Genomic DNA, 560,324 nt, shown 5'->3' on the forward strand with positions numbered 1-560,324 from the left:
AAAGGTGCATCTTATACTCCAAAAAAATACAGTAAGCTGGGCACATTGTGAAGACCAAGTCGATATCTCAACCTCATCAACTTTAAGATTTGTGGACAACAACTCTCAGAATTGTCCATACATCTTAAAGTTGACGAGGTTGAGAAATGCTGCTTAGAAGGTTGGCTGATGGTCTTGATGGCATTACCAGCCCAACCCAACTCCCATGGTTGGAAGGATCTCCTGGACCTTCTTCCCTAAGACAATTCCCCCAAGGCTGTTTGAGCTGCGATGACCACAACCTGGTCTTCCGAGCTAGTTATTCTTCTGACATTTCGAAGGCAACTGCCTTCCTCGGCTTCAGCTGAAGGACGTGATTGCTTCTGACACCAAACCTCCTTAAGCTCCTGACAGATCTACAACACTCAACCAGATCATCTTCCGCTAGAGGGGGGGGGTGATTAATGACGAGGGATGAGACATAAGGAGGGTGGGTTGTGTGTGTGTGTTTTTAATATCTCTGTAGTACTCAACTCTGCCAACAAACACGTAATCTGGATACGAGTATGGGAAAGGCTCCTTGGGCAGCCTTGGATTCTTCCAGACCGCCAGCTGAGCGGAAAAGTGAGAGCTAAAACAAGGCAGCCGTGGAGGGGCAACCAGCCACGTTTGCCCCCTTCTTTCCTCCTCGCACGTAATGCCCGGCTCTGGCTGAAGTCTCTCTTGGGCTCTTTTCTCTTTTTCTTTCACTCCTCGTCGTAGTTCTGCAGACCTCCCCCGCGCATCCCTAGCACGTTTTGCCCACATAAAGCTTTCCTATTTAGGGGATAACGTAGAATCACGTAGGTTGATATATAATGAGACTCCTGGCAGGATCTCTTGATAACGTGGCAGCTTCTCTCTCTCTCTCTCTCTGTGTGCAGGCGTTTCTGTCCGGATCTTGTCAACTGACAGCGAAGGCAGTCCCAACACACCCGTTGTGCATCGCCAACAAGCCGGACACTTTGAGTGGGACTACTACGACCCCAGCTACAAGAGGAAAGCTCAGCTCCATCGTTCCGTGCCTCCCATCTGCAGCAAACAGTACTGGCTGTGACCTAGGAGAGTCCACAAGTTCTCTTTGCCACACTTTGTGCGTGTGTGCGGAAGAGAGGTGGCGTGTTGGGATTTATTGTGAGGAAGGATTTTAGTCATGGTCTTCCTCTTTGGCTTGCACTCTGCTTATTGGGAGAGATTTCCTGTTGCGGCTGAATGTCTCCCCCATGGAATATTTTCACATCACAAAAAGCTTCCCTTACCCTTATCTGCACCTGGAATATCAGGAGTGTCCAACCGTGGCGACTTTTAAGACTTGTGGACTTTAACTCCCAGAATTCCCCAGCCCTGGGAGTTGAAGTCCACAAGACTTAGTCGCCAAGGTTGGACACCCCTGCTTTAGACAATACTTCTGTGCCCAAATACGAACCTTTTGGCACCCCCAGCCTGTGGCTGCCCACTTCATTCATCCCAGTCCGTTTTCGCAGTCCTTTCAAGCACAAGACCCACACTGACACTCAGCTCTAGGTAGCACTGAACAAAAAACTTAGTTAGAATGCCACCAATCTAATCTCAAGATCCAAAGTGATTGAACACCTGACCAGGGAGGGACACACAGGTCAACCTCACAGTTGCTCATTCTGCACATCAGCACCAACTTCCTAAGCATGGGATGCAAGGAGAGAGACCTGGTGAGATACAAACCTTGATGGCAGCCTGTGATGCCTGATTTTATAGTGCTTATTAAAGATACTGAACTTTTTCTCTTCTTTTTAAATGTGTATGAAAGCAGAGGCTGAGCTGATGTAACCTCCGTGTCTGGTCTTCCTGGTGTGCATAAGACACCTGGCCACGAAATAGCTGTGTTAAAACGAAGGTAGATGCATTAAGGAGAATGCAATAAGGATGCAAGAATGAAAGTTGCCAGTGATTGTTCAGAAGATGGGGGAGTCTGACCGGAGCCTCCTAACTTCTTGAGCTATCTTGTCAAATTGAATTTATATGTTTTAGTGTGGGGTTCTTCCAATAGGTTGGCTAAATCAATACCACCATTCTCAATCTAGCATAGCTTTTCCTCTCCGAGCAAACTCTGTGTAAAAGGAGAAAACATGCTAGGGCTGTCAATTTTAGGTTCAAAAGGAAGGATCGTGACCTTTAAAAGCAGCCCATCAAATAATAATGTTAAAAGAAATGCCGAACACATACATTGCAGGTGGTTCAAATACTCTTTGAAAGCTGAACTGCAACTGAACACCTGAATGTTTGCAGAGTTACTTTGATGCCCCTCTGCGCTATAAATATTTTCGAAGTGAGCTGAATTAAAAACCCAGGAAACACTGACAGCATTTCAGCAAAATCTTTGCACTTCATTTGAATTTTGGCAAGCTTCGTTATCTCAAAACAGGGCTCCTATTCCTGGAAGCGTACACATAGATCCTGTGAGCAAAAACACCGCATGACAAGAAAACATGCACAGCTTTGGCAAAGTGAGGGAAGATGGTGCACTAAATGGAGCCACTATCCAAAATGTTTACATCAGCATTTGTCTAAATTGCACAATCACGTCATTCATTGCCCTTCCACTCTGTAGGATCCCAGCCCCCCCTATCCCTGTGATGGCGAACCTATGGCACGGTTGCCGGAGGTGGCACGCAGAGCCCTCTCTGTGGGCACGTGTGCCTTTACCAGATGCTTTTCTGGTTTCCGGTGCGGCCGGCCAGCTGATCTTCACAGGTGCAGGAGTGCCCGAAAATGGCCCCAAAAACAGAACCAGCCAAAAAACAGGCCATTTTGGGGCCATTTTTCAGGTTGTTTTCCAGGCTGTTTTTGCCTGAAAAACAGGCATGCGCGCACTGCCCGGTTGGTCTTTGGGTTTCTGGCGCTCCGGTACACACACATGCATGTGCATACATGCGCATTCCGGTTTGGCACTCGGTACCGAAAAGGTTTGCCATCACTGCCCTTTCCCGTCCCGTTTTCTGAGGGTTTTCCAGAGGGAAGATCTAGCTACCTTTTTCCACTCACCACGTCAAGCTATTGTTTATCCATGGCCTGTACAGCAAAAATACCAGTTACAGTGGGCCGAGCCCAGAACAAGCCGTATGATATCCTAGCATGTGTGAACTGAGCTGTAACTTATCTGCCAAAACATCGTGTGTCCATAAGACACCCATATCTAGAGAGCTTGTGGTAAGAGCAATCACTTGAGCTCCTTAACTATCCCTGTATCTTTCAGGCAGGAGATGCATGAAGGTACCCCTTTATTACCGTTATTTCGGCAATCCGGATCTCACATCGCTAGGAAAGACATACGAGTTCAGCCAGTTTAAATCATAACATATCATAACTTAACATAATAACAGAGTTGGAAGGGACCTTGGAGGTCTTCTAGTCCAACCCCCTGCCCAGGCAGGAAACCCTACACCATTTCAGACAAATGGCTATCCAACATTCTCCTAAAAATTTCCAGTGTTGGAGCATTTACAACTTCTGCAGGCAAGTTGTTCCACTTATCGATTGTTCTAACTGTCAGGAAATTTCTCCTTAGTTATGGGTTGCTTCTCTCCTTGATTAGTTTCCACCCATTGCTTCTTGTTCTATCCTCAGGTGCTTTGGAGAATAGCTTGACTCCCTCTTCTTTGGGGCAACCCCTGAGATATTGGAACACTGCTATCATGTCTCCCCTAGTCCTTCTTTTCGTTAAACCAGACATACCGAGTTCCAGCAACCGTTCTTCATATGTTTTAGCCTCCAGTCCCCTCATCATCTTTGTTGCTCTTCTCTGCACTCTTTCTAGAGTCTCAACATCTTTTTTACATTGTGGCGACCAAAACTGGATGCAATATTCCAAGTGTGGCATTATAAAGTGGTATCAACACTTCACGTGATCTTGATTTTATCCCTCTGTTTATGCAGCCCAGAACTGTGTTGGCTTTTTTGGCAGCTGCTGCACACTGCTGGCTCATATCTAAATGGTTATCCACTAGGACTCCAAGATCCCTCTCACAGTTACTACTATTGAGCAAGGTACCACATATACTGTACCTGGGCATTTTGGTTTTTTTGCCTAAATGTAGAACTTTACTTTTTTCACTGTTGAATTTCATTTTGTTAGTTAGCGCCCAATGTTCAAGTCATGCTCAAGTCAAAATATGGCTTCGTTTTAGTGTGAAGCCAGCCTGTGTAGTATAGACAATATAGTCCCACTGGGCCATGCTAGAACTTCCTTGGACCCCAAACACGTTTTCTACAGTTTTCCCAGAAGGGGTTTCCACAGTGTAAATCCGAAGTGAAACGGCAACTGGCTCACGGAGATGACCCGATCCGTTTGGTCAAGGTCTGCAAAAGGTCCTCTTTCCCAGAGACACAGGCAGCCAATCAGCACTGGAAGGAAGGGGGCTGGTTGGGAACTAACTAGGGTCCTTATGCCTGAACTTATTTAAATCTAGAGACAATGTTGATTGCAACAAACGTCAAATCAGATCAGCGTCTGACTTGGATTGACTGAAGATGTTTAGCCAACCGATAGCCAGAGAGGCTGTTGATTCAAAATATCCAGAGTTTTGCTGAAGAGGCCATGGCCAAATAGCGCCTCTTGGCTTAAGCCACGATGTGGATGCCCATCCAAGGCAAAGGAAACTGACAGGAGCCCTGCTTTGGGGGGGGGGGGCAGGTAGAAAGGTTCGGTATAAATCAAAGGCATAAACTAACGAACCCAAATCCCACAAAGGGGCTTGCAAGCCGGTGTTTACTGCTTCTCCTTACCAATGAATTCATGGTTCAAGCCATGGTTCAGGCAGGGAGAAGCCCGATGCATGCAAGCCATCTTTGTGAGGGGATTAGAAGATGACCCTCAAGAGGGGGCTAGAGCTGCACTTCAGTTTTCATGCTTTGACTGGGTTTGTTAGAAAAGGAAAAAAAGCCAGGCCGCCTTCAGTCATTCTTCAGGATTGGAAAGCTGGAGTGCAAACTTCCTGCCCTGCAGCCATCTTCCTCTGTAGGAAGGCTTCCTCTGTAGGAAGGCTCCGAAACCAAAGGAAAAGGGATAAGAGCTCACATCAACTTTAGATTTCTTCAGAAAAATAAATTATAAATACAAATAAAAACACGGAGCGTCATTAACAGAGTTACTGAAATTAGGATAATTGGCCTGTGGGTGGAATGCATCCACTGACTGAACACAAAAAGAAGAATGTACATCAGGAGATAATGAGAGGGGCAGCCCCTCTGTCCCAGTATTAATTGCCCCGGCTCCTGCTCCAGAGCTGCCTTCCGTGAAGCTCCAGCCTTTTCCAAGTACTCCGGCATTAAAAAGGGTTTTGTGTGAAGACTATTAAGCTCACTTAGTCACAAACTACATTGAATGTTTTGTGGTTCTGTGCTTTGGAGGGCACACACCCCTGGAAGCGTCTGCTATTCAAGCTCTCCCAGAACATTTAATTTCTCCACAAGTGGCCTTGTGAATCACGCTTCAAATCAGCAACAAGCCAGCATTGGGATGAAGGTTAACGAAAGTTAATTGAAGGTTCGGTGGCCTCCAGAGGAAGAACCCAGAGCTCCGCTGGCTTCAACGGATGGGGTGGTGTGAGCTGCTAGGTCAGAGCTCTCTCGTCAGAGCTTCGTCCAAAGCGAAAGGAGGAGGAGACCATAAACACTAAGCCGCATGGACCCCCAAGGGTGCTTTGTCCAAAAGGCAGCTGGGTTTTCTTTTGTTCTTTGAAGATGTTTTGCTCCTCATCCAAGAAGTTTCTTCAGTTCTTAACTCTGGTTGGGAAGCGAAATGTCCTCAAGGGGAAAGTCCAGTGCCTTTTGGAAAAGCGCCTTTGGGGCAACCCTGACCTGGAAGGCTGAGACTCTCCACAGAGCACCAGCAGGGACCCAACGCAGGTGGGAAGAAAGAAAGCAGCCGGTGGAGCCCAGCAGGAAGGCAGGAGGAAGAGGTGGCCGGCCCAGCGGAGGAAGGCTTAAAGCAAAGGCCACACGGCCACGTCCTGCCCAGTTCCCTCTGCTGAAGGCATCACGGGAGGCGCCGGATGGCTTCTGAGGAAGAGCTCCGGACTCTATTTTCATCTTCCCCGCTGAAGGAGTTTAATCGGGAACAAAGGCACATTTAGGCCAGCTTGAAGTTATGGGACTTTTTTATTTTTGTGGGTTTTTATTAATTTTTTTTACAGGCTATTGTTGTACCCGTTGCTAAAGCTGCTGATTCTGCCATAAAACTAGAACAGAAAATTTCCCAGGAGTCACTTCCCCTCCTCCACTGCTTGCCTACCTCCCAACCAAACCAGGCAACCAACCGCCTTACATTGACAGCAGGCTCAGCGGAGAGAGCCTGAGACGCAGCTACATGAGTCTGACCGAGGAATGAAGAAGCCAGGAGTCCACTGGCCGTTAGGACTGCCCTGTACAACGTGGCCTGTTCTGGAGTTTGGTCCACTCTGGCCGCAGCTTAACCATAGAGATCGTCATCGTTGTCTTCACTGTAAACGTTGCCTCCGCCGCTGCCTCCGGTGCCCTGGCTTGGTCCAGCACCACCTTGGTTACCTGATGGGAATCTGCCAGGAGAAGCACAGCGGGGAAAAAGCAGGTGAGGAGCCAGAAGAACAACTGGACTACAGGACAGAAATGGGGAGCCACAACTGCTGAGCTGGGGCTTGGAATTAACGGAAGTTGGATGCCAACATCTGGAAAGCCAAAATGGAAACACACACACACCCGCTTTTTCAGGCCAGATCCTCCTGCCTCAGACTAACTTCAGAGAGCCCCAGGCAGGGGAGGCAGCCAATGCAGGAACTGCCTTTCTGATTTATTTATTTATTGAATTTCTTCCAGCTTAGCTGTTCTTGTTTTCATACAATCTGTTCATTCTGCGTAGACAACAAAGAACAAGGGGCATCTCCAGATGCAATTAGAGATATGGACAGAAGATGGGAGCACTGAACCGGGAGATGGTGAGAGGCCGAGAGAACCAGCTGGGTGTGTTGACTAAGCAGTCAGACTGGAAGTGGGATGAGCCAGGCTCAGGGAGCCCCTGAGTTATGGGGGTCACCAAGAGGGTTTGGGCCAGGAAACAAGTTCATTTCACTCAACTCTCTTAGGAAAAACTGGGGGAGGGGGCAGCAGGCACACTACCCGCAGAATATGCATGAGAGAGATATGGAGAAGCAGGTGAGCAGGTCCTCTTGGCTCTGCAGGCCCCTTGCCAGAGGAGAACCTCACCTGACTGTTTGTGGAGATCATGGATGCCCAGATAAGGAAGCAGATGCTCCAGGCATCCACAAAGACGATCCCTCCCTGCCGACTGAGAGTGCTGAAAAGACGGGGCAGGAGGGGTGAGGGCACAAAAGCAGCTTCCCAAAAGACCCCTGGGCGTACCTGAAGCTGCCAAAGCCACGACTCTGCTGCAGAGTCTGTGCAAACATCTCGTATTTGCGGATGTCATTGTCGCTGACTGACCGGCGGGCAAAACGCATGGCTTCCTCGAAATGATCCCGACGGATCTCGGGGACCGGGTCATCCTCTTCGACCTCCTAAAGCAGAGCAATGGGTGTGGCTGTCAGCATCGGGGACCGGTGAAGGTCAACCCTTAGAGACCAGAGCGAGCCTCCCCGGCCGCCCCTCCCCCAAGTTCCAGCTGCTCACCATGGCCGAGGGGTTGGTCTGCCTCTCCCGTTCCCGCCTGATCTCGCTCTCGATCGACTCGCGGATGGCCAGCTTGCAAGCCCGCTGGCAAATCTCCGTGAGGTCAGCACCCGAGAAACCATTGGTCATTTTTGCCAGGAACTCGAGATCCACGTCCTGAAAAGCAAGAAAAATTCCACGTATGGCAGGTGCCCATCAAGTCCCCGCTGGCAGCTGGCTTTCATTCGCCCACCTCATGAATAAGAAACACAACTCCAGGGGAAAATAGAGAAATTTAAGCAATAATAGCTGCAACTGTAGGAGACCCGGAACACATTTTAACAATCTCTTTTCTAAAGCGGGGAGCAACAGGGAGCTGAAAGTCTTCCAGCAGTGCTGGACATGGCTCGACTCTCAGATTCCACCAATGGAGTAAAGGAGGAGAGTGCCACCAGGGCCTCGGAAAAGAAGGAAGGCGCCTCCTTCCCCTGAACTCCCTCTGGCCAGCTGGCTGCAGCTCAGGAATCTCTCCAAAGATGTTGCCTTCAAAAGGGCTCCAGGATTCCTATTTGCAGACTGCTCCTAACATCGAGCTACAACCAAAGTCCATGTTGGGCTCAAGCTCAAAGAAGGAAACAATCAGGAATGCCACCTGAATTCTGAAAGGATTGTCCTATTCCCCTGAATAGGTATCAAAAACAATCAGGGCCCGAAAATAAACAAGACAGACAGGAAGAGAAGGACCAGGGCAGACAGGATAGCAGTGGTCCAATATTTGACGGGTGGCCAGAGAGGAGGGTGGGCGGTCAAGCTATTTTCCAAAGCACCTGAAGGCCAGACAAGGAATAATGGATGGAAACTGACCAAGAAGATTCAACCTGGAAATAAGGAGGAATTTTCTGACAGTGAGAGCAATCCACCAGTGGAACAGAAGTTGCCTTCAGGAGTTGTGGGAGTTTCATCCCTGGAGGCTTTCAAGAAGAGGCTGGACTGCCATTTGTCAGAAATGGTGTAGGGTCTCCTGCTTGGGCGGGGGGTGATCTAGATGACCTACAAGGTCCCTTCCAACTCTGTTAATCTGTAATCTGAATGGCAGTCTTTTCTCTCTCTCTCCCTCCCTCCCTCATATACACGCATGCAGACACTCTTATATCCCAACTTGCCTTGGCCACAGGCGATTTCCGCAGGTTGGCCTTGAGGATGGCCACACGAGACTTCTCATCAGGCAGAGGAATGTAGATGAGCTGGTCCAGGCGTCCAGGGCGCAGGATAGCCGGATCAATGATGTCTGGCCGGTTGGTGGCGCCAATGATGAAGACATTCTTCTTGGTCGACATGCCATCCATCTCTGTGAGGATCTGGTTGATCACTCGGTCGGCGGCACCACCGCCATCACCAATGTTCCCACCGCGGGCCTTCGCAATGGAATCCAGCTCATCGAAGAACAGCACGCAGGGAGCCGCTTGGCGGGCCTGTCAAGGGAAGGGCACCGTGTCAGTCGCCAAGGCACCAGAGGCCATCCCGGCCTGGGTGCTGCTACAGGCTGGATGCGTATTGCCCCGGGCACTGAAGGGCTCCTGGCAACTGTTATCACTGTTAGTGTTCAGGAGCCACAAACCAGTGGTGGGATTCTCCCGGTTCAGGCGAACTGTTAGCTCCGACTTTCAGCTGCGAGCAAACCGCTTCACTCTGATTTTGCCCGTCCCTGCGTTATACTCACCTATATTTCAGTTTCTGAAGCCCAGCTGATCGGTGCGGCAGAGTGGATTGCCACGCCTCAGCTGTTTTCTTTGCCAGCAGCAATGCGGAAGGTGAGTTTTTTCCAAACTGCTCATGCGCGCACTTAGCGAACCAGTTGTTAAACCGGTAGGATCCCATCCCTGCCCCAAGCTCAAGGTCCCTGAACTGCCTCCTGCTCCAAAAGCCCTGCTCTTGTGTTAGTTCTTTCACGCTTATCCCTAAAGCCTCCAGGGCTTGGAAACTGCTGGCCAGTTTCAGTATTTCCAGATTCCCTGCAAATGTCTGATACTTTCCTACATTCATCAGAGCAACTGTGGTGCCTCTATGTCAGAGAGGCCCTAGAGAGACAGTACTGCAGGCACAAAGATGGTATATTGGACTTTTCAGTTTCCAAAAACAAAGGTAGAACTCTTTACAATAATTTAAATGTTGCACAGAACTCCCAAGGATTTGGGAGGGGGAGGGGATTAATTACTTCATTAAAAAATCCACATCCTCTCATTTTTGCCTCAGGTGTGTTTTGTTGAAGAGAAAGCAGAAACTCACCTTGTCAAAGATCTCGCGCACGTTGGCCTCCGACTCTCCGAACCACATGGTGAGCAGCTCTGGGCCCTTGATGGAGATGAAATTGGCCTGGCATTCATTGGCAATGGCTTTGGCCAGCAGGGTCTTTCCACAGCCAGGGGGACCATAAAAGAGGACCCCTTTAGATGGGGTCATGCCAAACTTGAGGAATTTGTCAGGATGCTCCACTGGGTACTGGAGAAGGAAAGGACTCAATGTCAGAGAGGAGACAATGGAGGAAAACAGGGAAAGAGAACCACCTGGGGACACAACCTGCCCACGTCACTCACCGCTTCAGAGGGGATAAATCAGATCAAACCAAGGGCAGGAGGAGCACCGGAACTAGCTCCAAACTATGATTTGTTTCAGCATGAAACTTACACGGCCACTCATCTCATGGAAAGTGACTCTGGAGGGCATGCAACCTCCCTCCTCCCTCCCATCAGTCTGCAGATCTCACTTCTGCTAATGACTGCAGCCGTTATCAGCAAAAATCGCTTGCTATTGTCTCCAGCTCATGTTTACAACAAACATACTGGAGGTAGGTAATTTAAAGAGGAGGAAGCAGAAGGTAAACCATATTATGATGACGGTAACAAGCATCAAAAGCAATTCTACAGCTAAACCCATTAATTTACTCTTCTGGAACTTGGTTACTACAGCCCCCAATCTGACTTTGACAAATGATTTTAAAACAGCTTGATGGCAACTTTTTGGGCAAGGTGGGAGTTTGCCAACTTAAAAGCTCACCTCACAGGGCCTGGCTGTGTTCCAAAGGGCTCTGAAACCCTGGCTTTCGGTCAGTGTGTGTGTGTGTGTGTGTGTGTGTGTGTGTGTGTGTGTGAGTCCCATGTGTGTAACTGAGTTTTTGCATTTCTTTAAGACATTTGGGTTCTTAACTGCTTTTTTATGTGTATACCCAAGTCTTGTTACAGAGTTGGGTGGCCTTATAAGGTCAACATAAATCACCAAACGGGAATCTTAAATTTATATAAAGATTTTATAGGCGCTGGAAACAGAACCATCCAAAGCATAGACTTACCAACCATTTTTAAAGGGAGACTAATTTTTAAGAGCCAAGAGAGGAAATCAGGCCATGCCCCCACGGTATCGGCTGCCACCTGCAGCTGGTAGGCACCTGAGGAACAGGCCCAAGCAGCCTCACCTGAACCAGCTCCTGGAGTTCCCGTTTGACGTCCTCCAAGCCCCCGATGTCTTGCCAGGTCACCTGTGGGACTTCCACTACGGTCTCACGCAGCGCGGAGGGATTACTCTGGCTTAGAGCCCACTGGGATTTGCAAAGGGGCGAGAAGGGAGAGAAGGTGTTGCTACGTTCGATCGAGGCCATTTCTCCAGACTGAGAAAGGGAAGACGCACCCGCTGCTGCCTTACCCGGAAGTCATCCATGGTCACGGCCAGGGAGTTCATCACCTCAGCATCGATGGTCTCATCTTCAAGGTCAATCAGGTCCATCTTCTTCCGGATGGCCTGCAGTGCCGCCTCTGAACAGAGCGCCGCCAGGTCAGCCCCCACATGGCCGTGGGTCTCATTGGCCACCTGAAGCAGAGGAGGGGCACAAGTAAAGATCTGCTCCTGCTTTGAGAAAGGGGAATCCGGCTTCTACCACTAGGAGGAGCAGCCCCAAAGCAATGCCCAGGCCCGCTCGGTCCTCACTGACAGCCAGGTAACCAGGTAGGCGGCTTGAATCCGTCTCTGGCTTTGGACCGTTCTAGATTTAGGCCTGTTTGAGCAGCGAAATCCGCTGTGTAAAATGTCAGGCTTGACCCAGTTTGAGAATGCTCCGATTTCCCTGGTCTTGTGCTCCCTCTTCTGGCTGCTTCCTTCCAATCTTCTCAGTCATGCCTGCCACATCCTTAACACAATCCTTTTCCATCTACAGATCTAGGGAAGAGGCAGCCCTGTGGGCCTTGGGGCAGGAGAGAGAAAGGGAGCCGAATGCAACTTAGAAAAAACAGGGATTCATCAGGCTGGCAAACTGGCCCGTCTGAATTGTGCTATGGAACGCTCTCTGGCCGAGACGACCCCTCCCTTCAAGAGCCACAATGCATAGCCCAAAACCATTCCCAGGCTAAATAACAGGCTCTCTTCGTCCTTTGAACCCCGAGAGGAAGTTCACAACGAACACACAGCAACGGTTCCAGCACAGGATCTGTCAAGGTTCCAGGTAACACCTCCCACAAAGGAAATTTCCAAGGTTTGAGATTCCTCGATTTGTGGCAGGCCTGAAGGCCCAAATGCAAGATGGCTTCCAGGTCTGACAGGACCAGTGCTTAAGCTCCCAAGGGCGGGCGGGGGGGGGGGGGGGGGGAACGGACAGATTTGGATAAGCAATAATCGCTTTTGGCATAATTAGCCATTGACATGTATATGATAGAGTTCTCCTTTCACCTCGTTCTAAGCTGAGCTGAACCTGAGCAGCTGTAGCTGGCTGGGGGACTTGGCCAGTCGCTCTCATCAGCACAACCCACCTCACAGGGTTGTTGTTGTGGGGAAAATACGAGGAGGAAGGAGTATTAGATAAGTGGCAGGCCTGATTGTTGCCTTAGGGAGGGAGGGAGGGAGGAAGGAAGAAAAAAAGAAAGAAAGGAAGGAAGGAAGGAAGGAAGGAAAGAAGGAAGGAAGGAAAAGAAAGAAAGAAAGAAAGAAAGAAAGAAAGAAAGAAAGAAAGAAAGAAAGAAAGAAAGAAAGAAAGAAAGAAAGAAAGAAAGAGAAAGGAAAAGAAGGAGGAAAATAATAATGACTTTAAATGGACCTGTTATTAAGTTTATATTACATTTCATAATCATAATTTTAAAAAAGCCAACCCACCTGCTCCAGATCAACATCATCAGCCAACTTCATGTTCTTGGTGTGGATCTGCAAGATCTCCAGGCGGCCAGTAGCATCAGGGATGCCGATGTCCACCTCCCGGTCAAAACGGCCTGCAGTGGACCCAAAGGAAGCGTCACCTTTCCGTCTCCCTAGAGAGACCCTAACCCTCTGCAGCATCCGAGGGCCCACAAGCCAGCAGGGCTCAGACCAGGCTCAGCTGAGGCTCCGCACTGCCCTCCCAGCAAGCAAGTGGGGGGAGTGGGGGTACCAAAGCTTTACAGCCTTTTTGGGGGTAGCTCCACCCCCATCCCCCCACCCCACCCAGGAGCGCAGTTAGGAAGAAAACTCGGCTCAGCTGGTGCCTCCCACGCTGGACAGTGGCCGGCTATAATCCCTTTTTTGTCTCCAAGCAGCTCTCTCTCTGCCCATTTGCTGCTTGCTGCTGCTGTGACCACCGAATAGCAGCTGATGCTCCTGGGCTTCTTCTCAGGGGGGAGGGAGGGAGGGAGGATAGCCAAGGCTGTGAGTCTTATGCTACTTGCGGCCTCCACGTCCTGCAGGACAGTCACTCTGCAGTTGGCGATTTTGTGGCCCCTGCCAAACTGGTGCCCTGGCATAATGGGTAAGGGATGGTGGTGCATACAGTTGACCCGGTCTTCCCTTTTGAGGGGAGACAAGGCCTGATCTGGACATTAACCCCTGCCTGCCCGCCCTTTGCCTTGACCGGATCGCTTCCTTGTCAAAATGCAGCTCGCGGCAGCCTTGGGCCCCTGCAATCTATTCTTGACATTTCTGGATGACATCACTGTCATTTTTCTATTCTTTTGAATTTAATCTGCCTCTGTGAGGAACGAGGGGAGCTATAAATGCCAGGAGATTCAGAAATCCTGGTCGCAAGAGATATTGTGGATAGGATTGAAGAGATCAGATATGGAACAAACCCTTTTCATCCTTAAAGAGCACAGGCCCTGCATGGCTATATTAAGGAGAAAAAGCCGGAAACCAGCCTCCCTCGCCTTGCATGTGACAAGCGGGCCGGGCACTTCGCTGCATCCGGTTACAATGGGACTTTAGACTGTAAATAATCCCGCACTCACAACAGCTCTTTTAGTGACAAAGTTACAGTGGCACTGGAAAAAGTGATTTATGACTGTTTTTCACACTTACGACCATTGCAGTCACGGTCACGTGATCAAAACGTGGGCGCCTGGCAAATGGCCTCCCTGTCCTGGGGTCACGTGACCACCATCTGTAGCCTTCCCAGCTGGCTTCCGATAAGGGAGGTCAATAGGGAAAACCAGATTTGCTTAACGACTGCATGATTCACTTAATGATCACAGTGACTTGTTTAACAACTGTGGCAAGAAAGGCTGTAAAATGAGGCAAAACTCAATAACAGTATTGCTCAGCAGTGGAAATTGATCCTAAGTATTTTTTTGGGGGAATTCATATTTTAATATTTAGAATAAAATAAATTGAAATCAAAAGTAAATGGTTGGTAACTTAGTGTTTGCCAACAGGTCAACGGCAACACCCCTCCCCCATTTTGGGCCCCCTGAAGCACCCAATACCTGGACCTCAGGCGGAGAGGCCTCTAGATGCAACCTCCCCAACAGGGGCTAGAAACTTGAGGAGGAGGAGGAGGAAGAAAGGACCACCTATGGACAACCGAGCAGAGTCTCTCCCTCTCTCCCACTGACCCCCAATCGCCTATTCAAGAAGGTAATAAAAATTAGTTTAGCTAAACTAAATTAGAATTCTAAATTTATGTGTGCTTGTGGCTTTATCTGTTTTTTCCCTTTATATCCTCCTTTCCCAATAATTTTCTTTTTATACCTAGCGATTTGGCTTCCCTGGTTTTATAAAGGGGATTTCTCCTTAAAATCTTAAGCATTTCTGGGCCTCTGGGAGGACAATCCCAAGCCACTCCCTGCTTTTTTCTCTCTCCAGGGCCGGGCTGAAGGGAGACCTCCTGCTGACTAAAGACAGCCATCTTTTCCCAAGGAACCCACGGAAAGGGGTCCGTCAGGGAGACTTCCAATGACTCTCCTTCCAGCTCAGAAGAGCCGCCTAGTATTAACACTGGTTCGCTCTAGAATGGAAGGCAGGCTGTGTGTGAGGGGGGAGCAAGCCCAGCCGTTCTCTCAAGCACCGCTGACAACCAGTAAGCATTCTGGAGTGTGTGTGTGTGCGTGTGTGCGTAAGTGTTCAAAATCACAATTTTTCTTCTATATAACATGAGGATCCTGATTCAAAGATGCTTAGTCAAGCAGGCAGATTTTACTTCTCAGCTGCTCTTGATCCTGTTGAGAATCCTTGATTCTCTTGCCACTGAGAACCAGGCATGTTTAAGATCAGATGGGAATAGTCACATTTACTGGAAGAAATACCAATTTACTTTGATGTTACTTATAGGCACATAGGAATACTAAGCCCCAGTAAGTACAGTTATTTGTAATTAAAACAAACTATATGAACCAAAGTAGCATTCTTTTTCTCCAGAATGGGACTTCTCCCTGCACATTATCAATTATACCTTGAAGTCTGTAATCCAGGTCAAAGTTTGCTACTTATTCCTTCTGCATGCGTGAACTGGGCTTCAGGTACAAATTAAGGCCCGGCTGCCTGTGGTGCACATTGCCAGCAAGAAAGAACTCTCAATCTCTACCAAATCCCAAATTTGCATCCTCACTGGTGAAAAACTACAAGCAGAACCACAATTTGTATCTGCTGAATGCTATTTCATTTTAAGGGAATGCTCAACCCCGGAGTTCACAAGTTTGTAAGCAACAAAAGTTTGAAAATTCCACAGGGGTTTTGACTGCTGGCACGGCTGGGCTCTGCAGCCCGACTGTTGCAAAAGGAGAGTTTGCCGACTATCAGCTGCACACGTGTTGCTAACCCTTCCCCCTCCTGAATATACAGCCCTCCCCCCTCCTGAATGGAGCAAGCTTAGTTACCGAACCGCCGGAGGGCTGGATCGATGCTGTTCGGTCTGTTGGTGGCAGCCATGACAATGACGTGGGCTCGCTGCTTGAGGCCATCCATGAGGGTCAGCAACTGGGACACAATGCGCCGTTCGACTTCCCCGTGGGTCTAAGAAGAAACCAATCGAGAGGGTCAGGTTGGGAAGGAAAGAACCTGGCCCCAAGGAAGGGACCCCAAAGAGAAGACCTGAAGGAAGGAAAGCTTAAAAGCAGATAAAATACTTTAAAATAAAGTAATATGGAGAAATAATAAATAGAAACCAAGAAACCAGCGCCTAAGATTACAGTGAGAGAGACACGGGGTCAAATGCAATTTTAGCTCGTGCCTCAAATAAGAGACTTCCTCCTTTGGCAGTCTAGACTGGAAATGGTTAATCCAAAGAACAGACATCTAAACAGCCCGAATACCAATACTGGCCAGGAGGAACGCAAGAATTCCAGGAAAATCCCACTTTCCGAGGAAACCCTCCCTTCAGGCAATCTCGGGAGGGAAACCCTGGTTGGCTTCCCCACCTTTCCTTCACAGGGAGGGGGGGGGGGAAGCGGTTCCCCTCTTTCACCAGGTAGGACGAGCTTCCCCTCTTCCTTATGCTGGCAGAGACTCTTCCTTCAGCAGAGGAAGGACTCTCTGGCCACAGGGCCCATTCTGGCCTGGAAAGCCTGACTGCGGCTTCTGCGCACGCGCACACACACACACACCCAGCTTCAGCTTCAGCTTGCCCTGCCTCCGAGGCACCAAGAGCCCCCGCCTGCTCCGAGCCCACCTGTTTCAGGGCACTAAATTCCTAGCCGTTCTTGTCTTTTTCTTATATCTGTTTTGGGTTTGCTTGTTATGAGTCCATGGAGGCAGAAGAGAAGGTGAACACTAAAGCAAGTGAATAAACAAACACCCTGGGCTTGATTCGATTTGCTCCCTGGAGATATGGGGTGCACTGGGGTACATCAAGCCAAAAATGTGGCTCACTGGCAAATACAGATGCAAGTAATTCCTCACTTAATGACAATAATTGAGCCTGGAAAATCCGTTGCTAAGAGATCAAGCTGTAAAGCACAATGGCATGTGACCCTATCACTTAGCAATGGCAGCCCCCATTGCTGTCGTTAAAGGAGGATCATGGGTTAATAAACTAGTCCCAGGCAGCTCTCAAGCAGGCAGGGAAGTGGCTGTTACTAGGCAGAGGAGGGTGGGTTGGAGGCCTGCGAGGTATGACGATGCAAGCAGGGCAGGGGCTGGGGGTGGCTGCCGAGGGGCAGGGGAATGGGCAAGCCACCTACTAGAGAACTTGCAATCTTCTTGGCCAGCCTCTCCAATGCCTTCGCTTGCAGGGGCCAACAGACCAGGTAACTAGCCCCGTGAGCTGTGGGGCCACAGGGCTTAGAATGCAGTATTGCAAGTTAACTCTGCCCACTGCCAGATTGATCTAATGGGGCTTGAGGTTGACTCAGCCTTCTGTCGTTCCAAGATTGCTAAAACGAGGACCCAGATTGTTGGGGGCAACAGGCTGCCCCTGCAAAGCATTCAGAGTGCTATAAAGCAGGATATAAGTCTAAGGGCTATTGCTATTACAAGTGTCGATCACGTGACTGCCGAAACATTGTGTGAGCTGGTGGCAAAAAGGCCCAGATCTTGATCACATGACCCTTGGGGACAGCTGGAAGTCTGAGGGATTCCACTGCGATAGGTAGATGAGCTGGATCGGGTTTTCTGAGAGATTTTCCAGATTGGCCTCAAGCAAACTCAGGAAACAGAAGCCACTTGGATTTCTGGCACGTTCTGCCACTGGGTTACCCGAGAGTGCATGGGAAGCCCGCCAAAGCAATTCTTCAGCTGGCTTATACTTAAGGCCAAGACTCTTTCTTGCCTTCCCCTGGGGGGGCTCAGGGCTGTTCCCCCTAAAGGTACTGTCCCCTCCCACTCTGCACGGAAGGCTGCAAGGCCCCCACCTTACCTTCTCTCTCTTTGGCGCAATGGCATCCAGTTCGTCAATGAAGATGATGGCAGGCGCGTTCTTCTCAGCTTCCTCAAAGGCCTTGCGCAGGTTGCTCTCCGACTCCCCTGCTAGCTTGCTCATGATCTCAGGACCTGTGCAGAAGCAAGGAGAGGCCACTCGCCTCTTTAGGGGGTGGCAGCCCAAAAGAACACTCAGCCCCCACCCCCCTACATCAGAGGGGCACAGCCTGAGGTCCCAGAGCACACGTGGCCCCAGAGACCTCCAACACCCCCCATGGCTGGAATTGGAAACTGTGAAGTGGAACACTGGACGGCCATCCCGTCCCACGCATAGTTCATGAGAATTCAACAGACATGGACACCCAATGAAATCTAGTTTTGTTTTGGTTCAAGTCATCAACGCCACTACACATAGTCCTCAACCTATGACCACAACAGAGCCCAAAATGTCTGTTGCTAGGCCAGACATTTGTTAAGTGAGTTTTCCCCATTTTACAGTTCTTGTCACATTTGAGAGAATCAACGCACTTGTTAGGTTAGTAACACGGTTGTTACAATGGCTCCCCACCCCGACTTTGTCAGTCAGAAGGTCACAAAAGGTGAACACATGACCCTGAGATACTGCGACTGTCACAATTATGAAACCAGTTGCCAACTGAATTTTGATCAAGTGACCAGGGTAATGCTGCAACATTCGTATGTGTGAAAAAACATCCCTAAGTGACTTTTTTCCAGTGGTGTTCTAAACCTTTGAAAGGTCACTAAATGAACTTTTGTAAGCCAAGGGCTACCTATCCTAGCAAACAAGCAGGGCTTCCAGGCACGAAGCCTTTCCAACTTGCTCCAGTTAAGTCTGGATAGAGATGTAACTTAAGACGCCCCCCCTCCTAAAAAAAAAAGAAAAAGAGAACAAGGAAGGCAGAGTCTACTACTTCTTTCTGACTGCGGCTGTGAAGTCTAGGCACTTCCTTCAGTTTCCTTAAGGCACCTTGAGGTTTCCAAGGATACCGGCTTCAAAGGCAACTGCACGAGAGAGCGAGCATCTTTCAAACTCCGGTATGAAACGCCCAGGAGGACAAAGAGGTTCTCAGAACAATTTAGATCTCGTCACTAAAAAGACAATTGTGTTTTACATTGCGACTGTGCAGGGTTTCCTGCTGGGTTTCTATAAACTATTGCTTTTGATCGACCATTCTCCTGCTTGTTTCTTTCGCATTATCAGCTTTAATTCTGTTTTGGTTTATTAATGAATGAGAGAATCTTTGTAATCCCAATCAGAAGAATGAAGGAACTGCATGTTGAAGGCCCCGTACCTGCCGGGGGTGGCAATACAGCCTTTTGCTTCAGCCACCCGAGGCCTGCAGTCGAGAGGGTCAAGGCAAAGCTACTCACCATTGATTAGAAAGAAAAATGCTCCGGTCTCATTAGCCACGGCTCTGGCAATCAAGGTCTTCCCGGTACCAGGCGGACCATACAAGAGGATTCCACGGGGAGGCTGGAGAGACAGAGACACATTACGGCCAAAGACTTAAAGCCTCCCAGGATCCTGGGAGTTGGAGTCCACAGATCTTTAAAATGGCAACCCGAGGTTGGACATCCAACTTCAAGTTTAAGCACCAGCACAGATATTGCACACACGGGGCCTCACGCAGTTCCCCCCCCCCCCCCGTGGAGCCTGAATTCTTCAACCTAAGGAGGGGCTGGCTGTAGTCCTCTCAGTGCAGCTCAAGTTTCAGGGCCAGAGAAGAGCCTCACCTTCACCCCAATTGCCTTGAAGAGAGCCGGGTGTCGAAGTGGGAGCTCCACCATTTCCTTGATCTGAGCCAGCTGCTTTCGGCAGCCTCCGATGTCATCATAGCCCACTTCGTTCAGAGATTCCTCTTCATCCTGGCGGCAATAAATAGAGGCAAAGAAATGTCAGGAAAAACAAGGTGATCTTCACGTTGTCGTGTCTGCTTTAGGTACCGAGAGTCCTCCTCGAACACTATGGCCCCTTTGCGACCTGTGGACTTTAACTCCCAGAATCCCTGAGCCAGGGGCCATGCTGAAGCCCACAGGTCATAAAGGGGCCATCACTGCCCACCCTTGCCCGAGGAGAGGCTAGTTTATTGGGGGAAAGGGTGAGCTTGGAATCTCTCTAGAACAACAGAATGTTGAGGTAGCCCATGGTCAGGTTATCAGACCCTACATTTCTGAAGTTTAAGACTGTAATAATTTTCATTGATTTGAATGAATCCTATCTTGTAAACCTGATAGACTTGAGCATTTTCTGTGTTTCTTTGATAAGGAATCCACTGATCCCTGTACAATAGGTCCTCAACTTATGACCATTTGTTTAATGGGTCAAAGTTAAGATAGCCTTGGAAAAATTGACTTATGACCTGTATTCACACTTATAACTGTTGCACGAGCCCTGCGGTCACATGATCTGCAACCTTTTCTGCCTCCAATGGTCCAACACGAAAAATACTTGCTGAATTATCTATGCTTGACCTAGTAGGGCTGTTCTTACAGTCTTATGTTCAAAAAACGTGGTTTCCAAACTCACAGTGACTGGATTTGCACTAAGCCAAAAATCTAAATCATCTTTATTATTGTTAGTACCATAATAAGTGCAGGCTTATTTGCAACTATACTTCTGATGCTACAGCTGTTTGGACAGCACCCATCAAAGTAGCCTGCTCAATATGTATCCATATTAACAGAATTCCAGAGTTGGAAGGGACCTTGGAGGTCTTCTAGTCCAACTCCCTGCTCGAGAAGGAAACCCTCTACCATTTCAGACAAGTGGCTGTCCAGTCTCTTTTTTAAGTGATGGAGCTCCTGCAACATCTGGAGGCAAGTCGTTCCACTGATTGTTCTCATTCTCAGGAGGTTTCTTAGTTCTAGATTGGTTCCCTCTTTCTTCATAGGAACAACTGACCAAAGCCCCTTCCAGAAATGCTGATATCTACAAAGACTCCTCCTCTCTCTCAATATCAGACGGTGCTTGTTCCCCCCCGCACCCCCCCCCGGGCAGTCTTGCCGGGTCTCCCTGCTGAACTGACCTCTCGCTTGATGGGTTCTCCCTCACAGTGAATCACCGTATCTGGAGCGACTATGCAGTAGGGGCTGGGGTCTGTCTCCACCACCTTGAATTCCACTGCGCGCATTCCTCCACGCACCAGGAAAATGTCCCCTGAAAGCATTACCACATTCGTGAGAGGCCTCACACTACAGCCGCCTCTGAAAGAGGTAAACTTGTCACCGATCCATTAATTAGTATTGATATGTTTAGACTTTTGCAGGATCTGGCAATATAATTTACCTGAAACGTATAATATCATTTATTATGTTCTTTGTTTAGTCCGGTTACCATAGCAGCCTCTGAAATTTTGACAGCTCAGAATGCACTGGGAAAGGTTTTATAGAGGCAAAACAAACCAGCATTCATAGATTTCCTGTTCCATTCATAGTAACAATTAGATTTCATAAAAAGAAGTGTGGAAAATAAGCAAGGTTAGGAATGAAGAGTACCATATATTACAAAAGATTTAGGCAACACCAAATATGTTTCTTTTTCAGGTTTACTGGAAGTTAAAAAAAAGCTTCTCTCGGTTACTTCTTTTTTAGGGTACTATGGGGCATCAGGTTCTCGAAGGATGTTAACATATCATTTCCTCAAAGCTGGAGTCTGTGTAAGGCACTTTAGATACACCATGCCTAGATTGCTGCAGAGAGATTATAATGGTGGAGGAGCCTTGCACGCCAGCCTTTAAGGGTTGGCTCTGTGAACTGGATCTTTATCAACAGGAAGAGCCTATCAGATAACATGACCCCATCAGATCTGGATTAAATTTGGTGCTTACAATTTGAGATGTAGTAATTTGCATAAAGGTATAATGACTGTGTTGTTCCAGAGTGTTCTCAGTGGCTGCCATAGCCATCGTCCTCCCCGAGAAAGCTCAGAGGAGCCCCCAATCCAAGAGGCACATAAAATATTAGACTGGCATCACTGAGGAAGTGAGGAGCACCTGGACGTTTACTGACACTTACATAGTGCTTTGCAAGTAATCAAAGCTTTCAAATACAATCAACGAGCAAGAAAAACCCAGTATGGAACCACAGGCAGGAAGGCAGGAAGAGCTTGCAGGCCTGCGTTTCATCTGGAGCTTTCTTCGGGGATAAAAGCAAGCAGAACTCCATGCACAATCCACTCAACCATTTTCTTTTACAGTGGATTTTTCCAAATTGGGGATAATGTGTCCAAAGTCCCCTCATTTTGCAATGCCTCAAATGGTTGAGCTTTTTAAAATATTATGGAGAGAATGTCCCTCTGGGGCATCATGACCAGCTCCCAGCAGCTCTCAAGCAAGGCAAACAGACACACGTAGCGGGCCAGCCAAGGAGTGTGCTCTGCTAGGCAATGGCTCCTCCATCACTTAAACCTGCGAGACCAAGAAGGCAGCTTTTCTGCCCAGGCCCTGCTCCCTGGAGGCCCTGCTGCCTGGGGCACACCACATAAAGGGCCTGCAGGCTTGTTACAGTGTTAAAGGAAAAAGAGAAAGGTTTCCCCTCATGTTCAACTCTAGGAGATGGTACTCATCTGTTTTTCATCCAAGGGAGCCAGTATTATGGTCACGTGGCCAGCATGGTATAAGCCAAGGCACGCAGAACATTGTTGCCTTCGCACCCGAGTGGCTCCTATTTATTATCTACTTGCATTTATTTACATGCTTTTGAACTGTTAGGTTGGCAGGTTACGGTGCCAGGATACTGAATAAAGGGATCTTCTTCTATCCTTGAGATGCTGTAATTTGGAGGTCTAACAGAAAATATGGATGCATCTTTTAGTTCTCCTTGACTGTTGGAAAAAGACCAGTGACTAATACAAGTAGAAGGAATCCCAGAGGTCTCAGGCACTGTAACCTTACAGAAACTCACTGGCAACAGAAAAAAAAACCCTCTACTAACACTCCAAAAACACAACAGTGAGAGCCAGATCCAGACCCAGTCAGAGGGATTCCTATCCTCTTGAACCCTTGCAAATAAAACCCTTTCATGACCTCGTCTAGCTTTCAACAGCAGAGATCCTTTTGAGTACAAATCCCATAATCCCTGATTTTCAGATGGCTCATGGGATGTGTGGCTAACAGCTCCCACTCTGGACCTTGCAGAGCAGGGCCAGGAAAGGCACGGCCTTCCGGGTGCTGCTGAGAAAAAGGTAACGGGAGGGAGGAGCCAGTGGTGAGAGATGCTGGATTTTGGGGCTCAACAACCACGGGAGGCTCAAGGGCTCACCAGCCCTCCTCTGGCGGCTCCTTTTCAGCCTCACCCTTCAGGGCAGGTGGCAGGAGCCTGCCAGGGCGCCTCCCTTTACGGTAGAAGCCACGTCCCGAACGAAGGGTCCGTCTCCCCGCAGCCGGCTCAGGCGGTTACCTTTTCTAATGGGCCTGTAGGCCTCCAGGAAATATGGCTTGAGGTAGACCTCAAAGAGGTTCCCTGTGATCCCTTCCACGGTGTCATCAATGGGCAGCACATGGATGCGCTTGCCGTACTTCACATCTGGACAAGGCTGGATGCTGAAAAGGGACAAGTCCTCCTGTTAATTCTCAGGTGTGGAACTTTTCTACTGGCCTCAAAAAACTCCCCTTCCCAGCACTTGGTGGCCCAGCTTTGCCACTGCTAAGGATCCCAAGAGAGGAGCCATTTCTCTCCTCCTTCCCTTCAGTAGCCTCCTTTTAATAAATAGACGTGGCTACCCACCTCCTTGAATGGGACTCGAGACAGCATACAACTGGCACTTAAAACAATGTCACAGATATTTTAAAAAATCTTTAACAATTCAGGTAGTCCTCTACCTACAACAGTTCGTTTAGTGACCGTTCAAAGTCACAATGGCACTGAAAAGTCACTTGTGACCGTTTTTCACATTTACAACTGCTGCATCATCCCCACGGTCACATGATCAACTCACATTTATGAAGGTTGCAGTGTCCCTGGTCAGGTGATCCCCTTTTGTGACCTTCTGACAAGCGAAGTCAATGGGGAAGCCAGATTCACTTAACTTTGTTACTAACTTAAGTGTAGCATGAAAAGTCATAAAATGGGGCAAAATTCACTTAACTGTTTCACTTAGCAACAAAAATGTTGGGTTCAATTGTAAGTCGAGGACTGCCTGTAAAAGCAAGAGTGTAGGAGGAGAACCTCCATCTAAGCACAATGTAACCTCTGGGCAGGCTCCTCATGGCAGCTGGAAAAGCCCAAAGGCTAAGAGGGACGGGGCTAACCTCATCCCGGGGAGGGGGGCACAGCGGGAAAGGCATGCCACCGCCTGGCTCCCTCCAGACAGAACTCCTTAGCAGCAGCAGTTCTCTTTTACTCAGCCTGATGGGATGGGTGGCTGTGATTGGGAAGAGGGGGGGTCCCTCAGATGCTTGTGGGTGCTTTAAAGGTTAAAACCAGCATTTTGAGTTGCACCCTGGAACACATCGGCAGCCAGTGCAGCTCTTCGGACAGGCATGAGTGTGTCATCCTAGAGGCACAACATCATCACTCTCTGCGCAGTTCATAATCCACCAAGCCAGTTCTTCTTGGCCACTTTAAGCGGTGAGGATGCAACTCCCAGAATTCCCCAGCCAGCTCTCCTGTGGGAGTTGAAGTCCACACTGTTTAAAGTGGCCATGGTTGAGAAGCACTGCGCGAAGTTCTTCCACAGCAGATTCTGAGGCTATACATGAGATACGGGAGTAGCGGGTGGGGGCTGGGAGGGAAATTCTGCCATTGGAAAGGAGGTCTCTGTGTGTGAGCAGAATATTAGCTTTCAGCTACTCATCAGTTCAATAACTCTGCAGGGTAAAATAATCTATCAATTCCTGGCAACTTCATGGTGGATCTTTATATACTTTTCCTGAAAACAACATGGAAATGGAGTTGCCAACGCCTGAGGGATGGGTGGAAGTTCTCTGAACATCCCGTTAAAGCAGAGCCATGAAGAACAGATTGATTTACAAGCAAGAGGCACATTTTGCAAAGTCCGGCTACATCAGTAGTTTCCACAAAAATTAAAGTTCCACCAGACGCCTTTGTGTCCGTCAGCTTCATAAACCCTTTAAACCAGGGGAGTTAAACTCGATTTCACTGAGGGCTGCATGAGGGTTGTGTTTTATCTCAGGGGGACCCATGGCTGGGGTAGGCGTGGCCAGCTCAACATCACCCGTGTCGGGGGCACCTATGGTGTCCAAGTGCTGAGGCAGGATTTTCCTCAGACCCTTCCCCCCTCCCACTCCTTATAATCTATCTTCCTTTCTTCCCTTCTTTTTTCTTCTCCTTTCTTCTTTCTTCTTCCTTCCCCTCTTTCCTTTTTTCCTGCCTTGCTCTCTTCCATCTTTTTCTTTCTTCTTTCCCTTTCTCCTTTCCTGTCCCTTCTTGTATACTCAAATGCAAAAGGAGAAATATTTCTCTTTTTGTTTTCTTTTTTAGTTTGTTTTGCTAGCCCTCTGCCAGCAAAAATGGAGCCCAGGGGAGCTGCATGCGACCCCCTCCCAGGGCACCGTTTTCAGCCGCAACGGCCTCCTGGACTCCCCCCAGGCTGAGTTTTTTGTGGCAGAGGCACCGCAGGCCAGTCCTTGGCTGTGTCCAGGGCAGTCCTGAGGGTCAGATCTAGGCACGGGCCTTGAGTCTGATACCCCTGCTTTAAACCCTCCCAATATCAGAGTCTGCCTTGCGGCCTCACCTGATGACGTCTCCAAGTCGCACCCGCAGGTTGTTGCGAACCACCCGGTTCATGCGGATTTTCTCATCCGAGCAGGAGTCATCAGAGAGCACGATGCAGACGGCCTCTCGCCTTTTCTTGCCTTTGAGCAGCACCGTGTCTCCCCGGAACAGCTGCAGTTCATCCATCTTGGCCTGCCAGGGAAAGACAAACACTGGAACCGGGGAATCCAGGAATGGACTTTGCTTGCTTGAAACTGGCTTCCTTCCCCTCCACTAGGGCAACCTGACAGGCAGGAGCCGCTCTAGAGGAGTGGGACTCACGCCCTTCTTCTTTGGGTGTTCTGGCTGCCAATCAGGGAATCTGCGCTCCCAAAAAAGTTCAGTTAATGCAACTATTCAACTGTACAGGTAGTCCTTGAGTTACGACCACAATTGAGCCCCATAATTTATGTTACTAACAAATTTGTTAAGTGAATTTTGCTCCATTTTATGACTTTTTTTGCCAGTGCTCTGAAGTGAATCACTGCAGTAACCTGGTTGTTAAGTGTATCTTGCTTCCCCATTGACTTTTGCTTGTCAGAAGGTCGCAAAAGGGGATTACATGACCCCGGGATGCCGTAACCGTCGTAAATATGAACCAGTTGTCAAACATCCAAATGTAAATCGTGTGACCTGTGCTGCAATGCTCATAAGTGTGAAAAAGGGTTGTAAGTCACTTTTTTCAATGCTGTTGTAATTTTGGTTACTAAACAAACTGTTGTAAGTCAAGGACTATCTGTACGGTTGAATAGTTGCATTAATTCGATAGAAGCACCCAAAGGGAGACAAGCACCTTTATAGGACTGGGATTCATTTGTCTCATGCCAGACTTTTCAAAAATGCATCCACGTTGCATTCTGGGTAAGACAGGATTTGGAGCATCCAAAACTCCAGGAGCCAAACCACAGAGGCTTGTGGAAACCTCTTAGCTTTTCATGCTGGGGAGAAAAAACCAGCAGTTGTTCAAGGCTCATTCAATATTTTTAGTCTTTGTAACGATCGCCGAGAGATGCATGTTGCCCTCCTCTGCAACAGGGAAGAAGTGTTACACTCTAAAATAGGGATGAAAAACAAATACTGTTTGTATGGACCAATTGTGAGGAGCCAAAGTTTTGTTGAGAAGGAAAAGGAACAGACAACAGCAGAGCAGCTTATAAACAAACTCCTCCATGAATAGCCTGGAGAAGCCGCCTTAGCTTCCTTCTGGGAAAATTTCCATTCGTCTGCTAAATAGCTCCTTATGTAGCGCACACACACACACCTGCGACAGTGACACCACACTGTTGTCCTCATTGATTGCTTCATCAACAATTAACCGATTGGGCCGGTTCTTCTGCTTCAGAATTGCAGTTGACAGGTCATCAGCTTTGGAACTGTAATCAGAGAAAGGAATTGCTGGTAGCTTTGGAAACAGAACCACGCCCCATCCTGACCTTCTTCCCCCATCCACTGGCCAGCCGTTGCTTTTATTCTTGCACAATCCTTTTGGAAAAACCAGCATGTCATACCACAAAGTATTTTAAAAGGCTCCTCAGCTGGGTTCCTGCTAAGCGGTTATTGATCAGAAGTCTTCACGAATCACTTACTACAGTACTTAAGAGATTTGAGAGATGCACTGCAAAAACGAGTAGCAATTTTGCTCCAAGAAAATAAAATGTTTGTAGCAGCCCTTTGCGGTGAATTTTGATCTGATTCTCAACAGGGGGATTTCTGGCCAATTCCAAACAAGGACAGAACTTTTTCTTTATGCCTCTCAGTTCACGGAAGTCTTAAGAAAGGAGTTCCATCATTAGAAGAAACTGTTTCAGGCTCATTCATGCCACAACTCTGTGGAGCCCTGCCTGCCTTCCTTTCCTATCTTCCCACCCAGAGTTTTAAATGCAGATACTTCTTTTAATATTCTTCCTTCCTTTCCTGCCTTCCTTCCTATCCTAGCTTGCCTTTTGCTCAGGGATCACCAGACCAAGGAAGGACACTTTTATTTATCCACGTGGGCACTTTTCAAACCTCCTAAAGGAGGTGACTAATAAAGAGCCTAACCTTCGCTCTGGAAGTGAAAGTGCAACTAACTCCTCTGGTGTGCAAGGCTCCCTAGCAAGTCAACTCCCGAGTGTGAGTCTGCATACAGCTACAACCTTTGCTCTCACAAAAGGAGATTACCCAGAGACACTTCTTCCAACAGTAGACACAAAAGCTCCCAGAAACCATTTAAGGCTGTCAACTTGAGGATGATGGGCCTTCCTCTGGGGGCCTGTGCTTACCTCTTGTCAGGTACAGTAGACTTTCTTGGGTTTTTTTCCCCTTTGAAAATGTTTCACTTCTTATCCTAGACCTAGAAGCTTCTTGGATGAGAAGCGAAATGTCTTCAAAGAAAACCCAGAAAGTCCAGCTGCCTCTTGGAAAAAAGCACTTTTGGAACAATCATGACCTGAATGCCAGAGAATCTCCATAGACATTTATTCCACCTGCAGACTCTGTGATGCTGAATTCCAAACGGCTTCCGTGAAGTCTCTTTTAGCCATCCCAGTAAGATTAAAGACTGCAGACCCAGACCCAGTGGGAAGGTCCCAAGAGAAGGAAGTACAGCCCCTCAGTCACCAGCTGCTCCAATGAGGTTAGGTGGGTGAGTGGGAGTGTTTCCCAGAAGGGTCTCTGGCAACTCTTTCATTGCTACAAACAGAATATTATGAAACCCATTACATTCTTTATGCAAACTTATTACTTTATCTTTAAGCAGAAGCGGAAACACTACAGTACAGCCCAATACTCTCAACGTATTTCTTCTGAAGTGTTTGATCTGACTTCTAATAGCACCAGTGATAAGGAAAATAAACAGTAATTAAAACTATTTTAGTCCACTAAGATGACAAGCAAAAAGCTCGTGAACTGAGCATATCCAAACTGACTAGGTTTCGTGGTTTTCAACTTCTATGTTATCTGACTTGATGTCTCCAGGGCAATGGGTAAGAAGGTAAAAATGCTGAGGACAGAATTCCCCCAATTTGGCCAGCTGAGCCAAACTAGACTGCTTAGAGTCAGTGGAAGAGATGTTGACTGCATCAAAACATCAGCCAAATTGAGGTAATAATAAAGCAGATGCAGGAAGGACACCCTGAGAATCGATGCAGCCCTTTTCCGACTTACCCAGAGACCACTTTAATTTCCCAATCCTTTCAGGGCTTCTGGCAAGCAACAGAGGAGCTGATTCCGGCCCTGATGACACAGCATTAAATGGCCAGGATAGAGGGATTTGTTGACTTGAAGCTGCTCAGAAAACTGTCTCTGGAGCCCCCAGGGCAGCCAACTACCCCAAGAAGAGAGGAGGCAGAAGCCCAGGGGGCAGAAAGCGCCCAATTCAAGGGGCCGCCTGCCCTCTCTCGGCTGCCTCCTGGAGTTGGGCTTTTCTCTGAGGCAGGTGAAGCTTGACGCAGACTGAGTCTTTGAGTTGCCTGCTCACTATTAAATCATAGACAGAAACCACTTTTGTGCATTTATGCTGAGGCTCTGAGAACATAAACCTCAGTTTACGAGTGAAGAGCTACCTTTTTCCAAGGATGAGCCATCCATCCATCCATCCATCCATCCATCCATCCTTTATAATCATGTTAAGTACTGGCTGATTCCTCCTCTGGGATCCTTGGTGCTCTTTGAGACTACCTGCTATCCTCACCCATCCGTATCCTGCCCTCCCTAATTTCAAGTTACTCCATTTTTAAACAGTAATGGAACCTGTCGAGCAGGCTCTTTTTACATGATGCCAATCTGCCAGATTACAGCTTCTCTGTCGAACAACCATCTGGAGCACCTGGCAGCAGAGAGGCATCTACAGTATGGATTAGGAAAGCAGTTTCAGGGGCAGAGGCCCATTTGGGCCAGCAAGCCAGCCTCTAAACAGATCTGGCTTTAGGCAGCATAGAGAAAGAAAGAAAGAGGCAAGATTTCTATAGAAATCAGAAATGAAAGACAAAAGCAGATTTTCAACCCCACAGAGGTGATAAAGTTGGCTTGTGAAAGGCTCACTACTCCCCCTCACCCCCGCCCATCTCCACCCACAGCTGGGAAAGCTTAAGGCTGACTCCTGGCTGGTAGTCAGGGCAGACAAATAATTCAATTGCCAGACTAAGAGGAGAACACCTGCCTGGGCTCTCCCCCACTGTAGCACCTGCTCCAACTGTAATTTCAGAGTGAGTGTCTTCTGTACACAAGCAGCAAAGGACAGCCCTTGATATAATTAAGTGGCCTGGCCCTCTCCACCAACCCAGGGAGCTCTGGGAGATGAAGCAGGTGAGATGCCTAGAGAGATGATGACACCAGGAGCTGTGTGGGGGGGGGGGAGAGTGAAGTATTGCAGGCAAATTCTGCCCACAACCTAGAATTTGATCCTGACAGGCTCAAGGTTGACTCCGGCTTCCATCAGTAAAATGAGCACTGTTGGAGGCCATATGCTGACTCGGTAAACCACTTAGAGAGGGTTGTAAAGCACTCTGAAGCGGTATAAAATAAAATAGCAGTCTTCAACCTTGGCAGCTTTAAGCCAGCCAATTGAATTCTGGGAGTTGAAGCCCACCAATCTTAAAGTTGCCAGGGTTAGAGACCCTGCCTAAAACAAAGAATGAATGCAAACAATCATAGATAAGATCTTAAAGCTGAATTTGCATCATGGCAGTAAAGTCAATTCTCTCGTGGCTGCTTTGAAGACTCAAGATCGAAAGCTAGGGAGAAATTGTGAAGCGTTTGGGGGATCAAATCCCTTGCATCTGCTCACAGATGAAGAACAGCTGGGCAGCCCCTGCCGAGAGGATGAGGCATCCATCTTGCCTTGTTATCTGTGATCAGTTTGAGCCAAGGGATCCTGAGGAACTGGACAGGGTAGTCCAAGCCATTAATGCAGCCACCTATGAACCTGATACCTATGAAGCTGCAGGGGAGGTGACAGGAAGCTGATTTGCGTAGTTCCTGGGAGGGTGCTCCCTCCTCCAGAAGTCATCACCCAGCCTACTACTTTTAGACAATTATTGCTTGCACCCAGTCTCCTTTTTAAGCTAAGCTTGTTTGCAAGGTGCTTGGCCAACAGCTAGAGAATCCTGAAAGATCTGATCTAAACTAGTTGGGATCCAGACATGGGCATCGAACAGATTACCTGTGGTAGGATGAGACAAGATAGGACAGTCTTGGTCTTGCAATACGTCTTGGTAGCTTGTCCCAAATGTGCTTTTCCAAAAGGCAATTGGCCCTTGGCTTTTTTTCCCCTTGAAAATGTTTGGTTTCTCATCTAAGAAGCTTCTTCAGTTCTGAAGGTGAAACGTTTTCAAGGAAAAAAACCCAAGAAAGCCCAGTTGCCTTTCAGACAAGCACCTTTGGGACAACCAGAATCTTCATAGACATCTTGGGGGCTTTTGATTCCACTAACCAGCCTATCCTTCTCAACTGGCTCTGTTGGCTGAGATTGGAGGGGGAAGGCATCATTTTACAAGGGTTCTCCTTTTGGGTGGGTTTCAAGCCATGAGGGGAAAGAGCCAAGTCTGTGGGAACTTCAATATAGAATTGCACAATCCCCACCTGTTAATATCTTCATGAAGCTACAGAGATATTAGTGGGCATCCAACAAGGTATCACTAATGTACAGAGGACACCTATTATAAACTCTACCTGAACCAAAGATGCAGAAGTCCCGATTCAGTGTCTGGAGGGGGAAAACGGGCATAGCTTGAATCATAGTAAGCTGCAGATTCAAAATCCTACTGCAAATCTGATTTAACTGATGAGGTCACGCTGCACCCCATGGAATTTGCTGGCCGTTTAAGAGAGCTGCACCTGGCATAGTGCAATTGGAGGTCATGGCCAGGATGATTTTTGCACAAATACATCTTGTGTGCCAACTGTGGCTCAAAAAACTTTGTAGTCATTCATTCACCCACTCATCACTTAATGGCTGACTACTGCAATTCACTTTACATGGGGCTGCTCTTGAAGATCCTAAGCCTGATTTTTAAAGCAAGTGATGTTTGAGAAATATGTCTCCATATTTAGACTGATAAGTGAAGGAGGCAACGGCCTTCACATGTCCCAATTCCAAACCATTTAGAGCTCTGAAAGTCACCCTCAGTATTCTGTTCCATAATGGAATGCTCTCCATGCCCAGCTTCTGTTATCAAATGTCCTATTGCAAGTGATTCCATATTATTTTTGAATAATCTTCAACAGCAGCTCAGTGAAGCTGCCATCGAGACGTCCCATTTTAGCCCACTTCTCAAGATGGAGCTGGCCCACCAAAGATGGCCAAAAGCATTTGGTGTCAAGAGTCCAGGTCTATGAAGAGTCCCCTAAATGACAGACCTGGCCTTTCAAAGGGAAAGCCACTCATTCCAGAGCAGTCAGGCCTCAACTTCTGGCTCATCAGCTCTACTGATCAAGCCATGTCAGGATTCCATTTCAATGACTTAGCTGGTGCCCATCTCACTGCTTTCTCTGTGTTTTCCAACTTTGACAACTTTAAGAATCCCCCAGCATGCTTGCTGCCAACTTCTGGGAATGGAAGTGCCCACATTTTCAAACTGCAGGGCTTGAGAAACATTGCTCTGGTCCATGGCTCAGAACCTTACCAGCTTCCATGGGATGCAACTGAGCAATGGGTGACAGCTGCCGACTGATGAAGAGCCTGTTACAGAACAAAATTCTGCAGCTTTTCACAAGCTCCTGGCCACAGGCTAGGTAGACATCCCTATCTACTGAGATTTCTTTTCAGGAAGGTCTGGAACCACCTAACCTTTCCAAAGAATGATGGCCAATTGGTATCCAAAGCTTCTGACCCATCCAACTGAACCACAAAAAATACACTCCAATAACTTTCCAAGCATAGACCCCTTGCTAAATTTGGAAAAATGGTCTTAATCTCATGCAGACACAGAAGACTAGAGCTACTTTTTAAAAAAGTAGTTTTTACAATAATATTCAGAGAGAGAGAGAAAGAGAGAGAAGGAACCATTCTGCTAAGAGATCAAAAAGCAACAATGGTGAGAGATACCTCCCAGCTATTCTCTAACAAATGCCTTATGCCACTTACCTTAAATAGAAGAGAACCTGTCCAAATGAGGCATTTGCAATTTCCATTGTATGCTTGGCTAGTCCTTTTCTAGCAACTTCCACAAGCCAAGATAGACAAGAATCCAAGCACCTTGCAACTGACCACTTTCCTTTCATCACCCACATTTTCAAGTCCCACCCTCTGCTAATTCAAGTCAAGAAAACTCAGTTCAATAGAAGAGGATGCAGGTAGCTCAGGGCTGAACTGTGGAGTCCTGGTGCTCTCCGAGGAAGCCACCCAAAGTGCAGAGAGCACCAGGGGCTCCAGGAAGGCACCCCTGACCTAAGAGGCAGCAGAGATCAACGCCCCCGTTTCTAGCAGAGCTCTTTCTAACCAGCTACACGGGCAGGGCAGGGCAGGGCAGGGCAGGGCAGGGCAGGGCAGGCAAAGCCAGGAGGGCCACCCGTCTCTTACTCACTCACCGGCTGCCCTGAGCCGAGCCTGCCAAAAAAACCCCTCCCGGCCGTGATTGTGGGATTCTGGGAGTTGAAGTCCCTTCTCTGACCGGGGGAGAGGAAGGAAGCTTTTCCAAAAGGCAGCTGGACTTGCTTTCGCTTCCCCCGTTCTAGAAGCGCCTCGGCGGAGAAGCGAAACATCTCCAAGGGAAGACAAGGAAGCTCCAGCTGCCTCTGGAAAGAAAGCCGTAAATGCCCGGCCTCCGTCCCGAGGGATGCCCGGGGAAAGGAGGGAGCGGCGAGAGCTCCCTCCAAGTCAACCCAACGGCCTCCCACCTTCACGCGGCCTACTCAAGGCGGCTCCACGAGAAACCCGGTTGCCTCTCAATGCCCATGCCGGGTTCTCGCCCCAGAGGGACGCCGGCCCGGCAGGCCGAGGAGGAGGGAGGGAGGGAGGCGGCCCGAGGGCCTTTTGCGGGAGGGGGCCGCCCCAGCGCCCCCCGGCTCCCCCCAGCGAGGCGTGTTTCCCGGCCGCCGCCTGCCAGGCCCCGCCGAGCCGTTCCGGAGGAGCCCCGCGGGCGGCAGACAAAGGCGGCGCGGCGCCTCCCCCGGCCGGGCCCCCGCCGCCCCCCCTCGCTCCATAGGCCGCCCAGGGAGATCCGCGGGGCCCACGTCGCCGCCCGCCGGGACGCGGCTCTCCTGCTGCCGGTGCGGGGGGCGAGACGGGGTCGGGGCAAGGTACTCACTCGGGTCCCGAGGCCATGGCGGCGATGTGGGCTGGCGCGGTGGCGGCGAGGGTCGCTTCGGCTCTGCCTGCTCCGCGCTGGGTTTTTCCCCTCAGCGATCAGCGCCGACTCATCGGGGGTGACGCTCCGCCCGGCGCGCTAGGCCGCACTCTGCCTAGCAACAGGTGGCGCGACGACCAATCCGAAAAATAGAGGCGGACGCGCGCGGCCAATCGCAGCCCCGAGCTGGAACGGCTTCCCGCCCTCCCTTAATGAGGAAGCGAGCTCCTCCGGGAAGGCAGAGCCACCCGGTGACCGGGCGGACCAATCAGAAAAATCGGCTGACGTCCGAGGCGGAGCCTGGAAGATTTCAGGCGAAAGGCCAATTCGAAGGCCCTTTCCGGCTAGCGACGCAACAGTGATTGGGGTTACGTCAAAAGAACTCGCGGCGAATCGAAAAACGAAGATATTGATTGGCACGACGGCACTCCTATGGATATAAGCCTCGGCGCCTGAGTGGGATGAGCTGGGCTGTAGACGACCTCGGAAGTAGTCCGCCGGCGTGGCCGCCCTGGGTCGCATGACGTTGGGGATTTGGGAGCCTGTTTCTGAACATGTGGAGCTGGGAGGATGGGCCTTGTAGTCGCCGATCCGGTGGTGGGGCTGAGCTGCACTGGGAAGGGCCGAGGAGAGGAGGCTCCTTCGCCCACCTGCAGCCGGGCGGCCTCCTCCTGCGCCATGTGCCCACGTTGTGGCTTCCTGATCCGAATGAAAGCTCCTCGCGAGGACAATGACATACTGATGGGTCCCAATGGCCCTAAGTCAGTATTTCTCAGCCTGGGCCATTTTAAGATGGGTGGACTTCAACTCCCAGAATTCCCCAGCCAGGCAGCCAGCCTTAGGCTTAGGGGGATTTTGGGAATTGAAGTCTACCCATCTTACAATGGCCCAGGCTGAGAAACGCTGCATTCTGCCCCCCCCCCCCACCTATGATTTTGAACAGCCAAGACTAAATGTATAGGCGTAGGTTCCCCTGCTTAAGCTGGGGGCTGGACTAGAAGACCTCCAAGGTCCCTTCCAGCTTCTTGTATTCTTAAAAAAGTTAAATTATATTCGTCAGTTTCCTAGGTTGTTGAGAATTTGTTCTCTTGTAAGGAAAGGGAAGTTCTTAAAGAGATGGAAGTACCAGACCATCTTATTTGTCTCTTGAGAAACCTGTATGCGGGTCAAGAAGCAACAGTGAGAACTGGACATGGAACCATTGATTGGTTCAAAATTGGGAAAGGAGTCCGGCAAGGCTGTATACTATCACCCTGCCTATTTAACTTACATGCAGAGCATATCATAAGAAAGACGGGGCTGGATGAATCAAAAATTGGAATTAAGATTGCCAGGAGAAATATCAACAACCTCAGATATGCAGATGATACCACTCTAATGGCAGAAAGCGAAGAGGAACTAAAGAGCCTCTTGATGCGGGTGAAGGAGGAGAGTGCAAAAGTTGGCTTGAAACTCAACCTTAAGAAAACTAAGATCATGGCATCCGGCCCTCTCAATTCCTGGTAGATAGATGAAGAAGAAATGGAGGTAGTGACAGATTTTATTTTCCTGGGCTCCAAGATCACCGCAGATGGGGACTGCAGCCAAGAAATTAAAAGATGCTTGCTCCTGGGGAGGAAGGCCATGGCAAATCTAGACAGCATTTTAAAAAGTGGAGAAATCACCCTGCCAACAAAAGTGCCTATAGTCAAGGCTATGATTTTCCCAGTTGCAATGTATGGCTGTGAAGGTTGGACCATAAGAAAGGCTGAACGCCAAAGAATTGAGGCCTTTGAACTCTGGTGCTGGAGAAGACTCCTGTGAGTCCCTTGGACTGCAAGGCGAACAAACCAGTCAGTCCTAGAGGAGATCAACCCTGACTGCTCTTTAGAAGGCCAGATCCTGAAGATGAAACTGAAATACTTTGGCCACCTAATGAGAAGGAAGGACTCCCTGGAGAAGAGCCTAATGCTGGGAAAGATTGAGGGCAAAAGAAGAAGGGGACGACAGAGAACGAGGTGGCTGGATGGAACCACTGAAGCAGTCGGCGTGAGCTTCAGTGGACTCCAGGGGATGGTAGAGGACAGGAAGGCCTGAAGGAACATTGTCCATGGGGTCACGATGGGTTGGACAGGACTTCGCAACTAACAACAACAACAAGGAAAGGGAGTTCTGAAGCCCAAGGGATGTAGGCCTCTTTTTAGACACAATTATGGTTACTGGAAATAAATCAAGGGACTTGTCCACCAGGAACAGAGCTGGATTCCATGTTCCTATATCCTTGCAGGAACTCAGCAAGATGGTGAGCTGTATATAAGGTAGTCCTCGACACACAACAGCAGTCACAACCAGAATTTTAAGTTGCAGGGGATGAGGGTCTTAAATTAAAGCATTCACATGGCCAGATTTTATTTTATTACCGTTTTTATGTAATCTGAAACCATTCTCAGTCACAAATCAGGGTCAGGCAACAGGGACACTAAAGGTGAGCTGATTGCCAAGCAGCCAAAATGCAGTCATGTGACCAGAGGGAGGGGGCAACATTTTACAATAGCTGGAAGTTCTTTACAGGCCATCAAGCACCCTCCAGGCTGAATCTGAATGTTCTACCTGCAAATTATTCAGTTGAAGGAACATGTTGCACGTCTTCAAATAATAAACATTGCTTTTACTATTGTTACTATTTATTAGGGTTGGTCACCCAGTCAGCTAATTTTTTTTTTAAGAATAGAATAGAATATAATTTTATATTGGCCAAGTGTGACTGGACACACAAGGAATTTGTCTTGGTGCATACGCTCTCAATGTACATAAAAGAAAAGATAGGTTCATGAAGAATTCTAAGGTACAACACTTAATGATAGTCTTGGGGTACAAATAAGCAATCAGGAAACAATATCAATATAAATGGTAAGGATACAAGCAACAAAGTTACAGTCATAAGTATCCTTGTATGGAATCCTTCCAAAGGATTTGGATTAGGCAAATATAACTAAATTTATTGGCCACTCGCCCCGGTAGATTTGGACTGTAAATAATAATACAGCAATAATTTATTAAATTTATATGCCACCCAACTCTCATGTCTCTGGGAAATTTACAATGGTTGTAAGCAGTAAAAAAAAAACAATGCAGAAAATAAAGCAGAAGACACAGGGACAATGAGGCAGAGGGGAACAGAAAAGGGGCATCAACCTGCTCTTTAAGGCCCTTCGAAATTGGAATAGGATGCCTGTAAAGGTTTATGTGTTTTCAGAAAATCAGGGCTCTGGTATCTAAACAGGGAAGGACTGAAGGTACGGAAGAGGGGAAGAATCCCTGCCCTAAGAAGTGAAACTAAAGCCGCTTTCCACCTACCAACGTTTTCTGAGTGTCATTTGTGAAACAACTGTAATTCCTGCAGGGTTTCTGCCTGGAAAAAATTATAATTGCTCCCACAGGTAGAGGTGAGATCACCAGACAAGTGACTAGAATTTGGCTGTGTTCACACTACATACTTAGCCTGATTAATAATGAAGGTATTTTTCTGATTTTGTTCAGTATAAAGCCCGATGTGTGGCTTTTGAAAGCTCCCATTGAGTCTATCCCAAGGGAAACAGTTTAGATTTTACTTGCATGGATACAAGATTCCTCTAATGCAGCATCTAATAAAAACAGGGATGAATAAGACAGAGAAATGTGGGAAGGGAGGCAGTTTGATGAAGTCCATTCTTCTTAGAAAAGAGGCTGAACCGAGCTGTAGTTTTGCTCCCAAATTTGCTTCTTGTATTAAAATAATTCAGTGAACTTATTCTGCCCGTTGGCATTCTCCTGAAAGAGCTGTATTCACCCGGCCTTTGTTGCTGTATTGCTCTTTTGAGTCCCTATGCCACGTTTAGCCAGGAGACACCAGATGACCCGAGACCATTCCAAATCCTTTTTATTTTCCTTTAATAAATGTGGGCCTGCAGCATCTTTTGTGTGCCTCGTTTAACAGTTCTTGGTGCTTAAGTACATCCAGAAAATACTTACAAAAAAAGTATTTTTGTGCAAAAAAAAAAAAAAAGCAGCAGCAGCAGCAGCCCAATAACACAAAATCTAGTAAACTTGGATTTGGGGGAATTACTGCAATATATCAAGTCTTCTTTCCTGGGTGCCTAGAATGATACCCCACCCCCCATTTTGCAAGTACTCAACATACAATCACAATAAAGTTCAAAACTTCTGTTGTTAAGCAAGACCGTTGTTAACTGAGTTTTGCCCCAAGTTACCACCTTTCTTGCCAGAGTTCAGTGAATTGCTGCAATGGTTAAGTTAGTAACATGCTTGTTAAGTGAATCTGGCTTCCCCATTGACGTTGCTTGTCAGGAGGTCACAAATTGTGACCACATGGCTCCGCAACACTGCAACGGTCATAAATACACACCAGTTGCCAGGAGTCTGAAATTTGATCACAATGCTTCAATGGTCATCAGTCACTTTTTTCAATGCCGTTGCAACTTCAAGTGGACACTAAACGAAGTCAAGGATTACCTGATTGCCAAAGTATCCCCCCAATTGCTACATGCCCTTCATCCAAGATATTCTTTTCCTTTCCTTGATCAGAGTGCTTGATCTACTGCAGCGTTTCTCAGTCCCAGCGATATGTAGATGTCAATTCCCCAACCAGCACCTTTACTGGGCCCGGTTTAAGCTGCCCGCTTCATGTTGCTCTTCACAGGGCGGTTGCCAAGCAAGGGCCCCGAGTCACCTTTGCATCAGGCTTCGCATTTCCACTATTATTATTTGGCAGTTGAGAAAGCCTGCTCTCTACTCCATGAATACAAAGGACTCCAAATTACGTCCTTGGTCTTTTTATAACTACTGTATTGCTTGGTTTTTGCTATTTCAGTTTGCACCCAGGGGACCTACAGGGGTCTTTTTAACCAGGGTTGTCTAACCGTGGCAACTTTTAAGACCCATGGACTTCAATTCCCAGAATTCCCCAGCCAGCATAGGTGTTGTCAAAGTTCACAGGTCTTAAAGCTGCCACCTTTGGACTCCCGTTCTAAACTGTCTCTGTTGCCTCTAATTTAAATGCCAAGTCACAGGGATTAAAGAGAAAGGCAGAAAGAGAAGCTGTAGGAAAAGAAAAGGGAGGTCTGCTTTTCCTCCCTTGCCTGGAATTCCCCTGCAAATCATTTCACCAGCCAGGATGTCAACTGAAACCTTTCAGTTTCTGTTCTCTCCCTTCTGTGGGGCCTTTGCTTAAGCAAAACTCAGACTGCATGAAATGAAAGTAGTTTTGGCCAACCGTGAAAGAATGGGGGTGGCTGCCCCGTCTCTGTGCCCTCACAGCCTCATCAGCATGGCAGCAAATGGTGAGAGAGGAGGGGAATGGATCCTGGTGTCTCTCTTCTCCCAACTCCGAAAGAGCAGCAGAGACCGATGTGGGACTTGAACAGCCTCCATCTTTTTTCCTTCAAATACGACGAACTGGCTCTTGCCTCCAAGACTGCTTTTCAGAGGGAGCTATCAAGAATGCCAATTGTTGCTTAGTAAAGAAACACAGGTAGTCCTTGACTTACAATCACAATTGAGCTCAATATTTCTGGTGTTGAAACATTTGTTAAGTGAATTTTGTTCCACTTTACAACTTTTTTTCCAATTAAGTGAATCACTGCAATTGTTAAATTAGTGACACAATCGTCAAGTGAATTTGTCTTCCCCATTGATTTTGCTTGTCAGAAGGTCACGAAGTTATCGCATGACCCTGGGACACTGCAACCGTCATAAATATGAGTCAGTTGCCAAACCTCTGGATTTTGATCACGGGACCCAGGGGATGCGGCAACAGTTGTGTGAAAAACGGTAGTCACTTTTTTCAGTATTGTAACTTCAAATGATCACTGAACAAACTGTTGTAAGTTGTAACTGTTGTATCTCTGGAGACTCTTGGTCATCTGGTTCATGGTTGTCTCAAAGGTGCTTTTTCCAAGAGACAACTGGACTTTCTGGGTTTTCTTTGAAGACGTTTTGCTTCTCATCCCAGAAGCTCCTATATCTATAATGACCGTCTTTCTTTTTCAACTGGACAAGAAAAAGATCACTAAGCACTTAGAGCAGGGCTGTGAAACTCGATTTCATTAAGGGCCACATCAGGGTTTTCTTTGACCGGGGTGGGGGGTGGCCAGCTTGATGTCACTCATGTCGTGGGGCCCCGTGGTGGCCCGAGTACTCAGCTGGTAAAAATGGGCTCCCAAGCTCCGTTTTCGGCTGCAATGGTCTCCTGCAACCTTTTGCCACAGAAAACGGAGCTTGGGAGGGACATCCTCCCAAGCCCCATTTTTGCTGGCGGAGGCACTGCGGGCCGGTCCTTTGCTGTTTCCAGGGTGGCTCCACGGGACAGATCCAAGCACCCCACAGACCGGATAAGGCCCCCGGGCCTTGAGTTTGACACCCCTGACTTAGAGGAACGAGTCTTTCCAGAGGAAGATCAGCATGGACTCTGCAGAAGAAAATCCTGCTTCATCAACCTTTGGGAACTGGCGCATGAACAGTCAGCCCTTTGACGATTTCATTCTCTCCATCAGAGGCTCCCCAAAAAAGTTAGTGTCTTGGAATACACTTTACTGTGGCTTATGGCCTGTATAATAAAGAAGGCAAAACTAAGGCAACAGGTAGAACAGCCTCAGAATTGACCATGAAGATACCGAAGTGGCTGGTGGCTTCTGCTTTTTAGGATTGGCTCTCAGCAAACATACAGGAGCCAGCAGTCAAGAGATAGGCTGCATGTGGCAGATGAGTGGGGGGGCCCACAAGCGGCAGGGTGAGAACCACTGCCCCCCCCTCACCCACTACCAAGAATAAGTAGTGCTGCCCCTGCTACTTTCTTGGGCCTGCAGTTCTCACCCTGCTACTTGCAGCCAGGATTCTGGAGGAGAACCGCAGCCACCAGGAACAAGCAGTGCTGCCACAGGAGTGGAGTCTGTGCTGAAGGAACGTCTGTCCTGCGTCAGGGTAGAAGATGAGCCAGCCAGGAAGTAGGCATGCTCCCTTGGCAGAAAGGGTGCCGGGGGGGTGGGTGCACTGGCTTTTTCTTGGTGGCGGGATGGGGGGCACTTCATTGACACTCTTCCGGGTTCTGCTGGCGCCTCCCCCCCAGCCCATTTTTGGTCCCAGGAAGCTTCAGAGGCTTGCTAGGCCCAAAACTGGTGGCAGGGGATGTGGTGGGCACGCGTGGGAGGTCGTGCGCACATGCACAAGGGAGCAGGGTCACGCGCGCATGGTGGGTGGGGGGAGTGTGCAGGGGTCACTTCCGGGGGCAGGGCACGCGGGGGGGCATTGCATTATGGGTGTGGGGGCGCGCGATTCACTTCAGATTTGTTTAACAACCTTTTATGACAAAAAGTGTCATCAATTGGATGAGGCCCATTTAACAACCATCTTGCTTAGCAATGGAAATTCTGCTCCAAATTATGGTTGTATGTGGAGGATTTCCTACATAGGAAGCAAACTTTGCCATTTCTTCCTTCCTTCTTGGCAGGCGGGCTTACTGCTGGCCCTTCCTGGCCACCCAGGTTTTTTACCTGGTAACCCTGGGACTCTGGCAATTCCCCATGCAAGCCTTTACCCAAGGGCAATCCTCAGCTTTCCCAATGTTGGTTAGTTGCTGCCATCTGCTGTTTGCCAGTCACCGCTTAGAAAAAAGGAGACCGAGGAGGCAGGACCCAATTGTGAAAACAGAAAACCATGTATTGCATACAGGAAGTAGACAGGGAGAAGGAACAAGGTGGGATCACCCAATAGAGCTGAAAGAAAGGAATTGAAGATCAAAGAAAGCCCTTCCTTCTTTAGTCATCATTCCCGTATGATTTGGTGGACACTGACTTGGATGCATCCGTTAATCAGGGAGGCCCCTCAAGACCAGGAATTAAGAAACTTCCATGTTACCTGTTTCCTGGGGGGGGGGCACTGGGAGAAAAATACTAGTCAGGTGGGCCTGAACTTGATGCAAAGAGATACTACAATAGTTCCATTGCATTCACTGCTGAAAGAAGAAATCTGCTGCAACTTTACTCTTCATTTTCCAGCAAGTTTTGGGTTAACTGAAGTCTCCCATCACCACCAGAACCTGCCGTCTGGAAACCCGATTTAGAAAAGAATCATTTGCACCCTCCGCCTGGGTGAAGAGGGGCTACAGTCGGATCCCAAAACGGCATAATTTGGTTTTTAACTCCTTTTAAACTTAACCAAATGATCTCAATAGGACTCCCATATTCAGGAATAGTCTTTCTTTGTGGTACAGTCTTGCTTCGTCTACAACTTTAGAACAAGGCTCTCCAAACTTGGCAACTGGCTGGGGAATTCTGGGAGCTGAAGTCCACAAGTCTTAAGGTTGCCAAGCTTTGGAGAGCTCGGCTTTAGAATAAGTCATTTTGGTTGAGCTCCACAATTCAGTGGATGCCTCTTGGCAGTTCCTCCTGCTCTTTATCCAGACTCTGGCAACGGATGCAGAGGCTCTAGAAGCCGAGACTGTTCTCCTCTGAAATGCTGCGTGTTGAGGTTCACCATTACAAAGGGGAGCCGCGTTCTCTGTGCCTGGATCTCTTCCCCACTTCCCATTGAGCACGAAGCCCTCCTGAGTCATACAAGCCAGCTCCATGAGCCAGAGATGAGCCTGGCAGATATTCATGTGGGAGCAAGAACACCCTTTTCTGCCATTAAGAAAGGTCACCCTTCCCACTCCCTCCGCTGCCCCCCACCCCCTCTGGAACTCCGAAAGCGTTGCCTTCTTCCCACAGGTGAAGCCCTTTCGGGAGCGAGAGCAGCAGCTGAGAGGAAAGCATTAAAGCACCTGGCCCTTCTCCCCGAGGTAGCTTTTTAAATCCTTGGCAAAGGATTCCCTGTGAGGAAACTCCATCTGTTTCACGCACGATCGCAGGTAGAGTGGGAAAGGTCTGGAACACAAAAGGAGGGGGGGCGGTATGTGGAGAGAAGGATTATAATTGTGTTAGATTTTAAAAATTTAATGTATGACTGTTTGTTTAATGAACTATACCTTGTGTTTGCTCCGGGAAGTCGGGGCGGGAGGGGGTTTTGGAGGGAGGGGGGAAGGTGGGGGAGGGGGAAAAATTTAATTGTTGTTTTAAAACTTTTTCAATTAAAAAAAAGGAGGGGGCGGGAGGAGCATCAAAAGTTAGCAGGAGGTTGCCATGACCAAGGATGGAAGTTCAGCCTGCCCCCCCCACCCCCGCACACACACACCCCTTCTGCTGCACAAACCACAAGGCCAAAGCCCAAGAGGAGGGAAGGAAGCCGCCCTCCTGTTCACCGGGGAGGGGGGGGGCTCCCTCTTTTCAGGTAGAGGCCGCAGTTCTACAGCTGTTCATGCCCAGAATTATGCAAGCAGCAACTGGCAGTCAGAACACTTGACAAAAACACCTTCCTTTCACAACACACAGACAGGCCCAACCAGAGTTTCAACTGGGAAACTCTTGACTATCTCTGATCAAGCCAAATTCAACAAGGGGATTCCCCACACATCACCCACTGACAGAGACCAAGGGGTAAATCTTGTTTACATACCATTTAAAGTCGAGGAAGAAAATCAAGAGCCCAGCAGACAGGCTCTCCAACAGCTGTCACTCAGATTCACAGGCAATAAACCTAATCAAGGAGCCAACCACTCCCAAACCTGGCAGGGCAAGCTACTCTATATAAACAGCCAGCAAGTCCTCCTCCCCCTTGGTCTGATGATGTTATGAAGCCTGGTCAGGAAATGTCTGCAGCAAAACAACCAAGCTCAAAGAATGTCAAGAACCCAACACTTCATCCCTTTTCTATTTTCTGCTAGCTTGGGGGAGGCAACACCAGGAATTTTCAGAGCGGGTTTGGTGCAGTGGACAAAGTGCTGCCTTAGAAACCAGAAGACAGTGAGTTCTAGTCCCGTTTTAGGTATGAAAGCCAGCTGGGTGACTTTGGGCCAGTAACTCTCTCAGCCCAACCTACCTCACAGGGTTGTTGCTGTGGGGAAAATACGAGGATGATGTATGTTTGCCGCCTTGAGTTGCCCACATATACACAGGCAAGGTAAAAAAACTAGTAATAAATAAACAACATTTTTTCATTGTATCCTTGTCTGGGTCACAGAAATGAAGGGTTTATTTTGCGTGTTGGTGGCCAGGAAGCAGAACCAGACCCAAAGTGGGGGCCATTTAGGTGAGGTTTGTGAGAGAGAGACTGGACGGAACCTCCATAGATTGAGTTTCCCTAGAGAGGCTTCGGGGACAACACTTAGCACAAAGGACACACACCTTCCTGTGTTTCCCTCCATCAAGCCAGGCTCCGACGGGACCTTCGGCCAGTGTGCAACTACCTCCTGCTTCCGGTCAAGCTTCCAGAGGGTGTGCAGTAAGTACAAAGTAGAGGTGCAGCTGCCTGCAAGACAAAAAAGGAGAGACGGTAGGAGAAGGGATGGCAGAACCCGGGGGTGGAGTGAAAAGAGGGATCAGCTGAGAATCCCCACCAATTGTAGCCATAAGCAGCCACAACCCTTTAATTCTGCCGATTTCTGTGCATGGACATAATTTGCAATAAGCTACTTTAGCTGGACCTTCACGTGTGGTCCTGATCTTTCATGCCTGACGGATGTGATCACAACCAACCTCTCGGGTAACAGCCTCATCTCACCCTCATGCTCACCTTGTCCGTGGCTACTGCCACTTTCCCTCTGAGAAAGGGCTTCATCTCATCTTGCTTAGACTAATCCAGATTCCACCCGTCCGTCTCCTCCCACCCCGGCACACCGAGAGAGGCCTTTTTGTGTAACACACCCTCCTTGCCAACCCCGTCCAAAAGACTCTTCCTAACTTTTCAGAGCAGGACTTTCATGCTGAAGGTACCTGGAGAGACCTGCAAGCTGTACTGAAAATCCATCAAGGCTTCTTTGAGCCTCCCCAGCTCCAGGAACTGGATTCCTCTTCCTGTCAAGGCCAGGAGTCTGATTTGGGGGAGCGGCTCTGCTTCAGGTATGGCCGTCTGCTCTCTTTCTGGTTCAGCTCTGCAGCTGCCTGGCGAGAGAAAGAAAACAGTGGCCCTTGACGACCGTGAAGCCCCCAAAACGAGGCAGATTCTTATTTTGCAGGGACAGCCAGTTCTCAGATGAAGCCATGCCAGGGCGGAGGTAGCAAAAAGGAACCCCCTGGCCAACTGAAAAGCATTGGAAGCAGAGGCCTCTCAACTGTCTACCGTGTTTCCCCAAAAATAAGACCCTGGCCTTAAATTTTTTTGAACCCTGAAATAAGCGCTTGGCCTTATTCCCATGTGCTCAAAAGCCCGATTGGGCTTATTATTAGGGGAGGTCTTATTTGGAGGGAAACAGGGTACTAGAACCCCTTTTTTCTTTGAAGGAGTTAAGTACACCGTACTAAATTGCACCCTACACCTTGTGCGAAGGGAACAGCTGATGGCCAGTCTCCGATCCTGAAGAACTGATGCCCCTCATTGAAATAAAGAGAAGCGTCAGGGAGCGAGATGGTATGCCACCCAGGGTCATAATGGGTGATTTATAAAAGGGGAGATGTAAATGCATGGCCTACAGATGTGTCATTCTGATGTGATCCTGGGGAGATCCCAAAGGGAACCATCATAAAAACAAAGTCGTAATTTTCAGAAGTCAGCATGGATCTGCTAATACAGTTTGCTAGATTAACCTCATCTCAGTTTTGGTTGTGCACTTCTCAGGTAGATTGTGCGGGTGTAACGGAGCTTGACTTTTTGTTTAAGAAAAGTACGTCCATCAATAGCGCATCAAACTGGAGAGGTGCAGCTCATCAAGTAAGGGGCCACAGGAACTGCTCCTGGCTCTTCTAGGCTTCAATAGTTTAATAACTTAGATGAGAAGTAGAGATTTGTCAAATTTGCAGTTAACAAAAAATTAGGTAGGATAGCTAATGTCTATTGAATGACAGAAATAAAATTCAAAACCATCTTGCCAGGAGGCTCCAGTGACGTCACCCTCCTGCTGGGTGCTCTAACAGAGCACTCCGTGTTAGAAGATTGTAAAAGTCAGTGAAACAGAAAAAAAATCACTGTTCACTGAGCTTAGCATAACCTCTGGGTGAAAGAGGTTATCAGAGTTGTGGGAAAGTGGCAGGTCTGACAGGGGGTTTGCTCTCAAGAGCGAATTTTCCTGGATTTATGACCCACCAATTCCACTCCTCCAACTTCAGCACGCTCCTGTTTTTATCAGGAAAAGGAGGGAATGTCGCTTCTGCTCTAAAGGACTTATTAAATTGATTGATATTCTAAGCAGGCGGAATTTCTGGCGTTCGATCTTTGATGTAGAATCAGCACGGCAAGTACCGACTCCTTTTGAAACTTGAAACCTTTCTTTGTCTTTGATTAATTGACTTTTAAAATGGCGTCTGAAAGTGAAAGTAAAATTTTTAGTACGATGAAGCAGCGTTATTTGTGGATTGTTACAAACGGAGTTTTTTATACTGAAAGGAGGAAGGAGAGTTATTAAGTTTGAATTCCTGATTCTTTTGAAGACAGAATGGCAGCTAAACCTTTAAAGCCTTCTGGAAGAAGGGGATCTGAACCAAGTCTTGAGGAAATATTGAAAGAACAATTAAAACTTTCTGAAGATAGGCAAAAAGAGATGATGGAGAATTTTAATGCAAAAATAAGAGAAGATATTCTTATGGCAGTTCAAGGACTGAGTAAAAAAATTGAAGGATTGGAAGTGGAAATGCAACAGATCTCTCAGTCAAATAAGCATTTAGAAGACGAGATGAAAGGTGTTCAGAAAAAAGTGGCTCAAAATGAAGATCAGGTTGTGATATTACAATACAATATAATCACAATACTTGACAACACAGTATCAACAGTAGAAACCTTCAAATTTCTGGGTTCTATCATATCGCAAGATCTCAAATGGACAGCTAACATCAAAAACATCATTAAAAAAGGACAACAAAGAATGTTCTTTCTGCGCCAACTCAGTAAGCTCAAACTGCCCAAGGAGCTGCTGATCCAATTCTACAGAGGAATTATTGAGTCTGTCATTTGCACCTCTATAACTGTCTGGTTCGGTTCTGCAACCCAGCAAGAAAAACACAGACTTCAGAGGATAATTAGAACTGCAGAAAAAATAATTGCTACCAACTTGCCTTCCATTGAGGACCTGTATACTGCGAATCAAGAAGAGGCCGTGAAAATATTTGCAGATCCCTCGCATCCTGGACATAAACTGTTTCAACTCCTACCCTCAAAACGACGCTATAGAGCACTGCACACCAGAACAACTAGACACAAGAACAGTTTTTTCCCAAAGGCCATCACTCTGCTAAACAAATAATTCCCTCAACACTGTCAGACTATTTACTGAATCTGCACTACTATTAATCGTTTCATAGTTCCCATCACCAATCTCTTTCCACTTATGACTGTATGACTATAACTTGTTGCTGGCAATCCTTATGATTTATATTGATATATTGATCATCAATTGTGTTGTAAATGTTGTACCTCGATGAACGTATCTTTTCTTTTATGTACACTGAGAGCATATGCACCAAGACAAATTCCTTGTGTGCCCAATCACACTTGGCCAATAAAATTCTATTCTATTCTATTCTATATAAACTTATGGAAGGAGCTCTTAGAATTCATGGTATGCAAGAAGAGCGAGGAGAAGACTTAAGAAAAATTATATCAGAAGCATTGGCTGAATTTATTGAAGTGGACCCCCAAGAGGTATCTTACCAAATTGATAAAATATATAGAGTTAATTCCTGGATTGCAAGACAGAGAAAGCTTCCTCGGGACATTGTGGTTTATTTTGTGAAAAGGACTATAAGAAATCAGATTCTGCAAGTTTCATATCAGACAACTTTAAAAATTGGAGAACAGGAGTTGAAGGTGTTGAAAGAGATTCCTTCAAAGATGTTAAGAGACAGGAAGGAATTTGCTTTTTTTACACAAGAACTTAAAAAACATCAGATTCAATTCAGATGGGAGGTGCCAGTTGGACTGACAGTATTCTATCAAGGAAGGAGATATAGAATTGACACTGTTTTAAAGGCAAAGGATTTTCTTTCTACAGTTTTGAAAGTCGAAATAGAAGTGATAGAAAAACTTCAAGAGACTCAAGAAGGCGTGGTGATCCAAGAGCCTTTATTGCTGCCAGTATTAGAGGAACCACAAGAGCAAAGGGTGACAAGAGGAGCCCTTAAGCGTAAAGAAGAGCAACAGTCTCAAAGTAAAAGTCAGGATCCCAGTATGGAAGCTGTGGGAGGAGCTAGACGGAAGATACGGAGGAGGAGCTTTCGTTGTCTGCTTCAAAGCTTCAGGAGGCCAGTAATGGCAAATAGAATCTTGTCATGGAATGTTAATGGCTTGAATTCAGCTCAGAAAAGAAGGAAAATATTTCACTACTTGAAACAATTTAAAAATGATGTGATTTGTTTGCAAGAGACACATATAAAATTATCAGACCAAAAATATTTAATTAATTCAAAATTGGGTAACCATTTTGTTGCATCAGCTTTGGAAAAGAAGCATGGAATTGTTGTATATATCAGGAAGGATATACCAGCTAAGTTAATTGAGGCAGATATTCAAGGAAGATTTATTGCTATTGAACTGGTGATAGATGCAAAAAAGACTTTGCTGATAGGTATTTATGCACCTAATCAGCAACAAGAAAAGTTTTACAAAATGTTACATGAGAGGTTGACCCTCTGGGATTATAGTTCGTTTATTTTATTAGGAGACTGGAATGGAGTAATTGATACAAGAAGGATAAGAGAACCTCCTCCAAGAAGATACCTATACATGCAAAATTACCAAAATCCTTTTTTGAAATGATGGAAGACTTTGAGTTTAGAGATATATGGAGGTTACGGAATCCAGATGAGAGAGATTTTACTTTTTTTTCTGATAGGCATCAATCTTTTTCACGTATTGATTTTATTTTAATTTCTAATGACTTGCTTTCTAGGGTGAAGAAAACGAAGATATTTCCGAGGTGTTTAACTGACCATAGCCCAGTATGGATGGAATTATTACAAGGGAAAAAAGGTGGTAGAACATGGAGGTTGAATGAAAATCTGTTTAGATATGAGGATAATGTAACTTATTGTAAGAAACAGTTAAAAGAATTTTTTGATTTTAATATGTACAAAGGGACACCTATAGGAACTGTGTGGGAGGCGAGCAAAGCGTTTATTAGAGGGATATTGATTTACTTGGACAATAGGCAAAGGAATAATAAACAAAGGCAGCGTAGGTATTTGGAAGAAGAAATTCAAAGGAAGCAACAGTTATTAATTCAAAACCCACAAGATCACAAACTTAAAGAGGCTATAAAAATATTACAGAGTCAATTTAATATGTTAATGGCAGACCAGGTGTATGAATATACAATATGCTAAACATAATACCTTTTGTAATGCAAATAAACCTGGGAGATGGTTGGCATATAATTTAAGGAAGAAACAGAAAGCACGTGTCATACAAAAAATAGAATATAAAGGTAAAGAGATATACCAACAGGATAAAATTAAAAGGCATTCTCAGAATTTTATACTGCACTATATGCAAAAGACAAAATATTGAATAGGGACATTTATGATTATTTGAAAGATTATAAGGTTAATATTCTAACATTAGAACAGAGGAGGAGCTGAATCGGCCGATAGCTACTGGAGAAATAGTGGAGGCAATTAAACAATTAAAATGGGAAAACCCTGGTACAGATGGTCTTACAGCAACTTATTATAAAAACACAGGATGAAATATTAGGCCCACTTAAAGAATTATTTAATCAGATACAATTAGGGTAGGAATACCCCGTCATGGAAAACATCTTTTATTTCACTGATACCAAAGAGGAGCAAGATTGCTCTAAACCTGGTAACTATAGGCCGATTTCACTTTTAAATAATGATTATAAGATTTTGTAAAAATAATAGCAAATAGATTAATGTTAGTTTTACAACAAAGAATTCATACTGATCAATCTGGTTTTATAAAAGGGAGGCAGATGAGGAATAATGTTAGACAGATTATTAATATATTGGAATATTTGGAAAGAAGAATACTTCAGCAGCACTTATTTTTTTGGATGCAGAGAAAGCCTTTGATCGATTGCATTGGGATTTTTTATTTAAATTAATAGAGAAAATGCAATTTGGAGACTGTTTTATTAGAATAATTAAAGCGATTTATGGAGAGCAAACAGCACAGATTATAGTAAATGGTAGTTTGACAGAAGTTATTAAGATTGCGAAAGGAACGAGACAGGGATGTCCCTTATCACCATTATTGTTTGTTTTGACTCTGGAACCATTATTAGATAAAATACGAGAATTAATGAAAATAGAGGGAATTAAGATTAGACAATATGAGTACAAAGTTAGAGCTTTTGCAGATGATGTAGTGGTTACGTTAACAAATCCTATAAATTCAAGTAGATTTTTGTTGGAAGTAATTGATAAATATGGAAAGGTATCAGGATTTAAAATAAATCAGAATAAAACAAAAGTGATAATTAAAAATATGTCTATACAACAGAAACAAAAACTAGAGGAAATGACAGGATTTGAGGTAGTAAAAAAGGTTAAATATTTAGAGGTCAATATAAGCTCATCGAACAAGAAACTTTATAAGAATAATTATGACTTGCTATGGCAAAAAGTTCAGAATGATATGAGTGGCTGGAAGAAATTGCAGTTATCCCTATTGGGAAGGATTGCGGCTATTAAAATGAATGTGTTACCTAGATTTTTGTTTCTGTTCCAGATGATACCAATAATTAAAAAGGATAAAAATTTGGAAGATTGGCAGATTGGGATTAACAAATTTATATGGCAGGGTAAAAAGGCGAGGGTTAAAATGAAAATAATACAGGACTCACGGGAAAGAGGTGGTTTAAGAATGCCTAACTTTAAACTATATTATGAAGCAGTAGCCCTTTCAGTAATAAGTGACTGGTTTAACTTAACAGAGGAAAGAATTTTGAATATAGAAGGTTATGACTTGTTATATGGATGGCATGCGTATTTATTTTATGAAAAAAAAGTGGATAGGGCTTTTAAGAATCATGTGTTGAGAAGTGCTCTTTTGCGGGTCTGGAAAAAATATTCCTATAAATTAGATTACAAGATTCCTATATGGGCGAGCCCTAGACATGCAATAGAGAATATAAATATAGAACAGAAACAGGAAATGATTACTTATAAAGAACTTTTGTATGCTGAAGGAGGTAGATTGCAATTAAAATCATTACAGGTATTAAATGAAGAAGGGAGGAATTATACTTGGTTTCAATATGGGCAAATAAGTGCTAGATGGAAAGAAGATCAAAAAATTGGTATAATGCAAAGGGAGGAAAATTTAATAAAGCAAATTAGAAATCAGACCCAGGAGCATATAAAGAGATTGTATAATGTGTTGCTTGAAATAGATTCGGAAAAGGATTTGGTAAAGGATTGTATGATAAAATGGGCACAGAATATTCAGGAACCAATAATGTTGGAAACATGGGAGAAAATTTGGGTTAGAAATGTTAAGTTTACACAAGCACAGAATTTAAGGAAAATTTTTATAAGATGTTTTATAGATGGCACTTAGATCCCAAAAAATTATCATGTATGTATCCTAATATCCAAGCGAAATGTTGGAGGTGTGATTGTGATGATGCTACATATTTTCATATTTGGTGGACTTGCAAGAAAATTAAGGTCTTTTGGATAAGAATTTGGTGGATTATTCAAAATGTACTGAAGAAGAAGATAAAGTTCCTGCCACAATTTTTCCTTTTGGGAATTATAACGGATTGTACAGGGATTGAGACTAAATTGATTCTGAATTTAATAACAGCAGCAAGACTGTTGATTGGACAATACTGGAAGAAAGAAGAGATACCTACAATAGAAGAATGGATATTGAAAGTTATTAATTTGGCTGAGATGGCTAAAATCTCAGCGTTTTAAAAGACAATACGCAGGAAAGATATTTAATTGAATGGAAAAATGGATTGATTATCTACAAAACAGATATCAGATTAAGAAATATCAGATTGCCTTTGAATAATTAGAAAGTTATTTTATGTAATGGGAGGGGTTGGGAGATGAAAAGCTTTGGATGTGGTTATTTGGATTGGAAGGAAAATTTTATTCTATGTTTGGTTTATGTATAACAATACCTTGTGATTGACCGGGAAGCGGGGAGGAGGGGAAGGGGTTTTTTGTTTTTTTTTGGGTGGGAGGGGGGAAAAAGGGGGAAAAATGTTTTTGTTTTTTAAAACTCTTTCAATAAAAAAATAAAAAAACCATCTTGCCAGATTAGAGCAAGATTCCCCAAACTTTATAAATCAGGGATTGTTTTTACCATTAACTTTTTTGTGGCCTTTCTCTGCTACTTATGTATAAAGACGACAAATGGATTAAAAAAAAAACATTTTAAGGATTTGGATAACTAATTTGATTGGAGGCTCCAGAGCAGCTTTCTTCTTCCTCTCTGATGAGAAAGGTCATTGGGGAAGCCGGCAGGATGTCAGAAGTCAATCATGTGAAATCCTCACTCAATGATGGCAACTAGAATTGTTATTCCTAAGCAGTGTGATCACATAACATCGCACTGGCAATTCTGGTCGCCATCATAAGCTAAGAATTACTTATACGTGAAAAAGTATCAGGAAGGAAGGCCGAGAAGTTTCCTTGATTTTCCCAGAGTGCACAACACAGAGGGTGGATTTAAGAGGCAAGAAGGCCCCAAAACCTCCTCTAGCAGCAATTCAATAACAGAACCAGAAATGGAAGGTTACCCGTTGTGGGTGGGCCCAAGTTTGGACTTTTGCACTGAGTCGTGTGCCTATGGGTAGGGGTGCGCGCGCACACACACACACATTCATTCATGGCCTGGATCACCCAAATTGATCCTTCCAATCCTGTGATTCAAGTGAAGAGAAGTCATTTCCTCTGGAAAGAGCCCAGGAACCAGGTCAAGAGGGAGACTGAAGCAAGCAACGAAGACCTCTGTCCATACCTGTGCTGACCAAAAGGACTCTCAGGAGATCATTAAGACACCTGTTGGAGAAGGGTTGAAGTGCCGTCATTTCTGTGCTGCTAGGAGGATCCAGTCCCAAAGAAGGACAGAAGCCCTATTTTGCTGATAAAAGCCCTATTCTGCTACCTATGAGCTTCCTTCTGGTGTGGAGACATAACGGGGGTTTCTCACCTCTCCTTTTGAAAACAGAAGTTTTTATTTTTCAGAGATTCCACAGGAGACTAGATGTTGGGATGAAAACTTCACTATTTCTCTGGCTCTTGGCCACAATCAATGCATAGAAGCAAAGAGAGGAAATCATATTCAAAATAGGGAGAATAGGCAATATACTCTACACAGCCCTATTCCTTCAAAGTATGAGCCAGGACACACAGGGAACGTTCCTGACTCCAGAAAATGAGGTTGCTGTGCCAGCTGTCACAGTGGAAAAGGGAGAGGCAAACCTGTCAATGACCAGGATTCCACCGGATGCTAGTTACCTGCTAAAGCTGTTTATGGCTTCCTTGGGTTCTCCCATCCGGGTTCTTGCCCAGCCCTGGATCAAGTGGGCGGCTGCTTGCCAGAGGACACAACACAGGCGCTCTCTCTGCTCTTCCAGGACAGCAGCAGCAGATTTTGTCGCCCCCATAGCCTCCTCTTCAGAACTCGGGTCCAGCACGATGCAGAGTTTGGCCGGGATTAGCCTGCTTGTGTGAGAGACCACCTCTTCGCACACCACAATGGCTTCCTGGTGCCTGGCTGCCTCTTCCAGAGCAGAGGCCGCTTCCAGGAAGACCTCTGAAATTCTGGGCACGGCCAGCTCCCTGCACTGAGACACCTTGAAGGAGGAAAAAGCCCCCACCCCACCCCCACAATGAATCCTTCTGCAGAAAGCAGCATTCACAGGTGGGAGTGAAGATAATCGCCTCCTCCCGAATTCAGTGAGCCCAGCCCAATGCCCTTGACTGGAAGATCTTTGGGGGTGGCACCAAATAAAGTGAAGATCCAGTAGCCGTTTCAACCCAAAGCTCAGCATCAGGATTCATTTCTACACCCACATTCCTCTGTTCACAACCTTAGGTGGCTTTTCTTTGCCTCCACTCTTTTGAACATACAACTTTCACAACAATTTCAGGTCTTTACAGGCCAGGCAAGGGTTCTGTTTAAGGGCACCAGAATCCCTGGGAAAGGGTGCGGGCATTCCTAGCCAGCCCCCACACCTTAAATGGCCAACTTATGGTCCTGGGGAGCAACATGGGTTCATAAAATTGTTTGCAACTATCTTTTTGGAGAGTTCAGAGGTCACAGAGACCACATTTCAAGAATCTCCCTACACGTGCGGAAAAAATTTCAAGAATCTCATAGCCCTTTTCCAACTACAGTACTCAAGTACAACTGGTCACTTAGTGGGGAGGTACCTATGATCCAAAGACAAAGTGTCGTCATAGGACTGCGCCTCAGGTGCAGGGCAGCCAGGGGTCATTGATGGCCATCCCAGCATCACATGGTTGCATAACTGCATTTTGTGATGGGTTTGCTGAAAATAGGCATTTACTCCTGGTTGTCGGCAAAACCGTGCCCAGGGCGAACCATTGATTTGCTTAACTCTTGTGGCGTTTGCTTAATGAATAAAACCACCCGACTTTACAACTATCGTGAGTGGCAAACCATCATGGGTGCACTCATTGCAGTCATAACTTGAGGATTATCTGTAGCATCTTTATTAAAAGGTATCAACTGCAGCTTGTGAGAACCCTTGTGCCTTTTCATGAAAGAAGTTAATTGGAAGAGGCTCCACCAGACTATCTATCATGGCTCCCCTCCTGCAAACCCCTCCATCTGGAAGAGACACTGAGGATCACCGGGGGGGGGGGCGCAGGGGGGTGTCCATTGGAGTGTGGAGTGTTAACCCATTCAAACTCTATCAAGGGTGAGGCATTCAAAACAAATAACCCAGCTGTACAACGGACTGTACAGTGATTGAGACTAAGTTGATTTTGAACTTAATAACAGCAGCAAGACTGTTGATTGGACAATATTGGAAGAAAAAAGAATTACCCACAATAGAAGAATGGATATTGAAAGTTTCCAATTTGGCTGAGATGGCTAAAATTTCAGCCTTCTTGAAAGACAGTACTCAAGAAAAATATTTAAATGAATGGAAGAACTGGATTGATTATATTCAAAATAGATATCAGATTAAGAAATTTCGGATTGCCTTTGAATGAAGGATGTTGTTTTTGATTTTAATGGAAGAAGTCAGGTTATGTGGGAGAGAAGGATTATAATTGTGTTAGATTTTAAAAATTTAATGTATGACTGTTTGTTTAATGAACTATACCTTGTGTTTGCTCCAGGAAGTCGGGGGTGGGGGTGGGAGGGGGTTTTGGAGGGAGGGGGGAAGGTAGGGGAGGGGGAAAAATTTAATTGTTGTTCTAAAACTTTTTCAATAAAAAAAAAAAAATAACCCAGCTGAGTCTGTAGAGGAAACAGCTGCAACCCCTCACCTGTGGAAGAGGCCCTTCTTGAAAGAAAGCCAGAAGGTCCAGGTAATGTTCTGCAGCCTCCGTTGTCCTGCAGGAGAGACACTTCCCATCAGCAGACATTATTTCCGTGGCCTGCAGTCCCATTAGCCCTTCTCAAGCACGGAGGGTGGGCCAGGGTCAGCTTCTCTCTATTGGGCTCTCGCTGGACTGTGGTTTTTCAAGGCATCTGACACTTGGAAAGAAAGGGCTTTCTCTTGAGCGAGATGTTCAGCCCAGCCCCAGGGGCCTGGGAGGGAGGAGGCCCTCACCTCTCCGCCTGCAAACATCTCTTGGCCAGCATGTATTTCACTCCCGATGGGCAGCTTGGGGCAAGGAAAGCAGCCGGATGGCATCCGCTGGTGAGCAGCTCTGTCCGGATGAGGAAATGGGACTCGTGGGACTCCAGGGTTACCTGTGGAGGACTCTCCAGAGCCTGGGAAGAGAAGAAAGAGGGGGAAGGAAAAATGCCGGACTCTGCCATGAACTTGGGCCTTGCTCAGCTATGGCAGTGCTATGCTATTTGAGGCTCAGCATGTTCCTAATACCGTTCTCATTTTATCAGATTTATTAGAAGAGTTATTTCCCAGCCTTGACCCCTTGAAGATCTGTGGACTTCAACTCCCAGAAAGGCTGGCTGGGGAATTCTGGGAGTTGAAGTCCATGCGTCTTTAAGGGACCAAGGTTGGGAAAGACCGTATTAGAAGAAAGCAACGTACATCACGGATTCTGGCAGATTCCAGGCAGCATTAAAATAATAAGATACCATATAAACACTTGCTGTAGCCCTTTTCCCCCTTGGATAGAAAAGGAAGTGGTGCAGGGAGGGAATCGTCCTCTTGAGACCCACCTGACAAAGCAGCAGCAGAGCTTCCAGTTCGGCCTTGGTGAGCCCCAGTTGGTGGTACAAGAGAGCTGCTTGGTACAAGGCCGGCAGGAAGCTGGAGTCCATCTCCAGGGCTTGCTTCAGGTGCTGCAGCGCTGTGTGTGGCTTGTCCTGGAGGTCCAAAAGAGGCACATCAGAGAGGGCAGAATCACGCTGAGGATCCCCGGAGCATCTACACCAGTTGTGTAAACACAACACATTAAACTGGGATAAAACAAAGCTTGGCTGTTGTGTCTCAAGAGTTTTCAGAGTGCTGTTTGGAGCTGAAAAGATTTCTGGGGAGCTGTTCTGAGCTGAGTCAGGCCACCTTCGGTTGGATGATCCACAGGTTCTTCCGCAAGAGGGGAACGTCCCTGTTTCTTTACAGGGAAATTCCGTAAAGACCCCACAGCAACAGGGACCCTCCTATCATAAATGGGATATTCAGCAGATGCTCTCCCTCCTTCCCCTTCATCTGTAATTCAAAGATTGGAGTGAGACCAATAATACACAGAGAAGTAGGTCAGGTTACATAACCAAGGAGTCCGAGGTCTCTGGAGAAACACTCCAAGAACAAGGAACGAGGAGGAAGAACTGGAAGCTATAATTGGGGCCGGGTGGGGTGGGAAGTCCAATACAGTTAAGTCCTCAACTTGCAATGGTTTGTTTAGCGACCATTTGAAGTTACAATGGCAATTTTTCTGCAAGATGGAAATTTTTTCGCAAGAAGGCGCCAACAAAGGCTGCCTCGGTGAAATGCTCTCTAATGATTTCTTTATTTCTAATTGTTCTCTGCAACTCACAACGGATTTCCTACTCACGAGACCATCTGCTAAAAATTAAGCAACATTTCTTTAAGGAGTAGCTTTCTGTGATCTCACCACCACCCCCGTCTTTACAAATGTAGAGGAGACAGGAAGAACAAAGGAAGAGGCAATTCCCCCGGAGCCATGGATTACCAAAAAAACCAAAGGACATAAAGGCGAAGAAGAGGTAAATGTGCTGGGAACTTAAACAGATTGAAGTCAGGGAAAAAAACTCCTCTGCCTTCAATTTTCCTAACAAATGTACGTTCACTTGCAAATAAGATGGATGAAATACTCCTCTTAAACAAATACAATTCTGATTTTCACAATTCAGCAATCCTATGCTTCTCTGAAACCTGGTTAAATGAATCAATTGAAGATAGCAGCCTGAATATTCCAGGGTTTCAGATTATATGATCAGACAGAATTACAGAAGCATCTGGTAAAATGAAGGGTGAAGGTTTATGCCTATATATTAACATCAGCTGGTGCCAGGATTTATCTGTAATTTACAAATTCTGCGACAACAATTTAGAGACTTTAATTATCAACTGCAAACCATACTATTTGCCTCGTGAATTTTCCTCATTTCTTCTAATTGCTGTTTATGTACCACCTCAAGCCTGTGCAAACAAGACATTACGAATTCTAGCTGACCAAATCATGGAGGCTGAAGCCAAACACCCTGATTCACCGGCCATTATTTTGGGAGATCTAAACAAGGCAAACTTAAGGAAAGAGCTATCAAAATACTTTCAGCATGTCAATTGTCCCACCAGAGGCAAGAATACTCTAGACCATTGCTACACAACACTAAAAGATGCTTATCAGTCTTTCGTGCAGCTGTAGGACACTCTGATCATTGCATGATTCACCTTGTACCTGCTTACAGGCAAAGACTTAAAACCACAAAACCAACAATTAAATCAGTAAAGATCTGGACGGAGGAGTCAAAATTAAAGCCGCAGGCCTGCTTTGACTGCACTGATTGGAACATTTTTAAAGATACCTCTGCAGACCTGGATGAACTCACAGATACTGTAACATCATATGTCAGCTTCTGTGAAGACCTATGTGTACCGACAAGGAACTTGCGAATATACAGTAACAACAAACCTTGGTTTACACCTAAACTTAAGCAGCTACGACATTCCAAAGAGGAAGCCTACAGAAAAGGTGATAAAATGCTGTACAATCAGGCCAGAAATGCACTAACAAGGGAGATCAGAGCAGCAGAAGCTACTCTGAAAAGCTAAAGAATCAGTTTTCAGCAAATGAACCAGCAAACGTGGAAAACTCTTAAAAATATCACCGACTATGGCAAACCTCCTTCCCAGGCTGAAGGTAATCAACAACTGGCAGATGACCTGAATGAGTTTTACTGCAGGTTTGAAAGGAAACTACAGCCACCTATCTCCACAACCCCCATCTCAGACACACCAACAACAGCCAAGCCTCCTACAACTGACCCCATTTCATTGGGTTCACAACCCCTAGTGATCACAGAAAAGGAAGTGCAGGACCTATTTCACAGACAAAAGCCAGGAAAAGCTCCAGGCCCAGACAAGATAACTCCTTCTTGCTTAATAGTCTGTGCTGACCAACTGGCCCCCATCTTCACCCATATTTTCAATAAATCATAGAGATGTGCTATGTCTTCTTGCTTCAAACGCCTACCATCATCCCAGTGTCAAGAAGCCCACCATCAAGGAACTGAATGACTACAGACCAGTTGCTTTAACATCTGTAGTCATGAAAGCCTTTGAAAGGCTAGTGCTTTCCTACTTGAAAACCATCACGGATCCGCTGTTAGACCCCTTGCAATTTGCATACCGAACAAACAGATCAACAATGATGCTGTTAATATGGCTCTGCACTACATCTTACAACATCTTGAATCTCCAAAGACCTATGTAAGGGTCCTTTTGTAGACTTTAGTTCAGCATTCAATACCATCATTCCAGACATTCTTCTAACTAAGCTAAACCAGCTAAGGTACCTAAACAGACTTGTAAGTGGATCACAAGCTTCCTAACAAACAGGAAGCAGCAGGTGAAGCTAAGCAGGATCACATCAGATACCTGTACAATTAGCATAGGGGCCCCCCAAGGCTGTGTGCTCTCCCCACTTCTCTTCTCTCTGTATACCAATGACTGCATCTCCAATGATCCATCTGTTAAGCTACTGAAGTTCGCAGATGACACAACAGTGATCGGTCTCATTCGAGACAATGATGAATCCGCATACAGATGGGAGGTTGAACGACTAGCCTTGTGGTGCGACCGGAACAATCTGGAACTGAACACACTCAAAACCGTAGAAATGGTGGTAGACTTTAGGAGAAACCCTTCCATACTTCCACCTCTTACAATACTAGACAACACAGTATCAACAGTAGAAACCTTCCAATTTCTAGGTTCTACCATATTGCAAGATCTAAAATGGACAGCTAACATCAAAAACGTCATCAAAAAAACACAACAAAGAATGTTCTTTCTGCGCCAACTCAGAAAGCTCAAACTGCCCAAGGAGCTGCTGATTCAGTTCTACAGAGGAATTACTGAGTCTCTCATTTGCACCTCTATAACTGTCTGGTTCGGTTCTGCAACCCAACAAGAAAGACACGGACTTCAGAGGATAATTAGAACTGCAGAAAAAATAATTGCTACCAAACTGCCTTCCATTGAGGACCTGTATACTGCACGAATCAAGAAGAGGGTCGTGAAAATATTTACAGACCCCTCACATCCAGGACATAAACTGTTTCAACTCCTACCCTCAAAACGACGCTATAGAGCACTACACACCAGAACAACTAGACACAAGAACAGTTTTTTCCCGAAGGCCATCACTCTGCTACACAAATAATTCCCTCAACACTGTCAAACTATTTACTAAATCTACACTACTATTAATCTTCTCATTGTTTCCATCACCAATCTCTTTCCACTTATGACTGTTTTTGTTGCTATCATTAAGGGTTAAATTGTACCCTATGACCATCATTTGTGTTGTAAATGTTGTACCTTGATGAAGGTATCTTTTCTTTTATGTACACTGAGAGCATATGCACCAAGACAAATTCCTTGTGTGTCCAATCACATTTGGCCAATAAATTCTATTCTATTCTATTCTATTCTATTCTATTCTATTCTATTCTATTCTATTCTATTCTATTCTATTCTATTCTATTCTATGAAAATGTGACTTTAAAAAGTGAATTTTGGTCACGTGATCCCCTTCTGCGGCCTTCAGACAAGCAAGTCAACGGGGGAAGCCAGATTCACTTAACAACCGGTGCAGTGATTCACTTAAGAAGTGTGGCAAGAAATATTATAAAATGAAGCCAAACTCACTTAACAACTGTCTCACATAGCCACAGAAATGTTGGACTCAATTACGGTCGTAAGTCGAGGACTAGCCTGTAGAATTCAGTTATTTCTTATTGTGGGGTCCCGCTTGCTGGTGGGACACGTGGATCGAAGGGCCTCCTTTATTCAGATAGAAGAGAGGAGGAGACAAGAGGATGGCACTGTACCTCAAAAAAGGTCATATATTATGTTGGGGTCAAGGAATTGGAGCAGAGATCCTGTCAAGAACATCTGGATAAGAATAAAAGGGAGGAGGAGGAGATTGTTGTGGGTGCACCAGGCCAAGGACAGGATGGGGAAAACAATCTCCTGAAGAAGCTCACACAGAACTGAGACAGAGCAATAAAGGAAGAGCTTTGCAAAGTCCCAATAACTCCTCTAAGGGTTTTGTTTGCGGTTTCAATTTGCAGAAAGATGTTGAAAAGACCATCCTTGATTGACAGGGAAGATCTGGTAGAAAAGCTAAGAGCAGTGGAAACCCTCCATCTATTATGATTCAGGATTCTACAGAAAGAAGCACACACAGCTACGACGTACATTAGTTTAGGGGTCCCCTACTCCCAGTCCAGGGACCGGCACTAGACCGTGGCATGCCAGCAACCACAAACAAGCAAAGCCCCATTTGCATGATGCAAGCAGACCCACGCCCCTTCTGGCCCATGGAAAAGACTTTCTCCATGGAATCGGTCTCTGGTGCCCAAAAGGTCGGGGGCCACAGCACTAGATCACACAGAGCAATGAAATGCAGATGCACCATGAATTTCTCACGTATAAGACACTGGAAGTACAGACATTCCCTCAATGCTCTGATTAGAATCAAAAGGGGCTGCTCAGGGAACAGCCAGATATGCACAGCAAGCCTCCAAAAGAGCTAAGATGTGACATGTATGAAGATGTAGTCACCAAACAGCTGTGTTGGCAAGAAGCTACTAGTTGCAGAAAGAAAGCCAGCAAGGCTAAAGCATTAAGGGAACTGAAGGTTGGGAGAGAAGCTAAAAGCAACTGAAAAGACTTACGGGTATGACAATGAAAGAAAAAAAAAAGAGAAGTGTAGTGGAAGGTTAGTGGTGGTAAGAAGAGGACAGAGTTCTTCCATCCTCTTTGCTTTGATCTTCTCCCAAAGGGGAACTGTATTCAGGGGAACCTAAGGACTGCCACAATGAAGGGCTGGCAACCCAAGGACAGAAAGAGGCAGTTATAGTAGCAGCCAACATGAACTAGACTAACTATATTCAAGAGTCCTGAAGAAGCCTGCAACTGATGGGATGTGAGAAAGACCTTGGGAGACAGGAGGAAAAACTGATAAGAGGCAGCTGACTTCCTAAGTGGGAGCCAAACCACTAGTGCCTGTAGACACTAAAAAGAGGAAATAAATGCTTTCGCATCTTTCCAGAATGTAGCCCAACAGTAAAGGGAGTGCATCCCCCGAGTGCTGCTCCTCTTTCTTTCCACTTTCCCCAGCAACAGGGCAGGGACCTTACATTACGAGGAAGATGCTTTGACTGGCCATCAGGGAAAATATCCAAACTCCAACAGCTATTTGGCAGTGTCCCAAATTGGGTTTTTTTATTGGATAGACCTCAGTGAAGGACATGGTGCAACAAATTTTTGCATTGGTTGGTTTCCAAAGTCCCTTCCCATCTTTATATTTGAGGATTCTCTGGTCTGGATAGCTTCTTTTTTCATTTTACCCACATTCCTTAGAACACATAAAAGACACGTACTATTTTCCAGTAGCAGCTTCCCATCAAGGTGAAGATCTGGGCGAGGACCCGCTTAGTACATAGCCCAGACAGAGCCGCTTGGAGTAAGGTAAGGGCATTATGGGGGTTGTCAGCTTCCAGCTCCTGAACACCTAGAACAGGCAAACAGGCATCAGGAAGTCTAACTGGATTCAATTTAATGTGTGGCTGCAGACTGAGATCTCTGTGCCACTTATCTAAAGAGGGCTACAGGTAATTCCTGTCACCATTATTTAGTGACCTCTCAAAATTACAACAACACTGAAAAAAGTGATTTATGACCATTTTTGACACATGACCGTTGCAGAATCCCCATGGTCAAAATCCAGACACTTGGCAACTGACTCATATTTATGATGGTTCCAGTGTCCTGGGGTCACATAATTCCTTTTTGTGACCTTCTGACAGGCAGTCAATGGGAAAGCCTGATTTGTTTAACAATCATGTTACCACCATGTAATTAACTTAACTCGAGTAACTCAGTTGACAATTGTGACAAGCAAGGTTGTAAAATGAGGCAAAGGTCATTTAACAAATATTTCGCTTAGCAACAGAAATTTTGGACTCAATTGTGGACGTAAGTGGAGGACTATCTTTACTTTGTCTCTGAAATCTACTGTTACTGGCAAAAGGAACAGACGGGCAAAGGTGAAGGTTCGAAGGGTCATAAAGCATAGAATCTCACATTCACCTTGCAAGAAGGCAGCTGATGTCCACAGAATCTCCTTCAAGTCTCTGATGGTTTGCACCACCAGGGGGTCAGAATCTCCCATTTCATGGGGTTGCCACATCTGCAGCAGGGAAAGAAGCTCACCGTCACAACCAACACAAGGAGGTTCCGGGATCTGGAAAGAAAAAAACAAAGAACTCCAAAAGTGCCAGAATGCAGGAAGACTAACCAACCACTCCAAACTATGAAGACGGTCAGAGAGAGAGAGAGAGAGAGCAATGTATATCGCAAATTATAATCAAGTCAATGAATGTAAGAGTGGACGTAGGGAAGCATGGAACGAGACTGCATCGCACAGCCCAGAGAGAGGTGGGGGGTGTTTCCCATTATTTAGAATAGAATAGAATAGCCAAGTGTAATTGGACTCACAAGGAATTTGTCTTGGTGCATATGCTCTCAGTGTACATAAAAGAAAAAAATACCTTCATCAAGGTACATTTACAACACAAATGATGGTCATAGGGTACAATTTAACCCTTAATGATAGCAACAAAAACAGTCATAAGTGGAAAGAGATTGGTGATGGAAACAATGAGAAGATTAATAGTAGTGTAGATTTAGTAAATAGTTTGACAGTGTTGAGGGAATTATTTGTGTAGCAGAGTGATGGCCTTCGGGGAAAAACTGTTCTTGTGTCTAGTTGTTCTGTTGTGCAGTGCTCTATAGCGTCGTTTTGAGGGTAGGAGTTGAAACAGTTTATGTCCAGGATGTGAGGGATCTGTAAATATTTTCAGAGTCCTCTTCTTGACTCGTGCAGTATACAGGTCCTCAATGGAAGGCAGGTTGGTAGCAATTGTTTTTTCTGCAGTTCTAATTATCCTCTGAAGTCTGTGTCTTTCTTGTTGGGTTGCAGAACCAAACCAGACAGTTATAGAGGTGCAAATGAGAGACTCAATAATTCCTCTGTAGAACTGAATCAGCAGCTCCTTGGGCAGTTTGAGCTTTCCGAGTTGGCGCAGAAAGAACAGTCTTTGTTGTCCTTTTTTGATGATGTTTTTGATGTTAGCTGTCCATTTTAGATCTTGCGATATGATAGAACCTAGAAATTTAAAGGTTTCTACTGTTGATACTGGGTGTCAAGTATTGTGAGAGGTGGAAGTATGGAAGGGTTTCTCCTAAAGTCTATCACCATTTCTACAGTTTTGAGTGTGTTCAGTTCCAAATTGTTTCGGTCGCACCACAAGGCTAGTCGTTCGACCTCCCATCTGTATGCGGATTCATCATTGTCTCGAATGAGACCAATCACTGTTGTGTCATCTGCGAACTTCAGTAGTTTAACAGATGGATCGTTGGAGATGCAGTCATTGGTATACAGAGAGAAGTGGGGAGAGCACACAGCCTTGGGGGGCCCCTGTGCTAATTGTACAGATATCTGACGTGATCCTGCTTAGCTTCACCTGCTGTTTCCTGTTTGTTAGGAAGCTTGTGATCCACTTACAAGTCTGTTCAGGTACCTGTAGCTGGTTTAGCTTAGTTAGAAGAATGTCTGGAATGATGGTATTGAATGCTGAACTAAAGTCTATTTTTGTTGTCCTTCTTGGAACCCTCTTCTGCCTGCCATTCGGTCTCTTCCTACCTAAGGCTGCTAGGGAAAAGACAGTCTTCTTCTACCAGAGGTTTGAGCTGACTATCTGCAAAGATTGGGGGTGGGCGGCACCGTCTATCAGTGGTTCTCCTCCTATCTCTCTGACAGTTCGCAGACGGTGTTGGCAGGGGGGCAGAGATTGCCACAGGGGTCGATTCTCTCGCCTCTCCTGTTCAACATCTACATGAAGCCGCTGGGGGAGGTTATCCGTGGTTTCGGGGTGGAATACCATCTGTACGCTGACGATACTCAGCTGTACATTTCCACCCCGAACCACCCAACGAAGCTGTCGAGGTGATGGGCCGGTGTCTTGAAGCCGTGAGGGTCTGGATTGGGAGGAACAGGCTCCAGCTCAACCCCTCCAAGACAGAGTGGCTGTAGGTTCCGGCGTCCCGGTACAGTCAGCTTACGCCATCGCTGACTGTTGGGGGTGAAGTATTGACCCCCAGGGGAAGGGTGCGCAACTTGGGCGTTCTCCTGGACGATCAGCTGTCTTTAGAGGAACATTTGACGGCCATCACCAGGGGAGCATTTTATCAGGTTCGCCTGATTTGCCAGTTGCGCCCCTTCCTTGACCGGGACTCCTTACGCACGGTCACTCACGCCCTCGTTACTTCCCGCCTGGACTATTGCAATGCTCTCTACATGGGGCTCCCCTTGAAGAGCACCAGGAGGCTCCAGCTAGTCCAGAATGCGGCTGCGTGGGTGATAGAGGGAGCACCGCGTTGCTCCCATATAACACCTATCCTGCGCGGCCTGCACTGGCTGCTGGTAGCCTTCCGGGTGCAATTCAAGGTGTTGGTTACCACCTTTAAAGCACTCCATGGCTTAGGACCGGGTTATTTACGAGACCGCCTTCTGCCACCGATAGCCTCCCAACGACCTGTGCGCTCCCACAGAGTGGGCCTCCTCAGGGTGCCGTTGACCCAACAGTCGGTTGGCGGCCCCCAGGGGGAGAGCCTTCTCTGTGGTAGCACCGGCCCTCTGGAATAAGCTGCCTCCGCCCAGCCGCCCTGTTTCGGGTGACCCGTTCCCTCCTTCACCAGGGGGAGCGGGATGACCCGTTGCAGGGACGCGCTGAGGAGTTTAACGGTTATCTATACGATAAAATCGTTCAGCTTCGAGACGGTCTGGACCAAAATTGCAGCGACTCAGATGAGGCGTCTGAGGGTGGTCTTGGTGATATTGTTTGGGATGAGTTTGACCCTGTGGCTCCCGAGGACATGGACAGGTTGTTGGGTAGGCTGAATGCCACCACGTGTTTACTGGACCCGTGCCCCTCCTGGCTGGTGCTGGCCACTCAGGAGGTGACACGAGGCTGGCTCCAGGCGATCACGAATGCTTCCTTGTTGGAGGGAGTCTTTCCGGCCGCCTTGAAAGAGGCGGTGGTGAGGCCCCTCCTCAAGAAGCCTTCCTGACCCGCTGTTTTAGGTAATTATCGCCTGTCTCCAACCCGCTCGCGAAGGTTGTAGAGAGTATGGTGGCACATCAGTTTCCTGCACCTGGATGAAACTGTCTATCTAGACCTGCTCCAGTCCGGTTTCCGGCCCGGCTACAGCACGGAGACGGCTTTGGTCGCGTTGGTGGATGATCTCTGGAGGGCCAGGATAGGGGTTGTTCCTCTGCCCTGGTCCTATTAGACCTCTCAGCGGCTTTTGATACCATCGACCATGGTATCCTGCTGCGCCGGTTGAGGATTGGGAGTGGAGGCACCGCTTATCGGTGGTTCTCCTCCTATCTCTGACCGTCGCAGACGGTGTTGACGGGGGCAGAGGTCAGCCCGGCGCCTCACTTGTGGTGCCGCAGGGGTCGATTCTCTCGCCCCTTCTGTTCAACATCTATATGAAGCCGCTGGGTGAGATCATCAGTGGCTTCGCTGTGAGGTACCAGCTGTACGCTGATGACACCCAGCTGTACTTTTCCAAACCCGGCCACCCCAATGAAGCTATCAAGTGCTGTCCCGGTGTCGGGAAGCCGTAGGGGTCTGGATGGGGAGAAACAGGCCCAAGCTCAACCCCTCCAAGACAGAGTGGCTGTGGATGCCGGCATCCCGGTACAGTCAGCTGAGTCCTCGGCTGACTGTTGGGGGCGAGTCATTGGCCCCGATGGAGAGGGTGCGCAATCTGGGCGTCCTCCTGGATGAACGGCTGTCTTTTGAAGATCATTTGACGGCCGTCTCCAGGAGAGCTTTTCACCAGGTTCGCCTGGTGCGCCAGTTGCGCCTTTCTAGACCGGGATGCCTTATGCACAGTCACTCACGCCCGTGACGTCTCGTCTGGATTACTGCAATGCTCTACATGGGGCTCCCCTTGAGGGGCACCCGGAGGCTCCAGTTAGTCCAGAATGCGGCTGCGCGGGTGATAGAGGGAGCCCCTCGTGGCTCCCACGTGACACCTATCCTGCGCAGACTGCACTGGCTACCTGTGGCCTTCCGGGTGCGCTTCAAGGTGTTGGTGACAGTCTTTAAAGCGCTCCATGGCATAGGGCCGGGCTATTTACGGGACCGCCTACTGCTACCGAATACCTCTCACCGGCCCGTGCGCTCTCACAGAGAGGGACTCCTCAGGGTGCCGTCAGCTAGGCAGTGTCGTCTGGCGACGCCCAGGGGAAGGGCCTTCTCTGTGGGGGCTCCCACCCTCTGGAACGAACTCCCTCCAGGACTGCGTCAACTTCCGGACCTCCGAACCTTTCGTCGCGAGCTCAAAACATATTTATTCATCTGCGCGGGACTGGATTAGATTTTAAATTTATTGGTTTTAAACGGGTTTTTATTTTTTATATTATTTTTAATAATGGGCTATAGAATAAGTTTTTTAACTGTTATTTTAACTTGTTTTTATATGTATTTTTTAATTGCCTGTGAACCGCCCTGAGTCCCTAGGGAGATAGGGCGGTATACAAATATGAAAAATAAATAAATAAATAAATAAATGCCAACTCCCCGACCTCCGGACCTTCAAACGTGAACTGAAGACTTTATTATTTTATCATGCGGGACTAGCCTAAGTATAATTTTAATTGTAATTTTAAATGGGTTTTATGTCGGTCTTTGACCGTTTTAGTTGATCTGGCCTATTAATTTTTTTTTTAATTTGAATTTATATCCCGCCCTTCTCCGAAGACTCAGGGCGGCTTACATTGTGTAAGGCAATAGTCTCATTCATTTGTATATTATATACAAAGTCAACTTGTATTGCCCCCACCCCAACAATCTGGGTCCTCATTTTACCTACCTTATAAAGGATGGAAGGCTGAGTCAACCTTGGTTTTAATTCGCTTTTAAAATTGTTATTTGTATTTGGTGTTTTAATATGGCTGTAAACCGCCCTGAGTCCTTCGGGAGAAGGGCGGTATAGAAATTAAATTATAAATAAAATAAATAAATAAATAAAGGGATTTAATATCAGGCCAAGACCTTTAAAGGCCACAGACCAATAATAATATTTTATTAAAGGTATCCACGCCAATCCCTAGCACAGAGAAGGCTATTTGGACTCAGCTGGACTCAGGAATTAATTCGCCAGGTCCCGATTAGCTGCTACTCCAGTGTAAAGCTCCCCCCTATGCAGGCTTCCCTGAGGCGGGAAGAGGCAACCCAAGCCAGGGGTCGCAGCCCCTCCTCCTCCTCCTCTTCTTCCTCACCTGGGCGCCGCTGAGGAGGCGCAGGAGCTCCCGGGATCTCTCCAGCTGGTGGTCGGCCAGCCAGGAGGCCGCCTGCAGAGCAGCCAGGTGGTGCAAGGGGGCCCGGAGCTCCTCGGGCGAGGCCAGCTGGAGGACCCTCGGCCAGAGATCCCCGGAGTCGAGACCCTCCTCGGTCGCCGCACAAGCCTCCAGCACTGGCGGGGAGAGGGAGGGTTCAGGTCGGCCGGCTCTCCCTTCCAGGCCAGGACGCCACCCACCCCCTCCGGTCCCTCCCGCTCCCGCTCCTTACCCCGCCGGAGCCCCCGCTCGATCCAGGCCGAGGCGCGCCGGGGGCAGCCGCCGGGCGGGCGCATCTGGGCGGGCAAGGCGTTGCAGAGGACGGCCAGCTCCAAGGAAAGGCTCGGCAGGGCGGCGGGGAGCCCTGCGGGGAAGCCACGGGGGGAGCCATGAGGGGGAGGGGGAGGGTCCCGGAGAAAAAGCCCCTCCCCCCCAGGCGGGCCTCCCGTCAGCCTCCTCGGCTACAAACCGCCCCCCGCCGTTCCCTCCCCCGTACCTTGAATTTTCCTCAGCAGCTCCGCGAACGGAGCGGGGGCCTGGCCGGGAAGGCGCGCCGCCTGCAAGGGAAGCACCACAGCGGGCCTTAGTCCCGCCGGGCCGAGCGCACGTCCCTCCCACCCGCCGTCCATCCTCCCTCCCTCCCTCCTTCCCTCGCTCGGCCGCGCACCCTCCGCCAGCGCCGGGCCAGCCGGTCGTTCTCCCCTCTCCACAAGGCCAAGCAGCCGTCGCCGTCACCCGCCATTTCAACACGCGCTGGGGCGCACGCTCCAGCCGCGTCGCCCGATTGGCCGGGACGCTTCCGTTGCCGAGGCAACGCCGACAGGCGGCAAAGTCGAGTCCCGCGGGGAGTTAATGGGCGGGCCGCACCCGAGGCCTCAGCCAATGAGCAGCGCCCGACGAAGCCTCGGCTTTGCCTGGTGACGGCATCGGTCCCACCTCTTTTCGCTGAGGTTGCCGGGTCTTAAAGCCGTCATCTAGTTATTATCTCATAAGTCAGAGATTGCAGCACTTGGCAGCTTGAAGACTCGAGGACTTCAAATCCCAGAATCCCCCAGCCAGCATTCTATTGGCTATAATACAAGTCTTAAAAGTTCCCAAGTGTGGTGACTCTTGCAGTAGGTTTATGTTTATGTACCGTACATGTGGTACCTTGCTCAATAGTAGTACCTGTGAGAGGGATCCTTAGTGGACAACCATGTAGATATGAGCCAGCCGTGTGCAGCAGCTGCCAAAAAAGCCAACACAGTTCTGGGCTGCATAAACAGAGGGATAGAATCAAGATCACGTGAAGTGTTAGTGCCACTTTATAATGCCTTGGTAAGGCCACACTTGGAATATTGCATCCAGTTTTGGTCGCCACGATGGATGTTGAGCAGATGTTGGCACAAGGAGCAAAATGCTGGTCAGTTACAAAAATGCCTTATTTGAGGGCTGAAAATGGACTTTTGCGTCTATCTGACCTTTTCTATCAACTAAGAGGGAAACCATTTTAAGTGCACAATGTCATGCAGAGGCAGCTTCTGGAATTTGCAGTCCCTTCACTTCCTTGTGCTCATCAATTCAGTATCGAAATTCTAAATCCCTTCTTGTGACTTCTAACATCCTTTTTATAGCAGCCGTCCCAAAAAGATTGTGGGCAAAGCCTCTGGTGAGCTGCCCTGAGCTGGCAGAAGGAAGCAAGACGCTGTAACAGCAACCTCAAAAGGACTGCAGACACCAGCAGAGCACAGAGCTCCTACAGATCCCCTCCATGAAGATTCACATTCATAATGTAATGAAATATTAATCAATATCCTGCATCTTCCAAAGAGCCACCTGTCTTTTCCATTTTAATTGCAAATCATACGAGGAGAAATAAGCCACTAGAGAAAATCTGTAAAGAAGAATTGGAGGGAGGGGCAAGAGGAGTTGCAAAGTCTGCCAACTCAGAGGTGAGAAAGGGGCAGTGAGTCATTCCAGGTGGAAGAGAGTCCGAGTCTCTGGGGTGCTGCAGACTGAGGCCACCCACCGCCAAAAGCTTTTCTCCCTGTGCTAGTTCAAAACGGGTTCAGAGGTCTTCCACCTACCAGGCCCAGCTCAGTGGATCTAGGCAAACCCGCTGGGGATACTCGGCTGCATGGAGCACCCTGTGTGGAAGTCCAGGTGAGAAGCCAGAGCAGACCTTCTGCACAGAAACAGAGCCCCTCCCCCAACATGCAGGGCAGGGCAGGAAAGAGTGACGCTTGTGGGGCAGAGAGGCCCACACTGACTTGGCACAGGGCATCTCCTGATGTTTCTTCACTAAACCTCAAATCAGGCAAGGAGGCCTCAGGGTCTCCTGTGATCCAGCTGGGGCAGAGACCGGTGGCTCCAAAGCTCATATGAGCAGGCACCCAAGCTACAACTCCAGTCAGAAAATCCTTATTTTTATTTCAAAAAGCCAAACTCAGAACCTGGAACCCAGAATCTAGCACCCCAACGTGACGACAGCAATGATCTTCAGATATCTGGCCATTCAGCCTTCTGAGCCAGGCAGAGCAGCAGCCAGGCGCCTTGCCCACCGCTTGGCCGGGCTGAAGCTTCCCTCCCCAGAACACTGTTCTGTACCATCTGGGCAATTCCTCCCAGGGCCGCCAAGCCGCTCTGCTGCAGTGTCTCCTCCAGAGGTAGCTGCTAGATCCTCCGGAATTGCAAGGAGAGAAAGAACAGCCGCCTGGTCGTTCCCCACAAGATGTCCGTGTATCCCAGGCAGCCAGCAAACGAGCAGGCAGGGGCCTGAAGTTCTCTTTGGTTTCATCCGGAACTCCTTCCCACTCCTTGGCAAGCCTGGGCTGTTCCGTTGCAGCTCCCCGCCATCCATGTGCTGCAACCGAGGCTGCCCCTTTCTGCCCTTGGCAGGGGGAGGAAGCGGAGGGCTTCTCCGGAGGGCAGACCGGGACCCCTCCTCATCACAAGGAGGAACCTCGACGGGCTCCTTTGCGCTGATGCGCTACCTGGGCTGTGCAAGGATGACCTGCTTGAACCACTTGCTGACGGCACAATCCACCCGCATCACCAGGCCCAGGCCCAGGAGGAGGAAGACGCAGCTCACCACAAAGCCCACCGCTTCAAAGAGGAACCTGCCGGGGTGAAGAGAAGCAGCACAGGGTGAGCTCAAGGCCAGCAGGCAACTAACGCTCAGCTCTCCCCATCAGCTGAGAAGCTCAGGTGCAGCTCTCTCCCTGGGAAGCTCAGCTGTCTGTCACTGAAGAGGACAGAACCTGCGGAAGGACCTCTGCGGTGGGGGGGGGGGAAGCAAGTTTGTGCTTGACAGGTGGGGCCTCGTCAGCAATGGACAAAAGTGCACACACACATATACACACACCCCGGTGTATCCCCTGCAAAGCTTGTGTCAGGCGCATGGAATCAAGAACCAAGGGTGCCCAAATGAGCACACGTTTAATCCATGCTGCCTCTACACAAGAATCAGAACCGAGGTTGGAGGTTTGTTCTCCGAGCTTGTGGGTTGGTTTCCCAACATTTCGTTATCGGGCTGAGTAACTTCTTGAGCGGGTGACACCTTCAGTGGGGTTTAGGGGATGCTGGTGTCACTATTCCTGTTCATAAGGGCTTCATGTGGTCAGGAAACATCCTTAAACGCTGCTGAAGTTGTTACCTAGCCTGGTAACGAAACCAACCCAGAAGCTCAGAGAATGATCTTCCACCTTCATCCTCCACCCGAGCTACAGATATTCACCACCATCGCGAAGAATCTGGACTAGATAAGCTGGTGGCAGATAAGAATCAAAGGAGCTCAAGGAGAGCTGGACTTAGATCTCTTGTAGGCACGAAGGGATGCTAAACTGATAATGTGTTTGACCCCCCCCTCCCTCCCTCCTTCCCTCCCTCGGGCTCCGCCTTGTCCTCTCCTACATCCTGAGCAATACCCGTCAGTGTCACAGGAAACCAGGGAGCTTAAGTGGGGAATCCCAGGGCTGACAGATGAACCTCCATGTTCATCATCAGCCCCCGCCCCTCGCTCCCCCCCCCCCCAGTTTCTTCTGCTTTTAGCTGTCTAAAGCTAACAAACTTGAGCGTGCACTAAAAGGAGGAAACTGGCAAAGCAGAATCCTGATTTCTGCACAGCCCCATTGCAACTCGCCCGCCTGCAGTCCAGGCTCAGGAGGCTGCCCTGACTCTTCCCGTGTGGGTTTTGGGCCTGGGAAGAGCTTCTTGCCATGTGGCACTGACCTGGGTGGGGTGGGGACACTTACTTTGGGGCAAAGACCTTCCACACCATCAGATGTCTCCTGAGAATCATGGCTGCCAGAACAGAAGCCAGAAGCTGTTGGGAGAGGAGAAGAGAGGGATGAGGAGGAGAGGAGAGAGGCGTACCTGAGCCAGCAGCCTCACAAGCCCCCCCCCTCCCACCAGCAACTCTTATCAGCAGGGCCAGCCACCCTGGAACCTGTTCAGGAGAGAAGGGCCCTCCTGGGAGGCAGAGAGGGGAGATCACTGAGGGCGGTCAAGGAAGGGCAGCCCCTGCCCAGAGAGGGGCCCTTCAGCTGACTTCAGCACACACCGGCTGGGGGCGGCTTCTTGGGGACAATGGGTGTCTCTCCCCCATTACACCTACTCGGCCCCCAGGAGGGGAAGGGTGGGGCCATGAAAAAGGATCTTCCTTTGTGGAATATCATCCCACCCCCAGATACAATTGGCCCCACCCCGCTACTTTTTGAAAGGGCCCTGAAAACGTGGCTCTGTGGGCCAATTTGAGTGTCTTGTTGCTGCCATTTATGAATTTTTATTACAGGTAGTCCTTGACTTACAAAAGTTTGTTTAGTGACCGTTCAAAGTTACAACGGCATTGAAAGAAGTGACTTACGACCATTTTTCACATGGCTGTTACACTGGGCAACTGACTCATATTTATGACAGTCGCAGTGTCCCAAGGTCACATGATCCCCTTTTGTGACCTTCTGACGAGCAAAGTCAAAGAGAAAGCCAGATTCACTTAACAACCGTGTTACTAACTTAACAACTGCAGTGATTCAATTAACAAATGTGGCAAGAAAGGTCGTAAAATGGGCCAAAATGCACTTAACCACTGTCTCGCTTAGCAACAGAAATTTGGGGCTCAATTGTGGTCGTAAGTCGAGGATTCCCTGTTTATGGTGGATTTTTAAAATCTTATAAGTTGCTCAGAGTCACCTATATGTAAGCTGGGCAGCTGTATAAAGCGCTTAATAAATCAAAAATAAATGCTCCCAATCTCCACGGGGTCACAGAAGGCGCACCTGAACCAGGTGTTGGCCCCGAATCCCCGCCAAGGCCGCCTCTCCCGCACACATACCTGAAGCCCCAAAATAAGCAGGTAGCGGAGGCCCAGCTGCAGCAGCGCTGCTGAAAACCGCTCTGGTGCCTCCCGGAGCCTCATCTCCATCATCTGCTCCTCCACCATGTCCTGGAGCTGCGTCTTGGGCCTCCTGGCTGCGGAGGTGGTGGCCTCACAGACAAAGGGCCACAGCAGAAGCAACGGGCAGCCAGCTACCCGGGAGAAAAGGGGTCACAAGAGACAGAGACCAAGGGGAAGATCACAGGGGTGTGTAGAAGAGGGATGTGTGGGGAAGGCAGGCAGGACTCCCCTCCCTCCCCGCTCCTGTTGTGTGGGTCCAAAGAGCTCAGAGAGACCAGGTGCAGAGACCCCCATGCGCTCTCTCCTGAAGGAGGGCCAAAGGGCCACTCTGATTTGCCAGGGATGCCCGGCCCTTTGCAAATCCAGGGAAGACTCTCTGCCAGGAGGCTCTTCTTTGGCTCCCACCCTTGGATCGCTGTCTGTCGCAGCTGCCATTCACTCAGGACACGCCAACCCCCCCCCCACCTGCGGGCACACAACTAACCTGCCAGGAGTATCTGAGAGGCGAAGGTGTTGGCACCAACGAGGAGCGCAGGCAGCAGGTTGCTGGTGTGCCCCTGCTGAAAGCCCACGAAGGCTGCATTCCAGTGGATGGCTGGGAAGACGGGCTGATGGCCGGTGGCGTAGAAAAACTGGGCGGTGGCAAGAGCCCAAGCAACCAGGGCTTCCCACGGCACCTCGAAAGGATCTGAGGAGGGACAGTAGAGTCTAGAGCCAGAGCCCAAAAATCCCCAGCCCAAAGCTCTCCTTGCAAAGTAATCCAGCCCAAAGGCCCCCCCCCGGGGAGATCTCAGCAGGGGAATCAGGAGATCCACACTCCCAGAGGCACATCAGCATCTCCAACTGCCACTCGCAGCACAAAAGCTGTGGCTAAACCTTTGTGCACTGCAGATCTGGCTTCCCCGAGAGCCACAAGACTCACACGCCTTGCTGAGACCCTCCCTGGTGGGCTGGATTTCTAGCCACCTTTAAAAGAGCCCCCTCAGCTTGCTAGCAGCTTGTGGGGGGGGGGGAGGATTACTTGGCCTCTGGCCTCTCTCTCCTGGGTTTTGTTGGTCCACCAGCAGCCTGCAGAGCTGGCAATGGAGTTGGACAGTGAGGAGGCTGGGTAGGACTATGGGCCAGTCCTGGAGTCAGGGGAAGGCCCGGATGAGGGCTCTGCATCAGAGGCAGAGATGGGGCCAGGGCCATCTGGGAGTGATGCACGGAGCCTCCAGAGGCTGACAATACAGAGGCAGAGGAACAGGAGGAGCCTGTTCCTAGTGCACGCATAAGAGCTGCCAGAAGGCAAGAGGACGACTCAGGAGTAGGGCCAAGAGACGATTGGCCCCTCCCATAAGGCTTAAAAGAGCAACAACGGCTTTTGGGCTCTTTGTAGGAAAGCAACATTGCTACATTTGTTTCTAGTCCGAGTCTCCTTTCTGAACTTTGTGGGGCTTTGCCAAGAAAAGCCTTTGGCAGGGTGCCAAAGAAGACAAAGTTTTGTGATAAGGCCAAAGGACTTTTTCTGAAGGACTTTGTTTTGGAATTAATTTGGACTAAGCTGGGAATGAAGTAATTCCCAGCTGTTATACGGTTGTTTAAGACTTATTTGTGTCTTTTATGCCTAAGTGAGCCTAGGTCCCTTAAAAATTCTTCAGACTGCACTAAGCAGAGAGGCTCTGCTGATGACAGGCAGTGTCCACCATCACCCTCCCCTGCCTCCCCTGGCTGGTTGCCAGGTATTGTGCTCAGGCACAATTCAAGATACCGGTTTAGCCTTTGAAATCCAGCTTACGACCCAACTGTGACACCGTTTAGCTCTTTATGGACCTGCCCAGAGGATAAAGCTGCACTTGCTTCCCCAGCCCTGCCAGTCGGATGAGCAAGTCGCCGCCTTTTCTTCTGAGATGCCAACGCCTGTTTTGCAGGCCGGACCCCCAGCCCTATTGCCCTCCTTTCCCAGGGGCTTCCCTTCACAGCCGAGACTCCCGGCTCCAGCTACCCTGCACGGAGTTTGACTAGCTGCGTTCTAAGACGGCTATTTGTGTTTTTTGCCGATTCCTTCCAGAGCCTCCAGCCAGGGCCATGCCAGGATTCCCGGACTCACCCGAGTGCGCAGAGGAGGAGAGGGCCCTGGTGCAGGCGTGCATCCACAGCAGGGCGAAGACCTCCACAAACAGCAGGAGGAAGGCCAGGCTGAGCCGCTCCGTATGCAGAGTCATCAGCAGGAAGGCCAGCAGGGCCAGGGAGATGAGCAAGGCAGCCGAATAGACACTGCCCAGCCCATAGGCTGCCACCGTGGCCCTGCAGCTGCCCGGCTCTTCCTCCAGCCGGCTCTTCAGGGACTCCTGCATCCGGCGGTACAGCTGGGGGATCAAGGCCTCGGAGCTGGAGGACACAAGGGGGGGCTCTTGGCTGCCCTCCAGAAAGACGGTCACGGGTTTCCACAAAACCAGGAGGAGGCCGACTATCACCAAGAGGTAGATCCCGCGGGGGAAGGCCTCTAGAGCCAGCCGAGCCCAGGCGTGGCGCTTGATCAGTGTCTCCTCGGCGCCAGAGGTGATGGCCCAGTAACCGGCCAGGGCCAGGGGCAGAAGCGGGAACCCCCATCGCACAAAAAGCACCAGGGCGCAGGGGCTGTTCAGGTTGCCGTAATGGCGCAGCCAGCAGCGGGTGCCCCACACCAGACTGGCCAGCGCTCCCAAACACAGGCCGTAATAGAGGTTCTTGGTCCTCGGTTCCTGTACGCTGGAGAGGGCGCCCAAGATGGGGGCGGTCTGACAAGCAGGGGTCTCCTCACGGCACTTCCGGAAAAGCCCCGACAGCCGTGCGCACACTACCACGGTGCCCAGGGTGGCCAGCAGCTGCCAACAGAGCAGGGAGCCATCCAGCCTGCCCTTCCACTGCAGCTTCAGCGCCTCCAGCAGCACCAGGGAGGTGAGCAGAAAGGGCACTACCTGGCCCTCTGCCACGACAAAGCTGTCTGAAAGCATGGCAGCACAACGCAGGAACAGGATGCCCAGGGACAGCCCTGGCCCCGCCCAGAGCCTGGGCTTCAGGCTGAACCCGTTGAAAGGGGGGCAAAGGCCAGCCGCCTGTAGGGCTGGGGGGCGCCTGGTCCAGCAGTGCCAGAAGAAGCCCAGCTGGGAAGCCGCTGCCCCCCAAGCGGACAGCAGGAGGAGGTCAGCTCTGGCCCCCCTGAGGAGGTGAGCCAGCCCCAGCAGGGCCACTCCAGCCACCCCCCAGAGCAAGGGGTAGAGGAAGAAGTGGCGGTAGGAGAAGTCCAGGCGGGTGGCCAGTCGGGAAGCCACGTAGCACAGCAGGCAGGAGGAGGTCAAGAGGGCGCAGCCGGCCACCATGCAGCCAGGATGGAAGCGGGCCCAGGACTCGGCACACACGGCCCGGGCCTCTCGCAGGTACTGTTGGAAACGCGTCCGGACCCCCTCCATCTGCGGGAGCAGCGCCAGAGAGGCCTCCTGGGCTGAGAGGCGCTCGTGCTCCTCTACGGCAGAGCGGAAGAGATGCTGAAGGTGCTGCAGCTTCTCTGCTGGGAGGTCCTGAGCAGCCTCTGCGTAGGAGTGCAGGAAGCGATCCACCTGCCCTGACCAAGAGATCAGCTGCTCAGAGCCTCGGAGAGGCTGTTTCACCGGTGGGGAGGGGGGTCTTCACTAAGGGCCTCCCAAGCCTCACCCAAAGCTTCTCAGCCTTGCGGCTGCCAGGCCAACTGCATCTGCAGTGCACATGGGTTCAGCGACAGCTTCTGTGCTGTGTGGGGCAGCTGGAGCATGAATCCCCTGGTTCCCCTGCTAAACTCTCTCCGAGTGGGGGGGCCTTTGGAATGTCTTCTTAACAATAGCGCATAGACTTCTATACTGCCCCATAGACTTTACGGCACTCTCCGGTTGGGACCGAACTCCCGGCCGTGGGCAGAGTACGCCTGCCTTCTAAGTCCTGCACCAAGGCCTGACTTCTGAAGGCCCCGTGGGTGGGAAGCCACTCTTACCTGCCTGGCATTGATGTCGTAGGCTGCCAGCTGGGCACGGAGCGAGGAGGCCGTGTCTCCCTCAGTTGCAAAGAGGTCAGCCATCACTTCCCCAATGTTGCTATACGGGACCGGCACCCCCAACAAGAGAGCCAGGGTGGGCACCAGGTTCACCTGTGGGACCGTCTGGGACTCCTGAGGAGGAATGGGGAACAAATGATGGGAAGAGACCTCCTGGAAGGCACCCACTTCTTCACCCAGCCTCTCGTCAGGGACCGGCCACCTGGCGCTGCCTGTTGGAGGTGTGGCTGCTGACCGTCAGGACCACCAGCGCAAGGAATTCTGGGAGCACCCAGAAGGCTGCAGGTAACCTTGCGCAAGGACACACCCAATGGCAGCTCAGGGCTCATCCTTCATCCCAAAGACGTCACCCACCTGGCAGTGGCAGCCACGTTTTGGCAGGGCCGCTAGTGCCGGCCAGGTACCCTTCTGGCTCACCTCAGGGGGAGGGTCCTGGAAGAGCGGAGCCTTGCTGTACACAAAGAGAGCCGCATCAAGCTCCTCATCGCTGTCTCCCCCGTGGTCCCCGGTCGCAGTCATGCCGTGGTCCCCTGCCACCAGGAGGAGCGTGTCATTTCCCAGGTGATCAACCAGCGAACTGTCCATCAACAATACAGAACTTAAGCTACAGACTCTTGGCCTGCCCCAGTGCAGGACGGGCTGGTGAAAATAGCCAAGGGGCCCTTTTAGAAGCAGCCACACCACAACAGCCCCTGGCTGGACGGTTGTGCCCTGTACTAGATGAGGGCAGCCGGTGGAAAAGCTGCCTGCCATTCTGCCAGGCAAGGCTGGGGGGAGGAGGGGCAGCCACACTGGGGGAGAGCTCCCTCTCCAATTCCAACTCACCTGAGCATCGCATCCATCTGGGAGAGCTTCTTGGCCATTTCAGGGTGATCTGGTCCGTGTTTGTGACCACAGTGATCCACACCCAAGAAATGGGCAATAAGTAGATCCCATTCGCCACTGTCCACTGCGCCACAGGAAAGAGGGGAGAAAGAGGTCAAAGGTGAAAAGAGAGGGCTGGAAGGAAGGACAGAGGCCGCTCTGAGCCGTCTCTCTCTCTCCACTGCAGGGCAAAAGTAGCACTTGGATTCAACCAGGCCAGGCGCCAGGAAGAGGAGGACAAAAGATGAGAGAGGGGCAGGTCAGGGCAAGAAGAGCCAAGGAAGAAGGACCTGTTCTTATTTGTGAAACCAACAGAAAATTGATTGTGGGCTTTGAGGTTTTTTGTTAAAACATATTATTTGGCCACCGTCTCTTGACTATGTTACAAAAGTGATTAAAAAGCATTTTCTTAGCAAAATCCGGATCACTTCCTAGCTGGAGAGATCCTGGTCTCCAGAGTGGTCCAGGGCCCGTGCTCACCTGTCTGGTACAAATGCTGCAAGATCCCATCGTCCACCGTGTGCAGGTCTTTGACGTTGAAGGAAGGGAAGAAGTGGGCCCGGTGGAAGGCCTGGGGGAAGAGGCCCTCCCAGGTGTCGTCTCCCATGAAGACCACTTTTTTCCCTGAAAGAGGAGTGGGGGGGGGGGGAAACATTGGCAGAGGCACGAAGGAGGAGAGATCCCAGCAATGGCAACCAGCAGCTGGCAACACAGCCCAAACCCTGGGCATAAAACCTGCTCCTGCTCCACCAGCCCTGCCTCCTCCAGTTCCAGGAAGCCTCGTTCCTGCTTTTTCTCTCTCTGGAATAGAATGAGCTGGAAGGGACCTTGGAGGTCTTCTAGTCCAGCCCCCTGCTCAAGGCAGGAAACCCTACACCATTCCAGACAAATGGTTCTCCCATCTATTCTTAAAAGCCTCCAGTGTTTAAAGAAGAGGTTGAAATGGTAGAAAGTGCTGGGTCTGAGTCCAAAGCTTGGGGTGGGTTGGGTGAGGGATCAACAGATTTCCCAGCCATGAACACCCTTTATGTCCAACAGGCTTTTTGGATTGATAGGACTGTCTGGACCACTGAGCCACGCCCAACTCCCAAGATTTCTGACTCATGAAACAAAAGCCTAGGAATATATCCTGTTGCCCTGGAGATCGTGGGACAGCAAGCCTGTTCCTGACTTTGCAACCAACATCCATCTGCTCAGAGGCCCTCCCTAGAGCAGTGGCTTTCAACCTGTGGTCTGTGGTCAGCCCACCCCCACCCCCCGGGGGGGGATGATGTCATCACAGGGGGTTCCCGAAGGCTTGAAGAAATGTTACGATTTGAATCTTAAGTCTTGAGGGGTTTGTGGCCACAGAAGGTATTTAAAGGGGTCCACGTGAAGGAAAGGTTGAGAACCAGTGACCTAGAACTATCTTCTTGGGGGGGGGAAGGGGAGGGAGAGACCACCCCCAAGTGAAATCATGCAGCAATATAGAGGAACGGATCCCAGAGCACCAGATCATGGGGCAAGCATGGAAGAGCCTGTTCCAACTACCGACCAAGAGGCGGAAGCAACGGGGCTGCTTCCATGGGCCCTGGAGGAGGCAGAAGGCAGCAGCGCCTCTTATACCTTCCATGCAGGGAGGCAAAAGTGTCTCAGGGGAGGGGAGGGAAGGTCGCTCGAGCCAGCTGATATCAGAAGGCTGGGAATGAACAGGCGCATCCCAGAAAGGAAGGAAAATAAACCAGAACAGAAGCGGGGGGGGGGGGGGAAGGGGGGGGTTGGCTGTCTGTGGAGATTCTCCGCCATCATCCAGGTCGCGGTTGTCCCAAAGGTGCTTTTTCCAAGAGGCAACGGGACTTTCTGGTCTTTCTTTGAAGATGTTTCCCTTTTCATCCAAGAAGCTTCTTCAGTTCTGAGCAAATCGTCTTCAGAGAAAGACCAGAAAGCTTGGAAAAAGCACCTTTGGGAAACAACTTGGTTGCTGCTACTCGACCGGCAGGGAGGGGCTTCCAGGCGAGTGGGGGGGGGGTTTCCATGCTATCCACCAGCAGCAGAGAGAGCGCTTCTCCGGCCCTCAAGAACGGTCTGCTGACCCCCAGAAAGCAGGAGGGCCGTGCAGCCTTCAGCCTCCTCCTTCAAGAGGACTAGCGCCCCGGGCCTCCCTCCCTCCCTCCCGGCCCACCGTTGCTGGCCAGCTGCCAGAGCAGGTTGTCCTCCCGGACGGCGTAGGAGGCGAAGTTGCTGCCGGCGTCCACGAAGGTGGGCAGGGAGCCCGTGGTCAGCGCCTTCAGCCGCTGCATGGTGGTGCTGGGCGGGTCCGCGCGGAAGCGGTAGAGGCGGCCGTGGCGGGGCTGCCGGAGGGCCAGGCGCTGCAGGGTCAGCAGACGCCCCTCGAAGGGCAGGCGCGGGTCGGGCCGGGCCGGCGCGGCGAAGTCGAAGCGCAGCGCGTCGATCAGCACCAGCGCCGCCCGCGGGAACCGCGCCGGCAGCCAGCAGGACCGGGAGCCGCCCGGGGAAGGGCGCGGGCGGCCCGGGGGAAGCGCGCAGGCGCTGCGCTGGCCCAGCTCCAGCCGCATCAGCAGGAAGCCGCCCGCGAAGAGCGCCAGCGCCGCCACCGAGAGCAGCGCCGCCCAGGCCACCGGCAGCACCGCCGCCGCCGCCCGCCGCCCCATCCCGCGCCCTTGGCCCCTGGCCCCGGCAGCCAGGCCGGAAGGGGGCGCGGAGGGCGGAAGGGGCGGGGCCAGCCACAGGAAGGACGGCCGCGGGGGGCGCCCTCTACCGGCCGGAGGATCCAACTGCAGCGGCTCCCAGCTGCTTCCCTAGGAAGTCATTCTGTCCCCCCCCCACAGCTCCCCCCCCCCCGCGATGGAGACGCTTCGCCCACCCCACATCTGCCCCACCGCTGCCGACACGGGCTCTGCCATCTCCTTTTATTACAACATGATTCAATCCAATCCAAAAATAAACCAGGAGGAGTCTGGGGCTCCTTGGGGACCAGTCCTGGGGGGGGGAGGGTGCTTCTCTGGCCCCATGGCCATGGGCTCCCGCTAGCTGGTGCTCGACTGCTCCAGGTCTATGTAGCTGGTGCTGCTGGGGGGCTGCTGTGCCAACTGGGGGGAGGCAGAGGGGTCCTCCAGGCTCTCCGGGGGCGCCTGAGTCTTGTTCAGGGAGGAATAGATGGACATGGCCTGCAGAGGAAGAAAGCAAGGGGTCGTCACCAAGAGGGGGCTCTGTCCCACACAGCTGCTGAGACCCTCAGGAGGCAGGTCCTTCCTTGTGTGTGTGGGGGGGGGGGCTTGCTGCTCATCCACCTCAAAAGAAAGTCAGTCTGTGAACCCTTCAAAAAGCTGCAAAGCATTCAAGCCCACCTCAATCCCTTGGGACTCCAAAGGAGCCTCTCTGCCCAGGCCACACGTAAACCTGGGGTTTTGCTCAACCCATAGGCCCTTTTCCCCATCTATTAGCATCTCCCCATCTCAGTCAAGGTAGGGGGGGTGTCCCATGGCCATACAGAGCACCCTGGGTTTTGCAACTGCCATCCAGCAGTCACAACCTCTGCAGCCAGGCAGCCCCTCCTTCCCTCCCCCCATATCCCTTCTCCAGCAAGGAGAAGCAAGGCTGCCACTGCCATCTCTAAGACCTCCGAGACACCTTCTCCAGGGGCTGGAAAACCCCCACCCCAAAAGAAGGCCCCCCAAGTACGAAAATCAGAAAGACTGGCTCGAGTTACCTCCCTGCTGCAGTTGCCTTGATTTCTAGTGCCCCCCTCCCCCTCCCCAGACACAATGGCAAAAGCAAGTCCCCTGCCCTTGAGGAGCCGCCTCCACCCTCCTCCCCACTCCCTGGCTTGGTTGTTCTGCAGAGGGGAAGTTCAGCTGGGCTTCCCTCCGGCTACCTGCCCAGAGTTTCGGCCTGTGCGGCAGCCTGCAGCTCCCACAGTCCCCTCCTGGGCTCCAGACTGACCTGGGTGACCATGCTGGTCACGTCTCCGGTGCTGGTGGGCAGGAGGATGGTGTTGGACTCCTTCGCCAGCTGGGAGAAGGCCTGCACGTATTGCTCAGCCACCGACAGAGAAGCCGCCATGTTGCCATTCTGGGAGGAGAACAGGAAGCGTGAGCCCAAGGCAGCTGGAGGGGGAGGGAGGGGAGGGGCCTTCTCCCACCCAGAGAGAAAGGCCACCGTGAACCCCCCTTTGCCTCTTCCCTCCCTCGGCCAAAGCAGGATAACCTCCTGAGTTCACTTTTTCATTCCTGCCCAGAGGACAACCAAGGCTGCTATGGCTGGGCACCAGGAAAGGGGCCTCTACACCCAGTGAATGGAAATGAGTGGAGGAGGGGGGCCTCCAACCTGGCCATATCCAGGCCTCCCCTTTCCCCACCTCCAAGAGTGGTGCTCCCTGAGCCTGGACCCCAGGCCAGCTGAGTTGGGCTGAGTACAACCTCCGTCCCACCCAGGAACCTTCCACCCAGCCCTCCCCATCGCTCCTCTTCAGAGGAAACCTTGGGTGGGGGGTGGGGGTAGCAGGAGATTTATTCATTCATTCCCTGCCTTTATTCTTTCTACAAATAACTCAAGGCACCCAACACACATTCCTCTTCCTATTTTCCCTACAACAACCCTGTGAGGTGAGTTGGTCTGAGACAATGGCGGGATTTGAACTCACGGTCTCTGCTTTTCTAGTCTGGTACTTAACCACTAGACCAAGCTGTCTCTTTAGGATCCAGGGCCTCCAGCATAGACAGTCCCTCCCCCACCTCCCTTCGCCCCTCATGTACCTGGACTCGCCCCCAGCAAGCGGCCCTTCCCAAGGGCTCGCTTGGAGCCCCCCCTCCAGATGCAAAGAGGGGCAGCCTCTGACGCAGCCAGCCCCTTCCTCCTCCTTCTTCCCTGTGATCACCTGCTGGGTCAGAGCCATGCTCAGGAGTCCGATAGCCTCGGCCTTGGCTTGGGCCTTCACCAGGATGGCGCTGGCATCCCCTGAAAGAGAGAGAGACAAGCCCGAGGGAGTCTGAGGCTGGCTCTCCTCCCAGGCGCCTTGCCCAGCCCCTCAGAGGGCATTTGGGCTGAGGCCTTTCTGCAGGGGGAGGGGGGAAATAAATCGCAGGTCCTTTCCCCTCCCAAGAGAAGAGTGGGTGGAGAGAAGGGGAGGGAGGAGGCCTGGGCCTTCATCAACCAAGCACAGCACTCTTGGTCCATGCCGCTTGGAAGGAGCCGTTAGCCAGGCCTCCAGCGTCTGGGCTGCCCCAAAGACGTCTCCTTCTGGGCACCCATCTTTTCACTGCTGCCCCTGGCCCACCCGTGCCAGATACGGGCACCACACATGGCAGAGGAAACAGCTGTGCTTTGGGCCAAGCCTCCCTGCACGAGCCGTTTCTGCGCTCTCCATACCGGCAGCCTCGTTGATCCGCTCCGCTTTCTCAGCCTCTGAAGCCAGGATCTGGGCCTGCTTCTTCCCCTCGGCCACGTTGATGGCCGATTCTCGAATCCCTTCAGACTCCAAGACAGTGGCCCTCTTGCGCCTCTCAGCCTCCACCTAAAAGCAACAGGGTCTTTGAGTGGGGATCTTCTCGTCTCCTGACAAAAGGACCCATCCCCAGGTCAGGACTACAGGAGTCCAGCTGTTGCTCCTTCTACAAACCCTGAGCCCCAAATCCTGGACAAAGACAGGGTCAAGCCAGGCCAGGGAGGCCCCTCCTTTTGGCACAGATGACCTGCATCGCCCTCATTCCAGCAACAGCCAGGCAGCCGGTGAAAGGGGGCACATCAGGACAAAGAAAGCCAAGCGCCAGGCGGCAAAATGGCCCATCACCTACAAGGGCGGTGCCACCTGGAAAGGTTTCCTCTGCCCAGGAATGCCAGCCTGACCTGCATCTGCATGGACTCTTTCACTCGGGGGGGCACGTGGATGTCCTTGATCTCGTAGCGCAGGCACCGGATGCCCCAGTAGTCCGAGGCCTGGTTGATGGCGTACACAATGCTGGCATTGAGGGATTCACGCTCCTGGACGGGACAAGGGTGGAGTCAGCAAGGCCAGAGCACAAAGATGGCCCTGGAGCCCATCCTGCCCCCTCCACATTAGCTTCCTTGGCCCGGCCCAGCCCAGCTCAGGCCCCACCCATCCTATGAGGCAGCCCGAGGGCCATTTTGTCAAAGGAAAAGGCTACGTAGCTCTCTTCAACCAAACACCCCTGCACTGACAGCCAGGTGGTTAATCTAGATTACTTACATAAAACCCTGGGGAGACAGGAGACAGCCCCTGGGTCAGGTCTGCCATCTTCAGCATACCTCGCTTAGCAGGCATGCTGCCATAAAATGTGGGGTGTGTGTGTGAAAGGTTGGGGAGCTAGAAGGGGGGAATGACAGGGTGACAGGAACCAGAGGAGTGAATCTGGAACAGACCAGCTGATCAAGGATGGCCGTGAGAACGGAATGCGAAACTCCATCTCAAAGCCGTTTCCAAAACATTTAATTCAAACATCACTGGACACCGATGGACTGGCCGAGAGTCAGGGAGGAGGGGAAAGCACAGGCTTTGAGTGGCAATATTCAGATCCAGCTTTGCTTTTGTTGTAACTGCTCTACTTTAGAAAAGTAAACCTTTCACTTCACAAATGGAGTCGAGAGTCTTTCTTTCCTAAACGTCCAAGTTGGGACAAGCCTGACACCCTGCTCTTCTCTTGCCCAGTGCATAGTGGGGTGCGTGTGTGTCTTCCTTCTTTTTTGTTGCTTACCCGGAAGACTTTATCCAGGGAGAGCTTGCCCAGCTCGGATCGCATGGTGGTCTGGGCAAGCTGTGTGACGGCATACTCGGGATCCTCCACCCCATAACTAGCCTAGAGGCATCAGAAGAAAGGAACCGGGAAATAAGTGAACTTCTTCCAGGCCAAGAGGAAGGGCCAGACCCACCATCGAGGGGAAAGGCCTTGGCTTTCTGAGCCTGATGTAGTCCTGGCCCTAGAAAAGGTCAACTCAAAAGAGATCCTTCTACTTTCATCTGCTAAACCTCCAAAATCCATGCAGATTAAAACTATGGAGGAAAAGCAGTTCCGAGAGGCCCATAGCCCCACTGACTGGAAGAGTCCCAATTATTCTGTTCGGACCTTCTGCCTGGTACCTTGTAGGGATCCATGATGCGCAGGTAGAGAACGCCGTCGATCTGGAGGGTCACGTTATCTGCAAGGACAGAGGAGTTCTTTCAGCGGAAGCCAAGGGAACCTCGATCATCCATAGAGCAAAGCTTTAGGGAAGGCCCAGATGCCGGAAATTCATCCAGCATTTGGACCGCTAAGGCTCTTGCCTTATCAACCAAAACAAAGAGCAAAAGCCCCCACAGGAATTGGGCTAAAGACCCAGGCTAAGTGGAATCGAAGTGGATGGGCCTGATCGCTTTCTACTCTTATGTTCAGTCTGAGTGCATCTCTGGACACAATCAATGACCCTCTGACTACCCCCAGCTTTCTGCTTTCAAGCTACTTGTCCAAAGGTGCTTTTTCAGGAGGCAACTCTGTTTATTCTTTGAAGACGTTTCGCTTCTCATCTGAGAAGTTTCTTCAGCTCTGACTGGATAGTGGGGAATGGAAGGATTTATATTCCTTGCAGAGAGCTGGTCATTTGCATCCTTTTAGAGAGCCGTTGAGGGCACATGGAAGCTGCTGCCTTGAATCATTCCAATGAGGCAGCCCAGCATGATCATCATGGCCCCCACGTTTGGTCAGAGTTGGGGCAGCTCATCCTTGAACACTGCAAAGTTTAGGCTCCAGCAGGGACTATGAAGCCAGACTGCTGGCACCCGACTGGCAAGTACAGGCAGCCAATCCAATCAATGGCCGCCTCAACTGGATGGTCAATGGGCCCACCATGCACCCCCCTCCCCCCCTCCAGCCAGGCCACCTCACCGTGAGTAATAGCCGACTGCTCTGGCACGTTGATGACAATTTCCTTGAGGCTTTGGACGTAGCGGATGCGGTCTAGGAGCGGGATGAGGAAATTCAGTCCCTAGCAAGGATCAGCAAAGGACAAGAATCATCTTTTTCTCTCTCCACAAAATCATCTCCGGCTGTCCAACAATCGCAGCATCGCAAGCTTGGAGGGACCAAGACAAATGGCCGTCCAAGCTCTACTGGGAAACCTCACGGTGAAAGAGCCACCACCAAGGTCATCTAGTCTAACCCCCTGTAATACACCGCAAAACCAAACGGACCATCCTTAAAGAGGGTGCTGTCCGGCGTCTTCTTAAAGCCCTCCAGCACTTGTGGGAAAAGCAGCTGCAGCCGGGCAAGAGATGCTTCCTCCCCAAGGCTGAGCTAGGCTCGTCCTTCCACTCCCCCTCCCTGAAGTGAGAAAGCTGAGCTCAGATGGGCTCATTCACTCCCCATGCAAGTCACACTCACTCGCAAGGCTCTCTGGCTAATTGAGCCACGCCCTGGCGTTCTTTAGGAACACGCTCAAGTCCATAGGCGGCCCATCGCCACCACCCTTAACTGACAATTGTAAAGCCAGTTCCAGGTTTTTCGGGGCATGTGGGAGGAAAGGTAATACAGGTAGTCCTCCAGTTACAACAGTTCATTTAGTGACCGTTCGAAGTTACAACGGCACTGAAAAAATCGACTTATGACCATTTTTCACACTTAGGACTGTTGAAGCATCCCGATGGTCATGTGATTTACATTCGTATGCTGATTCATCTTTATGACGGTCACAGTGTCCTGGGGTCATGTGAGCCCTTTTGCAAGCTTCTGACAAGCAAAATCAATGGCGACGCCGGATTCCCTTAACAACCATGTTACTAACTTAACAGCTGCAGTGATTCACTTAATAACTGTTGCAAGGAAGATCATAAAACGGGGAAAAACAAATTTCTCACTTAACAACATAAAGTTTGGACTCCGTTGTGGTTGTAAGTCAAGGACTACCTGTAAGGAGACCGCAAGCAGAAGAGGAAGTGGACCCTTGGGGTGGGACTCCTGCCTAGAGGACTCAGCCGGGGTGCTCACAACAGAGGGGGGGCGCTTTCCCAGTCCCAGTTCCGGGGAGGTGTGGGGGAGGCCCCAACCAGTCAGGAAGGCTGCTGATGGGGTGTCGTGTCCCACTCCTCCGCTGACGGCCGGATCAGGGAAATCCAAATCAGGCGTGCCTCTGCAGCTCTGCCAAAGTCCTAGCAAAGTCCTCAGGGCAGGCAGGAGACCAGAAAGTGACTTCAGCAAGATATGTTTAGACTTTGCCTGACTCAGAGAATGCCAGAAAGCAGGTCCTTTATATAGGCCATGGGGTGTGGCTCTATGACTCAGCACTTATCCAGGCCTGCCCCTCCCTTCCTTCTGTTGCCTCCGTCTATCAAGTCTTCTGACTCGAGGGTCACTCCAATCGGCAGCTGTTGGTAATAAACCTTCCTCAGGCTCACATGCTGTGGAGGAGGGGGAGGGGTCTAGTTGCTCCGTTTGCCTGGGCATGGAGCCAGAGCTGGGGGCTGGAGGTACTTCCTCCTCTTCAGCCTGTCTGGGCATGGAGCCAGGGCTGGGGCCGGGAGATGCCCCCTCCTCAGCCTGTCTGGGCATGGAGCCAGGGCTGGGGCCGGGAGATGCCCCCTCCTCAGCCTGTCTGGGCATGGAGCCAGGGCTGGGGCCGGGAGATGCCCCCTCCTCAGCCTGTCTGGGCATGGAGCCAGGGCTGGGGTCGGGAGGCATGCTAGGACATTCTTCAGCGTTCGGAAGCAGATAAGCAGACCCCGGCTGTGGTGATGAGATCGGACGAGACACAACATGGGGCAGATGACCAGAGCTTGGAAGCCACCCTGCGGAGACAGAATCTAATCCCAACCAGGGCAAGGAGGCTTGGAGCGAGGCAAAGACTGGCCGTCCCTTGACAGGCCTGCTTTCTTTAAGGCAGGGGTGGGCCGCCTTAAAGGTGGGGGAGAGAGGGAGAGAGAAGGAGGGAGAGACTTCAAAACCAGGTTTTGTGGGGAGCCACAAAACCTGGGTAGGCGTGACGGGGGTGGGGGGTGGGGGGGGAGTGTCATGTGACTGGGTGGGCGCGAGTGAGGTTCTGTGGCTCCCGGCCTTTCCTTTTCTGTGGGAACCGGGTCCAAAGGGCTCTTTGCGTGTGGAAGGTTGCAGACCGCGGCTTGAAAGATTGAGGGTTAAAGTTGTATTTTCGCGGCTGCTTCAACTTGCTTTGCAGGGCGGAGTCAACCCACCGTTGGGGAAGCGCCGCCTAAGACGAAGCTTTTCCCGCGACGGTCTCCTCGGACTTAAAGGGACCCGGGCGGCCTCCCACCGATCGGGGGCTCAGCAAAGGACCGCACCGGGGGGGGGGGCGCACGCTGGACAGGCGAGCGGGGCTCGGAAGGGGCCGAGATCCTCGGGCGGAGCCGGGCGCCGCTTCTCCCCCTCCCCGGGCGGCCGTGGCGACGGAGCCCGACTAGATGCCCTCCTGGGTGCCCGCCCCCCCGCGGCTCTTACCGGCTCGAGGATGCGCTGGAAGCGGCCCATGCGCTCCACCACCCAGGCCTCCTGCTGCGGCACGAAGAGCACCACCGTGTTCATGGGCAGCCCCGAGGCGCTCCTCCGCGCCGGCCCGGGACCCGCCCGCCGGGCGCCCTGCAAGACCAGCAGGGAGAGGCTGGGGGCGCTGAGGGGCGGCCACGGAGCCCCGCTCCCCCCGCAGCGCCCCGCTCCCCCCGCAGCGCCCCGCAGCGCCCCGCACCTCCCGCAGCAGCCGCCACGGCCGCCCCCCGGAGACCCCGCGCGCCGCCCGCAGCGCCAGCATCGCCACTCCCGCTCAGCGCCGGTCCGACGCTCCAAGGCCTCCGGCGCGCTTCCGCGAAGAAAGGCCGGCCGGGCGTCGGACCGCCCCTTCCGGTTTCGCAGCCAATGGGGCGCCGGCCGCTCGGTTCCACTCCTCACGCTCCCGGGGGGGAAACCGTTCCGCACCGCCGCGGGTTCCGCGCCGCTAAACGGCCCGGCCACTCTCCGGGCGCAGGTCACGGGAGGCTCCGTCGGGTCGCCGCTCGAGATACTTCCGGCCCTTCCGCACCTTAGGCTCGCCGCCGCCGCCGCCGCCTTTCTCCTTTTGCTGCGCCCGTCGGAGCGCCGAGAGCGAGCGAAGGGAGCTTCCCTTGAGGGAGGGATGCAACCGGGAGGGCCAAGAGTGGGAGGGGGGGGCGGCCACGTTCCCGGTTTTAATGCAGGCGAAAGTGGAAAGTAGCTCATTCCGGGGAAGGCCTCTCGCCCTGCAGGAAAAGTGAGACTCCCAAGCCCCGGAGCCCTTCAGGCTTTTCTCCCATTACATGGAGCACACGTGTGACGTCGTCCTTCCTTCCCATTAAAGGATAAAAAATCCCCCTTTGCCCTTTCGGCAGATGCTTGCAAGCGTCCCCACAGCCATCCTTTAAACCCACATCGATCGCTCAGAAAAGTCTCCGCCAAGAATGCATGTGGAGCAACAGCACTTAGGCTTATATGCTGCTTCGTAATGCTCTGCAGCCCCCTAAGCGGTTTACAGAGTCAGCGTGTCGCTTCCCACAATCCGGGTCCTCATTTTACAGATTTCGGAAGGAAGGCGGAGCTGTCCTTGAGCCAGTCAAGATCAAACTTCTGACAGTGAGCAGCGAGTTAGCTTGCAATATTGCATTCTAACCACTGTGTCACCAGGGTTCTTGTAAATTGCCCAGAGTGCTGTAAAGTTTTCCTGGGCTTAATTAACTTGGGTTGCCATCACATCAGCAATTTCCTGAGATCTCCAGGGGAATAGCAGTAGCCCCGTCTTAGACTTATACACCACTTCACAGTGCTTTACAGCCCTCTGAGCAGTTTAGAGTCCAGATGTGGCCTCCCACAATCTGGGTCGTCCTCTTACTGACCTTGGAAGGATGGAAGGCTGAGTCAACTTTGAGCTGATCATGCATCTGGGAATGCAGAGTTAGCCTGCAATACTGCATTTTAACACTGCAGGACTCTTGATGAACTTATCTTTTCTTTTATGTACATTGAGAGCGTATGCACCAAGACAAATTCCTTGTGTGTCCAATCACACTTGGCCAATGAAAATTCTATTCTATTCTATTCTGTTCTGTTCTATTCTCTCCTCTCCAGCTGTTTCTCATCTGGGGAGCAGTTTGATGCAGCACAGCCAGAAGCCTCCAGCATGGGGGGGGGGCAAGACTAATCATCCAGCTGCAAATCTTATTGCTTGGCACTTTCGTCCCCACACTAGCCATTCTGGCTCAACTCCTGCTGTTGTAGAGAATGAGCCTTCCTTAAGGCCAGTAAAAGTGTTAATTGTTCAGTGAATCTGTCATGTGTCAGTTGCCACTGTCCTCCAATTGAAATATGTCCGTCCATCCCCAAATCAGGTCACCCAACAGCCCCAACCTGCACAACTGCCTCATTTCAGGCCCCCTCCCCCATTCAGTGGGGTCAGACCCTTTTGAAAATATTAAGGCAGACAGACACTTTTTCCAAACACACATTTATAGGGTTTTTTTTCTGTTCCAAAAAAAGGAAAGAGAAGGGAGAAAGTATTCCATACATTTCTTCCTGTCTCTCTTTCTTTCCTTTTAAATATAAATATTTTCAAGTCTCTGTAATTGTAGCCCCTTTCATCACACCTGCTCCCTCTTGAGAGAACAACGTAGGCGATGCAACCCAAACCAAAATGATACCAGGGGAAAATAATGTTTGGGGGGACAGGGAGCAGAACTGCCCCCAAAGACGCCTGGGCTTCACAGCAAGGCTTTCTCTCTTCTAAACTGGTGCAGCTCAAACTGAGACAGACTCAAAACTATCCAGAGACCCCTCAAACAGCTCCTCCTGCCTTACCATCTCCAGCTTGGTTGGTGCCCTCAGTAGAAGGACCTACAGGGGTGGTGATAGTTCAGGTCACAGACAAAGCAAAAACTTACACTGATTCACAAACCCTGCCTCGTACCTCCAAAGATCAACTGTCTAAATCCTCTTTTGGTCACACACACATGCACACACACATAGTGTGTGGACCAGAGCTGGGGACTGAGAGGCCAGCATGAGCCTCTCTAAGTGACCCTAGGGCCTGGTCTTGTACAGCTGCCCCAGGGGAGGAGGAGGGAGCCTGAAGCAGCAGCCAGGAGGAAAGACACCCCTTCTCCTGGAAGAGTTACAGCTTTCAAGGCTTCCTGGGAAAGGGGAGCAGTTATGCTGCCTTCAACTCCCTTCCCTTAAACTAGTTTGGATGGGCTCCAAACCCTCTCCTGCCTGGTGGGCCAGCTTGATCCCTAAAAAGAGCACCTCCCTGGCGAAGTCCCTGGAGGAAAAGGCCATCCCCCAGTTCTGTACATGCGTCTGAATGGCCCAAAGACCTATGCACTTTACCTGCCTACCAAAGCCAGGAGCAGGAGCCCATCCCTCATGGCAACACCTGCCCCCTTCTGCTTCCCCTTCTCCCCCACCTCTTGCACAGAATTGTACCAGCCACCAAAACTAGAGGTTGAGATGTGCTGCATTTGTGATCCCGGCTGGGCTGGATCCAATGAGTAAAACGCAGCTCTGGGCCAGGCATGGCTCCGAGTGGTGACCGACCGCTGCAGGAAAGCATCTGCAGCCCCCTGCCCCTCCTCGGCTTGGGCAAAGTGCTGCTCTCCCGCCCCCTCCTTCAAGCCCGGGGGGAGTAGCAGGGGTTGCGCGGCAGTTCCGTGAAAGACTTCAGCTCATAAGGGATCCCAGAGTCCATCTCAATCGACTTGCGCGAGAAGAGCAGCCGGATGTTGTCATGCAGGTAGATCTTCCCCGACTTCGAACTGTGGAACCTGGGAAGGGAAGCAAGAGGCTCTTCACGGGGGGCCTGGGGAAATCAAAGTCTGCTGCTTCGGAAGGCCAGGGGGTCCGTCTGGGAACCAGGGCACCTTTGGCTGCAATTGGGGAGGGAGGGGAGCAGCCAGCACAATTCTCCGTAGTCCTCAACTTACAACAGTTCATTTAGTGACCATTCAAAGTTGCAACAGCACTGAGAAAAGTGACTTTTTTCACACTTATGACCATTGCAGCATCCCAGGGTCACGTGATCGAAATTCAGACACTTGGCAGCTGACTTTATGACAGGATCCTGTAATTCCCTTTGGAGACCTTCTGACAAGCAAAGTCAATGAGGAAGCCAGATTCACTTAAGGACTGTGTTAGTACCTTAGCAATGGCAGTGATTTACTTAACAATTGTGGCAAGAAATGGCATAAAATAGGGCAAAGGTTTTGGGCTCAGCTGTGGTCATAAGTCAAGGACTACCTGTATAGAAGGGCCAATGCCTTCCCAAGCAGGGGGACCAGAGCTGCCAAGGGGCAGAGGTCAGCAGGCCAGGCCAAGGGCCAAATTACTGTATCCAGTTGCTGCCTGAAAAACCCCAGTGAGGGAAACTCACAATCACACACAAGGGAAATAACTATTCCCCCGTCGCCTGTTCATGTGCAGAGAGCAATAAAAAGGGACGAGGCCCTAAAAAGACCCTTGTCATTCTGAACCACAATTAATCCTGGTTCATTGGATATAACGCAATTGGCTGGTTTATGCAACTCTGAGGCCAGACTCAGAAAGGAAAAAACAGAGCAGGTTTGTCCAAGGGGTGGACTGTCCCCTCCTCTTTGGGCCCACTCTGCTCTGGACAGCAGAAGAGCCCAATCCTCCCAGACTGGACTTCTCCCCTTTACCAACCAGGCCTCTGAGCTGATCCCTCACAAGGAGACCCAAATGAGCCTGCACAGGGAAGCCCCCACCCCTCCCCCACAGTCCCTGGGCCCAACAAGTGTGGTTCAGGCTAATTTTATTTATTTATTTACTAGTTTATTTATGAAATTTTATTTGTTGCCCATCTCGTATCCAAGGACTCTTGAGCAGCTTGTTCCAAAATGGTGCTAAACCACATCCAAAATAAGTTCAACAACCAGCTCAGGTGTGTGGCACAGATCTCTGTGCAGCTGCAAAGGAGCCCCAAATCAGTCAAACAGCACTGAACCACTGCGCAGGAGGAGGCTGGCTCACTGCTGGTGTTTGAAGCCACCTCTGAAGGCAGCTGCACCAACCCAGAACGGGGGCTGATATAGGTCCCTCTCTCTGCCTCCTGCCTCCCCGCACTCCAGCCCACATCTAGGAGAGGATTTGGGGTGTTTTCCTGGTGGCCCGCAGTGGGGGGATGGGGGGGTGGGGGGTTTGAAACAAATCCAGTGGAATCCACCAATCCATCCCTCCCATTCTCTGAGCAACTTACAAAAGAGGCTGCATTTGCCAGCATTGTGCCCAAGGCGGGGCCAGTGACTGCTGTCGGGCAGCAGGGACGCCATGAGGAAGAGCCCAGAAGGTTCAGGCCCTCAGGGAAGCCCAGACGCCCCCCCACCCCCCCCACCCGCAGCTCCCCTGCCCTCACTCACCTCAGGTGCATCAGGTAGCAGAGGACCCTCTTGGCCTGCCCTGCGAGATCCGAGACGGAGGCCTCCCCCTCCCCCACTGGCACCAGGAAGATGCGATGGCGCAGGAAGGTAACGTGGTTGGCGGGCATGTCATGGAAGTCGTAGGTCACCAGGAACATCTTGACCACCGTCTTATTGGGGTTGAATAAGGTCTGAAACGGGAGGGGGGTCAGTGGGGAGGGAGAGACGGAAAGCCAGAAGCTGCTGGCGGGTATTGCAGACAGAGGCAGGTCAGGAGTGGGCCTATTCGCCCAGACTCCCCCTTCCATACCTTCTGTCTCCACCCCTCTCTCTGCTTTAGGGCAGGAGATGAGGGGGAGGGGAGGAGGGAGAAGAGAGCCAGGCTGTCTCCAGCCCCCAGTCTGCTCCCCACAAGTCAGATTCCCCTCCATTCCTCTCGACACCACTCACCACTTGGATGGTGCCCGTTCTGGGGATGCTGTACCCCTTCTTTCCCAAGGCTTCCAAGTCAATGACTCCCTGCGGCACAAAGGCGGCATCAGAACAATGTTAAAAAGGGGGGGGGAGTGGCTGGTTGCCAGGTGAAATTCATTTGGGGAGCCCCTTGCTGGTGGAATCGGGGGGGGGGGCTGGGAGGAAGCCCATCTTGAGTGGGGTGTTCCTACAGCAGAGTGGCTTCCCTGGGCTAGCCCCCAGCACAGCCTCCTTCCCTGCGGGATCTCAAAGGCTGGCAGGAGAGGCCACTGCCGTTCCCCCCCCCCTGCAGTCTCTTACCAGAAACGGGGAGGGGGCGTTGTGCTCAGCTATGTCGAAGTAGGTGACCTCCACAGGCAGGGTGGCATGCTGCGGGCAGTAGGATCCGCTGGCCCCAATCTCTGCAGTGAAGCCTCCGATCCGGCCAGAGGGCGGGAAACGCCCCTTCAGCATCGACTCCTGCCGGGAGGGAGGGAGGGAGGGGGGCATTCTCAGGAGAGGGGGGCTTGACCGGGACCTCCCCTCCCCCATGTCCCCATGAGGACCAAGCCTTTCTCAGATCAGCCCCCTCAGTAGAAAGGAGGCAGCCGCCCCACAGCTTCGCATTCATGGGGGACATTAGTGGCCCCGCAGGTGGGTGGCAGGTCAGGCCTCCCCAGCCCCACGGTTACCTCAAAGTTCCCCAGAAGGGCGTGGCTGGTGGAGGTGGTGGGGGGCCGCCTGCCCACGAGAGCCCTTCCAGGGCTGCTGCGCAGCTGCCTCCTCCTGCTTGGGGCAGAAGGGAAGTTTCACTCCAGGGGGGCCTCCTCCAGCCCCTCTTGACCCCTGCTGGGCGTGGGGCGCTGGGGGCAGAGATGGCCTGGGACTCGGCCACACGTGTAGCCTTGGGGAACTCCGTGGACAGGCCCCGTGGCCGTCCCACCTGGCTGCATGGTCTGAGGCTGCTGTGGGCTCCCTGTATCAAAAGGGGGAGGGGGGGACTCACGGTTTGAGGTGCAGCCCCGGTTTCAACTGAGAAGTGCCAGTTCTGCTGCTTGCTGAGCCCTGCACCAGGGAGACCGAAAGGGGAGGTCAGATCCCACAGCTCCCCCCAAGCCCCCTGCCTCCAATCCAGGACCCTCTCCGGAGCAAATTGTCTTCCTCCTTGGAGCAGCTGGGCGCTGACAGCTCCATCGCCCCGTTTAGAGGCGAGGAAGAGAGAGAGAGAGAGAGCACCCACACAGCATTTTGCACGGGCCACCCCTTGGAAGCCAGTCAAGCACTAGAAAGGAGGCTGCTTTTCAGCAGAAGGCAGCCCTACCCACCCAGTTTTCCAGCAGCAGCAGCAGCTGCCGATGGAGACGCCTCACAGCTGCTCTGATGGAAGTCCAGTTTCTCAACCTCAGCCGCTTGAAGGCTCTTGAACTTCAACTCCCAGAATTCCCTGGCCCACCTGTTGTCTGGGAAATTTCAAGCGGCCCAGGTCGAGAAACACTGAATTTACCTTCCCCAGGAGCAATTAGCCTCAGCTCCCCCCTTCCCCCCCTCCAAGGTCTTTGGGATATCTGAAACTTCTCCTCTTCCCACAGCAGGGCTGGCTCAGGAGGGCCACTAGGAAGCCGTGGAGAAGAGGAATGGGCTTTGGAATGGGCCTCTCCAGCTGCTTGAGTGGGAACCTCAACTCAGGTGGTCTCTTGAGAACAGAGCACCCACTGCAGCCCTGGCTGCTTGTCAGGCCCAAACATGAAGGCTCAGTTAAGCAGATTTATTGCTAAAGCCCCTGCATAGGAATATTCTCAATGCAGGGTCAGCGGGAGATTCAGGGGGTTGGACTTGAGTCTGCTTGTAACTAGGTAGGGCTTCTAGGCGGATTCCTCTTTTCACTCCGGCCCCAGGTTCTGCCACTCCTTCTCCTACACGGGCTATTCTGGGGCAGCCTCTTTTGGCCCAGATCACCCAAACTGGGCATGCAGTAACCTGAGCACTGCTGACACCCAGGGACGGGAATTCAGCTACCAAGCAGCCTATGAAGCCGTCTCTGGCACCCGTTATACTCCGGGCCACATTCTGCAGCCAGAATTGTTCTGGGAAAAGCAGTCAGGGGTCCCCACCGTGAGGCGGCGGGAGAGGCCAAAGATAAAAGATGCCCATTGGGTGGCAGTGCCAGTCCTCCACTAACCCCACCAGTGCAGTTACGCCTCCCTCTCCCTAACTTAAAACAGAACCCTCCCATTACAATTTTTTTCTACTATACTTTAAAGTTCCTATTTTTTAATTTGCACTTTTTAATTGCACAGGGGTGTGTTAACGGCCAATTAGGTTGCAGTGGGGTAGAAATGCAGTAGATATGGAAACAGAAGGCCAGGCCTCCTCCTGAAGATGCCTGCCCCACTCAGGAGAGAACCCAGAGATTCACCCCACGCAGAAGGGGAGAAAGAGCAGAGAGGCAGGGTGAAATGGAGCTGGGGGCGGAGGGGAGGCTTCCTTTCCTTCCAGGACAGAGAGAGAGACATCTAGCACACGAGTCCTCCCAAGCGTGTGTGCACATGCAGCTGTTTGCGCAAACAACAGATGTTCACCCACCACTTGCACCAATGGAGCTATGCATGCCCATGTGGGGGCTTGCCCCTTGCATGGAACCATCCTTCTGGCCCCCCTCCCCTGGTTCTCCCAAGCCGGAAAGGTTGGGGACCGCTGACCTAGCAGGATTTACCCAAAGTGCTTCTGCCACTTGCAATGAGCATGGGGGGAGTGGGACAGCCCTTCTCAGCTCTAAGTCAGGCTCCTTTGCAGGACGACAGGGTGTGCCAGAGCTCGGGGCTCTGCCACTAACAGAAAGGCAGTTCTTTGCCCGGACCCCAGCTCCTCAGCCCCAGATCTACTGTCAGCCCTTTCTGGGCCCAGTTCCTCACCTTGGCTGCGGGAAGAAGATGGTTCCAGAAAGGGGCACCCTTGGCATCGGTGCTGCGGCAGGAGGCTGGCACGGTGGGAGAATGCAGGGCCCTCTTTTTGCGTGCTGGTAGAAGGCTCTCTTCCTCCAGGCCGGTGGCTGCCCTCCCTTCACCCGAGGGCAGCAGCTTCCTCTTGGCCGGGCAGCTGGCAGGGCCACCTCCCGAGAGCTGGCCGCTGGAGCAGGGCGTCTTCTCGGCCGAGCAGAGCCCGTTGGCGCTGAGGCTGGGGGCCTCGGGTGGAGTGTTGGGTGCCTGGGCCTCCGGGGACGGCTGCCCTGGCGAGGGGGATGGGGGTGCAGGGCTGTGCAAATCGTGATCGTGTGGGAAACGGGGCCCCCCGTTCTCTTCTGGCCTGGAGTCCATGGCGGGCTGCTCCCCCCGCAAGCCGGGGGCCAAGTCTCTCGTGTGCAAATTGGTACAGAGCCTGCCAGGCAGCGGCAGGGCCGCCTCCCGGCCCTCAGCAGCTCTGGGCTCCCAGCCTCCACACTGGCCGGGACTGACCTCCTGCCGGTGCTCTACGACTTGCAGGCCACTATGGGAGAAGTGCTGGGCGGCACCCCCCAGGGCCAGCCCATCCACCAAGAGCCCGTCCTCGATGGCCTCCTCCTCCTCCTCCGTCCCCCAGTGACCCCTCTTGGCATCCCACTCGCCGCCCTCGGCCACCCATCGGGGCTCTGGGCAGGTCCGCTTGATGGGCTGCCGTCGGGGGCCCCTCTGCTGTGGGAGGGCAGAGCCGCTGCCCCGGGGAGAAAAGATGGAGACCTGGTAGACCTTCTGGCTGCCCAGCTCTGGTGGACCGCAGCCCATCTGGAGGCCATGGTGCTTCCAGGGCTGTTGCTGCTGCTGCTGCTCTTCTTCCTCTTCCTCCTCCTCCTCCTCCTCATCTTCCTGCTGCTGCTGCTGCTGCTCCTGGCTCAGGCCTCTTCTCTGCTCGTGGGGGAGTCCAGGCTCAGCACTGAGGTGCCTCATGGGGCTGAGGGGGAGGACAGGTGCTAAAGTGCCGCGTGGTCAGGGCGCCTGGCCGAGTCCCCTGCTAGGAAGTGGGCTGCACAGCCACATCTGAAAGAAGAGGGAGGGCGGGGTTGAGCAATCCCCCTCCCCCCAAAGGTGCCTCTCCAGGCCTCAAGCAGGAGTCCCCACACCGCCCTCCAAGGGACAGCCCCAGGCCCACGGATTCTTCCTCCATCCAGGCAGCCTCTCTCAGCTGCAGGCCAATTCTGGGGCCCTGTGAGCCAAATGAGGTGTGTGTGCGTGTGTCTCTTCCTTCTTCAAGTGCTCAGAAGCCGAGGGCCCAAGGCTTTCCTGACGCTCCAGCCCCATTGCAAGGTCTACAGCACCACTCAGTTTTCTCCCCCGAAGCTGCCCACTCACCCCACTGCATGGGGTCCCGTCCCCTGGCTGGCGTGTTCTCCTGCTGCAGCAGCCGACGGTGACTGATGAAGCTGGCTGGGGACACCTGCCACCCTGGCACTCCCCAGAAGCGGCGCGGCTGCCGGGGGATGGCTCCCACCATCACGGGCTTCGGCTCGGTTCTGTACGCAGACCACCACAACGTCCCCCCAGGCCAACGAAGCAACTGGGCAGCAGCCCTGGGGAGAGAGGAGCGAAAGGCCACCTGTAACCTCCTCAGGAGGAAGGGAGGGGTGGGTCCAGGTGTGGAAGCCAGAGACCCTCCTGGCAGGCAAGGGAGGAAGAGAAGAGGTGGGGCCTCTGGACCTCCTTAATGAGGAGGGGGTGACCAGGGACTTTTCAAAGGAGAAAAGGATTCTCTGGTCAATCCATAAATGTGTCCACCTGTGGCTTCAGCAAGGAAGGATTTCTTCAATGGGGGGGGGGGGGGGAGAAAGACATTCATATGTAAAATGGTGGCTATGCTTCACCTGGGAAACAGCCAAATGGGTCTCATCTGCCTCAGGGATTTCCCAACTTCAACATGGATGGCTGGGAATTCTGGAAGTCCACAAACCTTAAAGCTGCCAAGTTTGGACTCCTGATTTAAATGCCAAGGTCCTCCGCCCACCCCCCACCCCCCCGGCCTCATCATCCCTGCAAGGAGGGAGGGAGGACAGCCAGACTAGCACCTCTTCTCCTCTGGGTGGGCTCTCTTCTAATTGCCCCCCCCACAAGAAAACACCCTCCCTACACACACAAGGGTTTGTCCAGACAACTCCATCAGAATCAAGGACCGGCAGCCTCAAAGCCCCATGGGCATGGGCACAGACTGGCAACCAGCCAGGGCCCGACTTCCCACAAGACAGGTTGGCAGACGCAGGGGGGGGAAGCCCCACCCAATTCGAGGCCCTCTCCTTCCCAGCTTTGACAGCAGGATTGCTGCAAGTCGGGGTGGGGGTTGGGGAATGTGTCAAAGCAGTACCTGCAAAAGAGCCAGAGCAAGAACTGTTGGTGGAAGGAGAGAAGCCCCCTCCCACCATGGGAGGGGGGCACATTCTGCCAAAACTGTACCAGAGCAAGGAAGGCAAGCCACAGCCAGCCTTGGCCCCACAGCACCCCAGGACAGAAGGGGTCCCCTTGGAGCAAAGTCCTCCAACCTCCTCCCCCTGCAGAGGCCCATGCCAGCCACAAAAGGGCATGGGGCAGTAGGTGCTCAGACTGCGCTGGAAGAGAGGGGAGCAGTGGGGGGGGGCATCAGGAAAAGCCAAGGGGAGCTGCAGGGACAGAGGGAGGGAAGGGGCAGCTTGTTGCAGAGCAGGAAAAGGCAGGCTCCCTGCAAAGGGGACCCTGGCAGCAGCCCCGCCCCAGTCTCAAGCCACCCCAGGGGCATGGCAGGCCTCACCTGGACCCGGCAAGCAAGGGACAGGGGCTCCTTTGGCCAGGATTAGACACAACAAACAGCGTTGATGGGTTTTGCTGCAAAGTTTGCTTAAGACCCCCCTCACCTTGGGGATGAGCTGGAACGGTGGGTCCAACCCCCACCACTGTCCCATCCCAACAGGGTAAAGGAGAGGGAGGAGAAGAGTTTTTCGGCAGGGGTCCTGGGACTATTTGGCTTTGGGCCAAAGCAAGGCCCCCAAAGGTGCAACCCACCCACTTTCAAATGGGAGCAAGAGAGGAGGGGGCTCTTACAAAAGCCCTGGGTGCGCCTGAACTCCAGAAGCCCCCCGTCCATAATCCCTGGTTAAAGAGCCCTGGGCTGCAAAGAGACCCCAGACGGAACATGAGGCCCAAAGGCCAGGCCCTGGATCCAATCCACCGGGGGGGGGAGGGAAGGGGGGTGTCCGCTCCTCCAGAACAGGAATCTCCAAACTTGGCCACTTGAAGACTTGTGGACTCCAACTCCCAGAATTCAGGAATTCTGGGACCAGGTTGAGGCATTCTGGCAGTTGAAGTCCACAAATCTCAACAATGACAGCCCTGCTCTAGGCCAACCTGGGGACCACAAGCAAACCACCATCAATGCCAGCCAGTTTTCCAAAATGGGAGCCAAAGGGCAAAAGGAGCTGCCGCTTGAGCATCTTCCAGCACAGGGCTCTCGCCTGGCTCCCCCCACCCACACACCCCCAAAGGTTACCCAGGCCAGCTGCTGGTGCAATTCCAGGGTAAGGACTCAGGGGAGGAGACCACCCGAGAGGCTGCTCCGGGTTTTACCTTCCCCATTCTGCCCAGGTCACCATGACACCCCACCCCCTACACCTCCCCTGGGCAGAGACAGCCAATGGCAGCCCAGTATGTAAATCAGCCAGGCCACAAGAGAATGGGTGGGGGGCAGGCAGGGGAGGCCAAAGCTGGGGGGAGGGGCAAGGACTTCCCAAGTTTCCTTGGAGGGCAAGTCATCTCCAGACTGCCCCACAGCAGGAAGAGGGACACTACCGCCCTCTGAGCCTCCTCCAGCCCTGCTTCTTCCAAGGACCTGCATGCATCTCTGATTGAGCTGGGGGAAGATGGCAGGGAAGGGAGCCCATCATCATCATCATCATCATCATCATCATCACCATCGTCATTCCTCCTCGCCACAACCTGTCCAGAGCAGCTAAGTTGTGAGTTCTCATCATTTTTTAACTGATGGAGAATCAATGCTGCAGCCACAGTGCAAGTCGAGGTGTTTTGTGCAGCTGCCCAGCTCTTTCTCTCTGCTGTGCTGCGTCCACTGGGGGATTTGGGCGGTTGCCAACATTGCCAATGGCCAACTCGCCTCAGGACAACTTCGCTGCGAGACGACTCAATGCAATCAATGTTATCCACCCGTTTGACATTATTTCCATTTTTTGTCGGTGAAAGTAAGATCAAAGAAACAGTGGCGGGTAACATTTATGGCGCTGACTTATCCCGGGTGGGGTGGAATGGTCTCGCAGCGAGTTGTCCCATTCGGGGGCCCCCAGAGCAGGACCTGGGCAGCTGAGGGCAAAGGAAGTGCAGAGAGCACCAGGGGGTGAAAAGGACTGGACGGCTGCTGGGAGACCCTCTCAGGGGTGCTGGAGGCGAGAGTCACCTGAGGGGCTGAAGAAAAGACAGAAAGCTGAGCTGATGTTCAAAAAGGAAACCGGAGCTTCTGCCCACAGCTGTGCTGCCCCAGTGCAAAAGGAGAGAGGACGACAGGAAAAGGGGCTGAGGCAGGAATAAAGACTCTCAGATAAAGTGGGGGGGGGGAGATCCAGGCAGCTCCCTGAGAGCATCAATAATGAAGCTGCCAGAAGGCAGACAAACAAGACCGATGGCTGGGCATGACCCCAAAGGGGCCAACACGCCACCTGGTAAAACCCTGCCCCCCCCTCGGGGGTCCCAGGGACCTGAAAGCAACTGAACTGCAAAAAACAACCAAGATGCCCACATCTCTTCCCCCCCCCTCCGTGCAAAGGGTTGCCCTCCCCAAGCTGCTGCCCTCTGATAACAGCAGGATGAGGCCCTGGAGCCACCAACACCCACACACCCCTTGGCTACACAGAGGAAAGAGACTCAGTGCATCGCCCCCCCCCCCATCCAGGGAGCCCCTGCAGCCTCCTCAAACTTGCAGTTGCCAGGAACACAATTGCAGGAATTGGGGAAGTCTGGTCAAATGAAAAGAAAAACTAGGGCGGGCATGACAACAATCTTCCAATATTTGAGGGGCTGCCACAGACGGGAGGGGCTCAACTTATTCTCCTCAAGGCAGGACAAGAAGCAGCAGATGGAAAACTAATCAAGGACAGGAGCAACCTAGAACTAAGGAGAAATTTCATGATAGTGAGGACAATTAACCAGTGGAACAACTTACCACCAGAAGTTGTAGGGGCACACTGAAGGCTTTTAAGAAGAGACCGGACAGCCATTTGTCTGAAATGTATAGAGTTTCCTGCTTGAGCAGGAGGCTGGACTAGAAGACCTCTGAGGTCCCTTCCAATTCTGTTATTCTCAGAAGCACCAGATCCCTGGTCCCAGAGGATCAGCCCCACAGACCCTCTGTGGGGCTTTGAGCATTTTTTAAACTGGAATTAATTTGGTGCCATTTTTCTGGGTCAGGCCTAACCCAAATAGTAAGGAGCCCACAGCGATCTTAGAAGAGCTCCATGCAATTGAAAGGTATAGCCCCCTCCCCATTCAAGGAGAAGCGACCAGAAAGAGGTCACCAGGGACCAGCAAGACGGGCATTCCCAGAGAGGCTTCAAGGCCTCCTTAAAAGGGCAAAAGACACACTAGACTTCCCTCCGCATCTCACGATTCCTCTGCACCTGCTGGATCCAAGCCCAATCCTCTGGCCCTGGCCCACAGCGCCTCCCCCACCCCAACCAGGCAGCAGGTCAAGGCCAGGTAAGGAAGGATGTGCAGGGGGCCCCTTCGCTCTGCCAAGGCTCAGCAATCAGCAAGGACAGCAGAGAGTCTTGGAGAAGGAACCATTCTTCTCCCAGGTAAACCAAACCAAAGAGACCAATCAAATGCAACTTTTCGAATCGACCAATAGGAAACCCCTGATGCAGCATTCATGCAGTTTCCTTTTGGGTCTGCTTACGGAATGAGACGCATTGGTGCCTTTGCAAACTTCAGGCCTTATTCTACCAGTGTGAAAAAGAAATCCAAGAATTTCATCAGGATTAAAAAAGAATAAGCATGGAGCAGCTTAGATATTTCTTCCGACTGATATCCCCATTCAATGATTAAGCTTCCCTTCCCAGTGCCCTCCAGCGATGGCAGTCCCTGCGAGGGCTGACCGTCTGGGGAAGCTGAGGCGCAACCAGCAAACTCTTTGAATCAACATCCCCCACTTGGGCGATTCAAAGGTTAAGGAATCATTTTTAATTTTTAAACAATTAAATAAATTAACAAACGTGTTATGGATTACTCTGCTTCAAGAAAATATCTGCTCCGGCACAGCACCCCACAGCCCTTGTCCTTCCTCGGGGGGTGGGGGTGCTAAAAAGAGCAGGTAGGCGGCTGGTAGGGCTTCCCCTTCCCTCCCCGCTTGTTGGATCGGCCTCCTCCGCAAGCCCTGAGGAGAGCATCACTCTCGGCCAAAAGGCAGCCAGACTCTGCTGCTAACAGGCTAACCGAGTCAGCAAACTACACCTCCCAGCCTGCTCCTCTCCAAGGATGCAGAGCAGTGCATGCTGGGATTTCTAGTCCTCCTGATTCTCCCAGGGATGAGTGTGTGTCCTCGCTTAACCCCAGCAGTGCTCAGCTGGCCCCGAGCGCATTACCAGCGAGAGGAAGGCGGAACATGCTTCTCCCCCAGCCGCCCCCACATTCGGGCCCTCCAGGCAGGCACAGGGAGAGCGAGGACAGCAATTCCCAGATGGGCAGCCCAGGCGGATGGGAGGTAGTGCCCTCCTCAGCAGAGGCACAAGGCCCTGGGAAACATTTGCTCAGCGGGAGATGGGGGGGGGTGCAGCAGCCCACGGTGGTCAGAAACACGCAGACGATCCAAATCCCCCCCCCCACAGAACAGCAGAGACTTATGTAGCCCACCCCCCAATTCAAAAATACCTCCGCAGCACAAGAGAAGGAAAAACAGAGGCAGAAATCAAAGGGGTTTGTGTACAGATGTGGAAGTCCAGAGCCAGGAATGCTGGAACAGAAAAGCAGCTCCAGCCCTCCCCACCCCCACCCCCTGCAGCCTGGGTGCCCCCCAGACCCCGGGCACCGGGTCTGTGTCTTCTCTGCGGCAGCATCGCCTGGTGATTGTCCCTGCTGGGAGCTTCGTCCTCACGTGACCCTGCAGTAGCTGAGCACATGACAAGCAGAAGGGCAGCGTCAGAGTCTCACAAGATTTGCAGAGGGGGTGGTGGGGGCTGCGAGAGCACCCTCTGAAGTAGCAAAGGCACCAGGGACAAGACGTGGGAGCCACACAGGTAAAAGAGGAGCAACAGAGGCCAACCGGATGCGGAGGAGCAATCCTTCCTTGGGAGCAAGGACCACCCGTTATCTCCGAGTGAGGGGTGGGATCACACTTGCCTTTGATGCAGATTGGTTTTATTCTGTCAGATTTTATACTTGGCAAACTCAAGTTAAGGATAGACCGATAAGGTGATTTCTAAGGGGCTTCCCCAAAGAAGAGGGGGGGATGTCAAGCTATTCTCCAAAGCACCTGAGAGTAGAACAAGAAGCAACGGATGGAAACTAATCAAGGAGAGAAGCAACCCAGAACTAAGGAGAAATTTCCTGGCAGTGAGAACAATGAATCGGTGGAACAACTTGCCTCCAGAAATTGTGGCTGCTCCAACACTGGAGGTCTTTACGGAGAGGCTGGACAGCCATTTCTCTGAATTGGTATAGGATCACCCGCCTGAGCAGTAGGTTGGACCTCCAAGATCCATTCCAACTCTATTATTCTGTTATTCTTTATATTTAATGGTTGCCTCCTCCTAGCACAATGAAAAAAAAATCCAGGTTTTGATTATGTCCATTTGCTTTCCCTGAGAAGAACGGCGTGGTCCATCATGCCCTCCATGGCCTGTGAGATGTCATCACCAAAGATCCAAGCAGAAGCTGCAAGATCTCACAGCAGCAATGGCCGCATAGTGAAATGAAGCCCATCAGGTCATGAAGAGCTAGAAGCTAATGGGAGACTTCTGGGAGCGCTGGGGGCCACACCCAGGTTCTTCAGGGCCTCCACGCTTGCTTGCTTGCTTGCTTTTATCTGCATCCACTCACACCCCACGGGAACCAGAATTGGCCACTGTGGACCAGCTGCTCCAGCCTTCTCCTTCTAAGTTGCTAAAAGTGGGAGATTCTTCCATGTTTTGTTTGTATCAGAAACTAGTAACAAAAACCTGGAATTCTCCCTTGTTTCCCTTTTAACAAGCCAGCCAGAAGCCATGTTTGTTTTCACCTTCCATTTCTTGGCTTCTCTGAAAAATTAAACCGAGATCTTGGCTTCACGACACAATAAAGAGACCACAGAAATTCTACCCTGAGCTACAAATATTCTCCTCGATCGGTGCAGAAATATTCCGAATGCTTCCATCGGCAAGAAGTATTTGGAGTTTATTCATACCGACTGAGGTGCTAACAAGTGGATTCCACTCAGTGACCACACAAATAGATTTTCTCCACAGCGATCGATCCCCAACCTGGTCCTTCAGGCCTTCCAGGGGTGCCTTATCACCTTTAAGTAATGCCAGTGACCACCTTGTTCTCCCTCCTTTCCAGGAGGTAAGAATGACCTCCTCCAGGAGGTCATTCTGTGGCCTCGGCCGCCCAGACAGGTCTGATCCAGAAGGGAAGCCAGGAATCCCACCTGCAGGAACACGAGCCAAGGAAAGCATGGGGATCTGCTCCCAGGCTCAGCTCTCCAGGGGTGTTTGGCGAGAGGGATCCTGTCTTCCGAGGGCCCGCTCTTCCATGAAGGCTCCTCCCCAGTAGGCAACTGGGCCATGGGAGAGCCAGACGGGCAAAGGACTCTCCAGAGGCTGGGCAGCGAGTGTGGCCTTCCCCGAAAAGAAGCACTTCCCTGACAAACATTCGTCACACTCAGTGCTCAGCCTGAAGTCACGCAAGAAGACAAAGGTTATCCCCTCGGATGCCTCCATGCAATGATGGAAGGCCCAAAACCACGAAAGGAGGTCTCCAAGGGGTATGCAAACAGGGTCACCTTGTGGCGAGATGGATGGCAAGCAAAGTTAATAAATAAATAAAATAAAATACAGAAAAATAAAGAAATTGCCGCTCCTTTCATTTCCTTCTGCCAAAGAAATGAAACAAGGAACTGGCTTTGCCTGTGATGTATCAGGCACCCAACCAGGAAACGTACCACAAGATCAGCGGACCAGCAGCAGCCCTACTGGGCTCCCCCCCCCTGCCCAAAAAGGCCACGAAAGACGAAGGAGTACCTGAGAGGGCAGCTGCAGCGGAAGCAGCCCCTTCCTGCCCACCTCCAGCATCTGAGGCCTAAAAAGCAGGCAAGGGCACCCCCAGCCCCATTTCCAATTGCAGAGGGAGGGAAACCCCAGCCCCTTCCCCGCAACTGAGTTTGCCAGCTGTCCAGTCCATGCCAGGGGCAGCAGCCAGGCTAAGTGGCCAGGCTCTGGCCAGGCAGCAGCATCAGGAGCAGGGCAGGAAAAGGCTCCTCCGGCCCAGAGACAGACCCCTCCCCTCCCCTCCCCAGTCCCAACCCAGCAGGGCCCCTCCCATATCCCAGAGCTAGGCTTGGCGTGGCCCGGACAGGGGCACCGCCGGAGCGGCTGCTCCAGACCAAAGGCAAGGCTTCCGCCCAGGGCCTCTCTGCCCAGCCCAGCGTCTGGGGGCAGGGCTGGCGGTTCCTGCTGACGCAAGGCTTCTGTACCAGCCGGGCCTCCTCCCTGCCTGCCAGCTGACTCACCTACAGCTGGGCTGCCACCAGGAATGCCACAGGCGGAAAGGGTTTGCCAAGCGCTTCCAGAACAAGCAGGGAGCTGCTGGGCCTCAACCACCGGCCGGCTCCCAACATCAGCAGGTGCCAGGAGGGGCCCCCTTTCTGGGAGCCAGACTGAGGGGCTTGAGGCATGACAAGCCCCCGTCCCCACTGGGCCTGGGCACCGAGGGGCAGAAAGCACATCTGGGGACAGGAGGAGACGGGCACAGAGGCAGGTGGATCAGGCACCCCATCCCTCCCCCGCAAGAACTGATGATGTCACAGCCCCCATCCGCCCGAAGAATGAGGAGACCCCAGCAGGGAAAAGGGCTGGCCAGGCCTGGGGGAGGGGGCCTGGTGGTCAGCTCAGCTAAGCCCGGCCCTAGTGGGGGGGGCAAGGGGGCTCTGCATCTAGACAGTCCCTAAAAGAGGGGCAAGGAGAATTGCTGGGTGTGGGGGAAAGAACTGGTACTCTTAGAGCCCTCCCCTCCCACCTGGCTGTGATCTTCCTCCTCTGGGGCAGTTATTCAAAGGAATCCCTCCAGTGGGGGTATTGGGGGCCGACTCTCCTCCGTGGCACCTGTAAAGATTGGGGGCCATGGGGCTCACACCCCTCCTCTTCTGCTAAGGGGATGGCCCAGGAAGGCAGTTGCCAAGCAACCGCCCAACCCCACTTGGCAGCTCTGCCCCTCTGGGACTGCCCCCCACCCCCAGCAGGTGCCAAGGGTTGGGCTGCCACGGGGGGGGGGAGGGGAGGGCAGCAAATGGATTACTTAGGACAAGCAGCCCGGTGGAGGCGCCTTGCAACCCTGGCCGGCCCTTCCTCTCCCCCCGAAGGGCCCGAAGTCCAGGCTGCAGAGGGAAAAGGAGGAAGCAACCCTGCCCCCCCCCCTTCAGCTATCCCAGCCGCTACTGCCTGGGTCCGGCAGGCTCTCCCGAGGCCGGCGACGGAAAGGGGGGGGGGCGATAATGCCGGGCTATTGAAGATGGCAGCTCCAAGGCCCCCCCCGCCCCCTCCTTCTTTGCACTGCATACCGACTTCGGGCCTTGGGGGGGGGCGGGGGGCGTTCCAGCCCTTGGCGAGGTCCCCAGCCCAGCAACCCGCGCAGACCCCGGCCACGTCAGGCGGGCCGCAAGAGGGGGGGAGGCTCGGCTCCGCCCAGAGGACCCCCCCCGGCCCTTTGCCCGCCCCCCACCAGGCTCCAGTCCAGTAGCCAAGCCGGGGCCCCGCCCGCAGGACAAGCAGCCCACCTGGCCGGCCTCCCCACAAGCCCCCGCGGCCGCCTATTTAGAAGCCCCCGGCCGCTCGATTGCTGCCGCCCCTCCCCCGCCTGCCCGGGGACTTTGGCGGCGAAGAAAAGTCCCCGGCAATTCAGGCGCGACCCGCCGCCGCCCCCACCTCCTCTCCCCGGCCTCTCACCTGGCTCGCATGGCCACGCAGCCGCCCGCCGGCCGCCCAGCTAACTGAATCGAGGAGGGCCGCCTGGGTCTGGCTGCCGGCCCCGACCCGTCTCCGCCCGCCGATGCCCGGCCCCGCCGGACCGCCCCTCGCCCGCCTCCCGGCCCCACGCTCGGTCGGAGGTGCCCGGCGCCCCTGCGAGTAGCCCCCGCTTTCCTCCTCCTTCTCCTCCTCGGGGTGACGGGCAGCCCTGCTGGGGGCGCCGCTGCTTTGCAGGACTAGCCGAGCCGGCCACGAGCGAGACCCGCGCGAGCAGAAGGCAATCCAGCCGTTTCCGCGCCCTTTCCCGACCGCCCCGCTCCTGGGTTGGACTACAGACCCCATGCTCCCCAGCCCAGAGAGCGCGCAAATCCTCACAGCATTCTTCTCTACGGAACTCGGGGCGGGCGGAGGGCTTTGTCGCTCTGCACACTGGCGGTGGGGGGGGGGCGCAGAGACTAGGGGCGCTGCCTCCTCCCAGCCGCTCTTGCGCATGAGCCAAGCCTGCGAGGGGGGGGGTCCGGGGGGGGGGCAGGAGACAATCCACCCAGCAGCAGCCCATTTGGGCCCCCGGGAAGGAGGGGCTCTCCCCAACTGGGCAGCCCAAGGGGAAGCTGAGCCGGGGGCGTCTCGTGTGGTCACAACCCTGTGACCTCGGGGGCTGGGGCCGGGCCCCCTCCCCACAGCCATCCTGCCAGGCTTTTGTCCTTGCAAACTAGCAGGGTTGCCATAGTGATTCCCCCTCCCCTGCCTCCGCGCACTGCCCTCCTGCCTTTGTTTGGGCAGCTGCAGGCAGCCGTTCTGCCCTTCCCCGCCCAAGGACTGGAGGCATCCACAGCTGGGTCCGGGGCTGGGGGGGGGAGACCCCAGTGGCTGGGAAGGGGCACTTGTGCAAGAATGCCCACATGCTGCAGGGCACCCTGAAATCTGAGAGCCCCTTGGACACCAAGTTATTAGATACCCCACCCGCTTCCTCAGAGGCAGGCTGGCCTCTGGCAGGTTCTTGCCACTGGGACCCTTAAGACACCCCACCCCACCCAGACGCAGGGTCAGGGTGGGAGATAGCCCAGCCTGTGGGGGTTCAAGGCACAGCTTGGAATGAGAACAATGCCCAAGGACCACAGGAAGGTCCCACGCCTCCGGCAGCTGGGGCTGGAGGCGCTTGCATGCCCACTGACCCAGGGTTCCCCGAATTCCCCTGGTTGCCACAAACTGGCCAACCACATTTCCAACTGGGGGATTGTGCAAATTCAGGCAGGAAGAGTGTGCAAAGTTTCGTCAGCTGCATTTCCTCCACAACCACCCTGCGCCTCGGCCCTGCGGCCTTCCTGGCCTGAAGCCCACCAGGGTCCAAAAGACATACCCCCTCCTCCTGCCTGCCTGTCTTTGCAATCTTGTTCCTTCCATCCTTTTGGGGGGAAGTTGCCGAAACTCTGAGTTAACCCTACGAGAAAGACTACGCCAGTCCCGGCCCCCACCTTCCATGGCCAAGGCTGAAAGACATCGGACTCTGGTAATCAAGGTGCCAGGCTAGGAGATGCCAAGGCCACTTTCACTTTTCAGTGACAAAGAATTATATAGGGCAGGAGATAAAGTTGTATTTTATTTAATTTTTGCTCTTAACTGCCCACAGGTTCCCTATCGGCTCAGAGTTCACAGGCAGTTTTCAGAGGGGCTCCGAGGCCACATGGCAAGGGGATAGATTAACCAAACCGTTTTTCTTCCTTGTAAAGATGTACACGGAGAGGTTACAGCTATGCCTGTCCGAGCTAATTATACCCCACTTGGCTGAAAGACAAGCCGTACCCAGATCTGTTGCGTTGTGTGCCACACTCTGGACCCTTTCATATCCTTCTGCAGACACGCAAGTTCATGTGTGTGTGTGCAAATCCAGACTTCCCGTAACAGAAGCCTGCAAAAGTTGCACAAAGGCGATTTTAGTTTCTGGCATTTCAGAGCAGAAGTGGGGAGGGGGACTTCTCAGGGAAGAGGCTCTTCTCCTCTTCTGGATCCCCAGAACTTCAGCTCCAAGGTCCCATAACCTGCCGGCTGAGGCTAGGAGGGCCAACACAACCCTCTGGGCGACCTGACTGCCCTCTTCTATCCCTGCTTCTTCCAGGCTGCTGCAGGCACCCAGATGGTCAGTGGCCTCTGGTGCCAGGGCCCGCCAGGTAATGGGGGAGGGGAGGAGAAGACCAGGCTCCAGAGAGGGTAGAAAAGCTGCAGCAACCTTTCCTCCATGGGGAATGAGGACTCGGATGGGGGGGGAGTGGGATAGGAATTCACAGGCTCTTTGGAACACCCTGGACCCCCAAGGAAAGGAACCTCCTAGCCCTTCTGCAAACCCCCCCCCCATGTCAGTGCTTGCTTTGTGCCACAGAGCCAATGTCTCTCCCCCAAGGCTGTTAAAAGGCCTCCAGTTCAGGCCAGGTCCCTCCCCTCCCCCCTCCTGCTCATCTGGAAGGATGATGACAGGGATGGGGGGAGCTAGAGGGCAGCTGTGCTGGAGCCAAAGCTGCTGTGACTGGTTTGAGGGGGGGAGGAGAGGCTGGCCGTCCAACAACCTTGAACAAGCAACTTCCCTCCCCCACTTTGGCCTTTTTTTCCAGGAGCGTCATGGGTGACAGTCCTGCACCAGGTGTTCCAAAATGGATGGTCCTGGCATCCCACTATCCTGCTGACCACCATGGCAAAGATGGCGTGTCTCCCTGGAGAAGAAGCTGACCCCCACCTGCCCCAGTGGCCAGCAGACGAATCCTTTGGCCCTTCAGACACACCCTGGAGAGCCTGGCCAACCAAACAGAGTACTCACATGGCCACGGCCACCCCCACCCACCCACCCACCCACCCACCCCATGCGCTGACTCGCTCAGAGGTCTCTGGCAGCCCAAGGAGGAGCTGGCAAGCAGGGCTTCCCCCACTCCCTGCCTGGCACTCCTGAAGCTCCAGGGAAAGCGGAGCATCTGTGGCCCTACCTAGGGCGGGCGGGCGGGCACCTTCTGGCAGGGCAGCACCTTGGCACTGAGTGGCTCCAACAGAGCTCCTGGAGAACTGGACATGGCAACTAGCAACTCCTGAACCCCCACTCCCCCCACCCCGCCCGCCTATTTCTTTGTATCTGAGGGGCTCCATCAAAGCCCAGACAAACGGAGCCCCCATTCCCCAACAGGGAAACTGAGTCAGGAAAAGAAGAGGGGGGGGGCTCCCGGGCTTTCCTGGGCACAACATGGAAGCAATTCTCCCGGGCTTCTTTCGGGCCTTCCTTCTTCGTGGGCCCAACCAGGCCTCGCTTAGACCGACCGACCCTCCCTCCCTCCCTCCCCTTGCCCGCCTTTTACGGTTGCTCAGGCAACCCCTCCCCTCTCATTTGCTTCCCCACTGACACCCCCGTGGTACCCCAGCCCTCCCCAACGCAGCCCCCGGGGCGCTCCGGAGGGGAAGTAGCGGCGGCGGCGGCACCTCCCTCCGGGGACTGAGCGGGGCGGGAGGCGAGGCGGCCGTGCGGGGGAAGGCCGGACAGAGGCGCCCCGTCCTCCACAGACTGGGAGCAGCGGCGCCCACGCCTTACCTGCCGGCCGGGCCCTCCTGCTGCTGCTCCGCCGCCCTCCCGGCAGAGGCTCCGGGGCTTCCCGCGGGAGGAGACTGAGGGGTCCGGCAGGCGCGGCGCCCCCTTTCCCCGAAGCAGCTTCCGGGCCCCGCGAGGCCCCGCCCTCTCCCGCGCGCATTGGCTCTCCGGGCGAGCCCCGGAGCCCCCGCTGGCCAATGGGCGGGCGCGACGGCGGTGGCCACGCCTCCTCCACGTGCAAGTCCGTGATGACAGCGGGGCGGGGGAGAGGGGCGTGGCCGGGCTGCTCCGGCAGGAATCCTGGGAATTGTAGTGCCCTGCTCCTTCTCATTCGGCTAGGCGGGGTGGGGGAAGCCGTCCGCCTGCTGGCCTCCCTCCTGGTCTCGGAGAGCGCGAAGGTCGGGGAGGTGCCGACCCTGGAAACTGCAGGGAAAACCTCCCTGCGACCGAGGGACGCCGCGGGTGTCCTTGCAGGAGAGCTTTTTTGTTCATTTCCCCGGGCCTTGGGTTTTCTTGGTGGTCTCCCATCCAATGGACCAGGCCCTGCTTAGCTTCCCAAGAGCGGGAGCTGAGGTTCCCCAGGGAGCCAGAAGGAGACTGGCAAGCTGGAAGCCAAAGCAGAGTTGGAAGGGCCCCGGAGCCAGGCTCTGAGAGCCTTCTTTGCCAGTCCCAGTGGCCGGCAGAAGGATGCACCCCATGCAAGGGGCATCACCCCCCCCCTTGCTTTGCTTCTCCTGGTTATCTTTTTCCTCCTGGGCTCTCCAACAGTCGTGGTGGCCCCAAGCGGGGCCTTTAAAGCAGAGTGACCAGAAGGAACTGGGTGCCTGGTGGCACCATCCAGAGTTTTTTTTTTTTGTTGTTTACATTTATACCCCGCCCTTCTCCGAAGACTCAGGGCGGCTTACAGTGTATAAGGCAATAGTCTCATTCTATTTGTATATTTTTTACAAAGTCAACTTATTGCCCCCCCAACAATCTGGGTCCTCATTTTACCTACCTTATAAAGGATGGAAGGCTGAGTCAACCTTGGGCCGGGCTCGAACCTGCAGTAATTGCAGGCTTTGTGTTCTTAATAACAGGCTGTTCTTAATAACAGGCCTTACCAGCCTGCGCCATTGACTGTGGGGGGGGAGCTTTTCCAGTTGTATGTGTGGGGAAAAGCTCCCCCCAAAGTCTGAAGCTGCTCCCACTAAGCACCTTCAGGGCAAGAAGGGGAGCCGAGCTGAGGCACATCCTTTGTAAAAAATTGAGATGGCATCCCATACACTCCATCAAAGCTTTATGGTCTTTTAGTATGTCTTGCACATAAAACACAGGCAGAGCTTCGATTGTGTTGGCGTGGCTTTGATGTTTTGGACCATCCTGTGGACACACCTGGACAAAGGCCTGCCCCCCCCCAATTCAGCTTGCAAAAGACGCCTTTCTCAGATGGGTAGAAACGTTTAGTGGATATCAAGACAAAATCTAAGTTACCCTTTAATGAGCCATTCCCAACCCATTAGGCACGAAAGACCAGGCCCACACATGAAGGTCCAATTAAAGTGATTTATTGCTAATGATGGCCATGTCCAGGAATCTTCTCAGCTGATGGTTGGCACCTGCTAGGAGTTAGATAAGGTTCAAGGAAATCCAAGGGAGGTTGGGCTTAGTTCACTTCTGGCTATGTAGGGATCCTAGGTTGGTCCCTCTCTTCACAGGCTCTGCCACTCCTTTCCGTGCACTGCTATAAACTTTGGAGATTGTGTTGGGAGCCCTTGCTTCATTTTCATAAAATAGAATAGAATAGAATAGAATTTTTATTGGCCAAGTGTGATTGGACACACAAGGAATTTGTCTTGTTGCATATGCTCTCAGTGTACATAAAAGAAAAGATACGTTCATCAAGGTACAACATTTACAACACAATTGATGATCAATATGTCAATATAAATCATAAGGATTGCCAGCAACAAGTTATAGTCATACAGTCATAAGTGGAAAGAGATTGGTGATGGGAACTATGAAACGATTAATAGTAGTGCAGATTCAGTAAATAGTCTGACAGTGTTGAGGGAATTATTTGTTTAGCAGAGTGATGGCCTTCGGGAAAAAACTGTTCTTGTGTCTAGTTGTTCTGGTGTGCTCTATAGCGTCGTTTTGAGGGTAGGAGTTGAAACAGTTTATGTCCAGGATGCGAGGGATCTGCAAATATTTTCACGGCCCTCTTCTTGATTCGTGCAGTATACAGGTCCTCAATGGAAGGCAGGTTGGTAGCAATTATTTTTTCTGCAGTTCTAATTATCCTCTGAAGTCTTGTGTTTTTCTTGTTGGGTTGCAGAACCGAACCAGACAGTTATGGAGGTGCAAATGACAGACTCAATAATTCCTCTGTAGAATTGGATCAGCAGCTCCTTGGGCAGTTTGAGCTTACTGAGTTGGCGCAGAAAGAACAGTCTTTGTTGTCCTTTTTTAATGATGTTTTTGATGTTAGCTGTCCATTTGAGACCTTGCGATATGATAAAAGCCCCTTACAGAAGAAACTAGTTTTGTCAGGCCTTTGGAAATATCTGCTGCCTGCTGGAAACCATTTTAATTTTATAAGAACTGGCTGGAGAAATAAAAGAAGAACCAACCCTAACCGGAATATTGGGATATTTGCTTGGAAATGGCTTAACCAGGAAGAATTCCATGATCAAATTTGAAAATTCAGGAAGGGGGTTGCTGCTCTCTTGTGGCCAATCACCAGAATTGCTTCAAACAAAGCTTCCAAGCGGAGTAATACAATAAATAATAAGCAGGTCTGTGACTCAGCTGATTTAATCATGATTTCCTGAATAAATCACAAGTGGCTGAATTAACAGAAAACTCTAATCTATGGTTACATAGGTTACCTATATAACCTATGGTTTCACAACAGCAGAGTTTGCACAGCATGCCCAAGCAAAGCAAAGCCAAAAGACTCGGGTATAGAACGTTTAATCCATTGTGGGCCACACATTTTGGGAAGGACATTGAGAAGCAGGAATGTTTCCAGAACAGGACACCCAAGCCAATCTAGGAGGAGGAATATATGGGGAAGGGTTATGCCGAGGGGTGAAATCCAATTTTTTTTACTACCGGTTCTGTGGGTGTGGCTTGGTGGGTGTGGCAGGGGAAGGATACTGCAAAATACTCAGCTGTACATCTCCACCCCGAACCTCCCCAACGAAGCCCTCGATGTGATGACTCAGTGTCTTGAGGCCGTTCGGGTCTGAATGGGGACGAACAGACTCAACTCAACCCATCCAAGACGGAGTGGCTGTGGATGCCAGCGTCCCGGCACAGTCAGCTTACCCCATTGCTGACTGTGGGGGGCGAATCGTTAGCCCCCAGGGAATCGGTGCGCAATTTAGGCGTTCTCCTGGACGCACGGCTGTCTTTAGAAGACCATTTGACGGCCGTCGCCAGGGGAGCTTTTTATCAGGTTCGCCTGATTCGCCAATTGCGCCCTTTCCTGGACCGGGACTCGTTATGCACAGTCACTCATGTCCTCGTCACTTCCCGCCTGGATTACTGCAATGCTCTCTACATGGGGCTCCCCTTGAAGAGCACCAGGAGGCTCCAACTGGTACAGAATGCGGCCGCGCGGGGGATTGAGGGAGCACCACGTAGCTCCCATGTAACACTTCTCCTGCGCAGGCTGCACTGGTTGCCGGTGGTCTTCTGGGTGCGATTCAAGGTTCTAGTCATCACCTTTAAAGCGCTCCATGGCATGGGACCGAGATATCTACGGGACCGCCTGCTGCCGCCAGTTACCTCCCATCGTCCGGTGCGTCCAGTCCGCTCTCACAGGGAGGGCCTCCTTAGGGTGCCGTCGGCCAATCAATGTCGGCTGGTGGCCCCCAGGGGAAGAGCGTTCTCTATGGGGGCCCCGGCTTTGTGGAACGAGCTGCCGGTGGGACTCCGTCTTCTCCCTGATCTTCGGACCTTTAAGCGTGAGCTCAAGACCTTTTTTTTTCACCAAGCGGGGCTGGCCTGATTGATTTTAAACATTGCGGGTTTTTAGTGGGCTTTTAATAGGGGTTTTTTTATTTTTCTGTAATTTTTATTCAACTATTTTTAATATACGGCATTTAAATTAGATTTTTAAATTTGATATTGTATTTTAAAATTTTTATGGTTTATTGTTGTTTTTATCTGCTGTACACCACCCTGAGTCTTTGCAGAAGGGCAGTATAAAAATGTAAATAATAAATAAATAAATAATTAAATAAAATAAAATCTCCATTTATTTATTTATTTATTTATTTATTTATTTTATTAAATTTTTATACCGCCCTTCTCCCGAAGGACTCAGGGCGGTGTACAGCCAAAGTAAAAACAAAGATATATACAGTTTAAAACAACAATTAAAAAGAGCAAATTTTAAAGGCCGATTATTAAAATTTAAATTAAAAAGTTAAAAAATATTAAAACCCCAATTAAAATACATCACTAATTATGCCAGTCCCGCTTTAATGAATAAATATGTTTTGAGCTCACGACGGAAGGTCCAAGATCGGGCACTTGACGAGACCGGGGAAGTTCATTCCAGGCGTCACTGCCCCCACAGAGAAGGCCCTACTCCTGGGGCCGCCAGCCGACACTGTTTGGCGGACGGCACCCTGAGGAGACCCTCTCTGTGCGTCTGCAGGTCGGTGGGAGGCAAAAGGTAACAGCAGGCGGTCTCGTAAGTACCGGGTCCTAAGCCATGGGCGCTTTAAAGATAGTTACCAAAATCTTGAAGCGCACCGAAGACCACAGGAAGCCAGTGCAAGCTACGGAGCAGCGATGTCACGTGGGAGCCACGAGCGGCTCCGTTACTACTCGCGCAGCCGCATTCTGGACTAACTGCAGCCTCGGGTGCACCTCAAGGGCAGCCCCATGTAGAGAGCATTGCAATAATCCAGCCTAGGCGTAACCAGGCGTGGTGACCGTGCATAAGGCATCCCGATCAAGGAAGGGCGCAACTGGCGAACCAGGCGAACCTGGTAAAAGGCCCTCCTGGCGACGGCCGCCAGGTGTTCATCAAAAGACAGCCGTCCATCCAGGAGGACACCCAAGTTGCGAACCGCCTCCTTTGGGGCCACTAACTCGCCCCCAACAGTCAGCTGCGGATGCAGCTGACTGTACCGGGATGCCGGCATCCACAGCCACTCCGTCTTGGAGGGATTGGGCTTGAGTCTGTTTCTCCCCATCCAGACCCGTACAGCTTCCAGGCACCGGGACAGCACTTCGACCGCTTCGTTGGGGTGGTCCGGGGTGGAAAAGTACAGCTGAGTATCATCAGCGTACAGATGATAACTCACCCCGAAACCACTGATGACCTCACCCAGCGGCTTCATATAGATGTTGAACAGGGTGGGCGAGAGAATCGACCCCTGAGGCACCCCACAAGTGAGGCGCCTCGAGGACGACCTCTGCCCCCCTGTCAACACCGTCTGCGACCGGTCAGAGAGATAGGAGGAGAACCACCGATAAACGGTGCCCCCCACTCCCAATCCCTCCAACCGGCGCAGCAGGATACCATGGTCGATGGTATCGAAGCCGCTGAGAGATCTAATAGGACCAAGGCAGAGGAGCAACCTGTCCCTGGCCCTCCAGAGGTCATCCACCAACGCGACCAAAGCCGTCTCCGTGCTATAACCGGGTCGGAAGCCGGACTGGAACGGGTCCAGATAGACAGTTTCCTCCAGGTGCCGGGGGAGCTGCCATGCAACCACACTCTCAACAACCTTCGCCACAAAGCGAAGGTTGAGACTGGACGATAATTACTCAAAATAGCTGGGTCCAGGGAAGGCTTCTTGAGGAGAGGTCTCACCACCGCCTCCTTCAAGGCGGCGGGGAAAACCCCTTCCATCAAAGAAGCATTTATAATCCCCTGGAGCCAGCCTCGTGTCACTTCCTGAGCAGCCAGCACTAACCAGGAAGGGCACGGGTCCAGTAAACATGTAGTTGCATGCAACCTCCCAGCAACCTGTCCATGTCCTCGTCACTTCCCGCCTGGATTACTGCAATGCTCTCTACATGGGGCTCCCCTTGAAGAGCACCAGGAGGCTCCAACTGGTACAGAATGCGGCCGCGCAGGGGATTGAGGGAGCACCGCGTAGCTCCCATGTAACACTTCTCCTGCGCAGGCTGCACTGGTTGCCGGTGGTCTTCTGGGTGCGATTCAAGGTTCTAGTCATCACCTTTAAAGCGCTCCATGGCATGGGACCGGGATATCTACGGGACCGCCTGTTGCCGCCAGTTACCTCCCATCGTCCGGTGCGTCCAGTCCGCTCTCACAGGGAGGGCCTCCATAGGGTGCCGTCGGCCAACCAATGTCGGCTGGTGGCCCCCAGGGGAAGAGCGTTCTCTGTGGGGGCCCCGGCCTTGTGGAACGAGCTGCTGGTGGGACTCCGTCTTCTCCCTGATCTTCGGACCTTTAAGCGTGAGCTCAAGACCTTTTTTTTTCACCAAGCGGGGCTGGCCTGATTGATTTTAAACATTGCAGGTTTCTAGTGGGCTTTTAATAGGTTTTTTTTATTTTTCTGTAATTTTTATTCAACTATTTTTAATATACGGCGTTTAAATTAGATTTTTAAATTTGATATTGTATTTTAACATTTTTATGGTTTATTGTTGTTTTTATCTGCTGTACGTAGCCTTGAGTCTTCGGAGAAGGGCAGTATAAAAATGTAAATAATAAATTAATAAATAATTAAATAAAATAAAATCTCCATTCCCACCCCACTCTGGGGCCAGCCAGGGGTGGCATTTGCCTGTTCTGCAAACTACTCAAAATATCAGTTCTCCAGAACCCGTCAGCACCTGCTGGATTTCACCCCTGGTTATGCCTGGTCTGGAGAAGAGGGTCTACAGACAGACAATTGCTGCCTTCAAGAATCTCAAGGGCTGCCCCAAAGGCACCCCACTGATTTTTCATGCTATACTGCAGGGGTCTCCAAATCTGGTAACTTTGTGGACTTCAATTCCCAGAATTCCCCAGCCAACCATGCTGGCTGAGCAATTCTGGGAGTTGAAGTCCACAAGTCTTAAAGTCGCCCAGGTTGGACATCCCTGCAGCCTAGCATGACAAATTAGCTAGGTGATTTTGGGTCCATCCAACCCACCTCACAGGATTATTGTTGTGGGAAAAAAGAGAGGGAAGGAGTAGTATTAAGTATGTTTGCTGCCTTGAGCTATTGATAAAAAATAACAAAGGCAGGATAAACATCTAAAAATAACATAGAGGAGAGGACTAACCCATGTGGGATAACCCTGGCCTGGATCTTCTGTTCTTTAGGCTAATCTTGCATGCAGCTTTCTTAAAAGACATGGGTCAGCCCCTGCCCACCCCCCTCCCCGCCAATGGACTAGAACAAAAACCAATTCCATCACAAGCATGAAACTCCAATTACAAGGAGAAAATTGTGTAAATCTGATTGTGATGCTCATCCTTTTATACTCCAGTGAATGAGAGATAAATCTGCCTGAGCGGCTTCTAAATCTATCCTTGCTTCCCAGAGCTTAAAGTTTCAAGCTCCTTTGCTGAAGTAGGGGGAGGGGAGGGTCTCCAACCAGGGAGGCTGATCCACACTACAACCAGCCATGTTGGTGCAGCAGGGCACCCCGCCCACTGCGGTTCTTCTGCCATGGATAGCCTTCCTCCCTCCCTGGATCAAAGGGTCTTTGCCTGCCTGTGAGTAAGAGAAGAACCTTTATGGGTGACCCCTGAGGCAAAGTGACAAGACAGCCTCCCCACCTCCTTTCTTCTTGCCTGCTTTCTTTGGGAGCCTCTTGGGACTGGCAGTCACTTGAGTAGGCCAAACACCCTTTCAGCTTCTGTAACAGAGCTGAAATCCCGCTTCCTGTTTGTTCAGCCACAGGAAAGCAAAGTGGCTGCGCTTCCAAGCCCCCAAGTGATGCTTCAGGATGAAAACAGGCAGAGGAAAAGCTGCAGCAGCAGACAGGAAGCGCCCCATTGTCTTGGCAGGTGCCTCAACCTGGTTGAGTCATGCAGCCCTTTGGCTCAGATGCTTCCAAGCCCTTCAGAAGCAGAGCGAGCGCTGCCCTGCCATGCTTCACTGCAAGGGCTGGTTATAAACCCAAGTTACGCACTGCAATAACTTTATTCACAACCAGCTGGACCCAAAACCACCGACCTCTGATGCCCAGGTGCAAGTGAGCCACAAGCAGGCATTTGTGGCATCGCAAAGGCCTGCAATGTCTAGATAAAGTTGACTACTTGAATGGGGATTTATTTATTTCTTGCCCAACCCAAATACCAGTGAAATATTTAGTGCCATTTAAGGGGAGGTTGCAGAAGTGGATGGTTGGTCTTAAGCCAGCGGTCCACAATCTTCCCGCTTGGTGGACCGGTGTGTGCGTGTGCGGGAGAGGGTATGGTTCTGAGTGAGTGGAAGGCACATGCAAGTGCGAGCATCTGCCACTTGTGCAAACAGAGCTGCACGTGCTTGCCCGGCCTTGTTCTGAAGAGGCCACTCCCCAGGGACGGGAGACCCCAGGGTCTTAAGGAGCCCAGAGCCTCTGCACTCTTGTCTTTTGGGGCTTTGCGTCCCGGGGTGTGTGAACGCAGTCCCTCTTGTTTGTAACCCAGGATGGCATAGCAAAAGATGGGGGACCTCTCTTCCCAAGAGACTGCTGGGTGAAGGAGTTTTAGGAGGAGGAATCCTCTCTACTGGATCCCATTTATGATCACAGCTTCCTGGGACCTCCGTCTCCTCAAGAGGTTCCTGGGGGCCAGGTCGGAGAGGAGCTCCAAAGCCCAGGGATGGCCGGCTGCCCTGGGTCTATTTGCTGCGACCCACCAAGGGAGAAGCGGCCCTTCCCTTAGCGGAGGGAAGGGCCGCTTCTCAGCACAAAGACCTTCACAGTCCACCAACAAGACAAACAGCAGGTGAGGATAAGACGAAGCCCAAAGAACAACAAGGCTCAGCATGCGTTGTTTGACTTTAGGATTTTGTGGTCACCTGAGCTTGGTTTTACATAGATTCCCTTGAAGTTGCAGAAATGGTTGTCACACACGCGCGCACACCCCTAGAACAGGGGTCTCCAAACCTGGCAACTTTAGGACTTGTGGACTTCAATCCCCAGAATCCCTCAGCCAGCACGAAGCCCACAAGTCTTAAAATTGCCAGGTTTGCAAACCCCTGCCCTAAAATGAAAACAGCCAGGCAGTTTTGGGGCTCCGGAGGGATCCATCCCCAGTTATCCATTCCCCTCCTGGCTGAGCTCAGCTCCTTCTGTCGGTTGGGGGGCTCCAGCCTCCGAAGCCTGGATCAGACTCCAGAAACCCCGAGGGAGAGCGGCTGAGCAGGGGGGCGGCAGACCCTCGGCCTGGCCAGACTCCAGAGGAAGCAGCACCTGGGCAGGTGAGAGCATCTCCAGGCCGACTGCCCTCCACTCAGCATCTATTTCTGGCTGGGAAATCAAATGAGCCAGGCCCTTTGATGGGCCCTCGATGCCCGGGAGGCTGAGGAAAGTTTCCGCCTCCCGGCAATGCCCTGGCGGTCGGGGAGGGGGAAGGAGTGGGGGGGGGAGGGCAGCTCTTTCCCTCGGCCTCCCCCGCGTGGCTTCGGGGCGCGGGCAGCGGGGCCAGTCTTGGGGCGCCCACAAACCCCGCCCGTCCGCGGGGGGCTCTTTCTTGGGGCGGGGAGGTTATTCCCGCCGCTCTTCCCAGCCGGGGCCGCTGCTTCCCCCGCGGGCAGCGGAGCGGACGAGCCCGGCCTGCCCGCCGGGGCCTCCCCTGGGCGGGTCTCCGGAGCCGAGAAAGGGGGCGGGGCGGCGCCGGAGCCCCAGCGGGAGCCCAAGAGCGCCTCTGAGCGCAAACAGAGAACCGCCCGCGCAGCAGCTGCCGGCCGGCGAGCCCCGCCCCGCCCCGCCCCGCCCTAGGGGGCGTGTCTGGAGACGGCGGCCTCTCTGCCGGGCGCCCATTGGCCGCGCCGATGCCCCGCCCAGACGGCCCCCGGACACCCCCCCGCGCCCCCCCCCGCGGCGTCGCCCGTAGCGACGGGGTCTCCCGCGCGGCGCCCGAGGGGTCAGCCCCGGCCTGGCCGGCGGGCATGCGGAGCGCGGGCGCGGCCGGGAGGAAGCAGCGGGCGGCACCGGCCCTCCTCGCCCCCGCCGGGCGGCGCCATGTCCCTGCTCTGCGTCCGCGGTGAGTCCGGCCGGGGCCTTCGGGGAGGGGCCGGGGGGCTCAGCGGTGGACCGCGGGGGCTGCGGGGAAGGGCGCCTCCGAGACCCTCCCCGCGGGCCCCTCGCAGCCGCGGAGGCTCCGTCGGTGCTGGGGTCTCCGCCTCCCGCAGGGGCTGCCGGGACCCTCCTGCAGGGGATGCGCGGGGGCCGAAGCCGGGGCGGCTCTGGATGTGGCTCCGCTTCCGGTGGGGCAGCGGCTGGAGAGCGCGGGGGGGGCTGCCTTTGCGGGGGGGGAGGCAAGGAGGGCGGCAGGCCGGCCGGCATCTGCCCGGAGAGTTTGGGGGGGGGGCTGCTCCCTGGTCCTGTCCGGGCCCGCAGCCCTTCGGGAGCCACAGTTGCCCCCCTGGAAGTCCCGGCCCCTCCCTGGCCCCAGGACGGAGGATTTCCGCCTAAGGGAGCCGCCCGGGAGACGGAAGGGAGCTGCCGGTCCGGCTGGAGCTTCACCAGGCAAAGGTGGCCGCTTTGGTGATGCCGGGCTGCGGGCGGGCGGCTTCGGGCCGGCTGGGCTGCCCGGTGGGGGGATGCCAAGTCTTAGGGAAGCCCCGACTGAGAAGCCGGTTCTGGGTGAGGGAGGAGAGAAAGGTGGAGCGGGGGGGGGGGCTTTTCTGCCCTGCAAAAGGCTGCCAAGAGAACCGGCTGTTTCAGCTGCTGATAGCCAGCTTAATCTCTCTGCATTGGATGGCAGTCAAGTATCCTGGTGATTATTTGCTTGTATTAAAACTGGGCAGCGCTTGAAAATGCCTCCTGCCTGAGGAAGCTCCTTCTGGGTCTCCCCGGGGGTTGCCCTGACCCCCCCCCCCATGGAGAAGGAAGGCCTTTGTCCGAGGGTCAGCAGGAGGTCCTGAGCATCTGCCTTAAGGGCCTGAGGTGCAGCTGGCACAGTCCCGCTTGAACCCTCTGCATGGGACCCGGGGAGAATTTGAAGCCTGGCCTTCTTTCGGAGGCCGATAGAGGGGTGGGGGGGACTCTGGAGCAGCCGAGATGTTCCCCATTCTGGGGGGTTCGTTTTCTAGCACAAAAAAGGTCTAGGCCTTCGGCCCAATTGCCTGTGGGGGGCTTCAGGGGTGCTGCTGCCCGGCGTCTCCTGGAAATGACCCCTCCAAGCACCTTTGAGCTCAGCTGAGGGGAGACTTTAGGGGTCCTGTGGAAAGGAAGCCTCCAGGTGCTCCTTTTTGAGCTTTATCTCTGCCTGGGTACCTCATGCAGTGAGATGGTCTCCTTCTCCTCCTTTGTTCTCACCTTGGCATGGGGTGGGTAGCTTGTCCCTTGGGCAGGTGGAGCTGCCAACCCCGCTCCCTGGTCCTCCCGGAAGGATTTACAGGGCCGTGCTGGGCAGTGGGGTTGAGAGGACTGGCTCTCGTCCTCTCCTGCATTGTTGGCTGCAGAGGCGGCAGGGTCGGGGGCTCTGCTGAGGGGGCCGCCTGTCCTGGCGCTTGGACACAGGCAACCAGGCAGGCGCTCAGGGTCAGCACCCAGGGGAGGCTGCTTCCGCTGACCCAAACTAGGAGCCTGGTAGCAGTCTTGCAAGAGGGGCCGGTGCCCAGGAGCTGCCTGTGGGTCACGGGGAAGACGGGCAGAACTCCCAGTGGCCGGGGGTCTGATTGCTTTTACCTTTTCAAAGGCCTGACGGGCCTGGGAGACAAGCAGCCCCAAAGCACATCGCTCAGCCTTCATCCAGGTCATGTTGTCCCCAAGGTGCTTTTTCCAAGAGTTTCTGGTTTTTCTCTGAAGACGTTTCGCTTCTCATCCAAGAAGCTTCTTCAGGGAGAGGAAAAGCGCCTCCATTGCCTCCTTTCCCACCTTGGAAGCTTCCATGGGTTCTGGCCCTGGAGGGAGGAGGATCCCTTGGGGGGCTGATTTTTCTGATAGGGAGGGGTGGGGGGGAGAGCTAAGCAAATCTCTTGGTTACATCATCATATCAGGGAATGAGTTCTTTGCCTTTTGACATGTTAATAAAGCGGCCTTGTAATCCTCTCTGAAGGGAGCTCTGACCTGGCAGGGATTTTTTTAAATGGAGAAGGAAGGCCTTTGTCCGAGGGTCAGCAGGAGGTCCTGAGCATCTGCCTTAAGGGCCTGAGGTGCAGCTGGCACAGTCCCGCTTGAACCCTCTGCATGGGACCCGGGGAGAATTTGAAGCCTGGCCTTCTTTCGGAGGCCGATAGAGGGGTGGGGGGGACTCTGGAGCAGCCGAGATGTTCCCCATTCTGGGGGGTTCGTTTTCTAGCACAAAAAAGGTCTAGGCCTTCAGCCCAATTGCCTGTGGGGGGCTTCAGGGGTGCTGCTGCCCGGCGTCTCCTGGAAATGACCCCTCCAAGCACCTTTGAGCTCAGCTGAGGGGAGACTTTAGGGGTCCTGTGGAAAGGAAGCCTCCAGGTGCTCCTTTTTGAGCTTTATCTCTGCCTGGGTACCTCATGCAGTGAGATGGTCTCCTTCTCCTCCTTTGTTCTCACCTTGGCATGGGGTGGGTAGCTTGTCCCTTGGGCAGGTGGAGCTGCCAACCCCGCTCCCTGGTCCTCCCGGAAGGATTTACAGGGCGTGCTGGGCAGTGGGGTTGAGAGGACTGGCTCTCGTCCTCTCCTGCATTGTTGGCTGCAGAGGCGGCAGGGGTCGGGGCTCTGCTGAGGGGGCCGCCTGTCCTGGCGCTTGGACACAGGCAACCAGGCAGGCGCTCAGGGTCAGCACCCAGGGGAGGCTGCTTCCGCTGACCCAAACTAGGAGCCTGGTAGCAGTCTTGCAAGAGGGGCCGGTGCCCAGGAGCTGCCTGTGGGTCACGGGGAAGACGGGCAGAACTCCCAGTGGCCGGGGGTCTGATTGCTTTTACCTTTTCAAAGGCCTGACGGGCCTGGGAGACAAGCAGCCCCAAAGCACATCGCTCAGCCTTCATCCAGGTCATGTTGTCCCCAAGGTGCTTTTTCCAAGAGTTTCTGGTTTTTCTCTGAAGACGTTTCGCTTCTCATCCAAGAAGCTTCTTCAGGGAGAGGAAAAGCGCCTCCATTGCCTCCTTTCCCACCTTGGAAGCTTCCATGGGTTCTGGCCCTGGAGGGAGGAGGATCCCTTGGGGGGCTGATTTTTCTGATAGGGAGGGGTGGGGGGGAGAGCTAAGCAAATCTCTTGGTTACATCATCATATCAGGGAATGAGTTCTTTGCCTTTTGACATGTTAATAAAGCGGCCTTGTAATCCTCTCTGAAGGGAGCTCTGACCTGGCAGGGATTTTTTTAAATGGAAAAGTAAAATTTCAGGAAGAAGGAAAGTGGGGGGGAGTCCCTGGGGAAGTGCCCCCCCCTGAAACCATCCTTGGCATTTCCAGGCCACTCCTGAATTCGACCCCCTCCCTTCCTCTCCCGCTCAGGAGACTGAGGCTCCCCTCCAACTATCGCTTGGGGGAGAGGGAGGGAGGAGGCAGGCCAGGATCCTCGGCCCTTGCTCCGGAAGACAAGACCCGAATGAGTAAGAAGCTCAGATTGGGAAGGAAGGAGGTTCTCCATCCTCCAGGCCACGGTTGTCCCAAGAGGCAACTGGACTTCCTTGGTTTCGCTTCTCCAGGCAAAGAAGGAAGTCTGGGTTCTGTGGGACTTTTTCTCCCCCCCTTCTTTTAATGGAAAGAGCCGTTCAGCTGTGGAATGTTTTAAGCGGAGGCAGCAACCGTGAATCCCCACACTAAGCAGGGGGTCGGACTAGGTGGTCTCTAAGATCCCTCCCAACCCTTTAAACCCAGGGCCGCAGATGGTCTCTCTTGGAACAAACGCCTGGATGAAATGAGCATCGCTTTGGAGGTGGAATTGTGCCTAAGGAACAAGGAACCTTAAACCCGTCCTTCCCTCTAAGTAAAGAGGAGGAAGCTGCTTGCCTTCCTCCTCTGCCTTGGCTGGATTCCCGGCTGCTGGAGTAGGAACGGGAAGGGGGCACGAGCCCTCAGCCTCTGCTTTACTCCCAGGTTTACGCAGAGCAGAGATTCCCAAATTTTTTCCATTCAGAGTTGTTGGGGGTTGAGGGGGGGGGAGCGTATACATTAGATAAATATTGCTGGGTTTTTCCCCCACATTGCCCTTAGGCCAGACCTTTAAACCCTGGGAGCTCCATGTTGGATGCATAGCTGAAAGACGTAGTTGGGTAGAAATTGAGCCAGTCTGGCCTTGGGAGACGGGGGGAAGAGACTTTTGAGCTTTTGTTATTCTACAGTAGAGTAGGGAGAATTCCTCAATTCTTCACCTGGCCCTCTGTCCCCTGAAGCCTGCAGAAGTTTTTGGAAGGTTCCCTTTTGTTTAGAACTAGAACTTAGACTTATATACCGCTTCATAGTGCTCTCTGGCTGGTTTACAGGGCCTATTGCCCCAACCGTCCTGGGGAGGATGGAAAGCTGAGACAAGCTTGAGCTGGTCAGGATTGAACTGCTGGCGGTCGGCAGAGTCAGCCTGCAATGCTGCCTTCTAAGGCAAGACAAGAAATAATAGATGGAAACTAATCAAGGAGAGAAGCGACCAGGAATTGAGGCGAAACTTCCTGGCAGTGACAACAATTAATCAGTGGAAGGGAAGTTCCCTCCAGAAGTTGTGGGGGCTCCATCGGTGGAGGCTTTTAAGAAGAGACTGGACAGCCATTTGTCTGAAATGGTGTAGGATCTTCTGCTTGAACAGGGGGTTGGGCTAGAAGACCTCTAAGGCCCCTTCCAGCTCTATCCTGATTCAGTCATTGATAAATTTTAAATAATTGAGTAAATGGTGTACTGATTTAGTACTAATTCCAGGTCTGGCTTCTGAGTGCAAACTGGGTTGTCTTGCCAACACCGACACCTCTAAGAAGCAGCTTCAGAGCTGAAGCTGAAGCCCCCCCCCACCCCCGCCCCCGAAGCCGCCTGTGACCTTCTGACGAGAAAAGTCAAGGATTCACTTAACAACCGTGCGACTCACGTAACAACTTCTTTGATTTACTTAACTGTGGCAAGAAAAGTCATACAATGAGGCAAAACTCAGTTAACCGATGTTTCACATAACAAAGGCAATGTGGGGCTCACTTGTGGTTGTAAGTTGAGGACTACCTGCACTGTGGACCCTGGGTCTCCTGGCCCTTTCCCAGGCAACACCAGCTGTTGTTATTCGTTTTCCTTTTGGTGTAAATCATGGGAGATTCATGGGCCGATACAGCTACGTAAGGAAGGCATCTACTGTATGCCTGGAGAAAATTATATGCCCCACTTCCTTAAGATTGCTGCCTGGCTTGTAAAGATATTGTAAAAAACACCTGTAAAATAAGCTTTGCCACGGAAAGGGAAACCGGAACATGCAAACAAGGGAAGGGCTGAGGGAGCAGTTCTTACACGGTGTGGAGGGGCGTCTCTGCCCCGGTGCCCTGGCAAGTTAGTCCAGGCTCCATTGCAGAAGCAGCCGAAGGTGGGTTGGCCCTCGGGTGCTCTGCGGTGGGGCCTGCCAGTTGCCCCATTGAAGGGCAACCCAGAGAGGGAGCAGCAGCTGGGGTCTCTGCCTGGGGAACCCAGAACAGCCTCAGGAGGGCTGGCTGGGAAGTGGAGCAGCAGAGGCCTCCTAGGGTGATCTCCCAATAGGCCACAGGGGCCAAGCGGTGCCCCTGACTCAACCATCGTAGGTCACTCTAGCCAGGACCGGAACTGACCCGGTGTAGGGCAGAGAAAGGGGTCTTTTCCCAGAAGAGGAAGGGTCCCAATTGGTGTGATGGAAATGTGCAGACAAGGTGGGATGCAAGCAGGACCCTTCGTGGTAGCCAGTCCAGGAGACCCTGTCCTGTTTCCTAAAGCCCCCCCACCCCGTCCCCGTCCCTAATTGGAACTAAACACAAGGCCAGGCCGGAATAAGCCAGAGCTAGAAGAGAAGCTACTGGAAGAAGCTGGCTGGAAAGCTGGCTGGAAAGGAAGTGAAGGCGCTTCAGGGAAGGTCCTGGAGGGGATTGTTGGCTTTGGGGGTTCCCCAGGTTGAAGGTCCTTCAGGGCTTGGACCTTTCTCGCTTCTAGTTCCTGCAGAAAGACACACTTCTAACCCAGCCTGCTCCATTGGGGCCCCACCCACCCACCCAGGACAAAGCCAGCCCCCCTCCCCCCCACTGCATCCCCTTCAGAGATGTTGTTTCCCTCTGGATGCTGGAATCTGAGAAAGAGCCAAGAGGGACCATCACGCCCATTTCTGTGCCGGGCTCCGAGTTGAGCTGCTCTTTTATATCTGATGGTTATGGGTGGCCCTTGACTTACAAAGTTCATTTAGTGACCATTCAAAGTTACAACAGCACCGAAAAAAGTGTCTTATGACCGGTTTTTGCATTTACGACCGTTGCATTATCCCCACGGTCACGTGATCAGAATTCAGAAACTTGGCAACTGGCATGCAATTCCATTGGTCGGTGTGTCCTGGGGTCACGTGATCCCCTTTTGCCACCTCCTGGCAAGCAAAGTTAACAGGGAAGCCAGATTCGCTTCACAGATGTGTTACTGACTTAACAGCTGCAGTGACTGGCTTAACAACTGGGACAAGAAAGGTTGTAAAATAGAGTTTTGGGCTTCCAGGGGAAGAGGAAAGCCTGTGGCACAGGGCTAGAGAGGAGTCGGAGCAAGCTTACCTGTAAGGAGCATGGATTCCAATCGGTGTAAGATCAATTTCAGCTGAGCTCACTGGATCTCTAATCTAGCCAACTTCAGATCTCCCTTGCCTGATTCGTCTAGGAACCCGGCCAGCTGGACTGTTGCTGTGGAGGGAGACTCCAAGGCCCCCAGGCCCCCCCTCCCCAGGCCGTCAGCCACCTGTGGCTGGAGGTGTCTATGAGAGCACAACAGCTCTTCTGCCCTTCCCCCGTTCAGTGGGATTTCTGTCACCTGCAAGATGGGAGGGGGACCATGCTTCCAACCCCACCCAGTGAATCTCAGAGGTATGATATGGACACCTTACAGGTAGTTCTTATGACATAACTTACTGGGAAAAAGGGGGTTAAGATGTCCCAAATTGTGGTGGTCAGCCTCCCTCCCTGCCCTCAGTTACCTGAGCACAGTGTGTGTGGGGGGTGGGCATTTACAACCAGTTTTAGTTTCTGCAGTCACAGAAACTACTTTTTGCAATTGTTTGCTGAAAACCCTTCAACAAAACCGCCCTCTGGCAATCAATGGTCAATGAATTCATGGTGACTTTTACACTTGTGCTGCAACCCCCAAGGGTGAGGCAGCTTCCTGAGGCAGAAAGCTGCCAGACATTTGAGCAGGGTATCCAAATTTGGCAGCTTTAAGAGTTGTGGACCCCAACTCCCAGAATTAATCAGAATAGAGCTGGAAGGGACCTTGAAGGTCTTCTAGTCCAACCCCTTGCTTAAGCAGGAGACCCTATACCATTTCAGACAAGTCTCTTCTTGAAAACCTCCAGCAATGGAGCACCCACAACCTCTGGAGGCAAGCAGCTGCACTGGTTGTTGTTGTTAGGAAGTTGTTGTTGTTAGGAAGTTTCTCCTTAATTCCAGGTTGCTTCTCTCCCTGACTAGTTTCCATCCATTGGTTCTTGTCTTGCCGTCTAGTGCTTTGGAAAATAGGTTGTCCCCCTCCTCTTTCTGGCAGCCCCTCAAATACTGGAAGACTGCTATCACGTCTCCCCTAGTCCTTCTTTTCTCTAGACTGGCCAAACCCAAATCCTGCAACTGTTCTTCATTTGTTTTAACCTCCAGGCTTTAATCATCTTAGTTGCTCTTCTCTGCACTTTTTCCAAAGTCTCAAAATCTTTTCTGTAATATGGTGACCAAAATTGGATGTGGCCTTACTAGGCCTTTATGAAGCAGCACTAATTCTTCGCGTGATTTTGATCCTATGCCTCTGTTTATACCACCAAGGATTGTATTAGCAATTCTTGTTGACTTCAACTCCCAGAATTCCCCGGGCAGCGTGGCTGGGGTACCCCCAGCAGTCCCTTCTAGGACTCAGCCCCACTCCTGTCTGCACTGCCTTCCTGCTGCTGGGCTAGGAAGCCGCCGGGCTGTTTGCTCAAGAGCTTGCAAACAGTGTCTGAGCTGCGTCATCTTTGGCTCAGTTGCACGAAGGCAAACAAAGAAGGATCTGCAGCAGCTGGGACGGCTGCATGGCGTCTCTCAAGGCAGGTGGACTCCCTGGGCATGACCAGCCGGCCGTCTGCCTGTCCATCCAGAGAGACAGAGTGTGACGTAAGGGGCTCTCCTCCCTTCTTTGAATGCCTGGGCACCAAAAGAGGCCTCCCCACTCCCTCCCCCAAGGGGTGAAGAGTATTCTGCTGCCTTCAGAAAGCTTCAGAAAATAATTCCCTTCTCACCAATCTTTGGGGAATACAAATGCTACAAATCCTGATACTTGGACTTCCCACTGCAGGGAATTCTCCTGGCTGCAGTTTGGACTAAAACATCGGTTGCTTAGTGAGGCGCTTGCTAAACGAGCCAGGCCTGATTTTACAACCTTTCTCACCATGGTTGTTAAGAAATGACCACCATTATGAAGTAAATCTCATGGGTTTTTTTTTAATAGTTTTTAAAAATTGCATTTAAAATAGTGACAAAAGAAAAAGACAAAAGAAACAAGGCACAGAACAAATGCAGGTAGTCCTCGACTTATGACCTCCATTGATCTCAAAATTTTTGTTGTTAAGAGAAATATTTGTGAAGTGGGCTTTGCTCCATTTTATGATTTTTCTTGCCACGGCTGTTAAGTGAATCACTGCAGTTTAAAGTTAGTCACACAGTTGTTAAGTAAATTTGGCTTCCCCGTTCACTTTGCCTGTCAGAAGGACCCAAAAGGGGATCACGTGGCCCTGGGACACTCCAGCCGCCATAAATGTGACTCAGTTGCCAAGTGTCTGAATGTGACCAGGGGGATGTGCAGAGTTTGTAACTGAAAAACGGTCGTAAGTCACCTTTTTCAACACCATTGTAACTAAACAGTCACGAAATGAACTCTTGTAAGTCGAGGGGTGCCTGAACGTAATTTAAAAAATGCATATCAAATTCTTAAAAAAGAGTGAAAAAAATACAACAGAAAAAAAGGAAATATTACGTCATCATAACTTTGAACGGTCAGTAAACGAACGGTTGTAACTGGAGGACTCCCCGTACTAGGCTTCCATTGTTTTCGGATCCTTGTGCTGCCCATCCAGACAAGCTTTCCTGTTGTGTCTCGTCTCTCCTGCTCTGCCTGCCTGAGTGGTTTCCCTCGCTTTATGCTCCTACAAAGCAGAGCCAGTCTTGAAAGTAGCTAAGCAGGCTAGCCCAGGGCTCTCCAACCTTGGCAACTTCAAGCCTGGTGGACTTCAACTCCAGCTGGCTGGGGAATTCTGGGGGTTGGCGTCCATCCCTCTTCAAGCTGCCCAGGTTGAGAAACACCGTCTTAACACACGTCCTCACTTTTGATGCCATCCCTGCGTCCGACTGTCAGCCCACCGCTAAGACAAACTGAAAAAGGTTTAAGTGTTCCAGAGTGGAAGTGGTGGTTTTTCGTGTGATGCCACCACAGACAATCTGTGCAGACAGCGGCCCTGGCCGATCAAAAGTCCAAAAAGAGTGAAGGAGTTTAGGCAGAAATCTAAGTTGTGGGTGCTCCGTCATGGGAGTTTTTCAAAAATACTGGACTGGGATGGTATACAGTAATGTCTTTTGGCCTGGTCAAGGGGGGTGGACTAGAAGACCTCCGAGTTCCCTTCCACAATAGGATTCTATGTTCCATGTTCCATATGTATATTGTTGGCTTCTAGTATTTAATACTTGACAATAGATAAGCTTGATGTAGCTCCAGAATCCTCCCTCATTAATTGGTAGATGCATTTTCTATTCTTGGAATTGAAAAACCCCATAGAAATTTTCTAAACAAAGATTTTATTTTCTGAACTTGACTTGGCTTATCGGAAGCCGGTTGGGAAAGTTGCAGGTGGCCATTGTGTGACCCTGTGATGCTTCAACCATTGTAAACACATGTCGCAAAGGTGCTTTTCCAAGAGGCCGTTGGACTTTCTTTGTTTTTCCTTGAAGACATTTTGCTTCTCATCCAAGAAGATTCATCAGTTCTGAAGAAGCTTCATCTATCAGAACTGAAGAAGCTTTTTGGATGAGAAGCAAAACTACTTCTAGAAAAAAGCTAAGAAACCAAGTTGTAGAAAGAAAGAGAGAGAGAGAGAGAGAAACTAATTAACTAACTAACTTTGGGACAATTGTGACCTGGATGACTGAGAATCCCTATAGACATTGTAAAAGCAGGTTGCCAAACTCCTGAATTTTGATCATGTGAATACAGGGATGCTGCAGTGGTCATGTGTATGAGGACCCGTCATAAGTACGAGGACCAGTCATAAATTACTTTTTCCAGCACTGATGTAATTTCAAGCAGTTGCCAAATGAATGCTCATAAGTTGAGAACTACCTGTGCTGAGTCTCGGTGAATGGCAGCCCAGGTGCACAACCTCAGAAGAGCGGAACATGGGTCTTAAGCTGGAGCATTGGGAGGGGATTTTTGGTTTCATTTTGAGAGTAATCTCTGTCTAGCCTTCACTGAATTGTTAGGAAATATTTCTTGGTGCCCGTCAGCCACTTTACTCCTTCTGAATTATTCTTTCATTATGCTGTGAATATGATTGCATTTTCAGTTGTATCATCAGCTCCTCTGCCCTATGGAGGGCGGCAATGACTAGCCCACACGTGGGTCAGTCGTGGCCGCTCTTCACCAGAATCCTATGGGGGGGGGAGGAATTCGTGCACCTTGTATCCCTGCTTCATGTGGGATACAGGCCCACAGTGGTGCCTCGGGCTCCCTTCTCCACAGGCCACAACTGGCTTACTTAACGTTGGAAATTCTGGACTCAGCTGTGTGGATGTAAGTCGAGGACTACTACCTGTATAGGGATGCTCCAGACCATATGCAGATTGAAGAACAGGAGGCCGATGGGATGGAAGACGGGTGTCAGCTTTGGAAGCCATATTAGCACCGGAAGCTTCCACGCTGCCACCTTCTTGTGCTTGGGAAAGGAGGAGGGGGATTTTGTAGAGGGGTTGTAGCTAATAGCATAATAGCATTCTTCTTTTCGGTCAAGGTCAGGTTGTTCCTGCCTCTGGAGGAGGAGTGGTTGAAGTGGTGGCTCAGGATGGGGGGGTGTGATTGGGCCATGGGATGGCCTGGGGGGGTGCAGGGGCTGGATTTGGGATGTTGATTTTCTGAAACGGCGGCTGCCGGCTCTGGCGGCCCTGTCAGCTTTGGAAGCCATGTTAGCTTCCACGCTGCCACCTTCTTGTGCTTGGGAAAGGAGGAGGGGGGGGGTTTTCCCAGATGTGCCAGTATACCTACTCTAATAAATGGGAACTTTGAGAAAAGCCTGCCTCGGAGTTTTTAATTGGAGTTGGGTTCTTCTGGAACGCTGACACCGGGGAGGAGTTGGGACAGGAAGGCGCCCAGGCCCTGCCCTTTGCCCACCCCGTGCCTGTAGAATAGAGGCTGCCCAGAATCCCTTTGTTGCTAGGAAAAATGTGCCCATCAGCCACAGCCAGCTGCCACTCTGGCCAATGGGCCTTCCTCCTCCTCCCCTTGCAGACTTGCTGTCGTGTCCCCCTCCCCCTCCGACGACCGGGTCTAGGAAGTCCGTATCGAGCGTGGCAACAAAGCCCTCTGCAGCTTTGCCAAATTCCTTCCAGGTTTCTCAGGGCAGGCAGGAGTCCAAGTTGTGACTTCAGCAAACTAGATGAGACTTTGCTTGACTCAAGGTTGGAATGCCAAAAGCAGGTCCTTTATATAGGCTGTGGGGTGTGGCTCCATGACTCAGCATTTATCCAGGCCTGCCCCTCCCTTCCTTCTGCTGGCGTCGCCTCTCAGATCTCCGGAAGCGAGGATCCTCCCACTTTGAATTGTCTTCTGCTGTTTGAGAAAGGGAGGGGTCAGAAGGAGTAGGCCCGAGTAATTCCAATCCGTGGCTGACTTCCTCTGATGGCTGAGCCAAAGGAACACACATATGGGCATGGGGCCAGGGCCAGGGGCTGGAGGCATGACAGGCCGTTCATCTTCATTATCAGACTCTGCGTCTGATAGCAGGCCCAGGAGGAGATGGGAGGGGCCCAGCTGAGGAGAGGAGGGAGGAGAGGCACAACAAGATGGTTATGGTTGGTTGCAGAGTCAGCCAGATGTTCAAACTGGATCTGGCACATTTGTCCACTTCTGGAGTCCTTCCCAAGGACCTGGGATAGGCAGGTGTGGATGCCGATGGTGTTCCAGGTCCCGTTGCAGGATGTATGGTGTTGCCAGAAAAGCTGCTCTTTGCAAAGGATCAATTCTGGGTTTTGCCAGTTGTTGTGATTGGTGGCTCAGGATTTGGCCTAGTCACACAACAATGAAGAGGAACCAGGATGGTCTCCATAGGGAAATTCTGCCGGAGGAAACGTATCCTGTGTTAGGACAGTTCCTACAGTAGCTCAGTGTTACTGATCAGGGGAAGGCCATGAGCACCGCCTGCCTTGACTTCATCAAAGCTTTCGGCACAGTCTCCTCCACCTCCTCCTCCTCCTCTCATAGGAAGGTCTCGGGCTACATGAGTGAGACGGCTGCCCTCACCTGAAATCCCGTCCTGACCGTAGTGGCTGCTCATTGGCTTGGGCTAAAGGGGAGGGCCAGGGGGCTGCCTCAGTGAATTGAGGGACCCTGAGACGTGCAGGAGAAACTGGGCTGGGCTGGGCTGGGCTGGGCTGGCCCGATGGTGGGCCAGAAGGTGAACTGGGAGGGCAGCTCACACTTTAGGGGAATGAGATATTGGGTGGGGGAGCTCAAGTAGTGGGCCCAAATGAAGGGGGAAGGTCTGGATGTTTTTCTGGGAAAACATGTAAGGCCGAATCTCAGATCAGGAAGAGCAGGGTTGCCAATGGGGCACCTGAAAGGATCTGGGAATGGTTGTGGGTCCTGTGTTAAAACAACCAGCGGTGAGATCTTGCTGTTAAGGAGGAGAATGCTGCGTTCTCTTGGGGGGCATCAACAGGACCCTAATTCCAGCTCACGGGAAGCGATTGTCCCCATCTGCAGTGCAGTCCATTCCATGCCAGGGAAAGCCAGCCCCTCTCCTCCCCTGGCATCTGAAAGAGGGGCAGAGATGGGGTGCTCTGCAGGACAGCATAGTGGGTCTCGCTTGGGTCCTCCAGGAGGTGGGTTGAGCCAGACCCCGGCCTGTGTCTCCCATCCGACTGAGGAGTTGCTGGGCCTGCCCGGCGGTGCTTCTGGAAAGGTGACTTGTGCCAAGGACAGTTTACTGTAAGTTCCACCCCAACCCAGAGAGAGAGGGAGGGAGGGAGGGAGGGAGGGGCGGATGGATGCTCCCGTTCCCGCGGGGGCGGGGGGGGGGCTTCTGAGCAGAGAGAGCCCTGGCTGGGCTAGGGGAGAACGACTCCTCGGCTTTTGTTTTCCTCTCCGGTCTTGGGACTGAATTGGATGGAATCGAATACTTTATTGGCCAGGTGTGATCAGACGCACAAGGCCTTTGCCTCCAGTGCGGAAGCTCTCGGGGTACATGCAAAGCAACAGAATCGTCGTCGTCATCGTCGATACCCATTTCTGCAGGGGGCAGTGAAGAAGAGGAGAAAGATGCTGACAATCACCCTACATGGGTTAATTAAATCAGGCAGCCCCCCCAGAGGACCGCCTTGAAGAAAGCGTTGGCCTCAGGTAGCTCTGCCCCCTCCTCTTTTGGGGAGGCCTCCACTTGGAAGAGTTGCCAGTCTGCCCCTTTCCGGCCTGCGTCAGAAGGATTAACTTCCTGTAATCTCCGTGATTGAGTTGGTGAGGATGCCGCTGCCTTTGCCCTCTGCTCAGACTGGCAGCTGGACAGGATCTGGGGCTGCTTCTTGCACGGGGAGTCAGCCTGGCTCAGGGGTGGCATTGGATCGGGTCCCCCGGACAGAGGACCTCGTCTGTCTGTCTGTCTGTCGGTCGGCCAGCTGGTGACGCCCAAGGGGCTTCTGAAGCAAGCGAGTGTTTTCCTGCAAGATCCAACCTGGGTCTATCCCCAGGACCGGAGGCTTAGCCTTCCGAGCTTTGGGAGTCGTGCTGGATCCCATCCTCTCTCACCAGAGTACGTGACACAGGAGACCCACCCAGACTGGATCCTACAACATTATCCCGGGACACAAATATTTGCCTTTATTCGTCAAGCGTTTTTCTAAGTGGATGGTCAGCGAAGGCCTATCGTCCCTGCCTTCCCATTCGTGCCACCTAGCAAAGGGATTTTGTTCTGTCCCCCCACCTCAGTCCGGGGGCTGAACTGGAGCCACAACAGATTTCCCCCATTGACGTTTGGAATGGTTTTTCCCAGTTAGTTTTTAATCTTCTGCTACCCCCAACTGCTGGATTCCCACTTTCACAGGCATCCACAGCAACCCAGAGGACCAAATGCTCACTTTCTGGGACACATTTTAACCTTTTAATTCACAAGTGAACTTACACATTCAGCTCCCTTCTTTTATTCTATTCTATTTCACAAAATCCGACCATCTTCATTCAGATATGAGGCCCTTCCCCTTTCTCTTAGTTCTACAGACTTCCAGCATCTGCACTTTCTTCTCTTCTCTTTCATTCCTAAATTCCTGCCCCTTGACCTTCCCAGTCCCAAACTTGCATGTCCCCAGCCACCAACCAGAAGGGCCTGGAGACGCCGCCTCCTGCCACTCACCAGCCAGCCAAGAGAGACATGCTGGAGGTGGAGACCCTCCCTCGATGGCGGTTCGCGTTCCTCCTCCAGGGATCTGGGGGTCTGTCTTTGCATCAAGGGAGCCCCTTCCTCTGATCCTGGGTCTTCCCAGTACCCAAAGGACAACATTCATAAATGGTCCAGATGAATACAGGCAGTCCTCGATTTACAACCACAATTGAGCCCAAAATTTCTGCCGTTCAGTGAGACATTTCTTAAAGTGAGTCTTGCCCCATTTTGTGACCTTTCTAGCCATAGTTGTTAAGCGAACCACTGCCGTTAATAAGTTAGTAATTGGGTTGTTAAGTGAATCAGGCTTCCCCATTGACTTTGCTTGTCGGAAGGTCTGTCACGTGACCCGGGACATTGCAACCGTCACAAATATGAGTCAGTTGCCGAGTGTCTCAAGGGACACTGCAAAGGTGGTGTGAAAAATGATCATGTCACTTTTTTCAGTGATGTTGTAACTTTGAACAGTTATTAAACGAATTGTTGTAAGTGAAGGACTATCGGTACCATTTTGGCATGTGAGCAGTCAGTGGTTTCTTCCAGAGAAGATGCATTTGTTGATCAAATACACCTGAGCTCAGGAGGACTCTGGGCAGCTGACCCTGTGACCAACACAAAGGCAACTAAAGCCACCTGAGTGCCCAACTCACACAGCCGTCCCCTCCCTTCCTTCCGCAGGCCTCCCCCTCACTCCCACCAATTGTGGCTGAAATCTAAAATGTCCCAGTTAAATGAGATGGGTTCTAGTTCTGCCCTCAGGTGCTTTGGAGAATAGATTGAGCCCCTCTTCTTTATGGCAGCCCCTCAAATATTGGAAGACTGCCATCATGACCGTGTCTCCCCCCCCCCCCCCCGGTCCTTCTTTTCTCTAGATTGGCCAAACCCAAATCCTGAAACCATTCTTCAGGCCTTTGATCCTCTTGGTTGCTCTTCTCTGCCCTCTTTCCAGAGTCTCCACATCCTTTTTACATCGTGGCAACCAAAACTGGATGCAGGATTCCAGGTGTGGCCTTACCAAGGCCTTATAAAGTGGTATTATCACTTCACCTGATCTTGATTCAGTTAATGCAGCCCAGGATGGCCAGGTACCACATACAGCTTGGCTCATATTTAAAGGATTTTCCACTAGGCCTCCAAGATCCCCCTCACAGTTGCTGCTATGGAGCCAGGTATGCTACAGGTGTACAGGTGAGAAAGAAACTGGCTCTGACTTCATACAGGTAAAGTGCTGGATGGTTGGAGCAAGACGAGCGGGAAAGAGGGGAAAGGAAGGTCCGGAGAGCTGCAGAGCAATCAGTCGGAGACTTGAGTAGATTCTGTTACTTTGGGGATGAAATAAGTAGCAGGCCTTTTGTCGTGTGGGGCTGAGTGTGACACGTGAATCGGATGGACCTGGCCTTGGGAATGAGCAGGGAGTGAGTAAAGAGGGGGGGTGTTTCAGAAGGAATCACTGGGTCCTCCCCCATGGCACACCTGGATTGCCTTTGGCCTAAGACTGGGGGACGGGCAGAGAGAACTTCTCAGAGGCTTTCGAGGTTGATGGTAGGTTGGCAAAGGAACGGAAGCCTCACAAATGGCTCTTGAGGGTTGCCAGGTGGAATATCTGGTCCGCGTCTGTTGGGGCAGCTGGTCCAATCTGGCAGCCAGGCTGGGATCTGGGCTGGGAGGCCACCAGGGACATCCCAGGCCTGTGGGCCGGATTTGGGGTTTGAACCTCCTCCATCCCAAAGAGAGGCAGTGGCAGAACACCTCCAGACGGCTGCCCCAGTCCCGTCCCCCCAATGAAAATGCCCCCAGATTTCCTGGGAGCCGAGCCTGCTTTGAAGGAGGCAAGGACAAGTTCCTCTTAACTCTGCCACTTCAGTCCTGAGAGGTGGGCACCCAGCGTGGCACCGGAGCTTCTGGCTGCGGGACTCGATTGGCGAGAGTCGGGGCTCCCGCAGGGCACAGCCTCCGTGCTGAGGCCTCTGGGCTTGGCCCTCGCCAGGCACAGCTCCCCTGGAATTGGAGAAAGGACGAGAAGCAGCCTGGAGGGAAGGCCAGATGTTTTGCCAACAGGGCCCTTGCTGGGGAAGGAGGCTGTGGGGCTCCCTTTGTCCCTCTTCTCTAGGCCGAATTGCAATAATGATTTCCTTCCCTCCCCCCCCCCCGCTTCTTCCCCCCCCCCCCCGCCACTCCCAGCAGTAGCTTCTGCTTCCCCCAGGAGTTTCTTCTAGCTGAGGGCAAGGCTGCTTCTCCATCCTGCTCCAGGCAGAATCTCTTGGGCAGGCCTTCCTTCCTTCCTTCCTTCCTTCCTTCCTTCCTCCCTCCCTTCCTCCCTCCCTCCCTCCCTCCCTCCCTCCCAGCTGAATCCACTGTTGTTCTTCCTCAAGCAGAGCTGGAAGGGAGCTGGAGGCAGGAAATGGGGACAGACTGTATGCCCAGCAGCCCCTCCTGCTCACTGTCCCCATTTCCCCCCTCCCCGCCTTCCAGGAGAATGGGGCAGAAGAGCAGTGGGGTGGAGAATGGTGATGGGGCAGGTCTGGCGGTGGCACTGAGGGGCGCAGATGGTTCAGGCTGCAGCTCTGCCCTGGCACCTTTCCTCCCCAGCAACAGTTGGCATGAGCCTTCTTGTGTTGCCAGGCCTTCTGTTTCCGTTTCCCCAAGCTGGTGCCCTCGGAACACACCAGACCGCTTGGTTGCCATGATGGTGCCCTGGCACGCCTCTTCCTTACATGCCTTGGTGCTTTGCGACTCACAGGCTCTGCGCTCGTCTCTCCAGAAGCCTTGTGGCACCCTGGCGCATAGTGCCAGGCGCGCCCGCTGCACTTCATCCCGCCTCCTGGCGACTGCTGCTCTATCTCCCCTCCTTCCTGGTGGCTCTGCCAAGCTCATCTCGGAGGCCACAGCCTTCCGCCCCCCCTCCCTCTGCTGTGTCCCGGGGGAACTGATCCTGCCAGCCTACCTGGAATGACACCAGGTGCAGCAGCGCCCTGGTCCGCCACCTGATGCACTCCTGACGCCTGCCAATTCCTCCCCGTTTTTGTGTGTGTGTGTGTGTGTGTGTGTGTGTGTGTGTGTGTGTGTGTGTGCAGCAGGAGGCTGGGGATTAGACTGCTGTGGGTTTAAGCTGATCAGAAAGCCTTGCCACTGACTGGAGGTGCTGGGGACAAGCACATCTGGAGCTGTGCTCTCTTGAGAGCCTGGCTCTCTTCCAGGCACCCCCCTCCCTGCTTCTCCCTCTGGGCTAAATGTGCCCAGGGCCAGCAAGGGGTGGGCCGCTGTCTCCCCCAGACCCCAAAGCAGTCCCACCCCAGTGCAAGAGATGAGCCCTGCCAGAGAAAGGTGGCTTTTTAGTCAAGGAAGTGAAGGGGATTCCTTTACTCGCAGGAGGCTTCCTGGCCTTTCAGATGCCTGGCCTGGTAGGTGGCAGCCCTGGAGCCAGAGGAGGTCAGACGCTTGGCCTGGGGGGGAGGGGGGCTGCCTCCTGCCCTTCCCCACCCCTCTTGCTGGACTAGAATTGCTCTTGGGGCGGGGGACGGTGTTTCCATGGCTGATGTGTGGGGCCAGAGTAGTAGCCCCTCTGGCAGAAGGGGCTGTTCCTCACCAGGGATCTCACAGCATGGGGTGGGGTGAGGGGAAGGGAAGGATCCCGTCTCTTTGGGAAAATGTGGCTTTCCCTGCTAGAAACCCAGGGCAATTTCCGTCCTGCGCTTGGGCCTCTTTGGGGCAATTCCTGGGGTTTATCTGTCCCCTGCTGTTCTTTATAAACGTATGCATGTGATTTGTATTAAGGAGGTTTTTTTCCCACAGAGTAGAGACAATACAAATTTTAAGTTAAAGGTAAGAGAAATAGAGAAAAGTAATAGAAAAAGAAGTGAAACACAAAGGAAGAAAAAGAGATAGAAAAGAAGGAATAATAAAGAAATGGCTTCCATTATAAATCCATTTATAACCCCCTTCCCCCCCCCCCAGGGGGAAGCAGGATGCTTTTGGGCCAGAGATGAGGTGGGAGAACAGCTGGCCGGGGGGGGGTCTTCGTCCTCCTTTCTCTCCCCTCCCAACGTGGAACACCCTGAGAGGAAGGGAGAGGAAGGGACCGTCTTGTGGCATGGAATACTGATCTTCTGCTCTTTCCTCCTTCTTTCCCCAGTGAAGAAAGCAAAGCTCCAGGGACCCCCAGGTAGGTGCACGTTGGCTTTGGGGTGGTAGCTCACCTGGGGTTTACTTGCTCCCCCTGTCTAGGTGATGGCCTCCCGGCCTGGGGCTCCCTGCACCCCCAGACAGGTGGGGAGAAGGTGCCGAGGCAGAGCCTCCCCTTGAGGGCCCTCCTGGAACAGCCTCCCTCCAGAAGTGGGGCCGGCCTCTGGTGGGGCTGGCCCTTCCCGAAGGCACGGGGTGGGGGTGGGGTGGGGGGATGGATGGATTTGTGGTCTGCTCTGTATTATTCTCTGTTGTGGCTTAACTGCTGCTGTGTGTGCTTAGCCTTGTTCCTCTGAAGACCTGGCAGCAAACGGGTTTAGCAAATAAAGTGCAGAAGTTAACCCGGCCCCTGGAAAGCTTCCAGAGATTGAGTGCTCGCTCAGGCTTTCTTAAAGCTCCTTTAAGGCCTTCCCTCGGCGGGAGAAGTTCCCGGCAGGGGCGTCTTTCACCCACTCTGCCTTCGGCCTCTCGGCCATGAAAGAGGGTGGGCGTTGGTGCCAACGTCTCGGGAGGACTCCAGTGTTCTCAAAACCTGGCTGGGCATTTTAGGAGAAGGTTCCCGCCCGGCTGGGTGGGGTGTGCGACTTCAGCCCTGACCCAGAGCCAGAGGTGGGGTGTCAGTCACAAGGCTCTGATGGCCTCTGGGATTGTCACTCTGCAGATCCCACTCAGGAAGTTGGCCTGCAAGAGGCGGGTGGGGTTGGTGCTGATATACTAGCCTCCCTGAGCAGGGAACCCCCCCTCCCCCCACCAGCCTGAGCTTGCCAGGAACCTTGGTGGCCTCTTTGTGCTTGTGACACTTGCGGAGTTCAGTCTTTCTTTCTGGGGTGCAGATTTGAAGGTGACCATTGAGACAACCATTAGACCTGGTGGACCTCCCTGATGGGGGCGTCATCTGGAATTGGGGGGTGCTGGCCTCTCTTCTCGTGGGGCTGCTCTTTGAGCTCTGCTCCCGGCCACGAGGAGACCCGGGACCCCTTTGGTCTCTCTGCCCAGGCGGCTGTTGGCGGAAGGGGACCACACACCAAGGCCAACTCACTGCAGGACAATTTCACAATTCAAGTTAATTACTTAAAATAAGTGTATTCATTTTTGTCGTTCAATTTCATTCTGCCCCTCTCTTTTTCATCCTTTCTTTAATGATCCCACTGCTTCTTTGATATTAGTGTTAACTCTTTTGTCCCGTGGGGAGTTGGCTGTGGTGAATGGCCAGAGAGCCACTTGCTGGGGTTGCTCTGGGTCAGAGATTGACTGAGGCCACATTACTGCTTGGAGAGGAACTCTGGGCGATGGAGGGGCGTGAGGGAGGCCGAAGGCACCACTGGAGGAAAACGAGGCGGGAGGGAAGAGACTCCCTTAAGGCTTACTGGCAGCAAGGAAACACGAGCTCCCTTCCGCCCTTTGGCTCCGCTGCCCAGCAGCCCGACTTAAAGTCCCCTTCCTTTTACAGCTTCCTTTTTTAATGACAGTGGTGGAAGTGAGGTTGTAAGTCTCACGTTCACGTGACGTCTCACTGAACGACTGTCACTTTGTGATGAACTTTGTGATGAACATTAAGTGAGGACTTCCCGTGAACATCAAATGAGGTCTCGGGATGGCCTTTCTCCTCCTCCTCCACCACCACCAGCTGGAACCAGCCCCGGAGAAGGAGCCCCTGCAACCTTTCCCTCTCCTCCCAAGGCCCCTGAGCCCACCCAGAAGGAGACCCTGGTGGATGATGTCAGAAGCTGCTGAGAGAGCCAACCAACGCAGCCCCCCTCTCACTTCCCAGACCTGAAAGACCTCCCTGAAGTATGACTGATTTTGTCTCAGAGCTGATTGAAAAGGGGCAAGACCAGGGCTATGCAACCTTGGCAACTTCAAGACCTGTGGACCAACTCCCAGAATTCTGGCTGGGGAACTCTGGGAGTTGAAGTCCACAGGTTTTAAAGTTTCCCAGATTGGACATCCCTGGTTTAGATGATCCATTTCCTGCAGACCAGTTACCAAAACGGAAGATTGGAGACTGAATTAAATTTATCCAGTTCTGTTGGATCTGGTAGTTGTCTCTTCTCAGGTCTTTCTCAGCCTTCCATAATCCACACAAACTCTTTCTGATAATCCAGGTGGAATTCAAGTGGAAAAGCCTGCCATAATTTTAACCAGAATTGTTCTTGGACCGTTTGTCAAATTCTCAGGACACATTTTTTTGTTTTGTGTTGGCAAAGAGTTACCAATATTTGACTCATGAAAAAAAAAAAATCCCTCTGTCCAGATAAATTCAACACTTACGTAACACTGAAGGTGCAAAATGTCAAGAGCACAACGGTTGCTGTTCGTGGGGCCCAGCCGTCTTGGGAGCAGGATTTTCTCTTGTAAGTGAAGCTCTGGGACCAGCTTCTCCCCTCCGCACACAGGGTCTGGCCAAAGCCCCCAGGGGCCCAGGCCTGGATCCCTTCGGGTGGATTCCTGGTGATCCTGCACCAAGAAACCTGGATCTGGACTTTCTCTTAGCAACAGGCTAGGGAAATCTCATGTCTGGATCTGAATTCATTGCATTTTATAAAGCAATGAATTAACTTGTGAGTTCATATAATTAAATGAGCTGCAACGGAATTCTGGAGGAGCAAACTGGGTTGGCTCTAAAACGAATGGCCTTAAATTGATGCGAATGCTTGGCTACAGAGGCCAAACCAAGCGCTTGTTGCCCTTCTAAAAACTCCATCTGGACTTTTCCCTGGCTAAAGGCCGGCAGAGCCCTTGATCTGAGGCTCTGATGCCTCTTCCTCCTCCTCCTCTTCATCAGCCCTGCCTAGGAAACCTTGGATTTCTGGGTCCAGAGCGGCCTCTAGTGGCCAAGGAGCACCAGTGCAGGGCCGGCTCTTCCCCTTCATTGGGACCAGCCGGAGTTTCCACACTGGCAGGGCCAGAGTTGACCTCTGCCTGCAGGGAGGGCCCCGTGGTCCAAATGGGCATTTGGGGAGCCCTTAGCAGGAAGATTTCAGGGTGAGGAGCTCATGCCCCCCCCTCCTGGGTTGCTGACATCTCTCTTCTCTCTCCCCCCCCCCCCCGCCTTTGCAGCGAGATCAGCCGCCTGGACCTAGGCCTGATTGTGGAAGTGTGGAACAAAGGGCTGATCTGGGACACCATGGTGGGCACGGCCTGGATTGCCCTGGAGACCGTCCGGCAGTCGGATGAGGTCAGTCGCCCTCCCAGCCCACCTCCTCTCCTGGGTGATTTCATCGGACGTCTGCTTCATTCTTCCCTTCTGCAGGTGGTCTCCAACTTACGGCCATTTTGCTCAGCAGCCATTCCCGATCCCTCACCTTCTCCATGAAGTTTGCTGCGCCTCCCTCACCAGCCCTCCTCTGCACACCTCCCTCCTACCCTTGCACCCCCTCTCCAACCCTCGCATCTCCCTGGTGGCCCCCTGCACCTTTCCTGCACCTTGCCATGCCTCCCTCGCACCCTCAGCCCTCACAGCACCTCCCATGCACCCCACCCATCCTCCCCATGCCTCCCACACCAAATCTTACCCCTTGCCCCCATGCAGCTCCACACGCTCCCTGGAAGCCTCACCGTGCAACTTAACACACTCCCCACATTGTCCTAAGCCTCCCCATCGCTCCCATGGACCTTGCACATCGCCCTCCCCCCAGCCTCACTGCCCCTCCCTCACTGCACCTCTCCCACCAAAAGCAGCACCGTCACCCCCTCCCTCTCCCAGCAGGAGCCACCTACGTACTTGCTGCCCTGGGACTTTCAACTTTCTGCTGCCTTCTTCCCCACTGACTTGGTTGTGGGGAGCTGGCAGGAAGTTGCCTCGCCTAGTGACCGTGGGAACAATGGAAATTCTGCCCCGATGGCCCTCGTCAGTTGAAGACTCTCCGTATCCAAATTCCTTCTGATGGTAAAAATAAGGCAGTTATTCCTTGACCACTCAGACAAAGCTCTTTTCTGGTGCGTTTTCCTCCTGAGCAAAGGGCTGCCCCCAGGGCAGGGGAGGACGCCTCTTTCTCAACCCTTTTTAATGGGGGTTGATCCCAAAAGTGCTTTTTGCAAAAGGCAACCTGACTTCTTTGGTTTTTATTTTCTTTGAAAACATTTCGCTTCTCATCCAAGAAGCTTCTTCAGTTCTAACTGACTGGTGGAGAATGGAAGCAATCAGTTTTTCAGTCAGTTAGAATTGAAGAACCTTCTTGGATGAAAAGTGAAACATTTTCAAAGGAAAAAAACACGAAAGTCCAGTTGCTTTTTGGAAATACCAACTTCGGGGCAGCCATGACTGAATCGCAGACATTGGTCAAGAGATTCAAAATAGCCTTCGGGAATTGGCTTCCGTGGTCTGGGGAGTGGGCAGAGGACATCCGGACAGCAGCTGGCAGGGCAGCAAATGTCCGGCCAGGCCGAGGGCCTTCGCTGATGCCCTCTGTTCTCTTCCGGGCTTTGGGCGCCTGCTGGCTTTGGGCCTCTCTCACGCCAGCCTTTTCCTCACTTCAGGAAGGCCCCGGGGAGTGGTCCACCCTGGAGGCCGAGGTTCTGATGGACGGCCAGGAGGTCTGCGGCACCAAAAACCCAACACCGCACAAGATCTTGCTGGACACAAGATTCGAGTTGCCTTTTGGTGAGTGTGGCCGAGATTTTCTTCCTGCAGAGGGTGGATGGTGGGCATTTAGGGGCAGGCTCCTTTCTAGGGCTAAATTCCAGTGAAAGAGCCATAACAGACAGCTGTCGGTAGGAGTTTCATTTTCCCAAAGGTTGAAGAAAGGGGACGAATCAGTTTTCTCGGTCTGGTCCTCAGTGAGGAGGTTGGTTGAAAAAAATAAAAGCAGTGGGAACTTCTGGAGGCCAGAACTAAGTTATCTTGAGGTTTATCTCGATTGCCCAGGTCAGAGTGCCAAGGACCAGGTGACTACAAAGAATATAAATCCTTCCACTCCGCACCAATCAGAACTGAAGAAGCTTCTGAATGAGAAGCCAAACCTCTTCAAAGAAAAAAAAACCAAGGAAGTCCAGATGCCTTCTGGGAAAAAAATATCTTTGGGTTATCTTGAGGTTCAGAAAATTACGGTATAAGACACTGAATCATAATCACGCACGCACACACCAGGTTTCAGGAGAGCCACTTTCAGCCGGATCCCTCGGGTAGGAATCCTCCAGGTGAAGGATGGATGGGACAGCCGGAAACTTCTCAAGAATAAGATGCCGGAAATGTTTCCCGGTGGGAAGAAAGTGGGGAGGGGGGCTCGGTGAAACATGCCCAGGAATTGAAGGTGGGTGGAGTTAAACAAGGAGCTGCATCAGCAAATGGGAAATATTTGTAGGAAGAAGGAGGGAGAGGCTGAGGGAAGATAAAAGCAAGGGGGGGAAAGCGGTTTTTGGCTGGATCAGTAGTCCGAGGCAGAAAAAGTCTATCTTGTTCCACTATTTAACTTGTATTGTATAAAGGTTTTGTAATATTTTATCTTTTAATGTAAGCCACCCAGAGTTACCTGTGGTAAGATGGGGAATTAATTAATGGAAGGAAGGAAGGAATGGATCTGTTACAAGGGGGAAGTGGCTGGAGAGGAAGAAGGAAAAGGCCAAGAGCAGAGCTGCTTCCCTGCTTATTCTCCCCCAAAGAGTCCCAACGGAGCTGGGCAGGATCACCAGAAGAGACCCGGAAACGAGAGAGTTAGGAGTCCCGTGTCTCCCCCACCTCACCCCCACCCCGTGTTCATGGAATGCAGAGGTTTGCAGGGGGCCCAATGCTTTCATTGTCAGCAATGAGGAGCCAGTCAAAACTTCCAAATGGATCATGAAGCTGTTGATTGGGGAGAATCCGGACCAGGAGCCAGCAGGGCTTAGCCAAGCTGACCTCCTGCTCTAGCTGGCGACAGGAAGGTGGAGGGCGGCCTGGATCTTGATCTTAGCAAAACCTCCCTTAAATCCCCATGGAAAAGATCACCTGGGCCTGGGCTGCCCTTCCCTTGTGTGGATTCCTTGCCTGGAGAGGCAAACTCTGGCTCTGTGTCCCAGGCCTTGGGCTGCCTGACGCACATTTGAATCGGGGCCCTGCAGTTGACGGATCTGCTCAGATTCAGAAAGAAAGACAGGGAAAAACCACTAAAGGACCCCAACAGAATTCAGGAGGATCTTGACAAGTTGGAAAACCAGGCAGAAGTCAGCAGGCTGGCTTAGATGAGGAAGCCACGCCAAATCCTACCTTCGATCAGTCAGAATAGAGCTAGAAGGGACCTTGGAGGTCTTCCAGTCCGACCCCCTGCTCAAGCAGGAGACCCTGGACCTTTCCAGACAAGTGGCTGTCCAGTCTCTTCTTAAGAGACTTAACAGTTGCAGGAAATCGGTATGCCTAGTTTAATGAAAAGAAGGACTAGGAGTGACAGGATAGCAGTGTTCCAATATCTCAGGGGTTGCCACAAAGAAGAGGAGGGGGTCAAGCTATTCTCCAAAGCACCTGAGGGTAGAACAAGAAGCAATGGGTGCTCAGGCTGTAAGAAGCAATGTGGTGGCTCAGGCTGTAAGATAGCCTGTTATTAAAAACACAGCAGCCTGCAATTACTGCAGGCTCCAATCCCACCAGGCCCAAGGTTGACTCAGCCTTCCATCCTTTATAAGGTAGGTAAAATGAGGACCCAGATTGTTGGGGGGGCAATAAGTTGACTTTGTAAATATACAAATAGAATGAGACTATTGCCTTACACACTGTAAGCCGCCCTGAGTCTTCGGAGAAGGGCGGGGTATAAATGTAAATTAAAAAAAAAAAAACAAGGAGAGAAGCAATCTAGAACTAAGGAGAAATTTCCTGACAGTTAGAACAATTAATAAGTGGAACGACTTGCCTGCAGAAGTTGTAAATGCTCCAACACTGGAAATTTTTAAGAAAATGTTGGATAGCCATTTGTCTGAAATGGTGTAGGGTTTCCTGCCTGGGCAGGGGGTTGGACTAGAAGACCTCCAAGGTCCCTTCCAACTCTGATATTATTATTATTATTATTATTATTATTATTATTATTATTATTATTATTAATTGAAAAAGTTTTAAAAAACAAACATTTTTCCCCCTTTCCCCCCACCCCCGAAACCCCCTGCCCCCCTCCCTTCACACACACACCCCCCCGGCTTCCCGGGTCAATCACAAGGTATTGTTACACATAAACCAAACATAGAATAAGATCTTCCCTTCTAATCCAATTAACCTCATCCGAGTCTTTTCATTTCCTAACCTCCCCCATAACATTCTAAAATAATACATCCTAATTATTCAAAGGCAATCTGATATCTCTTTTTTTTTTTTATTCAAAAAGTTTTACAGAAATTTTTCCCCCCCTCCCCCCTCCCTTCACAACCCCCCCTCCCCCCCCGACTTCCCGGAATGAGCACAAGGTATAGTTAAAAATAAAACAAACATATGCTAAAAAAATTTTCGTCCCAACTTAATTATACCCCTACAATCATCAATTCCTAACTTCCCCCGAAAACAATCAAAAATAATACATCATAATCATTCAAAGACAGTCTGATAACTCTTAGTCTGATATCTACGTTGAATATAGTCAATCCACTTTTTCCATTCCTTTAAGTATCTTTCTTGCGTATTGTCTTTCAAAAAGGCTGATATCTTCGCCATCTCAGCCAAATTGGCAACTTTCAATATCCATTCTTCTATTGTAGGTACTTCTTTTTTCTTCCAGTATTGTCCTATTAGTAATCTTGCTGCTGTTATTAGATTTAAAATCAATTTAGTCTCAATTACTGTACAGTCCGTAATAATTCCCAACAAAAAAAATTGCGGCAGGAACTTTATCTTCTTTTTCAAAACATTTTGTAAAATCCACCAAATTTTTATCCAAAAGGCCTTTATATCCTTACAAGTCCACCAAATATGAAAATATGTAGCATCATCACAATTACATCTCCAACATTTTGCTTGCATATCTGGATACATACACGATAATTTCTTAGGATCTAAGTGCCATCTATAAAACATTTTATAAAAATTTTCCCTCAGATTCTGTGCCTGCGTGAATTTAACATTTCTAACCCAAATTTTTTCCCAAGTTTCCAATAATATTGGCTCCTGAAAATATGTTCCTGAGACTGATTTCTAATTTGCTTTACCAAATTTCCCTCGTTCTGCTCTATACCAATTTTCTGATCTTCCTTCCATCTAGCACGTAGTTGCTCATATTGAAACCAAGTAATCTGATATCTCTTAATCTGATATCTATTTTGTAAATAATCAATCCATTTTTTCCATTATTATTATTATTATTATTATTATTATTATTATTATTATTATTATTATTATTATTATTATTATTATTATTATTAAGAACCTCCACTATTGGAGCACCCACAACCTCTGGAGGCAAGTCGTTCCACTGATTGCTTGTCCTCACTGTCATGAAATTTCTCCTTAGTTCTAGGTTGCTTCTCTCCTGGATTAGTTTCCATCCATTGTTTCTTCTCCTGCTGTTCAGGTGCTTTGGGGAATAGGTGGAGCCCCCCCTCTTCTTTGGGGCAGCCCCTCAGATACTAGAACGCTGCTACCACGTCACCCCTTCTTTTCTCTGGCCCCTTTGGGTAGTAAAAGTCCGAAGGTGCACCAGGCAACGGCAGCTGCAAACAGGATCAGAAGCTGAGTCCGAGCCACTCGTTTGATGCCGCTGTAAGAAAAGCAAAAGTCACCCTCTAGGACATTAACAGCTACGAAATAGCCAGGTCAAGGGTCGCCGTCACTCCTTCATCCTGCACTGGGGAGGCCACGTGTGGATTTTTGCCCCCAGTTTGGGCACTGCGTTTGTGGAAGCCACTGGCCAGCGGGGGCAGGTCCAGGGAAAAGCAGCCTACAGACGAGAGCTACGTGGAAGGAAAAACTGGTGGGGAGCAAGATGGATGGATTGACGGATGAACTCATTGGCATTCACCCGTAAGGCTCAGGGCTGCCTATCGGAGTGGAGGTAGGCGGCTTACAGTAGATGAAACTAAAAATAAGCCACAAAAGTCATAATTCAAACCACAGTAACCGTTAAACATTGCTAATAAGTCATTACATTAAAAAAAAACATATTTTGTACCTGTTGGGTAAGTTGAGCCGAGAGGAGACTTCATAACTGCTGCTGAATATCTCAGAGGGCCGTTTCGTCCCTGGGTTCCAATCCCAAGAAGGCTGATTTTGGTGGGACTTTGGTGGCCATTTCCACGCAGGAAGAGCCCTTCAACAGTCATGGGACGTGGCCACTTGCTAGGATGCTGCATTCCTTCACCAGGCAGGGGTTAGGCTGGATGATCTCCGAGATCCTTTCCAGTCTGATTCGGTTCTCTGCCAAAGTTTTGCTCGGAAACTTCTATACGTTGGGAAGTGGTTAGCCTGAGAGAAGAGGCCTCTGAATCTGGGGCTTCTCTGCTCTGCTTTGCCTTGCAAGTCCTCTTTCAGTTCTTTAGCCCAGTCCAAAGTGTGGGCGGCCTGGTTTTGGAGCTCCGTGTTCACGGCGGTGATCCCAGGGTCATTCTTGAAAATACCTGTCAAGGAAACGATGGCAGGGGCCACTTCTGGCCGGCCTTCATCCTGCCCGGGGCCTCTGCTTGGTGGGGCTTTTATTCCTTCCGTTCCTCGGCCTAATTTGGGAAGCGGGAGAGGGAACCTTCCTTAAAGCCAGTCTGGGGGCTTCCGGAGAGGAGAAGCAGCTGCCAATGGGGAGGCTTGCAAGGGGCAAGAAATCCGTCCTTTGGGCAACCGAACTCTGTGCCTGTGCACCAGAGAGAAGGACATCTAGGCGGCTTATCTCTTTACATCTGTTAGTTTCTCAAACTGGAGTTCCCGAGGCAACTCCCAAGACTTTAACTTAAAATGTAAAATGCAGCAACGCAGCTCAGTTTCCCACCGTGGGCCAGAGGGAACCTGAAGAAAAAGGGCCTCCTGCTAAGCAGGGATAGTCCCTTAATTGCCAAAGGAGAAGGAGAGCAACTCCATAAACCCCCAAAATACAGTCCGGAAAGGAGGAAGTTACATTTTTAAAAAGCACACAATTAAAAGCCACGGAAGATTCTGGCCGTGGGGGATGCGACCTTCGGGGGCCTGGGTGGATTCAACAGGAGCGTCTCTGGTAGAAAGAAAAGCCTCGGTGGAGGTGAAAGGGAGGCTTCTCCACCACGGAAGCCCCTGGAGACTGACCTCGCCCCCCCCTCCCCATGACCATCGTCCCCATCCCATCGTCCGCCCCAGGGGACGGGCACCAGGCCTCAGGGAAGCGATAAGGGCGTTCTTCACCCCTTTCCCAGAATGGGCCTTTGCCCTCGACCCAGGTGCCGAGGCTGGGGGTGGCAGGGCAGGGCATTTGCATGGTGGGCTTGCCCCGCCTTCAAGGTTGGCGCCTCTTTGCTCCTCTGCAGACATTCCTGAGGAAGAAGCCAAATACTGGACCAAGAAGCTGAAGCAGATGAACTCGCTGGAGGAAGAGGAAGAGGAAGAGGTGAGTCTCTTGCTCAGTTCCCCGAAGGTCGTCTTATGCTGGGGGCCCTTTCTAGCTGTAGCACGGCTGGATCCTGAACCGGGTAGCCGGACTCCTGTAAGGGGACTTGCTCACTGTGCCAGAACTGGGCTCCCTCCTGCAGGATAAACTGCATGCCCACAGCCTGGAGTTGGATCCTGACCGGCTCCATGTTGACTCAGCCTTCCATCCTTCTGGGGACGGTAAAATGAGGGCCCAGATGGTTGGGGGGGGGGTGACAGGCTGACTCTGTAAAGCGCTTAGAGAGGGCTGTAGGGCCCTGTGAAGCGGTACGTAAGTCTAAGGGCTGTTGCTCTTCCCCCGGAGACCTCAGGAAGGTGCTGCCGTGATGACAGCCCAGGGTAATGAACCCCAGGAAGTTGGGTGGGAGCTGCTCTCCCCTGGGCACAGGGGACCCCCTGCGCCCGCTCCCTCCAGGGCAGAATGAGGAAGGCTTTGCTCACAGGCGCCCCCCCTCCCCCCCCCGCGGGGCAAGCTTGTTTCGTGGGATCACCATTGGAAGGGGATAGCCCGCTTGTGGGACTGAGGGTTGGTGGGGTGGAAGGGAAGCGTTTGCAAGGTCAGGTCTAAAAAATCTGCACATTCTGCTTTTCCAAAGTGAGGCACTTATTGTAAAGAATGTAGGCCATATTCTGGTGCCTGTAATTATGTTGAAACAATCACATGAGTAATTTGAAAATCGTTTTGGTATAATTGCCGAGCAAAATGCATGGAACTCAGTTAAGTTTTAAGACAGACTGCAGCTCATAGCGTTAATTTGCCTTTTGTGTTTTGTTGGTCTTTGTATAACGGTACAAACTCTGTGATGAATGGGGTCCCGCCCCCCCCCCTGCCCCCCAGTTTGCACTGTTCTGTTCTATAATTTTGGCCATTTAACCGCCGTCTTTTTTGAGCAAGAATAAGAAAGAAATCCTGATCCGAGGCTATTAATGTGCTTGGCCAGAGTGGGGGATGGGCTGGAGGCTCTTGCAATCTGCCCCCTTTTTTTGTGGGGGGGGGGTTTTAGCTTGGGCCAAGCTGGGGGAGTTTGGGGGGGCTGTAACAGAAGCTGGATCAGTTCCCCCCCCACTTGGTGTGCAGGGTGCCTGGGGTGGCTCCAAGCAGGTGAGAGACAGGCAGGGCTGGGCATGAACAGGTGAAGTTGCCCCCCCTCTCCCCCTTTCCTTACATACACAGGTAGTCCTCAACTTGTGACCATTCATTCAGTGACCATTCAAAGTTACAGCAGCACTGAAAAGAGTGCCTTAAGATCGTTTTTCACACTTATTGTGGCACACACACGCCCAGTCACACAATCAAAAATCAGACCCTTGGCGACTGGCTCATATTTATGACAGTCGCAGAGTGTTGGGGTCATGTTATCCCGTTTTGTGACATTCACTTAACAACTGGGGCAAGAAAGGTCGCAAAATGGGGCAAATTCACTTAACATCTGTCTTGTTTAGCAACATAAATTTTGCACACAGTTGTGGTTGTAAGTCAAGGACTCCCTGTATTTTAGGTCAAACAATCCACAAGGATTTTTTTGAGGATGTTCAAGGATTTTTTGGGTGGAGAGAGAGAGAGGGAGGGAGAGAGAGATAGAGAGAGAGTGGGGGGGGAAAGGGAGGGGGAGATGCTGCCCTTCTTTCCTTCCTTCCTTCTTTCCTTCTTTCCTTCCTTCCTTCCTTCCTTCCTTTCTGCCTTCCTTCCTTCTTTCCTTCCTTCCTTCCTTCCTTCCTTCCTTCCTTCCTTCCTTTCTGCCTTCCTTCCTTCCTTCCTTCCTTCCTTCCTTCCTTCCTTCCTTCCTTCCTTCCTTCCTTCCTTCTTTCCTTCCTTCCTTCCTTCCTTCCTTCTTTTCTCTTTTATGCTGCCCATCTCCCATATGAAGTGGCTCTGGGCAGCCTACCACGATGCCACGTAACCAGGGTTTTGCTCTTTCGTTCCTGCGGCCGCTCAGGAGCCGGCTCCATGCCTGCAGAGGGAGAGAGGGCTGTTCAGGCAGCCGGAGGGAGATGTCCCTGCTGGCTCAGGAAACTGGCCGAGTGTGGTACATCTGCCCCCCGGGCAGGATGGGGCATTGGCAGGTGCCGCCGTCACTTCCCTGGCAGCCCCTGTAGGTGGCTCTGCGGTGGGTGGTTGAGGTGACACAGCTGGACTCTGAAAAGCTTCCTCTGCCCTTACCTTCTCCCCCCCTCCCTCCCTCCCTCCCTCTCTCTCTCTCAGCCGTCTCCCACGGAAGATGACCAGCAGCAGCTGATGCCCCCTGCAGCCTCCCAGTGTTGTAAGTGAGGATCCTGTTTTTCTATTATGGGTAACATTTTAATGCCACTCGGCTCCCGGCGACTCGGGGGGGGCTCACAAGGAAAGCATAAAAGGCAAGAAAACTGTGCAGGGAGAGGTAAAAACTGTGCAGGGAGAGGGGCCGGGATAGCTCAGGCAGTAGAGAAGCCTGTTATTAGAACACAGAGCCTGCAATTACTGCAGGTTCGAGCCCGGCCCAAGGTTGACTCAGCCTTCCACCCTTTATAAGGTAGGTAAAATGAGGACCCAGATTGTTGGGGGGGGCAATAAGTTGACTTTGTAAAAAAATATACAAATAGAATGAGACTATTGCCTTATACATTGTAAGCCGCCCTGAGTCTTCGGAGAAGGGCGGGGTATAAATGTAAACAAAAAAAAATATATGAAAGAATAAAAGACGACAACAAGGAAGAAAAAAGAAATAAGCCCACCTCGTCCGAAGGGGGCATCGGTCACCCTCCTTAGTGGCCTGGACAGAGTCCGGCCTTCAAGGTCTTTGAAGCCATCAGCAACTGGGGCGGAGGGGTATCTTTTGAATCATGGGGAACCCCATTCCAGAGGGCAGAGAGGGTGTGCTTCCGGGGTCCCAAAAGACTATCTTGTTTAATTGAGGGGACCCGGAGCCGGCCTCTCCTGCCAGATCTAAGAGGATGGGTCGATGCAAATGGGGGAGGCCTCCCTCGAATAACTGGGCCCCATGTAGGCCTCTGCAGGCAGTGGCCGTCACCTGGGAGGGCACCTGAGAGCAAGTGGCACAGTGCAGCTGGCAAAGCAGAGGGGTTGCTTGGGCATCGTGCCCACACTGGGCCTTCATCCCGCTGACCTCACAGCCCCTGGGAACCCTGGAAAAAGACTTGGATCTGGGCCCTTCGGTGGTGTGGGTGTGACTTCAGACATCACGCTCAATAACTGCCTGAAATAGAGAAGTCGGGGGGGGGGAGGGGGGGAGTCTTTGGTTGAATGCAGCCTGCAATTTGCTGGATTGATTGTCTGGATTTCCCTCTCAGAGGTCTCCCTCCTGCCTTTTCGTCCTTCTTCTTTGAAAGCAAATACCCCAACTTTGCAACCATCTTGGTGCTGGGATAGCCACGATCCATGGCCCTGGGCTGGCCATCCCCACCGTAAAGCTTGCCAAAGCCAGGCCTCGGTTGTAAAATGCCAGCAAGGAAGATGGGCAGAGCTGGAATTGGCCCAGCAAGAGAAGTGACCGAGGGACGGAGGCTTCCAGTCTTGCCTCTTCACTGGGCTCTTTCCCGCAGGTCGCTTATCCACTAAGCCAATTAGGGTCTCTTTCAAAGAGAGGATTTTTAATTACTGCCACAGAGGATGGGCAGGCCAATTATCAAGACACTTAATCACTTTCCCTTCAACAGGCCCGAAGTGTTTTGCAGGACCTCCTTAAAATCCCATTTGAAGAGCCTCGAAAGGAAAGGGTCCCGGGATATGTGGGGAGGGACAGGAGGACTTCCCTTCCTGGGGGAAAGAGCCAAGCTCCTCTCCAGTCTGAACAGAAGCCCCCTGTCGGTAGAATAAGGGGAGGGGGCAACTGTCCTCGGCAATAGACAGCCAAGGATGCTGGGGGAAACTTTCATTCAAACTTCGCCCTGCATTGCTTCTCCAGGGTGGCTACTGATGGGCTGCACAGGGGACCTAAATAATAGGGTGTGTTGGAGAGAGGGAGGGGGAGAGGGAGGGAGGGAGGGAGGGAGTGTTTCTGAAGTCGTCCAACCTCTCCTTGGATACCCCAGGGAAGAGCAGCCCACCTCCATCACATATCCAGCTGCCATTGGTTTTGGAAAGTTTTTTCCAACATCCCATTTGAATCTGCCTTCCTTGTGCTTTTAACCCCCATTATTCTGGATCCTCACAAGGGAAGGAGGGAGGGCAACTCTCGATCTTCTGGCTTCTGTCATCCCTCAGTTTCCCCAAGCCTTCTCCGGCCCCTCCCACACACTGGCTGTGTCCCATTGCCTTCCTTGTCCCCTGTCCAGATGTCCAAGCCCTCCTTAAAAGGGGCTGCACTGAGGGAGCTCCGTTCCGAGCAGAATGGAGCGATTGTCACCATTAAGGTACACATGGAGAATTTGCCTGCTTTGCTAATAATTGGCAGCACTAACACAGCTCATCCTCGTTTAGCAATCATAATAGAGTCCGGCAACCTGGTTGTTAACCGAAGCGTTCTTTAAGTGAAACCGGCCTTTGCTTATGATCCAACTTCAGCTCTTTCTTTGCTTTGCAGACCTGAGAAAGTCATACACGTGAGGATTGGTTGCAAAGATACTTTTTTTTGTTACCACCCTTAACTGCAAATAGTTGCTGTATGTGACAGTCACTAAGTGAGGACTACCTCTATCTGTTTTATAATTCATTCAAAGTTCATTATGCGAAAGTTTTTGCAAGACATTCTCAGTTCTTTCTCTGTACATCGGAGCTTTGATTGCTAAGTGAAGCACTTCGGATTTTCCTGTTAAATCTCTTTTTATAACTTTTATCCTACTTCTTAACCTATCCAGGTCATTTTGAGCTTCACTTGTCTTCTACAGTGTCAGCTACTCCTCCCAGTTTCTGTTGTGCTAGTGTGATCGTGATTAAATTCATCTCTTCCTCTGAGTCATTAACCATTAAAGAGAAGAGGACCCAGGGCGGATCTGGTGGCGATCCCCTTCGGATGAGGGGAGCCATCCGTGACCACACTTTTTATTTTTAAACAAGCATACATAAAAACATAACACCATCTAAAATTGTAAATACAAACAGTGTGTCGGTTGGTTACAAATCTTTTGTGCATTTTCACCATATTCATAATTTGTAGTTTACTTAATTTCACATTTTATCAATCTAGTATATATCCAAATATTTTTATCCTCATTGGTCATTTACTTAACTATGGGTATTTCTTCCCCCACTTCATACAAAATGTTCTAGAAATTTTAATTAGCTTATATTGTATCATTCATTTCATCATCTTGAATCAATCCCATAATAGTATATCTTTATATTATATTTTGTATATTTCCACAATTCTTGTATTGTAAAGACCTCTACCAAATTTCATTACCATATTTTTTTATCTAGCCATTGATAAAATGAGTCCCATATCTTATAATATAAAGGCCGTGGTGGCTCAGGCTGTAAGAAGCCTGTTATTAAAACACAGCAGCCTGCAATTACTGCAGGTTCAAGCCCCACCAGGCCCAAGGTTGACTCAGCCTTCCATCCTTTATAAGGTAGGTAAATGAGGACCCAGATTTATTTTTTTATTTATTTATTTATTTATTTATCAAACTTCTATACCGCCCTTCTCCCGAAGGACTCAGGGCGGTGTACAGCCTTCATTTAAAACAATAAATATACATATTAAAATAACCATTAAAAAGCTTATTCAATGAAAGGCCAGATTAAAACCGTCGATGACCATAAAAATACCCAATAAAATTACCATTAAAAGTTTAAAATTTAAATTTAGAATTTAAAAAGTCAGGCCAGTCCTGCTTGTATAAATAAATAAGTTTTCAGTTCCCGGCGGAAGGTCCCAAGGTCAGGCAATTGGCGAAACCGGGGAAGTTCGTTCCAGAGAGTAGGTGCTCCCACAGAGAAGGACCTTCCTGGGGACCGCCAGCCGACACTGCTTGGCGGACGGCACCCTGAGAAGACCCTCTCTGTGAGAGCGTACGGGTCGGTGGGAGGCATGTGGAAACAGCAGGCGGTCCCGTAAGTACCCGGGCCCTAAGCCATGGAGCGCTTTGAAGGTGGTAACCAAAACCCTGAAGCGCACCCGGAAGACCACAGGTAGCCAGTGCAGACTGCGCAGGAGAGGTGTTACCCGGGAGCAACGCGGTGCTCCCTCAATCACCCGCGCAGCTGCATTCTGGACTAACTGCAGTCTCCGGGTACACTTCAAAGGTAGCCCCATGTAGAGAGCATTGCAATAATCCAGTCGAGAAGTGACGAGAGCATGAGTGACCGTGCATAAGGCATCCCGGTCAAGAAAGAGTCAGATTGTTGGAGGGGCAATAAGTTGACTTTGTATATAATATACAAATGGATGAAGATTATTGCTTAACACAGTGTAAGCCGCCCTGAGTCTTCGGAGAAGGGCGGGATATAAATGTAAATTAAAAATAATAATAATAATAATATTGTTTATCTTCCTGTTCTCTAATTTCGAATGTCAATTTGCTCATTTCAGCACATTCCATTATTTTCTTAATAATTTCATCCTGTGTTGGTATTTTCTCATTTTTCTAATTTTTAGCAAACACAATTCTAGCTGCTATTACTACATTCACAATCAAATATGTCAATTCTCTATTATATGTTTCAGGTATAATCCCCAATAAGAAAACCTCTGGTTTAAAGTCTATATGCTTTTTTATCATTTTTTCCAGCCCTGTGTGGATTTTAGTCCAATATCTTTTAGCTTCTACGCACGTCCACCACATATGATAATATGAGCCCGGTATCTGATGACATTTGCAACATTTTTTGGATTTATTCTTGAACATTCTGGCTATTCTCGTGGGGGGTAAATGCCACCTGTAAAACATCTTATACAAATTCTCTTTATATTCTGTTGACATTGTCATTTTATAGTTTTGCAACCATAGTTTTTGCCATTTCTCTAAATTAATCCCATATCCAAATTTTCCTCCCCAAGCAATCATTGTTTCTTTAACTTGTTGTTCTTCCAATTTAACTTCTAGTAAATATCCGTATAATTTTTTAATTACATTTTCATCAGTACCCGTTAAAATTTTATCTAAATTAGTCAAATTATTATAAAAACCTTCTGTCTTAAAATCTTTATCGTATCTAGAATGTATTTGCAAGTAAGAAAACTAATTCATCTTTATACCTTGTACTTCTAGTTCTTGCATGGATTTAAGTTCACCCTTTTCATATATACTTGATTCGTGCAGTATACAGACTTGTATACTGCACGAATCAAGAAGAGGGCCATGAAAATATTTACAGATCCCTCACATCCTGGACATAAACTGTTTCAACTCCTACCCTCAAAACGACGCTATAGAGCACTGCACACCAGAACAACTAGACACAAGAACAGTTTTTTCCCGAAGGCCATCACTCTGCTAAACAAATAATTCCCTCAACACTGTCAAACTATTTACTAAATCTGCACTGCTATTAATCTTCTCATCGTTCCTATCACCAATCTCTTTCCACCTATGACTATATGACTGTAACTTTTTGTTGCTATCATTAAGGGTTAAATTGCAACCTATGACCATCATTTGTGGTGGCGATTGAGATCTCCCTTCAGATGAGGGAGCCATCCATGACCACTTTTAAAGAGCAATTTCCTTTCCAGCCATGTAGCAGCCTCTTGTGAGTCCGTCCAGCCCACGTTTACCTAGCTTGCTAATTAGGCTGTCTTGAAGAAGTTTATCAAATGCTTTGCTGAAATTAAGATATATCACTTTGCGGGCATTCCGTCAATCTACTGAGAACCCCCTGAAGTTAAAGTGAGTCTTGCCACAATCCAAGTTGACTTCAGTTAATGGCCTCATTCTTTTCCAGATGTTTCCAGGTTCTGCTCCAGAATCTTTTCAGGTCTCCGACTGACCCTAATGCTAACCCCTCTTTCAGGACAGGGACACGTTGGCCTTGCTCCAACTATCCAGCACTTTACCTGTATGAAGTCAGCCAGTTTCTTTCTCTTGCACACCTGTAGCGTACCTGGCTCCATAGCAGCAACTGCGAGGGGGATCTTGGAGTCCTAGTGGAGAATCCTTTAAATATGAGCCAGCCGTGTGCGGCACCTGCCAAAAAAGCCAATGCAATCCTAGGCTGCATAAACAGAGGGATACAATCAAGATCACGTGAGGTGTTAATGCAACTTCCTAATGCCTTGGTAAGGCCGCACTTGGAATATTGCGTCCAGTTTTGGTCACCACGATGTAAAAAAGATGTTGAGACTCTGGAAAGAGTGCAGAGAAGAGCAACAAAGATGTTGAGTGGATTGGAGGCTAAAACATAGGAAGAATGGTTGCAGGAACTGGGTATGTCTAGTCTTATGAAAAGAAGGACTAGGGGTGTCACGATAGCAGTCTTTCAATATTTGAGGGATGGCAAGAAGAGTGGGGCCAATCTATTCTTCAAAGCACCAGAAGGCAGGACAAGAAGCAACGTATGGAATGAAGGAGAAATTTTCTGGCCGTTAGAACAATTAATCAGTGGAACACCTTGCCTCCAGAAGTTGCTCCATCACTGGAGGTTTTTAAGAAGAGACTGGACAGTCATTTGTCTGAAATGGCATAGGGTTTCCTGCTTGAGCAGGGGTTGGGCTAGAAGACCTCCAAGATCCCTTCCCACTCTGTTGTTCTGTTACTGTGGGTGCGAGAGACGGGAGGAAAGGTGGCCAATTCTGCTCCTGAGGTCAGAGTCGGGGACCTGCCCCTTTTGCCTCGTTCCTTCAGCCGCTGCTCCCATCTTAGCGGCTCCTGTTGTGGGGAGGGCAGGAAGTGCCTGGCAGGTAGGGATTAATGGGCTGCTGTGTTGTCAGCCAAGATGATGTTGGGCCCCACAGGAGCCAGATCCGGGGATGCCTTCAGCAAGATCAAGCCTGCTGCACGGAAAGGGAAGTCGCTCTGTTGGTCTTCTTAATTGTGGTTTCCAGCTTGATAAGGAAGATTGTTCCCACCAGAGAGATGAAGGCCTCTGGGGCGACCTTTGGAGTTTGACACGGATGCTGCTCAGCTTCTGTCTCACCTGGAGCCCTTTCTTGATCGATGGGCCTGTCGCTGATCGCACAGCATGGCTCTTCCTGAAGGGGAAGAAGGAGGGTTGAAAGCAGTTGGGGTCCCTCTGCTAGGTAAATGGTGGGGGAATGGAGCCCATTGGGTCTGCTAGGAACCCTCTCTTCCCCCGAAGACGGGCTGCCTGTCTCCATTTGCAGTGAAGAGACGCAAAGCGGCCCCTTCCTTCTCCTGGCTGTCGTAGCCAAAGAATTTACTTCCATTCCATGTATGAAGTTATTTTCATCTGGGAGTTCCAGTCTCCGATCCAACTCCCCTCAACACATTGGGTGCAGGTCAGAATTGTTCAGGTTCAGGGGAGGGTAAATCCTTCAAAAAAGCTAATAATGCAGCGCTTCCCCCTCTGCCCCATCCCAAGTCCACCTGGGATGGCCTGGTCGGTCCACAAAGCACCCCACTCACTTTCTGGTGGATCCTCAGGAAGACTTTAAGCTGATGGCCTGGCTTGGCCCTTAAAAGATCCGTCTGGAGTTTCTGCTTACCTTCCTCCTGGATGGAAATGAATTGCAGTCGATCCTTCAAAGATGGCCACTGGTTGAGGGCACCTCCAGCTCAGCTTGGCATCCTCTGAAGACGGGGATTATGCAGCTCAGACAAAACGAGTCACAACTGCTTCCAATGAAACCACTTTGATTCCAGCCTCCCTATTTTAAAAAGAAACCTTCCATTGTTAGGCTGACAATCCATCTTCCCAATGCATCTTCGCCTCCTTTCTTGCAAGATGAGGGGAATTAATAATAATCATTGTGCCACCAGTTCAAGCTGCTCTCCTCACTTTTTATTTTTTATTTCTGGAGTGTATTTTAAACAAACAAATGCAGACAACCCTGTTTGCCAGCTAGGAAGAAAGAAACCAAACAAAAAAACAATAGCGGAGCAGTGATTATTTGTTTCTGTATACGCTTAAAATCCCCCCTTTGACTATGCTGTGATGTCACTTAGGCTCCCTCCTCCACAGCTCATCTGTAATAAGACCCACAGGGAGTGGGGCATGGCCCCCAAGTGAGTGCCAGGGGCTAAGGATGGACCCCAGCCCAGCATCTGAGGCACAATACCTGCTAGCTACCTTAAGGTGGACCTCCGAATCCAGGGAAAGGAACTTCAGCCTCCTCTGGTCCTCTGCCACCTTCCTTCCTTCCTTCCTTCCTTCCTTCCTTCCTTCCTTCCTTCCTTCCTTCCTTCCTTCCTTCGGTCTTGGCCTTCAGAAGAAGGAGCCATTGGCCCCCATCCCTTCTTTGCCATCCCAGAAAGCTTGTAGGTTGACATCAGAATAACAGTTGGAAGGGACCTCGGAGGTCTTCTAGTCCAGCCACCTGCTCAAGCAGGAGACCCTCTACCATTTCAGACAAATGGCTGCCCAGTCTCCTCTTAAAAGCCTTCAGTGTTGAAGCACCCACAACTTCTAGTGGCAAGTTGTTCCACAGGTGAATTGTTCTCTCTGTTAGGAAGTTTCTCCTTAGTTGTAGGTTGCTTCTCTCCTTCATTAGTCTCCATCCATTGGTTCTTGTCCTGCCCTCAGGTGCTCTGGAGAATAGCTTGACTCCCTCCTCTCTGGGGCAGCCCCTCAGATATTGGAACATTGCTATCATGTCATCCCAAGTCCTTCTTTCCATTAAACTAGACTAGACATTCCCATATCCTGCAGTCTTTCTTCATATCTTCATGTGATCTTGATGCAATCCCTCTGTTGACGCAGCCTAGGATTGTGTTGGCTTTTTTGGCAGCTGCAGCCGTCTCTTGGCTGATGTTTGTCTACATGGCCTCGGTCATCTTCATATTCAAGACTCCCCCCCCCCTCTTATCTCTCTTGGGGTCGTCCTTCTTTTCAGCTGAGGAAGTGGGATACCTCGTAGTTTCCCATTGTCAGCATTTTGATTGGCCGTGTTGATGCCGGCATCATCCCTAACCCTAACCCTGCCTCTACTTACCCCTCTGGACAAAAGTGGAGCAGAGACCCACAACACTTAACCAGGGGCTTCTTTCCCGAGACCCTGGTTTCTCTTTCCTGGAGGAGCTGAACCATTGCTGACCTGCAGTCACGGCCTGCTCAGTTGCTCGGGTCTGCTGAATCTGTCACGTTAAGCCCCCCACCCCCCACCCTGGTTGATAGTCTCAGGCCTTTGTCCTGGCTGTCCTTGGCACGTTCCGTCTTGTTCTTCTTGTGAGTTCTTTGAAATGTTCAAAAGCTCATTATACGAGTTTTGTTAGTTGGAAGCTCATCTTGGGAAAAGCAGCAAAGGGAACTCCAGAAAAGAGGAAGTATGAACCATTTCTTGGGAGTGGGGGGCGGTTAGGGGGCAGATGTGAACCTGCTGCTGCCACCATGGAAGCAGAAGAGGGTAGGTGGGCTGCGAGGGTCATCGACAGGAGGGGACTCTCAGTTGATGAAATCCCCAGTCATCAAAGGGGGGTGGTGGTGGTTGAACTGACGTGGGGCATTTCCTGCCCTTCTGGCAGGGCCGCTCTGATTGGGGCGCCTGCCCTGAGCCTCTTGCTGCTTAAGGAAGGCACCCCAAAGCAAAAGAACACCCCCCATCCCATTTCCTCAGCTTGAAATCATTTAGAAAGGAGTCACAGCTGCCCCCTGAATGCTTAGTCAAAATTCACCGTTTGCACTCCCTTGGAAAACTGCTTAATTGCAAGGACGGCAAGCACGACCCTCCCTCAATTAGAGATCTGGGGGCTCCCTTTGCGAAGCTCTGTCACAAAATGGGATTGGGGGGGGATTAGATCTGAAGGCAGATCAGGCTCATTTCTGGAGCGGCTTTTGAAGGTGCTCCAGCCCCGAGGCAGGAAGAGTGGATGGGGGGAAGAGGAGGGAGGGGGCCGGCACCCTCTGGGACCACCCATCTCTTTGAAGATTAAAGAGAAGCTGGGCCAGGAGAGGAGGGGCTCAATGATGGCGCCTCGGTGGTGGACCAGCCATGTCAAAACTTCACATTCCTGGCTGGTTAGGTCCTCACCAGCTGCCAAGCCAAAGCCCAGAAATGGCCCAGGGCCCATGCCCACCTCTTGTGCTTTCCTGCTGAGCGAGTGAGAACCGGAGGAGCAGGCAGAGGGTACCTAAAGGGTAAGGCTGGCATCTGACCATTATTGATGGCTATCAGTTGTTGCTGAAAACAGCCTCGTCATTAAACATGGCATTAAAAATGTTTATTTTGTTTTCATCTGGTGCTAATATTTGCCCTTCTCATTGCCTTTTCTTTTTCTGTACCTTTCCCCATTTTTGTTTTTGCTTCCCTGTGTTGCCTGCAGGCACCTGGAGCTATTTCAGCTGGGAAGATCAGAGTATGTAACGGCTCCCCTTTCCTTCCTTCCCTCCCTTTCCTTCCCTCCTTCCTTCCCCCTCACTGGCCCTGTGACTGGCCAGCTCCAGGCTGGGGCTGTCTGGCTGATCCCTGCACCAGGGGAAGAGGGGCCAGAGCTGATCAGCACTCATTCTCTGGGCTCTGTTTGTTTGGCACTGGGGTCAGGAGGCCTGAGGAAGGGCGGAGGAGGAGCTGCCTCTCCTTGTTACCATCCTGGGTATCTCTGTGCCTAGAAATGCAAGTCTTGGCCCTCCCGGCCAGCCCGGTGAGCCAGACAGGAAACATGAGTAGAGGAGCTCAATGGACTTTATTGTAAGGCAGCAATACCAGAGTCCTGCGTGACTGCAAGGCCACCTTTCCTACCAGCAATTTGAAGTGCCTGGTCAATGCAGGAAGGTCCTTCCTTCCTTCCTTCCTTCCTTCCTTCCTTCCTTCCTTCCTTCCTTCCTTCCTTCCTTCCTTCCTTCCGGCTTGTCCCCCAAGGCCAGCCACACATCCACAGACGGATCTTTGTTCTCCTTGCCCCAGGAAGCCAGTTAGGATGCAACACAGGGCCTGCCTTGGACCCAGCTTGTTAAAGTCCTTGGTTCCACCGTTGAGGCTGATTTGGTCTCTTCTGCATTCCAGTCCCTGGGCCTCCATCTGGGAGGAATAGGACGGATTCTGACCGCTCTCCCTCTCCCTCTGGACATGTGCAGGTTCAGCCACTCCCCTGCTCACCTTGCGAGTTCTCAGCAGAGCCCAGTTGCTGGGGTGTCACTCCCTTGTCGGCAAAGACCTCGGCCCCCTCCTTCTGTCCTCTTCTCTCTGGCCAGTTGACCTCTTCCTGTGTGGACAGCACCTGAGCCCATTCTGGCAAGAGAGGCACCCATTCAGCACCGCTTTGTTTGCCATGGACTAAGGCGGACCCCCTTGCTGTTCAGAGCCAGGGTCCTGCCCCACCAATCGATTCCCCTGACTCCCGTCTGCTCACCCAAGGGAGAACCAGTGGCCTACGGGGCCGTTCCTTGCCTGCTGCCAACAGGTCCTTTGGCGCTCAGGCCTGGGCAGGAATGACCCCACGTTGGCCCTGAGCCCAGTGCTCACAAAGCCGCAGGAGTGGGAAACGTTTCAGATGGTGACTTGGACTTTGAGTTTCCAACATGCCTGGAAGGTTTTTCCTTTCTCAGTTGCGGCTCCAGCTCTCTCCTTCCCTTTCCTTCCTTCCTTCCTTTCGCCTTCTCTCCTCCGAAGCTCAGAGTAAGAAGTCCCCTTGCTGGCACCCATGCACGAGTGCCCAGCCATCTTGCCAGGTGGAGCGCTGCCCCTTTCCATCTCCCCCTGGCCCTCTGCCATTCCTCAGTTCTACCCTGGGGAACCCCTGGGTGGGGTGGGGGCTGATCCTGGGGTGGGGAGGAGGAATAACAATTACAATGGCAAGATGCCACAAGACAACTTGCCTTCGATAGGGACTCGGTGTCCCAGTGTCGGTGTCTTGAGAATGGTACAGTTTCTGAGCAGTTGGGCAGCTCCTTCACCCCGCCAGTTTAGGAGGAATGAAAGTGCCAGAGGTGGCATCTCTAATCTATCTCTGAAGAAGAAGAGGAAAGGGGGGTGGGGGCCTTGGGGGCTCCTGTGAGCCAGTCAGGTCTTTCTGGTGTAGGTGGCTCTCCCCTTTGCAGCCATTGGCGCATGGAGCAATAGGTTGCTATTGGTTTGTGTTTAGAGAAATAAAAGACAAATGCAGAAATATTTAGAGAAAAGGAAAAAGTGCAGAAAACAAGAAAAGAGGAAGGAAGGAAGGAAGGAAGGAAGGAAGGAAGGAAGGAAGGAAGGAAGGAAGGGATAATTAAAGAAGTGACTTCTGGCCTTTACAGCAATTACAAACTCATTCATTATCTTTTCACTTTCCTTAACATTACACTTATCCTTTTTCAATCATTGGAAGCAGAAATTATCATTTCACTTTTCAGCAAAAAGTCCATGAAGGGTTTCCAGTGTTTTGAAAGCACTTCCTGTTTTATCCCTGACCAACCAGCTCACTTTTTCCAATCGTCCCTCTTCACAGACTTCCTCTGCTGTGGGCGTTCCAATATTTTTCCATCTTTGTGGATGTCTTCACTGCAGTTACCATGCATAAAGTTAGCCTTCTATAAGTCTTTTCTTATTGGCTGTCCATAAATCTCAATAAGAAAAAATGGTTTGGTTTCATCTCAGTATTAATCTTCAAAATCCTTTGCATCATCCTGTGTATTTGTTTCCTCCGCTTTTTTTTTCCTTTTTCACAAGTCTGCCCTGCATGGTAGATAGAATATCCTTTTGTGTCTTCCAGATTTTCAAGTACCTTTATGCATCTTAAATAATTTATCTGGGGTCATAAACCAACAATACACCATTTTCAGTCTTTTTCCCCACTTTCCCTCCCATTGGTCCATCGGTATCTTGTAAGCAAACTTCTTTGCCTGTTTTACCATGCAATCTTTAATTTGTTCCTCTTCCGTTTCATATCTCAAGAAACAGATCTCCGTGGCACCTGAAGGCAGGAGAAGAAGCAATGGATGGAAACTTATCAAAGCAAGAACTAAGGAGGAATTTCCTGACCATGAGAACAATCAACCGGTGGAACGGCTTCCCTCCAGAAGTTGTGGGTGCTCCATCATTGGAGGTTTTTAAGAAGAGACTGAACAGCCCATTGTCTGAAATGGAAGAGGGTCTCCTGCTCGAGCACTAAGACTGCTAAGTTTCCTTCTGACTCTGTTATTCTGTTAATGCTAGAACTCTTGGTTTTACAGGAACAGAATTTCAGAAAAAATGTTGTTCTTTTTTAAAGAAAAGAGCAATTATTCTACAGTAGGAAGAACAAATTTGAAAGGGCCGCAAGATGAGTAGGAGTTCCTAAAATAAGATGACATTGAAAAAACTGTTCCGGGGAGTGGGGGGGGGGCGTAATTGTGGGCAGAAAAACCAGCTAATAAGGCTTTACAAAAAGGTTTGGAAAAGAGAAAAAAAGACGCCCAGGAGATGGAAATGGGCAGCTCAGAAGTGTAGAAAGCTAAAGCTCGGAATATGCTGAGTTTGGTGAAAAAAAGGAAACTAAGGAAGAGCCAGAAAAATGTCCTTGTCCTTGAAAAGAGAGGAAAGGGGGAATCTCCCAGGACAACCAATTGGATTTCAACCCCAAAAGAAATTTCTAGAACTGGTCATAAAGAGATAAGACTGGAACCACCTTGAGAAATTAATTAATCTGAAGCCAGCATGGATTTGTGAAGAACAGGTGTTGCTAGATTAATTTAGACTATTTTTTTAATCAGGTAGCTTCCTTTTTAGATTGAACGTATGTTGTGGATGTAATTCCTCTTGATTGCATTGAAGCCCACCTGATGTTCCGATTAGGAGCTGAGGAAGGCTGGGACGGTTGAGGTTAGAGCTGGCGTGAAAATGATAATGATCAACATCCAGTGTTTCTCCACAGTCTTTCCTGAGACTGAAGTGAAGTGTCGCCTGGGGTGCCACAGGGTTCAGTCCAGAGGCCTCTTTTTTCAATATTTTTATTAGTGATTTGGATGGGCAAAGGGAATGCTTACCAGCCTCACAGATGGCACAGATCTGAGTGGGTTAGCCTATCCCCTGCAACCAGAATACAACAGAACAGAATAACAGAGCTGGAAGGGACCTCAGAGGTCTTCTAGTCCAACCCCCTGCTCTGGCAGGAGACCCTACACTGTTTCAGACAAATGGCTATCCAAGCTCTTCTTGAAACTTCCAGTGAGGGAGCACTCACAACTTGTGAAGGGAAACTGTTCCACTGGCTAATTGTTCTAACTGTCAGGAAATTTCTCCTTAGTTCTAGATTGCCTCTCTCTTTGATTAGTTTCTATCCTTTTTTTTTCCCCTTGTCCTGCCTTCTGGTGCTTTAGAGAATAGTTTAACTCCCTCTTCTTTGTGGCAGCCCCTGAGATATTGGAACACTGCTATCATGTCCCCCGAGTCCTTCTTTTCATTAAACCAAACATACCAAATTCCAGCAACCGTTCTTCATATGTTTTAGCCTCCAGTCCCCTCATCATCTTTGTTGCTCTTCTCTTCACTCTTTCGACAGTCTGAGCTCTTAGATGAGTCTCTAAATGATCTTGAGTGAATAGAGAAATGAACTGAAAAAGGCAACATGAAATTTTAACAGAAATGCGCAAAGCATTTCACTTAGGGAAAAAAAGGTATAGATGGAGGGGAATACCGAGATTGTTGAGGGGAGATGGGGGGACAATGGATTAGGAATTGACTGCAGATTGAGACTGGCACAAAGTGCTGGCGGCAATTCTTGGTTAAAGCAAGACCCAGTTTCCAAATCATAGAAAGTAAGAGCTTGGTCAAGGTTTACTTTGCCTATTGTGTGTGCGGCTTTCAGACCCTGAGTGCGAGATTCAGGCAGAGGCTTCAAAGAAGGAGAGGAGGTGGTGGCAGCTGTACAAATGATTTGACTAAATAAATAATAAAGATGCTGGAAGTCATACTCCTTTGAAGGGACAGAAGGAATTGGAGCATTTTAGTCTGGGGTGGGAAACAATGGCCCTTTAATGACTTGTGGACTTCAACTCCCAGAATTCCCTAGCCAGCATAGCTAAGAAGCATAGCTTACTGGGGAATTCTGGGAGTTGCAGTCCATGGGTCTTAAAAGTTGCCAAAGTTGGACACCCCTGCTCTAGAGGAAATGCCCAACAGGAAATAAAACAACACATTTGAAATGCCTTGAAGGATATCATACGAGGCCTTTTCTTGCAACATCCCTGACTGGGGACATAAAATCATCCATGAAGATGCAGGAACTTTGGGAAAACCACCCAAACACAAGAACATTTTGCCAAGGGGAGGCCTGGCCTGGAAAGATGGTGGGCCCCCCTTCATCAAGAGTGATTCCCACCCTGAGCAGAGGCTGGACTAGATGTCCCTTTAGTGACCCGCTCCAAGGTGGCGAGACCTTCTCTGGGACCGTCTCACTCCCCATCCACCTGAGAAAAGAAACGCTGCATGTGACAGGTGTGTGTGACCTCAATTTGGGATCCGCCCAGGGGCTCTTCATTCACGCATTTGAAGAGTGTGCATTTGGGGAGAGTGGGGAGGGAAGCGGGGCCTGTAAAAATATTCATGCAGTAATGATATTCTTGCTGGAAGGAGCTGCCTTCATGTATAAGAAATAATTCCCTTTGTGTAAAGCTGGAGATTTCCAGGCAGTGAAATTGGGCCCTCCGGTGGGGAGCTCATTAAAAGCGCTCCTTTCCCGGCTGCCTCCCTCCCCTCCCCTCCGCAATGTGGACAATCAAATTACTTTGCGGGACCCTTTGAAGTCAGCCGCCTCCCGCCTGCCTTTGAATTCCGTATCAGGACGCCTCTCTTCCCTCCGGGAGGCCACGAAGAAGAAGCGTGGAATTAAATCAGTCAAGGGAGACAGAGGAAATGCTAGGAACCCTCCCGCTTCTCAGAGAACTTCTACCCAAACATTGTTTTAGCCTGCTTAAGGCCAAGGAGGCAGGAAGTGTGTGTGGGGTTGGGGTTGGGGGTGGCCCCAGCATGCAAGATGGAGGGGAAGGGGCCAAATGCTTCACACTCCCCAAAGTCTCCCCTGAGCCAGGCAGGTGGCTCTGGGCCTCTCCCCATCCCGCACCTGAAATGATGCGGAAGGTATGGCCGTTCCCTGCTTGCTAAGAGGAGAGGCTGGGGTCATTTGGGGTTCTTCTCTGGCCGCCTCCTCCTCCCCCCTCCCCCCCCCAGCAGTGGGGCTGCCTGAAGGATCCCTGTTTGGCAACCCCCCTCCCCTATGGGGCTTCAGGGGCCCCTTCCAGGCTAGGGGTGGCAGGCAGACCCTCCCCCCTTCCCCGGCCAGAGCTGCTCCGGGGTGAGGCCGGTGGGCCATCCGTGGGGTACAAAGGAGCTGAAAACCTCCAGAGGGGAAGGGAGCCAGGTGAAGGCCCTGCACTCCAACCTGCTTCTCCTTCTGCACATACAGTCGGCCCAGCGGCCCCTCTGAATAAAGCCATCCCCGCCTTTGCCTTCTCCAGATAATCGAGGGATGAAATGCTTCACCGGTTGGGGTGTGTGTGTGTGTGTGTGTGTGTGTGTCCCTGTCCCCCCATATTGAGATGAGCCCAAGGAAGGCCCTGGCCGTGACGCAACATCTCGTGTCTCGCAGCTTCGGAAGGCCACGAGAGCGCCGTGGACGACCGGGACAGCGACTACCGCAGCGAAACCAGCGCCAGCCTCCCCGCTGCCTTCTGCACCACCTCCCAGCCCAGCGCTTCGGCCCACCAGTTCCGGGGGGCTTCCCGTCTGCAGCAGCAGGGGGTCTGCGTGGAGCCCCTCCGGGGGTACGCCTCGGACGAGCGGACTGGCATGAGGTGGGTGGTCTCGGAGGCCTGGCTGCCCACCCCTCCAGCACCTCCCGCCAAGGATTCGCTTGCCTAATACAGGGAGTCCTCGACTTACGACAGCACTGAATAAAGTGACATGACCATTTTTTACGCTGAACGGCTGTTGCAGCATCTCCACAGTGACATAATCAAAATTCAGATGCTTGGCAACTGACTCATATTTATGACGGTCATAGTGTCCCGGAGTCATGTGATCCCCGTTTGCGACCTTCTGACCAGCAAAGTCAAAGGGAAGCCAGATTCACTTAACAACGGGGTTACTAATTTGGCAGGTGCAGTGATTCACTTAACAACTGTGGCACGGGAAGTTGTAAACTGGGGCAAAACTCAACAAATTTCTCACCTAGCAATTTAAATTTGGGGGTCGGTTGTGGTCATAAGTCGAGGACTACCTCTATCCTGGGTCAAGTGACCTGGCAGGAGGGCGATGGATACAAAGGACCTCCTTGGAGCCAAACGCACGAGTGGTGTCAGCAAACTCAGGGTGGGTTTTTTCCCCTCTTGTGGACTTCCCTCCTCCTCCTCCTCCTCTTGCCGAAGGGGAGCCCAGTCATGTTGCTCAGGAGCCCCATCGCTCCTGGCCTTTGGGGGCCCGGAGGACGAGGAAGGAGACGAGACGTTCGCTTCCATGTATTTTGTTAGGGCACTTCCCATTTCAGGAACATGCAAGCGTCCAGAGGTCACGCTTAGCATATATTTACAGCCAATCGGTTTGAGGAATGCAGATTTTATCGTGTGTGGAATCTGCTTTGCAGAGAATGTGGGAATTCCAGAACCTTCCTTTGCAGCCTCCATGACTTGGGCATTTCAGAAGGACTCTGGAGCCACGTTTCGGTCTCCCGACGACCCTTTGTGGACGGAGGCTGGCTCTGAATGCCTTTAGCACAATAATGGCCTAGGAAGACCAGCCCTGGGCAGCCCCCTTCCCGAGCTTGGCCCCCTGCCTCAAATGGAAGCAGAGTGAATCCCAAGAGGGCTTTTTCCAAAAGGCAACTGGGCTTTCGTGGGGGTTTTTTACGGGGCAAGGAGAGAGAGAGAGAGAAAGAGCCATTGCCACACACTCGTTCCACACCCCTCATGGCCCCAGTCTGCAAGGTGGGTCTGGCCCCCAACTGGCTTCAGGGTGTGAGGGCCACCCTCCGCAGCTGGCCTGCCCCACAGTGAACGTTCCCATCCTGTGATGCAGCCCCCAAGCTCTCTCAACTCCCTCTCTGCTGCTTTCTGTGCTGCTTGTCCACATCTTGGCCCGGCCTTCTAAAGAAGAAACGGCAGCGTAGACTCGACTGGGAGTGGCCGGACTGACCTGGAATCCGGATCGCATTCCAGCCAAGTGACCAGTCGCCAGCTGTCCCTAGAAAGCCGGCACTCCTTGGAGTTGTCGGATAGGTGGGTGGTGCTGCCGCTTCCATGTCGTGTGTCCTATGGCATGCCGGCTGCGCTTGGTGGGGCGGGCTGGTGGCGGGTCGTGAGTGGCCCCCGCTGCTGCATGGCCTCCTTGTTCTGTGGAAAGGCTGCCCGTGGAACAGTGCTGCCCCTGCGGGGTCCTTTCTTGGGGACAGTCTGGTGGAGGATCGCTAAGGGTGGGGTCCCAGGGGGTCGAGGACAACTCGCTACTGGACGACTCAACCTCAGGACAAGAATTGCACTAAAACTCAAAGAAATAGTGGAATAGAATCATTAAAGGATCCCATGACAGAGGGACGAAGCGGAATGTGAATGACAAAAATTGAAATAAGTTTTTAACTATTTTAAATACTTTAAATATTTATTTAAATATTTTAAATAAAATGGAATTGGTGAATCATCTCATAGTGAGCTGGCCCTGGCCTTTCTGATCCAAGTGGCCCGGCCCTAAACGACCCCTTCAAGTAGGGGCCTTAATTCCCAAGATGGGCCCTGCATCGATTTCCCTTTTGGCTGCTCGTGATAAGGAGCTCGAGACGACATTGTGCACTGATGGCTGTTTGTCTTAGGCGTTCCAGGTACTGATTTGTGATCCTCCGACGGCCATTGAAACTGGACTGATTTTTGTTGCTAGCCTGAGAGGTTTCGCTGCTCCTCCAAGCAGCTTCATCCGTCCAAGCAAACCAGTCGGGCAGGGAGCGCTGGGAATGCGCCTTAAACTCCTGCTGTGATCTGGGATAGCTTCTTTTTTATAGGCACTTTTAATATGCCGCTGTGTTTCATAAATGTTTCCAAGTAATACAGTACATCACTGCGGTTATTCTGTTAAATTATTCTGTTAATTAAATTATTCAGTCTCCTCAATTTATGGCTGTAATGGGGCCTGCTCTTTACAGTAGTAATTCTCGGGGGCTGAAAACCTGTTTTGCAACAGTCATTGAGCGAGGGCTGCTGTTGTTAAGTGAACCAGTTCTCTGTCAGGGGGCCAAAAACCAGATGTAACTGCTCCGTCTTGGCAAAACCATCATAATTGTGTTCTCGTGTGTGCTTGAGGCTGGTTGCCATGTGGCCAAAGTGGGGGTGTGGGGAGAGACGACAATCGGAACTTCGAATCCAGTTCGTAAGCAGCCGCCAGGTAGGTCTGTCGGAACTTCCAACAATCAGTAAGTGACTGGTCCTAAATCAGGGACGTCCCATATTTGCATCATGCGCCTTGCTCAGTCACTCTGCTGAGTCCTGAGGGCCCCCACCCACCCAGCCTGGCCAGGGATGGAATTGCCCCTAGGAACAGAGCTTCCTTCCTCCAGGGAAGGAACTCACTGAGGAAGGTGGGGGCTCTTTTCATCCTGCCAGCCCCGGATGAAAAGGGTTGGAGGATCCTCCAGGAGAATCAGCCTGCGTGGACTGGAGACCCCCCATTTATGGGGGGGGGTTTCCCATCGTGTCCCCAAAGGGCACCAAGGATCCAGTCCTCAAATCTTCTCCTCTTCCCTCATTTCTTGTGCAGTATTGAGAAACGATCATAATAAAATTGGTGCTTTCTAAACATTAAACAAGGTTAAAATTGTTCATCTTTTAATTATTTCATACTTGTTTATTTTTATTCATAAAGTTTACGTATTTATTCTTTGTGAAATTCCTTTATAAAAGTTATGTTAAATTCTTTCTCCATCTTTCTTGCCTTTCCTCCCTCCCCCTCTTTTTTTCTTCCCCTTTTTCCATTACCAGTCAAGGATCTTTAATTAGCAGTGGGAAAGTCAGGATTATTCCTTTTGACCACGATCTTGACCAAGAAGAGCCTGTTGAGGACTATGACGAACTAGGCAAACAGCTAATAGAAGATTTTTTAGAAAAAAGGGCTAGGAATTGGCAGGAGGTAAAGAGGCCTCGATTCTCCAAACAGGGCAATGGTAGCCCTCTGAAAAATTCCACGTCCTCTCATAAAGTTTGTGTGGAATTAGCACGCCCGGAGGCCCTGTCGTATCCAGCGGAATACGATACTATAGACAGGAGAAGGAAAAAGAAACGGAGAGATAATACAGAGTGTGAATGGAGAAGGTCTCAAATCAACGGGAGGTTGAGAATTCCCCACAAAACCATTATTTCTGGAAGCAGCAGGAGAATAAGAACCGAACGTAACGCTAGTTATGATGATGCTGATCTTTATAGCCGCCACAGCCCCCAGGAAGTTGGGGCTCAGCAGCCCAGATGTTGGGATTTGCTTCCATACAGGAACACCCTCCTGGTCCAAAGCGGCTGGTTCTCTGACAGCCCAGAGAGAAACTGCGACCCTCAACCAGGCCATTTTGGGGGTGAAGGTCAGCTGCACCCAGAAAAAGCAGCCGGTTGTTTCCCGCCGTCCGGAATTCTTGAGGAACTGGAAGGCAGCAGCTGGCCTGAAGATCATGGGGGCTCTCCTGCTTCAGATGAGGAAGGAAAGGGGGAAGTGGCCCACGGCTGGTATGAGCCCACGCGTGGCTCTCTCAAGGAACATGTGGCCTTCCTGCCTGTCCAAGCACCGCCAGAGGGAGACCTCAGTGCGGTGGACGAGCTGCAGTGCTTGGTGGAGACGGTGTCCGAATACCTGGCCGAAAAGGAGGAAGAGATTAGCAGCTGGGAAGCCCTTCCGAAGCAGGAAAGCAGAAACCACGGCCTCCCCATCCAGGTGGCGGAGGAGGCAGTCCAGGCAGAGCAGGCCAAGGCAGCCCCTGCTGCGGTGGAGGAGGAGAAGGAGAAGAGCAACGGCCGAGGAGAGGCCTTATCGGACATTCTGGGGGTAAAAGAAACAGCTCAGTCCTTCTTCAGCTTCCTTACTGAGAAAGTGAGCTCTGGAAAGACGCTCCTCACGTCATCCGTGGAGAAGTTTGTATCTTCAGCGGCTGAAACGGCAGATGTCCCCGCGAGGGACTCGTCCAGCCAGTCTCATCCGGACATGGAAGTGGAAAGCAGGCCTGATCTCCGCTTGCCTGAAGAAGGGCCAGCTTCCGATCAGAGCCGGGCAAAAGTGGCTGGTGCTGCCAGTGTGAGTCTCCCAGAAGCCTGTGACAGGAATGACAAGGTCTGTCCGCCACCCCCAGCCCTCGATCATCCTGCAGACGCTGCCGAGGGCCAGTCATCTGCCTTTCAGAAGACAAGTGTGGCTGTGAATTCTCTCTTGGGTATGTTCAGTTCTTTAAAAACCTTGACAGAAAAGAAGGAGCCAAAGAAAGAGACCATGAAAGAGGAAGCCCCTGTAGCAGTCGAACCCTTGCTCATCAGTGGAGCTGAGGCCAGAGAGAAGCGTGGAGAAGACAGCACACAACCCAGAAGCTCCTCCCTGGAAACAGGGAAGGGGGAACCAACAGCTGGCCCCACCGGGGGTCCGGCACCCTCTGTCTCCAGCTCCTCTGCTGACATTAGCCTGAAAGTGGGTTTTTATGGCGTGGCTGTTCCCGGGAGGCCAGCGGAGCCTCCCGAAGTCCCCTGCCCCTCAGTGCAGCCAGACAAGGCAGATCGGGAAATCCTTGCGGAGCCTTTAGCAACTCAGCCTCCTGAAGACAAGCCACAGGAAGGGCCGAAGGAGGGCATCCCCCAACTTTCAGAACAAAGAGAATCTCCCATCAGTTTTTTTAGTCCTCTTAAAAAATGCTTCAGCCTCTTGCCCCTTTCCATTCCCGCTGACCCTCCGGCCAACGAGACATCCTTGGATGTGGGGAAACAGTGCAAGTCCGAAGACGATGTCAGAAAAGCCAGTTCCTCCAGGAGCAAAGCTGCCTCCTTCCCGTTCCCTGAGAAGCTGCAGGTTTCCTTCCTGAGCAGCTTCAGCTTATCAGACAAACCGCAGGAGAATAAGGAAAAAACAGGATTCTTCTCTTCGTTTCTGAAAATTGCTTCAGCTGAAAACCCTGAGGCCCCCAAAGAGGGACATTTGGGAAGCAGTTCAGAGGGTCTCCAGACTTCCTCCTCAAAGCCTCCACCAGAGAATAAAGAGGAGTTGAAGGGGAAACCGGAAACTGGCCCTTTGGGACCAGAAAGTGGCCCTCGAGAGAAGGTGGCTGCTGACACATCAGGGAGTGCCGAGAATGGCAGGCGTGGCCACAGTGACCCAAGCAATAATGATTTAAATGGTGTTGCAGGCAGAGAAGCAGCAGCAGCAGCAGCCACGGCCACCGCCCAAGGTCGATCCAGCCTGGATCCGGCAAGGGAAGACTCAGAGGCGGCTAGTGGAGTCGGAAGGACTAAGATTCTGGGTGATGCCCAGGAGGGTTTCCTTTCTGGATTTTTCCGCTCTCCTCTGGCTGGCAGTTTCTCCTCCAAGGAAGGACAAGAGGCTCAAGACAGCACAGCTGGCCAGAAGGACCATTCAGCTGGCTTGCTTTCTGGATTATTTAGATTCCGTTCAGGTGAAAACCTGTCTCCGGGTAAGGTGGACAAGCCAAATCTGAGCTTTCTGGGTGGTTTGGGGCAGATCTTTGAAAAGAATGTGGAGGAGACTAATTCCAAAGAGGGGGATTCTCAAATGGCACCTCAAACTCAAGAAGGCACCAAGGACCAAGAGGGTGCAGGCAGCTTCCTAAGGAATCTCTTACACCAGGCGAAAGAGAAGGTAGAAGAGAGAGTGGCCCAAGCTCCCAAGATGGAGGCTGGGTTGCCTAGCACAGGCAAGGAATCTGTTGCCCTCCAGGCAGGATCCGCCTCTCTGAACAGTTCCCAGAAGAAGGCATACTTATCAGCAAAGCCAGCCCTTTCTAGAAAAAATACAGAACTTCATATTCATCCAGGGATTCCCCATGAAAATGTAGATGGACTTCTCAGATGTTCCTCACAGAATGCCAACTTGCTCAACTGGTCAGGAGAACCTCCTGCTTCTGAGGAAATCAGGAGTGGCTCTCCCTTGGAGAATGACTATGACCCCAGGAGTTGTCCAGCAAAGACGGTTCAGACGTCCATCCCTCTTTATTACGTCTTAAACCAGAATCCCGTCTCCTGGGATGAGGTCCTGACCTGGTCAGAATCTAGCAACACAATAATGAATTTGTGTAAAAGGGATGGGAATGCCAATCCAGTGGATTGGCGATCAAGTGAGAATTTTGATCCTGCAATGACCGATTTTAATGCTGTGTCGTTTAGATCATCTGACTTTTGTCTGGGGGAAAATGAAATGTGGGCAACTCCTTATCTGAATGGAAGTCTTTCTCCACACAAGTTCAACTGCATTTTGGAAGACGGGCCGATAGATTTAAGTTATTCATCTGCTTATGGCGCTAACGTGTGGACCCTAATTGATCAGGAGCCCCTGAATGTGGAGGACCCTTGGCTGGCGCCCTTTCAGGAGCCCCTGGATTGGCTGATGCCTCTGCTGCAGGGAGTGTGGTGGCCGTCAGAAGACGGTGATTATGGTTATTACATATACACTGACGGCCAGTATGTTTATTCTCTACTCACTGATTCTACTGGGCAGTATATTTACATCTGCACTTCCGACATTTACCCTCATCCAGACAGCTGGGAGGACTGTGACCTCAAGGGCTCTTTGCAAAGGGTTGTGATGGACGGGGACTTGGTTTCCATTTGTGGCTTCAAAGTGCCTCTTGAAGATGAGTTATTCTGGTCAGCTGAAGAGGAAGAGTGGGATGATTATTTTGTAAACAAGCCTCTTGATTTGTCTGTAGCTTTTCAAAGAAGGGACAAGTTTATGAACGTAGAGACCTTTTCTCAAATGTTTGAGGAATCTACTTACCATCAGAAAGAGAAGCCTTTAGACTTCTCAGGGTACAGGCTTCTGAAACCCAATAAGGTGGGCTTTAGGCCTGAGGAGAAGAGGGAAGGGTCTGTAGAAGATGCGCCCTTTGACCTCCGGGCACATTTCAGGGTGGCTTCTGGCGGGGGGCTGAAGGAGGAATTCCAACTCAAGTCACTGGATGTGGCCCCTAGGACTAGCATTTCTGAAAGCCAGCAAACCAAACCTTCTGGCTTTCAAATCTTTAGAGCTGCCACCAAGTCTGATCTCCCACCAGTGTCTCTTGCAGAAGCACAAACGGCCGAAGAAGAGAAAAAGACCACAAGCAACAGGGTCTCCTCTTGGCTTTCTGCCTTGGGTGGGTTGATGGGTCAGGGCTCAGGGAAGGACGAGATGCTGGAGGATGTGGCAGAGAAGGATCAGGGCCCACAGTCAAGGTTTCCTGCCATGCCTGGAACACCACCCAGGAAGAAGGGAGAACCTCAGCCGGAACCCCTGCCTGTTCCCACTGCACGAGAAGAGGTTGCAGTCGCTCCATCTCCCACCCAGAACAGGGCTCCCCTGCGCAGATCCGCCTCTCAGTTCAGCCAGGGTCTCACTTCCAACACATTCGCCCAGCCAGACAACAATGCTAAGGTAGCTCCAGGGTCTCTGGGAGAGCCTGAAAATAGTTGGCCAGTTCTTAGCCAAATAGCTGCTAAGGCCAAGGAGACTCTTTCTAAGAGTGACTTCAAGACAAGTAGCCCCAGAGAAGACCCACTGGTCGCTGAAGAATCAGGATTCCTCGGTTTCTTTAAAATGCAGGGAAGCAAGCCTCCATCGCAACCTTTGCCAACCTCTCAGCCCCATCAGGTGAAAAACGGAACCCAGAGCCAGGCAGAGTTCCCAGGGGCTCCGTCCTCCTTCTTTGGCTCGATCAAAGACTTTTTTACCAAGGAGCCAGCCCCCTCCCCATCTGACACCACCGTCCCACCACTGAGCAACGGGCAAATATCCCAGGAACTTGTTCAGGAACCCAGTAAGAATCCTGCTTCTGAGGTGGGTGTCTTTTCAGAGCCACCTGGGACAGGTATGATCAAGAAGGACCTCTTCCCTAAGGAAGAGCCCCAGAAAAAGGCCGGAGAGGAAACGACCAGTGTCAAGAAAGCGCCTCCTGCAAAGGCTGAGCAGGCAGCTAACTCACACGCAAGTCCAGGGTTGGGGAAGCCCAGTCCACCCCCAGAAGAGGGAGGCCTGCTCAGAAGCCTTTCTGGGTTGCTGGGAGACTCGGCAGCAAGGAAGTCCAGTTCCCTGAGCACCAGCTGGTCTTCCTTGATGGACAAAGGGCAGCAGGGAGTCTTGCCTGGTAAGGTCCAGCCAGAGAAGGCCAGGGAGCCACCCGAGGAACCTGGGTTCAGACTCCCCTTTGGCTTGTCCCAAGCTGCGCCTCCAAAGTCTCAGGAAACAACCGGCAGCTGGGATATCTTCTCTCTTTTCCCTGCCTCCAAGAAAGCCCCGACCCCAGCCCCAGCCCCTGCGCCCTCTCAGACAGCCAGAGGTCCAGAGACAGAAGGCGTGTTCAAGATCCCCTTCACTGCCAAGAAAGGGCTTCCAGACAGTTCCAGCTTCAGCTTCTTCAGTTGGACCTCCTTCCGCCCTGAAGAACCACCGTCTGCTCCTGACAAAGGTCACCTCGCCAAGCCACCTCCATTGCAAGAGAAGGAGGAACCACTCCTGAGGCAATCTGTTTCTGCTGATGCTGCCGTTGGGACGGCCAGGAAACCAGCTGTGCAGGAGAAGGGGTCCATCTCTGGGGTTAGAGATGCTGTGTTGGGCAAGCAGGAAGCTTGCAGCTTGCAGAACGGGGCGAGTGACGCCAGTGCCCTGGTGGCCGAGAAAGCCGGAGAACATGCCTCGGGAGAGCGGCTTACGGCCAGGCCAGCTCTCAGTGATGCAAAGGAGGAAGACCAGCTGGTACAGCCTGGCCCTGCCCGCGAAGGTCCTGTAGTCCCAGAGGAGGATGGGACTTTCTCCCCTACAGAAATCCCAGAGGTTCTGGAGCAGCTGCCCCAGAGCCCAACTGAGCGGGATGGGACGAGGGTGTGCTGGTCTGAGAAGGAAGCTGCTCCTTTTCCAGACGGGAATGAAGCTTTTGAAAACACCAAATATCCTGGTTCCTCTTCTGATCAGACCTCTATGGCCCAGAGGAGAGCTGCTGTCCAAGACTCAGGCCAGGAGGTGGTGCTGGAGCCCGTGCAAGGATTTGGCCTTCCTTCCCATGCTGGAGCCCAGCAGGCTCAGGGCCAGGAGCCTCTCCCCAAGGTCCCACTGGTGGAGCTGGATAAGCTGAAGATGCCTGAAGAAGCTACAAGCAACAAGTCTGTTCTAGATTCCTCAATGGAGAAGTTTTCAAGCTTCTTCACCAAAATCAAACCCACTAAAACTTTCTCTGACTTTTTAGGCAGCCCACTCCACGTTCCAGATGCCCCCAGTGTGCAGAAGAAGAGCGCCTCCTTTTTTGGCAGCGCATTTCAGGCAGGTGGGCCTCCCTCAACATTCACAGGCGGCCTCTTTGGCTTCTCCAAAGGAGCAACGGAACAGCCTCCTTCAACGCCCTCAAAACCTCCGAGAGAAGCTACGGACTCACTTCCAGGGAAGGATCCTCTCATCACCCAAGAAAGCAAGGCAGATAGAGAGGAGGGCTCAGAAGTAAGCAGCTCAGGAAAACAGCAAATCGAGAGCCCGGGAGGTGTGCTGCTGGAGACTGAGGCCAGAAGCCTCTTGAAGGAAGATGCTCCGTTGAACCTGGCAGGAGAAACTCTCCAAATGGACCTGGAAACGGGAGCCAACCAAAAGCTGGACATTTGCCAAGAGCCTGAGCCAAACGCTCTAGATACCTGGACCTCAGAGAAGAGCCAAGGCCCTGAAAGGGGGCAAGTGGACTTCCTAACTTCGGATGAAATGAGGGATGCCGATATGTGCGGTCAAGATCTCAACCAGGTGGTTGTGGCAGAATCCGCTGCGATGCTGGATGAGACCAAAGCAGAGACATTGGAAGAGGAGGCCGGCACTGCTACGCAAAAGCAACTGGATCTGGAATCCCAAACTGGCCAGGAGGGTTGGGAAAACACGCCTGAGTTGGAAGCCAAGACAGATGACGTTGCTATGTCTGAACACGCAGCCACAAAGGCACAAGCTGATATTTGTCCACCAAACAGAGGGGAGAGCCTGGGAGTGGAAGCCGGAACAGTTCTCAGCGAGACCCCTGATTTGCACCATAAAGGTGTGGACAGTGCCCATGACACGAAATGTGTCCCTGTTGAGGAGAAGGGGGTTTCAGCCACTAGTGAGAAACATCCGGACGTTGAGGCCTTGGGGAGCACCTCGGATAACGGGCCTGCCGGTCCTTCTGCTGCAGAGGCCATCAGCGCCTCATCTGTATTTGAGATGTTAAGTAAGCCCCCTTGGCCCAAGTTCAGCTTTGGGTCTTCAACCAGCAGCACCAAACCGATGGGCTCCTTCTTCTCACCGGCAGCTGGCAAGACCGGTGCTGAGCCTGGTCTCGGGTCCGGCTTGAGCAGCGTCTCTTCCGTTCTGTTTGGTGGAGGAAGCAATGAGAAGGTGGAGAAAAGCGGGAGCCTCCAAGAGACGGTGTTTGGGCGGAAGCTGGACTTCTCCCTGCCTTGGCAGAAAGGCCCCAAAGAAAAGGAGATGCAGAAGGAACCACTGAAGCCTTCCTCCAAGCAGGAAGCCCCATCAGATGGTCCCTCCAGTCTGCAGCCCTGGTGCGGCCCTGAGCAGGCATCGATGGGGCATCCAGTCCCCGAGTCCAGCCTTCCATCCGTGGAGATGGACAGCTCAGGCGAGAAGTTCTTAGAGCCTGGCCAAGGCCTGGAGGTTGGAGGTCGAGAGCAGGAAGATGGCCTGAGAGCTGTTCCCAGTGGCCCTCCTGCCCCGACCGTGGGAGAAGAAGAAGCAGCCTCCATTCCTGGTCAAGCAGAGCAGGAGGACAGCGTCACTTGCCCAGAGAAGGGGCCCCATGTTGCTGGGCCACGGCTGGTGGAGAAGAGCAGCCCACGACCCCCCCTCCAGCACAGGCCAGTAGCAAATACAGCCCATAAATGGAGGTGGCCGGTCCATTTATGAGGCAAGAGCCATGGTCAGCAGCCTCTGGTCCATCCCTTGTGGCTACACGGTCCCTGACGGAGGCCTCAAGGGTGACCTTGAGCCCCGGCTTGTCCCTCTCCCTCCCTCCCTCCGTCTCCTTCGCTTTGGGCTTCCCCCTTTGTGTGTCGGTGAGCAGCTTTGAAAGTGGATTTTGTAAGCCTCCGCAGACCTGAGAGTGGGGTGGGTGGGTCCTGAGAACAGCCCACAGCTCCCACTCACCAGGAGAGGCCCTATGAAAATCCTGCCATGGGAGACAGCTCTGCTCTTCGGCAAAGGGCTGAATGGGGAAATGCAAAAAACTCACAGCTGGATTGGGAGGTGCAAAGGCTGTTCTTGGGGTCCCCCATCCCAGCCACCATCCGTGCTGCTTTTCCTCATGGTGGTGTCCAATTGGGAGAGGGTTAGGGTGAGCAGTGCCTGCGTGAGGCCTTGTTATGGAGGGACCAAGGGGGCCGGGCATGCCGGGGGTCTCTGCTCTTCCCAGAGGGGTTCAGGGGTATGAGCTGATCACTTCTGGGCCACCCAGAGCTGCCAGCAATGTTATTATTATTTATTTATTGGATTTAATGTTGCTGGTCTAGGCGTCCAGTTTCTGCCCACAAACGGCTCTCGGCCTCCCGTAGCTGTGTGGACAGATCCTGTGGGTCTCCCAAGGTCAGCCCTGAGTGCTTGGGTCCTTTGCAGCCCCCTTGTCTGCTCTCTTCCCCTCCTCCACTTCCCTCCACCTTGCTAGCTGTAGCCGTGTCTTTTCCAGAGTGCCAGGCTGGAAGGAATGGAGATTAGTAGACATTCTGACTAGCCGACTCCAAACACCATGGTGCCCAGCTCCCCCCTACCCCCCATTGTCCATTTTATTACCCTGGGACTGGCGATCGCTTCTTCCAATTGGGGGTGAAAGAAGCCCCGGGAATCCTCTCGGGAGCTCCTGGTCTGAGCTGGTCTGTGGGTGGGGAGCAGAAAGACTCGGGGTGGGTGGGGGAGGTAGTCTCCTGCATAGGAGGAGTGGGCCTGGACTGCCTGGGTGGGGAAGACGGGAGACCCCCATTTCTGGGGCGCAGGTCAGAGGCAGCCTCTTGGAGGGAGACACTAAAGCCTCGACATTTAGCTGATGTCCGGGAATTGGGAATCTCTGGAGACTCTTCACCAGATAGGATGGAGGATCCCTCAGGAGCTGCCAGATGGGTTTGGAACAGTCCCTGATTCTGCCCCCACCCCATTGGTAGCCAGCCCTGCTTGCCCACACACCCGCTTCCTTCTCCACCCTTTGAGCTCCCCAAGTTCTGCACACTCACCTGCTCTTTTTCTCTCCCCCCCCCCACAACAGTCCTGCCAGCAGTGGCAAGTTTGGCTCCTCCTGCAACATCAGTTCGGGCAGCTCTCAGCTGAGCGAGGCAGAGCAGGGCAGCCCCCCCAGCTCAGAGCACGAGGAGGAACTCCCAGAAGTGGGCTCTGTGGATCTGACCCTGCCGGACATCCAGGAGCCCCTGAGCGAGCCGACCAAGTCCCAGGAAGCACCCCGAGAAGGAGAAGAAGAGGAGGCTGAGGAGGGGGGGCGCTCTCAGCTCCCAGGAGAGGGAGAGGACACCCCCAAAGCTGCTCCGGAACTCCCAGGGAGGTAGGAAACTGTGACTCCCTGCTGTGGGTCTGTGGGGGTCTTTTTTTTTTTTTTATTCAAAAAGTTTTACAAAAAATTTTTTCCCCTTCCCCCCCCTCCTCTCCCCCTCCTTCACAACCCCCCCCCGACTTCCCGGAACGAACACAAGGTATAGTTAAAAATAAAACAAACATATGCTAAAAAAATTTCATCCCAACTTAATTATACCCCTACAATCATCAATTCCTAACTTCCCCCGAAAACAATCAAAAATAATACATCATAATCATTCAAAAACAGTCTGATAACTCTTAGTCTGATATCTACGTTGAATATAGTCAATCCATTTTTCCATTCCTTTAAGTATCTTTCTTGCGTATTGTCTTTCAAAAGGCTGATATCTTCGCCATCTCAGCCAAATTGGCAACTTTCAATATCCATTCTTCTATTGTTGGTACTTCTTTTTCTTCCAATATTGTCCTATTAGTAATCTTGCTGCAGTTATTAGATTTAAAATCAATTTAGTCTCAATTACTGTACAATCCGTAATAATTCCCAACAAGAAAAATTGCGGCAGGAACTTTATCTTCTTTTCAAAACATTTTGTAAAATCCACCAAATTTTTATCCAAAAGGCCTTTATGTCCTTACAAGTCCACCAAATGTGAAAATATGTAGCGTCATCACAATTACATCTCCAACATTTTGCTTGCATATCTGGATACATACGATAATTTTTAGGATCTAGATGCCATCTATAAAACATTTTATAAAAATTTTTCCCTCAGATTCTGTGCCTCGTGAATTTAACATTTCTAACCCAAATTTTTCCCAAGTTTCCAATAATATTGGCTCCTGAAAATTTTGTGCCCACTTTATCATACAGTCCTTTACCAAGTCCCTTTCAGAATCTATTTCAAGTAACACATTATAAAATCTCTTTATATGCTCCTGAGACTGATTTCTAATTTGCTTTACCAAATTTCCCTCGTTCTGCTCTATACCAATTTTCTGATCTTCCTTCCATCTAGCACGTAGTTGCTCATATTGAAACCAAGTATAATTTTTCCCTTCCTCTTTTAATACGTGCAGAGATTTTAATTGCAAATTACCTCTTTCAGTATACAAAAGATCTTTATATGTAATCATTTCCTGATTCTGTTCTATATTTATATTCTCTATTGTATGTCTAGGACTTGCCCAGATAGGAACCTTATAATTTAGTTTATAAGAGTATTTTTTCCCAACACGCAGAAGAGCAGTTCTTAGCACATGATTTTTAAAGGCCTTATCCACCTTTTTGTCATAAATTAAATATGCATGCCATCCATATAGCAAGTCATAACCTTCTATATTCAAAATTCTTTCCTCCGTTAAATTAAACCAATCACTTATTGCAGAGAGAGCAGCTGCTTCATAGTATAATTTAAAATTGGGCATTTTTAAACCTCCCCTTTCCCAAGAATCTTGAATTATTTTCATTTTAACCCTAGCTTTTTTACCTTCCCATATAAATTTGTTAATTCCCTTCTGCCATTCCTCAAGATTCTTATCTTTCTTAATTATTGGTATCATCTGAAAGAGGAATAGGTCTGTGGGGGTCTTGATCCATGGAACTAGCCTGCCTCTGGTGGGAGGGGCCTGCTGTGGACCTCGTGGGCCAAGGGATTTTGGCTGGAGGGAGAAGGGCCTTTTCTGCTGGGCTCCTGGCCCCAGAGGACACCTGAGGACCTGGTTTTGCAGGTTGACTTGGAGCCCCAGGGGGGAGGGGTGTTGCTCACCGCTGGAACCAGTTGAAAGGTTGATCTCTTCCCTGTGGACCTCCATCTCCTGGATTCCAGTTTTTATATAGCGTAGTCATATTAATTTTAGTCATTTCTGTATTCATCCTTTTACTGTTTGTAAGCCACCCAGAGTTGCCTCCCGTTGAGAGAGGCAGCTGACCCACGACTCCCTCCATGGCTTCCCAGGATCCCATCGCCTGGCCAGGGAGGTCATCTGTCCCTCTCCGGTTAGAAGGGCAGCTGTGGACATCAGAGCAGAATGCTAGATTACCTCTGACAGGTGACCGTCCAGTCTCTCTCTCTCAGGACTTCCAGCAGTTGCCCACCTCGCCTGACCGGGTTCTTGGGGTGGCCCTGCCCTTGTGGGGTAATCTGGAAGAATTCTGCTCCCTCCCCTGTCTGACAGCCCTTCAGAAATCTGTGGTTACCTCTAGAGAAACATCCAGAAAGTGACCTTCCTCCTCTTCATTGGGGCCCTTGCACAAGCCCCCCCCCCATCTTGGTCCTTTAAAGTATTAGCCACCCATCTCGTATCCAACCATTCTGGGTGGTTGACAGCATAAAAACATTTGTAAAAAAACATTTAAATCGTCAGTTCTAAAATAACACCGCAGATAAAATCATTAACAAGATGGAAAAAGGAGGGAAGTGGACGGGGTGGGGGGGAGGCGGGGCTAGATTTTAATTAGCCAACCACCTCCAGTGTGAAACACCCCCATAGGTACCCCAAGCCACCTGGGCCTTCAGCTCTTAGGAGGGCAGGAGCCCATCTCTCCTCGGGAGCCAGAAGTTCCGGAGGTCAGGAGCCACGGCAGAAAAAATGGCTATAAAGGTCATTAAGAAGAATGTCCCATTAACATTCTTGCTCTTTTGCTCCCAAAGGGGTCCTGGAGGGAAGGGCTTCTCCCTTGGGGTGGGGAGCCTTTTGCCCTCAGCCCACCCAGGCCGAACTTGGAGCAGGAGGGTCTCTCCCAGCCATCTCATGAAGTTGGCTGCCCAATGGGCCCCCCAGCTGCTGTCGGGGCCTTTTGAGTGGAGCCGGGAACCAGTGGCATCTTTGTCCCATTGACCCATCATTGTAGTCAATGTATTTCTACAGTTTGTGCTCTGCCAGCAGTGTAAATATGCAGCAATGGAAGTGAGGATCCCTCTAATTCCAGTTTTCTCAGTTAAAAGAAAATACTCAATTTCATGTTAGCTCCACTTCATTCTTGTTGTGTTCTTTGTTTCTTGCCAGCCTCCTGGATGAAAACGAGTCGCCGCTTTTTGCTCCAGCGAGAGCCCGTTGGATCCGAGCGATCACCAAAGTCCGGCTCCAGTTCCAGGAGGTAAAGCCAATTTTTTCCTCCTTCCATTTCTTTGCATGAAGAGTCTTGGGGAGGCTTTCTCGGTGGTCCAAGAAACCACTCCAAGGTTCCAGAAACTGGGCAGCCTTCAGTGGCTGAGACCAAAGGCCACTCCTCAGCCCTGGGAAGGCCAGCCTGTGTGAAGAGCAGAGTCTCTTGAAGGATAGAGACCTTCCCACCCCCACTACAGGGAATGGGATCTGTGTTTCGAGGCGCCCCGGGGGGCCCCAGATAATGCAGACAGGACCTGTGTGCTTTGGGGTACCAAATCAAAAGAAATGCCGATTTTATGTAGGCCGGGGTGTCTGTCACTTTAAGGCTTCTGGACTTCAACTCCCTTGCGCTGGCTGGGGAATTCTGGGAGTTGAAGTCCAGACGCTTTAAAGTGGCCACGTTCGACATCCCTACTGTAGACATCTCTGGGATTTCTGAAAAGTTTGCTGTGGACTGTGGCCAGGTTTCCTCACGTGGCTTCTGTGGCATGCAGATCAACAACGGGGGTCTGTTGCTCGAAGCCCCCCGCATCCCTTGTCCGCCCCCTGAATCAAGCCGGCCACCTCTTCAGCTAGGAGCATCTTCCTAGGCTGGGAAATGCAAATCCTTTGTAAAACTCGAAAGCAAGACCTTTCGAGTTTTGTCGGTGCCGACTTTGGAAATATTTGTGGTTTAAATAATGTACGGAGGGTTACATTTAAAGCGCCCAGGAGGACCCCGAGGGGCTCACGAAAGACTTGCCCTTCCACCTAGCTTTGGGAGAGGAATCCTTTTGCTTGAGTCGATCCCACTCATCGTTTCATTCTGCTTTGATCTCTTTCGTGGGGAGGCAGAGAAGTGCTTCTGCCCTGGGATGGGGGGGCTTCGTGGGCTGGTCGGGCCTCTTCGAGTGGCGTCGCTGAGAAGGAGGGGATGCAGAGAGTTGGGGCATCGTACGGGGGTACTGCTGAATCTGGCCAGTTGATGGGGGGGATCCTGAGTGAACGCTTCCCTCTGGCCTGGGCGGGCAGGAGGCTGAACCTGAGAGGTAAGACCTGGGCACGGCAGAGATCCCAGTTGTGCCTGCTGGGCTTTGTAGTGGCATTGCTTCTTCCAGTCCCACACCAGGCACTTTATGATTTCTTGTCAAGAAAAGAGCCACTCCTGAGAGGGGCTGCCCAGCTGCCTCTTTCTCTGACTCTTGATAAGGGCCAAGGCGAAAGGTTGCACAAAGGTCCCTCGTGGTGACACGGTACTCAAGCACAAACCTTCTGGCGTTGAGAAAAGGCTACGGGGGGGTGGGGGGGAATCAGGAAGCCCCCCCCCCATATTTTAATATTTAGGCCAACGTGACTATAGCTTCCTTTTATTCTTCTCAGAATCCAGGTGAGAAGTTTCCGTGCTCACCTGGACTTTACATGCTTTGGGATCAGCTTTTTCTGCAAATTCATCCCGCGAATTAAATCTGTTCACCGCGAGGAATGGTGTTGCATCTCCCTTACGCTAAAAAGAAACACTCTGGTAGTTGGGTGGGTCCAGGATGGGGGTGTATGAGAGAAGCCCCCCCCCTTCTTCCTCCTAAGGCTGTTGAGCTGGCAAAGAGGCCCAAAATGAAGAAAATGCGCTGTGATGGGAATTGTGCAGCAGCCACCCGGCCCTGGTTGTAACTCTGGTTGTCTTGGGCTTAGTAGCCTCTGGAGGGCCCTGGTGACTGCTAACATCTGGTGGGCTCTTGCTTGGGAGAAAGGACCTGTGTGTGTGCGTGTCTGTGTGTGTCCAGGGTGTGTGCGTCTGTATTTTTTTTTTTGAATTTTTTTTTTTAAACAAACATACGTAAAAACATAGCATCATCTTCAATTACAAATACAGACAGTGTGTCGTTGGTTACAAATCTTTTGTGCATTTTCACCATATTCATCGTTTGTAATTTATCTAATTTCACGTTTTATCAATCTAGTGTATATCCAAATATTTTGTCCTCATTAATCGTTTATTTAACTATGGGTATTTCTTCCCTCACTTCATACAAAATGTTCTAGATTTTAAGTTAACTTATATTATACCATTATTATTATTATTATTATTATTATTATTATTATTATTATTATTATTATTATTATTATTATTATTATTATTATTATTATTATTTGAATTTATATCCCGCCCTTCTCCGAAGACTCAGGGCGGCTTACATTGTGTTAAGCAATTCATTTCATCATACTGAATCAATCCAATAATAATACATCTTTATATTATATTTTGTATATTTCTACAATTCTTGTATTGTAAAGACTTCTACCAAATTTCATTACCATATTTTTTATCTACCCATTGATAAAATAAGTCCCATATCTTGTAATATTGTTTATCTTCCTGCTTTCTAATTTCAAATCTCAATTTGCTCATTTCAGCACATTCCATTATTTTCTTAATAACTTCATCTTGTGTTGAAGTTTTTCTCATTTTTCCAATTTTTAGCAAACACAATTCTAGCCACTGTTAGTACATTCGCAATCAAATATCTCACTTCTCTATTATATGTGTGTGTCTGTATTGATGAGTTTCTTGGGTGTGTTTCGATGCTGCTTCATCCATCCATCCGACTCAAGACCTTCTTTTTCCATCCTCCCACTGGCCCCTATAAATTTTCTCAGAATCAGGGGTCAAATCAGCGCCCTTTCCTTTCATCAGGCTCTTCCTCATCTCCCATTTCTCCCCCCCCCCCCATCTGCTCAGCCCAGACGGTCTGGGGATCCCCTGCCCGTCAGAGGGGCAAAGGAAGGAAGGTTTCGGCTCCTGCCGCTGCCCCCCTGGGCGTTCAGGGAGCCTCTTTGTGCTCAGGTGGCCCACTGGGGTTGGCACCTGATGCTTCACACTACGAATGAACCTGGTAGATTGGATTTATCAAAAACCCCAACCAGGAATAATCGGAATTGGTGTGTTCTGCGAATGCATCTGCTAGGCCTTTAGTCAACTCGGTTGTCAGTTAATTTGTCTTGGTGGCGCTGGTTGTGTGAGTCCACCAAGAGTAGCCATATGGAAGAGGCCAGGCTTCTGTTCCACCCATGCAGTGATTGACAGGCATGTGGGGGAATCCCCTTTAGGCCTCTGACCTGGGGGTGCGAATGGCTGCACCCAGACAGGATGCTCACACAAGACTTGTTAGAAAGACGGTGCCTTGGCCATGATGGCCAGCTTCATACAGGGTGCTAAGTCATAAGCCATGGTTCTCGGTTGACAGGGAGATGACTCGTGGATTGCGGGGTGGGTCCTGGCATTGGACTCCCTGTCCATGGCATTAGATTGGTGGGTTTCCGGGTGCCAAGGACCACCCTGCAAGGCTTCTGTGGCAGAGGTTGTGGCCACACCCCAAGTCCCCTCTCATAAATGCTCTGAAACCCAGGAAGCTGTTAAACTTGGCTTTCCCAGCAAGCATTAAGGCCAGATTGTCTTTGAGGTATGGCTCTGTTTGTTGGGCTAAATGCTGCAGGATTGTAGGTTCTGGTTGCGTATCGGTTTGCACATCTGATCACTGCCCAGAGTTACGTACTTAAGACGAGTACATAAATAAATAAATATTAAACTAATTTGGGGGAGATTATGCACAAGGACTGTCCCAATTGGGCTTTGGGTGCCCGGAAAAGAGCCAGCTTCCTGGGGGACCTTTGTTGCGCCCTAAAAGTGGGAGCTCTTGGGCGTCTCTTGGCCAGAGCCAGCATTCAGATCCACAGCAAAGGGATAACCAGGAGGGTGGGGGCAACCAGGGGCTGCCCATGAGAAAGCCGGAAGATCAGTAGAGAAGAGAAGAGAAGAGAAGAGAAGAGAAGAGAAGAAAAGAGAAGAGAAGAGAAGAGAAGAGGGATTGCTCTGAGAGAAGAGTGTGAAATCATAGCATGGCCAGGATTCCCCTGGAGCAGAAGAAAGGCCTCCCTTTGGCCCATCGTGCAACGGCCGGAGAGAAGAGGAGGAGGCCTCAAGACCTGCCTGCATTCGAAGTTGCCTCCGGCAGCCCATCTGGGAACCTGTGGGCAGAGAAGAGTTTGCAAGGACACAAATGAGCCCGTCCAGCCAGGCAGCGAAGGGGCCTCTTTCCCCCTTGAGTGGTTGTGGGGTTTGGTGCTTGTCACACAACCCACCCCCTGCATCCCACTTGCGCGCCAGCCTGTTCCCACAAGGCTTCGGTCTGGCGAGGAAGGAAGGATCGATTGGAGCTGATGGGAGGAGAGGTGAGCAAGCAGCCCTGCGCCACAGAGCGCATGGATGAATCACCGTGAGCTTCCTCTGGCTTAATCCTCTGCAGCGCACAGGCAGCCCAGTTACGGTCTTCTTTTGCTCCATTGCAGGCCTGCTAGCTGGGGAATTCTGGGAGCTGAAGCCCACACCTCTTAAGACAGCCCAGGCTGAGAAACCTGTCAGTTTTGTTCCGGATTTCTTTCCCTAGGACTCTGCCCTTCTCTTGTCCCCTCTGTGAGCTCTCAGCCGCTCAGCCACGGTTGCTTTCCCAGGGAATCCCATCCCGGCCCCACAGCCTCTGTGGGACTTATCGTTTCTGGCCCAGGCGTTGCTTCCTCAGCCCGGGGGAGGGGCAGTTTTTCTTTGCAGCTCTACGAGGTTTTTCTTTCCCTGGTTTCTGCTCGCCTCAGGCATTGGAGGGCATTCACGTTGTGCCATGTAGCACCGCCAACACCCACCTACGTCTTCCCATTTAGGGAAGACGGGTCTTGTATAAGGATGGATGATGCCCACCAGTCCTGGTGCCAACCGGAGAGGAGCCAGAGAGCCCCTAGCTGGCTTCCCAGAAGGTGGATTTCTTGGCCAGGAAAGCAGTGCTGACGAGGAGCAAAGAGGAGGCCAGGAGAGCCGAGAAGAATCCCCCCGCCCCCCGGGCAGAATCTCTCAGAAGCTGCCCAGCCCCCAGAGTGGAGAGTGGGTGTGGGGTCAAGACGTGCCAGGCTGTGGACTGGCTTTGTTCCCATTCATCTTTCGGCTCTCTGGAGCTCTGGAGGTGGCTTCCGAATGAGGGTGCCCGATCCAGTCAAGATGACAGCCAGAGCCCCTCCCAGGACTTCCAGTCCTCTGGAACAGTAATGGGTGGAGCAGGCAATGGGTGGCCTCTCTGGAAGAGCCCAGGGCCACAGGAGAAGCTGCCATGGAAGAGGGGGCCTGGGGGCATTCAGTCCAGTGGGCTGAACCCAGGCAGGGGAGGGGCCCTTGGAAGGCAGAGCCCACCTCTGATTCTCCTCCAGCCGAGGAGACACAAATCCCACTGCTAGGGCCGGAAGAATCTGGGTGGGAAAGCAGATCTTCCCCTCCCCCAATTGTGCAAGAGCAGTCGGCCCCAGCCCCCTCCTCGGAGCGTGGAGAGTCCAGCCAGAGGGGGCGCTGCTCTGCCAGCTCCCGCCTCCTCCTGTTCTGCCAGCCCACCGGCCCCCTGTTTTCCGGAGGAGCTGCCTTGGTTCAGCTCAGTGGTTCTTGCCATGCTAATAAGACGGAGGGATTAATTTGTTCCTGGGCGGGTGGGTGGGTGGGAAGGTGGGGGAGGGTGGAGCTGCTGTGGGCAGCAAGCGGTCGCCTCCTCCTCCTCCTCCTCCTCCTCCTCGTCTCCTCCTTCCGAAGTCCAGCACTGAAGAGAGCATGAAGTTAAGAGCTGCTGGGGAGCATCCTGGGTCTCAGGCAGACGGCTGAGTCTGTTCCTTTGAAGGACCCTGGGGGGAGAGAGAGCGAGAGAGAGAGTGAGTGTGTGTGTGGGGGCTCTCCTGGGCTTGCCGGGAGTTGGGGGGCAGCTGTGCCCTCCCAGAAATGTGACCATTGTGGCTGTCTGGGAGCACGAAGGAGTCCAGCACCAAAAGGGTTGGGCTGAGCTGCCGGCAAAGGAGTTTCCTCTTCCTCTTTGATTGCCTGAATTTCCTTCAGGGTTTTCGTGCATCAGCCGTTGAGGTGAGTCTGGGCAGGTGAGAGTTCTGGAGGACCCGCACGGAGGTCTCCGGGGTGGGGAGACAGTCTTTGGGGCGGCTGCCGGAGCCCCACCCGTCACCGGAGAAGCCTTCTCTCTGTCTCCAAGGAGGAGCTGCTCCTTCGGGCATCTGCCGAGATCCCTGTCGGTCTTTTCCCGGCTGAGCGTCTGAAAGGCTCAGGGTGGAGAATGGGGTCTGTTTACTTTTGCTTTTTTGATGACTTGTGTTGGAGTGTTTTATCCCCAGCTATTGACATTCACATGTTCTGGTTTCAAATGAGCGTTTTAAGGTCTTGCTGCTCAGGAGTCAGTTAAATGATTTTGCCCAAGAACAACTTCCACAAATTAAAGGCAGGGGCTTCAAAACCACAAAATCAAAATGCAGATATTTCCGGTCGGTCCTTTGGGGCTTTATTGCCACCCGAAAGAGCTTGAAAGCCCTTTGTTGGTGCTGGAACTGCCTTGTCCCAAAGGAGCTGGGGGCCCTTCTCCCCCTTGTGCCTCAAGCAGAGGGCCCTGCAGGAGCTTCCACGTTGGGGCTGGGTGAGCAGGTAGAGCATGGAGAGGAGACCAGGGCTGTGGCCCCACATGGGGAAGGGTCGCTGTGTGTGGGGGAGGGGGGACAGGATTTGGCCAGGGGCACAGCTGTTCCCTCTGGTTTCCTCAGAGAGGGTGGGGCTTCTTTAAAAGGAGGGGCTGTGCCACACATGGCGGGAGTGTGGCTACTGTTAGGATCCCCGACTGCTGGCAAAGACCAGCCCAGTGTCCCTGGGAGAGCCGATGGGTCACTTCCTCGGTTCCCAGTGCTCAGTGCTCAGCTGAGTCCCCTGGCAGCCTGGCCGGCTGTTCTGCACGCAGGACCTCGGTTGGCATCCGAAGTTGGCCGTTGGCTTTTCAAAGGAGGCACCGGTGCCCTTTTCTGAGCAGCCTGTGGAAACAAGGAGCTCTTCGAGATGGGGGGTGGATGAGCTTCATCTGCTGGGAGCCGTTTAGGGGCACCCAAAGAGTTTGATCCCAGTCTTCGGCAGGCTATGTTCATACAACATGCTGAACCATGTCTGTTGAACACGCTGAGCTTGGTTAGGGTTAATCTTGATTGGCGGGGGGTTAGCACGTGATGGGAGCTCAGCGTGATTTCTTCATGAAGTAGTTGAGGATTTTGTCTTGAATCCAGGAAATAGGTCAGCTCAGTCCCTAGTTTTATCACTGGCGGCGTGCATTTTGGGTATGGCGGACACTTCGACAACTGGCTTTGCTTGAGGCTGCTTGGATTGCGCAAAGCCAGGCAGTCAGTTAGCCAGAGGGCACCATCTGAAGTGGGAGGCATGAGCTCAGCCTTTGGGTGTCACATTGGATGCCCTTCCTGTGGTCTCCCCTCCTTGTGACCACCTGTTTGCCACGGCTACCCTGCCCTCGCTCACAACTCCCAGAGTCTCCAGCCAGCCCGGCCCCCACGGCCGGCATCTGGCGGGGGTCAGCAGAGGAGAGGTTGAAGAGACACCGGGACAGGCCCAGGTTAGTTTGGTTCTGCTGGGCTGCCTTCAGTGCTGGAGAAATCCTGTGCCAGCTGGGCGCTAGGTAAGCTGCTTCTCCTGCCTCTGCGCGTTTCCTTATTTGCATTCCTCGCACTTCCCCATCTTCCTGCAATCAAGATTAAGTCACCTTCTGCTGTAAATATTTTGACTTGAGCCCATGTTCCCATACAGCAGAATTCTCTCTTCCTTGAGTAGAAAATACTCCTCTGAATTGTTCTTCCCAGGTGAGAATTCTCAGTCTCTGAGTCTCTCTCTGGGTAGGCGTGCTGATTTTGTCAGCCTTGGAAGAAGCTGCTGATGAGGCTGTCTGCCCCTTTTTGGGTCTTGCTTTGGAAAAGAAGCGGCTTCAGGAAGGGCCACAGGATGGGGAAAGGGCCCCGTCCGGCCCCCACAGCTTGCAGGAGTGGTGGCTGCCAGCGTGAACTGGGAGGCAGGAAGGAGGACCCAGCGTGTCCTTAGAAGGCGCTCGGCCCTCAGGAGCCGTGCAGGGAAGTGTCGTGCAAGGAATTCCAGCAAGCATCAGCGTTGCAGCCTGTTGAGAAGGGCTGCCATGGCAACCCTCCCTTGGGCGGTCTCTAGCACAGCCTCCCCTGAACCCGTGGCCTCCGTGGCCCTGTTGGCTGCAGGTGATGAGGGTTGGGCTCCCCAGCATCCAGAGGGTGTTGCAGCTGTGCAGCTCCAAGGGAAGGGAGATTGCCTTAGAGCCAAGCCCAGCCTCGGCCAGAGGCCTCCAGGAAATTGGGAGGCAGGGTCCAAGCGGGGAAGCCTCTCCCAAATGACCACAGCAGCTTTGACCGCAGGGGTAAGTCCAAGAGGATGGTGTTCAGCGGTGACAAAGGTTAACCCAAAGGACTTCCTTGGTTTTTTTTCCTTTGGAAAGGTTTCGCTTCCCATCCAAGAAGCTTCTTCAGTTCTTGAAGTTCTTGAACTAAAGAAGCTCCTTGGATGAGAAACAAAACGTTTTCAAAGGGGAAAAAAACCAAGGAAGTCCAGTTGCCTTTTGGAAAAAGCACTTTTAGGACACCCATGACCTGGATGATGATGGAGAATCTCCCTAGCCTAGTCATTGTGACCAAGTGAAGGTCCTCCGTCTGGGGAGGAAATGCCAGATGCACCGGCTAGAAGGCTTCACTTGTTAGCTGCAAAGGGGGAATGAATGGAGCACCAGCACGGAAGCAGGAGCTGAAAGGACCAGGGCAGCCTTGGGGTAGAACCAGGACATCTGGACCCATCGTCCTCTACGCTGCATGCACTGCACTCAGAGTACAGGATCTGTGGGGCAAGGAGAAGCTGGAGGGGGCTTAGGGGAGAGCAACCAGCATGAAAAGGAACTGGTATTGTTGAAGGACCTTGGCCGGTTGAGTTGAGCTGGAAGAAAACCCAACAACAATTGAGGAATTGAGCTGCAGGCACAGAACGGACCTCTGCCTCAATTGAGGGCAGCACAAGGACCATGATTTGAAGTCGGAATTTTTGCCTGGGAAGCTGTGGAGCAGTTGGAAAGCCTATCTAGAGCAGCAGCCACCGCCTCCCCCTTGCTGGGCTGATGGCTCTCAGTCTGGGTGGCTTCATGAGAACTAGATGGCTACGGAGGTCCTGCAACTCTTACCTGCCCTTGTGGGGTGAAGGGAGGGATGCCTTTTTATTTAGCACCTGTAGGCTAAATGCAGCCTCAAAGCTGGGGGGGGAGGGGAATCACAGGGGAGAGGAGAGCAAAGGAGCCAGCTGGCCCTTGCTGTCCTGCTGTTGGCGTTCCCCCCCCATTCTGCCGGAATAGGATCTTCTGGAGTGCCCCCAAGAAGGGTGTGCCCATTAAGGGTGGTGGTGACTGGGCAAGCCCGACTAATTGTATATAACTGTACATTGGATGAATTATTTGATATGATTGTAAAAATAAAACTTTTTATAAAAAAAAAAAAAAAAAAAAAAGAAGGGTGTGCCCATTAAGGACCAACAGATCCTTAATTGTCGACTCCCCAAAAAGGAATCCCTTGGTTTTGTCCTTTGATTTGAATTAGGCGGCTTCTCCATTAACTGTCACGTTCGGGCAAAGAGGAGAATGTGAAATTCCAGGCCAGAAAGGTCTGCTTGGTCCAGCCCTGCCCTCCCAGGGTCCATCTTGGCCCACAGCATTTGCCTGCAGATCCCTCCCGGCCACTTCTGGTCTCCCTGGTTAGCTGGAGCGACCGACCGACCGCTCGATGGGGCAGCTGGCCTGCAAGCCTTGAGTTCTCTTGAGTTCCAGCAGCTCTGTGGAGGGGGCTGGTCTTACGCTCCTCCCTGCAAGAGTGCATGGCTGCCCCTCCAGGAAATGCTCTGCCCTGCCCACCCACCCTCCCCCCAGGCTGGGGCTTCTGTTTCTTGAGGCATAGCTGGCTCCATGCCGCCTCTCCCCACTGGGCCGAGCAAGGAATGAGCCAAGGGAGGTCAGCTGCTCTGGAGCTCATCCCCTTAGAGGGGATCCATGTGGAAGGTGTGGCTGTTGGCTGCAAGGGTTAGAAGTAGCCTCAGGCCCTCTTTCCCCACATAACAAAAGGGAGGGAGGGAAGGAGACCAGGCTCCCTCCTGGCACCTTCTGCCCAGGAAAGAGAGCAGCCCTTTGTACTTCAAGGCAAGTCCCTTCTCCCCCTCCCCAAAAGCCTTCTGAGCCAGGTGGGCTCTCATCCCACGGTCAACTGCAGGGAAATTGCCTGCCGAGCTGACCATGGTTCAATTTGATGGTGGTCACCACAACAGGAAAGGAAAGGAAGAAGGTAGCTTGGCTTTGGGGTAACAGACAACCATGCAGGAAAGAGGATTAGATTCTGTTCCTGGAGATTCTCAGTCACCCCGGTCACGGCTGTCTCAAAAGCGCTGTGGGAAGAGTCGTTTTTCCTCTGACAATGGCTTTTCAAGAGGCAACTGGACTTTCTTGGTTTTTCTTTGAAAATGTTTTGCTTCTCATCCAAGAAGCTTCTGGAGAGTCGATGGAGGGTCGTCTTCCTTATCTATCTGTTGAAAGCCAATCGAAGCCCCCAATTTATGCATTGACAAATGCAGTTTAGTGAACTGATGCTGCAAATCGTGTTGAATTATTCTCTCGGCTGTATCTTCTTTCTCAGGCAAAAAGAGTGAGCTGCCACAAGTCTCGATAAATTCTAAATACTTAGGATACAATGAAGAAGAGATCATCTAGTCCAACTTTGAGGGTGATATTGTTATATATATAACATATATAATATATATTTGTTTTCTGAGGTTTTCGCGGGTGTTTGTATGTAGGTCTTTGGTTATTCGGGTTTTCTCCGCGTAAAATTGGAAGTGTCTTGGCGGCGTTTACGAAGTCTCATTCGTCATCTTCAGGCTTCAGCTTCGTGCTTCTGGGAGCAATGTGTGATTGCAGCTGTTTCTTCCTTTTAACTGCTAGTGGGGTTTGAACTGATTGGGTGGGAGCTTGGCTGTGCTCTGATTGGCTGGGGTGTGTCCTGTGTTGGACACACCCCAGCCAATCAGAGCACAAAACCCCCATCCATCTGGCAACATGGGAAAGAAAAACTTGACAACTTCCTCAGACACCTAAATAGCCTACACCCCAAAATACAGTTCACCATGGAAACAGAAGTTAACAATCAACTTCCCTTCCTAGATGTCTTAGTCTACAAGAAACCCAACAACAATTGAGGAATTGAGCTGCAGGCACAGAACGGACCTCTGCCTCAATTGAGGGCAGCACAAGGACCATGATTTGAAGTCGGAATTTTTGCCTGGGAAGCTGTGGAGCAGTTGGAAAGCCTATCTAGAGCAGCAGCCACCGCCTCCCCCTTGCTGGGCTGATGGCTCTCAGTCTGGGTGGCTTCATGAGAACTAGATGGCTACGGAGGTCCTGCAACTCTTCTTACCTGCCCTTGTGGGGTGAAGGGAGGGATGCCTTTTTATTTAGCACCTGTAGGCTAAATGCAGCCTCAGAGCTGGGGGGGGGAGGGGAATCACAGGGGAGAGGAGAGCAAAGGAGCCAGCTGGCCCTTGCTGTCCTGCTGTTGGCAGGATCTTCTGGAGTGCCCCCAAGAAGGCCTTGGTTGGGGCTGGAGAGGAGCCAGAAAACCTCTGGGGACCAACAGATCCTTAATTGTCGACTCCCCAAAAAGGAATCCCTTGGTTTTGCCCTTTGATCCGAATTAGGCGGCTTCTCCATTAACTGTCACGTTCGGGCAAAGAGGAGAATGTGAAATTCCAGGCCAGAAAGGTCTGCTTGGTCCAGCCCTGCCCTCCCAGGGTCCATCTTGGCCCACAGCATTTGCCTGCAGATCCCTCCCGGCCATGGTCTCCCTGGTTAGCTGGAGCGACCGACAGACCGCTCGATGGGGCAGCTGGCCTGCAAGTCTTGAGTTCTCTTGAGTTCCAGCAGCTCTGTGGAGGGGGCTGGTCTTACGCTCCTCCCTGCAAGAGTGCATGGCTGTCCCTCCAGGAAATGCTCTGCCCTGCCCGCCCACCCTCCCCACAGACTGGGGCTTCTGTTTCTTGAGGCATAGCTGGCTCCATGCCGCCTCTCCCCACTGGGCCGAGCAAGGAATGAGCCAAGGGAGGTCAGCTGCTCTGGAGCTCATCCCCTTAGAGGCGATCCATGTGGAAGGTGTGGCTGTTGGCTGCAAGGGTTAGAAGTAGCCTCAGGCCCTCTTTCCCCACATAACAAAAGGGAGGGAGGGAGGGAAGGAGACCAGGCTCCCTCCTGGCACCTTCTGCCCAGGAAAGAGAGCAGCCCTTTGTACTTCAAGGCAAGTCCCTTCTCCCCCTCCCCAAAAGCCTTCTGAGCCAAGTGGGCTCTCATCCCACGGTCAACTGCAGGGAAATTGCCTGCCGAGCTGACCATGGTTCAATTTGATGGTGGTCACCACAACAGGAAAGGAAAGGAAGAAGGTAGCTTGGCTTTGGGGTAACAGACAACCATGCAGGAAAGAGGATTAGATTCTGTTCCTGGAGATTCTCAATCACCCCGGTCACGGCTGTCTCAAAAGCGCTGTGGGAAGAGTCGTTTTTCCTCTGACAATGGCTTTTCAAGAGGCAACTGGACTTTCTTGGTTTTTCTTTCAAAATGTTTTGCTTCTCATCCAAGAAGCTTCTGGAGAGTTGATGGAGGGTCGTCTTCCTTATCTATCTGTTGAAAGCCAATCGAAGCCCCCAATTTATGCATTGACAAATGCAGTTTAGTGAACTGATGCTGCAAATCGTGTTGAATTATTCTCTCGGCTGTATCTTCTTTCTCAGGCAAAAAGAGTGAGGTGCCACAAGTCTCGATAAATTCTAAATACTTAGGATACAATGAAGAAGAGATCATCTAGTCCAACTTTGAGGGTGATATTGTTATATATATTATATATATATTATATATATAATATATATATAATATATATAACATATATAATATATATATATAACATATATAATATAATATATATTTGTTTTCTGAGGTTTTCGCGGGTGTTTGTATGTAGGTCTTTGGTTATTCGGGTTTTCTCCCGCGTAGAATTGGAAGTGTCTTGGCGACGTTTCGACGAAGTCTCATTCGTCATCTTCAGGCTTCAGCTTCGTGCTTCTGGGAGCAATGTGTGATTGCAGCTGTTTCTTCCTTTTTAACTGCTAGTGGGGGTTTGAACTGATTGGGTGGGAGCTTGGCTGTGCTCTGATTGGATGAGGGGTTTTGTGCTCTGATTGGCTGGGGTGTGTCCTGTGCTGGACACACCCCAGCCAATCAGAGCACACCCCAGCCAATCAGAGCACAAAAAACCCCCCCATCCATCTGGCAACATGGGAAAGAAAAACTTGACAACTTCCTCAGACACCTAAATAGCCTACACCCCAAAATACAGTTCACCATGGAAACAGAAGTTAACAATCAACTTCCCTTCCTAGATGTCTTAGTCTACAAGAAACCCAATGGCTCCCTAGGACACACCATCTACCAGAAGAAAACACACACAAACCGCTATCTGCACGCACTCTCACACCACCACCCAGCACAGATCAACTCCGTAGCCAAGACACTCATCTCTAGAACAAAACACTTAGCTGACGAACAACACCTAAGAACCGAACTACACACTCTCACAAACATACTAACATCCAATGGATTCCAGAGAAATAAGATTACCAAACTAATCCAAAAAGAACCCCCCACTAAAACCCAAGACAGAGAACAAGAAAACGGCACAGCCCTCCTCCCATATATAAAAGGCACCACAGACAGAATCAGCAAGATCCTCCACAAACATAACATCAAGACAGCATTCTGCACAAACCAAAAAATATCCACCATCCTAAGAAACCCCAAAGACAAAATTGAGTTAGAAAATCAAGGAGTATATGAAATCCCATGCACCGCCTGCCCCACCACATACATTGGACAAACCAACAGAAGAATAAGTGCACGCATTGAAGAACACAAGAACTCAGTCAAAAAAGAGGAACCAACTTCTTCCCTGGTCCAACACCTTAAAGCCACAGGACACGATATTGACTTTAAAAAGACCAGAACTATCGCCAAAACTGAACACTTTAACAACAGAATAATCAGAGAAGCCATCGAGATAGAAAAACGCCCACACAGCATGAACAAACGAGATGATACCTCCCGCCTACCAGCCATTTGGAAACCCGCCCTTATTGACAAACGAGTCCTTAACACGAGGAATGACACCAGACCCACACTCACGAGGTCCACACAGGATGTCACCACCACACAACCACCCAGAAAGCAGACCCAAACCCACACTGATCAGGAATCATGACCAAGGACCAGAAGCCAGACCGCAGCTGCAACATTAGCCATTTCAAACCCCTCCAATCCATACATGCAGCAGACTGACACCCACTACGAAGATGTAGCACGACCATGAACACGAAGCCAAACAGCAGCAGTGCAGCTCACCAGCTCAAAGCCCCCTGCAACTCAGACTAATCTGAGCACAACCAAGCCCCCACCCAAACAGGACACACCCCCAGTCAATCAGAGCACAAAAAAACCCCCATCCAATCAGAGCACAGCCAAGCTCCCACCCAATCAGTTCAAACCCTCTCTAGCAGTTAAAAGGAAGAAACAGCTGCAATCACACATTGCTCCCAGAAGCACTGAAGCTGAAGCCTGAAGATGACGAATGAGACTTCGTCAAACGTCGCCAAGACACTTCCAATTTTACGGGAGAAAACCCGAATAACCAAAGACCTACATATAATATATATATATAGGTTTTCGGGTGTTTGTATGTAGGTCTTTGGTTATTCGGGTTTTCTCCGCGTAAAATTGGAAGTGTCTTGGCGGCGTTTACGAAGTCTCATTCGTCATCTTCAGGCTTCAGCTTCGTGCTTCTGGGAGCAATGTGTGATTGCAGCTGTTTCTTCCTTTTTAACTGCTAGTGGGGGTTTGAACTGATTGGGTGGGAGCTTGGCTGTGCTCTGATTGGATGGGGGGGTTTTGTGCTCTGATTGGCTGGGGGTGGGTGCTGTGTTGGACACACCCCCAGCCCATCAGAGCACACCCCAGCCAACCAGAGCACAAAAAACCCCCCCATCCATCTGGCAACATGGGAAAGAAAAACTTGACAACTTCCTCAGACACCTAAATAGCCTACACCCCAAAATACAGTTCACCATGGAAACAGAAGTTAACAATCAACTTCCCTTCCTAGATGTCTTAGTCTACAAGAAACCCAATGGCTCCCTAGGACACACCATCTACCAGAAGAAAACACACACAAACCGCTATCTGCACGCACTCTCACACCACCACCCAGCACAGATCAACTCCGTAGCCAAGACACTCATCTCTAGAACAAAACGCTTAGCTGACGAACAACACCTAAAAACCGAACTACACACTCTCACAAACGTACTAACATCCAATGGATTCCAGAGAAATAAGATTACCAAACTAATCCAAAAAGAACCCCCCCACTAAAACCCAAGACAGAGAACAAGAAAACGGCACAGCCCTCCTCCCATATATAAAAGGCACCACAGACAGAATCAGCAAGATCCTCCACAAACATAACATCAAGACAGCATTCTGCACAAACCAAAAAATATCCACCATCCTAAGAAACCCCAAAGACAAAATTGAGTTAGAAAATCAAGGAGTATATGAAATCCCATGCACCGCCTGCCCCACCACATACATTGGACAAACCAACAGAAGAATAAATGCACGCATTGAAGAACACAAGAACTCAGTCAAAAAAGAGGAACCAACTTCTTCCTGGTCCAACACCTTAAAGCCACAGGACACGATATTGACTTTAAAAAGACCAGAACTATCGCCAAAACTGAACACTTTAACAACAGAATAATCAGAGAAGCCATCGAGATAGAAAAACGCCCACACAGCATGAACAAACGAGATGATACCTCCCGCCTACCAGCCATTTGGAAACCCGCCCTTATTGACAAACGAGTCCCTAACACGAGGAATGACACCAGACCCACACTCACGAGGTCCACACAGGATGTCACCACCACACATCCACCCAGAAAGCAGACCCAAACCCACACTGATCAGGAATGACGACCAAGGACCAGAAGCCAGACCGCAGCTGCAACATTAGCCATTTCAAACCCCTCCAATCCATACATGCAGCAGACTGACACCCACTATGAAGATGTAGCACGACCATGAACACGAAGCCAAACAGCAGCAGTGCAGCTCACCAGCTCAAATCCCCCTGCAACTCAGACTAATCTGAGCACAACCAAGCCCCCACCCAAACAGGACACACCCCCAGCCAATCAGAGCACAAAAAAAACCCCATCCAATCAGAGCACAGCCAAGCTCCCACCCAATCAGTTCAAACCCCCACTAGCAGTTAAAAAGGAAGAAACAGCTGCAATCACACATTGCTCCCAGAAGCACGAAGCTGAAGCCTGAAGATGACGAATGAGACTTCGTCGAAACGTCGCCAAGACACTTCCAATTTTACGTGGGAGAAGACCCGAATAACCAAAGACCTACATACAAACACCCGCGAAAACCTCAGAAAACAAATATAATATGTTATATATATATTATCAACTTTGAGGGTGATATTGTTATATATGCACCAAGACAAATTCCTTGTGTGTCCAATCACACTTGGCCAATAAAAATTCTATTCTATTCTATTCTATTATTATGGTTAGTCATGTAGTCATGCAGAGGTTCAGACTGTGTCTGGCATTTTTGTCCACCTACTGAGTCCTTCCCAAGGACCCGGTCAAAGGTGATAATGGTGTTATTGCAGAATGTAGACTGTTCCCAGTAAAATTGTTTTTTGCAATTGATGGATGGGGATTGTGTCAATTGCCAATGGTGTTTAAGTGGTGCTCCAGATGTTTTGGGATTGCACGCCCTTTGCTTGCTTCTGCCACACTCGTTCTCTTTCTATTTGCAGGCCTTTGTATGTTGTGATCTTCTCCAGTTCTTTCTCTTTTCTTCTGCTGTCTCCAGGTTTGGCCCCATCCACTATCCGAACTTCTTTTTCTGATCATTGTCTAGGTGTTACATGGCAGGTGCCTGTCTGCCCGAATTCTAAAAGTCCCAGAGCACTTTAGTTTCTTCCATTTTCTGTGACTTTCTCTATTTTATGGTCCCACCAGTTCTTGCTTGCAGGCAAATGGTATTTCTTGCAATGCACCATTGTTGCTACTGTGTTGTGCCATTGCTTGTAGTCAGTTTGAGTGATCTTGGAGCAGCTAAAACAGGTGATCCACTGTTTCTCCAGCTTCTTTGCAGAGGTGGCACTTGCTGTCTTCTCAATTCTGGCTTTGTATTCTGGCCTTTGTTCTTAAGGCTTGGCCTTGTGCAGCCAGAATGTAGACCCTCAATCTCTTCCTTCTTAGTTATTGCCAGGTCTTGTTATGACATGCTGGGGCTACTATTATTTTTAATGTACCTGCCATCTAATACTCTTGCCATGCCTCTTTTTCTATTCTTCATTTGGTCTTTTTTATGAACCAGGCTGGTCTCCCCGGTATTTAGTAAGCCTTTGCGGTGTGCTAGTTTTGGTGCTTAGATGCTCTGTTCTTCTTCCTTTCGGCCCCTCTCTTTTTGTGGAGGGCTTTGTCCTTTCCGAGGAGAAGGTAGAGGAGAGGTGCCCCACCTGGGAGCGATGCTGCCTTCCTATGCCACCGATTCCCCACGGTTTGCCTCTGCCCCCTGAGCTGCTATCCCTGGCAAGGATTTCTTTACCCCTGGGTAAACTCTGGCACTTCTTCCAATTCTGCTTCTGTGAATTCCTCTTTTTTTATGTTACAAATCAGTGCTGATCTTGGCCTCTGTTTCTGGATGTTGCGGTTTCCAGAACGGTTGCATAATTTTCAGACATCGTTTTCTTGTTGGATTTGATTTGCAATAACAGATCTTTTATTCCTTTGTTTTTGGTCTTTGTGTATTTGTGACAGGGAAACACTTTTCCTTCCAGCAGTCCTGCAGTAGCTGCCCTAGCAGCTCATCCAACAGTCCAGTGTTCCTTTTCATCAGTCGCCCAGAAACTTTTGACACCCAGCTCGGCCTTTGTTGATCTGGGCAATGACCGATCTGGATCAGGTTTCTGTAAATAACCAGTGCTGGAAAGAACAACATCCACCATATTATGGGAGAAGCACTGGCTCCTCTGAGGAGACCTGTCCACTAGTACAAAATTACCAAACAACAGAGTTGGAAGGGACCTTGGAGATCTTCTAGTCCAACCATTCTGGGCAAGTGGCTGTCCAGTCTCTTCTTAAAAACTTCCAAGAATGGAGCACCCACAACTCCTGAAGCCAAATCCTTCCCTTGGTTCACTGATCTCACTAAGCAGGGTTGAACCTCTGACGTGGTTCTCATCTTGTGCAGAGCACCCACACCCTACAAGCACATGAAGCGCCTCACTGAGGGTTATGGCGTCAATTTATTTATTGTTGGAAATATTAATAGTAATATATTTCTTTAAATAAAAATATAATATTTTTTATTATTTCAATTTAGAGAGCTGCCCATGTTACATATGTGACTCTTATTGGCTTTCAATAAAATAGTTGACAAGATTGAAATACAGAATATAAAAATAAAATACAAAGCTGTCAGCATCATCCAATTAGCTATAAACACAGCCAGGAGACAAGTTTTCTCTTCTCTTCTCTTCATTTCGCTTCTCTCTCTCTCTCTCTCTCTCTCTCTCTCTCTCTCTCACACACACACACACACACACACACACACACGTTGGCTGTGCAGATTCCTGTTTCAACATCATCAGCAAAACAGACTTTGCTGCTGGTCCATTGTCAAACAGCCCTTAATGTTAGGAGATTCTTGCTGATGTTCAACTAAAATCTGCTTTCTTATCATTTAAAACCCCTGTCCTTGTTTCCTGGAGTGACAGAACGATTCTGCTCCGTCTTCTGTTTGACAGCCCTTCCGATGCTGGGAGACAGCTACACCATCTTCTCATGGCCCTCTCTTCTGCCAGCACCCCCCATCCCCTTCCCCCCCTTTTCCTCTTGCTTGCTTGTCCTCTGGGCACTTTTCAGGTTCTCACTTTCCTCCTTAAGACGTGACACTCGAAACTGAGTGCAGGATTCTCTTTTGGCCTGATCAGTGCAGGCTAGAGAGAAGCGACACCTTCTGTTGATTGGGACCATATACTTTTGTTATGTTCAGGATTGCACTTGATTTTTAGGGGGGCTAATAGTGTTGACTCACCTTCAGCATTTCATCCAACCTAGAGCGCCGGAGCCCCTTTGGCTGTTCAGCTGACTAAACCCCTTTCTCTTTCCGTTCTGGGTGTGGGACTTCGGTTCTTCCTACCCTAATAATGTTCCACTCTCTTGTTCTCCCTGTTGAGATTCATCTTGCTGGTTTCATCTTGCCCACCGTTCCAGCCTGTCAGGAATGACCCAAATCTTGATTTATGCTCTGTTTCTACCCTCCCCCATCATTGTGTCTTTCACAAATTTGCTAACCATATTTTCTGCCCCCTCATCGGAGTCATTTAACAATCTGTTGGTCATACGGAGCCCAAAATGGAGCCCTGCCAACCTCCCCCCCCCCCAGTAGTCCTTGTTGGCTTCATGCAGAGTTATTGACATGTTCTTGTTGGGTGCCAATAGCTAACCAGTTCTGTATCTATTTAATGGTGGCGTTAAATGGTATCTGGCATTTTTAAACGGGTATCTAGCAATGGCTGGAAACTAATCAAGCAGAGAAGCAAACTAGAACTAAGGAGAAACTGCCTGACAGTGAGAACAATTAACCAGTGGAAGGATTTGCCTTCAGAAGTTCTGGGGGCTGCATCATTGGAGGTTTTCAAGAAGAGACTAGGCAGCCACTTGTTTGAAATGGTCTAGGGCCATGATGGCGAAACTATGGCACCCGGGCTTCCGGGTTTGTGGCGTGCATGCGTGTGCAACAATCAGCTGGCCTTCGTGAGTGCGGCAGTGCCAGAAACTGGAAGAGCTGGTCTTCCATTTTCCTGTGTGAGCATGTGTGCCGGCCAACTGATCGTCGCGTGCGCATGCGTGTCAGAAAGCCTGAAGACTAGACGCATACCAGAAACTGGAAATTCATTTTTTTTTAATTTCTTTTTTTAGTGTCAAACAACTCATTCAATGTACAGTTATATACAATTAGTCGGGCTTGCCCAGTCACCACCCCCCTTTTTAACACTCTTCCCTCTTCTACCTTCTTTTAAGTAAGGGGGAGGGGAATTGGGGGGTTGAGGCTAGAGATGGAGTGATGGTTAATGTACAGGGATTATTGAAGATGTATAAATATAATTAATGTAGGGTCGGGTCTGCCCAGTTACCATTTTAGAACGGTGCGGAGGGAGAAAAGAGAGAGTAGGAGGTAGGAAAGAGGAGAAGAGGAAGGAAGAGGGGTAGAAGAGGGAGAAGGAAGGTGTAGGGTGGAGGGAGGAGAGGATGTAGATAAGAGAAGGAGAGGAAGGTCTGGAAAGGAAATTCATTTTTGAGTGTGCGCAAAAATGGGCAGCTTCTCTTCTGGGTTGCAGCCCAGACAAGCATAGGTGCATAGGTGCTTCCTTTTTGGCCCTCGGTGCCGAAAAGGTTCACCATCACTGGTATACGATCTCCTGCTTGAGCTGGGGGTTGGGATAGAAGACCTCCAAGGTCCCTTCTGTTAATTAACCAGAGGAACAGCTTGCCATCAGAATTTGTGGGTGCTCCATCACTGGAGGTCTTCAAGAAGAGACTGGACAACCATTTGACTGGGAGGCTGTAAGGCCTCCTGCCTTGAGCAAGGAGAAAGACTAGAAGGCCTTCAAGGTCCCTTCCAACTCTATTATTCTGTTATCTAGGCCACATTTTATTACCTTTTTACTAGGATCTCGTGGGAGACCCTTTCGTTGTCCACCACGTTCCCTGATCAACTAAACATGTTTAAAAAACAGAACTTGACCAATCACTCTGATTTCTGCCAAGTGGTTTCTCAAACAACAAATTTTCAGTTGAGTCCAAAGAAGAGTGGAGCTCTGAAATTATTCCAGCTAGTAACCAAAGATGAAATAAGTGCTCAATAATAATTCCGAAAGTGTGAAAAACGAAATCTACCTTTCTCCACAGGCAGCCATAATTTATGGCTCTGACCCTGCCAAGAAAATGGCTGCGGGGTAGATAGATTTGCTTAAAATAATGCGAAGGAATGAAAATAAGATGACATTTAAAAATATAACTTCCCTTGGAACTAAAATTCATCCTTATCGCATTTATCTTCCCTCCTGCTCAGAAGGATCCCTAGGTAATTGTTCCTTCTGAGGTTCAGATGGATTGGTAGGGAATGGTGTGATTGTGATGAGCAAGCAAACCCAAGGAGGACAAGAGGACTCGGAAGGCCAATGGCGCCAGAGAAGATGCATGCCAAGGCATCATGAGATAAATGACCTTTTAATAGAGAAGGATCTTTCTGGCTTATCCATAAAACACGAGGCATCATCTGCATCTCTTAAGGTTGTTATAGTCTCCCTCGTCTACTACAAGATCCCCCACAACACGGGAATTTCCAGCAAAGTCCCAGCTGGGAAGGCAAGGAGGCAGGGCTGGCTCGGGGGGCTGCATTTGAAGGCCATAAGCAGCCCACAAAGGCTCCCCAAAACTCCCATGGTTTTTGGCCAAATCGTAATTTATTTTTGGGCCAAAAAAAGAAATGGATAACAGCATGACTAGAAAATGAGCTCTTAACTCTACTTAATTCCTGATATTTCCTGGCCCCCTCCTTATCTCCCAGCCACCCAGTGGGAGCCTGGCCCCTGGCACTGCCCGCTTGGGGCAAGGAAGTGGAGCCCTGCTAGAGATACAGAAGAAGGAAGGGTGCGGAATGACCAGCAGAGCCCCAGGGCATTCAGGCAGCAGCGGAAAGAGGGAAGGGCCTAAATGGAGATCCCGGCAGATGGCCTTCCTAGGCCGTGTACCACATTGCTGGAAAGACTTTGCCTCAGTAGAGCCTCTTACTTTATTTATTGCTGCTCCCCCAAAAAACGTGACTCTGAACAAGACCTGATCCAAGATTCAGGGTCAAGTGCAAGAAGTCAGGAGTCTAGGCAGCTCAAGTGAATACAGGTTTATTGTATGCTAAAGCTCTCTACAAGAATCTGAACTACTAACGCTCAAAGCAAATTGACGATAGATAAGAATTGACAGAATTCAAGGTGGCCTGGACTTAGATCTCACGTTTGACCCCTCCCTCCAGGTCAGCCTGGTCATCTACATCCTGCGGACTAGAGATGGGGGACCAGATGGCCTTAGGGAAATGCAGGGGGGACCAGTTTCAGAGACAAGCAGTGGCAGGCATGCCCACACACACATCCCGATTCACTGCATGGGGGCCGCAATGTGGCACTTGTGGCAAATGGATAACAAAGTCTTGGGAATGTACAGCAGGCCTAAATGTGTGTGGTGGAAACTCTCCACAATCTTCCCCATGGGTTGTTGCTCGCTGCTTCCCTTTCTGTCACCTTCTCAGGTAGCTGTGAAGTCCTGAGGCCAGAGGCACACTGGTGATGCATGCAGGTAAAAGTCTGCTTGAGTAGGGCTCTCCAACCTCGGCAGCTTTAAGACTTGTGGACTTCAATTTTGGCTAGGGAATTCTGGGAGTTGAAATCCACAAGTCTTAAAGTTGCCAAGGTTGGAGAGCCCTGTGCTCAAGGATACACCTTGCTGTGGACCAGAAACGGCCTTGTGGAGCAGCCGCCAGTCAGGATAAAGGCCGGCGCTTCCTGGTTGCTGGGCTGGGATCAGCTGCGTCCCCAGACCTCCTTGGAGGAGAAGGGTTGTTCGGATGCTTTCTGGTCTGGTTGCAGGCTGAGATTTGGAGCGGAAGTGGCCTGGTGGGAGAGGGCCATCCTGCTGCTTTTGCTTTTGGCCAATCACAGATATGGGAGAACCCCTCATTCTGCTGAGATGTCCCCCAAGTGAAGAAGCATTCCTTGCAAATGTATGTATCCTTCTGTTTCTCACATGGATAGGAAGATTTGGGGAGGAGACCTCCAAAGGTTCTTTGGAGCTCGCCTTCAGAAGTTATGGGTGCTTCACCATTGGGTGGTTTTAAGAAGAGAGACCAGACGGTCACTTGTCTGAAATGGTACAGGGTCTCCTGCTTGAAGACCTCCCTTCCAGTTCTATTCTGGTTGATTGATTGATTGATTGATTGATTGTTCTTGTCATTAAGTTGGCCCCATTTGGCTCTGTTTCTCACTGTTGTCCAGGAGTCATTTGTTCTCTGGGAACTAAATATCTGTACAAGGGTTAAACAAAGATCTGAAGAGCTCTCTGAAGAAGCAGAGGGTGGCTGAGGGGTTCTATAGGGTGTGGTCCTGCTTTGAGAAAACCCGCCAACTACTCTTGACCGATTTAGTGTCCTCTTCTTGTAATCCAGAGTGCTCAGGAGCTCAAACGAACGCAGAAGGCAGCGACTAAAGTCACGTCTGGAGTGTGTGTTTTGTTGACTAGGTGATGTTCATCTCCCATCAGTTGCGCAAGCCAGCCGTTGCCTTGCTCGTGGTGACTCACATCTTAGTCACCTTCCCTTTGGAGTACTGTAACGTGCTGTACATGGGGCTGCCCTTGAGGAGCAGTCAGAAGCTGCAGCTGGCCCTGAATGTGGCGGCGTGGGCAGTGCTTGGCACCGCTCGCTGCAGCCGTGTAACGCTGCCGTTCCACACGCTGCACTGACTTCTGGGTATGAGTCGAGGTGTTAGTTGGCACCTACAAAACAGGACCAGGGCTAGGAAGTTTGTGGAGCGGCCTTTCTCCCACTGGTCCTGTTCACTCCACAGATGTATCAAGGAGGGTCTATTCTGGGACCCCCTGTTAACCATCGTCACCTGTGGGACCCAAGAGCCGTGCCTGCCCTGCGGAACAGCCCCCTGCCCCACCCCCAGAGGTATGGGTGCCTGACCCTGTTAGCCTTTCATAAGCCTCAGAAGCTCTGCTGTCTCTCCTGGTTTTGCCTCGGAGTTAGGCCGGCCCGCTTGTTGCTGATGTGGTTTTACAACCGCAAGGGACTTTGGGCTTTGTGGGTTACCCAATTATTGGGTTTGTAGTCTTAAGATGCTACCCGATAACTGGGTGTTGTGAGATAGGTGACCGTGTAAATTATTGATATAAATAAAACTAGATTTCCCTAGATCACGGGTGTCAAACTCGCCAAGTCAGGTTGCTGTCATGTGACATTTCGCAACATTTTACCCTTAGCGGAGCTGGGGTGGGCGTGGCCTGTGCGTGACTTATCCAGCCTCTGCCCTCGATGAAGGGATTCCGCTTCTCATGGCGGTGGGAATGCAACCTGGTAGCATACTACTGTATAATGATAGGTACTCGTGTCTTATTTATACCCCAGTGCGCTGCGTGCATTACTGTTTCTGTCACTTTGCTTTCGTTGTCGTATTGTAAGCCCTAACAATGTCAGCTGCCTTGAGCTATTTTGGTGGTCGAGGTGGAGAGGCACACTAGACCTGTCGATCAGCTCACCAGTCAAGGATCTTGTTCTTGGGAAGCCTTCGCCCCTTTTGCGATGCCGGTTGTGGGAGTCCTGCTCCTGAAGCCCCTTCAGAGCCTGGCAGCCAAATTGCCCTTAGCTGTAAAGCTCTTTGAAGCCTGAACATTTTGAGCCTGTCCAATTGGAACGTACAAAGTCTGTGTTGTTTGAAAAGCAACCTGAATATATATATATACATATCTATACATATCCATCTATATTTGCATACATATATTGATGTGTACTGTGCAGGATTTGGTGAGGGCTGTGCAGGAGATCCAGATTAGAATTCGCCTGGTTCTGGGCCAGCCAGAGTTGATACGGCAGAAAGGATATGTGTGCTGTCCTCACTGGGGCCCATCCCCACATCCTCGTCCTTCAGGAGCTCCATTTCATATCTGAGGTGGGAAAGAAAGGGAGGGGGAGGAGAGCGAATACATTTGGCTGACCTTCATGGATCTCAATCGGCAAGCAAGGAGGATTGAGGGGCTTTGTGGCTTCCTTTTAACCTACTCTCAGTCGGTGAGCAGGTGCCCTGAAAGGATAAAGAGGAGTCCTGTTGCGTGGGGAAGCTGGGGGCTCCCCTGATGACCAGAGGTGCATGTAAGACCTCCTAGGGCCACCAACCTTGAAGGAGAAAGGGCAGCACCCGAAGGAACCATCCAATCATTACTGCTCAGAGTAGGGTGTCTGGGAGGGGGAAACATAGGCAAAACTGGTGCTTGGAGTTGGAACTCGAACCCCGGCCTTGGTAGTGGAAAAAGAGAAGGGTCCTTTAGAGGTGGGCCAAGGAGGACTAGGCATGGAGGATCACCGCCATGGATGATTGCAGGAGCTCTCTGTGCTTCAGGATGCTTCTAAACACAACTTACTTGTCTAATGGATACAGATGCAGTTTGGTTGATTCTATGGCCAATGCTATTTTGTGTGTGTCTGTGTGTGTGTTCTCTCCCCTGACCAGCATCCCATGTTTCTGTCCCTTTTCTCGACAGCCGTGTTCTGGGCCATGGGAAGCTCTGGCCACGAGTGCCGCCTGCCCAGGCAGGGAGGGGCTCAGCCCTCAGCTGCTTTGTAGCCTCCTGGAAGAGAGAGCAAGAACCAGACTGGCCTCGGATTATGCCCGTTAGCAGAAGAGAGAATTGCCTCTGTGTCAGAAAACTCAGCTGCTCGGAGTTACTTCCCGGCTGGGCAGCTGCCCCAGAAGCTGGCTTGCCAGGTCTTTGGGGAGATGAAGAAGCTCCTCCCAGCCACGCCCCGGGAGCTCCCCCTGGGACAGAAACAGCACCCCCTGCTCCCGTTCATGGAGATGGAAGCAGCCCCCTTTGCCTGCCAGTGGAAGGCCCGCAGCGTGGGCTTTCCTGCCAGCCCGGAGAAGAAGGGTGGATGTAGGGAGGCAGGTCAAGATGAAGCCGAGGAGGCCCGGTCGTCCCAGGGTGGATGTGCCAAGGCCTCCTGCAGGAGGGAGCCCCAGGTTCTGGTCTTGGAGGACCCCAGGGAGCCGGGCAAGAGTGTTGCAGTGCCGGGCATTGGCACAGGGTGTAAGGTAGCTGCCAAGGAGGAGCCTCTTCTCCTGAGTAAGCCTGCCTGCCCTGCCAGGAACAGAGACCGCTCTGCCGATGTCATTGATTACATTGTGAAAGAGCTGCAAGGAATAAGCCGCATTCAGACTGAGATTGCGGAACTTCAACAGCACCTCACCTTGATCAAGGGGTCGGTGGACGAAGTGTCCAGCTGCGTGGACTCCGTCTTGAGTGAGATCGAGGGCCTGCAGAGCAGCAGTGGGACCATCACCAAAACCTCCACCGTGCTGAGAGGCCCAGGGGCCTTGGTGGGGGCCGCCACCAAGGAGCCGGTTTTGTACTTTTACGGTATTCCTGAGCAGGAGGGGGAGAACACAAAGGAAATTGTCTGCCGCTTCCTGTCCAAGTATCATTGCTTCAACGGCCTCCAGCGCAGCAAGAACATCAAGGAAGCTTACAGATCAGGGGTGGCCACGGGGGTCCCATTCGCGCCTCGCCCCACTGTTGTGAAACTCGCCACGGCCGAGCACCGAGACTTCATCCTCCAGAAGTCCATCCTCTTGCAGGATGCAGGAATAACCATTGCTGAGCAGCACAGCGCAGTGTGCCTCGGTGGGCAGCTGGGCGTGTTGCCATCCTCTGGCTTGAGACCCCAGCCCTGGGACTTCCCCAACTCTCAGGGAGAAGGAGGGAGGAGGGATGGGGGTGGTCAGCTCCGGAAAGACTCTTGCCAGGCTCAGCGTGAGAAGCAAAGCCATGAAAACCACCCACTCCGTGTAGGCGAGAGGGCCGGCTTGCCACAAAAGTCCACTTTAGCTAAGAAGAGCAGTTTAATTTCTGAACTTGAGGAAAAGGTGGGGAGAGTCGTACAGATCATCAGCAGCAACGAGCAGACTTTGCACAAAAACCACACTTCCGCCAGCATCACTGAAGCCCCCCAAAAGCTGCTGGAGGTCTCAAAAAGCCACATGGGGAAGTCCTGGCCTTTGGGGGAACTCTTAAATCTCAGGGGCTTGGAGGCCGCTCCGGAAAAAGGAAGGGACCACAACTCAGAGGCTGAGAACATGGTCAAGGACCCCTCCTCATCCTTCCCCTCTCCCACGGTTGTGGGCAAAGAAGGAGGGCTGATTCTAGGGGCAAGGGAGATCGACTGTGAGGGTCTCAGTCCTGAGCAGGTCAATCTGGAGGAGGAGCAGAAGGAGGCATCCCACAAGGCCGTGATCCTGCCGGGCTGTGATGCTGCCATACACAAGTTAACGGGCAGCAACGAAACGCTCAAGGACATGATTGAGATCGACCTGAACGAGCAGGATCCCACTGATCACGTCTTCCGGGACGTCTTGGAGAACTCCCAGTTCTTCCTCCAGCATTCGCAGGGCAACGTCGACCTGGTAGACATGAGGTTCTACACCAACAAGCTGGGGAAGGCGCTCAGCCACTTCCGGTCCGCCCTGCAGGTGGTCTTCCACAAGCTGGAGACGGCCGACTCGGAGGTCGTCCTTGGAGGTGACCACGGCTTCCCCGTGGCAAGTGAGCCAGTGTCAGAGACGCACATCAGCCCGGAGACCATGGCCGAGAGCCCACCCAGCCTGTCTTCGGACAGCCAAGCCAACATGGTTGTGAGCAGCGACAGTGCAAGCTCCCCACAGAGGCCCCTCCTGAGTGCCTCCCCCTCTTCCAAGGAGGCCCCTGCCCTTCCTGCGGTGGACTCCGGGGGTTGTGTGGATCAGCCCTTCCCCACTGAGCCTCCCCAGCCGGTGGACCCTCCTGGGCAGAGACCCATGAGCCTGGAGAAGGTGTGTGCAGAGACCATTTACTTGAACAAATGTATCAACAACTTCAAAAATGTCCTGAGGGAGAAAAGGCAAATGCGCCGGAGGTGCTTGAAGGAGCTGGCCCAGGAGCCGAGCTGGACTTCGGCCGAGGAGACGCCTGCAGGTACAGGGCCCCCTTTGAGACTCCTCCCTCCCGAATGCATTCCTCCTTCTGTTCCATAGTGGCCAGGGGGCACCCCTTGCAGGGAGGTAAGAGGGAGCTGAAGAGTTGCCCACAAGCACCAAGGCAACATTTAAGACAAATGCCAAAGCCCAGAGTGGTCTCTCCGAAGGAGCTGCCGGCCCTTTTCTCTGGCTCTGGGCCAGCCCATGGCGGGTGAGAAATGGCCTTTGCAACCTCATCAGAGGGCCCGCTCTTGGCTGCCTGAAATGCTCATCTCCACGAACACCTTCGACTAATAACCTCCTTTCCTCTCCCAGCCACCGTGTCCCTTGAAGGCCCAGACAAAGCATGGCTCTGCCCCAGACGTGGCCTGGGCCTCAAGGCTAGAGATTCCCCAAAGGGGCTGGTGGGAGAAGGATCTCCCACCCCCCAAAGCCTAGCAGCTGGCAACCAAGGGGTTGGAGTGGGTGCTTGAGATGTGGATTGCAGCCCTTCTGCTGCTTTGGCCAGGAGGACGGGTGTGGACGGAGAGGTGGAAGGAGGCTTGGCCTTGGAAGAGCCACCAGCGATGGGGAAGGGGCTGGGAGGAGCTGCGTCTGCCTTGCCCCTTCCCTGGGCTGGTGCAGCCCCTGCCCTGGAGCCCGACTGGCCCGACTTCCTGCCGTGGACGCCTTCCTTGGCCATCTTGGAAGGGAGAAGGATGTGGTTGCCCCAAGTGTCCCCCCCCTCCTCCCAGTTGCTTATTTCCCTAATGAACAAGGAGGTCTCTGGCTGCCAGGATGGCACAAAGGGAGCCAAGGGAAGACACGCACACGCACGCTCCGGTTTGATTCCCACTTTACTTTTTGGGGAAAGGCTGTGATGGACCCAGGAGGTTCACCGCAGGCCCCAGAGACGGTGGGGTTGCTGCCATTGGCAGAGAGAGGTCAGGAACTCCGCCCTTGGTGCTGTGCCCAGCACGGAGCCAAGGAAAACAGGGAAGTGTTGCAGCCTAAACCCAGGGACCTTAAAATACCTGTCCGAGGCATGGCGGGGGAGGGGGGGAAGCCATAGCAGCTGAGACTCCTAATAGTCTCAGCTGCTATGCTTCCCTTGTTGTCCCTTGGCTGGGAGACGAGCAACATGTCATCCATCCGCCTCACCTTTTGAAAGAGAGAAATCTCTCTTGACGTAGGCAGAGGTTATCGCTGCTCAAACCCACAGGAGCAAAGAGCTGCTGGCCTCTTGCTCAGGGGGGTCTGATACAGGTAAACAGCGACCACTCTCTCTCTCTCCCTGGGCCGTCAGATCTCTCAGCCCCTGCCTGACCCTGGAGAGCTTCCCCACACGCTGAAGACTGACTCGGAAGGAAGGGCAGGGCAACCGGGGCTCGTGGGTCTGGTTGTTGTCACAGCACGTTTTCCCGCCTCGTCCCTGTGGAGCACACAGGACTGATTCCTCCACCGATTCCTCCCGTGTCTTCTGAGTCAGGCCTGTTTCTGGTGCCTTTGGAGACGTTGGGTTTGAGTTGCTGGCTGAGAACGATGGCAGGTCTGCCATCGGACACCCGGAACACAAACTCTTCCCCCTCCCCCAAAGTTGGGAAACTCTGCATTGGGGTGGGGGAGGGGAGGAGCTAGCCTGTGAAGAGCAGGTCCATGTGGAGGAAGAGGCAGGCCCAAAGCACCAGAGATCTCCCCCCCCCGCCACACACACACAAATAGCTCCCTTGCCCCAGGGTGGTAGAGCTGGAGCCTTCAGATGTTTGTTGAGAAGTTGTCCCTGGGCAAGTCTGGCCGGGTTTCTCTTCTGCTGCCGCTTTGTGTGAGTGTCAAACTCTCTTCACCTATCAGCTGCTTTGTCTTTCTTGGATTAATCCTGTTGCCTCTTTGCTTGTTGAGGGTCCTTGGTGCTCTCTGAGCTTGGCTGTTTCCTCCTCCCCACAAAGCCCCCTCCCTTCTAGCTCTGATGATGTCACCAGAAGGCAACCAAGCTCAAAGGGCGGCCAGGAAGGACCCCACAGATTAACCCCGAGCTCCAAATATTCCCCTTTCTTGCATCCTGGGGTTGTTTAGCAACCGGCCGCTCCCTTAAAGGTATATCCTTCATTTTGCTATTATGGATGCAGGTTCTTCTCCCTTTCCTCAGCCACATTTGCTCTCAGACTGCAAAGAGGAGTCTCCTAGTTTGGTGCCCCGACAGGTTTGGGCATCTTGTGGACTTGATGGTCACAGGCCTGGTGCAGTTCAGGGGGTTTCCGGCGTCTGATTCAGGTGGAGTTTGGGAAGGAGAGGAAGAGGGGGAGAGAGCAGGCCTCTTGAAGGAGCCCTGGCCAGACCCATCCAAACAGCTATTCCAACTTAGTTTTTATCTCAAAGACATTTTGCTTCTCGTGGCTTTCAGTTCTGACTGAATGGTGGGGAATGGAAGGATTTATATTGTTCGCGGTCATCCTTCCATTCCCCAGCATTCGGTCAGAATGGAAGAAGCTTCTCAGATGAGAAGCAAAACATCTTGGAGAAAAAGCCAAGGAAGTCCAGTTGCCTTTTGAAAGAAAGCACCTTTGGGGCAGTCATGGCCTGGATGACTGAAAATCTCCACAGATATTCAGCCAAACATCCCCACCATTCTCCTTCAAATAGGCCCTTTGGCAAAAGGTTTATTTCTCCTTTTGTTCAAAGGCCAGCATCTCTGCAGGTAAAACCAGAGTTTTGCTTGGATTTGTTATGGTTTGCTGAAGTTTTTTCTTAAAGTCTCTAACTTGGATGTCTGTTTCGGGGGTTTTATTCTGTGATGCAGCCTCCCTCCCCCCCAGAGCCAGTCTGGAGCCAGGTGGCACCAAAATCAAATCAGTCAGTTTGTGAAAATGGGCTCTGAGTTGCACGCAAGGAAGAGCCGCCAGAGGAAGAGGAAGACCCCATGGAACAGGGCACCAGCCAGAACATCTATTCACAGCTCATAACCTGCCATCAGACTGGGACCCATTGACATCAATTTCAGACCCTTCCAGAATGCTGGGGGGTGGGAGTGGGTGGGGGAGGTGATCTTAGGCATAACACAACGATTTGGACTGTCTGTTAGTTACGGTATCCGACCCTAAAGCAGGGATGGGCAACTATAGCAACTTTATGGCCAGTGGACTTCAACTCTATACTGGCTCATGAATTCTGGGAGTTGAAGTCCACAGGTTGTAAGGTTGCCATATTTCCCCCTCCCCCAGCCACTGCCTCCTTGGAGACCTCCCTACTGCGATAATCCCCCCTCCTTCAGCCTCGCTCAGGGCTTTCACCACCCTGCGGTTACCGAGGGGATCCAGGGGGAGACTTGCGTGGGATCCCTGGTCCAGTGTCAGGAATTGAACGGGGTGGCCTGGGTGGCGCTCTCACACTTTTAAGGAGCAGGATCCGGTCTGGCCTGTCCGTATCAAGCGGCAAAGCTGTTTTGTGCTCGCTAGCGCCAAGCAACGCTAAGCGATGGCTCCACTGAAAGGCCAAGAGAGCCTGCAGCGAAAACTTGGGCTCAGCACATCTCGGCCTCCCTGGCCGCTGCCTCTCCGCCAGCTGGTCCTTCCCACCCAGAGGGGGATTGTGGGTTGGGGGCAACATGGCTGTGCAAATCTGCTCCGCTGGCCAGGCTTTGTCCGTAACCGAGACGTGTTCCACTAACCATGTTTCCTCTCCTTCCCTCTCTGCTTTTTCCCCATTTGCAGAAAGAAGTAGAGGAGAACTTCAGGTTATTGACTCTCCTTTGTGTGTTTCTGACTGACTCTGGTGTGTGTCGTTCTTGCATGTCCCCTTGAGTTGCTTTGGCTGAGGCTTGATGTGTTGGGGGGGGAGGGGAGGGTTGGCATGTGCCAGCTTCTGGGGCATGGCTGATCCAGACAGAGACTGCGGGGTGCCTTGGCCTGTCAGAGGAGCCAAGAGCCAATTCCCCACCGAGATCCCTGGATCACACACACACACACACACCCCAGCCCAGTTCCCAAAGAGGACGAGGGAGCTGCATGACACAGGAAGGCTGAGGGGGAGCCAGGTGGGCTTCTGGAAGGATTCTGCTGGAATGACCGCCCAATGCTCCTTATTTAAAGATATAAAGAAAGAAATATAAACATCACAGGCCTGGGAGAAGAGAAGTGGTTTCTTTGCAGTGTTCTCTGGCGAAGGAGCAAAAGCCGCTTCCTTTAAAGGCTGGGGAAAGAGGACCGTATGAACCCCCTGCCCCAGGTGTGTGTGTGGGAGGGTGGATTTCTCGCTTTCCAGCATCAGAAAAATCTATGGGCACAAAGGAACCTCAGTGCCCCCCAGGGCTGCCCTTTGCACCGAGTCCCCCTTTATTTGCAAAGGCAGCTGATGCCCCAAAGCTCCGGTCTGTAGCAGATCCTGCCAATTCCTCCTGTGGTTCTCTCTGCAGCCAGGAGCTGGTGTAAGGCTTGGTGTTCCTTGGGGCCCCCGAGCCCGTTTCCCCCAGGAGACACCCACATTTGTTGGGGGGCAGATAAGCTGGGGAGAACATCCCAGTTCATCTGCCAGTGGAGCCACAAAGGAGCAGCTGGAAACGGAGAAAAAAGAGCAGCCACTTCAGCTGATGCTGCCTTTATTCTTCCTTCCTTTCTAAAGGCACGCCGGGGTTTGTGCAGCAGGCAATGCCAGCCAAACTCACAAATTCTGGCCCAAATGTTTTGGCCTTGGCTATGAATGGGGGAGAACCGTCCCCAGAGGGTCTTTTTCCTTCCTGTTTTTGGCGGGGGGGGGGGCTCCTCGATCAAAGGGTGGCCTTTTTGCTGGCGGCTGAAACGTTTCAAAGCAATAAGGCAGAAATCCTCCTCTTCTCCTGGAATCTCGTTCCTGCTGGACATGAAAGGGGCAGAACCATATCTGGAAAGCAGCTCTCAGTGGGAGTGGGGGGGGGCTGCCAAACGAGCAGGATCTGTGTTCTGCAGACGGGTAATAGACTGCAAATTGGATTATCGCAGGTCACACCAAGTGCAAGGAAGCCATGAAGACGGTTTGCTCTCTGGGATGGAGATGCTGGCAGGAGCTCAGGTTATGTCCAGCAGAAAGCCAAGCAGAACTGCAACCAGTGGTGGACTAGAGTGCCCGGAGGCCAAATTGGGGTGGGGGGGGTCCAATGATTGAGGTGGAGGGTGCCTCTCCACCCGAGGGAGGAGAAACCTGATTTATGTTGCTAGCTGTCCTGTCTCTTTTGCTGCCTCCATGGAAGAGCCAGTGGAGACGGTTGTGCAAAATCTTACAATAGGGAACGAAGAGAGGCAGCCGTTATTTCTGGAGCCACTGTGAGCCGCCTGTCTGGGTGTGGCGGGTCACACACAAGGTTGGGGGGGGGGGAAGTTGGCTGTCCCTCTTTCTGGAAGCTTCCCAACCAGCTCCTATTTAGCAGCAGCAGCAATAATTCCTTTGCTTTGGAGACAGACACTGCACGGACACTGTGTGGGGCAGGGGTGCCCAGCCTTTCCAACTTTAAGACCTGAGGACTTCAATTCCCAGAATTCCCCAGCCAGCCACAGGCATTGTCTCCACCTTGCTGTTCCACGGAGGCAGCCGAAGAGACAGGCCAGCTATGCCGCCTGGGGAATTCTGGGAGTTGAAGTCCACAAGTCTTTAAAGTTGCCATAGTTGGACACCCCAGTGAAGGGAATTGCTCTGTCTGGTGCACCAGCAGCCCCCGCACCTCCTCTTGGTCTGGGGAGGAAGAGGAGGAGACCTCGTTCATGCCCTCTTCTGTAGGGGCCAGAGACCCCTTCCCCTTCTCTCAGCCAGCTGTGAGCTGCAGGGATGGCTTCTGCCATGCTTGGAAGGTCACCCTTGGGAGGAATTCCCTGCCAGGAGGGGGCAGGCTATGCCCGTGATCTCCTGGGTGCCCCGGGCTGCTCTGGAGGTTGAATTACCCGGGCCGTTGACTGCCACCCAAAGCCCCTGGAGCTCAGGATCTTGGCGGGTCTGCCCAGGCCTGGACTCCTGGGTTCCACCTTTTTGGGTGAGGCCTTGGGCTCACCTGCGCCTCTGACAGCACCCCACAGCCCTTCCTGAAGACGCAGGTGCCGCTGTGGCTGCGGGTGCAAGAGACCAGTTGGAGAGGCAATTCTGGCCTCTCCCCCAAGGGCCCTGGGGGCTTGGCAAAGAAGGGGTTCCAGTGGATGTATGTGGTCTCTCCGCATCGGTCTTACCAACCTGGGTGAAAGGTTTGCACCTGGCAGGCTGAGATTGTAGAAGAAAGTTTCCCCTCCCCCCTTTCCACCTAGGTTGCACAACCAGGCTGTTTCCCTCCGGTGTTTCCCATCAGCCCCCCCCCCCCAACCCCCATCCCTGCTGTGGACCGCTGACCATGGAGCGCCTGCCTCTGTTTTTATGCATGGACCTCCTCCGTGGGTGCCTCCCTTCTACTTGCTGGCTGGGAAATAATTCTGTCGTTTTCTCTCTTTCCCATCATCAAAGGGTCTGGATGATGGCGAGGCCTCCAAGTCTCCATGGTTCAAAGGAGGGTGAGTAGCCTTTGGGGCCCCCACAGCACTCGCTGCCCCCCCCCCCGCTTTCTCTGTGACCCATCTGGGGCTGCACCTCATGGGGCACCCTGATTCCCCCAGGAAAGAGGCGACTTTGGCTTCCAGGGTTCGGCCTTGGATGGAGGCTGTTCCAGGGGCCACGAAAGGCTTGCAGGGAACCCAGCTGTTCCTCTGCCCCCTTGGGGTCCTGGCACCTGAGCACCACCTTCCCTGGGGCCGCAGCTCTGTGGGTTTTTCTCCCACCCCACAGCTTCTTGGGACCAGGAAAGCCACATTAATCTGGGGGAACCAGAAATCAGGAGGAGCCAACAACTTTTTGGATCAAAACGTTTAACTCTTTCAAAAATTGCATTATTCTGACCAAGAGGCTTCTCTGCTGCAGGAAGAATAACCCCACCCCATCCCTGGAAGTCAGGATGGAAAAGGAAAGGATCAGTCCTCAGTCAGGAGAGGGGAGGGGACAGCTTGCCTGAGCCTGGCTGGGCACTTTCTTCCATCAGAGCTGCTGGTCTTTCCATGGGGGCATCTTTCCTTCCCTCCCTCCCTCCCTCCAGGGCTGCTCCTCCTCATCCCTGATGCCTTGAAAGCTTTTGAAGCCGGGCTCCCCCTCCCCTTCTTCCCAGCCAGCGTGACTTGGGGGCCTGCCAGGGGAAAAGCGGAGAAGTCCCCCTTTACAGGCTGTTTGATTTTCCGTGTGTGAATATACTTGAATAGAGGCAGATGGCTTTGATCTGCAACATTTGAATTCGCTGCTGCTGCTTGTGCACAACTGTTGGGGGGGCTCGAATGGGGAGGGGGGGCACAGCAGTGTCAACCTGGACTGAGACTATTCCAGAGCAGAGCACACAGGGGAAGGGCAAGGGGGGGGGCTCTGCTTTTACAGAGGGACTCCGGCCCAGCCTTCCCCACAGGCTGCAAGGGCCCTGAGTGGCATCGGCACAAAGGAGAGCGGTAGAGCTGCCAATGGGGGAGGGGGGTTGACTTTGAGTGGAGGGCAAAGAAGGCCCACTTCAGGGTTTTTGGGGGTGCCACGATTAGGGGGGGGATCTTTGAGAGGATCTTATAAGATGCCCCCATTTTACTCCCTCCCTGGTAAATCTGGGCGGTTCCTGTTGCTGCTTGGCCAGCCTCTCCTGGGGAAAGCGGTTTAACAATGGGGGGGAGGACTTTGAGGGGCCTTGGAGAGTCCCAGGCGGAAAGCTCTTTCTGTGTCCAGACAGCCCCTTCACCCCGTTCTCTTTCTGCCCAGGCAGCATCTGGCTGGGCTTCTGCCACCTCCTCCTTGCCCTTCCTAACGCCTCCCCTCTTGTTGCTTCTAGGCCAGTGGGCGGCCTGTACGGCATCGACAGCATGCCTGATCTACGGCAGAAGAAGCCCCTTCCCCTCGTCAGTGATCTGGTGAGAGGACCCCTCGGTGACAGTATGGGGCACCCCTTTGCTTTGGGTCGCTGGGCAGAGGCTGCAGCGTCTTCCCAGGGTGCAGATGGTGGGGGGTGGGGCAGAGAGGAAAAGAGAGGGACTCCCATAGCTCCCATGATTGCGCAACATGCCCTTCCCTCGGGGCTGTGGGGCACGGGGGGGGGGGCGGCGGGCGGGAGGGGGGCTGGGATATCTTTGCTGCTCCTGGGTAACTTACTTTCCCTGCTACAAGTTCTTTTGAGTGTGAGAATTTGGAGCCTTCGTTCACAAAAAAGCAGTTCTTGGGGGAAAAAAAGTTAAAAAGGGGGAAAAAATGGAGGCTATGATCCTTCTAGTTGTGGGGTTTTAAGAGTACCTCCCCCCCCCCAACTGCAGCCTTTTCTCCCAGTGAAAGTGGGGGAGAGGACTGGGAGAAGAGGTGATTGGCTGTAAACAGCCCCATGTCAGGAAAATAGGAGGGGGGCCTTTGGGGTGTATTTGGGGGGGGGAGGCTTCCCTCTGTGCTTCCAGGTGGCAGAGTTAAAAAGCGGGTGTGGGGGGGTGAGTTTCCAGCTATGGGGAAGCAAGATAGGAGGTGGAAAGCCTTCGCCTACCCTCCTATGGGGCTAGGATGGGAGTGGGGCGGCTGGAGTGGCTGCAGGCCCTTGGGGTGGTCCTGGGGCTTGCTGAGGGGCCCCCGGTTTGGATCTGGTAGACGAAGACAGTCAAGGTGGCATTAATGTGTTCTGCTTCTCTTGGACGCTGGCGCTTCCCTCCCGCAGGCCATGGTAAGTAAGTGGAGAGCGAGCCACTTCTGACCCTCCATGCGGGGCTGGCCCCCAGGGGCCTCGGGGCTCCAGGCCTGCTGGGTCTGGCCTTCTGGACTGCCTTGCCTGGGGGTGGGGTGGGGAGAGGAGAGCCTGGTTGGGGCGCTGCTGGGGCCCTCCAGGCATTGAGGGTCTCTGCTTGCAGATGGCCAATCCAGGAGAGGGCTTCTCCTTCCTAGCTAGAGACCCTTCCCGGTAGGATAGCTGGGGATGGCACCCAGGAGGGGATCTACCCGTGAGGCCTTCTTCTCCTGGACCTTTTGGGGGGAAGAAGCTAAGACCGGTGATGGTGGCAGGAGGGCTCAGCTGGTTCTCTCTTGAGGGGTTTCCCCTGCACAGCCCTCTGAAGCTCCCAATAACTGCTTCCTTTTCCAGTCGCTGGTGCAGTCGCGGAAGGCGGGCATCACTTCGGCCATGGCTACCCGGACGTCCCTCAAGGACGAAGAGCTGGTAAGGCCGGACAGCAGCTGGGGTGGGGGTGGGGGGGAATCCTCTGAGGCCGCCCCTGAGGTGCATCACGCCCCTTCCCTCCCTGGCAGATGAGCCACTGGGGCTATCCCCACAGCAAGGGGTTAGGGGAAGGATGGGGGTGGGGTGGGGTGGCTATGTTGGGGGTCTTTGTTTAGGTGGTGTGCAGTGCTCAGGAGAGATATTTTCTAGAAGATGTGAGCCCACTCCTGGCCCCCCTTTGGGAAGGCCCTGCCTGGCATGGGAGGGGTGCTGCCCTCTGCAGGAACCTCCCGGCTGGGGTCTGCGCCACGGCCAGCCACCTCACATCTCTGGGGTTGCGGGGAGGGGACGTCTCCCTGAGAAAAAGGGGTTGGTTTCTTTTTTCCTTTCAGAAATCCCACGTGTACAAGAAGACCCTCCAAGCCTTAATCTACCCCATCTCCTGCACTACGCCCCATAAGTTTGAGGTGTGGACCGCCACAACCCCCACCTACTGCTACGAGTGCGAGGGGCTCCTGTGGGGCATCGCCCGCCAAGGGATGCGCTGCACGGAATGTGGGGTCAAGTGCCATGAGAAGTGCCAAGACCTGCTCAACGCTGACTGCCTGCAGAGTGAGTGGGGGGGGGAGGCCGAGGCCCCCAGGGGGAGCACTCCAAGCTGCAGGGGGGGAGGGGGGCCCCAGGAAGGACTATTTTTGTGTCCACACAAAAGACCGTAAACCCTTCAGGGTGCCAGAGTATGTTGGCCTCCCCTTCAGCTTGCCATCTCTGCTAGGGGCATTGCTAGGGAAGGACAGGTCATGGCCGGGGGAGGATCAGGGCCTGCCCCTTTATCCACACAGGATCCTTCCCCAGTGCATGGGAGGGAGACCATCCGGGCAGAGGGATTCCCTGCTCCACAGAGGCAGACGGGGGATCAAGTGCCTTGTGCATGGACCCTCTTTCTCAATCTGGGATCCGGGCTGAGAATTTAAGCAGAGACCATGAGCAAAGATGGACTCCAGTAGCTCTGTTGCCGAACAGGGGGAATAGGAGGTCTTGGGGTTCTGCTCAGGCGCCCCGACTCCTCTTCACGGCTCTTGGCCTGCATTGTCAGTTCGGAAGGGCCCTCATTGGGAGAGGGGCTTGCAGGGCGGGTGGGGCTGAGCAGGTTGAACTAAGACCAGGGAGATTGGGTCCCAAGCCCCCCTCCCCCCCGGCAACAGAAGCTTTGGGACAAACCCCCCCCCCAATTGTTGCTCTATTCAGCCTGCGCTCCCTCCTTGCCCCCCCCTTTGGAAGGAGGCCAAGCCATGGCAGAAAGCCTGGAAGCAGTGAAGCTTGTGGGGCTCTCTGAGAGGTGGGGGGGGGGCTTCTGAACCGGGTATAGGTTCAGGAGGGGCCTGTGCCAAGCCGGGAAGCCCGTGGGAGGGGAGGGGGCGCCTTCCTTTTTCGGCAGCCTTGGTGCTGAGTGTCGAATCGATGATTAAAGCGCAGCCTTGACGAGTGCCAGTTTCATCAGAGTCCCTCTGTCAAGAAATGTTTGCGCAGCGCCAGGGAAGATGGGTTTTATTTTAAACCGCAAAGCCTATTTTCGGTTCCAAGAACAAATCATATGCAGGCCTCACCCTCCCACCCAACAGATGTCCTCCATACCTCCATACGGGGGAGAGGCAAACTCTCTGAAGGACCTGCGGGGCTTCCCTTCCCTCCTGCAGGGGGCCCTTTCCCGGGGGTGTGGGGGGGAGACGGGCTCAGGCACCTGGACTCTTCTCCAGGGGTGGCTGCCCATGAGCTGCCCAGGCAGGACCCAGGAGGGGCCTTCCCTTTCGGGAGACGGGCGCCCGGGGCTCCCTGCACCAGCTGCCTCCCCCTGGTCGGCTTTTATTTATTTATTTATTTATTTATTTATTTATTTATTTATTTATTTATTTATTTATTTGATTTGATTTTTATACCGCCCTTCTCCCGAAGGACTCAGGGCGGTGTACAGGCAAAATAAAACAATACAATATACAGATTAAAATACCATTTAAAAAACTTATTTAAATTAGCCTGAGATTAAAAATTTCCATACTAAAAAACCCCGTTTAAAAATTAATAAAATTTCCCATTAAAACTAATTTAAGCCAGCCCCGCGCGGATAAAGAGATGTGTTTTTAGTTCGCGACGAAATGTGGCCAGGAATTAGGAGAGCTGCAGTCCAGCTCCTCTGCAGAGCCACCCCTTGGAGAAGGCTGCTCAGCCCATCCATATGGCCCTCATGCTCCATAATGCACACCCATCCACAAATGGTCCTTGGCCCTTGCAGGCTCTCCTGCGGCCCTCACTGGGCTGCCCTTCAGCCCTGCATTCCTTCCAAGCCCCTGCGGCACCCACATGCCCACCCCCGACATTCTTGCCTGAGACTTCTTTCAATGACCCACACAATCCTCAAGTTGTGACGGCAGCTTGGACTGCCAGGATTCCGTCAATCAGAATAGAGCTGGAAGGGAGCCTGGAGGTCTTCTAGTCCAACCCCCTGCTCAAGCAGGAGACCCTATCGCCTATCCCATTTCAGACAGGTGGCTGTCCAGTCTCTTCTTAAAAACCTCCAGTGATGGATGGAACACCCACAACTTCTGAAGGGAAGCCATTCCACTCATTAATGGTTCCAATTGTCTGGAAACTTCTCCTTAATTCCAGGTTGCTTCTCTCCTTGATTAGTTTCCATCCGTTGTTTCTTGTCCTGCCTTCAAGGACCTTGGAGGACAGGTTGACCCTCCCCGACTTCTTTGGGGCAGCCCCTGAGATGCTGGAAGTCAGCTGTCGGGTCCCTGAGGATTTAAGGATTAGGGTTGCCGACCCTAAGTAATGCAGTCACATGATGCCGCATTTTCAACCACTTTGCTTAGCTACAACAACAATCCTGGTCCCCCATTGCCACTGTAACCCAAAGACTCGCTCCCGTCTCCCGCAGCCCAGGAAACCAGGGAGGGTCCCTTCTGGGGGCTTTGCCAGCCTCTCTTCCTGCCTCTTGACCCCTCCCCTCCCCTCCCCTCCGCAGGAGCAGCAGAGAAGTGCTCCAAGCATGGGGCGGAGGACCGGACCCAGAACATCATCATGGCCATGAAGGACCGGATGAAGATCCGGGAGCGGAACAAGCCGGAGATCTTCGACCTGATCCGGGACGTCTTTGGCGAGAGCAAGGTGACCCACGGGCAGCAGATCAAGGTGGTGAAGCAGAGCGTCCTGGACGGGACCTCCAAGTGGTCGGCCAAAATCACCATCACAGGTGAGGGGGAGAAGCAGAGCCCTGGGAGGGGGGGGAGGGGCAGCCCTGCTGAAGCTCCCCCAGAGCCGGCTCAGCTTCCGGGGCGCTTCCTGGCCTTCCCCTCACCCCTCCCTCCCTCTTCCTCCCCCCTCCCCCCCAGTGGTCTGTGCCCAAGGCCTGCAAGCCAAGGACAAGACCGGCTCCAGCGACCCCTACGTGACCGTCCAGGTGGGGAAAACGAAGAAAAGAACCAAGACCATTTTTGGGAACCTGAATCCCGTTTGGGAGGAAAAGTTCCACTTGTGAGTATCAGCAGCCTCGGGGCTGCTTTCCTCTGCTCCCTCATAACGTGTGTGTGTGTGTGTGTGTGTGTGTGTGTGTTTGTGTAGAGGGGCCGTTGCAGTGGGCACTAAGGGGTGGGGGAAGAGGGATTGGGAAGAGGGAAAGTCGGGAGCAACCCCTGCGTCATATCAGGTGTTCCAGGCAGCAGATCACATGTTGATCTCTTTACTTCTTGGATTTACGTGCCCCCCCCCACAATTCCCAGAAGGGATCCATCATCCGTGGCTTCTCACCCAACACAGGAGGCTTTCTGAAATGAGGGGCCCCTTCCCACCTCCCGACCAAGGACCCTGAGTGAGGGGAAGCAGGCCGTCCTTGGAGCCAGGGCAAGAGTCCCGTTCTGGGGTGACCCCAGGGTTGTGTGCCCAGAGCCCTCCCCTCCGCAGGAGCAGCAGAGAAGTGCTCCAAGCATGGGGCGGAGGACCGGACCCAGAACATCATCATGGCCATGAAGGACCGGATGAAGATCCGGGAGCGGAACAAGCCGGAGATCTTCGACCTGATCCGGGACGTCTTTGGCGAGAGCAAGGTGACCCACGGGCAGCAGATCAAGGTGGTGAAGCAGAGCGTCCTGGACGGGACCTCCAAGTGGTCGGCCAAAATCACCATCACAGGTGGGGGGGAGAAGCAGAGCCCTGGGAGGGGGGGGCAGCCCTGCTGAAGCTCCCCCAGAGCCGGCTCAGCTTCCGGGGCGCTTCCTGGCCTTCCCCTCACCCCTCCCTCCCTCTTCCTCCCCCCTCCCCCCCAGTGGTCTGTGCCCAAGGCCTGCAAGCCAAGGACAAGACCGGCTCCAGCGACCCCTACGTGACCGTCCAGGTGGGGAAAACGAAGAAAAGAACCAAGACCATTTTTGGGAACCTGAATCCCGTTTGGGAGGAAAAGTTCCACTTGTGAGTATCAGCAGCCTCGGGGCTGCTTTCCTCTGCTCCCTCATAACGTGTGTGTGTGTGTGTGTGTGTGTGTGTGTTTGTGTAGAGGGGCCGTTGCAGTGGGCACTAAGGGGTGGGGGAAGAGGGATTGGGAAGAGGGAAAGTCGGGAGCAACCCCTGCGTCATATCAGGTGTTCCAGGCAGATCACATGTTGATCTCTTTACTTCTTGGATTTACGTGCCCCCCCCCCCCACAATTCCCAGAAGGGATCCATCATCCGTGGCTTCTCACCCAACACAGGAGGTTTTCTGAAATGAGGGGCCCCTTCCCACCTCCCGACCAAGGACCCTGAGTGAGGGGAAGCAGGCCGTCCTTGGAGCCAGGGCAAGAGTCCCGTTCTGGGGTGACCCCCCAGGGGTTGTGTGCCCAGAGCCCTTCCCTCCACCTCCTGCCTGCCTCTCCTTCTGGGGAGTGAATGACGGGGTGTGTTCCTCCTGCTCCCTGGACCCCTCGTAGCCGCAGCCGAGCCCAAGACAGCCCCCAGGAAACGGGTGCCCAAGAGGAAGGGCAGGAGACGGGAGGCTGGCTGCGGGTGGCAAAGCCTACCCTGAATGGCGCTCGGGGGGTGGGGGTGCCTGTGGTTCAGGAAGCAGCCCAGGCTGGCCGGCTCGGCTGCTCAGCGCAGGTGTTTGGAGGGTTGGCTCTCTTCCTGCCTTTTTCCTCCAGAGGCCTATAATCAGCGCCTGACGGGCTCTGGCAGAGATGGGAGCCCCTGGGCTTCTTCCTGGAGGTGGCAAACAAGGGAGGCGATGTAATTAGGATAATGAACCCTCATTATGCCAAGAGGGGCCGTCGTCAGGGGCTCTGCAGGCGGTGGTGCTTAGAGGGTTTTCTAGCCTTCTCCAGCACTCGAGGCCTTTTGGAGCTAAGAGCATGTGAGGTTTGGCACCAACGTGTTGCGCGGAGTGCGAAAATTCTTCTCTGCACACACAAATAATGGGATTGTTACTAGCAGGGACTGGTGAGGGGAAGCAGTTCAGCAAAAGTGTTCAATGAGCATCACCTGCAGTGAAAAAGCCCATCGGCACACGGGGCGTCGTAAGAAACGGTACTGAAAAAAGAGGTGCCAACATTAGGGTGGCCTTGCATAAACCAGTGGTGCGGCCACATCTGCAGCATCATGCAGAGTTCCGGGGGGGGCTCAGAAGGAGCCTTGTGGAGAGGGAGAAGTCTCCGGGGGGGGGGACACGTTGGAGGCTTCGGGGCCTGAAAGAAGATGAATGGGACGGGATGCAGGTGTGCAGAATTATGGATGGTGTGGATAAAGTGATCAAGGAGAAACACCCACCTGAAGCCGCCAATGGAATTGAATCAATGGAAGAATCAGGATAGAAAAAAAGAAAATATTTGGAACAGGCTGGCTTCAAAACAGGCTAAATGAGTTCAGAGAAGTCTGGGAGCTTTGGTGGCCCTGGGGCTCCCCCGGGGGCATCTGCCAGAGATTGGAGGGCTTCCTTGTGCCTAGAGGACAGACTGCTGGACCAGACAGGACAAGGTGGGAAGCTCTCAGCTTAGTTCTGTTAGGAAGCATGACGAGATCTTGGCCTTCGGGATACCAAAGCCATAAAAATCTGGATGTTTCTTTTTTCTTTCTTTTTTTTTTGTTTTGTTTACATTTATACCCCGCCCTTCTCCGAAGACTCAGGGCGGCTTACAACGTATAAGGCAATAGTCTCATTCTATTTGTATATTTTTTTACAAAGTCAACTTATTGCCCCCCCAACAATCTGGGTCCTCATTTTACCTACCTTATAAAGGGTGGAAGGCTGAGTCAACCTTGGGCCGGGCTCGAACCTGCAGTAATTGCAGGCTTTGTGTTCTAATAACAGGCTTCTCTATTGCCTGAGCTATCCCGGCCCCGGTCTTTGACTTGCTGCTTTTAAAAACAATGAGAGAGAAATACTGGCATTATCGTTTATTACGTATGCAGGCATGGTTGGTTTCCTACGATACAAAATCTGATTTCAGAGGCAGATGCCAGCATTATGGGGCTTGGAGTCCAGCCTCCAAAAGAGAGGGGAAGTGGTGGCCTCTTGGTCTCAATTGCCCCACCGAGTCTCTCCCCCTGGGACCCTCCGAGGCAAACCAATGTGGCTGCTTCCTGTGCCTGCGATAATTCTCCCCATATGTCGGCATCTCACAACAATTCTAGGACTTGAATACCAGAGGATTTTATTCTCCCCCTGGGAGAATAAATAAATAAAGTCTCTCCCCCTGGGACCCTCCAAGGCAAACCAATGTGGCTGCTTCCTGTGCCTGCGATAATTCTCCCCATATGTCGGCATCTCACAACAATTCTAGGACTTGAATACCAGAGGATTTTATTGCAATCCCAGCAACACAAATGATCTGAAGAGCAGCTTCTTCTGGCCAGCTTCTCCTTCCCTGCACAGGACTAGTGGCCCTGCCTTTGGTCCTGGGCTTCCACCCCAGGCGCCTCTGTCCCCAGTCGGGGTCTCTCCCGCTCGGACACCAAAGCTTGATGGCCACACTCTGTTCCTGCAGGTGGTTCGGCCAGAGGAGGAGGGGGAGGATAAAGGTGCCGCAGTCGGTGGGGGGAAGAGGGAGGGGACAGTGAAAGAGGGAAAAAGGAAGGGGTGAGAAGAAACATAATGTAGGACTTGCAAATGGGGAATATTTCTTCCATTCGCAAAATAATGTTAGTTGCCTCTGATGTTTTAACCGAACAACTAACCAACCGGTGGCGGGATTCAAATTTTTCCACTCCCGGTTCTGTGGGCGTGGCCTGGTGGTGGGTCCATGTGACTGAGTGGGCGTGGCCAACTTACCATCACTCACAGCTACGGCCACTCAGTCACATGACCTCACCAAGCCACTCCCACAGAACCTGGTAGGAAAAATTTTGAAGAACAGAGCGGCGACGGCAGCAGCTTTTTCAGCACATTGGAAACTTCCAGTAGTTTTCGGTGCAAGAAGCCTCCAGCCAGCCGCTGCTGCTGGCTCGGTTCCGGCTGCGAAAAGGCAGCAGCTGGGAGGAGAAGACAAAAAAAAAAAGACACGGCAGCTGCAGGCTTCCTGCAGTGAAAATTACCAAATTCTGGCTCCGCTCCTCCAACACGCCACTGCCGCCACTGCCCTGTTTTATGCGCCGGGTACGCAGGCGCACCCCATTGCCTGCTGTGCCGCTCCGCTCGGACTTCTCTGGGCAAATGGGCTGTGCGCAGGTGGCCGGCACATAGAACAGGGTGACGCTGATGGCGCATTGGAGAAGTGGAACCGGAGGTTGGTAATTTTCACTGCAAGAAGCCTGCAGCCGCTGCATCTTTTTTTCAGTGCAACTGGACTCCAGCTGCACCGAAAAAAAACACATGGCGGCTACAGGCATCTTGCAACAGGGGGGCGGGGGGCGAGATGCCGGCTGGCAGGGAGCCCAGCAGCGATGACAGCTCAGCCCTGGCTTGCCTTCCCTGGCAACCAGCCGCGGGAGGAAGGTAAGGTCGTGGCCATGGGACAACAAAAGAGGCGGTCATGGGGGAGGAAGTGGGGAGATTACAGCCCAGTGACTCTGAAGGAGTTAGGGTTAACCCTAACCCTAACCCTAAGGGAGAGCAGGCGGCAAGCGGGCAGACCTCTGGGGCAAGGCCGGAGCTGGGGAATGGTACATTCCCCAACCAAACCGAGGCGGGTGGCAGCTCCAGGGCCTCAGGGAATGGTTTGCCCCTTTGGCCCCAGCTCCCGACCTAAGGTGAAGGGCGAGCAGGCGGCATTCATTGCTTACCTTTGGTGAGCTGAGTGGGCGTCGGTGAGGTGACTGGTGAGGCGATTAGCTCAGCTGCATGGCGAAGGCAACATATATAGGGCGGGGGTGGGCGGGGCAAGCTAGAGAGGATCGAGCAGCCGGAAGGGGCAAGTGAGCGGCGACCAGGCGGGGGGCGTGGCGAGTCAGAAGTCACTACCAGTTCGGTGACCCAGGCTAAATTGCCGGTACTGGTTCGCCTGACCCGGTGCGAACTGGCTGAATACCATCTCTGTAACCAACCAAAAATACGTTCCAGGAGAGGAAACTCTAAAACCCACCCTAGAAAAAGTGATGGCGTAACGCTAGTCTTTCGTTTCCAACGGAAAGATGAGTTTTCATACAGTCTGAAGTAAAGGAGCAAATGACTTTTCTGTCTGGTAGCAAACTAGGAAACCAGAACTTCTGTTGCAAAGTGGGTCAGCCTTACCAGGTAGACCAGGCATGAAACACAACCAGTTGAGCTAATTATCTTTTATTGCACAGCAAGATTGACAGAATCCGCTTCCTTTACCTCCTGAGAATTTAGGGAGGGCCTCTTGCCCTGCTCAGGATCCGCCTGGTGCAGGTGAAACACCCACTGAACTGTTTAAAGGCGCAATACGGCCTGGAAGACTGAGGAAGGGAGGGTCCTTCTGCTGATGGAGATGCAAGAGAATGCGAATTGATGGACCCCTGCCCTAAATCCTTGGCAAGCAAAGTTTCCTTCAGATCTTCAAGGAAGCACAGAGGCTCACGTGGAGAGGGAGACGTCCAAATTAAGGCGAGATTACAGAGCTGCCATCAGAAGGATAACGGGGAGAGCGAGAAAATGCAGGGTTACAGCAAGGACCCCAAAGTGGCCCTGTGAGGGCTCCTCACTTTGATTGTTCCTCAGAGGGAGCAGAAAGCCATGAAAGGGAGAGGAATTCCAGGGGGAGAAACAGGAGGACAGAACCGGAATCTTAATATAATAGGCTGACGTTCTACCAATTTGAGAAACGCAGGCAGATGTTAGTCTGAAAGGGAAGGAGAGCTCATTGTGAACACATCAAGGGAAAAGGGAAAGATTTAGGCTAATATTAGAGAGTTCGGAAGGCACCATCAGCCAGCCTGCTCAGGGGACCCACAGTTGACGGGGGGCGGGGGGCGGGGGGGAGCGAAGGTGGCTCTGATATCAGCAAGGCAGTCAGAGTCTTGGCTGCTAAGAAAAACAGATGACCTGGCAAGACCGAGGGGAGCCGAAAGGCAGATGTGGGACGCCCAGCTGGAGTGGGGGAGAAACCACCGGGCTGGTCTTGGAAGAGCTACAGGCAATTGCTGGCAACTGGTCCAGCCAGCAAGTGCCCACCATTGTTGGGCGTTACCCTTCCTCAGTGGCACTTGGAACAGTAGTTTCCCCTCGGAGGTTTTGCTGGGACCTGATGGAGGAGAATGGCAAGCGGTAAAGGAAACGGCTGGCCCAGCTCGTCCCGGGTCGGGTGCTGGAACTGGAGGGCTGCCTAGCATTTTAACCACTGGGCCCCCACCCAACCTCTGGGGCAGAGCTTTTGGAGAGCTGTTTGTGGGGGTGGGCTCTGAGCCCTTCATCCTCCGGTATGGCTGGGGAGGGAGATGTCGGGTCAGCATCCCTCCGGTCTCTGGGGATGCTCTTTGGGCTCCTTTTCTTCTCTGCCTTGAGTAGATTTCTCTCGCTTTTCTTCCCGAAGGGAATCGCTCACTCGTTTTGTTTGCTTTGCTCATGCTGCAAGATTTCCCATTGTGTCTCTTCAGAGCCGGAACCCTTGGATGGAACTCTTCCCTTAGGCAGCCTCTGCTCCTCGGTTGCTTCTCCTCTAGATTGAAGGATACGTTCCTTCTCTTCTTCGGCCAATATTAGCAGCAACCTTTGCTCATTCTACCTCCTGACAATGGAAGTTGTTCTCAAGGAAAGTGGCTTCTGACTCTCGGCAGAGTCAGCTTCTCAGTAGATGCCAGGATAATCCCCCCCCCCCCCCGCCATCACTCTTGGATGTCCCTCTGTAACCTTGGTCGTCTGAGGCAGAAAGAGCCAGCCTGTATCTTCTGCCTGCCCAGAAGGTCCATCATAACCTCCCTCGTCCTCTCCTTTCCTTCCTACCTGGTGCTTTCGGCCGGGTGGGCTCTGTGTGCTCATTGCCCAATGTCAGGGCCAGGTCAGAGGCCATTTCCGTGGCTGGCCCTGACATTGGCTGGCCTGCTGGGGCTGGAGCCGGGCTGCAGAGAGGTGTGCAGGGGACCCAGTCCTAAAACCCATCTCATGGGGGAATTTTGTGCGCCATCAAGCGAGGGTCGACCCCAGTAGCCCCCTGGCAAAACTGTCTCCAGAATATCGGGGAGCAATCGTGCCAAAGCCCAGATTGCAGGAGATGTAATTGTCTGGTTCTGGCAGGGAAGGTTAGGGAGTCCAAGGACATTTCCCAAGGTCTCCAGCGTAGATCACAATCCAATTGGCTTATGATTGTGAGCCAAGATCGATTATCTGCTGCAGAGAAGCCCCTCGCATCTCCTCCTCGGCTGGGATAAACATTGGCAGGAGGGTCTGAATGCTTCATCAGGGATTAAGGGGGCTGGAAGACTCCTGGACGCTCTCCTGCCCTTCCTTCCAGAATCTTCCCATCACAGCCATACTTCTCACAGGCGTCCTGCAGCAGTGAGATTAAAGGGGGGGGTGTCTCCCACTTTGGTAGGACACATACACCCCCTGAGAGCTCGAATGGGAGGTGGATGTCCTTTCCACAAGTGCTTTTAAATGACCAGCCACCTCATTCTTGCAAAGCAGGGGGCTGGACTAGAAGACCTCTGGGGCCTTTCCTGCTATCTTCCTATTTATTCCAATTCTGACCAGCCCAGAGATTCAAGGCTGCTCTTGCATAGCCAGGCTGCAGGGGCCCCTCTTGGATAGGAAACGGCTGCTCTGGCCTTCCAGCTGCATTGGGTTCCCATTAAGTACTCTGCTGGAGCCCTGTTTCAGAGGTTGGTCTATGTGGTCAAATATAGGTAGTCCTCGACTTACAACGGTTCGTTTAGTGACCGTTCAAAGTTATAATGGCACTGAAAAAAGATTTATGACCATTTTCCACAGTTACGACCTTTGCAGCGTCCCACTCCCCATGGTCATGTGATCAAAATTCAAAGGCTTGGCAAGTGACTCACACTTATGACAGCTGCAGTGTCCCAGGGTCACGTGATCCCCTTTTGCCAACAGGGAAGCCGGATTCTGTTAACAGCCGTGTTACTAACTTAACAACTGCGCTGATTCACATAACAACTGTGGCAAGGAAGGTTGTAAAATGGGTCAAAACTCACTGAACAAATGTCTCACTTAAGAACAGAAATGCTGGGCTCAATTGTGGTTGTAGGTCGAAGCCTGTCTGTACTCCTGAGGCAATTGCAGGACCTTCTTCGTGCTGCCTTCAAGCAAAATGGAGCCCCTTCATTCCTGTCAGCACTCTGGGGTCCCAGGTTACCTCCCCACCCCCACCCCCATCTTTTCAGTGTGTTTGGGGGCCCCAGTGCCAGGAGGGGCAGGGCCCGGCACAAGGAGCGGCTGAATGGGAAGACTGTCGGACCCCCATGAGAGGCCTGGAGGTGGCAGGGCCCACCTGGGACAGGGTCTCCCGGCTGCCAGTGGGAGGGCACCACTCTGATTGAGAAGGCTCAGCACATTGTGTGTGACCCACTTTCTGACTTTCTTCCTCCTGTTATTTGGGTTGCTTGGCAACAGGCGGCCCCTGCATAGAAAAGCCAGCGAGGCTTGAGCCCGGTCTCTCCACCTCCTTCCTCGGCCCCAGAGCGTCTCCCACGCAGGAAGCACCTAGGAACTAGGTTTCCCCCAAGCATCCCTTATCGTTTCTCTCCGGGTGCATCCCAGGAAGCAACTGCTCAAGGGCAGAGTTCTGGGAGGGGGTCATTTCTTTTTTATATCAACTAATGCCTAGCCACCAGGTTTTCTCTTCCGCCTTCTCCGAGTTTCCACCAAGGTCATGCAGAAGCAGCCACCAGGTTTAAGTCCAAGATGGCACAAAGGGGAAAACGTTAGTTTAGCCTCGGAAGTTCCCTGGGTGCCATCAGCCCAACTCACTCCCCGAGGGGTTGGTGAGGAGAAAGAGCTGCCCAAGGGCCTTGGGACCATTCAGAGGTGGGATAACACAAAATAACAGATTAACAGAGTTGGAAAGGACCTTGTGGGTCATCTAGTCCAACCCCCTGGAGCACCCACGATTTCTGAAAGCAAGCTGTCCACTGGTTAATTGTCCTACTGTTAGGAAGTTTCTCCTTAACTCCAGGTTGCTTCTCTCCTTGATTAGTTTCTAACCATTGGTCTCAACATCTTTTTTATGGTGTGGTGACCAACACTGGATGCCGTATTCTAGATGTGGTCTTACTAGGGCTTCAAAGAGTGGTATTAGTACCTCCCTTGATCTTGATTGTATCCCTCTGTTAATGCAGTTTAGGATTACATTGCTTTTTTGGCTGCCACCGCACCCTGCTGGCTCTTATTTAGCTGATTGTCCACTAAGCCTGCAAGATCCATCTCAGGGTTACAGCTATAAAGCCTGGTTTCACCCAGTCTATATGTGTATTTTGGGATATTTTTCTTGCCTAAGTGTAAGGCTTTACTTTTCTCTATCTTGAAGGAAAGCTTCTCCCTTCCCAGTTGGTGGCTGTTTTTCCCCACTGCTCAGGGCCCTCTGAGCACAGCTTGTGGCCTTTGCAGCCTGCCCCCCCCCCCTCAGCTGTCTTCCCAAAAATTGGGGTTCCAAGACCCGAGAAGAGGCAGCCCCCTGAGCCCGGAGGGGCCTGGATTCCTTGGGGGCTGTGCTGGGTGGGGGGGTTGCCTCCCTGCCTGTGGCTGCCTTGCGACCTGGAAAGGAAAGACCACAGACCTTGCTGTTTCTCCCCACCCCCGGCCCCTGCAGTGAGTGCCACAACTCCTCTGATCGGATCAAAGTGCGAGTCTGGGATGAAGACGATGACATCAAGTCCCGGGTCAAGCAGCGGCTGAAGAGGGAGTCCGATGACTTTTTGGGCCAGACCATCATTGAAGTCCGGACACTGAGTGGAGAGATGGATGTCTGGTACAACCTGGGTGAGTCCTTCTTGTCCGCAGATGCTTCGGGGGAAGGAATCGAGGAGCTTGGCAGAAGAGCATGTGGGGATTTGGGGGGGGGGCTGGGGAGGGCTGCAGTGCTTCCACAGAGGTGGCAGCTGGGAGGTCCTTGGCTTTGGGGCGGCCTGGCTGAGAAGGACGGGTGGGGGGAGTTTGGGGCGGAGGAGGAGGAGGAGGCAGAGTTCAGTGCTGGGATGGTGAAGATGTCCCTCCCCGCAACTGGACTAAAAACTTCTTATACTGTCCAAGGCCTCAGGGTGAGAACTTCCTGGCTGGGCGGAGGCGGCAGAAAGATTTCAAGGGGAAGAGAGGGGAGGGTCTCATTCAGAAAAGAAAAGTGAATACTACTCGGACCCCAGAGAATGGGGCCCCAGAATGCCCTCTTGCAAGCCAGTTGTGGTGGAATCTCCAGCCAGAGGAAAGAGGCTGGCAACCTTGGAACCTCTCCAGGGAAGGAAACAGTGGAGGCCAGGCACACACACACCCCACTTAAGATCCCCATATCCCAGGGCTCCCCAGACTTGGCAGTTTTAATCCTATCCCAGTCCTCCCAAGGCAAAGCCAGGAGAGGAAAGGAGAGGAGGGGGTTTGCGCTGCCATTCCTGCGGGACCCACTCTAGCCTCATGCTAATGTGGCCACAGGGGCACAACACCCTTCTTGTGGCCAGCTGCATCTTCCTGCCCCTCTTGCCCCAGGGCAGATGGGTGGCCTGGAGCCCATGTGCTACCGGCTGCAACAGGTCTATAGAGCCCACCTGGCCCTTGAAAGGGGCAGAGAGTGGCCAGGTGGGCCTTCCATCAGTCTTGGCTGCTGGGGGTCCCTGGCTGGCAGGGATGAGAACGTGGGGGGTCTTCCTTCTAGAAAAGAGGACAGACAAATCTGCTGTTTCGGGTGCCATTCGGCTGCAGATCAGCGTGGAGATCAAAGGTGAAGAGAAGGTGGCTCCTTATCACGTCCAGTATACCTGCCTTCACGAGGTAGGCATGGCGGCCGGCTGAGCTCTGCTCCCCAAGAGCAGAGCCAGAGGAGGGGCAATAGGGGCAACCTAGAAATGGCAGCCTCAGTCAGCCCTGGAGGAGAAGTGCAGAGGTGTGGAGAGCAGGAGCAACACCTGGACTGGGGGGGAGGGGGAGAGTCGAGGTATGCATCTGGGTTTCCCCCCCGCCTTGGTCGGACCCTCTTGGGGTCTCACTTCCAGAACCTCTTCCACTACCTGACGGACGTCCAAGGAAACAGCGTGGTGAAGATCCCCGAGGCCAAAGGAGACGACGCCTGGAAGGTCTACTTTGAGGAGATCGGCCAGGAGATTGTGGATGAGTTTGCCATGCGCTACGGGATCGAGTCCATCTACCAAGCCATGACGTGAGTCCCCGACCACACCCGGCCCTCGGCCTCAGTCCCGGGTGCCGCCTGTGCCGAGCGGTTTTACCAGCCTCCGAGGGACAGGCTCAGCCTTGATGCAGCCAAGCCAGCCTGGCGGGTTTGATTCCTAAACCCTGGAGAGGTTCTTCAGCTCGGCTGACCCTTTGTCCCCCAACCCCTTGGAGCTGCAGGAGATGTGCCCAACCAGGGCGCCAGCAACAAGGGGGCAGTTTTTCCTCCTCTTGAGGCTGCAGGATTCCTGCTCAGCTGCCCGGCAGGGTCTGCAGAGCCCCTTAGTTCCTCTGGGCTCATCCAGAAGGAAGTGGTGTGTCCTCCCTTCATGGCACCCCAGAAAGGGCCAAGAAAAGAAAGCCAGAATCCTCAAAACATGGGTTGGGCTGGGCTGGGCTGGGGGGGGTGGCAGGGTTGATGAAAGTCAGCACAAACCAATGTGAAGAAGAGAAGGGGGCGCTTGAAAAGGAAGGGAGGGAACTGATCCTCCGTAACAGAGCTGGCCCTTCTAGGTGAGGGGGGGCATGACTGAGAATAGGGCTACCCTGGGGTCCACGTCCCAGGGAGGGTAGAGGTGGGCCGTCCCTGCTTTTACCTGGGCCCCAGGTAGGAGAAGGTTTCGCTCTGCGGTGCTGGGCTTGGTCTCCCCACCTTGGGAACACCTGGAAGGAAGGCCGAGGCTGGGAGGGAGGGGTCAGAGAACTGCCCCTTTCTTGCTTCTGCCCACTGTCCAAGAGGGAGTAGAATTGGAGCGGGGTGGGTGGGTGGGCTTTGTGCGGGGGGTGGGGTGTCTCACTTCAGAGCTTTCTTTCATCAGCAACAGCAGAATCTGTCAGAGTTGCTGTCTGCAGGGGTTGGGTGGCTGTGGCTCTCACTGAGTTTGGTGCAGCCTCCAATGGCTCGGAGGGGAGGGGAGGGGAGGGGAAGGGCAGGTGGTTGTGGCCAGGGGGACCAGGGAGCCGTTCAGAGGAGGGCCCGGTGTGGCTGCTTCCTGCCCTGTGGCTTCCTCTGCCTGACGCCCGTTGCCTCTGCTCCCCCCTCCCCCCCGCAGGCATTTTGCGTGTCTTTCGTCCAAATACATGTGTCCCGGAGTGCCGGCCGTGATGAGCACCTTGCTGGCCAACATCAATGCTTACTATGCTCACACCACGGCCTCCACCCAGGTCTCCGCCTCTGATCGCTTCTCGGCCTCAAACTTTGGGGTGAGTCCCCCCCCCCCAGTTCAGCCTCAACCGGGGTCACTTTCTGGGGACCTGTGGCGGCTGCTGCTGCTACCCATGGGGGTTGGGGGGTCCTTTTCATGAAGGAAATTAAATGGATCTCCTGATGCTTGAACCGCTGGGAGAGCCTGCGGGCCTGAGCAGAAAAGGAAGCCATCAACAGAAAATGCCTCTGAAACGCTCAGGGGTTGCTCAGAAGTAGGGCTGCCCCACACTTTTCTGAGGTTGGCAGCACGTGGCAGCACGACCTATCGGAGGGGCAGCTACTCCTCAGGGGAGACTCGGCCTTTCAACCTGAGTTGAATTCCTCCTCAAATGGGCCAATCTTATTGGTGACCTCCCCACCCCCCATACCTCCCGAGATGCCTTTCCTTGTGGGGGGGAACCGTTTTCAGACCCTCCCAAGAAATAGCAAAAGAAATTTAAATACAAATTTAAATAATAAATAAAATAAATAAATAAATAAATAAATTCCTTTTGACGCCTGCTCTGTTTTCTCCCGTGCCTGACAGAAAGAGCGATTTGTGAAACTTCTGGACCAGCTGCACAATTCTCTCCGGATTGACCTGTCCATGTACAGGGTAGGTGCCCCAGACTGGCAACCTCGCCTTTCCCCCTAGGGTCTGGGCAAAGTGTCTCTTGACTTCAGGACCCACCCAGTGGCCCCTCTGGCAGTGTGGGGCCACGATCCCCAGACCCCAAGCCTCCCAGGGTCCCTTTGGCCAGGGTAGGCCCGGAGCTGGGTTTTTGGGCTCCCAGCAGACCCCAGCCTCAAGTAGCACACGGGGTAGAGTTCTGCTGCCCGTTTCTCTGAAGTTCCTGGGTTGCAATGGATGTTGCTGCTTCCTTTGATCTGGGTAAAGAGGCAGGCGGAACATTTACCTGCATTATGGAAATGATTCAGGATACCTAACAGGTATCCCACATCCCCCCCACTGCACCCCCACCCTCCCTATGGGTCCTTGGCTTTAATATTTGATTTTAACTTTTTATGTTCTAACTGTATATATAATGGTAAGGCGCCCAGAGTTACCCTCTGGTAAGATGAGTGGGCACTAATGTGTTTGTTTGTTTGTTTATTTTATTTTAAATAAATATAAAATAATAAAATAAAATAAACAGAGTGGGGGTGGGCAACATTGGGTGGGTTCTGATCTTCTGGAGACCCTTCAGAAGCCATTCAGAGGCCATCCTGAGGAAGAGCAGAGCTGACACAACCGTTCCTGCGTATCAAACCCCCCCCTCCTAAGGGCCCTAAACCAGACTGGTTTCGAGGGGCGGGCGGGATCCAGAGGCCCCTGGTTTCCAGGGGAGACGGACCCAAACCATTCTTACTGGATTTGCCAAGTCCATATAAGCAGCATCTTATTTTATTTCTTAATAAGTTATGAGAATATTGTGTGTGTGTTTGAGTGTTCTTCAGTATTTTTTTAATGACCTGGAGGAAGGGGAGGAAGGAATGCTTAACCAATTTGCAGATGACCTAGAAGACAGAAAACATGAAATTCAAAATGATCTTGATACGTTAGTGAAATAAGCTGCAAGTAGCCGACCGTCATGAAATTCCCCAGACGACCGCTAACATCTCACCTCAGGGAAGAGCAGCCTCCGCCATCAGAGATGGGAGTCGCCTGGCCGAGGGAGGGTTGCCACGAGGAAGATCCTGTGCCCTGAGTTGCCTGCAAAATTTGAAAGTGGGATGTGGACGACTGCAAAATGAAGTTTGATGTGGCTACAAAACAGCGAGAGCCACAGAAGGGTGTTTTCCCCACCTCATCCCACTTTATTCTGCTTTGGCCAGGAGTCCCGTGTCCACTTCTGGGCCCCACATTTAAAGAAGAGTGCGTGAAAACTGGAAAAGTTCAAGGAAGGGCAGCAAGGCTGGTCAGAGGACCAGAAACTCTGCTCTGTGTGGACAGACGGAAGTTCAGGTTGGAAAAGGGGCAGCTGAGGAGGAATGTGAAAGCTGCTGACTGAGTTTTTTAAGGTCAGGCCAGAACAAGTTGCGTGTTTGTGACAAGCCACAGGAGCTGGATAGCACCATACGTGTGTGCTGGTTATGGAGATGTGGCTTTAGATGCGGGGTGGAGGCATCATTTGGAGAACCATCAGGCCTGGACCTCCAGGAGGCTGGAGAACATCAGTCTTGCAGGTGGAGAGGGAGCGCTCAGCGTCAGCGATTCCGGGTGTTGCCTGCACCTGGAGCAGTTGTGCAGCTATGGAGGAGATTACTGTAATCCAGCCACAGCTACCAGGAATGTGTGACCAAGAAAGATGGAGGAGGGAGGTTGAGGTTGGACTGGAGATAGGACCCAAGTGGCCCTCTTGGTGCTGTGAGACTCCCTACAGCCCCCATGGAGATGGGGGTGGGGGCCATGGCCCCCAAATGATTAGTCCATTGAGAGTAAATTCCCAATTGGGGAGGGGGGGCTTGTAGGAGATAGGCTGGGGAGCTCTGGTGCCGGATAGAACTTCTCAGTTGTGGTAGGAACAGGAAGTGTGACGAGGTTGTGGTAAACCACTCATGGAGAGAGTATATTTGGCCTTTGGTCCTAGTTCTGTCTTCCAGAACCGCTTATGGACTCAACCTTAGTGCCTGGTCACTGGAAGCCGTGTGGTCAACCTGAGATAAACCTCTCTTCATATCTGATCCTTTGAGGGATGAGAGGTCTGGCCTGGCACACATAACTTCTCGCCTGGACTACTGTAACGCTCTCTACATGGGGCTCCCCTTGAGGTGCACCCGGAGACTTCAGTTAGTTCAGAATGCAGCCGCGCGGGTGATAGAGGGAGCCACTCGTGGCTCCCATATAACACCGATCCTGCGCAGGCTGCACTGGCTACCTGTGGTTTTCCGAGTGCACTTCAAGGTGTTGGTTACCACCTTTAAAGCGCTCCATGGCATAGGACCGGGATACCTTCGGGACCGCCTTCTGTCTCCCACCGACCGGTACTCTCTCATAGAGAGGGCCTCCTCAGGGTGCCGTCAGCCAGACAGTGCAGGCTGGCGACCCCCAGGGGGAGAACCTTCTCTGTGGGGGCACCTACCCTCTGGAATGAGCTTCCCCCAGGACTTCGACAACTTCCAGACCTCCGGACCTTTCGCCGCGAGCTTAAAACATATCTATTCTTTCGAGCAGGACTGGCTTAATAGGGTTTTAAATATGGATTTTATGGGGTTTATTTTATATTTTGTATTGTATTTTAAATTTAGGCTATTGGAATAAGTTTTTTAAATATTGTTTTTATTGAAATGTATCGTTTTCATTTTATCTGCCTGTTCACCGCCCTGAGTCCTTCGGGAGAAGGGTGGTATACAAATTAAATTATTATTATTATTATTATTATTATTATTATTATTATTATAACCAAGACCCGGGCGGAAACTGAGTTGAGGTTGCCCCTTTAGACGATGGGCACACTTGGGTTTCAAGTTTGGCACCAGCTGTGAGTCCCGAGCAGGGACAGGGGGCTTGCAGCTTGCAGATCGATCCTGTTGATGAAGTGGGTCTCTTGGGATCTGTTCCTGATGCTGTTGTATTGGCCCCTCATCTGTGGCCCTGAATGCTGTAGTGGGGTTGGTCGGTGGGCCTTCCCTGACTCAGAGCACTGGCAGATTCCAGCCTGCCTTCCCCGACACAGAGCCTGAAGTGGCTCCGGAGTTCATGGTCCCCATGGCAATCCAGAGCTGATCCAGATCATCAGGAGGACTCGCACAGCCTAGGATCACGCCTGGCTTCTACCTTGGAGCATGGCCAGCATGACTTGGGTGGAGGGGACAGCATATTTCACTCATCAAGTCAGATTAGTTGCCTCTTGGGAGGATGTGATGTTCCAAAGGTGCTTTTTCAAAAGGCAACTGGAATTTCTTGGGGTTTCGTTGAAGGGATTTCACTTCTCATCCAAGAAGCTTCTTCAGTTTCTTGGATGAGAAGCCAAACATCCTCAAGGAAAAACCAAGAAAGTCCAGTTGCCTTTTGAAAAAGCACCTTTGGAGAAGAACAGTGATCTGGATGAGACTCTCCATAGACGAATGAGGCGATGTCAACTTTAGTTTGGATTGTGCTCTCTTGGCCTTCCCTGTTTGTGGACCTGAGGGAGCCGAGCAGTTCTCAGAGTGGCTCTGGCAGGCGAAACAAAGGAAGGTCCGGTGGTCCCTCCGAGATTAGAAGCGAGTGACCCAGAGCAGAGCCTGTATAAAGAACGGCATCATGGCCGTAAGAGTGGAGGAGTCAGTCCTGCTTTGGTGCCTCTCCAGGAGGAAAGGGTCAGAGGGCAGGGCTCGCCATTCCCCACCGTCACCCCACCTTGGCTAGGGAAATATGGGGAAGGCCCGCTGGGAATTGCAGGAATTTGTTCGTGGTGGGGAAAAATGCTTAATGCTTGGATAAGAGGCTTGTTTCTTCGTCCACTTGCTCAGTAATTGGATGTAAGCGCCAGTAGAGAGCTCGGTCGAATTAAGCTTTGCTTGGAAGTTGAATAAGGGAGCTCTTAATTGATTGTCCCCAACAGGTTTGGTCTCAGGTAGCAAAGAGGGGAAAGGCTTTTGCCACTAATTATTTTCACACTGGGGGGCGGGGCGGGGAGGGGAGGGAGGGATTTTCTCTCACTCTGGAAAGTTTGGCTGTCTTGCCTTCTGCTCACAGGCTGCTTTGGAAGAGAAAATGGGCTTTGCTGGCAGCAGAGGGAACCGAGCAGCCATTGTCACCCACTGGCTGGGCTTAATCCTGCCTGAAACGGACCCCCGCCCCTTCCTTCCCCCTTGATCAAAGGCCAGGCGTTGGTTCTCCCGGGGCTCCTCAGTGCTGGGGTGCACCTTTGGGGGCGCAGTGAGGGGTGCCTGGCTTTAGGATTTTGTCCAGCATGGGGGGAGGGGGAGAAGGGGCTTAGCTGACCCAAAAAGGGAAGCCAGGAGAACCAGGATCTTTTGCAAACCATGGCCAGCTTATTCAAGGTTACCCACCTTGGCGTTGAGCAGAGCCGGCTTTTGCCGGGCCTTTTTGGTTCAGAAAATGGGCTCTTTCTGTAGCCAGGGGAAGCAGGAGGGTCTCCGGTGGTCTCCAGTCCATTCGTAAGCCTGGGTGCCCCTCCCTCCCCTCCCCTCAGCTTTCATTGGAAGCTTCTTTGGGGTGGAGCCCTGCAAGGCCAGATGACCAGCGAGGTGGGTTGGAGTCCATCCCTGGAGGCCAGGCAGCTGAACCTCCAGCCTGGACTGTTGGGTGGCAACCAGAAGCAAAGCAGGTGCTGCTGGGGCTGGCGGGCTCATGGTGGGGGATGGGAGACCACCAGAGGGGCAAGCCGGTGACTCTGCGTTTCCTGGCCTGGCATTCGGGATCCTGGCCCATCGTGAAGGGGATTTCACTTCTCATCCAAGAAGCTTCTTCAGTTTCTTGGATGAGAAGCCAAACATCCTCAAGGAAAACCAAGAAAGTCCAATTGCCTTTTGAAAAAGCACCTTTGGAGAAGAACAGTGATCTGGATGAGACTCTCCATAGACGAATGAGGCGATGTCAACTTTAGTTTGGATTGTGCTCTCTTGGCCTTCCCTGTTTGTGGACCTGAGGGAGCCGAGCAGTTCTCAGAGTGGCTCTGGCAGGCGAAACAAAGGAAGGTCCGGTGGTCCCTCCGAGATTAGAAGCGAGTGACCCAGAGCAGAGCCTGTATAAAGAACGGCATCATGGCCGTAAGAGTGGAGGAGTCAGTCCTGCTTTGGTGCCTCTCCAGGAGGAAAGGGTCAGAGGGCAGGGCTCGCCATTCCCCACCGTCACCCCACCTTGGCTAGGGAAATATGGGGAAGGCCCGCTGGGAATTGCAGGAATTTGTTCGTGGTGGGGAAAAATGCTTAATGCTTGGATAAGAGGCTTGTTTCTTCGTCCACTTGCTCAGTAATTGGATGTAAGCGCCAGTAGAGAGCTCGGTCGAATTAAGCTTTGCTTGGAAGTTGAATAAGGGAGCTCTTAATTGATTGTCCCCAACAGGTTTGGTCTCAGGTAGCAAAGAGGGGAAAGGCTTTTGCCACTAATTATTTCCACAGTGGGGGGGGGGGGGGGGAGGGGAGGGAGGGATTTTCTCTCACTCTGGAAAGTTTGGCTGTCTTGCCTTCTGCTCACAGGCTGCTTTGGAAGAGAAAATGGGCTTTGCTGGCAGCAGAGGGAACCGAGCAGCCATTGTCACCCACTGGCTGGGCTTAATCCTGCCTGAAACGGACCCCCGCCCCTTCCTTCCCCCTTGATCAAAGGCCAGGCGTTGGTTCTCCCGGGGCTCCTCAGTGCTGGGGTGCACCTTTGGGGGCGCAGTGAGGGGTGCCTGGCTTTAGGATTTTGTCCAGCATGGGGGGAGGGGGAGAAGGGGCTTAGCTGACCCAAAAAGGGAAGCCAGGAGAACCAGGATCTTTTGCAAACCATGGCCAGCTTATTCAAGGTTACCCACCTTGGCGTTGAGCAGAGCCGGCTTTTGCCGGGCCTTTTTGGTTCAGAAAATGGGCTCTTTCTGTAGCCAGGGGAAGCAGGAGGGTCTCCGGCGGTCTCCAGCCCATTCGTAAGCCTGGGTGCCCCTCCCTCCCCTCCCCTCAGCTTTCATTGGAAGCTTCTTTGGGGTGGAGCCCTGCAAGGCCAGACGACCAGCGAGGTGGGTTGGAGTCCATCCCTGGAGGCCAGGCAGCTGAACCTCCAGAAGCAAAGCAGGTGCTGCTGGGGCTGGCGGGCTCATGGTGGGGGATGGGAGGCCACCAGAGGGGCAAGCCGGTGACTCTGCGTTTCCTGGCCTGGCATTCGGGATCCTGGCCCATCGTGAAGGGGATTTGCAGGCCGGCCTCTGCATTATAGACAGCTGGTCCTTGACTTCACAACTGTGTTCCAATATCTCAGGGGCTGCCACAGAGAAGTGGGAGTCAGGCTGTTCTCCAAAGCACCTGAGGGTAGAAAAGAAGCAATGGGTGGAAACTGATCAAAGAAAGAAGCAACTTAGAACTAAGGAGAAATTTCCTGACAGTTAGAACAATTAATCAGTGGAACAACTTGCCTGCAGAAACTGTGGCTGCTCCAACACTGGAAATGTTTAAGAAAATGTTGGATAACCATCTGACTGAAATGGTGTAGGGTTTCCTGCCTGGGCAGGGGGTTGGACTAGAAGGCCTCCAAGGTCCCTTCCAACTCTGATGTTATGTTATGTTAACTATTTGTTTAGTGGCGCTGAGAAAGTGTCTTATGACTCTTTTCACACTTACGACCATTTCAGCATCCCCATGATCATGTTCATTTTTATGACGGTCACGGTGATCCCCTTTTACGACTGCCTGACAAGCAGAGTCAATGTGGGGAAGCCAGATTCACTTAACGACCAAGTTACTAACAAGAAAGGTTGTAAAATGAGGCAAAACTCACTTAACAAATGTCTCACTTGGCAAAAATAAATTCTGGGTTCCGTTGGGTCCTAAGTCAAGGATTCCCTGTAAACAGCCTTTGAACACCTGCGTGCAGGTTTGTGAACTGCTGACCTGGGGGGGGGGCCCTCCAAGAGCCCCCGACCCCCTCAAAGGCCGTGAATGAGGCCCTTCAAGAAGAAGAGTGGAATCCCAGGGTAAAGAGGCCCAATATGAGGCAGCCAGAGTTCTTGCAAGTAGCGGTTGCCTTGACTGAGGCCTGGCCCTTGAGCGGGCGCTCGCCCTGGGCGCTTGGGAACTGCGGAGGATTTCCGCTTGAGACAGTCATCAAGCAGAAGAAAGGAGCTCGGGGACTCCGATGGGGGTGGAGGGGCTTTTTCTCTGCCTCCCCCCCCCCGAGGCAAGATTTCTGCACCTTCCCCATTCAGATGTCACATAACCTGAGTATGGAAAGGGTGTGTGTGTGTGTGTGTGTGTGTGTGTGCGCGCGCACACCAGTAGAGGAAGCATACCTGGCTCATCACAGGATGGCTCAAACCAGCACAGGTGGGGTTTCCTCCCCTGCCCCAGCTGCTGCTTCGTAGGCAGGAGGAAGAAGGGGAGGGAGGTCTAGAGAGCAAACGCTTCCCCCCCCCCACACCCAGGCTGGGTTGCACCAGCTCCCCTCCCTTGAGCCCCCTCCCCGGCCTTTCAGCTACAGCTTCTCCTGGGATTGGGTCCCTCCTTCCGCTGCAGGTTGGTGGGTTTCTCCCAGAGATCCCCAGGCCTTGAAAAGCCCCTCTGTGTTCCTGCCCACAGAACAACTTCCCCGCCAGCAGCCGGGAGCGTCTGCAGGACCTCAAGTCTACCGTGGACCTGCTGACCAGCATCACCTTCTTCCGAATGAAGGTAGGACCATCCGTTCAGGTTCTTGGGGCTCCAGATCTTTGGGGTTCAGCCTCCCTAAACCATGGGTCCCTCGCGGGACTTTGAAGGCTGGCTGGGGGGGAGAAGGAGGGGGGCTGAGGGGGGCTCTGGCGTGTGAGAGGGCTCCCTGCCACCTTCTTTCTGCCACTGGTTTGCCTCTCAGCCCTGCCAGCTCCTCTCACCCAACTGGTCACACCTGGAAGGGCAGAGTCCAGACCTGAAAGGGAGCAGGGAAGGGGCAGCCCGCTGTTTCTGCCCAGCTCTTCGCCAGTGTGGGTCTGTGTGCCCTCCTTTTCAAAGTTCAGAAGCTGCCCTGGCCACCCCAGGTGCCCCCCCAGCAAGTCAGCCGCCTGAGCTATGCCCCATATGTGAAGGGCTCCCATGTTCCTCCTCTCCCATCGCTCTGAAGCAGCCTCGATTTCAGTTTTGGGTGCTTTTTCGAGGGCAGGAGATGATGTTCTTTCTTGCGTCCCCTCCTCCTCTCTTCCTGCGTAGAAAGGCCCCTTGTCCCAGTGCAACCTGGCCTCCTCCTCTTCTGTTTATGCAGAGACCCCTCACACTCCCCTCCCTCCTCCATGAAAGGCAGGAAGGACTCCTCCCAGGGAATCTCCCCTCTCCTCCGTCTCCCTGGACTTCCCTTCACGTCCAGCAGCAACAACTCTGCAAATCCGGCCAGAAACCCCTCTTCTGCTGTGGTCAACCTGCTGCCGCCTCTGTTCCCTGACAGTCGGGCAATGAGCTTGCACTGGCTTAGTCAAATTCTCCTGGGGGAGAGGGGGCACCTCTGGAGGCTGGAGGGGAGCCGGGAACAAGGCCCTTCGTCTTACACGGAGGAGGAGGAGGAGGAGGAGGAGGAGAGGCTGCCTGTCCCCAGCACAGGCGGCTGATTGCACGTGAAATGTGTGCTTGTCTCTCTTCAATTAATGGGAAGCCTGTGAAAGGGTTTCTGACAAGCCAAACTGCTCACGTCCCCCTCTCAGGAAGGGCGCACAGGGAGCCTTGTTTGCGCCTGGAACATTCGCCCTCCCCTCCCCCCTCCCAAACTGTCAAGTCGGCTTTGTAGGCCAGGCATCTGGATATATTTAAGGCAACCCCCTCGGCCCTCGGCCTCTTCTGCCTGCTGAAGATCCCCCAGAAGGGCTGCGTCTAAAGAGGCTGCCTGGCAGAGGCTCCCCAGGTCATTCCACCTGCAGAAGGCAGTGGGCCAAGGACTTTCCCCTCCCAAAGAGGAAGGGAGGGCGGGAATTTGGCAGTGGGGTGGACGGCTGCACTGCAAGGGGGAAGCACCCACTGAGACGGTGCCCCATGCCCTGGGGCCCTCAGGGGGACTTACACTAGAAGATCTCCAGGACCCAGGACTCTATGATATTATGACCCATTTGGAGGGGGGCTCTCCTCCAGGGGAAGGAAGGATGGGACAATGGGCCTTCAGGAGCTTGAAGGAGCGTGGGCCCGTCCCTCCCTGCAGGCCCCTTCTGGGCCAGAGTCTTGGGGCAGCCCCTGGGCTTTGCATCCAGGCTCCCTTCTGGGAACATGGTGTAGAACATCCCGGGGTGTCCTGAGCAGCAGGTCTGTTCGGAGAAGAGAGGTCAGGACAGAGATCGGAACCCATCTCCCCCCCCCAAAAAAAGCGGCTCTCCTCACCCCCGTCCCCCCCATCCGTCTCCCCAGGTCCAGGAACTGCAGAGCCCTCCTCGGGCCAGTCAGGTGGTCAAGGGCTGCGTCAGGGCCTGCCTCAACTCCACCTACGAGTACATCTTCAACAACTGCCACGAGTTGTACAGCCGGGAGTATCAGGCGGACCCAGTACGTAGCGTGTGTGTGTGTGTGTTGGGGGAGATGGGGGAGCCAGGCTTTCTTGAGGGTCTAATCCCCACCCGAGTCCCTGAGGTAGGAAAGAGGCCCTTTCAGAAGAAGGACAGCCCTGGTGGCTCAGTGGTCAGAGAGCAGGCTGGCAGGATAAACTGCATTCCCACGGCCAGCAGTTCGATCCTGACCGGCTGAAGTTTGACTCAACCTCCCGTCCTTCCGAGGTTGGTAAAATGAGGACCCAGATTGTTGGGGGCAACTCTGTAAACCACCAAGAGGGGCCTGTAAAGGATTGTGAAACGGTATAGAAGTCAAGGGCTACAGCTGCAGCTATTCTCATTAATCCTAGCATAGTCAGGTTGATCCTGAAAAAGCAAAAGGAAAATCTAGCCAAGAAGGGATTCTCCTGAGTCGGGGGCGGGGGGAAGAGGGGGGCAAAAAGAGATGGGAGGGAGGGAGGGGGCTGCTTCTTTCTTCAGCAGAGCATGGGTGGGGGGAGGTGCACCCATTCTCTTCCCAAACGGGATAAGCAGATCCTCTCACTGCGGAGGGGTGGGGGACAGGATGCATCTGTGTGTGTGGGTAGGGTAAGGTAGGGTAGGTGGGGTAGGGGGAGAGGAGGGGCTGCCCTTGTCTGAGGGCCCTTAGTCTTCCCCAGAACAAAGCGCAGGAGCTGCCCCCTGAGGAACAGGGTCCCAGCGTCAAGAACCTGGACTTCTGGCCCAAACTCATCACTCTCATCGTCTCCATCGTGGAAGAGGACAAGAACTCTTACGCCCCCGTCCTCAACCAGTAAGGGACGCTCTCCTCGGCACACAAGCAGCCGTCCGGAGCTCTTCTGTCCATCTGTCCGTGTGTCCTTCCACAGGACCTGTCTGTTGTCCGTCTGTGTCTGTCTGTCCGTCCGTCCGTCCTTCCGTCTGTGAAACATTATCTGTGTAGTTGAGATGGCGGCTTCCGCTTAGTGCCCAGCAGAGGGTGAGAGCGGTTCCTCGTCCGGTGCCCCCTCCCCACCTGCATGCCAAGGCCTGTGGCCTCGGGACTGGGGGCTGCATGTGGGGAAGCAGGCAGGCAGGAGCCGCCCCAGAGTGCTTCTGAAGAGGGAGGGCCTGTGCGGAGGGGCAGCTGCTGGGCAGGGAAGGCTGCATGGGACCAGGAAGCCTCTGTGGGGAGACCCTGGGGGAAGCTGGGCAGGCAGCCCTTCTCCAGAGGGCCTCTGGACAGGGAGCCCCTCCCTCGCAGGGACATCCCCCCAGGCCTCAGGGCATCCCTTGAACACTTCCCTCCCACTCCGGATGCAGGTTTCCCCAAGAACTGGCAGTGGGCAAGATAAGCGCGGAAGTCATGTGGAATCTCTTTGCTCAGGACATGAAATACGCCATGGAAGGTGAGTCCTCCTCTCGGCCACTGGCAGCAAGGCCACGTTTTGTGGGAGAGCTCCGTGGCTTTTCCCCAGTGCTGGTCATGGAGGGGTGGTTTTTTAAGGGTGTCTTAAGGCCGTTCAAGTAACGAGGAGGAGCATTTTGGGAACGCAGGAATGACGTCCATGCAGGCAGGCCTCGACTTGCAACCGGTCTCCTAGTGACCATTCAGAGTTACAACCTACCTGATCAGGGGGACTTACCCAGATCCTAAGTCCCTACAGCAGCCCAGCCCCATTTACACCCATTGGCTGTCTCCCACAGTCACGTGACCTCCTTTTACGACAGATTTGCCACAAAACAGCACAGACTCCCAGTTTTCAGCAAAACTGTGCCATAACAAGCCAGATCTTACGACCACGGCATTCGCACTGATGACAACGGTATTCATGGGCCATGCAACATCTGCATTTCAGAGACAAGGGTCACTCTTTTGAAGACAGCAGAGTCCACATTTTGCAGAGAGCACCGCGGGTGTGAAAGAGGGGTCCAAGAGGCCAAAGATGTCAAACTGGACATCAGCAGAGGCAGCATCTATCTCCTGTCTATACCACAGTCCTTTCAGCAGTCTCAAGAAGGCGGCACACCCATTTGCATCACTTGGTGACCCCAGGACACAAATAAACCTCCAGGTGGCCTAAAAAGGATGCAAATGACCAGCTAACTGCAAGGAGTAGGAATCCTTCCATTTCCCACCATCCAGTCAGAGCTGAAGAAGCAAAATGGCTTCAAAAAAAACAACAAAAAAAACAAGTTGCCTCTTGGAAAAAAAGCCCCTTTGGCGACGTCTTGGGGCCCAGCCCCTCCCGTCAGTTGCTGCTCATATGTCAGCCTCCAAAATCCAGGAGAGACCCATTGAGATTCTTCTAAGAGGTTCCCTTATTGATCGCCCCCCTCCCCCCTCCCCAGGTAGTCCTCAGGTATGGGTGGGGGCTTGATCACGTGACCCCAGGACACTGCAGCCGTCATAAATAGGAACCAGTTGCCAAGAGTCCACATTTGGATCACGTAACCACGGGGTGCTTCAGTGGTTGTAAGCGTGGAAAGCAGCCACTTTTTCAAAATACAGTTGTAACTTTGAACCATCACTAAATGAATGGTTGTAAGTCGAGGCTTCCCTGAATTGCGGGGGGGGGAGGGGGGGGAGGTGCGATTTCAATTTCAGATTCTGCTTTCCTTAGGGCTGCCCGTGATGGGGGAAGCCACTGAGCGGGGTGGGGAGCGGAGCTGAAGGGGATGGGATGGCCCCCAGGAACACACCACGCTTCATCTCTGGACTTGCCAGGCAGCAAAATGGGGGCTTTTCTTCCCTCCTCCCCCACCCCTTAATAGCAGGGAATTCAGAGCTTTGGCTCCTGCATGGGACCTTCTCCTTGGCAGCTCCCTGGCAAGAGTGCCCGTTGCCCCCCTCACAGCCTGGTCACTCTCTGGCCCCCCGCACCCCTTTCCTCCAGAGCATGAGAAGCACCGGCTGTGCAGGAGTGCCGACTACATGAACCTGCACTTCAAGGTGAAGTGGCTTTACAACGAGTACCTCTGCAGCCTGCCGGCCTTCCAGGGCACCGTGCCCGAGTACCCAGCGTGAGTCCCTCCCTGGCGCTTCTCTGTCCCTTCTGGGATTCTTCCGAGGGGAGGGGGTAGGCAGGCCATCCCTTGCCTGGGTCTGGAGCCACATCAGGAGACTTGGGGGGATGCCAGGACTGCTTTGTGGGGGCTCCCTTGGCGAGGGATTGGCAGGAGGAGAACTACGCTCAGACCAGGAGGAGGAGCTGGAAAAGGGGCACATGGGCTACACGGGCTCCCTCTTCCCCAGAACAATGAATAGAGTAGAGTAGAGTAGATTAGAGTAGAACAGTATAGAACAGAACAGAATAGATTTTTTATTGGCCAAGTGTGATTGGACACACAAGGAATTTGTCTTCGTGCATATGCTCTCAGTGTACATAAAAGAAAAGAAAATATACATTCATCAAGAATCCTAAGGTACAACACTTAATGATAGTCATAGGGTACAAATAAGCAATCAGGAAAGAATCAATATCATTATAAATCGTAAGGCTACAAGCAACAAAATCACAGTCATACAGTCATAGGTGGAAAGAGATGGGTGATGGGAACGATGAGAAGATTAATAGCAGTGCAGATTTAGTAACAGTTGACAGTGTTGAGGGAATTATTTGTTTAGCAGAGTGATGGCCTTCGGGAAAAAACTGTTCTTGTGTCTAGTTGTTCTGGTGTGCAGTGCTCTATAGCGTCATTTTGAGGGCAGGAGTTGAAACAGTTTATGTCCTGGATGTGAGGGATCTGTAAATATTTTCACGGCCCTCTTCTTGATTCGTGCAATATACAGGTCCTCAGTGGAAGGCAGGTTGGTAGCCATTGTTTCTTTTTTTCTTTTTTTTTTCCCGGGCAATTTTTTTTTTTTTTTTTATTGAAAGAGTTTTAAAAAAAACAAAAACATTTTCCCCCTTTTTTCCCCCTCCCTCCCAAAAAAAAAACCAAAACACCCCCCTCCCTCCCCCACCCCCCGGCTTCCCGGGTCAATCACAAGGTAAAGTTATACATAAACCAAACATAGAATAAAATTTTCCCTTCCAATCCAAATAACCACATCCAAAGCTTTTCGTCTCCCAACCCCCTCCCCATTACATAAAATAACTTTCTAATTATTCAAAGGCAATCTGATATTTCTTAATCTGATATCTGTTTTGTAGATAATCAATCCATTTTTCCATTCAATTAAATATCTTTCCTGTATTGTCTTTTAAAACGCTGAGATTTTAGCCATCTCAGCCAAATTAATAACTTTCAATATCCATTCTTCTATTGTAGGTATCTCTTCTTTCTTCCAGTATTGTCCAATCAACAGTCTTGCTGCTGTTATTAAGTTCAGAATCAATTTAGTCTCAATCCCTGTACAATCCGTTATAATTCCCAAAAGGAAAAATTGTGGCAGGAACTTTATCTTCTTCTTCAGTACATTTTGAATAATCCACCAAATTCTTATCCAAAAGACCTTAATTTTCTTGCAAGTCCACCAAATATGAAAATATGTAGCATCATCACAATCACACCTCCAACATTTCGCTTGGATATTAGGATACATACATGATAATTTTTTGGGATCTAAATGCCATCTATAAAACATCTTATAAAAATTTTCCCTTAAATTCTGTGCTTGTGTAAACTTAACATTTCTAACCCAAATTTTCTCCCATGTCTCCAACATTATTGGTTCCTGAATATTCTGTGCCCATTTTATCATACAATCCTTTACCAAATCCTTTTCCGAATCTATTTCAAGCAACACATTATACAATCTCTTTATATGCTCCTGGGTCTGATTTCTAATTTGCTTTATTAAATTTTCCTCCCTTTGCATTATACCAATTTTTTGATCTTCTTTCCATCTAGCACTTATTTGCCCATATTGAAACCAAGTATAATTCCTCCCTTCTTCATTTAATAGCTGTAATAGCTTGTTTCTTTTTTTCTTTTTTTTTTCCCGGGCAAATTTTTTTATTTTCCATAATAATTCCCACAATTTGACCAGTCTACAATACAATCACTTATCCAACAATCGATCCTATACTCAAATTATGCTCAATCAGGCCTGCTCGACCGACACTCCCTCCCTTAATCCTTTCTACCCTTCTCATCCTTCTTCGACTTTCCCCACCATCCTTCTCCTCGCTTTCCTACTTCCCCTCCTCTTTCCCACTTCTCACTACCATCCTTTCTAACCCTCTATCTTCCCCTCCTTCTTCTCCTCCTATCCTTTCTTCTCCCTCCCTTCTTTCCTACCTACCTACCTACCTGCCTACCTACTTTCTTTCTTCTTTACTCCTCTTTCCTTACCCTTTCCCTTCGGGAGTGGTTTCCGAGCAGTCCCAACTTTACACCATTCCAACTTGTTTAATTCTACCATTATTCCTGTACAATGGCAATCAATCAATTTATAATCTTCCCCTCCCCCCCCCCCCGAGACTTCCCAGAACAGAATACAGGGTATAGTAACTAACAAACATAATCTAAAATATAACATATATTCCATTTCACACCATCATACTATCAATTCCCTTGGTAGCCATTGTTTCTTCTGCAGTTCTAATGATCCTCTGAAGTCTGTCTGTCTTGTTGGGTTGCAGAACCGAACCAGACAGTAACAGAGGTGCAGATGACAGACTCAGTAATTCCTCTGTAGAACTGGATCAGCAGCTCCTTGGGCAGTTTGAGCTTTCTGAGTTGGCGCAGAAAGAACATTCTTTGTTGTGCTTTTTTGAAGACGTTTTTGATGTTAGCTGTCCATTTTAGATCTTGCGATATGGTAGAACCTAGAAATTTGTAGGTCTCTACTGTTCATACTATGTCGTCTAGTATTGTGAGAGGTGGAAGTATGGAAGGGTTTCTCCTAAAGTCTATCACCATTTCTACGGTTTTGAGTGTGTTCAGTTCCAGATTGTTCCAGTTGCACCACGAGGCTAGTTGTTCAACCTCCCATCTGTATGCGGATTCATCATTGTCTTAAATGAGACCAATCACTGTTGTGTCATCTGTGAACTTCAGTAGTTTGACAGATGGATCGTTGGAGATGCAGTCATTGGTATACAGAGAGAAGAGAAGTGGGGGGAGCACACAGCCTTGGGGGGCCCTGTGCTAATTGTACAGGTATCTGATGTGATCCTGCTTAGCTTCACCTGCTGCTTCCTGTTTGTTAGGAAGCTTGTGATCCACTTACAAGTCTGTTCAGGTACCTGTAGCTGGTTTAGCTTCGTTAAAAGAGTGTCTGGAATGATGGTATTAAATGCTGAGCTAAAGTCTACAAAGAGGACCCTGGCATAGGTGTTCGGAGATTCAAGATGTTGTAGGATGTAGTGCAGAGCCATATTAACAGCATCATCTGTTGATCTATTTGCTCAGTATGCAAATTGCAAGGGGTCTAACAGTGGTTTTCAAATGGGACAGCACTAGCCTTTCAAAGGTTTTCATGACTACAGATGTTAGAGCAACTGGGCTGTAGTCATTCAGTTCCTTGATGGTTGGCTTCTTCGGCACTGGGATGATGGTAGAGCGTTTGAAGCAAGAAGGAACATAACACATCTCTAGTGATTTATTGAAAATATGGGTGAAGATGGGGGCCAATTGGTCAGCACAGACTTTTAAGCAAGAAGGAGTTACCTTGTCTGGGCCTGGAGCTTTTCCTGGCTTTTGTCTGTGAAATAGGTCCTGCACTTCCTCTTCTGTGAACCCAATGGGATGGGGGAGGGGGCAGCAGCAGCCAGGAACACTTCTGGGGACTCCTTTGGGTGGCTGGCTGAGAATTCAGGACATTAGCATGAAGGCTCCTTGCGAACCGACAGCTTGTTCCTCCTCTGGGATGGGTCTTCTCAGGAGCTGCTTGGGGTCTCCATCAATCTGAGTGCGAAGGTTATTTCGGCTGTGTTTATGATAAGGGCAGAATGCCTGCGTAGCCCAGTCCTGCTGAGCCCTCGGCTGGGACCCCTGGCTGCTGCTCGACCTCCCTCATGCCAAGTCAGGAGGGCGTTGCAGGGCCCAGGACTCGAGGCCAGGAGTTGGATCCTCTCGCCGAACTGCTAGCCAGGCTACCATCTGCAAACCGAAAGGGGTCCCAGCGTTAGGCATGACCAGCCAGGCTCATTGCCAAGGCCACTGTCGGGGGGGGAGGAGCGGCTAGAGATTGGGCCCTAGATGTGACTGCGGACCCTCCATCTCGCCTGCCCTGGGCCTTTGACGAGGCGCCTGTCGGAGGCCGAGGGATGGGTTCCACTCAACTTTGCAGCTTCATCAGGTGCTGCAGATACCGGGATTTCCTTGCTGCTTCTGTCCCTCTGAATGGCAGCAAAAGCCCATCACAGTCAGAGGGTCCGTTTGTTTGCTCCCAGTCCTGGGCCTGGGGGGGGGGATCCAACCAGTAAAAAGAAGAGGGGTTTTTGAAAGCCCCTTTCGTTCAGCATGCAGGTCTGAGCAGACGGGCAGGGGCCAGACCCTTGCAACAGGGTATCTCCCTTCCAGCGCCCTCCTGACCCTGCCTTGCTTGGGGGGGTGGGGTGGGGGCTTTTGGCCATCCATGTGGCCCACTTGCAGCTGCTGCCTTCTGCCCCTCAGAAATGAGGCTTTCCAAGCTGCCACAGGCCTTGGTGGGCTTTGGGCCCCAGAAGTGCTTCTCCCTCCTGACAGAGACGCAGCAGAGGAGGTTATTTCAGGCTCCCAGAGTATAACAGCGTCTCTCACCTCCTTCTCCATCACCTCATTGGCACGTTTAAGCAGCCCATAATTAGCACCACGAGGACAAACTCTGCCTGCCGCTGCAGCCCCGTGCAGTCGGTTGGCTTCTTCCTTGTTGGCAAGCACTTTGTTTCGGTGGCACCATTGACTCTGCCCCCAACCTGGTGGGGGAGGGGGGCAGGAGAAGGTGGGGCTGCTCTCCTCTCTCCGCCCTCCCAGCGGCCCATTGGGGACTGCTCGAGGGGGGAAGGCGAAGGGGGATGAGCGGCAAGGAGGGGCCTCACTTGGGCCTGGGGAGATGGGGGGCTGTGGGGGAGGGGCTGCTGCGGCTATCCCTAGGCAAGCTATCTGGACCCTAAATTGGTCCTTTTTCAAAACAGCAAGCGGCACCTGTCTGTAGGGATTTCTCCCAAAATGTGCACCTTTCCTTGTCTGAAGCCACCTGCGAAAGGGAGGCTGGGCGGGGGTGCCTGTTTGTGGGGAGAGGCACGCAGACCCTGATCTCTGCTCCCCCGGCTCTTCTCCTGCTTTGAGAGGAGGGGGGGGGTTTATTTTCCTCCTCCCACAATCTTGGGGGGGATCTTACTGCCTCCCCCCCCCATTTGTGGTCTGACCCTGCGTAGCCTCTTTAAGAGCAGCTGGGCTCCATCAGGGCTCCCAGGGTGAGACAGGGGTCTCAATTAGAAGGGCCCCAGCCTCATTTGGGGGCGTCTCCCTCTGCCCCAGGGAGCTGCATGCTCCTCCCACTAGTGGCTGCTGCCCAGCCATTGTCCGTCCCCCCCCCCCCCACCCAGCCTGGCACTTGGCCGATTCCGCCCTTGGCTGAGGGTCAGTGGAGGACAGAAACTCGGGGGGGGGGGGGAGGGTTTTACCTAGTTACAGGCAGCCCTTGACTTATGAGTGTTATTGAGCCCACAGGTTCAGTCGTAAACAGTGACCACGTAAATAGTGACCACTGCAGAAAATATGCCCAACGTTACGCCTTTTTTGAAGTAAAAACATTGTGAATCACTGTCACATGACTGTAAATGTGGGGCTGTTGCTGGGTGGCCAGAATGTGGTCACGTGACCACGGGGGTGGTATGGATGTCATAACTTTGAATCTGGGGCCGATTTTCAGGGTCTGTCGTAACTTCAAGCGGTTGCTAAGCAACCGGTTGTAACTGAAAGACTAACTGTGCTTAACACAGGAGCTGTAAAAAAAGAGAGAGAAAAGCCAGCCCCTTTTTCAAAAGGCCATTTTTCTGCCTGCAAGCAGCCTGGGCAAGGGATCCCTTGGCTTTCCTGGAGGGGAGAGGGGAGGTCGTGGGTCTACCTAGCAGGGCAGGAAAGGAAGCTGAGGCGGCTTGGGGTGCCAGGAGGGGAGGGAATGTGGTTCCAGCAGGCTCCTCCTGGGAAGGGGGGAGGACAGGAGGGGGAAATCCCTGGAGAAGCAGCTGGAGTGGCGTGTCGATGGGGGGGGGGCTTCCCACCTTTGGGCTGGTTCCCTGAGAGGGGCAGTTGGGCTGCTCCTGGGCAGAGCACAGAAGAGCTCACGCAGGTGTGTCCGTCTCCCCCACCCCACCCTGTGGCAGGTGGTTCGAGCCCTTCGTGATGCAGTGGCTGGACGAGAACGAAGACGTCTCGCTGGAATTTTTGCACGGAGCTCTGGAGCGAGACAAGAAGGACGGGGTAGGTGGGGGTCCCGGCTGCCTGGCAGAAGGAGACCTGCAGCCCCTGGGTGGGAGGGGGGAACAGGCAGGACAGGCTGCGGCTGCTGAAGCGGAGAAGGAGACGGCCGCCACCCCCAGCCCTTTCCCAGCCTGGAAGGCTTGGCCTGCGGGAGGGTGTTTCCGTTGTGTCAGACTGGCCTCACACGCACAACACACACCCATAGGAAGCAGGTGGGCGAGCTGGGTGGCCTCTGGTTGTCCCCTCGTGTTGTGCTCAGCTGCAGGTTCAGTTCTCCTTGGTTTGAATGGCTCTGGTTAAGTGGCACTCAGAGGGTGGCAGCAGCTGGTGATGAACAGGGAGGGAAGGGGTGGGTGGATCTGGGTCAGGATTCTCCTGAGGAGAATGGGGGGGGGGTTGGGGGGCAAAGACAGAAATTCCTTAGAAAAGGATGCTGGTTTGACCTGGGAGCTCCGCCCAGATGTTGCAGAGGCGTGGGGAGGGCCCTGAGTAGGGGCTGTGGGCTACTCGACTGTATGCCGCTCAGAGACATTGAGACAGGCAGCATAGAAGTCTAATAAACTGGAACCAGCCCTGGAGAAAAGAGGAGAGCCAGCATACCGCTGTGCCCCCTGCCTCCAGTCCCCCAAACCATCCCAAGACGGTCATAATAATTGGGCCAGCCCCATAACTGATGGCATGGAAGGCTGCTAAGAGGTGGGGGGCCCTCCCACTCTCCTCAGAGGTCATCCACATGTGCCATCGAGGCCATTTTAATCCGACACCGGACGGAAGAGGCTCCAGGTCATCCACTTCCTCCAGAATTCTCACAGCACATTTAGCTAGATGGAAAACTTTTTGAGTCTGCATTTGCCCTGCTGGCAAACCTGGGTCGTCAGGGGTGAAAGGCTCCCGGTTCGGACCAGACCGGCCGATCTGGTAGCGATGGTGGCAGGTGGTTCAGAGAACCGGTAGCAAAAATTCCTGCCCACCCAATGCCTGGTTGCCCGCTTGCTGCTTCTTTTAAAAATAGCTGAGCCACGCAATCTTCAAAGCCTTTTTTTTTACTTTTAAAAGCATTTTTTTCAACCTATTCCGCCAAATGGGTTGTAAAAAAAATGCTTTTAAAAGGTAAAAAAAAGGGCTCTGACAATCAGGCAGCTCAACTGAGATCGTGCGCCGCAGCTGATCGCCCCCACCCCCATGCCTCCTTTTGGCGTGCGCTGAGGGCACACGCGCACCTTGCATTTGGTGCGTGGTGCACAGCGCGCATGCGCAGCCAGCGAACCGGTAGTCAACGGGTTCAGATTTCACCACTGTGGTTCATTCATTGTTGTGTGAGCCCAGCGTTTCCAAATCCAGAGTTAATCCCAGTTGGCTTGCTGGGTAGCTTCTCGCAGAATGTGACGGCTGCTTTCTCTCCGGGGCTTAGTTCCAGCAGACGTCTGAGCACGCCCTCTTCTCCTGCTCGGTGGTCGATATCTTCACCCAGCTCAATCAAAGTTTTGAGATCATCAAGAAGCTGGAATGCCCCGATCCGACCATTCTGGCTCGCTACATGCGGCGTTTTTCCAAGGTACCCTTCCCCCCTGCCAGCCCCCTTTGGTCTTTGCCAACATGCCTTCCTCCGGGCCAGGATGGTCCACCCTGCTGCCCTTCCTCAGAAGGTTGAATTTGGGTCTCTGCTCTTCTTGTAGACCATTGGGAAGGTGCTGGTGCAATATGCAGACATTATCTCCAAGAACTTCCAGAGCTTCTGCTCCAAGGAGAAGGTGGTAAGTCCCCAGCCTGACTCGGCCCAGGCATCAACCCCTGTGGTGAACGGGCTGCCCTTTGCCAGGATGCAGGCAGCATGGCTTGGCACGAGCTGCATGGCAAGCAACAGCCAGGGCTGTAAGGGATGTGGCCGGGGCAAAGCTATCTGGGCAGCTTCTTCTCTGCTGGAGCAAAGTCACCCCTCAGCCTTTCTCCCTCTGGAGAGCCCCAAGACAGCCGTGGTGGTCCCCGGGGCCACAGCAGCTTCCCTAGGAGGAAGGGTGGGGGAGTTGGCTTTCTGGCCAAGAAAGGAGCCAAATGAGAAAGGACTAGAACTGAACACGGGGCAAGCGGACAAGGAGAAGCTCTTCTCCCTCTCCTGAACCAGAAGTGACCGGTGGAGGGGAATCCTGAGGTAAAGAGGGTCAAGAAAAGGGGTACTTTAGTTTTGGAGCTGCCACCGTGAGACGTGCTGGTACCAGCTTGGCTGAGCTCAAGCAAGGGCTGGGCCGATGCCAGGGAGTCCTAGGGAGAGAAGCTCTTGGCCCTGAGGGCCTCGGGAGGCATCTGCTGGGAGACAGGGGTGGAGGCTGCAATGGGTGGGCCGGGGCTCCAGTCCAGCTTACCTTCTGGCGTCAGTGGAAACTCCTGCCCCCCATCATCCCTGGGGCCAAGGGAGGGGAAGCTTTGTTCAGCCAGACCTTCGAGAGGAGTTGGGCTTCTTGACTGCTCCAGGTGGCCCTGGGGGTGGAGGGCGGTGGAGGTTCCTTGGCATCTCATGGCATCTCTTGGCCTTCTGCCTCTCTCCCTCAGCCCTGCATCCTGATGAACAACGTCCAGCAGCTGAGGGTGCAGCTAGAGAAGATGTTTGAGGCCATGGGGGCCAAAGAGGTGGGTCTCATCCGGTGGGGGAGAAAGCCTTCTGGGGGGTGGGGGAGGTCGTCTCCCTTCTCTGCTGGCAGCCAAGATGGCCTCCTTCAGAAGATGGATGGGCGTCTTTGGAAGAGGCTCCGGGGGGGGGGGGGGCTGGGTTGAGAAGTCCTTGCAGGAGGTTGTCTCAGCTGCCACGGACAGAGAGGATAGGTGGCTGTCCTTCCGCCTCTCTCTCGGGTCTCATCTCTCGGGTGGGCTGGGCTTCAAGGGAGCTTTCCCAGCTGCTGTGGGTGGCCCTGAGCGCAGCTGTCCGCCTGTCCCTGGGGGCCCCTCTTCCCCTGGACCTTTTCCCGCGGGGCCTTGTCTGACCCACAGTGTTCGGCCTTTCCCTCGCAACCGTGGGGCTGATCCTGTGTGCCTTTCATGTCAGTGGCAGGCTCAGCCTTGCCCTGGCATGGGCGCTTATATCGGAAGGAAACCAGTCAGTATATATAGGAAGGGCTACGTAATGATAGTGGTAGCAACAGGGCGGGAAGGAGAATCTCCGTAAGAGAAAGAGGCCAGAACTGCAGGGATGAGACACATGGAGACCATCCAAACACTCTGCCTTGGGCATGAAGCCCGCTGGGAGCCTTGGTACAGCCCTCTCCTCCACCCACCCACCCCCAGTCAGCCCCGGGAAGAAGATGGGCAGGGCAAACCCTTCCTGCCCAGGAAACTGCCAGGAGTCGAGGCTGACTGGCAGACTCACAGGTGGATGGAAGAGGGAGGCTAGCCTGCAGGCAGAGTCTCTGCATGGTCACTTTGCTGGCTCCTTATGCTGCCTTTCGCATGGGCACACGGTGGCAAACCTCTCCCAAAGCAGAGGCTGCTTAACAGGCACGAGGCGGGCAGGGCTCTGTCTCAATATCCCCGGTCCCTCTGCTTCCGTGGCTGCCACATTAGCTGGGGCATGATCTGTCTGTTTTTATTTTTATTTTTTTATTTTTATTTTATTTTATTAAATTTTTATACCGCCCTTCTCCCGAAGGACTCAGGGCGGTGTACAGCCGGAATAAAATACAAAATATATACAATTAAAAAAATTAAAATAAACTATTACTAAACGGCTGGTAATTTAAAAGATTTAAAAATTTAAAATATTACTAAAACCCCAATTTAAAATCAACTATTTATGCCAGTCCTGCTTGAATGAATAAATATGTTTTTAGCTCACGACGAAAGGTCCGAAGATCAGGCACTTGACGTAAGCCAGGGGGGAGTTCGTTCCAGAGCATCGGTGCTCCCACAGAGAAGGCCCTACTCCTGGGGGCCGCCAGCCGACATTGTTTGGCGGACGGCACCCTGAGAAGGCCCTCTCTGTGAGAGCGTACGGGTCGGTGGGAGGCATAAGGTAACAGCAGGCGGTCTCTGTTTTTGTGGCTGGACCAAGCCCTCCGACTCCCACCCCACCCCATCCCACCCGTCCATTCTAGGCAAAGGTGGAGCTTTCCTTCCTGCTCAGGGATAACGGGGGGGGGGGGGCTGCCTTCCCACCGCAAGACCCAGGGCAGCCCATGTCAACAACCCACATTATGCAGAAATATGCCAATCCAGTTCTGGCTCTGGTATCTCGCGAGGCGTCCCAGGGCTCATTCTGGGTCAGGTGGGAGGGGCCCTTTCAGCTGAGCGGTACTGAAGATCCAGGCCTTTTGTGGGGCTCCAGCTGTGGGGGGGGCTAGAGGGAGGCTGGGCCAGCCCTAGTCTGAAAGGCAGGGAACCGCTGCTAGGATGGTGGGGGTTGAGAGCTAGGGAGGGGGGGTTGCTCTTTTCAGAGCAGAGTTGGAAAGGGGATGGGCTGAACTCTGCTCCCCCCCCCCAGCCTTGCCTGCGCTCCTTGTCTGAGCAGTGGCCAAGGGTGGCAGGCCAGGGCAGCCTGGGCAGGGCAGGGGAAGGCTCTCCAGCCACGCCACTCTTAGCAGCTGCTGGCCTAATGCCACACCGGCCCATTCCTGGCAGGGAGCGGGTCCTGCTGCCCCACAGCTTGGTCCAGGGCCCAAGGAGTCCGGCCCCTGCTCAGCCTTTCTCTTTTTGCAGCTGGACCCCGAGGCCAGCGACTCCCTGAAGGAGCTGCAGGTGAAGCTGAACAACGTCCTGGATGAGCTCAGCACCACCTTTGGAGACAGGTGGGATCCCCCACCCACCCCCCCAAGGCTCCATCCCTCCATCTGGCCTGGTAGTGGGCAGGAGGAGGGAAAGCAGAGCCCCAAAAGAAGAACGTGGGGTGGATTCTGCTTTTTGCTGTTCTTGCATTTTTCTGCATCAAAAGAAGTGGAGCGATCTGCCTTTGGCTCTTGGAGCACGAAGGAAACTTGATTTCTGAAGTGTAAAATCCATCTGGATTTCTTAGTGTTGGATTTTGTCACGGGCTGAGCCCCAAAAAAGTGAGATAAAGGAGTCCCTGCAGGTTTTACTCCGCTAGTTGTGACCAACTTTAGGAGGTGGTGCTCATCTCCGTTTCTTAAGCCAGAGACCCAGCGTTGTCCAGAGATGTTTCCACAGTTGTGTGGCCAACATGACATCACGCCACATCGTAGAGTATGCGGTGAAACATGGAGCGCGGTTACCTTCCTGTACGCCTAGATGCAGTGCCTATATTTATCTCCCTGCACGTCCATGCTTTTGAACTGCAGGAGCTGAGCCCAGAGACGGTAGCTCCCTCCCTCCTGCAGCCCCTGAGACTCAAACGGTTGATCTGTAGACCTTAAGATTCAGTGTCTTAGCCCCTGAGCCACCGTGAGTGATCAGCCATGGTTTCCCTGAGAGTTGGGGGCTAAATCTGAAGGGAGGTTCTCCCCCCACAGGACTCTGATGGGTTCGGGTTAGGGGTTGCAGGCATCTTGCCCGTCCAAGGCTCTGAGCTGGAGTCTGGCCCAGAACGGAGGTGGGGGCCCTCGGGGGGCCTTCTGGTCTCCCAAGCCTTGGCGTGGCAGAAGATCCAGCCCTCCTAGAAGGAGGGGTGGCTACACGGAGAGCCCGAAGCTGTCCTGGGAGTGACGTTGCCCTCTCGTGCTCAGTTTCCAGCCCCGCATTGAGGAGTGTGTGAAGCAGATGTCGGAGATCCTGTGCCAGGTAAAAGGGGCCGGGAACAGCGGCCCCAACACCGCAGCCCAAGACGCAGACAACGTCCTGAGGCCTCTGATGGACTTCCTGGACGGAAAGTAAGGACGTGGGCGAGTGCCTCTTCCCCGGGGCCCCTCAGCGGGGGCTCCAGGTCCACTTGGCTACGAGGTGGGGCCCTCGGGAGGCGGGTCATCCGGGTGGCTCTTGTAGGTCCTCGGGCTCTCCCCCCTCCCTCTGTGGCAGCCCGTGTGGCCTCCAAACGCCTTCTCTGAGGGGAGGGGCTGGTGGGGGGGTCTGATAGAAGGTGGGGGGGGGCTCCAAGCAATGCAGACAGTGGGAGAATCCCCAGCATGGGGCTCCCGGCTGAGCTGAAGGCTGGCCTCGGGGGCGTCAAGGGCCCCTCTCCAACCCCAGATTTTCAGGGGCCAGGAGGGTGGTTCTGCTCCAGAGTGGGCATGGCTGCGCTGTTGGCATTTGTTAGTGGGTGAAAGCGTTGCGGAGGCTCCAGCCGAGGGGTTGGGAGGCCCGGATGTTTCTTGGGTTCAGACATTAGTTCTGCTCGCCTCCCCCCCGCCCCCTGCCCCCCGCAGCTCTTTCTTCCTGCAGGGAGACCTGGGTGCCTGTTGGATCCCCCACACGGATCCACTGAAACCCCCTGGGACCCCTGCCCACCCCCACCAGCCATCTGGGGTCATTTGCAGAGGCTGAGCGTTGGCACGACAACCTTCAGTGTATCACAGGCATCAGGGGTCCCCTGGCATCATGCAGTCTGGCCCCTGCTTAGAGCCGAGGCCGGATCCAGGCTTTTGAGAGTGACAGCTCCCCCCCTCCCCCCGCTCCCCACAGCCTGACCCTCTTTGCCGACGTCTGTGAGAAGACGGTGCTGAAGCGGCTGCTGAAGGATCTCTGGCGGGTTGTGATGGACACCCTAGAGAGGCTGATTGTGTTGCCCCCCCTCACGGATCACACGGTGAGCCCCTCCCCTCCTCCCTCCTGGTCCGGACCAGGCTGGGCTAGGCCCTGGGACTCTGGAGGAGAAGCTGTGGGGCCAGAGGGAGGCAGGAGGGGCGGGTCTAACCTCCCTAAAGCCTTGGGGCCAGCCAACCATGGGCCTTTCCCAGTGGGGACCTCGGGGGGGGGAGGCTGCAGCTCCCACTGAGGCTGAACTGGGGGGCCCAGCTGGAAGCCTCCTGCAAAGCCTCTTTTTTCTCAATTGGAGTGATTTTCTAAGCTTGAAAAACATTGCAGACAGAATTCCCTCAAAGTCTTCGTTTTAAGCAATATTACATTTCAGGCTTCTACTAGAACAGTTAGAGAATATACGTAAAAATGACCTAGGTTGAAGAAGAAAACCTCATTGGTTATATAGTCTGCACTGAACCAAGGAAAAAGAACACTGAAAATAAATAAATAAATAAAAATTAGAAATCTAAGCAACCCCCTTCCCTTCCTCCCATTACACATAAGGGGGAAAATCCTCTTTTTTCAAAGCTGAAAAGTTTCTGATTCTTCCTTCATTCTCTCCATTCCGTTTCCACTTTTGAGCCATGAACGAAACTGGCTTCCTACAAATCGCTGTGCCTGATGCAGCCAGGATGGCCGGGCTGCCCTTGCCAGGGCCTGGAGGACAGGGTGGGGGGTGGGGGCTCCTGGAGACATTTTGGGGGGCTGTAACTGCTCCCAGAGTTTGGTGTCCCCCCTCCCAGGAGCTCCTGGACCAAACAGCGGTGCCCGGTTCCGGCAATCGGGGGGAGGGGGGGTGGAGGGGAGGCTCTTGGGGCAACCGGCATCCGGCTGAGGATTTCTCGTAGCCAGGACAGACGCCGCGTTTCTCTCAAGTTTTTAATCTTTTCTCTTCTGTCTTCCACCTTCTCTTGCTCGTCCTCACCAGGGGACCCAGCTGATTTTCAGTGCTGCTAAAGAACTGGGCCATTTATCCAAGCTGAAGGTATCAGTGGGGTGGGGGGAGCAGCTGACGCGTGCATGCCTCCAGCCCCTCCTCGTGTCTTCAGCCTTGCACAAGAGCCTCCTGTGGCATGATCTCCCCATCCAGACCCGAGCTGGCTGTGGAGGGTGGGCTGTTCGTACTGTCTGCCTCCAGCATCATCCCAACCCCAAGTGAGGCCCCTGAACCGCCCCTGCCCCAGGGCCTTGGATTGGGGTTGGCCTTCAGCAGGGAAAAGGGGGCCTGGGGGAATTGAGTGGGGGGGATTTCTTGGTAAGTCAAGCCCTTCTGTAAGGACTCCTGGTGGCGGGTGGGGGAGGCTGGGAATGAAGGGAGCCTGAGCACCAATTCTGATGAGATGGAGGGTCGTTGCAGGTCTTTGGGGTCTCCCAAGGGCCCCCCCAAGCAGCCTGGAGAGAACTTGGTGCAGCCATCCAAGCAGGCCACCTCAGAGCGATAGCCCGGGAGGGTGGGGGTGATCCCTGCCACAGCTGGGCTCTTGAGGTGGGACTGGGCCTCCCTTGGCAGAATGCTTCATCTCGGCTCAGGAGATGCTCAGTAGAAACCAGCAGCTCAGCAGCGGTGCCCTTTCAGACGGGGGGTTTGGCCAGGGGACCCCCAGATCTCAGGAGTGACCGCCTGCTGGGGTCCCTTGGCGAGAGGGAGGGGGATGCAGAGAGGGGAGACTTTGGGGTCATCATCCAAGGAGGCCCAACCAGCGTCCAAGGAAACTTAGGAAAAGGTGGACGGTGCCCTCCGGGGTCTCCTGGGCGCCCGTTGGGGATGGCCTCCCCACTCAGGGACAGCTTGGCTCCCGCAGGGTTTGGCCCCGAGAGAGAAGCATCAGCGATGAGGAGCAGAACATGTTTCCCCAGGGGCCCCTCTCTCATTGTGCCTGGGACCCCTCCCAGCCGCTGCTTCCGCTGCTTGTCCTCCCAACAGCTTATTGTGGCTGATGTCCGCTGCTCCTGCCTCTCTCCCCCCACCCCCAGATCCTTTGCTGCACGACCTCGGCCCCCAAAAGCCCCTGGGGCGGGCAGCCCACTCCCCATCCCTGCTCACCCTGGGGGTTTCCCTTTCAGGATCACATGGTCCGGGAGGAAACACGGAACCTCACCCCCAAGCAGTGCGACGTGCTGGAACTGGCGCTGGACACCATTAAAGTGAGTCTCTTCCCTCGGTCACCCACCTGCAGCTGCAGCAAGTGAAGCCCAGCCAGGAGCAGGGAGCAGGAGAGGGAAAGGAGGGGTGGGTGGGGCAGCCTTAAGCTCAGAGAGGCCTAAATCAGGCAAGACCCTCCCTGTCAGGCCATTCAAGAGGCTGTAGTAGGATATAAGTCGGAACTGAAGGAATCCTTTAGAATAATAACTAATTATTATTATTTTTATTATTATTAACTTTATTCCTTAAAAATGAAACTCAGTCAACTGAACATTCAAAAATGCATCACAAATACCATTGACTGGTGCTAATGGTTGATACGGGTTGCTGCCAGCATCCTAAGTATCAACCAAGGACCTTCTTAAGATGGACCATGTTCCAAGTAGCCCAGTTTTTTGCAGTTCTGCTGGTGTTAATGCAGAAAGCTGCAATTTGTTGATGTATCTTATAAAATAATAATCATCATCATCATCCCTGCCTCGTCTGAAGGCTGCAGAGTTGCCTTCCTTGAAGGTTTGGCTCTGGCAAAGAGGAAGGGCTAGAAGGGGAAGGGAAGGATTTGCCAGCAGGACAATCTCCTGGGAACTGAATGCGGGGGGGGGGTTCCACAATGGCCAAGGGAAGTGTGGATTCACACAGATGGTGGCCCCTACATGGCAGCCACGGGGTGGGGGGGGGGAGATGACTTCCAGGTCCACTGCAAAGGAGTCGCCCTGCAGAGGGGCCTTTGTTCTGGGCGTGACCCTCTTCATCTGCCTCCCCCCCACTCAGCAATACTTCCATGCCGGGGGAAATGGGCTGAAGAAGGCCTTCCTGGAGAAGAGCTCGGAGCTGCAGTCGCTGCGCTACGCCCTGTCCCTCTACACCCAGACTACCGACACCCTCATCAAGACCTTCGTCCAGACACAGACGGCACAAGGTGCGGGGAGGGGGGGTTGGTTCAGGAGGCAGGTTGATGTGCTGCCCCCCCACCCACCACCTGGGAACAGCCGCACTCCCGGAGCAGCTGGACCCCCATTCGTCTTCGGAGACTGGGCTGCAGTGGGGTGGCACCCACGGGAGAATCCTGTCGAGAGATTGGGGGGGAGGGGTCCTAGCCCCTGTTCCATTCCGCAGTGGCTGAAACTGGAATTGCAGCTAATGACCGTCTGGCGCAGGGAATGTCCCAGAGGCCTCCCTGCTTGATCAAAAGCCTGGCTTCAGAGTGCAGGAGGCAGGGGAGCATGGGTCTTCAAAGCACAAGGCCAGAGAAATGAGGAATAGCCTCGTTGGCCTAAGCCCTGGGGAGAGCGGGGGAGCCAAGACAAGACTCTCCACAGAGACCCACGCCTCCTCCCTCAGGCAGGAGCAGCCTCTCCCCATCATCCCCAACCACCCCTTTAGGAAGGAGCCTCCGGAGGGGCAGTCCTGTGCAAACAGCTGTCTCTCCCCTCTCAGGCTCCGGAGCGGAAGGCCCCGTGGGCGAAGTCTCCATCCAGGTGGACCTCTACACGCACCCAGGCAGCGGGGAGCACAAGGTCACCTTGAAAGGTAACCAGCTGGCATCTCAGCCTCCTTGCCCGCCAGGATGAGTGGGCGGCAGCGGTAGCCCTGTTAATGTGGGGCGTGGAAAGGCGCCCTGGCCGGGATGGGGGAGGCCTCACCCCTCTCCCTTTGTCCTTGCAGTGGTAGCTGCCAATGATCTGAAGTGGCAAACTAGCGGCATGTTTCGCCCCTTCGTGGAGGTCACCATGATTGGGCCACACCAAAGCGACAAGAAGCGGAAATTCACCACCAAGTCCAAGAGCAACAACTGGGCTCCCAAGTACAACGAGACATTCCACTTGTAAGTCTCCCGGTCTCTTTCCTGGTGGGGGGAGCGGGGGGGGTCTCTGCCGCCTCGGTGGCTGGGCACACTCCTCCCCCTCTGTGGGTGCCACACCTGCACCCAGCTCTGCCCCTTCATTCAGTGCCCTGATCCTCCTTCCCAGGCAGGCAGCCTTGTGCATCTGCCCCACACACTCAGCCCGGCTCCCTCCTTTTGGTCTCCTGGACGGGAGCAGCTTCTCCTTCTGCAGTCATATTGAAGGAAATGGCAGGACCTCCCCACCCCAGGGGTCAGGAGTGCACCTCCCCAGAGGAGAAGGACCCAGCCAAAGGACCCGCCACCTCCCCCTCCCCCTCCTGCCTGCTGCCGCCCGGCTGACCTTCTCCCGCTTTCTCCCCTGCAGCGTCCTGGGCAATGAGGATGGGCCGGATGCCTATGAGCTGCAGGTGTGCTTGAAGGACTACTGCTTTGCCCGTGAGGACCGGGTGCTGGGCATTGCTGTGCTGCAGCTGCGGGAGGTGGTAGAGAAGGGCAGCTGTGCCTGCGGGTGCCCCCTGGGCCGGAGGATCCACATGGATGAAACAGGGATGACCATTCTGAGGATCCTCTCGCAAAGGACCAACGACGAGGTGGCCAAGGAATTTGTCAAGCTCAAGTCCGAGTCCCGCTCCCCGGAAGAAGGGAGATGATCCCGGTCTCCGTCTCGGACTGCTTGGGCCAGACGCACACACAGCAGCATCAGCGGCGGCACCCGGGAGGAGCATGGGGGGGCCCTGTGAACCCTCCTTGCCAAGGGAGCCTCTGGGATGGATCGGGCTGGGGGGTGGGGGGAAGACCCCTTCCTGCTTCCGCAGCTGTATGCAAGGAGTGGGGGCAACGTGCGCCCACCAGGGAGAGGGGCAGGCGACCAAAGACCTGGCCCACATTCCCTCCACTCGGGCAAGCCACAGGCAGGCAGGGAAGGGGCTCGTGAGCCAGCTGAGCCTTGACCGGGCAATGACGAGCGTCTGGGAAGGGCTCTTGCCTGGAGAGGCCGGTGGATGGAGCCCTGGCAGGCCGTTGGCCCTCGTTCTCTGCCGAGAGCTGCTTGGCCCCAGTCGCCGTGGGGCACGAGTTAGGGGGCGTTGCCTGGTGCGAGCTCTGCTGTCCTCTGGTGCGAGAGGAGGGGGCTTCCCTTTTCCTCTTGACCTTGTACAGCTTCTCGGTCTTTCTCAGAACGCTTCTAGATGCTGCTTAGCTGTTGTTGGTGCGCGTGATACAAAAATGCTGTTTTACCCTCCCTTGAATGTGCCACCGTTGCAGGAAGTGTAGCCTTTAATAAAGGACTGTTAGCGGTATTCGCACCTGTGGCCTTTGGCTGGGCGGGCGGCTGGGAGCATGGGCATCAAGGAGGATCTGACGTCGCCCCAAAGCCTCTTGGCACAGCAGCTGCAGAGGAGACGGGGTGTTGTGCCTCGCCCGCCCCCCTCTCCTCAGCCGGGCCCCTCCCATCTCCTGCTATCTGAGCCAGAGACTGATAGTGAAGAAGAATGGCCTGGCATGCTTCCAGCCCCCAGCCCTGGCACCATGCCTGGAGAGACTGAGCAAACAAACCTCCCTCCTACAGTGTGTGAGCAAGAAGCCAGCCACAAGCTAGAATTGCCGGCAGCTGAGCAGGCAGATGAAGGGTGGACAGATCCACGCTTCTGGAGAATGGAGAGGCGATGTCAGCAAAAGGAAGGGAGGGGCAGGCCTGGATAAGTGCTGAGTCATGGAGCCACACCCCATGGCCTATAAAAGGATCTGCTTTTTGGCATTCCTTGAGTCAGGCAAAGTCTCATCTGGTTGCTGAAGTCACACCTTGGATTCCTACCTGCCAGGAATCTGACAGGAATTTGGCAAAGCTGCAGAGGCTTCGTGGCCACGCTGGATACAGACTTCCCAGACCCAGTCGTCAGAGGAGGAGTGGGACACGACACGGGGGAGCGTTGACGCTGAAGATGGCCGCTGTCTCTCTTACCCACCGAAGGCACCCTGGCCTCGTGCATAACGCTGGCACACCTTCCTGTGGTCTTCGTGCCAGTCACTGCTGGTGCCCTGCCTGGAAATGGGCCTTGTGCTGGCGCACAGGAGGGTTAGTTAGCCAAGCAAGCAGCTCTGCGCTGGAGCCTAGTGGAGTTCCTGGAAGACCTGGGGGCACTGGGGGCTTGGACCCTCGGGAATAAGGTTCAGAGCCAGGCTCCCTCAGCCGGCACTTTCCCTCCTGTGCCCTGAGATGGGTTGAGCCAGACCATTCAGTCGGAGTGCAGTGGGGCTCGGAGCAGAGGAGTGGCCTGGGGGTGGGCCAGATGACCTCTTGGCCAGGGTGAGGGTTTGTTTCTTTATTTAAAACATCCGTAAGGAATAGAGTAGAGTAGAGTAGAATAGAATAGAATAAAAAATAATAGAATAGAATAGAATAGAATTTTTTATTGGCCAAGTGTGATTGGACACACAAGGAATTTGTCACTGGAGTTAAAACCAAAACGGGTGGCTCAAAGCCCAGCAAGAACAATAAAGGCAACTATGAATAGAATTATTATTTTTTTATTGGCCAAGTGTGATTGGACACACAAGGAATATGTCTTGGTGCATCTGCTCTCAGTGTACATAAAAGAAAAGATACGTTCATCAAGGTGCAACATTTACAACACAAAATAACAAAAACTCACTTTCTCTTCCTTCCCTGAACTCGCCCGTCCCAGGGCCTGTTGGCATCGCTGCCTGTGCCCAGCAGGCGGATTTCATAGCATTCCTCCCCAATCGAGGCTGCCTTTGGGGCACGAGAAGATCAATGCTTCACACGAGGGTCTTGGCCAGCGTGGCACTGGAGGCTCCAGCATTGGCTCTGCAAACGGGGGGCGTTCTCCCCCCGGGGCACTCTAAGCTCCTGCACAAGAGAAACGGGTGATGCCAGGGAAGGAGGGGGGTCCACAGCTGCTATGCTGGATGAAATCCTAGGGGGTCACAGCAGCCCCGTCCGAAAAGCAGATGGCTACCTTGGCCTTCTCAGGTTGAAAAGACCCCAGCCGGCAGGCTTCTTGGCTCCTTTCTTAAGGTCTAACTCTTCCCCACCTGTGAACTTTCTCAACCCACAAATAGGAGCTTCCAGAAATCATGCAGCACTTTCAAAAGGCAGCCTGCCACAGCTCAGGGGGGTCATGTTGATATTGCTAGTTTCTCTGGGGAGAGCCCTCCATCTGTCTTCCCCAGTGAGTGGGTGGGAGGGGCTTCTGGTGGATTCCTGTCTAGGCAGCTGCTCCGGCCAATCCAGCAAAGCAACCAAGAGGCTTAAATCGCCCCCATTGGCCCAAAAGGGGGTTTTCTTTGGGGTGCAGTCTTGGCATGCTCTGCAGCCCAGGCCATCGCCAAGCAGTGGCTGTCCCAGATGGGGGGGGGCTCTTTAATTTTGCCCCAAACTCCAACCAATGCTGGACTCCCCATTGGGGAGTGCGGATGGAACGTTTCTCCAGTCCGACTCCTTCCCTGTTCAAGAAGAGGAGGGGGCGGCCATTCCTCCCAGCCAGTGAGCAGCAGTGGGGCCTTAGGGCATGGCCACTTGGGGAATGCCAAGGCGCCCCTGGTCCTGCAAGCTTCCTCCTCCTGGGGAGAAGGCCATCCTTTGACCCATTGATTCAGGGTTGTGGGCGAGCTCCTCAGGGCGGTGGCAGCCTCTGAGCCGTGGGAACTCTCGCATCGGAGCCCCGGCCGGAGCAGAGGGGGCTGCTCCAGAGGCGGATGGGGTGCTTGGCAGAGGGAGCTGGCAGAGAGTCTGGAACATGCCAAGTCCTGATCTTTTCCAGCCTCAGGTGATTCTGCTCTTCCTTGGTTTGGCAGCCCAAATAAAGCACCGCAGATCCCACACGCTGGTTAAGCACGATTCCCATGGCTGCCACGGACTTCCCTTGTCAGCAGCTGGCAGGGAAGATGGCGAGTGCAAAGGTGTGCCTGGGGACGCTGTGACAGGCAGAGTCCTAGGAGGTGTCCCTTGGTTCGCTGTCGTGGTGAGTCCCGTCAGTTGCTGAATGGGGGGCCATTGAGTGAAGAGCACCTGCAAACGGCAGCTTCTGGGAAGGAAACAGGAACCCTCGGAGATCTCGGAAGATTCAAACCAGAGGAGATTCAGGGGTCCAGGACCCCCACCTGGCCAAGCCTGCTGCTGCTGCTGCTGCTGCTGCCTTTTCAGGGCCGCCCCAGCTGGAGGCCGTAGGAGGCGTGCTGCTTCCAAAAGGGAATTTAATTTCTGTGCGGCTTGAAGGCAGGCCAATGACTCCATCCCCCCCCCCCCCGGCTTTATTGGCCACTCTTGCCTGAGACGGACCCCCTGATGGTCTCCGATGGGAAGCTCCCTGCAGCTCACCAAGGGTGCTCTGAGGCCCACTGTGAGGGGGGCCCAGAGCCCCGAGGAGGCATCAGCCATTCCTGGAAGAAGCCCAGGCCAGGCAGCCTCAGCCAGGCCTCTCGCCACGGGTAGCCTGTTCTCTCAGCTGCTGCGGGGAGGAGAGGCAGGTGCCCAGGCAGCCAGCATGGGGTGGGGGGGCAGGTGATCCCCAGAAGATCAGCCTGAGGGGGAGGTGAAAGGATCTGCGGGGGTGGGGAGGCTCTCAAGGGGGTCTCATGTCTAGTCTTTCCACTTGTGGTTTCTCACCTGCTGGGGTTGCCTTGCTTTGGCTCAATCAACAGGTCTCCTGCGATCACTGGCCACAAGTTCACGCAAGGCAAAGAACAGAAGCTGCCCCCATATGCCAGGCACTGAGCACCCTCCCCCGCCACTCATGCGCCCCTTGCCCCCCCTCCCTTCCCCTGTAGGGTCTCCTGTTTGACACCCGCTCCCCCCTTCTTTGCTCCAGGCTGGTGAACATGAAGGGGGGGTGAGGAGTGCCCCCCCCAGCATCTGTGCATTCCTCTGGTGGCTCCCCCCTCCAGTTTCTGTTGTGGGACCCCCTCGGCCTGGGGGGCTTCCTTTGTCCGGGCAATGCAGACCCTGATCTCCAGTGGGCAGTTGCGCTTCTTTCAGAACTCCATCTCTTGGGCTGTAGAAGACGCCCCGCAGCCCCCAACATGCACGGGAAGGCAGCAGAGAGCGGGGCGAGCGTCTCTCGGCAGGACCTCCGGACGCCCCCGCACTGCCTTCGGCCGGCCCCGACCCTGCCCGCTTGCTGGCCTTCGTTCCGGCCTTGGCGCCCGCTCAGCGCTCGGCGGCGGCGGCGGCGGCGGCGAAGGAAGCGAAAGCTTTTCCTATCGACAGGAAGCAGCGAAAGCACCGGCCCGTCGCCTTCCCACCCCGAGCTGAGCTTAGGGGCGGAGGAGAGCCGAGGACGCGCCTGCCCGCCCCGGGCCCCGGAGAAGCGGCTGCTAAGGAGGCGACAAGCCGGGCCGAGCTCTGCCAGCGCCGTCCCGCAGCAGCGCCCAGAGCCGAACGGAGCGGAGCGCGGGCGGACCGGCGGTGCCTGGATGGGGCAGAGGCAGAGCCACCGACGGTAAGCGACACCCGACCCGCCTCGCGGCCGCCGGACTGCCAGGAGTAGTGGGGGGCGGGGGGTCCCGAGACGCTTCCCCAGAAGGGCCGCTGCCCTGGCCAACGGGGCACCCGCCGACCTCGCCCTGGGGTGGGGGGCTGATGCGCGGGGGCGGGGCGGGGTCCGGCGGGCATCCGGAGCGCAGCTTCGCGGGGGCCTCGGGGCACAGCGCCTTTTCCTGAAGGCCCCTCCGGCCCTCGCCTGGGGAGCGAGCCGTGGCGGGGGGAGGGAGGGGCCGTAGTGGGCGCTTCTGCTCCCCCCACCCCCGAAGGCTGCTCGTAGACGGGAGCGGGGCGGAGGACGGCTTTGGGCAGTGACGGTCTCTCTTAAGTAGAAGGCACCGGCCGGCCACGCTCCGGGACTGCCGTCGGGCAGTAACGGATCTTGGTTTGTCTCCAGGGGCCGGAGCCCCTGGGCCGCCCGCACTCCTCTCCCGCCGCGCTGCTTGGCTGGGCTGACGAGGGCGGCCCCGGCGCCGGCCGCTTCCTCTCTGGTCCCCGGAGAATCCGGCCTTGGCGAGCCCGCGCAGCCCGAGACGAGCTCCCAGCTCGACGGCCGGACTAGCCGGGCTCCCTCTGGGCGACCCCTCCGCATCCCTCTCCCCGCCGTCCTCCGCCGTCCTGTCCCCTGCCCTCCTTCGCCTGGCAGTGCAGATAGCGGGGACCTTTCAGGACTTCAGCCATGTGGCCCGAAGGCCGGGAGCGGCGCCCATCTGTTCCCCCCCCACCCCACAGGGCTGCTGCTGCGCTCCGGAGCACATGCCAGGGACCGCAGCACACACACCCCCGGCCACGCGCTAATTCTGTCCCCAGCTGGCATCCCCACCCCCACCCCGCTGCCGGTTGCAGCTCCTGATGTTCTTGGGAGAAGATCCCCCCCCCACGCCCCGCTTGGCTGCCCAGCCTGTTTCAGCCAGCGGCTCCTCCCTCCCGAGGTTGCGGAGAGCCGCTGTGCTTCCATCTATGGAGCGGCGCTGGGCAGCCTTGCGAAAGCGCCCCACGTGTCCCTCGGTCCCGGGTGCCTGCCCGGAGGGCCAGCACTGCAGAGCAAGGCGGGCTAGCCGCCTCGCCAGAGGGGGATCCCCTGATCCCGGGACGGGGAGGGATTGGATTGTGTGGAGCGGCTTGCCCAGGGCGTGAGCCGGTGACCCCCTTTCCCAAGATAAAGGGGAAGCAGAAGGCAACCGGGTGCAACTTCCTCCTCTTCCCTGCCAGCACAGGATCTGATGGTGCAACGCTTTCTGGTCAAGGGCCTCCTCCACCCGGTTGTTGCCCAGCTGTCAGTGGTGACCTGGGGCTACTGGGGCCCTGCGGCTCCCCTCCCCTGAACCAGGCAGGGGCAAAAGCTGTGGCCGGAGGGTTTTCTGCTGCTTTCATGGTGCTGGTTGCTGTCCAGTTCCTGCAGATGGTGGCATCCACACAGGCTAAAGGCAACTGGCTCTTGAAGCCTGGCCGGTGGGACTTGGATGGTCACTCATCATGATGCCAGGCTGATTCCCAAGCATCGGTTACTTGCTTTGCCAGGGAGAGGCTCTGCAGGCCTTTTAGGAGGAACCCCCTCCTCCTGCCAAGGGATGATGTTAGCTATTCTTGTCAAAGGAGGATCCCATTTTCCGTCATTTCAGGGTTATCCCTGAGCGTTTATTTTTAGCATTGATTTTTGGGGTGGGTGGAGGAGAAATTTAGAAAACGAAGTGTTTACTTCAGGCTGATGGGTGATGGATCTAGGGCTGACCCTTCTGCTCTGAAGGCTTTTACATTATACAGTAACACCTCTCTTAAAATACCTGATAGATCGGGTGGGGGATGGGGGGTGGGGGGTAAGCAGCTCTTTACAAAAGAGCTTAAAGAACTGAAGCCATGTCCAAAGTGGCTCCTGGCATCTGACCGGTGGGGCAGTTGGACTTGCAGCTTGCCTGAGGGGTCCCAGAGGGATCCATTCAGACTCTGAAGCTCACTTGTATTTCTAGAAGATGTTGAAGGAAGATGATGGAATTGAAATTAACTATGTCACCTTGGGGACAACCAGCTCATAGGTCCCGTTCTTGTAAAGCAGTGTGAGGATGCTTTAAAGGGTGTAAAATTAGTTACATTTGATCTTAAACTGAGTTTAATACAAAGAATGGACAGACAGACAGATAGGTGGACAGGTAAGGATGGGGGAGCACCTCAGGGAGTCTTTTTTTTTTTATTGAAAGAGTTTTTAAAAACAAAAACATTTTTCCCCCTTTTTCCCCCCTCCCTCCCAAAAAACCCCCTTCCCCCTCCCTCCCCCCCCCCGGCTTCCCGGGTCAATCAGAAGGTATTGTTATACATAAACCAAACATAGAATAAAATTTTCCCTTCCAATCCAAATAACCACATCCAAAGCTTTTCATCTCCCAACCCCCTCCCCATTACATAAAATAACTTTCTAATTATTCAAAGGCAATCTGATATTTCTTAATCTGATATCTATTTTGTAGATAATCAATCCATTTTTTCCATTCAATTAAATATCTTTCCTGCGTATTGTCTTTTAAAAAAGCTGAGATTTTAGCCATCTCAGCCAAATTAGTAACTTTCAGTATCCATTCTTCTATTGTAGGTATCTCTTCTTTCTTCCAGTATTGTCCAATCAACAGTCTTGCTGCTGTTATTAAATTCAGAATCAATTTAGTCTCAATCCCTGTACAATCCGTTATAATTCCCAAAAGGAAAAATTGTGGCAGGAACTTTATCTTCTTCTTCAGTACATTTTGAATAATCCACTCAGGGAGTCTTTAAGGAAGATTCTTTGCTCTCTGTCCTGCTGTTGATGTTCAGAGTCGAAGCGAACTGATCCGGCCTGACCACATCCTATTTTTCTATTCTTTTTCTGTTTGGGCTTGAAATCCTCAAGTTTGTTAACCATTTGAGATCAATGTCAGCTGAGGTTGGACATGACCTCAGGCAGCCCCTTCCTTGGTTTTTGGAAGGTTTGAGGACATCTAGAATTGTAGGCTTTTCACATGTGACAAATTGCCAAGGAAATTTTGCAACCCCAGAAAGACAGACTTGCCTCGGATTTTCAGTGGGAATTGTGGATACACATCATGTGTCATCGATGCCATTGTCTCCGGAGCACAGGATACAGCGTGGTGGTGCATTATGCGAAGAGGCTCTCTTTGAAACCCCTGGGCCAGCTGGTCTCAGGAACCACGTTCAACTCCAGGACTCCATGGGTTTCTCTTGATTAGGAAGGTTGAAAAGGCACTTCAGTATATTGACAAAGGGGGAAAAAATTGGCTTTGTGGATGAAATGTCTCTGGAGATTCTCAACTCTCCAGGCCATGCTTTTCCAAAAGGCATCTGGATTCTCTGGCAGTTTTTTCCCCTTGAACTAAACTAAGAAGCTTCTTGGATTGAAAAGCAAAATGTTTTCAAGGAAAAAATTAAGAAAGTTGTAGGTGAAATATTTTCCAGTTCTTTTAAAATACTGATGAGAGGTCATATTGTTAACAGTCTCACGTGTATTTTCCCTGGCAACCTGCACTGACCCCACCCCCCAAAAAAATCTTTAAACATGTTGTGGGGTCAGGGATGTGTGGGGAGCAGGAGGGAAGGGGGAAAGGCAGAGATGGGGAAAGGAAGGTGACCTTTTCTTTCTCAACTGCCATATAATATGCTGTAACTGTTTTTAATGGTCTTATGTCACTGCTTTGAGATGGATGACTATAGAAATTGAATAAATAAATAAGTAGCATGTGCATTTCTATCTACCCATCACCTATGCTCCCGTTTTTATTAAGCAATTAATGGTTGCTGGGCGCTGGTGAGGCAGAGGGGCAGAAGTGCCAGGCCAGGGATGTGAGGCTGGAGGTCAGGAAGGGCAGTTTAATGCATCCCAACCAGCAGCCTCACTGGTCATGGGCTGCCCCTCACTGCGTCCCAAAAGGACCGGGGTGAGGGCTTTTCTTGGACATCCCTGATGGCTGCTGGGAGGGAGAGCTCACAGGGACGTGGTGGGTGGGTGTGCCAGCAGGGGGGCTTGGATCGCAGGAGGAGCAGCCATGGGCCTGTGGGCTGGATGGATGGATGTTCCCCACTTGGCCCAGAAAGAGCTCCTGCACCTGCTGCTGGCAAGTGGGGCTGGACTGGCACCCAGGTGAGAACCCCCCCCCTTTCCTCATCTGGAGTAGTCAGGCCAGGTAGCCCTCCCCCCACACACACACACTCGCTCTCTCTTGAGCGGCCCCAGCGCAAGCCACCTGCTCCTCACAGGCCTGGCCAGCTGGCGACAGACGGGCAGCTGCGTAATCGGACCTGCCAGGTGACCCGTGTCTGCTTCCCTCCTCCGGCGCGAGAAGAGGACCCACAAACTTCCCCCAGTAACGTCCCTTCTTCTGACCCAGGAGCTGAGCCTGCGCTGGTGGAGGCTGCTGGCGGGATGCCATTCTTTGCGCCATCCGTGGACAGGAAGACCTCAAAGGGTGAGTGAAGAAAGCTGCCCCCCCTCCAGGATCCCCACTGCTGCCTTTGCTTTGTTAGATAGGGCCCAGTGTTCAAGTCTGTGGAGATCCATCTGAATCTTGAGCCTATCATCCAGGGCGTTGACGACTATTCCTGCCAGCTTAGTATCATCCACAAATTCGATGAGTTCCCCTTCTATTCCCTCATCCTTCCAAGGTTGGTAAAATGAGGACCCAGATTGCTGGGGACCGTGTGCTGTAAACCACTCAGAGAGGGCTGTCAAGCACTGCGAAGCGGGATATCAGTTTAAGTGCTATTGCTACTGGGCCTAAGACGGAACCTTGTAGTACCTCACTGCTTGCTTCTTTCCATGTAGATGTAGTACCATTAAGAACTACTTAATGAGTACAGTGTGTGTGTGCATGCGCATGCAGAGTATTTCTATTTCTCTGAACATCGTCCTGGACTTTGCCCTCTCCATCAGGAATGTGGCAGGATGCTCCGTCAGGCCTTCCTCCGTTGTCTTCCATCATCCAGAAGCTCTGCAGAAGCTCAGAGTCAGGCCCTTCCCCTGGGCGTCATGTGCGTAGGTGAAAGCCAAGGTGGGATAGGGGGATCATGAGCCACTTGTAGGCCAGCAAGGCCTGGGAGAATCTGAGTTTGCAGGATCCGCTGAGGAAGCCCCACAGAACAGGTGGAGAGCAGGGCAATGCCCTTGCGGTTCCCAGGTTCGCTTGCTCCACGCTGCAAGGACAGCAACCTTTGCTCACACGGATCGCCACCGCCTGCAAGAGCCCCGTTTCCTCCCAGAGGGCTGTGGCCGTGCTTGCCCCAGGCCAAACCCTGAGTGGCAACCCCAAGTGCCTTCCTCCTGGCTCTGCTCAAAGTCACCCAGAGGTTTGCCAGGGGATCCAGTTCACCCCGCTGCTGTTCTGGTCAAATGTCCAGGGGAGCAGAACAGATGCCCTGATGACTCCTCCATGTCCTTCCTTGTGGGGCTGGTGTGAAGGCCTCCCAGAAGGATGGGCAGGGTCAGCCTGGCCTCCTCTGCAGCTAGATTTTACAAGCAGGAACTGGGGAGCCCTCTTCCCAATGGGGGTACCCAAAAGAGGAGGCCCTCCCTCCCATAGAGAGCCTTCTTTTCATGAGAAGCAGACTCCCACAAGCAGGACCCCAAGAGCCCAAGGGGAAGCCACCCCACAACTGCTGGCTCCTGAGCTGCTTCTGGAGCAGGAGCTTATGGTGTGGCCCCATTCCTGGGCTCTGCAGGGCCCCCAAGGGGGGCAGGGGGCTGGAGCTTCTGTGACACCTTCCTCGCCTCCCTCACATCCTGCAGGCTCTGCAAGCCCAAAGCCTCAGGCCTCCCCTCCCTCTCTGTGGCTGCTGAGCCACTGGGAACGTCAGAAGCCCCGTGTGGCCAGTCACCTGAAGCCCGTGGCATTGGCAGGTGTTGCTTAAATGGGCAGGTAAATCCTTCCCTGAAGGGTAGCCATTCTTTGCCCCCAGCTCCACCCCCTGCAAATGCCAGGGAAGTGGCGAGGGGGGGGGAGATGGCAGTTCCTCCTCCTCGGATGGTCCTGCCTGCAAGAGGAGGGGTGGTGGGGCCAGATCTGCAGAGGGTCTTGTCTCAAGAATTCCAACCCCACAAAAGCATTTTTGGGGTTTTTATTTCTTTGTTTTTGCAAACCTCCATCAAAATGCAGGAGGCACAACTAGAAAGTTGGATTTGTACATGAAGAGTTTCCTGTCAAACCGTAAAGTGATGCATTAAAAATAGATGGGGAAACTAATCCTACTGCCCCCAGCACTTGAGGTGTCTGGGGGGACTGGACCCCAGTGGAGGGGGGGGGGCTCTTCATCTTGCAGGAAATAGGACCTCACTCGTGAATCAAGTGTTTTTGAGGAATAGGGATCCATTTCAGTGCCAGCGCATGCAAAGGGTGCCCAGGCCAATACCCGGAAAGCCTCTTTGGGGGCTTCCTGGACTGCAGCCAGCCCTCCTTCCCCTCCCCCTCCCCTGGCTCCTTCCGCATCAGGGACTCGGCTCCTTGTCCTGCCGTGTTGGAGGGAGCCAGGAAAGGGGCATGTTGTTTGAGTCACGCCTTGCTTTGTCCAGGGCAGCCTTTAAGGCTGGCAGAGAGGAAGTGGTCACAAGTGATTTGGGACCATGCCAGCCCTGGTGCAAAGCAGCTCTGCCCCCATCCACCCCCGTGTGCCCAGGGATCTGTTGCTGGTATTCCTGGCTGATCCCAGATTTTTCAGGCTCCTGAGACAAACAAGGGCCAAGCGTCCCACTCTGGGGTTTAGCTGCTGCACATAAGCAGCAGAAATGGGCAGCGGTGTGTAAGGGCTCTCGTCGTTTCAGGACCCTCGTTCTGCTTTCTAAAAGGGGCACCTGCTAGGAGCTGGTCCTGCCCCTGGATGGGGCTGAAAAGTGGGAGAGCCCAAGAGCCATGGAAGCAGATTTCTTCGTGGGCTAAACCACAGGAGGAAATCCCTGGCTTGTGTGACCCGGGAGCCACTGATAGAAAGGCCTTTGCCCCCTCATTTGGGGGCCTTTGGGGCCCGGTGTGCCTGCTGCCCACTTTCAGGCAGCATAGCCACCCTCCATCTCCCGGCTGAGCCTCCTCTCCCTCCAACTGTCACCAACCGACTCTCCCTAGGATTCTCCACAGCATTCCAGCCCCTCCCCCTGCAAACCCTCACTGCTCCCCAGAGTGTGGGTGCAGCACCCATCCCCCCCGCCCACTCCGGGCTGAACCAGCTGGCCGCTGTGCTGACCATGCGGTCCCCCCGCTGGAGGCCTCCACTGCCTGGGGCACCAGTGGCAGGCTGGGCATGACCTCTCCGGAGGGTCCCAGGTCGAGAACCCTGAGCACAGCCCCAGGAAGCGGTGAGCTTGGAGGGGAGGTGGCGGGCAAGGGAGGAAAGACCCATTCTGCCCCCCTCCAAGACCCCGCCTGAGCCTTCATTAATCTGGAAGAGGGGGCAGCATGAAGGGGGGGAGGCTGCTGGTCTGCCCTTCCCAGATGACCTCTGTGCCAAAAGACGCTGGGGGTCAGCAAATAGGAATATGGAGCCCCAGCTCTACTCTGGCCCCATTTGTGCCATGGGAAGGGAGGGCAGAGTCCATCTTGGGCCCACCTTGCTAGGGGTCCATGGAGGAGATGATGCTCATGGTCCTCGCCCAGAAGGGCACTCTCCGAGGCTGGGGCAGAGACCCTTGGAAGGGACCCCTGGGGTAGCCCCGACCCTCAAAGTCTTTTGGAAGCCAGCAAGGGGGAGGACTCCCTGCTTCCCCTCTGGCCATCGCAGCCATCTGCCTTCCTCCCAAAGGGTTCTTGGCCAAAACGACAAGCAGTTCTGTGGTTTCCCGCACAGCCTCCTGCTGCCCCAGCCCAGCCCAGCCAAAGCAGCCAGTTGGTTTCCTGCTTTTCTTTTGGAAAGGATGAGCCCAGCCAAGGACTCTCCCTGGAGGCAAGCGGATTGGAAGGTCCCCACTTGGAAAACCCCTCTTGTTCCTTGGCCTAAGGGGAAGCCCCCTCCCTATCCCTGGCTTGGGGTGGGTGGGCTGGGCCTTTGGCTGTGGGGGAGGGGGGGAGGGGGCTGCCGGTTGGCAACCCCAACAAGGCAGAAAAGAGGTTGCCAGCTCCTTCCAAGTATTTCCTTGGGGGTTCCCTCCCCCCCTTGACCCCTGGGCTCTAGCGAGGGGCAGGCCACAGCTATGTCCGGTCTCAACTCAGGGCTGATTCTTCCTTCCCAGAGATGCCCCCCAACCCACTCAGGTTCTCTTTGCAGAAATGCAGTGGGGGGGGCAAGGAGGCAAGGGGCGGGGGGGGTGGGGGGGAGAGAGAGAGGGGGCAGGACAGTTCTCCTCTCACGCCTTCCCAAGCAGGACCGGCAGCTTCCCATAGGTCACCCCTCTTCAAGCGTGTGGGACACCCCTCCCCCATATTTCCTGTGGGTCAGTTCAGGAGGGGGGAAGCCAGGAGGCTGTTGGGGTCTGTGCCCCCTGCAGTGCTGGGGAGAGTACAGGTGGGGCAGGCCTATTCAGGGGCTGGCCTGGGAGGTCCATGTTGGACCAGCCACCAAAAGGAGGAAAATCCTGGGATTTTTCCAGATTTCACCCGTCTTCATTGCTGGAGTTGAAACTCCAAAATCCCTTGGATGGGATTCCAGCCCTGCTTTCCTCACGGACAGGTGGGTGGTGATTCCTCTGCTTGTCTGAATGTGTCTTCTCCCATCTTTGGATACCTCTGTGTGTGTGGGCGTTCCTCTCTGTGTGAATTCATGACACCAGAGACACAAACCACAAAAGGGGTTTGAATCTCCTGGCCGTGAGGACCTGGGACCTCCCTAATTTCCGCCCCCTGCCAAAAAGCTTGTCTGGTCCTGGGGGAGCTGATGGGGACAGATGGCTATGTGGGCGCTGGGTCCCGGGGGAGCTGCCAGCCTGCTCTGAAAGTGCTCGCTAGGGAATCTGCAGGCAGGTCAGGCCTCTGAGCAGGCCGGCCAGAGATGGTCTGGAAGGGCTGAAGGCCGTCGCTTATTGGAAGCTGAAGAGACCCAGTTCTGCCTCTGGGGCCTGGGGGCTGGTGGAGGGGCCACGGGGGCTGCTGAAACTGGACTTGGGAGGGCCACTGGACCAGCATGGGAACTGCTGATGTATTAGAGAAGTGTGCCTCCGAGTGTGCCAACATTGTGTTTTCCCATGTTGTTGCATGATCTAGTTGAGGCTTACAGTGGAGTGCAGTGCCCTTGTGAAACCTGACTAATGATTGACTGCTCCGTGGAGAGCGGCCTTGATCCCCTGGAAGTCAGTGGAATCCCTTCCTGGACATTGTGGTAGTAAAATGATTGGATCCCTTTTTTCTCCCACCGGCATGTTCTGTGAACCCCTGCGCAAGGGGGAAGGAATGCCCCCCCCCCGGTGGTTTTTTAAGTATTGCAAGCCACCTAGAACACCTTCAACTCATGGCTGGCTGAGGAATGCTGGGAGTGGAAGCAGCGGTGGGATTCAAGTACTTTAACAACTGGTTCTCTGCCTTAATGATTTCTTCCAGCAACCAGTTCATCGAACTGCTCAGAAAGTTAACAACCGGTTCTCCCGAAGTGGTGCGAACTGACTGAATCCCACCACTGAGTGGAAGTCTACCAGTTGCCATGGAAGACATGGCCGGGAGCAACAAAGGAGTTGTCGGCACCTTAAATGGAAGAGTGGCCGGACTTCTTCCTCTCCCACGGGCCTCTGTGCTATTTTGGGGACTCTTACAAGCAGCAGCATAATAATTCCGTTCACCTCCTTCCTGAGGCAGAGTTTGCATGGGGAGGAGCTCTTCCTGGCCACACTGGGACCACTATCGATCGATTTGGGCTCTGCTAAGTTTAAAAGTGAGGCAGGGCAGTCCTGGAACTTCAAAGGAAAGGAGACCTTTCCTTTGAAAAAGGGGGTGCTGAGTACCTGCATGGTCCTGGAGACGGAAACCCCGATCGGGGGGGCTCTGGGCATTGCCCCCCCACCTTGTGCTCATTACAGTTGGACATTGATGTTGGATGAAGACCCACACAGTGTTTCAGCACTAACAGACCTCTGAATCTGACCTCCAAGGTCCCTTCCTTCTAGTCCAGCCCCCTGCTCAAGCTGGAGAACCTATATCAGTTCAAATAAGTGACTGTCAAGACTTCTTAAAAAAACCTCCAGTGATACAGCACCTACAATTTCTGGTAGCAAGCTGTTCCGCTGGTTAATTGTCCTCACTGTTAGGAAGTTTCTGCTTAGTTCCAGGTTGCTTCTCTCCTTGATTAGTTTCCATCCATTGTTTTTATCCTTCAGGTGATTTAGAAAATAAATTGACTCCCTCCTCTTTGTGACAGCCCCTCAAATACTGGAATGCTGCTATCATGTCCCCAACTAGTCCTTCTTTTCTCTAGACTAGCCAAATCCAAATTCTTCAACAGTTCTTCCTATGTTTTAGTTTCCAGGCCTTTAATCGTTTTAGCTGCTCTTCTTTGCATTTTTTCCAAAGTCTCAACATCTTTTTTGTAATGTGATACCAACATTGGATGCAGTATTCCAAGTGTGGTTTTACAAAGGCTTTATGAAGAGGTACTAATACTTATGTTGATTTTGTGCCTCTTGTTTATACAACCAAGGATTGTATTAGCTTTTTTGGCTGCTGCCGCACGTTGCTGACTCTTGTTTAAACAACCATCCCCATGGACTCCAAGGTCCCTCTCCCAGTTTCTGTTTTTGAGCCAGGTTTTGCCTAATCTGTAATTGTACCTTTGCTTTTTTTCTGCCCAGGTGTAAAACTTTGCTTTTCTCTACATTAAATTTCATGTTGTTGGATGGGGCCCATTGTTCAAGTCTGTCAAGATCTTTTTGGATCAAGGGTGTTAGCCAGGGGTGGGATTCAAGTAATTTAACAACCGGTTCTCTGCCCTAATGATTTCTTACAACAACCAGTTTGCCAAACTGCTCAGAAAGTTAACAACCGGTTCTCCTGAAGGGGTGCAAACTGGCTGAATCCCACCACTGGTGTTAGCTATTCCTGCCAATTTAGTGTCATCTGCAAAATTGGTAAATTTCCCTTCTATTCCCTCATCTAAATTATTTATGAAGATATTGAAGAGTACTGGGCCTAAGACGGAACCTTGTGTTACCCCTCTGCTTCCTTCCTGCCTTGTGGATGTAAGACCGTTAAGGACTACTTGTTGAGTACAGTTTGTCAGCCAGTTACACATCCATTTGGTGGTGATGCTGTCTATCCCACATTTTTCTAGTTAAACAAGAAGTAGGTTGTGGTCTGCTTTGTCAAATGCCTTGCTGAAGTCTAAATATACTATGTCCACAGCATTTTGCTGATCTACTAATTTAGTCACTTTGTCAAAGAATGAAATAAAATTGGTTTGGTATGATCTGTTTTTAACAAAACCATGCTGGCTACCAGTTTAACTTATTTGTTTCTTGATGCTCACTGATCTGTTTTTTTATTTTTTCCCCCCAGTATCTTCCCAGGTATTGATATTAGGCTGACTGGTCTGTAGTTTCTTGGGTCTGTGGGTTTTTTTCCCCTTTGTTGAAGGTGGGAACCGCATCAGCTCTTTTCCAATCCTCTGGTAGTCCCCCCGGTGTTCTGGGATTTTTGAAAGATATGATACAATGCAGGGGTCAAATGCTACCGGATCAGACCGGATCAGGTGAGTAGGTAGCAGAGATTGGGTCTGGTTCGCCGATCCGGTAGCAATCGCTGGCTGGCCATGCTCCCGAACCAGTCCACGGCCCACTGTCCAGCCTTCGCAAGCTGGATACCGGGACACCGGGAAGGCAGCTCGCCACCTGCTCACCCTTCGGTCAGGGTCCGGGGCCCATTCCTTGAGGCCCCAGAGCTGCCGCCTGCCCCAATCGTGTCAGGGAATATACCATTCCTCGACTCCGGCCTTTCCCCAGAGCTGCTGCCCACTCGCTGCCCGCTCGCCGCCCGTTCACCCTTCGCCTTTGGTCAGGGCCCAGGGATGCCTCATTCCCCTGAGACACCAGAGCCATCACCTGCTTGCCGCCTGCCTCAACTGGACCAGGGAATGCACCATTCCCCGACACCAGCCTTGCCCCGGAGCCGCCACCCGCTCTTCCTTCACCACGCGGCATATACTTACTTTCCTCCAGCGGCTGGCTGCCAGGAAAGGCAAGCGTCCAAAAGTTACTGGAGTTCCTCTCCTTGAATATGCCGCCGCCATTGCTGCTTGTTCCATGCACCGGCTGCGCAAGCGCACACCGTTTATTTCATTTATTTATCAGCGGCAGGTTGGGTGTGGCTTGCACAGCCAGCGCATAGAACAAGGCGGCATATTCAAGGAGAGCAATTTAAGAATACGAATTTGGTGGATTATTCAAAATGTCTTGAAGAAGAAGATAAAGTTCCTGCCGCAATTTTTCCTCTTGGGAATTATAACGGATTGTACAGTGACTGAGACTAAATTGATCTTGAACTTAATAACAGCAGCAAGGCTGCTGATTGGACAATATTGGAAGAAAAAAGAATTACCTACAATAAAAGAATGGATATTGAAAGTTACTAACTTGGCTGAGATGGCCAAAATCTCAGGCTTTTTGAAAGACAATACGCAGGAAAGATATTTAATTGAATGGAAAAAATGGATTGATTATTTACAAAACAGATATCAGATTAAGAGATATCAGATTGCCTTTGAATAATTAGGATGTATTATTTTAGAATGTAATGGGGGAGTTTAGGAAATGAAAAGACTCAGATGAGGTTAATTGGATTAGAAGGGAAAATCTTACTCTGTGTTTGGTCTATGTATAACAATACCTTGTGATTGACCTAGGAAGAGGGGGGGGAAGGGGGTTGTGAGGGGGGAAGGGGAAAAAAAGGGGGAAAATGTTTTTGTTTTTTAAAACTTTTTCAATAAAAAAAAAAGGAGAGCAACTCCGGTAACTTTTGGACGCTTGCCTTTCCCGGCAGCCAGCCGCTGGAGGAAAGTAAGTATATGCCGCGTGGCAAAGGAAGAGCGGGCGGCGGCTCCGGGACAAGGCTGGTGTCGGGGAACGGTGCATTCCCCAACCCGGTTGAGGCAGGCGGTGAGCAGGTGGCAACTCCGGGGCCTCAGGGAATGGGGTGTCCCTGGGCCCTGGGCCCTGACCAAAGGCGAAGGGCGAGTGGGCGGTAGCTCCGGAGAAAGGCCAGAGTTGGGGAATGCTGCATTCCCTGACCCTGTTGAGGCAGGTGGCGGCTCCGGGGCCTCGGGGAATGGTGAATCCCTGGGCCCCGGGCCCCGATCCAAGGTGAAGGGAGAACAGGTGGCGAGCAGGTGGCAAGTGGGTGGAGAGGCTTCAGATGCAGGCATCTCGCTCTCGCAGAAAGGGAAAAGGCAGAATAGAAATTTAAAAAATTTTCCTACTGGGTTCTGTGGGCGTGGCTTGGGGGGGTTGTGACTGAGTGGGCATGGCTGTGAGGGACATTGAGTTGGCCACGCCCACTCAGTCACAGGACACACCCACCCACCAAGCCACACCCACAGAACAGGTAGCAAAAATTTGTAGATTTCACCCCTGATACAATGGTTCTGAGTTCTCTGCCTCCCTCCCAGTCACATTTCTAGAAGCTGCTTTCTCTTCTGAAAAATTAGGAGTGATACAATAGCTGTCTTTCAATGCATGAGACGCTTCACAGAGAAGAGGGGGTCCACTATTCTCTAAAGCACCTGGAGGCAAAACAAGAAGCGATGACTAGAAAGTAATCCAGGAGAAATCAGAGCTAGAATTAAGGTGTTATTTCCTTCACAGTTAAAATCATTACCGTATTTTCTGGACTTTAAGACGCTCCGGACTATAAGATGAACCTAGCTTTTGGGGAGGAAAACAAGAAAAAAAAATCTTACTCTGCCTCCCAGCAATTTGCCTCTTTGCAACAAACAGCAAACAGCCTAGTCAGCTTCAGCACTTTCTGATTTAACACGAGCAGCTGATTGGCGGTTAGATCGGCCTTCCGGAATATGGCCTATCAGCTGTTCCAGGCTGCAGCGGCAATGGGTGGTGATCGCCACCGCCCATTGCCACTGTCACCTATCACCACCTTCATGTGTCCCATTTTCAGCCATGCGTCCCATTTTTGGCTCGTTCCAGACAATGGGGATAGGCGGCTGCAGCAGCAATGGGCAGTGGCAATCCCACAGCCTGGAACAGCTTATAGGCGGGAGGCTGATCCAACCACCAATCGGCTGCTCGTGCTAAGCCAGGCTGTGCTGAAGCTGACCAGGCTGTTCGCTGTTTGCTGCAAGGAGGCAAGTTGCTGGAAGGCAAAGGCCGAAGGGTGGGGGCCAGTGGGGCTTCAGCAACATTCGCTGTATAAGACGCACAGACATTTCCACCCACGTTTTTTGGGCGGGAAGTGCGTTTTATACAGCAAAAAATATGGTAATCAGTGGAACAACTTGGCTCCAGAAGTGGGTGCTCCATCACTGGAGGCTTTTAAAAAGAGATTGGACACCCACCTGTCTGAAATGGTGTATGGTTTCCTGCTTGTGCAGGGGGTAGACTAAAAGACCTTCAAGATCCCTTCCAGCTCTAGGAGTCTATTCTCTCTGTCCAGATGTTCTTCCAGCAGAGAACCAAACCATCGGGGTGAGATGGAGCAGAGCAGAACAGAACAGCGTGTTTTTATCCTCTCAGCTAAAAGCTGGATGGCCGACTTCCCAGCAGCTGGATGTGAACATTCTTTTATTGTGCTTCTCTGCCAGATCATTTGGAAGGATCATGACCCCCAGCCCCCTCCCACTCACCCCCTCTGCAGGAGCCCGGCCCCATGCCTGACGCAGCCCTCAAGTCCTTTTGCAAAGAGTCCCACCAGGCACCATTTTGGCCAGGCAAAAGCCACAGAAGGGAACACGGCTTCCTTCTTTCCCACTCCGGGCGTGTCCTTTGCCTCCTCCACCTGGGACTGCTCGGTGCTGCTGGAAGGGTCCTCAGCCTCCCTGGCTGCTCCCCCCCCTTACGGTCTTCCTCCCGCAGGAGTCTGCAGGCGCCTGAGCATCGTTTTTGACTCCTCTAGCAAATCTGCAGGGCACCCACCATCCTCAGACTTCAGCTTCATGATCTTTCTAAGTCTTTACTCTTTCTGCTGGCTTGATTACTTTTACAAACTCACCCTCAATAACCAAGCAAGCCAGGCGAGGCTGGGGTGATACCCCCTCAGGCTCCCTAGAAGCACCTTTGCATTTGAAGGGTCCATCAAGCTTGTGCCAGTCAATGCGTCATCATCAGATCCGTCTCTCGTCTCCCAGAACAGCAAAAAAGCAGCTGAATGTTTGTTCTCTTTTGTTAAGCAGTGACCCTGTCAGCTCTGGAGGCCATATTTTCCTTTCTTTGGAACCCTGACAGAACCATGTTGAGAACCATGGTGGAGGGCGTTTGGGTGAAGCTGCCTGAGAGAGAGCCTGACACCCTCCTTTGGTCGGTCGCCATGGCAGTGCCATGGCTCCAACCCCCCATCACCCCCTGGTTTTCAAGGCTGGTACGCCAGCTGTGGGTATGGGGTGGGGGGGGGTAGGTTAACTTCACAGCCTTTCCAGAAATGAGTGGGGAGATTTTGTCCAGAAACCATAAGGCTGGTCCTAGGAGATAATTAGCCCCAGGCTCCTGCGATGGGCTTGGGACAGTCCCTCTGCTGTGGGGGTTCTACAGGGGGAAGCTTGCCTTGTTCCAGGCCCTGCAGCAAAATGACACCCCAAGACTCCTGCGACCTGTGTTGCCTCTTGGAAACAGTAAACAGACTGGGAAATAGTATTCCCGACTGAATTTATTTATTTATTTATTTTTATTTATTTATTTTGTCACACAGTATATATAACCATAAGCATGTAATAACTATACAATATATAAGCATATATATAAGTATGAGTATGTAATAACTATATTAATTGGATATAACGAAAGGAAACAATAGGACAGGAATAGTATTTCCTCCCCCTCCCCAAAGAGGCCTGCCCAGCACTGCTTGAGCAGGGGGGCACAACACCTTCCTCCCACAATGGGACCCCTCCCTGCCACAATGGGCATCCCCCACCCCTGCTCCCTGGCCTCCCCACATTTTTTGCACTGCTTCCCAAGGAAGTCACCAGTCTACCCCATCATTGCTGGCAAGGTGGGTTTTTTGTTTGTTTATTAAATGTATTTAATTAATTAATTTGTTTATTAAATGTAACTGCCACTCAGCTTGCTGCAAGATTTGCAGAGGTGAACACCCCTGGTACCCCCTCCCTCTGTGGGAATTCCTGGGTGGGCCTGAGCTTCAGGAAAGTAGAAGGTACCCCCATGCTGCACAGAGGCAGACTGCGTGTGTGCGTGTGTTCGTAAACAAGGAAAACCCCAAGATTTGGGCCCCAAAAGGCATCGTGGCTCCCAGGCAATAGGGAAGGGACCCCTTGACTGGGGGTGGGGGAGAAATAGGCTCGCTGAAAGCTAGCCAGGGCTGCTGCCTGGGAGGGGGCATAGCTGTCTGCCCACTCTCCTCCTCTCCTGAATGTTGCATCATCATGCCCCCCACCCCAGCCAAGAGGCGGGGTGGGGGGCAGCCTTGCCACCCGCTGCCTCAGCCTCCCAGTCCTGGCACCCAACTCCCCTCTTGCCTTGCAGAGGAGGAGCGGTGCCTGCGGGCAAATGACCGGGCCTTCAACCTGCAGTTCGATTATGCTGTAAGTAACCAGATCCCACTCCACCCACCCACCCACCCCTCCCTGTGGCGGAGAGAGGGGAGCCGAGGGTCTGTGGGAACAGGGCGCTCGGGGTGGCAATGCCCTTTCTCTCCTCTTTGCCACCCAAACCCTCAGGGGGGGCTTCCTTGCCCACTCAGCCCTCCAGCGCTTCATTGGGGGGGGTGAATAGTGCTGCCCGACTCCCACCCTTCTCACAGTCATCTTCTGCCCACAGAAAAACTCCATTAAAACCTCCAAGTACAACCTGTTCACCTTCCTGCCTCTCAACCTCTTCGAGCAATTCCAGCGCGTCGCCAATGCCTACTTCCTCGTTTTGCTCATCTTGCAGGTGAGTCTTCCTTTTGGACTCCCTTCTGCTGTGTGCCTGGGCAGGGAGGGGGCCCTGGCACCTGAAAGAGCAGGCATCGCCTGGGGAGGACCCCAAGAATGCCCCGGGATGCGCTGGCTGGCACCTTGCCTTCTGAGGAACAAAAGTTGGCCGAACAGCTCCTGGATCTTGGCTCCTTCCGGAGCCTTTCAGGGCTGCCCTCCCTTGTCCTTGACCTACAACCATTTAGTCAGTGACTGTACCAGGTTAAAATGGCGCTGAATGAATGATGGTTACACTCGGTCTTCACAGCTGTGGCTGTCCCAGAACCCCCCAAATCTTGTAATCTTGATCCGGGTTCTTGGCAACCCATTCACATGTTTCATGGGTTGCCAATTTGCAATGGGGAAACTGGCAGGGAAGATGGCAACTTGCTGGTGTAGCCCCCCCCCATTTGTGCACCCTCCCTTAGACCCTCTTCACTCAATACTCACACTACAGTGGCCAATTGTGCAACCCCACACACCCTCCCCAATCCTCCCTGCAACCCACAGATCCCCTGACCACTGCACCACCTGGTACAATCTCTCCAGCCTCTGTGGCACCTCTTGCACACTCTCCCTTGCACCTTCCCCATGCTGCGCCTTTCGGGCACCCTCCCTGCCCCCTTCACTCGCTCCCTCCCTCCCTCCCCCCACCCAGCAACAGCCACCACTTACTTCCCTGCCTGCAGGCCTGGGAGCTGCAACTTCCTGCCAGCTTCCCTTCTGACTTCCCAGGAAGTTGCTTCACCTAATGGGATCCAGTTAACAACAACAATTGTGACTGCAGGGATTGCTGTCACTAAGTGTTGCGGTTGCACATCTCTCATCTGCCTTCATTTCTGGAGGCTCCCTGAGGCTAGATGCCCTCCCTACTTTCCACAAGTCCAGTAAGCGGCCAAGTCTCTCTCTTTGGGTGCGACTCCTCTCTAAGAGGTGGGCCTCTTTTAATGTTTGTTTGTGGAGAGTTGCCTCGCTTGTTCTGATGAGTCTTTGTGTCTCTTCTGAGTTGAAGATGCACTGCTGCAGCCTTCTCTGGCTTTCCAAGCACAAGCCGGGGAGTGGTGCTTGGCGGTTTTCCGACAAACTGTCAAGTGTACCACAACAACTATAGGTCCCGCCTTCTGCTCCATTCTTTTTTAGTTTTTCACGGCACCATACGTAGGCTGGCTTTTGTGCCTCCCCTTCCTGGGGGGACTTTCAATTAGTCACGTAGTCATACACAACTTCCCCTTGAGTGGTTGGGTGGCTACCTCCCATTGGCTCCCCTCCGTTTGTTCACACCCTGGAACCCACCACCTTGTCCCCTTCAGCCGCTTCTGTGGCGGTTCTGCTTTGGCAGCAGAGAGCAGTCCCCGAATCCTCTCCAAGGGACACTCGGCGGCTCTCTTGCAATCCACCAGCTCCCCCTCCTTAGCCGGCTCCTTTGTGCTCTGCAGGAAGAGAGAAAGCGGAATAGACGCGTTCATGGCAACCGGAGGCTGATTCCCAGGCTTGGCCTCTTCTTTAACCTCTCTGCCTGGCAGGTCACGGTTGAAAATCCCCCTGAGCCTTCTGGGCATCCTAATGTTTCTCTCTCTTTGCAGCTCATCCCTGAGATCTCCTCCCTCTCCTGGTTCACCACAGTGGTGCCTCTGGTCTTGGTCCTGACCGTGTCCGCAGTCAAGGATGCCATGGATGACGTTGTAAGAGTCTGGTGACGATGCACATCAACGCAATGCTCCCAGTGCCCGGCTAACTACATTAACTCTAAGCTGGGCCTGAATCCAAATTGAAATCATCGGAGTAAACAGTCTCATCCCAAAGCAGCTGGGACCCATCTCCCGTGTCAGCAACAGACAAGACTTCCTCTGTGGCCAAAGAGGGAGGGAGGGCAGCTGCTCTTGGCCTCCACCCAAGTCCAGACAATGCAAACAGTGAAGATTTGAGAGGAAGGGCAGTAAATGCTCCAGGGAGGGCACCACTTCCTTGACATCAGCCATCCTGCTGGTGAATTCCCTGCTTTTAGGGCTCCTGAAATCCTGCACTTACCTAAGGTGGTTGGGCAGGTGCCAGGTTGTATCATAGCCAGTCTTGGGTGCCCTCTCTATGGCTTGGCTGATTCTAGCTGTGTGTTGTTTTTCAGAATCGTCACGCAAATGACAAGCAAGTCAACAACCGGCCAGTTAAGGTTCTGATTAATGGCAGGTGAGCGGCCTGCAGGTCACCCAGTGAACAGCTGGCAAGTCCCAGAAGCTCCTTAACTAGGTTGGAGGGTACTCCCTGGTGGTCCAGAGGTCCCTTGTGGGGCCTGAGGACGTTTCCACAGCCAGAGGAAACTCGTGTCAAGGATCACGGCCCCCAAGCTGGAACAAGCCTCCTTTCACCGGTGTGTTTGTCCACCGGCTCAGAGGCTGAAGTCGTGTCTCTCAACACAGCCCTGAAGTCTTCTCCCCTCCCCTCAGTTAGCAAGAGCACTTAAGACTTATATACCACTTCACACTGCTTTCCAGACTTCTCTAAGCGGTTTACAGAGTCAGCGTGTTGCCCCCAACAATCTGGCTCCTCATTTTACCCACCTCAGAAGGATGGAAGGCTGAGTCAACCTTGAGCTGAGTTTCTTTCATCAGGTGGCTCAAAGGTGGAGCCCGTTTGGGATCAAATTGCAAAGGCAGCACAAACAGGGTGCAATTAAATATGCCCCCCTCCCTGCGTCAGAGGTGGGGGCTTCTCCTTTGGAGGCGGAGGGCTCCTGGGGGGAACGATGGCACTTTGCACTCATGTCACTGAGAGAGAATCAGTTCATGGGAGACTCTCTGTGAGGAGCTCAGAAAAGGTGTGAGGCTGGGTCAGGCCCTTGGGCCGGGAAGGTCAGGCTCCTGCTTCACCTGGTGGTCACCTGGTTTGGAGACCCCTCCCCAGGGACCCCTCCCAATGCTGTTTCCAATATTTAGGTTTCAGCCAATGGGAAATCACGTAGGGAGTTCTTGAAAACAGGATAATGCTCAGCCCATCCACTCCCTTGTCCAGACAGCCTCCTACAAGGGCTGTCAGCTAGTCCCATAGCTGGACTCTGCTGTGGGCAGGAGAGCCCAAGGATGGACTCAGACTTGCCAAACTGGGCCAGACCCTCTTCTCTCTCCAGACTGAGTACCCGTGTCAGCCTTTCTGTCCTTTTTCGTACCTTTCCCAGTCCTGTCGTCTTTTCCTTAAGGCGCAGGGCCCAGAAATGTGGTCTTGCCACCAGTTAGTGCCAGGGGTCATTCTTTCAGCAGCTCTGTTTGCTGTTCCCAATTTCCAAAGGGGAATTGCCTTCTGGAGCCCTGTTTTAATTGAGCTGCACACTGTGACTGTGCAACTGCTTCCCTGGTCACTTGTGGCCTGCTCAGATCTCATCCATGTGGATTAAGTTTGGATTATTTGTGCCAGTCTGCATCACATCTGCATGTTTACCTCCAATCACATTTGCCTTTGAGAAACAGCTCAGTTCAGGGAGAACCGTCTGGAGGTTTTTCAAACCTTACCCGGTTTGGTATTGCCAGCAAGGACAGACACCTCCCAGCCCTAACTCCAACTCTATGATTCTGAGAAAATGAAAACAAAGATATAAAAATGGGACAAAGTTTCCCAAACATTAAGACAGGGGTGAAATGTAAAATTTGTTACTACGGTTCTGTGGGCGTGGCTTGGTGGTGGTGGTGTTAATGTGACTGGGTGGGCGTGGCCAACTTTTTTTTTAAACTTTTAAAAGCATTTTTTCTACAACCTCTTCTGCCAAAGAGGTTGTAAAAAAATGCTTTTAAAAGCTTCTGATGATCAGGCAACTCAGCTGGGATCGCCAGAGGAGCCTTTTAAGGGTTCTGATGATCCCAGCTGAGTTACCTGATCGCCAGAACCCTTTAAAAGCATTTTTTACAACCTCTTCGGCCAAAGAGGTAGTAGAAAAAATGCTTTTAAAGGGTTCTAACATCCCAGCTGAGCCGCGCGATCATCAGAGGCTTTTTTTTAATTTTTAAAAGCATTTTTTTGACCAAAGAAAAAATGCTTTTAAAAGTAAAAAAAACCGTCTGATGATCACGCAGCTCAGCTGGGCATGGGTGGGGCGGGTGGAGGGCAGGGATTTTTGCTACCGGTTTTCTGAGCCACCTGCCGCCATCTCTACCGGATCGGGTGATTGGGTCCGAACCGGGAGCATTTCACCCCTGCATTAAGACCACATATGTTACTCAGCTAGTCTGAAAGTAATTCCAGGATGGGACAGCTAAGGAGACAGAAATCGCCGGAGAGAATCAATCTGCCTCTTTCCCAGCACCCATTGTGACCACTTATCCAAAATACACAATTTTCCTGAAATCAGAATCACAAATCCTCCCAAATTGAAAACCCCAGGAAGCACCTTGAGGCCAATCAGGCTTCTCACCAAAGCCGACTCACAGCTGCTCCCTCAAAAGATGCAGGAGGCTTGCTATGCTAAGCTAAGGGATGCCCTTCTCTTGGGTGCTTTTGTAACTGGGGTTTTCTTCTAGTTTGAAGGAAGACTTGTGGCTCAACGTTGAAGTGGGAGACATCATCAAGCTGGAGAACAATAATTTTGTGACAGTAAGTGAAGGCAGCTCCTCCCCCACCCCCTCATGCCAAGGGTGTCCCAGGAGGCTCCTTAAGGACCAGCTCTCTTGCCCTGGGCCAGTCCGGTCAACACTGACCAAACAAATGCCAGCATGGAAGTTGCTCCAAGGACTCTCTTGGGCAGCCTTTGAGAGAAGCCCAACCTGACTGGATGTTGGAGAGGCCCTTGAGCGAAGTCAAATGCAGCCAGTCTGTCTTGCCATCCTGCGTCAGCAGCTCCTGGGGTGGCTGTCGGGCTGGATAGGGACCTGCTTGGATCTGGGGTCCTCTCTGCATCTACTACCTGCAGCCTTTGGGCATGGCCAGAGGGGTTCCTCGGAGGCCATGTGGCATAACTATGGTCCGTGGGAGGGAGACTGAGAGGACAAGCAGCCGGTACCTGGGCGATCTATTGGCATCGATCCTCCACTGCCCATGTTGCAGAACGACAACCCCTGGCATTCCATGCCATTGGTCAGACGGGGGGGGGGAATCTAATGGGACTGAGGTCAGCAACCATGAGCCTGCCTTGCCCTCCGGTTGCCGGGACGAGGCTCTTTTCCCTGGACAGAGAGACCTCCACCATGATCCATGGAGAATGGGGGCAGCCGGCATTCCCTGACTGCCGTTTCTCACCAACTCTTCCCCTTTGCAGGCAGACATCCTCTTGCTCTGCAGCAGTGAACCCCACAGCCTGACCTACATTGAGACGACGGAACTGGACGGGTAAGTGTCTGGCCCCCTCTCTCTCTCTCTCGGTGGACAGCCAGACCCTCCATCCAGCCAATCCTCCTTTAGCCTGGAGCCTCTCGTCTGCATGATCTCTGGGTGATGGTGCATCCTCCCTCCACTCTCTCGTTGCAGGGAAACCAACCTGAAGGTGAAGCAGGCGCTGACCGTCACTGCGGGGCTGGGAGGGGACCTGCAGGCCCTGAACAGCTTTAATGGTACGGAGGAAAGGGATCAGGGGTGAAATGCTACCGGATCAGACCGGATCGGGCAAGTAGATAGCAGAGATTGGTTCTGGTTCACCGATCCGGTAGCAATTGCTGGCTGGCCACGCCCCCGAACCAATCCATGGCCCGCAGTCCAGCCTTCACAAGCTGGACACCGGAACACCGGGAAGGCGGCTCTCCACCTGCTCGCCCTCAGGTCAGGGACCGGGGCCCATTCCCCGAGGCCCCGGAACCGCTGCCTGCCCCAATCGGGTCAGGGAATGCACCATTCCCCGACTCTGGCCTTTCCCCGGAGCTGCTGCCCACTCGCCGCCCATTCGCCCTTCACCTTTGGTCAGGGCCCAGGGATGCCTCATTCCCCTGAGACCCCGGAGCCACCACCTGCTCGCCGCCTGCCTCAACTGGGTCAGGGAATGCACCATTCCCCAACACCAGCCTTGCCCCGGAGCCGCCACCTGCTCTTCCTTCACCACGCGGCATATACTTACTTTCCTCCAGCGGCTGGCTGCCAGGAAAGGCAAGCATCCAAAAGTTACTGGAGTCCCTCTCCTTGAATATGCCGCCGCCATTGCTGCTTGTTCCATGCACCGGCTGTGCAAGTACACACTGTTTATTTCATTTATTTATCAGCAGTAGGTTGGGTGTGCGCTTGTGCAGCCGGCGCATAGAACAAGGCGGCATATTCAAGGAGAGCAACTCCGGTAACTTTTGGACGCTTGCCTTTCGTGGCAGCCAGCCGCTGGAGGAAAGTAAGTATATGCCGCGTGGTGAAGGAAGAGTGGGCGGCAGCTCCAGGACAAGGCTGGTGTCGGGGAACGGTGCATTCCCCGACCCGGTTGAGGAGGCAGCGAGCAGGGGGCGACTCTGGGGCCTCAGGGAATGGGGCGTCCCTGGGCCCCGGCCCCTGACCAAAGGCGAAGGGCGAGCAGGCGACGAGCGGGCGGTGAGTGGGCGACAGCTCCGGAGAAAGGCCAGAGTTGGGGAATGCTGCATTCCCCGACCCCGTTGAGGCAAGTGGCGGCTCCGGGGCCTAGGGGAATGCCGTATCCCTGGGCCCCGGGCCCCGACCCAAGGGGAAGGGAGAAGAGGTGGCGAGTGGGTGGCAAGCGGGCAGAGAGGCTGCAGCTGCAGGCATCTCGCAAAAAGGGAAAAGGCAGAATAGAAATTTTTTTTCCCCCTACTGGGTTCTGTGGGGGGGGGTGTTGTGACTGAGTGGGCATGGCTGTGAGTGACATTGAGTTGGCCACGCCCAACTCAGTCACAGGACACACCCACCAAGCCACACCCACAGAACAGGTAGCAAAAAAATTTAGATTTCACCCCTGTGAGGGATGCCTGGCCAGTTGAGCAGCTCTGGACTTCTGCCACCTTTGCCCTGCCCTTGGAGCCCTAGAGGCCAGGGTTGGGGGCAGCTCTGGGTCAGGGTTGCCTCTTTGATCCAATTTGGACTCTGGTGTTGCCCCACCCGCTTTTCCCTGGCAATTCTTTTCCTTCCTCTCCAGCAGAGGGTCCAGGAGGATAGCAGGGGTGAGCGGGAGTGGGACCCTGGGAAGCAGGGAGTCAGGACGGGAGGGCTCTGAGCCACCTGGGGGGGCTGCGATTGGGGGGCTGCCTGCATTAGGGATTCTCCCCTTGCCTGGCCAGAGAGACGCCGATTCAGAAAGCCCAGCCGGATGACCATTTTGTGGGTGCAAAGCCAGAGAGCATCGCATCAGTTGTGACTCCCAATTCCCTGCCACCCTGAGGATGTTCTCTCAACCTTGGTGGGGTGGTTGTGGAGGCCTGCCAGTTGTGGCTTATGGATTAGAATAGAATAGAATAGAATAGAATAGAATTTATTGGCCAAGTGTGATTGGACACACAAGGAATTTGTCTTGGTGCATATGCTCTCAGTGTACATAAAAGAAAAGATACGTTCATCAAGGTACAACATTTACAACACAATTGATGATCAATATATCAATATAAATCATAAGGATTGCCAGCAACAAGTTATAGTCATACAGTCATAAGTGGAAAGAGATTGGTGATGGGAACTATGAAACGATTAATAGTAGTGCAGATTCAGTAAATAGTCTGACAGTGTTGAGGGAATTATTTGTTTAGCAGAGTGATGGCCTTTGGGAAAAAACTGTTCTTGTGTCTAGTTGTTCTGGTGTGCAGTGCTCTATAGCGTCGTTTTGAGGGTAGGAGTTGAAACAGTTTATGTCCAGGATGCGAGGGATCTGCAAATATTTTCACGGCCCTCTTCTTGATTCGTGCAGTATACAGGTCCTCAATGGAAGGCAAGTTGATAGCAATTATTTTTTCTGCAGTTCTAATTATCCTCTGAAGTCTGTGTTTTTCTTGTTGGGTTGCAGAACCGAACCAGACAGTTATAGAGGTGCAAATGACAGACTCAATAATTCCTCTGTAGAATTGGATCAGCAGCTCCTTGGGCAGTTTGAGCTTACTGAGTTGGCGCAGAAAGAACATTCTTTGTTGTCCTTTTTTAATGATGTTTTTGATGTTAGCTGTCCATTTGAGATCTTGTGATATGATAGAACCCAGAAATTTGAAGGTTTCTACTGTTGATACTGTGTTGTCAAGTATTGTGAGAGGTGGAAGTATGGAAGGGTTTTTCCTAAAGTCTACCACCATTTCTACAGTTTTGAGTGTGTTCAGTTCCAGATTGTTGCACCACAAGGCTAGTCGTTATGGGGTGTGGTTGTCTGGATGCCTAGGACCATGTCTTCACTGCTTTCTGCTTTTTAACTCTAGTTCACCCTGGAGTCCCCCACCCCCCAAATAATAATACTAACAATTGGCACACCTGAGGGCAAAGGCTGCAGACACATTGCACACTCTCTCTTGCACTAATATATTTGTCCACTACTAGTCACTCCTGCACGATGTGGCCTCCACTCAGGCACGGCCTCAAGACACACACACACACACACACACCGCCTCTGGGCTCTTCCCAACTGTCTCTCTGCCTCCCCCCCCAACTCCCCCTTCTCTTCACAGATCTTTGCACTCTTTCCTTCTCTTCCTGCTTCTCTTCTCTCCTCTGAGGGCCGAGGGGTCTTGGCGTGGCACTCCGGCATGGCAGCTCCTTCCAGGGTGGGTATGTTGGCAGGGCCCTCACTCTCAGGGTCTGCAAGCCCATGTGGTTGTGGGGCTGGGTCAGGAGCAGAGGGGGAGTCCCTGCTTTCTCTTCAGCCCCTGCTACACTTTGGGGGGCAGAAGGGCAGGTGGCACAGCCACTTGTGGGGGAGGGGGCAGGATCCTGCCTGTGGAGAGGGCCAGGGTGATCAAGCCTGGTGGGGGAGGAGGAGGAAGGGCTGGGAGTCATCATCCTTTTGTCTGCAGGGGAAATCCGCTGCGAAGCCCCCAACAACCGGCTGGGGAGGTTCACTGGGACCCTCTTCTTCAAGAAGGAGAAATATGCCCTGGACAACGAGCAGCTGCTGCTGAGGGGCTGCATCATCCGCAACACCGACTGGTGCTTCGGGCTGGTCATCTTTGCCGGTGCGTGAGGGATAGTGGTTGGCACTGGCTGGAGGGGGCGGAGGGAAGTCACCCTCTTCTCCCCACTGCAGCCCTTATTCCCACCCACCCCCTTCGCCCTCTTCCTTGCACTGGAGGGCTAGGTGGTTCTAGGCCAGCTTCCAGATAGCAGCACAGCTTTCCTGAAGGGGCCCCCAAAGAAGTTGTGGAGGGCAGGGGCCCCTGGCTTCCCTCCTGTCCCAGGCCAGTTGCAGAGCTTCACCCGTGCGTGGGATCACCTGAAGTGATCACCCAGTGGACTGACTGCTGCTACGGTTCTGAAACTGACCCTAAAGGGGAAAAGCTCCCCACCACTTCAATATCTTCACTGCCAGTTCCAAGGCTGGCAGTTCTATCTGTTGCCATTCGTTTGGCTTTCTTTATATTTAATTTTAGTCCTGTTTTTGGTCTGTGCTCTTTGATTTTTAGTATCAGGGCTTGCAGGCCCTGGTATCAGGATCGCATTGTCAGCCTAGTGCAGGTCATTCAGTTTTAAATCCTCTTTTTCTTCCAATCCAGCTGCATACTGTATATATTCAGCATTTGCCATGAAAGATACTTGGTGCGGCCAGCCTGCAAAGCCAACTTCAATTAAAATTTGGAATAAGTTAATAGGTTGGAGGGTTTTGCTTTGCCTTTTAGAACCTGGGTTTATTTTAAGAGTCCAACTTTCAGTGCTCACAGATCTCTATTGGCACAAGCCAACCACGTTGCTACATGAGCCTGCCGAAAGGCGCTCATTCACCCCTCGGCAGCATTTGGGAAGCTGGTTGCCCAGGAGAGCAGAGCCCCACTTCCCCTCAGAGACCCTCCCTGTGCCAGAGCTGATGCCAGGGGCTTCTGTGTCTCTGGCACCACAGCTGTAGCACTGCCACGTTCAGTCAACCCACGGCAAGGCTAACGCTTCACAAAGGGGGCAGCTTCAGAGCCCCCCCCCCGCCCTCCCGCCCGGGCCTTTTTGTCTTCTGCTTGCCCTCAGTTCTCCCCCAGAGTACGCACCGCCCTTCTCCTGCCCTCTTCGAATAGTTTTCTCTCAGAGGTGGCATTCAGCAGGTTCTGACCAGTTCTGGAGAACTGGTAGCAGAAATTTTGACTAGTTCGGAGAAACAGTAAATACCACCTCTGGCTGGCCCCGCCCCCATCCGCCTCCTGAGTCCCAGCTGATTGGCAAGAAATGGGGATTTTGCAGTAACCTTCCCCTGGGGAGGGAATGGAGACTTTACAGTATCCTTCCCCTGCCACGCCCACCAAGCCACGCCCACAGAACTGGTAGTAAAAAAAATTGAATCCCACCACTTGTTTCTCTCCTTTCCAATTGGGGGTGGATCTTGAGATGGGAGTCTGGGGACAAGGGGCAGGAGCTCCTGCCTTCCTGGGTGCTGATTCTGAAATTAAAGCAGATCCCCATGGTTGGTTCCGCCAGGGCCAGACACCAAGCTGATGCAAAACAGCGGAAAAACCACTTTGAAACGGACCAGCATCGATGAGGTTAATTGGATTAGAAGGGAAAATTTTACTCTATGTTTGGTTTATGTATAACAATACCTTGTGATTGACCCGGGAAGCCGGGGGGGGGGGAGGGGGGAAGAGGGTTTTCTGGGAGGGAGGGGGGAAAAAAGGGGGGAAATGTTTTTGTTTCTTAAAACTTTTTCAATTAAAAAAAAAAAAAAAGCAAATCCCCATGGTTGGTTCCGCCAGGGCCAGACACCAAGCTGATGCAAAACAGCGGAAAAACCACTTTGAAACGGACCAGCATCGATCGTCTCATGAACTACTTGGTCTTGGTGGTGAGTCTTGCCTGTTGGGTTGGGCTTCATAACTTGGGCTGCCCCAGAGTTAACAGCTGGATCGCCCGGTAAAGGTTAGTCTTCCTCAGCCCAAGTGTGCTTGCCTTCCCCATGGAGGTCTCACAATGAGAGAGACCTAGCAGAATCACAGAGATGATTCTGTGAATTCTATAGGAAAAAAGAACTCTAAAACTAAGTACATACTAGATGGACATTACCTTACAGACGACCCCCATCCCGTTAAAGACCTTGGAGTTTTCATGTCAAATGATCTAAGTGCCAAAGCCCACTGCAACTACATAGCAAAAAAAGCTCTAAGAGTTGTAAACCTAATCTTGCGTAGCTTCTTTTCCAAAAACACCACACTACTAACCAGAGCATATAAAACATTTGCTAGACCAATTCTAGAATACAGCTCACCTGTTTGGAACCCTCACCACATCTCTGACATCAATACAATTGAACGTGTCCAGAAATATTTTACAAGAAGAGTTCTCCATTCCTCTGAAAACAACAAAATACCTTATCCCACCAGACTTGAAATCCTAGGCTTAGAAAACTTGGAACTCCGTCGCCTTCGACAAGACCTAAGTTTAACTCACAGAATCATCTATTGTAATGTCCTTCCTGTCAAAGACTACTTCAACTTTAATTGCAATAATACAAGGGCAACCAATAGATTTAAACTTAATGTAAACCGCTTTAATCTAGATTGCAGAAAATATGACTTCTGCAACAGAATCATCAGTGCTTGGAATACTTTACCTGACTCTGTGGTCTCTTCCCATAATCCTAATAGCTTTAACCAAAAACTTTCTATTATTGATCTCATCCCATTCCTAAGAGGACCATAAGGGGCGTGCATAAGCGCACAAACGTGCCTACCGTTCCTGTCCTATTGTTTTTCTTTTCTTCTTCCTATATATGTTTATATGTGTATATACTATATAATCTTTTTGTATAATGTTGTGACAAAATAAATAAATAAAATAAATAAATAAAATGAAAGGGAACTTGAAGGTCTTCTAGTCCAGCCCCCTGCTCAAGGTTGATCCAATCCTAGACCTCGTCAGACAAATGGCTCAAATGGAACTTGTTAGGTTCTTGATGTTCTCTGAGCTTGGCATTTTTCTTGACAGGCATTTCATTATCTCATTGCCGAGGTGTGAAGTGGGAGATCTGCTGGTCCTCATGAGAAACTCATAATGCAGATCAGGAAGTTGCAGAATGGGCAGGGCCTGGCCCCACACCCTCCCCTTCTTTATTCAACCTATAGGCAGAATCTACTTAGTTAAAGGAGGCAGGATTGGAAGATGAGCCTGGTTAGAAAATCGGAGGAAGAAAGATAGATACCCTTTGCTAGGCTGATGACCTAACAGACAAAAAATTCAAAGGATCTGCAGCCTACCAATAAAAGTCAAGGAGCAGAGTGAGAAAAATGTGACTAGAATTAAACACAAAGGAGATCAGATAAGGGCAACAGGTGGAACAACCATCCTTAGAGCTGGCAACAAAGGCATCAAAAAGGTAGATTGTTTCTGACTTCGAGTATCTTCTGACTTCTGACTATCACCCACCAATACGCCACAGATTATTAGCATATATAATATAATATAATATAATGTAATGTAATGTAATGTAATGTAATGTAATGTAATGTAATATAATATAATATAATATAATATAATATAATATAATATAATATAATATAATATAATATAATATAATATAATATAATAATATAACAACAGAGTTGGAAGTTCTATATAAGTATAGAATAGTATAATAAATATAGAACAGTATTAAGACAAGATAAAAAAGTAGGGAAAAAGAATATTTTGGCAAAATTGAAACTATGTAAAATGTATTTGGATATGACAAGTTGTATAACATATGATTCGGTCAATGCTCTGTTCATAATATGTATGTGAAAGAAAAAAAAATCAATAAAACTTGCTTCCAAAAAAAAAAAAAAAGGCAGCAGAGGCTCCACTGGATCCGTCCCCGTCCCTGAGCAAAAAGGCTGGATTAGATGTCCTATTCTAGCCCTTTGAATTGTTGTGACACACAGGGAGGGCTGCCTGATCTGGGTCAAGGCAGGGAAGTCCTTCTCTGCCACCTGGGTTGCTGCTGCTGCCAATTTCTCTCTGTCTCTCGGTAGATCTTCCTCTTTTTGGCTATCATGTGTTTGATCCTGGCCATCGGCAACTGCATCTGGGAATACAGCCAGGGCTACCGGTTCCAGGTGTACCTGCCCTGGGCGACGGATGTCAACTCGGCATTCTTCTCTGCATTTCTTGTGTTCTGGTCCTATGTCATCATCCTCAACACCGTGGTACCCATTTCTCTCTATGTCAGGTAAGATGGTGACTGAGGGGCCAAGCCAGCCTCCCCCCACCCAGCTTGGAAGGAGACGGAGACCCCATGGAACCTGGTGGTCTGAGAGAGAACTGTGGCGGGGGCCATTTCTCCCCTGCTTCCGGAGGTGGACCTATCCTGGACAAGCTGCCATCGTGGTGGGATGCTCTGAGCAGCAGGCTCAGTCGGGGGAGCCACCCAGAACCCACGTTCCTTGGATGGCTCTGCCAAAGAGAGGCCTCTCCTGAGGGGATGTCCCTGACTTGACTTGGGGAGCAGGAGGAGAGGCCAAGGGGCCTTGTCCCTTCAATACAGGGGCCGGTTCCTAAAGGAACCAATGCCACTTCAGCCACGGCCGACAGTGGTCCTTTGCCACCTGTGTGTTCTTGCTGCTCCAGCACGAGGTCACATCGGTCGGAGGCTCAGCTGGCTGAATCATATCACCTTGCCAGGGTGGGCGTGGGCACCGGATGCTTCCCTTCCTGCCAGGGACCCAGCGTGTGCCTTCCTTTGCTCCAGCGTTGAGATCATTCGCCTGGCCAACAGCTGTTACATCGACTGGGACCGCAAGATGTACTACCCGCCCCACGATATGCCTGCCCAGGCCCGCACCACCACCCTCAACGAGGAGCTGGGGCAGATCAGATACATCTTCTCTGACAAAACAGGGACCCTCACTAAGAACATTATGATCTTCAACAAATGCTGCATCACTGGGAAGCTCTATGGTAAGAAGGGGCCAGACGGAGGGGCATCTCCCTGTAGGATAGAAAGACGGAAGCGCATCAGAGCTTTGCCTGCTCTGGGGCCAGTCCCCCTGTTCCTGGAGAAGAAGCCCCTTTGGCTCTCTGGCCCCAAAATCACTTTCCGATAAGGGATGAGGGCCCTTTACAGGACATAGAAAATGGCAAGCAGGTGTTCCTAACCGGAAGTGTTCTAGCCGTGTCAGACTGGCCCCAGATATTCCCTGAGAAACAATGACCCATTAGAGAAAAGGTACTTTTCCTAGAGATACTGAGTGCAAGCTCTGGAGAAAAAAAGTGCAAAAATCATATATTGAAAGCAATTGCCAATCCCCAAACCATCCCCCCTAAGAGAGCAGCCCAATCAGGTTCCATTCTGATGTTTTGGGAACTCGGCAACAGTGAGGCTCATTGCTCTCAAGGCATAGTCAGCCCTCCACTGCCTCCATTTCTGTCCAAGAGAGGCTCAAGGATGGCCAAGAGGTGGATGCAGCCATTTGGAGAAGGGTCTCACTCTTGACAGTAGGGTGTGCTCAGCATGAGGGATCGAGTGCGGTGTGTCCATGGGTGGCTTGGTCTTCACCGTCTTGACGTTCTTGATGAGGGGAGCCAAGGCTTGGAGTTTCAGAACAGAAAAGGAGGAACTGGAGCCCTCCAAGTCCCTGGGGCACAAAGGCCCTGGTTGTCCTTCAAAGCCAGTCTGTTTCTCTCCCACAGGAGATACTCTGGATTCAGAGGGATTCCTGGTGGAGGACATTGAGGTAAGGGACACTCCACCTACCCTCTTTTGAAGTGGGGCAGGTTATATCCCAGGAGCGGTGACCTCCAGGCAGAAGGCCAAGTCTGTTCCCAGGGTATCTGCTCTTCTGCACAGCAACACTCGAGTGCCATTGCTGAGCTCCCCCAACTCAGCATCGGAACTGAAAGGGCTTCTGTCCACAGGACAAGCATGGGGTGAGGGAGGAAAGAGATGGGGAAGGCCCAAGGGTTACTGACAGCAAGATCCACAGGTTTCCTGATGTCCACTTTCTTCCCATTCTGGGTGACCAGAGGGCGGAGAGAGGCTTGGCTTCCTTCCTATTTAGCTGGGCTGTTTTTGGACAGGAGCTTATTAGTCTTGTAGAGCCTTTTTATCATCCCTTGGAGTAGAAGGGAAACTGGCACAAGGCTTGTCAATTTGGCTCCAGCTCAGCTCCCCATATCTCACATTACTGAAGAAGGCTGGCAGCAAGTGGACCTTAAGAATAGGAAAAGGCCCTCCCCTCTCAGCACTCAGGTGGGCTGTTCCCCACTAGGGGCAAATGCAGATTCCTCTCCCCCCTTACCTGCAGCTTTTGTTTTTTTTTAATTTATATCCCGCCCTTCTCCGAAGACTCAGGGCGGCTTACATTGTGTTAAGCAATAGTCTCATCCATTTGTATATTTATATACAAAGTCAACTTTATTGCCCCCAACAATCTGGGTCCTCATTTTACCTACCTTATAAAGGATGGAAGGCTGAGTCAACCTTGGGCCTGGTGGGACTAGAACCTGCAGTAATTGTAATTGCAGGCAGCTGTGTTAATAACAGACTGCATTAGTACCCTTAGTGAATATTGGAAGATGGAACGTTGTTTTGATATTGATTGATGAAGGTTGGATATTAAAAACTATGTACTTTATTCAAGAACAAACACTAACTCAATCGGAAATTTCTGAGAACTCTAGGAGTGGAATGGTCTGATATATAATGGATTGGAAGAAAAGTATCTTCTTTGTCTCTGGAAGGGGAGTGGAGGTTTTAAGGAGTGATTATGGATTATGATTTGTGCTATATTTTAATTTTTGTTGTTAGTTTTATACCCTGTATTCGGTTCTCGGAAGTCCCGGGGGGTGGGGGGAGGAAGGGGAAGGGAGGGGGAGGGGGGATGAGGGTAGAAAATGGATTGATAGTTAATGTACAAAGATGATTGAAGATGTATAATTAATGTAAGATCGGAGCTGCCTGGCTACCACTTCAGAATGATGGGAAAGAAGGAAGTAGAAGAGAGAAGGAGGTAGGAAAGAGAAGAGGAGGAAGAGGAAAGGAAGGAAGAGGGATAGAAGAGGGAGAAGAAAGGAGTAGGGAGGAAGGAGGAGAGGATGTAGATAAGAGAGGGGGAGGATGGTTGTGGAAAGTAGAAGAAGGTAGAGAAGGAGAGTAAAAGGAAGGGGGTGGTGACCGGGCAGATCCGATTAATTGTATATGATGGTACATTAAATATGTTATTGGATATGTTATTGGATAAGAATGTTAAAATAAAACTTTTTTAAACTAACAGACTGCATTAGCTTGTTGAGCCACAAGAGGCCCTGGGTCAGCCTCTGCAGGAACCAGGTGCTGGGTGCCAAAGGGGAGAGGCGTCCCAGGAAGGACTTGCAAAGTGGGATGGTTCTTTCTGGAGGGAGGCAGACACCCCCTCCCAGCAGCTAAGATGAAATTGTGTGGAGGGCACCTACCGGGAACCAGAGGCCCTCTCCAGGAAAACGTTATCCCCCCAGCTATCAGAGGCTGGACACATTGACACCGAGGAAGACAAGATGGGCAAGGCCAGGGAGGGTTGAGGATGGCATTAGTGTTGGCATCTCCTGAGGAAGTAGTTTGATGGGGGCCTTCGTGGTGAGTCCACCAGTACGTATTCAGGAGCCCTACAAGTAACTTCACTTCCCTGCTGTGTGGGGCTGGGTGGTGTCCAGAGAACGTCCAGCCCAGAACAAAAGAGGTTGACCCTCCTTATTTCCTCCACAGACAATGGACAAAGTTGACTTTTCGTGGAACCCTTTGGCCGACCCAAAGTTTGTCTTCTATGACCCCAGACTGCTCCAAGCGGTGAAGGCCAGGGATGAGTCCACACACAGGTTCTTCCGTCTCCTTTCCCTCTGCCACACGGTGATGCCAGAAGAAACAAAGGAGGGTGAGGCTGCACCGCATGGTAGGGCTGGCAGAGGAGGGCACGGTGGCTGGAGGGGAGGCTCATGCTTGCAAAACAACCAGCACCTTTCCTCACCCACAGGTACGTTGGTGTACCAAGCCCAGTCCCCAGACGAGGGGGCCTTGGTGACTGCAGCCCGGAACTTCGGCTTTGTGTTTCGTGCCCGCACCCCCACGACCATCACCGTGGTGGAAATGGGGGAAACTGTGGTTTACGAGATGCTGGCCATTCTGGACTTCAACAATGTGCGCAAAAGGATGTCCGTCATTGGTGTGTCCCTTCCCACTCTGCACGCTCTCCCACCCAGCGGTCGTTTTGTGTCACAGCAGAAACCGTCACATTGCACAATCACAAGACCTCGCTGGGGTCCCTGGTCTGGTGCACAAGTGGGGTCCTTGGTGTTCTCTGAGCTCGGTGGGTTTCATTGCCAAACCAGGTAGCATCATCAGGGCTGATGTTGCCTAATTGGGTAATGAAACATCTGCAAGATAAGCTCAGAAAGCACCAAATACTCCCTCCACAGTTCAACCCTGAGTACAGATATTCTCTCGTGCCAGTGATGTGCAAGTGCAATTAGTGAGGAGCAATTCAGACAACCCGTCTGGGGTGCAGAAGGACCAGAACCTTTCAGACAGGCTACCTAGGGCAGGTTCGGTGGTTTGGAGGAGGAACGCCGGAGGGGAGGGAAGAGAGATGAGGAAGGGGGGTTTCTGGTTGGCTCTTTTTCTGGGCTCCATCTGCTACAGACTCACCTTCTGCCCTTCTTGCCTTATTCCCAGTGCGAAACCCGAGGGGTCAGCTGACTCTGTACTGCAAAGGGGCCGACACAATCCTGTACAAGCTCCTCCATCCCTCCTGCAAACAACTTGAGGAAGAGACTACAGAGCACCTGGATGTAGGTGTCCCTGGCCGAGTGGAGACACGGCTGGGGTCTGCCCTCCCGTGGGCTTGCTTACTTGCCACCTACTCTCTGGCTCCACGGGTCCCTCGACTGTGCTCCTCCCTCAAACGTGAGACAAAGCTGTGCTCCCCCTGCCCCTCCAGGCTTTCTCGATGCCAGAGCTGGGCAGCAGCAGAGCTGGCTGCAGAGTTGCTGGCTGGCCTCCCTCTGAAAGCCCAGGGCGTCTTGCCAGTCTCCTCCATAGGCCTGGGTCCCCCCAAGCACGTCTGATGGGCAACCATCCAGTCTCTGTTGGAAGATCTCAAGCACTGATGCGGCAGCTAGTGGGACTCCCTGGCCACTTTTCTAGCCTGGCCTGGACCCTTTTCTCTGTGGTTGAGTTCCCTGGTTGCACAGAATCCTGCTCTCTGGAGCCATAGAGAAGAAAGCTGCTCCCTCGTCTTTGTCATGAATCCATCAGGACTGTAGCTTTCCAGGCCGTAGGGCAAAGATGCCCAGAGGAGCAGCTGCCGTGCCCCAAGGCAGCCCCTTTGGCACAACTCCCATTTGTGGCCGGGCTCAGACACGGGCCACTTGGGTTAGCTTTGCAGGTCGTGTGCCTAGAGGTGCTCCTGACATGTGTCCTCCCTCCCCACAGGTTGGATGTGGGGTGCCAGTTCCCAGCCCTGGGAACGAGGGGGGTAGAATAGAACAGCATGGATGGTTTGGGATTCTGAGCCTGCTGTCTTCCTAGGAGTTTGCCGGGGAAGGTTTGCGGACTTTGGTGGTGGCTTACCGAGACCTGGAGGAATCCTACTTTGAGGGCTGGTGGAAGCGTCACCACAAGGCGAGCACCAGCTTGCAGGACCGAGAAGGAAAGCTGTCCAAGCTGTATGAGGAGATCGAGAGAGACCTGCAGGTAGGTGCCTCGCAAGAGGCAGGCAGGCAATTGGCACGATGGAAGCTCACCCCGTCCACCAGCCCCAGCAAATGCCAATTGGGAACCTGCCTGGGGGATTCCCCGATGCCTTCAAGTCACCCGGCACCCGTGGCATCAAGTTCTGCTGAAAGGTTTGGTGGTCAAGGAATGTCTCCTTCAGGGCTCTTCTTGAGAACCCTGTGCCAGGCAGCTAAAAAGCGTAATTGCACCAATAAACACGCGCACACACACACACACACACACACACCTGCTACAACAGGGTAAATTATAGGCAGATTCCCCAGAACTTGATCCAGTTTGGATGGATGACCCTAGATCAGTGGGAGCCAACCTGGTCCCTACCGTCCACTAGTGGGCATTCCAGCTTTCATGGTGGGCGGTAGGGGTTTTGTCTGAAGAACTTTCCTTTTTTTTTTATTTAATTGACTTTTTAAAAAATTTTCATAGCATTATTTAAAAACATTTTCATTAGGTTTTCATAAAATTCCCCGTGACAATTTAAATTTCTGAAAATATACTATTTGCATCACCTGCGCATAAGTTTAGTTCACGTTACATAAGTGAAATTAAATGGCGCTATAGTGCGACCGCAAACAAAAGAGCCTCGTCCCAGAATAGCTCGCGCATCTCCCCCCACACCACCCAGCTGTAACAGACAAGCAGAGCTGGTAGCCGGCGCCCCCCACCAACCTAATCCACGATGCGCGAGAGGCATGCGCAGACGACGATACATGGCGCATTACTGTGGAACCGGTGGCTGGTTAGAAAATTTTACTACTAACAGAGATACAAAAGTGGGTGGTAGGTATAAAAAGGTTGACTAGCCCTACCCTAAATGAAGGTTATCACAGGGGAGGATCTTCTCCTGAGAGGAGACCACAGGGACACTTTATGCTCCGTTTTTCTTTTCTCGAGCGCTCGGTCAGAGCGTTAGGCGCAGGCGGCCTGGGTTCCGTGCATGCCCGCACACATGCTTTGCCTTCCAAGGTAAGCCTTGTGTTACGCAGTGCAGGGAAGGAGCCAGAAGGTCTTCAACCAAGGACATTCAAGGCACGAGGGAAAGAAAAGAACGTCCCATTTACGCCAACTCTCTTCCGGTGCCTCTTCCTGCCTTTCCGTCACCACATCCGCTCACCCTTTGCCCTGAGATGCCTTTGGATCTCCCTTCTCGTCTCTCTGGGCTCCTCCGTCTTTCCTTCGCTCAGCGGTTGGCCGTTGGGTCCTTCACTTCCTCCCAGCCACCTCAAGACTTTCCCTGCTCACCTCACCTTCTTGTGCTCAGATCCATCGTGCGGTCACCCATTCATTCTGGTCTGTTTAATACTCATGCTTCTTAAGCTCCACCACATGAAACTGGCATGCCCAACACTTGCTCCCATATAACCTGCACAATTTTCACTGCTTTAGAGAAATGGGACTTCCTTGCATGCCACCCATCTCCTTTTACCAGCACTTGCATGCCTTAAAATGTCTAATTTAGGAATTCCCTCACAAGCCAAGATGTATTGCCCACATCCCATCAATCTGGAAGTGTTTCCACTGCCCTGCTCAGAGCTGTTGTCCTTCCCTTCCGGGGCACAGGATGGGCCTTGCTGTTCTTACACTGGCCAATCTCTCGGGGTGCTGCAGGAGCCTCCGAAAATGTTTGGCTTTCCCAAAGCTACGCAGCATCATTGCCAGGGATTTTTTCACTGCCTGCCTGCAGTGCAATACCAAAAGATTATAGAAAGGCCGCAGATCCAGCGAGGGTGCCCTTGAGAAACACCGGCCTATTCTTGCCCCTCTGCCCTTTCTCCAACACACCAACGCACCCACCGTGAATGCTGAGTGGCTAGCCTGGCAACAGGCGGCTGGGGATTTGAGAGGCTGGGACAAGATCATGGCAGGCAAATGGTGCATGAAGCATCAGCACCTTGGCAGAGGCTCCCCACCGCCCCTCTCAGCTCACCCTTCCTTCTCTCCCCAGCTGCTTGGTGCCACCGCTGTGGAGGACAAGCTGCAGGAAGGGGTCCCCCAGACCATTGAGATCCTGGGAAGGGCACACATTAAAATCTGGGTGCTCACCGGTGACAAGCAAGGTACCGACTGGAGAAAGGGACAGGAGGGCTGAGGCCCAAACTCTGAGAGAACCGAGTGGCACATCAAAGCTACCACAGGGTCCTTTCAGGGCATCTGGGGCCCCCTGCTGATCCCCTGTGGTGACAAAAAGGGGCCTGCTCCCACACCACTGCCGGGGGTCGGTGCGTGGTATCTCTTCCTTGCTTCGGAGCCACTGCTTCCCAGCAAGGCTCCTGGACAGTAATAGTAACAGAGTTGGAAGAGACCTTGGAGGTCATCTAGTCCAACCCCCTGCTCACACAGGGGACCTATACTAGGGATTCGGACCACCTGCTCAGTGGTCTCATGGGGTCTTTCCTCGCTGCCCTTGGAGCAAAGAGATGGGCCAGCCAGCTTTCCAAGCAAATCTCTGGTCTGCTGGGAGTCAGGCTCAGGAGAGGAGCATGGAAGGAGGGAAGTCACCTAGTCTTTGGGGAACAGAAAATTGCACAGCCAAAAGCAGAAGAGAAAAGTGGGCTCTACACGTGGGCAAGACAAACGGCTGGTGGGGTAGAGAGAAGGGCTGGACGTGGATGTAGCGGAGTCAAGGGAGTTAAGATTATTCAGCCACAGAAGGTCCATCTGCCAGGAGGGCAGGTTCAGTCCTTCAGCTGCTGTGCCAATTTCCTGGGTGCTGACCTGGGGCTCCCTCCCTTCCCAGGCCCCTATAGAGATGCAACTGGGGACCAGAGGAGAGGGCTCCCTATGGGGAAAGGAGGGGGACTTTTTCCTTCCTGAAAATAACGGACTGGGGTGGGGTCTGTTTTTCCAGAGACCGCAGTGAATATTGGCTATTCCTGCAACATGCTGTATGATGCCATGAAGGATATCTTCATCATCCACGGTGACAGCTGGGAGGAAGTGGAGCAGCAGCTCAGGTGAGAGAGAGAGGCACACACACCTCCCCGGAGCTCCCATGCCCACCTGGCTGGGTGGGAGAGAGAGAGGTAGTCGGGAGAACAGCTAGCAGAGAAAGAGGCAGAGGAGAGCAAGAACCGTCTCCAGCCAATTCCTGGAGGGGCTGAGGGGGCTTCAGAGTCTCTGCCACCTCATTGGGCATCCCAGCTCCGACCAAAGGTGGGTCTCTCTGAGGGGGAAGGCCCCTCCCCCTCGGTTGCCCCCCCCACGACTCATCTTGGGTGTCTAAAGGAGTGCTTCCTTAGGACTCCCAGACAGGAAGGGGGTCCACTCATTGATCCACCCCGTTTCTGGGCTGCCCCCCATCTCCAAAGTGGGTGGGTGGGCCACCATGTCAACCTCCCAAACTCCGCAAGCTGCCTTCGGACAATGAGCTTTTCTGGGCTCATTCAGCACAGTCAGATGCAAAGGTCAGGGTAGGTTGGAAGGCCATTATGATGTCAACCCAGCCATTTCTCAAGGGGGAATTGAGGCAGAGGCTGCTTCTCAACTGGATGGCTCATTCAGACATTTTCCTCTTGGGTTTCTCTTGCCTGGGGCCATTTAGTGGCTTCGGCAACATGGGAACCACCTACAGCAAATACCTCTCAATGATAGTAAGACTGGATAATAAGAGTGGATCATCGAGGCAGCAGCGGCTCCATTCGCAGCTCAGTTGGGGCAGGAACCGGGTGCTGGCCAGGTCAAGGTGCTGGGCCTCTGTCAGTAAAGAAGTATGCCTCCAGCCTTGGCAAGGGCACGCAGTCTCACCCTCCTGGGTGAGCATCAAGGGGCACCCTGCGTGGACAGGACCCCCCTTCTCGCTTCTCGTGTGTCCCCGGGGCTCACCCGGGTGTGGCTTCTTTTCCAGGACAGCAAGAGACAGGATGGAAGCAGACCTTGAAACGAAGGCAGAAGAGTTCGGCATCAACAGATCAACCTCCTCTGGCTTCTGGAACAAAGAGCCCGCCAGCGGAGACTACGGTCTGGTCATTAATGGGCACAGCTTGGTAAGGTGGTGCCTGAGGCTGGGCCCCTTCTGCAACAGACCGGGGGCAAACGGGGGCCTGCAGCCCTCCTGGCACTTGGCCCACAAGGGCAAAGCAGTGGAACTGGCAGGAATGCCATGCCCTTTCCCTGAGGCCAGGCTGGCCCTGATCCCTGTAGGTTTTTTTATGTTTTGCTGATACTGTGAGGAGGGCAGCCGTATAAATTGATTGAACAGGTAAGTAAGTAAGTGTAAGTGCCAGTTCAGGACAGACGAGGGGCCGGTCCTCAGAAAAGGGGGGGGTGTCTGTCACCTCATTCAACCCAGGACCGTAGGCCTCTTCCTCAGTGTTTTCCCCTCCAACCTTGGGAGAAGAGCCATCCTCTCTTGCATTCTCTGTGCCCCTGGCAGGCCCATGCGCTGGAGGGGGAGCTCTCGGAATTGCTGGTGGACACAGCCTGCCTGTGCAAAACGGTGATCTGCTGCCGGGTGACTCCGCTGCAGAAGGCCCAGGTAGTGGAGCTGGTGAAGAAGTACAGGAACGCTGTCACCCTGGCCATCGGAGATGGCGCCAATGATGTCGGCATGATCAAAAGTGAGTGTGGTACGTGGCTCAGCTCTCGGCCAGGCCCGGGGGAGAAGCTGCAGAAGCGGAGGGACTCTGGCTACGATAAGCCAGGCCAAGGGGGCAGGGAACGGAAAGGAAATCCAGCGTGGCCCTCTCTCTGCTTTTGGAGGCCCAGCAGAGCCTTGGCGTTGGACAAGCATCTAGCATTCCTTTGAGGGTCAGTTGCAAACATGTCTCTGTCCGAGCCTTCCTGCTCTTCCTGTCCCCCATTTCTCTGGGCTTGGTAGGCAATGCCATGGGACGCGTGGATCTGGCGCCCACCAGCTTCTCCTGGTCCTGCTCCCTGCTGAGGGCCTTTCCATTTGGTCTTCTAGCTGCTCACATTGGCGTCGGCATCAGTGGCCAGGAGGGAATGCAGGCGGTGATGTCCAGCGACTTCTCCTTTGCCCAGTTCCGCTACCTGCAGCGGCTGCTGCTGGTCCACGGCCGGTGGTCATACATCCGCATGTGCAAGTTCTTGTCTTACTTCTTCTACAAAAACTTTGCCTTCACGCTGGTGCACTTCTGGTACGGCTTCTTCTCCGGCTTCTCCGCCCAGGTACTTGCCTCCATTGAGCCCAGGCTTCTACCCCAGAGGCAGCTGACTGGGGAGGGTAAGGAGGGGCGGAGCTAATGGTCGAGGGCAGGTCCAGGACCCAGCAAGACCAGCCATCTCTTTTCCTACCGGACCAACAGGTTGATTAATGGCCATGAGCCCTTTGCCAGGACAACAGGCAAGGCAAGGACCACACTCGGCTGCAGAGAGAAAGCCACTTCAGTTTCAGCCTTAGGAAGGAAGGTTGCTGTCCAACTTCTCAAAGCCACACGGAGAATCCACAATTTTTGTAGTTAACTGGAAGCTTTTCCCTACATTGACATGAAATTCAAGTAATTGTAACTTGTGCTCACAATTTCTGGTCCTGGATTCTGTTGCCATGGAAAGTCATCCCTCCCTGTAGCTTCTCCGTGTGGATCGGCATCTCACATGTGTGTGCCCTTGGCCAGGGTGGGGACTGGGACACTAACCACACAACTTGGCTTGGCACAGCACACAACACTCTACAGAGAGAAAGGAAGTAATTAGTGGAAAGGAAGCAATTTTAGCAGGAATATTCATAGTCCTTGACTATTGACCATTATTGAGTCCAGAATTGTGGATATAAGTCAAAGCATCGCATGACCACATCTGATTTTTCAACATATTTTGTGGTGTAACAAAAGCAAATTTTCCCAAATGGGTGTTTTTTACTGGAAACTAAGTAAATGCCAGAATTGGCAAAAAAAAGAAAGAAAGAAAGAAAAGAATAAAAGATGCAAACGCTACAAACAACCATAAAGGTGGGATGGCTGCCAAGCACCCAAAATATGATCACATGATCACAGGGGTGCATGAAACTCTGCATAGCTATGGTAACCTCGAAAACAGGTCATAAGTAGCGCTGGCTAGGTCCACCATAAGCTCAGTCAGTCGTTAAGCAACCGGTCATAAGTCAAGGACTACCTGTACACACACAGCCTCCTATATACTGGCTTGATCAAGAGTGTTGCTTGTTCCCCACTCACCAGTGCTTGCAGTAGTGACATTCCCTTCGCCAAGCCAGCCACATCGAATCACTTTCGACAGGCCTAGAGTGACGGATGGATGGACGGTCAGACAGACCTGTCGCCCTATCACCTTCTAGAGAAGGCTGTGTTCTGCTTTCTTCCCCACCCCCTTCGTTCCTCCTTCAAAGTTTGTCTTCTGTGTTGATTCTCCTTCATTCCTTCTTAATGTCCAAATCATGGTTAAAGCTGGGCTTCCATCACCTTGCATGTGTGCACCAACTCCCTTCCTTTCTTGCTCTCCTTTCATTCATTCATTCATTCTCTTTATTGGTTTTTTCCCTTACATTCAAAGTCATAGTCTTCCATCTCTGGTCACTCACGGATGGTCACCTGTGGCCCCATAGAACTTGACCTCTGCTCTCAGTTGTGGCTTTGGTCAACCAAAGCTCTCATATTTTCAGTAAAGACCGAAAGGGCAACTAGCATTCCCTGGAGGGACATACGGTAAGGACAGGATTGGTAGGTGTGCATGTTGTAAGGCAAACCAGGTCGTCTGCTGAAGAGACAACCTTGCAAGCCAATAAAGAAGTCTATGTAGAATATACTGACCCACAGCCAGGGTGCAGAGAATTGTCCTGAGGAGAGAATAGGGAGAAGAGCGTGATACTAAGAGTCCCCTCTAGGCAAGATGGGCGTCATATAAATTTAATAAATAAATTACATGCCTCCTTCAGAAAGACAGACCACCACATTAAGCCTGTTGTGTCTGCGCCCACCGAGTCAGGCCTCCTGCCAGAAAGTGATTTGGAAAGTGAGGGGGAAGGGCCATCAGGACTTACCTCGGGAGCACTGGCTTCCCTGGCTCAACTCCAGGAGCCAGAGGCAGGCCAGGTGGAAGAGATAACGAGGCCTCCGTCCCCTGACTCTTTCCCCCCCAGGCCACGCCTCCAGGCCCAGCTGATGGCAATCAGGCCTGGCTGGACCCTAGGTTTCGTAGGCAGGAGAGGTAGGAACAACAGAAGCAGGGGTGGGGCAGTCCTAGGAAGTGCTGAGTCATGGAGCCACACCCCACAGGATATAAAGAAGACACATCTTTTTATTCGCGCGGGGCTGTCTTAAATTGAATTTCATCAAATTTTTAAAATTCTTATTAACTAATTTTAATTGGGGTTTTAGCTCACTGTATATTTTAATTTTCAGGCTAATTTTAAAATAAGTTTTTTAATTGCATTTTAAATTATATATTGTACTGTCTGTTTTATTTTTGCCTGTACACCGCCCTGAGTCCTTCGGGAGAAGGGCGGTATAGAAATCAAATAAATAAATAAATAAATAAAGGCAGCAAGAGCTGCTGTGCCTCTTCGTAGCAGGCAAATTTACTGCTTAACTAAGAGCTGAAGTACTGTTTGTTCCTCGGTGACTCATCGGCGTCGAGGGAGATAACAGAGACACTTGGCACACGCTCGCTATTTTGTTGCCAGAGCTGATAGTGCCGGCTAATTAAGCCATTGCTCGGACGGAGGCGAGGGGGGACAGAACAAAGCCACAGGAATCCAGTCAGAAACCTTAGCCTCCCTCCTATATCCACTGATCTTTGGATTGGAGGTTTGGTACCCTTCCCCTTTCCTATCTCATATCCTTCCATCTTTCCCCTGCAGACGGTCTACGATGAATGGTTCATCACCCTCTACAACATGGTATACACCTGTTTGCCAGTGCTTGGAATGAGCCTCTTTGACCAGGTAAGAGTCGCTGGTGGGGCCTTTGCTCGGTTTCAGTTCAGAAAACTGAAGGAAAAGCAATAGGAAAAAGCAGACTCCCTCACTGGGGTCCTCTTTCATGACACGGTCTGGTTTACAGATAATAACAGGTATCTTTAAAATTATTTTCTGAGCCCATTAAGTCATGCATTTCTCTCCAATGATTCATTTCTTTCTGGTGCCCTCTAGTGACCAGGCTTCAAAGTCATCCTGTCGGTTATTTTATTTATTTGAGATGTAAACATTTCCCATGGGAAGGATTCTTAATTCATTAATTAGTGAATGAATGCCAAAGTCTTAATTCAAGTCCATCTGGACCCTTACTCCACTTAAAACCTTTTAAGATCAGCAGTCTGTGTTCCCCAAAGAATAAAGCCCAGGCTTGTATCCTTTCTTAAAGAGGCCATCTCGTGATCCAGCCACCCTTGTCAGCTTTCCCTCTTTTGGGAAAGCCTAGAGAGAGGGAGGGGGGCTGGGAATCAACCGCAGAGGAAACAGATTATCCGGGACTTTTTCAGGCCCGGTATTAGATGAAACAATATTGATTACTGCTAGTGACCCCGGTTGGAAGTCAACCTCTCGTGCTCCTCTTGAGATCTCAGCAGCATATATCATCATATATAAGATATCATATATAAGATATCATCGATATGATATCTTAGCAGGCTTTGTGCAAGCATTGGGGATTTGGGGAGCAGAGTGGTCGGCCTACAGTGGTCCTGTGTGGGGTACCAGGACTTCTCCCCTGTAGCATTTAGCATCTACGTTAAATTCCTGGGAGAGAAAGCCTTCAGTGCAAAGTGAGGTATCATCCGTGTCCATTGTGGGGCCTCAATATTATTAGGGTCTGGATGGGAAGAAAACCGCTCAGGTGAACCCCTAGGAAAGCAGAGCTGCACTCAGTCCACAAACATCCTCCTTCTCCCTGAAGCATCATTTGTAGCTATAGTTCCAGATGGACTCACTCCAAGGGCAGGTCCATGACTTGAGGGCCTTCCTGGCCTTCCAGGACCTGCTAACAACGGGTGGGAGCTGCGTCAGGTGGAGCTTTGCCCAGCTTTGGCTGCTGTACCTTGGAGAGCTCTCCTTGGAGCAGGGAGACCTTGAAAGAGTGGCTTCTGCTGCCATAGCCAATGTCTGAACTCCTGCAGCACTTTCTAAAGCCAACTGCCTGGAGGGCTCTTTCCCGTAGCCCAATGGTTTGGTGACACTTCGGTTGGTGCAGAGCAGAGCAGAGCAGAGCAGAGCAGTCCACAGGGCTGAGCCTGGGAGGAGGTGCTTCTCCATGACCATCTGAACCTGCCCCAGCCTTGTTGGCCTGCCAGAAGCAGGAACAAGTGTGGCTGGCTCTAGCCTTTGCCTTTGCCTAGAAGATGCAGGGGCAGCGGCTGCCATCTTGGTCCCCAGCTTCCTCTTTCTGATGCCAGGATGTGGATGATCGCTGGAGCCTGCAGTTTCCCCAGCTGTACTTGCCCGGCCAGCAGAATCTCTACTTCAACAAGAAGGAGTTTGCCAAATGCATCCTCTACAGCATCTACAGCTCCCTGGTGCTTTTCCTGGTCCCTTATGGAACCATTTTTAATTCCATGCGGAGCGACGGGAGGGACATTGCCGATTACCAGTCCTTCGCCCTTATTGTGCAGACCTGTCTGCTCATCGTGGTGTCGGTCCAGGTAGGGGCTCTGTCTTGCCAACTGCTCCCGTTCTGTGGCTCCCAGGCTCTTTCTCCTGAGGAGAGACCCAAATCCTGAAGTCTGGATTTAGCCTCAACATCCCCATAGCCCACTCAGCTCACAAGTTAAACAAAAGTGGGTGTCCAGTCTAACTGGCAGCACTCAGCCTTGTTGGTTTGCGTTAATCCTTGGTTTGCCATTAAGCTGCACACTGGGTGGGGGGTTCGGGTCTGGGAAAGCTGCCCCACCAAAATGCCAGGAACCTGGCAAGGAAGCCAAGCCCCCATTGTCCCGGGCGGCCCAAGGGGAGCTGCTCAGCTGAAGGAGGCAGCGCTGAGGCTCCCATGCACACGAGGTACCCAAGTGGGTGCAGGCGGCCAGGGGCGCAGGCCGGCCCTAATGGCTGCTGCCCAGAAGGGCTTTCAGGGCACGTGGTTTTACTTGGCCGGGCTGGCAGATCCAGCCCTTGTGTGGGGTGGAGGTGAGGGCAGCTGGAGGGGGTCAGTGAGCCAGAGCAGCTGCTGCTGCCACTGCTACCTTAGCCAGGCTGCCTTTTGCAGATGGGCTTAGACACGGCCTACTGGACAGCCGTGAACCAGCTCTTCCTCTGGGGCAGCCTGGCCATCTACTTCGTCATCACCTTCACCTTGTACAGCGACGGCACCTACCAGATATTCACCTCCTCCTTCCCCTTTGTTGGTAGGTTCAGAAGCTGCAATGCTGAACGGGACCTCCCCGTCCCTGGAGGAAGCTGCTCTGCTGTTGGAGGGGGGGGGTGCTTAGCCTCAGGAACAGGGGGAGGGGGGGGGGCAGCACCTACATTCCCAGGGCTGGCTGAAGAAATGGGTTGCCTGCATTCTCCCTGAACCCCGGACCAAGCACAGGCGCGTCAGCTCAGCAGGGCAGCTGCAGTCTGTCTCTCCCCTCCCAGGCACCGCCCGGAACATCCTCAGCCAGCCCAAGGTGTGGCTGGCCATCTGCCTCTGCGTGAGTCTCTGCGTCCTGCCGGTCATTGGCTTCCGGTTCCTGAAAATGCAGTTCATGCCGAGCCTCAGCGATCAGGTAATTCCTCGTGGCCCAGGATTTGGGCAGCCGTTGGGCCCCGAGAGGTCTGAAGCAGGGTCCACCCCCCCTTTCCTCCCCCTGGCCTGGGGCCATATGCCACGGCGACTTGCCCTGTGCCGAGGCCAGTTCGAGGCTTGCAGCTGAGTGCCATGCCTGGATGACCATCGTGCAGAAGGTGGGCAAGCAGGAAAAGGGAGGCCCTTCTTCAAGGGGGGTGCCAGCGCTGGCCTTGGTGACGGAGGAATGCTCCTTTCTGCCAACCTGCATCCGGTGGAATTTGTTTGTTGAAGATTTGTCTCTCATTTGAGAGCAGCCCTCCCTCCCTCCTATTTCCCCCACAAGAACCCTTTGAGGGAGCTGGACTGAGTGAAAGGGACTGGGCCATGGTTGGGGGGGGGTCTCCAGTCTCTTTGGGGGAGCCTATGGCTGAGCTGAGCAACCTTGGTTGAAAGGAGGTGTGTGTGTATGGGTGGGGGGGGAGATTTCTGCCCTGCCCATGGCCACCAGCCCCCCTCCCCCTCTAGTGATGGACTTGCAGAGAGATCAGGAGGCCTCCTTAAGTTGTCTTGAAGCAACTGCAGTGACTATCATGTGGTCATGCTGCCCCCTAGTGATCATTTGGGGTACTTTGGCAGGCAGAGCTGGTTCTGTGGGTGCTGCCCTCCATTTTCTGGCACCGCTGAGTTCTTAGAAGCTGGGAAGAGATACCCGGCACCAAGATCCAGAGCAGAAGCGCCAAACCCGGTCGGTGCCTGGGCACTCTAGGCGGGCTGCCCTTGCTCTCAAAACGCTTCTGAGCCAGAGGAATGAAAGGCTGGATGGCCGGGTGGGAAGCCCCAGCTTCTCCTCAGAGGTCAGGTGCTTCCCATCAGCAGGACAGGTGGGAAGGGAGAGGAGGGATAACAGGCATGGCCCTCAGAACTTTGGGGGGCGGAGGTTGGAAAAGAGCTCGCTTTTATACAGAAGCCTTAAGTGTTGCCCTGGGAAACAAAAGAAAAGGAAGGAAGTGAAACCCCAGCCCCTTGCAAGAATGAAACCAGGATGACTTCAGGAAGAGAGAGAACCAGGATGAAAAACTAGGAAACCCCTCCCCGATCCCCCACCCCCAATGAAGGGAAAGCGGTGAAGCTGCTCCAGATCTGTCAATGGAGAGTCAGGGAAGGAGGGCCTGGAGTGTGAAAGAGGAAGCCTTCCCCCCCCCCCCACCGCTGCCCCTGGCAAGGCTTGTGGCTGAAGGATGGAATGAAGAGGAAAATGGAAAGCTGGGCACAAGAATACAGACAGCAGAGAGAAGACAGAAAGAAAGATGAAGAAAGAAAAGTCAAGAAAACCCAGAGCAGTTTTGAGGGGAAGCAAATCTTGGTAAGCAGGAAGTCAGCAAGGGTGGAGAAGCAGCAGCAGGGGTGCAGGGACAGCTGGCATAACCGGACAGGGGCTCACGGAACAGCTGTGCAACACGTTGAAGGCAGGCGTGCAAAGGCTGCCCTGCGCTGGGCAATGGTGAGGCGGCTGTCCTTGTTCCTTTATCAAGGAGCAAGAGTGAAACCAGATTCATGTGTTTGGAAGAGCTCCCATCAAATGGGAGGAGAGGTGCCCGTCATAAAACCCACAAGGGCAGCAGGGCAAGGGGGCACGAGGCGGACTTTCCCTCCCCGGCTGGTCATGTACACATTAGGAGTGTGAAAGTGGATTCTCATTTAGAAAAGGCGAAGGGTAAATTCCTGCACGGAGTCAAAGGTCTGTTGCAGAATGAAGACAGAAGCAATTTGACAGAAGCAGAAGACAAAAGGTGTTGAGTAGCAAAATCAATGAGTTTCAAAGCTCCAAGGTGCCACTGCAGATAGATTTCTGTGCCCTAACAGAATATTTCTGAGAGAAAAGAAACAGATGGAGCCATGTTGCAAAGGCTGGTGGAAAGATGGTTGGTGTCTGAACTGGGGCTTAGAGCAAGAGCTTTTGCCCACTGTGGGGCAGGGAGGGGAGCTATGGGTGGGGGACTTAAGGGCTGTTGGGCAAAACCAGAAATGCTCAGGAATGGTGCCAGGCAGAGCTGAGGGGAAGGAGAGAGAGAAGGCAGGAGGAGCCCCTGGGCTGAGTTGATCCCCTGGAGAGAGTGAAGACCCGTAAGGGGAAAAAGAGGGAGAGGAGGAGGAGGAGGAAGGCGGATGAGTGGGGGGGGGGCTCTAAGGACTCAGGGACGCCTTGCCGGGAGGGGAAGGTTGGCCAGAAGGCCCACTTTTTTCCTAGCTTTGCTGCCTCCGAAGGGCCCCGCACGATGGCAACCCAGAGCCTCCCCGTCTCTTCCTATCCCGCATGGCGGGTGGCACAATTGGGGCGTTGCCACACACTCTGCCCCATCAGATGGGCGCCACTCAGAGCCCCAAATGTGCAGCGGTCAAGTGTGTTTCTTTTCCCAGACTCTCGCGCCCCCCGCCGTCTCAGCCGGACTCTTCTTCTCTTGCGCAGGTGGTGCGCAAAGTGAGGCAGCTCCGCAAAGCGCCCGGCCCGCCCGCCCTGAAGCGCTACCTGCAGCGCAGCGCCTCCCGCCGCTCCGGCTACGCCTTCTCGCACCAGCAGGGCTTCGGGGCCCTCATCACCTCCGGCCGGAACATGCGCCTCAAGTCCCCCGCCGCCGGCTCGGCCGCTTTCTTGCCCTACGCCCAGAAGTACCGGCCGCGCCTGGAGAAGAAAGAGGGGGCCGCTTCCTAGCTTTCCCCGGCAGGCGACGCCCCGAGCGGCTGGGGGGCCGGAGGGACCCTCGCTTCCCCTGGGACATGGGAGTTGGCCAGCGCAGAGTGCTACGGCCGGCGGACGGGGGCAGGACGCGGTTCGGAAGCGGACCCTGCGGACGGAGGGGAGCCGCCCTGCCCCCTCCCACCAAGGCCAGGCTTGGGAGGGGGCTTCTAGCAGGTTCAGGGCGGGAGAGCCCTTAGCGCTTCCTGGGATTTGACCTCAACACCAGCTCCTCCCTGGCGGCTCTCCTGAAGTCTAACGCCGGCGTGCTGCTGCTTCTGAATGCTTTCCGCGCAGGGGGTGGGGTGGGCTGAAAGGGGCTCTGCCTGAGCTGAGACCCCCGTAAGGCCGGACCGGCGGGGAGGTCTCCCCCTCTCTCCAGCTCAGGAAAAGGAGCGGGTAGTGTTGCGCCCACTGCCCGAACAAAGATGCTGCCTCGCGGAGAGTCTGGGCTTCTGGGGACCCAAGTGGAGGAGGGGGTTCAGGTCCAGCAAAGACCGGGGGCTCCTGGCTCAGGAAGATGGGGAGCCCCAGAACAAGTTTGGAAGGGGGCCGCAACTGTTCTGGATGCATTACCTGCAGGTCAAGTGGGGAGGGGACCCTGGAGCACCCCTCCTTCTCTACTCCTGAGCTGGATGTGTTGCTTCCCCCTTGAGCCTTGGGGTGGGGGGGGGAGGAGGAGAAAGAGGCACCCATCACTATTGCACCCAAGACTGCCTTCTGAGATTTGTTCACCCAGTCTGCGGAAGATGCTGACCCCCTCCTGGGTGATCTCTCCTGCTGGTTCTGCACTGCTTTGCCCCACAGCGCATCTGGGCTGTGGGGCCAGAGTGGGTGGCTTGAATTTTCGCACCTCAACACTGAGTAAAATGAGGCCAGAAATGCCCTTGGCAACTAGCAGGTCACTCTTGTGGGGTTCTGGCATCTTTAGGCCCTAGAAGGTAGGGGGCCATGACAGGGCTGGGGGGGGCGCTGGTAAAGGAGCCCCATCTTCTGGGCCAGAGATGCCCAGTCTGCTGGAAGAAGATACTCCAGGGGAGGTTTCACTGTTACTGGCAATCCCGCCCCCCACTTGGCCACTGCTGGGGTAGTCAGGCACCCGTTGCTTTCAGCAAAGGTCTCCAGCGTCCTGTGGCCTTAGTTGACTAGGCCAGAAAGCTCTGCTGCCAAGGCCACTCGGAAGAGAGACACCCTGCCTTGTGCCCTCCCTTTGGGGGGCATCCCTGGGGGGCTGCCGTGGGATGGAAGCTTGCAGGAAATTTTGTCCCACAATGTTCCTCTACTAAGGTGCCTTTTTTCCGCAAGCATTTCTGTTTAATTCTTAGAATGGTATTGCTTCATCCAAAATTATTGCATAAGATGGTTATGGAAATTACGGTCAGCCAGGATTAGGGAACAGAAGGGATATTATGCCAGTCAAATCTAAATCCAGTGTTGTAATTTTTTTACGCCCATATGTTTATGCACACAGCAATTGAGGCTTGCTGAGGATAATATAATGTTCAGCTTTAAAAAAAAATAAATAGTATAAGGGAAGTCTCTATTATTTATTTGACACATCTCCAAATAATTGCGAGCATTCTCACAAAAAGATATCTTGATGTATTTGAAAATAAAATAAAACCACCCCAACCACCTTCTGCATGTTTCTGTTCCAAAGTAGAATAGAATAGAATAGAATAGAATTTTATTGGCCAAGTGTGATTGGACACACAAGGAATTTGTCTTGGTGCATATGCTCTCAGTGTACATAAAAGAAAAGATACGTTCATCAAGGTACAACATTTACAACACAATTGATGATCAATATATCAATATAAATCATAAGGATTGCCAGCAACAAGTTATAGTCATACAGTCATAAGTGGAAAGAGATTGGTGATGGGAACTATGAAACGATTAATAGTAGTGCAGATTCAGTAAATAGTCTGACAGTGTTGAGGGAATTATTTGTTTAGCAGAGTGATGGCCTTCGGGAAAAAACTGTTCTTGTGTCTAGTTGTTCTGGTGTGCAGTGCTCTATAGCGTCGTTTTGAGGGTAGGAGTTGAAACAGTTTATGTCCAGGATGCGAGGGATCTGCAAATATTTTCACAGCCCTCTTCTTGATTCGTGCAGTATACAGGTCCTCAATGGAAGGCAAGTTGGTAGCAATTATTTTTTCTGCAGTTCTAATTATCCTCTGAAGTCTGTGTTTTTCTTGTTGGGTTGCAGAACCCAACAAGTAGATCCTTGAGTCTGTAAAGGCAAAAGTTGCTTCTGAGGAACTGCATGGTTTGATACTCTTAAGGGCCTCTGGGGTGTTTGCCTCCTCCCTAATTATTTTTACTCGTCATTTTGGGGGGGGGGGAAACAGCTCTTTGTGGTGCAGCAAAATTGACCCAGCAGGCAGTTAAAGCTTTGCTGGCTGAAAACACCAGACAGAGCGGAGAGTGCGTGCTTTGGGGAACAGCTGCAGCTGCTGCTCCCTCTCACTCATCTGCCTGGCAGGAGCGCACAGCCGGTGCCAGGAATGGGGGTCCCAGAGCGTCAGTCTCATGCCAGCCCTGGGAGTCAAGAGCGGCTCGGAGATGGGCCACATTCCTATAATACCCTTAGCCTGAGGACTGACACGGCCCCTATCCTGGTTCATATTGTTCCCCTCCCCAAAAAAGCAGATTAGTGTGGTGTGCTTATTTTCACAAACCCAGGCTGACTCCTGGTTTGCTGACTCCTTGTCCTCCCTTGTTCCTTTCTGGATGCCCACAGACCAACCATCTGATGGGCAGTTCTAGGATTTTCCCAGGTATGGCAGTCAAGCTCTCGGTCTTTGGGGCCTGCTTTTCCTTGATGCTGCCCTGAACTCTGAGGAAGGAGGTGCCACCTGAGGGCCTGGCCAAAACGTTGGTTTGCCCTCCAAAGCAACTTAAGGATGACACCTTTGTTATGCGGTGGGACTGCTGTCCTCAGATTACGCCATAATAAACAAGTCAGATGTGAAGATGCCACCTCACTTTTTGGCATTTCTTGTTCGGGAAAAGGGTCTTTGCCAGATTTGCCTCTGGCCCTCCAAATGCTGATCCTGAGCTGAGCTCTGCTTGTTCCTCAAAGGGAACCAAAGGGAAGGTAGGTGTTGGTTCAGACCCTGCACTTCAGACAATCACGGCTTGCTCTATAAGCCACATCTGGCCAGGTTTCTACTAAGACCAGCCAGGATTAGGGAACAGAAGGGATATTATGCCAGTCAAATCTAAATCCAGTGTTGTAATTTTTTTACGCCCATATGTTTATGCACACAGCAATTGAGGCTTGCTGAGGATAATATAATGTTCAGCTTTAAAAAAAATAAATAGTATAAGGGAAGTCTCTATTATTTATTTGACACATCTCCAAATAATTGCGAGCATTCTCACAAAAAGATATCTTGATGTATTTGAAAATAAAATAAAACCACCCCAACCACCTTCTGCATGTTTCTGTTCCAAAGTAGAATAGAATAGAATAGAATAGAATTTTATTGGCCAAGTGTGATTGGACACACAAGGAATTTGTCTTGGTGCATATGCTCTCAGTGTACATAAAAGAAAAGATACGTTCATCAAGGTACAACATTTACAACACAATTGATGATCAATATATCAATATAAATCATAAGGATTGCCAGCAACAAGTTATAGTCATACAGTCATAAGTGGAAAGAGATTGGTGATGGGAACTATGAAACGATTAATAGTAGTGCAGATTCAGTAAATAGTCTGACAGTGTTGAGGGAATTATTTGTTTAGCAGAGTGATGGCCTTCGGGAAAAAACTGTTCTTGTGTCTAGTTGTTCTGGTGTGCAGTGCTCTATAGCGTCGTTTTGAGGGTAGGAGTTGAAACAGTTTATGTCCAGGATGCGAGGGATCTGCAAATATTTTCACAGCCTCTTCTTGATTCGTGCAGTATACAGGTCCTCAATGGAAGGCAAGTTGGTAGCAATTATTTTTCTGCAGTTCTAATTATCCTCTGAAGTTCAGGTTTTTCTTGTTGGGTTGCAGAACCCAACAAGTAGATCCTTGAGTCTGTAAAGGCAAAAGTTGCTTCTGAGGAACTGCATGGTTTGATACTCTTAAGGGCCTCTGGGGTGTTTGCCTCCTCCCTAATTATTTTTACTCGTCATTTGGAGACAAACCTTTCCGCTGCTTAATTGTCCTCACTGTCGGAAGTTTCTTCTTAATTCCAGGTTGCTTCTCCCTTGATTAGTTTCCATCCATTATTTCTTGTCTTGCCTTCAGTGTCCTGCGCCACCTCAAGTTGCATGTGTATTGAGAGTGGATTTGCACACCTCTCCCATCTGCCACTCATTCCAGCAGAGCCACTAAGGGTACAGAGGCCCACTAAGGCCCTTTGCCCAAAGGAGATATTTCTCCCATCTGCCACTCATTCCAGCAGAGCCACTAAGGGTACAGAGGCCCACTAAGGCCCTTTGCCCAAAGGAGATATTTCTCCCATCTGCCACTCATTCCAGCAGAGCCACTAAGGGTACAGAGGCCCACTAAGGCCCTTTGCCCAAAGGAGATATTTCTCCCATCTGCCACTCATTCCAGCAGAGCCACTAAGGGTACAGAGGCCCACTAAGGCCCTTTGCCCAAAGGAGATATTTCTCCCATCTGCCACTCATTCCAGCAGAGCCACTAAGGGTACAGAGGCCCACTAAGGCCCTTTCCCCAAAGGAGATATTTCTCCCATCCTGTTTCTGCAGAGCCCGAGGGAACCCTGGCTGGGCTGCAAGGAGGGCTGGGCTGTGCTGTCCAGGATTGATTGATTGATTGATTGATTGATTGATTGATTGATTGATTGATTGATTGATTGATTGATTGATTGATTGATTGATTGATTGATTGATTGATTGATTGATTGATTGATTGATTGATTGATTGATTGATTGATTGATTGATTGATTGATTTTGTCACAACAGTATATATAAGCATAAGCATGAAGTAACTATATAATATATAAGCATAAGCATGAAGTAACTATATAAACTGGATATAATGAAAGGAAACAGTAGGACAGGAACGGTAGGCACGTTTGTGCTCTTATGCATGCCCCTTACAGACCTCTTAGGAATGGGGTGAGGTCAATAGTAGACAGTTTTTGGTTAAAACTTTGGGGATTTTGAGTAGATACCACTGAGTCTGGTAGTGTGTTCCAAGCATTAATAATTCTGTTACTGTAACTAAGCCCCTGGTCACTTAAAATGCCCTGCCAGGACTTGCTTAATGCTCCTTTAAAAAATCTGGTGGCTTTTTAATCAGCTGAAAAAGGTTACGGCTGTTTGTTCCAAGGGCCCAAATGCCTTAAAATAGTGCTAGTGGTTTCCCTCTCGTTGGAACTTAGGCACTATTATTAGATTTGGAGAGTAAATCTTTGGCAGCCTGACCGCTGGGTGAGGAACGCGCCAAGCATGCGGCTGTGTTTTTTAAGGCTTTAAATATCACCTGATGCTATTGGTCTAGTTACAGAGCTGTGAGTTGCTATGAGTCACAAACCCAGGCTGACTCCTGGTTTGCTGACTCCTTGTCCTCCCTTGTTCCTTTCTGGATGCCCACAGACCAACCATCTGATGGGCAGTTCTAGGATTTTCCCAGGTATGGCAGTCAAGCTCTCGGTCTTTGGGGCCTGCTTTTCCTTGATGCTGCCCTGAACTCTGAGGAAGGAGGTGCCACCTGAGAGCCTGGCCAAAACGTTGGTTTGCCCTCCAAAGCAACTTAAGGATGACACCTTTGTTATGCGGTGGGACTGCTGTCCTCAGATTACACCATAATAAACAAGTCAGATGTGAAGATGCCACCTCACTTTTTGGCATTTCTTGTTCGGGAAAAGGGTCTTTGCCAGATTTGCCGCTGGCCCTCCAAATGCTGATCCTGAGCTGAGACCCCGTAAGGCCGGACCGGCGGGAGGTCTCCCTCTCCAGCTCAGGAAAGGAGCGGGTAGTGTTGCGCCCACTGCCCGAACAAAGATGCTGCCTCATGGAGAGTCTGGGCTCTGGGGACCCAAGTGGAGGAGGGGTTCAGGTCCAGCAAAGACCGGGGCTCCTGGCTCAGGAAGATGGGGAGCCCCAGAACAAGTTTGGAAGGGCATTGGAGGTCTTCTAGTCCAACTCCCTCCTCAAGCAAGAGATTTTATACCATTCTGGACAAATGGTTGCCAATCTCTTCTTGAAAACCTTCAAGTGATGAAGCAGCCACAACTTCCGGAGACAAACCTTTCCGCTGCTTAATTGTCCTCACTGTCGGGAAGTTTCTTCTTAATTCCAGGTTGCTTCTCCCCTTGATTAGTTTCCATCCATTATTTCTTGTCTTGCCTTCTGGTGCTTTTGGAGTTGAGTGTCCTGCGCCACCTCAAGTTGCATGTGTATTGAGAGTGGATTTGCACACCTCTCTCCCATCTGCCACTCATTCCAGCAGAGCCACTAAGGGTACAGAGGCCCACTAAGGCCCTTTGCCCAAAGGAGATATTTCTCCCATCCTGTTTCTGCAGAGCCCACTGCCCGAGGGAACCCTGGCTGGGCTGCAAGGAGGGTTGGGCTGTGCTGTCCAGGATTGATTGATTGATTTTGTCACAACAGTATATATAAGCATAAGCATGAAGTAACTATATAATATATAAGCATATATATATAAGTATGAAATAACTATATAAACTGGATATAATGAAAGGAAACAGTAGGACAGGAATGGTAGGCACGTTTGTGCTCTTATGCATGCCCCTTACAGACCTCTTAGGAATGGGGTGAGGTCAATAGTAGACAGTTTTTGGTTAAAACTTTGGGGATTTTGAGTAGATACCACTGAGTCTGGTAGTGTGTTCCAAGCATTAATAATTCTGTTACTGTAACTAAGCCCCTGGTCACTTAAAATGCCCTGCCAGGACTTGCTTAATGCTCCTTTAAAAAATCTGGTGGCTTTTTAATCAGCTGAAAAAGGTTACGGCTGTTTGTTCCAAGGGCCCAAATGCCTTAAAATAGTGCTAGTGGTTTCCCTCTCGTTGGAACTTAGGCACTATTATTAGATTTGGAGAGTAAATCTTTTGGCAGCCTGACCGCTGGGTGAGGAACGCGCCAAGCATGCGGCTGTGTTTTTTTTAAGGCTTTAAATATCACCTGATGCTATTGGTCTAGTTACAGAGCTGTGAGTTGCTATGAGTCACAAACCCATAACTTAAGAATCTTCTTGGAAGTCTTGGACCCTGGGGCGAGGGAGGAGGAGGAGGAGGAGGAGGAGGAAGCGGCAGTGGCGGCTGGGACAGGCTGAAGGTGCTGCCTTCCTTATGGAGGGGACAGCAGATGAGACAGGAGTCTCCCTCGTGGCCCTGGAGAGGCCTTTTCAGAGGAAAAGCTTTGGCTGCCTCCTGCGATCTGGGAGCATTTTCTCAGGAGCGCCCAATAGCGAAAGCAGCTGATCAGGAAAAGCTGCCACCTGAACCCACAGAAAAGGCCAAGGAGACGGAGGCCTGCAAGGAACACCAACCCCAAAGGGATTGGCAGGTGCTGGGCAAGTTGCAGAAGAGGGTGAGAGGGTGGCACGCACCAGGGGGGAGGCTGGTCAGGCCCTCCAGGTGGAATCACAGTGGTTGAACAGCCGATGCTGGTCCTGCCCCGATGGGTCTGTGGCCACACGGAGAGAAAGCTCAGTGCTCCAACATGTTCATAAATAGAGGAGGGGATAGAAGAGATGCTCAGCAAGTCTGCAAGCAACACAAAAAGGTTCAGAAAAGCCCCCCCTCCCTTGCATTCTGGGAAGCCAGAAAGCCCTTTAAAGGCTGGAAATAGGAAAATGGAGAAATGAAGGTCTTAAGCACCAGGAAGGTAAGCATTTATTGGATATGCAACAGGGTTTCCATACCCAAAGAATGATCATAAATAGCTTCCCTGCAGCTTGGAGGAAAATATCAAAGGGGTGGGGACAATGGAAGGATCTGGAGGTCCCTGTGGATCCACATTAAATAAGAGCCAGCAATAAGATGCCTCTGCTAAAGAGGAGAATGCTGTGCATTGATAGGGCCCCAATTCCACCTCAAGGAAAGGGATTGTTCCCTCGACTCTTCCCAGTCAGGCCCACTTGGTGTTCTGGCCGGCAGAGAGCAAAGACCAGACAAAGGAAGGCAAGTTTGGAGAGAAGGTAGAGAATCTGGACCAAGCAACAGGAGGAACTGTGCATGTCAGCCAGCAGCTCAAACCTCCCAAGGAGCTGCTGATTCAGTTCTACAGAGGAATTATTGAGTCTGTCATTTGCACCTCTCTCCCATCTGCCACTCATTCCAGCAGAGCCACTAAGGGTACAGAGGCCCACTAAGGCCCTTTGCCCAAAGGAGATATTTCTCCCATCCTGTTTCTGCAGAGCCCGAGGGAACCCTGGCTGGGCTGCAAGGAGGGCTGGGCTGTGCTGTCCAGGATTGATTGATTGATTTTGTCACAACAGTATATATAAGCATAAGCATGAAGTAACTATATAATATATAAGCATATATATATAAGTATGAAATAACTATATAAACTGGATATAATGAAAGGAAACAGTAGGACAGGAACGGTAGGCACGTTTGTGCTCTTATGCATGCCCCTTACAGACCTCTTAGGAATGGGGTGAGGTCAATAGTAGACAGTTTTTGGTTAAAACTTTGGGGATTTTGAGTAGATACCACTGAGTCTGGTAGTGTGTTCCAAGCATTAATAACTCTGTTACTGTAACTAAGCCCCTGGTCACTTAAAATGCCCTGCCAGGACTTGCTTAATGCTCCTTTAAAAAATCTGGTGGCTTTTTAATCAGCTGAAAAAGGTTACGGCTGTTTGTTCCAAGGGCCCAAATGCCTTAAAATAGTGCTAGTGGTTTCCCTCTCGTTGGAACTTAGGCACTATTATTAGATTTGGAGAGTAAATCTTTTGGCAGCCTGACCGCTGGGTGAGGAACGCGCCAAGCATGCGGCTGTGTTTTTTTTAAGGCTTTAAATATCACCTGATGCTATTGGTCTAGTTACAGAGCTGTGAGTTGCTATGAGTCACAAACCCATAACTTAAGAATCTTCTTGGAAGTCTTGGACCCTGGGGCGAGGGAGGAGGAGGAGGAGGAGGAAGCGGAAGCGGCAGTGGCGGCTGGGACAGGCTGAAGGTGCTGCCTTCCTTATGGAGGGGACAGCAGATGAGACAGGAGTCTCCCTCGTGGCCCTGGAGAGGCCTTTTCAGAGGAAAAGCTTTGGCTGCCTCCTGCGATCTGGGAGCATTTTCTCAGGAGCGCCCAATAGCGAAAGCAGCTGATCAGGAAAAGCTGCCACCTGAACCCACAGAAAAGGAGACGGAGGCCTGCAAGGAACACCAACCCCAAAGGGATTGGCAGGTGCTGGGCAAGTTGCAGAAGAGGGTGAGAGGGTGGCACGCACCAGGGGGGAGGCTGGTCAGGCCCTCCAGGTGGAATCACAGTGGTTGAACAGCCGATGCTGGTCCTGCCCCGATGGGTCTGTGGCCACACGGAGAGAAAGCTCAGTGCTCCAACATGTTCATAAATAGAGGAGGGGATAGAAGAGATGCTCAGCAAGTCTGCAAGCAACACAAAAAGGTTCAGAAAAGCCCCCCCTCCCTTGCATTCTGGGAAGCCAGAAAGCCCTTTAAAGGCTGGAAATAGGAAAATGGAGAAATGAAGGTCTTAAGCACCAGGGAAGGCAAGCATTTATTGGATATGCAACAGGGGTTTCCATACCCAAAGAATGATCATAAATAGCTTCCCTGCAGCTTGGAGGAAAATATCAAAGGGGGTGGGGACAATGGAAGGGATCTGGAGGTCCCTGTGGATCCCACATTAAATAAGAGCCAGCAATAGGATGCCTCTGCTAAAGAGGAGAATGCTGTGCATTGATAGGGCCCCAATTCCACCTCAAGGAAAGGGATTGTTCCCTCGACTCTTCCCAGTCAGGCCCACTTGGTGTTCTGGCCAGCAGAGAGCAAAGACCAGACAAAGGAAAGGCAAGTTTGGAGAGAAGGTAGAGAATCTGGACCAAGCAACAGGAGGAACTGTGCATGTCAGCCAGCAGCTCAAACCTCCCAAGGAGCTGCTGATTCAGTTCTACAGAGGAATTATTGAGTCTGTCATTTGCACCTCTATAACTGCCTGGTTTGGTTCTGCAACCCAACAAGACAGACACAGACTTCAGAGGATAATTAGAACTGCAGAAAAAATAATTGCTACCAACCTGCCTTCCACTGAGGACCTGTATACTGCACGAGTCAAAAAGTGGGCTGTGAAAATATTTACAGACCCCTCGCATCCAGGACATAAACTGTTTCAACTCCTACCCTCAAAACGATGCTATAGAGCACTGACATCAGAACAACTAGACCCAAGAACAGTTTTTTCCCGAAGGCCATCACTCTGCTAAACAAATAATTCCCTCAACACTGTCAAACTATTTACTAAATCTGCACTACTATTGATCTTCTCATCCGTCCCATCACCCATCTCTTTCCACTTATGACTGTGACTGTAACTTTGTTGCTGGTAATCCTTATGATTTATATTGATATTGATTGTTCCTGATTGCTTATTTGTACCCTATGATTATCATTAAGTGTTGTATCATTAAGTGTTAATTTTGTACCCTATGACAATCAATTGTGTTGTAAATGTTGTACCTCGATGAAGGTATCTTTTCTTTTATGTACACTGAGAGCATCTGCACCAAGACAAATTCCTTGTGTGTCCAATCACACTTGGCCAATAAAAATTCCATTCTATTCCATCAGAATGCAGAGCAAGACATTTGAAGGGAGGTTTTCTCTACATCTGCCCTAGAAGGAGCAGCAGAACCAGCTGGCCACTGAGCCGAGGGCGCGCTCTTTGCGCCGATGATGCATCCCTCGCATGCCGGGGTGGGGCGCGCCCAGCCCGGCCTTTCTTAGCCTCAGCCGGGACCGCCGCCATCGTTCAGCCTGAGGATGCCCGCGCGGTGAGTGGCGGGGGGAGGGGCGAGGCTCGCCGGTCCTCCGCCCTCCTGAAGCCTCGCTTGCTTGCCGGGCCGCCGGAGGAGGGTGGCGGGGTCCGGGCGGGAACGGGCCACTTGCGGGAGGGCGGGTGGGGCGGCCCGTCCAGACCCCCGGGAGGGGATGAAGAAAGGAGGGAGTCTTGGGGGGGGAGGCAACGGTCGCCGGGCCTTGGCGCTCCCCCAGGACCCGCGTGGAGGGGGCCGCCGCGTTAGGCGCAGCTAGTGCAGCGGGTGGCGAGAGAAAGCGTCGGCCCTGGGGCGTGGGCGAGACCCAGCAAGGAGGCTCCCTAATCTCCTCCATCTTCCCTGGGTGTGGACGCGGAGCCAGGACAGCACATGGAACCTCCGCCCTCCGACGCAGTCTATCTGAGGCAAAGCTGGCCTTGTGACAGGCCAGCACCGGTTCACAAAGGCAGCGCCTGCATTCCCAGACTCGGTGGGAGGAAGTGACTCAGGCCAGGATGTCCTGCTTGGCCTGCTGATGCCCCGAGGTGTAGCTTGGGCACCTGACATTTTATTTTCATTTTCATGTCATTTATTAGATTTATAAACCACCTTTTCTCCAGTAGTGCTGTAGAGCACTTTCATGGCCAGGCTTGGGAGAAAGGAAAGGCTTTCCCAAAGTCCCCCGTTGACCTTTTCCTCTTGGGGACCCAGGGCTTCCTCAGCCCTGGGAGGACCCCTGGCCTACCTGGTGGATGAAATAATCCAGATCCAGCTTTGCAAATCTTGCTCTGGCCAAAGTGTGGGTGTGGGTGCGCGCGCCTGTGCATGGGCTGCTGATGGAAGGATTTGTCCCTTGGGACGAAGCAAGTGAGGAGGGCAGTCTGCCAAGGTGGGCGCACGTGTTTGTGGGTATCTCTGGGTAAGAAAGAGAATAAACGTTTCTCCCTGGATTTGAGGCTGGTGCTACTAATGCCGGTTGGCAGCTGCCAGCTGCCAAAGATGCTGTTGTGGACAGCAGATTGGACATAATCCCCCTCCCCCCCAAGGGTCCCTGTCCAAGTGCTGAAAAATTTGGATCAGAGCAGAGAGCCAGTTGAGGCCATTCAGCCTTTTGGCAGCTTCATGACCCACAGTGCAGTGGGTGTGCATGACTGGGAACCTGGTCCATCCAGTGGGGTGAAAGCCAGGCCCCAGGAGGTGTTCAGGGGTTGCTCTGCACCTCCACCGCATTGGCCCTTTGCGCCTCCCTCTTCACCTCCTTTTTGGCCAGGCAAGAACACCTGGCTGGCCATGGCTGGGATGGGCAATGGAGCAAAAGGAATCGGCCAGGTGGAATTAGAGCAGAGCGGCTGGCAGCCTCTTGCTCCGTGCAGCCACTGGTCAGCCAAGAGGATGCTCTTCCATCTCTCTGTCCCAGCTGAAGGTTCTGGCCAGGGGGTGGAGGTCCATGTGGAGAGAGCCAGCAGGGCCTGCACTTCCCCTCGAGGCCCCATTGAGGGACCGGCGTAGCCTCAGGGACAGCCCAGGACTAAAACTGGGCCAGCATTGCAGTTCCACCGGCTTCTCACCCTGATCCCAACATGGCCCGGGCCCGGGCGAGGGACATGGGGTGTTGAGCAGGCCACAGGGGGATGGCCCCCGTTCTCTGGCTGGATGGACAGCCCCTCCTGTCCAGGCTTTTCTTAAGAGGAGCCTCGTTCTGGTCTTTGGGCTTTATTCTGCTGGGTTTACTAGAAGAGCCGTCATTCTGGTCTCACCTGTTTAGGCTCCGTTAGGATGGGGACAAGTTGTGGATACTGGAAAGTACATAAGGAAGCAAAGAAAGAGTCATCAATCAACCAGTCATCCAGGTGTCATTCTCTTTCCACCTTGTGCAATTTGTGAATTAAGGCTCCAGTCTGGGTCTTGGATGGTTGGGCTGGGCAGCTCCGTTCTCCCCTTTCTGTGGGGCCAGCCATGCTCTCCCCACCCAAGCCCCTTTTGGAAGAGCTGCTTTATTCATTTTTTTTTATTCAACAAGTTTTACAAACATTTTTACCCATACTTCCACCCTCTAACCCTCACCCTATCCCCTCCCTCCACCCCCCTTCACCCAATCCCCCCACCCCCCCACCCCCGGACTTCCCAGAGCAAAATACAGGATATGTCACCTAACAATAAAATAAGCAAACAATCCATAAACTTCCATCCCTCCCCTAGTACCTTAACTCCCCTTATCTATTCAAAAAAGAAAGAAAGAAAGAAAGGAGAACAAACTATTACAATTACATTCTATCCATTCTTAGCTTTTCAGTCCTTCTTCTCCATTCCAATATTCTTCCGTAGACAGTCTTTTAAGTACACTAAAGTTTCTGCTTTCTCTTTTAAGTTCATTAATTTTAGTGTCCAATCTTCAACAGTATACAATATTCCATCTTCCAATATTTCAATAACGAAAGTCCAATTGCTGATATTAAAATTAAAATCAATATATTCCCTATTATTCTTCGAAGTAATATCTTGCATAGTCCACCAGATTTATAGATCCATCATACATAATAATAAATAATATCATTTTTATCCAATCCTTAATATTCCATTTCTTATTCTATTATTATCATTGCCTTATTTTTTATCCAAATTAATTTAAATTTTAACAAATCCACATATAATCAACTAGCATTACTACAATCATTCCAACATTTAAAATATAAATTCAAACAATACCATTTATATTTAGTCCCACTTCTTCCCCATATATCCAACACTATAAATTACCAAATAATTTATAGCCATTTTCATACATTCCTTAATTAAGTCCATTTCTTGTTTTGTTTTTATCAAGACTCCCCCAAATCAAATAATTCAATTGTTGACAATTCAACCATATATAAACAAATAACATCACTACAGTCACATCTCCAACATTTAAATTATAAATTCAAACAGATACAAATAAATTTTACAAATGCCAAATAACTATTCTTACAAACATATATAGTAAGTTAACAAAAGTTAATTATAATTTAACCTTTCCCATAAAGGGAAACTCTGTTCACTTGAAATTGTTGCTTCTTTACTCCTTGTTCTTTACATTTAATAACCACTTGGCTTAATCTTTTCTCCTTTACATCCCCTACTTTTTCCACTGTTTCTTCTGCGTCAGTTTTAATCCCAACTATTTGATAGGAAGAGCTGCTTTAGTGATGAAATGCAGCCGCTTCTATCCGGCTCGGACGAACCGATAGCGCCACCTGCCCAGATGTCATGGCCAGTTTTTGACGCTCTGCGCATGCACAGAAGGTCCTGCAGATGCGCAGAGGTGTCACGCGCATGCTGCCATTTGTGAACTGGTAGCAAAGGTAAGTAGATTTCACACGAGCTGCTTCCTTGCTCCCTGGGCAAGGAGTGGCCAGGGTAGGTTGAGCTGGCAGGCAGGCTGGCCTGAGTGGCAATGACAGCGAGAGAAGACACCTGAGCATTGGGGATGGCTTGTGCTGCAAAGTTTGCTCACCTGGGATTGTAGGGGGTTCCTTTACTGATTGTCCTTTTGGTCTTCTGGGTTATTCAGCGTCCCTGGCTCACAGGTCTTTAATTCTGCATCTTTTCCCCAGGAGCCTGGCACACCTTTGCCCAGCCACGATTCTCAGTGGTGTTCAAGGATGAACTCTGCCGTGCCTTTAGTTCGACTTCAGTGGCATTACGGATGCTGGTGCTAGTGGCATTATTTGCCACCTTCTCTCGCTCACTGTTGCTTGGGCTTATCGTAGAATCATAGAGTGATGGACAGAGTAGATCGTGGTAATCAACCCCTGCAATCCTCTGCAGTGGGAACTAAGTTGGCAGGTGAAGAATCCACCGCCTGACAGATAGATTGCACAGGGCTGCAGTCTATCTGTCTGGACTGCACAGGGCTGTCCAGAGCTGCACAGATTTTACTGTCATATTTTTCCTTTCCGTCTAGATGAAATCTAGGTAGCTGCAACTTATGCCTGTTATTTCTGGTCCTGTTTTCCATCAGAGTGGAAAGTAGTGCCTGATCACCTTCCCCAGGCCATCCTGTCTCATCTTGGTCTTTTCTCCAATTGAACATCCCCAGTTCCTTCAACCCATAGGACCCTGTCCTCCATTGGTCTCCCTCTTCTGAGCCCTTCTCCCGCAGCTCAATGTCTTTCTAGGATTATGGGGCCTGGAATCATTCAGAGCGCTCCAGAAGTGCTCTCCCAGGGCAAATGGAGAGAAACAATGCCCGCATGTGTCTTTCACAGGCTGTTCTAGCCCAGAAATGCATCACCTTTTCTCACCACTATCTCAGACTTGCTGGCTCATGTTCAGCCTGTGGTCAATGACGGCAGCCAAAACATTTTTTCCAATATGGTGCTGCCAAGCCATGAAAGCCCTCCCCCCTTGTATCTATGGAGGGTTTGTTGCAGTGGGAGAACTAGATTCATCTTGTCACATGTATGACTTGTTGTTGTTGCCACATCCAAGTCCTCCTCTGACATAATTCTTGCAAGCCACGTGACTCACTGTGTGCATGTGTGCCCGCTTTTCTCCTCCCTCATCGAATGCCTTGCATTCCTCTCTGTTGTTCCTCTCAGCTCAGCCTTTCGCCCCGTCCGGATCAGATGGCTTGTCCAGCCATCCTGGCTGTTGTGCAGACCTCTCACTTTTGTGTCATCCATAAATTTCATAAGCTGCCCGTCAATTCTGCCATCCAAGTTACTACTAAAAATGTTGAGTATTATGGAGTCCAGGATTGATCCTGCAGGGCTTTGCTGGCTACGATTTGAGGTAGAGCAATTCATGCCAACTCTCTGAGTGTTGCCAGCTGTGGGCCCAGCAGAGTGCAGTGCCACCCAAACCGCACAGCTTGTCAGTGAGAAGGACGCGACGAACCTCTTCAGAAAGTTTGCTCTATCCGAGTAGCTCCGTCTACAGCATTAACCTCACCCAGCTGGTGAAGGAAGGAGATGAGAGTTTCTTCACAGGACCCAGTTTTCAGGAGGTCTCTTTGCTATCCCAGCATTGCCTTCCTTACAACCATCCTGCTTTTTTATCTGATGTCTTCTCAGGGTTCAGTGTTAGGTTCAAGGAGGTTAGTATTAGGATCCTTTTCTCCTTTTTTCACTTGGGGGGGCCCACATCTGCTCCCCAGTTCTGGAGGACTTCCCAGAGACATTGGCAGAGGTCCCATCAGCTCTTAAGCCAGCTCTCCCAGTTCGCTAGGGCGGATTCTATCCTGGCCTGGAGACCCGAAGGCCTTCATCTTAGCCAGAAGATCTTGACTGACCCCTGGCCTCCTCTGCTGTGGTCATTCCCAGTCAAGCATCTTCTCATCAAATTTCACTAAACTGATTTGCTTTCTAGGAGAGAGGCAAATAGGAGCCGGCTTTCTCTTGGCCAAGAAGGGAGTCGGTGGTCGTCCCTTCGCTATAGACAATGTTGAAGGGCTTTCCTTTGTTGGAGACGAAGGCCAAGAGCCCTTTGCTTTGCTGCTGCATCCAGGCCCTTCCTGGCCCATCGGGTACTCGCTGCTGGCCTTCCCATTCCTGCTCCCCCGAGTGGCCAGAGGTACCTTTTAATTCCTAATAATAAGGTAGTAATCCCACCTGTTCTGTCCTCCCTCGCCTCCATCCGAATGATGGCTTAATTAGCCGTCACTATCAGCTCTGGCAGCAGAATAGCCAGCGTCTGCCAAGAGCGTCCGTTATCTTCCACAATGCTGGTGAGTCACCTAGAAACAAACTTCAGCTCTTAATCAGTGGATTTGCCTGTTACAAAGAGACACAGCAGCTCTGGCTGCCTTTTATATCCTGTGGGGTGTGGCTCCATGACTCAGCACTTCCTAGGCCTGCCCCACCCTTGCTTCTGTTGTTCCCTCCTCTCCTGCCTACGAAACCAAGCCTGATTGCTGTCAGCTGGGTCTGCAGGCGTAGCCTGGGAGGGGGAAGAGTCAGGGGATGGAGGCCTCGTTATCTCTTCCACCTGGCCTGTTTCTGACTACTGGAGCTGAGCCAGGCAAGCTGGTGCTCCCGAGGCAAGTCCTGACGGCCCTTCCCCCTCACTATCCAAGTCACTTTCTGGCAGCAGGCCCGGCTAGGGGGGCGCAGACACAACACCACCTGTTAAGTCCCCCTCGCCTCTGTCTGAACGATGGCTTAATTAGCCGGCTCTTATCAGCTCTGGCAGCAAAAGAGCCAGCGTATGCCAAGAGCCCCCGTTAGCTGCCAAGACGCTGGTGAGTCACAACCTTCAGCTCTAGTCAATCAGTGGATTTGCCTGCTACAAAGAGACACACCAGTTCTTGCTGCCTTTTATATCCTGTGGGGTGTGGCTCCATGACTCAGCACTTCCTAGGCCTGCCCCACCCTTGCTTCTGTTGTTCCCTCCTCTCCTGCCTACGAAACCAAGCCTGATTGTCGTCAGCTGGATCTGCAGATGTGGCCTGGTGGTGGGGAAGAGTCAGGGGATGGAGGCCTCGTTATCTCTTTCACCTGGCCTGTTTCTGGCTCCTGGAGCTGAGCCAGGCAAGCCGGTGCTCCCGAGGCAAGTCCTGACGGCCCTTCCCCCTCACTATCCAAGTCACTTTCTGGCAGCAGGCCCGGCTAGGGGGGCGCAGACACAACACCACCTGTTATGTCCTCCTCGCCTCCGTCTGAACGATGGCTTAATTAGCCGGCTCTTATCAGCTTTGGCAGCAAAAGAGCCAGCGTATGCCAAGAGCCCTCATTGGCTGCCAAGATGCTGGTGAGTCACAACCTTCAGCTCTAGTCAATCTGTGGATTTGCCTGATACAAAGAGACACACCAGCTCTTGCTGCCTTTTATATCCTGTGAGGTGTGGCTCCATGACTCAGCACTTCCTAGGCCTGCCCCTCCCCTGCTTCTGTTGTTCTCTTCTCTCCTGCCTACGAAACCTGGGATTGAGCCAAGCCTGATTGCTGTCAGCTGGGTCTGCAGGCGTGGCCTGGGTGGGGGGGAAGAGTCAGGAGAAGGAGGCTTCGTTATCCCTTTCGCTTGGCCTGCTTCTGGCTCCTGGAGCTGATCCAGGGAGGCCGGTGCTTCCGAGGTAAGTCCTGATGGCCCCCTCACTGTCCAAATCACTTTCTGGCAGCAGGCCCGGCTCCAAGGCACTTTCGGGCATGGGGCCAGGTTCGGGTGCGGGAGTCACAACACCACCTCTGCAAAACAGCCTCTCTTCCAAACCTCTGCTGCAAGTTCATTCAAGTTCACTTCAGCAAGGTTTGCACAGAATCAGGAGTCTGATTGCACTTGAGAAACCTGGACAGTGAATGGCGGTTTTGTCCCTCTCAAAGAGCTGTTGCCTCCCTTCACAGGACAATGTGGCTAGACTATAATGAAGCAAGGGGTGGAGTATGGTGGGAGAGAGGCGTCTTTTGTGGATCGCTCATGATGGCAAAAGGTGCTTTGGGGGCCAGAGTTTGGAGTGGCTGCTGAGTCTTGGTGCTTCCGATGGGGATGTGTCACCAGTGGCCTTCATGCCGTCCCATTCCTCTCCTGGCACCCAGTTTCTCTTCAGGAGGTCTTGAGGACATGATTTCTGTTCTCCATCAGCCTTGGCTTTCACAGATTGACCACAGATGAAGTCCATTAGACTTCAGGGAGAGATGGCAAACCTGCCACAACCCCACCCCTGCCTGTGGTCACCCCCATGCTCTGAGGCAGGGGTCTCCAACCTTGGCAACTTTAAGATTTGTGGACTTCAACTCCCAGAGTTCCTCAGCCAGCAAAGCAAAGCAGAGCAGAGGAACTCTGGGAGTTGAAGTCCACAAGTCTTAAAGTTGCCAAGGTTGGGGAAGTAGATTTGCTCAGCTGAGAGCCTGCGGGCAGAGGGTGGAGTGGCAGGAAAAGACGGTTAACTCTTCTGTTGCTTGGGTGGCTTCCTTTCCCCTTCCAGAAGGTGTGAGGGGGCCATGCAGATGACCCTCCGTCTTTCCTCTTTCTATTTCATTTATGTAGGAAATGAACCAATGCAGCTGCCCATCTCTGGCCTGGGCAGTCAGGGTTGACTGGTGAGAAGACAAATGGTGGATTGTAGTAGTGTGCCACACACGCACGCACGTACGCATGCTCCCAGCCCTACAGGATGTGATGGGAATGAGTGGGCTTTCCTTGTGATGCTGGCGGGCGCTTTGTCCCCCGGGGATGGCAAGCTTGGCTCCCTGAGTACTTGGCAGGGACTGGGTGCTGCCTCTTGCGCTTCCGAGTAAAGGCATCGCTCCGGCTGGGTTAACTTGTGACTCCCCCTTCATCCCCTCTGGCCACTGGCGCCTAGGGTTGCAGGACAGATTGGGGCTCCACAGATGGTGGACATCCGTGAGTGCTGGGAAGCCAGTCCCAGGATGGGAGGGTCTCCCTCAGTTCCTGCCCAGGGGCCCAGTCCTTGTGGTTTGCTGTCAGGAGGGGTGGGTGGGTCCTGCTGCTTGGTTGTGGGGCCACAGGGAGGGCTTCCGGGGAGGCTGAGAGAAGGGGAGGCTGAGAGGAGGACGGATGGATTTGCTGCAGATCTCCCCAGCTGTTTCCTGGAGGGGGGGCTCTGTATTTGCATCTCCCCAGCATTTTCCTCGTGGATTTACTTGGGAGGGGAGGGACACAGGAAAGTGGTAGACTGAGGAGGCCGCCTCTGAACGTGGATGGGTGGGATGAGAATTGCTTGGAGGGGGGAGCTTTTCTGGACCACCCCTGTGCCAGAGAAAAGGAGGGGCCTCCACACTCTTAGAGGAGCCCCTAAGTAGGAATCAGTGCAAGCAGATGGGATTCTTTGGGGCGGCTGCAGGAGGCTCTGACAGGGACCATGTGGCCAAGCCGTGGCCTTTAAGGCCTCCCCCTTCCTCCTCCGCTGCCTTTAGGGGTGAAAACGTTATTTTCATTTTGTTTCTAGCAGCCCTCACTTCCGTCCCTTGAGTAGCAAGCTGAGCAATCAGCTCAGAGGAGGGTTCTGCCACTCCTGCCCTTCCCAGCCTGCACTGCCTCACCCCCCGCCCCCCCCAATCTAGCCAAGATGCTCGGCTGCCCAGTGGTGTCAGTGTCGGGTCGGGATGCGGAGAGGCAGGCCTGTTTATTTTAAGGCTGCTGCTCACCAGGAAAGGCCAGCCAATCAGTGCCTGCCTTGCCAGCCAGTAGCTGGGCACCAAGCCAAGTCAGCCAATCAGGGCCTGTTGCCAGGCAATAAATGATGCCTTGCCTACCCTTGAAGGATGCCTTCCTGTTCTCCCAGTCAGGGAGGAATGGTGGCTTTCCTTCCTTCCTTCCCTGGGTTTCTGCCAGCAAATGCCCGACGGAGCCATACTGCCCCGGGTTCACTTGCCCTCTGTGCCAGCTCAGGAGGCAGTGAGAGGCAGGTCCCTTCCCTGAAGGGTACAGACTGTACAGGATGGGAATTTTCTTTATTCCTCTTCTGCAGCTCCCCATCCTGCTGGTATCTGACCGGAGGAAAATCACTCCCAGCCCTGGCGACTCCCTTGGCACTCTTGGACTGGCCTTGCGAGGGTGCCCTGCTGCCTATAAAGCAGAACATGGCTTCCTTCTGGTCATGCACTCAATCAAGTCCACCAGCCCTGATCCACAGCTGCACAGATGTTTGGAGGGGAATGGTGAAGGGGGAAGCCCCTGCGGCTGAGTGACTCTCAGTTCAAAGCAGTGAAAAGCACACAACCTTGCATGGAACATAGATAGCCGTAACACAATCTGAGTCTTTGCGTAATTGGGTTTAATCGGGCATTTTACCTCGTTGAATATATCTGCTTTGCAAGGAAGTTGCAGATTCCTTTTCTTACGAATGGCCGATTTGGGGTCAGCGAGACACTGCCGTGCAGAATAAAATATCCCTCCTCTAATTTTTGGCTGTGGCCAGTTGCGATGGCTGATTTCAGCCCATGTATTCTTGTGCACAGAGATTGGCCAGTTGGCCATCCGTCACGTTACTGACCGATTGTGAGCCAATGGCAGAGTTGGGGAGTCAGGGTTGGCAGGCAGGATTGATCCAGGAGTGTCATAGGACAGTTCCTGGTTCCCTTCTCTCCTTCCTGGGTTTCTGCCAGCAAATGCCCGACGGAGCCATACTGCCCCGGGTTCACTTGCCCTCTGTGCCAGCTCAGGAGGCAGTGAGAGGCAGGTCCCTTCCCTGAAGGGTACAGACTGTACAGGATGGGAATTTTCTTTATTCCTCTTCTGCAGCTCCCCATCCTGCTGGTATCTGACCGGAGGAAAATCGCTCCCAGCCCTGCCGACTCCCTTGGCACTCTTGGGCTGGCCTTGCGAGGGTGCCCTGCTGCCTATAAAGCAGAACATGGCTTCCTTCTGGTCATGCACTCAATCAAGTCCACCAGCCCTGATCCACAGCTGCACAGATGTTTGGAGGGGAATGGTGAAGGGGGAAGCCCCTGCGGCTGAGTGACTCTCAGTTCAAAGCAGTGAAAAGCACACAACCTTGCATGGAACATAGATAGCCGTAACACAACCTGAGTCTTTGCGTAATTGGGTTTAATCGGGCATTTTACCTCGTTGAATATATCTGCTTTGCAAAGAAGTTGCAGATTCCTTTTCTTACGAATGGCCGATTTGGGGTCAGCGAGACACTGCCGTGCAGAATAAAATATCCCTCCTCTAATTTTTGGCTGTGGCCAGTTGCGATGGCTGATTTCAGCCCATGTATTCTTGTGCACAGGAATTGGCCATCCGTCACGTTACTGACCGATTGTGAGCCAATGGCAGAGTTGGGGAGTCAGGGTTGGCAGGCAGGGTTGATCCAGGAGTGTCATAGGACAGTTCCTGGTTCCCTTCTCTCCTTCCTGGGGTGCCTCCATCATTCACCTTCGGTCCTAATAGGAGCTGCTGAGTGTTGCCCCATGGCCAGTGCAGGGCCCTCGGGGTTGACCGGCCAATTCACTGCGGGTAGGAGAGAAGCAGTCCCTGGATTTGCATTTGCTGCCCCTCTCCCCCTGCAGGTAGGGGGGCTGTGGCTTTCTTGAGTCATGGGAGGTTTGAATCTTACGGTCTGATTCAGCTGTTTGGGAACATAAAATGATTCTGATGCTTAATTTTAGAAACATCCCTTTGGATCAATTTGATTTCCCAGAATTCAGGAAAGCTTCAAAATAAATTTGGAGGAATCCAATTCAGTGACTCTATTCAGCTTTCTATTTTGATCCAGAGACTTGATCCAGTTTGGTCCAAACTGAAGCTCTGCCCAGCCCTGTCCGAGTTGCTCTTTCAGGGAGGGGGCTTCTTTGTAGGGAAGGACAGATTAACAGAATTGGAAGGGACCTTGGAGGTCATCTAGTCCATTCCCCGCCCAAGCAGGAGACCTAACCTACACCATTCCTGTCACAGATGACTGTCCAGCCTCTTCTTGAAAGCCTCCACTGATGAAGCTCCTGCAACATCTGTCCCATTGGTTGATCTCCCTGTCAGAAAATTTCTCCTTATTTCCAGGTTGAATCTTTTCTTGATCAGTTTCCACCCATTATTCCTTATCTGGCCTTCAGGTGCTTTGGAAAACAGCTTGAGCCCCTTCCTCCTCTCTGTGACAGCCCCTCAAATATTGGGACCCTGCTATCCTGTCTCCCCTGGTCCTTCTCTTTATTAGACTAGCCAAGCCCAGTTCATGTAACCGTTCTTCATATGTTTTAGCCTCTAGTCCCCTCATCATCCTGGTTGCTCTTCTCTGCACTTTTTCCTAGAGTCTCAACATCTTTTTTATAGTGTGGTGACCAAAACTAGATGCAGTATTCTAGGTGTGATCTTACTAGGCTTTATAGAGTAGTATTAGTACCTCACTTGATCTTGATTGTATTGCTCCGTTAATGCAATTTAGGATTGCATTGGCTTTTCTGACTGCCGCAGCACACTGTTGGCTCTTATTTAATTGGTTGTCCACTAAGACTCCCAAGTTCCCTCTCACAGTTATTGCTATTAAGCCTGGTTTCACCAAGACAGCCCCCCACACCCCCCAAGGCCTGGAAAGAAAACTAGCTGGGAATGGCAGATGCTACCGCTTAGCGGAAGAGCCTTATTTCAGATCCTGCCTGCCAAAGAATTTTGACTGATGGGCTCCAGGAGAGGGCCCTTTCCTGCTCTAGCCCCCACCCTCCCAGCCTTCTGGAAGAGCCTTCTAGCCTGGCTCTGCTACCTGGCCTGGGGCTCCCAGTCGAGTTGTGCTGTGTCGAGGGTGGGGTTGGTGATGTAGCTGACTGGAAAGAAGGTCCCCGCCTGCACTTTGCCCATCCTCTTGATTTTAGTCATATAATTTTAATTGTTGTGTTGTCTTTTAAATCTTTTTATCATATTGTAAGCTGCCAAGAGTCGCTATAACACTGAAATGGTGGCATATAAATTTAATAATCAATAAATATTGGGCTTTTGAAGCCCTTGGTGGGTTCCGCTTTCCCTGGCCAACCCAAATTAAAGGGATCAGCAGCGTTTTCATCTTTTTGAAGAGGCCAGAAATCAGTGGCTCCAGGCAACTTACATGTGGGTGCCCTCCAAGGTATCCCAGCTCCAGCGTTTGTTCACTCCTCTCGCCCACTGACTTCCCTTCTCCTCCCCCTACCCCCCATAGCCCAAGAGATGCCCCAGGTTTCTGCTTGCTAGTCATCCCCTCAAAGGAGCAGGGCCTCCTTCCACCACCACGTGTCAAAATCTGTCCTGGGGAACCTAATCTGCCCCTGGCCTGCTCTGCGCTGACCTTCCACCCTCTTTCTTCCCCAGCGCAGCGTATCCATCTGTTCTGGAAGGATCCACCGCCTTCACTTCAGCTGTGACAAAGATGCTGGCTGATCTTTCCCCAGTTAATATTCACCTGGAGTTTTGGCTTCCCAGGTTTGCTTGCGCAACAATGGGAGGCCCGTCGTCCCTTGGAGACTTGGACGACCCCCAAGTAATCCCCACCGTCCCCCTTTTCCGTGCCTGCCCTCTTGGCCCTCTTCGGGTCCCTCCAGCTGGACGGCTGACCGCAGCCTCCCCCCACCAGCTCCTTCCAATCTCCAGTCCTCACCTGGCCCCTTCTCTGCCTAGATCCCCATCCACATCCCCCCCCCCCCAGCAAAAGGAGGAGCGGCCCGATGTCCAACCTAGAGGAGCCCCTCGGGGCAGATCCCCAAGCCGAGGGCCGGGGGGGGGGGCTTTGCGGGCAGCGGGGCCGTTTCGGGAGCTCGGCCGCAGCCTCCCCCGCCGCGTCTCCCGGCCAGGCGGCGGCCATCAGCCGCGGCGTCGGGGCCAGCTTTGCGCTGCCGGGGCCGGCTGAGCCTCCGGCGGGGCTGCCCGTTCCGCTGGCGAGGCTGCGCGGCGGCGGCGGCGGCTGGGCGAGCTGTGGGCCGGACCACAACGTCACGGCGGCGGAGGCGGGGCGGGGGGGGCGGCGGAGCGGGATTGCGCAGCCCCGCCGCATTGCCAGGATGCGAGGCTGAGTCGCCGGGCGGAGGCGGAGGCGGCGGCGGCGGCGGCGGCAGAGCCAGTCGCGGCCGCACCGGAGGGAGCGCAGCAGGCCGAGGTGAGCGCCGGGCGGGAGGCGGCGGCAGGGCGGCGGCCGCTCGGGGCTGGCTGTCGTCGAGGGGCGGCGGCGGGGAGCCGGTGGCTGACAGCTGAGCGCTGCGGCTGCGGCCGCCTTTGTGCGCGGCTGCTCAGGGCGTGTCTGCGCCGCCATTGCGGAGCCGGTGTCGGGGGCCGCCTTCGGGCCGGGCGGGCTTTGCGCCGCGGTGGACGGGCGCCCCACTCCCGCCCGAGGAAGATGCTGCGCCGGAGGAGCCGCCGCCGCCCTCGGCCCCTCCGCCCCTGGCCACGCTCTTCTCCGTCGCTCGCGGAGGGACGCGCGGGCTCCACGGGCTGCTTGGCCCCTGGTCGGGACCTTGACTGGGGCTGAACAGCTGCCAGAAGCCGAGGGGCGGGACGGCCGTCAGGTGGCGAGGCTGGGTTTCCCATGTCTGCAGGGAGCGCGGGCTGGACTAGATAGCCTCGGGGATCCCGCCGGCTGTCAGCCTCCAGTCCGGAGGGAAGGCCTCTGCTCAGCGGCCGGAGCGGACCTGAGGGGCGGGCGCCGCTTTCTCAGGCTGGCCGGGATGGGCCCCTCCTGCGGGCTCCTGGTTGCGGCTTTTGTGCTGGACCCACTTTCAGGCCGGGTTCGCAGAACTTCTCCGCGGTTCTGATTCTGTGTTATGTGGTGGGAATTGCACCGTGAGGCCAATTACCGTGAGGGCCTGTTAATTTGGTCGGGGGCGACTGTCCTGCTTTCCCGAAGTTTGCCTCTAGTAACAGCTTTCAGTTAAGCTTGTCTGAGGAAGAAACTGAGTTGGGGTCAGGAGGTGGATGGGGGACCGCCAGGAGAGGTTTGTGGGTGACTCTGGAAATTTGAAGAAAAAACCCTCTGAAGGTGGTGACCTCTGTCCTTCCAGCCCGAAAATTCAGGAAGACTGAAGGAAGTTCCCCTTCCAAACCTGTTTAGTGCTCAGCGTGTTGTGTGATCTGAATGGGCCAGCAAAGGTCCAGTGGTGACCCCTGAATGAGGCAAGGTGGCCAGCTATGGCCCTGCTCTCTAATTATGAGGTCACATCCCCCCCCATTCTTCCCTGGAGACTCTTCCCAGCTTTTGGAAGTGCAAAGGGATTTTGGTCCAGACCCCGCTCCCAAACCCTGCCAAGCCCTGCCATTGACCAGATGGTGCCTGCAGGCCTCTGTCTGCCCTGCTGCCCCCTGGCATGTGCAAGTGCCAGGCAGGGATGTGGGGGGGGTGAATTAGGATGGGTCAGGAGCTCCCATCATTAGCCCCCTGTACTTAAACTCCCTGGTTGGGCTCCAATGGGGGGATTACGTGTGCCCAGATGGCAGACCCAGAAGTGCCATGGCTGGGGCTGATGGGCACTGCCCACCAGCTCCCCTGAAATCTGTAGACGGGCTCCTTGGTGCTCAGCCCAGTTGGCCCCGACTGGGGCTGCCCTCTGCGTTCAGAGGGGCTGTTTCCCAACCTGCCCCAGGGGTGTGTGACTGTGCCCTGCCCTCGCTGACCCGCCAGGGAGAGCTGATGGAGGTTCATGCAGAGGGGCCTGCTTGTGTGGTGCAGTTGTTGCACGGATCAGGAAGCTTTTGGGGAGCGAGGGGGCTGCAGCTGGCCTGCCAGCCATCCTCCCCTTAGAGGCCTGAGCCAGGCTGGTCTTTATCTGCTGGGGGCCCGGAAGAGAGCTGGGTGGGGGGAGTCCAGTGGGGAACCCCAGCAATGCCACTGAGCTGCATGAGAGCCAAAGCTGGGCGGCTGTGGCAGGAGGGGACCCCTCAACCGGGCCCCTCCTGCCCTGGCTTCATTGGTATCTGAGGCACATCCAGCCTGCAGCCGTTTCACCTGATCCCACAAGGAGGGGCTGTTCCAGAGCTGGCTTGCCCCTCAGAGACTGCCCTTCCTTGGCACTGTGGAGAGAGACGGGAAGCAGAAAGACAATGCAGCCCATGGCGCCATGATGTTGCTGGGTGGTTGGAGGCGGGAGGAGGGCATTGTGTCATCTTCAGTGGAGAGCCTGGTCTTGACAGCTCTCCAGCAGTGGCGGCGGCAGGGGGAAGGGGACGGATGAAGTGGGGGACGGGGGATGGACACTTGACTCTCCTTCCTTGCATGCCTCCCTCATGCCCCCTCCTGCACTGGGGAGAAAGCATATCCCCCTTCCCTCCTTGGGGAGCGACTCTTGGTTGGCTGCACCGAAAGAAAGGCGACTTTGTGGGGAGGGAGCAGCCTTTGCAGGACGGATGTTCTCCATGGTAGTTCCTTCCCCCCACTCCCCTCCCTGCCACCACCCCCTGCCTGCACAGTGACAGAATTGCATGCAGGGAGGGTGTGAACATCCCCAGGGCTCCATTCTGCGTGAAAAGCTCAAATGATGAGGCTTGATCACAGCTCCCCCACCCCATCTCCCCCCCTCCCTCTGCAGACAGGCCTTTTCCAGCTTGGCGTGGCCATTTCCCCCCCCCCCTCCCCAGTAGCAGAAGCAGCCAGATGCTGCTGAGCTTTCCAGAGAGAAGCCAGAGGGGAAAGAGAGGGAAAAGTTGCTGTGTTGAAGTGGGGGGGGGAAGGCCAAGGAACCCTGGGCCGAAATGAGCAGCCAGGGGGCTGGGCTGAGTCGCAGCAGAAGGGAGGGCAAGAGGAAGCAGCCTGCTTGGAATATCTTGCCCCCCACCCCCCACCCCGTGGGCCTTGGGGGCTTTCAGATGAGCCTCCCTGGCTTGCTGCTGGGCAGTTCTGGAGCCCCAGCATAAGCCAAGTGGTGGGGCTAGCACTGGTGTGTGTGTGCAGCCAGGGATCCAGAGCTCTCAGCAGCCACCCCCACTCCTATCCTGGCACCCCACGGAGAAAGTGGAGAAAGCGGGAGGGAGCTCCATGGAAGATGGAAGTGGGAAGTGCTGGACAGAGCAGAGGAAGTTATCCTCTATTTTGCACTTACCTGGAGTTTGGAATTGTTCCACGAAATAGAGCGATAGGGATTTATTAACCAAGAGGCTAAGAAAATCCCCACCTCCAAGTTGGCGAATGCTTTGGCAGAGCCTGTCTGAGCGAGGACCTGCAGCAGGCAAATCCCACCCAGCCAGGGCCAGTACAAAGGAAGGAGCAGCCGGCAGAGTTGAGCTGGGGAGCAGCGAATCAAAGGTCAGTCAGCAGACAATGGCCTGGCAGGATTTAGGGAGCAGCCAGCGCCCCACTCAAGTAACGGCTTGTTTGCCAAAGAAGCTCTTTGCGGGGTGGCAGAGCTGCTGGCTGGGTCCCCACAGCTCCCACTAGCCATGCTTGAGTGACACCAGCAGCAGAGAATCCAAGCAGGACTGTGTGGTGGGTCCAGGCTCTGGCTGGGCTGCTCCAGAGAACCATCCCTGCACCGGGAGGAGCCTTTTCTTGCCTCCTCTTTTGGGAAACAGCCCTCCTCTCGCCTGGCATCCACCCTCACCCCCTTCCCATGGCAGGTGAACCACCTTTCAGTGGGTTTTACCTGTCTGCTCCTGTGCTCCGTGCCTCCCACCCTCCCTGTAGGGTCCACCTACTCTCCAAAGCACCAGAAGGCAGGACAAGAAGCAATCGCTAGAAACTAATCAAGAAGAGAAGCAACCTGGAACTAAGGAGAAATTTCATGACACGGAGAATAATTAACCAGTGGAAAGGCTTGCTGTCTAGTAACTGTGGGTGCTCCATCACTGGAGGTTTTCAAGAAGAGACAGGATAGCCACATGTGTGAAATGATAGAGGGTCTCCTGCTTGAGCAGGGAATTGGACTAGAAGACCTCCAAGGTCCCTTCCAACTCTATTATTTGTTCTGTTCTGTTTTTTCCTGCTTGAGCTGCTCCCCTCGGTGCATTCAGATGCTCGGCCAGCTGCTGGGGCCTGAGCTGGACAGGCCTTCTGCTGACTGCAGCCACATGTCCAGGAAGGTGGGCCTGGGACTCACCTGAGCCTGATGAGCAGAAATGGGCGAGGCTGGGCTTCGCTCAGCTGATGTGCAGGAAGGACCAGGGTGCTCTGCCTGCCTGCCTGCCTGCCTGGGAGCTTGGTGCCAGCCAGGTGAGCTTTGTAAGTCTGCCCTGGTAGCGATGGCATCTCATTGGCTGGCGGGAAGGGAGCCAATCAGTCAGAGAGGGTCTTGCATGGATTGTGCTGGGGGCACCTGATGTCAGACAGAGTAGAACCCGGGGGGCTTTTGGGCAGGGTTTCAAGGGCACAGAGCCAAGCAAGTGGGTATTAAGCCTGGCAGGGCAGACATCACCCTTGTTGACTTAGAGATGGGCGAAGGCGAAACCCCTGGTGACTCATTGATGGAGGATCTTGGGAGGGTGGAAATGCAGGGATCATGGTCATACCTCCCTTGTTGAGCCCTCCTGGGGATAAGGAGGCATATCTGCTTGTCCGGTTCCTGTCGCAAGTGGTCTCAAGTGTGTGTCTGGGGGTCTGGGGGCCATGTGTGCTTGGCCAGTCCAAGCAACAGTGACTCAGGAAGAGCGAGGAGGCCCCCACTTGCTCTCCTCCTAAGAGGGCAGAATAGGAGTCTTGCTGCTCCTGGGTGACAGCTGGGGCCCGGGTGCTTTCTAGGGCAGGGAGCTCAGCCAAGCGCCAACTTGAGTTTCTTGGCACCAACAGCTGCATTGGAAGGGGCTCCCTCATCCTTATTGATGCCCTTCCTCAAGGAAGCTCTGGAGGCAACAGAAAATGACGCCAGAGTGAAGCCTCTCTAAATTGGGGAGTTGGTGTTCCCTCTTCTTGGGAAGAAAGGGAGGGAGGGAGGGGCCCAGCCTTCCTTGCCCCAGGGCAGCCGTGGTTGTTCCATGGGGTTGCCTGGCCTTTTCCGGGCCAGAAATGGGAAGGCCAGGGCTGTTTCCTCACCGTGACTGAAGAGACTCCTGTCTGGGCAGCCAGGGCTGGGAAAAATGCCATTGAAGTTGGGTTTGCCAGGGGTGACGCAGGAGCCTTCCAGAGTGATCTGCAATAGACAGCTCAGGGGTGAAATACTTCTGGTTCGGACCAGATCGCCTGATCTGGTAGCGATGGCGGCGGGTGGTTTGGAGAACTGGTAGCAAAAATCCCTGCCCACCCCACTCCCCGCCCCAGCTGAGCCACGCCATCATCAGAAAAAAAGCTTTTAAAGAGTTCTGACGATCCCAGCTGAGCCACGCCATCATCAGAGTTTTTTTTTTTTACTTTTAAAAGTATTTTTTGTTCCGTCAAAAAAATGCTTTTAAAAGTAAAAAAAAAAGCCTCTGATGATCGCCTGGCTCAGCTGGGATTGTCAGAACTCTTTAAAAGCTTTTTTTCCTCTGGCGATCCCAGCTGAGTTGCCTGATCATCAGATCCCTTTAAAAGCATGTTTTCTAAAGGCTCTTCAGCCAAAGAGGTTGTAGAAAAAATGTTAAGTAAAAAAAAAAAAAAGTTGGCCACGCCCACCCAGTCACATTACCCCTCCCCACCAAGCCGTGCCCACAGAACCAGTAGTAACAATTTTTTTTTAATTGAAAAAGTTTTTACAAAAATTTTCAACCCCCCCTTTCCCCCCCACTCCATCCCTCCCCTCCTCCAAAACCACCCTCCTCCCTCCCCTCCCCGACTTCCCAGAACAAACACAAGGTATAGTTCAAAAGAAAAAACAATCATTCGCTAAATTTTCCCTAACACAAATTATAATCCTCCCCTTCTTCTCAAATCCTAACTTCCCCCATACAAATCAAAGATAAATACATCCTAATCATTCAAAAACAGTCTGATATCTCTTAATCTGATATCTATTTTGCATATATTCAATTCATTTTTTCCATTCAGTTAGATATTTTTCTTGTGTAGTGTCTTTCAAAAAGACTGAGATTTTAGCCATCTCAGCCAAATTAGCAACTTTCTTTTTTTTTTAAATTGAAAAAGTTTTAACAAACAAAAACATTTTCCCCCTTTTTCCCCTTCCTCCCCCCCCACAAAACCCTCTTCCCCTCCTTTCCCCCGCTTCCCGGGTCAATCACAAGGTATTGTTATACATAAACCAAACATAGAGTAAAATTTTTCCTTCTAATCCAATTAACCTCATCCAAATCTTTTCATTTCCCAACCCCCCCATTACATAAAATAATACTTCCTAATTATCTGATATTAAAGGCAATCTGATATTTCTTAATCTGATATTTGTTTTGTAAATAATCAATCCATTTTTTCCATTCAATTAAATATCTTTCCTGCATATTGTCTTTCAAAAAAGCTGAGATTTTAGCCATCTCAGCCAAATTAGCAACTTTCAATATCCATTCTTCTATTGTAGGTAACTCTTTTTTCTTCCAGTATTTTCCTATCAGTAGTCTTGCCGCTGTTATTAAATTTAAAATCAACTTAGTCTCAATTACTGTACAGTCCATAGTAATTCCCAATAAGAAAAATTGCGGTAGGAACTTTATCTTCTTTTTCAAAACCTTTTGTATAATCCACCAGATCCTTATCCAAAAAGCCTTAATCTTCTTACAAGTCCACCAAATATGAAAATATGTAGCATCATCACAATTACATCTCCAACATTTCGCTTGCATATTTGGATATATACATGATAATTTCTTAGGGTCTAAGTGCCACCTATAAAACATTTTATAAAAATTTTCCCTCAAGTTCTGTGCTTGCGTAAATTTAACATTTCTAATCCAAATTTTTTCCCAAGTTTCCAAAAATATTGGTTCTTGAATATTTTGTGCCCATTTTATCATACAATCTTTTATTAAATCCCTTTCAGAATCTATTTCTATCAACACATTATACAATCTCTTTATATGCGCCTGAGTTTGATTTATAATTTGTTTTACCAAGTTTTCTTCATTCTGCATGATATCAATTTTCTGATCTTATTTTCCACCTAGCTCATAATTGCCCATATTGGAACCAAGTATAGTTTCTCCCGTCTTCTTTTAATTGTTGCAAGGATTTTAAGTGTAAATTACCTCTCTCAAAATATAAAAGTTCTTTATAAGTAATCATTTCCTGTTTCTGTTCTATATTTATATTCTCTATTGCATGTCTGGGGTTTGCCAAAATAGGAATTTTCTAATTCAACTTGTAATAGTATTTCTTCCAGACACGCAGAAGAGCAATTCTTAACACATGATTCTTAAAGGCTCTATCCAGTTTTTTATCATACAGTAAATATGCATGCCATCCATATAGTAAATCATAACCTTCTATATTAAAAATCCTTTCCTCTGTTAAGTTAAGCCAATCACTTATTACCGAAAGAGCAGCTGCTTCATAATTTAAAATTGGGCATTTTTAAACCTCCCTTTTCCCGTATGTCTTCAATTATTTTCATTTTAACTCTCGCTTTTTTACCTTCCCATATAAATTTATTAATTCCAATCTGCCATTCTTCCAAATTTTTATCTTTCTTAATTATACATCTGAAACAAAAATAAAAATCTAGGTAAAACATTCATTTTAATGGTTGCTATTCTCCCCAATTATGATATTTTTTTCCAACCGAGCATTTCCTTCTGAACTTTTTGCCATAATACCTCAAAGTTATTCTTATGCAATTTCACATTTGAAGAAGTAATATAAACCCCTAGGTATTTGACCTTTTTTACAATTTCAAATCCTGTTGTTTCCTCTAATTTTTTTTCCCGTTGTCTAGTCATATTGTTTGTTATCACTTTTGTTTTATTCTGATTTACTTTAAACCCTGAAACTTTTCCATATTGATCAATTATTTCCAACAAACATACATCTGAATTTATAGGATTTGACAAAATAATCACCAAATCATCAGCAAATGCTCTCACTTTATACTCATGTTGTCTAATTTTAATTCCCTCTATCTCCTTTACCTCTCTTATTTTATCCAGTAATGGCTCCAGAGTTAAAATAAACGATAATGATGATAGGGGCACCCCTGTCTTGTTCCTTTTGCAATCTTAAAAACTTCTGTCACACTACCATTAACTATTATCTGGGCTGTTTGCTCTCCATAAATCGTTCTAATTATTCTCATAAAACAATCTCCAAATTGCATTTTATCTATTAATTTAAATAAAAATTCCCAATGCAGGCGATCAAGGCTTTCTCTGCATCCAAAAAAATAAATGTTGCAGAAATCTGATTGTTTTTTTCTAAATATTCCAATAAATTTACAATCTGTCTAACATTATTCCTCATCTGCCTCCCCTTTATAAATCCAGATTGATCAGTATGAATTCTTTGTTGCAGAACTAACATAAATCTATTCGCTATTATTTTAGCAAAAATCTTATAATCATTATTCAAAAGTGAAACTGGCCTATAATTCCCAGGTTTAGAGCAATCCTGTTCTTCTTTTGGTATCAATGAAATGAAAGTAGTTCTCCATGATGGGGGTATTCCCCCTCCTAATTATATCTGATTAAATAATTCCTTAAGTGGACCTACTATCTCATTCTGTAAATTTTTATAATAAATTACTGTAAGTCCATCTGTACAGGGTTTTTTTCCCATTTTTAATTGTTTTATTGTCAAAATAATTTCTTCAGAAGTTATAGGCCGATTCAATTCTTCCGTTTGTTCTAAGGTTAAACCTTTAACCTTGTACTCTTTCAAATATTTATCAATATCCATGTAGTAACAGATTTTACATTTCACCCCTGAGACAGCTCCCTCCCTTCCTCCCTCCTGTCTCTTTGGCGCTTGTGGTCCAGGGCCCGCGAGTCCCCCCCCTCTGTGCCCCTTGAGGGGTGGAGCTCTCTTAAGCTCTGCCCATGACATAGCTTGACTTTTGGGCTGCCCCAAAGACGGGGTGTCCCAGCAGCTCCCTGGTGTTTTCCTGGCCTTTGTGTTGTAGAAAACTTACGTCTTAAAGTGAGGAGACAAGACCACGAAGGATTTGAGAAACAAGAATTAATTTATTATTTGCGCAAATAGGACACAGACCCCCACTCGGGTAGAAAACAAAGGTCTGAGCCTCGAGCATGGCTTAAACATAATCTTTTATACTTTTTGGTTACAGACATTGCCATAAGAAAAAGAAGAAGTTATCCTAATTGGTTGAAATAAACAAAAGCCCATATATGGTCTACTCTTATCATACACCTTCTGGATACACGTGTTACTCTCGATGCCCCCTCCTCTTTGCCACATAGTCACAAGAATAGTTTGTAGAAATATTTCTGCACTTTCCTGAAAGCTTGCAACACCATATATGTCGTGTCCCACTCCTCCGCTGACGGCCGGGTCAGGGAAATCCGAATCAGGCTTGCCTCTGCAGCTCTGCCCAAAGTCCTAGCAAAGTCCTCAGAGCAGGCAGGAGACCAGAAAGTGACTTCAGCAAGATAAGTTCGACTTTGCCTGACTCAGAGACTGCCAGAAAGCAGATCCTTTATATAGGCCATGGGGTGTGGCTCCATGACTCAGCACTCATTAAGGCCTGCCCCTCCCTTCCTTCTGTTGCCTCCGCCTATCCAATCTTCTGATGCGAGGATCACTCCAATTAGATGTTGGTAATAAACCCTCCTCAGGCTCACATGCTGTGGAGGAGGGGGAGGGGTCTAGCTGCTCCGTTTGCCTGGGCATGGAGTCAGGGCTGGGGCAGGGAGGTGCTCCTTCTTCTGCAGTTTGTCTGGGCATGGAGCCAGGACTGGGACTGGGAGGTGCCCCCTCCTCTTCAGCTTGTCTGGGCATGGAGCCAGGACTGGGGCCGGGAGGCATACATTCCTCCGTGTTCGGGAGCAGATAAGAAGGCCCCGGCTGCTGTGAGAGCGGGCAAGACACAACAATATACCTGCCCAATGGTATACTTCTGCTTTCTAAGTGACACGTTGACTTTTATACAAGTTGGTAATATCTGATCTTGGGGTTGTCTATATTGAGGTTTCTCTTTTATTTGGGCTCACCTTCTGAAATCCGTCCCCACCGGCTGCCAAGGAAGCTGAGGGAGGAGCTGTAGCTCAGGCCAATCCGGGGCACTGAACTTGCTGGCCGGCCAGAGACATCCTGGGAAGCCACGGCAGGGGGTGGTCCCCATACCTGCTCCCAGCCAGGATGGCAGGCATAGCGGCCACTGAATTCATCCAGGGCTGGGGGCTTTGTTGATTATGTGCCATCCGGTTGTGGCTGAGATTTTCTCCCTGATGGTGTCTGGAAACCTCTCTCCTCCTCTTCCTCTTCCAGACTTTGTCTCCCCCAGACTGAAATTGTAGCCCTGCCCCTGGATGCTCCTCCCCTTTTCTAAAAGCTTGAGGTGTTTATTTTGCTGCTCCTGGTTCACAGGTGAAAAATCAGGATTCGTGTGGCCTCGTTTCTGACCCATCAGTTTGTTGAAGATATCAGCTATTGTGGAGTCTGTGGTGCTGTCTGAGCTCAGCAGTTTTCTTGCAGATGTTTCATGGCCCAACTGGGTAACATAATCAGTCTTAGAAGGGAGGGGAGGTTGCTCTCTCTTTATATACCGGCACTAATGACTTGCCTTGTCAGTGTTGGTGGGAGTATTTTCTTCTTGGTGATGAAGCTGTTGCTAACTCCCTAGAGAAAATCAAACAGATAAAAGAGAACAACACCTCCTGACCTGCAGTCAATACCCAGGTAAGCAGAGATTTAAACTTAGCAGTAAGCAATACTGCAAGCAAAGAACACAAACAAGCTAGCAGTAAACTGCAGCCTAATCAAGGAGTTAAAAAGAAGAAAGCAACAGCCCCACCAACACTTAACAGAGCGAGCCACTTGTGTATAAACAGAGAGCGAAGCAGCCCACTCCCTTCTAGTACTGGTGATGTTACCTAGTTGGGTAATGAAACACCTGCAAGAAAACAACCAAGCTCAGAGAGCACCAGAACTCACAAAAGCTGCTGCTTTTTAATAAAATTTGGGAGTTGGAAAAGGAGTTACCAGACTCCTCCTGATTTTTGCCAACATGGACTAATCCGTTCTCCTCCTCCTCAATCATTCAGCTGCATTTTGTTTCTCGAAAAGAGACTTTTAAAAGTGGCCTCTATTCTTGAAGTGTTTCTGGCAGAAAATTTGACCGGAGGGTGGAATTTAGTGGAATTATTTTTGTTCTGGCAAATAGTGAAGGGGTTTGTGGGGAGGCATCACCCCATGGGGTGCTGCTAGCCAGATTGTGGAAAATAACGCGGGATGTTGTGGATGAGAATGGAAGCAATCCTGTCCCCAAAGCACCAGGCGTGAAGGAGAGGCTCTCCTGCCTCTGAGCTCATCATGCAAGGATAATGTCCAGCCTCTGGCGGTTCAGCGGTTCAACTTTCGAGAGAGGAAGGAAGAGCGCCATTTAGGCCTCTTTCCATCTCTCTCTCTCTTTTTCTCTCTCTGTGTCTGTGTGTGTGTGTGTGAGAGAGAGAGAGAGATTGGCCTCTTTTCCTGAAGTCTCTCCAAGCCAGCCCCGTAGAGACCCCGGCATGGCAGGATCAGGAGGCAGAGACCGGGGGATGGGTGGGTTCTGATGAGGATCTTGGTCTGGCTTGGTGTGCAGCTTGTTTGCATATGTTGTGGTACCTCAAAATTCATTCTCTTTTCTCCCTCTGAGCTCACCCTCCCTTTTTCCTCCTCCCTTTAACCTTGCTCTGCTTCCTAAAGGCTTCCCTCTTTCGGAGCTCTGTGCCCTCGGCCTGAAAACCTTTCAGACATGACCCGGCTCTCCTTCAGCTCCAGAAATGGACGGGAAGTGACCAGTGCAAAGAGGGGCTTTCTCTGGGAGGCCCCAGATGGCACCTGATGGGGGCTGAAAGCACACGGGAAGGTGGTGGGGAGGGGCTCCAGAGACCCTTTGATTTTGGTCAGAGAAAATTTAGCAGCTGTTTTTTCTCAGCGAAAGACCCAATAAATGAGGGCAGGTGGCCTGGGGGTGGTTTCTTCCCGTTTCTTTTTGCTTCAGACAAATCCCAGGCACAAAGAAAGCCCGTAGCTCCAGCATGGCAAAGTCTCTACCCGGCTTGAAGGGAACAAAGGTAACGGCCAGGCCCAGAGGCAGCTACGGTCCAAAAGAGGAGAATGCTGGTGCTGTCGAGGCTCTGCCCGTTTTTTCATCCGCATGCCCCAAAACCTCTTTCTAACTGGCCAGCCAGTGTCCTGGAGCAGGAAGGCAGAAGCGAAGCCCCCCCTCCGCACACCCCACTGAACTCCCTTGGCTGCTGTGACTCGCTGGCCTCTCTCTCTTGAAGGGTTTCAAGAGGGAAGCTTCAGCTCTTCCCATGGCAAAGAGTCCCACAAGTGCAGTTTGTCTTCCCTGTGGGGCTTCCACCTCCCGTTGCCTCAACACTACTGAGTGTAACAGAAATGCACAAATTGTGCCCCCTCCTGTGAGAATGCCAAGTGGGCAACCACATCAGATTGCACACCAATCGCTTCCTTGCTGAGCTAGGATTGGGTTGCTGCCTAACCCATGACAATGTAGATGGACCCGCCAGGTCATAAGCCAGTCAACAGATGAGCCTTTGAGATCCCCCACCCCACCCCGTGTGAAAGGGAAGCACCAGGCGGGGGGGGGGAGCTGCCTATGCTGTTTGGTGAGGTGCCTGTGTGGAGACGTGTCTGCAGAATTGCCCGTCTCCTCCACCCCACCTCACCCCCCGTGAGAGATTCCTATGTAAAGTCCTGGGAAGGGGCTGCTGAGGCATCCTGTGAGACATGGCTGGGGTGAGGAGAACTACTGAAAACTGACTTTATCCTCAGTGACTGGGTGCTGTTTTTGTCTCTGTCAGGTCTTGGGCTGCCCTGAGGAGGCGTCTTCTGCCAGCCCGCTCTGTCCCCCAGGGCCCTTCCATGGGTAGCTTCAATGCCGCAAGTGCCCTGGCAAATGGGACCGAAGATGGATAGCCCCCCCAAGCTGACAGGAGAAACGCTGATCGTTCATCATATTCCGCTGGTGCATTGTCAGGTCCCGGACCGGCAGCGCAGCAGCACTAGCCAGGGCACCAACCCTTTCTTTCCCTCTGACCTGGGGGTCAGGCGGACCAGTTCGCTCCCCGAGAGGACCCTCCTGCAGGCAGACTCGCTGGTCTACAGCAGCCTCCTCAGAGCTTCAGATGGGGCCCCGGAAGAGGAGCCCGTGGGTGGGCAGAGCCCTTCCCCCACACTGGCTGCCCCTGCAGCCCCCCGGCGGCAGAACCCCTTCCTGCTGAGGGACGGCGAGGCCTGGGATCTCTGTGAGGACGACCTGGGACAGAAGTCCTTCCACCTGCATGATGGTCGGTCCGCCTTCCGCCTGCACGAGCCGGCGCTGCCTCCCTTCCATCTGCATAGTAGCAGCCCTGTGGTGAGGCCTTGGGGTGGCAGTCATCGAATGGATGTGGTGGAAGGCTGCACTGGCCTGGCAGCCGATGAGGAGGCTCAGGACAAGGGGCACATTGCGACAGAATGCATGGAGCTGGATGAGTATAGCTGCCACCGTGGGGACCCCTCCAGCCTCTCCCTGGAGCAGGAGTGGGCCAGCGAGTCAGATGACCTGATGAACAATACGGAGGTCATCCGCAGCCGGACGTGCAGCTGCTCCAACTCTGAACTGCAGCGCTGCCGGTGCTACAGCCTCTCAAGCCAGTCGGAGCCCCTGGACCAGCAGATGGGCTATGTCAGCGACTCCTCCTGCAACAGTTCCGATGGCATCCTGGTCAACTTCAGCACCCTCTACCAGAGGCGGCACGGCCATCCTCACACCAACCTGAACTCGGGCCCCTTGTCCTGTGACTCCTCTTCGGGCAGCCAGTCAGACATGGCTGCCTTTTATCTTGACTTGCACTCCTCGTCACAAGAGTCAAAAATGCCCGGAGAGCTGCAGGATCTGGAGGGGCCAGGGAAATCCTGTGGGTGCCACCACCCTTCTTCCCCTGTCCTTGATGCCAACTGCAACTCCTACCCACCACTCTGCGATCCGTGCCCATCTGATGGCTCTGACCTGACTGCGTGCTTTCAAAGCCAGGCGCGGCTTGTGGTGGCCACCCAGAACTACTACAAGCTGGTGACATGCGACTTGTCCTCCCAGTCCTCCCCCAGCCCTCCTGGCTCTTCCATCACCAGCTGCTCCGAGGAGCAGGCCAGGGGCAGCCCCCTCCAGCCCACCGAGTATTACCTCTTCCAGAGACCTGAGGAGAGTGATACAGAGGGGTCCCGGGATGAGTCACAGGAGGAGTCGGAGAAGAATGCCATTGAAGGACAGGTCTACATCAACGTCTCCCCGCCCAGCCTGGCTGGAGGCAGGCAGCGCTCACGGAGCTACGACCGCCACCTGGACCGCAGCCCCTCCAGTCGGTTGGGTTCCCTGGAGCGCATGCTAAGCTGTCCCGTAAAGCTGAGCGACAGCTCCTCCTTGACCCTCCAGAGCTCCCCTCCCAAGCGGGTCACCTCCTTCGCAGAGTTGGCCAAGGGCCGGAAGAAGAACGGCTCCTCGCCGCCCATTCGGACCAGCCGGGACTCATCCCTGGAGTTCTCGCCCATCCCCGAGGGCCAGAGGGACAGCTCCGTCTTTCTGGAGAGTCAGGAGCGGCACAGCCAGAGCCTCCCACCCCTGCCATTGGCACGCTCCGAAGGTGAAGATGCCAGAAAAGCCCCCAGCTTCAGGGAGGTGCCCACCTGTGGGCAAGAGGGGGACGAACAACTCTTTTTCTCTGCAGTGTCAGAGATGGGGGCCGGTGGCAGCAGCATCTTTGGCCAGAAGGACATTCGAGCCCGAGCGGATGGTAAGCCCCCCACCCTGCCCCTGTATGCCCAGTCGCCTCTTTTTCACAGCCGGTTGAGGGAAAATGAGTGGGGTTTTGGCCAGGAGAAGCCCCTCTCATTAATAAACTGCCCCCAAATCCTTACTAGGTTGGGGCCCAGAGATATCCCCTGGCTGTTGGCAGGGAAGAGCATGGAAGTTGCTGCAGGGACTGATGACCGGCTGTCCTGGCCAGGGCCCATCCTCGTGCAGTCGGGCACTGGGCGTTGCAGCGAGAGCCACCAAGCTGGGCAGGTTGAGAAGGTTAGATGGATTTTAGATCAATGAGGATGAACCTTTTGGAGTGTCAAAAATTGAGAAAATGCCTGCCATGACTCTGCTGGTGTGTCATCCCACCCACCTGGACCAAAAGAGGCCTCTCGGGGCATGCCTGTCCCCTGAAGCCTCCCAAGAGGGCCCTGCTGCCATGGGGCCTTGGGAGCGTCAGAAAGTCACACGAGAACACTCGCACAATTGTTGGATGCCTCAGAGGCTGCGCGAGAACAAGACCTTCTCGTATGACTTCCAGAGGGCCCAGAGGCCGGGCGGGGATGTCAGCAAAAATGGCACCGTGTGTCACCTGTATCACATGTAACCTAGGTTCACTATCTCTGTTCTAGATCCTAATGGAGGAGGGTGGCTGTGCTTCCACAGTTTTTTATTGTGGCTGGTTCAATTGGTTGGATTCCTTGGACAGGAAAACTGCTTCCTACTTGCAGTTGAGGGAATTGAGGCTCGGTATCCCACTGCACCCCTCAGCCACCATCCCACCCTGGCCAAATGCTCCTGAACTGCCTGATGCGTCTTCTTTGGTGTCTTGGGACAGTCTAGAGAGGACAGCCTGTGCTTGGTCTCCAAGCCCGGCCCAGACACAGCACTTTTCCGGGGTTTGCAATCCAGTCCCTGCTCGGCCATCAACCCTTTATGTCTGCCTAGGGCCTGTCTGGGACAGGATGGAACAGGAAAGCATAGACAGCTGCTGGGAGCTTGTGGGCAACACAATGAGTCCCGCGGCCACAACTGTGACCACTGGTTGTCCTTAAGGACTGGCTGGACAAAGAGATGCTCTGCAGCAGTGTAGGAAATTAATGGGATGAAAATTAATTTTTGCAATTTTTTTCCAGTGAGGGGTTCTAAAATGTGTCTTTTTACATCAAGAATTCAAATCTGCTATTATTTTTGCAATTGCACGATGTTTAGCTTGGTATGGTAAATTCACGTCTGATCATTATAGCCCACAAATACTGTTAACTTTATCTTCCCAAAATTACACCTTGTGCTACAAAAATTAACATTTTTTTCTGCATGAATCTTATCTAGCTAAACAAAAAAATAATCCATGCAACCATAAACTAACATCAGAAAGCAATTATCTGAGTTACAAAAAAGTTTAAGTGAGTTTCATCAAGTCTTGTTTTGATTCGTTCTTTGACATCAGCTGCCGACTTGCTTCTTGGGCTCTGATATAACCCTCATGGTTCTTTTTTTTTTTTTAATGAAAAAGTTTTAGAAAACAAACAAACATTTTTCCCCCTTCCCCCCCTCAAAACCTTCTTCCCCCTCCCTCCCCCCCATCCCCCCCCGGCTTCCGGGGTCAATCGCAAGGTATTGTTACACATAAGCCAAACATAAACTAAAATTTTCCCTTCTAACCCAATTAGCCTCATCCGAGTCTTTTCATTTCCTAACCTCCCCCATAACATTCTAAGATAATGCATCCTTATTATTCAAAGGCAATCTGATATCTCTTAATCTGATATCTATTTTGTAAATAATCAATCCATTTTTTCCATTCAATTAAATATCTTTCCTGCGTATTGTCTTTCAAAAAGGCTGAGATTTTTGCCCATATGCAATATTGGAAGAAAAAAGAATTACCTACAATAGAAAAATGGATATTGAAAACCCTCATGGTTCTCATGTAGATACACTCTGCTTGCTGTTCCTTTCACCTGTTTGACACATCTCTCTATTGATTGGGCATGACAGGACCACTGTGGTACTTACATTAGTTCGTCAATGAACTTCTTTATTTCTGCTTCAGTGAGTTTGCACGTCAAAGGTGGCTCATACACACCTTCAGACCAATCAATCCACTCCAGCAGAGGGGATACTCTGGCATTGATTAAAGGCGTTTTTCTTGCACATACAGAAAAATCTCCCAGCATGTCATTGTCTGCATTCCTCAAGTCCATGGTCTTTTCCACACCAGCTCTCCTCTCTTGAATGTCATCTGAAAACAAAAGTGTCTGGATTATCGTTTCACTGAAAAAGTACCATGCTGAGCACTGAATGGTCGGCAAAACAGCCTCTACTACAGCCTTCTTGTGCAGTCTGACTTGCTGCAGCTGGAACAACACACAGGATGTGAGCCTTCAATCCAGGGATGTTTTACTTTGATCTTGAACCAGCAGGAGCAGTACATACCAATGATGTAGTCCACTATCACTCTTAAATTTTGGGGAGTTTTGCCATTAAAGCCATGTTTTGAAACCCATTTTCGATAAATCCTATTTGCAGTTGTGAATCAGCATGAATGGCTTACAGGACCAATATCCAGAAGAGCCGGATCTGTGGGAAGTTCTCCTGTGTGATCCTAAATCCGTACACTTGATCAGTAGAGAGATCCTTTACAATACCGTTGCTCAGTGAAATGAGAGGCTCACCAATTGAAACTCTGGTGAATGAAGGATCAGTCTCAAGTTCTGTTGTAATGTCTGGCATTGACAATTTTACCTGCCCAATTGTTGTTAAACAAGATCTCCCCATCTAATTTTGTGATTAAGTGTTGTAGGGACACACACCAATCAGATCAACTTCCGGTCAAGCTTGACCTCTACCGAGGGCATGGCACCACCTTCCCAGCTGCTATTAATATTTGTCGAATCTCTTCCAATGGCCTTCAAGCTTTTGTCAATGCCTTTCTTCTTCACGAAATACACCAGGTTATCTGCAATCACTTGAGCAGGTGTTCCTGTTTTTGGCTCACTGCACACAGAATAATGTTCAAATTCAGATTCCTTGTGTGTCCAATCACACTTGGCCAATAAAAATTCAATTCTATTCTATTCTATTCTATTCTATTCTATTCTATTCTATTCTATTCTATTCTATTCTATTCTATTCTATTCTTCTTTGATGGTACTTGGGAACTGCTGATCTGAATTGTTTGTTTTCAGCATAACTTTAATTGCATCTATACGGCCATAGAAGAGGAAGAAGCATTCTATTTCGCCCTTCTTACAGAACTCATCATATTCTTGATCTAGGAACTTCATAATTGTTTTCTGGGCTCTCTTGACTTTATTGTGGTCAACTACAAGTCTCTTGTCTTCTTTGGTGATCAAGCCAGCATCTGTGAAGGTGGCTGTGGTAATGGCAGCAGTGGCACATAGACCAACACCGTATCTTATGCTCTGCATAGTGGCATTTGTTATTTCTAATCTACTGTATTCTGTCTTTTCTTTTGAAGTAGAGGGCACATCTGTTTGGTTTAAGACAAGGCCAGATGCGCCACATGCTGGCCATGCCCACCCCTGGTTTAGCGAAGGGGGGAAAAGTCACAATATGTCATGTGACGACAATGTGACGCCGCGAGTTTGACAGCCCTGGTCTAAAGCCTCTTCATAATTTTCATCACATTCCTCTTCATCATCAGTCGCCTGTCCTTCATTTTCATCATAAGAGATAATTATTTCATTTGTCAGTATCGAAATGTCTCGACTACTTCTCTGCTTCTATTTAGCGAGCCTCTGTCTCTCATCGTATTGCCGCTTTTGCCTTTTGCCTGCTTGTTTCTTTTCAGGCACATCTGGCAAACCAATCTGGTGCGATCCAAAAGAACCAAAAGAATCTTGTTTCTCTGACCTTTAACGAAAGCAAGTTCCTTCCATGGTATCTTCACCTCCTTAGGGCAGGTACAGCTAATGTGAGCTTCTTTTTTGCAGCCAGCAGGGCAGCCAAATTCGGCACAATTTGACACTTGCAGTTGAGGATGTCAAACAGTTTGTCAAATTTCACAGTGAAAGTCTCTTTAATATCTAGCTTTCCTCTCCCAAGAGTTGTTTTGGGGCTTGATCCCAGATCTCTTGGATCTTGTTCAAGATTGTCACTCGTGAATTTTTAACAGGGGTCACAAAAGAATTTTTTGCTTGTTCCCACTTTTCAAGCACTTTTGGGTATATGCCTCTTGCAAGACTGGCTGCTGGGTAGTTTCGAGCTTCATCACTGCTTTGTTCTCCTAACGGTAGGCTGTATCTGAGAATGTCTCTCTGGGTTGGGAATTCAGACGGCAACAAGTCTCTGCCAGTCCCAATTAGGTTGCTCATATGAGTGAATGTTCTCAGCCTTTTTCTTTTTTTAGAAGCCATTACAGATCAGTTATCACACACACAGGAAATGAGGCCAGCAGTATGAAAACTCTCAGACAAAATAATGTTTAACAAAAAGAGAAAGATAGCTGAACTTGTGAAATGAAACAAAATGTTAAAAAGTTACGATATTTACGTAGTTTCTTACCAAACACATCTACGTTATGTTAAAGTAACCAAAATATCTTTACATTCCCCAAGGCATGTCACCACTTTTGAGCACCCCTGATGTTTGGAAATCGAAAGTTGAAAAATTTGACACTGGGAAAGGGCTGGAATCATTGTGTGGGCAGGAGGCCTCTACAGGTTTCTTCTCTGAGAACAGGATAAAAAATTAGAATAGAATAGAATAGAATAGAATAGAATTTTATTGGCCAAGTGTGATTGGACACACAAGGAATTTGTCTTGGTGCATATGCTCTCAGTGTACATAAAAGAAAAGATACGTTCATCAAGGTACAACATTTACAACACAATTGATGATCAATATATCAATATAAATCATAAGGATTGCCAGCAACAAGTTATAGTCATACAGTCATAAGTGGAAAGAGATTGGTGATGGGAACTATGAAACGATTAATAGTAGTGCAGATTCAGTAAATAGTCTGACAGTGTTGAGGGAATTATTTGTTTAGCAACTGATGGCCTTCGGGAAAAAACTGTTCTTGTGTCTAGTTGTTCTGGTGTGCAGTGCTCTATAGCGTCGTTTTGAGGGTAGGAGTTGAAACAGTTTATGTCCAGGATGCGAGGGACCTGCCAATATTTTCACGAGCCTCTTCTTGATTCGTGCAGTATACAGGTCCTCAATGGAAGGCAAGTTGGTAGCAATTATTTTTTCTGCAGTTCTAATTATCCTCTGAAGTCTGTGTTTTTCTTGTTGGGTTGCAGAACCGAACCAGACAGTTATAGAGGTGCAAATGACAGACTCAATAATTCCTCTGTAGAATTGGATCAGCAGCTCCTTGGGCAGTTTGAGCTTACTGAGTTGGCGCAGAAAGAACATTCTTTGTTGTCCTTTTTAATGATGTTTTGATGTTAGCTGTCCATTTGAGATCTTGCGATATGATAGAACCCAGAAATTTGAAGGTTTCTACTGTTGATACTGTGTTGTCAAGTATTGTGAGAGGTGGAAGTATGGAAGGGTTTTTCCTAAAGTCTACCACCATTTCTACGGTTTTGAGTGTGTTCAGTTCCAGATTGTTTTGGTTGCACCACAAGGCTAGTCGTTCGACCTCTCGTCTATGCGGATTCGTCATTGTCTCGAATGAGACCAATCACTGTTGTGTCATCTGAACTTCAGTAGCTTAACAAATGGATCATTGGAGATGCAGTCATTGGTATACAGAGAGAAGAGAAGTGGGAGAGCACACAGCCTTGGGGGCCCTGTGCTAATTGTACAGGTATTTGATGTGATCTTGCTTAGCTTCACCTGCTGCTTCCTGTTTGTTAGGAAGCTTGTGATCCACTTACAAGTCTGTTCCGTACCTGTAGCTGGTTTAGCTTAGTTAGAAGAATGTCTGGAATGATGGTATTGAATGCTGAACTAAAGTCTACAAAAGGACCCTTGCATAGGTCTTTGGAGACTCAAGATGTTGTAGGATGTAGTGCAGAGCCATATTAACAGCATCATCTGTTGATCTATTTGCTCGGTATGCAAATTGCAAGGGGTCTAAGAGCGGATTCGTGATGGTTTTCAGGTAGGAAAGCACTAGCCTTTCAAAGGTTTTCATGACTACAGATGTTAGAGCAACTGGTCTGTAGTCATTCAGTTCCTTGATGGTGGGCTTCTTCGGCACTGGGATGATGGTAGAGCGTTTGAAGCAAGAAGGAACATAGCACATCTCTAGTGATTTATTGAAAATATGGGTGAAGATGGGGCCAATTGGTCAGCACAGACTTTTAAGCAAGAAGGAGTTATCTTGTCTGGGCCTGGAGCTTTTCCTGGCTTTTGTCTGTGAAATAGGTCCTGCACTTCCTTTTCTGTGATCACTAGGGGTTGTGAACCCAATGAAATGGGGTCAGTTGTAGGAGGCTTGGCTGTTGTTGGTGTGTCTGAGATGGTGTGTGTGGAGATAGGTGGCTGTAGTTTCCTTTCAAACCTGCAGTAAAACTCATTCAGGTCATCTGCCAGTTGTTGATTACCTTCAGCCTGGGAAGGAGGTTTGCCATAGCCGGTGATATTTTTAAGAGTTTTCCACATGTTTGCTGGTTCATTTGCTGAAAATTGATTCTTTAGCTTTTCAGAGTAGCTTCTTTTTGCTGCTCTTATCTCCCTTGTTAGTGCATTTCTGGCCTGATTGTACAGCATTTTATCACCTTTTCTGTAGGCTTCCTCTTTGGAATGTCGTAGCTGCTTAAGTTTAGGTGTAAACCAAGGTTTGTTATTACTGTGTATTCGCAAGTTCCTTGTAGGTACACATAGGTCTTCACAGAAGCTGACATATGATGTTACAGTATCTGTGAGTTCATCCAGGTCTGCAGAGGTATCTTTAAAAATATTCCAATCAGTGCAGTCAAAACATGCCTGTAGCTTTAATTCTGATTCCTCCGTCCAGGTTTTCACTGATTTAATTTTATGGTTTTATGGCTTTAAGTCTTTGCCTGTAAGCAGGTACAAGGTGAATCATGCAATGATCAGAGTGTCCTACAGCTGCACGTGGTAAAGACCGATAGGCATCTTTTAGTGTTGTGTAGCAGTGGTCTAGAGTATTCTTGCCTCTGGTGGGACAATTGACATGCTGAAAGAATTGCCTCCTCCTGTGTTAGAATCTCCTCCGTGTTTGTAAAGACAGGCGGGGGTGAGATTAAAGAAAGCTGCTCCTTAAAGAAATGTTCCTTAATTTTTAGCAGATGGTCTCGTGAGTAGGAAATCCGTAGTGAGTCACAGAGAACAATTAGAAATAAAGAAACAATTAGAGAGCATTTCACCGAGGCAGCCTTCGTCGGTGCCATCTTAGGTAGTAAGCACAAGTCTAAATTTTGAAAGAGATGATAGGGGAAGTTCAGAAAAGTGTCTATAGTTTTGATTTATTTTAAAATGAATTGTTTGAATTTGGATGGAAAAACTGACATCCTGGGCCACAGAATGAAAACTCAAAACAGTTTTATTAGGGTGGAGAAGTGAAGTAAAATGATGAAAGGTGACAGGGCAAATGCAGAGATCTCCAATGAAGAAACACCACTCTTAATGCACAGCCTTAGGCCTTGGAACTTGGAAGAGGTTGGGGAATGGGAGGGGCTCTGAAATTAAGGCTTCTCTTCTCAAACTGCTTGACCTGTGGCAGCGGAAAGCACCTTGGCACCCTGTTTGCTGAGGATGCCTCCCCATGTCCTCCTGACACAAAGAGAGGAGGAGAACCTGGCAGACAGTTGGTGGACAAGCCTGTCTAGGGAGAGAGATGGAAGGGATGGCCCTGCCCAGTCTTGAGAAACACCAAAAGGGGACTTTGAGGGACCCCCCCCCATCAAGCCCTTCTGAATCAAAATTCTGGTTTGGGCACAGATTAAGCCAGTCTTAACCCTCTTCCCCCAGCCCCCAACCCCCACCATCTTGAGCTGGCTAAGCGGGTTGCGCCAACTTGGTCATGCTGCGGAATAACCAGTCAGGGTCTCCCTACCTGGCAGGGTCTGGGGGAGAGGCCTTAGGGAGTACGTAACCTGCTGGTCTGGGTGGGGGGGGGTTGCCTTTCCTCCTGTGCCCCCACCATCCAAGAACACCAGCCTATTAGGCCAAGCAGTGCAGAGGGCTGGGCTCAGCTGTGCCACATTCATCCATTGGGTAGTGCAACCTCTGCTCCCCTTCCACAGGTGGCGCAGCGGATGGCAAGGTGGTGCGCTACAGCAAGGACCAGCGCCCCACCACTTTGCCCATCCAGCCCTTCGTCTTCCAGCACCACTTTCCCAAGCCGGCAAAAGGCCGGGCCCTGCACAGCCATTTGGCCTCCAGCCTCTCCCAGCTCTACAGCCTCTCGGCCGCCACTGCTGCTCGTCCAGCCAGCCAACCCCCCTCCTCGGCTTCCCAGTCCTCCACCTCTACCGAGGGGCCTATGGGGCAAGGCCAGCGTTCTGCCGATGGGGCGGTTTCCCTAGGCGACGGCCATGTCAAGAGGGGGCCAGGGCCAGAGACCACTCGCCTGTCCCCACTGGGCAGTTACTCTCCAGTACGCAACAACGTGCCTTTCTTCCAAAGCGGGGATTCCTCCTCCTGCTCGCCCACCCCGGAGACGCAACCCCCCCGCAGCAAGTCCTGTCCAGTCTCTGCCAACCTCCTGCCCAGCACCAAAGCATCTCCAGCTGCTGGCAGCTGTGCCACCCCGGGGCGTCCAGGGACCGGAGTCCAGCACAAGCAGTGTGAGAGCCCCTCACCGGTGGCCAAGAAGGAGGAACCCCCAGGCCCCTCTGCACCACTGGCCAAGGACCGACTCCCTGTTGGCTCCCTCCTGCCGTTGTTGTCTGGTGGCTGGAGCCTGCCCAGAGCGGAGAGCCACAGTGAACCCCAGTGGAAGATAGGGGGCAGCGATGCTGCCAGCTTCAGCTCCTTGGGCGTTGGCATCCCCCGGCCCCTCAATGGTAGGTGGGCATTGCAAGGAAAGGCTTAACTTTGCATTCCCCGAATGTGTGTGTCTGTCTGTCCTATAGGTAAATAACTTGGGGGGCGGTATTTCCGTTCTGCCCCTTGTAGTTGAGGGTTTAAGGGAGCCAGAAAGTTCATCAGTTCACAGCCATGAACATTTAGATGACCAGCCCTATTCCTAGGGAGCCCTGAAGTAGCCTCCAGGCCCTTTGCCTCTCTGGCCATCTATGGCATTGCCAGAAGTGGGGGGGGGGCTCCACATGGGGAATCAGCCACCCTGTGGCGGCCATGCAGACATGCCTGGTTCTGAGTGACGGCCCATTTGTCCCCTGAATCGCCCTTTCACCCGAGGCAAAGTGGGGGAGGGGGTGAGATGCCTCTGATAGGCAGGCTGGCCGGCCGTCTGACCTCAGGGCCTCCTTCACCCCCTCCCCCATCTCGCCTACACCACGAGGCTCTGGGCAGGTTGCGCCCATGCACGTGGATGGTCGGTCTCCCCGGCTCGAATGCCGCTGCTGCTGCTGAGTTGCCGCTGATGGACGCCTGTCTCTGTCTCTTCCTCGGGTTCGGCTTCTCTGCCCTCGGCTTCCCTCCCCCTCCCCGACCGGCCTCTTGCGGCCACAGCCAACCACCTCTCTCTGCAAGCCCTGAAGTGGCGGGAGTACCGGAGGAGGAACCCCTTGGGGCTGGACCGCGTCTCGGACCTGGCAGGGCTGACCAGCCACCTGGACTGGAAGCAGCTGGAGAGCAAGCCGCCCTGGAGGAACCCTCTGCTGGCGATGCCAGTGGGCCACTCCGGACCCAGACTCCACGGTGCGCCTTGACTGTTGCAGGCTCCCCTCCCCGGCTCCCCTTGGCTGGGCCAAAGGAAAGGCTTCGAAGGGGTCCGGAGGCCATGGGGACTGTGGGCTTGAATCCCGGTTCCCCAGAAGTGGGGGCTGCAATGCCCTCTGCCCCCATTTGGTCCCTTCCCCAGCCTGGCCTGGGGTCTCTCTGGGGTCAGAGGTATCACAGATGTGATTTATGTTCCTTGAAACTGGGCATTGCTTTCAACAGTCTCAGCCGCCCAGAGACTGTTTGGAGGTGGGCAGCCCCGGAGCCCAATCAAGTAACCAGGTGGGTGGGCCGTATCCCCCTTTCTCCCCCTTCCCCCATGTCTTGCAGGACCAGCGGTGAAAGAGCCACAGCAAAGCTTCCCCGACTTCTTCCCCGACTGTTTCTCCTTGGCCGAGAAGCCGCCGGCCGAGTTCTGCCTCTCCCCTGACGGCAACACTGAGTCCGTCTCCGTCGATCTGCTGCAGAAGAAGGGTCGGTCTGGTGGGGGGATGGGGAGGGGCCCCGGCACTTGCACCCTTCCAAAGTTTCTTCCATATGCGCTAGGAGTGCCATTTCCTGGGGTGTGGGGGGGGGCGCTACTCAGCAGTTGCTGCTTGCAGAGGTGGAGGATGGAGGGTAGTGAGGAAGGGTCAGCTCCCCTTGCAGAGAATGAGGCTATGGCACCCTCCAACCTTGGCAGCTGGGCTGGAGGGTCATTGTCCAGAGCAGAGCCGTCTTTTGAAGGGGCTTGAGGGGATGGGACCCTCAAGCAGGGTAGGAATCTGGTGTGGTCAGGAGAGGTGCCTCTGACCCCCCCCCCCCAGCCATTTCCTCATTTAAGCCCCCACAAATGTTAGGCATGGGGAGCATGTTCAATGCATGGGGCGGCCAAGGGGTGGTTGCAGTCTTTTACCCCTGCAGTCGGTATCTGACGGTTCCTGGAGGGAGGGGGTCTTTGGAGAAAAGGAGACTTAGGGCCCCTCAGCTGCTCTGCACTCCCTATGCTTTCAGCCCCCCCCCCCCCCGCATGAGAGGAAGAGAGAGTAGGTTTCATTTGACACAGAAGAGCCCCACCCCACAAATGTTTGGAGCCAGAACAGGTCCTCCAGAGTCCTGGATAGGAAGGAGGGACCGAGGGGTCTGCTTGGGTGAGGGGCAAGCTCAGCCTCCTCTTCCTTCTGCCCACCAGGTCTCGTCAAAGCAATCAACATGTCCGTGGACCTCATTGTGGCCCATTTTGGGACCAGCAGAGATCCTGGAGTGAAGGTGAGCTGGTTTTCCTCTTGGCCTCCTTTCCCTTCAGTGCCTCCATCGTTCCAGTGAGAGGCCTTCCCTTTAAGGTTTGTCCACCTCCCAGCCAGTGCCCCTGCAACCTTGGGACTATCGAAGGTGGCAGGAAGTGGGGTGGTCTTGGAAAAGATGGAAGAAAGAGGAGCAGGTGAGGAGAAAACTCAAGTGGGTCCGTCTTGACTCTCTGGGCTACAAGGTTCTGTTACTGAAACAATTAAGCATTGCAGAAATATATGTGGCCTACCATTGTGGGCTGGTGGGCAACCAGACCAGAATGTTGGGTCAATAGCTTGCCCCCACCTCCACCCTACTTGTCAGAAAAGCTTTCCTATCCCCGGGACCGAGCCCAACCTGTTTTGCCTGGAGGGTCCCACACCCCACTGGACTGCATATGACCGAGGCAGGTTCTTCGAAGAGCAGTGCCACTCCAAAGCCTGCTGAATGCAGACCCTGCAGGGCGGAGGAGGGGAACGATTGGCCCCAGGAAGTGCTTGGAGGGTCAGGCACAGTCCCCACCCTTTGGCCTCTCTTCTCTCCTCTAGGCCAAACTGGGGAACAGCTCAGTGAGCCCTAATGTGGGGCATCTCGTCCTGAAGTACCTGTGTCCGGCCATCCGGGATGTCCTGAGCGACGGGCTCAAGGCCTACGTGCTGGATGTCATCGTTGGCCAGAGAAGGAACGTCCCCTGGAGCATTGTGGAGGCCTCCACGCAGCTGGGTAGGGGGCTTTGGGGTCTGGCCTTCCTGCCTGGGCCTCTGAGCATCACCCTGCCCTCTTCCCGCCCTGGGATGGCCCAGGTCTCCCTCCCAGCACCAGTCAGCCCTTGCCTGCTTGGCTTATGGGCCTGACCCAGGGGAAGAAGCTGGCACCCAGCAGCCTTGGACAGGGGTGAGGGCTGTCCAGGTGACACCTGTGGCCTTGCTAAGCAGGTGGGTTTGCCAGAGTGCCACCAAAGGAGGATCAGTCTCTCCCCTCCGGCTGCTTAAAAGAGGCAGTGGGGAACAGCAGGAGGGGAACACTGGCTCGGAAGTGCACCCTGGGGGGCCCCTTTTGGACCTGAAGGCTTGGGGGCTTCCATAACTGAAGGGATCCACAGGCGGCCAAGACATGGCACCTTGCCCCCTCTTCTCCCACAGGGCCCTCGACGAAGGTCCTGCACAGCCTCTATAGCCGTGTCAGTCAATACCCGGAGCTCACCAGCCACAACATGCGCTTCAATGCCTTCATCTTCGGCCTCCTTAAGTAAGTAGGGGTGCTTCCCCACTCCACCCTGCCATTGCAGGGGGGGCCGGGAGTGTGGGGTGTGCTGCTTTGTCCCTGGGAAGGAGGCAGCATGAGGGAGGGGTCCTCCTGAAGTCGCATTACTCAACTTCAGCAACTTGGAGATGGCAACTCCCAGGATTCCCCTGACAGCCAGCCATACCCTAACCCGGCCATGCTAGCTAGGGAATTCTGGGAGTTGAAGTCCTCCAATGAGATTGCCGGAACGCAAAGGCTGACACCGGGAACGAAGGAGCCTTCTTTAGCCATCAGCCTAAACATAAAATGGATTTTGTACCAATGTGGGGCAGGCAGCCAAAAGGACCCAATCTGCCCCAACTCTGATGCTGCACTGCTCCAGGGTGTCTTTCCCCCCCCCCCCCCCGCTTTGTCTGCCTCCCGCCCATTGACTGATGGGCAGGGCTGAGAGGCTCCATGGCAGGAAAGGAAAAGGGGAAGCAGTCAGGACCCCCAGGTGAGGGAGGCCAGCAGCGCATTGACGCTGGTGGTCAAGGCGCTGTGTTTGAGAGAAGCGTCCCAAGGAAGGAACCTCTGTCCTTGGGCCGGACTGACCATCTTCGGATGGTGCTTTGCTCAGTAAAAGTGAAACGAGACGCTTTCTTCATAACCACATTGGACTCTGCCTCCAACATGGCCCCAGCCCTCTTTATTCTTCAGCAGGCATCCAGTTGCACACACAACTTAGGCCGTGTTGCCGATTATTGTTGTTTTTTGATTCTTATCCTGGTATCGTTTTTCCATATATTTTTGGTCCAAGTCAAGGCTGAAAACATACCTAGCGGTCCTGCCCCCCATTTTCCCCATAACAACAGCCCTGTGAGGTGGGCTGGGCTGAGAGAGAGAGAACTTCACCACTGCACCATGTGGCCAGCAGGGCCTGGCTTGTGTCCCCAAATGATTCTTCATGCAAACCAGTCCAGACAGTCCTGCCCGTTCTCACCCGCTCTCTGCTTTCTGCCCCACAGCATCCGGTCCCTGGAGTTCTGGTTCAACCACCTCTACAACCACGAGGGTAGGTCCTTTGCTCCTGACTGCAGTGGGGGTGGGCCGTGTGCTGGCGATGGGTCACGGGTGGTGGCCCTGCCCTCAGGAGGCTCGTCCGCTCTTGACATACAGACCCCTGCTGTGCCACTAGGCAATGTGGCCCTTCCCGAGCTTCTGAAAGAAGGCAGGAAGGCCAAGGGGGGCTTGGTAGATGGAGCTGAGCAGCCCAGAGCCTCCTTTTGCTGGCCCGGCTGGGGCCCAGAGCTGCTCAAGCTGCCGGGGGGGCCCTGGTGACAGTGGCCTTCTATTCCCCACTAGATGTGCTGCAGGCGCACTACCAGCCGATGGGCTTCCTGCCGTTGGCGCATGGGGCCTGCCAGGGCCTCTTCGAGGAGCTGCTGCTGCTGCTTCAGCCACTCTCCCTTCTGCCCTTCGGCTTGGACCTGCTCTTCGAGCACCACCTGTTGCAGGTGGGCAGGTGGCAGCAGCAGCAGAAGGAGCTCCTGCGGGGTCAGCAGGGCCTGCTGCTCTCCGCCCACTCCACCCTGCAGCTCATGCACACTCATGGCGCCCAGCGGGCTGGTGAGGGCTCCCGGGGCCCGACACCCCTGGAGAGAGCAGCGGAGCCTGCCAAAGGGGCCCCGGAGTTGAAGAAGGACAGGCAGGCCAGCTGGTGGCTGCAGCTCACCCAGAGCTCCCAGGTCTACATCCAGGGCTCCCCGGAGGGTGCCCGCCTCGCCCACCACGAGCGCAAGAAGAGGGCATGGGCCAGGTCGGCAGAGGCCGGGAAGGGCCCTCCCCCAAGGGAAGGGGTGGTGGAGGGCGCAGAGGCCTGCCCCCCCACAGAAGCCCCCCCAGTCAGAGAGAGGCTCCCGGCCGAGGAGGCAAAGCCCTCCTGGAAGCCGGGCCCTCCAGCTGGGGAGGAAATCAAGGACAAGGGCCGGCCCTTCTGGATGGGCAGCCCCCCAGATGCCGTGCTGGCGGAGCTGAAGCGCAGCAGGGAGCAGGATCAGGCGACGGCCCCTGGGAAGGAGCAGCCCATCACCCACGTCTCCAGCAGCGGCCAGCCCAAGTGGGCGCACCTCTTCGGTTCCCGCCAGGCATCCAAGGAGTCCAAACAGGCCAACAGGTAGTATCCCTGGCAGTCGGGCTCTGCCTTGGTGGCATTACTTTGGCAGTGGGGTGGGACGGCCTGGACTGGAGCCCCAAGTGGGATAAGCTGAGAACGGCCGACTTCCAGGCTGAGAGTTGCTGCCGAGACTCCCTGCCTAACAGCAGGAGGGAGTGGAGGGGATAGGAGGGTTGCAGCAGGAAGGGGCTGGTTTCTTATGCCCCTTGTTAAATTGTGAACGGGGCAGGGCAGTGGGGTCCTTGTGGCCCACCGTAAGAGAGAATTTTTACAGGAGATATCGATTAAGAGTCGGTTTGGAGCCATTGTGGTTTGCTTGGTGGACATCTGTGTCCCGAGATGGGCCAGATCAGAGGTTGCGCCGCCCGGCTGCTCATGGCAGAGCCTGAGGGTGGGTGGTGGATGGGACGCAGCTGCCATCTCAACTGGCAGCAGATGTGCTGGGGGGGCTTCACCTGGGGGCCCTGGCCATTCCCAGGCAAAGCTGTGGTGCCCACTGCTCCCCTGGCCTGACTGCTGCCCTCTCTGCAGGCTGCCTTCCGGCTGGTTGAGCTTGGACCGCTCCGTCTTCCAGCTGATGGCCCAGACAGTGGGCGCCAGTGTGTGGCGAGAGGCTGAGATGGCACCCAAACAGCTGCCCGTAGCCGAAGGTCAGCGGTCGGATGGGAGGGCCTCCCCTGGTGCCCCATGGTGAGTGTGCTGGGGCCGGAGCTGGCTTCGGAGGCCCCAAGCTGCCTGGCTCTGCTCTGGGGCTGCCAGACTTTGGACAAATCCCCTTCTGCTATGGACCCCATTGCAGGGAGGCCGTGTGTGTGACCGGCCTAGGCTGGGCTCCTTTCCCTTCAGGCAGCAGACCTGTGGAAGGGAGGGGGCTGCCCGGCCCTTGTGCGTTCTGCTCCTGAGCCTGCCGAGAAGCAGGGGGGTGGATGGGCAGCCAGTCTTTCTGGTCTGGCTCTTGGCTGGGGAGACTTCTGCCACCACATCCTGCCTGTCCCGACAGAAGAGGGTGGGCACAGCTGGTTGGCAGGCATTTTCTGGGAGGGCTGCCTGAGCAGCTGGGCCTTGGTGGAAGAGACCCCCTGCAGGGTTTATGAGAACCTGAGAACAGTGTGGGGAGGGGGGGTGGCTTTTTATTCTGGCTGAGGTAGGGGGACGCAGCGGCTCCCCTGCAGTCAGCAGGACCCTTGATGGTTGGGGGAAGCTTATGTCCATGCAGTAAAAGCTTTAGGGGGAAATCTGAGACCCTTGACCCACGCAGCTGGGAAGGCAGACGGTGTGGCGCTGACACAGTGTCGGGGCTGCGGGGGGGTGGGGGGGGAGTGCCCAGCCCTTTTGGCACATTCTCTTTCCCCAGGGCGGTGAAGGCTCTTTGCCACCACATTGCCACCGAAGCTGGACAGCTGAGCTTCAAGAGGGGAGACGTCCTGCGGGTGCTGAGCAGGGTGGATGCCGACTGGCTCCGCTGCAGCCGCAGGGAGGGAGCCGAGAGCGGGCTGGTGCCCATCATGTACGTCACCCACCTGGAGGATGCCGATTATTGATGGGCAGGCAATCCCTGGTGGTACCCAGAGCCGTGCAGGCCATCAGGCCCCTCACCAAGAATCAGCCAAGGACCCAGCTTCTCTTGCCTGCCCTGGACTCCTCGTCTCTGCCGGGGCCTCCTGTGGCCAAACGTTCCTGTGCATGCGCCTCTCCCCTTCCTCTTCTCCGTGGCACCCACGCCGTGTCCGAATGAAAATGTGGCCCCTGTTAAGGGCCGCTGGGACCCCAGAAGGCCTGCTCCAGACTTGGGGGAACTGTGTGCTAACCTGTATTAATGCTGGGCAGGGGGAGGGAGGGAGGGGGAGGTGAGACGCCGGGGGAGCAGTGTGGCCTCTGTGCATGCGTGGAGACGAGCCAGTTGAGGCTGGTCTCTGCAGGAACAGCTGACCAGTTGGGGAAGTGTGTGTCCGGCCAGCTCTCCCACCGAGGACAGAGGCTTTAAAGCCAGAAGGGCACCCAACAGAGGGCCCCCATGGCACAGGTCGGGTGGTGTCAGTGGAACCTCATGCCACTAGATGGGGAGGTGGTCTTTGTGTGGGAGGGGTCAGAACCTGGGTTGTATTCTGACCAGTGGGGAGGAAGGGGTCTCCCCCCACTGCCAGTGGGCAGTGCCAGTCAGTATTTGGGACTGGGTTGGGTGGGGCTCTCGCCTGCCCGCCCCGTCCCTTCGAAGGACCTGGATGTGAATGCAGGAGTCGGTCCTACTGGTGTTGTGAAGGTGGCGCCATCTTTAATTTATACTTTCGGCATTAGAACAGGGTGTCTCGCCTTTATTTATTTCTTTATTTATGACACGTATTAATAAAAAAGGTGCTGATTACGAGCTCCCTCGGCAGCTTGGTGATTCCCCCCTCAACAGCTTCTTTGCAGGGCCAAGATGTTGGCTGTTCCCCCCCCCAAACCCCCTCCCATCTACATAATTTGAGCTGTCTTGATGCTTCATTCAGGAGTTTGCCAGGTTGGTGATCCTTTTGAAGGGGTCATTCAGGAAATCCAAAGGCAACAGGTTGGCCTTTACATGCCCCGAATGTGCTGTGGGCGGCTATGAGCCAGCAGATGGGCAAAGGGGGCAGACAGTAGAAGGGGGGGGGGTGTCTTGAGCTAATGCCAGCAGGGCAGAATCCCTGCCTAATAGGTGTGCCAACCGGCCCACCTTGGCAACTGAATTCACTCCTTTTTCAGGCTCTTGGAATCGAATGTGCCCTAAACTAACTCAGCAGGCTGCTCGGGCATCTGAACCTGCCGGCTGGATTTGACTTATTTTTGAGGGGAAAAAAGGCCTTTATACCCCTCACCTAAGCCCAGCTGAAGAGCAGCTCCCCATTTTTCCCCTTGATGCCCACCACCCTGGCTGGCTGAGGAATTCTGGGAGTTGAAGTCAAGTTGCCACCGTTGGAGACCCCTGCTGTAAAAGGTTCTTCTCCACAGACAGCTCCCTTTGGCCAGAGCAGGAGGTATGGCAAAGGTGGCAGGGGTCGGCTGGCAGAGAACTGGCTATAGGCCCACAGGGAGGGGTATCTGGGCCTCTGATCCTGGGCACTCAGATGGTGCACTCTTAGCTGCCACCAAAGTTGTGGGGGCGAACCCCACAGGTTATGATGATGGAGTTTGCAGTGGGTTGGCTTGTTTCTTGTGTCACCATTTTGGCTTACAGCCTGGGAAGCCATGGGTTGAATTGCCATTGAATGCTCTCCTCCCAACAAGCCCTCCATGCTGAAAGCCTGGCCGTCCCCGGGGTGGGAAGCTGTGCTGCCAGGGTAGGCCCATGGATGGCACCGCCTTGGACTCATCCCCTCCCGCAGCACCCCAATAGTCCCAGCTATCATCAAGGGCGGCAGCCCCGCTTATAACGGATTGCAGTCACCAAGGATTAACACTGGGAAGAGAGTTTTTGCCAGGGTCTGTACCAGGGTGGTGAAAGGTCCTTTGTGCCAGAGAATGTCAGAGGGGGATCCAGACGCCACCCAAGGGCAGAGAAGGCAGATGCAGATACCTCATGGGGAGGGGGCACAGCTGGCCACTACTGAAGTGCTTCCACCTCCTGTGTAGAGTGGACCCCCCAGGACCCCAGAGGTCCCCTTCTGCCCCTCCCCCCATAGGGGACCCAAGGGAAATTGCCTCTCCCAACTAGGAAAATGCCATGGATCTGAAGACTGGCATCCCCACGGCCTGCCTTACAGGGCCACAGCCCACCCAGGACGGCGAGGTGGGCTCAGAGAGGGTGCTGGCGAGGGAGCCATGGATTCCCCTACTGCGTGACGTCCAGCACCTGCTTCTCCAGGGTGGTTTGGCCCAGGGCGTTGCGGGTGAGGTGGCCGTAGGTGTGGCCGAATTGGAACTTGTAACCTGAGTTCAGAGAGAGAGAGGGAAGAAGTGACCGTCATGGGCAAATCCACAGCTGCACTTCATGTCCTCAATGCCCAGGGTCTGCAAGGGAATCCCTGAAGGAGGCAGGGGGCCTCAGCTGAAGGGGGAGACTGGCCGGTTGGCTGCAGCTGTGTCCCTCTGAATCCAGGAGTCTCCAATCTTGGGCACTTTAAGACCCGTGGACCTCTGGGAGTTGAAGACCACAAGTCTTAAAGCTGCCAAGGTTGGACACCTCCAGTCTAGGGGCTCTGGGTTAAATGACCCCTGCCCACATAACAGCATTTTATGAACAGTCAGTCAAAACGACATTCCAAAGGCCTCCGAGGCAAAGAACTGAGCGGGGGAGGGCAGGCTGAAAAGCAAGGCCCTCCCTGCCCTCTAGAGAAGGAGCTGCTGAGCTGGTCAGCCGTAGTGGGCCCGCAGGGACCCCAGCCTGTTCTGTAGGCTCAAGACAAGGACCCTCCATCCTCCCAGAGGGCAGCCTGTGGTTGATGTAGCGCTGGGCTCTCCAGCCCATTGGTGAGAGAGTGTCACTGGATTAGTGACTGTTGTCCCACTGAGCGAGTGAGTGGGCTGCGTATCTCAGGGCCCCCAACCCACAGCTGGACTGCCTGTTCGGTGCCTGCTGGCAGCTCAAGGGATCCTCCCAGAGAATCCCTGCCACCCTCTGCGCCTGGGTTGGTACGAATCTGTGCAAAGGTGGATTTCGATCCCTTTTTTCAGGGATCTTCTTCATGGGCCTCTCAAGGTGCTGGTGGAAGAGATCCCTCAGAAGGGGCCCCCGAGGGTGCAGGCTGAGCCCTGGAGTTTCTGCCTGGCTGGTTGTGGCACAAGTGTGGCTTCGTTCCAGGGGCACGGAGTGGGAGATGGGCAGCTGAACTGTGAATGCTTGCCAGCCCTGGCAGTTCCCATGTTTGACATCAGGGGCACAAGGAACTCCCGCCTCCAGTGCTGAGGCTGCTCCACTGGCAGGAGGCAAAATTGCCCAGAGCAATATGAACGATGCTGGGGGGCCGTGCAGGGCTTGGCAGGGAGGTTTGATCCAAGGGACAGCAGGGGAGGTAAGTGGGGGCAAGGCACTCACCTGGCACATAGCCTCTGTAGTGGGGCAGGAGGCCCCTGTCTGTGGGGTACGTCTTGGCCAGGGGCGGGAGGGAATCCCCCCTCTGTGAAGAGTCCCGCCCCGTTTTGTGCAGCATCTCATCAAACTCCACCATTGCCTGGTGGGCAAGAATGGGGTAGCTTGCTCCAATCAGAAACTGGAGGCGAGGCACAAAGCCAGTGAAGCCTGTGGGACAGAGTTGGGGTACTTAAAACCTCAGGACCCTCTTGTGAGGGAGTCCAACCCCTCCCTCCTGCAGGCGGGCAGGCCCTGCTCGGCATCGACCGATTGGTGAAGGTTCCGGCCAGTCAGGTGTTTCTGAAACCATTGGTGCCAGGTGTCAGGTCCCCTAGATGGAAAACTCCCTCTCGTTTTTGAGCCCCAAAACACCCCCCCATGGTTCATGGTAATGAGGATCCCTTTCTCAGAAGGCAAGCTAGCGCATTTCCACACATTGCCTCTAAGTAAACATTCTAAAGTAAGTGGTGCCTCTGGATTCCCACTCCCTCCCCTGGGGTCTCCCCTTTGCTCCCAGGCTGCCTTTGACTTCTCTGCCTACAGAGCCCCAAACCCTGGCACCCCAAGCCTCCAGCCCCAGCAAGCAGGGCCCTGAACCCCCAAAGAGACTCATGGCTCACTGCCAAGCAGGCCCTGGCTCTCAGTATGCTGTGGCAGCAAAGAAGAGGGAAACCGCAGCTGGTGCCACGCCAGAAGAAGAGGCTGGGGAGCCCTAAGGGGCACAGATGTGGGTCTCTTCTGTGCTGGTGGGAGGGGGCATTTCAACCTCTCTCCTGTGAAACTGAGGGAGAATCTCTTTTGGGACATACTTACTCCCTCCTCCCCTCGGGGGTCCCGAGTCTTCTGGAGCCTGACCTGAAACAAAGGTTCTCTCCAGGGAACCTGCAAGGGGCGTTCCTGGGGGCCAGAAAGCCAGGGGGGCGGCAGCAGCATCAGTCTCAGCCGTGGGCAGGGCAGGGAGAGGCTAGGAGCAGAGCAGAGTCGGCCGTGAGTCCCTGGAGGCACCTGGAGGCTCTTGCATCTCCTCTCAGTGAAGCAGCATCCGGCAGAGAAGGCAAAGGGCCCCAAGAAGGAGCCCCAGAAGATCCGCACCCTGTGACCACACACACTGACAGCCTGCAAGATCGGAGGTGGCTCCTAACAGCGGTCTCTTCAGTTTTCATTGTTGTTCTGGGGGACACCCATGCAGAGGGACACAAAAGGCATCAGGGAAGGGAGGGAAGGAAGCTTTTGACCCCTAGTGGGATGCTATGAGAGTGAAAAACTGGAGCCCCATCCCTGTGCCCCCATGGGATGCAGAGGAGAGGGGAAGCCCTCATCTGCACAATTGGGGGGGGGGGCAACAGAGTTCAGGCTGTGCACCTTTTTGTCTCTCTTCCTGCCTCCTCTGGAAAGGACAGCTGTGCCACGAACCCCTCCCCCCTGAGGATGGCAGAGACCCTCAATGAGGGGATCCAGTCCTTCTCCAGGAGATGCTCTGGAAGCCCCCAGTCCCCACCCTCACCCCATGGCTCCCAGTTGCCCTGCCTGCCACTTACTCTACTTTCCAGCTGGGGGGTTTCGGTCACCTCCCTGGCTTGGCCCCCGCCCCCCAGCTCCTGCTGGGGTGCAAACTCCAGCCAGGCCTGCTTGCAGATTTCTCCATAGGTCTTGGCAAAGTGGTGCTGCGCCCTGGGGACAAATCCTGCCAGGAGACACAGGAGAGCTGGAAGGAGGTGAAGTGGGACCCCAGGAAGGCTCTGGACTCAGCAAGGAATCAGTACCCAGGTTCTCTGCTCCAGGCACTGCCACAGGGCACAGCTGGTGCCCCTTTCGCACCCTCTGATAGAGGGAGGATTGACTTGCTGGCACCGGGAGCTCTGGCCCCATCTGCAAGGGGGTTACTAAGAGGGGATAAAAAATGGTGGGGGGAGGCTGTGTCTAGGCAACTCCCCACTAGGACTCCCAATACAACCCTTCCCTTCCCTTCCCAAAGCTTTGCATTGTTGAGTCCAGACCACCCCCCCTCCCTCCTGCAAGGGGCCGAGGGATGTCTTTTCATCCCCCCTCTACCCATTCTTCAGCTGAGCTCCTGGCCCTCTCAGCCGGGGGCGAGCCCACCTCCCAGCGCCACTTACCAGTATAGCCCGGGACCCCGCTGCAGCCTTTGCCCCGGGCCCTCCGGCCGGGCCCCGGCCGCTCCTTTGGGGCGCAGAGGGCGCAGTTGGGCTGCAGGAGCAGCCGGCCAGAGCGGCTGGGGGCTGCCAGCAGCTGCGACGTGAGCTTCCCGTAAGTCTGGCCCAGGGTGAATTTGTAGCGGGGACAGTAACCGCCGTAGCTGCGAGGACAGGAGCAGAAGAGGAGAGACCCCCCCCCACAAAAAAGCCCCCGTCAACTTTCAGGCCCGTCGGCGCTTCTGGCTCTGCGCCCCCAGCCCAGCCCAGCTCCGCTCAGCGCCCGGCCTCATAGCGGCCCGGCTGAACTTGCCCGAGAGCCGGTTGGAGCGCAGAGTCCGGCCGCCACTGCCCTGCTTGGCCCGGCCTCTTGGCTCCGGGGCGGCTGGCGAGGCTCCGGGCGGAAAGTGCTGCGGCGTCCCCGTCGCCTTCTAGGGGCTTCGCGGCGGCTTCCGCGGGCGCAGGGAGAGGGGCGCCCTCCTCCCGGCCAGCCCAGCCCCTCCGCCGCTCGTGACACGCCGGGAATCTGCTCTCCCCGCTCAGCTTCTGCTCCCGGTGGGGGGGGGGCGCGGCTGTTTGTGTGCCCTCCAGCGCCCTGCCTGCTTGCTCGTCCCCCTCTGTGCCAGTCCTCTGCCCCGAGGAGGCGCCACAGCCAGGCCCGAGGCTGCGCAGGGGGGCAGGGTGGGTGGGCAGAGGGACCGGCTCTTACCCAGGAAGGAAGTGGGGCTCCGGGGTCATCAGGACCTGGCTGAGTTTGGGAGCAAACGCCGCCGCCGTTGGGGCCATGGTCTGTGGAGCGGCTGGCAGGAGCCCTGGCTGGGAAGGCTTTTGTATGTGTTGTGGGCAGGAGCTGGGATGGGAGCTGCTGCCCAGGGCAACCGTCGCCAGGCAGGCACTCGACAAGGCAGGCGACCGGGCGCAGGTGCTAAGCCTGGAGCAGGAGAGGAGGGGAAAGGGAGATTTTGGCTGCCTTCAGTGCTGGGGGGAAAAGAGATCCCTTTCTTCCCCCCCCAACCCCCGAGGCCCTTCGTTGGTAGCACCTCAGAACGTCCCCCTTCTCCGGAAGGGCCAGACTGGCAGGGCTGCCCTTGGCCAAGATTACTGGCGGTCCCACAGAATTTCCGGCTCAGCAGCCTGCACGGCTCTGGGCAGTGGTCGGATTCAAATTTTTTAACAACCGGTTCTGTGGGCGTGGCTTATTTTGGGGTGTGGCTTGGTGGTCATGTGACTGGGTGGGCGAACCTAGCTACTCATGTGACCGGGTGGCCCTGGCTATGGGCATAGAAACTACTCAGAAGGCTATAAAAAGTCATTTCTGACCGGTCCTCGCATTTATGACCATCCTCACATTTATGCCCATTGCAGCATTTTTAACAATGATGTCACTCATTTCACAACTGCTTCTCTTCACCACCGTTACAAGATAGGGTGCAAATTATAAAATGTGAGGACAGTTGTAGGTGTGAGGACCGGTCAAAAGTATGAGGACAGATCAAAAATAACTTTTTCAGCCCTCTGAGTAGTCCCTATGCACAAAATGCTGCAACAGGCATAAATGATGACCGGTCATAAGTGTGAGGACTGGTCATAAGTGTGAGAACCTGTCAGAAATCACTTTTTTCAGCCATCTGGGTAGTCCCTATGCACATAGGGACTACCCAGAGGACTGAAAAAAGTGATTTCTGACAGGTTCTCACACTTTGATCAGTCCTCACACCACGATCGTCATCATTTATCCCTGTTGCAGCATTTTTAATAACCATGTCACTCATGTCACAACTGCGGTGCTTCATGTGACCGGGTGGGCATGTCCAGGTGGTCATGTGACATAGCTTCTTTGCCCTAATGACTGTTTGCTGCAATGTTCGTAAGTGTGAAAAACGGTCATAAGTCACTTTTTCAGTGCCATGCTTGTTATACCAATTACCAGAACAAATCCATTCTCCCTCCCTGTTTCTCTCCATCTCTTTTTCTCTCTTTCTCTCCTTAATCTCTTTCTCCCTCCCTCTTTCTCTCCTTCATCTTTCTCCCCCCTCTTTCTCTCAATCTTTCTCTCCTTAATCTCTCTTTCTCCCTCCTCTTTCTCCCCCCTTTCTCTTCTTCATCTTTCTCCCCTTCTATCCTTCATCTCTCTTTCTTTCCTTCATCTTTCTCTCCATCTTTCTCTTCTTAATCTCTCTTTCTCCCTCCCTCTCTTTCTCTCCATCTTTCTCCCCCCTCTTCATCTTTCTCCCCTTATTTATTTATTTATTTATTTATTTATTTATTTATTTATTTATTTATTTATTCGAATTTTTATACCGCCCTATCTCCCGAAGGACTCAGGGCGGTGTACAGCCAAATAAAAACATAAGAATAATACAAGTAAAAACAACAATTAAAAAACTTATTAATTAGGCCGAAATTAAAATATCACTAAAATAGTATAAAACCCCATTAAAACTAAATTTAAAACTAAAAACCCTAGGCTAGCCCTGTGCAAATAAATAGATGTGTCTTAAGCTCGCGGCGAAAGGTTCGGAGGTCGGGAAGTTGGCGCAGCCCTGGGGGAAGCTCGTTCCAGAGGGTGGGAGCCCCCACAGAGCCCCCCCTTCTATCTTTCATCTCTCTCTCCATTTTTCTCTCCTTAATCTCTCCTTCTCCCTCCCTCTCTTTCTCACCATCTTTCTCCCCCCTTTTCTCTTCTTCATCTTTCTCCCCTTCTATCCTTCATCTCTCTTTCTCTCCATCATTTTCTGCCCCCCTCTTTCTCTCCATCACTCTTTCTCCAGGGGTAGGGTAGGCTGGTGCTGCATGGGTGGGAGGCGGCCGCAGGACAGTCCTGCTGGGTGGGTGGCAGGCCGAGGCGAATGACACATGCTTTGCTGCCCACCCGATCCAAACTCCTCGTGGCCAGCGAGGCGCTTGAATCGGCTGACTAGCAAGAGGCTTGGATGCAGGTAGGCTTTGGTCAGCGGCCGCATGGCGCTTGGATCGGGTGGGCAGCGAGACACTTGGATGGAGGCAGGCTTCGGTCGGCGGCTGCGTGGCCAGCGAGGTGCTTGGATGGGGGTAGGTCACAGCCGGCAGCCGGGCGGATGCAGGTCAACCACCTTTCCCAGTCCCGCTTCCCCAGGGGCAGCACTTGGCTGTACTTGCCTTCCGCTGCTGGAGCGGTCAGGGCAGTTCGAGGTGGGCAGTCCGAGATGGGGAACAAAGTGATTTAACAAGCGGTTCGGGTGTGCTCCCAGAGGGGAGGGGAGTGCGAGCCAGCAATTTTACAAATGGTGCTGAGACGTAATGGTGCCGAGACGAGTAAGTAATGGTGGGGAGGGGAGGGGCAAGGGGCGGGGCAAACTGGCAATTTAACAAACGGTTCGGCCGAACCACCTAGAACCGGCAGAATCGCACCACTGGCTCTGGGGCCAGAAAGGCCCAGGAGAGAAGGTAGGCCTGGAAGCGGAAGGTGGGAGGGGCCGGAGGGTCCTCCTGGGCAGAGCAGAGAAGGGCATCCCCCTTCTGTCCCCCTGACTCAATCTGACTTTAGGCTGAGCCAGCAGCAGGAGCAGCAGCACAAATGGGTGGGGGGGATGGGGGGAAATGGGTAAGGCCAGATTTGGCATAGCCAGGACATGCCAGCTGAGAAAGGGGCCCAGGGTGGGTGAGGAGGTGGGAGCAGGGCTGAGATGGGCTCCTCTTGGTGACCTTTCCTTCTGTGGGGAGCTGAAAGGGGCCAGGAAGAGGGCTGGGCCCCTCCCCTTCAGAAGACCCTAGAAATCAGCCTCCTGCTTAGCCAAAGCTTCCCCCAGACGGAGGCATCCCCACCCCTCAGCAGGAGCCTGAGATAAGCTTCCCATGCCTTGAAGGGGGCAGCGGGTGGAGGGGAGTGAAGGCTGGGAAACGAAGTGCCCAAGAAGCCTCTGTGCCCCTTCCTCTTTCAGAATCCCCCTCCCCTGCCTTCAGCCTTCCTTTCCTACCCCTCAGTTCCTTCCTGTTTTACTTTGAAGCATTAACAACTGGCTTCTGGAGGTTCAGGCAGAGGGTTCGGGGCGAGGGGGGGGAGTGGCAACTGCAGGGATATCAGACAGACACCCACACAAACACATGATGAAGTCATCAGAGAAAGAATTCTTGGTTTGCCTGCCTAGGAAGCATGATTTGGAGCCAGTTCCCTGGTGCATCAGGGGGCACACGAAGCCCTCCGAAGCCCTCTGTAGGTCTTCACTGCAGAGAGATTTCCCCAGCATTCCTGCTGCAGTGCCCCCTATCGCCTCCAGACAAGGGTGGCATCCGGAGGCCTCCTCAGCCTCCAGCCCATGGTCTGAGGCAGGTTCTCCAGTGGCCTCTCTCGGCCAGGCCCCTCTGCTTCCTCTCAGGCTCTGGGGAAGGGCTGCCCTGGAAGGTGCGTTGTTTGGAGAAGCGGTGCCCTGGCCATGCCCGAGTGAGGCATTCAGCACTTGGCAAACAAACCTCAGAAAAGGAAACCCTGATCAAAGAAAGGGGCTGCCCCGTCTCCTCAGGGGACCTTTCTTCTGCCGGCTCTTTGGCAGCCGGTCACTTGCCCTTGTGCGGGGTGGGGTTCTGCAACTGACAGGCCCAGGCTCCCCACAAGCACTAACCAGGCCGGGGTCGTCTGCTCTCCCTGCTTTGCAGGTTGAGTCACCCCCACCCACGCACGCAGCTCAGGGCAAACGCCTCCGTGTCTGAACTTGGTCATCAATTCTGTTCACAGATGCCCCGTCAAGTCAGGGGGCCCAGAGATACAGGGGCCACACACCCCAGGAACGCGGATAAAGAAAGCAGCCATGCCATTCAGGAGGGTAAAAACTTTGCAAGCCATGCCCCATGCTGGCTTGGGGTCTGGATTTGTATTTCCTTCTGGCAGGAAAGGCTCAAATCGCTCCCGAGATGCTAAGCAGGGAGGGAGTCTTTCCTCATCCACTCCAACAAGTCTGGAAAAGAAGAGGGAAGGGAGGCACTGGGGGCTGGAAACCCCTTTGCAGCCCCTGTGGCACGGATTTGAGTGGGCACTGCCAACCCAGGGACCGGGGGGGGAGTTCAGACTGTGTTGAGCAGAGACACCTGGGGCTGATGGAGAGTGTGGGGTCCTTGATGGGGCTGGCCTGAGACCTCTGCAGCCCCACCAATGAGCCCTGGTGATGTAGGAGGGGGTGCTCATGGCCAGCCAGGGAGCACCAGAGCATTGGAAAGAGCTTGGGGGGATCCGGGCTGGAAAGGCCTCTTGGCTGAGCGGTCGCTTTGGTGGAGGGGAGATCAGAGAACAACGGCTGGGGAGGGGACACAAGCGACTGAAGAGGGAGGACATAATGGAAGGGTGTGGGGCGAGAATTGAGAATTGAGAGAATTGGGGCAGGGGGTTAGCAGAGAATTAGCAGCCATGTGAGCTCAGCCCCAGCTGTTTGTTGGGCTACTGAGGAGAAAGAACTAGAGGGGAAAACATTTTTGGGTTGTTTTGTTTTGTTTTGTTTTTTAATTTTTTTAAAGTAATTTTTATTAAACAGATTAAAAAAAAAAAGAAATGACACTTTCTTCTTTCCAACAGTTTCGCGTCGGTGATCAATACTTATACATTTTCTCTCTCTTATCCTAATGTATCTTTTTTTTTTAATTGAAAAAGTTTTACAACAACAATTAAATTTCTTCCCTCCCATCCCCCCTCCTTCCCTCCTCCCTCCAAAACCCCCCTCCCCGACTTCCCGGATCAAACACAAGGTATAGTTCAATGAACAGTCACACATTAAATTTTTAAAATCTAACACAATTATAATCCTTCCTTTCACATAACCTGACTTCTTCCTTTAAAATCAAAAACAACATCCTGTATCTTTTATATTTCTAATATATCATATCACTATAATATATTATATTATTCTAATTATTTTATTTACATATATAAAATATACTTAGATATACAAGTGTACCCAATTTTCTTTCCACAATTTCTGTTTCTTCCTATTTGTTCTTCTATTTCTACTCCTAGTTTATCTGTTATTTAATCTTTCCTTGCACTTTTTCCACCCCTTTTCTTCCAACCATTTATACCATCTCTCCCATACTAAATAATATTCTGTTTCCTCTTCTTCTTGTATCTCCCTTGTAAGCTTATCCATTTCTGCACATTCCATGATTTTTCTAATTACATTGTCTTCAGATGGTATATTGTTATTTTTCCAGTTCTGTGTGTAGACTATTCGTGCTGCTGTAACTATGTGGATCATTAAATACAGTATTTCTTTTTCATATGACCCTGGTAAGTAAAAATGCTTCTGGCCTCATTTCTATATGTTGATTTATAACTTCTTCTATTTGTAATTTAATTTTTTGCCAGTATTGTTTCTCTTTATGACAAGACCACCACATATGATAATACGTTCCCTTTTGTTGTTTACATTTCCAACATAATGGTGAAGTATTGGGGAACATCTTTGCCAATTTGGCTGGTGGCAGGTGCCACCTATAAAACATTTTATACATGTTTTCTTTATAGGGTATAGACATTGTTAGTTTATAGTTTGTATTTCATAAATTCTCCCATTTATCTAATTCAATATTATAGCCAAAAAATTTTGCCCAGATTATCATGTTTTCTTTGACTACCTCTTCTTCCAATTTGTATCTTAATAAATAATTGTAAATTTTTTTAATCAATTTGTCTTCTGTACCTTGAAGAATTTTGTCTAATTCATATGCTTCCTTTTGGAATCCAAATTGTATCAAATCTGTCTTGTATCTGGATTTTATTTGCATATAAGGCCACCAATCAATGTCTGTACCCTGTTCTTTTAATTCCTGTCTTGTTTTTAGTTCCCCTTGATTATTTAACAAATCTTTGTATCTTTTCATTTTACCAATGTCTGATGTGTTTGGATAAATTTTTGCCTCCATTGTGGATAAAACCATTCCGGAATTTTATCATAGTGGTTCTTTTTTATCCCTTGCCATGTCTGTAACAGTGCTTCTCTAATTAAATGCCTTTAAAAATATACATGGCGTCTACTTTTTCCCTCCCACAGAAATGCATGCCACCCTCTTTGTAGATCGTACCCCTCTAATTCTAGAATTCTTTTATTTTTTAATTCTATCCAATCCTTGATCCATATCAATGATGTTGCTTTATAATAGGTTTCCTAATCTGGGAGTCCGAATCCTCCTCTTTCCTGCTATCTTGTAAAGATTTTATTTTAATCCTTGGTTTCTTCCCTGCCAAATATAATTCGCTATAAGTTTATTGAAGTCTTTAAAAAAAAATCCATAATTGTATGGGTATTACTTGGAATAAAAATAATATTCTTGGTAACACATTCATTTTGATTGATGCTATTTTCCCTAGCAAAGATAGTTGTAATTTGCTCCAAATTTCTTTCTTTATCTGTTGTGTTAATTTATTATAATTGTCTTCTCTGATTGATGAACCTTTATTTGTTAGCCAAATTCCTATTATTATTTTTTTGTCATTTGTATACCCATTTTGTCTTCTAATTCCTTCTCCTGTTCTTTTGTAAGATTTTTCATTAGTGCCTTTGTTTTTAGCCTGTTTATTTTGAGTCCTGCTACCTTCCCATATTCTTCTCTTTGTGATCATAGTTTGGGTCTACATTGGGTCTATATTGGTTGCTCCAGGATGAAGACCAAGTCATCAGCAAAGGCTTGAAGTTTGTATTCTTCTTTTTTTACTTTCAGTCCTTTTATTTCATTTCTATTGGCATCCTTCAGTCTCAAAAGACTATGGTATCGTGCTCTGGAAACAGCATCTAGTGTGGCTAAAAAGGCCAATTTGAGAGTGGCAATGCCTTCCACATTGAGGGCAGATACATTCTGTCCCCTGCCCAGCCCCCAGATTTCACTGGTTCTGGGACTGCCTCTTTGTCTCAGCCTGCCGAACAAATGTCTCTTCGAATTGGAGAAGGCCATGCTGCGTCTTTAGCCTCCAAGCTGAATGATCGGAGGACAAGATTTTCCAGTTGTTAATGTCCATTCCCAGGGTCTTTAGGTCCCTCTTGCAGATATCCTTATGCAGATATAAGAATAGAATAGAATAGAATTTTATTGGCCAAGTGTGATTGGACACACAAGGAATTTGTCTTGGTGCATATGCTCTCAGTGTACATAAAAGTGTACATAAAAGAAAATAAGGATATATTGCAGCTGTGGTCTCCCTCTGAGGCGCTTTCCCTGCACTAATGCTCTATACAGGAGATCTTTCGGAATCCGACCATCTCACGACATGCCCAAGCCAGCATAGACGTCACTGTTTCAGTAGTGTATACATGCTAGAAATTCCAGCACGTTCCAAGACTGCGCTATTTGAAACTGCCCTGCCAAAAATACGTCGGAGACAGCGCATATGAAAGGTGTTCAACTTCCTCTCCTGCTGTGCGTAAAGGGTCCAAGACTCACTGCAGTACAAGAGTGTGTTCAGGACGCAGGCTCTATAGACCTGGATCTTTGTATGTTCTGTCAGCTTCTTATTAAGCCATACTCTCTTTGTAAGTCTGAAAAATGTGGTGGCCGCTTTACCAATACGTTTATTCAGTTCAGTATCTAAAGAAAGAGTGTCAGAGATCGTTGAGCCGAGGTACACAAAGTCATGGACAACTCCAGTTCTTGTGCAGAGATTGTAATACGGGGAGGTGGATCCACGTCCTGACCCATGACTTGTGTTTTTTTCAGGCTGATTGTTAGTCCAAAGTCTTGGCAGGCCTTGCTAAAACTGTCCATAAGTTGTTGAAGGTCTTCAGCAGAGTGAGCAGTGAGGGCAGCATCGTCAGCGAAGAGGAAATCCCGTAAGCATTTCAGCTGGACTTTAGACTTTGGTCTCAATCTAGAGAGATTAAAGAGTTTTCCGTCTGATCTGGTCCAGAGGTAGATACCCTCTGTTGCAGTTCCAAAAGCATCTTTCAGCATGACTGCAAAAAAGATCCCGAATAAAGTTGGCGCGAGGACACAGCCCTGCTTCACTCCACTTCAAATATCAAAGGAATCTGAAGTTAAGCTATCAAAAACTACAGTGCCCTTCTTTTTTTATATAAAATAATTTTTATTAAACTTTAAATTTTTAAAAACAAAATAAAGAAACAAAAATACATTAAAAACACGTAACAGACACAATATTACATATTTTACAGCTTGCCGTATCGGCGATGATATATATTCTCTGTTCTTATTTACTCATTCCTCTACATGCTTATATATTTACATTGGTTTCTATTTACCAATCCATCCTTATCCGGTTGACACAATTCAGTGGTTTACACTTCCTAATTTTAACTTAAAAAAGGTTAACATTCCAATTTATAATTTTGATTTCTTTTTTCTAACCAATCATATAATTTATTCCATATTTTGTAGTATTTTGACTCTTCCCTTTCCTTAATTTCTAGCATCATCTTGTCCATTTCTGCACAGTAAGATTTTTCAAATTATTATTTCCTCTCCTGGAACATTGTTTTGTTTCCATCCATATGCGACAGCGATCCTTGCTGCCGTTAATATATGAAGTATTAAGTATTGCAAAGATTTGTCTATTTTTGAGTTAATTATTCCTAATAAGTAGAATTCCAGTTTAAATTCCATTTTTAGTTGGGTAATTTCCTCTAGCCAATTTTTAATTTTTTGCCAAATTTTTTTTATCTTGGGGCACATCCACCACATATGGTAGTATGTGCCTAGTTTATACCCACATCTCCAACAATTTGGTGGTAAAGTCGGGAACATTTTGGCCAATCTCACTGGTGCCAAATGCCATCTATGGAACATTTTATACAGATTTTCTTTATAGGCTACTGCCATTGTTAATTTCCAATAATATAACATTTATTTATTTATTTATTTATTTATTTATTTATTTATTTATTTATTTATTTATTTATTTATTTAATAAATATTTAATTAATTAATTAATTAATTTAATAAATAATAAAATAATAAAATAAAATAAATATCAATAAATTAATAAATAATAAATATTAATTTATTAATATTAATTTATTAATTATTTAAATTAATTTCCACTAATATAGCAGAACCCCTAAGCATAATCTTTGGAAAAGCCTTTACAACCAGTTCCCTTCCCAAACTTTGGTCACTAGCCACAGTCATCCCTGTCTTCAAAAAATTACAGACCTATCTCTCTTTGCTGTGTCACCTGTAAAGTTATGGAATCTATCATCAACCAATCCATTACCCTCCACCTAGAAACAAACAGTCTACTCTCTAATAAACAATTTGGTTTCAGAAAAAATTATCATGTAACTTACAACTTCTTCACTGCAAAAACATATGGACTACAAATCTCGATCAAGGCAAAACAATAGATGCAATATACATAGACTTCTGTAAAGCTTTTTTTTTTTTTTACATTTATATCCCGCCCTTCTCCGAAGAGTCAGGGTGGCTTACACTATGTTAGCAATAGTCTTCATTCTATTTGTATATTTATATACAAAGTCAACTTATTGCCCCCAACAATCTGGGTCCTCATTTTACCTACCTTATAAAGGTTGGAAGGCTGAGTCAACCTTGGGCCTGGTGGGACTTGAACCTGCAGTAATTGCAGGCAGCTGCTGTTAATAACAGACTGCATTAGCAGTCTGAGCCACAGAGGCCCCATTATAGTATATAATTTTGACTCAGTGGTACACGACAAACTTCTCCTAAAACTAAAATCCTATGGCATCTCCGGACTCCTCCACAATTGGATAACAGCGTCCCTGTCAAATAGACAACAACAGTGCCCTATCAAATCCTGTTCCTGTCAATAGCGGCATTCCCCAAGGCAGTGTTCTTGGACCAACACTCTTCATATTATACATTAATGATCTCTGTGACCATATTAAAAGTAATTGTATTCTCTTCGCTGACAATGTCAAACTATTTAACACTACCAACAATACAGCTATTCTTCAAAAAGACCTTGATTTTGTGTCAGAATGGTCTAAAACCTGGCAACTCCAAATCTCAACCAGCAAATGCTCTGTCTTACACATTGGAAAAAAGAATCCAAACACTAAATACAAACTCGATGGACATTACCTTACAGATGACCCACCCCCAGTCAAAGACCTTGGAGTCTTCATATCCAATGAACTAAGTGCCAAAGCCCACTGCAACTACATCGCAAAAAAGGCTTTAAGAGTTGTTAACCTAATCTTATGTAGCTTCTTCTCCAGAAACATTACACTACTAACCAGAGCTTATAAAGCATTTGCTAGACCAATTCTTGAATACAGCTCACCTGTCTGGAACCCATACCACATTTCAGACATCAATACAATTGAACGTGTCCAGAAATATTTTACAAGAAGAGTTCTCCATTCCTCTGAATATAACAAAATACCTTATGCCACCAGACTTGAAATCTTGGGTTTAGAAAACTTAGAACTCCGCCGCCTTCAACAGGACCTGTGTTTAACTCATAGAATCATCTATTGCAATGTCCTTTCTGTTGAGGATTACTTCAGCTTCAATCACAAGAATACAAGAGCAAACAATAGATTTAAACTTAATGTTAACCGCTTCAATCTTGATTGCAGAAAATATGACTTCAGTAACAGAGTTATTAAAGCTTGGAACACACTACCAGACTGTGTGGTATCTACTCAAAATCCCCAAAGTTTTAACCAAAAACTGTCTACTATTGACCTCACCCCATTCCTAAGAGGTCTGTAAGGGGCGTGCATAAGAGCACAAACGTGCGTACCGTTCCTGTTCTACTGTTTCCTTTCATTATATCCAATTTATATAGTTATTACATACTTATATATATGCATATATATTATATAGTTACTTCATGCTTATGCTTATATATACTGTTGTGACAAAATAAAAATAATAAAAAAAATTATAATTTCATACCATAATTTGTCCCACTATTCTAATTTTATATTATGCCCGAAGTTTTTGCCCAACAGATCATCGCTTTCTTTTACTGTTTCATCTTCCATTTTGTATTTTAAGAGAAAATTGTAAATTTTGTGATCATTTCCGATCCTAATAGAATTTTGTCTATATCCAGTTGTTCTCTATGTATACCATATTGCTCCTAATCTTTCTTGAATCTGGTTTTTATTTGTAGATATGGAACCCCCTCCACATCTCTGACATCAATACAATTGAATGTGTCCAGAAATATTTTACAAGAAGAGTTCACCATTCCTCTGAAAACAATAAAATACCTTATCCCACCAGACTTGAAATCCCAGGCTTAGAAAACTTGGAACTCTGTCGCCGACAGGACCTGTGTTTAACTCATAGAATCATCTATTGCAATGTCCTTTCTGTTGAGGATTACTTCAGCTTCAATCACAAGAATACAAGAGCAAACAATAGATTTAAACTTAATGTTAACCGCTTCAATCTTGATTGCAGAAAATATGACTTCAGTAACAGAGTTATTAAAGCTTGGAACACACTACCAGACTGTGTGGTATCTACTCAAAATCCCCAAAGTTTTAACCAAAAACTGTCTACTATTGACCTCACCCCATTCCTAAGAGGTCTGTAAGGGGCGTGCATAAGAGCACAAACGTGCGTACCGTTCCTGTTCTACTGTTTCCTTTCATTATATCCAATTTATATAGTTATTACATACTTATATATATGCATATATATTATATAGTTACTTCATGCTTATGCTTATATATACTGTTGTGACAAAATAAAAATAATAAAAAAAATTATAATTTCATACCATAATTTGTCCCACTATTCTAATTTTATATTATGCCCGAAGTTTTTTGCCCAACAGATCATCGTTTCTTTTACTGTTTCATCTTCCATTTTGTATTTTAAGAGAAAATTGTAAATTTTTGTGATCATTTCCCCCCCCGATCCTAATAGAATTTTGTCTATATCCAGTTGTTCTCTATGTATACCATATTGCTCCTAATCTTTCTTGAATCTGGTTTTTATTTGTAGATATGGAACCCTCTCCACATCTCTGACATCAATACAATTGAATGTGTCCAGAAATATTTTACAAGAAGAGTTCACCATTCCTCTGAAAACAATAAAATACCTTATCCCACCAGACTTGAAATCCCAGGCTTAGAAAACTTGGAACTCTGTCGCCTTCGACAAGACCTAAGCTTAACTCACAGAATCATCTATTGTAATGTCCTTCCTGTCAAAGACTACTTCAGCTTTAATTGCAATAATACTAGAGCAACCAATAGATTTAAACTTAATGTCAACCGCTTTAATCTAGATTGCAGAAAATATGACTTCTGTAACAGAATCATCAGTGCTTGGAATACTTTACCTGACTCTGTGGTCTCTTCTCATAATCCTAAAAGCTTTAACCAAAACCTTTCTACTATTGACCTCACCCCATTCCTAAGAGGACCATAAGGGGCGTGCATAAGCGCACAAACGTGCCTACCATTCCTGTCCTATTGTTTTTCTTTTCTTCTTCCTATATATATATATATGCTTATACCTCCTTATATTTACTCATATGTGTTTATATACTATATAATCTTTTTGTATGATACCTACATATATTGTTGTGACAAAAATAAATAAATAAATAAATAAATAAATAAATAAATAAATATGACCACCATTCCATGTTTAATCCTTGTTGTTAATCTTGAATTGATTTTAATTCCCCTTTTTCATTAAGCAGCTCTGCATATCTTATCATTTAATTTATTTATTTATTTATTAAATAAAATATCTTATCATTTTGCTCAAATCTGTGGTATTTGGGTGTAATATTGCTTCCATGGTTGATAGCCAAACTGGGACTTTCGTATAATGATCTTTCTTAATTTTCTCCCAAACTTGTAAAAGGGCATTTCTTAATAGGCGTATTTGAAAATATGTATGGTATTTATTTTTCCCATCCCAGAGAAAACTATGCCAACTGATCTGGAGATCATGGCCTTCTATCATTAATACTTGTTTATTTTGTAGTTGAATCCATTCTTTATGCCATGTTAGCATTGCGGCCTGATAGTAAAGCTCCCAATTTGGGAGACTAAAGCCGCTTCTACTTCTGCGATCTTGCAATATTTTGAGTTTAATACGAGGTTTCTTCCCTGACCAAATGAATTTTGATGTGATTTTATTTAATTGTTCGAAGAAATTTTTCTCTAATTTAATCTGTATAGTTTGAAACAAATATAACAATCTGGGTAGTATGTTCATTTTAATCACTGAGATTCTACCAATCATCGATATTTGTAATTTGGACCAAGTTTCTAAATTCTTTTGAATTTTTTGTAACAGTGTGTCATAATTATCTTTTTTTATTGTGGTGCATTTTGCCGATACCTGTATTCCTAAATATTTAATTTTTTTGACTCTCGAAATCCCCATTTTCTCCTCTAATTTCTCAATTTGTTTATTTGTTAGGTTTTTGGTCAGCATTTTAGTTTTATCCTTATTTATTTTGAGTCCTGCTACTTTGCCAAATTGATTTATATCTTCAGATAATAATTGTCCAGATTCTAGGACAGGATCATTGGCAAATGCTTGGACTTTGTATTCCTGTGATTTAATTTTTAATCCTTTAATTTCTGAGTTTTCTCTAATTTGTGACATTAATATTTCTATGGATAGGATGAATAATAAGAGGGACAGAAGGCAACCCTGTCGTATTCCTTTTTCTATATTAAAGCTTTCCGTATATTCACCATTTATAATTATTTTTGCTCTTTGGGTGGAATAAATTGCTCTAATCATTTCTATGAAGTTTTTCCCCCAATCCATTTCTATTAATTGGTTAATCATAAAGTCCCAGTTCAGATTGTCGAAGGCTTTCTGTGCGTCTAAGAATACCAGAGCTACTTGCTTACCTGGGTGGGCTTCATAGTATTCATGTACATTTATGATAGTTCTCATATTATTTTTGATATATCTATTGGGCAAAAAACCATTTTGGTCTGATTTAATAATTTCATTTAATATACCTTTAATCCTCTCTGCTATTATAGCCATAAATATCTTGTAATCAGCATTTAACAGTGAGATCGGCCTATAGTTCTGAATCTTCTGTTTTTCGGTATTACTTTTGGGAATAAGTGTTATGAAAGTTTCCGTCCAGGATTTTGGTATCTTTGCATTCTCTAATACTTCATTATATGTTTGTAATAATAACATGTATAATAATTCTTGAAATTCCCTATAAAATTCAGCGGGAATCCCGTCTGGGCCTGGAGTTTTGTTATTTTTTTGTTTTTGTATTGCCCTTTTCAGCTCAGCTGTTGTTATTTTCCCATTTAATGTTTCTTTAGTTAGATCTGGTATAGTTGGGTGACTCCTCTCTCTTAAATATCTCTTAACTTCATTTTCATCTATTTTTTCTTGTCTATACAGAGCTTGAAAGTAATTTGTCACTATGGTTTTTATTTTGTCTTTCTGAAAGTGTACTGTCCCTTCTTCATCTTCTAAATGTACTAATTTCTTTGCCTTTTCTTTTTTTAATTTGTGAGCAAGCCATCTACCCAGTTTGTTGGCATTTTCAAAATAGTTTTGTCTGACTGCTCTAATCTTTTGCGCCATTTCTTCCTATGTAATTAGATTTAGTTTGTGTTTGGTAATTTCTTTCTGTTCTTTAATTTCCTGATTTAAGGGTTGTTCTTGTAGTTTAAGTTCTAATTCTCCTAGTTTTTCCTGAAGGTCTGTATATTGCTTCTTTTTATTCTTATTTCCTCCGACTGTGTGTGCAATCTATATACCCCTCGCGTATGCTTTTAGTGTGTCCCATAGGTTTTGAGTGGTAGTTTGTTCGTTCCAATTTTCTTTTAAAAATAATTCTAGCTCTTTTTTTACATATGTAATATAATTTTTTTCCTTAATCACCCTCTGGTTCATGGTCCATGTTATGTATTAACAGTTGTACCTTTAAATATTTGAGCGGGAAATCAGCACGTTGCTGATTGGACGAAGCCTCCTGCAGAACTGTATAAAAGGAGAGGTTTTTCCCCCAGCCTGTTGCTGGGTTCACCCTATATTAAAGAGCTGTTGTCACTACCCTGGTCTCCAGCCTCGTTACTTCCCGAACTTAACATTGGCGACGAAGGTGGGATTTCGAGGCTGAGGAGAACCAGAACCGAGCTGAAGCACGATAGACCCGAACCCAGCAAATCCAGGGCAGAAAAGGCGAGATGGCCAGTTACACTCCACCTGCACCGTTCGACCCGGCTAAGGAGAAATGGGGACGATATGACCCGTTTGAAAAGTTTCTAGAAGCCAACGAACTGCACGGAGATCCAGACAACCGAAAAAGGGCTTATTTCTTAAGCCACTGCGGTCCGGAGGTCATTGACATCGCGGAAGCCCTGGCAGAGCCAACACCGTTGCAGTCGGTGTCGTGGCCAACCTTACAGACTTTGCTAAGGAACCACTTTGCCCCAACACCGTCTAAATATGTGCGGCGGTTTGAATTCGGGGAGCGAAGACAGATGGAGGGCGAGTCTATCGGTGATTACATGGCCGCCCTGAGAAGAGCGCCCAAGGACTGCGGATACCGTGATCTAGACGAGGCGCTCCTCGAGCAACTCATCCGAGGGGTCAAAGACATCCGTTTGGCGGCGGCTGCTAGCAAAGAGCAACCTAACGCTGGCCAACGCTCTGGACGAAGCCAGAGCACATGAAATGTCATCCCAAGCGGCAGAGACTGCAGAAGCCGGTTCCCAAAAGGCGAGCGAAGGCAACCCCGTGCACCAGGAGGAGGTTCAGACCGAATCCGACGGTGAAGATGAGGAAGGGTCTGCCGCACCGAAAAACGCGACAAAGGGGACCGAGATGAATGCGGAAGCTGCGGGGGTCAACACCAGCGCCAACGCTGCAAATTTAAAGATGCGATATGTCGGCGGTGTGGGAAGAAAGGGCACCTAGCTCAAGTTTGTCGAGCGCCCAACCTTCCGCCGAAAATTCAAATCGGCCAATCAGAGCGGAATCGGCAAAGCGACCCGCGATTGGCTCAAACAAAAAGGCGGATTCCAACCAAACAACGGTGGTCATAGGCGCGCCTCGACCAAAGTGGAGAAGAAGATCTTCACCAGGCCAAAAATAGAGGGAGTACGGTGCGGCTTGAAGTGGACACGGGATCAGCGATCACCATCATGTCCTGGGACACTTTGGCGAAGTCGCTGCCGTCCGTCAAGCGCCACCTGCAAGCACAGCGACTACGAGTCCACGACTACCAGGGAATCGCATCCCTGTTCGAGGGACCACCTCCGTCCGAGTCGTACGGCCTCACAAGAAGACCCTGCCCATCACGATCGTCGAAGGAACTCTGCCCAGTCTGTTGGGACTAGACTGGTTTCGTGCCCTGGGCATGGGAGTGACTGGCATCTACAGAAGTGACTGCAATTTGAAAGACATTCTCTTTAACGAGTTCAAGATGTCTTCAAGGACTGCCTGGGCAAGTACAAGGGGACCCCTATTTCCTTCAACTTAGACCCCAGGTAGCCCCATTAGGCTTAAGGCGAGGAGAGTCCTTTGCCCTAAAACCAAAAATCGATAAGGAGCTGGACAAGCTCATAAATCAGGGATTTTGGTGCCAGTCGATCACGCAAAGTGGGAGACGCCAATCGTCACCCCATCAAACCGGACGGGTCAATTAGAATTTGCGCTGACTACAAGGCGACGCTTAACAAAGCCTTACAGAAAAGCGCTTACCGGTTCCGTGGTGCAACACTTATTGCACTCTTTGGGGCAAGGGCAAGTCTTTGCAAAGTTAGACTTGGCCCAAGCCTACCAACAACTGCCAGTAGACGCCCGCACAGCTGAAGCCCAAACGATTGTGACACACAGGGGCCTTCAAGTGCACCGATTGCAATTTGGGGTTAGTGTGGCACCAGGGCTGTTCCAAAACCTGATGGAACGACTACTGCAAGGGCTCCCAGGGTAGTTCCTACTTGATGATGTCCTAATTTCAGGGAAAACATGGAGGAATTGGGGAGCGTTAAGAAAGGTCTTGAGCATTTTCCGGACAGCCGGATTAAAAGTCAAGACAAATAAATGCCAGATAGGGGTCGAATCGGTCGATTTCTTGGGCTACCGGATAGACAAGAAAGGAATTCACCCTACTGAGAGCAAGGTTAAGGCAATTAGGAAGGCTCCAGCGCCCAAAAACAAAGCAGAGCTGCAGGCATTCCTGGGATTGGTTAATTTGTACGGTCTTTTAAAGAACAAAGCAACCATTGGAACCGCTGCATAGGCTCTTAGGAAAAATACTGTTTGGTCTTGGGGAAAGTCAGAAAATAGGGCTTTTGAAGCAGTAAAGAACCTGCTCTCAAGTGATAGCCTGCTCATCCAATATCACGACTCACTACCCTAGTGCTGGTTTGCGATGCATCCCCTTATGGGGTGGGGGCTGTACTCAGCCATAGACTTCCAAACGGCACAGAAGCCCCTATAGCGTTCTACTCTAGAACGATGTCCTCCCCAGAGAGGAACTACAGCCAATTAGACAAAGAAGCACTAGCCATTGTATCAGGGGTCAAAAAATTCCATGAGTATGTCTTTGGGCGGAATTTTGAAATCGTGACTGACCACAGGCCGCTACTAGGATTACTGGCTGGCGATCACCAACGCCTGTGGCACTTTCGCCACGCTTGACCCGATGGACTATATTTTAGCCGCTTACTACAAGCTGCAGCATCGACCAGGAAAGAAGTGGGGCATGCAGACGCTGAGCCGATGCCCACTGCCAGGGCGATCAAGACCCCACCCGGGACACCCATCCTCCTTATTGACTCGTTGGACTCTGGCCCAGTCACATCAAGGAAGTGGCTCGGCATCATACCGACATTGTGTTAAGGACTGTACTCGGTTGGGTACAGAGAGGGTGGCCCACGCGCCGGGCTAACGGTTCAAAGAATTTGTTAAGAAACGAGATGAGCTCTCGGCTCAAGGGGTGCCTGTTATGGGGTGATCGTGTAATAATTCCTGTTAAGTTAAGGGCAAGGTATTGGACCTCCTCCACGAGGTCACCCAGGCATCGTAAGGATGAAGGGTTAGCTAGAAGCTATGTATGGTGGCCACTCATGGATGCAGAGATTGCTGAGAGGGTAGGGAAATGCCAAGCTTGCCAAGAGTCCAGACCGCTACCCCAACAGCCCCAGTCAGAGAATGGGAAAAGCCCCAAGGGCCTGGTCAAGAATCCACATTGACTTTGCTGGCCCTTTCACGGCCAAACGTTCCTAGTGGTGGTGATGCATTTTCCAAATGGTTGGAGATCATACTCATGAAGTCCACCACGGCCAAGCAGTAATCGCAACCTGCGCCACCTATTCGCAACTCACGGGTTGCGGACACTCTGGTGTCCGACAATGGGCCCCAATTCACGGCAGCCCAGTTTGAAGAGTACCTGGCAGAGGAAGGCATCCGACATGCCCTCTCTGCGCCTTTCCACCCTGCGCCGAATGGCCTTGCAGAGCGTTCCGTCCGAGCGCTAAGGAGGCATTGTCCAGGCTCAAGCCAGGTGACTGGCAAACAAAATAGACTTTTTCCTAGCCGTCCAGCACAGAACCCCAAGCACAGCCACTGGGAAAAGCCCAGCCGAATTGCTATTTTGAATTTCCTGTTTGTTCATTTGCAGCGACTCCACCAACATTTCCGTCATGAGGTTACAAAGGTCGTCTTCTTTATTTTCTTTTACGTTCTGGAATCTTAAGTAAAAAGAAGATCTCTCTAATTCTAAATGGATTATTGACTCTTTCATCTCTCTGTTTATTGCCATTAATTTCTCCGTCATGTCTTCCAGCTTCTTTTCAGTTTGTTCTGTTCTTGCTTCTACCTGTTCAATTCTTTGCTCGTTTTTTTGCTATCGTTTCTTGAATCTTTTCCATCTTATCATCCTATTTTTTAATGTCTTCTTTCATTTCTTCATGGTTGTTAGTCACAGACTCCTGGGTTTTCATCATTACTTCCTGAATCATGTTTAATGCTGTTTGTATACTCTGCAATGATGGGGCTGATCCCAATTTCTCAGCACTTGACATATCCGTTATTAATTTCTGTCCTGCAGGAGTGGCTGTTCCTGGGGTTGCTTTCTTAACTGTTTTCGTAACTGGATGTGCTTGACATTTTGAGTCCTTGAAAGAAATTGTTCCAACGTACCATACAGAGTTTAATCCTATATTATAGAAAGGTCTACCTTTTATCTCTACCAAGATTATACTAAATAGAATGCAAACATAATCTAATCAAATATAAAACCTGTTTACTATCCACTTATTATTATACCAATCAACTATTATATACAGCACTATTTTTACCTATTTTTGTCTATTTGAAATCAAATACAATATCCTAAATTAATCCTAAATTAATATCTTAAATCAATCCAGTTTAACAAATATAACTATAAATATAATGAACAAAGAAGCAAGACCAATTCTATAATTAATTTGTAAATCTATAAAAAAGAAAGTATCTTATAATTAAATATAGATATATAGAAAAAGAGAGGAGGGGAATAATATACCGTATATACTCGAGTATAAGCTGAGTTTTTCAGCACGTTTTTTGTGCTGAAAAACGTCCCCTCGGCTTATACTCGGTATATCTGACTATATCAGTTTTTTTTTCTTCTTCATTATACCGGATGGCGCAAACTTGGCGGGCTTTTGCATTAGCGGGAAGCCCTGCGGTGCAGTGAGAGCGGGCGGGGGAGCCGCCAGCCTTCTCGGCTGAGGGAGGGAGGGTTTCCCCGACCGGTAGCTGCCTCATTTCCCACCCTCGGCTTATACTCGAGTCCCCAGTTTACCCCAGTTTTTTGGGGTAAAATTGGGGACTTCGGCTTATACTCGGATCGGCTTATATTCGAGTATATACGGTATTAGAATGTATTCAATAAAAGGTATAGAAATGTATCAATATATATAAAAGATATAAAAGATAATTATAATTGATTATAATTAGATTCCACTCCAGAGTTATCACCCTAGTAATCAGGGTTTTTTTTCTTTCTTTAACCTTTATGCTTTCTAAATTCACTACTACTTAGCGTTCTTCGAGGTGGGAAATGGTTGCTATCAATAAATTGCACAGTCACTGTCCCATCTCCACAGTTTCTTCATCTCTCTCTCTCTCTCTTTTTCCTTTCCAAGAACGATCTGTTGTTCCTTTGCTCTCAGTATAAATCCCATACGATTGTCTCTATTACAGCAAATCTCCCAGTCTTTAAGCACGGCAGTCTTTCAGATCACCATTCACAGTACGTAAATACTTTCACTTTCAGTCTCTTTCTGCTTACTTTTCCCCCCCTCTTCTGCTCCCACCGCGTAGGCGCCGCTTTTCACACTTTAGGAGCTCACTCGGTCACTCAGTCACTTCTTGGCAGATTTCCTCAGCTTAGAGAAGTAGTATGGTATCCATTTCTGCTTAAGTTTTTACTGCCGATACTTCCTGCTGTTTATCACTTTTTCACTTCCTCGCCATTTGCTCAAGCTGTCATGCCTCTGGACCTAGCCAAAGGAGCAGCTGGTCTCTTCTGTGTCGGATTTCAGGTAATCCACCCTCCGCGGCGGGGGATCGCCCTTCACTCCGTCACCTCCAAGTCAGGGGTGAAATCTCTCAGTTCGGACTGGATCGCGCAATCCAGTAGCGATGGGGGCAGGTAGTTCGGAGAACCGATAGCAAAAATCCCTGCCCCCCCCCACTGCCCACGCCTCGCTCTTCCTCTTCTCTGCCCCTGAAGCTCTCGATGGTGATATAGCTGCAAACGGCCTTAAATGACTGCCACGGCACTTCAAAGGGCTGCACTACAGCTGATCAGTGCTGTGGGCAGCTAGTAGACCAGTGCCTCTATTTTTAAAGAAGGTAGACTGGTGCCTGCCAAAAAAAGGCACTTGGTAGACCGGTGTCTCTCAATAAAAGGCAATTGGTAGACAGGGGCCTCTATTTTTAAAGAAAGTAGACCGATGCCTCCCAAGTTTTTATTTATTTATTTATTTATTTATTTGATTTTTATACCGCCCTTCTCCCGAAGGACTCAGGGCGGTGTACAGGCAGAATAAAATGAACAATACAAAATACAATTAAAACGGAATTTAAAAAACTTATTCAAATTGGCCTGAAAATTTAAAAATTTACCAAACGCTAAAACCCCATTTAAAATTAATATAAATTTAAACATTTAAAATTCAATTTAAGCCAGCCCCGCGCGAATGAAAAGATGTGTCTTCAGTTCGCGGCGGAAAGTCCGAAGGTCAGGTATTTGGCGTAAACCTGGGGGAAGCTCGTTCCAGAGTGTGGGAGCCCCCACAGAGAAGGCCCTTCCCCTGGGGGCCGCCAGCCGACATTGTTTGGCGGACGGCACCCTGAGAAGTCCCTCTCTGTGAGGCGTCTGGTCGGTGGGAGGCATGTGGTAACAGTAGGCGGTCCCGTAAGTACCCAGGCCCTAAGCCATGGGCGCTTTAAAGGTCGTAACCAACACCTTAAAGTGCACTCGAAGGCCACAGGTAGCCAGTGCAGTCTGCGCGGGAGGCGGTGTTACATGGGAGCTACGCGTAGCTCCCTCTATCACCCGCGCAGCTGCATTCTGGACTAACTGAGCCTCCGAGTGCACTTCAGGGGAGCCCCATGTGAGAGCATTACAATAATCCAGCGAGAGGTAGCAGGCGCATGAGTGACTGTGCACAAGGCATCCCGATCAAGGTAGGGGCGCAACTGCTGAACCAGGCGGACCTGGTGGCAGGCCCTCCTGGGGGCGGCCGTCAAATGATCTTCATGCCACAGCCGATCATCCACGAGGGCCCCCCAGCTGCGCACCCTATTCTTTGGGGCCAATAACTGCCTCAACAGTCAACTGCAGCTGCAGTTGACTGAATCGAGATGCCGGCATCCACAGCCACTCCGTCTTGGAGGATTAAGCTTGAGCCTGTTTCTCCCCATCCAGACCCGTACGGCTTCCAAACACCGGGACAGCACTTCGACAACTTCATTGGGGTGGCCTGGGGTGGAAAAGTACAGCTGGGTGTCATCAGCGTACTGTTGGTATCTCACCCCGAAGCCACTGATGATCTCACCCAACGGCTTCATGTAGATGTTGGACAGCAGGGCGAGAATCGACCCCTGCGGGACCCCACAAGTGAGGCCCCTCGCGGCCGACCTCTGCCCCCCTGTCAACACCGTCTGCGACCGGTCGGAGAGATAGGAGGAGAACCACCGATGCACGGTGCCTCCCACTCCCAATCCCCCCAACCGGCGCAGCAGGATACCATGGTCGATGGTATCAAAAGCCGTTGAGAGGTCTAATAGGACCAGGGCAGAGGAGTACCCCCTGTCCCTGGCCCGCCAGAGATCATCCACCAATGCGACCAAAGCTTTTTTATTTCTCCTTCCATTTAATTTTTATTGGACTATGGTCCACCCAGATGTTCATTACAATTTCTATTTCAATATTTCTTTGAGAAAGTATATTGGGTCTTTTGTGGATTATTTTCTCTCCATGTGTCTTTCAAATTTAATTAATTGATATGGGTCATATCTAAAAATATCGTTGGTAGGGTTTTCCTATTGTGATTCTTTTTTGTTCCTGTTTTATAGTCTTTTTTTGGGTCTACCACTCCATTAAAGTCTCCTGGTATACAAATATCAAATTCTAATGTTAGTAATTGTTTATATAATTTACTATAATATTCTAATAGTCTTATGTTTGGTGCATATATAATTGCAATGACTACTCTTTTTTGTTTTATGTAAATTTTTATCAATAATGTCCTTCCCTCTTTGTCTGCAAACAGTTGTTTAGGCCTTAGTCATTCCTTTATGTTTGCTGCTACTCCCCGTTTCTTGAATTCAGCTAATGATGTAAATAACTTTCCTAACTTGGGGGCTTCCAAAATACGATTTTTTTCCTTTTGTATGTGCACTTCCTGTAGGCATATAAGATCCATATTTAATTTTTATAACTTAGTTATTGTCTGTCTTCTTTTTATGGGTGAATTTAATCCGTTTATGTTAACTGAGAACAAATTCACCTCTTCTTCCATCTTGCTACTTATTAGTCAGTCCTGCTTCTCTTATCTCCTTTTGGTGTCTCATCTGTACCCCTTCTCTTTCTTGGGGTCCCTGTTTTTTTGCCTCTCTCAATTCTTGGTCTGTTTCGCTTTCCTCTGGCAGGTGTTCCTGTTGGCTTTTTGATTCAAGTTCCTCCCTGCTGTCCAATTCTTCTCTAAAACATTGTTCATAGAACTCCTGGACTTTGTCAACCGTGTCTACTCTTATTTTTTCCCCCCACCAAAATATTAACATTCCTTCGGGGACTAACCAACATAATTCTTTGTTTTATTAATTTTGAGGAGAGGAATTGATAAGTCCTTCTTTTTTCTTGAACCCTTTTCATTAGTTGTTTTAGTATAATAATTTCCTTTCCCTTATAGATTACTTGTTCTTCTCTCATTCTTCTATAAATTTCATCTCGTACTGATTTTTTTATGAACCTCACGTGGACCTCACGAGGGAGCCTGTGTCATCTCAGCATAGTTGGTACGTATACAGTATGCTTCGTCGATACTATTTTGAATTTCCTGTTTGTTCATTTGCAGCGACTCCACCAACATTTCCGTCATGAGGTTACAAAGGTCGTCTTCTTTATTTTCTTTTACGTTCTGGAATCTTAAGTAAAAAGAAGATCTCTCTAATTCTAAATGGATTATTGACTCTTTCATCTCTCTGTTTATTGCCATTAATTTCTCCGTCATGTCTTCCAGCTTCTTTTCAGTTTGTTCTGTTCTTGCTTCTACCTGTTCAATTCTTTGCTCGTTTTTTTGCTATCGTTTCTTGAATCTTTTCCATCTTATCATCCAATTTTTTAATGTCTTCTTTCATTTCTTCATGGTTGTTAGTCACAGACTCCTGGGTTTTCATCATTACTTCCTGAATCATGTTTAATGCTTCCTGAATCATGTTTAATTTGTATACTCTGCAATGATGGGGCTGATCCCAATTTCTCAGCACTTGACATATCCGTTATTAATTTCTGTCCTGCAGGAGTGGCTGTTCCTGGGGTTGCTTTCTTAACTGTTTTCGTAACTGGATGTGCTTGACATTTTGAGTCCTTGAAAGAAATTGTTCCAACGTACCATACAGAGTTTAATCCTATATTATAGAAAGGTCTACCTTTTATCTCTACCAAGATTATACTAAATAGAATGCAAACGTAATCTAATCAAATATAAAACCTGTTTACTATCCACTTATTATTATACCAATCAACTATTATATACAGCACTATTTTTACCTATTTTTGTCTATTTGAAATCAAACATACAATATCCTAAATTAATCCTAAATTAATATCTTAAATCAATCCAGTTTAACAAATATAACTATAAATATAATGAACAAAGAAGCAAGACCAATTCTATAATTAATTTGTAAATCTATAAAAAAGAAAGTATCTTATAATTAAATATAGATATATAGAAAAAGAGAGGAGGGGAATAATATATTAGAATGTATTCAATAAAAGGTATAGAAATATATCAATATATATAAAAGATATAAAAGATAGTCAATTGATTATAATTAGATTCCACTCCAGAGTTATCACCCTAGTAATCAGGTTTTTTTTTCTTTCTTTAACCTTTATGCTTTCTAAATTCACTACTACTTAGCGTTCTTCGAGGTGGGAAATGGTTGCTATCAATAAATTGCACAGTCACTGTCCCATCTCCACAGTTTCTTCATCTCTCTCTCTCTCTCTTTTTCCTTTCCAAGAACGATCTGTTGTTCCTTTGCTCTCAGTATAAATCCCATACGATTGTCTCTATTACAGCAAATCTCCCAGTCTTTAAGCACGGCAGTCTTTCAGATCACCATTCACAGTACGTAAATACTTTCACTTTCAGTCTCTTTCTGCTTACTTTTCCCCCCCTCTTCTGCTCCCACCGCTTAGGCGCCGCTTTTCACACTTTAGGAGCTCACTCGGTCACTCAGTCATTTCTTGGCAGATTTCCTCAGCTTAGAGAAGTAGTATGGTATCTATTTCTGCTTAAGTTTTTACTGCCGATACTTCCTGCTGTTTATCACTTTTTCACTTCCTCGCCATTTGCTCAAGCTGTCATGCCTCTGGACCTAGCCGAAGGAGCAGCTGGTCTCTTCTGTGTCGGATTTCAGGTAATCCACCCTCCGCGGTGGGGGATCGCCCTTCACTCCGTCACCTCCAAGTCAGGGGTGAAATCTCTCAGTTCGGACTGGATCGCGCAATCCAGTAGCGATGGGGGCAGGTAGTTCGGAGAACCGGTAGCAAAATCCTGCCCCCACTGCCCATTCCTCTTCTCTGTCCCTGAAGCTCGATGGTGATATAGCTGCAAACGGCCTTAAATGACTGCCCGGATTCAAAGGCACTACAGCTGACCAGTGCTGTGGGCAGCTAGTAGACCAGTGCCTTTATTTTTAAAGAAGGTAGACTGGTGCCTGCCAAAAAAAGGCACTTGGTAGACCGGTGTCTCTCAATAAAAGGCAATTGGTAGACAGGGGCCTCTATTTTTAAAGAAAGTAGACCGATGCCTCCCAAGTTTTGTATACTTTACTATTTTTATTATTTATTATTATTGACTATGCCCATTCAGTCACCTGACCACCAAGCCACACCCACCAATTAAGCCACGCCCACAGAACTGGTAGGGAAATTTTTTAGATTTCACCCCTGCTCCAAGTGTTCCCTTTTCTTTTGCTGACCTCTACAGGGTTCAAGTTTACCGTTGCCGGTCTCCAGACACAAAAAAATCGGGCAAAAAGGATGGAGTCCCGTCTTTCTACACCACACCAGCATGACGCCGCTGAAGTCCTGAAAACTACAGTGCCCTTCATTTCCTCATGAAAGGACCTTCTGATGTTGAGGAGCTGAGGTGGACATCCAATCTTGGGGAGAATTTTATAAAGGCCGTTCCTGCTAATCAAGTCAAAAGCCTTTGTAAGATCTATGAAGGCTACAAAAAGTGGCTGTCTTTGTTCCCTGCATTTCTCTTGCAATTGTCTAAGGGAAAATACCATGTCAGTAGTGTTGGCTTGAAAGCCACACTGTGATTCTGGATAGACTCTCTCTGCAAGCACCTGGAGCCTCTTCAGTACGACATGGGCAAGCAGCTTCCCTACAACACTAAGAAGAGAGATCCCTCAGTAGTTGTTACAGTCATCCCTGTCACCTTTGTTCTTGTACAGTGTGACGATATTTGCATCCTTCAAGTCTTGTGGTACTTCACCTTCCCTCCACCAAAGACAGAAGATTTCATGCAGTTCAGTGGGGATGTTCCCTTTGCAACACTTCAGAACTTTGGCAGGGATGTTATCTTTCCCGGGTGCCTTGCCAGAGGCAAGGGAGGCAGGCATTTGATATTATTTAATGCATCTTCAGTTACCTCACTTTCTTTGGAATATAACTCAGAGTAGTGCCGCACCCAGCGTGCCATCTGCTGTGCTCGGTCCTGGATAACCTCACCTGTAGCAGACGACAGAGGGGCAGATTTCTTCTGTGTTGGACCTAAGGCCTGCTTGATGCCATCATACATCCCCTTGATGTTGCCTGTGTCAGCTGCTATCTGGATCTGAGAGCAAAGCTGCAGCCAATAATCGTTAGCACATTTCCTGGCGGTCTTTTGGACTTTGCTATGAGCAGCTCGCAGAACCTGTAGGTTGCGCTCACTGGAACAGGCTTTATATGCAATTAGAACTCTCCTTTTTTCCTCGATGGCTGGCATCAAGTCCGCCGAGTGGGCTTCAAACCAATCTGCTGTCTTTCTGGTCTCCTTAGCAAATACGGACAAGGCGGTGTTATAAGCAGCATTCTTGAAATATTCCCATCGTTCAGATGCATTTACTTCAGTTGGGCCTGGGAGAGTTTCCTTGAATGCTTGTGCAAATTCCTCCACTTAGCCCTGATTGTAGGTTTTATTGATTTATTGATTTATTGATTTATTTATTATTTTGATTTATATACCGCCCTTCTCCCAAAGGACTCAGGGCGGTTTACAGCCAAGTAAAACACAAATACAAAAATTAAAAACATTTTTTAAAAAACTAATTCAATTTGGCTAAAAAACTAAAACTTGATGTCAATTCGTGGTCTTCCTTCCTTCTTTGAGTGATGTAATCTCTTTGTTTACAGTTTAATTCTGCTGCACATCAAGGAGTGGTCTGTATCACAATCAGCACCCTGATAGCTGTGTGTGATTGTAATATTGGGGAGGTTGGAGCACCTGGTAAGAATCAAGTCAAGCTGGTGCCAATGCTTCGATCTTGGATGTCTCCAAGAGACTCTGTGTTGAGGCTTTGTTTTAAAGTATGTATTGCTAATGCAAAGACCATAGTAGCAGCAAAACTCCAGCAGGCATTGGCCATTTTTGTTCACCTTCCCGATGCCGAACTGACCTAAACAAGTGGGCCAAGAACTATAATCAGCTCCGACTCTGGCATTAAAATCGCCAAGGATAAACAGTGGTTCTTTCTCAGGGATTTTCTCGATAGTAGCAGCCAGATTGTCATAGAATTTGTCTTTGGATTCTACTGAGGATGATAATGTTGGTGCATATGTGCTAATAAGAGTAACCAGCTCTGCTGATGAGTGGAGCTGCAAGAACAGAATTCTTTCACTTCCTGCAGCAGGTGGAGTAATGGATCCTAGTAGGGTGTTTCTGACCGCGAAGCCAACCCCATATTCCCTAGACTCGTGAGATGGTTTTCCCTGCCAGAAGAATTTGAAGTTTCCTTAACAGACCCCGAGTCTAAGAGTCTTGTCTTTAGAAGGGCAATGATGTCCATCTGCAGTCTGCTCAACTCCATGTCAATGGCCTGGGTAGATTAGTATGGAGGATAGACTGTTACCCAAGTAGCAGATCCCCCCTCTCCATGTTGCTGAAATATTCCAGTGGAACGGCAAAGCCAATACGATTAGTTCCAGCTACATTGCAGGAGTTACCAGACTGTGATTGTACACAGTCACAAACTGCTTCCAGGACTCCGGCTCTGGATTTTGCCTCGAGGTTGACTCCTGAAGCCTTTTCCAGTAGTAGGTATAGCCACAAGGCAGTGGAGGTTTGATTGTTTAGGTATCGTTTAATATTTTCTTCAGGTATGTTTTCTTGTGCATATCAGTTTTGAAAGAAGATTTTGCTATATTTTTCTTATCTTCATTTCTATAGCATATATCTCCTTTCTCATCTAGTAATTGATGTATCATTTTCTTCTCTTTTTCTTTTTTCAGTTTGTATGCCAGCCATCATCCTGTTTTGTTTGCGTATTCGAAGTGAATTTGTTTTGCTGTCTTAATTTTCCTTGCTATCTCTATTTGTGTAGTCAAATTAATTTTGTGTTTTATTAAATCTATTTTTCCTTTAATCTTTTTATTTTGGGGTTCCTTCTGTAGGTCAGATTCCGCTTTTTTGAGTTCTTGTAACAGATTGTCTCGTTCTTGTGTTTTGTTTTTATTTTTCTTCACTGTGTAGGCAATGTTAGACCTCTTATGTATGCTTTTGCAGTGTCCCATAGGTTATGAAGGGAAGTTTCTTCTTTTGTGTTTATCTTGAAAAATATATTCATCTCCTTTTCAATCATCTGGGCGTACTCTTTATCTTTTAATATTTCTTTATTCATCATCCACCTTTTTCTTTTCTTTTGGCCTTTCCATGTTATTCTTACTGGATTATGGTCCACCCACATGTTTGTCCCTATTTCCACTTCTTCTACATCTTTTCTAAGCTCTGTCATAATCCATACCATATCTATCCTAGACCATGATTGATGTGGGCTAGAATAGAATGTGTATTGTTTTTTTTCCTTGTTTATTTCCCTCCATGTATCTCACAGATATAATTCCTGTGTCATCTCATGAAATGTGTCTGCTAATGTCTTTTTTTTTTTTATAAAAAAGTTTTATTTTTACAATCTTATCAAATAATTCATCCAATGTACAGTTATATACAATTAGTCGGGCCTGCCCAGTCACCACCCCCCTTTTTAACCTTCTTCCCTCTTCTACCTTCTTTTACTTTCCAAACCTTCCTCTCCTTCTCTTATCTACCTCCTCTCCTCCCTCCACCCTACACTCTTCTCCCTCTTCTACCCCTCTTCCTTCCTCTTCTCCTCTTTCCTACCTCCTACTCTCTCTTTTTTCCCTCCCCACCGTTCTAAAATGGCAACTGGTCAGACCCGACCCTACATTAATTATATTTATACATCTTCAATAATCCCTGTACATTAACCATCACTCCATCACTAACCACAACCCCCAATTCCCTTCCCTTACCCCCACCCCCACCCCGACTTCCCAGAACAAAATGCAGGGTATCAAAACTAACAATCATAATCTAAAATAATTCCTAAATTATAATCTCTAGTCTCCACGCTTATTCACACTCTCAATTCCTCTCCTTCAAAAATATATCTAATACAAATTATTTCCTAAATTTACTCATATGCTATTTGATATTTTTTTATCTGATACTTATTTTGAATATAATCAATCCACATTTTCCATTCTAAAATATATTTTTCTTGTGTATAGTCTTTCAAGTAAGCAGAGATTTTTGCCATTTCTGCCAGATTTGATACTTTAAGAGTCCATTCTTCAATTGTAGGTAATTCTTCTTTCTTCCAATATTGAGCAATCAAAAGTCTTATGCTGTTATTAAGTTCAGAATCAATTTAGTCTCTATAGCTGTACAATCCATAATTATTCCTAGTAAAAGAACTGCGGGGTAAACTTAATCTTCTTTTTCAAAATATTCTGCATGATCCACCATACTTTAATCCAAAATGCTTTAACTTTTTTGCAAGTCCACCATATATGATAATAAGTAGCATCTTCACAATCACATCTCCAGCATTTAGCCTGTACATTAGGATACATACATGACAATTTTTGGGGGTCTAAATGCCATCTATAAAACATCTTATAAAATTTTCTCTCATATTTTGCGCTTGTGTAAATTTAACATTCCTCACCCAAATTCTTTCCCAAGTTTCCAACATTATTGGTTGCTGAAAATTTTGTGCCCACTTAATCATACAATCCTTAACCAAATCAGTCTCTGAATCTATTTCTACTAATACATTATACAACCTCTTAATATGCTGTTGACCTTGATCTCTCATTTGTTTTAACAAATTATCCTCAATTTGCTTAACACCTATTTTTTGATCTAATTTCCATCTAGCTTGTAGTTGTCCATATTGGAACCATGTATAATTTTTCCCTTCTTCCCCCATCTTTTCTCTAGATTTTAATTGTAACTCCCCCTTTTCCATACAAAGAAGTTCTTTATAAGTAACTACCTCCATCTTTTGATATATATTTATATTTTCTATAAGAGCTTTTGCAGATGACTTGGTTGTTACTGTATCTCAACCAATATACTCAGTAACTGGTTTAAAAGATATAATTGGTCAGTATGGTAAAGTATCTGGATTTAAGGTGAATCAGCAAAAGACAAAGATGATAACTAAAAATATGAATATACAACAAAAAGAAGAGTTAGAAAGAACTTCAGGTTTTGAAATCGTTAAAAAGGTTAAATATTTAGGAATATATATTACAGCTTCAAATGTTAAATTATACAAAAATAATTATGAGGTATTGTGGCAGAAGGTATGGAAAGAAATGGAGAGTTGGAAGAAGTTACAACTATCTTTGCTGGGAAGAATAGCGGCTATAAAAATGAATGTTTTGCCCAGGTTTTTGTTTTTGTTTCAAATGATACCAGTGTTTAAGAATGATATTAAATTACAGGAATGGCAAAAGGGGATTAGTAAATTTGTATGGATGGGCAAAAAACCAAGAATAAAATTAAAAGTAATGCAGGATATAAGGGAAAGGGGGGGTCTTAAAATGCCTAATTTAAAATTGTATTATGAAGCAGTTGTTTTATCATTAATTACTGATTGGATTAATTTAACTGAGGAAAGAGTTCTGAATATAGAAGGTTATGGTTTGTTATATGGGTGGCATGCCTATTTATTATATGATAAGAAAGTTGATAAAATATTTAAAAATAATATAATTAGAAATGCATTATTGAGGGTTTGGAGGAAATATCAATACAAATTAGATGGAAAGATTCCAATATGCTAATGTCTTTTTCTTGGTTTTGTTTTTCTTGTTACTTTGGTAGTCTTTTCACATCTGTAATCGCATTAAAGTCGCCTATTAGGCAGAGGTTTTCATATTCTAATTGTTTTACTTTATTGTGTATCTTTTTATAGAATTCATTTTGATTATTGTTTGGTGCGTAAACTGAGATCAGTAATGATTTTTTTGTTCTTTGTATTTTAATCATTAAAATTCTTCCTTCCTCATCTGTATATACTTGTTTTGTTTTTAGATGCTTTTTTTTAATTGAAAAAGTTTTTACAAAAAAAAGCTTTCCCCCCCTTTTTCCCCCTCCCCCCTCTACCCCCTCCCCCCTCCCTTCAAAACCCCCCTCCCCACCCCGACTTCCCAGAACAAACACAAGGTATAGTTAAAAATAAAACAAGCATATGCTAAAAAATTTCCTTCCTAACTCAGTTATACTCCTGCAATTCTCATCAAATCCTAACCTCCCCCATAGCAATCAGAAATAATACATCCTAATCATTCAAAGGCAGTCTGATATCTCTTAGTCTGATATCTATTTTGAATATAGTCTGTGGCTTTTCTCGCGGCCAGCGGGCTCGCCACGAGATCGTCCGGGCAAACCCCGCGCCGGACGGAGTGAGAACGAAGACACAGAGTCCAATTCTCCTCAGGTGAACGAGCCCCGAGCTAGCTCGAGACAACCCTTTTATTAAGATTAGGGGTTAGGGGTGGGTTACAGAAGGTAAGCAGGGGTGGTTACATATTAGCATATATTCAACACGTGACTGCAAGCACATCCACAAGCCTATGATTTTGGGAGAAAGCTCGTAATTCTTGGGAGGAGTTTTACCATGAGGTGAATCTTTGTTCTCTGCTTTTTGCCTACGTGGTACAGCAAACAGAAATACATCTTGAGACATCCTAGCTCTGCTTGTTAACGGATCTCATATAATTGTGTGTGGGAGCAAACTTCTTTGAAGCTCTGTGAAGTAAGCCTTTATCAGAGAAGGAATGTTCTGTGGCTATCTCAAAGGTGTTGATACATTTACTGGCAAACATCTTTGCAACCTTGGCATCAAACAGATTTCTGCTTACATGATTAAAATTAGCCAGACTTACTTATGCTGATCTTTTTGCACATAAGTAATTTCATAAACAATTTCATAAAGGGGTTCATATGGCATAATATCACAACATCTCCTCTGTTTTTATTTTTTTAGGACCAGACAATCAGTCGGTTTCATGTTGGTGTAAACACAAATATTAGCCATACTATCCTTGTCTATTTCTTATTCGTCAACCAGGCAGAAATCATTAGGTGCAGTTCGGGTGTAATCATCTTCGAGTTCTTCAATGGCCAGTAAAGATAAACTTTTAGAAATTGTTCTAACAAAAATAGGTAGAATACAAGGTAAAATTATACATCCTAATGCAATTATACCAACTACAACTATAATAGCTTGTAAACCATATCAAAGTTAAGTCTCTTAGTTTATTCTTTGAGTCCTGTACAATGTAGATGCCAGAATGGTCAGCATAGAAGCAGCATTCTTCCTTTAAAGCCACACACAATCCACCTTCTTGGAAGAAGAGAAGGTCAAAGGAGCGATAGATGTCTCTTGTAGGAAGAAAAGAGTCAATTGCCGTCAATCTTTTGATGGTAGGGACGGATATGTTGACCAGGGACCCACAAGGTCTCACCGTTGATTTGGATGTTCGCTGCTGACAGAAATCTCAAAATACAAATCCTTACATGAATACATAAAACAAGAAAGAATCAACTGTCTTAAAAAGTCTTTTGATCATTACATGTTTAAAAGACATGGGAAAGGGTCCCCTCCTCCTCCCTTTCTGGGTGAAAAAAGGCATTGTTGGAGGATTAGGGAGGGGGCCAAGCTTGCATGTAGAACTGAAAAAGAAACAACAAACATCAGCATTGAACAGATAAACTAGTACAATATATTCCCATATGAGAAGAGGCAGCTGGATTCAGGAAGGAGATGAACAGGTGAAATCATTTAAACAAAAGTACAGAGAAGAAAGAAAGTTGAACTCTGTTCTTCACCCTGTCTAGGTAGCCGGTCCATCCTGGAGGAAAAGTCATTTTTCTTCTTTCCAGCACTTTTAAAATTCATACCCACACAAAAGCAGGGACAAAGAAGAGATGACACAACTTGGGGAGATGATTTACACACAATCTCAGTTTTGTTTTTTAACAAACATACTATGTGGAAGACAGAGAAAAGGACAATCAACAAAAACCCAACTCCCACCCTTTTTATTCATGTGTGGAAGTTGTTCACTAACAAAATCCATACTATCAAAATCTTCCAAAAACAAACCACATTATATCTTAGCAAAATCACCATCTGTCTTATTTTACTCATACTTTTCTAACTCCTCCTCCTAACTTGCAAAATCACACTTGCTCATATTTTTATTTCAGCTCCATTATGGCTCAAGCTTAAAATTCAAAACTTGACTTAACAAATTAAAGTTCTCAGCACCAGTATCTGAACATCCTCTTAACTCTCTCTTCACATCCTGTAACTTTCTAACTTATCACATCCTGTAACTTTCTAACGTATCACTGAAATAGTTCCTAAAACAGGGCACATATTGTGCAGCTAAAAAAGAAAAAGAAACAATACAAACAGCAAATAAGGGGCACACTGAGTCGGATTCAAAAAAGAAAAACATGGCGGAAGCTTTAGGGTGAGTCTGTTTATGTGGAAAACCTGAGTGCATTTTCCAAAAAACAGATTTAAGCTAAAAAAAATGCAGTCATACATAAGAAGATAGCCATTTGTAACAGGTCCAAAAATACAAAGCTAAATGAAACATTTTGAGTCAAAACTCAGTGCTTTGAAAACATTTATAAAGGTATAGGTTTAATCAGGTAGTTTAAACCTCAAAAAGTTCCAGAAAAAAGAAAAATTAAAAATTAAAATCAAAATCAAAATTGTATGCATGGTTAAAAGGTAAAATCAAAAGTGTTTTCAGGGTTGAAAATTAAAATCAAAATTGTTTTCATGGTTAAAAAGAAAATACATCTGCATAGTTTTTACATAGCATTTTGCAAAAGCAATGCTTCCAGAAAGCTTAATTGTCCCTCCCTTCTCAGACAAGAAAGAAGAGAGAGAAAAAATGGAGTGGGGGTGAATGGTTCTCCCCCATCGCCCACCCTTTTCCCTGGCACAACAAGGAGTGAGGGGGGGTAGTTAAGATAAGTCAGCAAGGACAGAGAGAAAAAAAAATGTTAAAAGTAACTCGCTGCTTACAAAGACACTCTCATGCATATGAAGAAAAAAAAATTTTCCAAAAGTAACTCGCTTGCAAAAGGAAAAAAAAATATTTTTATTTTTTTTCCAAAAGTACCTGACTGCTTGCATACGGAATTTATGCAGACAGATACAAACACACACACACACACATACATGCACACACACAAATGCAGAGACAATTTCTCACACATGCACACATTTCTTGCAAATCCAAAAGACAACACAGAAATCTCACACCTTCTCAATGAGTTTTGCACATACACACATTCCATGCAAATCAAGCATCACAATTATCTCTACAATTCTTATGCAGGTCTGAAAATGATCACATACATACATACACACGTCATCAAACAACATTTACAGACCTGGGGAAGTTGTCTGAGAAAACTCAGCAGTTTAAATCATGAATGTGATTGTGGATCCTTTTGAGTCATTTTTGATAAGGCGGAGGTCCTGACAAGCTGTCTAAGTGACATCGTGTAAAATAAGGCATTCAAGGACCATGCGCCACATGGACAGAATTTTTGCAGGGGCTCTTGGACTTTCATGGAAATAGGTTCCCAATTTTTTCCATGTAGTCACTTTAAGCAAGTCCTTTTCCAGATTGTTTCCAAATATAGGGAAGTAATTGAACCAAATCAGTTGCTGGTTAAAAAGGAGGGGTGCTCTGGGGAAGGGAGGCAGGCAGGCAGGATGGAAGAAGCAGGTATAGGTTTAACTGGCTCAATATGCTTTGAAAGTTCAAGGAGTTTTGATGATTGGGATTTTGGGTCATCTATAAGTGGAAAGGTCTCCCATTGCCATCGCTCTCTTCAGTCCAGCTGTAAGAGCAGAATGAGACGAGGTCTCCCCGTCTGCAGTTGGTAGAGGCGGAGGGGGGGGGGCAGATGGTGGAGATGTTTCAGTTAAAGAGGCAATGTTGGAGCATTTTACCTCAGGAGATTTTTGCTGCGTGGAGGCATCCTCGTATGGAGGTGGAGACGCAGCATTGAGCGCCATGGCATCGCTCGAATCTCTGATAGCCTTTTCATAAATCTCCAGGCTATTAACAATTACTTGACAAGTTACAATCAAATCATAATTGGCTTTAGGGGGGTCATTTAAATATTTCAGTATACGCCTCCATTTTTTAGATGTAATATCCCCTGAAGGGAGATAAGTGGGATACTTTTGCCAAATGAATTTCAACAATTTGACTAGATCGTTCCTTGAAATTGAGAGTAAAGGTTTGCCATGGTTCATGCAAATAATTTTTGAAGCCAAGACAAGGTCTCCAAGTTCTTGGAGGTGCGCGACCTGGGGCTTGGACAACCCTTTCCCCATACTCACTAAGTCTGACGACTGGAATGCCTCACTGGCGAAAGTATGGGGGCGTCAAGGCGAACAACCAGGACCAGGGATCACGTCGGGGTCACCAGTTGTGGCTTTTCTCGCGGCCAGCGGGCTCGCCACGAGATCGTCCGGGCAAACCCCGCGCCGGACGGAGTGAGAACGAAGACACGGAGTCCAATTCTCCTCGGGTGAACGAGCCCCGAGCTAGCTCGAGACAACCCTTTTATTAAGATTAGGGGTTAGGGGTGGGTTACAGAAGGTAAGCAGGGGTGGTTACATATTAGCATATATTCAACACGTGACTGCAAGCACATCCACAAGCCTATGATTTTGGGAGAAAGCTCGTAATTCTTGGGAGGAGTTTTACCATGAGGTGAATCTTTGTTCTCTGCTTTTTGCCTACGTGGTACAGCAAACAGAAATACATCTTTTTTTAAAAAAAATAATAATTTTTTATTTCCATTTTTCAACATCATATTTATGTACAAATTATTATCCATCATTAATCATTAATTTTTATTTATTACTGATTCAGGCCTGCCCGACTGCCACTTCCTTACTACACAATCTCCCTCTCTACCCTCTACTACTTTCCCATCCTTCATCTCCTTCACTTTACTATTTCCTCTCCTCCTTCTCCACTCCTCCCTTCTTCCACCCTATCTAACCCTCTTATTCCCCTCCTCCTTCTCTACACTTTCCTACCTACTTTCTTCCCTCCTTCTACTCCTCTCTCCTTTTCTTCCTGAAATGGCAGTCGAGCATCCCCAATATCATTTAAAATTTTTTAATTTCATATCTTCAAAAATTACTGTACATTAATAATCAATCCATGTATCATTTTCCCCCCCTTCCCCCCCCCCACACTTCCCAGAGCAAATACCGGGTATTATGGCCAACAATCACAAGCTAAAGTATACAAAATATACATAACCTCCCATCTTAAAAAATTTAAAACTATAGATCCCCTCACAATAAAAATAAAAAGATAGGAAAGAATAATAAAAGAAAAGAAAAGAAAAGAAACAATACCAACTTCACATATTACTTCTTCTTACAGTCCATTTTTAAAATTAATCCATCTTCTCAAATTCAATTTTTTTCCCCACTTGTATATTCCTTCAAATTTCATAAGTCCATTTCTCAAATTACAGTCCATCTTCTCAAACTCAAATTTTTATCACTTATATATTTCTTCAATTGCCATAACATTTAATGTCCATTCTTCTTACAGTCCATTTTAAAAATTAGTCCATCTTCTAAAGTTCAAATTTTTTTTTCCCGCCCACTTGTATATTCCTTCAAATTTCATAAGTCCATTTCTTAAATTACAATCCAGCTTCTCAAATTCAAATTTTCATCACTTATATATTTCTTCAATTGTCATAAGATTTAATATTCAATCTTCCAATACTACTCCATCAATCAAATATCAAGCAAATAATCATTTAAACTACATCCACAATATAACAGTAAACAGTTAAAATCATTACATCCACATTATCTAAATTCATAAATTTCACTTTCCATCCTTCACAATTGAGTAATATCATCCCATAGATTTATACCATACAAATAGCAAATAACAAAAATCCTATAATTTATATCCTAAACAAATCAATTCCAAAAATTAACCATAATCATCATATTCACATCTTAAACATTCCTCCCCTCTCCCATTCTATTTTCCATCATTTCCAAACCAGTTAACTTAGCATCTAACAACAAAGGATTCCCACTCTTTAAAACATTAATATAAAAATGTCTCGCTTTCATAACTGAATTAAGAAAATACTTTCTACCTCTAAAATTCACTGACAAACCCATTGGGACTTCCCATCTAAAATATATCTGATATTTCTTAAACTCATCCACCAAAAAAGCAAATTCTCTTCTGTTTCTTAACATTTTAGGAGGAATTTCCTTCATCATTTTTATATCTTGTCCCAATATCTGAAATTTATTTTTATAAAAGGCTTGCAAAATTTCATACCTAACCTTTTAGTTGTAAAATAAATAACCACATCCCTAGGTACTCTATTTTGTCTTGCCCACCAAGAATTAACACGATAAATTCTTTCAATATTAATCTCAAAATCTTCTGGCTCCACACCCTTTATCTGAGCAAAGGCTTGCGTAAAAATCTCCTTTAAATTTTCCTTCCTATTTTGTTTCAACCCCCTCACCCTTATAGCATATTCCATTAATCTATATTGTAATATTACTCTTTCTTCATCTGCCCTATCTACCTTTGCCTTTATATCTTCCATCTTATTATCTAAGTTCCAATTGTTTTGATTTTTTTGAATTTCTTCTATTTTCCTTTGCAACTCTAAATTAGCTTTATTAATTTCTGCAAGATCATCCTGCATCTGAATACAAGAGCTTAATATTTGCGCAATTGCATCCTTTACCATTTTCATTTCCCTCTTCTGCTCTTCCACCACTTCCTTGAAATCCAACATCTCTTTCTCTATTTCGTCAAATTTTGATCTATTTCTAAAAGTGACTCTCCAAAACTCCTGTAAAGAATTTCTTACTTCCTTTTGATTTCTTCTTTTAATTTTGAATCTGAGCTGAAGAAATTTCAAAGTTTTTAATGACTTTTGGCACTATTTGCTTAAAAGCCATTTTTAAAAAATATAACTTAATAACAGACCAAGAGAAAAAAAAATTCAAAAACTTATCTTCTAAATCACTATAATCCCAAAGAAGAAGAAAAATATAAATCATAAGATTCTCATTTCTTCCATTTAGTCAGTATGTTTCTATGTATCTTCTTTCTTCTATTTTCCATCATTTCCAAACCAATTAACTTAGCATCTAACAACAAAGGATTCCACTCTTTAAAACATTAATATAAAATGTCTCGCTTTCATAACTGAATTAAGAAAATACTTTCTACCTCTAAAATTCACTGACAAACCCATTGGAACTTCCCATCTAAAATATATCTGATATTTCTTAAACTCATCCACCAAAAAGCAAATTCTCTTCTGTTTCTTAACATTTTAGGAGGAATTTCCTTCATCATTTTATATCTTGTCCCAATATTTGAAATTTATTTTTATAAAAGGCTTGCAAAATTTCATACCTAACCCTTTTAGTTGTAAAATAAATAACCACATCCCTAGGTACTCTATTTTGTCTTGCCCACCAAGAATTAACACGATAAATTCTTTCAATATTAATCTCAAAATCTTCTGGCTCCACACCCTTTATCTGAGCAAAGGCTTGCGTAAAAATCTCCTTTAAATTTTCCTTCCTATTTTGTTTCAACCCCCTCACCCTTATAGCATATTCCATTAATCTATATTGTAATATTACTCTTTCTTCATCTGCCCTATCTACCTTTGCCTTTATATCTTCCATCTTATTATCTAAGTTCCAATTGTTTTGATTTTTTTGAATTTCTTCTATTTTCCTTTGCAACTCTAAATTAGCTTTATTAATTTCTGCAAGATCATCCTGCATCTGAAAAATATCTCCTGAAAATTTTGTGCCCACTTTATCATACAGTCCTTTACCAAATCCCTTTCAGAATCTATTTCAAGTAACACATTATACAATCTCTTTATATGCTCCTGAGACTGGTTTCTAATTTGCTTTACCAAATTTTCCTCATTCTGCACTATACCAATTTTCTGAACTTCCTTCCATCTAGCATGTAATTGCCCATATTGAAACCAAGTATAATTTTTCCCTTCTTCTTTTAATACGTGCAGAGATTTTAATTGCAAACTACCTCTTTCAGTATACGAAAGATCTTTATATGTAATCATTTCCTGTTTTTGTTTTTGTTTTAATTTCTTTTGTCACAACAGTATACACAAACAATTGTCATAGATAAAACAACATGTCTTGAAGAAAATATATAAGTAAAAAATATGCATCAACTATATTAATTTGATATAATGAAGAGAACAATAGGACAGGAATGGTAGGCACTATTGTGCTCTTATGCACGCCCCTTATAGTCCTCTTAGGAATGGGGTGAGGTCAATAGTAGACAGTTTTTGGTTGAAGATTTTTGGATTTTGAGTAGAGACTATGGAGTCAGGTAATGAGTTCCAAGCATTAACAACTCTGTTACAGAAATCATATTTTCTGCAATCAAGTTTGAAGTGGTTGACATTTAGCTTGAATCTATTTTTTGCTCTTGTAATATTGCGATTGAAGCTGAAGTAGTCTTTTATAGGAAGGATATTGCAATAGATGATTTTGTGTGTTAAACACAGGTCATGTCGAAGTCGACGGAGTTGTAAGTTTTCTAATCCCAGGATTTCAAGTCTGTTGGTATAAGGTATTTTGTTGTTTCTGGAGGAGTGAAGAACTCTTCTAGTGAAATATTTCTGGACTTGTTCTATTGTATTTATGTCAGAGATGTGGTATGGGTTCCAGACGGATGAGCTGTATTCAAGAATAGGTCTGGCAAATGTTTTGTATGCTCTAGTTAGTAGTGTAGAGTTTTTAGAAAAGAAGCTGCATAAAATTAGGTTTACAACTCTTAGGGCCTTTTTTGCTATGTAGTTGCAGTGGGCTTTGGCATTAAGGTCATTTGATATGAGAACTCCAAGATCTTTGACAGGGTGGGGGTCGTCAGTTAGGTAATGTCCATTAAGTTTGTACTTGATGTTAGGGTTCTTTTTCCAATGTGTAAGACTGAGCATTTGTTGGTTGAGATTTGGAGTTGCCAAGTTTTAGACCAATCAGAAATTAAGTCGAGATCTTCTTGAAGGGTAGAAGTATTATTAGTGGTATTAAATAGTTTGACATCATCAGCAAAGAGAACACAATAACTTGAGATGAGGTCACAGAGATCATTTATGTATAGTATGAAGAGTGTTGGTCCAAGAACACTACCTTGGGGAACGCCACTTTTGACAGGAACAGGATTTGATATAGCGTTGCCAATTTTGACCACTTGTTGTCTATTTGACAGGAAGGCATTTATCCAATTGTGAAGAGGTCCCGAAATGCCGTAGGATTTTAGTTTGAGGAGTAGTTTATCATGTACTACTGAATCAAAAGCTTTGCAGAAGTCTATGTAGATTGCATCTATTGTTTTTCCTTGATCAAGGTTGGTAGTCCATATGTTTTTGCAGTGGAGGAGTTGTAGGTTACAAGACAATTTTTTTCTGAAACCAAATTGTTTATTAGAGAGAAGGTTGTTTGTTTCGAGATGGAGTGTAATGGATTGGTTTATAATGGATTCCATTACTTTGCATGAGACACAACATAGAGAGATAAGTCTGTAATTTTCAACAAGGCTTGGATCTCCTTTTTTGAAGATAGGGATGACTGTGGCTAGAGACCAGAGTTTTGGAAGGGAACTAGTTTTGAAGGCTTTATTGAAGATTATGCTTAGGGGTTCAGCTATATTAATTGAAAGTTTTTTTAAAAAGTATGCACATAGTCCATCTGGACCAATAGATAATGATGGTTTCAGGTTGTGAAGGGCTTTTTCAACATTATCTTCTGTTCTATATTTATATTCTCTATTGTATGTCTGGGACTTGCCCACAGAGGAACTTTATAATTTGTTTGTTTGTTTGTTTGTTGTAATTTAGTTGTAAGAATATTTTTTCCAGACACGCAAGAGAGCAGTTCTTAACACGTGATTTTTAAAAGCCTTATCCACTTTTTTGTCATAGATTAAATATGCATGCCATCCATATAGTAAATCATAACCTTCTATATTCAGGATTTTTTCCTCCATTAGATTAAACCAATCACTTATTGCAGAGAGAGCAGCTGCTTCATAATATAATTTAAAATTGGGAATTTTTAAGCCTCCTCTTTCCTGTGAATCTTGAATTATTTTCATTTTAACCCTCGCTTTTATTTATTTATTTATTTATTTATTTATTTATTTATTTATTTATTTATTTATTTATCACATTTGTATACCGCCCTAACTCCCTAGGGACTCAGGGCGGTTCACAGGCAGATAAAAAATATACATATAAATACAAAATAAAATAACACTTAAAAAACTTATTCTACATGGCCAAATTTTAAAAACAATATAAAATAACCCATTAAAACCAATATAAATTTAAAATCTAATCCAGTCCTGCGCAGATGAATAGATATGTTTTAAGCTCGCGGCGGAAGGTTCAGAGGTCCGGAAGTTGACGAAGTCCTGGGGGGAGTTTTTTCCAGAGGGTGGGAGCCCCCACAGAGAAGGCCCTTCCCCTAGGTGTCGCCAAACGGCACTGCCTAGCTGACGGCACCCTGAGGAGTCCCTCTCTGTGAGAGTGCACGGGTCGGTGAGAGGTATTCGGTAGCAGCAGGCAGTCCCGTAAGTAACCCGGCCCTATGCCATGGAGCGCTTTGAAGATGGTTACCAAAACCTTGAAGCGCACCCGGAAGGCCACAGGTAGCCAGTGCAGTCTGCGCAGGAGAGGTGTCACACCTTTTACCTTCCCATATAAATTTATTAATTCCAGTCTGCCATTCCTCCAAATTTTTATCTTTCTTAATTATTGGTATCATCTGAAACAAGAATAAAAATCTAGGTAAAACATTCATTTTAATAGCAGCTATTCTCCCCAGCAACGATAACTGCTATTTTTTCCAAACAGTCAACTCCTTTTGAACTTTTTGCCATAACACCTCAAAATTATTCTTGTACAATTTCACATTTGATGGGGTAATATAAACCCCTTACCAGGTCTATTTGCATTACAAAAGGTGTTATGTTTGACATATTGTATATTTGTTGCCACCTGGTCAGCCATTATCATATTAAATTGACTCTGTAATATCTTTATTGCATCTTTTGATCATGCGGATTATGTATTAAAAATTGTTGTTTCTTATGAATTTCCTCTTTTAGATACCTACGCTGTCTTTTTGCTTATTCCTCTGTCTATTATTAATATATATTAATATACCTCTCATAAAAGCTTTATTCGCATCCCAAACCATTTCTATCGATGTTCCCTTGTTCAAATTATAATCAAAAAATTCTTTCATCTGCTTTTTACATTGATTTACATTATCCTGATATCTAAACAAGTTTTCATTTAATCTCCATGTTCTTCTGCCTTCTTTTTCTTGTTGCAATTCCATCCAAACTGGACTATGATCAGATAAACATCTTGAAATATCTTCATTTTCTTACCCTAGAAAGCAAATCATTAGAAGTTAATATAAAATCAATACGTGAAAAGGATTGATGCCTATCAGAGAAAAATGTATAGTCTCTTTCCTCCAAGTTCCGCAGTCTCCATACATCTCTCAACTCAAAATCTTCTATCATCTCAAAAAAGGATTTAGGCAGCTTTGCATGTGCAGGTATCTTCTTAGAGGAAATTCTCTTATCTTTTCATGTATCTATTACTCCATTCCAATCTCCTAATATGATACGATTTATAATCCCATAGAATCAACTTATCATACAACATTCTGTAGTATTTTTCTTGTTGCTGATTAGGTGCTATATACCAAGCAAAATAATCTTTTTTGTTTCTAGTGTAAATTCAATAGCAATATATCTTCCATGAATATCTGCCTCTATTAATTTAGCTGGTATATCCTTTCTCAAATATACCACTATACCATTTTTCTTATCCAAAGCTGAAGCAACGAAATGTTTGCCTAATTTTGAGTTTATTAAGTATTTTTGATCTGATAGTTTAATATGTGTCTCTTGTAAACAAATCACATCATTTTCAAATTGTTTCAAATAATGAAATATTTTTCTTCTTTTCTGGGCTGAATTCAAACCATTGACATTCCAGGTCAGAATTTTATTTGCCATTACTGGCCTCCTGAAGCTTTTGAACAATCAGCTGAAGATCCTTCTCCCGTATCTTCGGCCTTGCTCCTCTCACCGCTTCTGTAGGTAAATCCTGACCTTTGCTTTCAATTTGTTGCTCCTTTTCTTTACGCTTGAGGGCTCCCCTTGTCACCCTTTGTTCTTGTGGTGGTTCCTCAGATGATAACATCAATGGGGTCACCTCAGCTTCCACACTCATTTGACTCTCTTGAAATCTTTTTTCTTTTTTCTTTTTTTTAGTAAAAAAGTTTTATTTTTACAATCATGTCAAACAATTCATTCAATATACAGTTATATACATTTAGTCGGGCCTGCCCAGTCACCACCCACCTTTTTAACACTCCCCTCTTCTACCTTCTTTCACTATCCAAACCTTCCTCTCCTTCTCTTATCTACATCCTCTCCTCCCTCCACCCTACACCTTCCTTCTCCCTCTTCTACCCTCTTCCTTCCTCTTCTCCTCTTTCCTACCTCCTACTCTCTCTTTTCTCCTCCCACTGTTCTAAAATGGTAACTGGGCAGACCCGACCCTACATTAATTATATTTATACATCTTCAATAATCCCTGTACATTCACCATCACTCCATCTCTAGCCTCAACCCCAATTCCCTCCCCCATACCCCCGCCCCCACCCGACTTCCCAGAACAAAATGCAGGGTATCAAAACTAACAATCATAATCTAAAATAATTCCTAAATTATAATCTCTAGTCTCTCCACACTTAATCACACTCTCAATTCCCCTCTCCTTCAGAAATATATCTAATACAAAATATTTCCTAAATTTACTCATATGTTATTCAATATTTTTTTATCTGATACTTATTCTGAATATAATCAATCCACATTTTCCATTCTAAAATATATTTTTCTTGTGTATAGTCTTTCAAGTAAGCAGAAATTTTTGCCATTTCTGCCAGATTTGATACTTTGAGTGTCCATTCTTCAATTGTAGGTAATTCTTCTTTCGAAATCTTTTTTCTATTACTTCTATTTCAACTTTCAACACAGTAGAGAGAAAATCTTTGGCCTTAAGCACAGTATCAATACGATATCTTCTTCCTTGATAATACACTGTCACACCAACTGGTACCTCCCATCTAAATTGAATCTGGTACTTTTTAAGTTCTTGTGTAAAAAATATAAAGTCTTTCCTATCCCTTAGCATCTTGGGAGGAATCTCTTTCAAAACCTTCAACTCCTGTTCTCCTATTTTCAACTTTTTCTGATATGCAACTTGCAGGATCTGATTTCTCATTGTTCTTTTCACAAAATAAACCACAATGTCTCTATGAAGTTTCTTCTGCCTAGCAATCCAGGAATTAACTCTGTATATTTTATCAATTTGATAAGCAACCTCTTGTGGGTCAGATTCAATAAATTCAGCCAAAGCTTCTGATAAAATTTTCTTTAAATCTTCACCTTTTTCCTCCTGTAGCCCCCCCGATTCTCAGAGCTCCTTCCATCATCCTATACTGCATCGCCATCACCTGATCTTCATTTTTATCCAATTTTGTTTGCATTCCTCCCATTTTATTTTCTAATTGCTGGTTTGACTGGGCAATTTCTTGCACCTCCTCTTCCAACCCTTCCAGTCTTTTTGCCAGACCTTGAAAGGCCATCAAGATATCTTCTCTTATTTTTTTATTATTCTCTTTTATTTCTTCTCTTATTTTCTCACTATTTTCCATCATCTCCTTAAACCTATCTTCAAACATTTTCCCTTGCTCCTTAAGCATATCTTCCAAAGCTACTTCAGATCCCCTTCTGCCAGCAGTCTTAGGTGGTTTAGTAGCCATCTCAATTTATAAAGTCAAAAGTTTAACTTTAAAACTTTTCTTTTCCCCGTTGAATATGGGAAAGCTCAGTTCGTTACAATCCACAAATAATATTTCTTAGTTATGCAGCCAGCTTCCGACTTTCACTTCCTCTCAGATGCCATTTTAAACAGTCAATTAAAGCAGAGAAAAAAGTTTTTCTTTTTAAAGGGTAGAAGTCAGGAATACTTGCGATCCAGTAATCGTTCACTCGCGCTCGTTCCGTCTGCATATAAAAATCCACCAAAAAAATCAATTGGGCAGAGATGGACACTTTCTTCTTTTCCCGCTTCTGCAGGAGCACGCTGAACTTCGGAGCTTGGCGGGGTTCAGTGGGACTCAACCCTCCAGGGCTCCGCTTCACAAAGCCAAGCCCCTGGGGAGATCTACCACTCTCCCGCCGCTCTGTACTCTCCCTTTCTCCCAGGGAGAGAGCTTGAAGCCAGCGAGCAGCTGATTTTTGCTGTTTCGCCGGCTTTTACAAAGTTTCAGCATGGAGCTCCTTGGTTAGGCGCCCGACAAAGAAAGTGGCGCCACTGGAAGTCAGATGCTTTTTGATATATATTGCTATTCCTTTTTTTTTTGTTCTGCCAGTGAGGTGTACAGTTCCCCTAGTCTTCGGTATTCTAATATCTTTCTATGTTGCTTTTTGATGTGGACTTCCTGCAAATTTATAATATCCATATCTAATCTTTGTAGCTTCGTGAATGTTTGCGTTCTTTTGACTGGTGCGTTTAAAACGTTTATATTTATTGAAATCATTTTTATTTCATCCTCCATATTCATTCTTATTCGTTTGTTACTCTTAGTTTTCTTCTGCTTTTTGTTTCTATTTGGGTTCTTCCCTTTGCCCCTTCTCTCTCTGTTCGTTCCTTTTCCAGTTTCCTTTTTTCTTCTTTCTCCCCCTTGTTTTCTTCCAGATGACATTCTTCCTGGCTCTTACACTTGACTTCGTCCCTGCTCTCTTGTTCTTCTAAGACAAAATGGTGTTCAAAGAACTCTTGAGCTTTATCTAGTGTATCTATTCTATATTTTTTCTCTTGCCAGGAGATTAAAATACTCTCTGGTATTAGCCATCAGAACATGATCTTATACTTATTCAGTTGTGATGTTAAAAAGTTATAATTCCTTCTTTGATCTCTCGTTAGTCTGGGGATTTGTTTGAGGGTTATTATTTCTTTTCCTTTGTATAGTATCGATTCTTCTCTCACTTTTTAATAGATTTCATCCTTTATAGTTTTTGTTTTTGTTTTGTAAAGCTAACATGCACTTCTTTTGGTAATTTATGCCTGCGTGCATAATTCTTGTGTACTCTGTACACCTCTTTTTTTTTTTTTTAATTTATATCCCGCCCTTCTCCGAAGACTCAGGGCGGCTTACATTGTGTAAGGCAATACCTCGTCGATATTTCTTCTCATCTCTTCCTTATCTCTTTGTGTTGCTTCTGCTAGTATTTCCACCATTGTTTTCCCTAAATCTTCCTCTTTATTTTCTATAATGTTTTGAAATCTAAGATAAAATGAAGCTTTCTCCATTTCCAGAAATACTATTAATTCCTCTTGTTCTCTGTTGATTACTATCTGTTTTTGTTCTATTGTCTCTATTTTCTTTTCGGTTTGTTCCAATTTTAACTTCACTGTTTGAATCCTTTGTGTGTTTCTGGAAATGTTACGTTGGATTTTTTCTATTTTGTCATCCATTTTTTTAATGTTCTCCTTCATTTCTCCCATATCTGATTTAAGGTCCTCATGATTTCTTTTTGTCTCTTTGTGATTATTTGCAATGGTTTCTTGTGTTTTGGTCATTGCCTCCTGTATCATTAGCAATGTTGCTTGGATGCTTTGTAGGTTAGATGTAGAACCTGATTTATCTGCGCCAAGCATAATCTCTATTGATCTCTGCTGTACTGGTGAGGATGTAGTGGGTATGGGGTTTGGGGTTATTTTCTTATTTATTTTGCTTATCGGGAAAACATCTTTAGGGTGACAAGCAGGGGAAGACCTGGGGGAACCCTGGGCGGGGGGCAATGGAGATGAGCAATTGGGTACTGGTTTCGATCCCTGGATCCATAAATGATGGATGGATGGATGGACCAACAGGCAGTCCTGGCACATATAATGAAATCCTGGCTCAGCAAGGATGGAGGGGCTGCCCCATTTTAAATCCTCCGTTAGCCCTAACCCCCAAGTGAAGATCCTCCTGGAATTGGTGACATGACCAGAGGCCCTGTCAATGAGGTGGCAGGCTGGGTGTGTCTGTGGCTAAGATGGGTTGGGGATTCTCCTGTGCCATCCACTCCCTGGCAAAGCCAAGCTCCTACACCTGATTCTTGGGCAGACTTGGGACCTCTCCCCAGAGATTGATGCCGGGTTACCTCCATCCCATGCTCTGGGAGGGGGTTCAAGGAAGGCTTAGGAGTCCTTGGGGATGGGGGCTTCTCCAGATAGTTCTAGCCTGACCCACATAGATGGTCACACATTCTACCTAGCTTATCCCACAGTAATCCAAAGGAGACCGTGCCTGGCCTGTGCCATGATTAGGCCCCTCCCAGAGCCACATGGGGTTTTCTCCCACCCACCTCCAGAGTCACAGGCAGGTTGTTTAGGGGAGGTCTTCCAGGCAGACCACAGCCAAGGATTCTGCCCCATAGCAGGTGGCACAGGAGAGGGTCTCCAACCTGCCTTTGCCACAGTTCGGGGATCTGCCCCAGTCTTCCTATTATGAACTGTTTGGGTAATGCTTTCCTGATAAAATGTGCCTGTTTGGCTCCAATCTGCCTTCTGACAAGGAGGCTTTTTGTAGGATTATCTGGCTTGAGATGGAGGAGACAATGGGAGTATTTGCCCAGGGATAAGGAAGCTAGCAACCGGTGTCCAGGTGCAAGTTGGCTCATGTTTGGTAGAGAACTACAGAGATGACCTTAGAGAAGGTAAGAGGGCCCGGCCGGCAAAACATGGATCGAGTCTAGGAAGGGAGGGGCATTGGAGGGAACTAAGCGGCTCTCTTTAGAACAAGGGGAGGGGGAGGGGGAGGAAAACACTGCCTGGCTTCCCAGATTCTGTTTCTGAATCCCAGATCAAAAGGCAGAGTCCCAGCTTCTTCCTGGCCTGCCCCCCCACTTGAAGGACTCACCTGTTCCTGCAGGTGGGAGGCCAGAGGCCCCACTGAAGAGGAGGGAGGCTTAGATGTGTCTCTGACTGACTTTTGAAAGCAAAGGCACTGAGTAGAATTCCACTTTCTTTAATGAACCTAAATAATGCTGAAGAAAGCTGCCTTGCATTCTGCCACTCCATCACGTGGCATGAAGGCTCCTCCCCAGCTCCAATCTAGCAACTTCAGACCTTTGGTTGGGGGGAGCTTTCTGCCAGAAGCATTGCTGGAGGGGCAAGACAATCCAGGCAAATGACAGGCCCAAAGGACCCTCCTGAGTTGCCAGCCACTGCTAGGAACACATTGATTGTGCCATGCTCCTGGAGCCCAGCAGGGGGCAGCAGCCCCTCCCTTTGAACAGCTGAAGCTCCTGGTTTGGATGACCCTCTTGGGGCCCTTGACCCAGTGCAGCCAAAGCAGCCAGGGGGTCTGCTCTGCTTGTGTCCCCTCCCACCATCCCCAAAGGGTCCTCACCTCTGTTTCAGAGGTAGGTTTCTGGAGAACTGGTAGCAGAAATTTTGAGTAGTTCAGAGAACTGGTAGTAAAAATTCTGACTGGCCCCGTCCCCATCTATTCTCTGTCTCCCAAGTCCCAGCTGATCGGGAGGAAATAGAGATTTTGCAGTAACCTTCCCCTGGATTGGGGAGGGAATGCAGATTTTACCGGATCCTTCCCTGGAGTGGGGTGGGAATGGAGATTTTACAGAATCCTTCCCATGTCACACCCACCAAGCCATGCCACGCCCACCAAGCCACACCCACAGAACCAGTAGTCAAAATTCTGACTGGCCCTGCCCCCATCTATTCTCTGTCTCCCAAGTCCCAGCTGATTGGGAGGAAATGACCTGTGTTTAACACACAAAATCATCTATTGCAATATCCTTCCTATAAAAGACTACTTCAGCTTCAATCACAATATTACAAGAGCAAAAAATAGATTCAAGCTAAATATCAACCGCTTCAAACTTGATTGCAGGAAATATGACTTCTGTAACAGAGTTGTTAACGCTTGGAACTCATTACCTGACTCCATAGTCTCTACTCAAAATCCAAAAATCTTCAACCAAAAACTGTCTACTATTGACCTCACCCCATTTCTAAGAGGGCTATAAGGGGCGTGCATAAGAGCACAAAAGTGCCTACCGTTCCTGTCCTACTATTCCCTTCATCATATCTAATTGATATAGTTGATGCATGTTTTTATACATATATGTATATTTTCTTCAAAATATGTTGTTTTATCTATAACAATTGTTTGTGTATTCTGTTGTGACAAAAGAAATTTAAAAAAAGAAAAGAAAAGAAAAGAAATGGGGATTTTGCAGTAACCTTTCCCTGGATTGGGGAGGGAATGCAGATTTTACCGGATCCTTCCCTGGAGTGGGTTGGGAATGGAGATTTTACAGAATCCTTCCCATGCCACACCCACCAAGCCATGCCACGCCCACCAAGCCACACCCACAGAACCAGTAGTCAAAATTCTGACTGGCCCTGCCCCCATCTATTCTCTGTCTCCCAAGTCCCAGCTGATTGGGAGGAAATGGGGATTTTGCAGTAACCTTCCCCTGGATTGGGGAGGGAATGCAGATTTTACAGTATCCTTCTCTGGAGTCGGGCGGGAATGGAGATTTTACAGAATCCTTCCCATGCCACACCCACCAAGCCACGTCACGCCCACCAAGGCACACCCACAGAACCGGTAGTAAAAATTCTGACTGGCCCCGCCCCCATCTATTCTCTGGCTCCCAAGTCCCAGCTGATCGGGAGGAAATGGGGATTTTGCAGAAACCTTCCCCTGGATTGGGGAAGGAATAGAGATTTTACAGTATCCTTCCCCTGCCACACCATCAAGCCATATCCACCAAGCCACACCCACAGAACCGGTAGTAAAAATTCTGACTGGCCCCGCCCCCATCTATTCTCTGGCTCCCAAGTCCCAGCTGATTGGGAGGAAATGAGGATTTTGCAGAAACCTTCCCCTGGAGTGGGAGGGAATGGAGATTTTACAGTATCCTTCCCCTGCCACACCCACCAAGCCATGTCCACCAAGCCACACCCACAGAACCAGTAGTAAAAATTTTGGAATCCCATCACTGCTCTGCTTTTGAAGCAGTTAGAGCAGGAACCATTGATGGACGTTCACCCTCGACAAAGGCCGGCTGGGGTTGCCCTGAGCACAGCTGCTCTGTCCAACCGGGGCTGCTGAAAAGAGTCCGGCTGAGCCGCTCCATTGGGTAGCCGTAGCCTTGTTTCCCTTCTTTTTTTTTTTTTTGAATAATTTTTATTTCCATTTTCCAACATCATATTTATGTACAAACTATTATCCATCATTAATCATTAATTTTTATTTATAACTGATTCAGGCCTGCCCGATTGCCACTTCCTTTCTACACAACCTCCCTCTCTACCCTCTACTACTTTCCCTCTCTACCCTCTACTACTTTCCCATCCTTCATCTCCTTCACTTTACTACTTCCTCTCCTCCTTCTCCTCCTCCTTCTTCCACCCTTCTTCCACCCTATCTAACCTTCTTATTCCCCTCCTCCTTCTCTACTCTTTCCTACCTACTTTCTTTCCTTCTACTCCTCTCTCCTTTTCTTCCTGAAATGGCAGTCGAGCATCCCCAATATCATTTTAATTTTTTTTTTTTAATTTCATATCTTCAAAAATTACTGTACATTAATAATCAATCCATGTATCATTTCCCCCCCTTCTCCCCCTTCCCCCCCCCAGACTTCCCAGAGCAAATACCGGGTATTATAACCAACAATCACAAGCTAAAGTATGCAAAATATACATAACCTCCCACCTTTAAAAATTTAAAACTTTAGATCCCCTCACATTAAGAATAAAAAGATAGGAAAGAATAATAAAAAAAAGAAAAGAAAAGAAGCAATACCAACTTCACATATTACTTCTTCTTACAGTCCATTTTTAAAATTAATCCATCTTCTCAAATTCAATTTTTTTTTCCACTTGTATATTCCTTCAAATTTCATAAGTCCATTTCTCAAATTACAGTCCATCTTCTCGAACTCAAATTTTTATCACTTATATATTTCTTCAGTTGCCATAACATTTAATGTCCGTTCTTCTTACAGTCCATTTTAAAAATTAGTCCATCTTCTAAAGTTCAATTTTTTTTTTCACCCACTTATATATTCCTTCAAATTTCATAAGTCCATTTCTTAAATTACAATCCAGCTTCTCAAATTCAAATTTTCATCACTTATATATTTCTTCAATTGTCGTAAGATTTAATATCCAATCTTCCAATACTACTCCATCAATCAAATATCATTTCAAATAAAATCTCTCAAATATAATATTTCCAGCTTAACTTCATAACTTTTACTATCTATAAACGTATCAATTAAAATAAATAATCATTTAAACTACATCCACAATATAACAGTAAGCAGTTAAAATCATTACATCCACATTATCTAAAATTCATAAATTTCACTTTCCATCCTTCACAATTGAATAATATCATCCCATAGATTTATACCATACAAATAGCAAATAACAAAATCCTATACTTTATATCCTAAACAAATCAATTCCAAAAATTAACCATAATCATCATATTCACATCTTAAACATTCCTCCCCTCTCCCATTCTATTTTGCATCATTTCCAAACCAGTTAACTTAGCATCTAACAACAAAGGATTCCCACTCTTTAAAACATTAATATAAAAATGTCTCGCTTTCATAACTGAATTAAGAAAATACTTTCTACCTCTAAAATTCAGTGACAAACCCATTGGGACTTCCATCTAAAATATATCTGATATTTCTTAAGCTCATCCACCAAAAAGCAAATTCTCTTCTGTTTCTTAACATTTTAGGAGGAATTTCCTTCATCATTTTATATCTTGTCCCAATATCTGAAATTTATTTTTATAAAAGGCTTGCAAGATTTCATGCCTAACCTTTTTAGTTGTAAAATAAATAACCACATCCCTAGGTACTCTATTTTGTCTTGCCCACCAAGAATTAACACGATAAATTCTTTCAATATTAATCTCAAAATCTTCTGGCTTCACACCCTTTATCTGTGCAAAGGCTTGCGTAAAAATCTCCTTTAAATTTTCCTTCCTATTTTGTTTCAACCCCCTCACCCTTATAGCATATTCCATTAATCTATATTGTAATATTACTCTTTCTTCATCTGCCCTATCTACCTTTGCCTTTATATCTTCCATCTTATTATCTAAGTTCCAATTGTTTTGATTTTTTTGAATATCTTCTATTTTCCTTTGCAGCTCTAAATTAGTTTTATTAAATTCTGCAAGATCGTCCTGCATCTGAATACAAGAACTTAATATTTGCGCAATTGCATCCTTTACCATTTTCATTTCCCTCTTCTGCTCTTCCACCATTTCCTTAAAATCCAACATCTCTTTCTCTATTTCATCAAATTTTTGATCTATTTCTAAAAATGACTCTCCAAAACTCCTGTAAAAATTTCTTACTTCCTTTTGATTTCTTCTTTTAATTGTTGAATCTGAGCTGAAGAAATTTCAGCTGAAATTTCAAAGTTTTTAATAACTTTTGGCACTATTTGCTTAAAGGCCATTTTTTAAAAAAAAGGATAGCTTAATAATAAACCAAAAAAGAGAAAGAAAAAAAATTTTAAAAGAAAATTTCAAAAAAACCCTATCTTTTAAGTCTATAATCCCAAGGAAGATGAAAAAATATAAATCATAAGATTCTCATTTCTTCCAGTTAGTCAGTATCTTCCTATATATCTTCTTTTTCAACACACTTTTGGCACTATTTGCTTAAAAGCCATTTAAAATATATATAACAAGTCAAGCCCAAAAAGAGAAAAAATATAAATCATAAAATTCTCATATCTTCCGTTTAGTCAGTATGTTTCTATGTATCTTCTTTCTTCTACTTCAACACTAGCTGTTAGTAAGCATTTCTACTTTCGTTTTCAGAGCACACATTCCACAAAACCGCCATTTGCTTTCTTCTCTCCTATCTTCGCAGCCAATAAATCCTCAGGGTTTCACAATCTTCTTACAAGCAGATGTTAGAACTCCAGTTTTTGCTCCGTCCACGTTTAAATCCGTCATTAAATCAATTCTTGTCGTGGCGGTTGGATGCTTCGTTTGTTTGCCATGAAGGCAAGTGCCTCTCCTAGCCCGGAGCTTATCAGATTATAGAAGGAGAACTTCCCACCAGATAAGGGCATCTCAACCTCAAATCTAATTGCTCAGCTTTCCTCCTTCGCCCGGAGGAAAGAATACAAGCTGTTGGACTCAGATTTACGATGTCCTAACAGCTTTTACAGACTAGGGAGTCAGCAGCTAAATCATAGCTGCTTTCTGCACGAAGCAGAGCCAAACCGGAAGTCATTTCCCTTCTTTTTCTTGGAGGACTGTAGGAAGACCAGCCCACCGACTCACCTTTGGGGTTCTCCCGAGGGGACTGACTGGAGATCTAATTTAATCCTATCATCCCCTTGAGGTTGTCTGACTGGATCAAGGACAATTCTAGGGGTGGTTCATTGACCCACTGAACCCCTGGGCCCTAGAGCAGCGGTTCAGATGAATGAGGGCAACGAGACCTGTGCAGGTTTATTTGCAACACCTGTCTGCAGGACGACAGGCACCACACCTGCCTTTCTAACCAAGCCATCGCACCTGGAGCTGAGGTCTTCACTGAACCACCTCTAAATGATTGATTAGCCAAGAGATAATCCTCTTCCATCGTGTGCTTCAGCTTACCCCACCCCTCGGCCTAATTTCATTTTATTCTCACATCTGATCTCTTTTATCTGGCTCATTTTTAGAAAGAAACCTCCTGAAGTTTGAAATTGCCACACAGAAGACAGGTTGTTCAATTGACTGTGCAAAGACAGGGACCTCAAAATGTCTACCTGGAGGGAAACTGAAGGAGAGAGTCCCTCTGCTCCTTGACCCCAGAAACCTGAAGCCAAGAAGCTGAATTTGACCTAGATGAATATCTGGTCCTCCTTCCAAGACAGGATGTGGGGGCAGCGGGGGGGGGATATTTGACACCCCTTTTTGCTTCACGTTCAGCTGCAGAAGTTTTGGTTCATGTCCCTTGTAGCGACGTAGGGGATGACTATGCTTGTGGAAACAGCCAGTGCTGACCTTACAGGTAATATCTAGAAGGTAACCTTAGATAGCAGGGAGAAAGGATCCATTAGGCCAACAGTTGCTGATGTTCCAATTTTCTCTGAAGATGGAGAGGAGCATGCAGAGTCCCCCTCCCATCCACAAGATGGGGGGGCAAGACCCAAGAAGACAGAAAGACCCATCGTCATGTACTGCAACCTGGAGTTCGTAAAGAGACCAAGCAGAATAGACATCCCTCCTTGGGACCCGAAGCCATCCTCCTGGGACACCCCCCCCCATTCAGGAGTTCCCCCAGGGGGAGCGGGTATGGCTGCAAGGCTCAGGCACCTTGGATCTAAGGGACACTGGCGATCAGGGCAGCCCCAGGAGGGGTCTGGTCCAAGGCTGCTTCATAAGCATATGGCCCCTGTCCTCTTATATCAGCCGAAATTTCTGGGTGCTTTTCATTCCACCCTGTGGAATGACTCCTAATGATTTTAGTAATGAGATGACAAGGATGTAAGCGATCTTCTTCAGTGCCTCCAGCACCAGATAAAGTTGCAAAGCGAGTTGGGATGCCAGGGTCCATAGGCTGCAACTCTTCTGCCCCTGAAGGAACCCTTCACCTGGGGACCCCTCCGTCATTCCCTGGATTCTGTCCATGTGGGCTCCAGCTCAGCTATTTCCTTGGGACCTCATCAGCTGGAGGGCCATAATTGTGCTCACAATTATGCTCCACTCCTTCCAAGGGTGGACATCTGGTTGACCTTCAGCAGTTGCAGTAAGGGCAAATAGACCCATTTCTCCATTGTGGGTGCTGCAGAGCAGAGCGTGGGTGCATGCTTTCTTGGGCCTGTTTGAGCAGGTCACCCATGTTCATCTTCTGCCAGTGTGTTTTATCGCCCACTTCATGTCCTGGAGCTGCTCAGAAGAGGAGGGGGCGGCCTGGGACTGGCAGGTGAGGATCGGACACTCAGAGCAACCCTGCCTAGTGCCCTGCCTAACCGCATTCCAGAGGTTGAGGGTGTTCGTCAAAGTTGCCCTCCCGGGTTGCTGGGAAACTCCCTGGGCACCACCTGGGCACATCTAGATGCATGGGATACCTGGCAGCTGAATCACTCTCCTCTCTGCAGAGCTGGTGGCTCCACTTAATTCACCTGGTTGTGAACCAGCAAGAATGTCCCAGCAGTCTCCTCTGCTCCCAGGTCAAGACAGACAAGCGGATGCTTCTGGTGCTCCTTTGCTGTCTCAAACCCCAGAAAGGGGGCTAACTTTGGTCTCCTCCTTGGGGCCTTTGGAGATAGGCACCCCCTGCCCACAATCCAATGTGCTGACTGAGGTCATGTAACCTCACCTGGGATTTGTCTGAGCCTGTAGAAACCAAGAGGGCGGATAACATCCATCTGTGGCGTGAACATCACTCCCTGAGGTTGACATCCGCATCTCTCTGGGCTGGATTTGAAAGGGGATGGGAACAAGACCAGTCTCTCTGGAGGATGAGCTTTTCTGGGATTTTCTGAGTCCATCAGCCAGGACCACCTGCAGGGATTGGTACCTGGAAGTCCCAATTTAGGGTGGCTCTATTCTACTCAATCGCTCAGGGAGGAGTCAGTTGGCTTTTGAGGTTCCCACAAGGGGATTGTATGGCCGATGCTGGGTTGGTCTGCTTTGTTCTTGGTGTTTTGAAATCTTCGTTTTGTCAGAGCTCTGGCCAAGAAGTTAAACGAAAAAAATAGTACAAAAGAAAGACATAAAAATGAAGGCAAATGCTCCCACTCCAGGAGCCAGAGACATTTGCCCTGCGCCATGGAACCCGCATGATTTCCCATCAACACACCTGGAGAGGAGAGTTCTACAGGTGACCTAACATATCTAATCCACTCCTGGAATCACCAGGTCATGAAGGACCATATGCAGAAGCAGCTTTGCTCTGCCTCCAACATCTGGGGGAGAAAAGCAGGGATGCAACCTGCCCGGCAGCTCTATTAACGAGGCAGCAGCCGGGCAGATGTTGCGGTCCTTATGGACGGGATGCCCGGTAAACGCGAGACTTTCCGAAGGGGCTGGGTCCTTCCTCAGACAAGTCGTTTTCCGGCTCCTCGGCGGACCAGGGCGGTTCTCCAGATGCGCTGGGCTCCGGTCCCGAGGCCAACATCTGGAGAGCGCCCCGGCCAGAGGTCTCCCACCTGCCGGGTTTCCCTCCGCGGCGCCGCGACCGGGCGGGTCGGGGCCGGCTTCCCTGCCGGCTGCAGCCTCCTCGGGCCTCGGACAGCGCTCGGCCACGGCCCAAGGATGGGGCGCCGCCGGACGGGTGCGGACCGCGGAGAGGGCCAGGCGGGCGCAGGCTGAGCCACGGCCGCGCCTCCCGGCCGCGCCCGGGACGCCGAGCTCTGTCAGACGCCGCCGCGCTTCGCTCCAGCCGCGGCAGCCGAGGAGTTAAGAGTCGCTCCGCCCGCCGCGGCTCCGCCTCCGACGGGCGGCAGCTGGCGGGCCGCAGAGCAGCCGAGCTCTCCGGAGGCCGAAGCCCGCGGCGTCCGGGGGCGCAGCGCAGCCCTCCCGCGGCCCCCGCCCGCCGCCCGCCCGCCCCCGCGCATGGCCTTGGGGCACTCCGGGCATGGAGCGGGAGAAGCTGCCGCGCCGGCCCGGGCTCTCCCTGCGGCTGGACGAGGCCGAGGGGGAGGCGCCGGGCCCGGGGGGCTGGCAGGCGGCCGGCCGGCTGCGGCCTTCCTCCTACCGGGCGCTGCGCAGCGCCGTCTCCACTCTGGCGCGCCTCGACGACTTCTACTGCGAGAAGATCGGCGCCGGCTTCTTCTCCGAGGTCTTCAAGGTGAGTCCCCGCCGCGCCTCCGCCCGCTGCCCCTCCCGGCCGCCCTCCCTCCTTCCCTCCCTCCCGGCCGGGGTCGGCGGAGGGAAGCATCCGCCGGGACGGGCAGGGCTGTCCGGCCCCGCGCGGGGAAGGGCTCTTCTTCCCCGCTGCAGCTCTGCCGCCCCCTCCCCGTGGCCCAGAGAAGGCTGGCTTCTGTTTACTGCCGGGTGGCTCGGGGCCGGCCGGGCTCTCGAAGGAGCTCCGGGGGGAACCGCCAAAGTCCGGCGGCTTCCTTTATTCCGCCAGGGATCAGAATCCCCGCGCTCCGACCGGAGCCCCTCTCGGCCGCCGGCTGCTTCCTCCGGGCTGCGGGCGGCTGAGGCTGACAGCGGGCTCCCTCGTGGTCCCGGAAGGACCCCGCGGCCGGCAGCCCTGGCAGAAGCCCCAGTTGGCTCTGCAGGCCAAGAGCCGCGGCCGGACCAGCCCAGCCCTGGAGAAGGCTTAATATTTGGCGGTGGCATTAGGAGGGTTCCTGGCCCAGGCAGCCAGAGGCTTTGGCAGTTTTGTCAGCTATGGAGGCTTCCTTGTTATGACTGATGAATGGGCAGAGCTGTGGACCCAGCCGGCCCCGGTGCCTTGGGGTGTCCGGCAGGTTCTCTGGCTATGGTGCCCCACTGCTGCTCTCCTCCTCCAGGGCAGGTCATATTGGAGGGGGCTCGGGGGCAAATGCCTCCCCCTGGCCTTGGTTGGGGGCCACCAAGTGACAAAGAGCTGCCGTGCTCCCCTTCAGCCCAGGAGCCCTTAAATGCAGCCTCCCCTGGCCTTACCAAGAACCTCTGTGCCCCCCCCCTCAAGGAGGGGGCTGGATTCGGACATACTTGTTTTCCCCATTTGTGCTCAGGCTGGACAGATGGCCTCAGTGTCAACTTACACTTAGTGTTGATGTAACCCTGTGCCCCTCTGGCGCTTTGCCAGCTGCCTGGTCCTCTGTCCACCTGCAGAGTTAACAAGAGGGATCTGCAGCCCAAGACAGGTGCTTAACATCTTGGCAGAGGCAAAGCCTTGGCTGGTAACCAACGGTGGGCAAATTGCCTGCTGTGACCAGCCAGCCAGAGACCCCTTGCTTCAAACTGGCACCCTGGATGGGATTTGCTGGATGGGGTCTGATGAAGCCCCTGGTTTGGAGGGTTACCCTGCGCGGCAGAGCCACCCTTGGTGGCATGGATGACTCCAGTGACCAGACCAGTTTCCAGCTGCAAGAGGCACAGGACGGACGCTGTGAACATGGCAGAGTCTGTGGTGCCAGAAGGGGGTGGGGCTTTCCTTTAGATTGACTGAGCTGAATGAAGGGGAGGCTGGGCGCCCAGGCCCCCTCTGCTGCTGGGGGAGGAGTGGGGGGAGTAGTCCCAGGACAGGCTGTGGCTCGGCCAGTTGGGCTGGGAAAAGTCTCTTCTCTTTGAGACGGGTGCACAGAGAGTCCTCGCTTGGCTGGCCAGCCCTTCCAACTCTCCCAGGAGGGGAGCCGGCTCTGCTCTGGAGGGGGTCCCCCAACTCAGGCAAAGACCGAGAGCAGGCCGAGGATGGCCCAAGATGGAAGCATTTCTGGCTAGGACAGGGAGGGTCCCTGTGGGGAAGGGAAGGGGTCACCTGGCCTCTTTGGCCAGGTATAGGAAGCTTTGTGGGACCAGGAGTCTTTGGCAGAAGACAGGCCAATCCGCTTTGGGCACTTAGGGGTGGGGTCTGGGGTGGGGTCTTCACCAAAGAGTCGTTTTCTGTGGGGGTTTGGCTCACCTTGATTCTCTGGGATCCTTGGAGAGAAGTGCCACCTGCTGGTTGCAGGGACAAGGGCACCCAAGGGGTCTAGATGGTCTGGAATGGCTCTCCCAGGGCCCCTCCCTCGAGCTGTTGCTGCCCCTCTGATGGGCATGCCCTAGCTCCCCTGGATTCAGTGGGGTCCCCTCTGGGACCAGAAAGTGGCCCTTCTCTCACCACCTCTCCAGAGCCCCCCTTATCTATTTTCTTGACAAAGTCATTCCCTAGGCGTTATGCATATTGGGGGGGGGGCGGTGTGTGTGTGTTCTTTTAGGATGTTTTATATCCGAGTTGAGTCTTTCTTCAGAACTGTCTGCTGCTCTTTTCCATTAGTTTGGCTTCTGCTCTTGTTAGCATGGTTAGCCCCCCAAAGGTTTAGTGTTGACTGGGCTCTGCACTGAGTAGGCAGATGCGTGGGGGACACTCCTGGGCCGAGTGGTGGCGCTCTTATCCTGGCCAGTGCAGGGAGGGTGGTGGTTGTTCAGCAGCAAAGGTGGGGGTCCATCTCCCTCTGGAACAAGCCTTTTCGAATCCTCCCCCAGCCTGGATCTGGGTGGCTTTTCAGAGCTGCTGCTTTGGTGGGGGGAGCGGGCTCCCCACTCTTCCTCTCAGGGCCAGCCTCACTAGGGCTGCTGGGCAGGCACCCAGATGGGGAGGTCGGTTTGGCTGCTCTGCCAGGTCCTCCCTGGGTCTCCTCCCTTGCAAGGGCCCTATTGGCCCCTTTGCCTGGCCTGGCTGGCTTCTGTTGCTAGGAGACACCTTGCTGCCCCCCCTGCTGGGTCATGGGCCACCAAATGGCCGCTGCTTAACTCAGGGGGCCCTGTGCGTGCAGCTTGGCTTGCTCTTTTGAGACAGCTAGTTTGGGTTCACACAACTGGCGCTTGTCCGTTAAGGCCCAGTGGCTGCATTGCTGCAGGCACTGCGCTCCGTTGGGGAGGGTCCCGGTTAGTTTTTCAGCTGGTGTTGATGCCCCTTACTTAGTGTGCATTCCAGTTTCTTTGGTTAATTTCTAGTTTAGGGTAATGTGTGAATCGGAAGCTGGATTTATGCTTAGGAACCCAAGTTGGGTACGTTGTATGAACTCTGTTCTGGGAGCTGTGCCAGGCCAGCCTGAAACCCGCTAATACTCTGCTGCCATCGAGCAGTTGCCAGAGTTTGTCAGCCTCTGGTGCTCATCCTGGAGACACACCTACTGAGGCGTGGGGGTGAAAGGGGTGCTCATCCTGGAGACTTACCTGCAACTTGTGTGGGATGAGAGGCATGGCTGCCCCACTCTGGCTCTGACTGTGGCCCTCGGGGTCGAAGCCTTGCAGGATTAGCTGAGGAAGAAGCTTTCCTTGGGGGGGGGGGCAGGTTATGGGGAGGTTATCTGTCAAGACAGTTTGCTCCAGGGAGGGGCTGTGCCAGGGGTTGCAGTCTCCTGGCAGGAAATCCAGTCCTATAATTTGGGGCGGGGCTCTCTCTAGTGCCAGTATTGGGGGTATCAGGGCAGGTGCTGAGGCTCTGCCAGCCCCTGAAGGGTGGAAGTTGAATAGGAAAAGGTGGGGGCTGACCCAGAGTCTTAGTTTAGGATGTGGGCTCTGCACGTAGCTTGCCCAGGGCAAGGATGGAGTCTGAGCTGTGTGTGTGTGTTTGTGTGTGTGTGTGTGTGTTGTGCTCAGGCTGAGAGAGGCGGAAAGCAGGGAGAGGTCTGACTCATGGGCTGGCAGCTCCACTCCCTGGGACCTGTCCCCTGGGCAGCTGTGGGGGGCTGGAGGGCTGGAGGGCCGGGTTAGGCCCTTGGGGAGCAGGGGGGGGCTCCATGTGTGTGTGGGAGCCATGGCTGTGCTCCAGCTGGCTGCCTTGGAGGTGGGCGAGTGGCCCTTGTGGCGCCTAGCACTAAGAATGTTCTGGGATTCTAGGCCAGCTGCCAGAGTGGGCATGGCATGTGGCCATGGCCGGATGGCCGGGAGGGGCTGCTGTCCTGCCTGCCTTTTACAGGGGCCACCCTGGCACTCCCTTCGCCAGCCCAGTCTGTGAAGTGATGAGGCAGTGCCAAAGCAATTGGCCCCCAGCCCCCGGGCTCTTTGTGCTGGGAGGGGAGCTGGTGCACCTTCGGCTCCTGAGGTTGGCTGGCGCAGGGCTAGCACAGGGGCTCTGAACTGCCCAGCTGGGGCTTTGCCTTCTGGGATGCTTGAGCAGTGACTGGGGTGGGAAGGGCTTGGCAGGGGACAGAGAGACTTCTGGGAGTGGGGCTCCTCAGACTGTAGGCAAACAGAGGGGACCGAGTCAGAGCCCATCTCTGCCCTCTCGGTCCAGGGCCCGCCTTGCCCCTTGATGGGCCTGTGGTCTAAAGGGGTTTTGTCTGGAGCACCGGAGGGCCCGGAAGCTGACGGAGGGGTCATCACTGAGCTTTGGGGCTGGGGCCACACCCCGGCCTGCCTCCCCCCCCCGCCCTTGGCCAGCTCCTCTGCCAATCTCTTTCCATTTTCAAGCGCACAACATCTGAACAGAGCAAGCAGGCTGGAGTCTCTCCATGTACCTGCTTCACCTATGCCAAGCTGAGCATACAGTATGAATGCTGTTGTGCGGATAGTAAAAGTGAGATGGGGAATTTCGGAGGCTTGGAACAGGGTAGTGGGGGTGGGGAGAATAAGAGGAGGCCAGGGTGGTCTCTTAGAAGGAAGGCTCTGGTGTGTCCAGAGGTCCAAACCCCATAGTCTTCCTGGGACTGGCTCTGCCCCAGCACACTCTGGGCACTGATGTCTCCTGACAGGAGCCATGGGTCGCTTTGGGGCACCAGTGGGGGATCACGGGGCAGCAAGTCTGGCCTTCCAGAAAGCATTCTCGGTTTTGCTCAGAAAAATGCCAACTGGGTTTTATTTTATGCTCCCTTTTGCCATGGCGAATTGGCGAAGGCTGCAGTCTGCCACCCTTGTGGCGCTCTCACCCTGCAGGAAGAGAACCGTCCTGGGGGGGGGGGAGACGCTGACCGTTGCAGTTCACAGCCTGTCCAGCTTCTTTGGGGGAAAGCTTTCCTGATCGCTCTTCCTCCCTGGTGCAGCTACTGGGGCCCCCAGAGTCCTGCTGGGCCCCCCGATGGGACCAGGTGCGCCAGAGAAGTCAGGGGATGTTTGGCTGCTCTGCGGATGGTCTGGCTGTTGTGCTGTCCCCTCACAGGTCCTGCCAGCCTGTGTGGCACCAAAGGGCCACTGCTCTCCTCCCGAGGGGTCCCCCACCCTCCATGGCATCTGCCTGTTTCCTTCCTTCTCTCTGCAGCTGGAGGCCAGACTCTCAGCCCCCCAAAGGCTTGCCTGCAGTCTCCTGGGGATGCCCTCACGGAGGTCCTGTGTGCATCTCCCTCTCTGGACACGGAGGCGCTTCGGCCACAGCTGTTGGCTGGCCTTGGTGTGGCCTGGGAGGGAGAAGGCTGGAAAACCCAGCAGAAAACCAGGGGGAGAGATGAGGTGGGCTCTTGTCCAGAATTGTTGGGGGGGGGGGAAAGGGGAGACAATCCATGTGAATGGCTAAACCCTCCTCATTTGTTTTTAGGCAGGAATTGGCCGGGTTCACACACTCGTGGATTGAGAATAGTGTGTTGTGCAAATCAGGCTTTCACTTTCCATTGTGATGTTTGAGGTGGTTTAATTTGTATGATGGCAATTGTTGGTTGCCAGCTGTGCTTCAGGGCAGAGCTGGGGTGCAGATCCATCCTTGGCTCTTCTGCCGTGGGGCCAGGTGGTAAGGTGGCTCCAAACTTTAAATGCTCCCCAAGAAAATCGGGGGGGGGGCAGTCGGAGGACTGGGCCTGCCCTCCGTCTAGAAGCAGCTTCTGCCCTGGGAAGGCGACATGCAGGAGGCGCCCACTGGCCATGCTGCCCACTTCAGTGGGATGGCACTTCCTGGCAGGCAGAGGTTCTCCCGCTGTGGGTCTGGGCTGACCCGGAGGGGTGAGAAGGAAAGGCAGCTCTTGCTGGAGGGCCAGGAAGGGTCCCCATGAGGAGGAGGGGCTTTCCATCTTCCCGGACCTCCAGGGGTCTGCTGAGAGCAGTTTTGTGGCTGGCAGGAGCATTGCCTCATGTTGGGGGGGGGCAGTGGGGGCAGCAGACATGCCAGGCAGCTGTCTTCCCTCCTTCAGAGGCCCTGCCTGTATCTCCCCTATGGAGCTCAGTCCCACAGGGGCAGCTTCAGGGCAGACAGAGGACAGGGTCCACGTTTGGGTGAGGTGACCCCCTCTGATCCTGGGCATCCCCTGCCAGCACAGCTCCTCCTTGGGGCAGCAGGGGCAGAGAGCTGTGCCAGGCTGGGCACGTGGTGGATGGAGAGGGGGCATCTGGAGCTCCTCCTTTGGCATGGAGGTTCCCTATTGCTTGCTAAGAAAAGGGGGGTAGTGGGCTCCAACCTAAAAGGAAGGGTGTCGCTTCTGCACTCCCCCCACCCCCTGAGAGTCTGTGCTTGGGCTCCTGGTTGCACAACCCAGGCCACTCCCAGAGTGGTGGGGGGGCAGTCGCATCCAGGGCCAGGAGGACGGGGTGTGGGAAGCAGGCGCAGCGGAGGGAGGACTGAGGCATGGACTAAAAAGGGCAGGAATGGACTCTGGCTGCAGAGCCCAGGAATTTGAGAGGGAGGCAGGCTCCACTGGAAGGAGGGGGCAGGGGGACAGTGAGATGGCCGGGCCTGTCCGGGCAGCTGTTCAACAGGCCATGAGGGCTGCAGGCTGCTCGCTGGCCCTTGGGGAGTGAGGGGGTTTCTGCTGTGGCTGGTGCAGACTCAGCCTCTGTCTGGGGTCAGTTCCCAGCCACCCCCACCTCCACCTCCCACAGTCCGGTCTGGCTGGGCTGCGTTGGGGAAAGGCCTGACCTTCCACAGTGGGGAAACGACCCCAAAATCTATGCTCTGTGGGTTTTGCGGGGTTCTTTTATGGTTTTATGCTAGGCTGCCCAGGGTCGCATTCGGTGAGAGATGCAGCTATATAAATATGATTTATAAATCAATAAAGGTGCCCCTTTTGGCCACCAAAACTGGCAGCAGGCTGTAGGGCTTTTACCCTCTGGGCAAAGACCCCAGTGGGCACCTGCACAGTCTTGTGCTTTGCCACTGTGGTGCTGTGAATGGAGCCGAGGGGGAGGTCCCCAGTGGAGACTCCTGGCCCTGAAAGAGCGCAGGTGTGCCACTTGGGCCGGTGCCCTTCACCTTGTCTATCTGCCCGGTTGATGGCATCACTGGGGGAATGGGGTTTTGAGCATTGGCTTGCTTGGCCTCCCCCCTTTTTCCTGCCCCGTTAACCCCATGTGGGGTGGTCAAAGCTGTTCTGATGCGCCTGGATGGCTGTCCTAAAGCAGAGGCCGCTGGAAGATAGGGAAGGGAAGTGAGTAGGGTGGCAGGTTGGTACTCTTCATGTGGCCTGGCTTTGGGCGCCTCCTGAGGCCCCTTGGCAGCCCTGCCCTGCCCTGCCCTTCTGCTTCTCAGCCTCTGGGCAGGAATGCCACCTTCCTTTGTTCTTCATCTCTGTGAGGCTTCTGCCAAGGGTTGGGCCAAGGGCCATAAATCAATAATTTACAGACCAAATCTGCAATTATGCTAGAATGTGAGAAGCCTTTGGAACCAGAAGCCATTGCACACGGGGGGGGGGGATTCTTACTTCCCTATCCACCCCTTCCTTCTGCTCCCCCTCTTTCGTTTCACACTTCACACTTCCCTAACTGTCTGGGCCCTCCTCAAATGTGAATGAATGTGTCTCCCTGAATGTGAAGCCATAGGCAATTTGGGGGAGGGGCTCCAGCAAAATGGGGGTGTGTGTATGATGGCAACTTTGTTAGATATGTGTGGAAACTCTTTGGCTGGACTCAGCAGATTTCCCAACCGTGGCACTTGAGGGGGTGTGGACTCCCAGAAGATGGGGCTGAGACCATGCTGGCTGGGGAATTCTGGGGGTCCACATCCTCTCAAAATCCACAGTTGGGACACCCTGGGGTAGAAGTCATTGGTGGATGGAGGATTGACCTCAGGCAGCTCCAAAGCTTTGAGCCTCTTTCTGGCTGCTGGCTGGTTTTGTAGCTCTGGCAGATTCAGAAGCTGGCACTCCTTGGTGCACTGGACTTCAGTTCCCATGATTCCCAGCCTAGGTACAGATTGCGTGGACATTTGAGAGCATGCCGAGCTCTGCCACTCAAGGCCTTTGAGCACCGAGTGCTCACAACCTAGAAGCTGCTGGAGCCGGTTCCGTGGCGTGACGTCTAGACGGGGTTTCCCCTCTGTGCCAGCTGTAGAGCCAGGGTGGGTGCCGAGACCCCAGCCACAGTGATGGCCGGCTGTCCCCACAGGTGAGGCACCGTCAGTCGGGACAAGTCCTGGTGCTGAAGATGAACAAGCTGACCAGCAACCGAGGGAACATGCTGCGCGAGGTGCAGCTGATGAACCGGCTCTGCCACCCCAACATCCTCCGGTAGGGCAGGGGGGCTGGTGGGCTTGGGGTCCCCCTGCCTGGAAGAAAGGGGCATGCTGGGGTGGAGGGCCCAGCATATCTCAGGAGGGTCAGGCGTAAAGGTTCAGGGGTCAACTGCAGGAAGTGCTGGGAGGCTCCACACCAGCTCCTGGCCCCTCCTGCTGGGGTCCCCTGGTCCCCCCCCAAATAGCTTGAGAACCCCACCTAGAGCATCCCCTGGGGGTGGGGGTGGGGTGAGCATCAGGGGTAGGTTTCAAAACCCGTTGCTAACCTCTGTGCATGCGCAGAAGCATCTGGGTGGGTGGGCGGAGCCTCCCGCCGCTGTCGCCACTATTGATTTGCCTGATCCAGGGCAAACTGGTAGCAACCCACCACTGGTGAGCATGGTGCCCAGTGTCCAGGGCAGAGCAGGGGTGGTCCAACTCCTTTTTTCCCAGGGATGCTGGTGACAGAGGGAAGCCACGAGGGGGGTCTATGGGGCCCAAGGCAGGGGTCTCACTGCCGATGGCTCCTCTCTTCTTCCTCTGCCAGGTTCATGGGGGTCTGCGTCCACCAAGGCCAGCTGCATGCACTGACAGAGGTGAGTGTTAGGGGCGGGCATCAAGAACCTGCCAAGGGCCCAGCTGTTCCAGGGGACAAAGGGCCCCACAACTTGCTCTTCTTTCTCTCCCTGCAGTACATCAATGGGGGCAACCTGGAGCAGCTGCTCGACAGCCCCACCCCGCTCCCCTGGCCTGTCCGCCTCAAGCTGGCCCTGGACATCGCCCGGGGGCTCTGCTACCTGCACAGCAAGGGCATCTTTCACCGGGACCTGACCTCCAAGGTGGGGGGGGCTCTGCTGCACCGCACCCACACCTGTGCCTCAAAGTGGGCAGATGAGTTTGGGGGGGGGAAATCCCCAACTGGATCCGGGATGAGTGGTGGGGCAGCTTGACACCAGGGGTCGCGCTGATTGGAGGAGGGGGGCTCTAAAGGGCTTCCCTGGAAAGGAACGGCTCCTGCCCTGGGGTCTCCCACCTTTCTAGGGCCCAGAGAAGGAGGAGCAGAGTCTTTGCTCTGGTCCCCCCCATAAACCCTCTCCTTAGTTCCTGGGTGGGGGGGTTGTCTGGTCAGAGATGCCCCATCCTGGGAGCTGCCTTTTACCTGGAATGGCCTCTCAAATGTACCCCTCCCCCCCGCCAGAACTGCCTGGTCAGGTGTGAGGACAATGGCTACACAGCCGTGGTGGCCGACTTTGGCCTGGCAGAGAAGATCCCCACCTACAGGTGAGCTAGGATTTGCTGCTTCTGTTGACTCCCCTCCCGCCTTCCCCTCCCCACCATGATCCTGCCTTTACACAGCCTCTCCCCCTCCTCCTTGCAGTGAGGGTGGTGAAAAGGAGCCCCTGGCTGTGGTGGGCTCTCCGTATTGGATGGCCCCCGAGGTCCTGCATGGGGAGCTATACAACGAGAAGGTGAGCCTCACAACAAGCAGTAACAATGGGAAGGAGACCACGGGGGGGGGGGAAGGACGAGGGCACCTGCTTGCCCCGTCCCTGGCGCAGTTCTCCCTGGCCCCTGAGCTCCAGGGCTGCCCCCAAACCCTCCGAGACCACCCCACTGTGTCTCCCGCAGGCGGACGTCTTTGCCTATGGCATCATCCTCTGTGAGATCATCGCGCGGGTGCCGGCTGACCCCGACTACCTGCCTCGCACTGAGGTAAGCCTCCCACTCACATCCCTCTGCAGCCCCAGCAAGAGGGGAGGCTGCCGGGGCCCCTCGGGCAGAGCTTAAAGCTTGAAGCACAAAGCGGGCGAGGGGGTTGGCTTCCTCCGGGCAGGAGGAGCTCAGAGGGGGCTGGAGGGCACGGAAGGGAGGGGGCTGAGCTCTAAGAGGGATCCTTTCTCGGGTCAGTCCCTGAATGCTTTGTGAGTCCCTGGCAGGTGATCAGATTTCAAGGAGGGGGGTGGGGGCGCCTGTGTGAACCAACACAACCATGAGGCACCATGAAGAAGCGCCGGAGCCCAGCAACGTTTGGCTCCATTGGTGTCAGGAGTCCTAGGAAGCCTCACCAGTTTTACACCCTGGCTAGTTTTGGGTGGGCTAATTGGATGAGCGCACCATTTGAACCCAGTGCACCTGTCAAGACCAGCTTGCCGGCAGTGGGGAGAGGGGCTGATTATGTAAAGGCCTTTAGGGACGGTGGGGGGAGCAGGGGGGGGATTGAAGTTCCGGGCATGGAGCTTGGCTGGCAGAGGCTGCGTTGGCTTCAAAGTGCCCCTTGCCCGCCGCTCTTTGTGTCGGCTGCAGCTGAGCCGTCTTTGCCTCCCAAAGTGCTAAAAGCCACAGGGTGATTCCAGAAAGCCAAATGCTAAAATGGTCACTCTTTTAAAAGCCCCCCTCAGGCTCCCTCCAACCGGTGGGGTCTTCTTCCTGGCTGCTACTCAGAGGCCTTTTCCTGCCGCAGCTGCTTGCTTGTGTGTCAGGCCGTATCTCGGGGGCATCTTGACCCGGCTCCCCCTGGCATCCCTATTGAGACGCCCGGGTCTTCGGGACAGGGTCCTGGGGGGCAGGTGGGGTAAGGCTGAACTCTCTGGGGGAGCATCTTCCATTTGGGAGCTCCAGCCGGTGCATGTTGCTGCCAGCCTGTTTGCAGCATAAGAACCAGGGCTCTGTGCCCTCCCTGCCCCTCCAGCCCATAAGCAAACCAAGGGCAGCCACCAACGGTCTCCCCGGAAGCCCTGTGCATTGTGGGGGAGGGCTGGAGTGGGGAAGGCTTTTCCCCTTGAATTTGTGTGGAGGGGTGGGGGATGTGCCTGCAATTGGGTGAGGCCAGGCAGCATGGCTGCTGGCTCCCTGGTCCTGCTTCCCAAAGAGCATCTTTGGGGGGGGGCTTCTTCCCCAGCCCCTCCCTCCCTTCACCCTTCCTCTCCTCAGGACTTTGGCCTCGATGTGGCTGCGTTCTGCAACCTGGTGGGAGCCGACTGTCCAGCAGCTTTTCTCCATTTGGCCTTCCACTCCTGCAAGGTGGGTCCTGGCACCCCCTCACCAAGGAAGAGGGGAGGGACTAGAACTGGGGTAGGAGAAAGCCCTGAGGGGGGCCCTCACGCCCAGCAACTCCCTTGCAAAGCTGCCCATTCGGCAGAGGGCTGGGCATCCCCACTTGGGCTGCTGTTTTATTGTCCAGGGCCAAAGCAACCAGGCAGCCTGTCTTTCTGAATTCTGCTGGGGGGGGGGATTTGGGGGCTGCTCAATTGCATAGATCAGGCTGAGCTGGATGGGGGCAGGGCCTGTCTGGGGGGGGGGGTTCCTAAGGAGGGGAGGCTGCTCTGCTCCACCAGAAAAGGCCGAATAATGAGCTGGTGCTAAAGGTGACCACGGAGACACACAGAGGCTGCTTGCCCTCCACCATAACCTGGGCTTGCCTCTTCCCGCTTGACCCAAAAGAGATGATCCACCGGTGTGCTCTCTTCTCCTGCCCCCAGATGGAGCCCACGGCCCGGCCCTCCTTCCTGGAGATCGTCCAGCGCCTGGAGGCCATGCTGCTGACGGTGGGAGACCCCAGCCTAGCTCGGCCGAAGGACGACGGGACAGCCCTCCCAGCAAACTCGGCAGCCACGCTGAACGGTAGCCTCTCTCAGGAGAGGGAGGGGGGTGGGCAAGAGGTGGAGACGTTGCCCCCCCTTAGAAGTATGGATTGCATGGTTGGGGTTTTTTTTTTCCCAATGGAGATTACAGAAACTCTCCTGGATGCTGGGAAGGGGCGAAGTTGGGCAGGACGGAAATGGGCAGCTTTGGAAGGCATCGCACGCTTGTCTTGAGTTGGGGGCAGAGGAGGACTTTTCTCCTGGGCCTCTGAGCCATGGGGGTGGGGAGGGGAGGAACATGCATGATTTTCCGCCCTTTGGAACAGCTGCAGCTGAGCTGTTTCCTGGTCTAGATTCGGCTTTTGCAGTGCTCAGGGCACTCTGAGATGCCATTCTGGGATGCCTCTAACACGCCCCCCCTTCCTTTTGCATCCAGGTCAAGTGGCCAAGCAGGTCTCCTTCCCCAACACCCCATCCGGCCTGCTTGGCCAGCGGCTGTTAACCCCAGAGCAGCCCCTCTCTCGCAGCCAGTCAGACGTATTCTGCCCACGATCACCCACCGTGCCCCGTGCCCACGACACTCCGCAGCGCATCAACCCCTTTTCACAGCGCCAGGACCTCAAGGGGGGAAGAATCAAGCTCTTTGACACACCCAGCAAGTCCTTGATCTCCCTGACCTTCAACCTGCCACCCCCCTCGCCTCTTCCACCCGGCACCCCCATCACGCCGGAGCCCACCGTGGAGATGCAGTGCAACTTTGCCGAGCCCGTGGCCATCGTGCGCAGGTGTCGCTCGCTGCCAGCCTCCCCAGAGCTGCCTCGCCGGGAACAGCCACCCCACAGTCCCCTCTTGGCCCTGAACCGCACTCCCCCAGAGCCTCCGGGTTCCCCTGCAGGCGAGCAGATGGATTGCAGCCCGGACAGCCCGGCCCCAGCGCTTGCCAGCCCGGCACCCCCATTGACCAACGGCAGCTTCATCAGCACGGCCGTGTCGGCGGCCCGGCCATGGTCCCCCAACGGACTGCTCTTGAACAATAACAGCAAGCAGCAAGGCTGGGGTGGCAGCTTCTCGGAGCTGAGCGTGCCGCCCACAGTGGAGGGAGCGCAGACGGAGCGCCCAGGCACGACGCTGTCCCTCAGCCCCTCCAGCAGCAGCTGCGTGATGGAGCAGGATGAGGTGCTGGCCTGCCCCGCCTGCTGCCTGGGGCCCTTCAGCTTCAGCTTTGCTTCCGTCTGCCACCGGCCGGCCGCCAGCACCCCCCGCTACCAGAACCTGAACTGCGAGGCCAAGAGCCTGCAGTGCCCGGAGAGGCACCCCCAGCACTGCAAGGGCCTGGCACCAGGCCTGGCAGAGCCCAGCCTCAAATTGCCAGAAGCCCAGTCCTGAGGCTGGCCCTGCGGTCAAGGAGCACTTCAGGTCCACCTGGACGTTCTGGCTGCCCTTCAGACCTCTAGGAGCCATATAGGCCGAGGAGCAGCACTGCACCCTTGGGGCAGGGTGGTACGATGTTGCAGGGAGGGCTGCCAAGCCATTGGGAGGCAGGAGGGAGTCGTCCAGTCCCCAGCCCGGTCTCTGTGCGATAAGGGGCTGCTGCTTTCTGCCCTTCCCTGCCTGGCCCCGTTGCTGTCCTGAGGGGCGAGCCCTTGGCTTCCCAACCTCTTGGCCATGGGTGGGTGCACAGAAGTAGAATGGCAGGAAGATGCGGGGCTGGGGTGAAGGGAATTTGGGCTGGGGGCGCCTTTGTGAGGCTGGCAAGGGAAAGCCCAGTTCCTTCTGCTAACTGGGGGGAACTGGCATGCGTTGGGCACAGTGCCGTGGGTTGTGTTGGAGGGATGAGGCAGGGAGATAGGATAAATTCCTGACCCATCCCCTCCTCTCCTCTCCTGCCCTGCGTAGGGCTGGTCCGGTGTGGGTCAGTCCGGCGTCTTGACCCTTCTCTTTTTGGCACTAATGGAGAGGAGAAGGCAGCTGCATTTTTAATAATACTTGGAAATACTTGTTAATATATTCAGCTTATTTAATGTGTTGAAAAAAAATAAAACCTGATGACAGTCCCTCCCGTCCTGGCCTGAGTGGTCTTTGCTGAGAAGACAAGTATTGGGGAACCCCGTCTCGGGACTGGCACATTGGGCAGCTCTGCCTTTGGCCTGTGGCTCTGCCCCAAAGCTCATCAAGGCTACTTTTGTCTGGATTCTCTGGGTGGAAAATGCCTCCAGAAAACCCAAAATGGGGGGAGCTACAACATGGAATAGTTCACTCCAAAGAAGGAAATTGTGCTTTATTTTGTGTGACAAGCAACTTGTGGAGTGGGGGACACAAACACCTAAAGAGGAACAAAGAACGGAAAGGAACTATATTGTGGGAAACTATCTGGAATACGATAAGCATATATACCTGTGAACGATTTAATGTAGTGTGCTGATTATTTTCTGGTAATATTTCCAAATGCATTAATGAAAAGAAACCACAAAAAACTTGAGTATATTTTAGGGAGAAGTCAGAATACCTCCCCTGCCTCCCAGATGATGGATGAAGGAACTTCTAACAAAATGAAATTCAGTGTAGAGAAAAGTAAAGTCTTACACTTAGGCAAGAAAATCCAAAAGTACACATATAGATTGGGTGAAATCAGGTTTAATAGCAGTAACTCTGAGAGGGATCTTGGAGTCTTAATGGACAACCAATTAAATATGAGCCAATTGTGTGCTGCAGCAGTCAAAAAAGCCAGTGTAATCCTAAATAGCATAAACAGAGGGATACAATCAAGATCAAGTGAGGTACTAATACCACTCTACAAAGCCCTAGTAAAACCACACCTAGAATACTGCATCCAGTTTTGGTTGCCACACTATAAAAAAGATGTTGAGATTAGAAATAGTGCAGAGGAGAGCAGCCAAGATGATGAGGGGACTGGAGGCTAAAACATGAAGAACGGTTGTAGGAACTGGGCCTGGCTAGTCTAGACAACCGCAGCTGTCTGTTGGGGGCAAGTCTAGACAACCGCAGCTATTTGTTAGGGGCGAGTCGCTGGCCCCGACAGAGAGGGTACGCAACTTGGGCGTTCTCTTGGATGGACGGCTGTCGTTTGAAGATCATTTGGCGGCCGTCTCCAGGAGAGCCTTTTACAGGTTCGCCTGGTCCGCCAGTTGCGTCCCTTTCTGGACCGGGATGCCTTATGCACGGTCACTCATGCTCTTGTCACTTCCCACCTGGATTATTGCAATGCTCTCTACATGGGGCTACCCCTGAAGTGCACTCGGAGACTCCAGTTAGTCCAGAATGCAGCTGCACGGGTGATCGAGGGAGCTCCTCGTTGCTCCCGAGTAACACCGGTCCTGCGCAGTCTGCACTGGCTACCTGTGGTCTTTCGGGTGCGCTTCAAGGTTTTGGTTACCACCTTTAAAGCGCTCCATGGCTTAGGGCCCGGGTACTTACGGGACCGCCTGCTGTTACCTTATGCCTCCCATCGACCCGTACGCTCTCACAGAGAGGGTCTCCTCAGGGTGCCGTCCGCCAAGCAATGCCGGCTGGCGGCCCCCAGGGGAAGGGCCTTCTCTGTTGGAGCACCTACTCTCTGGAACGACCTTCCCCCCAGTTTGCGCCAAATATCTGACCTTCGGACCTTTCGCCGGGAATTAAAAACTCACTTATTTATTCAAGCGGGACTGGACTGATTTTTTTAAATTTTAAATTTTAAATTTTTAATCCTTTGTAATTTTATATGGGGTATTTTAGGTTAGGTTAATCTGACGGTTTTAATTCGGCCACTATTGAATAAGTATTTTAAATTGATATTTTAACTTTGTATACTTGCTGTTTTTATCTTTGGCTGTACACCGCCCTGAGTCCTTCGGGAGAAGGGCGGTATAAAAATTTAAATAAATAAATAAATAAATAAATAGAGAAGAGAAGGACGGGGAGACAGGATAGCTGTCTTCCAATATTTGAGGGGAATTTGTCTGCACAGAAGTGGCATGCGTGTGCGCCCAGGAGCGAACCGGTAGCGACACATTTTGAAACCCGCCCCTGAGCCACGGCTTGGGAAAACGACAGCAGGGAAGCCCTTCGGATGGTCCCTGGTAAGAAATGGGGGGGGTGAGCCTGCTGTTCGAAGGCCTAGCAGAGTTTTGGGCAGCATTTAAGAGTCACACGAGGTCCTCGCAGTATCCTCTTTCGGCTCTGGAGGACGGTGTCCGGGCACTTCCGTTTGAGAGGGAAGGGACAGGTACTGAGGGAGGTGACAAAGATCTTACAAGAACCTGTGATGTACCAGGGATGTCCAGTTTGGGGGGGGGGGAAACAAAGACACTCTCCCCCCCTCCCTCCCTCCCCCTCTCCCTCTCTCTCTCTCTCTCTCTCTGCCCTTTCCATCCCTGGGCTTTTGGCCCTGCCCTCCCTGCATTTTTCCACAATGACTTTTATTCATTCATTCATTCATTCATTTATTTTGTCACAACAGTATATATAAGCATAAGCATGAAAGTAACTATATAATATATAAGCATATATATAAGTATGTAATAACTATATTAATTGGATATAATGAAAGGAAATAATAGGACAGGAACGGTAGGCACGTTTGTGCTCTTATGCATGCCCCTTACAGACCTCTTAGGAATGGGGTGAGGTCAATAGAAGACAGTTTTTGGTTAAAGCTTTGGGGATTTTGGGAAGACACCACAGAGTCAGGTAGTGTGTTCCAAGCATTAACAACTCTGTTACAGAAGTCATATTTTCTGCAATCAAGATTGAAGCAGTTAACATTAAGTTTAAATCTGTTGTTTGCTCTTGTATTGTTGTGATTGAAACTGAAGTAGTCTTCAACAGGAAGGACATTGCAATAGATGATTCTATGAGTTAAACACAGGTCCTGTCGAAGGCGGTGGACTTTTCCAACTTTGAAGCCACCCTCCCTTTGACCGCTGGGCTGGGAGGAGTCCTGAAAAGGTCTCTTCTGCCCACCCCTTGTTCGGAGAGGGGGGGTCCCCTTGTTTTGAGGGGGAGGGGGAATGCGCTGGAGGCAGGAGGGGCTTCACGGAGGATGGTCAGCCTGGCCAGTTCAGAGCGCCATCCCTCCCGGGGCAGCAGGAAGCTGAGATCACTGGAGCAGCCAGCACCTCCTGGGCAAGAGGGAGCGATGTGGTGATGTGGGTGGCTTTGGGTTCAAATACTGACACCACTGCCAGGAATTTTCTCAGCAGAATTTTCTTCTCTGGCTCTTATTTTCATCCACTCTTGTGGCCAGGTCTTTCACCCGTAAAGTAGCTCTCTTTCTCTGCTCTTTGGGAGTCACGTAATGAGAAAAAAATCCCAGCTCCATTTGCAAATTTTTAACAGCTTTGTTTCTATTGTTAGGAAGCAGAGAGACACAGACACAATAGTAACTTCAAATGCCTGCAAGCAGCCGTTGAACTGAATGGGTGACCCCCAATATCCCATGGACAGGAGGGCCACCGGGTAACGATCCTGTCTGGCAAAGAACAGGAAGAGCATCTCTTGAAGATCTGGCACATTTGGGAAACACCAGAAGAGACTTGCATAACCCGGCTGCCTCCCACCTTGCTCCTCCCACCTTGTAGAGAGGGAGAATTCTCCCCTCAACCCCCTCTGTTGCCCCCCCTCCACCTTCTGGACTCAGCTCCCTGAGTCCCTCCAAAGCTCCCGCCCCCACTGCCATTCCAGTTACTTTGCTGGCAAAAGCAGCCTCTCTCTCTCTTTACTGGGCCAAGCAGCCCCACTGACCCCTTTTGTCCTTCCCGTGGCCCCCCTCCTTTTCCCCTGCTCCTCTCCACCCCCCGCTCTCCCCCCTCACAGGAACCGAAACCCAGCAGGAAGAGAAGCCCAAGGCTTCCTCCCATCCCTGCCGGCTTGCCCAGAAACAGCCTCTCAGGGGGCATACTCCTCCTCGGTGTTTCCCTCCTTCCCCTTCTCCCTCTCCCATCTTGATGCACCCAAATAGGAATTTTTCTGGGCTTAGGACCCCCTTAGGAGCTGGTTAAAGTGTGGCAGAAAACCTCCAGGTCCTCTGATCTCTGCAGAAGGTCCCACTTTCATTTCCTGCAGTTTAACTTTGCCTAACCTACTAACCTGACATCACCTTTCCTGTAGTCAGTGGTTGCATTAGCCTGCCAGACTGATGGATCCAAACCCAAGCCTGTTTCTTCAGAATCACAATGTGGAATTCCTTCTACATTGCAGAAACTATTTCAGTACAGGAAGGCCATGGTGCACAGGCTTAAATGTGGAGCTGGAGAGTTTAAAGCAAGGCTCCACATTTTTAAGGAAAGTGTGTTTTCTGTTATGAGCTAGATCAACCTTTCCCCCAGACTGGTGGCTTCTAATTGTGGAGACAATGCTGAGTTCAGTGCAGCATTCCCAGGCCAGATCGATCAATCGATCAATCAATTAACCAACCAATCAATCAATCAGAATAAAGCAGGAAGGGACCCTGGAGGTCTTCTAATCCAACCCCCTACTCAAGCAGGAGACTATACCATTCCAGGCAAGTGGCTGTCCAGTCTCTTCTTGAAGACCTCTAGTGATGAAGCACCTACAACTTCAGGGTGGCATGTTGTTCCCCTGGTTAATTGTTCTGTCAGGAAGTTTCTCCTTAGTTCTAGGTTGCTTCTCTCCTTGATTAGTTTCCATTCATTGTTTCTTCTGCCTTCTGGTGCTTTGGAGAATAGGTGGACCCCATCCTCTTTGTGGCAGCCCCTCAAATACTGGAATGCCTCTATCATACACCCCCACGCCGAGTCCTTCTTTTCTCTAGAGTAGCCATATTCAGTTCCTGCAATTGTTCTTCGTACTGTTTAGTCTTCAGGCCTTTCATCATCTTAGTTGCTCTTCTCTACCCTATTTCCAAAGTCTCAACAACCTTTTTGTAGTGTGGTGACCAAAAACCAGCCCAGGCCAGTTTGCAACTCCCTGATTTATGACACCTGAAGAACCCCAAGTTGATTGATTCCCACCTTGTGAGACCCTAATAAACGGAATTCATTTTTGGCTTCTGAAGAGTTTCTCTGCTACAATGCCATTCATTCAGCAGCCCAAAGGCTGAAGCCCAGACCGCGTCTTCCTCCTTCCACGGGAGGTCTTTGGGAAGGTGGGCTTAGCTGCCAGATCATTTTTAATGGCTGACAGGAGATCAGCAACCATCAGTCTCGCCAGAGAGGCTGGCTTTCCTTCCGTCTTAGCACCCACAGAGGCCCTTTTAGCTGCCGGGGGAGAAACCAAGTGCCAACCAGGCTGGGCTCATCAGGGCTCCTCTGGCATTGCATTGGTCTTCAGAGATCTGCAAGAACAGGTCAAAAGATGGGGGCAGCCTCCTTGTAGCCCAGAAGCTGCCCCCCCAGCAGCTCAGTCCCCCTTCTGAAGATGCTGATCGGCTCTTCAGGTGTCGGGGAAGACCCCAACCAACGGGGATCTTGCTGTGCCTGCAAACATGCCCTCTGATTGAGATCTAACTCTGTTCCAGATCAGCTGTCATGAATTGGGCCTTTGGCATCCTCTGGGCGTCCTCTGGGCACTGCCTGGCAGGGGAGTTTGGGGCAGACAGCTGGCCAGTCAGCTCCACCTCTGGCCGTGGGCCACTCCAGTTGAGCCCTCCACTTTGGGAGTGGACCAGACTCACAACAGCATTGGAAAATAAGGATGCCCATCAGTGTGCAGCTCCACACAACCACCACCACCACCCGGTCCCCACTCTACTAAAGGGAGAAGAAGGGGAATAAAGTAGGGAAAGCCCTTTAAGCCAAATGGGGAAGGCAGAGGGTGCTCACCTGTGCCTTTCATGGCCAAGGCCTGGCAGGCTTCTCGCAGATAAACTTCTTCCTTTCAGAACAGGGACAAACATTCAAAGCTCCCTCATGCAGTTCCACACAGCCTTGTTTATAACTTGATCCCCTACAGTTTGGACAAGGAAAGCAAGGAGAAAAGACTGCTCTAGGCCTCTGCCCTCTGGCATGAGTTTCAACAGAATAACAGTATAAGGAGTTGGGATGGACCTTGGGAGGTCTTCTTGTCCAACCCCCTGCTCAAGCAAGAAACCCGATATCACTTCAGACAAATGACTGTCCAGTTTCTTCTTAAAAACCTCCTGTGATGGAGCGCCCACAACTTCTGGAGGCAAGCCGTTCCACCGATTAATTGTTTTGACTGTCAGGAAATTTCTCCTTAGTTCTGGGGGTGCAGAAGCTGCCCTTGCCTCTCCCGCAGCGCCACCCCACCCATGCCAGGGATCTGCCTGGTCCAGGCTGCAGAAAGCCTCCGGGCGCCAGTGGGAGGTGGGGAAAGCCAAGTGGAGGCCGGGGGCTGCTGTGCCTCCCAAGCCAGCTCCCTTGTTAGCCAGGAGGCCCCAAGGTCAGGTTGCATCCTGTCCCCAAGCAAGGAGGGGCCTTAAGAAAAGTTGCTGTGCATAGTTTGCCAGAGGGATGGGGGATTTCATGCTGCACTTTGGGGAACAGGAAGGGTCCCTTAGGGGAAAGGGTAATTGTCCACAAACATTTCAAGACTGTGCCTCAGAATCCGGATGGGGTGCCCCAAAGTTTCAGAAATGGATTTGTAATCGTTTCCAGAATGATAGAAATCATGTTTTTTCATAGAAGCTATGTATTTGTGTGTTTGTATTAATTGTACAGATTGAATTTGGGAAGGGGGGCAATGATGTTTTTATTCTGGCCCCTCTCATTTGGATAATTCTGACTACAGAGCGAATGAAACAATCACCAGATGCGAAATTATTTGTGTTTTGGGCTCAGACACCCCACAGGGATATGCAGAACCTCAGAAGGCTCCAAAGAGGTTTTGTTCCCCCTTTCCAGAGACTTGTAGGGTGTCTCAAGTCTTTCCATCAGGGGCCCGGGAGGAAGGGGATAGGAGGGCTGGGCTGGCTCTGCCACCATCAGTCCAGCACTGTCCTTCTGAGCTCCCTTAGGGCAGGGACACCCCCCACAAGTGCCTCAGCCCTCCCCTCTTCCCTCTGGATCAGACCCGAGCAAGAGGGGCCAGTGAAAGCCAAAGCCTCTAACTGACCCTAAGAGGGGCGGGCATCAGGGCAACCCTGGAATGGCAGCCATCCCAATGGGGTTACACTTCAAAGTCTGTGGGAATCTGGTCCAGCCACAGATCCTCCCAGGGACTTTTTATGAGGCCACGACTCACCCCATGGAAATCCCGATGTCAGGGGTTTGATCAACCGAGAAGAAGCTGCTCCTTGACTTTTTTAGGCCAATCCAGTAATGATTTGATCGTTCGGGGCTCTAAAACAAAACGAAAAAGACAATGCTGAGTCGAAGCAATCAGTCCAAATGCCTAAGCTGTGTTTCTTTCGGGGTGTGTGTGTGTCCCTGGGTATCCTAGGAGAGGACCCCGCCCCAGGGGAGCCTTTGCAGCCTTGATGGAGCCACAGGGTGCTGACTGGGTGGCCCCTCTGGGCTGAGTTCCTGGGACCCCGACCCATCACTTTGGCCGGAAGGGTTGGAAACAGACGCTATCTGCAGGGGAAGAGTTGCTGCTGCTTTGAGGGAGGGGGTTCTTTGTGGGGCTGGGGATGCATAAGCCAGATGCCCTGGAGAGGGGTTGAGAGAAGCCATGACAAAAAGGCTGATTAGATCAACACTAGATAGTTGATCTAAATGGCCACTTAATTACACTGTTAAAAATGGAAACCAATGAGCAGGATTCTCATGCCCAGCAGTCACATCCCTCCCATTAGACCCAGAAAGCACAGAGCCAAGAGGCTCCCAGAGGGAGAGGGAAGCCAGGGGCACAGAGGGTGGAGGAACAAGAGGAGGGTCCCTCAACTGGCTGGAGAAAGACCGGATATCTTGCTGATTGTGCGAAGGCTGCTCAGTGCTACGTTTGCTCTGGAGTGCAGCCATGTGGGCAATGATGGGCACACCACAGAGTGCTGCCTCTGGCTCCCTGGGGAAGTGCCTCTCTTCAATGTCGTCTGCCCAGGCTGTGAGATTGGGCCGAGTGGAGCCAGGGCCCCTTAGGTTGAACAGTGCTGTCTCTTGGAACCGTGGGGGTTGCCCCATCTCATACCCTGCCTCCCATCTGGAGCACTACACACACACACACACACACACACACACACACACACACACACACACACACACACACAGTCTGTGAGATCCGTATGGCTCCCATCCCATCTAGAGCTGGGGGTGGTTTTATTGCAATTCAGAGTCTGTATTGTAGGTGCTTATGAACTGTCTCTTCTTTAATTGTTCCTACATTGCCCAAAGTCATCTAGAATGGGGCAATCTTTAAATTATATCAAGCCAATATTTGTGTGAAAGACCACAGCAGGTTGTCATATATAAAGTTAGAGAAGGCTGTCAGTGTATAAGAATTTATGAACCGGAATAGCCATGGCAACGTCAGCAAATGGGAACTGTTTGGTGACTGAGACACAGGATTTGTTATCTGAGCCACCTGAGCTGGCATGGAGCCTGGGAGTGGCTTAGTTTAATTGTTCTGTGCTGTGAGAGTTTGTTGGTCTTTGCTTGAGAGTACTTGCTGTTTTTTCTCTTTACCACGTTGCTAGAGCTGCATTGGTATTGTATACACGCATCATGTTTTATATTCTTATATATAAAGAAGTTTCTTCTATATAATGAATCCTGCTGAATTATTTGCATGTGTGCTGGCTGGATCGCTACAAACTCAGACAGGTTATGGGCCCAGCGCACACCCAGCCACTCCAAGCACACAGTAAGACTGAGGGACAGCCTGTGTTATAAGTGAAAGAGCACAAGGCTGAGAAGGCACACAGGATGGCTGTTGATTTCAAGAAGAGCTCTGTGCCTCGATTGGGACAGAAGAATTATATTATTTGAGCTGCAAAAATGGAATGTTTCTTGAAGGCTAAGGAGCTCTGGGATATTATTATTAATCCACTCCAGGGGCCATTAGCAGCTACAGATCAATGGCAGCATGATAAGGCACTGGCCTACATCATTTTAAGTTTGGAAGATGAACAGTTCTTGAATGTAGCTGATTTAAAAACTGCAAAGGAGGTTTGGCTGAAATTGAGAAATGTGCACGTGAGTGCATCAGCATGCAATATTTTGCAATTATCAAGACAATTGTACAGAGCCCAGCTGCTACCACAAGAGAGGGCGATTCCAATATGGGCAATTCCGAGACACATGATAGAAAATATAAATATATATCAAAAGATGGAGGTAGTTACCTATAAAGAACTCCTTTGTTTGGAAAAGGGGGAATTACAATTAAAATCCAGAGAAAAGATGGGGGAAGAAGGGAAAAATTATACATGGTTTCAATATGGACAATTACAAGCTAGATGGAAATTAGATCAAAAAATAGGTGTTAAGCAAACTGAGGATAATTTGTTAAAACAAATGAGAGATCAAGGCCAACAGCATATTAAGAGGTTGTATAATGTATTAGTAGAAATAGACTCAGAGACTGAATTGGTTAAGGATTGTATGATTAAGTGGGCACAAAATTTTCAGCAACCAATAATGTTGGAAACTTGGGAAAGAATTTGGGTGAGGAATGTTAAATTTACACAAGCGCAAAATATGAGAGAAAATTTTTATAAGATGTTTTATAGATGGCATTTAGACCCCAAAAAGTTGTCATGTATGTATCCTAATGTACAGGCTAAATGTTGGAGATGCGATTGTGAAGATGCTACTTATTACCATATATATATATATATGTAAAAAAGTTAGAGCATTTTGGATTAAAGTATGGTGGATCATGCAGAATATTTTGAAAAAGAAGATTAAGTTTACTCCACAGTTCTTTCTACTAGGAATAATTATGAATTGTACAGCTATAGAGACTAAATTGATTTTGAACTTAATAACAGCCGCGAGACTTTTGATCGCTCAATATTGGAAGAAAGAAGAATTACCTACAATTGAAGAATGGACACTCAAAGTATCAAATCTGGCAGAAATGGCAAAAATTTCTGCTTACTTGAAAGACTATACACAAGAAAAATATATTTTAGAATGGAAAATGTGGATTGATTATATTCAAAATAAGTATCAGATAAAAAAATATCGAATAGCATATGAGTAAATTTAGGAAATATTTTGTATTAGATATATTTCTGAAGGAGAGGGGAATTGAGTGTGTGATTATGTGTGGAGTGACTAGAGATTATAATTTAGGAATTATTTTGGATTATGATTGTTAGTTTTGATACCCTGCATTTTGTTCTGGAAAGTCGGGGTGGGGGGTAAGGGGGAGGGGAATTGGGGGGTTGAGGGTAGAGGATGGAGTGATGATTAATGTACAGGGATTATTGAAGATGTATAAATATAATTAATGTAGGTCGGGTCTGCCCAGTTACCATTTTAGAATGGTGGGGAGGGAGAAAAGAGGAGAGAGTAGGAGGTAGGAAAGAGGAGAAGAGGAAGGAAGAGGGGTAGAAGAGGGAGAAGGAAGGTGTAGGGTGGAGGGAGGAGAGGATGTAGATAAGAGGAGAAGAAGGTCTGGAAAGTAGAAGAAGGTAGAAGAGGGAAGAGTGTTAAAAAGGGTGGTGGTGACTGGGCAAGCCCGACTAATTGTATATAATTGTACATTGGATGAGCTGTTTGATATGATTGTAAAAATAAAACTTTTTTATGAAAAAAAAAATACACCCAATACTATCATGGGATTCTACTGCACCGTTTAAAAATCTCTATATGGGTTTTTTATATATATATATCTTTTTCTTCTTCTTTTTTTAATCTGCATAATCCTGTGATGTGGATTGCTACCACTGCAGATTCTGGAAATAATAAATCAAAGCAAAGAGAGAGAGAGAAAAGAGAGGGTAGAGAAGCATTTGCTGCACATGCAGACTCTGTTTATTGAGTTAGAACAACGTGGGATGCTGATTCCTGAATCTCAGAAAGTGCTGTTTGTGTTAAATAGTCTTGATAAAATGTGGGACATTGTTTCAGCCATTTTTGAATGCAAACCAGAACAGGAATTACTTACCTATGGAAGCCCTTAAAGCCTGTTTGATTTCTAAAGAAGAAGCCAAGTGGAGAAATTCCTGAGGTGGGGGCCCAAGGAACAGAGAGAGAAAAGCAACAGACAGGTTGTCTGTAGAGACCAGAGTAACAGAAGAGATTGGTGTGCTGGTTAGAGTAAATAATTGGTTTAGGAATTAAGAACCATCCCTTTAAGGCAGGGGTGAAATGCTCCCAGTTTGGACCGGACCGCCTGATCCGGTAGCGATGGCAGCGGGTGGTTCGGAGAACCGGTAGCAAAAATCCCTGCCCCACCTTCCCCTGCATGCCTAGCTGAGCTACGCGATCATCAGAGGTTTTTTTTAACTTTTAAAAGCATTTTTTCTTCAGCCGAAAAAATGCTTTTAAAAGTAAAAATAAAAGCCTCTGATGATCGCACGGCTCGGCTGGGATTGTCAGAACCTTTTCAGCCAAAGAGCTTGTAAAAAAAAAGCTTTTAAAAGGCTCCTCTGACAATCCCAGCTGAGTTGCCTGATCATCACAGGCTTTTAAAAATATTTTTTTACAACTTTGGCCAAAGAGGTTGTAGAAAAAATGCTTTTAAAAGTTAAAAAAAAAAGGCCATGCCCACCCAATCACATTACTCCCCCCAAGCCACACCCAAAGAACCGGTAGTAACAAGTTTTACATTTCACCCCTACTTTAAGGGATTGCTTTTAGTAAATGTAGTTTTATGTCACATGGTCACATCTGTGCTTCTGATTGGCCACTGGGTCAGACTTCTGATTGGCTGCAGGGCTAACCTGCTATGTGTAGATTAGTGGGGGTTTTAAATTTCAGCCCAACTGGGAGATGTTTGTTCCCTCAACACAGGGACAAACTACCTCATTTCACCTACGTGAATTGGGAATAGATTATGTGTACCTCAGAAGAATCTCTTCAGTGACTGTGAGTTATTGTTTAGAGAATGCCTGAAGAATAAAAGTAATCTGCATGATATCCTTTCTGTGGAGTTTATCTGTCTGTGCTAAGCATTCCAGCCACTTGCAACAGAACAATCGGATTACAGCCCAGCAAAGAAGTTCTAAAAAAAAAAAGAACAGGGCTTCCGGTGACATCACCGCTCCTGTTGGATGCTCGAACAGGGTGCTCCGTGTTAGAAGATCGTAAAAGCCGGGGAAACAGCAGAAATCAACTGTTCGCCGGCTTCAGCATACCCCCTGGGCGAAAAGGAGTTTGCAGAGCTGCGGGGGAGTGGTAGATCTCCCCAGGGGCTTTGTTCTGAGGAGCGAAATCCCTGGGTTTGAGGTCCCACCAAGCCCCACTGTGCTCCGACTTCAGATGCGCTCCTGCTTTGTCAGGAAAAGGGAGAAGGGACCACCTCTGCTCAAAAGGACTTTTCAAATGGACTGACTTCTTAAGCAGACGGGGAAAATCACATGCATTTGATCTTCGAAGTAGAAACAGCACGCAAGTATCCTGACTTTTCCCCTTTTGAAATTGGAACCTTTTTTTTCTCTGCTTAACTGACCTTTTAAAATGGCGTCTGAAAGTGAAAGTGCAAAGTTCTCAGTCTAACAAAGTAGCGTTATTCGTGGATTGCTATAAACAGAGCTCTCCTATACTGAAGGGGGCAAAGAAAAACTTTTAAGTTTAAATTCTTGATTTTATTGAATCTTTAAGATTGAAATGGCTGCTAAGCCACCTAAACCCTCTGGAAGAAGGGGATCTGAAGCGAATCTTGAGGATATACTTAAAGAACAATTAAAACTCTCTGAAGAGAGGCAAAACGAGATGATGGAAAAACTTTTAAGAGAGGAAATGAAAGAGAATAATAGAGAAATAAGGGAAGAAATGAGGGAGAATATTGAAAAAAGAGAAGATATTATGTTGGCTTTTCAATGCTTGTCTAAAAAAGTCGAGGGAATGGAAGAAGAGATGCAACAGATTTCTCAATCAAATAAGCACTTAGAAGATAAAATGGAAGGTATTCAGACAAAAATGGATGAAAACAAAGATCAGGTTGTGATATTGCAGTATAAGCTTATGGAAGGAGCTCTTAGAATCCACGGTTTACAGGAAGAGAGAGGAGAGGACCTAAGAAAAATCATATCAGAAGCATTGGCTGAATTTATTGAAGTGGAACCCCAAGAGGTAGCTTATCAAATTGTTAAAATATATAGAGTTAATTCTTGGATTGCAAGACAGAGAAAGATACCTCGGGACATTGTGGTTTATTTTGTGAAAAGAACTATGAGAAATCAGATTTTGCAAGCTGCATATCAGAAAACTTTGAAAATTGGAGAACAGGAGCCAAAGGTCCTGAAAGAGATTCCTTCCAGGATGTTAAGAGACAGGAAGGATTTTTTCTTTTTCACACAAGAACTTAAAAAACACCAGATTCAATTTAGATGGGAGGTGCCAGTTGGTCTGACAGTATTTTATCAAGGAAGGAGATACCGAATTGACACTGTGCTAAAGGCAAAGGATTTTCTCTCTACAGTCTTGAAAGTTGAAATAGAAGTGATAGAAAAACTTCAAGAGATTCAAGAGGGTGTGGTGGCCCAAGAGGCCTCATTGCTGCCAGCACCAGAGGAGCCACAAGAGCAAAGGGTGACAAGAGGAGCTCTTAAGCATAAAGAAACAGAGCAACAGCTTCAAAGTAAAAGTCAGGATCCCAGAATGGAAGCTGTGGGAGGAGCTAGATGGAAGATACTGGAGGAGAATCTTCTGTTGTCTGCTTCAAAGCTTCAGGAGGCCAGTAATGGCAAATAAAATCCTGTCATGGAATGTTAATGGTTTGAATTCAGCTCAGGAAAGAAGGAAAATATTTCACTATTTGAAACAATTTAAAAATGATGTGATTTGCCTACAAGAGACACATATCATTCAATAACATCATTCCAGGCATTCTTCTAACTAAGCTAAACCAGCTACAGGTACCGGAACAGGCTTGTAAGTGGATCACAAGCTTCCTAACAAACAGGAAGCAGCAGGTGAAGCTAAGCAAGATCACATCAAATACCTGTACAATTAGCACAGGGGCCCCCCAAGGCTGTGTGCTCTCCCCACTTCTCTTCTCTCTGTATACCAATGACTGCATCTCCAATGATCCATCTGTTAAGCTACTGAAGTTCACAGGTGACACAACAGTGATTGGTCTCATTCGAGACAATGACGAATCCGCATATAGACGAGAGGTCGAACAACTAGCCTTGTGGTGCAACCAAAACAATCTGGAACTGAACACACTCAAAACCGTAGAAATGGTGGTAGACTTTAGGAAAAACCCTTCCATACTTCCACCTCTCACAATACTTGACAACACAGTATTAACAGTAGAAACCTTCAAATTTCTGGGTTCTATCATATCGCAAGATCTCAAATGGACAGCTAACATCAAAAACATCATTAAAAAAGGACAACAAAGACTGTTCTTTCTGCGCCAACTCAGTAAGCTCAAACTGCCCAAGGAGCTGCTGATCCAATTCTACAGAGGAATTATTGAGTCTGTCATTTGCACCTCTATAACTGTCTGGTTCGGTTCTGCAACCCAACAAGAAAACACAGACTTCAGAGGATAATTAGAACTGCAGAAAAATAATTGCTACCAACCTGCCTTCCATTGAGGACCTGTATACTGCACGAATCAAGAAGAGGCCGTGAAAATATTTGCAGATCCTCGCATCCTGGACATAAACTGTTTCAACTCCTACCCTCAAAACGACGCTATAGAGCACTGCACACCAGAACAACTAGACACAAGAACAGTTTTTTCCCGAAGGCCATCACTCTGCTAAACAAATAATTCCCTCAACACTGTCAGACTATTTACTGAATCTGCACTACTATTAATCGTTTCATAGTTCCCATCACCAATCTCTTTCCACTTATGACTGTATGACTATAACTTGTTGCTGGCAATCCTTATGATTTATATTGATATATTGATCATCAATTGTGTTGTAAATGTTGTACCTTGATGAACGTATCTTTTCTTTTATGTACACTGAGAGCATATGCACCAAGACAAATTCCTTGTGTGTCCAATCACACTTGGCCAATAAAAATTCTATTCTATTCTATTCTATATCAAATTATCAGACCAAAAATACTTAATAAACTCAAAATTAGGTAAACATTTTGTTGCATCAGCTTTGGACAAGAAAAATGGTATAGTAGTCTATATCAGGAAGGATATACCAGCCAAGCTAATTGAGGCAGATACTCAAGGAAGATTTATTGCTATTGAACTGATGATAGAAGCAAAAAAGACATTACTGATTGGTATATATGCACCTAATCAGCAACAAGAAAAGTTTTACAAAATGTTGCATGAGAGGTTGACCCTTTGGAATTACAGATCGTTTATTTTATTAGGAGACTGGAATGGAGTAATTGATACAAGAAAGGATAAGAGAACCTCTTCTAAGAAGATACCTAGACATGCAAAATTACCAAAATCCTTTTTTGAAATGATGGAAGACTTTGAGTTTAGAGATATATGGAGCTTGCGGAATCCAGATGAGAGAGATTTTACTTTTTTTCCCAATAGGCATCAATCTTTTTCACGTATTGATTTTATGTTAATTTCTAATGACTTGCTTTCTAGGGGGAAGAAAATGAAGATATTTCCGAGGTGTTTAACTGACTATAGCCCAGTCTGGATGGAATTACTACAAGGAAAAAATGATGGTAGAACATGGAGGGTAAATGAAAATTTGTTTAGATATGAGGACAATGTAAACCAATGTAAGAAACAGATGAAGGAATTTTTTGATTTTAACATGAACAAGGGGACACCGATAGAAACTGTTTGGGATGCGAGTAAAGCTTTTATTTTTTAAGGGACGCAGTGGCTCAGGGGCTAGGACGTTGAGCTTGTCGATCGAAAGGTCGGCAGCTCAGCGGTTCGAATCCCTAGTGCTGCCATGTAACGGGGTGAGCTCCCATTACTTTTCCCAGCTTCTGCCAACCTAGCAGTTTCGAAAGCACGTAAAAATGCAAGTAGAAAAAATAGGGACCACCTTTGGTGGGAAGGTAACAGCGTTCCGTGCGCCTTTGGCATTGAGTCATGCCAGCCACATGACCACGGAGACGTCTTCGGACAGCGCTGGCTCTTCGGCTTTGAAACGGAGATGAGCACCACCCCTAGAGTCGGCAACGACTAGCATGTATGTGTGAGGGGAACCTTTAACTTTTTTTACCTTGATATATTTGCACAATAGGCAGAGAAATAATAAACAAAGGCAGCGTAGGCACTTAGAAGAAGAAATTCAAAAGAAACAACAATTATTAATACAAAACCCACAAGACCAGAAACTTAAAGAGGCTATAAGGATATTACAGAGTCAATTTAATATGTTAATGGCAGACCAGGTGGCAACAAATATACAATATGCTAAACATAATACCTTTTGCAATGCAAATAAACCTGGGAGGTAGCTGGCATATAATTTAAGGAAAAAACAGAAAGCATGCATTATAGAAAAAATAGAATATAAAGGTAAAGAGATATATCAACAGGATAAAATTAAAAAGGCCTTCTCAGAATTTTATACTACTTTATATGCCAAAGATAAAATACTGAATAGGGATATTAATGATTATTTGAATTATTTAATACTTTAACATTAGTGTTATGTTTGGGTATTGACGAGGCAGGAGACCAGGTTAGTGACAACAGCTCTTTAATATAGTGTGACCCAGCAAAACTCTGGAGAAAAACCTCTCCTTATATACACTTCAGCCTGAGGCTGCATCCAATCAGAGACGAGATATTTCCCGCCTAAAACTCCCGCCAAAACTTACAGTAATACATTACACTCCTTCCCTCCCAGAAGGCACTTTGCCCATATTTGCATACTACTTCTCTACGTAGTCCTGCAGGTACGTGGGGCGTCTCCTGACTCTCCCGGACCTGCGCAGTTCACTTTCTGGAGTTGAGTCGAGCGTGCCGGAGGGACTTTTCGTTCCTCTGAGCTCCTCCTCCCGGCCATCCGGCCCTGGATTATTCGCCGGCTCGGGCCTGCTGTCCTCTAGAGGGACCGGAGGGTGTCGCTGGACCTCGCCTGACTCAGATAAGTCTCTGTTTGGTTCTTTGCTTACGATTTCTGTTTGTTCTCGGCTCCAGTCAGCTGTGGGGTTAATTAAATCAAAGTCAGGGCTGGTCTCGCCTAATTCCGTCTTATCGCTCAATCTGTTTCTTAATTGATCTATGTGGCGCCAAACTCTGCCATCGTCTAGCTCCACTAGATAGGATTTGGGGCCCGTTTGGTCTATGATTCTCCCCTCCTCCAGCTAGGGCCGGCGCTGTAATTCGAGCCCATACTGTGTCTCCTATGGCTATTTCTCTGAGTTTCTCGGTTTAGTTCTGAACCCGTCTTGTATGTAGCTTGGGTGCAGCCGGTCTAGTGGGCATCTTAGCTTCGCCCATTAGCAGCTCGGCTGGGCTGCGGCCAGTGGCTACACAGGGGTCCTATGTTGGACAGTTAGGAATGCGTCGATTTGTGACTGCCAATCCCGGGGCTGCGTGACAGCGCCTCTTCGCACTCCGAACAAATCGTTCAGCAAGGCCGTTCGACGCAGGGTGGAACGGCGCTGAGAGGCATGTCGGATGCCCTCTTCAGCCAGGTACCCTTCAAATAGCTGCGGTGAACTGTGGGCGTTATCGGACACGATGGTGTCCGGTAGCCCATGTGTGGCGAAAAGGTGTTTTAGGGCTGCAGTGACAGCTCCAGCGGTTGTGGATTTCATTAGAATGATCTCCAGCCATTTGGAGAATGCATCTACCACAATTAGAAATGTTTGGCCGTGGAATGGGCGGCAAAGTCAATATGTATGCGGGACCAAGGGCCTGGGGTTTCTCCCACTCAACACTGGGGCCGTGGGAGGTAAGGGTCTGGATTCCTGACAGACTTGGCATCGGCCTACCTTGTCACTGATTTCCCTGTCCATTTGGGGCCACCAGACATAGCTCCTCGCTAACCCTTCATCCTCACAATTCCTGGGTGACCTCATGCAGGAGTTCCAGGACTTTTTCCTTAGTTTCTCTGGGGACCACTACCCTATCCCCCAGAGCAGGCACCCCTTGTACAGACAATTCCCTTTTTCTTTACAAACTCTTAAAGTCGCCCGCTAGCGGCCATCCCTTTGAACCCATCCAATCACAGTTCTTAATACAACGTCGGTATGAGGCCGAGCCACTTCCTGAGATGTGGCTGGGCCAGAGTCCAAAGAGTCAATTAGTAGAACGGGTGCGCCGGGTGGGGTCCTCGATTTTCCTGGCAATGGGCATCTGCTCAGTGCGTCTGCATGCCCCAACTCCTTTCCAGGCCGATGTTGTAGTTTGTAGGAGTAGGCGGCCAGAAAAATAGTCCATCTGGTCAGTCTAGGTGAGAGTGCTACTGGCGTTGGGCGGTCGCCAGCCAGTAACCCCAATAGCGGTCTGTGATCCGTCACAATTTCAAAGTCTCCCCCAAAAACGTATTCGTGAAATTTCTTCACGCCTGACACTATTGCGAGAGCCTCCCTATCTAGTTGGCTGTAATTTCTTTCAGCCGGGGACATCGTTCGTGAATAGAACGCTATAGGGGCTTCAGTGCCGTTTGGGAGTCTGTGGCTAAGTACAGCTCCTACTCCATAGGGGATGCATCACAAACCAATACTAACGGCAGCCTGCTACTGTACTGGACTAACAGGCTTTCGCTTGATAGCAAGTTTTGACTGCCTCAAATGCTCTGTTTTCTGTCTTCCCCAAGACCAAACAGTGTTTTCCTAACAACTTGTGCAGCGGTTCCATAGCAGTTGCTTTGTTTCTTAAAATACAGCATAAAAGTTTACCAGACCCAGGAAAGCCTGAAGCTCTGTCTTGTTTTTGGGTGCTGGGGCTCTCTTTATCGCTTGACTTTGCTCTCAGTGGGGTGAATTCCATTCTTATCTATCCTATATCCCAAAAATTCCACTGACTCGACCCCACCTGGCATTTTTGCTTTAACTTTTAATCCTGCCGACCTAAAATGGCCAAAACTTTCCTCAGCCGCTCCCCAGTTCTTCCAAATTCTTCCCGATACCAACACATCATCGAAATAGGGCACGACTCCTGGTAGCCCTGTAGGAGTCGTTCCATCAAATTTTGGAATAGCCCAGGGCTACGCTCACCCCAAACTGTAACCGAGTGCATTTAAAGGCACCTCGGTGCGTTACAATGGTCTGGGCTTCAGCTGTGCTAGCATCTACGGGTAGCTGCTGGTACGCTTGTGCCAAGTCTAATTTGGCGAAAACTTGTCCGTGCCCTAGTGAGTGCAATAAGTGTTGCACTACTGGAACTGGGTAGGCGCTCTTTTGCAATGCTTTGTTCAAGGTAGCCTTGTAATCAGCGCAAATTCTTATGGACCCGTCTGGTTTTATAGGGGTGACGATTGGCGTCTCCCATTTGGCATGGTCAACTGGCACTAGTATCCCCTGGCTGACTAATTTATCTAACTCTTTGTCGATTTTAGGTTTGAGTGCAAAAGGAACCCTCCTTGCCTTTAACCTAATGGGAGCTATTTGGGGGTCTAAATTGAAGGAGATAGGGGTCCCTTGTACTTGCCTAAACGGTCCTCGAATACGCCTGCGAATTCCTCCATTAGGGTGTTTGCAGGTTGCATCCGTCCGTGGACGCCAGTCACCCCATTCCCAACGCCTGAACCAGTCTAGCCCCAGCAAGCTTGGCAAGGTTCCTCGACTAACGTGATGGGCAGGGTCTTTTCGTATGTCCCGTACTTGACCTCGACGGTCGTTGTCCTCGAACAGGGATGCGGTTGCCCTGGTAATCCTGCACCCGGAGCCGTTGTTTCTGTAGCTTGCGCTTTGCGATGTGGCAAGGTTTTCACAAAAGTGTCCCAGGACATGATTGAGATAGCTGATCCTGTGTCTACTTCCAGTCGGCACGGTACGCCTTCAATTGTCGGGTTTGTGAAGATCTTTTCTTCGATGCGGGTAGCTGCGTGGTCTATGGTAACAGTCATTCGGTTTGACTTCGCGCTTTCTTTCCTGGCCAATCGCGGGTCGCCTCGCCGATCTCGCGCTCTGATTGGCTGGTTTGAAATTTCGGCGGAATGTGGGGTTTGCATCTCTGACTCAGAGCCGCTCTGATTGGCGATTTGAATTTTCGGCGGGAAGGGGTGCTCGCAGACTTGAGCCAGGTGCCCTTCCTTTCACACCGCCGCAAATGGCGCCCCTGAACTTACATCTTTGGCGCTGATGTCGCCCGCAACTTCCGCATTCCTCCGGGTCTTCCTTGTCGATTTTCCGTGTAGTGGACTTCTTCCTCCTCTTCGCTGGTTGACTCACGATAGGTTTCTTCGTGGTGGACTGTGCTCGGCTTTGCGCCCGCCATCGGCGTGAGTCGCTTTTGTAAGGTGTCTGCTGCATGGTTGGACATCTCATGGGCTCTGGCTTCGTCCAGGGCGTTTGCCAATGTCAGGGTGCTCTTGGCTAGCAACCGTCTCCTCAAACGGGTGTCTCTGATCCCGTATAAGTTGTTCCAGCAGCTCTTCGTCCAGATCGCGGTACTCGCAATGCTTGGAGGCTTGTCTCAGGGCTGCCATGTAGTCGCTGATAGACTCGCCTTCTTGTTGCCTGCGCTCCCCAAACTCGTACCGTCGAACGTATTTGGACGGGGCTGGTGCGTAGTGATTCTTCAGGAGGGTCTGAAGGGTCTGCCACGATACGGAGTGTAGCGGTGTTGGCTCCGCTAGGGCTTCTGCGACGGCGATGACTGCTGACCCACAGTGGCTTATGAAGTAAGCCCGTTTGCGGTTGTCGGAGACTCCCTGTAGCTCGTTTGCCTCCAGGAAACTTTCGAAACGGGTCATATATATTCCCCATGTCTCCTGGGCAGGGTCAAACGGAGTGGGTGGCGTGTAGCCGGTCATCGCTGCAGTCGCCGTCACCTTGCTGGGTTTGATTCTCGTAGTGAGTTCAGCTCTGTTCTGGTGCTCTGCCTCAAAATCCCACCTTCGTCGCCAATGTTATGTTTGGGTATTGACGAGGCAGGAGACCAGGTTAGTGACAACAGCTCTTTAATATAGTGTGACCCAGCAAAACTCTGGAGAAAAACCTCTCCTTATATACACTTCAGCCTGAGGCTGAATCCAATCAGAGACGAGATATTTCCCGCCTAAAACTCCCGCCAAAACTTACAGTAATACATTACAATTAGAACAAAGGGAAGAGCTGAATTGGCCAATAGCTACTGGAGAAATAGTGGAGGCAATTAAACAATTAAAAATGGGGAAAAACCCCGGTACAGATGGACTTACAGCAAGTTATTACAAAAAGTTACAGGATGAAATAGTAGGTCCACTTAAAGAATTATTTAATCAGATACAATTAGGAGGGGGAATACCCCATCCTGGAAAACATCATTTATTTCATTGATACCAAAAGAGGAACAAGATTGCTCTAAACCTGGGAATTATAGGCCAATCTCACTTTTAAACAATGACTATAAGATTTTTGTTAAAATAATAGCTAATAGATTAATGTTAGTTTTACAACAAAGAATTCATATTGATCAATCTGGATTTATAAAAGGGAGACAGATGAGGAATAATGTTAGACAGATTATTAATATACTGGAATATTTGGAAAAGAAGAATAGTTCAGCAGCACTTATTTTTTTGGATGCGGAGAAGGCCTTTGATCGATTGCATTGGGATTTTTTATTCAAACTAATAGAGAAAATGCAATTTGGAGACTGCTTTGTTAGAATAATTAAAGCGATTTATGGAGAGCAGACAGCTCAGATTATAATAAATGGTAGTTTGACAGAATTTATTAAGATTGCGAAAGGAATGAGACAGGGATGTCCTTTATCACCACTACTGTTTGTTTTAACCTTGGAACCATTATTGGATAAAATACGAGAGTTAAAGAAGATAGAGGGAATTAAAATTAGACAATATGAGTATATTGTCTAATTGCAAAAGTTAGAGCTTTTGCAGACGACTTAATGGTTACTTTAACAAATTCTATAAATTCAAGTATATCTCTGTTAGAAACAATTGATAAATACGGAAAGGTATCAGGATTTAAGATAAATCAGAATAAAACAAAAGTGATAACTAAAAACATGTCTAAACAACAGAAACAAAAACTAGAGGAAATAACAGGATTTGAGGTGGTAAAATAGGTAAAATACTTAGGGTTTATATTAGCTCATCGAATATGAAATGTTTTAATTTAATGATGTAGTGGTTACGTTAACGAATCCTATAAATTCAAGTAGATTTTTGTTGGAAGTAATTGATAAATATGGAAAGGTATCAGGATTTAAAATAAATCAGAATAAAACAAAAGTGATAATTAAAAATATGTCTATACAACAGAAACAAAAACTAGAGGAAATGACAGGATTTGAGGTAGTAAAAAAGGTTAAATACTTAGGGGTCTATATTAGCTCTTCGAACAAGAAACTTTATAAGAATAATTATGACTTGCTATGGCAAAAAGTTCAGAATGATATGAGTGTCTGGAAGAAATTGCAGTTATCCCTATTGGGAAGGATTGCGGCTATTAAAATGAATGTGTTACCTAGATTTTTGTTTCTGTTCCAGATGATACCAATAATTAAAAAGGATAAAAATTTGGAAGATTGGCAGATTGGGATTAACAAATTTATATGGCAGGGTAAAAAGGCGAGGGTTAAAATGAAAATAATATCATTATTATTAAAATATTAAAAATTATTAAAAATTATCATGTATGTATCCTAATATCCAAGCGAAATGTTGGAGGTGTGATTGTGATGACGCTACATATTTTCATATTTGGTGAAATTGGAACAGAATTGATGCCAATTTTTGGAATGATCCACTTAGTGATGGTAACTCACTTAGTGATGGTAACTCACTTAGTGACGGTGTCAGCATTCAGGGAGGAGAAGCTGAAAAAGAACAAGAAAAAGAATCAGGAGAAGATGATAACTCGGATATGAGCCAAGAAATTATCAGGAAGTATTGGCGTTACCCAAAATTGAACAAGTGAGGTAGAAAGAACCCATGGACAAAGAAACAAAATCCATGAGTGAACATAAAGTGTTCACATCTATGACTTTGCCACAAGGTTGCAAAATCATAGGATGTAAATGGGGATACAAAAAGAAAGTACTACCCAACAATGAGGTCCAATATAAGGCAAGATTAATGGCACAAGGTTTTTCACAAGGGAAAAAGGTGCACTATGATGAGGTATTCACACTTAAGGTACAGAGTGAAAGCATAAAGTTGGCACTAGCATTGTGGGTGGCCTGTGGGGAAAGGCAGAATGAACTATGCTTGTTTTTGTGTGGGAAACCCAGAACTAGTTTGGCTTCTTCTGTGCCAATGTGGAGTTTCTTTTTCTGGATTCGCCGACTGGACAGTTGACATTGAACCAGCTCTCCATGTGGCTGCCTACCTGGACCCCACCAGGAGGTTGGTAGTTTCAAGATGTTGGCAACCAAGAAAGGAATGGAAAGGGAGGGCGAAGTTAGGGGAAGTTGCCTCTCGAGAGACCCCGCCAGCAGTCCAAGCCGAAGCCAGGATGCAAGCCGCCAGCACACACACCATTGAGAGCTGAGAATCTGGAGCAACAGCTCACACTCAAGGGGGAGAGAGAGATGGAAGGATTCTACTTGGGTCCCAAGGACCTGTGTGCGAGCCACGTGGGGAAGGTGGCGGAAGCAGAGGATCAACCGATCCCTCCTGGAGTTATGGTGAACCAGGGGAGCAAGTGGAAGGCTAGGTGAGCAGCTGAGTGGGATGCTTGCAGTCTGTTGATGGAGCAGCTGAGGGAGAAGTTTGGCAGGCTGGAGGTCTGGGGAGCCACCTCACCAAGGGCAGAGATCATGGTGTTGGGACAGGCGCCATGAAACTCTTGCCTACCCCATCTCCTCCCCTCCTGCAGCCAATGGTGCCAGCCCCATCTGGGATGGTGGGAGTCCCCCACCAAGGTCCAGTGGCTCCAGTCCCTGCTGCCCTCTCATTGGGGATGCAGGCACAGCCACATGCTGCCCCAGCCCAGGAACAAGTATTCCTGTTCAAGCACGCCTGGCTGCAGTAGGGGATTGCCTCCTGGTTATGTCTTAGTGTGAAAGGACTGACCACCACCTCCCCAAGCAGTCTGGTTTGATGGGCAACCCAACAACTTGGCTTACTTCCTGACACAAGTCTGGAACTAAATGGAGCCCCATGGAGGGATGTACCCAGAAGAGTGCCTGGGTCAATGCTGTTGCATCAAATCTGGAGGTGGATGCAGCAAGATAGCTGGGGTCTCTCTATGATGAGGGGGCTCTGGAGCTGCAAGGCCTGGATGCTTTCATGCAGACATTGCGAGACAGATTCAGTTGCATGCAGAAACCCGTATCCACTCCCTATGGCTGGGCAAGTGGTTGGTGGCAGAGTATATCCAAGATTTTGGTGGCTCACCTGAGAGATTGGGCCAAGCATATGCTGGTCTACCAATTCCGGGAGGGGCTGAACAAAGACATGTTTCACAACTGCCTGCCCCGGGAGGTACCTTGTGACCTTTGAGTGGGGTACCAGTTAGCCACAAATGTGGAGCGCAACCTGATGGGGTACTGGGAGCATGTTGCCCATGAGAACTGGCCCTGATGAATGCCCGAGAGATGCCCAGCGCCCCATGGAGGGAGAGGAAGTGCAACCCCTACCAAGAGGGAGAAGCTCTGCTGGAGCCCGGGAGCATGTTTCCAATGGAGGAAGGAAGCCAAAGAAACACCCCAAAGCTGAAGGAGAAAACACAGGAGGCGTTGTAGAAATCTCTCCCCAATCCAGTGAAGGGGAGGGAACTTCAACCCACAGAAAACTCGACTTGATCTTCTATTAAAGTGAAAGAGAAGATGACCTGATGGTAAGTGGCACCATCACTCCATGACGGCCCGGGTGGAGACTTCAGTGTCCTCCTCAGGAGTAAGGGGGGAGCCTTATTGGATTGGGACGCGCTTGGTGCCTAATTAGCCTTCAGACAATGGAGAAACTAGGACTGAGGGTGAGGAAGTTAAGGCACCCCATGGGGTCTCCGAGTTATATGGCTCACTTATGGGAGGAAGACCAGCAACTTTCCTAACAGAGCCAATGAGCCTCAGGGCTGGGACCCAGGTGGAGACTATTCATTTTATTGTGGCTCCTGGTATGACCGAGACCATGGTCCTATGACTAGCCTGGTGGAGGAAATAGAATCTATCAGTAGATTGGGAGAGCAACAAGGGGTGAATGTGGATGAAAGTGGCTAGCCAGGCTTCTTCTGTTGCTGTGCATGCGAGTGGTGGCCACGAGGTTCGTCACGCTAGTGCAGCTGGTCACACAGGCAATGGCACAACAAACCTTGCGGCATCCTGCTGTGCATGATGAGCCTCGTAACGTCCTGCCACTGGCGGCTGCACCACCACGATAAACCTCATGAAGACCCATTTCTGGTGGAGTTTGGGGGAGAGAAACAAGCTAGAGTCTCTGCTGTATCTGCTTTTCTTTCTTTACCCTCCCACCCCCACCCTAGCTTGATTTTTATGCCTGTGCCCCGCCCCACCTCGTACAGATAGTGGGCGGGGCTTAAATAGGGTTTATTTTCAGGGTGGGGGCTTATATTCAAATCAAGCTAGGGCTTGTTTTCAGGCAGATTGTATTTTCTTTCTATCTATCTCATCTCATCTCGTCTCGTCTAACTCATTTATCTATCTAATCTACCATCTGTGTATTGAAGGAAGGATCAATGTGTGGTTTGATGAAATCCCCTGATCTCTCCTCTGGTTGCCTGCCTGCCTGTAGCCTTAATCCTGGCCAGAAAGCCTTTGGTACTCACCGCAGAGGGCCAGACATCATGAGCATCACAGGACGTCTTCAGAATAAGCAGGTGAGAGGAACTGCCTTTGCAGTCCTGTTGGCTGCCCTCCCAAGTCTTCGGTGTATCAGAAATCCGTAGACACTTCCATCTAAAGAGCTTCCATCCCAGGGAACAGCAGCCTGGAGAAGAGGCCACAGGTCAGAGGAATGTTGCTCTGGTCTAGTGCAGAAGCCTTTGCTCATGGCCAGACCAACCCAGAAGTGGCTCCCCCCAGCCATCACAGCCAGAGTCTCTGGTCTTCCATGGAGACCATGTTCTTCCTGCACCCCACCTTCTGGAGAGAGGAAGAGCTGAGGAAACTGGGGTTCCCTGGAAGGGGATTCTTGGCCTCCGGCATGTTCAGAAATACACCCGTAGCTCCTGAGATGTTGGTTTGCAGCAGCTTTCAGGTGAAGCTGCCCACCCTGCCGCCTGCCGGATGTGGAGGAGAACCAAAGCAACTGCCATTTCTGGAGATGGGATTTCAGTTCTTGGATTATTTTCTTTGCCCCTGGCTCATCTCCTCTCCTTCCACCTTGGGGGAACAGGACCGTCATCTCTGTGGCCCTCCCGGTCCTTCTGGGCAGAGCCCTGTGAGAGATGGGGGAGCCCCAGCCATGGGTGCTCATTCTTGCTTGATGAGGCCCCCTTCCTGGCCTCAGACACACCTCTCCTACAGCTCCCCTTGGCCCCACCAGGCAGAATGAGCCATGGGGGTGGGGGTGGGGGGAGCAAAGCAGCAGCAGGAGCACCTTCTCCTTCCCAGGGAAAGGATTATACCAGAGTGGGCAAACAGCTCGCCATCTTTAGGGAGGGCATCACTCCTTCCTTCCGTGCAAGGCTGGGGTGCCTCCTTGGTAGTGACTACAGAGTTCTGCAACCCAAAGGCCACTTTGAAGCCAGCTGATCAGTGGACAGAATGCCTGGTTCTTCACAGGCTTCCCTGCCCCCCTCACATCACCCCATAGCCCCCTACATTTTCTTTGCGTAACAGGAGGATTCAGACCTGAGGAAGGATGGCCAGACAATAGGAGGCAAGGAAGGGAGGGGGCAGGAGGGACAAGGAGAGGTGGAGGCAGCCTCTGCTGTGGACCCTCTTTGAGCAAGAGGAGATTCCTGCAGAGGAATAGGGGCCGGAATAGCTCAGGCTGTAAGGAGCCTGTTATTAGAACACAATAGCCTGCAATTACTGCAGGTTCAAGCCCGGCCCAAGGTTGACTCAGCCTTCCATCCTTTATAAGGTAGGTAAAATGAGGACCCAGATTGTTGGGGGGGCAATAAGTTGACTTTGTAAATATACAAATAGAATGAGACTATTGCCTTATACACTGTAAGCCGCCCTGAGTCTTCGGAGAAGGGCGGGATATAAATGTAAATTAAAAAAAAAAGAAAGAAAGAAAGGGAGGAGCCTGGCAGCTTTTCCCAAGCCCAGATGGCTTTGGTGGGCACTGGGTCCCTGCAGGAGAGGATCAGCCATCCAAGGCTCTAAGTAAGAGATGCTGGCTTAACGGGGTACTGAAAGGCTCTGCAAACACAAGCAATAACGAAAGCAATAGCCCTTAGACTTATATGCTGCTTCACAGCCCTCTCTAAGCGGTTTACAGAGTCAGCCTGTTGTCCCCAACCATCTGGGTCCTCATTTTACCCACCTTGGAAGGCTGGAAGGCTGAGTCAACCTGGAGTCCCGAAAGGATCGAACTCCAGGCTGCGGGCATTGAGTTTCCCTGCAGTGCTGCACTCTAACTTCTGTGCCAACAGGGCTCTCAAGATGTCTCACCAGCCCCAGAATTAAGTGTAACGCCTCAAACTGACTAAAGAGGCCGATTCCCACAAGAGGACCAGCCGCAAGTACAAATCAGTGGTCCATTTTTCTGCCCCAACCTCAACAGGACCACTGAAGCAAGTTGTGTAGCGGGTACCAGCCAAAGGGGACTCCTGGCTTGGGCTTCCAAAGGTTGAATCCATCCCTCCCCAAGGAAAGAAGGCTCTGTTAGGAAATTGTTATTGCCCAACTGGTTGGTCAGGAAATATATAAACCAACGTTGTGTGTTTGTAACTAAAAGTATTATGTAGCTTTAAAAACTGTGTTGCATCATCATGCATCCTGATTGGCTGAGCCCTGTAGCCAATGTACTTAAGGAAAGCTGAATTATGGTTTGTTGAATACTACACTATTTTACCTGCTGATATGCTGTAACTCTATACTTGATCTCTATGCATGATCATGGCTATTTATTGCTTCTCTAATATTTATTGACTGTTTTTATATTGAACTTTGTTCCTGAATGAAACTAACGAAGATCTGTTTTATTGTATTTTCCTACAACTGGTAAGAAGACTTTATATTTGAAAAATATCTCTGGACTGATCTTTGTCTCACTTTATATTTGTATGACTTGGATTGTTTTTGAACTATAATTTTGTTTTTTTCCTTAAAAGTAAAATATTATCAAAACCCAGTTTGTTTGTGTGTTAACTGTTGTTATCCACAATCCTTTTCAGTCGCTTTTGTGCATAAACTCAAAGGGTAATCTGCTCAATAACACACAACATCGGTTGTGAGCTAAGACTATCCTTAACAGGCTCCACCAGCAGCCTGTCTCCTCTGGGGTTGGCAGCGTTCACACAATCATTCTTTAGCCTGGCACGGCACACAACCCCAGCCAGCAGGCTTAATGGGTGGTTCGGGGAGGCGGGGAGGTCCCAAGAGGGAGCTGAGTCTGGCTCAGGGACTAAACCTGCCCTGTGCCAGCTTTGGAAGCCACATTAGGACGGAAGCTTCCCTGCTGCCACTTTCTCATGTGTGGGAAAGTAGGAGGGGGGATTTAGTAGAGGGGTTGTCTTTAGACATAATAGCATAATCTTCCTGTCGGTCAAGGTCAGGCCGATCCTGCATCTGGAGGAGGAGTGGCCGGAGTGCTGTCTCGAGATGGGATGGTTGGCGATTGGAGCGTGTGAGCGACTGAGGAGTAAGAGGATGGTTTGAGGGGTTTTGATTTACTGAGGGAAAACCCAAACCTCTCAGATTCGGGTTTTCCCAGATGTGCCACTTTACCTATCCTAGTAAGTAGAACTTTGAAAGATGATTGCTTTGGAGTTTTTACTTGGAGTGGGGGGTGGCGGGTTTCTGGAGCACTGACAGCCTGTGGGACTCGCTCCCAGTAAGGGAGGCCAGAACTGGGATCCGAGTTGAGAAAAGACTTGACTGTTATGGATAGAGAATGGGAGAGACGGCGAAGGGCTGGGAGGTAATGAGAGCCAGTTCCTGAAATTTCAGGCGTAGGGGAGGCTGGCCATTCGCTGAGAAGAGAGTCAGAGAATGCCGGAATGGCTGATGGACACCAGACGGAGGGAGAGCTGAACTCAGGACAGGGAGGAATTTCCTGACTGTGGGAGCTCTTTGGGCACTGGGGGTCTTTGCAAACATATTCTGGTGAACGTCTTCAAAGCGCTCCATGGCATAGGGCCGGGCTATTTACGGGACCGCCTACTGCTACCGAATACCTCTCACCGACCCGTGCGCTCTCACAGAGAGGGACTCCTCAGGGTGCCGTCAGCAAGACAGTGTCGTCTGGCGACACCCAGAGGAAGGGCCTTCTCTGTGGGGGCTCCCACCCTCTGGAACGAACTCCCCCCAGGACTTCGTCAACTCCCGGACCTCCGAACCTTCCGTCGCGAGCTTAAAACACACTTATTTATCTGCGCAGGACTGGATTAGTTTTTAAATTTGTGGGTTTTTTAATGGGTTTTTTATCATTTATTCTAAATTTTAATTTCGGCCAATTGAATAAGTTTTTTAATTGTATTTTAATAGTATTTATATTGTAATATTATTGTCTATTTTATCTGGCTGTGAACCGCCCTGAGTCCTTCGGGAGAAGGGCGGTATACAAATTTAAATAATAAATAAATAAATAAATATTGAGCAGATATTTCTCAGGAAGGATCTCTGCTTTGGGCAACACATTGGACTGGAAGATCAACAAGGTCCTTCCAATTTTGGGACTCCACTTCCCCATTGGCAGGCAAGAAATACATAAAAGCAGTCACATAATACATCTAAATACAATTTCGAAGATTCTTCAAAGAAAAACCTAATACAGAGACACGCATCCCACAACACGCAGCTTCACCCACTTTGCAACACTGCTGCCCCCACGGAAGCACTTCCTTCCCCCATGAAATATTTGCCTGCCACCTTGTGCAGAGGCTTCACCGCCTCCCCCTCGCCCCCAGCTGGTCTGGATTTTCCCCAGATTATGGCCGGCAAGGGGGGTGGGGCCTCCCTCAGCAGCCTTCCGGTAGTTTCCTACTCACATGCAAACCTGAAGCAGCCAGAAAGGGGCTGCAGAGACCCCCCTCGACCCCACAGGCTCCCAAAAGGAGCAGGACCAGGAACGCACCGATCTGCTGGCAGGAAGATGCCTGGCTGAGGTTGGCCATCAGGCTCACCCTCTCCCTCTGCAGGAGAGCCAGGCTGCGGTTGGCTTGGTCCATCAGGAGCTCCTGGTGCTGCAGTTGCTGCTGGGTCCAGTTCTCAGCTGCCCAGCTGTGCCAAAGGGCCTCCACAGTGGAGTTGAGCTCAGCCGCATGGTCTCGGAATGCTTGCTGGAGCTGCCGGGAGACCTGCATGTCTGGAGAGAGGAGGCAGTTGGGGAACCAGAGCATGGGGTGAGGGAGGGAGGGGACCAGTCACTGGCAGGTGGGGACGCTGATCTGAGCTCAGTGCAAGGTGCGGGAGAAAGAAGTCTGTATCACGGCATCCCTTTTCCCTTGTCCCCAAGGAAGCTGCAGGGGGAGGGTCAAGGCTGAGGTCTCCAGGACTCACATTGCACCCCAAGGCTGACGATGACGGAGAGAAGAAAGAGGCTGATGCCCAGCACTCCCAAGGCTGCCCACCTCGTCCGGGGACTCCACCCTGGAGAGAAACACATCACTCAGGACATCCTACGAAAGGATGGGGGATGCCCCCCTTTCAGGCCCATCTTTCAGGCCCACCTGCGCTGTCCTGGTGCCCCGTCCTGGCAGCAGGGTGCTGTTTCCGGGGTTTGATCCCCTGGGCCACTGCAGGCCCCTCTGTCCTCCGGGAGGTCTCCCGAAGAAGACTCTGGCCTGTGGGGAAGAGCAGGACGTGCTTGGAAGAGGCTGGGCTGGGGGCGAAAGGTGCAAAAAACAGGGAACTGGGATGTCTGGGCTATTCTGCTCCCCTAGAAGCCCTCCAAGTTAGGGACTGGGCACCAGGGAACTCCCTGGGTGAAGGAGGAGGAGGGCCTGTGTAAAGAAGGTGCCCCTTGCTCTGCCTAACTCTCTTGGGGAGGGAGAGAAAAGACTCCTCCAGGTTTGCCGTGCTGTGCCGTGCCCTCCCCATGCAGATGGCACACAACCACTGAAAGGAAATCCCTTAAATGGGGCTGAGCACCCACCTAGCGCAGCCCCAGGGCCAAGGGCTGAAGACCACTTGAGCACTGAGGAACTGGCACTCACCTTCGCCCCCCTGGCCAGTTCTGGGGGGCTCCTCCTGTGCCCCGGATCCCTGGATGTTCTCATAGGCGGGCTCCCCCTCGTCCAGCTCTGGAAGACAAGCAGGGGTCAGGGAGGGAGGAGGCATGGGGAGATCCCTGAAAAGGCCAGCCTGGCTAGCTCCTACCTTCCCCACGGCTTGTCTCCAGGGGGCTTCCTATAAACTGCAGGTCAGCATAGGTCACTCTCTCAAACATCAGTGGTCACTCTGTGTGTGTGTGTGTGGAGTGGTGGCAGAGAGAAAGGAGCTGCAGCTGACTGGCTGAGGGCTGCTCAGGAAGGAGGCTTGGAAAGCAGAAGTTGAGGGTTATGGGGGGAGCCAACTTTCAGAAGGATGGAGCACAACCTGGGCGGAAGAAAGTGTTATGCAGCTGCTCTGGGACATTCACTCACACACTCACCGCCCCAGACAACAGCCAGACTAAGATCACTTTGAAGTGAACATGGAGGCACAAGCCCTTCTATAGAATACACGGAGATCAAGTCAATTTAAAATAACAGCAAAACTTTAGTGGTTACAATACAGGCTTCTTCTTCTTCTTCTTCTTCTTCTTCTTCTTCTTCTTCTTCTTCTTCTTCTTCTTCTTCTTCTTCTCTCTCTCTCTCTCTCTCTCTCTCTCTCTCTCCACACACACACAAAGACACACAGACACACACGCTTACCCTCACCATCCTTCTAAATTAGGCTGGCAGGCACTAGCCAGATGCAGAGAGGCTGTCAAATCTGGATCCAAAGATGACTCAAAGAGTGGGGAGGGGGATGCAGGACCCATTTTATCCCCCCAAATGTTGATTTTGTTGATTGACAAGTTGATTGACAAGTCCTTTTTTAAAAAAAATTGCATTTATATCCAGCCCTTCTCCAAAGAGTCAGAGCGGTTTACACTATGTTAGCAATAGTCTTCATCCTATTTGTATATTTATATACAAAGTCAACTTTTATTGCCCCCAACAATCTGGGTCCTCATTTTACCTACCTTATAAAGGATGGAAGGCTGAGTCAACCTTGGGCCTGGTGGGACTTGAACCTGCAGTAATTGCAGGCAGCTGCTGTTAATAACAGACTCATTAGCAGTCTGAGCCACAGAGGCCCCTGTCCTGTAGCTTTCAATGGGATTTGGGGAGAGGGTTCCATGTATTCAAGCCCAACCTCTTTTGTCGACTTCAGGTGACATAGTTTTTCCTTAAAGACTCGGTTCCTTCTTATCTACCTCCTGGAGGGGTCTTTTAGAGGAGACCCCTGGCTTTTGCCCACACTGTTTATGCAACTGCTTCATCTTTAGGCAAGGCAGCTTCTGCCTCAATATTCAATGTGCCCCTGTTTTAGAGGAAGGAGAATGGGGAACCAAAGAGGTTCAGAGATGCCGAGGGCCTCCTGGTGGGGAACTCCCAGAGATCCGGCTTTCTGGCCAGTTTGGGGGAGCTGTCTGGGTCCTTGTTCCTGGGGCTATATCTCTTTATTTATTTTTATTTATTTATTTTTGTCGCAACAATATATGTAGGTATCATACAAAAAAGATTATATAGTATATAAATACATATATGAGTAAATATAAGGAGGTATAAGCATATATATAGGAAGAAGAAAAGAAAAAAAACAATAGGACAGGAACGGTAGGCACGTTTGTGCGCTTATGCACGCCCCTTATGGTCCTCTTAGGAATGGGGTGAGGTCAATAGTGGAAAGTTTTTGGTTAAAGCTTTTAGGATTATGGGAAGAGACCACAGAGTCAGGTAAAGTATTCCAAGCACTGATGATTCTGTTACAGAAGTCATATTTTCTGCAATCTAGATTAAAGCGGTTGACATTAAGTTTAAATCTATTAGTTGCTCTAGTATTATTGCAATTAAAGCTGAAGTAGTCTTTAACAGGAACTCTTCATTGGCAAATTGGGCCTTTTACCAATAGAGCGGCAGAAGTGCTGGGGAAGTCCCTTGTGAAGGGGGGTCCCCGTCACAGGGTGGAACTTTTGGATTTCTCCCCCAATTATTCAGGTCCCCTGTGAGTGCTGAGGAGGCATCTATCCCTGCTTAGAGGGGCTTGCAGTGGGCCAGGAGAGTCAACCTGGTCTGATGGGATTAGGCAAGGAGAGGGGCTGGGCTGATTCTGGTCACCTCTCAGAGAGAGGAGGGAGGGAAAGCTGCAGCCTCCACCTCTTTTCCCGGGCATCTGGGTCCTGTTCTAAGGCACAAGGCATTGCTGTGGACAGGAGGGGATCCGTTTCTTCACAAAAGCCAGAGGTTCACTTCTGGGCTTTCTACAGAGAAAATGGGGAAAGGAAAGGTTGATTTATAGGGGAACAAGCCTTGGGGTCAGTTTGCGGGTGGTGAGGGTGTGTATACACATGTTGGTTTTATTGTGTGATTCTGTCAAAAAGTCAATCTTAATTGTCCTTCCTTGTATCTTGCCTTTGCTGTGTAGACAGTGCATTTGCAGCCTGTTTGTGGGTTTGGAGCACAGGTATTTTGCCTGGCTAATTAGAACATAGAATAATAGAGTTGGAAAGGACCTTGGAGGTCTTCTAGTCCAGCCCCCTGCTTGTGCAGGAGACCTTATCCCATTTGAGACAAATGGTTGTCCCGTCTCTTCTTAAACATCTCCAGTGTTGGAGCACCCGCAGCTTCTGAAGGCAACTTCTGTTCCGCTAGTTTATTGTCCTCACTGTTAGGGAATTTCTCCTTGGTTCTAGGTTGCTCCTCTCCTTGGTTAGTGTCCATCCATTGTTTCTTGTCCTGCCTTCAGGTGCTTTGGAGAATAGGTTGACCCACCCTCGTCTTTATAGGAGCCCCTCAAATATTGGAAGACTGCTTCTTTTCTCTAGACCCGTCCTACCCAAATCCCTTATCCTGCAGCCATTCTTCGTATGTTTTAGCCTCCAGCCCCCTAATCAGGCAACTCAGCTGGGATCATCAGAACCCTTTAAAACAAAGGTCTCCAACCTTGGCAACATTAAGACTTGTGAACTGCAACTCCTAGAATTCCTCAGCCAGCTTTGCTTTGCTGGCTGAGGAATTCTGGGAGTTAAAATCCACAAGTCTTAAAATTGCCAAGGTTGGAGACCCCTGCTTTAAAAGCATTTTTTTTACAACCTCTTCAGCTGAAGAGGCTGTAAAAAAAATGCTTTTAAAAGTAAAAAAAAAAAAAAAGTTGGCCACGCTCACCCAGTCACATTACCCCCCCACCAAGCCATGCCCACAGAACCGGTAGTAACAAATTTTACATTTCACCCCTGCTCTAAAACTTTCTTACGTTGTGGCAACCAAAACTGGATGTAGGATTCCAAGACTAGTCTTACCAAGGGATTACCAAGAAAAAATAATTGCTACCAACCTGCCTTCCATTGAGGACCTGTATACTGCACGAATCAAGAAGAGGGTCATGAAAATATTTACAGACCCCTCGCATCCTGGACATAAACTGTTTCAACTCCTACCCTCAAAACGACGCTATAGAGCACTGCACAACAGAACAACTAGACACAAGAACAGTTTTTCCCCGAAGGCCATCACTCTGCTAAACAAATAATTCCCTCAACACTGTCAAACTATTTACTAAATCTGCACTACTATTAATCTTCTCATCGTTCCCATCACCAATCTCTTTCCACTTATGGCTGTATGACTGTAACTTTGCTGCTGGCAATCCTTATGAATTATATTGACATATTGAACATCATTTGTGTTGTAAATGTTGTACCTCGATGAACGTATCTTTTCTTTTATGTACACTGAGAGCATATGCACCAAGACAAGTTCCTTGTGTGTCCAATCACACTTGGCCAATAAAAATTCTATTCTATTCTATTATAAAGTGGTATTAACCCTTCATGTGATCCTGATTCTATCCTTCTGCTTATGCAGCCTAAGACTGCATTGGCTTTTTTGGCTGCTGTCGCACACGGCTGGCTCATATTTAAGGGATCAACAGATGTCACCTTAAACTTGCTTTGCTCTTTTGTGCTGACAGTCTGCCATGAACTGTGGAGAGAAGAAATAAAGGGAGGGCTTGCTTAGGGGAAAACGAAAGTAAAAACTGTGCTGCTCCAAGGTCACACAACTGATCAAAATGGGGCAGGCAGCAAGTGGCAGGTAATGGGGGGGGGAGTAGAACTTAGTGATTTTGGCCCCCAAATCTCAGTTCTGCCTTTGCATTACTGCAATGCACTTGACTTCTAATAAAACTTTTTTTTTTTTGTTTACATTTATACCCCGCCCTTCTCCGAAGACTCAGGGCGGCTTACAGTGTATAAGGCAATAGTCTCATTCTATTTGTATATTTACAAAGTCAACTTATTGCCCCCCCAACAATCTGGGTCCTCATTTTACCTACCTTATAAAGGATGGAAGGCTGAGTCAACCTTGGGCCGGGCTCGAACCTGCAGTAATTGCAGGCTTTGTGTTCTTAATAACAGGCTTTGTGTTCTTAATAACAGGCATTACCAGCCTGCGCTATTCACCGGCCCTAAACTATACATTTCTCAACAAATGGAGCCAAGGGTCATTCTTTCTTAGCGGTTCAAACTGTGGCAGCTCTAACAGTGATTGTCCACTAGGACTCCAAGATCCTTCCCACACTTACTGGCATTAAGCCAAGTTTCACCTAGCTTCTACCTACCTATACAGTTGTTTTTTTCTTTCCTGTGTAAGACCTTACTTTTATCTACGTTCAATTTCATGTTGTTGGATGGGGCCCATTGTTCATGTCTGTCAAGATCTTTTTCGATCCTGAGCTTGTCTTCTGTGGTGTTTTCTAGCTTACCAAGAAGTAGGTTATGGTCTACTTTATCAAATGCTTTACTGAAATCTAAGTATACTATGTCCACAGCATTTCACTGATGCACTGATTTTTTCAAAGAATGAAATAACATTTGTTTGGTATGATCTGTTTTTGAAAAACCCATGTTGGTTTCTGGTTATAACCTTGTTTGCTTGTAGGTGTATGCAGATTTTTTGCTTGATTATCTGTTTCAAGATCTTCCTAGGTATTGATGTCAGGCTGACTGGTTCATAGTTTCCTGAGTCTATTTCCCGCCCCCCCTTTTTTTTTGAAGCTGGGGGCCACATCAGCCCTTTTCCAGTCCTCAGGTAGTTCTTTGGTGCTCCAAGAACTTTCAAAGATATCAGGGGTTTTGTGTGTGTGTGTGTGTGAGAGAGAGAGAGAAAGGTATAGGGTTTCCTGCTTGAGCAGGGGGCAGGACTAGAAGACCTCCAAGATCCCTTCCAGTTCTATTCTATTCCTGATATATTTTAATGGTTCTGAAATCACATCTGCCAGTTCCTTCAGGACTCTGAGAGGAAGCCCATCAGGACCCAGTAATTTGAATCTGTTTAGAGCTGACAGGTGTTTTCTTATTTTTGCATGTTTTACTTTGCATTCTTTATATATATATATATATATTTGTTTTCTGAGGTTTTCACGGGTGTTTGTATGTAGATCTTTGGTTATTCGGGTTTTCTCCCGCGTAAAATTGGATGTGTCTTGGTGACGTTTTGACGAAGTCTCATTCGTCATCTTCAGGCTTCAGCTTCGTGCTTCTGGGAGCAATATATATATATATATATATATATATATATATATATATATATATATATATATATATATATATATATATATTTTCTGAGGTTTTGGTGTTTGTATGTAGATCTTTGGTTATTGGGTTTTCTCCGCGTAAAATTGGAAGTGTCTTGGCGGCGTTTCGTGAAGTCTCATTCGTCATCTTCAGGCTTCAACCGTGCTTCTGGGAGCAAATCCCTTCTGGGAGCAATCATTGCTCCCAGAAGCAACTGAAGCCTGAATAACGATGAACATTTCGTCAGCTCAAGAAAACTGTAACCAAAGACCATATATATATATATATATATATATATATATATATATATATATTTGTTTTCTGAGGTTTTCGCGGGTGTTTGTATGTAGGTCTTTGGTTATTCGGGTTTTCTCCCGCGTAAAATTGGAAGTGTCTTGGCGACGTTTCGACGAAGTCTCATTCGTCATCTTCAGGCTTCAGCTTCGTGCTTCTGGGAGCTGTTTCTTCCTTTTTAACTGCTAGTGGGGGTTTGAACTGATTGGGTGGGAGCTTGGCTGTGCTCTGATTGGATGTGGGTTTTTTTTGTGCTCTGATTGGCTGGGGGTGTGTCCTGTTTGGGTGGGGGCTTGGTTGTGCTCAAATTAGACTGAGTTGCAGGGGGATCTGAGCTGGTGAGCTGCACTGCTGCTGTTTGGCTTCGTGTTCGTGGTCGTGCTACATCTTCGTAGTGGGTGTCAGTCTGCTGCATGTATGGATTGGAGGGGTTTGAAATGGCTAATGTTGCAGCTGCGGTCTGGCTTCTGGTCCTTGGTCGTGCTTCCTGATCAGTGTGGGTTTGGGTGTGCTTTCTGGGTGGATGTGTGGTGGTGACATCCTGTGTGGACCTCGTGAGTGTGGGTCTGGTGTCATTCCTCGTGTTAGGGACACGTTTGTCAATAAGGCAGGTTTCCAAATGGCTGGTAGGCGGGAGGTATCATCTCGTTTGTTCATGCTGTGTGGGCGTTTTTCTATCTCGATGGCTTCTCTGATTATTCTGTTGTTAAAGTGTTCAGTTTTGGCGATAGTTCTGGTCTTTTTAAAGTCAATATCGTGTCCTGTGACTTTAAAGTGTTGGACCAGGGAAGAAGTTAGTTCCTCTTTTTGAATGAGTTCTTGTGTTCTTCAATCGTGCACTTATTCTTCTGTTGGTTTGTCAATGTATGTGGTGGGGCAGGCGGTGCATGGGATTTCATATACTCCTTGATTTTCTAACTCAATTTTGTCTTTGGGTTTCTCAGGATGGTGGATATTTTTGGTTTGTGCAGAATGCTGTCTTGATGTTATGTTTGTGGAGGATCTTGCTGATTCTGTCTGTGGTGCCTTTTATATATGGGAGGAGGGCTGTGCCATTTTCTTGCTCTCTGTCTTGGGTTTTAGTGGGGGTTCTTTTGGATTAGTTTGGTAATCTTATTTCTCTGGAATCCATTGGATGTTAGTACGTTTGTGAGAGTGTGTAGTTCGGTTTTAGGTGTTGTTCGTCAGCTAAGCATTTTGTTCTAGAGATGAGTGTCTTGGCTACGGAGTTGATCTGTGCTGGGTGGTGGTGTGAGAGTGCATGCAGATAGCGGTTTGTGTGTGTTTTCTTCTGGTAGATGGTGTGTCCTAGGAGCCATTGGGTTTCTTGTAGACTAAGACATCTAGGAAGGAAGTTGGTTGTTAACTTCTGTTTCCATGGTGAACTGTATTTTGGGGTGTAGGCTATTGAGGTGTGTGAGGAAGTTTTCAAGTTTTTCTTTCCCGTGTGGCCAGATTATGAAGGTGTCGTCTCGTATCTGAGCCAGAGTTTGGGTTTGTGATCAGATTTTTCTAGTGCTTGGGTTTCAAAGTGTTCCATGTAGAGGTTGGCAATGACAGGTGAGAGGGTGATCCCATGGGTGCTCCTTCTATTTGTTTGTATTTTTGTCCGTTATAGATGAAGTATGTGTTGGATAGGCAGTGGTTGGTCAGATCTAGGATGTGCTTGGGGGTTATATTTGTTTTGGATAGCTGTCAAGGCTTCTTTGATTGGCACTTGGGTGAAGAGGATATGACATCAAAGCTCACGAGTAGGTCGCTGGGCTGTAAGTTTTGTTTCTTTATGATCTCTATGAACTGGAATGAGTTTTTACGTGTGAGGCGATGGATTCTGCATAGGGCTGTAGTTGTTTGGCGAGAAATTTGGCTAGGTTTTGTAGAGGTGAGCCTATGGAGCTGACTATGGGTCTGAGTGGGGTTCCTTCTTTGTGTATCTTGGGGAGGCCGTAGAACTTAGGGCATCTGGATGATTTCTCTCTGGGAATGATTCTTTGTTGGATTTCTTCGCTGATGGGGAGGCTTTTATTTTGGATCTAGTGGTTTTTCTAGGTAGGTGGTGGGGTCTGTTTTAGGGGCTTGTATGCAGGGTCTTGGAGTAGGTTGGTTAATTTGGTTTGGTAGTCAGATGTGTTCATAACCACCGTGGCGTTGCCCTTGTCTGCTGGTAGGATTATTATGCTGGTATCTTTTTTCAGGTTAAGTAGTGCTGTCTGTTCCTCTTTGGGTAAGTTGCTTTTGGGTGGCTTGCTGCTGCAGAGGATGTTGGTGATTTCGAGTCTGATTTTGTTAGCGTCATCGGGGTTGATTTTGGTCAGGCTGGTTTCAACTCCATATAATGGTCTCAGTGGGGATGTATTTGGGAGTGACTGCAAAGTTGAATCCTTTGGAAAGGACATCGGTTTCAGCTTTGGTGAGGATCCTATCTGAGATGTTATGCACTGTTTGTTTCATGTGTGGCTGTGAGGGTGGAGGGTTTGTTTCTGGCGTTCTTGTAGTCTTGAGTTTGTTGGTGTGTGTGTCCGTCTTGAGGGTGGTCTGTGTTTCGCTCTCCAGGCAAGTTGTTTGGTTGTCCCAAAGTGCAGGGTGGATCTTGTTGCTGAGTTTGAGGTGAAGTGTGAGGAGATCTTTGTTGATTTGATCTAGGAGGAATCTTTTTGTGTGAAGTTCATTTCTGATTAGGGCCAATTCTGTTCTTTTTAGGATGCGTTTGGTGGCTGCAGAGTTGGAATGGAATTTCAATTGGAAGCATTTGGGGATTAAATTTTGATCTCGGCAGTTTCGTAGGAATGCAAGGTCACATAAAATGGAAGCTCTTTGGACTTCTAGTTTTTCATAGGTCCTGGTCAGATGGTGGATTTCCTCCCCGTAGAGGTGCAATATTTGTTTTCTGAGGTTTTCGCGGGTGTTTGTATGTAGGTCTTTGGTTATTGGGTTTCTCCAGCGTAAAATTGGAAGTGTCTTGGCGGCGTTTCGAAGTCTCATTCGTCATCTTCAGGCTTCAACCGTGCTTCTGGAGCTGTTTCTTCCTTTTAACTGCTAGTGGGGGTTTGAACTGATTGGGTGGGAGCTTGGCTGTGCTCTGATTGGATGTGGGTTTTTTTGTGCTCTGATTGGCTGGGGGTGTGTCCTGTTTGGGTGGGGGCTTGGTTGTGCTCAAATTAGACTGAGTTGCAGGGGGATCTGAGCTGGTGAGCTGCACTGCTGCTGTTTGGCTTCGTGTTCGTGGTGGTGCTACATCTTCGTAGTGGGTGTCAGTCTGCTGCATGTATGGATTGGAGGGGTTTGAAATGGCTAATGTTGCAGCTGCGGTCTGGCTTCTGGTCCTTGGTCGTGCTTCCTGATCAGTGTGGGTTTGGGTGTGCTTTCTGGGTGGATATGTGGTGGTGACATCCTGTGTGGACCTCGTGAGTGTGGGTCTGGTGTCATTCCTCGTGTTAGGGACACGTTTGTCAATAAGGGCAGGTTTCCAAATGGCTGGTAGGCGGGAGGTATCATCTCGTTTGTTCATGCTGTGTGGGCGTTTTTCTATCTCGATGGCTTCTCTGATTATTCTGTTGTTAAAGTGTTCAGTTTTGGCGATGGTTCTGGTCTTTTTAAAGTCAATATCGTGTCCTGTGACTTTAAAGTGTAAATATGTAAATATGTATATATATACATATATATATATATATATATATATATATAATTTTACACAATCTGACAGACGCACAACGTATAACATAAATATTTCCTATTTCTAAACAGTGTTTCTTACTGGTCTTCTCTCACTTTTATACCTTTCCCCCCATATCACATTTGTTATTTTATTTTCTTTCTTATCCCCTTTTCTTTATTTACATTAAATTATTTAATATTAATAGCTTTACTTTTCTAGATTCTTATATATTATTTACATATTATACATTCCTAATACATTCTGTGCATTCTAATTTCTCCCCTTTATTTTTTTCCTTTATTTCTAGACTCAAGCCATTCATACCATTTATTCCAGATTGTATAATAATCTGTCTCTCTTTTCTCTTTAATTTCCTTTGTTAACTTGTCCATTTCGGCACATTCTAAAACTTTCCCTATCACTTCTTCATCTGTTGGTATCACTTCCTGTTTCCAGTTTTGTGCATCAGTTATTCATGCAGCTATTATAATGTGTAAAATTAATTTGCATTCTTAATCTGTCATTTATGGTTCTGTTTTTGGTAAGTTATTGTTTTCTTTTTGCCTGAAGACAGATATAAAGTATGAATGTAGCAGTTCTGCTTTCTCTGTTACTTCTTTGCCATCTTTTTCTATTAGTGGACCAATTGTTTCTTTGACTTTTGTCGTTTACTCTTTATAATGACTCTTGTCCATGAAATTGCTTTTACTATTGATCAGTTGATTGCTTTGGAGATTAGTAGCAATCTTTGTTAAAATGTATCTATTTGATTGCAACATAATTTCTTGCCCTTGTCGGCTACAGGGGGCTTTAGGGCAGTAAAAAGGATTTATAATAATAATAACAGAGTTGGAAGGGACCTTGGAGGTCTTCTAGTCCAACCCCCTGGCCAGGCAGTGTTGATTTGCTAAGACTGTGATTATTTCCACCTGCCTCTCTTTCTCCTGAGGAATCCCACCAGCCTCCTCTGCTATCAGGCCCAGCAAGATCTGCATGCAGGTGACTCAGTTTCCCCTTCTCTGAAATGGGCCCCTGCAGCCTGCCTGGCTTGCCCTGACATAGCTCCCCACCAAGTCTGTGCAGGTATTTCTGCCACCCACCAGCCTTTCAGAGCCGAGGCCGGAGGCCCCTCCGTGTCCTGCAGGTAGCCCGGCTGCTCAGAGAGGGGCATTCTCAGCTCACTGGCTCTTTGCTGCCCTGCCCTACCCTGAGAGAGGCAGATGTGGATGCTGAGCAGGAGTCCCAGGTATGGGGGTTGTTTGGGGGGCCAGGGGGCATCAAGAGGGCATACTGCTGAGGGTCTGTCTTGGGATCTGACTAGGAGAGGGTCAGATCTGCCATCAAATCCCTTCAGTCCTGCTTTGCTTCGCTTTGAAGGGAAGATGGGGGTGGGGGGGATGACAGGAACCAGAGGTACATTGAGAGACAAATGGTTGAACAATCCAAGGACACATGCCTGGGATGGAAGGCAGAACGCTCATCCAAACATGTGGAATTGTTGCCAAAACACCTAATTTGAACCTTTTTGGACAAAGGGGGGAGATCTGGGAGAAAGGAAAATTACTGGGGTTATAGGGAAAATCCTCAGATCTGTCTTTGTGACTCTGTAACCCCTGGTCTTTGGTAAAAGTACACTTTTCACTACAAATGGAGTTGAGGGTCTTTCTTTCCTGAGGGCTCAAGCTGGGACAGATCTGACAGAGAGACTATCGGGGAAGAGATTTTTAAGGCTTCCTCCCAGAAGGCTGGGCCTGAGCCTTTGATGCTGGAACCCTGGGGTGTCTGGCAGACCCAGGTTAGGCCCAGCCCTGCCTCTGTCCTGGGAGCTGTCATTGGGCCCTGCTGACCTGCATTCCTTGAGGAGTTCACACAAGGTGCCTTCTGCCTAGGTCACTGCCCCGTCTCGTCCAACCCTCCACTTCCCCCAGCCAAGAGGGACTCATGGCCAAGAGGTCCACTGCCAGCCATTTCGCAACACAGCGGTGCTCCGAGATCACCAACCAACGGTCCATGGACCACTGGTGGTCCGCGAGAAAATTTTGGTGGTCCGCAGAAAAATTATTTGCATTTTTTATACTGCACTAAATACTTTTTATCGTTTTAAAAAATTCATATTAGTGGTCCTCGGGATTTAAAATTATGAATTTAGTGGTCCATGAGGTACGAAAGGTTGGTGACCTCTGTCCTAGATCATCTTCCCAGATGCATTGGGCTCCAGTACCCATAATCCCTAGCCAGAAGGAGGACATGCCAGCAAATCAGAGGTGGTTGCCAGAAGCCGGGCAGGCGCTACGAAGGCCGTTTGCCCTATTTAGAACCTGAAGGGGCTTTGCTACAGATGGTGGGCAAGATCACCGGGGCTAAAGAGTGGCCTTGCGGGTGAAATTCTGGGGCCTGTGGTGGTGAAAACAGCCAGGGGGCAAACCAGAGACCAGCCTCTAGTTACCATCGTGGCATCATTTCCTGTGGTTTCTTGATAAATGGGTCAAATTTTGCAGAAAAGACTTAACAAAATCAAGTTTGGCACCAGGATTGTGAACAAGAACAAGGCGATATCGGAGCGTCCATCTTCTTGGACGCCCTGAGCTTTGCCTCCTTCCACCCTGATGAAGAGACTGCTCGGGAGTTTCAGGCCATGCCAGATGGTCTTGGCAAACATGAAGCATGAATTCCCTCCTTGTTGGATGAATTTATTGGATTCACAAGCTCTGGAGGCTTACAAGAATGGCCTTCTGAGGGGGCCCCTGCAATTTGGCTCAGGTGCAGCTGGCCTTTGCGTTTTCCTCCTCGGGGTAAAGCTGAGAAAAGATTCCCTTGCGCTGCTCTTCAAGAGCTGCCTACAAGGGCCATGAACCATGTGTCAAAATGGTGAGCATGAGCAGGACTGCAATGCACGTTGCATGCTCCCGAGCACATAAAAAGGGCTGGGATTTTGACCCCCCTAGTGATGCCCACCATTTCAACGTGGTTAGCAGCCCTTGTGGATGCCTCTGCTGTCCACCCATGGTCAGTTCTGGAGGAGGAAGATCCCGGCTGTGACCCGCTTCCTTAGTGGAGGCATCCACTTCTGGGGAAGAGGGCTTCATCCTAGCTCTGGAGCTGGTGGCCAGCATCAGCTGCAGCTCCAAATGATCAGTTTCAGTTTGTTCTCCCACATCCGACTGTTTGCGGTCCAAAGAGATGCAGTCTCTCAAAAGTCCCTTCACAGCCTTGAAGGAAGAAAGCAGAAATGTTGTCACCGGGAGGGAAACGAGGTGAGGGAGACTGCTCTGGGCAGCTGGACTGAATAGGGTAGGCTGCATATGAAAAGGGTCTGGGGTCTTGGTGGAGCGCAGGCTGAACATAAGCTGGGGCTTTGACTTGGCAGCAAGAAGGGCAAGAACAGTTCCGGGCTATGTTGACAGAAGCAGAAGGTCAAAGTCAAAATATGTTTTTGCTCTTCTTGGCTCTGCATCGTGCAAACCCGCTCCAGAATGCTGCAGCCGCATTTTAGGAAGGATTTGGGCAATTGGGAGGGGTGGGAAAGACTACAGAATGAGCAGAGATTGGGGGGGGGAAGCGGCAGTAGTCTGGAGAAGGAAGCCTGGGGGGCCTGAAGGGGCAGAGACCGAAGCCAAGCACAGAAATTTTGGGCTTCAATTTCCTTTTTTCTTTTTTTTGAAAATAACAGCTTTTATTTGTACAAAGAAGAGCTAGGTGAATTTATTCCATATGCATCTAAACAAAAAGCATGCAAGGAAAAAAGCCACACCTAAGTGAGTGTAGCCCCAATGTCTTATACCCAAATTTAGCCAATCAGGGGACAAAAGTTTGTTACCCAATGTGGGCAATGTCTTACCCATGTCCCCTCCCCCTTATCCTTTTTTTTAAAAAAAGTTTTTTGTTTTATTTCTTATAAACACATTGTAAATGTACATTCTCTTATTCATGGTTAATCACACATATACATATATTTTTTAAAAAAGAAAAAAAGAAAAACTAATTTTTAATTACATTTGGGGTTGCTCTTGTACCCTTTCTTTTCTTTCATTTTACAACAAACCTTCTTCTCCTTCTTCTTTCTTTCCCTTCCCTACTTTCTCCTCTCCTCTCCTCCTTTCTTCTTTCCTCCTCTCCTTCTTCTTCCCTTCTTCTCCTTCCTTTCCCCCACTCCTCCCTTCTTCTCCCCATCTAACCTTCTCTCCTACTCTTTTCCCCTATCCTTTCTTCCTCTCCTTTTCCCTTTCTTCCATTCCTCTCTCTCCTCCTCCTCTCCTATCTTACCCTCTACTCCTCTCTCCTTTCTTTCTCCTTTGTTGTCCAATATTTCCCCACTTGGTATCTGAGCAGCTCTGATTTTTCTATTAATATATACTTTCTTTTCAATTTTTTTTCAATTTTACCCATACGCATCTATCATCATAATTGTACTTTTATATAATAACATTCTTTCTTCCCCCCTCCCATCTCCTTTTTCTATTTACACTGGTGTCATCTGGGTTTCTATTTCCTTTTGTCTTCTCTCTCATTTAACTTTACCTTGTCTGGTTTATTAATTTGTCATCTTTTATTCGTATTTCTTTTATAACCATACATAAAATCTTCCCCCTGTCTTAAAATACACTGATTCCTCTTTATCTTTTATTCTGAATGTTAAGCTGTTCAATTCTGCGCAGTCTAAAATCTTCTTTCTTACTTCACCTTCTGACGGGATTTTTTCTACCTTCCAATTTTGTGCCAATACAATTCTTGCCACTATTATTATGTGTATGATTAAATATGTATCTTCTTTACTATATCTCCCCAGTAAAATACCCAATTAAAAAATCTCTGCTTTTAATTCTATACGCTGATGTAATATTTCCTCTAACCATGTCTGTATTCTAAACCAATAATTTTTTGCTTTTGTACATAACTACCACATATGATATGATCCTGGCAAATGCGAACATTTCCAACATTTAGCTGATTTATCCTTAAACATTTTTGCTAACCTTTCTGGTGGCATATATCATCTAGAAAACATTTTATATAGATTTTCATTATATGCAGTTGCCATTGTTAATTTATAATTCTTTTCCCATAGTTGTTGCCATCTCTCTAATTTCTAGGTTCTATCATATTGCAAGATCTAAAATGGACAGCTAACATCAAAAACATCATCAAGAAAGGACAACAAAGAATGTTCTTTCTGCGCCAACTCAGGAAGCTCAAACTGCCCAAGGAGCTGCTGATTCAGTTCTACAGAAGAATTATTGAGTCTGTCATTTGCACCTCTATAACTGTCTAGTTCGGTTCTGCAACCCCACAAGAAAAACACAGACTTCAGGGAATAATTAGAACTGCAGAAAAAATAATTGCTACCAACCTGCCTTCCATTGAGGACCTGTATACTGCACGAATCAAGAAGAGGACTGTGAAAATATTTACAGATTCCTCACATCCAGGACATAAACTGTTTCAACTCCTACCCTCAAAACGACGCTATAGAGCACTGCACACCAGAACAACTAGACACAAGAACAGTTTTTTCCCAAAGGCTATCACTCTGCTAAACAAATATTTCCCTCAACACTGTCAAACTGTTTACTAAGTCTGCACTACTATTAATCTTCTCATCGTTCCCATCACCAATCTCTTTCCACTTATAGAATAGAATAGAATAGAATAGAATTTTATTGGCCAAGTGTGATTGGACACACAAGGAATTTGTCTTGGTGCATATGCTCTCAGTGTACATAAAAGAAAAGATACGTTCATCAAGGTACAACATTTACAACACAATTGATGATCAATATATCAATATAAATCATAAGGATTGCCAGCAACAAGTTATAGTCATACAGTCATAAGTGGAAAGAGATTGGTGATGGGAACTATGAAACGATTAATAGTAGTGCAGATTCAGTAAATAGTCTGACAGTGTTGAGGGAATTATTTGTTTAGCAGAGTGATGGCCTTCGGGAAAAAACTGTTCTTGTGTCTAGTTGTTCTGGTGTGCAGTGCTCTATAGCGTCGTTTTGAGGGTAGGAGTTGAAACAGTTTATGTCCAGGATGTGAGGGATCTGCAAATATTTTCACGGCCCTCTTCTTGATTCGTGCAGTATACAGGTCCTCAATGGAAGGCAAGTTGGTAGCAATTATTTTTATGACTGTATGACTGTAACTTTGTTGCTGGTAATCTTATGATTTATATTGATATATTGACCATCATTTGTGTTGTAAATGTTGTACCTTGATGAACGTATCTTTTCTTTTATGTACACTGAGAGCATATGCACCAAGACAAATTCCTTGTGTGTCCAATCACACTTGGCCAATAAAAATTCTATTCATTCTATTCTATTCTATTCTATTCTATTCTATTCTATAACCAAAATTTTTCGCCCATGTTATCATTGTCTCTTTTATGTTTTTTTTTAATTTGCATTTATATCCCGCCCTTCTCCGAAGACTCAGGGCGGCTTACACTATGTCAAGCAATAGTCTTCATCCATTTGTATATTATATACAAAGTCAACTTATTGCCCCCAACAATCTGGGTCCTCATTTTACCTACCTTATAAAGGATGGAAGGCTGAGTCAACCTTGGGCCTGGTGGGACTTGAACCTGCAGTAATTGCAAGCAGCTGCTGTTAAATAACAGACTGTCTTAGCAGTCTGAGCCACTCAAGGACCCTTCATCTTCTAATCTAATTTGCAATAAGTAATTATACAGTTTTTAAATCATATTTTCACCTGTTCCAGTCCTTATCTCATCCAACTCTGATTTTCCCAAATTAAAACCATATTGTTTCAAGTCTTTATCATATCTTGATTGTATTTGCAATCACGTATACCAATCAGTCTTGATCCCTTGTTTTTCGAGTTCTTGTTTCTGTTTTAATTCTCCCTTCTCTGCTTCAATTTCCAGGGAGCAGATTTTGGCTGGATACCAGGAAGAATTTCTTAAGGGCAGAAATTGCTCCCAGTGGGCCAGACGGAGCTCGGGAGAGAAAGAGACTCTCCTTCTGAGCAGAGGGTGGGGGACCATCTGCCAGGAGGTTCCCAGGGTAGATTTTGCTCTGCAGCATCCTGACCCGGGGGTGGGTGGGTGGCAATGAGATCCAGAGTCCTTGTGTCGCCTTCCGTAATGTGCTTATCCTTGTCATGGAAATAACCCGTGTTCTAAGTTCACAAGGTACCCTGAGCCAAAAATTGAGCAAAGTGGCTGGGTCCATACCACACATTAAACCATGAGAAACCAACTAAGGTTAAAACTAAACAAGTTTGGCCTTTTCAATCTTAGCTTAGAATCAGTATTCCCAGTGTGCACTTTGTCCCTCCCTTCCTGGAATGGGTCCGTTGGCTTCATTAAGGGAGCTGCGTACCTATCACTCAGTGGGGGGTCCTCAGGACTGGCTGCCCTCTCGCAGATGAATCTGTACGTCCTAGATGGTGTCCAAGATGATGATCCCACTGACGATAGTTGTCCATTGTGAATGATTGCATAGTAGCCATTAGATAGAGTTTCACTTCTGGAATGTTTAAAAGACACTTATGAAGAAATCCCAAAGTGAACATCTTCACAGTTTTCTTTCTTTCTCTACTGAATGTGAAACACAAACTCTGCAGCAGCAGAATTTCCAAAGTGGACTAAGCTACCAGCAGATAAATGACGTCAGAGAAGGTGGCAAGAGAGTTTCTCTGCTGAGCAATCGCAAAGACACGAAAGGCCATGCAAACACCTTGTGTTAAAATATGCATAACAGCAACCCGCTCTGTGGGCCCTGTGTTTCCCTTAAAATATGGCAAGCTTTTCACAGCACTCTTGTGCTGCCTTTGAGCCACTTTTGACCTCTCCCTCAGCTGCAGTTTCAGAGAGGCCCTGCCCTGGCCCCTCCCTTCCCAGTACTCAAAGGGGGCACCGACTTCAGGTCATCTGAAGCAAGACCAGATCTCCCGGTTCCCAGTCTGAGGCCTTTAACCAGTGTAGCAAACTGGCTCTTGCCTGGGAAATGTAAAAATTTGCCCCGTCCAGTCATGTCTGGCTCCAGGAGGATGCTGCTCCTCTCAGTTTCTTGGCCAAGAAAGACATTTCGTGATCATTGACCAGCATAGCTGTACTCTTGAGGCCGATGGAATGCTTGGAGTCTGATGGTTGGGGGTGTTACTTGGATCCCTAACATTCTCTTTCCTTCTCACAGAAATGGCACCTATTTATCTATTCACATTTTCATGCTTTCAAATGGTTAAGTGAGCAGGAGCTGGGCAAGAATGGGAGCTCACCCCGCCTCATGGCGCTCGGGTCTTGAACACGGGCTGTCAGCTTTCCAACTGACAAGCTCAGTGGCTTTAACCGCTGAGCCATTGGGCTCCTAGCACCTGGGAAATAGAGCAATATAAAAACACAGTAAACGAGTTAAACAAGGAGGGAGCAAGCAGGCCTTTCATGGGTCCCAGAGAAATCTGGGGCAGTGACAGCTGTTGAGGTCCTCCTTGCGAAAGAAATAAAAGATAAGAAATGACAGAAAAACAATGCACCAAGAAAGAGCAGTAAAGCAGTTGGAATACGTTTCAGTTCATAAAACATCTTCCAGGAGATGCAGATAAAACCATCCCTATTAGCTGTGCAAAGCAGCCTGGGCTAGGAAATGCAAAACTGGGCTGGATGGCCGGGGGGGCGGGGGCGGGGGCGGGGGGCATCAGGGCCTAAAAGTCTCCCTGCAGAACTGATGTTTCTCTCTGCCGGGTTTAACTCATAACCCAGTTAATTAGGGAAGATCCTCAGGACACCACTTGGAGAGAGAATGGCAATCAGGTGAGTCTTTGCTGGTCACCTGGCTCTGGACATTCCAGCTCCCACCTGAACTTGGACCCTTGAAGAGGCAACAGGCAAAGACATCTTGACCTCGTCCAACTCCAATCCCCTCCAAGGACTCTTCCGCCAAGGGCTAATTGGTTAGCTAAGGTATGTAGGAAGCACACCAATTGTAGAGGCAGTCCGACTTCCGGTTGATGTTGCAGTGGGAATGGGCTGGAAAATAGTGGGCTCTAATGAGCCACGCGAAATCCAGCCAGATGAACTGCTGCCAGGAGGCTTTCGAGCCAGAGCCGTCTTGCGGGGACGGTGAAGAAAGGAGAGGCATTTTGTGGACCACAAGGAATTGGCAATTTCCTCGCTGGAACAAAAACAGCTCTCTCAAAGCGGCAGTGGGGGCGGTGTCCATCTTATAGTGGCCACCTTGAAGCTGGGACAACCGGACCTAAGAATTGACCTGGAGCAGCGTTTGGACGGAGTGCTAAAACTGGGTGAGATAATTGCCAATTTATAGTAAGAAAAAAATGAAATTGGAATCTTAAAAGAAATTCCTGAGCTTGGACTAGTGACTATCTGGCATTTGGGGGGAAAAACACGTGGAAAAAATAAAAAGTGGGGACTGTAAAATAAAAAGCTCAAGAAGAAGTTTTAGATCTGGAAAATTGGGAAAAGCAAAATATTTCAAAAGAGAAAAAAAAGTGATTTTCAGAAGAAAACAACAATTTATATGAAGATTTTAAAAATTTCTGGATATTTTGATAATTAATTGGAATTAACAGACTATTTTGTAACGGAATAGAAACAGAGAGTGCCATCTGCTGAAGAAAAGAAAAAGTACTGTAATACTTTATTTAAATAGACAAAACAGAAGAAATAGCAGCTGGAAGCCCTGACCTTGGCCATATAGAAGAAGATAATTTGGACACTGTGAGAACAATTAAGGAGTGACTGTGTTTTACATCTGAAATTTTGTTTCATTCTCTCATGGAAGATAGCTTTTTAATTGGATTTGACGGTTGCTGACTTTGGACAATTAATAATTGAGGAGATCTTTTTAAACTTGAAGAACAAAGGAATAATTGAAGAAGAAAAATAAGAAAGGAAGGGGAGATATAAGAAAATTAAATAGGCTTTAAATTTTGGCTAATTTTAAAGAGATACAATTGGGGAGGTTTTAATAATTTTTTAAATTGCTACAAAATGCAGTTGCAGATATATGAAGAGTTAATTTTGATGTTTAAAAGTATGCGTGAATCTTTATTAGGCAAAAAAGAAATAGAAAATTCACTGAAAGATGCAGAAAAAGAAAGTGAAGAGAAGTTTGAAGAGGGAATTGTAAACGAGAAGCAAGAAGTTAACAATGTTGAAGAGAAAATATTAAAAAATAAAAATCAGATAATATTATAGAAATTTTTGGGAATGCAAGAAGAGTAGAGAGGAAAGGGGGAAAATTCCCTCTAAAAAAGAAACAGTTAAAAGGGAAAATATCTGGGAGAGACAAGGAAAGTCTTGTTGAGGGATGCTCAAAAAGTACAAAAAAAAAAAGATAAAAGGAATCCAGAAGATGAAATGTAACATATATAAAAAGAAAAAGAGAGAGAATTGAGCAAGATAAAGCGTTGAGCAAAAAACTATTAGAAAATGGGAAAAGATTGAGAGATGATGGTTAAAGATGAATGATGATAAGGTAAATATTAGAATATATATATAACATAACATAACATAACATCAGAGTTGGAAGGGACCTTGGAGGCCTTCTAGTCCAACCCCCTGCCCAGGCAGGAAACCCTACACCATCTCAGTCAGATGGTTATCCAACATTTTCTTAAAAATTTCCAGTGTTGGGAAATTATATAATAAGGTAGCTTAATGAATGGGAATGGGAAAGTAGACAATATAACAATAATAATGATTTTGATAGTCTTAATTTTAAATTGTTATTATATTGGTAAGAGAGAAGAATTATCGGATGTACTGTGATGTTATTTAGGTGAAAGCATTGAATATGAAATGATAAATGTGAAAATTTGATAACATTATTAATTTTGATAACAATGTAAGTTAAGATGAATATTTAAAATGTCAAATTGTAAAGAGAATAACAATGTTGAAATCAAATAAGCAATTATTATTGTAAAGAAGAATGAACAGAACTTATTTGTGATAATTTACATAAACAATGTAAATCAAGATGAATAATTCAAATGCTAATGATTGGGAAAAAGGAATTAGAGACATACTTCCAGAAATGAAGAAAGATGGTAAATAACTGGAATAATTGAAACTGAGAGGAAATATAAGGTGTAAAATGATCTTATTTATAAGTAAAATTGAAAATGATAAAGAATTATGGAAAGAGAACAATATGGCAGAAGCTGAAATAATAAGATGGTGAAAAATGACTAATTTGTGATAAAGGATTATATAAAAGAGATGAATATTGAAAAAAATGGGAAGATTAAAATACATAACTATGATTATAATTATGTATAAGATATGTAAGATGTGACCCAGTCAACACTCTGTTCAGAAAATAGGTACGATGAAAGAAAAAATTAAATAAAACTTGTATTAAAAAAAAGAAAGAAATTGTGGGCAGTCCAACACTGGAGGTTTTTAAGAAAATATCGGACAGCCACCTGCCTGGACTCGTCTAGGGTCTCCTGCTTGAGCAAGGGGGTTGGACTAGAAGATCTTCCAAGTCTTGTTATTCTGTTAATTTATAAGGCTGGCAGCCGGGCAGGCATTGCTTCCTCAGGCATTCACTCTGAGCTGAGCCATCTAGGGGTGGAGCTCACCTCAAAGTGGCCTCACTGCCCCAAAGTCTTTCAAAGGGTGATTGGCAGGGTGGTACCCACCCCCTCCCCTCTGGGGGAGGTGGGGCTGCCTCCACACCTTCACTTCCAGCAGAGGAGCACTTCTGCAGGAGACCCGAAGGGAGAGCCAGGATCTCCAGTGAGCAGAGTGACCGCCTGCTTCCCCAAGACAGCCTCTTCTACCACTCCCTGCAGCCTCCACCAGGTCCTTCAGTCTCACTCACCCTTTGTAGGGGGAACCATCCACCCACTTCCAGTTCGCTTCCTGGTCTTTCAGAAGTCCGACCCAGAACCGCTGTGAATTCCGGGGACTCAACATCTAGAAACAAGTAAAGTAATAACTAGCAGTCAGCATGGGTTTGTTAAAAGTAGATCATGCCAAACCAACCTTATTCCATTCTTCAACATAGTGACTGAATTAGCAGACCAGCAAAATGCTGTGGACATAGTATAGTTCGACTTCAGCAAGACATTTGATAAAGTAGATCACAACCTACTTCTTGGTAAGCTAGAAAAATGTGGGATAGACAGCATCACCATCAAATGGATTTGTAACTGGCTGACAAACTGTACTCAATGAATAGTCCTTAATGGATCTACATCTACATGGTGGGAAGTAAGCAATGGGGTGCCACAAGATTCCATTTTAGGCCCAGTACTCTTCAATATCTTCATAAATAATTTAGATGAGGGAATAGAAGGGAAATTTACCAATTTTGCAGATGATAATAGCCAACACCCTAGAAGATGGGTTCAAGATCCAGATGGATCTTGACAGACTTGAACTCTACAGAGTTTGAGGAGGCAAAGTTCTGCCCATACATTCTAAGCATAGGTTGGTGCTGCTCCGTTGAGACTGGGGGTGTGAGGGGGGCCTGTCAATCTTATGGAGGGAACACATCCGCTGCCACCACCCAGGCTCTTTGCCCCGCTTTTCTTCACCTGTGTGAACGCTTCGCCCACGGCCTCCCAGAGCTCTTGAGCCGACCAGGGCTTCTGGAAGACCAGCAGCTGCGAGGACCTCTCCTCGCAGTCCAACTTGCTCCACCACCACGTCTTCTGCTCGCTCGATGCCCACAGGCACTTCCAGCGGAACAGCGTCCATCCACGAGGGCAGCACCCTAGACAGAAGGTTCGGAGGGGGACTGAGCGAGCGGCGTCCACTGGAGCTTCGTCGAGTCAGCCACGCCCGGGGCCATTGGCGGCCAAAAGGGGAGGGGGTTGGAGAAGGGTCGGCACCACCCTCCCAGTCCATCCCCCTCCTCTGAGCTGCCATCAAAGCAGCTTTAAATTGTCCAGGGAGACGGGAGTGCAACCAGCATCTCCGGGGAGTCCCGTGAGAAGGAGGCGGCGTTTAAGAGCAACGGTTTAAGAGGGAGCTGATCACGCTCAGGTTCCCCTGGTCCAGGCTGAGGAACCGATACTTTGGGATGGGCTGTAAGGTACTCAGTGACACCAGGCTCAGAATTTGGAGGCAGCTCATTCCCATGCGTGGGATTTGGCCACCCAGACCAGGGGTGGGTTCTAAATTTTTTTATTACTGGTTCTGTGGGCATGGCTTATTTTGTGGGCGTGGATTGATGGTCATCTGACAGTGGGTGTGGCTTGATGGTCATATGACTGGGTAGGCGTGGCCAACTCCATGTCTCTCATGTCAAGGGGTACCTCGCCTGGCCCCTCCCCTCCCAGCCATTCCTTGTCACACCCAGCCTCAGCATATCTATAGTTCTGCAAAAATGTTGTTCACCTTTTTTCAACTTTATTATCTACATACTATAGATCAGGGGTCTCCAAACTTGGCCACTTTAAGACTTATGGACTTCAACTCCCAGAATTCCTCAGCCAGCTTTGCTGTCTTAAAGTGGCCAAGGTTAGAGACCTCTGCTATAGATGCACTTTCATGGACCATTGAAAGGAGGAAATGGCTCACATGCTTTGCCCAAGAGTGTGATAGGCAACAGTCTTTTAAGTGGCTGCTAGAAAGAAGGGGGGGGGAGTATTTTCCAAAGCACCAGAAGGCAGAAGCAGCAATGGATGGAAACTCAACAAAGAAAGAAGCAACCTAAAACTAAGGACAAACTTCCTGACAGTGTGAACCTATATAGGTTTCAGTTATAATTTCACATATAAAATAGCCATTCATGTAATACAACCTGCATATTGTTCAAAACAATCATTAGTATTATGGCTGATGTTTGACAGCAAGCCTAAAATCCCCATTCCCTCCCCATTCCAGGGGAAGATTACTTCAAAATCCCCATTTCCTCCCCACCCCACTAATCTGTTATGGGAAGGAATCAAACTCCCCCCTCTTCATTTCCCAAATAAAATATCCCAGATAATTAAGGAATAATCAAGCTGCTAGCAAGGAACCTGTCTGGAATTCCACATTCCTGCCAGCTGCATAAAGAAAACTTTGTAAGCAGAAAACAGCTACCGGTGCTTACAGATAACATAAAGTAGAAGCCGAAAGTTTGGTTCCATTTACAAGCAGGCAGAAAATTCATTCAAGACAGGATACTTCACAATGGAAATCGCCCAAACCTTTTTAGAAACACAAAGCCCACGTTGCACAAACCCCAAAACTTCAAAAACATTGAACCATATAAGAATTCCTCCTCTTATCCAATTTGTTGTTCAGTGACCGAGAAAGGAGCTTCTAGCCGCTCTATCAATTTAAAACGACAGCGTTTTTCTCCCCCTCCCCTTCTTCTTTGCCAAGTGATCTCCTGGCTGAGAAGCGAGCCGATCAGTTGGGAGGCTTCTTGGCTTCTCAATTTAAAGGGACGGTGTCTTGTTTTTTTTCTTCTCTTCTTGGACAAGTGAGTATTGATTTTTTCCTTCTAGCCGATCAGCTGGGAGTCAGGAGGCAGCAATAGATTGCGGGTGGGGCCAGGCAGAATTTTTACTACCGGTTCTCCGAACTACTCAAAATGTTTACTACCGGTTCTTGCGAACTGGGGAGAACCGGTAGCAACCCACTACTGACCCAGACCCCGCCTCCTGCTCAGGGAAGCCTCCAAGGTCCCCAGCAATGCGGGCTCTTCCATTGGAAGAGGGAGGAAGAGGGGAGGCCAGACCGAGCCGAGAACCTACCAATCTGTCGGCAAGAGGTGGCCTGGCTGAAGTCTGTCTCCAGCCTCACCCGCTCCCTCTGCAGGAGAGCCAGGCTGCGGTTGGCCTGGCCCAGCAGGAGCTCCTGGTGCTGCAGCTTCTGCTGGGTCTGGTTCTCGGCCGCCCGGCTCTGCCAAAGGGCCACCGTGGTGGAGTTGAGCTCCTTCTTGGTGGAGTTGAGCTCCTGCTGGGTCAGGCGCAGCAGGTACCACCTCTCCTCCAGGCTGGCTTGCAGGTGGTAGGTTCTTTCTCCCAGGATGTGGCTCTTGGCTGCGTGGTCATGAGATGCTTGCTGGAGCTGCTGGGAGGCCTGCAAGTCTGAAGAGAAAGTGGGTGCGGATGAAGGTCTCTTCTCCAGGATTCTGGGCTGCCAAGCGGGAGACAGCCCTGACTCTCCTGGTGGTGCCCCAGCCTCTGTGGTGATGAGCAGGAGCTGGGGGTCTCCAGCGCAGGAGTCCTGCACAGGCGGAGGCTGCCCCACAGCCTCCCATAGTGGGGAGCCACAGCATGGCTCGTCTTGGCCTACGTGGGGACCTGCCCTCCCTTGAGTGCAGAGGGAGGCACGACACCTCCAGAAGACCCTTCTTCTCTCTCCCCCCAAGAATCTGGAGGTCTGCTGCCCCCTTGTTCCTCGGAGGTTGTCAGGGGACAGGTTTAAGCATAAAGCAGCTGCTACTCACACTGGACGCCAAGCGTGATGTTGGTGGCCAGAAGGAAGAGGCACAGAGCCAGGGCTCCCAGCATTGGGCGGTTTGTCACTGAAAGAAAAGTCCAGATCCTTCTTAGTGCAATGCACCCCTCCACCCCCGTTTGTAAAATTGTTTCTTCTAAGATGTAGAATAGAGGAGGGATCACCTGGTGTCCTACTTTCTGCTTTCATTCTGCTGCTATTAAAACAGTTATCCCACAGCTGAATAAAGCTGGAATAACGTCCAGATAATAGGGTGATATAAAAACAATAAATGTGCCAACTCTTCTCCAAAATCTGTCCCCTCCCCTTCTTTTCTTTGTGTCTCCTCTCCCCCTTTTCTGTCGCAAACACTTTCTCCATTTCCCTCTGCTGTCTCTGCCCTCCACCCACTTGCACACCTAAATTGGACCAGCTCCAGAATAATGCCTAGTTCAAACACAGCTATGTTTCTGCTGCCAAAATAGCCTTTTTTTCCTCTCCCAAGCAGAACAATGCAAAGTGCTCACCTAAAAATAGTTCACTTAAGAAGCAGAAGGTGAGCCCCATCAATGTGAGGTTTGAGGGTCTCTGCATCTCATCCTCTTCGCTGAGGAATCTGCATCAGCTTCGCTTTACAAAAACTTTTTCCTTATCTCACTTGCTGAAAAGGTCCCCAGGAATCCGCTCCTTCAGATTTCGCACCCTTGTCCCCAAAATATGAAAAGATCTCTGCCTTTCTATTATCCGGGGTCCCTTTTTCTTTCTCTCTTTCTAGCCAGCCCAGTGATTCAGTATTCCATTATCTGAGAGGTTGCCACAAAGAGAGGGTGGGGGACGGTGTCAGCCTATTCTCCAAAGCACCTGAGGGCAGGACAGGAAGCAACTGATGGAAACTAACCAAAAAGAGAAGCAACCTAGTACTAAGAAGTTTCCTAATGGTTAGGACAATTAATCAGAGGAATGGTTTGCCTTCAAAGTTATGGGTGCTTCATCACTGGAGGTTTTTAAGAAGAGATTGGACAGCCACATCTCTGAAATGGTCTAGGGCAGGGGTGTTAAACTCAAGGCCCGGGGCCCAGATCCGTCCCACAGGGTACTTAGATCTGGCCTGCGGGGCCACCCTGGAAACAGCTAAGGACCAGCCTGCAGTGCTTCTGCCAGCGAAAATGGGCTCCCAAGCATGCAGCCCTCCCGAGCTCCATTTTCACCGGCAGAGCGTTGCAGGAGGCCGTGGCAGCCAAAAGCGGAGCTTGAGAGCCTGTTTTCGCTGGCAGAGCACTTGGGCCACCACAGGCGCCAACAGGAGTGATGTTGAACTGGCCACGCCCCCTGGCCACGCCCCCTGCCCCCCCCAGGTCAAACAGAACCCTGATCCGGCACTCAATGAAATCGAGTTTGAGACTCCTGGTCTAGGGTCTCCTGCTTGAACAGGGGGTTGGACTAGAAGACCTCCAAGCTCCCTTCCAGCTCTATTCTGATTGATTGATGGTTGAATAAAGTTTGGCCGTTTCTTCTCAACATTGTGATCCTTTCTTTGGCGAAAAAAGTTCCAGGGGGTTATTGAATTAGATCTTTCTTTCACCTTTCATGTGAGCTCTCTGTTTATCTTTCTCTCTGACCCCCTCCCCCCTTCTTTTCTTCCTGCTGGTGTCTAAACATCCAGCTCCTTTTTCTCAGCTGAACTGACCGTGTGGCTCTGCCATGGAGAGAGGAACCAGCTCGGCATGTGCCAGCTGCAGCCTCCTGGGGTAGAGTCCGTTTTTCCTCCCAGCAGGCTTCAGGGAAACTTCAGGGAAGCCTGCTGGGAGGAAAAACGGACTTCCCCTCCCCCGTTTTTTGGCTAGCACACAGCTAAGCTGCGCGATCATCAAAGGCTTTTTTTTTTACTTTTAAAGCATTTTTTCCTCGGCCGAAAAAATGCTTTTTTAAAAAAAAACCAAACATCTGATGGTCGCACGGCTGAGCTGGGCATGGGCGGGTGGGGGGACAGGGATTATTGCTACCGGTTCTCCGAAGCACCCGCCGCCATCGCTACTGGATTGCGCGATCCAGTCCGATCCAGGAGCATTTCACCCCTGGGGCACAGCTACTCACCTGGTCTCCAGCGGTGACAGAAGGTGGCCCAGCATGGCAGTTCTGGGGTATTCTTCAGGGGGCCACAGTCTGCCGCCTCTTTCTCCAGGCTCCGGGGTACCTGGAAGTTCTCATAGGTGAGCTCTCCCTCATTGGGCTCTGGAAGACAAAGGGGTTCAGGAAGGAGAGGACAGAGGGGAGCCTGGAAGGACCCTAACCAGGCTGACCCCTACCTTCCCCATGGCTTTTCTCTGGAGGGCTTCTTGCAAACCGCAGGTCAGCATAGGTGATGCCCCCAGCCATCAGAGCAGCAGAACAAGGAACTGCACAGGCACAAACAACGGGCAGAGTCTACTCAATGCTCTCCTGGGGCAGCAGAAAGCAGAAGTAGCTCTCTGGTGGGTGGGGAGCAGCCGGCCAAGCCCAGCCCTGTGCGGCACCCCAAAGCTCTGTCTCCAGGGACTGAGCTGGCTGCCTCTGCGGACTTTCCCAGCCCAGCGAGACATGAGCACTTGGCTTCCCCCCAGTGAATGGCACATCTCTGCCGCCTCAAGGGCAGGTGAGCCCGAGGTTCTGGGAGGGGAATCGCTTGGTTCTGTGGCACCATCGTCAGCTCTTAGTGACCACATCGACCGTGTCCCTCCCTGGTCCTTCAGTCTCCTCACGGTGCTTCCATCATCTGTCCCCCGGGCTGCTGGCCCTTCTTCTCCTTCCTTCCATCTTTCTCACCCTCAGAGCCCTCTCAAGAGAGCTGGGTCTTTGCAAAATGGGTCTCCTCAGCTATGGCAATTTAAGACTGAATATTTGTGCCTCAAATCAGAACCCAGGATTGATTTGTTCCAGGATCCATTCATTGGTTTACTTGGCCATATTCTCCAAAATCTTCTCCAACACCAACGTTCAAAGGCATCCGTGCTTCTCCTCTCCTGCTTCTTCAAAGTCCAACTTGTGCTTCCATAGAGGGTCCCAGGGAATACCACGATTTACACAATTCTGATCTTTGGATTGAGAGGATCCAGTCGTTTCCCAATCCCCTCCTTGCCGGGTCTTCATGATGTTTGTAGGTAGAGGCACTCATGATAGTTGAGTATCTTCTCCAATTCCTTCAGGGTTTTCCTACCACGTTTTCATCTACAGCAAATCCCTTGGCTGCCTGCTTGCTTCACAATCACCCCTGCAGTATCTTCACAGTCGGTTTTAAGGCTGTTTCCATATAATATAACAACAGAGTTGGAAGGTACCTTGGAGACCTTCTAGTCCAACCCCCTGCCCAGGCAGGAAACCTTACACCATCTCAGTCAGATGGTTATCCAACATTTCTTAAAAATTTCCAGTGTTGGAGCATTCACAACTTCTGCAGGCAAGTCGTTCCAGTTATTAATTGTTCTAACTGTCAGGAAATTTCTCCTTAGTTCTAAGTTGCTTCTTTCCTTGATCAGTTTCCACCCATTGCTTCTTGTTCTACCCTCAGGTGCTTTGGAGAACAGCCCGACTCCCTCTTCTTTGTGGCAACCCCTGAGATATTGGAACACTGCTATCATGTCTCCCCTAGTCCTTCTTTTTATTAAACTAGACATACCCAGTTCCTGCAACCGTTCTTCATATGTTTTAGCCTCCAGTCCCCTAATCATCTTTGTTGCTCTTCTCTGCACTCTTTCTAGAGTCTCAACATCTTTTTTACATCGTGGCGACCAAAACTGGATGCAATATTCCAAGTGTGGCCTTACCAAGGCATTATAAAGTGGCACTAACACTTCACGTGATCTTGATTCTATCCCTCTGTTTATGCAGCCCAGAACTGTGTTGGCTTTTTTAGCAGCTGCTGCACACTGCTGGCTCATATCTAAATGGTTATCCACTAGGACTCCAAGATCCCTCTCACAGGTACTACTATTGAGCAAGGTACCACATATACGGTACCTGTGCATTTTGGTTTTTTTGCCTAAATGTAGAACCTTACTTTTTTCACTGTTGAATTTCATTTTGTTAGATAGCGCCCAATGTTCAAGTCTGTCAAGATCTTTCTGTAACTTGAGCCTATCTTCTGGAGTGTTGGCTATTCCTGCCAGCTTGGTGTCATCTGCAAATTTGATGAGTTAGTTTGTTTATTTATTTATTTATTTATTTATTTATTTATTTATTTATTTATTTATTTATTCATATTTTTATACCGCCCTTCTCCGAAGACTCAGGGCGGTGTACAGCAAATAAAACAATAAAAATCCAAACAAATTAAAATACTAACAAGTTTAAAAATCTAATTCGACTGCTGTATACTTAAAATATTAGCTAAAATCTTTTCAAAAGCTAAAACCCTGTTAAAAACCCGCTAAAACCCCCCATATTAAAATCAAACAGGCCAGCCCCGCTTGGAGTTCCCCATCTATCCCCTCGTCCAAGTCATTGATGAAGATGTTGAAGAGTACTGGGCCTAAAACAGAGCCTTGGGGTACTCCACTGCATACTTCCCTCCATGTGGATGTAGTTCCGTTGAGGACTACACGTTGAGTGCGGTTGGTCAGCCAGTTACGAATCCATCTGGTGCTGTCTAACCCACATTTTTCTACTTTATCTAGTAGTAGGTTATGGTCTACTTTATCAAATGCTTTATGTTGTGTCTCGTTCCCCTTTTTACTCTGCTCTGTGCAGAGCTTGCTGATCACTTGGTGGTTTCAGCCATCAAAATAACAGCAACATGTAGGTTATCGATCTCTCTTGTTCCAGTTTTAAATCATGCTAATCTTGCTCCAGTTCAGCTCCCCTCAATCTCCATTCTGAACCTGGGTTGAATAAGTTAGGGGAAAGTATTCAGCCTTGTCTTTTTTGCTCTCTTAAAAGGCATCTTCAGAAGGCCCTCCAACCAGAAGAAGGAACCCCCCCCCAATCAACCTCAGAAGGAAGCCTCCAACTGGCAGTGCAGCTCAAACTACAGAAACCACCAGCATTCTCTGCCCTGCTGCCCCCACCCTCTTCTATCAAGTGTGATGAAACGTGCTTGGTGTTAATTAGAGAACAAAAACAAAGCTGATCTGGTAAGAGAGGATGTGGCTGTCCTGAGGGCCATCTTGTGATTTCAGAAGCCCCAACTCAGCATCTTCTCAAAGGGAAATTACCATGAAAAGAGAAGAAAAGCAAGAAGACTGAGTTCTTGAAGGAGAAGATCATGCGAAGGGGGGGTGTTTCCTGGGAATGGTCCATGGCTGTCATGTGTCAGGGTTCCAAGGAACACCCCCAACAAAATAAAGCTCTGAGGCTTGAAGTTCCTCAAAGTTCCAATTTATTAGAGATGCCATGTTGGCACAGCTGGGAAAACCCGAATCTGAAAGCTTCCTGGTTTTCCACACCCAGTTGACAGTTCACAGCTCTGCCCCACACCCACAAATTCATCACATTGCCCAATCAACTCTTCACGCTCAATTGGATACAATCTTCAGGCAGTCTCCATCAGAGGCAGGCAAAAGTCCTTGAATACGGAATGTTGTTATGACTTTCTACTGCTCCAACAACAACCCCCTCCCAACTTCTCCAGCTAAAATATGTGGCAGTTAAGAAGCAAAAAATAAAATTGTCTTCCAAAAACGACAGTCATGGTTGCCACGACCTCCTGAACTGAGAGGGAAGGCAAAACCCCCATCAGCCGTGGAAGCTCCAGGGCCAAACCAGCAATGAGGCCCAGCAGTCATTCGGGAAAAGATTCCCTAGCAGGGAGGATGATAGAGAAGGGGGGTGTCTTGCCTTGTCCACAGACCCCCATCCAGTTATCTGCAGGAAAGTCTCCTAAATGACATTTGCCAGCCCAGCCTCTGCCTCTTTGGAGGCCAGTGCTACCTAGATCCATGGACCGTCCTGTGCTGGACTTGGTTTCCAGGCCTTCTGTCAGGTCTGCCATCTTTAGCTTGGTGCCACGCTGGCATCCTGTCATCAAAGGCTAAAGGGGTGGGGGGAGGAAGCAAGGGGGGGAAACAGTAGCAATAAAACTGTATTAGTTGTGCCGGTAAAGAGGGAGAGGGGAAGTGATATCTTGATGAAGACCAGAGGAGTTTGGAACCAGTGCGTACCAGCATTCAAGGCCAAGCACCCTGAGAAAGTATGCGGACTACCCTAAACATGTCAAGAGTTCTCAAAACACCTGGGTGAATCTTCATTGGCTGAAGATGACCTGGTCATGGGGGGGGTGTGGGAAGGGCTGCGTTGAGGGGAACCATTTTTGTATTCTTTAGGAAGTATTTTTTACTAAAAGAACCTATCACTTCAACCAAATGGAGTTGAGGGTCTTTCTTTCCTAAGGAATTGGAATGGGGCAGGCCTAACACCTTCACCTCTGAACATGCTTCCATTTGTTACAGATCCTTTCAAACTGAGGTGCCCATGGCTTCCTGGTGAGATCTTAGCCTTCCAATACCTGAAGGGCTGCCACAAGGGAGGGTATTTACCAAAGCACTTGAAGGCAAGATAAGAAGCAATGGATGGAAAATAACCACAGAGAGAAGCAACCTAGAACTAAGGAGAAATTCCCTAACCGTGAAAACAATTAACCAAATTGCCATCAGAAATTGTGGGTGCTCCAACACTGAAGGCTTTTAAGAAGAGACTGGACAGCCATCTGTCAGAAATAGGTCTCCTATGAGAGCAGGGGGTTGGACTAGGTGACCTTCAAGGTCCCTTCCAACATAGTGTAAGCTGCCCTGAGTCTTCGGAGAAGGGCGGGATATAAATGTAAATTAAAAAAACCTCTATTACTCTTACTGTTACATCCCTGAAGCAGCCCCACAAGTGTGAACTGTGCTGCAGTGGAATCGCTGGCCAGGACAGCCAGGTTCTGTTCTTGAAAACGTCTCCAGATGTGCAGGGTGGCAGCCAGCCTCTAGTTTTGGCCATCCCACTTGCAGGGCTGCTGTAGATGTGATGCCAAAGAGAAGTCGCTCTGCAAGCTGCACAGCTGGATGCTGGGTTGCCATGGAGATGGGGGGGTTGCTGAGGTTACAGTAACAGAGACTGTCATCCTACCTGAGGATGCCCTGCGGAAACCCCCAAGCTCAGCACCAAGACTGGCCGCTGTCCATGCAAAGGCATCTATGTAGCCAGTGACTGGCATGAATGCTGGGAATGGGGGAAGAATGGATGAGTGAGTGGGGGCTGCTTCAGGCCAGTTCTTCCTTGCAAGCAGGGTGACATTGGCAGAATGCCCCCCCCTCCACAGTTTGTGTTCTCACCCCACCCCCCCGCCCCATCCTCCTGTGGAGTTGCATTCAGGGCACAAAGACCCTCCCACCTTCCATGGTGGCCCCACACATCTAGACTGGTGCAGCCTTCCTGGCAGGAGCAGCCCACCAAGGAATGGACCATCACACACTGGCACTCTGGGAGCCGGAGCTGAACTTCCTGCCCTATTGCGCAGGCTCAGTGCCCATGCTTGCCCCCCTCAGAGCAAGCCTGCAAACTGTGACTGATAAGAGCAAAACCAAAGGTGAGAAGGAAAAGTGAAATGAGGTTGGCACTCTCTTACTCTGTCGTGGTGAAATGAGAGAGTTTGATTCTGAAAGGGTTAACGTGTTCTTGGCAAGCATGAATTCACCAGGTCAGCCTTTCTCAACCTTTTGCCTTGGAAGAACCAACCCTGGAAATAATTTTCAGGTCTCAGGCAACCCCAACAGCCAACACACAGCATGTTGCTTTCATCGCATGGCACACACAAAATTCAAAACCCACCTTTTGTTCCCATCACAGTCCCCCACGGAGCTCCAGGCAGAAAGGCTGATCTACATTGTTATAAATGCCCATGAAAATCAGAATAACAGAACTGGAAGGGACCTTGGAGGTCTTCTAGTCCAGGGTTCTCCAAGCCCCGGGCCAGTCTGTTTCAAACCTGGCCATGTGAACGATGGGCAAGCGTGTGTGCGTGCGAAGCTCCATTTGCATTTTTGTGTGGAGCTTTGTGCGTGTGCCCACAGCTTGCACCAATTGAGCAATGCATGTGTGCACCTGCCACTCACACATATGTCCACATGGGCTGGGCCGGCAAGGTGGAAAGGTTGGGGACTGTTGTTCTAGTCTGTCTATCTGGACCCGTTCCAGTCCGGTTTCAGACCCGGATACAGCACCGAGACGGCTTTGGTCGCATTGGTGGATGACCTCTGGAGAGCCCGGGACAGGGGTTGTTCCTCTGTCCTGGTTCTATTAGATCTCTCGGCGGCTTTTGATACCATCGACCATGGTATCCTGCTGCGACGGTTGGAGGGATTGGGGGTGGGAGGCGCCGTTTATCGGTGGTTCTCCTCCTATCTCTCTGACCGTTCGCAGACGGTGTTGGCAGGGGGGCAGAGGTCGACCCCAAGGCGCCTCACTTGTGGGGTGCCTCAGGGGTCTGTTCTCTCGCCTCTCCTGTTCAACATCTATATGAAGCCGCTGGGTGAGGTTATCCGTGGTTTCGGGGTGGATTATCATCTGTACGCTGATGATACTCAGCTGTACATTTCCACCCCGAACCACCCCAATGAAGCCGCTGAGGTGATGGGCCGGTGTCTTGAGGCCGTGCGGGTCTGGATGGGGAGGAACAGGCTCCGACTCAACCCTTCCAAGACAGAGTGGCTGTGGGTGCCGGCGTCCCGGTACAGTCAGCTTACACCATCGCTGACTGTGGGGGAGGAAGTACTGACCCCCAGGGAGGGAGTGCGCAACTTAGGCGTTCTCCTGGACGATCGGCTGTCCTTGGAGGATCACTTGACAGCCGTCACCAGGGAAGCATTTTATCAGGTTCACCTGATTCGCCAGTTGCGCCCCTTCCTTGACCGGGACGCCTCACGCACGGTCACTCACGCCCTCGTTACTTCCCGCCTGGACTATTGCAATGCTCTCTACATGGGGCTCCCCTTGAAGAGCACCCGGAGGCTCCAGTCAGTCCAGAATGCGGCCGCACGGGTGATAGAGGGAGCACCACATTGCTCCCATATAACACCCATCCTGCGCGGTCTACACTGGCTACCGGTAGCCTTTCGGGTGCAATTCAAGGTTTTGGTTACCATCTTTAGAGCGCTCCATGGCTTAGGACCAGGATACCTTCGAGACCGCCTTCTGCCGCCGATTGCCTCCCAACGACCCGTGCGCTCCCACAGAGTGGGCCTCCTCAGGGTGCCGTCGACCAAACAATGTAGGTTGGCGACCCCCAAGGGGAGGGCCTTCTCTGTGGCGGCACCAGCCCTGTGGAACGAGCTTCCTCCGGGATTACAACTCCCCGACCTCCGGACCTTCAGACGTGAACTGAAGACTTTATTATTTCAGCGCGCTGGACTAGCCTAAGAATAAAATGTTTTAGCTAAATTTTAATGGGGTTTTTAACCGTTTTTTACCGTTTTTAGTGATTTGGCTATGATAATATTTAGTTTTAATTGGGTTTTTAATGCTTATTTATTATATTGTCTTTTAATATGCCTGTGAACCGCCCTGAGTCCTACGGGAGATGGTGCAGTATAAAAGTATAATAAATAAATAAATAAATAAATAAACCCCCTGCCCTATACAATTCCAGACAAGTGGCTGCCTTTCCTTAAAAACCTCCTGTGATGGGAGCCCAGAGAAGTTATCAGCTGGAGGCAGGAGAGAGCAGTTTCTTGCCCTTGGGAGCCATCAGTGGGGGGTGGGGAGAAAGGGAGGTGGGTGGGTGATAACTGAAGAACCAGAAAGGAGTCCCAGGCACCATCCTGAGGGAGGGAGGGAGGGAGTGCCAACCTGGGTTAAAGAGACAAAAAGTCAAGCCAGGAGAGCCTTTGCCTCTTCAGGAAAAATGTCCGTTTTGAGTCTGTGCTGCAAGGATGTCTACTCATGTGTGCGCCTGGGAAAGGAATGACGAGAAATCAGGAAGCATGGTTGCCTTTGTTGTTTGTGGTTGAGATGCCGACCCTGGAACTGACCGTTTTTTGGCTGTGTCAAAGGTTTAGGATCCTGGAAATGCCGGAGATGGAAGGGGAAAAGCTGAGGTGGAGGCAGCGCCTGTAGGAAGACACAGGATGAATCCTGTCTGAAAAATGGGCAGGCAGGCAGGCAGAAGATGGAGAGGCGGCAGAAGCTGCTGGGAAAGGGAGGGAGGTTATGGCTGCACGGGGGGGGGGGGGGAGGGAGAAAAAGCATGAAAAAAAAAAGCGGGATGAGGAAGAGGCTGCCAATAAACAAAAATGCATATAAACTAAGGAGATGTTGCAAAAAAATGGAATGATTGTGCAATGTTTATCGAGTTGTATACAGTTGCAAAGATTCCAGTAAAGGAGAGAACAAGGAAAGTTTAAGATCAAAAGAAGCAACGGAGAAAAAAACTTAGGGAAATTTTGATAGAAATAAAAAACGACTTTGAAAGTGTCCAGGAGGAGCCTCCAGCGGAAGGAAGGGGTTTAAAAAAAGCAGGTATGGCAAGATTTGGGATCAGCCTGAAGCTCCCCAGCTGTGGCCTGGGCCAAGCGGTCTTCAAGAAGTATCAGTAGGGAAGGGGGCTTGTGCTCAGGCCACTGCAGCCGCTTCCTGACCTCCTCTAGCTGACAGGAAGGGGCCATATCTGACCAAGGACCAGCCAGGCCCTCGGGGCTACACTTTGGTCGAAACAGCCAGTCTTTGGAGCCTCTTAGCCCGTGAATGGCCTTGGCTCACCCCTTGCACTTCCCTTCCTCTTCGCTGCTTCTCCCGGCAATTCTGCAGATGCACGAAGGTGCCCAGACCACCAACATCTAGATGACCTTTTAGGAGACCCTGCTGGAAGGAATTACTCGAGAATAACCTCCCAGCACCACCATACAGACCAAGAGAATGACAGAAAACAGGGACCCAACATACCTTCTACCATCCAACCTGCCCAATCTTCTCCCCCCCCCCCACATCCTGTCCTGTCCCATCCCCACCACAGCCTCCCAATATCAGAAATCAACGCAAAAACAGTGCAGGGTGAGGCAAAAGTACATTTATGCAACAATCACAAGCATTTCCTCATCCGATCTTAGTTTTAGACCCTCGACCACAAGTCAACCGAAATCATGGTGATGCTGTTCGAATCTTTAAAAGCTTTCTGTCAATTCCATGGCGCCCCCCCCCCAGCACGGAGTCCCTCCTGCTTACAACCCCCTTGGTCCCAAACTGCCCAAGCAGGTGACCGGCTGCTTCCCTTTGCTGGGGGCTGCCCCAGGGACCCCACCCTTCTGCTCAGCCGTGAGAAACTAAGCGGAGGCCACTTCCCCTTTCGGCCTTAAAGCAAGCAACGGACGTCGGAAAGTCACGTTGGCAGCTGAAGGAACAAGTTCATGGGCTGAGGCTTCCGGCTCAGGCACATGGCAGCACAGCAGAGATTTCCTAACAGGGCCGCATTTCTGTTTCCAGAGGGGGTGGAGGCGGCCCTGGAACCAGAACACCGGGCCTGCCGCGTGAGCGCTTTCCAGCAATCATCAGGGAACTTTTCTCTCCAAGGGGGTTTTACATTCGGAAGCTTCCGCTTGACAGAGCTCTTAAGCCCACCTAACAAGCATCCAGGGCTGCTATGAAGAAGTATCTCCCGGGTGGGATTGGGACTTAAGACTTTATCAGGAAAAAAACCCCAAACTGTCAGTGAAGATCTGCGGCAGAAGGCCAGGTAATATCTACATTTCCGGACTGAATTATGAGCAGCGTGCAAAGGAAGCTTCAGAGTTCGTTGTGCTGGAGGCCTCTAGAAATTCTGCTGGACAAATCTTGCAAGTGTTTCTTGACCTGGAAGGACAAAACAGATTTTATTCATCCTAAATAGATTTTAGACATTTGAGTCACAATTTTACTTAATTTATTCAGTTTACATCTTCCAATTCCAAACCACTTTGCAGTTTCATTTTTTAAAAAATATGTAACACTTCTGCTTCAGGGTTTTAAAACCACGGGATATAAATTTATAAATGAAGGGAAAAAACATATAGATTTTTCATTAAAGCCCACCTCTTGTCTCATGGGCACCTTTTACCTTATAAATCCCAAACATCAGGGCACGATTGCCACAAATTTGGCTGCCATTCGAAAGAGACAGCAAGTCCTCGGAAGGAGAGGGCACTACCAGCTGCCAGCCTGACCCGGGAATCTCCCACCCAGCCCAAGAGCAGCCCCCGAACATGGCTTGGAGCTCACCAGACCAGCCACCTTTCCAGAAACTAAAACTGCTCCGTGAAAACCACAGCCCCTGCTCCGTCAGGCAGGCCGAGGGGCCAGGCGGCCTTCCCTCTCCCCCGCCTTTCTACCAGATGAGAAGGCCCAGCAAGCGATGCCGAAAGGGAGCCAAGGAGCTGCACTGCTTCCTGGCTGCTGAGGCACCTGTGGGAGGCAACCTATTCCCACAAGGGCTCCCTTTGGCTGAGGAAAAAGTCGGCTTCTGTCAAGACCCCCCCCACACAAAAAGGCATATTTATCTTCTCCAAACGACTGTATTTGACTGACTGTCTTCACGGCAGGATGTGGATTGGCTCCATGAAACAGCCTCCTTCTCAGCTTCAGCCCTGGTTCAAGTCCAAAAGGATCTTGCTGAGCTTTGGCACCAGCGGCTGCGGCTGTTCTGCTTCAGTGTGTTCTGCTTAGGTGCTCCCCGGGCCACTCTGCATTTCTGGACATAATTCTGATTTCCCACACACACACCCCGGAGGTCCCCACAGGTACTCTGAGGAAAAGCACACCTGAAGGACAGGAACTGGGAAGCGCCCCACAGGAAGGCTTTTGGTCTGACCCAACAAACTCAGTAACTGCCAAGGGCCCTTCAGCTGATCACCCAAGGGCCATGTCCGTTTTGCTGCCATGGTTTCACTCTTGTTGTTTCCCACGTCCCTGTCCCGTGCACTTCCAGGTCAGGGTCGAAACCTCTTGCAATGTGGCAGTGGAGGGAGAGGGCTTCACAGGCTTGGGGCAGCCCCAAAGGGGCTCTGGCCCAGGACGGAGGGGCCTAGACCACCCCACCCAGACCAGCACAGGTGCTCTCTCTCCTTTTAATACATTTCGTGATACCAATTTTAACGCTTAATTTCAGTTATAATAATTTTATGGTTTGGGATTTTTTCTTAGGCAAGAGATGCAGTCAAGGTTAGATGGGTGAGGATTTAGCAGCTTCTCTGCCCCCATCCCCACCCCCGGTGGGGCAGAAGGCCAGAGCAGAGGGCTCCCTGCTGCCCACCTTGTACCCCAGCTCTTTCGTCTTCTCTTCCAGCATGGCGTATTTCTCCTTATTTCGGCTGAGGTGCTCCTTGTCCCCCGTTCCTTCCACATGCTTCAATTTCTGGTGAGAGATCTCCAGCTGCTTCTGATAATGGTAGTGCTTTTCCACTTTGGCTTCAAAATGTTTCAGCTCTTCCTAGAATACAAAATATGCCTTTGTCCAAATGAGCACTTGTCATACGGCCACCAAAAAAAGCCAGTCACTCTAAGCCACATCAGCACTTGCCATCTTCCGCATGCACAGCAACACCACCCCACAGACTGTCTCAGGTTCAAACAGGCCAACCACCGAAGCCCTTTTCAAAGAGTGCGGATGGTGAGGCAGCCACTCTGCTTATGGAAGACTTCCTGGTCCTGAGCCACAGTGGCGCAGTGATTAGAGTGCAGTACTGCAGGCTACTTCTGCTGACTGCCAGCTGCCTGAAATTTGGCAGTTCAAATCTCACCAGGCTCAAGGTTGACTCAGCCTTCCAAGGTGGTAAAATGAGGACCCAGATTGTTGGGGGCAATATATAAACTGTTTAGAGAGGGCTGTAAAGCACTGTGAAGTGGTATATAACTCTTAAGTGCTATTGCTATTGCTAGCTGTGCCAAAGAATGAGCAAGTCAGCTGAAATCACTCCAAATGTGCAAACTTACAAGTTCCAGAACTTTCACTGGACAAGGGCATATCCTGGACAGCCACCTGTTGGGGACACCTCCAGTGGGACTCTACACTGACCAGGTGGCTGGATTCAACAGCCCCTTTCCGTTCTATGGGTCAGCCACAGGTCCGCAGGTGCTTTTAAGACTCATGGGAAGAGTAAAGGGCAGGTGCCTTTGGGGTAACTACACCTGTCCTTTGTCTGAGGAAAGGGGTGCACCATTGGCGTCTCCGGCCACAAGAAGCAGCGCAGGCCCGGGGGAGAACAGCCACCTTCAAAGGGCAGAGGTCAGGGGCCTGGCATCTCACACAAGAGCAAACAGCGGCAATAAAGCATCCAGGCTGCCTACCCGAAGTGATTCAAGCTCTTTCTCTGTGAAATTAGTTGACTGAGCCAAATCCCACAAGTCAATCACACGGGGCTCTTCGAATTCTGGAGGAGGAAAGAAAGGGACATTTTCAGGGCTAAACACAACATCAGGCGACTCAATCATCTGTGTGCGTGTCTGGAAAGACTTTCGCAAGATGCGTTCTCAACGGGATTTTGGAAGAGGCGGCCAAAAAAAGTAAGGGCTGTCTGTGAAGGCAGAAAAAAGGCATGGAGGCCCGTGGGCACCAGGCAGCGGCGGTTAGAACCGGCCTGAAAGAAAGGCTGAGATTGCCTGGTCTTTCCTGGTCAATCAGAGGTCCTCCCAAGGACACTTAACCCGGGGGGGAGCTCCTTTGGGCTGGGCCCCTTCCTGAAACCTCCGGACAGCCGGTGCTCCTTCCACCCTCAGAGCAGCTGCAGACCCACCTGGGCTTTCTTCGAGAGCCTCCAGGCAGCGAGTCCCACATTTGGCCCTTACGTCAACTAAGAGGGAGGCGTCCCTGGGCCTCCTGCTTGGTTGCCTCCCCCTCCCTCCCCAGTGCCTGGTTACCCCAAGGGAACCCTGGAGAGGGATGGAGCGCTTACCGCTGGCAGAATCGTAGCCCTGGTGGCTAACTTTGCGCAGGCGCTCAAAGCCCTGGTTGATGCTGTGCAGCTGCTCCTTGAGCTCTGAGTGTTTGCGATGCAGCAGCTCCTTCCTGGCTGCACTCTCTTCCTCCGCCGGCCAGTCGATCGTGTTTTTGTGGCCATCTGCAAGGAGAGGAGCTGGCACCAACCCCAGGCCCACCCAGGCCCCAGACCACCTGTCTCACAGCAAAGGTGGAGGCCTCCCTAACCCTGCCTGGATCAAGATTCACGAAGGTAGAGCAGAAAACACGGGGGTCTCTTGTTCAGAACCAGAAGTGGGGGAGCTCCTGGCAATTCGCCAGAGAAAGGCCCTGCAGGGGGCCTGGATCTTCAGCAAAGATGACAGGGACAGACAGGAAAGAGCAGAGGCTGCCTTGGGCACCTGCCGTCGTGACGGGTCTTCTTCCCACCAGGCAGGAAGCCAAAGGGGAGAAACGGATTCCTCTCGTCAGACTGGAAAGCAACCCCAGTCACTGGCTTCCTGCTTAGAGACTGCTTCACTTAATGACAGAACTGCCAGTCACAACTGTAACTAAACAAGGACTACCTGAACCAGCCTTGCGCCTCTCACAGCTCAGGGGGCCTTGATGCCCCTCCCCCAGCTCTTAACCTCCCCGAGGGCTCATCTCCGTACCTTCTGTCCGGCTCATGGTCTCCAGCAGGATGTTGTATTCGTGGACTTTCTCTTTGTGGTGCTGGAATTCCCTCCACAACTTCTCCAGTTCCTCATCTGAGAACTTCCCGGAGCTTTTGGCCTTGAAGAGAGATCCAAGGGAAAGCAGGAGGATCACTCCCACTCTGCTTAAAAATGTTCTCTCCTGCTCAGTGGACAAATTGCTTCTAAAAACTATTCAATAGGGTATTGAAGATACATTTTCTGGGGGAATCTAACATTAACCATTTAATATTTTAGCTTTAATTAATATTAAAATTAAATATTAACACTAATACTTTAATATTGAATTTTTAACACTGCGTTTATATATTTATATGATTTTCACATATACACTGATGTATTGGATTGTTGTGTGCTGCCCAAATTACCCTTGGTGAGATGAGCAACCATTTAAAGTTGATTAATTAATTAACCTTCTTGATATTCTATTCTCTGGAAAGAGATTTTGCTACTGGGCATCACTCCCGCCCCCCAATTCTAAGGGAAGGAGCTGCTACGGAAGGCCAGCAGCCCAGGGGGGCCTCCCAGAGCGGAAGGAGGCAAGATCGGCTCCTCCCTTCAGCCCTGCGACTGGAGTGTCCCTGTGGGATGAGAATGGCAGGCACCACCAGGACTGGGAATAGGCAGCCAATCTCTGCCAAAGGGGGCTTTGGAGACCACAAAACTGGGGGTGGGGGAAGAGCATCATTGTAGCACCTTGAGCCCCTAAACGAAAGGAGGACTCGCTATCCTAGCCAAAGGGGTTATAGAGTGCAAAATGGGTGGGAACCCATCTGGAGGGGGAAATCCTTCTCCCTGCAATGCAACTGGGCATCTTGTCCCCTCAAGTATGACTTTCTAACATTCCAACTTGGAAACAGTAAACAAAACTCTGAATCAATGAAAACCGGAAGCCCCCCTCTAAGCTCTCCCCCCCATCCCCCCCCCCAACTCCACACAGACCTTGTTCCAGAGTTTCTCTAGCCGGGGGTCACCAAGGCCATCCTGCCTGAAGCCCTCCTTGATGTGGTTGGTCTCCCACTGCTGCCCCTCCTTCTTCCCACTCAAGCCGTATTTAGTCATAATTACTGGAGGAAACCAAAGGAGAACAAGGTGGCGATTTTGGCACAGATCACTAACATTTATTTTCACGGTTTGTAAAACTGGGAGTGAGCAGCCAGCGGGCTCTTTGGGGTGTTGGGAGGATCCAGTGATTTCTGCATTTGGGGGAAATTCCACCCACCCAACCATAGAGTGGACTGACCCTTAATCTGATTCAACAAAGCAACATATTTTTGACAAAAAAGGGCACATTCAGGACCATTTAATATATTTTAGTCAGATATTAACTGCTACAATTATCAGCTGCCACCTCAGGCTTGCTTGTACCTCGCTACCATGGGGGAGAGTCTGCCGCGGACTCAGTGGATGGGAGGGAGAGTGCTTGGGGGAAAGCAAAAGTAACTGCTGGTTCTCCCCAAGAGGCTGCTTGAAGGTCAGCCGGCTGAGAGAAGGTGGCAGCTGCGTACCAACCGACACTTGAAGTGACCGTTCTGAAAACATCCTGCTTCAACTTGATTGGACACAGCGGTCAGTGATGGGACGGAGAAGTTGAACCTGGGGATTTTGGCAGGCGATTCTTAGTTCTGGCTATGCTTTACTGCAAATACACTTGACTTCTATTAAAAAATACCTTTCTCAACAACTGGAGCCAAGGATCATTTCTAATGTTTAAACTGTGGCAGGACTGACAACAATTAATGATCAACAAGTTCAGGCTTTGGAAAAAAATGCAGTTCCTCTGATGGCATGACAACACTGAAGAGAGGCTTTCGGTCTTAACCAGCTGGAAAAATGGGACAGATGCAGCTGGGTACATTTAGGGAACAAATGCAAACTCTCAGATTTGGGCAAAAAATATCAAGGGAATGGACGTAAATAAATGGAATTCATCCAGAGCAGCAATGTGCAAAATGGACGCCTGGGCGCCTTGGGGATCAAAAGCCACGTAGAAGCCAACAGCCAATGCACAAAGTGACCCCAGGTGTGTCCAAATAAGCAGAATGCAAAGACCTTGCGAGAGAAGCCTCCCTTCTGCTTTGGTCAGGCCACAGCAGACAACCAAGTCAGTTCTGGGCAGGACGCTTAAGGAAAGACTTTGGCAAACTGAAGTGCCCAAAACAGAGGTTCCACCTGGAAAGGGGCCAGGAAGGAAGAAAAGGAAAAGGCTGGTTTCAGTCCAGTTGTGCATTTAGAGCAGAGAAGAGGGCAGACAAGGAGGGGTGGGGCTGCCTTTGGGTATCAGAAGGACCATCGTGCAGAAGTGTTCAGGCTCCTTCAGAAGATAAGAAAGGAAGAACGATTTTAAATCTTAAACATTGGGACAAAAATTCCTGATAACAAGAGTTGTTCTGCAATGGAGGCAGCTGCCTCAGAGGCATCATACTTTGCCCAGAGGATGATCCACATGGTCGCCCGATTTTAATTTCAGGGCATAATAAGTTAAAAAAAGATGTGATGTTCTTAAGAACATCACATCTCTAGCAATTAATACATCATAATCCTCATAAATGACTTAGATGAGGGTATGGAAGGGGAACCCATCACATTTGCAGATGACACTAAGCTGGCAGGAATAGCCAACACCCCAGAAGACAAGCTCAGGATGCAAAAAGATCTTGACACACTTGAACAATGGGCCCCATCCAACAACATGAAATTTAATGTAGAGAAAAGCAAAGTTTTACACCTGAGCAGAAAAAAAGCAAAGGTACAATTACAGATTAGGCAAAACCTGGCTCAAAAACAGAAACTGGGAGAGGGACCTTGGAGTCCTAGGGGATGGTTGTTTAAACAAGAGTCAGCAACGTGCGGCAGCAGCCAAAAAAGCTAATACAATCCTTGGTTGTATAAACAAGAGGCACAGAATCAACATCACGTTTAGTATTAGTATCTCTTCATAAAGCCTTAGTAAAGCCACACTTGGAATAGTGCATCTACTTTTGGTCATCACACACTGGAAAGAGCACAGAAAACAGCAACAAAGATGGCTGGAAGCTAAAACATATGAAGAATGGTTGCAGGAATAGGGCATGTCTAGTCTAACAAAGGACTAGGGACATGATAGCAGTATTCCAATATCTAAAGGGCTGCCACGAAGAAGAAACTTCCAGACAATGACAACAATTAATCAGTGGAACAGCTTGCCTTCAGAGGTTGTGGGTGCTCCAACATTGGAGGTTTTTAAGAAGAGACTGGAGAGTCATTTGTCTGGAATGGTATAGCGCAGGAGTCACCAACCATTCGGCTCTCAGGGACTACTAAATTCATAATTTTTTTTAAATTTTATTTTTATTTGCATTTATATCCCGCCCTTCTCCGAAGACTCAGGGCGGCTTACACTATGTTAGCAATAGTCTTCATCCATTTGTGTATTATATACAAAGTCAACTTATTGCCCCCAACAATCTGGGTCCTCATTTTACCTACCTTATAAAGGATGGAAGGCTGAGTCAACCTTGGGCCTGGTGGGACTTGAACTTGCAGTAATTGCAAGCAGCTGTGATAATAACAGACTGTCTTAGCAGCCTGAGCCACCAGATTTAATTTTAAATCCCATGGACCACTAATATGATTTGCCTAATGGGTGGGCGCAGCTGGGTGGGCGTGGCTAAGTGGTCATGTGACTGGGTGGGCGTAGCCAACTTGATGTCACTGGCCTCAATTCACCCCTCCCCTCCCAGCCACTCCTCGCCTCCCCATCCGGGCTCTGTAGGGCCCCAACAGGAAGCAGTTGTTGGATCTAAGCAGCCACCATGAGAAAGAGTTGGCAAAACAGCTCAGTTCAAATTGGATCTGACCAAGAAGGAGGCTCAGCAGAAGCACTGAGGACTAGGAGCATAGGCTTTCCAAGCAGAGGGAAGACCTGCAGGAGTGCAAGGCCAGGTACCGGCACCAGGAGGCTCAGCGGGCTGAAATGGTTAGCCAATTCCAGGCCATGATACAGTCCCACTGGAACAAGGCCCTCCAGCTCTTCGCCATCAATGCCGCTCGCCCCCCAGCCTTCGCTCAAAGCCCTGCACCAGGAGGCTAAAGTAGACCCCAAATTGGAATTTCTGCTCCCCTCCGACCTGCACAAAAAGATCCCAAAGGGGGAGACTCTTGTGTAGTAACACAAGTGTTCATTGAGGACCCCTGATTTAGTGCAATATAAAAAAATGCAAATAATTTTTCTGCGGACCATCAAAATTTTGTCACGGACCACCAGCTGGTCACCGCTTGTATACAGTCTCCTACTTGAGCAGGGGGTTGGACTAGAAGACCTCCAAGGTCCCTTCCAACTGTTGTTATTTAACAAAGCAGGTAGTGTGACAAATGTCTACGGAGATTGTCAGTCATCCAGGTCATGGCTGTCCCAAAGGTGCTTTTTTGAGAGACAACTGGACTTTGCTTTTCCTTGAATTCATTTCGCTTCTCATCCAAGAAGCTTCCTCAGTTCTGACTGAATTGTGAGGAATGAAAGGATTAATATTCCTTGCATTCACCTGGTCATTGGCACTCTTTCTGAGAGTCGCTGAGGCCACTTGGAGGTTTGTGTGTGCCCTCAGGGTCATCTTAATAGTGCAAATGGGCATAGAACCTCTTTCGGACAGCTGAAAAGACTGTCCCCTCTTTCAAACCAGTGGTCCTCTCTGCCCAAGAGATTGTGACAATCACACACAAAGAGAATAGCTTGTCACAAAAGAAAACCACAAATATGAACTATAAGTAAATAAAGACAAACCCGGTAATCAAATTATTGCTGGGAAAAGAGCCTCTTGCTGTCATGTATTTACGGTACTTCTGAATAACGGCTTGATTTTCTTACCTCTTTGACCTTGAACACCAGATGACTAATAATGAAAAATAACACACCCTGTAGTTAAATTGTTGTCAAAACATTGGAAACCACTAATAGAACTAATTATTCATCCCTGTGCTGTCTCTTAATCTCGGTATTTTATATAATTTAAAATTTTTAATTTGAATATTGTAATGTTTTAATTATTTATCTACTTGCCCTTTTTATAATCCCTAAGTGGCCCAGAGTCACCTTAGAGGGGAGACGGGCGGCATGAACCTTTAAGAAGCCGCCCCACAACGGACCTTCCCCATTCACTGTACACTGTAAGCCGCCCTGAGTCTTCGGAGAAGGGCGGGATATAAATGTAAATAAAATAAAAAAATAAATTCAGCGCCTTGAGAAGGCGACTGATAGAAAATATGTGGGGGGGGGGGCAAAGGCCCATTTGGGGAGCAGGCCCGCCCGGGGGGCCAAGAGCCCGACCATGAAGAGAAGGGCTTAATTTAAGCAGCGGCCTCCGGGAGGCGGCCGAAGCCAGGAGCTCCTCAGCGGGAGGGAGCCGGCCTGGAAGCGCCGGCTGGGGGACTCGGGCGCCCAACGCAGGCCCGCCGCTCAGCACATCCGCGGAGTTAACGGCTAACCCATTAACCCCGCCGCAGTTAATAGGTGAACGGGGCGACGGGTGAGCTGCGCGAGAAGCGGCCCCTCGGCAGGAGGCGGCTGAGAGACCCGAAAGGGAGAAAGAGCCCGGCGGCCTCCGGGGGGGGGAGGGGCGGGGAGGGGAACCACCCCCGGGGCTCCAGCCGGCTCTCCCCCTCCCCCCCCCGCAAACGGCTCCAGGAGCAAAACGGGCGGCGGGGCGGCGGGCGAGGGGGTCCCGGGGGCCGCCGCTCGTCACTCACCCTCCAGGCGGCGCCTGAGGCGGGCCTCCCGCTCCCCGTCCTCGTCCAGCCCGGCGGCCTTCAGCTTCTTCCAGCTCAGCTCGTCCTTCTCCTGCAGCCGCAGGTCGCTGTGTAGCTCGGCCAGGCGCACCGCCGGGAGCCCCACCTGCCCGCAGGGAGAGACAGACAGACGGAGGGAGGGAGGGAGGCGGCCGCCCCGTCAGTCCAGCTGTCCGTCGCACCGCCTCGCCCGCCCGCCCGCCCGCCGCTCGCTCACGCCCGCCGCTCACCCGCTGCGCCTTCTCCCACAGCTGGTTCAGGCGCACCAGGCGGAACTCGGCGGAGGGGGAGGCGGCGGCCTCGTTGGCCTCCCGCGAGTACAGCCCGCCGCCCGCCTCCGCCTCCGCCCCCGCCAGCAGCAGCAGCAGCAGCAGCACCGGGGCCGCCATGGCGCTCCTCGGACTACGGATCCCAGCAGGCGCCTCGTTCCCTCCGTCCCTCGCGTCGCCGGGAGCAGGCCCCGCCCCTGAGTATGGGCGGAGCCTCGGCGGCAGCGCCACTTCCGGAAAGGGCCGAGCGGGCCGGCGTCGTCCTTCCGGGGAGGAGGTGGCTCCGCCTCCCCGCAGAGGCTGTCGGGAAACGGGGACAGCCTCCCCGCCAGGAGCGGGCAGTGGGCGGGGGGAGGAATCCCGGAAACGAGCCCCCCCCCGGCCGGTGGCGCTTCGGGGGGGGGGCAGGGAGGCGGATGGCCGCGGGAGGCCCCTGCGGAGGAGCCGGGGCTGCCTTGCCTCCCCCGCGTGGAAGAGCCGCTGCGAGGGAGCCAGTTAAATGGACTCCAAACCCCGCGGCGCCTCCCGGGGATTTGGGGCTGGAAACGGAACCCGCCGCCCACATCGAGCGAGGCGGCCCCGGGCTGTCAGCCGCAGCCGGCGTGGTGGAAGCGCGGTGTCCCGCGGGGGGCGGGCTGCCCCCTTAGCCCGAGGCGGCCCGGCTCAGCCCTTGGCTCGGCGGCTGGGCTCCAGAACGCGGGTGGAGCCAGAGCAAAAATACATTTAATGTGCATTTCAATTTAATTACAATTAAATACAGCGGGTAGAGTTTTCCCCTGTGCATCGACTAACTTTCCTCTGCCTACGTTAAAAATGAGAATTTGCTGGCACCTTTTGGGGCGCTCGGAGGCCCCCAATTCCGAGTCTCTTCCAGGCCCGAGCGCCCTGGGCTCCGGCCGTGGGGAGGCGCCTTTCCGTGCAGCTTCTCTCCCGGTGGGCTCCAGGGGGAGGGAAGCCGCGGGGGTTAGTGCCGGACTGGGCCCTTTTGCCTGCTGCAGCTGCAGCGGGAAAGGCCTGGGACTTAGTGGCTGCTGTCCAGGTAAAGACTGGCCAGCGGAGAAGCCCTTCCCGCACCAGGCAGTAGGAGCCGATCCCATGGGGGGGCCTGCCAGCTTCGGCCGGGACATGGGAAAGAAACTGTGCCCAGGAAACTTTCCAGGTGTGGCCAGGACCTGGCTACCCCAACACCTGGATCTCGGTGAGGAGGGCAGCTCTCCACAGGCCAAGGATGACTTGTGGGGAAACCTTGCATGTGGGTCTCGGGGGAGCGGCCGCTGCCTCCACATGTCTGAAGCGAGGCACTTTCTCAGGGCCAGCCCTCCTGCCCCCACCCCAGCCAAAACTCAGAGGCACTGATGTTCTGGCTGGGTGCGTGATGGGTTTCTTCTGCCATCTGGAATGGAGGCACTGTCCCCTCAGACAGGCAGGGGGGGGACTGGCAGCAGCCTGGCCTTTCTGTGGGGATCCTGCCAGATCGGGTGGGGCTCCCCTATCCAACTCTGCGGGCCTCCCCAGACTTCTGAAGCGAGAAGCAGCTGCTGCTTTGCCCCTCTGAGGATGCAAAGGACTTGAGCTTGCAGGGGGTGGGCTGTTCTGCCTCCCTCCAAAAATGATCTTCCAATGTAGTGAGTGCATATTGGGGGGGGGGTGCGCAAAGGAAGGGCATGGTAGGGGAGCCTCGTGATCTGCATCTGCATCATCCCTGGGCACCCAGGCAGGTAGGCACGTGACAGTCTCCCCTCCCTTGGCACCAGAGGCCCTGGGCCAAGAGTGGAGGGGTCCATAGTTGGCACAGAGTCCAGAGCAAGAGTGGTCTGGCTTGTGGGGGGGGGGCTCTCATCCTGGCGGTCCATATGTCTGAAGTCCCCTAGGCCATCGCCCTTCATCAGCTGGTGCAGACACTGGTGATGGAAACGCCAGTGCCAGCAGTGCCCGGGTCCACCAGGCCGAGCTCCTCCTGCTCATTGATGCAGAGCTGGTAGCCGCAACCCTTCCGGCGAGGCAGGGGTCCCGCCAGCTCGGATGCCTCCGCCTTGGCCTGGGGTGGCAGCAAGAAGCCCACACTGCCGGCGATCAGCATGTGCCAGATGCTGTGGATGTAGAAGTAGTTCTCTTCCGTCTCTACAAAAGCGTAGAGCAGCACGGCCGAAGCGGCGATCAGGGCCCCGGGCAGGAGGCAGAAGGTCCAGCGCTGCCAGGTGGGTGGGTAGCAATGCCGCCGGTGGATGCTGCGAACCGTCTGCAGGCAGAAGGATGGAGCCAGTCCGGGGGGCAGCCTGGCTGAGGAGTGGCTGGTCGTGCGTCTTGGCCATTCTGGGGAGCTGCGGCCACCCCCACCCTGCCGTCCCCTTGGTACTCCCTGCCACAGGAGGGAATACAACACTGGCCACAATACTTGCTAAAAATCACGTCCTCCTGTTTGAGGGAGCAGCATGGACAGCCTGGCTTGGAGGGAGACTGGTGTCCTGGGCTCAGCCCCTCTTCTGCAGGGCATAGAGGGGGCTGCTCCTCCGAAGTCAGGCTGCCTCTTGAAGGGGCTCTGATTCACTGAAGGTGTCCAAGGCCCTTGCTGAGTATCCAAAGCTATTTCCATCTGGAAGCCCCACAGCGAAGCTGGGCAGCTGAATCTCTGGCCTAAGCAGCCCAGCTGGGGACCCAGAGGAAGGGAGGGAGGCCCGGGGTCCTTACCCAAGCGATGGCCATGACGCCCACAGCGAAGAGGCTGGGCCCCAGCAGGTTCCAGAGGCCGTGGCGATCCAGCTGCAGGGCCATGGAGAGGAGCATGGCTCCCAGCAGGTACAGCACCTGTTCAGGGGAAGCAGAGGGAGTCACTCCTATGGTCAGTCTGCTGGTTCAGAAGCACCGCCTCAGGAGAGCCGGGCAGAGTGGCTCCCGTGCCCTGCCGGTCGTGGCCCCCTGTGCCTTCAACTGTCCCCAGATCAGCCTGCCTCTCCACCCCTCCCTGCAGCAGGAGGGTCAGCCCAGCAGGCGAGCCCTGAGCCCTACAGGTGGCCTGCAGCTGCACCCCTGCCCTGGGGTGCTCATTGCTTCTCCTCCCCCACAGGGCCTGAGCCTGGTGGATGCTGGGGCTCCCCTGGAAGGGGAGGAGGGCCACACAGTCCCTTCCCCTTCTGACCCTGAGAAGACCGGGTCTATTCCCCACACTGGCATAACAGTGCAGGGAGAGGGAGTTTGCCCTTGGGAATTCGTTTACCCTCTGGGGTGGGTGTGTGTCAAAGTTGGGATTATGGCAATTTCTTGCCTTATGTGAACCAGGGCAGCATCCATAGTGATCCCTCTTTCCAACAACCTTGTGAGGGAGGCTGGGCTGAGAGGGGTTCATTGACCCGTTCCAGAAAGCGGTCTCTGGCCTCTTGGCTGAGTCTCTTGGACCCTAATCCTTTGCCAAGCTGGTCCCTATTGCCTTGGCCAAGGCATTGTCCTGCAGGTTGCGTAGCCTCTGTTGTACTCTCTGGTTCCTGCTCAGAATCTGCCAGGATCGGCTCACTGCAATACACCCTGGGGAGGTGTGGGGCTGCTGCCGCACCAGGCGCTCTATGGTCCTGCCCGCCATCTCCCCTGCCAAGAGCGTGTAGTGCACTGCCAGCCCGACTCCCAGGGCCTCGCCTGCTTCCAGCCTGGGCTCCAAGCTGTTCCTTTGAGCAGCCCTGCCCCCTTCCTTCTCGCTACCTGTTTGATGACGGGCTGTAGGCGGGCCATGGCGATGACGGTGACCCAAACGGACATGAGGGAGCCTAAGAAGTCGCAGAACTGCAGGACGTCGTAGTCCATGATGCAGAAGACCACGATGCCTGGCTGGTCACATGCATGGTAGAACTGGCAGAGACGGAAAGGATCACCCCGTCAGGAGAGGGACTGATTGCTTGCCCCCACCCGGGCCAGCCCCTCCAGCAGCCGGCTTCTCCTCGCCTGGAACCTGGCCGGTTGGCCTTGCCTTTGGGGGCTGCCTTCCAGGTAAGACCCCCAGGGGGCTCTGCCTGAGGGAGGGGCTGAGTGACCTTGCAAGAAGGTCTGGCTGCTCTTGCAGCAGGCTGGGTGGGGAGATATAGCCACCCTCCCCAGGACTCAAAGTTGGACCAGAGGGGAGAAGGAGGTGCCTCTTCTGGCATGCTGGGCTGCTGGACCAGCCATTGTGGCTGCTGGGGGTGAGGGCTGGAGAGGCTTTTCGCTTTGCGAGTAAGAGCCATGTCTTTGGCCTAGAGGGCTACCGGGCTTCTTCAGAGCTCATCCAACTAAGGGATCACCAGGACCATCTCCTTCCACCCAGGAGGCCTGGTGGCTGGCCGGTCCCCGGCTTAAAGCCATTGGGGCAGAAAACCAAATCAGAGAAGTTTGCACACCAGAGCAGGCAGCACCAGGACAACTCAGAACCTCCTGGCCCCCCTGAGTGACCGCAAACTGCAGATGAGCCCCTCGCACCTTCCTGCCCTCCCATTCCCTCCCTCTTGTCCCTCTGTCTCGGGGGCATCCCCGGAAGACCTCACCGTGGAAAAGAACATGGTGAAGATGTAGACGGCTGCCTCCAGCAGGTAGCCGGTCTGCACCGCAATGGCCACCGGTGGGACGAACATGAGGTTGCTTAGGCACAGAAGGAGGGTGGAGAGCAGTTGGAAGCCATAAGAGAAGGCTTCCGCATTGTCGGTGCAGCCCCAGCCGCTCCAGCCTGCGGGCAAGAACTGGCATCAGGGACGGCCCCGAGAGGGTGTGCTTTCCCCACCATATTGCAAAGCCCGTCCCCAGGGATTCTCTGGTGGGGGCCTCCCTCCCTCCCCAAAACTAGGAGTGACTACACAGTGGAGGCTGGCGGTTGTTGGAAGAGCAGCATCCTGGAGACAGGGCAAGGTGGGAATGGAGCCCCCCTCCCCCCAGACAGCATCTGGGGGCCAGACCCACCCACTGCCCACTCACCTGCTTTGCACTCACAGGCCGCATACAGGTAGTTGTTGGTGCGCAGAAGCTTGCACTGGCCATAGGGGCCACAGTCGTTGATGCAGGGCGAGAGGAAGGCACGCAGGTACACCTCCGCAGTCACGTTCCCACAGGACGAAAACCTGCAGGGAGGGAGGGAGGGAGCGCCCTGGCAGCATTCCACCTGCTGCTTGAGGCCAGGCACCTGGGCCCACGTGCCCAGAGGGAGAATGCCCAGCCAGGCAGTGGACGAAGAGCCAAGCCTGAGTTCTGGGGCTGGGGCTGGTGGGGGGCAGGACACAAGCAGATAGCTGGGGGGATCCAGATCTCTTGGAGCAAGAAAAGGGCTTCTTTGGGTAACAAGGAGTGCCTTTGTTGGGTCTAGTTTGTTTGAAGTATGAAGAAATTGTTTGTGTGGAATACAGAACTCAGACAATTGTATAGAAAAGTGAACTTTAGGAACTCAAAATCTCATTATAGTGGCAAAACCAGACCTCTTGAATATTCAGTTAGTTAGTTAACAAGCGATGCTAAGAGTATTATTATAACATGACATGTTATATCAGTGGTAGTCAACCTGGTCCCTACCACCCACTAGTGGGCGTTCCAGCTTTCATGGTGGGCGGTAGGGGTTTTGTCTGATACTGAAGCATTTTCCTTTTTTTTAAAAAAAGTGACTTTTTAAAAAAAATTCATAGCATTATTTAAAAACATTTTCATTAGATTTTCATAAAATTCCCTGTGACAATTTAAATTTCCAAAAATATACTGTTTGTATCGCCCACGCATAAGTTTAGTTCACGTTACGTAAGTGAAACTAAATGGTGCTTTCGTTTGCGACCGCAAACAAAAGATGCTCGTCCCAGAATAGCTTGCGCATCTCCCCCCACACCACCCAGCTGTAACAGACAAGCAGAGCTGGTAGCCAGCGCCCCACCCCCCCACCCTAATCCACGATGCGCGAGAGGCATGCGCACACAACGATACACAGCGCATTACTGTGGAACCGGTGGGCGGTTAGAAAATTTTACTACTAACAGTGATACAAAAGTGGGCGGTAGGTATAAAAAGGTTGACTACCCCTGTGTTATATGGTACATGTATAGTTTCTGGGATGCTCTCTAGATGTTTAATGATTGAAATGGTGCTGACCAACTGAAAAACACATTCCAAACCTAGTATGTTTAAAGTGTATATAGTTATTTTTCCCCTTTACACCTTCTGCTTGAGGGGAACCTATCCTTTGCTTAGGTGTAAATAAAAGATATTAGTCTACCTCTCTGGTTAGGATGCTATTTTGACCCAGTAAGGGTCTTAGCACACTGGGCTAAGACCCTTACTATGGGAGAGCTCCCAGCTGCTTCTGCGGGCACCACATGGTTGCCTCCTGCTAGATGAGGGCATCAGGCGCTTCCCCCACAGCTGAACTCCTCCCTGGCAGCCCCACAGAGAGGAGCTGGGGAGCCTCCCACCATGACCGTCACAACACCAACATCATAGTGGGGTGTTCTGGAAAGTGATGTGGATTCCATCACTCCTTCAAAGCACGCCACATCTTCTCAAAACATTTAGCTGAGCATTTAGCTAACCCTAACCCTAACCCTATATAGCAAAAAAGGCTCTAAGAATTGTAAACCTAATCTTGCGTAGCTTCTTTTCTAAAAACATTACACTACTAACCAGAGCATATAAAACATTTGCTAGACCAATTCTTGAATACAGCTCTCCTGTCTGGAACCCTCACCACATTTCTGACATCAGTACAATTGAACATGTCCAGAAATATTTTACAAGAAGAGTTCTTCACTCTTCTGAAAACAACAAAATACCTTATCCCATCAGACTTGAAATCCTAGGCTTAGAAAACTTAGAACTCCGTCGCCTTTGACAGGACCTGTGTTTAACTCATAGAATCATCTATTGTAATGTCCTTCCTGATAAAGACTACTTCAGCTTTAATTGCAATAATACAAGAGCAACCAATAGATTTAAACTTAATGTTAACCGCTTTAATCTTAATTGCAGAAAATATGACTTCTATAACAGAATCATCAGTGTTGGAACACTACCTGACTGTGGTCTCTTCCCATAATCCCAAAAGCTTTAACCTAAAACTTTCTACTATTGACCTCACCACATTCCTAAGAGGACCATAAGGGGCGTGCATAAGAGCACAAACATGCCTACCGTTCCCGTCCTATTGTTGTTGTTTTCTTCTTCTTATATATATATATGCTTATACTTCCTTATATTTCCTCATATATATGTTTATATACTATATAATCTTTTTATGTGATACTTATATATATTGTTGTGACAAATAAAATAAATAAATAAATAAAAATAAATTTTGACAGGAGGATCACCCTTAGCTCAAAGTGGCATAACATAAATGGCAAAGAGAAAAGTTAACCGCTCGGATTGTCTCTCCTCTACTGAGAGTAGTTTTCTACCAGCTGCCGGGCATGAGGGAGACCCTCCCAGCCGCTGGAGAAGAGAAACAACTGCTTTCCAAAGGGAAGGTTTTCCCAGACAGGGAGGTCCTTCGCCATCAGCTCCGGGTATGGACTGGGACCACCCCAAGCAGCAGGCACGGGGGCAACACAGGCCAACCAGGCTTGCCTTCTCTGTTTTCTGCTGCTTCTTGGGAGATGTCCAGCCAGGCTGCCCTACCTTCGGTCCGTGGTGCAGAGAGAGCGCAGACTCAGGTACCAGCTCCCCGTCTGGGGGTAGGGAATCCGCAGTCGGGTGAAGGGGGAGGCGGCGTTGATGGACAGCAGGAACCCAGCCAGCAGCTCTGCCAAGGAGAAGCAACTGCTGAGGGCAGCTTGCCTGCCTTGCGAGGGCCGCCCCTCTGGTTGGGCCGCAAAACCCCCCTGGCAAGGAGAGTCACTGCAGATGGGGTGGGCTCTGACTTTACCTGTCTGGCAGGTCACTAGGGAGTCCCCTTCTGAGGCCAAAGGCACTTCGTGGTTCAAACATGCAAAGATGGTGGCATTCTCCCCGCGCAGAGAAGACTAAAGGAAGAGAGACGAGGCTGCATCATCACCCCGAACATTTCAATGTCTCCTCTCGTTCCCACATTCAGTTCTGCCCCCTTGCTGCCTTGGGGCTCCCTTTTGGGGCAGAGGGTGGACGGAAGAAGTCGGTCGTGGAGCCCGTCTCTCCACTCCTGCCTGCACCTGGGCACTGGCTCCCACCCCCTGGCCACCCAGCTTCTTCTGCGCCCCACAGCCACTGACCACTGTTGAGCCGCCCCCCCAGACTTGCCAAAAGGACGCACCACATTCAGCTTCAGCTCCAGGTTGAGGATCCCTCCGCTGTCCAGCACGGGCAGGAGGTTGATGGCAAAGACGGCTGGCCGGTCGGGGGGCACCGACACGTTGGGCCCAAAGAAAATGTAGAAGTGCACCGAGAAGGTGTCCAGCTCGTTGCGCAGAGTTGGCCGGGTGGGCCAGCAGTGCTCCCCACCTCTGGGAGGCCGGGGGGGCGTGGGGGTGGCTGGGGGCTGGAAGCTGCTGGGGAGGGAGGGGGACAGGAGGTCCACCAGGGCCAGCCCTCCCGGGGAGCCGAAGGAGTGAGGCATGTTCAGGTGGGAGGCAGGTAGCTGGGCTTCCCCCAGGCCAGTCTGGGAGCAGTCTGCAAAGACAGGAAGGGGGGCATTTGGATTGAGGCCTACCCAGTAGCCCCTCATTCCAGCGGTCCTCCCCCCCACTCAATAGGACAGCCTCCTTTATTCTCCAGGAGACTCTCTTTGGGTCAGGGTCTCTAGACAGGGCCATTTTAAGAGCATTATGGGCCTTGGGCAAAGCAGTGTACTGGGGCCCCTACAACAACTACTCACAGGAATAAAAATGTAAATGGTCAATAAAATTAAACATATTTGCAGGTTAGTATTAATTTAAAAATGTAGTAAAATCTGATACATGTGTTGCTGTATTTATATGATACAAGGTGCATTGAAGGGTTAACATACACAGATTTGTATGGGGCCCCTATGCTTGTGGGGCCCACAGGCAAGTGCCCATCAGGCCCATGCGTTAAGACAGCCCTGGATCCAGTCCCAGCGGAACTTTCTGCCAAGGGGTCCTTTTCACATAAGGGGAGAGAAGGGAGTCATCTGGGGTCCCCTCCCTCCCCTCATCAGAGACCCCCACCTGAAGCCGCTCTGCCTGACCTGGGAGGTGGGAGATCAAGTGCTTTGCCACTTGGCAGTGCTAGAGGAGCAGCACCCCTCCCCCTCAGACCAGGGTTAGGGTTAGGAGAGGCGGTCAGCCTCCTCCCCCGGGTTTCTCCCAGGAAAGAACCAAAGGACCTCCCTCAAGCCCACCTTGGTCTCCATCCCTGACATTCAGCCTGCTACCTGGGGGCAGGGCTGGATGGGCCCGAAAAGACTTCACATCCATGTCCTGGGAACCAGGGGACCTCAGTTTAGGAAATGCATCCCACTGGTGGGCTTGCTCAGTTCCGCGATGTCTCCCAACAGCAATTCTGTGCTACCTGTTCCATGCCATGTCCCCAGGTGTCACTTGAGGCCCAGAGCCAGTGCTTCCTACCCCAGCAGCTCTGTCCCTTGTGGGCCCAGCTCACCCTTCAGCTGCACCCCCAGCTGGAAGCTGATCCGGTCAGGCAGCGGCAGAAGCTTCTCCACCAGGATGAAGTACCAGTTTTGCCAGAAGGGGCGCTCCAGCACCAGGCAGCAGGGCAGCTGCTCTCGGCAGTCCACAGCTGTGGAATTGTGCAGAGGGGGGGCCTTGCCACGCACTTTCAGCACCAGTGGGCAGCCTGGCACACTCTGGTTGCCCCTGTGGCAGGTTCGCAACTGCACGAGCACCCTGGAGGTGTAACTCGGGACGAAGACCCTGCAGGCAAAGGAATCTCATTGCCCCTTATCAGGATGGGCAACTGGTCGTCTTGGCTGCCCCTCCCAGGGCAGGCAGGCCAATCTTTCAGGGGGCCTTTTCTGCATGTTGGGAGCACTGGGGGAAGGGAGGGCTCCCTCTTCTTTGACCTTCATTCGTTTCAAAGCCCCTGCCCTCTCAATGATGTCACGACTTTCCCAGCATGCCTCTTGCTGCCAACGAAGTGGACCCTGGACCCAACATGGTTGTCTTTCCAGGTGACCATTTTTGAACTGGGAGCCGGGTGTAAACCTGATGCCTTGACTGGGTCTGCAGGGGCATCACTGGGGACCTCCAGTTAGATCAGTGGGGGCCTCTTTCATTCAAACTTCTTGGGGACATCCCCCAAGCCCCCTTGGCCAAAGGCACATGGGGAAGAGTGGAAGAAGGAGATTTTGTGGGGTGGGAGGGAGCAGATCCTGCAATCCTTTCTCTGCAGGAAAGGTGTGTTTTCTATGGACTACCTCACGGAGGCTTCCCTCCCGCTTTCCTGGTCCCCTCGTGAGATTTTATACTACCTTGGAAACACCTGGGACACATTATTCCCTTGTGTCCCCCTCGGAATGCCCGCTTCCCACACCACAAGAGAAGCCCCATTCCTTGGCCATGGCACTCACTTGTACAGCAGGGACCGATTGTGGGGGGAGAGGATGTGCTCAGTCTCATAGCCTGGGTGCAGCACCCCAATGCCCACCAGGCGCTGAATGATGAGCTGCGGCTGGAAGAGATACTGGCAGTCCTCTGCAAGTCCCTGTGGGGGAAGGGGGCCCTGTCAGAAGACCGCAACCAAGTCCAACTGTCCCCCATCCGTATGCCCAGCCTTGCAGGAAGGCCTGAAGCTGCTGCATGGGCTTCACCTAAGAGTCAGGGGCTGGTGGCTGCCCTAGAGATAGGGGTGATGCAAATGGCCTCCTTGCGGCTTCTCCCCACATAAGGAACCCCTTACCTAATCCCTGCATCATCATCCCCCCTCAAATCCCCCCCCTGCAGGGCAGAGGCAGAGAACTGTCTCCTATCCCCCACCCAAACCCTTCATTCTGGGCTGTCTCCATGGAGGAGCAAAGTAAGTGGGTCAGGGAGCTCACCTGGATGCCAACTGCCCCTGCCCCAACCAAGGCTTCTTCCCACAGAAGAGCCACTCCAGCAATCTCCTGGGCCTTCTCCCTCCCCAGGAATTTTTTATGGAGGGGGTTACAAGCATCGTATCTTCTTTGGCCTTTTACATTCCATGGTGGCCATGAACTGGGCCACAACCTCCATCATCTCCTCCTCATGTAGATGATTACCTGCCCTTGCTCTCTCTCTGGGACTGGCTCTCCCAGATCCTCCAGGGATCTGCCCTCCTGCAGCCCGCACTCACCTTCACAGAGATCTTGCCCTGCTCTTTGGGCAAATGGGCGGCCAGGAACCAGTCCCCGGGCAGGGGGCTGGTGATGTTGAAGACTCCAGTGGTCCGGTTGGGCAGCGTCCAGGTGAGCGTGAGTGCAAAGGAGCCGGGCACAGCTGTGTCCCTGGGGAAGTGCATGCCCAGCGGGTTAATGACTGGTGGCGCTCCTGAGCGGAAATACCTGCTCAGAGAGACAAAGGTGAGAGTTGGAGGTAGGAGAACCTGGGCACTGAGTTGGGGGAGGGGTGGCCTGGTGAGAGGGGGCTGCAAAAGAAGGAGGGAGCTGGAGAGTTCACATTTCTTTGCCAGGATGGGAAGCCAGCCCTCTGCTTTGGGCCTGGAAAGCTTCTCCTACCCCCTTCCCTATCCTGGCACTTCATGAGGGTTCTGCCACCTTCATGATGTTGGATAACCATTTGTCTGAAATGGTGTAGGGTTTCCTGCCTGTGCAGGGGGTTGGACTAGAAGACCTCCAAGGTCCCTTCCAACTCTGTTATTATTATTATTACCTTTTAATCTGCCCTGCAGATTATCAAAACCAAACATCCGGCTCCCTCCCCTCAGCGCAAACTTCATTTTCCAGAGTCTTCATAAGCTCGGGGCCTACAGCTTTGGGAGGCCCGTGAATCCTGCAAGGGCCCAGCCATTCCCTCAAGGGACTGGTGAGAAGCGTTACAGGTGAGAAGTGGGCCTGGGAGGCCCCGCAGCCAGACTAACACCTCCACCTCGACTCACACGGTGATGCTCCGGTCTGGGCATCGGACCCCGAGGGTGCCGCCCTGTTCTTTGAAGGTGACCAGGTTCCAGACGGCCACTGCCGTGTCCTCCGGGATCCGGAAATGGAAGAGCTCTAGGCTGGTGAAGGAGCGGAAGGCATTCAGCTTGCGGGGCGTCCGAGTGAAGTAGTCGGTCACGAACAGCCCAGCTGGGGAAAGAGAGGCAGGGTGGAGGGCGGTCGGAGGCTGCTGGGCAGGGCGGGGGAGCAAAGCCGGCCCAAGCCATGAGGGGTCAGCTGGTTCCCAAAGGGCCGGGTCTGCTCTTGCTCCACACAGACCACCCCATTCCTGTCCCAGAGTGACACCCACCCATCCTGCAGACCTGGAAAGCCTCTGGCGGCTGAAGGACAGCCAGGCGCCCTCTGAGCATGGCCCGAAGATGCGGCTAAGCGCTTTTGTCACCCCCCCTCTCCGCCTCTGTGAAATGGGTTTGCAGCGCTTCCAAGGTGAACCAGCAGAAAGTTCTGTGCAGGGAAGGCTCAGCTGGCCAAAGATCGGAGAAGCTCCTCCCTCCCCAGAAAGCAGACATGCCCTCCCCATAAGGATCGTCTGGGCCTTGAAGAGGTTCCGGTGCCCTTCGGCACCGTATTTGCAGCAAGAGGATCCTGGAAATGGCCTTTCCGAGGACGCTTAGCAGCCTCTTGGCCAGTTGCAAGGACAGTGGTACCCGCCTGGCCTGCCATCTTCTGAGCTGGCCAAGCACCTATTCAACTCCTGTCAGCTGTCTATTTCCGCCCCACCCAGCAACCACCCACCCACAACACTCTGGCTGCCCCCCGATTATCTGGGTGGAAGGCAGGGCCTGTTCCTTTCTGACAGGGAGAGCACGGATGACGTCACCAGCCAGTAGGCAGAAGATGGGAGGGGCTGCTCCTTGGGTGAGTGGGCGTTCCTCACCCTCTGCCAAGACCCAGAGATGGGACCAAGGCAGCCTGCTGGAGATGTGTATGTGTGAGCGCATGTACATGCACACCCTGTCTCGTGGCAAACTGGAAGAAATCTGTGTAGAGAGAATCATTGGGTAAATAAGTGTGCTAGGGAGACTACCTTTGTCCCCGGTGAGATTCTCCATCCGAAGCCCAGCCTGTTCCGTCTCCCCGCTTGGGAGCCCCCTTCCTGGAGTCAGCCAGAGGTGCCCTGCTCAGGAGTATTCTGCCTCCTCAGTGTATTTTTTTACCCCATAGGGCCCAGTTCCCTTTGGTGCCTGGGTGAAAGCCAGGATTGTGGTATCTAATTGATACCCCTGGAATTCGGTCTGAAAGCTGCTTCCCTGTAACAGGGATCCATAGCTTTCTGGAGTCAGAGAGAGCAGGCAGGGGCCATCTTCTGCATGGTACTCTGGGGTGAGTTCATCTGTGGGGCTGGTGGTGACTTTTAAGCTGTGTTTTAATGACTGGTTTTGGTCTGGGGTGGGGAGTTGTTTATGGTTTAACTTACTATTGCAAGCCAGTCAGAGTCTGTTGGAGAGGGTGGCTATAATAAATGTAAACAGCTAATAATGAAATGGTTATTTTATTCTCCCCCCCCCCTCCGCTTGTCCTTTTTCAAGGTCAAACATGCCCAGCTTATTCAGGGAATCCTCCTTCAGGACTCCAGCTGTAGACATTCGCCTCCAAGGTGCTCCTGCCAATTGTCCCAGGGGGAGGCTCCATTAGGCCTCCTCCTTCTCCGTGGTTGGAGTCTTTCATGGACTGAGGACTTCTCTGTTTCAGATAAGTGAGTGAGCTACAAAGAAGGTTGGGCTGCATCTGCAGAAAAAAAACCCTCAATGGTTCCCACCAGGTGAGAGGGTTCAGATGTCCTGGGGAAGCTGAAGGGATCATTAATTCTGGCATGTGTCTGCACACTTGCTTGGTTGCAGATATTTCACAACCCGATTTGGAAACATCATCAGGGCACAGAGCACTGATGATGTGACCTTGCCAGCTCATGAAATGCTTGCAAGCAAACAGCCAAGCACAGAGAGTGGCAGGAGCCCAGAGTTCAACTCTCAGCTAGGGAGATTCGTGGCTCATTTACACTCGGCCAACAGGAATGAAAGCCTGTCCTCAGATTGCCTTTGGCTTTGAGCTTCATAAGCCTGGCTTAGATTCACACCCACAAGGCTCAGCTACTGTAGGCAGAAGCCCCCTTAGACAGGCAAAAACAGGCTTCATGGGAAGCCCAAAGCATCCAGAAGAACTGGGCCTCTCTGTTTCTACTGTTGCTGCCTGGAGCAGCATTTGATTTATTTACGCCTGTCCAGCCCATGAGTCAATCTGAAAAAGAGACAACACTCAAATAATATAGACAGAACTAGTTGTCTGGCTGGCTGGAGTGACATATATATGAAGAGCTAAAACCAGGCTCATGAAATCCCATTCTGATAGTCATACAGCACCCGTGGGCTTTGCAAAGAAAAGGATTCTGATGTAATTGGAGGGCTTGGCTCACACTAGGCAGTGGCTGGATTCCCACAAGATGCTGAACCACAAACTCCCCAACGCCATTTTAACCTGAAAGGAAGGAATGAGGGACACTCCCAGAGCAACCAGGCATGAAATTCATGTTCAGTGTTGCAACGAGCCCTGACAGGGAGACAGCCTGGTCCTGAATTCTGAAGGATTATTCAGGCCTGGCTGGTGCTGTCATCAGTTTTACCCTCAAGAACATTTGGGACGTGGGAAGTCTGTCCATGCCTGATGGGGAGTGGGGAGAAGCACAGGCAAGGAGGTGCTGGGGTACTAGAGGGCTCCCCCTTCCGCTCCCAGCCATCAGCCAAGGCATGGAACAGGTACGCCACCGACATCACTTCTCAAGGTGCTCCTCCTTTTTTAGGTGCTCTAGAAGAAGCACAGAATAATGGAATACCCTGCACATAGGCTGGAAGGGAAGCACAGAATATAGAATCCTAGGCAGGAAGGGGCCTCAGAGGTCTTCTAATCTAGTCCAACCCCCTGCTTAAGGCAGGAGGGCCTATACTATCCCAGTCAAATGGTCGTCCAGTCTATTTTGGGAGGCAAACTATTCCACTGATTAATTGTTCTCACTGTCAAAAATTTTCTCCTTCCTACTAAGTTGGATCTCTCTTTAACAAGCTTCCAACCATTACTTCTTGTCCTGCCCTCTGGTGCCTTGGAGAATAAGTCAACCCCCTCTCCTTTGTGACAGCCCCTCAAGTACCAGAAGATGGCTATCATGTCACCTCTGGTCCTTCTCTTTGATAGGCTAGACATATCTAGCTTCCTCAACTATTCATTGTATGATCTAGCCTCTAGACCCTGTATCATCTTTGTTGCTCTTCTCTGCACACTTTTTAGGGTCTTGGCATCCTTTTTTGTATCATGGTGACCAGAACTGTATACAAGTGGCCTCAAGTGTGGCTTCACCAGTGCAGTATAGAGGGGTGCTATAATTTCTCGTGATCTTGATGCTATCCTTCTATTGATGCATCCCAGAACTGCATTGGCTTTTTTGGCAGCTGCAGCACATGGCTGGATCATACTGAAGTGGTGGTTCACCAGGACACCTAGATCCCATTCACAGGTACTACTGTTGACCCAGGTACCTTCTATATCTATGCATTTCATTTTTCTGCCTAAGTCTTTTCTCACTGTTGAACTGCATCTTGTTGGATAGGACCCAATGCTCCTTCTGGATTTTGACTCTGTCATCAAAAGTGTTAGCAATTTCCCCTGGCTTGGTGTCAACTGCAAATTTGCTGAGCTTCAATTTCCTCATCTAGATCATTTGTTAAGATGTGAAAGAGTCCTGGGCCTGAGACAGAGCCTTAGGTTACCCCACTCCATACTCCCCTCCTTGTAGATGCAGTCAGCCAGTTGGTTAACCAGTTTGTCAGCCAGTTATAAATCCATCTGGTGATGTTGCTGTCTATCCCACATTGTTCTGCCTTGCCAAGAAGTAGGCAGTGGTCTATTTTATGAGATGTGTTACTGGAGCCCAAGTATACTTTACCACAGTATTTTGCTGATCCACTAATTTAGTCAATAATAAGGATATAAGATTTGTCGGGCAGGATCCATTTTTAAGAAACCCATGCTGGCTTCTAGCAGGCTGAGTCCTTCAGAGATGCATGTCTGTAATGGCTGCATAGAAGTGAGAAGGGAAATGGTGTGGGCAAATCAGGGCCCAATCCATGACCTCAGATCCATGACATCTTGATTTGGCCTCAGGGTTGCCTTTCAGTTTGAGCAGTCTAAGAACTTTCAATGTGGCGTTTGAATGCTCCCATCCCTCATGTCTTTTCCAGGAAACAAGTCAGAGACCTTCAGTTGGACAAACACACGTAAAACATGCTCTGGTGGGGAGCTTGTACATTCAATATCCTCAGAGAGGACAAAAAGCTGACGCAGAAATTAGGACAATCCCCAAAGCCTGCAAGTTTCCTTAGCCACCAAAACAGTACCAAGAACTATCCAGGGTCAAGGAAGATGGAGGTGGGGCTTCCTCCTGAAGAAGGGGGCTTTTCCTGAAAAACCTCCATGTCCTGCAGACCTATAGTCACATCTTTTGGAAGGTGTGTTTGGAAGGGTGCTGCAGCCAAGGACACATGGCAAAAAATGTGAGCAGCCCCGCCATGAAACAATATTTACAAGTTCAAAGAAGCACAGAGAATATTCTTTCACCTGAAAATGAGCTCCCTGCTCATTAGGTACCTGCTGAAAGCCATCAACTACCAGGTCATTAAAAGTCCTGAAAGCTGGCAGGCAGTGGTTGCACAGGAAAGGCGGCCCTTTCCATTGGTTGGCAGACAAGCAGGTACCTCTCTCCCCCTCCCCCCTCCCTCTGTGGAAGATAGGAAAAAGTAAGACTCCTGGCCTCTGAAGCTGAAGACACTGCCTGAGGACCAGGGACTGTATTCAGGCACCCTGGGTGGAAAGGCACGGGGCCTCATTGTCCTCCTTTTAGGGCCTGCTCCTGGGCTCTTTGGGCTCGGAGGAACTGTTCCCACTCTCAATCCCCCCCTCCGCTGTCCTTCCCCCGCTGCTTCCGACCCTCTCCCTATTAGCCCCGCAGGGTCTTTGGCCGGAGGGCCGGAGGGCTGGAAGGCAATTTCTCCTGCAGACACAGGGCCGCTGGGAGGCAAGGTGGCCAGCCCGTTCCAGAAAGGCGCGGGATCTCCTGCGAAGCTGGGAGGAAGATGCTGTTGTGGCCCGCAGCGCCGCAACTCTCCCAGTCTCCCCGCGCCGGCGCGGCAGGCGTTCAGCACCGCGGCGAGGGAGAGCTCCGAGCGCCTGGCCGAAGGGCTCCGGGCGGCCCCTCCGGCCGGCTCCTTCAGCACCAGGCGCCCCGGACAGCTCCCGCCGGGCCCGCTCCCACCGCCCGCCCTCCGCCCTCCCCCCCCCACCCCCCACGCACTCACCGGCCGGCGGGCGCAGGCTGAGCCCGGAGAGCAGCTGGAGCAGCAGCTGGAGCCGCCCGAGCGTCGCGCCGCCCATACCGAGAAGTCCGCGCCGGGACGGGCCGCCGCGCTCGGGCTCCCGCAGAAGTGGCCGCAGCCATGACGTCGTCGGGGCCAGCTGCCGCCCGGGTGCCGCGCCTTCCCGATTGGCCCGGCGCGAGAGACTGCCCGGGGAGGCCGCAGGTGCCCATTGGCCGGCACAGCCGCCGCTCACTCATCCGCGGAGCAGGAAGGCTCCGCCCCTGCCACGGCCTGGGGCCGCCGCGCCGACCGGCTGTGCGCTTGCCCGGCGTGGAGCCGGCGGCGCAATATGCAGGCCCGGGAAGCCGCGATTTGATCAGCGCGGAGCCCTTGGCGCCCGGAGCGGCGGAGCCTCGGAATAAGGAGCGGCTCGGCGCAGGAGCGTGGAGGTTGCCTTCCAGCTTCCGGAGGGCCCTCGAAGGGAAGCGGCCACAGCGGGGGCGCAGCAGGCCTGGGGAATGGCCGTGGGTACCTTAAACCCCATCTCCAAAAGTGGGGAGTCCCCCTCAAGAAGGTTTTCCCTGAAGGGGTTCAGGCAGCTGGGGACTTTTCTCGGCGGTCTTTCGCTTCCTATTCACCACTGCTGGCCGTGTGGACCTCAGCCACGTTCTTCCCGCATCCCATTGATGTTTTAGCCTAAATGGTCACTAATGCCAGCCCATGATTCCGTCAATCACACTCCCTTGATGGACAGCAGAGAAACACGGATTTCTTGTTGTTGGCAAGGAAACTGTCCTGTTTTATCACCACAGTCTTCCCAGTCTGAGGAGAGAAGCTTCCATCTCCAGTATCAATCTTATTGTGAGTAAATTAGTGGACCAAGAAAATGCTGTTAGTAGAGCATATTTAGATTTTAGTAAGTGACCTGATGAAGTAGAAGACAGCCTGGGAGCCAATCTAGCTCAGTCACTGGGACCGGAGGTTTTGCCTTCCGAGCTTCCTGGAGCCCATCCTCAGGGAACTTGCCTTATGCACGGTCACTCACGCTCTGGTTACGTCTAGGCTGGATTATTGCAATGCTCTCTACATGGGGCTGCCCTTGAGGTGCACCCGGAGGCTGCAGTTAGTCCAGAATGCGGCTGTGCGAGTAGTAACGGGAGCCGCTCGTGGCTCCCACGTGACATCGCTGCTCCGTAGCTTGCACTGGCTTCCTGTGGTCTTTCGGGTGCGCTTCAAGATTTTGGTAACTATCTTTAAAGCGCTCCATGGCTTAGGACCCGGGTACTTACGAGACCGCCTGCTGTTACCCTTTGCCTCCCACCGACCCGTACGCTCTCACAGAGAGGGTCTCCTCAGGGTGCCGTCCGCCAAACAGTGTTGGCTGGCGGCCCCCAGGAGTAGGGCCTTTTCTGTGGGGGCAGTGATGCTCTGGAACGAACTTCCCCCCGGCCTGCGTCAAGTGCCTGATCTTCGGACCTTCCGTCGTGAGCTCAAAACATATTTATTTATTAAAGCGGGACTGGCATAATTAGTGTTGAATTTTAATTGGGTATTTTTAATATTTTTAAATTTTTAAATCTAAATTTTAATAATCAGCCTTTAAAATTTGCTCTTTTTAAATGTTGTTTTAAATTGTATATATTTTGTTTTTATTCTGGCTGTACACTGCCCTGAGTCCTTCGGGAGAAGGGCGGTATAAAAATTTAATAAATTAAATAAATAAATAAATAAATAAATAAACTTCTCTCTACTTCTTGGTAAGATAGAACAAGGTGGGACAGACAGTGCAACCATCAGATGACCCTGCAATTGACTGACCAGCTGCACTCAGCCTGTGGCCCTGAATGGAGCTGCATCCACATGGAGTGGGACTCCTCCGTTTGCCCAGTGCTCTTCAGCATCTTCATCAATGATTTAGATCAGGGGTCTCCAGCCTGTGGGCAGTGAGGGGATTGCATTGCAATCAGGCCGTGGCCGGCAAGCGTGTGTGCGCATCATCACTTGCGTGACCAGCAGGCAAGCACGTGCGTGTGCATTTGCGGCAGGTGTGTGTGTATGCCGCTCGCACAAATGAAGTTGCATGCACGTGTGCACTGCTTGCCAGTTACTTCACCTCCCTCCCACCAATCCTCAAAGCCAAAAACATTAAGAAATTCTGATTTACAGTAGATGAAGGGATTGAAGGGAAACTCATCAAATTTGCAGTTGACACCAAGTTTGGGGGGAATAGGCAACACTTTGGAACGTAGGCTCAGGATCCAGAAAGATCTTGGCAAACTTGAGCATTGGGCTCTATCCCACAAGACGCAGTTCAGCAGTGAGAATAGTACAGTGCTGCACTTAGGCAGGAAAAAACACGAATGCTGGAATGAGAGGTTTGAAGATTCCTCATCCAGTGAGTTTATCCAACTCTGAACAAAAGAAGAATTACATGCCCAAGAAGTAAAAGAATTTGAAATAAACAGTAAAAATTTAAGATTTTCATCTAAGTTATAAACAGATTAAGAATCCAGATAGAAATTGGAAACAGGAAAAGATACCAACAGATGAAGAAGTGATAGGGAAAGTTTTAGAATGTGCCGAAATGGACAAGTTAACAAAAGAAATTAAAGAGAAAGAAGATTATTATATAATCTGGAATAAATGATATGAATGGCTTGAGTCTAGAAATAAAGGAAAAAAATAAAGGGGAGAAATTAGAATGTACAGAATGTATTAGAAATGTACAATATGTAAATAATAACTATATAAGAATCTAGAAAAGTAAAGCTATTAGTATTAAATAATTTAATGTAAACAAAGAAAAGGGGATAAGAAAGAAAATAAAATAACAAATGTGATATGAGGGGAAAGGTATAAAAGCGAAAGAAGACCACTAAGAAACGCTGTTTAGAAATAGGAAATATTTAAATGTTATATGTTGTGCGTTTGTCACATTGTCTATCACATTAAAACAATATTTTTTTTTTTTAAAAGAATCCAGATAACTTTGGAATATTGACTATTACTACTACTAAATTTTGGAATTTGTTACAAAAAGTAAACAATTCTCATTGGGAAATAGACTTATTTTGGTTATCCTGGCCATTACTTTTGTTGTAAGTGATGATTTTGGAAAGCAGACACTAGAGGGGACTAAGAATTCTAAGCAGAAGGAAAAAAAATACAAATCTGAGATCAGGATATACAGGATGATACAAAATGTTACAACAATATTTGAAAATATTTGAAATATTCTTCAAATGTTTGAAAAAATGGAGCCAGAAGTTGGTAACTAGATAATCAACAATGTCAGTAAGGACGTCTGCTGTGAGGTCATCAGTCCTCTTTGAGCTTTTGATTTTTTACAGACGTTTCATTACCCAGACTAGGAAGCATCATCAGTGCTAGAAAGGAACGCGCTTCGCTCTCTGTTTATATGCTGGGGGTTTGCCCTGCGCTGGTGGAAGGGTTCTTGGTGGTTCCTTGGTTAGGCTGCTTGTTAATCTTCCTAAGTGCTTTCTGCTTGATTGTTTGTCTGAGTTGGTAGTTCCTTGATTGGTGTATTGTTTACACCTTGACTACTGGCCGAATGTTAATCTTAGAATAGAATAGAATAGAATTTTATTGGCCAAGTGTGATTGGACACACAAGGAATTTGTCTTGGTGCATATGCTCTCAGTGTACATAAAAGAAAAGATACGTTCATCAAGGTACAACATTTACAACACAATTGATGGTCAATATATCAATATAAATCATAAGGATTGCCAGCAACAAGTTATAGTCATACAGTCATAAATGGAAAGAGATTGGTGATGGGAACTATGAGAAGATTAATAGTAGTGCAGATTCAGTAAATAGTTTGACAGTGTTGACGGAATTATTTGTTTAGCGGAGTGATGGCCTTTGGGAAAAAACTGTTCTTGTGTCTAGTTGTTCTGGTGTGCAGTGCTCTATAGCGTCGTTTTGAGGGTAGGAGTTGAAACAGTTTATGTCCAGGATGCGAGGGGTCTGTAAATATTTTCACGGCCCTCTTCTTGATTCGTGCAGTATACAGGTCCTCAATGGAAGGCAGGTTGGTAGCAATTATTTTTTCTGCAGTTCTAATTATCCTCTGAAGTCTGTGTTTTTCTTGTTGAGTTGCAGAACCGAACCAGACAGTTATAGAGGTGCAAATGACAGACTCAATAATTCCTCTGTAGAACTGAATCAGCAGCTCCTTGGGCAGTTTGAGCTTACTGAGTTGGCGCAGAAAGAACATTCTTTGCTGTCCTTTTTTAATGTTGTTTTTGATGTTAGCTGTCCATTTTAGATCTTGCGATATGATAGAACCTAGAAATTTGAAGGTTTCTACTGTTGGTACTGTGTTGTCTAGTATTGTGAGAGGTGGAAGTATGGAAGGGTTTCTCCTAAAGTCTACTACCATTTCTACGATTTTGAGTGTGTTCAGTTCCAGATTGTTTTGGTTGCACCACAAGGCTAATCGTTTGACCTCTCGTCTATATGCGGATTCGTCATTGTCTCGAATGAGACCAATCACTGTTGTGTCATCTGCGAACTTCAGTAGCTTAACAGATGGATCATTGGAGATGCAGTCATTGGTATACAGAGAGAAGAGAAGTGGGGAGAGCACACAGCCTTGGGGGGCCCCTGTGCTAATTGTACAGGTATTTGATGTGATCTTGCTTAGCTTCACCTGCTGCTTCCTGTTTGTTAGGAAGTGCTAATCTCTGCTCATTTGGGTGTTGATTGCTGGTAGGGAAGTATTTGGGTCTTTTTTTTTTCTTTTGTGGCTTTTTGTTTGTTTTTTCTGAACGGTATGTAGGTGCTGTTTATCTGTATGTACCATATGATGAATGATTGAGGGAAGCAGATATATCTAGTCTAACCAAGAGTGATATGTGATATGGCAGCACTTGAGGGGCTGTCACAGAGAAGAGAGGCTCAACTTATTCTCCAAAGCATCTGAAGGCAGGACAAGAAGTAATATGTAGAAATGTATCAATGAGAGAAGCAGCCTGGAAATAAGGAGAAATTTCCTGGCAGTGAGAACAACTAACCAGTTGAACAGTTTTCTTCCAGAGGTTGTGGGTGCTTCATCACTGGAGGTTTTCAAGTAGAGACTGGACAGCCACTTGTCTGAAATGGGATAGGGCAGGGGTCGGCAACCTTAAACACTCAAAAGAGCCACTCGGACCTGTTTCCTACAGGAAAAAACACACTAGGAGCCACAAAACCTAGGTGGGCGTGGCCAACTCGATGTCACCCCCCACCCAGTCACATGACCACCTAGCCACACCTACCCAGCCACAAAATTATTCTCTATGTCTCTCTCCCCCTCTCTCCCCCTTCTGTGTCTCTCTCCCTCTCCCCCCTCTCCCCCACTCTATGTATCACTCTGTATGTGTCTCTCTCACCCAGGGGTGAAATCCAGCAGGTTCTGACAGGTTCTGGAGAAACAGTAGCGGAAATTTTGAGTAGTTCAGAAGAGCAGCAAATACCACCTCCGGCTGGCCTCAGAGTTGGGAGGGAATGGAGATTTTGCAATATCCTTCCCCTGCCACACCCACCAAGCCACACCATGCCCACCAAGCCGCGCCCACAGAACTGGTACTAAAAAAAATTGGATTTCACCACTGCTCTCACCCCCTCTCTGTGTATCACTCTGTATGTGTCTCTCTATGTCTCTCTTTCTCTCTCTCACTCCCCCCTCCTTTTGGTGACCATCCTCCTCCTCCCCCACCCCCCTCATAACTCCCTGGCCAGCTGTGGCTGAGCCGGGAGCGTTTGCACGCACAGGGAGACTCCAGGCTGAAGTGGCAGGAAGTGAAGGCTGCCTTATGTGCAAATGTGGCACGAAGGCTGGTACAGGGCAACTTCGCTCCTGCAATCTCCGGTGACCCTCTTCCCCCTCCTCCTCTCAGGACACCCGGGACAGCTGTGGCTGAGCCAGGAGAGTGTGCACGCACGAGAAGAGCCTCCTCAAGTGAGCGCCAAAGCTCAGGAAAGGCATGCGCGGGGTGGGCAGCAGCTCTCTTACAGAGGGTCTCTCCGTTCGTGCGTGCGCACGCTCCCAGCTCAGCCACAGCTGGATTACGAAAGGAGGGGGGGGAGAAAGTGCAGGAGCAAAGCTGCTCTGCACCTGCCTTCACACCACATTTATGCTTAAGGCAGCCTTCGCTTCCTGCCATTTCGAGCTGGAGTCCAAAAAAGAAATAAGAGGGGCGGGGCGAACCAGTGATGGGACAGGGAGCCGTGGCAGAGGGCTCAAAGAGCCGCTTGTGGGTCTGGAGCCGTGGGTTGCTGACCCCTGGTATAGGGTTTCCCGCTTGAGCAAGGGGATTGGACTAGAAGACCTCCAAGGTCCCTTCCAACCCTGTTATTCTATGTTCTAGGTGCCTATTGGTGCCCAATTTGTCAGAGTGCCAGGCTTCCAGGGATTCTCTAGTGTTCTTCGACTTGGCTTGGTCTAGGATGCTCACAGTTTCCCAGTTGAAAAAAGTCTTCCATGTGTTGTGAAATTACAGAGTTTCCATCATGTCTTCTGATGCTGGTTGGTGTTCGTGGATGTGCTCTGCCAGTCTTCTGCCTGCTTGTCCTAGATCAGGGGTCAGCAACCTGAGGCTCTGGAGCTACATGTGGCTCTTTCACAGGGGTGAAATCTAAAAATTTTCCCTACCGGTTCTGTGGCCGTGGCTTAATTGGTGGGCATGGCTTGGTGGTCAGATGACTGGCCGTGGCCAATAACAATAAATAATAAAAATAATAAACAAAGTATACAAAACAATAAGAGGTACCAAAAATCAACTTTCACACTTTACACACGCACAACACAACACAACTGAGTCTCTCTCACACACACACAAAATGCCACTACAGAAACACACCAAATCTCAGAAAGCTGCACAAATATTTTATTATTTTATTTTATTTATATTTTTTAGATCAGAGGTCTTCAACCTTAGTAACTTTAAGGTTTGTGGACTTCAACTCCCAGAGTTCCTCAGCCAGCAAAGCAGGCAGATTGAATTGCTCACTGAGGAGATGGATTTTAGGCAGGCAGATTCAGTTGCTAGCTGATGCAACTGATGTAAAGCATGGCTTTGCCAGCCCGAAAGGAGCAACAATAAGGTAAGTGGGGAGGGGGATTGGGTGGGCATGGGTGGAGGCTCTTGTAAGAGGTTATTAAAAATGATTTTAAAAGCCTGTGATGAACAGGAGATTCATCTGGGATTGCCAGATGAAAAAAAGGTTTTAAAACATGCCACCACATGTTTATTGGACCCGTGTCTCTCCTGGCTGGTACTGGTCACTCAGGAGGTTACACGAGGCTGGCTCCAGGGTATTATAAGTGCTTCTTTGATGGAGGGAGTCTTCCCAGCCACCTTGAAAGAGGCGGTTGTGAGGCCCCTCCTTAAGAAGCCTTCCCTGGACCCGGCTGTTTTCGCTAATTATCGTCCGGTCTCCAACCTTCGCTTTGTGGCGAAGGTTGTTGAGAGTGTGGTGGCTTGGCAGCTTCCCCGGTACCTGGAAGAAACTGTCTATCTAGACCCGTACCAGTCCAGCTTCAGGCCCGGGTACAGCACGGAGACAGCTTTGGTCGCGTTGGTTGATGATCTCTGGAGGGCACGGGACAGGGGATGTTCCTCTGTCCTTGTCCTGTTAGATCTATCAGCGGCTTTTGATACCATCGACCATGGTATCTTGCTGCGACGGTTGGAGGGTTTGGGAGTGGGGGGCACCGTTTTTCAGTGATTCTCCTCCTACCTCTCCGACTGTTCGCAGACGGTGTTGACTGGGGGGCAGAGGTCGACCGCTAGGCAACTCACTTGTGGGTGCCTCATGGGTCGATTCTCTCGCCCCTCTTGTTCAACATTTACATGAAGCCACTGGGGGAGATCATCCATGGTTTCGGGGTGAGTTGTCAACTGTACGCTGATGACACTCAGCTGTACATTTCCACCCCGAACCACCCCAACGAAGCCATTGATGTGATGGCTTGGTGCCTTGAGGCCGTTCTGGTCTGGATGGGGACGAACAAATTCTGACTCAACCCATCCAAGACAGAGTGGCTGTGGATACCAGCGTCCCGGCACAGTCAGCTAACTCCATCGCTGACTGTGGGGGGCGAATTGCTTGCCCTCAAGGAATCGGTGCGCAACCTTGGCATTCTCCTGGATGCACGGCTGTCTCTAGAAGACCATTTGACGGCCGTCGCCAGGGGGGCTTTTTATCAGGTTCGCCTGATTCGCCAGTTGCGCCCCTTCCTTGATCGGGACTCTTTGTGCACAGTCACTCATGCCCTCGTCACCTCTCGCCTGGATTACTGCAATGCTCTCTACATGGGGCTCCCCTTGAAGAGCACCAGGAGGCTCCAACTGGTGCAGAATGCGGCCGCGTGGGGGATAGTGGGAGCGTCGCGCAGCTCCCACGTAACACCTCTCCTGCGCAGGCTGCATTGACTACCGGTGGTCTTCCGGGTGCGA

General features: G+C 50.6%; 16 protein-coding genes across 46 annotated transcripts in view; 6 read left to right on the top strand and 10 right to left on the bottom strand.

The window, feature by feature from the left end:
* LOC131193283 (protein huluwa-like) overlaps window positions 1-1,777 on the top strand; it is a 4,828-nt gene extending 3,051 nt beyond the window's left edge. The window contains exon 3 of the mRNA XM_058173300.1: window positions 903-1,777. Coding sequence (XP_058029283.1) covers window positions 903-1,075 — 173 coding nt within the window. The 3' untranslated portion in view covers window positions 1,076-1,777. The remainder of the gene's footprint in view (window positions 1-902) is intronic.
* A 4,357-nt stretch (window positions 1,778-6,134) lies between these two features.
* VCP (valosin containing protein) lies at window positions 6,135-33,826 on the bottom strand. 2 transcript variants are annotated; one of them, XM_058172458.1, is made up of 17 exons: window positions 33,669-33,826; window positions 26,705-26,816; window positions 25,424-25,596; window positions 23,128-23,270; window positions 20,757-20,887; window positions 19,465-19,596; window positions 19,102-19,204; window positions 17,708-17,841; window positions 15,732-15,867; window positions 12,769-12,881; window positions 11,332-11,496; window positions 11,105-11,227; window positions 9,922-10,134; window positions 8,799-9,107; window positions 7,657-7,812; window positions 7,390-7,544; window positions 6,135-6,569 (listed from the first exon to the last, which is right to left on the bottom strand). In XM_058172458.1, the coding sequence occupies exons 1-17, from the start codon at window positions 33,683-33,685 to the stop codon at window positions 6,464-6,466; spliced, it is 2,421 nt and encodes an 806-aa protein (XP_058028441.1). In that variant the 5' UTR covers window positions 33,686-33,826; the 3' UTR covers window positions 6,135-6,463. The 2 variants fall into 2 exon arrangements, with proteins under 2 accessions (XP_058028441.1, XP_058028440.1); XM_058172457.1 differs by lacking the exon at window positions 33,669-33,826 and adding an exon at window positions 32,507-32,830.
* Window positions 33,827-41,374: 7,548 nt separating this feature from the next.
* Window positions 41,375-68,894, bottom strand: FANCG (FA complementation group G). 6 transcript variants are annotated; one of them, XM_058172461.1, is made up of 14 exons: window positions 68,688-68,887; window positions 68,517-68,577; window positions 68,253-68,384; window positions 67,964-68,157; window positions 62,698-62,851; window positions 61,989-62,119; window positions 56,073-56,219; window positions 55,495-55,658; window positions 55,208-55,274; window positions 53,201-53,538; window positions 52,701-52,741; window positions 44,549-44,716; window positions 43,961-44,084; window positions 41,375-42,604 (listed from the first exon to the last, which is right to left on the bottom strand). In XM_058172461.1, exons 1-14 carry the CDS (start codon window positions 68,760-68,762, stop codon window positions 42,493-42,495), a joined length of 1,908 nt encoding a protein of 635 aa, XP_058028444.1. In that variant the 5' UTR covers window positions 68,763-68,887; the 3' UTR covers window positions 41,375-42,492. The 6 variants fall into 6 exon arrangements, 5 of the variants coding, with proteins under 5 accessions (XP_058028444.1, XP_058028446.1, XP_058028445.1 ...); XM_058172460.1 differs by lacking the exon at window positions 41,375-42,604 and having other exon boundaries at window positions 42,813-44,084; window positions 62,698-62,797; window positions 68,688-68,893; XM_058172459.1 differs by lacking the exon at window positions 41,375-42,604 and having other exon boundaries at window positions 42,817-44,084; window positions 68,688-68,891.
* A 1,515-nt stretch (window positions 68,895-70,409) lies between these two features.
* PIGO (phosphatidylinositol glycan anchor biosynthesis class O) lies at window positions 70,410-81,100 on the bottom strand. Of its 3 annotated transcripts, none has more exons than XM_058172465.1 (10): window positions 80,465-81,100; window positions 78,784-78,927; window positions 78,265-78,388; window positions 77,857-78,016; window positions 77,380-77,553; window positions 75,484-76,972; window positions 73,879-74,082; window positions 73,332-73,525; window positions 72,253-72,323; window positions 70,410-71,118 (listed from the first exon to the last, which is right to left on the bottom strand). In XM_058172465.1, exons 1-10 carry the CDS (start codon window positions 80,952-80,954, stop codon window positions 70,989-70,991), a joined length of 3,180 nt encoding a protein of 1,059 aa, XP_058028448.1. In that variant the 5' UTR covers window positions 80,955-81,100; the 3' UTR covers window positions 70,410-70,988. The 3 variants fall into 3 exon arrangements, with proteins under 3 accessions (XP_058028448.1, XP_058028447.1, XP_058028449.1); XM_058172464.1 differs by having other exon boundaries at window positions 77,794-78,016; XM_058172466.1 differs by having other exon boundaries at window positions 77,794-77,969; window positions 80,465-80,602.
* A 98-nt stretch (window positions 81,101-81,198) lies between these two features.
* STOML2 (stomatin like 2) lies at window positions 81,199-89,142 on the bottom strand. Its single transcript, XM_058172467.1, has 10 exons — window positions 88,984-89,142; window positions 88,740-88,877; window positions 86,178-86,277; window positions 85,397-85,455; window positions 85,014-85,115; window positions 84,148-84,282; window positions 83,671-83,815; window positions 83,180-83,259; window positions 82,246-82,374; window positions 81,199-81,470 (listed from the first exon to the last, which is right to left on the bottom strand). The coding sequence occupies exons 1-10, from the start codon at window positions 89,044-89,046 to the stop codon at window positions 81,330-81,332; spliced, it is 1,092 nt and encodes a 363-aa protein (XP_058028450.1). The 5' UTR covers window positions 89,047-89,142; the 3' UTR covers window positions 81,199-81,329.
* Window positions 89,143-90,735: 1,593 nt separating this feature from the next.
* Window positions 90,736-111,970, bottom strand: ATOSB (atos homolog B). Of its 7 annotated transcripts, XM_058172470.1 has the most exons (10): window positions 111,835-111,970; window positions 110,073-110,178; window positions 98,443-98,660; window positions 97,033-98,130; window positions 95,127-95,185; window positions 94,813-94,909; window positions 94,442-94,600; window positions 94,118-94,186; window positions 93,668-93,858; window positions 90,736-92,059 (listed from the first exon to the last, which is right to left on the bottom strand). In XM_058172470.1, exons 4-10 carry the CDS (start codon window positions 98,038-98,040, stop codon window positions 91,906-91,908), a joined length of 1,737 nt encoding a protein of 578 aa, XP_058028453.1. In that variant the 5' UTR covers window positions 98,041-98,130; window positions 98,443-98,660; window positions 110,073-110,178; window positions 111,835-111,970; the 3' UTR covers window positions 90,736-91,905. The 7 variants fall into 7 exon arrangements, with proteins under 7 accessions (XP_058028453.1, XP_058028455.1, XP_058028451.1 ...); XM_058172472.1 differs by lacking the exon at window positions 110,073-110,178 and having other exon boundaries at window positions 94,813-94,906; XM_058172468.1 differs by lacking the exon at window positions 110,073-110,178.
* A 9,783-nt stretch (window positions 111,971-121,753) lies between these two features.
* LOC131190759 (uncharacterized) lies at window positions 121,754-270,555 on the top strand. The gene is made up of 42 exons (XM_058168114.1): window positions 121,754-121,990; window positions 140,832-140,861; window positions 143,136-143,235; window positions 143,942-144,059; window positions 145,361-145,484; window positions 151,256-151,335; window positions 153,580-153,637; window positions 163,692-163,724; window positions 169,908-170,112; window positions 171,406-171,531; window positions 173,140-181,344; window positions 182,739-183,029; window positions 186,029-186,119; window positions 220,454-220,500; window positions 221,841-221,919; window positions 223,122-223,196; window positions 223,589-223,808; window positions 226,222-226,449; window positions 226,589-226,730; window positions 236,377-236,546; window positions 237,430-237,545; window positions 237,767-237,930; window positions 238,994-239,144; window positions 239,675-239,743; window positions 247,342-247,431; window positions 249,121-249,255; window positions 249,917-250,050; window positions 250,560-250,645; window positions 252,134-252,260; window positions 258,500-258,596; window positions 260,008-260,151; window positions 260,273-260,350; window positions 261,144-261,221; window positions 263,280-263,368; window positions 264,260-264,403; window positions 265,152-265,275; window positions 266,197-266,253; window positions 267,333-267,413; window positions 268,183-268,330; window positions 268,849-268,941; window positions 269,077-269,236; window positions 269,622-270,555. The coding sequence occupies exons 1-42, from the start codon at window positions 121,969-121,971 to the stop codon at window positions 269,905-269,907; spliced, it is 13,095 nt and encodes a 4,364-aa protein (XP_058024097.1). The 5' UTR covers window positions 121,754-121,968; the 3' UTR covers window positions 269,908-270,555.
* On the top strand, window positions 211,652-216,205 carry LOC131192903 (uncharacterized). The gene is made up of 2 exons (XM_058172476.1): window positions 211,652-214,022; window positions 215,310-216,205. Exons 1-2 carry the CDS (start codon window positions 211,793-211,795, stop codon window positions 215,327-215,329), a joined length of 2,250 nt encoding a protein of 749 aa, XP_058028459.1. The 5' UTR covers window positions 211,652-211,792; the 3' UTR covers window positions 215,330-216,205.
* A 4,022-nt stretch (window positions 270,556-274,577) lies between the features above and the next one.
* Window positions 274,578-361,087, top strand: LOC131192906 (phospholipid-transporting ATPase ID-like). Of its 6 annotated transcripts, none has more exons than XM_058172482.1 (28): window positions 274,578-274,716; window positions 279,128-279,205; window positions 291,340-291,398; window positions 291,634-291,747; window positions 293,354-293,452; window positions 293,893-293,954; window positions 296,273-296,345; window positions 297,007-297,077; window positions 297,216-297,298; window positions 300,659-300,817; window positions 302,534-302,622; window positions 304,784-304,980; window positions 305,500-305,708; window positions 306,441-306,484; window positions 308,491-308,656; window positions 308,756-308,944; window positions 309,454-309,569; window positions 310,309-310,473; window positions 312,461-312,572; window positions 313,364-313,469; window positions 314,360-314,498; window positions 314,888-315,080; window positions 315,419-315,642; window positions 318,287-318,370; window positions 319,816-320,061; window positions 320,622-320,760; window positions 320,993-321,123; window positions 360,950-361,087. In XM_058172482.1, exons 2-28 carry the CDS (start codon window positions 279,163-279,165, stop codon window positions 361,016-361,018), a joined length of 3,381 nt encoding a protein of 1,126 aa, XP_058028465.1. In that variant the 5' UTR covers window positions 274,578-274,716; window positions 279,128-279,162; the 3' UTR covers window positions 361,019-361,087. The 6 variants fall into 6 exon arrangements, 5 of the variants coding, with proteins under 5 accessions (XP_058028465.1, XP_058028463.1, XP_058028464.1 ...); XM_058172480.1 differs by lacking the exon at window positions 360,950-361,087 and adding an exon at window positions 323,544-325,511 and having other exon boundaries at window positions 314,888-315,071; XM_058172481.1 differs by lacking the exon at window positions 360,950-361,087 and adding an exon at window positions 323,593-323,984.
* Window positions 361,024-379,748, top strand: RUSC2 (RUN and SH3 domain containing 2). Of its 3 annotated transcripts, XM_058172478.1 has the most exons (12): window positions 361,024-362,770; window positions 362,855-362,920; window positions 371,118-371,879; window positions 372,508-372,696; window positions 373,048-373,191; window positions 373,889-373,965; window positions 374,532-374,706; window positions 375,126-375,231; window positions 376,236-376,282; window positions 376,573-377,383; window positions 377,915-378,073; window positions 378,704-379,748. In XM_058172478.1, exons 1-12 carry the CDS (start codon window positions 361,024-361,026, stop codon window positions 379,116-379,118), a joined length of 4,698 nt encoding a protein of 1,565 aa, XP_058028461.1. In that variant the 3' UTR covers window positions 379,119-379,748. The 3 variants fall into 3 exon arrangements, with proteins under 3 accessions (XP_058028461.1, XP_058028460.1, XP_058028462.1); XM_058172477.1 differs by having other exon boundaries at window positions 361,024-362,920; XM_058172479.1 differs by having other exon boundaries at window positions 361,024-362,920; window positions 378,738-379,063.
* A 70-nt stretch (window positions 379,749-379,818) lies between these two features.
* Window positions 379,819-386,211, bottom strand: CIMIP2B (ciliary microtubule inner protein 2B). Of its 2 annotated transcripts, none has more exons than XM_058172499.1 (6): window positions 385,275-386,211; window positions 384,530-384,729; window positions 383,951-384,117; window positions 383,268-383,376; window positions 382,377-382,580; window positions 379,819-381,271 (listed from the first exon to the last, which is right to left on the bottom strand). In XM_058172499.1, the coding sequence occupies exons 1-6, from the start codon at window positions 385,349-385,351 to the stop codon at window positions 381,174-381,176; spliced, it is 855 nt and encodes a 284-aa protein (XP_058028482.1). In that variant the 5' UTR covers window positions 385,352-386,211; the 3' UTR covers window positions 379,819-381,173. The 2 variants fall into 2 exon arrangements, with proteins under 2 accessions (XP_058028482.1, XP_058028483.1); XM_058172500.1 differs by having other exon boundaries at window positions 379,824-381,271; window positions 383,951-384,096.
* A 56,315-nt stretch (window positions 386,212-442,526) lies between these two features.
* TESK1 (testis associated actin remodelling kinase 1) lies at window positions 442,527-456,713 on the top strand. 2 transcript variants are annotated; one of them, XM_058172489.1, is made up of 10 exons: window positions 442,527-442,874; window positions 450,968-451,089; window positions 451,621-451,669; window positions 451,766-451,912; window positions 452,272-452,354; window positions 452,452-452,542; window positions 452,703-452,786; window positions 454,005-454,094; window positions 454,553-454,694; window positions 455,091-456,713. In XM_058172489.1, the coding sequence occupies exons 1-10, from the start codon at window positions 442,662-442,664 to the stop codon at window positions 456,038-456,040; spliced, it is 1,971 nt and encodes a 656-aa protein (XP_058028472.1). In that variant the 5' UTR covers window positions 442,527-442,661; the 3' UTR covers window positions 456,041-456,713. The 2 variants fall into 2 exon arrangements, with proteins under 2 accessions (XP_058028472.1, XP_058028473.1); XM_058172490.1 differs by having other exon boundaries at window positions 442,759-442,874; window positions 450,908-451,089.
* A 146-nt stretch (window positions 456,714-456,859) lies between these two features.
* Window positions 456,860-488,280, bottom strand: LOC131192911 (B-cell differentiation antigen CD72-like). 6 transcript variants are annotated; one of them, XM_058172497.1, is made up of 9 exons: window positions 488,114-488,280; window positions 487,951-488,037; window positions 487,465-487,578; window positions 487,295-487,384; window positions 486,870-487,100; window positions 482,446-482,606; window positions 463,817-463,914; window positions 462,436-462,487; window positions 456,860-461,948 (listed from the first exon to the last, which is right to left on the bottom strand). In XM_058172497.1, the coding sequence occupies exons 1-8, from the start codon at window positions 488,181-488,183 to the stop codon at window positions 462,445-462,447; spliced, it is 894 nt and encodes a 297-aa protein (XP_058028480.1). In that variant the 5' UTR covers window positions 488,184-488,280; the 3' UTR covers window positions 456,860-461,948; window positions 462,436-462,444. The 6 variants fall into 6 exon arrangements, 5 of the variants coding, with proteins under 5 accessions (XP_058028480.1, XP_058028478.1, XP_058028479.1 ...); XM_058172495.1 differs by having other exon boundaries at window positions 462,436-462,559; XR_009153814.1 differs by lacking the exon at window positions 456,860-461,948 and adding an exon at window positions 481,971-482,059 and having other exon boundaries at window positions 462,436-462,559.
* Window positions 488,281-500,181: 11,901 nt separating this feature from the next.
* On the bottom strand, window positions 500,182-515,790 carry LOC131192910 (B-cell differentiation antigen CD72-like). The gene is made up of 8 exons (XM_058172493.1): window positions 515,191-515,790; window positions 514,979-515,116; window positions 512,895-512,972; window positions 512,197-512,532; window positions 510,043-510,221; window positions 509,325-509,419; window positions 504,855-505,001; window positions 500,182-500,714 (listed from the first exon to the last, which is right to left on the bottom strand). The coding sequence occupies exons 1-8, from the start codon at window positions 515,258-515,260 to the stop codon at window positions 500,708-500,710; spliced, it is 1,050 nt and encodes a 349-aa protein (XP_058028476.1). The 5' UTR covers window positions 515,261-515,790; the 3' UTR covers window positions 500,182-500,707.
* Window positions 515,791-523,883: 8,093 nt separating this feature from the next.
* LRPAP1 (LDL receptor related protein associated protein 1) lies at window positions 523,884-534,990 on the bottom strand. Its single transcript, XM_058172502.1, has 8 exons — window positions 534,463-534,990; window positions 534,194-534,338; window positions 529,412-529,536; window positions 528,428-528,548; window positions 527,752-527,916; window positions 527,147-527,229; window positions 526,113-526,289; window positions 523,884-524,677 (listed from the first exon to the last, which is right to left on the bottom strand). Exons 1-8 carry the CDS (start codon window positions 534,619-534,621, stop codon window positions 524,612-524,614), a joined length of 1,041 nt encoding a protein of 346 aa, XP_058028485.1. The 5' UTR covers window positions 534,622-534,990; the 3' UTR covers window positions 523,884-524,611.
* Window positions 534,991-535,435: 445 nt separating this feature from the next.
* Window positions 535,436-552,024, bottom strand: TMEM8B (transmembrane protein 8B). 3 transcript variants are annotated; one of them, XM_058172487.1, is made up of 13 exons: window positions 551,857-552,024; window positions 546,454-546,573; window positions 545,692-545,899; window positions 544,949-545,082; window positions 544,021-544,292; window positions 542,714-543,069; window positions 542,351-542,447; window positions 542,104-542,227; window positions 539,431-539,573; window positions 539,007-539,185; window positions 538,192-538,338; window positions 537,190-537,306; window positions 535,436-536,740 (listed from the first exon to the last, which is right to left on the bottom strand). In XM_058172487.1, exons 1-13 carry the CDS (start codon window positions 551,994-551,996, stop codon window positions 536,387-536,389), a joined length of 2,391 nt encoding a protein of 796 aa, XP_058028470.1. In that variant the 5' UTR covers window positions 551,997-552,024; the 3' UTR covers window positions 535,436-536,386. The 3 variants fall into 3 exon arrangements, with proteins under 3 accessions (XP_058028470.1, XP_058028469.1, XP_058028471.1); XM_058172486.1 differs by having other exon boundaries at window positions 546,454-546,643; XM_058172488.1 differs by lacking the exons at window positions 546,454-546,573; window positions 551,857-552,024 and adding an exon at window positions 546,228-546,343.
* Between the last annotated feature and the right edge of the window lie 8,300 nt (window positions 552,025-560,324).

Source organism: Ahaetulla prasina, chromosome 2, assembly GCF_028640845.1.
Source record: "Ahaetulla prasina isolate Xishuangbanna chromosome 2, ASM2864084v1, whole genome shotgun sequence".
NCBI lineage: Eukaryota > Metazoa > Chordata > Lepidosauria > Squamata > Colubridae > Ahaetulla > Ahaetulla prasina.

Coding starts and splice junctions, on each gene's coding strand:
- VCP (XM_058172457.1), bottom strand. CDS start 32,652: ATGTGGGTGATGAAAGGAAAGTGGTCAGTTGCAAGGTGCTTGGATTCT. Junction 10,135..11,104: donor AACTCCAGGAGCTGGTTCAG/GTGAGGCTGCTT, acceptor TTCCTTCTCCAG/TACCCAGTGGAGCATCCTGA. Junction 7,545..7,656: donor AGACCAACCCCTCGGCCATG/GTGAGCAGCTGG, acceptor GCTCTGCTTTAG/GAGGTCGAAGAGGATGACCC.
- FANCG (XM_058172459.1), bottom strand. CDS start 68,762: ATGGCGGGTGACGGCGACGGCTGCTTGGCCTTGTGGAGAGGGGAGAAC. Junction 68,385..68,516: donor GCTGCTGAGGAAAATTCAAG/GTACGGGGGAGG, acceptor GCTTCCCCGCAG/GGCTCCCCGCCGCCCTGCCG. Junction 68,158..68,252: donor CGAGCGGGGGCTCCGGCGGG/GTAAGGAGCGGG, acceptor TCTCCCCGCCAG/TGCTGGAGGCTTGTGCGGCG.
- PIGO (XM_058172464.1), bottom strand. CDS start 80,954: ATGGGGCGGCGGGCGGCGGCGGCGGTGCTGCCGGTGGCCTGGGCGGCG. Junction 72,324..73,331: donor TGCTTATTTTGGGGCTTCAG/GTATGTGTGCGG, acceptor CTCTCCCAACAG/CTTCTGGCTTCTGTTCTGGC. Junction 71,119..72,252: donor TGGAAGGTCTTTGCCCCAAA/GTAAGTGTCCCC, acceptor TCACCCCGGCAG/GTTCCTCTTTGAAGCGGTGG.
- STOML2 (XM_058172467.1), bottom strand. CDS start 89,046: ATGCTGGCGCTGCGGGCGGCGCGCGGGGTCTCCGGGGGGCGGCCGTGG. Junction 88,878..88,983: donor CGTGGCGGCTGCTGCGGGAG/GTGCGGGGCGCT, acceptor CTGGTCTTGCAG/GGCGCCCGGCGGGCGGGTCC. Junction 86,278..88,739: donor TCCAGCGCATCCTCGAGCCG/GTAAGAGCCGCG, acceptor GATCCTTGCTAG/GGACTGAATTTCCTCATCCC.
- ATOSB (XM_058172468.1), bottom strand. CDS start 98,040: ATGAGGCACCTCAGTGCTGAGCCTGGACTCCCCCACGAGCAGAGAAGA. Junction 95,186..97,032: donor ATCTTCTTCCCGCAGCCAAG/GTGAGGAACTGG, acceptor TCCCTGGTGCAG/GGCTCAGCAAGCAGCAGAAC. Junction 94,187..94,441: donor ACGCCCCCTCCCCGTTTCTG/GTAAGAGACTGC, acceptor TTTGTGCCGCAG/GGAGTCATTGACTTGGAAGC.
- LOC131190759 (XM_058168114.1), top strand. CDS start 121,969: ATGTCCCTGCTCTGCGTCCGCG. Junction 144,060..145,360: donor CCGTCCGGCAGTCGGATGAG/GTCAGTCGCCCT, acceptor TCCTCACTTCAG/GAAGGCCCCGGGGAGTGGTC. Junction 237,931..238,993: donor TCCATCTACCAAGCCATGAC/GTGAGTCCCCGA, acceptor TCCCCCCCGCAG/GCATTTTGCGTGTCTTTCGT.
- LOC131192903 (XM_058172476.1), top strand. CDS start 211,793: ATGAAGAAGCTCCTCCCAGCCACGCCCCGGGAGCTCCCCCTGGGACAG. Junction 214,023..215,309: donor GGCCGAGGAGACGCCTGCAG/GTACAGGGCCCC, acceptor CTGGGCCGTCAG/ATCTCTCAGCCCCTGCCTGA.
- LOC131192906 (XM_058172484.1), top strand. CDS start 279,163: ATGCCATTCTTTGCGCCATCCGTGGACAGGAAGACCTCAAAGG. Junction 297,299..300,658: donor GGCCCTGAACAGCTTTAATG/GTACGGAGGAAA, acceptor TTTTGTCTGCAG/GGGAAATCCGCTGCGAAGCC. Junction 315,643..318,286: donor TCTCCGGCTTCTCCGCCCAG/GTACTTGCCTCC, acceptor TTTCCCCTGCAG/ACGGTCTACGATGAATGGTT.
- RUSC2 (XM_058172477.1), top strand. CDS start 361,024: ATGCCGCAAGTGCCCTGGCAAATGGGACCGAAGATGGATAGCCCCCCC. Junction 372,697..373,047: donor CTCCGGACCCAGACTCCACG/GTGCGCCTTGAC, acceptor CATGTCTTGCAG/GACCAGCGGTGAAAGAGCCA. Junction 373,966..374,531: donor GCAGAGATCCTGGAGTGAAG/GTGAGCTGGTTT, acceptor TCTCTCCTCTAG/GCCAAACTGGGGAACAGCTC.
- CIMIP2B (XM_058172499.1), bottom strand. CDS start 385,351: ATGGCCCCAACGGCGGCGGCGTTTGCTCCCAAACTCAGCCAGGTCCTG. Junction 383,377..383,950: donor CCCCCCAGCTGGAAAGTAGA/GTAAGTGGCAGG, acceptor CTCTGCTCCTAG/CCTCTCCCTGCCCTGCCCAC. Junction 381,272..382,376: donor CTACAGAGGCTATGTGCCAG/GTGAGTGCCTTG, acceptor CTCTGAACTCAG/GTTACAAGTTCCAATTCGGC.
- TESK1 (XM_058172489.1), top strand. CDS start 442,662: ATGGAGCGGGAGAAGCTGCCGCGCCGGCCCGGGCTCTCCCTGCGGCTG. Junction 451,913..452,271: donor ACCGGGACCTGACCTCCAAG/GTGGGGGGGGCT, acceptor CCCCCCCGCCAG/AACTGCCTGGTCAGGTGTGA. Junction 452,787..454,004: donor ACTACCTGCCTCGCACTGAG/GTAAGCCTCCCA, acceptor TCCTCTCCTCAG/GACTTTGGCCTCGATGTGGC.
- LOC131192911 (XM_058172495.1), bottom strand. CDS start 488,183: ATGTTTGAGAGAGTGACCTATGCTGACCTGCAGTTTATAGGAAGCCCC. Junction 487,101..487,294: donor CGTCAGCCTTGGGGTGCAAT/GTGAGTCCTGGA, acceptor TCCTCTCTCCAG/ACATGCAGGTCTCCCGGCAG. Junction 462,560..463,816: donor GACATCGGGATTTCCATGGG/GTGAGTCGTGGC, acceptor TCCAAACTGTAG/GGGATCAAGTTATAAACAAG.
- LOC131192910 (XM_058172493.1), bottom strand. CDS start 515,260: ATGGCTGGGGGCATCACCTATGCTGACCTGCGGTTTGCAAGAAGCCCT. Junction 510,222..512,196: donor CACCTCTTGCCGACAGATTG/GTAGGTTCTCGG, acceptor CCTTCTGTCTAG/GGTGCTGCCCTCGTGGATGG. Junction 505,002..509,324: donor GATGGTTCCCCCTACAAAGG/GTGAGTGAGACT, acceptor TAAACATTCCAG/AAGTGAAACTCTATCTAATG.
- LRPAP1 (XM_058172502.1), bottom strand. CDS start 534,621: ATGGCGGCCCCGGTGCTGCTGCTGCTGCTGCTGCTGGCGGGGGCGGAG. Junction 534,339..534,462: donor TGTGGGAGAAGGCGCAGCGG/GTGAGCGGCGGG, acceptor CCCTGCGGGCAG/GTGGGGCTCCCGGCGGTGCG. Junction 526,290..527,146: donor AAGAGCTTGAATCACTTCGG/GTAGGCAGCCTG, acceptor TTTGTATTCTAG/GAAGAGCTGAAACATTTTGA.
- TMEM8B (XM_058172486.1), bottom strand. CDS start 551,932: ATGGGCGGCGCGACGCTCGGGCGGCTCCAGCTGCTGCTCCAGCTGCTC. Junction 546,644..551,856: donor CAGCCTGCGCCCGCCGGCCG/GTGAGTGCGTGG, acceptor CTCTTTCCCCAG/CTGGGCTGTTCGTGACCGAC. Junction 544,293..544,948: donor AATCGGTCCCTGCTGTACAA/GTGAGTGCCATG, acceptor CTTTGCCTGCAG/GGTCTTCGTCCCGAGTTACA.